General features: G+C 40.3%; 14 protein-coding genes, 1 long non-coding RNA gene and 1 other non-coding gene across 40 annotated transcripts; 8 read left to right on the top strand and 8 right to left on the bottom strand.

The window, feature by feature from the left end:
- The first annotated feature begins 15845 nt into the window (after window positions 1-15845).
- Window positions 15846-25750, top strand: LOC149309993 (patched domain-containing protein 3-like). Its single transcript, XM_089533432.1, has 4 exons — window positions 15846-16601; window positions 19444-19565; window positions 21851-21996; window positions 23143-25750. Exons 1-4 carry the CDS (start codon window positions 15846-15848, stop codon window positions 24657-24659), a joined length of 2541 nt encoding a protein of 846 aa, XP_089389558.1. The 3' UTR covers window positions 24660-25750.
- A 4831-nt stretch (window positions 25751-30581) lies between these two features.
- Window positions 30582-42896, top strand: LOC149309992 (patched domain-containing protein 3-like). Its single transcript, XM_089533431.1, has 4 exons — window positions 30582-31411; window positions 35230-35351; window positions 39135-39280; window positions 41095-42896. The coding sequence occupies exons 1-4, from the start codon at window positions 30650-30652 to the stop codon at window positions 42660-42662; spliced, it is 2598 nt and encodes an 865-aa protein (XP_089389557.1). The 5' UTR covers window positions 30582-30649; the 3' UTR covers window positions 42663-42896.
- A 5380-nt stretch (window positions 42897-48276) lies between these two features.
- Window positions 48277-57907, top strand: LOC149309991 (patched domain-containing protein 3-like). The gene is made up of 4 exons (XM_089531433.1): window positions 48277-49767; window positions 51202-51323; window positions 53082-53227; window positions 54829-57907. Exons 1-4 carry the CDS (start codon window positions 49006-49008, stop codon window positions 56451-56453), a joined length of 2655 nt encoding a protein of 884 aa, XP_089387559.1. The 5' UTR covers window positions 48277-49005; the 3' UTR covers window positions 56454-57907.
- A 20542-nt stretch (window positions 57908-78449) lies between these two features.
- LOC149309990 (uncharacterized) lies at window positions 78450-97205 on the bottom strand. Its single transcript, XM_089533430.1, has 6 exons — window positions 97131-97205; window positions 93230-93383; window positions 92168-92328; window positions 88514-88717; window positions 87244-87425; window positions 78450-86999 (listed from the first exon to the last, which is right to left on the bottom strand). The coding sequence occupies exons 1-6, from the start codon at window positions 97186-97188 to the stop codon at window positions 81450-81452; spliced, it is 6309 nt and encodes a 2102-aa protein (XP_089389556.1). The 5' UTR covers window positions 97189-97205; the 3' UTR covers window positions 78450-81449.
- A 12353-nt stretch (window positions 97206-109558) lies between these two features.
- Window positions 109559-116716, top strand: LOC149309989 (uncharacterized). The gene is made up of 4 exons (XR_016281959.1): window positions 109559-109633; window positions 111232-111360; window positions 113027-113133; window positions 116637-116716. It is a non-coding gene; the product is annotated as an uncharacterized LOC149309989 (long non-coding RNA).
- On the bottom strand, window positions 114416-142208 carry LOC149309988 (ATP-dependent zinc metalloprotease YME1L1). 6 transcript variants are annotated; one of them, XM_089533424.1, is made up of 21 exons: window positions 142049-142208; window positions 137596-137727; window positions 135710-135872; window positions 132220-132318; window positions 130763-130872; window positions 129277-129427; window positions 128914-129021; window positions 128031-128113; window positions 127080-127170; window positions 126581-126733; window positions 125781-125913; window positions 124542-124604; window positions 123928-124040; window positions 122694-122849; window positions 120905-121056; window positions 117946-118072; window positions 117776-117849; window positions 117306-117392; window positions 116752-116886; window positions 116470-116569; window positions 114416-114708 (listed from the first exon to the last, which is right to left on the bottom strand). In XM_089533424.1, exons 1-20 carry the CDS (start codon window positions 142079-142081, stop codon window positions 116510-116512), a joined length of 2223 nt encoding a protein of 740 aa, XP_089389550.1. In that variant the 5' UTR covers window positions 142082-142208; the 3' UTR covers window positions 114416-114708; window positions 116470-116509. The 6 variants fall into 6 exon arrangements, with proteins under 6 accessions (XP_089389550.1, XP_089389549.1, XP_089389554.1 ...); XM_089533423.1 differs by having other exon boundaries at window positions 114416-116569; XM_089533428.1 differs by lacking the exon at window positions 116470-116569.
- Window positions 142209-143818: 1610 nt separating this feature from the next.
- On the top strand, window positions 143819-163301 carry MASTL (microtubule associated serine/threonine kinase like). Of its 5 annotated transcripts, XM_089533419.1 has the most exons (14): window positions 143819-144025; window positions 145213-145350; window positions 146620-146759; window positions 147963-148051; window positions 149433-149539; window positions 151223-151367; window positions 152590-152762; window positions 154506-154647; window positions 154753-155711; window positions 156650-156785; window positions 157309-157323; window positions 159386-159499; window positions 159595-159696; window positions 161181-163301. In XM_089533419.1, the coding sequence occupies exons 1-14, from the start codon at window positions 143834-143836 to the stop codon at window positions 161336-161338; spliced, it is 2610 nt and encodes an 869-aa protein (XP_089389545.1). In that variant the 5' UTR covers window positions 143819-143833; the 3' UTR covers window positions 161339-163301. The 5 variants fall into 5 exon arrangements, with proteins under 5 accessions (XP_089389545.1, XP_089389543.1, XP_089389542.1 ...); XM_089533417.1 differs by having other exon boundaries at window positions 154506-155702; XM_089533416.1 differs by having other exon boundaries at window positions 154506-155711.
- A 323-nt stretch (window positions 163302-163624) lies between these two features.
- Window positions 163625-195472, bottom strand: LOC149309986 (acyl-CoA-binding domain-containing protein 5-like). Of its 2 annotated transcripts, XM_089533421.1 has the most exons (13): window positions 195322-195464; window positions 190147-190347; window positions 187395-187515; window positions 186248-186320; window positions 180429-180540; window positions 173564-173689; window positions 172481-172687; window positions 170760-170872; window positions 168827-169085; window positions 168472-168671; window positions 167375-167425; window positions 166209-166318; window positions 163625-165369 (listed from the first exon to the last, which is right to left on the bottom strand). In XM_089533421.1, exons 2-13 carry the CDS (start codon window positions 190253-190255, stop codon window positions 165357-165359), a joined length of 1494 nt encoding a protein of 497 aa, XP_089389547.1. In that variant the 5' UTR covers window positions 190256-190347; window positions 195322-195464; the 3' UTR covers window positions 163625-165356. The 2 variants fall into 2 exon arrangements, with proteins under 2 accessions (XP_089389547.1, XP_089389548.1); XM_089533422.1 differs by lacking the exon at window positions 166209-166318 and having other exon boundaries at window positions 195322-195472.
- Window positions 195473-213736: 18264 nt separating this feature from the next.
- Window positions 213737-336983, top strand: ABI1 (abl interactor 1). 10 transcript variants are annotated; one of them, XM_089533404.1, is made up of 13 exons: window positions 213815-214026; window positions 252420-252587; window positions 293543-293719; window positions 307628-307642; window positions 308333-308433; window positions 312095-312235; window positions 316951-317051; window positions 318536-318586; window positions 321205-321381; window positions 324363-324449; window positions 328816-329001; window positions 334301-334489; window positions 335857-335943. In XM_089533404.1, the coding sequence occupies exons 1-12, from the start codon at window positions 213910-213912 to the stop codon at window positions 334474-334476; spliced, it is 1497 nt and encodes a 498-aa protein (XP_089389530.1). In that variant the 5' UTR covers window positions 213815-213909; the 3' UTR covers window positions 334477-334489; window positions 335857-335943. The 10 variants fall into 10 exon arrangements, with proteins under 10 accessions (XP_089389539.1, XP_089389540.1, XP_089389530.1 ...); XM_089533413.1 differs by lacking the exon at window positions 335857-335943 and having other exon boundaries at window positions 213737-214026; window positions 334301-335811; XM_089533405.1 differs by lacking the exon at window positions 307628-307642 and having other exon boundaries at window positions 334301-336983.
- Window positions 294512-303611, bottom strand: LOC149309985 (putative CENPB DNA-binding domain-containing protein 1). The gene is made up of 3 exons (XM_089532010.1): window positions 303138-303611; window positions 299477-299916; window positions 294512-294569 (listed from the first exon to the last, which is right to left on the bottom strand). Exons 2-3 carry the CDS (start codon window positions 299905-299907, stop codon window positions 294512-294514), a joined length of 489 nt encoding a protein of 162 aa, XP_089388136.1. The 5' UTR covers window positions 299908-299916; window positions 303138-303611.
- Window positions 336984-336997: 14 nt separating the features above from the next.
- Window positions 336998-359468, bottom strand: LOC149309983 (all trans-polyprenyl-diphosphate synthase PDSS1-like). The gene is made up of 11 exons (XM_089533415.1): window positions 359217-359468; window positions 354416-354480; window positions 351228-351348; window positions 350987-351117; window positions 347822-347963; window positions 345685-345796; window positions 345484-345593; window positions 340356-340436; window positions 340086-340199; window positions 337551-337631; window positions 336998-337139 (listed from the first exon to the last, which is right to left on the bottom strand). Exons 1-11 carry the CDS (start codon window positions 359373-359375, stop codon window positions 336999-337001), a joined length of 1257 nt encoding a protein of 418 aa, XP_089389541.1. The 5' UTR covers window positions 359376-359468; the 3' UTR covers window position 336998.
- Window positions 359469-359563: 95 nt separating this feature from the next.
- LOC149309981 (uncharacterized) lies at window positions 359564-406428 on the top strand. Of its 3 annotated transcripts, none has more exons than XM_089533403.1 (20): window positions 359564-359661; window positions 360565-360815; window positions 364946-365064; window positions 366335-366463; window positions 367469-367533; window positions 367876-367932; window positions 372242-372340; window positions 379067-379134; window positions 382184-382271; window positions 384260-384329; window positions 385900-385972; window positions 388674-388757; window positions 389838-389967; window positions 391291-391335; window positions 391444-391525; window positions 391612-391704; window positions 399540-399619; window positions 401076-401119; window positions 404828-404907; window positions 405451-406428. In XM_089533403.1, the coding sequence occupies exons 2-20, from the start codon at window positions 360602-360604 to the stop codon at window positions 405571-405573; spliced, it is 1743 nt and encodes a 580-aa protein (XP_089389529.1). In that variant the 5' UTR covers window positions 359564-359661; window positions 360565-360601; the 3' UTR covers window positions 405574-406428. The 3 variants fall into 3 exon arrangements, with proteins under 3 accessions (XP_089389529.1, XP_089389526.1, XP_089389528.1); XM_089533400.1 differs by having other exon boundaries at window positions 367876-367947; XM_089533402.1 differs by lacking the exon at window positions 359564-359661 and adding an exon at window positions 360061-360443 and having other exon boundaries at window positions 367876-367947.
- LOC149309982 (signal recognition particle RNA) lies at window positions 376218-376513 on the bottom strand. The gene has a single exon (XR_016282038.1).
- Window positions 406429-406998: 570 nt separating the features above from the next.
- APBB1IP (amyloid beta precursor protein binding family B member 1 interacting protein) lies at window positions 406999-474117 on the bottom strand. Of its 2 annotated transcripts, none has more exons than XM_089533399.1 (14): window positions 473982-474117; window positions 443577-443648; window positions 436792-436879; window positions 435973-436271; window positions 433901-433978; window positions 431668-431827; window positions 430675-430796; window positions 427559-427633; window positions 425572-425715; window positions 419938-420048; window positions 416144-416242; window positions 412424-412535; window positions 410463-410554; window positions 406999-408046 (listed from the first exon to the last, which is right to left on the bottom strand). In XM_089533399.1, the coding sequence occupies exons 2-14, from the start codon at window positions 443646-443648 to the stop codon at window positions 407498-407500; spliced, it is 2001 nt and encodes a 666-aa protein (XP_089389525.1). In that variant the 5' UTR covers window positions 473982-474117; the 3' UTR covers window positions 406999-407497. The 2 variants fall into 2 exon arrangements, with proteins under 2 accessions (XP_089389525.1, XP_089389524.1); XM_089533398.1 differs by lacking the exon at window positions 473982-474117 and adding an exon at window positions 466440-466497.
- Window positions 474118-492324: 18207 nt separating this feature from the next.
- LOC149309979 (uncharacterized) lies at window positions 492325-499587 on the top strand. The gene is made up of 4 exons (XM_089531434.1): window positions 492325-492958; window positions 494200-494738; window positions 496566-496632; window positions 498068-499587. Exons 1-4 carry the CDS (start codon window positions 492325-492327, stop codon window positions 499585-499587), a joined length of 2760 nt encoding a protein of 919 aa, XP_089387560.1.
- Window positions 499588-528419: 28832 nt separating this feature from the next.
- Window positions 528420-576511, bottom strand: GAD2 (glutamate decarboxylase 2). 3 transcript variants are annotated; one of them, XM_089533396.1, is made up of 16 exons: window positions 576493-576511; window positions 575046-575105; window positions 574436-574588; window positions 571270-571503; window positions 552971-553061; window positions 548757-548869; window positions 546132-546247; window positions 545285-545364; window positions 542273-542327; window positions 537999-538115; window positions 537030-537094; window positions 536434-536512; window positions 535400-535549; window positions 532422-532529; window positions 530473-530562; window positions 528420-529556 (listed from the first exon to the last, which is right to left on the bottom strand). In XM_089533396.1, the coding sequence occupies exons 3-16, from the start codon at window positions 574557-574559 to the stop codon at window positions 529383-529385; spliced, it is 1596 nt and encodes a 531-aa protein (XP_089389522.1). In that variant the 5' UTR covers window positions 574560-574588; window positions 575046-575105; window positions 576493-576511; the 3' UTR covers window positions 528420-529382. The 3 variants fall into 3 exon arrangements, with proteins under 3 accessions (XP_089389522.1, XP_089389521.1, XP_089389523.1); XM_089533395.1 differs by lacking the exon at window positions 576493-576511 and adding an exon at window positions 575792-576233; XM_089533397.1 differs by lacking the exons at window positions 552971-553061; window positions 571270-571503; window positions 574436-574588; window positions 575046-575105; window positions 576493-576511 and having other exon boundaries at window positions 546132-546200; window positions 548757-548863.
- Window positions 576512-576716: the final 205 nt, after the last annotated feature.

Below are 576716 nucleotides of genomic sequence, written 5' to 3'. Positions count from 1 at the left end.
TTCAATATTCAAGTGAAGGGAAGAACATCCATATCTACCTCTTTCCCCATCCATCATGCCACATTCAAATATCAGAGAGAGAGCACAAGCTAAATACATGTTGCCAAGTTCTAACTGTGTTTACCCGGAAGAAAGTTTTAAGAGTGGACCCAGTGGGACTTACTTACTGGCTGAATGCTTAGGGTCATAGCTTTATATCCAGTTCTCAAAACAATCACATTTCCATTCACAATGTGACTATACAGAATGTTTGAACAGCAGATGTGTGTCCTGTAGCTGTCTTATATTGAGTAGGAAGCTTGGTCCAAACAGTCAATTATTGTCAGCTCTATCTGGCCATGGATTTTCAGGGTTTCAGCAGAACTCTTTCCAAACAATACCTGGGGATATCTGATATTATCTGGTCTCCCATCCCACTATGAACCAAACCAAAATTTGCTTAGCTTCCAATATCAAGTCTGTTCAGGGTGGTATGGCAGTAATTACATGAGCTTGCTGTTATGCCCTATGGTAGCTTCAGTTACCGATGTTGAAAACAGAATTATTTCTAAATCCTCCCAAATGTCAATCAAATCTAACTTACCACTCAATTCTAATCCTGTTCACTTAGATCAGGGTACCCAAAGTTTGGTTTTTCCAGATGTTTTGGACTTCAGCTTCCAGAATTCCTGGCTGTTGGCCAAGCTGTCTGGAGCTTCTGAGAGCTGAAGTCTAAAATGGCTTGGGGACCAAAGTCTGGGAACCACTGAAAGATGTAAGATCTAATTGTGGTCAATGAGATTTTAGGGGCTGTACAGACCGCTCCTTTCAGAGCCAGATAGGGCTGTGGCAACCGCACGGTGTAGTCCCAATCTTGTCTTTCTGCACTGTGGAAAGGGCACCATAGCCGTGTGGCTTTTCCACACTCCTTTGGCACTGCATCATGTTGATCGTGATGTCGCGAGCCATGTGGTATGGCATGCAGCATCATGCCGGCCAGGGGGCAGAGTTGGGGTGTGCATCGTGTAGATGCCACACCCCAACTCTGCTCCCAGGCTGGCCAAAAATGCCGGTCTGTACAGCCCATTACTCCCTATTGAACACACAATCTCTTGGAGATTGTATAACCTTCAATTATTCTGTTTTCTCTCTGGTCAGTGACATTTGCAATGCATGACACATGACTATGGAACTATAAAGTGCCAATTTCTTGAAAGAAAATTTACTTTACTTACAAGCAGATAGAATCTGGAAGGCTGAAATAAAATTGGAATGCTAGAATAGCAATGACCCAAGAGCAGAAGAAAGAGCACAAGGATGCAAAGAAGGGCAAGCCCCAGTCCATTCAGAAATGCTTACTCTGAATGAGTAATTCAGTGTATGTATGCTCTTGTCTTTCAAAGCAGATTGCAACAAACTGATGTAATGGGGGAAGGGATGGGAGATGGTTTGAAGGAATGAGAGATAAAAATGAGCCATATATTTCCCTATGAGAGAGCTTGAAAAACTTATTTTTTGGACTACTGTTCCAAGAATCTCTCAGCCAGTATGGCCAGCAGCTGTGCTGAGGTATTCTAAAATCATGTGTTTCTAGAGATGTGTTTCAAAAAGTAAACTTTTCAAGCCCATCTGTGCTTCCCTTTCACTCTTGTGGTATAGCTAGCCTTTGGAATAGAGGGCGCTTCTATATGGATGAAATAAAGCCATCTCACCTCATCCACATGGTGACCTGTCTTCACGACATGGGGCTAAATCCCCAATTCGAATGTGGACTGTCTTCTGGATATAAGGCCAGTTCCGTATCTAATCCACCCTATCCCTCCAGGGACGTAGCCAAGGGGGGGGGGTTCTTGGGATCCGGACCCCCCCTTCCGTTAGATAAAATGAATGGTGTGTGCTGCCGCGCCGCCACACCCAAGCCCCATTATAATGGTGACACTTAGTCTGGAACCCCCCCCCCTTCCCAAAATCCTGGCTACGTCCCTGATCCCTCCCTTAAACCAGTTTTTAAATTGCTCCAGATTTTGCAAGAAAACCTGGAACACATTGTAGTGACATTGAGTGGCTCTCTACATATGCATCTCTGCTGTGTAGATGCATGTATTACTCATTCAGACTAAGCATTTCTGAATTGACTGGGGCTTGCCATTCTCTGTATCCTTGTGCTCTTTCTTCTGCTCTTGGGTCGTTGCTTTTCTAGCATTCCAGTTTTATTTCAGCCTTCCAGATTCTATCTGCTTGTAAGAAATTGGCTAGCGTGAGTTGCTTCCTCTGAGTTCACAATGAGGCGCCCAGGCATGTGATGGATTCTGGGTGCCTTGTTCTGACCACAAAGGGAGTTACTCGCAACCACAACAGAAGCATCATAGCGGGGACATTTGTACAGGCTGTTGGCTAGCACAATTACAGAGTGCAGAGGTTATGGGAGAAATCTAGGGCAGCTCTGGGGTCAGAATACTCTAGTAGCAGCCCAAAGTATTCTGACCAGTGTGTAAACCCAGAGTGTTCTTTATAGAAGAAATCCAACTACTCTTTCTGGCTAACAGTTGTAACCAGGGTAGTTTCCCCCTTGAAACAACCTTCATCCTGAGAGGCTGTGAATACAGTCTCCCAATGATCCTTAGGATTCTGGAAAATGGAAGGAGACAGGGTAGGCTTCTGTTCAATTCTGCAGTCCTAGGGCAACTTCTAATAGGAGCTAAGTATTCTTTGATGGAAGTATGCTGGCTATTTGCCGTAATAAATGAATTGATTGAATTGAATTTGATGGAAGGAAAGAATGAAGCAAAGGTTTACACTGAAAATACAATTCAGTTATGTGGAGATGAACCCTCTTTGGGTTAAAAACTGCTTGCTCCATCCTCAAGAAGGGAGAGGAAACACTTCTGGCAGTATTTCATAAAAAGTTTGGAAACATCCATGTTTCTGCTGCTATATCCTAAAAACATAAAAAGAGCCATGTTGGATCAGACCAAAGGCCTATCTGGTTCACCATTCTGTTCACTCACTGACCAATCAGTTTCCTATGGGAAGCCCACCACCAGGACATGAGTGTAGCTACAATGAGTTTCCTTGTCCCTTATTGCGTATGCTACAGTCTTCAGCTGCTGGTACCAAGCAAAGCCAGTCCAACTAATTTTGTAGCCTGAATCTGAGGAGCAAATGATATTACCCACTACACATACACACTTCCAGAATACACAATGGTAGACAAATTATTTGCCCCTGAGGCTTCTATTCCTTTGTGGCAATGAAAATACAGCCATGATAAATTAAAATATTAACAATTTGCTGCCTTTTTTGTGACATCATAGAACTACTGCTTGAGATGGCTGCCTTATTGTGCCTAATGGAAGGGCAGGGCAGGGCCTGCCAATGAGAGGTGGGAAAAGATCTACTACTGCTATCTGTTGGTAGTTAGGGAAGACAGGAAAACTCAACACAGGCCCTAAGATGTAATGGAGCTCCAATCTTGTAATAAGCCTTATCAGTATATGAGCTGATGTAATGGTTCTCACAAGGTGCTATATAGATACAGAACCTGTAGTTAAATTTAACGTACAAGGAAAAGAGAGAGACCAGAATATAGATGAATTGACTCGGTAAATGAAATCACTGCACTGAACTTGCAAGACTCCCTGAAAACCAGGGTACTCCAAGATCTCTCTTACATTCATAGGTTCACCATAAGTCAAAGCTAACTTGACAGCATATAACAATAACAATAGATATGTAAATAGAACTTTCTCTCCCTTAGGTATCATCTGGCAGTGGTAGCTAACATCAGGGGCACTGCATGGGCCACAATTAGTTCATGTGAAGTGAGTCATGAGAACTTGCCACTCTAGAGTCTGAATATGAGAAGACATGAATTCCAAGGTCTTCTGGTTGGTCATTTTTTCATACTTTCTTCATTACATTTTCAAGCAGTGCTTTTTAAAAGTGGGGCCCAGAGAACAATTGTCATGGGCTTCACATTTATGGGTGTTCACGTCTGGAGGGAGAATGAGCTTCTGGACCCGTGTGGTGCATACTGCTGTGGAGGGACCACCTTTGATGGCCTCCAGGGATAGAGACCACAGGCCTTTACATTGAAATAAAATTCTTTATTATGGTCAAAGAACAGCATCATTATAAGATATAACTGTAACATCCTCCTGGCTGGGCTTCCTCTTTCTCACCTCCGTCCTTTAATTTCTGTCCAGCATTCAGCTGCACGCATTATCACTTCCGCCCACCGCTCTGACCACATCTGTGTTGGCATCCCTTCACTGGCTCCCCCTCCCTTTCCGCATTCAGTATAAGCTCCTGCTGTCGACATTTAAAGCCCTCCATGGACTGGCCCCTCCTTATTTATCAGACCTTCTTTCTCCTCACCTTCCCACCAGGGCCCTCCATTCTGGTAGTCAAGGTCTGCTGTCTCAGCCAAGGATTTCCTCTGCCCCATCTTGGATTCGCCCCTTTTCACTCGCTGCCCCTCACTCCTGGAACCTTCTTCCCCCACAAGCAAGAGCCATCACTTCTTTAACCAGCTTCAAAATGGAGTTGAAGACCATCCTGTTCAGAGAAGCCTTCCCAGGCATTGCATAATTGTCGCTCTCTATTTGATGTCCTTTTGGTGCCTGTTTATCAAACCATTTCCTGTATTGCTATGTACTGTGTATGTATTATCCTACTTGAGAGTATGTATTTTCCCTGGAAGAAGATTAACCATCCATTATGAAGCCAAGCCCTCCCTCCAGTCCATCTGCCTTGGTCCAGGCCTTGGAGGTAGAGAGGAACTGCTGGACCTCTTACCCTTTCCCTCCACCACTCCCTTCTCCTTCTGTGTCATGTCTTTTTAGATTGTAAGCCCGAGGGCAGGGAACCATCTAATTAAAAAGATTGTATGTACAGCACTGTGTAAATTTACAGCGTTTCATAAATAAAGGTTAATAATAATAATAATAATAATAACAACAACAACATAGGAAAATATAATAATACACATAAAAAGATTGCTTGGGATAAAAATCTGCCAACTAGAAATGTAAATAATTCATTTCCGTTACATTTAAGATAGCTTCAATTTGCATTGGGCATAATCCACCCAAGATGCTGGAGAGGGGGCAGAGTTAAAGGCAATAAAAGGACCAACAGCCCCTTACATGCCTTTTGTAGAGGAAGAAACATTAACATTGGTATTGCTATATTGTTTCCGCCACATTTCTTAACCTGAACTCCATAAACCTAATGGAAACAAGATAAACTTCATTTGTAGCAGTGTCCTTTTGTCATGACAGCATGAACAAGTGCCATAAGCAGCTGTGGTAGCAGTGATCCATATCAACTTTATTCAGATTTCTTTTTCGATTATGTTTCTGTCCCTACTTTTTTCCTCCAAGGAGGAAAGTTAGAATGAGAGTCCATGAGCTCCAAAACACACTGCAGAAATATTCCAGTTTGAGACTGCTTTAACTGCCCTGGCTCAGTGCTAGGGAATCCTGGGAATTGTAGTTTATTGTGGCACCAGAGCTCTCTGACAGAGGAGCCTAAATGTCACACAAAACTACAATTCACAGGATTCCCTAACATTGAGCCACAGCAGTTAAAGTGGTCTCAAACTGCATTATTTCTGCAGTGTGTTTTGGACCTGTGTGGCCTAAAGTCACCTAGAGAGCTTCATGGTAAGCAGGGACTAAAAATCACTGTATACCACTCTGATCTCTTTAGACAGAGGGTGGGATAAAATATTTTAATTAATTAATAAATAAAACCTATATGAGTCTCGGTTCAGCACCACACTGACTCCAGAGAAGGGTGATTGAATGGACATTTTGCTTCACGCTTTGCAATGCCTTACAAACAGCCTATTTTCAAGTAGCCACACAGTATAAAAAATAAATATGCAGTGTTTGTGCTAATATAGTTTGTCTGTACTGTGGTGTCTTCCCATTGTTTTTGACTACAGCTCTCATCAACCTCAGATTCTCCAACGATCAAAGTGGGATGGTGGGAACTGTAGTGCAAAACATCTGGAAAGCACCAGGTTGAAGAAGACTGGTCTAGTTATCTGCAATGTTGTATTTACATTGGCATATACCAAAACATGAACTTCAGATGTGGTTGAACTGCAACTCCCATCACCTCTCATTAATGTCTGTACTGGCTAATGCAGTGTGTGGCAAATGCCCACATTTTGTGTTTCGTTTTTGTACCTCACGAACTGTATGAGTATTTTTCAAGGTTCCAGCTATTTTCCATTTGGCAGTTCCTTCTTCTGTTTGTCTTCTATCTGTCATCAGTAATGTCATCAGAAGCAATGTGAGTATAATGATGGCTCTAGTTTATAAGGAATGGTTTTCTGGAATATGGACTTTTATCATATAATGTCATAATGTAGGAACAATATTTAAATTACCAAACTTTCTAGAAACAATATGGATAGCTCAAACCCTGTTTCTTCAGAGCTGGGAAAAAGCAAATTATAAGGTTAAGAGTGTGGTGTTGATTAGTACTGTGCTAAGATATTTTCCTGTAATTACATATTTTTGCCCTGCCTTTCAGATCCATTCATTTTTAAAATGAAAGGGTTAAGAAACTGAAAAATAAAATAGCCTCGACCATACTGAAGACCAATACTTTTTATAGCTGAGTGTTTGGTGCCATCATGTGGTCAGTTTAATTCTTTTTACAGGGAGGACTGCCAGCATGTCACTGAATTAAGTACATTCCATTGGCGTGAAGGAGATATGTGTCATATCAGGCTGAAAGTGTCTTTTTTCAAGTCACAGACTGAACTACAGACCATTATCATGTGTTTACATTCAAACAATAGAAGTATTTATGTATTCTTATAACTGTTTTTGGCAAACACACAATCCACATGGTGTAGTGACTTGAGCCTTGGACTATGACTCTGGAGACCAGGCTTTGATTGCCCCTCAGCCATGAGACCTTGCCCAAGTCATATGTTCTCAGCCTCAGAGGAAGGCAATGGCAAACCTCCTCTGAACAATTCTTGTCAAGAAAACTCCATGATAGGTTCACCTTAGGGTCCCCATACATCAGATACAATTTGAAGGCACACAACACATTCACATATTAAATATAAATGCAGATTGTACAGTGGGTCCTTGTCATCCACTGGGTTTGGTTCCAGAACTCATTGTAGACACTAAAATCCATGAGTGATCAAGTCCCATTATACACAGTGGCATAGCAAAAAGGTATCCCTTATAGAAAATGGCAAAATCAATTTGGCCTTATTTTGACCTCAGAATAAGCAACCCACAATGGATGCAATAGGCAACTGGGCCAGATGCCCATACAGACAACAGTGGTGGCACGGGAATGGAAGGCTCAAGACCTTCCCAGAAGATCTGGAACAACGGGTAACTTTTTAAAATGCAGTTTAAGGTTGCTTTACCCTAGTTCTGGTGTGGAACATGCCATACATAATCCAGGCTATTTGCATCAGAAGTGAGGTTTGGGACATGCATAGTCGGAACAGGACAACGCCAGAATGGAGGATGGGGATGGAGGCAGGCTTTTTGACCCATGCAGACAAGCCCCAAGAGGAGAGCGGGGGTCATTGCCAGAGTCCCATTTATCTTTACTAAATGCAGGCATGCTGGATTTCTAAGCAGTTCTATTAATAATGTAAACCATGACAGAAGCATGGTTCTTTCCTCCTTTCAACAGTTACTCCATTCCATAACACAAATTACATTGGAAACTCCCTGCTTTTCATTTCAAAAGTAGCCTGCCATATGTCACATGTTGCTAGTACTGGGAAGGTCCACTGCATTGTTGAATTAGTGTTCAAATTCTTTGCACCTTGTCCATCAAATGTTTCAGGGGATCACTGCACCAGTCATGCCAAGGAAGCTGTTAGCTGTTGATATATTAGTGCTGATGGTATTTCTAGGGGGCCTAATCCCCCCCCCCCATTTTCTGAGATGCTTCTAAAAGACAAGTGGGGTTTACCTGTCTTGCTGAATAGGCCCAATAGAAAAGAGGATTCAGGCAGCTAATAGAGCAGTATATCACCAGACCTGAGCGTGGGCCTGCTCCCATCATGAGTGTTACTCCTGTAGTCCTGGATTTGATGGAGGGATGAGATCAAGGGCTGTTTGACAGTGGAACAAACTCCCTCGGAGTGTATTGGAGTCTCCTTCCTTAGAGGACTTTAAACAGAGGCTGGATGGACATCTGCTGGGGATGCTTTGATTGAGAGTTCCTGCATGGCAGGGGGTTGGACTGGATGGCCCTTGTGGTCTCTTCCAACTCTATGATTCTATGATTCTAACACTGCCCCTTGTTAGAACATCCATGCCAGCCCTTGATCTCATCCCTCCATCAAATCCAGTACTACAGGAGTAACACTCATGATGGGAGCAGGCTCATGCTCACATCTGGTGATATACTGCTCTATTAGCTGCCTGAATCCTCTTTTCTATTGGGCCTATTCAGCAAGACAGGTAAACCCCACTTGTCTTTTAGTTCCTTTGTGTTGGAACTCCATTGAGAAGAAGGTCTTTTATTGAAGTGGTTCTGGGGCTACGGTAGGTACTGAGTCCATGTCTGTGTGCTGAGGCTGCTGTGGAGTGTTACTGTCTCAAGCACTGGAACATCCCCGTTCTTCTATTTCCCTGTCTATGTCATAGTCTGAACCTGGGGCCCAAGAACTAGGCATGACACCCTGTCCTTTTGCTTTACTGTCTGTGTCATAGTCTGGAGAAATCTACTAATTTCTACTTTATTTTATTCATATATTTTTACTTTCATAAGTAGTTACTTTTACTTAACCCTTCCACTTAAGTCAATTAATACTACCATGACCTTGTATGAATACTGTTGTTGTTGTTGTTGTGTGCCTTCAGGTCATTTCTGATTTGTGGTGACCCAGAGGTGAACGTACCACAGGGTTTTCTGCGGCTGAGAATATGTGACTCACTCAAGGAAAGGCAGTGGGTTTTCATTGCTGAGCAGGGAAGAGAATCTTGATCTCCAGAGTCGTTGTGCAATGCTCAAACCACTCCACCTTGATGGCTCTAATATTATACTGTTCATTAACTTGCAGTCTTCAGTATGTTCATTTGTTTCAGGTGTTTTTTCTTTGCTTCTTTTCTTAAGAGCAGGAGTATCTTTCCTTCTCAGAAAGAAGAAAATGTCAGCTGTGCAGAACACTAGGTGGCATTATTGAAAAAGACTTAAACTGACAAAAGAGAGGAAAACTAAGGTCCCCCCATTCCCACTAAATAATAAACTGGTTTGCAAACTGGTTTAAAGTGGTTTAAATGGCCCTTGTTTGCACTATGATGAATCCCTGGTGCAGTTTGTCAAGGGGAGCCCAGCACTAGACCCATTTAAAGTACATCTTCCAGATTCGCTAAATTCACTGTGTTTTTGTGATAAATAATTCAGTGCTAGTGTGAACAGGCTGCGGATCGGAATTAGTTCCTTTGACACTGTCACCCCTATCAGATGACTCCATGTTAAATAGATCCATTGCTGAATGGGAATGCGAAGTAGATTAAGCTGAAACGGGTAGGTATATCAAAGGCTCAAATAGTGTGAATGTCTATTCAGCGCTAAATTATATAATCGATTTGACTCCAAAAATGATTTATTTTGTAGTGGGAATGAGGCCTAAGCTCCCTTGCCCTTATAGTCCAATGTGACTGTGAGCTGGTTATTAACATCTTGGAAATGTATTGGGGTTCTTCAATAAGAAGTAATTCCTGATAAATTTCCATGAAGCTGCCATAGAAAGTCTATCTGAAAACCTGTGATTAATTTGCAAGAAGGACAGCACTTCTTCAAAATCAAAATCCTATATACATTTAACAAACCATAAAAATACAGAGCATACTTAATGCTGGCTCCCATAGTTGTATGACTAATTATGTAATGGACACCAAGGCCTCACCCACTACACAAGGATCAAACAGCTCTCCACTCACCAAGTTGCACATGAGGAAGAGAGTTGTATATGTGTTAGTGTTGTCACGTTTTTCACAGAGCAATATGGGGCACATGAGGCAGGCCTATACAAGGCCATTTCCAGGCTCAGGAGAGGAAAGCCAAACCCCATGCAAATCTTATGATGGAAAACCAGCTATTACTCTGCTGCTCAGTATCAGCCTGCCAGAGGGAGAGAAGAACGGTACCACCAAAAAGGCTACCTCCCCAGTGGTCCCCTCTCTCACCTTATTAGATAGGAACATTTTTAAAAGATTCTCTGAAGATCTAAAGGTATGGGTAGCATCACATGAAAGCAGATGATCCTGCAGGCAAAGTGGTTTGAAACTATTTACAGGTTTAACAATTAAAACCAGCAGTTTCTAATGGGGATCAAAATGGAAATACTTCATGCCACATTTGCTTCATGCCATATATGAAAGTGTTGTATTTGCAATTTCAGTATGTTTGACATATGCAGATTTTTTTAAAAAATTCTTCTATGAAAGCAATTAATTGCATATGTTGATCCTATTTTGCTGAAGCCATATATCCATCACTCTGCTTGATACTGGGGTCACTGGTGTACAGTGCATAGCAATTTCTTTTATGCTTTATGTCATGCACATGCATTCAGACATTTTCATAATATGTTGATTTTCTTTCCAGTGGCCTATACCATTTTTACAACACTTGTCTCAATTGGTTTCTGCACTACGTGCTGCCTTTCTGGCACAAAGGCACATGAATTCACATCAAAGATTTTCTGCAACTTGCATAAAATTGTTACTGCGGAGGAAGTAACATTGCCTTACTTCAGATCTGAAACACAAAAGACAAACACAAGTCCTAGTGAACCATGACTCAGGAAAACATAATTACTGAAATGAAACACTAAAATAATAGTTTGGAGGGTTCAAAGTCATTCCAGATGCTCCATGTTTTTGACTATAGTGGAAACAAATGTCCTGTTGTTTTTAACTTTAAATTTCTCTTTACTTCTACAACAGCACTGGAGTCTTACCTATAATAATAATAATAGGTTTTATTTATATACCGCCCAATCACTGGGAATCCAAGCGGTTTACAATAGAGGGGATAACAGACAGTTCCCTGCCCACAGGCTTACAATCTAAAAGACACGATACAAAAGGAGAAGGGAATGGTGAGGGAGGGAGGGAATCAGGTCCAGCATTCTTCTCTCCCTCTGAGGCCTGGACCAAGGCAGGTGGACCGGAGGGAGGGCTCTTCTTCTTCAGGCTAGCCCCTGATGGAACTGGGCCAGCCTTCTCTCTCCCTCAGAGGCCGAAAGATGACAGTTAGGGAGGGAGGAGATGGCAATCCACAGACGATAGGATAGTTCAGATCTCCCCTTCAATGCAAGAAAAGTCTGCCCTTAGAGATCTACCCTTGGATTTTGTCTTTTTACTCTCTCAAAGAAACCTCTTCAATTAGGGTGCATTTATGTTTTCACTTTGTGCTTTTTCAAGAGAACTTTATTTTAACATTTTGTAAGCTGCCTTGAATCCTGTGCTGAGAGAAAGATGGGATGTAAATGAGATAAATAAATATGTGGTTTTTAAAAATATATAATGATGTACATCATAAGAACAGTGAGGCAGCAAAGGAGAGAGAACGTAGTAGAAAGAAAATGTTCTACTTTCAATTCCATGTACTTGACCTTATTTATAGAAAACCAGGTATGGTGACAAAGATGCTATAACAAAGCCTTCATAGGTGAATTCTGATGAGGAGTCTGAGAGAAAAGAGGTATTACTCTGAAGACATTCAATACTGCAGTTCTATACAATAAGAACTGGCAAGGATGAAAGGGCCATATCAATTATTGCACTTATGCGCCTACCCATTGTACATAATTATAGCAATCTGATACCACTTTAATTTAATTTAATAAATCCTATTATTATTAATTGTCATGCCATTGGGCCTTCTTCCTTGGAGGTCTTTAAACAGAGGCTGGAATGGCCCTTGTGGTCTCTTCCAATTCTATGATTCTATGGAATCCTGGGATTTGTAGTTTGGTGAACTATCTATTAGGCACCAAGCTATCCTGAAAAGAGAGGTGCTGATGATTAAATCAGTTTTAATCTGTAGTATAGGCAGGCACTCAGAGTACTTAATGAACTGTAGTTCAGAGAACTGGACCAGTGCTCTCTGGCAGAGTATTCCAAATCTTTTCCAAATTCCAAAACCCAAGATTTCCCCAGAGACAGTTAAAGTGAAAGCAAATTGGTTAATTGTGCAGTGTGGATACACTTTTGTCTCATAATACAATTTATATCAGGGAGAGAATCATTTAGCTCTCTGGATGTTGTTGCAGTGCAACTCCTAGCATTCCTTGTCGTTGGCTATGCTGACAGTGTATCACACTACACTGTTATAGCACTGTATTCCACTTTAACTGCCATTGGAACATCATTGTATGGAATCCTGGAGGGGCATTCGGAATTCTCAGCTAGAGAGCTGTTGGCTCTCACTAAACTACAAACCCCAGAATTCCACAGAACGTTGTCACGGTATTTAAAGTGGAATATAGTGCTGTAGGGAGCCAATATGGTGTAGCAGTTTGAGTGTTGGACTATGACTCTGGAGACTTGGGTTCAATTCCCTGCTTGGTAATGAAATTCAACTTTTGCGAGTCACACACTCTCCAGCCCAGAAAAGTCCATTATAGGTTCACCTTAGGATCACTGTAAGTTGGAAAGGAGTTGAAGACACACAATAACAAATAGCAATGTAACAGTGTAGTGTGAGACAGCCCAAGAACTACTGGGACTTAAAGTTCAGCAACATCTAGTGATGCATATGATTCCCACCCTGATGTATACAGCACACATAATGAAAAGAGCCACCAGTATTGCTGTTGTGTTGTCTGCCTTCAAGTAGTTCCCCACTTTTGGTGACCCTAAAGTGAAAGGCTTCTGCGGCTGAGAAAATGTGACTTACCCAAAGTCATCCAGTAGGTTTCCATGGCTGAACAGGGAATTGAACCCTGATCTCCAGAGTTGTAATTCAATCTTCCAATCACTATACCACATTGGCAGTATTCAGAGGTTATTCATATTTGGTCTTAATATTTGGTCAGTGATGGATATAAATAATTGTGCAAATATTGCTAAACAAAATGTATCACACTGACCAACTTGGTGGCTGCCTTTGCTTTCCAGCATCCAGTTCCCAAGTGAGCACCTGGCCTCTGATCCTGGAGGCATTTAACTTGCTTATTTCTTGCTTATGAAACATTTATACCCTTCTCTGTAACAAAGAATCTCGCAATGGGATGAAGAAAAAATACATACTCATGAGACCCTATACTCACCCTTTTTCTAATCTAACAGAATTATAGTCTTCTTCAAGTGCTGACAGCATTTCTATAAGTATTTTTCTTCACATGTAGTTTCTGGACAAAGTGTTGGAAATCCCATGCAGCATTTTATTTACTTCCAACCTCAAGATTGTTCTAAATGTGTATGAGAATAAGGAGCCAACGTTGAGGTAGCAGAACGAATTGTAACATTTGTAAGAGGAAGGAAAATAGTTTTTAAAACACTACCTTCTGCAAAGAATGAGCATGTTCATGCACCAGTAGCCAAACGGAAAAGCTCCAAGACGAATCCTTTTTCCCAAATGGCCTGACACTGCATTTTTACAACTGGTGTATGTGGGTAGCTGTTCAGGGATCTTGTAGCACCATTGAGACTAAGTGTGCAAAAGAAGTTGTAGAATACGCTTTTACAGTTGGCCCTCCACATTTGTGGCTTTGACTTTTGCAGATTTGATTATTTGTGGTTTTGATTAATATGTTCTCTCTAGGAATCTATGGCGGGTTACAGACCGCCTCTTTGAGGCGGCCTGCACCCGCCCCTTTCCCCGCCGAATCGGGGCCTCAGCTGCCAGAACGGCAGCCGCTGAGGCCCCGATGCGCCGCTTTTCAGGCTGTGGGGAAGCAGCAAAACGCCGCTTCCCTGCAGCCTGAAAAGGGGTGTCCTTGGGGCTTCAAGCCCCAAGGACACCCCGTGGCGGTGGGGAGGGGGAGAAAGGGGCCACTTGGCCCGTTTCTCCCTTGCTTCGCTGGGCGCAGCCGTCTGAAGGCTGCGCCCAGCGAAGCAAAGCAGCGCTGCGGACTAGGAAGGAGCTCTGAAACGGAGCTCCTTCCTGGTCCGCAGAATGGGCACCCTAGGCGCCCTGCCGCGGATTGAGGACGTCACGTCCGCGCCGCCCCATCTAGAGGCGGCGTGGCCGTGACGTCCTGATGGCGGCGGCCATATGGAAGGGCCGCCGCCGTTTAGTGCGTGACGGGCATGCACTAGGGTTAGGGCGGTGCGGAAGCACCGCCCTTTTGTAACCCTAGTGCGTGCTCGTCACGCACTAAAGCGCCGGTATGTAACCAGCCTCTGGGTCCTCCAGCACAACTCTGCCAGAAGTTGACCATAGAGTTGTGCTGGAGGACCTAGAAGTTCCTAGAGAAAACACTTCTCTAGATGTTTGTAGGTCCTCCATCCTGATTCTGCTATCGTGCTGGAGGGCATGGCAGATGTTTACCTGTCGCGGCAATGAGACGCAGAGACAGGAATGGGGGTGCAGAACTTAGCTGGCCAGGTCTTGGCCAGCCCTTTTTATTCACATCAGGGTTACATCAGGTTTACATTATCTCATAGTATATCAGAAGGCAATTTGAGGAATCAATGTGTATTCAGGAAAATTCTAATTAGCAAAGGGAGCAGGATGTGTACACTGGCTCAGCCGAATCAACATGGGCTCATCCAATTATGGATAAAGCATTGTCAACCAGAAGGCGAGTCATCCCCCCGTGGTTTGCCAGCGGGGTTATCACATCTCATTCTTGGTAAACATTGCTATCCTGGGAGGGGGCGCATCCCCTGGGCTTCCCAGGGAATGCCACATTTACCACAGAGTTGCACTGGAGGACCTGTTGATTCCCAGAGAGATGTTTACAAAGAATAGTAATTTTTTATTTATAGTTTTTCCACATTAATGGGGTCTTTTACGTTAACTCCAGTGAATGTGGAGGGGCCATGCTATAGACTTTGTCGACTTCCTTCCTTTCACCATTTTGGTTGCCCTCCTCTGGACATGCTCCAGTTTCTTAACTGTGGTTATGTGCCAACTTCTTGCCAGTTGCATTCAAAGGAGTAGAGAATGGTCCAAAAAACACTGCAGAAATAATCCAGTTTGAGACTGCTTTAACTTCGCTGGCTCAATGCCAGGGGATTCTGGGTCTGTGGTCTTGTAAGACATGGAGCCTTCTCTGTCAGAGGGCTCTGGTGCCATGACAAACTACAGTTCCCAGATAGAGCTGTGTTAGTCTGTTGAATCACTGGAGAGAACTTGTAGCACCTTTGAGACTAACTGAAAGGAAGAAATGGGCAGCATGAGCTTTCCTAGATGTCCGTCTCCTTCCTCAGATGCATTTGGAGGCGTGGGAGCCAGGCACAGGCAGATAGTATTTGCCATTGGTATAATCAAGTGAGGATGTCACTTCAGACTCTCACATCCTCCCATACCAATGGCAAATATCTGTCTCTCCCTGTCTTCCACTCCACCAAATGCATCTGAGGAAGGAGACTTTAGTCTAGGAAAGCTCATGCCGCCAATCCCTTTCTTTCAGTGAATCTCACAAGTTCTATGAGATCTCTCTATCTACAATTCCCAGGCTCCTCTCTCTCGCAAAGGGCCACCAGATCCCTTGCCCCCTGGGAGATGGGCATCCTGGGCTTCCCTTCTGCTCCTTCCGTTCCACGCGGCGGCTGCCCTGGAACGCCTCTCGCCCACGCAGAGGGCGCAGAGAACGCGGGGCCTCACCGGTCGCGGCTGCTCCGGAGGGAGGGCGGGAGGGAAGGCGTGAGGGCGTGGGCCGGGTCCGGGGCGGGTGCGTGGCGATGCCGGAGCGCGGGTGGCACACGGACTGCCTGGAGCGTCCGCTGTCGAGGCTGCTGCGGGCGCTGGGCTCCTGGGTGGGCGCCCATCCCTGGCCCTTCCTGCTGCTGCCGCTGGCGCTGGCGGGGCTGCTGGGCTGCGGCCTGGTCTTCGTCCCCGAGCGGGAGACCAACGACCTGGAGACGCAGTTCACGCCGGTGGACGGCCCGGCCAAGGCGGAGCGGCGCTTCGTGCAGGAGCACTTCCCCACCGACGACGGCCGGGCCTTCTCGGGCCAGCGCCTGGCCACGCTGGGCACCTACGCCACGCTGCTGGCCGTGGCCGCCGAGCAGGAGGAGTCCTTGCTGAGCGGCGCCGCCCTGGCCGAGGTGCTGGCCCTGGACAAGGCCGTGCGCGGCCTCCGCTCCGACGGCCAGGCCTTCGCCGACCTCTGCGCCCGGCAGCGCGGCGCCTGCGCCCAGCCCAACCCGCTGCTGCCCTGGCTGCGAGGGGACCCCCGGCGGCTGCAGGCCCTGCTGCCCAACCTCACCTTCCCGCTCTTCCAGGGCTCGCTCTTCCTGGGCTTCGCCCTGGGAGGGGTCACCCTGGGCCCCGGGCAAGAGCTGGCCAGGCCGGTCCGCGCCGCCAGGGCCCTCCGCCTGCTCTACTTCCTCCAGGAGGACCGCCACGACCTCCGCCTGGCCAGCCGGCGCTGGCTCCAGACCTTCCTCGACACCGTCCCGGCCCTCCTGGGCTCCCTCAAGCTCGCCTCCGTCCGGGTGAGCAGGCTGCTGCCGCCAGCCCAGGGTCACACTCTCTCAGCCCAGCAGAAGAAACCCTGCCAAGGAAATCCCCGAAGTTGGAAAGGTCTTGAGGGCGCTTGACAGCCAGCAAATGCTGCCCTCTCTCCGCCTCAGAGGATGGCGGCCAGGGCCCACCTCCCCTGAGGAAACTTGCCAAGGAAGCCTTAACCGACCTCAAGTTGCCTCAAGGAAGGTCTGCCTAAGTCAGAAAGGACTTGTGGGAGTTGAAGCCCCAAAGACCAGACAAAGACCTAGAGGAGCACAGTTTGGGAAGGAGGAGGGCAGCCAGAAGGCACACGAGAGCAAGCAGGTCTTACACTCTCTCGGCCTCAGAGGAAACCTGCCAAGAAAACCTTAAGAAAGAAGGCTCACCATGAGTCAGGAAAACCTTGAAGGGACACGGCAACAACCCCATTTTGCACTCTCAGCCTCAGAGGATGGCCAGGGCAGACCCCCCCCCCTGAACAAATCTTGCCAACACAACCTCATGATTGGGTTTCCCTAAGTTGGAAAGGACTTGAACTTTGTTGTTCTTGTGTGCCTTAAATTCATGGAGACCCTAACTAAGGCAACTCTATCATGGGGTTTTCTTGGCAGCATTTGTTCAGAGGAGGCTTGTCATTGCCATCCCCTGAGGCTGAGAGCAATATTCAGAGGTGGTTTTGCCAGTCCCTTCCTCTGAAATAGAGCCTCCAGCACCTAGCATTTGTTGGCGGACTCCCATCCAAGTACTAACCAGGGTTCACTGTGCTTAGCTTCCAAGATCAGATGGAATCTCATGACTTCAGGGCATGATATTACAATAATACCTACTAGGTTCCTTTTTGCACTTCCCTTTCTCCTTTTCTCTGATAAGGAGATTCTATACCCTTTTAAAAAGAATCACTCTTCTTGTTCCCTTCGAGACATTTCTGGTTTGCCACCCAAAGACAAACCTCTCCTTGAGTTTTCTTGATCTTACCTGGACAAGTTCAAGTTAAAACTACCTGTTCCCATGTTATGTTTCTTCAAGTCCATCCTGGCTTATGGAAAATCTACCATTGGGTTTTCTTGGCAACATTTATTCAGAAGGGGTTTGCAACGGCCTTCTTTTGAGGCTGAGAGAGTGTGATTTGCCCAAGGGCACCCAGTGGGTTTCCATGCCTGAGCAGAGAGTCCATTCCTGGTCTTCCAGAGCCCTAGTCCAATGGGTTGTTATTGTGTGCCTTCAAGTCACTTCCTATTTATGGCAACTGTGTTATGGAAAATCCACCACTGAGTTTCTTGGCAAGACTTGTTCAGAGGAGGTTTGCCATTGCCTTCTCCTGAGGCTGAGAGCATGTGATTTGCCCAAGGTCTGATCCAATACTCAAGCTACAATACACCATGCAAGCTCCCTTATCTCCCTACATGCACAAAAATGAAATAATCTCTAGCAAAGTGGATGAGTGGCTATTTTGCATTACAGTGCAAACCACTTTCTGTGTTTTGTAGGTTGTCCCTTAATCTATCCTTTCAATCGGAGGCGAGTCAGATGTTGCTCTGGGGCTCTGTGTGGCCCCTCAAGACTGGTTTTGTGGCCCTTGACCTTTTTGGGCCAAAAGGGGGGAGCTGTCTATTGCCTCCCTTGAAAGCCTCCTGGGCAGCAGTTCATCTTGCAATACCCCCATGAACTGTTTTACATTGTTTTAAAAATCCTGTTTTTCAAAATAAGAACTATTTCTTTCTTTGGCCTTTTTGCCCATCTGTGAAGCCAGCTTCCCATAGAGTCCAAGGGGTAGAAAACTGTCTGCCAGACCTCCCACTGTTGTCCACCCTTGATTTAAATGCTTCAGGGAAAACAGTAGTAGCTTTTGGAGCCAGCACAGTATACTGGTTCAAGCATTGGACTATAGGAGCCATCTACACTTAACAGGATACTCTGGGCTGACTCCAGAATATTCTGGCCCCTGGATTACCCCCAATTTTACCTTACCCAATGATGATGGGTGACTGCATTCCCATGTGGCCCCCATTCATTGCCTGGCAGCCCTGCTGAGGTCGGAGTGAGATGCCCAGCCAGGTTATTGATGCTGGGTGGCTCATTCTGACCTCAGAGTGACTTGAACCTGCAGCAACAGCACCAGGCAGTAAACAAGGACCACAAGTGAAAAGACAGTTGCCCATCATCTCTGAAACCACACCAAAAAAGTCAGCAAAAGGTGAGTTTTTTAGGAAACTCTAAATTGGGTGCAGCATCATGAAGACGGTCTGCACCCAATTTGGGGGTTTAGTCTTGCTGTATCATGTAAACAGGATGCAATGAGCCCAGTGGAGTGGTGGGCTCAGGGTAAAACACCCGTGCAGACAGGGCTTTGGATACTGGGAGACCAGGGTTCGAATTCCTGCTCAGCCATGGAAGCCCCCTGGGTGACCTTCAGCAAGTCACACTCAGCCTCAGAGTAAGGCAAGGGATTATTATTATTATTATTATCATTATCATTATTATTATCATTATCCTGCTGTTCCTCCAAAATTGGGATTCAAAGTGGCTTACATTTTTAAAGAATGCAATTCAAAACAGAAAAGTGAGTACTGAAATAGAATTAAACTGTTAGTATTACACTATTACAGCATATCACTCGTCACAAGAATAAAAACCCCTCTGAACAATTTCTGCCAAGACAACCCCATGATAGGTTTGCCTTAGGGTTGCCATAAGTTAGAAATGGCTTGAAGGAACACAACAACAGTGCAAGCACACAACAATGCCAACCTGTTTTGTTTTTAAAATCTTTAAGAGCATTAAGAAATGTAGGAGATAAAATTCTTCCTGTTTCTGTCATTCTCAACCTGGCAGGTAGCCTATTTCACTTCAATTTCCAGACAGAAGGAGTTTGAAAAACTTGCCAAGGATGTGATCCCACTGGTGTCCGCTGCATATTTGTTAACAATATTATTTTCAATATTATCATGTTCAAGGTATGCATATAATTTTGAGAGAGGGAGGGGAAGTATGTTTTTCTTACGTAGTTGTGTGTCTTCTTCGTAAGCAAATTTACACACACGTTAGGTCCATAATTACTTTATGGACAGCACACATACAGCATTTGTCAACATCAAAAAGATGAAGCCAGAGAATCATAATTTGTTCAGAGGTGAAGAATACCTTTGTGTTGGGAAAAATTCATCATCCCCCACTTACTGCATTTCCTGCATTTGAAATCCTTCTGTTTCCATAGTCTACGAAAGCTCATGCTGCCAACTTCTTTCTTTCAGTTAGTCTCAAATGTGCTACAAGATCTCTCTACATACCATTTATTCTTACTATCCTTTGAAGTGCATGGTCATAAATACACTTTCTAACCATGTAACTAGAGCATGTAACCCAGGACACTTCCTTGAGATGTTCATCATACAGATGCACCCTCTTCTTAGCCTCACTTCATCTGCTATACATCTACCTTTCCAGATCACCAAGATGGTGAGTTAGACCCAGGATCTTTCTTTTACCTAATCTATTCATTAGCTAGTTAGGATGTAGGCTTCTCCATGCATATGTAAATGCGAAGTTATTAGTAAACTTTTCAAAGTTTGTAACCTGAAACTGCCTGCCTTGCATTTTGAGTCAGTTTTCAGTTCTCTGGGAAGCATGGTCAGATTGGGCCACACTTTTCTGCCACTCGGTTTGAAGGCTAACTCCTAACAGTTAGCTTTGATAATTTTAATATTTTGTTTCCCAAACAAGGTCTGACACCCTAGGAGACTTTAATTCCCAACAATTTTGCAGTGGAAATTGTTCAGGTATAGGAGTAGTTAGTAATTTTACACAGTGATGGCAGTCCTGCCCGCATCTGCTCAGAAATAAGTTTCCTTGAGTTTAATTACTTGCTCCTGGCTATGTGTGTAGGACTGCAGGATTAAAGTGTTCCTCATTCTGCCTATGGTAGTCCTCACAGATGCTGTTACTGTAAGCATCTGTGAGCATCCCTCTGCATGTTGTTGATAAATGAGCAGTCACACAGATAGCTTTGCTCTCATTAGTGTAAAAAAAACAACCATAAGATATAACCAGGGGTGCATCTACACTGTAGAAACAATGCAACCTGATAACGCTTTAAGTGCTGTAGTGCCGTCCTATGGAATCTTGGGATTTGTAGTTTTACAGGGTCTGTGGTCTTCTCTGCCAACAGGTGCTGGTGCCTCACAAAACTACAAATCCCAGGATTCTACAGGATGGAGCCATGGCAGTCAAAGTGGTCTCAGACTGCATTATTTCTGCAGTGTGGAAAGAATGGAAAGGAATCTCCATCCACACTCTTTATCTGGCATGGGAAAGTGTGAATCCCTTGATTCTCACTTTGGGAGCCCTAAAAGTTCCCTTGCAACCCCACTACCCCACAAAAAAACCCTATTAAATTTCCAACAATTTGGGGACTTTCACCCCAAAACTGTCCCAAACCAGTTGCAAATTTAGCGGTTGAAACTTTTCACTTTGCCCAGAGCTCTCAACCCTCACTCAAAGTTTTTTAAACAGCCAAAAATCAACCAAATCACAGTGTCACTTCCATTCAGTGGTGTAGCTCTTGGGTTTAGATTTCCCCTTCAAATAGGAATTCTGCCTCCAATGGAATTTGCCCAAAGTTACAAGGCCATCAAAAACCTTGTAATTTTTCCCATCTCCCCCACCCACCCACCCTAAATTTCTCCTGTTGTTGCACATGTGGAAACAATATCTGTTAAATGGAATCCTATAAATCTCTATTCCAAAGTATAGCTGAATGAGGCTTTACTCCCAGGAAGGTATGGTACATGAATGTACCCAACATACCAAAATATATTTATGTTTATGGTAATTTGGGACGAAGGGGATTAAGAGTGTTTCACCTTTTATTAATTTGTTCTGCTTGACTTTTATTTTATTGCAACCTTGTAGGAAAAATAGAGTTGTTTCGGGGTAAAGCTAGAGCCTACTGAAGCCACTGCAAGGCAAAGCTTCAAGAAATGTGAAATCTATATATCCTTGTCCTGACCAGAATTGCAAAGGCTCACCTTACAAAGTGAGGGCTACACTAAACAAGGCAATATTTCAAGGCATAGTGAAACTTGATAAAATTACACTTGTTTCCCTACATCTCCCATGTAGCAGCTGCAGGTGGTACTTGAGGTTTATTCAAGATGAAAGAGAATGGTACATGTAGCATGAATCCGATTTCTGTTAGATTCTTCTCTTTTACAGGCTAGACTCTTCTTAATATGTTTTGCAGGCTAGACAATGTCCGAACAAAAGTGTGGGTTGCAATTTTTGGGGTGATGTCATCAGGCCTATCTGTCGTCAGCAGTTTTGGATTATTGCTGTTTTGTGGTGTGCCCTTTGTTATCACAGCTGCAAATTCACCATTTCTTATACTTGGTAAGTGAGCAAGTCCATACATTCTTTCCGCTTTCAGTATATTTGATGAACATCAAATGAGCATTTGATGAACATCCATCCATCTTAATTGACAAAAATTCTAAATTAGCATTTTTTCAAAATTGTCCCTCTTAGGCTACAATTCTTTATTAACCTATTTTTGCTGGTAATAATTCCCTCTGACTTTTGTGGGACTTATCTCTGAGAATACATTTATAGGACTGTGCTAGAAAATGCAAATCCAAATTATTTTTCTGCCAGAGAAGAATGTTGCTCCTGAATTGGACCTTCCTTTTTATCTCTTCCTCTTATCTTGCTTTCCACAAAAGTTAGTCACAGACTGAAGTTTGCATTTTCGTACATGCACATTTTTGATCTTGTTGATTCTCAAGCCAGCTGTTACCCCTTTAATACTGTACGCAAACAGAGTCCTTTTCCTTCAGCAAAATCAGAGTCTTTCCCATTTCCTGTCCCTTCATGTTCTAAAAGCAAATCCATCCATGACCTGTTTACAATCACAGATCAAGCTGGAATCAGTTAGGGTTATTATGACTGGTTTTTAGATGACCTTCTGTTCAGGTATGCACAACCAAGTGGGAAATATTAACAGGAAGAGCACATATTTTTCACCTCACTTACACAAAATATATCTTAACAAAGATCAAGTTGCCCCCCAAATTGTTCCCCCTTGCAAAATATGGCCAAAAATCTATGTACCCTTCATATAAATGGGGAACAAAGACAGTTTGTAATCTCCAAGGAAGGTTCTGACATTAATATTTAACTTATGGGATCTGAGAATCATATAGCGCTTCAAACGATATTAGACTCCAATTCTCAGCATCCTCACTATTGCTGTGCTGGCTAAGGCTGTTGGGATTTGCAATCTAACAACATCTTAAGTGAGCACCTGATTCCCACCTCTGATTTAATTTGTTCTAGTGATATCTGTTAGCCACTTTGAATACTATTTGTTTAGTGAAGAGGTGGAATAAATGTAATAAATAAACCAACATACAAATCTTTGTAATTTGTATTTAAGATTTTAAACAATATTCATTGCTAAGTATGCCCATCTTCTCTAGTACTGTTCAGAATGGCATGTGTGTACTTACACAGTTTATTTCTAAACCCACCCACCTCCAGGAATTGGTATTGATGACATGTTCATCCTGGTGTCCTGCTGGCAACGTACTCAAGTAAAGGAGAGCATCAAAGATCGGATGGCTGACACCTACGCAGAAGCAGCCATGTCAGTTACCATCACAAGTCTTACTAATGTTTTAGCCTTCTACATTGGAATTGCAACTTCCTTCCCATCAGTTCAGTCATTTTGCATCTATACGGGAACAGCCTTCATCTTCTGCTTCATATACAACCTGACATTCCTTGGGGCTGTGCTTGCTCTAAATGGTAAAAGGGAAGAAAGCAACAGACATTGGCTCACATTCAGGAAAATTGAGCTTCAGGATTCTCAGGGCAGTCTGTACAGGATGTGCTGCACAGGAGGATCTTTTAATGAGTCCACAGGAACAGAGTATGAACACCCCATGAATCAATTCTTTAAAAAACATTATGGTCCTTTCTTCATGAACAGATGGGTAAAGGTATTTGTAGTAATCCTGTATGCTATTTACTTGACTAGTAGTATTATCGGGTGTATTCATGTTGAAGAAGGTATAGATCTTCGAAATGTGGCTACAGATGATTCATACCTCATTCCATACTATGACTTTGAAGATGAACACTTTACCAGGTATGGTCCAAGGGTTATGGTGGTTGTAACTGATAGTGTAGAATATTGGGATCCATCTGTCCGTGAAAATATTGAGAACTGCATGAAAGCACTAGAAAGTTCTCGTTTCGTAGACAAGACTCTGTCGGAGTCATGGCTAAGAATTTATCAAACTGTTGCTAAGCAAATGTCTCTAGATATAAATAATCGCAATGTATTCATTGGAAATCTACCTGCTCTGTTTACATTAAATCCAGATTACAAATGGGATATTAATCTTAAGGCTACTGAAATATCAGCTTCACGGTTTTTCATACAAACGATCCATGTTGCTACTGCAGTGGATGAGAAAAATCTCCTAAATGAACTGAGAGCCTTTGCTGCAGACTGCAAGGTTCCAATGATTATTAATCACCCAGCTTTTGTACACTTTGATCAATTTCTTGTGATAGTTCAGAACACCATTCAAAATGTTCTGATTGCTACCGGTGCCATGTTACTGATTTCCTTGCTGCTCATTCCCAATCCTCTCTGCTCTTTATGGGTAACTTTTGCTATAGTGTCTGTTATTATTGGTGTGTCTGGGTTCATGTCCTTCTGGGGCATTAATCTTGATTCTATATCTATGATCAACCTTGTTATTTGCATAGGGTTTTCTGTAGACTACTCAGCACATATTTCCTATGCTTTTGTTTCCAGTGAGAAACCCACAGTGAATGAGAAAGCAGTGGATGCTCTGTACCGACTTGGCTATCCTATATTACAGGCAGCTTTTTCTACCCTTGTGGGAGTATTTGTGCTATCACAGGCATCCACATATGTCTTCAGAACCTCTTTTAAGATAATATTTCTAGTGATTATGTTTGGGCTTGCTCACGGTATTGTTTTTATTCCTGTGTTCTTAACTTTATTTAAAAGTTGTGGGTGATTGTTGAACAGATTTTTTTTTTTAAAAGCCACTGCTATCAAAAGTCCCCCAGTGTTGAAGAAGCTCGGTTTTTATTTTACATCAAACCACTAGACAACAGGCTACTGTTAATATGGAAAAGTGAATGACGGCTACCTCCAGTTCAAGGCCCTATGATCATGTGGCTTATTAATCAGAAGGGCTTTCTTCTGTAAGAGAAGTGTTCTTTGACAAAGAATACCTATTTTCAGTAGACCATAACAGACTATTTCTTTATAATAGATTATTTGTAGTTTGTTAGAGCAAACGCTACATGTTTGTACATTATGGCATGTTACAAGAATATGTGTATAATGTGGCACACCAATTAATACAGAATGGGATAATGGGGCCTGTGAAGCCATTATCCATAACAGTATACTGTGATTCATTGACCCTCCCGTATCAGTGTCCTGAGCGCTGCTCACAGTCAAAGTCATGACAAATATAAAGTAAATCTGAGAGAAGGAAATGAGCTACAGAATGGTTAAAAGAGGGAAATGGTGGCATCTCAAGTCCAGTACAAGGCAAATCAAGCCCAGGTCTAAATGTCAATGGAAGTGGGCTCACCTTGTCAGGAGAGACAGCTTTTCTTGAACAGGGGAAATCTCTATATTCTCAGGTCCCTCGGTTCATACTTCTTTCCATCTATAAATGGGATGGGGCAATCAAAGTGTGATTTGGCAGAAGGAAATCTTCAGCAAGGCTCAGCTTCAAATGTTTAAATCTGGAAGATATTTGAGTAAACAATGTCCTTGTAAAAACAGGACTGAGTGTCAAGAGGCCCGATTCTCAAATGAAGCTAATGGCTTGATTTGACTGACCAAAAACACGACTTGACTGACCAAAAAAATAAGAGTGATGTCCTGCATTTCATCTCAAGGTGGAGTTAGGCCTTCTTTTAACTCTACAGCTATAGTATACTTTGCTGTTGTGTGTGCCATTTAGCTACATTTATCTGTAGGACCATAATTTCAATGTGTGCCTGGAGTCCTTTCTTGCAAATGGTGTTTTCTTCAGACGCTGGGCATGGGGGCGGGAAGGGGGCAAACATCTGTATAATAAAATACATGTATTTACTTACTGGATTTTTCAGTGGTCTTTTTTTCTCTCGGGACTAATACTTCTGTGTGAAACAAAACTATTTTCACAGCATCCAAACCACTCTCTTTTGTCACTAGGAAAAACACAATCCTGCCCCAGCAGCACAACACATTGTGTATGACTGCCATATGCAATTCATTGAATCATAGAATTATACAGGTGGAAGGTACCTGAAAAATAATTTTTTCTGTCTCACTGCCAATGGAGGAAATAATAGCTAGAACAATAAGGCTAATTTATCAGTAGTTGCCCTATTCCCTTGCTCTTCTGAAGATGCGGACAACATTTCTACAGCTCCAATTAGCACTTCTCCAAGAATTCTCAAAAATTATTGACTGGCTTTGAGATTACATCTAAATCTCACATCTGGATTGGACTCTGGAGACCTGCATTTATTTATTTATTTGTAAGTTTTCATGGACAAGCAGGAATTTGAACTCTGCTCTCCAGAGTCATAGTCCAGTGGTCAAACCACTACACCACTCTGGCTCTCTCAGACTGATTTCTGTTCATATTCCCAAAAACCTGAACAATTACTAGACAATAATTGAAATGTTTCCAATTGGACCTTTGCTGCTTTCTGTTGTGTGCCTTCAAGTCGTTTCCACATTATAGCAACTGTAAATTAATCCTAACCTGAGCCAGAATTCAAGCACTGGTCTCCAGAGTCATAGTTCAATGCTCAAACCACTATGCCACAGTGACAGAGTATAAAATAAGGCCAAATATTCCTGTAGGGCTTGTTCATTATGCTTTTGAAACAAGTTCTTTTAAAATCTTTATTAAAAAGACAAATCATTGAATCTGGCAAGTCAAACCCTCTCACCCCTATTGAAAGGCAAATAACCTCTGAATAAATCTTCCCAAGACAACTCTATGATGGAGGTGCCATACATTGGAGTCGACTTGAAGGTAGATAACAGCAACATATAGCAAAAACGAGTGGATGGACGGGACCTGGATCAAGAGTGCAATAGAGGTATGGAATACCTTTAGACTTCACTGGCAGACCTGAGTAAATATCTCAGCAGTATGTGACTGGGAGAAACAGCCAAACCAGACCTGATTCAAATTGGGTTTCCCACCATTACAGAGAGCCTATGAAACTGTGGGCTCTTGTGAGATGGATGCTAGCATGCCCACGGTGAACATGGCACGCATCTTCTCTCCACACAATTTACAGTCTGCAAACAGGATTCTTGGTGAGTCTGAAGACTGTTTCTTGCCTCATCCATCAATGTATATCAGACTGAGAATCACAAGGCCCATCAAATCTTGTAGGGTGGCAACTCCCAGAATTTTTCACTACCAGCAATGCTTTTGGGCTGCTGGGCACTGGAGGCTGTCTCTGATCCTGGAGGCCTTACGTAGTCCTCCTTTATTAAGTAAAATATTTATACGGTGGACTCTCCACATTTGCTGGGATTAGGGGAATAGGACCCCCGCGAAAGTGGAAAAAATGTAAATAAAAAACACTGTATTTTTTAACCTGAGAGAAAAACTCTTGGAAACTCTAGATCCTCTGGGGCCATTCTATGGTCAAGATCTTCCAGAAGTTGACCATGAAACAAAGAAACAACAAAGGTGTACAGCCACTCACTTGGATGGCTTTAAATGCCTAGAGAAGTGTTCTCTCTATGAATGTCTAGGTCTTTCCGTTTGTCTTTCGGCAGAAGCTGACCACAGAGTTATGCGGGAGGACCAAGAGATTCCTAGAAAGAACATATTAAATCCATGAACAATCAAATCTGTAAAAGCCAAACCTGCAGGCTGTTGATTACTTGAGTAGGAACTGTATTCCACCCTTTTTATAGCATGAGGATTCAGAAAAATAAAATAATTTGAAATGATTGAAAACCAATTTTAACTATTATGTAGCCCAATCCTCCACAAATTTGTCCCCTACCCATTTAAAGCCATCCAAGTGAGTGCCAGTACACCTTTGTTGTTAGTTGCCTTCAAGTCAGGTTTGACTTATGGAGAGTCTATGAATGAGTGACCTCCAACAGTCCAGCTCAAGTCATCATCAGCCCTGCTCTCAGGTCTTGCAGATTAAGGGTCATGACTTCCTTAAGGAGTCTATCCATCTGCAATGTGTTCTTTCTCTTTTCTTACTGCCTTCTACCATACCAAGCATTATCATCTTTTTCAGTAAGTCATGCCTTTGAGCCAAAGAACAGCAGCCTTAGTTTAGCCATCTTGGCTTCTAAAGAGAATTCAGGCTTGATTTGCTCTAGGAGTATTTGCAGTATTCGCATTTTTAGCAAACCACGGGACCCATAGAGCTGTCCTCCAGCACCAGATTTCAAATGAGTTTATTTTCTTCCTATCAGATTTTCTTCACTGTCCAGTATTCACAGCTGTACATAGTAATGGGAAACACAATGGCATGGACTAGCCTACACCTTTATCATGCCCCTTTTTATGATCAAATAGCAGCCTTCAGTTAACAGTGTTACAATACTATATTCCACTTTAACTGCCATAACAACTTTCTGTGGAATTCTCGCATCTGTAGCTTAGTGAGGCTTAAGAGCTCCCTGGATCTGAATTCTGGATGTTGTTATTGTTGTATGCCTTCAAGTCATTTCCAAATTATGGAGACCTTAAGGCGAATCTACCATGGGTTTCTCTGGGGCTGAGAGTGTGTGACTTGCCCAGTTGGTTTCTATGGCTGAGCAGGGAATCAAACCCTGTTCATCAGGATTGTAGTACAACACTCAAACCACAACACCATCCTGGGCCTCATTTCTAAATTTATTGTTGTTTTTAACTGCGTTCACTTTTCTCCAGCACCATATCCCAAATAAATTGATTCCCCTCCCCCCATCTTCTTTCTTCATTGTCCAGCTCTCACATGAAATACAATGGCTTGTATAAGCCTAACTTTTGGGGCTCAGTTGTATATCTTTGCATTTTAAAATCTTTTCTAGGGCGTTTATCACACTGGGGCTAATTTCGGCATTAAAGAGAGATTAAAGTGCATTTAAAGCATCCGGCAAATATAGCAAAAATGGTGATTAATTGCATGAATGATTATCACACACAATTGCGCAAATAAAATGATATCGTAAATGCATTGACACTGAAATCCCGAAAATAAAAAGGTGTGCGTTAATGCTCCTTTGTGACCACTTTAATGGTGGGTTTTGTGCAACGTCGTGACATCATTTTGCATAATTATGCGTTTTTCTGGGATATCCATGGGGTAAACTCCCAATCTCTGTGTGATAAACTCCTAGTTCTTTCATAGCCATCCTCCCCATTCTTAATCTTCTTATTACCACCTGGCTGCAATCCCTGTTCCTATCAATGTTTGATCCCAGATATGCGAACTCTTATTATTTTTATTTCCTCACTGTCTAGTAGGTTCTCCGTGGTCATTATTTTTGTTTTATGTTCAACGGCAAGCCGGGCTTTGCATTTTCTTCTTTGATCTTCCTTAGTAGTTGTTCACGGTCTGCAAAGTTCTCTGCTAATATTATGGTGTCGTCAGCATATCTCAGATTGTTGATATTCTTTCCTCCCATTTTCACTCCTCTTTCTTCTGTGTCCAAGCCTGCTTTTCTTACAATATGTTCTGCATATAAACTGCATAAGTGCTCCTCCCTAAACTGCAAATTCCAGGATTCCACACCAGCTGAAGTGGAATATAGTGCTATCATAGTGTAGTGTGATAGGGCCCATAGTTGGCTTGGAGTTGTTTTTGCCATGGTGGGAATAGTAAAAAATGGCATCCCCTTTCAGTCTGAAATGCCCATCTTCTTCCAGGCAGTGGTGTCTCTAGGGTTGGCATCACCCCACGCAGTAACTCATTTAGGAGTAATGTTTTGTACTAATGTTACTCAGTCGTAATTCCCATATATCACTGAATGTAATGGTAATTTAACCAGAGCCAGCATGGCATAGCGGTTTGAGCGCTGGACTACAATTCTGGAGACCAAGGTTTTATTCCTACTTCGGCCATGAAACCCAGTGTGACCTTGAGCAAGTCACACACTCTCAGCCTCAGAGGATTTCAATTTAATTTTAATTCAGCTAGTTATTTATGTCACAACTATCACGATTGCTGTTGCTGATGTCTGCCTTCAAGTTGTTTCCAAACTATGGCAAGCCTAAGGCAACCTTGTCACAGGGTTTTCCTGGCAAGATTTGTTCAGAGCAGGGTTGCCATTGACATCCTTTGAGTATATATTGGATGTGTGTGTGTGTGTGTGTGTGTATATATATATATATATATATAAAGATAGATAGAGAGTATATTGAGTAGGACATGCCCTCCTGTGTGCGGGTCCTGATGAAATAGCAGCTCTCTTTGGGTGTGTGTGTGTGTATATATATATATATATATAGTATCTGTATCTGTATATATAAACATATATATACATAGAAAGAGAGAGCATGAGTATATTGAATGTATCTTGGAGGGCATATCCTTCTGTGGGGGGCGCTAATGAAATGGCAGCCATCTTTGGTTTTGTGTGTGTGTGTGTATACAGTACAGTATATGTATCTGTGTGTATGACTAACACACGCTTTCCTTTGTGGGGGCGCTGAGTAAACGGCAGCCCTTTTGGGTTGTGTATGTGTGTGTGTGTATAATCTATATCTATACACCCATAAAGAGAGAGGGGGGCTATATCGGGCGTATCGTGAGCCCAGGGCCATGTCCTCCTGGCTGACAAAATGGCGCCCTGCTGGGCCCTGAGGGCTGGAACGGGGCTCGCCCACTCGGCGGAGGAGACAAGAGAACGCGGCGCGAGGCTCCACCGGTCGCCTCCTCCCACTGCCGCTGCTGCCGCCGTCGAGGGCGTCGTCTGTCTGTCTGTCCCCGGCCTGCCTTGCCCTGGGCCCCGGGGGAGCGGGCGATGGCCATCCGCGGGTGGCACACGGACTGCGTGGAGCGTCCTCTCTCCCGCCTGATGCGCCGCTTCGGGGCCTTCGTGGGCGCCCACCCGTGGCCCTTCCTGGTCTTCCCGCTGGCCTTGGCGGGGGCGCTGGGGGTGGGCTTCCGCCACGTCCGCGCCCGCGAGGCCAACGACCTGGAGGAGCAGTACACGCCGTCGGGGGGCCCCGCCAAGAGCGAGCGGCGCTGGGCCCAGGCCCACTTCCCCTCCGACGACGCGCGGCGCTTCTCGGCCCAGCGCCTGGCCACCGAGGGCGCCTTCGCCTCGCTCCTGGTGCTCAGCGCCGACGAGGGCGCCTCCGTCCTCACCCCCGAAGCCATGGCCGAGGTCCTGGCCCTGGACGACGCTGTCAGGAAGCAGCTGGGCGGGGAGGGCGCCCGCTTCGAGGACCTCTGCGCCCGGCGCCTGGGCGGCAACTGCTCCAGCCCCAACCCGCTCCTCGACGCCCTGCAGGGGGACCCCCGGGCCATCGAGGTCCTGCTGCCCAACCTCACCTACCCCTTCTTCCAGGGGACGGCCTTCCTGGGCTACTTCGTCGGAGGGGTCACGCTGGGCGAAGGCGCCCACCCGGTCCGCCCCCTCCGGGCAGCCAAGGCCCTGCGCCTGGTCTACTTCCTGCAGGAGGACCAGCCCCAAAGCAGGGAGCTCAGCAAGGTCTGGCTGGAGGACTTCATCCAATCCGCCCCCGAACTCCTCCAGGACCTGCAGCTCAAGTCCGTCCAGGTGGGCAGCGGGGGCGGGGAGTCCCCGGTGACGTCACTAAGGGGGCTAAAGAGTGACGTCACTTGGTGTGTGGGCCACACCAGTGACACCCTAAAGAGTGACGTCACTAGGGAAGGTGCAGACCGCACCAGGTGACCCCCTAAAGAGTGACGTCACTAGGGGGCACGGACCGCACCAGGTGACACCCTAAAAAGGGGGGGGGTGACACCACTGCTCCTCAAATACCTACCTTTGGGCAGAAATGGGCTTTGGCATTCACCTGCTTCCCTTTAAAATGGTTTAAAAGATGGTAGGAGTAAGATGAATCTCGGTGGCAGCAGAAAGGAGAAATCTCCCCCCCAAAAAAAATTTGAAAATTTAAATGATGTTTATTATATATATATATATATATATATATATATATATATATTCTTTTAAAATTGTATTTTAAAAAATCACATTATAACCAAATATTCACTACGTACACTTATTCCTCCATATTTGCAACTTTGATATTTGCGGATTTGATTATTCACAGATTTGAGTAGTATGTTCTCTCTAGGAATTTCTATGTCCTCCAGCGCAACTTTATGGTCAACTTTAACTAAAGGTTGCTCTGAAAGACCTAGAGATTCCTAGAGAAAATACTCTACTAGGCCTTTGTAGCTCCTCCAATGTACTTCTGTGATCAGTGTCTGTCAGACATTGACCACAGAGTTGCCCTGGAGGACCTAGAGATTCCTAGAGAGATGTCCTCTGTAGGTGTTTTTGGTATTAATGGTTTTCCATATTCATGGGGGTCTTGTGCCCCCTAACCCTAGTGAATATGGAGTGTCAAGTGTATATGTACAGTTGCCCCTCTTTTTTCATAGGGTATCTGTTCCGGACCCCCTTGCAAAAATAGAGTTTCACATATATTCAAGCCCCATTGGCTTGAATATAGGTGCGGGCATGTGGGGGTATGCAGGCAGGCACCCCATTCATTCTCCCTCTGTTCGTCCCTTGCGTGTAAGTGAGGGACACAAGTCCAAAGCCCACGAGAACAGAGGGAGGACTGTAAATACATTTAGATTGTGTTCATGATATTGTAATTTGAAGGTATGGTTTTAATTTTGCTAGTTGTTTATCTCACAACTATTAGCGTGACATTCAATCATATATGGGGATTTACAATGTATGAGTAACGTTAGTGCAAAAAAGCATTACTAAGGATTCTGTGTGGGGTGAAATGGGAGGAGGTCCATGGGTGGGTGACACCAACCCCAGGGATGCCACTGGTGTCACTCAAATGGGAGAAATAAAGTGCATTTAAAGCATCCCACAAATAAAGCGAAAATAATGAGTAATTGCGCCAATGATTATCGCATGCAATTGCACAAATAAAATGATATCAGAAATGCATTATTGCTGAAATCTCGAAAGTAAAAAGATGCACGTTAATGCTTCTTTGTGACCACTTTAATGGTGGGTTTTGTGCGATGTCGTGTGAAATCGTTTCACGTAATTACGCAATTTTTCCAGGATATACACAGGATAAACTCCTGATCTCTTTCGTGTGATAATCTCCATAGAGAATTGTCAGCATTACACAGCACCTCGATTACATGATGGCCCTGAAACAGTTCAAAGGAAAACACGGAGCTTTATGCTAGGCTGAGGTAATCAAAAAAGACAAAATACAATAATAAGGAACTGTTTCTAAACTTTTTATTGCTTTATTAACTATGGTAGAGAAATGGAAATCAAACTTGGTACAGATGGTGGAAGTATAGAATCAGTAAGAATTTGTAACAATATGAGTTAAGACTATACACAGGAAGAATATTCTTAACAGTAAAAGTAAATATATATAACATAAGAAAATATGGGAAATGAAACATTACTTTTAAATAAAATGTAATAATTTTAAAAAGAAATAAAGAAAATTTTAAAAGAATAAAAATTTAAAATTTCCAAAAGAAATTAAACATTTAAAATTTTGAAATTTGAATTTTTAAAAAAATTCTGGGGCCTCTCCTTTCTCCTCCCACTGAGCGCCAGCCCACTCCCACCGTTTTTAAAACATTTTAAAGCGTGGCAGATGAATGCTACAGCCCATTTCTGCCAAAAAGTAGGTGTTTGAGGAGTAGTGGTGTCATCCCCCCTTAAGTAAATCCATCGTGATTTAACTTCAGCTTCATCAATTTATATGGGTCTAACGCTATGTATGACGAAATGATGGATCTAACTCCATACACCAACACCTTTCTAGAATAGGCAAATGTGCTGGTTTATCAATTGTCCGAGTAATTTCACCATCAAATATCTATAAATCTGTGTCTGGCAACACACAGTGGCATCGCTAGAGGGATGCAGGGGGTGCAAACCACACCAGATGGTACCCTAAGGGTGCCAGGCCTCACCTGGAATCCTGTGTCCGGTTTTGGGCATCACAATTCAAAAAGGATGGTGACAAACTGGAGCGTGTCCAGAAGAGGGTGACCAAAATGGTGAAGGGTCTGGAAACCATGAAGCCTTATGAGGAAAGACTTAGGGAGCGGGGTGTGTTTGGCCTGGAGAAGAGATCGTTAAGGGTTGATATGAATAGCCCTGTTTAAGTATTTGAAGGGATGCCACATTGAGGAGGGAGCAAGCTTGTTTTCTGCTGCTCCAGAGAATAGGATCCGGAACAATGGATGCAAGCTCCAGGAAAAGAGATTCTACCTCAACATTAGGAGGAACTTCCTGACAGTAAGAGCTGTTTGACAGTGGAACACTATCTTAGAGAGTGGTGAAGTCTCCTTCTTTGGAGGTTTTTTAAACAGAGGCTGGATGGCCATCTGTTGGGGGGTGCTTTGATTCTGAATTCCTGCATGGCAGGGGTTGGACTGGGTGGCCCTTGAGGTCTCTTCCAACTCTAGGATTCTACCATTCTATGACTCTGGAGACCAGGGGTCGATTCCCCGCTCAGCCCTGGAAACCATTGGGTGACCCTGGGTAAGTCACACTCTCAGCATCAGAGAAAGGCAATGGCAAATCTCAGAACAAAAAAAACTTGCCAAGAAAAACCTGTGATAGGGTCGCCTTAAGTCAGAAATGACTTGAAGGCACACAACAGCAATGTAAACTCAAAGGGACCACTGATCTTGGAAGCTAAGCAGGATCAGCTCTTGTTAATACATGGATGGGACAGGAGGCCACCAAGTAATAGTGCCACTATTCTGCTTTGGTTAGATTTCAGAGGAAGGAATTGGCAAAACTACCTATTGACTACTCCTTGCCTGAGAAAATCCTATGAAATTTGTTGTTGTTGTTGTGTGCCTTCAAATTGTTTCTGGCTTATGACAACCCTATTATGGGGTTTTCTTGGCAAGATTTGTTCAAAGATTTGCCTGTGCCTTCCTCTTGAGACTGAATGTGATTTGCCCATGGTTTAAATATATATGCCTACTTCTTTATTTTAAATCAGTCCTTTTAAGAATTTTATATTGTTCCACTTTCATTCTTTTATGTCAGGGTGTTACAATTACTGGTTCATCTCATAAGGAGAATAAATGCTTATTTTCAGGGGAGAAGTTTTTAAAAATCTGGAAAAATGGAGCTGGCTGTGTGTTTAAGACGATAGTGTAGAATGGTTTCACTAGAAAGAAATCTGCATATTTTGCAAGTTCTCATTCAGTCTCCTCTTCCACTTCTTTGTAAATGCACTGGGAAAACCACTGAAATAATTTCCCCAATTCTTATGATATTATGATTACTTTCAGCCTGTTTTTAAACCCCCGAGAATATTAAAACAACTTAAGAGAAACAATATTTAATAGATTGTCTTCTTCCTTTTCTTTCCATCTTCAACCCTTCAGGTAACCTACTTTACCTCACTGTCCAGACAGAAAGAATTTGAAAAAATCTCCAAGGAAGTGATCCCATTGATCTCCATCACATATTTTTTCACCATATTTTTTTCAATTATGTCATGTTCAAGGTAATGTGTCATGTTCAAGGTAATGTGTCCCCATTAATTGTGTTTCTCCTATGTGGGTACTTTCAGACAAAGAGTTCTGACCATTCACCCTTGAAAAGCACCATGTAGCTATTCTGTTTTGTTTTGTTTAATAGCTTTCTCTGGTAAGATAAAAATGGTGAATGAAACAATGGGAAAATGGAGGGCTGCAAAGCTGAGGTTAGTTAAGTCCTTCCATAAATGTTCATGAATGGGAGAATGGAATTGCACAGGAAAGGTCTCATCTGGGGGCAGCATGAGTTCATAAAATCTGTACTAATAACTCTCCCTCCCACACAATTATATTTCTTTTAATAAGAATAATTAACATGTGTGCAGATTTGGTTGCCACAGAAAATATATGGGAACAGAAAATAAAATGCAAAGATGCATTTACAATATAAATGTTTCAGGTGAAGCTTGGAAAAGTTGATCTTTTTGGATTGCAACTCCCAGAATCCCCAGCAAGCATGACCATGAGTTGTAATACCCCCCCCAAAAAAATCCCTTTACCATGCTCTGATTTTGAGGATCTAATTAGCCAGCTGCTGCAAATCCTGTATAGGTTGCAATGTTTCAAAGCCTAGAGGGATCTGATTAATTTAATAATAAAATAAATAAAACTTTTATTTATATACCGCCCTTCCATTGATCAGGGTGGTGAACAACATAATAAAACTGTACATACATTAAGCAAATTAAAAACAACATAAAAACCCCCGGTCAGCCGTCCATCTTGCCGTCAACATAGAGAGGGAGGCCATCCAGGACTTCACTCGGGGAATGCAGTTCGAAATAGAAGGGTTTTCAAGTCCCTTCTAAACTGAGCCAGGGAGGTGGCCGAGAGGAGCTCTGTGGGCAGCGTGTTCCAAAGGGTCAGGGCAACGATGGAATACGTCCTCCTCGTTGTAGAGGAGAGTTTGGCCCCCGGAACCCTAAGTAATTGCTGCCCAGAAGTTCTGAGGGTGCGGGGCGGAATGTATGGGGAGAGGCGGTCCTTCAGGTATCCGGGGCCCAAGCCATGTAGGGCTTTATAGGTAATCACCAACACCTTGTACTGTGCCCGGAAGCGAATAGGCAGCCAGTGCAGATCTTTAAGCACCAATGTAATATGGCTGGTCCTGGAGGTACCAGTGACCAGCCTGGCCGCCATATTCTGTACCAGCTGTAGCTTCCGGGTATGATACAAGGGTTGCCCCATGTAGAGCGCATTGCAAAAATCCAATCTAGAGGTTACCAGAGCATGTACCACCGTTTCAAGGTCCCTCTGGGCCAGGTATGGGCGCAGCTGGCGAATAAGCCGAAGCTGATGACAGGTGTTCCTGACCGTCGCATTCACCTGAGATGTAAGGTGAAGCGACGAGTCAAGAAGCACCCCCAGACTGCGCACGGAGTCCTTCACAGGAAGCATGATCCCGTTCAGGACAGGTGGAACCACCGCTATTCCTGGGCCAGGGGAACCTATCACGAGTACCTCCGTTTTCTCTGGATTCAGGCTGAGTCGGTTTTTCCTCATCCAGCCCATTACTGACTCCAGGCATGCCACGAGAGGAGAGACGCCATCCTCGGTCACTGCATCAGTCGGAGACATAGAGAAGACTATTTGGGTGTCATCAGCGTACTGATAACCCCGCGCCCCATGTCTCCGGATGATCTCTCCCAGCGGTTTCATGTAAATGTTAAATAGCATGGGAGACAGAATGGCTCCTTGAGGGACCCCAGTTGTGAGGGCCCTCTTATCGGAGCACACGTCTCCCAGCTGCACCATCTGGAACCTCCCAGAGAGGTAGGACCGGAACCACTGGAGCGCAGTGCCCCCGATTCCCACCTCAGCCAGGCGTTCCAGAAGGATACCATGGTCTATGGTATCGAAAGCCGCTGAGATGTCCAAGAGCACCAACAGGGACACGCTTCCCCTGTCGATGCCCAGACGGAGATCATTGACCAAGGCGACCATGGCCGTCTCAACCCCGTAACCCGCCCGAAAGCCAGTTTGAAATGGGTCCAGATAATCCGTTTCATCCAAGACCGACTGAAGCTGGATTGCAACCGCTCTCTCGATCACCTTCCCCAGAAATGGCAGCAGCGAGACTGGCCGATAATTATTGTATACCAGGGGGTCGAGGGAGGGCTTTTTTAGTAAAGGTTTTACGATGGCCAATTTTAACTCAGATGGAAATTGCCCTTCCCTCAAAGATGTATTAATAATCCGGCGCAGCAACAAAGTTACTGCCGGTCCCCCCTGCGCTGCTAGCCATGAGGGACAAGGGTCGAGAGAGCAGGTTGTCTTCCGAACGCTTTCGAGGATCTTGTCCACATCATCGGTACTCACCAACTCAAACTGATCCAGTTTAATGGAGTCCACGGAGGCTCTGGATGCCTCTACCCTAGGTTCTGCTCCAATGCCAGCGTTAAGACCTTCGCTTATCCGAGAGGTTTTATCCGCGAAGAAGTTGTTAAATAGGTCACAGCAGGCCTTAGAAGGTTCAAGGATCTGGTTCGGGGCAGGAGGGAGCTGAGTTAGCTCCCTGACCACCCTGAACAACTCTGCTGGACGCGACTCCGCGGACGCGACACGAGCACCATAGAACGAATTCTTAGCTGCTCGTATCGCCTCTCCATAGTCCTCCAAAAGGCGGTCTAGGAGAGCCTTGTCGGATAAGCGTAGGTGTTTCCGCCAGCGGTGCTCTAGCCGTCGCAGGACCCGCTTCCTTGCCCGGAGGTCTTCCGTATACCAGGGCTTACGTTTGGAAGTGGGCCTGAGAGGGCGCTTGGGAGCGATGCTGTGTATAGCCCTAGAGAGACCGGTATTCCAGATACCAGTCAGGGCATCAACAGAATCGCCGTCACTTCCAACCATGTGTCCCTCTAAGGCTTCCTGGAACCTATTGGGTTCCATCAGCCTTCAAGGGTGGACCATCCTAATAGGTCCACCACCCCCGGGGGGGATCTGGGTAGAGGCCTTGATTTTTGCCTCCATGAGGAAATGATCCGTCCATGGCAGGGGGGAAATATTAGTTATTTCCGCCCACGGATTTTCCGCATCCGAACAGAAGACCATATCAAGTGTATTACCCGCAAAATGCGTTGGGCCCTCAATCAGCTGGGACAGGCCCATGGCCGCCATGGTATCCATGAATTCCCGAGCTGCACCGGATGGAATATAGCTGGCCGTGAGGGCGATGTTGAAGTCACCCAGGACAAGTAGCCTGGGCGTCTCCAGCATCAGCTCCGCGACCAGCTGTGTCAGCTCGTTAAGGGAGTCCGCTAGTGCACGGGGTGGTCGATACACCAACAGAATCCCTAGACTGTCCTTAGCCTTTAGGGTCAGGTAAATACACTCGATAAAGGACGTCTGTTGGATGTGGTTCCTGGTGAGAGACAAGGTGTTCCTATGTATCAAGGCCACACACACACACACACCCCGCCCACCTAACCTGGGCTGGTCCTTCACCGAGAACCCAGCAGGAAGGGCCTGTGCCCACACAGCGTCACCCTCAGGCCCAAGCCAGGTCTCGGTAATGCAAGCCAGGTCGCAATTAGTGTCCTCCAGTAGATCATGGAGGATGTGGGACTTGTTGTTTAGGAGACTGTTTCTGTCCCAAAAATGAATTACACTTTATTTCTTATGCTTATGGAGAATGTCACATGCAACAGTGGCATGTGGTATTCAAGTATTGATCAAGGCTGCTGGGGAAACAGTATAGTTACACTTGGAGCATGAAACTCTGGATCCAATTAAGTTTCTCTTGATCTTTTTTACAGGCTGGACTGTGTACGAACAAAGGTGTGGGTGGCAACTTTCGGGGTAGTGTCATCAGGCTTGGCTGTCGTCAGCAGCTTTGGATTACTGATGTTTTGTGGGGTGCCATTTGTTATCACAGCTGCAAATTCACCATTTCTTATACTTGGTAAGTGAGCAAGTATATACATTTGTTGTGGGTTTTCCTTATCTATTCAGTTTTTAATGCATCTGGTATGTGTACATGAAATGGAACATAGGTCCATCCATTTATACAGTTCGTTAGCTGTCTAAGGAATTATGATTTATGATGTTGCCCCAAAAATTAATGTTCATGTTTCTGCTTAAAAAAGTAAATCCCATTGAATTTAATGGTGATTACTCCCAGATGAGAGCCAGCATAGCATAGTGGTTTGAGTGTTGGACTACGATTCTGGAGACCAGGGTTTGATTCCCAGATTGAGTACGAAAGACACTGGGTGACCTTGGACAAGTCATATGCTCTCAGCCTCAAGGAAGGAAATGGCAGATCTCCTCTGAAGAACTCTTGCCAAGAAGACCCCATGAGAGTTCACTTTAAAAAGATAAAGGTATCTCTCTGACATGAATGTCTAGTCATAACCGACTGTAGGGGACGGTGCTAATCTCCGTTACTAAGCCAAAGAGCCAGTGTTGTCCGAGGACTGCTCTAGTGGTCATGTGGCCAATATGATTGCATCGAATGCTGTTACCTTCCCACTTATCTAGTTGTATTTGCATGCGTTCGAACTGCTAGGTTGGCAGAAGCAGGGACTAGTGTCAGGAGCTCACCCCATCATGCAGCACGCAGGCCTCGAACTGCCAACCTTCTGATTGTCAGAAATGGCAGCTTAATCACTAAGCCACCACATCACTTATAGGTTCATTTTACCATAATTCAGTTCACCATAATTCAGAAATGAATTATCTGGGCAGAATGGGAAGAATGAATAACATCAGTTGCCTTTCAAAAAGGAACAGGTGTTAAAACAGAAAGCAGTGGCATTGCTTAGACATTGTCACCATCCAGTGGCCTCTTTAGGCGATAGCAAGCCAATTGTGGCTATTTGATGGACTTTACTCAGGATAGAAGGGGAAAGGGATGTGTTCCTTGGGAATGAAGTGAACCTGTCTTGGAAGAAGTGATTTCTCCAGTAGCATTAGCATATACAGCTAGCCCTCCCCATATATGGGGAATCCATCCCGGACCCCCCCACCCCCCCCCCCCCGTATGGGGAAAAGAGTGTATACCCAAGCCCCATTGAAAATAATGAGGTGTGTGACACAGGTACACACCCCATTTCTTCTGCCGGGGCTTGCCTTCCACATAAGCTCAAAGCCACAGAAGGCAAACCTGCTTATGGGGAGGGCCAACTGTAATTCACCACCTAGAGTGTTTTGTGGCTTTGGTAAACCATACAGGTTGGGGCGTTTGATATCCCTCTACCTATGGGGAAGGGATGAGCTGTGACAGGTCACTGTAAGTCAACAGGTGAAGGCACACACATACACACATTCTGTCAGCAAAATAGCTCCAGCATTATAAAGTTGCACACTGAGGCCTGTGCTTCAGGATCTCATTCTCCACTTTGTTTTGTTAGAGGAAGGTTTAGTGTTTCCCAAGGCCAAAAAATGGTCACCCATACTGGGAATTAAACTCTGGTCTCCAGTCATAGTCTAGTACTCAAACCACTATGCCATGCTGGCTCCTGATATCAAATGTACTAAACCAAATTTACTCAATAATTTTTAAAATCTTTAAACAACTCTCAGATATTAACCCAGACTGTTTTGTATTGTTTAGCTTTTCTGTCATGTTTTGTAGGATGCATATCTTGTGTTTTAATGATCTGTGACTGTATAATAAAGATTGATTGATTGAATTACTGATCATGTTCATCTTCTGTATTTTCTGTCTTATATCACATTTTGAAAGTGACACATGATATCTTTGCTGTTCTTCAGGAGTTGGTGTAGATGACATGTTCATCATGGTGTCCTGTTGGCAACACAGCAAAGTAAAAGACAGCATCAGAGAGCGGATGGCTGACACCTATGGGGAAGCAGCTGTGTCAGTTACGATCACAACACTTACTGATGTTTTAGCCTTCTACATAGGAATTGGAAGTTCCTTCCCATCAGTTCAGTCATTTTGCATCTATACAGGAACTGCCTTTGTGTTCTGCTACATATATAACCTGACATTCCTTGGGGCTATCCTTGCTTTAAATGGCAAAAGAGAAAAAAGTAACAGACATTGGCTCACCTTTATGATAGTGAATTCTGAGCCTCAGGAGTCTCGGGGTCATCTATATAATATATGCTGTGTAGGAGGATCTTTTGATGAATCCACTGGAGCAGAGACTGAACACCCTATAACTGAATTTTTCAGAAAATATTATGGACCCTTTCTTATGCAGAACTGGACAAAGATATTAGTGGTAGTTGTATATCTCTTGTACATGGGTAGTAGCATATACGGATGCACTCAGGTTGAAGAAGGTATAAATGTTCGACATTTAGCTATTGATGAGTCTTATGTTGTTCGGTATTATGACTGGGAAGAGGAATATTTTTCTGAATATGGTCCAAGGGTAATGGTTATTGTTAATGAAAGTGTAGCATATTGGGATCCATTTGTTCGTGCAGATATTGAGAACTGCATGGATTCATTTGAAAACTCATCCTTCATAGACGAACATTTATCAGAGTCGTGGCTGAGAGTTTATGAAACTGTTGCTAAACTCATGAACTTAAATATAAATGACCGAGACATATTCATTAGAAATCTACCTGTCCTAAATAGAATAAATCCAGAGTACGAGAGAGATATTAATTATAATAATGCCGAAATATTAGCCTCACGGTTCTTCATACAGGTAGTCAATATTACTAGTGCAGTGGATGAGAAAAATCTCTTAAATGAACTAAGAAACCTAGCTGAAGAGTGCAAGATACCCGTGATAGTTTACCACCCAGCATTTATATACTTTGATCAGTATGTTGTGATCGTTCAGAATACCATTCAAAATGTTCTAATAGCTACTGGTGCCATGTTATTTATTTCCATGCTGCTTATTCCAAATCCTCTCTGCTCTTTGTGGGTAACTTTTGCTATTGCCTCTGTTATTGTTGGTGTGACTGGCTTCATGGCCTTTTGGAATGTCAGCCTTGATTCCATATCTATGATCAACCTTGTTATTTGCATAGGGTTTTCTGTAGATTACTCAGCTCATATTTCGTATGCCTTTGTTTCCAGCGAGAAACCCAAAGTGAATGAGAAGGCAGTGGATGCTCTGTATGCCCTAGGCTACCCTATTGTGCAAGCATCTGCTTCCACCCTCGTGGGAGTGTTGGTGCTCTCTATGTCAGCCACATACGTCTTTAGAACCTTTTTTAAGATAATGTTTCTGGTAATCTTGTTTGGGGCTATTCACGGTCTCATTTTTATTCCTGTGTTTTTAACCTTTTTTGGCTTTTGTGCCAATTTGTCAAGTACAGATTACAAGTCATCAGATATTGAAAAATCTTAGGAGGTAGATGCAAACATGTAACTGCCTTCTGTCAGTATGAAACAGTAAAACTCTACTACCTCCAATTCAAGACAATCCAAACTTCCTATAAAGGCCCTGCGATTACATAACAAATCAAGCAACAAGAAGGCATATTTTCATTTGTACCTGAAATGTTGTACCCATCTAAACTTTAGTTTTTCAGCAGCGCTTGTGTCATCTTTCTCATAGAAGACGTGTTTATAATAAACTGTTTTTGTTTTATTTAAATAAACATTACCTGTCCATTCCTTATGACCTTAGATATCACAGATGGGGTGGTGGACTGTTCATTAATGTAAAATGGGATAAAGGTCTGTTTGAGGCTGTTTAACAACATGGTGTGGTGACTGCCTTTGGATTTTAGGAAAAACAACCAATGGTTTTCCTTCAGTGTCAGAGCTATTCAGGGCTGGAAATCATGACAGCTAACAAGCCAATTTGGGAGAAAGGGATGTGGCACAGAAAGAAGAGAGTGCCATTTGGTCCTAGTCATGCCGATTGGTGATGCCATCTTGAACAATGTAGCTGTGTGTTTGAGCACAGAGCCCACTCTTAGCTTATTAAGATGAGATGTCATCACCCAAACATGATTAGTGCATTTTCCCCCAGAAGTCTATATAATTTTTGCAGCACTTGCCTTACATGGTGTCTGCATTAAGTTTATGCTGTGTTTCTAGCACAGGACACATGAGTTCACATCCAAGTTTTTCTGTAACTTGGATGCAGTTTTAATTATGAAGAAAATTCCAGGCATAGGCTTCAGGATATCACAAGGGATTATGAAGCTCTGGGTAGGAAGCTGAAGGACCTCAATGCACAAGTTTTCATTTTGTCTCCCTTCACAGTTGAAGGGCATGGCCCAGGAAGGGAGAGAAGACAAGTGGAAGCGAACAACCAGCTTCACAGATGGTGCTGCTAGGAATGATTTGGCTTCTCAGACCATGGTCTGCAATGTCAGAAAAATGGACTTCTGCACAGGGATGGGTTACACCTCACAGCAATTGGCAGGAATGTTTTTGTTAAGCGTTTGAAAAATCTGATCTTTAAACAGTTCTGTGGGGGAGGGACAAAGTATTCTTGAAGGCATCAAGTGCTGGAAATAATAGCCTGACTGTTATAGAGAGAACAAGGCAAATAGTACAAGAACCCAACAGTGTGAGAGGAAGAAAAACTTAAATAGGCAGATAGGGAGAATGGCCCATGCTCTTAGACTGATGAACAGAGCATGGGAAATAAATAAGATTAACCTGAACTCTTAACAGTACATTTCTGCAGTGTGTTTTAGACTTAAGCTGAACTTGAGCCAGCAGTGTGATGCAGCAGCTAAAAAAGCCAGTACAGCTGGCCTTCGGTATCCATGGACTTGCCATCCGTGGATTCAGGCAGCCACAATGGTGGCACATGGCCGCAGTGCCATTAGGATCAGCCCCAATTGTTCCATGGTGGTGTGTACACACAGCCACACTGCCATGGGGGACAATGGTGGAGCTGCCATGTGCATGTGCCATCACTGGAAACAATGGGAGCTGTCCCTAATGGTGCTGCAGCCACATGGCCATTGTGCCACTGAAGTTCCATTGGGCACATACATGCATCATCATTGGGGCATCCACAGATTTTGGTATCTGTGGGGAGGTTTTCAGGAATGGATCCCCTGTGGATATTGAGGGCCGACTGTATGATACTAGGCTGCATCAAAAGGAGGTTGGTGTCCAGATTGAGGGAAAGGGAACCATTTTGCTTTGGTCAGATCTCACCTGGAATACAGTTCCGGGTCTAAAAGTATGATGACAAGCTGGAACGTGTTCAGAGAAGAGGGAAACCAAAATGGTAAAAGGACTGGAAATCATGAGGAGCAATTTAGGGTGCTTGGTATCATTAGCCTGAGGAAGAGAAGGTTAAAAGGCAGCATAGCCATGTTTAAATATTGAAAGGGATGTCATATAGAACAAGCTTGTTTGTGTTGCAAGATTTCTGTATTTTCTTCCCCCCCCCCTTAGATAAATAGGGATTTCCTGCATGCAAACTTCTCTCCCTCATTCAAACCAACCTTGTGATTTAGGTCACTCCCCCTTTGGACTAACAGATTCTCAAAGATTTTCAACTGAACTGCATGTTTTCCATTTTCCTCCTCTCTCAACCTTTCAGAAGATGGTGAGAAAGATTTCTTTTTACCTGAACTATTCACTAGCTAAAGTAGGATATAGCCTTTTATGGATATGTAGATTTAAGCCATTAGTTAACTTTTGTTTGAACTACAACTTACTTGTGTTGTTTTTGGAGTCAGCCTCAGTTCTTAGGGAAGCAAAGTTAGACAAAGGTACACTTCTGTCACTTTGCTGATTTAAAGCTAGACCCTAACAGGCTTGGCTTTGACATTTTTGATATTTAAATATTTTTGTTTCCTTAGCAAGGGCTGAAGCTTTAGGAAACTTAAATTACCCTACAGTTTGCTGCTGCTCCAGGACAAGGATACAGGGCAAAGGATTCAAACTACAGGTGGAAAGATTACAGCTGAACATTAGGAAGAACCTCCTGATGCCCAGAGCTGTTCGATAGTGGAACAAGGTGCCTCAGAGTGTGGTGGAGTCTCCTCCTTTGGAGGTTTTTAAACAGGCCGCATGGCCATCTCTTGGGAGTGCTTTGATTGTGTATTCCTGCATGGCAGGGGGGTTAGACTGGATGACCTTTGTGGTCTATTCCAACTATATAGGCCTGAACAGACAGGCCAAAATAAAGCTGCTTTGGGTCACTTTGGAGGTATGCTGTTTAAATGACACACGCATCTTAAGAGGCCAGAAACTGCACCAAAGCTGCACCAAAGTACTTAGGACTGGAGAATGGTTTTAGCATGGCTTCTGGACTCTTAGGACGTATGCAGCATTTAAACAGCATTCCTCCAAAGTGACCTGAAGCATCTTTATTTTGGCCTGTGTGTTCAGGCCCTATGAGTGTATGAATTTAAAAAACAAAAAACAGTCATTGTGGCACTGAACAGAAACTGCAATCATATAATACTCATGATTTCCAAAGTCAGGAAATACTGTGAAACTAGACTCTCACCTCAAATCCCTCTGCATCTGTTGCATCTTGCAGTTCCTATGAAGCTGTATTATAGTGAAATCTTTAAAGAAATAACTCTCTTGACTGCCTCCTATACTAGCTGACATTTAGCAGCTTTTCAGGGTGCATCTACACTGTCGACGTAATGCAGTTTGATGCCACTTTAAGTGCTGTAGCTCCACTCAATGGAATCCTGGGATTTGAGGTTTTACAAGCTCTTTAGTCTTCTCTGCCAATAGAGTGCTGGTGCCTCACAAAACTACAAATCCTAGGATTCTGCAGGAGGGAGCTACAGCAGTTAAAGTGGTGTCAAACTGCATTTTTTTCCTACAGTGTAGCAGCACCCGCAAAGAGTAGTTCTTTTTAACTGCTTCACCCAAAGGCACCAGTTTTCAGATACAATTGATTAAAGGTACTCTCAAAACAGCAGACCCAGCTGTCAGGGATGATGGGAGTTGTAGCTCTTCACCTCTGGCTCTAACTCACCACCTTGTTATGCAGCAGAGCTGACCAGTTTTGGTCAGTGGTTAATGCTTTTCTCCAAAGCAGCAGAGTTTCAGAGAATAGGCTGAAGACCCTGACAAACTCTCCAAGCCTTCTCACTCTTCTTCCTCAGATGTCTCCAAACTTCACCAGGATTCTGCTGACTCTTGTATCTTCACTCAAGACACCAGACAACTCAGTAGTCTTATATTATAAAAGATCTACTTTATTCTACTATATACAAAAACTATATGCCCTACAAATCACAATCTCTACAATCTCCAAACTACTCACACAACTACCCACAAAATACATTGGCAATCATAGCAATTATTATAGCCATTGTTAAACACCACCCACTTAGTCAGTTTCCACCCAGTGGGCGTGTACATCCATTTTGATTGGCTCTCATAGTTCAACCCATAATTAATGATTTCATCATCTCACCTTGTACACTTAATGATTCTCAGGTGTTTCCAATTGTACATTCTACATTTCTGTCCTTGGCATTCAGGACTGCTAAATTACATTAGCTTTTACACCTGTGTGGCTTCTTAATTGCTTTTGCTTAGTCACTGTGACTCTCACATACATGTTTTATTTCTTCTACTGTATGTCCCATGTTGCATTTTCCTTAACACCAGCTCCAAGCAAATTCCAAATTAATGGTCAATTTTAAACACGTTGAACACTGTGGAAAATAAAATTATTAACGTGTCTTCATTTCCCTTCTCATTGGAGTTTATCATATGAAGGAGACTGGGAGTTGTTACGCGAAATGATTTCCCATGATGTCACACAAAACCCGCCATTAAAATGGTCACAAAGAGGCATTAAAGTGCATCTTTTTTACTTTTGGGATTTCAGCATCAATGCATTTCCGATATCGCCTTATTTGTGCGTGGGACAATCATTCGTGCAATTACTCCCCATTTTCACTTTATTTGTGGGATGCTTTAATCTTTCTTTCTTGCCAAAATTCGCCCCAGTGTGATAACCTCCCCACAACCAAAAAGAAAAGTCCTTAGCAAATAGTATCACCGCTTAGGTACAGCTGCCAGTGCATCACATGGGCAGGAAATCTCTTTATAGTCTTGTGGTTTGTGAAGTTTCACACAGGCATCGTCTTGTACAAGCAGTTTTGATAAAACGCCCATCGCTGTGGCACTGATCAGATACTGAAAGTGTATAACACTCAAGATTTCCAAACTCAGGCAACCCTTTGAAACTGAACTCTCATCTCAAAACCCTTTGCAGCTGCTGCATCTTGCGATTCTTGTGCAATCTTATTCTAAGGAAACCTTTGCAGAACCCTCTCTTTTGACCCTCCCAGCTGATCCTTAGCAGCCTTTTAGGTAGCAGCTCTTTTTCACTGCCTTGCCCTGAAAGGCCCTTGTCATCAGGGCTCCAAAACGCACTGCAGAAATAACCCAGTTTGGGACTGCTTGAACTGCCCTGGCTCGGTGCTCGGGAATCCTGGGAACTGTAGTTCGTTGTGGCACCAGAGAAGGCTAAAATGTCTCACAAAAGGATGGTGCTCAGAGCTCCCTAGCGTGGAGCCAGGGCAGGGAAAGTGGGGCTCAACCCGGATTAATTCTGCAGTGCGGGTGCAGCCCATGAAAGAATGGTGGGGGAGGGTGGTCAAGTCGAGGATGGCTGATCTGGGTGATCTCATGTGGATTTTCCTGGACTTTCCTTCCCTTCAAGGAAGGGGGGAAACAATAGCAAAATCAGTTCAGCAGAAGAATCCCTCTGTCTGGGAATTCCCCTCCGCCGGCAAAGGCCCTCTGTCTTCTGGGCTGCTCTCTTCCGGAGGCTCAGCCTGAAAATGAAAGCAAGCCCTGAGACTGAAGCTTTTCTCCATCCTTCTTCCTTTTGGCTTTCTCTTCTCTTCCTCTTCTCGGAACCCAGGACCGCGCCCTCCTCAGCTGCTCTAGTCGCCAAGGGCAGCCAGGGGGAATTTCCCATTGCATCCTTTGAGGCCAGATCGGAAGGCGGCTTCAGCAGCTTTCTCCGTTTGTCTCCAAAGGACCACTTTTCCAGCAGCCAAGCAAAAGCCCGGGAGGAAAGGAAGGAAGAGAGCGCGGTTTGGGTGCTGGGTTCGAGTCCTGCTCACCCCTGGACCAGCCGCGCTCTCTCGGCCTCAGAGGAGGGCCAGGGCTGAAGACCCTTGCCAAGACCTTGGGCAAGCCACATTCTCTTCAGCCTTTTAGAGGATGGCAAAGCCCTGCTGAAGAAACCTGCCAAACCTCTCCCTCTCTCTCTCTCCAGCCTCAAAGGAGGGCCAAGGCAAACACCCCCCCTTCACTGAAGACATTTGCCAAGACCTCTGGCAAGTCACATCCTCTCAGCCTCAAAGGAAACCAAAGCAAATTGCCGCCTCCCCGAGGACCCTTACCAAGACCTTGGGCAATTCATCCTCTCAGCCTTGGAGGAGGGCCAAGGCTAACCTCCCCTGAAGAAAGCAGCCAAGACCTTGGACAAGTCACACTCTCTCAGCCTCAGAGGAAGGCTGTGACAAATACACCCCACTGAAGAAACTTGCCAAGTCCATGGACTAGTCCCACTCTCTCAGCCTCAGATGAGAAACAAGGCAAACTCCTGCTGAGGACCCTTCCCAAGACCTTGGAGAAGTCCCCCTCTCTCAGCCGCAAAGGAGGGCCAAGGCAAAGCCACACTGAAGAAACCTGCCAAGGGAATCCACATTCAGGTGGCCATACGCAAGGAAGGACTTGAAAGCAAAACAGCACCCAAAGGAGAACCAAGAGCAACCAAAATGCCTGGCTGCCACACGGACTGCGTGGAGAGGCCCCTCTCCCGCGTGCTCCGGTCCCTGGGGGCCTCTGTGGGCGCCCACCCCTGGCCTTTCCTCCTCCTCCCCTTGCTGCTGTCGGCCGCTTTGGCCCCGGGCTTCCTGTACCTCCGGAGCTGTGAGGACAACGACATCGAGGCCCAGTTCACACCCTCGGGGGGCCCGGCCAAGAGTGAGCGGCATTTGGTCCAGGCGCACTTCCCAACAGACGATGCTCGGTATTTCTCCGCTGAGAGGCTGAGCACAGAGGGGGCCTTCGCTTCTTTCTTGGCCCTGCCTGCCGAGGGCAACACCGACGACTCCCTCCTCACGCCGGGGGCTTTCGCCGAGCTGCTGGCACTGGATGTGGCAGTGAGAGAACTCAATGCCAGCGGGCTCTCCTTCGCTGACCTTTGTGCCCACGGAAGTCCCGACGGCAACTGCAACAGCCCTAACCCACTCCTCAGTGCCGTCCAAGGCAAGCCCGAGAGGATCCAGGCCTTGCTGCCTCACCTCACCTTCCCGCTCTTCCAGGGCCGGGTCCCCCTGGGCTTCTTCCTTGGAGGGGTCACCTTGGGACCTGGAGTTGAGCCGTCCCGCCCCGTCCAGGCTGCCCGAGCCCTGCGACTTATCTATTACTTGCAGGAGGACACGCCGTCTGGAAGAGAGGCCAGCAGGCTCTGGCTGGAGAGCTTTCTGGAGCACATCCCAGGCCTGATGGAGAGTCTGAACTTCACCTCCCTTAAGGTAAGTGGCACCTGGCTTCAGGATGCCATTGGGTGCCTCTGCACTGTACAACTACTGCACATACCCATGTATAAGTCTAGAAATTTTAATCGACCCAAATAGCCCAGGTCGACTTATCCATGGGTCCATTGGGTGCATCTCATGTATAAGACTAGAAATTTTAATTGAAACAATCGACCCAAATAACCTAGGTCGACTTATCCAGGGGTCAATGTAAGTACTCTACTTTAACTTTTATATTTAAAAAGGAACCATGCCCAAGTTAAAAGCAAGAGTGTAATCTGTCCGTTGGGTGCATCTGCACTGTAGAACTACTGCACATATCCATGTATAAGTCTAGAAATTTTAATCGAAACTTCTACCCAAATAACCTAGGTTGACTTATCCATGGGTCAATGTACGGTACTTAAACCCTTATTTCAAAAAGAAGCATCCAGTTGTGAAAGGCAAGAATATAAACTGCCCTGGAAGCTCTGACCCCCTCTAGTCCCTCATCTATCCAGCCTTTAGGGTGAGAACGGACAGTTATGCTTGCTGGAATTTTGTAAGTTCTTGGGCATTGTTTTTCCTGCCTTCATCCTTTAGGTCTTTTGTTACTTGTCCCTAATTTTTACCTTCAACATATCTATAGGGCATATCAAATTTATAATTTTGGCCCCAAAACCTTCCCTCAATTTATACATGAAGTTGATTGATAGTCAAGTATACAGTGAGCCCTTGGTATCCACTGGGGGTTTGGTTCCAGAACCCTACATGAATAACAAAATCCATGGATGCTCAAGTCTCATTAAATACAATAGCATAGCAAAATGGTGTCCATTATATAAAATGGAAAATCAAGGTTTGCTATTTAGAATTGATACTTTAAAAAATATATATATTTTCAAGCCGTGGATGCTTGAATCCATGGATGAAAAATCCATGGATAATGAGGGCTGACTGTATACGGTATACTAACACCCAAAATCCACCAAACAGCAATATCTTTATTGGGCAAACTACATGCAGAAAAACTCTGAGACCTCTCCTTCTCTACCCACTGAGCCTCGCCCCACTCATTTCTTCTCTTCTACTGAGTTCCAGAGTTTTAAAGGGATATGGGTGAATGCTACAGCCTATTTGTGCCAAAAGGCAGACATTTGGAAAGCAGTGGTTTTACCCCCCAAAACACACACACACACAGGGTGTCACCCAGTATGGCCCATACCCTCCTAGTGTTGCAGGTCTTTCTTGCATCTCTTAACAGCATACTGTCTTTATGTATTTGAAAGTATTTATTTATAGTGTCTGCCAATTCAGAAGTAAAACTATTGAAGCCATTAGGCTTACACCCAGGTAAAAGGATATAAGATTGCAATTTTAATTAATATTAAGCAAAATATTTAACAAATGATGCTCTCTTTTTTTCTTTTCTTTTTTTTTCTCATCCGGCAGGTGGCATACTTTACTTCACTGTCCAGACAGGAAGAGTTTGAAAAAAATGCCAAAGGAGTGATCCCTTTCTTTTCCATCGCATATACCTTAACCATCTCCTTTTCAATTATATCATGCTCAAGGTAATTATTGGACAAGGGTTTGGTTGGAATTCTTACATTGTGTTTGTGTTCCCCCTTCCATTTATAGCTGTATTTCTCTGTACAGCTCACAGTCAATAAGCAGGAGGTATTGTAGTTGAATCAAACAAATATTGATTGTTTTTTGTGGGTTTTTCAGGCTATGTGGCCATGTTCTAGAAGAGTTTCTTCCTGACGTTTTGCCAGCATCTGTGGCTGGCATCTTCAGAGAATGCTTGCCTGGAAAGGACTTGGATATATATATTTCCAGGCAAGCATTCTCTGAAGATGCCAGCCACAGATGCTGGCGAAACATCAGGAAGAAACTCTTCTAGAACATGACCACATAGCCCGAAAAACCCACAAAGTATTATGGATGCTGGCCATGAAAGCCTTCGACTTCACAAATATTGAATGTGCCAAATAGCAGTAATTCCATAATAAGTTGGCTACTATACAAACATTTCAAACATTTTAGGCATAATTCATTAATGAGTTTGGTAATTTTACACTTGGATGAACATCAGTCCTGATCCTGCAGACATTCAGGTCTTTTAAACCTGTTTGGGCTGTATTTCCCTTTCATCAGAAGGTACAGTACCCAAACTAGAACTCGTCAGTGCATAACAACAACAAAAAGTCACTCTAAATTCCAGCAGGCATGATACACACCATACTATCTAAACCCAGAAAGTGTACTATGCACATAATAGTATGTATCTGTATGAATACAGTGGGTGCTTTGTAACCATTGGGGGTTGGTTCCAGGAACCCTTGTGGGTACCAGAATCCAGTTAACTGTTACACCAGAAATAGATGAAAAACTACTTGCGCTTTCTAGAGCTTGTTGTAAAGTATGGTATGTTGAAGGTTGTCCTCTCACAGGAAATGTTAGGCCTCTATGTTCCAGGATATGTTAGCCAACTCTATAGTCAGGGATCATTTCGTTGAGGGAAGTAACAAAGTGAAAAGAAAGAGACAGAGAGAGACAGCTGCAGGAAAATACTGCTGAGAATGACGATGACTCTTTCCAGCCACATCTACCAAGCAGTGACACAGAATCATTGGCATGCTCTGAAGCACAGCTGCCTATTAGAACATTTTGCCTAATGCAAAGAAGAAGATAGCATCTTCTCTCACTGCATGTACAAAAGCCAAGTAGATTATGTAGTGAGAGAAGATGCCATCTTCTTCTTTGCATTAGGTGAAATGTTATCGTAGGTAGCTGTGCTTCAGAGCATGGCAATGATTTCTATCTTTTCTCTGTATTTACAGTGGGAGACCATTTTATCACATTTGTATGAAACAAGATGTCTTAGGGGGACAAAAGACAAGCTATATGGCACACAGCCCTCTCCTGCAACAACTTGTTACTGCATCTTATAACTACCTGCCCCATGACCCTCTCATTTCATCTAATGATGAGGCTACTGGCTTCAAAGGGAAATTCAACAGTTAGGGAGGCTTGATCAGTATCTGAAAATGTCAGCTTCCATTTGTAAACATAAATGTGTTTTGATTTCTTTTGGTCATGGAAAATGTTGCATATTTGGCTACTGCATTCAATGCTCTAGATTTGTTCAAAGGGGGAGGATACAGATGTATCATGAAACTGTCATTTCACTTATCTTCTTAATCTGTTTTACAGGCTAGACTGCATAAGAACAAAAGTGTGGGTGACAGCGCTGGGAGTGCTTATTGTAGAGATATAGCTGTATCATGAAACTGTCATTTCACTTATCTTCTTGATGTATTTTATAGGCTAGACTGCGTACGAACAAAAGTGTGGGTGGCAGCCTTTGGAGTGCTGTCAGCAGGCTTATCTGTGCTCAGCAGTTTTGGATTACTACTGTTTTGTGGGGTACCATTTGTTGTCACAGCTGCAAATGCACCATTTCTTATACTTGGTAAGTGAGCAGCTACACACTTTTCTATGCATCCTTTAACCTTTGGATGGATATGTCTAAATGTCAGGGAAAGTGTCCACTTCAATAATTCCAATAAGAATATTAGATTATTATTTTTTACTATGCTTCTTTCTCAAGGATTTTCCTTTCTTAATGTCACTACTCAAAAGAGTACTCTTCAGTTTACCTGATCTCCCTTTTGATTTGTTTCTTTTATCTTTCTCTGGTCCCTTCTGCACATTGGACAACCTCTGCAAGGGAAGCCTGCCTGGAGTCCTATTTCTTTAATTGCATCCTTTTGGCAGGAGTGCCTCAAACTGCCAGCCATGGTGCCGGGACATTCCTGCCTCCCATTCCTTTCCCTTTCACTCTCAACTTGGGCTCTTCAAGCACAAAGAGCAAGTGTTAGATTTCTGCCCGTTAACTCTTCTCTCTGCAAAACAAAACAAAACAAAAACAGAGCAGAAAAACAAGCCCTTTGTCCCTTTCTCCTTTCCCCAAGACATCGTTTCATTTATGCAGTTGAAATCAACCAAGCTCACTCAGCATTTTAGCCTTTTTGAATGCTTGGGCGGGAAACTGGTGGCAGCTGTAATGAGCAAGCCTGGTTGATTTCACTAGCATGAACAAGAGGATGTCTTGGGGAAAGGGGAGGGGGATGAAGAGTCTATTTATTTGCTCTGTTTTATTTTGGTTTTGGTTTTTGCAGAGGAAAGAGTAAATGTGGCAGAAACCTAACCCTTGCTCTTTGAGCTGAAGAGCTCAAACTGAGAAGGAAGACAGAAAGGGAACGGAAAGGGAGCATCTTGTTCATCCCAGCGAAATCAGCCAAGCTCGCTCACCTGAGCATGACTCCCTTCTCCTTCCCCCTCTCCCTTCCCCTGCTTTCTCAGTTTCACCACATCAACTTTTTCCTCTGCAAAACAAACACAACAGAAAATGCTGCCAAAGAGCCACCGCAGCTATGGCAGCAAGGAGAGCAAAAGGGGTTGGTGCTCTTCTTACGTTCCCTCAGGATGGATGGTAAAAACCTATTTCATCTCAGGAGAGCCTAAAAGAAGCACCAACTCTCTCCATTCTTTCTGCTGTGGCAGTGGCACTTTGGTGCTTTCCTACTGCAATGGGAAGCTGCTGTTTCTTTTATGCTTTCCCCAATGAACTAAGCTCTTGCCATAGTCCATCCCACAAGAATCTAAAAAAGTACCAGCCCCCTCCAGTCTCCCAACAGCTTGCTGTTAGTTTGGCATTGTGTCTGAATCCAAGGTTTACTCTATGTGCCAAATGTAATTTTTTATACCCATAAAGTACAAAACATGTTTCTCTTGAGAACCAGCATGGTGTAGTGGATTGAATGTTGGACTAGGCAGATCAAGATTGATATCCCCATTTAGTCACATAAACCTTGGGCAAGCCACACTCACTCAGCTTCAGAGGGATGAGAAATCCCTTCTGAACAAAGTATGCCAAGAAAACCCTGTGATAGGTTTACCTTGGGGTTGTCATAAGTTGGGGAAAAACTGGAAGGCACACCAACAATTTTTCTCTTGCCTGCTTCATACAGCATGTGGAAATGGATGTATAATCTTATCTGCTCTCTTTAGGAGTTGGTATTGATGACATGTTCATCATGGTGTCCTGCTGGCAACATACCAAAGTCAAGGACAGTGTCAAAAATCGGATGGCTGATACTTATGCAGATGCAGCGGTCTCCATTACCATCACAACACTTACTGATGTTTTAGCTTTCTACATTGGAATTGCAACTTCCTTCCCATCCGTTCAGTCGTTTTGCATCTATACAGGAACGGCTTTTGTATTCTGCTATTTATATAACCTTACATTTCTTGGGGCTGTCCTTGCTCTAAATGGTAGAAGAGAAGAAAGCAACAGACATTGGCTCACCCTCCAGAAAGTGAAGCAAGAGCCTCTGGATTCTCAGGGCCATCTGTATAACATATGCTGTGTAGGAGGATCTTTTGATGAATTAACTGGAGCTGAGACTGAACATCCCATGAATGAATTTTTTAGAAAGTATTATGGTCCTTTCCTTGTACAATCCTGGACCAAGGCAGTGGTGGTGATCCTGTATGTCATTTATCTCATAAGTAGCATTTATGGGTGTACACAGATTAAAGAAGGAATAGATCTTCGAAACCTTGCTAGTGACCATTCTTATGTCATTCAGTATTATGACTGGGAAGAGGAATACTTTTCTGAGTATGGTCCAAGGGTTATGGCTGTTGTTACTGAAAGCGTAGCATACTGGGATCCATCTGTTCGTGCAGATATTGAGAACTGCATGGTTGCACTAGAAAATTCATCTTATGTAGACAGGAAATTATCAAAGTCATGGCTGAGAATATATGAACAAATGCCCATAAATATAAATGACCGGAGCTTTTTCATTGGCAATTTATCTGTTCTGTTTAGGGTAAATCCAGCTTCTAAATGGGATGTTAATTATAGTAATACAGAAATATTGGCCTCACGGTTCTTCATACAGACAGTGAATGTTACTAGTGCAGTAGATGAAAAAAATCTCTTAAATGAACTCAGAGGCCTTGTTGAAGACTGCAAGATACCACTGATAGTTTATCATCCAGCTTTTATTTACTTTGATCAGTACCTTGTGATTACTCAGAACACTGTTCAAAATGTTCTGATTGCTACTGGAGCCATGTTGCTTATTTCCTTATTACTCATTCCCAATCCTCTCTGCTCCTTGTGGGTAACATTTGCTGTGGCCTCTGTTATTGTTGGCGTAACTGGTTTCATGACCTATTGGAATGTCAGTCTTGACTCTGTATCTATGATCAACCTTGTTATTTGCATTGGGTTTTCGGTAGACTTTTCTGCTCATATTTCTTATGCCTTTGTTTCCAGTGAGGAACCCAAAGGAAATGAGAAGGCAGTGGATGCTCTGTACCATCTTGGTTACGCTGTTCTGCAGGGAGCTGTGTCCACTGTGTTGGGAGTGGTTGTGCTGTCCATGGCAACCACATATATTTTCAGAACCTTTTTTAAGATCATGTTTCTAGTAATCATATTTGGGGCTGCTCATGGTCTCATTTTTATTCCTGTGTTCTTGACATTCTTTGGCTTTTGCGGTAGCACACAAAAAAGACAGCATCAAATCAATAATCCATCATTTGAGAAGTCATCTGCTACAGAAGATGCTTATATTTTAGATGGAAAGATTAGGAAACTGGCTCCTGTGAGTATATAAAGGTAAACTAAAACTACAAGCACTAACGAAATCAAAAAGTCCCACAAAGGCTTTCAAAATATAATGCAAGCAATGTGCTCAGTTCTAACAAGAATGATGTGACTAATTAGCTTTAATTTTTCTAGGGTATAAATTATAGAGACCTGAAAAAGCAATTTCTCTTATGGCTTTTTGTTCACATGTTTTGACTCAGCATTAATGTAGATTTATGGGCTTTTGAAATTACCATTTGAAACAGGTTTTTTTTTTGTTTTTTGTTTTTGTTTTTGTTGTTTTTGTTTTTTGGTTAACAAAATGCCATGAGGATTGCTCTGGAAGAATATTAGATGGAAACATCAAACCTTTTCAGCAGTTCATTGTACCACTAGTTACATCTAAAGAAGTCCCCAAATAAACCTTGTTCTGGGGTTTCAGGAAAAGCTAAGTTTTGTTGTTATTGTTGTTGTTTTCAATTTTCTCAGTCTGTTGTTGTAAGATTAACCTCATCATCAGCAGAATTACTTCTCAGATAAGTAATACATACTCAATTACTTCTGAAAACTAACAAACTTTAAATATTTAATGTGAAGGCATAAACTATAGTCCAACATCTATTTCCGTCCTATAGTTGGGTACATGGTCTTATTCAGTGACACATCTGTCAGATCTGATTCCAAAACTAGTGGTGTTATAAGACCTCCTCTCATGTAACATTTTTATCACCAAAGAAGCCTTTACACATACGTATGACATGCTACTTTTTTTTTAAAAAAAAAATGATGTCCCTACCTCCCCAAGTTGAACATAAAAAATAATTTCTTCCATTATCTGTTATGATAATAACAGCCCAAACTATATAATACAGCAAGCTTGTCTTATGTCATCTTTGTTGATATTTTGGCCAAAAACAAGTCTAACTCGGAACATGCAGTGTATTATAAAATTGGCATTTACCCACAAAAAGTTGGAGCCAAATATACATATACTTAAAATAGATCCATTGAAACCAAAGAAACTTTCAACATCATTACTTAAGTATTATTAATTTCAGTGGGTCTACGGTAAATACAAGTCAGTCTGGATCGATACCAGTATGCAAAGGAATTTTGTATTATCTTTCAGATTAACTGTGTGAAAAAAGTTGTAGCATGAGCTTTCATAGATTTGGTCTACTTCCTCAGACGGCATCCTCTGGATCCATAGCTATTCTGAGAGGTGAAGAAAGGTTAAAGTGTGTATTGAAAAAAGAAGCAAACATTGGAGTTAAATTAAACTGAAGATTTTGAGCAGTGTTTCTCCCCTGAAATAAGAGACATGATAATACGTACTATAAAAGTACAAAAATAAATGCCTAATCATTCAAGGAAACAAATGTAAGGTTTCTGACAAACGATTAGAGAAACTGTCAAGGAAAATGTTAATTCTATGGATATAAAATTTCTACTTAAGAAACAATGGCACTTTGTTATATTTTTTTAATGGTTGTTAACTTTTCTTAGTGGATAGCTTTTTTCTATAAGTATTCATTTTTATAATACAATTTAGAGTGAATATTTTGAGAAGTTTTAATACATTTTTGTTTGTTCTGTTCCTCTGTTTTCTGTTGTTGTGGTTTGCAAAATTTGAAAATAAATGAAGAGACTTGTGGGGTTGTTCAGTTTCTCTCTCTAGAGTAAGGGTGCTGTCAGAACCCATATGTATGGTTCTGTCATGATATGATGATATTAAGGAATGAAGATATGAAGGCATGGCAACCAAGGAACAACATAAACTTGTTCTGATTTACCAGTATACAACACTGTAATATCTACTTTGCCAGATCAGAGTTTAAAAAATTGTTCTGTGGATGGTAACTCAAATAACCCTTTAGTCTTCATGGCCTTATTGTCCCAAAGAGTAATATTTACAAGCTTTAGAACTTGTCAAAGGTCTCATAGTGTAACATGTATTGATATAATAGCTCAATTGTAGAAACGGAATGCTAAATTTTACCAGAACCTGCCCTTTACAGGGATTTGTTTCCAATCCAAAAACTAGTAGAATGGTAATCAAGCTTTTTCTGAGATCTGAACTGAAATAATTGGCAAAATCCTGGGGAAATTCATTTGGAATATTAGCAGGAAAAATGTTCCTACAACCAGCTTCCAACATCAGTACCTTCAGCTACATGAGAATCTGCTGTGTTAGAATTTGCTTTCAAGTGTAGGATTAATGTTGCAACAGTAGAACATGGATCAAGTAGTTTTGCAAGAGGTATTTTCACCCTCCTTTCCACAAGGATACGATTTTGTAGTACAAAAGCTAATGTAGAATCAATTCCTAGTGATGAAAGTGGAGTATGTAATGATAAATCACCAGGAATAGTGTCAATCAGGGTTTTCAGAAGAGAGGTGATATAATCAACAGGTCCATCTAGAGATAGATTCGAGGATGCAGCTCCACCATTTAGTTCAGGATTTCTACACATCTCTTCAGAAATCAGATTATAAAAACGACTCTTCAGTGACAGATTCTGAGATAAAACATGACAGGCTAATGTTTGAAAGTTGAGTTTTACTATAGCTTGCTGAGGATTATTTAGAATTAAGCTTCTTCTGAGATACTCATGAATATCATTCACTTGCACATCCTCTAAACCTTTGGTATGTAATGCATTGCTTTGACACTGGTGCTGAGCTTGCAAAACCCCAAGATTTAAGGCACCCCAGTTAATGGACTGTCCTGAAAGGCCATTGTTTCTCCTGTAACAACAAAAGAGGTCCAGGAAGGAATTGGCAGCTGCATAGTTTGACTGAGTTGCATTTCCAAGAAATGACAAAAAAGATGAGTAGCATACAAAATGGTCAAGCTCCTGCCCTTGCACGGCACGATGAAGATTGATAGCACCAGCTATCTTTGGATTTAAAACTTCTTCAAAGTGAGACATGGTGAGTGCTTCAAGATTCCCATCATGTAAAACCATTGCACTGTGGAATATACCCTTAACAGGGTAGTTTGGGAAAAATTTACTGATAGACTTCATAGCCTTCTCAACCTCAGAAAAGAAAATAACATTGCACTGTAGGCTAACTATTCTGCTCCATTTGCAGTGATCCTGGAGATCATTTAGTTCCTTTTGGACCTCAGCACTTGGATTTCTTCGTGAAAGTATCACAATTCGACCTCCTCCATTCTGAGTGACAAATTTTACAGTTTCTAAACCAAGCCCAGTGAGTCCCCCTGTAATTATATAAACAGCATTCTGCTTAAATAATCTTCTGTCTGTTTCAAGCATAGGAATGTCAGAGATCTTACTGTTTTCGTCATCACTTGTTAGTACTGCAACTGAGACGTTTTTGCAGTTGAAGTAGGATACAGTATTTTCTGACCTCTTATCTGCTTGCTGAAAAAGGGAAAATGGCAGATGTTTTAACTGTTTCATATTCATTGATTTAAGCCAGGTGTACATCTCCCTCTGGGATCGTAACAGAGATGCTTTCTGAAAAATATGGGTGAGATTAACAGTATGGATGTGGATATTTTCATGGTCTTTTCCAATCACATTCCTTAAGCACTCTGGCTGTTCATTACCATAAACAAGTACAATGTCTTTGAGATGGAAAAGACAGGTTAAGGCTTCTTGAAAGATTTCATTTAGTGGAGGCATGAAAATGAGAGCACTGCACTGATTAACACGTTGCCAGAGACCAGTCGCATGGTTTGTAATTACTGTTTTCCATCCTAATTCCTGGGCTGAAAAAGCAAGCACTTTGCACAAAACTGACTCTGGCTCAATGGAAATAATACCTAGTATTTCACCATGTTTTGGCACTGGCAACGTTTGATGCAACACATGTCTTGCAACCCAGAAGAATGATAAGCAGGGCATGTTTTTGAAGAATGGAAATTTTTGGGTATTGAAACAAATTGTCTCTGGAATATTAATTCTCGACACTGCAGAAACTGGATAACATGAAACAATATGGTCTCCCACTTTTATCTTTTTCACTTCTACACCTGTTGCAGTTACAGTGCCACTAAAGTCTAGTGCTAATAATTTGTGTTTATCTGTTGTATGTGAATTCCAGTACAAGGTTTTCCCAAACTTACAACTTGACACACTAACAGGAAAATAGTCTTCTGAGTGGATGCTTATTTTCTGAATTTGAACTTCAACGCTGTGGTTATCAAGTTGAATCTGTGAGCTGGTGACTTTAGCTGAGAGATCCTTCACATCATAGGGATTTGCTGTGTACAGAATGCACAGTTCTGAATCCTGAAGTGGATAGGAAGGTCTACTGAAGACAGCAGCTTCAATCTGTGTGCGTCTAATTTCAGAAGTGTAAATCCTTCCTTCATCAATCCAGACCTCTGGATAATCCTGTGCTTTATATTTTACTAAAACATCTGCTAAAGCTGAGATATCTATTGTGCTTGTAGAGCTGATATCAATAATCTGAAATGATATTTCAGGGACTTCAGACATGCATGCTCGAGTCATGCCATACAAAGTAAAGCCAGGATTTATGTGGTCTACTTTCCCTTCTGATGTTCTGTAAGTGATTATTGTAATGGAACAATGGGATTTCTTCTCCCTTAATGCAATAACAACTTGACGAAATGCCTCACAACATCTTACTGAGTATTTCACCACTTTCTCTGGTAAAGATTCATTCAGTTTTTGGATACCCCACATAAACAGAACATCTTGATATCCTTGCAGCTCTAAATTAATCTTATTCTGTGCATTCATCTCTGATCTCTTGGCTGTCAACATTTTGTCCCATTCATGATAAGGAACAAATCTAGACTCACTGTGTAAGTAATTCCTGAGCTGCTGTGCTATTCCAGATTTGTCAGCAAACACTACAACTCTAGGTGCCTTTGGTAGATTTTGCATCATTTGCTCAGATGTGATTTCTTTCCAGTTATTTTCAAACAAAAAATCATTCTCATTTTTTGGAGTTTCTTTTACAAAAGTGATTTGGACACCTTTCAGTTCTGCCAAAACAGACCCATGCTTATTTGTGAAGCATCCACAAAACTGTAAGTAATTATCAGTGGACTTGCTTGTTTTTATATATATCATCATTTCCTCTTGCAGAGGTTGACCAACTACAAGACTGCTTATGCCAGAAAGGAAAGCTATTTTGTTCTTGGATGTAACTTTAGCCAGAACTACCACCACTTGTAGAAAACAATCCAAGAGTAATGGATGGATGGAATACTTATGCATTTCTTCTGCTATTTGTCTGTTCACTTTTAAAGTTGTTACAGCTTCTTTCAGATCTTCACAGTAAAATACATCATGTAGCTCCCTAGAAGCAGGGCAATAGTGGATTCCAAACTGTGCCAGTGCTTCATAAACCTCACCTTCACTAACAACAGACCTACATCTGTGAAAAATGTCTTTGGAAGAAATGATCTTTTCTTCAACTGATGTTTCAGGATTCTTAGTAATTTGGCCTGATGCATAAACCACATTGGTTGCTCCAGAGAGTATCCAGAAATCAGATAATCTTTCTTGTGACTCCACTCTTATCTTTAAAACATGGGAATTTTCATTTAAAATAAATGGTTCAGTAAAAATTATGTTCAGCTGGCAAAAACTTAAAGGCACTTTTGGTCTTGATCGAATCAACACAGCAGCCAAAGCCAGTTCCGCAAAGAATGCACCAGCAATTAAACCAACACCATGATTCTTGTTCACATATAAATATGGAGTGAGGAACTTAGAGATGGTACAGATGAATTCTGAGCTTTCCTCATTTGTATTGAAAATTAAAGGATGACTTGAACATCCATCCCTATTATTTACTTGCTGGTTAACATTCTGATGTGATGTGAGCTTTTTATGTTCAAATTGATATCTGGGATAGGCGGCTGGTACACTTTGATACCCTTCATAAAAATGCTGCCAATCCACATTGAATCCCAGCTCAAACAAATCTTTTGCCATATTAAGAAGAGCCAAATATTCTCTATCAATCTGCATGGAATGGAAAACTCTGATTTGTGATCCTAAAGTTTCAGTGATGTATGTCTGCAGCTCTCTATGGAATCCTATTTCTACAAATGCAATATCGTCCTTGTCTTTTGCTAAAGCCACTATGGCCTCTGCGAAACAAACAGGCTCTCGAGCCTGTCTGGCCCAGTAGTTACCGGTGACAAAATCGCCATCTGAAACAGTCTTCCCTGTTGTTGTTGAAATCAAGTCAATTTCTGCCTTCCCTTTCTTTAATTCTGGCAAACTTGTTGCCAGTTCTGTTAGTATTGGATCCATCATGTGGCTGTGATAGGCAACGGGAACATTTAGAGCTTGAAAAAATATGTTTCTTCTATTAAAGTGCTCAGCTAGATGCTTCTGAAGACCATCAATGGCATCAGCATCCCCAGACAATGTACAAGACTGAGGACTGTTAAATGCTGCCACACAGACTTTCCCTGAGTATGCTCCAAGGGCTGTTGACACTTCTTGAACAGGGACATTCCCAACAACCAGCATTCTGCCCCCAGTGACTTTAGCCTGTAGCCTGCTCCGGTGATGGATGACTTTGACAGCATCTTCCAGGGAAATCAATCCAGCACAATGGGCAGCAGCCACTTCTCCAACTGAATGTCCAACGGCTGCAATTGGCCTTATTCCCCAATATTGCAGAAGCGTAAACAAGGCCACTTGCAATGTGAAAATTAAGGGCTGAGCAAGTTCAGGTTTGAACAAATCCTTAGGCTCGGTTTCTGTTAATTCCAAAAGGTCTGTGGGTGAGAGCTGTTGAAATAACTGTTTGATTTCAACACATTTGTCTCTAAAGACAGGTTCAGATTTCAGCAGGATTTTGCATATCCCTCTAAAGTTCAGCTCATTACCAGAGAACACAAAAATTAATTGTGGTGGTTTCTTAGATGGAGACACTTTCACTGCAGCTGAAGCAATAAGCTGTTGCTGTAGGTGTTGTAGAGATGACACCACAAATGCTTTTCTATACTTATAGTTTATGTGGTTTCTTCTACATGCAGATGTATAGGCTAGGTTTTGTAATTTTGTTAAGTCACTTCTTTTTACATGCCTTGCTGTGTCTTCCATCAACAGTTTGAGAGAATTGCCTGAGACTGCAGAAATAAGAACTAATTCAGCAGGTCTTTTGACTGGAGAGAGAACTTGGATTTGCTTAACCTGTTTGACAATCATGTGGATATTGTTCCCTTCAAAATCAAAACAGTTGATTCCAGCTACTGTTCCAAATTCACTAGATTCATCCCATTTTTCCACTGTAGTTGGAATGGAGAGATTTAATTTCTTTGTATTTATGCTGCTGGTGCTTTCTGAAAAGTGCAAGGTTGGAACAATCTTTCCATGGTGCATCATGAGAAGTACTTTGATTAAACCAGCTGCTCCAGCAGCGGATTCTGTGTGTCCAATGTTTCCTGTAACTGAACCAATCTTGAGAGGGGGCAAGTTAGAAAGCCTCTTTTTCCCAATGATATTTCCTAAGCTCTCAGCCTCTGTGACATCTTGAGCAGGATTTCCTGTGTTGTGTGTTTCAATGTACTGAACTGCTGATGGATCGATATGTGCTGGATAAATGCTGAGCAATAACTTTTCTTGCTCTATTTGAGACCTTTTGGTGACTGATTTTCCATTCTGGTTGACTGCAGTGATGCTGATGACAGCCCATATTTTGTTGAAGTCTTCCTGTGCCTGTTATTGAGGGAAAGATGTAAGAAATACTTAATACATAAGTAGCTTTAGTAACAATTACAGTTGCGCCTCTGTTTTTACGGACTTGAAGTCTGCGGTCTCGATAATTCACGGAGGGGCTATATTCAAGCCCCATTGGCTAAAATGATATGTACACCCGTGGAACGCATGCAGGGCCGCAAAGCCATTCAAGCCAATGGAGCTCGAATATATGCAAGTTTCCATTTTACCATGGGGGGAGGTTTCCAGAACGGATCCTCCACAAAAACAGAGGGGTGACTGTAGTTATAAATTATCAATGTACGTAAGTCCCATTGATTTCCAGAGGTCTACTGTAAATATGATAGGATCCAATCCATTGTTGGCTTGGTTGGATTCCAGGTGCCATGAGTCTGTTTCATATTGTGGTCTAGTCCTTTGGCTCTTAGATTACAATTGGGAAACTCTGGTTCTAATACCTATCAGCCAAGAAGCTCCCAGTGTGACCATGGGCTAGTCAATATCTAACCAGAGGATTGTTGTGAAGACAATAGATGGAAAGAGAACTATATATACATAGTTAATTGGAGGCAAAGTAGTAATCAAAATTTTAAAGACCTCTAAAAATGGTTACAAACTGTTCTAATAGCCAAAAATATCTCTGTATATTTTCAGTAAATTCTCATCTGATCTTGGAATTTTTTTAAAAATCAGTTGAAAGGAAAGGCAGAAAAAATAGTAGAAAAGTTAAAAAAATTTGTAGAGTGAGTGAACACAGAGAAATTAGTCCTAATTTTCTTTTTTGTGCATCACATTTTTGTCATGTCGTTCTTACAAAGATGTCAGCCAATGTGCATGTTCCTTGATCTCCACTTAATCCACATGACAACTCTATGCATTATTTTCAGGTCTTAGGGAACTCCTGCACATAAATAATTATTACATCTACAGCTCAAAAATGTTTATTTTTTTCAGCCACTATCTCTTGCAGAATCCTTAACAATGTCACATGGAACCATGGCATTCTAGAGAACCCTGGCTGAGAAGCCATGAGATAAGATGAGAGAACGTGACTGCCCAAAGTCACACAGGGAACATCATGGCTGAGTGAAATTTGAATCTCCGAAGTATCTCTGGCATGTATCACTACTTGTGGAAATAGGCAGTGAAAAATAAGTAGTCTACCTTTATTAGTGACTTCAACAAAAGAACACCACAACCTTCTCCTCTTCCATAGCCAGCTGCCTTTCTGGAGAATGGCTTACTAATTCCATCAGGAGACATCTTTTGTGCTTTACTGAGAGACACAAACTTCCAAGGATCTATGATACAATTCACTCCTCCACAAAGAGCAGCTTCACAGTCTCCTGTATCAAATGTACATAAAGACAAACAGAGCCAGAAACAGTTTAAAGACTGGTATCTCATTCACATATACAAAAGGAATTGATGTTTATGCCATACTTTCTCTTGTGAATTTTATTAATTATTACATCTTTTATTAATTTATTTTAATATTTATATCCCACCTTACATCATGAAATCTGTGGGTCATGTGGCATTAAAATCAGTATGGAGAGGATGAAGTAATAAAAGTAATTCAAATAGACTAAAACATATTAAGCATGTGGGCAGGGAACTGTCTGTTATCCCCTCTATTGTAAACCGCTCGGATTCCCAGTGATTGGGCGGTATATAAATAAAACCTATTATTATTATTATTATTATTATTATTATTATTATTTTAACAAATTGAAACAGGTTGAAAGCCTGTGCATAAGCATTTTATAGTGAAATATGTAGGCCCCAAAGGCTTTGATAAATGCCCATGTCTTTTATGTGGCACCAATGAAACCAACATGGGCACCAATCAAGTCTCCAAGGGCTTGTCACAACTGGGGTCCACAGCTGAGAAAGCCCTCTCTCACATCTTCCAGTACACATAGTGACTTCATCAGTGGGACACAGAGAGTAGGGATCCTGCAGCAAGCCTCAGTTCTTGGACAGACATAGATAAAGAATAGTGTTCCTTAAGTACCTGGTTCTCAAAAAGGATTTTTTAAAAAAAATGTTAAACATTTCAGGGAAGCCTTGCAATCAGTTTAAAAGTGGATTGTTGCTGCTGGAGGTTGCTCCTGGAATCTTTAAGTCAAAGGCCTGAATTCTATTACAAAAAAAGCATTTGGGGCTGCAATCCAATCCAATCCACTCCCCCTTCCCTCTCCCCCCCCCCCCCCCCGTTTATTTGTTTTCTGGCAGAAAAAAACCCATTCAATACCTTGTTTATAATTATTCCAGTACCTTGTTTAATGGCTTGGTAGCCAAGATGTAAAGCAGAAAGGAAAGACGAGTGTCCTGTATCAATGACAAGTGATGGTCCATTCAAATTAAAAGTGTATGAAATTTGGTTGGCTGCTGTGCTTGATGCTGTGCCTCCATAATGGTTTGTTTTGGCAACTGCTCTGCTGGTAATGAAATCATGGTCTCGATTCATTAAACCTGTGAATATAGATGTTATATTTTTAAGTCAGTATCACCATACTGACTGCAGCCTGTTGTTAATCCCAACAACTGTAGATCCATTGAATCAGTGAGTTTTACCTTCAGGTTGAGTTACCATTTAACAATTGAGTCAATACATTTACTCTACCTGAGACCAACCAATAGAATTTGGGCCATAAATTCCCCACATTATTCTCACAATAAACTTGTTAGACTAGTGTGAGGGTTAATGTGACTGGATGTGACAATATTTCTCTATAGACCTTGTGAACAGGTTTTTATCTTAATAGTCAGTAGTACTCATGTTCCACCAGGGCCACACTAAATAGGATGTTCACATTTTGAATACAAGCATTTAAAAATTAAATTATAGCTGGCTAAGAGATGGATTAATTTGAACTGGGCTTATGATATTGCCAGAGGTAGTTTTATTCCCATACCCCTGCCACCCCAATTAGAAGTGCCCTGCTTCACCTGCTATTGGCAAAGTTTATCCAGCAGTATATTACACTGACACTCTTAGAAGAATAAAGTGCCTTGTTCGGTTAATGGATACCCAGAACTATCAGTCCTGACAAAGCAATTCTCTAGATCATGAGTAAGTAATTGTTAGGGGTTAGTATGCCACATTGCCCTGCATTGTCTCCAGGGGACCTTGGAGAGACACCCCACTCTATTGAACCCCTAAAAGGTTTTTTCCCCAAATGGCCCCCAAGCAGCAGTTCTCAATCTCTGGGTCATGACCCCTTTGGGGGTTGAATGACCCTTTCACAGGAGTCACCTAAGACCATTGGAAAACATATATTTCCGATGGTCTTAGGAACCAAGACACTGCAGTTTTATAGTTGGGGGTTGCCACAACATGAGGAACTGTATTAAAGGGTCATGGCATTAGGAAGGTTGAGAACCACTTAAAGGTGTGATTACTTAAGTACTATTGATTTTGGTGGTCTACTGTAAGTATGAGTCAGTCTGGATTGATGCAAAGAGAGTTTGGTGGACAATTTCATCTGGACTATGTAAATTAGAACAAAGGCTGCTCCTGGACTGAAAACACTCCAAAAGGGCAAAGGTATTCCAGAACTGCCTCTCACTCCCTCCAGAAGGAAAATGGGGACAAAAAATGGAACTGTTTTTAATGGATTCACAAAATATATATCTGGGATGGACTGTATGTAGCTTGCAGGGCACACTTTTTTCTCCACTGCTCTTAACCAAGTGGGAAGATTTTCAGGTATCAGCCACTAGAAGAAGACTGTAGCCATAATTTCTCAGCTGCCCCCACCCTTGAAACTATAGTGCCTTGGAAATCCTTCAACTGGGGAACTGCCTGGCTTAAGAGGTAGGTTTTGGGGGTCACATTCAGTCATTAACAACTGTAAACATGAATCCAAACAGTTCTAAGTTCATTATGTCTGGCTTACAATTTGTAAACATTGAACAAGATATGAACCATTGATATGCAGATGAATAGGACTACTGTATATGATGAATAAAGAGCCAGAGTATATAGATTGAGTGCTGGACTATAACTGGAAATCAGAGTTAAATTTCCCACTTAGCCATGGAAACCCACTGAGTGATCTTAGGTAAGTCACACACTCTCAACCCCAGAAAACCCTATGATAGGTTTGCCTTAGATCACTATCAGTTGGAAACAACTTGAAGGGACAGAACAACAAACAAGATGAATAGGACTACTGTGATATAATATTAATGTTAGAGATCCAGTGTTGTATAGTGGTTTAACAGTCAGGTTAGGATTCCAGGAGACCAGGGTCTGAACCCTTGCTCCACCATGGAATCTGAATGGATTCCCTTGAGAAGGTCACCCTTTCTCAGCCTCAGAAGAAAGCAAAAGCAAACCTCTGAATAGCTCTTGGCAAGAGAACCCGGTGAGAGGATTGTCTTTAGTTAGCCATGAATCAGAAAGACCTGAACACACACAACAACAGCAATAACAAATATTAATGTTATGCAATTAGACAAGTCTTTCGCATCATACAATCCCTTACCAACAAAAACACCTGTTTTGGTGCCACTGATGTTTTCACTTGTGACTCCTGCATCTTCCAGTGCTCTGTATGTGCATTCCAGGAGTAGCTTTTGCTGAGGATCAATGTGTTCAGCTTCCTCCTTGTTAATACCAAACAACTGATTGTCAAAGACATTAAATCTAAAAAATGGAAAATGAAAAATGAGAGAATATGCTGCATTCAGCATGGCTCACACACAACATAAACCAACAAGCTTAAACTTTAAATAAATAGAAGTTTAATTCAACATGCTGTTGTTATCAACAAATAAATGGTCTAGGCAGGACACAGCAGGCACCATTCCAATCTAATTTTCATAATTCACAGATGATACCCAATCGAGTGCTCCATATGGCTGAAACTGTTGTACCAGGAAAAGAGGTATTGTAGTGTATCATAAAAACTGGCATGTGAGTGTGCATTTAAAATATGCAAGGACAATACAGAATCTCCGCTTATGATGCTTCCTCTCCCATGCACCAAAAAGATGTGCATCACCAATACCCACATTTCCCCATAGCCTAGTCTCAGTTTTGTTGTCAGATCTTATGATGTTCTTATTTATTTCTCAATAAATACTATTATTGTTCTTTATATTTTAAGCAGTTAGCCTCACAAGTCAGATGGAAACTCTGCCTCATTCTCAATTTGCAAATCTAGAAAGTTTGAATACTTTATTAACAAAGTATAAGACTTACTCATCAAGAAGAGCAGCATGACTTGTAGGTATTTTACCTGGCTTGTTATTATCTGGATTATGCCACTCTCTAATGTTAAATCTTTCTGGAGGTATTTCTATAGTACAATTCCTGCCATTTTCCAGTACTTCCCAGAAACTGTCAAGACCTTCACCTGTTGGAAGGAGTTTTAGAGAAATAAACAGACAAGCAAACATGTTTAATTGTATTATCTTTATTTCCAAAATAGCATGCCTGTCTTGCTCAATCCACTTGAAATTTTATGATTAAATTGCATGTGTCAATCTATAGACATTTCCAAAGCCAAGTCTTGGTGTCCATTTGGACTCACAGCTATTTTGTAAATGTGTCTTGTGAAGGTGTCTTAAGGTTACTTCAGAATGTAAATCTCTTAGTAACTGATATTTGTATATTTATGTGTATGAATAGCCTACAAACTGGCAGAGGAGGGGTTACATCTGAGGGGGAGGAATATTGCACAAAGATTAACTTTGAAGATGCCACATCTCCTAAGAGACACTCTCTGGCAAACCTGAGTGTATGATCTGGTGACTCAAAGCTTCTGCTAGGGAGTGAAGACTGAAATTACATATTCATAATATGCGTTTATATTATTTTTTAATATTCATAATTCATAAGATGCATTGAAATGAAGTTACTGTTGGTTAAAATGGGTTGCACTAAAATAAAGCTTTCAGCCAAAGATGATGAACATTTTATCAGAGACAGTCTTCCAGTGGCTGGTGTGTGATTTTAAAAAGCTTATTTTGGACACCAGAAGTGAGTTTGTGTAAGTAAGAAACTGAACTCAGAAGTAAAGAATTGAGCACAGGAGCAAACCTGAAAGTGTGCCTGATTCCGTAGCCTCTCATACTTTTTCAAGAAAGAAAAAAAGCAGAAGGAATGCCCTCTTTTTCTCAATAATTTGGGATGTCATTCAGAGCACAAATACAGGTTGAGTATCCCTTATCCAAAATGCTTGGGACTAGAAGTGATTTGGATTTCATTGGAATATCTGTATTTGTATATATGTACAGAATGAGATATCTTGGAGATAGGACTCAAGTCTAAACACACAATTCATTTATGTTTCAGCTACACTTTATATACATAGCCTGAAGGTAATTTTATACCACACTGTAAATAATTTTTTTTTGCATGAAACAAAGTTTGTGTACATTGAACCATTAGAAAACAAAGGTGTCAGTGGAGTTTATCAGATGCGAGTTTTTGGCGATTTTTCCTGCCTATCATGCAATGTTAGCGTCACCAACGTTGCGCAATAACGTGAAAGCGTGATGTTCTTCCAGACGCCATTCATTTCTATGGGAGCCTGTTGCGCAACGCTCCCATAGTTTTAGCGTCATTCCTCCCCTTTTTGGGCATTACGGGAAAAAAGGGAAGTCAGGCCTTTGTCTCCCGTTATCCTTGTGAATGTGTTGCGAAATGGTTTGGTGTGGTAGGCAGCAACGCAACGCAAAAGTTACTGATTGCAAAGTTTCCATGATGTTGGGCTGCTTTTTCACCTTCCCTTCCGGTGGCCTTCCTTTTTCAGGACAACCCCGGGGGAGGGGGGGTTGCTCTCTCCTGCATGAACACCTAGGAGGCTGCAAATTTAAGGGACCCCTAGGGTCATCCATTCCAGCCCCATTCCTCTGCCCTGCATGAACACCTAGGAGGCTGCAAATGTAAGGGGTCCCTAAGGGTCATCCATTCCAGCCCCATTCTTCTGCCCCGCATGAACTCCGAGGAGGCTAGGAATTGAAGGGGCCCCTAGGGGTCATCCATTCCAGCCCCATTCTTCTGCCCCGCATGAAACAGGAAACTGGAAGGGGCTTCTCCCCTTTCCCCTCTCCCCCCCCCCCCAGAAGCACAAAGGTCAGGATGCCACCAAAAACTCCAAGGAGCATGCACAAATATGTTGATGCGAAATGTTCAAGACAAAATGAAGGCGCTGGTGTAGTAAAAAGTTCCGCTATGCATGGTTTCGCATCACACAAATCAAAACTTTTGCGCAATTGTAGCACTAACATAACGTTACGGGGGAATGACGGAAAAGCAAGCAATGTGGTAGAACATCACGTTATAGGGTCATTGCGCAACGTTTGTTTCTCTTCCTTAGCGGAATTGAGGGTCCAAAACCTCACATCTGATAAACTCCACTGTCTCAGCCACTCATGAAAAAAGTTTTAATCTTTAGAGTACTTCAGATTTCAGAATTTTAGAGAAGGGAGACTCAACCTGTATTCCTTATTGGAGGGAAGCAAAAAAAGGAATAATAATAGTAACTGATGTCCTCATGTTGTGGAAAGAAAATCAAACATTTGAAATGCATTTTAAAACATACAAAATTCCCAGTTTGTAGTGGATCAAGCCTGATGGAATTTCCAGCCTGTCACAATCATATCATGCCAGAGATATACAACATTAAGAGTTTCCTAGGGTTGGTTTTTATGTTTTACTTCGAGTCATAAATGCTTGGTTTGAATCATGCAAGCTCCTTTGAAGACAATGATAATAATTTTATAACAATTACAAAATACTGTAGAATAACCAAAGAATTAATGGGAGAAAGGAGATGAAAAGGAAAAGGAAAAAAAATTAATGTGCAGGTACATTGGCTTTTATTCTAAAATTACCTCCTGGAAAGTTGCATCCTATTCCCACAATAGCTATTTCAATCTTAGATGACATCTTTTATTTCTCTATTTGTGTTGACAACAGGACAAGGCAATCATCCTCTCTAGAAAACAAAAGAGAGTTTTATTTTTAACTGGTCACATTGCAAATTGGCTTGGAGAGATAAGGACGTATTTGTAACAGCTGTTTACTGACAGAGTGCATTAAATTCTAGCCCCTAATGAAGAACATTCCTGACTTCAAAAGTATCTGTAATTCTGCAGATATTGAAGATTTGTAAAGTACAATACCTTGGAAACTGGCTATTGGTCTCATTGAACTTGCAGAGCTATAAATGGAAATGTGTTGATGCTCCTATTATGCTCTATATCAATGTTGTTTAATTAATTTCTATTGATATTTATATACACAGTGTAGAAAGGGGGCTCTAGGAACATCTCCAGGAATAAAACCTTAGTCCAGTCTTGAGTTATAATATTGTAACTTCATCTGCACTGCAGAAATAATTCAGGTTGACACCGCTTCATTATGGCTCAATGCTATGGAATTCTGAGAACTTACTGTTTTTCAGCCATTCTCTAAGAGAAGAACTAAGAACTAAGAACTAAGCCAGGTTAGTTGTAGAAAACCTCAACTCAGACTAAATTCAATTTTGCAAGAGTGATTGCCACAGAAGGGGAACTGATCTCTGCAAATTTCATACAGTTATGCCAGGAAAATAAAAATTATTAGCAATTAGCAATTATATTTTTAAAAAATAATAAGAGGGCAAAGTGATAGCCATTTGTTGATTCCCAAAGACAGTCAACGAAGGTGCAAAGACTGGAATTTCCAAAATAAGATTCATATTTGGGCTTGTGTAAAGCTGCATGGCCTCCAGTCGGATCCAAAGCTGAATCAGGATATTTTTCAAATTGCTGAACTAGTGCCTCAACCAAGGTTCTTGTGGCTGAACGCATACTAAACAAGATACAAAAATATAGTTGCAGTATACAGCAGGTGGCAGGCCACAAGTAACTTTTGTTTGTATCTTCAGGTCCCCTGTCGACCTGTGATGACCCCATGAATTTCTCCCTCCACTTCAATTTTTTATGAGGTTTTAAAATTGGCCCTCCTTATCCACAGATTTTTTTATCCACAGATTCAAGTATCCACAGCTTGAAAATATTCCAAAAAGGTATAAATTCCATATAGCAAACCTTGATTTTCAATTTTATATAAGGAACACCATCTTATTATGCCATTATATTTAATGAGACTTGAGCATCCATGGATTTTGTTATCCATGGGGGATCCTGGAACCAAACCCCAGCGGATAACAAGGACCTACTATATAAAACATACAAAACACAAGCACTCAATTACACACATAACATACAAAATAAAAACTCTGGTTTGAGTGTTGGACTACTACTCTGGAAACCAGGGTTCAATTCCCAGCTCAGCCATGAAACCCACTGGGTGACCTTGAGCAAGTCACACTCTCTCAACCTCGGAGGAAGGCAATGGCAAACCTCTTCTGAACAAATCTTGCCAAGAAAATCCCATGATAGGGTCGCCTTAGGGTTGCCAGAGGTCAGAAATGACTTGAAGGCACACCACAACAACAAATATTTAAAACCTATAAATATGGGCTGGAGTAAATTTGGAATTGTTGCTCAAGTGATTTTCAGCTTTTTACCAGCTAAGTTATTTAAATCACAATGTGTTTTTGCTTCCTGAGCTGCTGTATTTTTATATAAGTGGTTCTTGTATCAACACAACTATTCTTCTTAAGGAAGAGATAATAAAGAAAATCTAATAGTATTCCACATGATATATTCTAGGCCACTGACAACAGATTCCTTTCCAAGAATGCGTCATGGTGAGTTGCTGTTCGAATGACGCCCTGGTAATTAACTATTACCCAATCTGTGTTGCATTCCTCTTGATCTCATCACAGCATAAAACAACATTTCTTCTTGAAGTATTTCACACTTCCATTGTTTGCAACATTCTGTTTATGTTAAGGTATCTATCTCTTAATATATAATTGTGTATTCTCTATTCTGCTACATTTTAATCTGATTTATTCAGTTTATATTTTGATTTCGGAATTGCCACTTCTACTGTGTTTTCTTAAAAATAGTTTTGCTATAATGATAAATTATAACTGGATATTTGTGCACAAGGGAGATGATTAGAACCGGCTTGGGAAAGCACTTGACAATACTTTTAAGAATGCAGTAGATCAGCTATAGCAGCTGTAGGAGAGGAAGGCATTCAGCCTCTGAAATGTAATGTACAGTGCCCTTTCCTACATGAATGATTAATAATGTTCTCACAGTCATGGGAATTCTCCAACCTCCCATACATATAAAGCATTTTCTTAAGAACATGAGAGGATAAGACCAAAGATCCATCTAAAGTTCTTCAACACCAGCATTCTCTTTCCAGTGGGAGATGGACAGGTTCCTCTGGGATACAACCAAAGCATGAAGGCAAAATCCTCCCACCTTGCTATCTATAGCCCTGAGCAAAAAAGGCCAGGAAAGCACAGGCTGAGCCCATGCTGTTCTGGCCCAGATGCTCACCTTGGTACACACTGGCCCACCCACCCCCCTCACTGGCCCAGAGACCAGCTACCAGTACATGCCCCCTACCTTTGTGTGCCATCGCTCTAACTTTCTGCACCATTGCTCTTATTGAGAAGCCCCCCATCGCTACATCTGACACAGAAACAGGGCACCTAGCTATATGGATGCGGAGATGCACCCTGTTTCTGTATCAGGTGGGGGGCTTCCCAATAAGAGCAATGGTGCAGAAAGGTAAGGAGCGCGCAGGGCTTCTTAAATAGCCAGGGTGCATCACAGAGTTTCAGGGAAACTCAGTGGCAAACTGGGGATCAAATTGACTCATGTTAAGGGCTGTTCATCCCAGGATCAGGCTAGATCCTTTGGCCCTTGCAGACAGCCCCTAAATCAACATTTTTATTTACTGGTGCTGCGGTTAATGTCATTTGCAAATAACCTCATGCTTATTGGTAGATGTATCCTTTCTGAATTTGTCTGCAACAAGAGTGAAACCTGAAATTATGGCCAGTTACCAGAATTATTTCACAGTGAATTTCATATGGTAATTTTTCATATGATACGTCTATTAGCACCACTTTTATATTGGGTCAAACTTCACACTACATTGTAGGTTTGTTTAAAAAAAAATTGTAAACACAGATTCCATTCTCATAAAACAGATAATCTAGGGCAGGGTGAGCAACTGCTGGGTGTTAGAACAGTCCCCTCCTCAGTCCTCCCCACCGCACCCCTACAAAAAAAATATTAAATGCTGATGAATATCCCCAATGTCCACTAGCATGGGAGCATTTTGACACATTTTAACCTCTCCTGGGCTGTGCTACTTTCCACTGAATCAGTCATGCTCCACTTACTCAGTATTTATTTGCTGAATTTATAACCCATCTTTCTCCCTAAATGGGTTGAAGGCCGCTTACAATCATTTTAAAAGATTAAACTAAAAATTTAGTTTACAAAAGTTTTTTAAAAAGAATTCAGTAATGTTATTTTAAAACAGTTAAAATATTTAAAATTTCTTTGGACACTTGGCCATATTTTGTGGTAGAGCTTTTAACACTTGAAATGTACTATTATTTAAAAAATTGCTATATCTAGTAATAAAATTTAATGAAGGGATTGATACTGAACCATCTTTAATAAAATAATCTGTATTTATTGATTGATTTTATATCCCATCCTTCTCCCTGCCAGGACTCAAGGCAGCCCATTCGAAGCCCATTACAAAACAAAAGAATATGGCTGAATATCTGTGGAGGCATAAATAACACAAGTCTCCTTGCAAGCAGTTAGCTATACATAAATAAAATATTACGCATGTGTATATATCTGCCTTCAAATTGCCTGTTGACTTATGGTGACTCCATGAAGTTCATAGGGTTTCCTTAGGCAAGGAATACTCACAGGTGGTTTTGTCAGTTCCTTCCTCTGAAATGCAGTCTACAGCACTATTTGTTGGTGATTTCCCATCCAAGTACTAACCAGGTCAGACCCTCCTTAGCTTCCAAGATCAGACAGCATCTACTGCCTTTAAGATATTTAGGCCAAATAAAAAAGTAACTGTTTATCAAAATTTAAGAGAATTTAAAATGTTAGCACATCAAGAATATGCTATGTCTATGTCTCACAGTGGCAAACTGATCCTTGGAGTGCCTAACTTTACAGGACATTGTCCGCACAAGTTGTGTTATATTTCCAAGAAGGAAAGATCTGATCTATCCATCCATATAAGATATATGGACATCTACCATGAGTTAAATCCAATGTTAACCCTACCTACAGCAGACCCACTGAAATCAAGAGAATTTTACTTTATTTCAGTGGGTCTGTTCCAGGCAAGGCTAATGTTTGATTTAGTCAACTACAAAAAGATATTCACATATACATAATATATTTTTAAAAAAACTATGAGTAGAATTCTATTACTCTAATTTTAGTATATACACAAACAACTAAAGAAAAACCATGCTGCTTTTAAGTAGGCATAACTATTGCATTTTGTTTCCCTAACAAACATGTTTAAGTAAAACGTACCTGAGGTATGGATTTCTTGAGTCCTATATACTCTTCACAGAGATCAATTACAACAAGAGACAAATAATTCCAGTGTCAAAGATTCACCATTCCTAACTCTGTACAACAACACACACATATGAGCTTCCTAGCTGTCCAACAATTTTTTTTACACATGCTCAAACTAGCTTGGCTGGTTATACCAGTTATAGTTCCTAACTGACATGTAGATAGCACCTGACTTTGTAGATGGTGTTAATATTGTTTTTCAAGTATCACAGATCAAGGAAACCTCATGAAACATGACTAAGATTTCGAAAGATAGAATCACTGTAGCAAAGAAGTATCAGCAGAGTAACAGCAGCAAAACCTCCAAACCGCTAATGAAAAAGTGAGATCCCAGAAAAGAGTAACATTTGTAATGTATGCCACTATCAGAATTATTAGCAGCGACTGATCAAATGAGTCCATTGCTGGAGATCAGATATGTAACCAACAGAGATCTGGCACTACAGTACAGGCCCAAAACACCCTGCAGAAATAATCCAGTTTCAGGCCGCTTTAACTGCCCTGGCTCAATGCTAAGGAATCCTGGGTTTATTGTGTCACCAGAGCTTTCTGACAGAGAAGGCTAATAAATGTCTCACAAAACATCATCCCAGAACTCCCTAGCATTGAACCGGGGCAGTTAAAGCAGTCTCAAACTGGATTGTTTCTGCAGTGTGTTTTGGAGCACAGAGTCAGGGCCAGTCATTTGAACAGTACCATTACTAAGTGAAAGTATTTCTCAGGACTAAACTATATGTGATGCTAAGTACATAATGACCAACAATGTCTGTGTTTTTCAAAAACAATTCATAGATACAAGAACGGTGATTTTAATTGGGACCACAGCATTTCCTCCAAAAGACAGTCTCTTTTAATGTCACTTTTTAATTATGAGGGGAAAAAATCACTACACTCAAATCTCTTTGGCTAAAAGGTATTTATTAGAATTTCCTGGAACACAAACAAACATTTGACCTTAATAAAGAAACATAACAAGAGTGAGAGATAACTGTGGATATTCTCTGGAAACACTTGCTGTAACTGATTGGAGATAGCAGGTATTTTAGTGTGCATTGGCGAGAGCTCTTCATTCCCTTCTCCTTCTCTTCACACAGCGGGAGGATGGAATAAAACACTCTCAAATATTATTCAGATGATGAAAATAATCCCAGTAGAATGTGGGTTGAATGTAAGTGATGTGCCACCCCATTTATTTTAAGTTATATGTAGAGGTATACTGTTCTTGCACATGGAGGTTCACTAACATGACTAACACAGTGTTCATTGTAACCCAAAAAGTTTACTTATCAAACAAAAAAAAGTCAACCTGTATAGAAGCATTGGCCAAGATCCTACATCACCTACTTAGTTACAAATGCAGGCTCGTCTAGACTGGTAATATCTGCCTGTTTATATCACGTCATTTAATATTGCTTCTTAATGGTTGTTGTTTCACTGTCCAAACACTTTCCTAATTTGAAAAAAAGGAGGTTCAGTTGAAAGGTGGCTGATTTCAGATCATTTGTGGGTGTCTTGTGATAATGGCTGTGATATTACATATAAGCATGTCCATACACACCCCATCAGCCAAAATGTTGCAACCTTCACATGGTCTGCATATCTACCAATGCCTCATATTTTAAAAAAATAAAATAAAATCCTTTGCTAAAGTGCTAAATGGTAATGTTGTTATGGCTGGGTTTATTTCTTTGGAGCAAGACTGCATGCACATACACACACACATACCCCACACACATACACAGAGGTACTCCCTCCACAGTCAGTCTCTTCCAATGCTTGAATGTGTGGAGATCATCTTGCTCCAAGGAAACAAACATTGCAATTTACCACTTTCGCCCTGTTGTTTTAGATTTTTAAAAAACCCGATAGTAATCATCCATTTTAAAAAGGAGTCATGGGAGTAGAGAGAACTTGGGGAATAGGGTAGAAACATCTTGAAAACAGGGACAGATTAGAGACTGTCACAATTTGTAGGATGACCAAACACTCTTGTTTGTTAGGTAGGAACAAAATGCTTTGGAATACTTTGGAATAACGAAAAGTCATGTAATTGGCAAAATGTCATTTGGATCTTCTTTTATTCTGTAGGTCATTCAGCAAGAAATATAACCACCTCCTGACACTTTTATCCTCTCTGGAAAAAAACCCAAGTTTTAGAGAGCTAAGCCCCAAACTAACCTGGCAAGCCCATATATTTTGTTTTGCAAGTTTCTGGAGAAGACAACCAATTAGTGGCTAAGGGGAACCAAGAGCTTTTCCAGCCCAAGTGAATCAGCAGGCTTCACTTTGGTCCTCCTAGAGGAAGATATATACACTTTGACTGCCTTCCCAAACATTTTCCCCACCTCAACGCTGTATATTTTGTAATTTTCAATCTTGTAATTCTCTAATTTTGTCACCACTTTAGGAATGTGGCATGGGGCAAAATTCAGTGCTGGGGGAGAAACAAAACCTGTGTAACTTTCATTCTCTCCTGCCCCAACCACCTGAGAGACCTTGAGGTTGCAGTTAGCCAGAACTGGGCCCAGCAAAGGAGCTGAAGGATCAGGTTGCAGAAAAAAACCACAGTAGCAGTGTACCAAAACAGATTCCTCAGTTGTCAAAGTGTGGCTGATTCTTGGCAGGCAAGCTGAGGAGGACTAGGGCTTTTACATGACAGGCAGGTGATCTCTGGATGTGTTTCTTTTGCACCAGGTCAAGGAGGAGCCAGACACTGTTAAGTGGATTATCAAGAATGGCCACAACTTTAATGCAAAATACTGGGGACATACATCAATCATAATGCAATCATAAATCAATCATAATGTCATCATAAATCAGTCTCAGTCAATATATGAACATTCAGGTAGAGGGGATAACTTCCAGTTGTGACAAAGCGTGTGGGATAAAGGTAATCACATATACATCCTGGTAACACATGATAGATATATTAAATGTGGGTAACCACAATCAAGCAGTAATATGGGATAGCTAGCAATACACAAGACACCTAGAGGGGTGCTAAGAAGCATGCACAAAATGTATAACAAATGAATATATGCCCTAAACCCAGTACCCCTAGGGAAGGTGACAAAATCATGCTCCAATAGCATATGAAAATTCCCTCGTAGCCCCTGAAAGTGACCAGCTGAAGCCTAGGGATATGGTGTAAGCTCCAGAATGCCACATAAGGACAATGGGTGGGTCACACAGATGTCCTGGCCAATAATGGTTGGCAGCCACATGGACAGGCCTATATAGGCCTGCCAGTTCTTGTTGGAAATCTCATGGGGTCTTGTAGTCCCACTATACTGTATTTGAGCGAGGCCTGGAGCAAGATCTCACCCCAACCTCACACAAAGTCCCATGTTGATTTCTGTAATTGCAAGACTTTGCCCTCCATTACTCTGACCAGCCACTTGGAGTAGAAGCGGATCCCGATGCCAGCCCCCATGCAGGCCCAGTGCAAATGGGATCCCTCCGGCAGGCTTTGGGGTGGGTCATGCCTAGCTTACAGTATACAGCTGCAAACAATACAATTATTGCCTCTTATGCTTCAGTCATAAGGTGCATGTTCATGGCTCCCTTCTGGGCTCATTTCTTGCTGCTACACCTGCAAATTTTAACTTTTACAAACAAAATAGGATTTATTGGGGATTCTTTTTTTGTGTCAGAGATTACTGAACAGGAATGTCCCTGTTCAAGAAGTGTCATGGCAATGATTCTTATGTTTCAATCTGGCAAAGAATTTTAGTTTTCTGTTTAAATTATGAATGCATATATTTTCTTGTTACAATAAGATGACAATTCCAGGTCATGTTTTTTATTAATGCACTATTTTTGTGACATTGAATATGGGCAGAATAGGACAGGGATTAACCCTAGGAAGACTCGGCATGACCTGTTACTTCTAACTCTTGTGATCTTGTAAGAATGTTAACATTACAGTAGCTATCATATGAGCTGTAAAGGCAAACATATTTTATTAACATTTTATATCAGTTTGCAGTATACTTGCAGATAACTTTTAAACTGTGCTGAGAACCGAGTCTTACAACTTTACAATTAAAACCTGAAATAACTTATTTTGAAGTTTCATTGAAAATACTATTCAGTACCAACTTATAAAAGAAGCAGTTTAAATTTATTAAAAGATTAAAAGCAACATAATTCTTGGCTATACATCAGTTAACATAGATTTCTGAAATATATATGCAAAGATTTTCAGGCTATACATTCTTCAGTCTACTGTGTAAAGGCCTTCAATTACACCATGAAATAGTTTATAAAATAAAGTTGCCTATTTAATGGTTATATATTTACTATAAAGTTCCTATTATGTAAAAAAGCATTTTTTGGTTCATCAAGGTAAGGACTTTGATTTTACTTCCCTGCAACTACTCTGCTGAACATTGAGATATTGGAATGAAATGTGATATACATGTTCAAGGTACAAATTCAAATACCAACTCCACACTCATCAGACACTTCATACTTGAGTTTGAATCCTGCAACCCCTTTAAAAGGACCAGGAGTAAGCATACCCTCTGACACCCTCTTTTTTATATGTTGCCACAAATGAAAATGAGCATTAAGGCAATACTCCAAAGTTAGTGGCTTCAGTAAACTTATGTAAAAGAGCAAATTGTTATCAAATTTAAATTGTTATTGAAAAAAGTGATGAAATCACAGTTGATATAATCTTAGCAGTTCCTGTTATTTAGTACAGTCAAAGTGTGACTGCTGTTGAGCATCTCTATTATTAGTAGTATCAAGAAATGAAAGAATTATTATCAGCATTTTAGCAAGAAAAATATATTTGTGTTTCCTCCTTCACAGTACTCTTTCCCTCATTATTCTCTTTTGGCTATCCTGTCTCCCTTCAATGCCTCTTCTACAAAAGATGTTAAACTTTGTACTGTAGTCTCTGGATTGAGTAATTTCACAAGAGGTACATCAACCTTTAGTTCCTGGAAAATGTTATGCTGTAGAGTCATAGCTAGCATAGAATCTATTCCAACAGAAAAAAGGGATGTATTCATTGCAATGTCACTTGAGTCTGTACCAGTGAGCTGGTTCACCAATGACAAGACATAGTCTTCAGCTTTCTTTGGAGCCAAATCATGGGCTACATTTTGTTCTAACAACTCAGCATTATTGCCAGTTAATTCTAGCATGATTGCATACATACGGTTTTTGAATGCTGGATATCGTAAAAAGTAATAACTGGTAAAAGTTGGGAAGTTCAGCTTTACAACAGCTTGTTGAGGATTATTCAGAATTAAGATTTTTTTAAGAGACTCATAAATTTCATTGGGTTGTAGAGTTAAAATACCCTTTGATTCCAAAAGATTTTGAATGTGACTTTGATTTTGTAATACTCCAAGATTCAAGGCACCCCAGTTGATGGATTGTGCTGACAACCCATAGTTTCTTCTGTAATGGCAGAAAAGATCCAAGAAGGAATTGGCAGCAGCATAGTTTGCTTGCACTGAATTTCCCAGAAAGGAAGCAACTGATGAATAGCACACAAAATAGTCAAGCTCTTGCCCTTGAGAAGCACAATGAAGATTGATGGCTCCAGCAACCTTTGGACTTAAAACTTTCTCAAATGCACTGACATTCAAAGCTTCCATGACTCCATCATGCAAAACCATAGCGCTGTGAAATATACCTTTAATTGGACAGTTTGGAAAAATTTCCCTGATTGAACTCATAGCTCTCTCAACCTCAGGCTTAAAGATGACGTTGCACTGCAAACTGACTATTCTGCTCCATTCATTCTGGTTCTGTAGATTGCTTATTTCTTTTTGCTTCTCAAGACTGGGCTTTCTTCTGGAAAGAATCACAATGCAACCTCCTCCGTTTTGAGCAATAAACCTCACAGTTTCGAAGCCGAGCCCAGTGAGCCCTCCTGTGACAATGTAAACAGCATTTTGCTTAAACATTTTCCTCTTTGACTCATACATTGGTATGTCAGAAATACAGTTCTTGTGTGCATCGCCTTTCAGCACAGCAAGTGAGACAGACTTGCAGGCAAATGTGGATGATGTTGCAGTGTCTGTCCTCTCACTGTTCTCCGCATGCTGAAAAATGGAGCAAGGCATATTCTTAAATTGCTTCAGTTGTATTGATTTCAGCCAGTTAGAAAAAGCCTTCTGGGAATGTTTCAAAGATGCTTTCTGGAAAATGGTGGCAAGACTGAGAACATGAATTTTAAAGTTTTCATGATCACTTCCAATCAAAGATCTTAGGCATTCAGAATGGCAGTTGTCCGGTATGACAACAACATCCTGGAGATGTGAGAGATGAAGTAAAATATCTTTGGGTAATCTTTCTAGAGGAGGCAGAAAAACAAGTGCATTACAGTGAGCTACATGTTCCTCCAGGCCGCTGTCAAGTATGGTGCACACTACTTTCCAGCCTGCTTCCTCAGCTGAGTGTGTAAGTACTTTGCACAACACTGACTCTGGTTCAGTAGAAATAATACCTAAAGACCCATTCTGTTTGATTTTTGGTAGCATCAGATGCACAATTTCCCATGCTATTCTGAAAAAAGACATACAGGGTACCATTTCAAAACATTGGAATTTTCGGGTATTAAAACATACTGTTTCTGGAATAATGACTTTTGAAGATGCAGCCACTGGATAGCATGAAACAACATGGTCTCCCACTTTGAGCTTTTTTACTTCAGTGCCTGTTGCAACCACTGTCCCACTGTAGTCCAAAGCCAAGAGTTTATACTTGCCAACTGTTTGTGAATTCCAATATAATGTTTTTCCAAAGTTACTGCTGCAAGCACTAACAGGATAATAGTCTTCAGTGTGGATATTTATTTTTTCAATTTTCAGTTCCACACTGTGATTATCAAGAGGAAAATTAGCATCATCAGCCAGCTCAGCAAATATATCTCTTGCCTCATTAGGCTCACATGTATAAAGACTGAATGGCTCCAGCTCAGAGTTATGATGAATAGACTGGGAAGGATTATTGTAAATTCTATCTTTAACCTGAGTGCGCCTAATTTCAGAAGTGTAAATGTTCCCCTGATTAATCCAGACTTCAGGATAGAGTTCTGCTTTGTATCCTCCTAAAACATCTACTAAGGCTAAGATGTCCACTGTACTTGTTGAGCTGATATCAATCATCTGAAAAGTAATGCCAGTAGTTTCAAGCATGCAACATCGGGCCATGCCATACAAAGCAAAGCCAGGGTTAATGTGGTCTACATTGTTGTCTACAGTCCTGTAAGTGATTATCTTGACGGAAGATTGACTGTTGTTCTTCTCTTTCAATGCAATAATAAGCTGACGGAAAGCTTCACAGCACTTCGATAAACTCGCAACAATGGTATCTGGGTTTCTTTCATTCAGTCTTTGAATTCCCCACATGAACAAAACATCACTGTACTCTTGTACTTCTAGCTTAACTCTATCCCAAGAAGGTGATTCTGAGCTCTGGCATTCCAATAATTTGTCCCATTCTTCATACATCAGAAAGTTAGAATTTTTATGCAAGTATTTTTTGAGCTGTTGATGGACTCCAATCTTGTCAGCAAACACTGTAAATCTAAGTGCTTCTGAGGTTTGGATCATTGGGGAGTGTTCAGTCTCTTTCCATTTATTTTCAAAGAGCAAGTTATTTTCATTCCTGAAAGTTTCCTTAATGACAGTTATCCCAACACGTTTCATCTCAGCCAAAACAAAGCCATGTTTATCTGTGAAGCATCCACAAAATTCGAAGTAGTTCTCAGCAGATTTGTTTACCTTCAAATATATCATCATTTCTTCCTCTAAAGGTCGAACAATGACAAAACTGTTTATGTTTGATGGAAACCCTATGACATTTCTGCAAGTCTTTAGAGTCAGAAGTCCCGTCATATGCAGAAAACAGTCTAAGAGCACTGGATGGATAAAATACTCATGCATTTCTTCCCTGGTTTGTTTGTTCACTTTAATAATGGTGATGGCTTCCTTCAGTTCTTCAGAATAAAACACATCACTTAGTTGCTTTAATACTGAACCATAGTGAAATCCAGAATGATAGAGTGTTTCATATATTTCATCCTTGCTGACAAATGTTTTACATCGCTGAAAAATATCTTTGTATGAAATGCTCTTTTCTTCAAGACAGACTTCTGGATTCTGTTTGATTCGTCCTAATGCAAAAACTGCATCTGATGAGGAGGACAGTATTTTGAAATCTCTTCCTTCTTTTTGTGAGTCCAGCTTTACTTTTAAATCAAGAAAACCTTCATTTAAAACACAAGGTGAGGTGAACTTAATGCTTAGCTGATATAAATTTGCAGGCACTTTTGGTCTTGAGACAGTCAGCACAGCAGCCAGAGCAAGTTCCACAAAAAAAGCACCAGGAACTAGAGCAATGCCATTGTGCTTGTGCTCATACAGATAAGGTGTTAGTGCCTGAGAAACAGAGCACCTGAATTCAGTGTTATCATTGCTAACATTGTGGATTAACAGATGATTTAAGTTTGCAACTGTTGCAGTTGTCTGTCTGACCATGTTATTAAATGAGAGGAGTTTCTTATGATCAAATTGATACCTGGGGTAGGGTGCTGGTATTCCCTGATAGCCCTCAAAGATATGTTCCCAATTTGGATTCAACCCCAATTCAAAAAGGCCTTTTACAAGATTGAGAAGTGTCTCATGCTCTTTGAAAATTTGCAAAGAAGGAAACACTTTGGTCTGAATCCCTAAGATTTCTTGAATGTACCTCTGCAATGCTCTTTGTGGTCCTATTTCTACAAATGCAATATTGTCCTTGTCTTTTGCTAAAGCCACTATGGCCTCTGCGAAACAAACAGGCTCTCGAGCCTGTCTGGTCCAGTAGTTACCGGTGACAAAATCGCCATCTGAAACAGTCTTCCCTGTTGTTGTTGAAATCAAGTCAATTTCTGCCTTCCCTTTCTTTAATTCTGGCAAACTTGTTGCCAGTTCTGTTAGTATTGGATCCATCATGTGGCTGTGATAGGCAACGGGAACATTTAGAGCTTGAAAAAATATGTTTCTTCTATTAAAGTGCTCAGCTAGATGCTTCTGAAGACCATCAATGGCATCTGCATCCCCAGACAATGTACAAGACTGAGGACTGTTAAATGCTGCCACACAGACTTTCCCTGAGTATGCTCCAAGGGCTGTTGACACTTCTTGAACAGGGACATTCCCAACAACCAGCATTCTGCCCCCAGTGACTGTAGCCTGTAGCCTGCTCCGGTGATGGATGACTTTGACAGCATCTTCCAGGGAAATCAATCCAGCACAATGGGCAGCAGCCACTTCTCCAACTGAATGTCCAACAGCTGCAATTGGCCTTATTCCCCAATATTGCAGAAGCGTAAACAAGGCCACCTGCAATGTAAAGATTAAGGGCTGGGCAATGTCCGGCTTTGACAAATCCTCCTGCTCACTTTCAGTTAATCTGAAAATATCTAAAGTGGAATATTTCTGAAACACCGCTTGTATTTCATTATATTTGTCACTGAACACCGGTTCTGATTTCAACAAAGTTTCAAATACTCCTTTCAAATTCAGGCCGTTTCCAGAGAACACAAAAATCAACTGAAGAGGCTTCTTTGCAGGAACGGTTTCTATTTCAGCCCCAGAACAAAGTTCTTGTTCTAACTGCTGGAGAGAGGACACCACAAATGCTTTTCTGTACTTGTAGTTAACATGACTTCTTCTGCATGCAGAAGTGTAGGCCAGATTTGATAGTGCCACGCTGTCACTTGTTTTCAAATATCTAGCTGTATCTTCCATTGTCAGTTTGAGAGAATTGCCTGAGGCTGCAGAGATAGGAATTAATTCTACAGGGCGTTTGACTGAAGGAAGAACTTGGGTTTGTTTAAATTGTCTGACAACCACATGGGCATTGGTTCCTCCGACTCCAAAAGAGTTAACTCCAGCTATTCTTCCAGATTCACTGGGCTCATCCCATTTCTCCACTGTAGTTGGAACTGAGAGATTTAATTTCCTTGTATTTATGCTGCTGGTGCTTTCTGAAAAGTGCAGTGATGGAACAATCTTTCCATGGTGCATCATCAGAAGTACTTTGATTAAGCCTGCTGCCCCAGCGGCAGACTCTGTGTGTCCAATGTTCCCTTTAACAGAGCCAATCTTGAGAAGAGGCAAGTTAGAAGCTCTCTTTTTACCAATGACATTGCCTATACTTTCTGCTTCAACAGGATCTCCTGCAGGGGTTCCTGTCCCATGTGCTTCAATGTATTGTATCATGGATGGATTAACATGAGCAGGATAAATGCTGAGTAGCAAATTCTCTTGCTGCTGCTGAGATGGTCTGGTAATTGGAGTGACAGATCTTCCATTATGATTGATGGTACTCATGCTGATAACACCCCATATTTTGCTGAAATCTTGCTGTGCCTGTTTGGGGAGAAGGAAAAAGAGGACATATTTATTAAGACTACCAAAAAAAAAAGGAGACTGTTTTCAGCAATAATTTATATTGTATAAACAATTATATCACATTTTCATGAAGAATCAATTTGAAAAACTATGAGTGGGATGTACATTAAATGGGGCATACTCATCTTGTGTCTTTCACAGAGCTCATGAAATAAGAGTCAAGAGCAGTATAAGTCAAACAAATTCAATTCTGCTTCCTTACCTTCTTTAAGGGTTTCAGTAAAAGAACTCCACAGCCCTCTCCTCTTCCGTAGCCATCACCTTTTGTAGAAAAGGGTTTGCTGACTCCTTCTGGTGAGATTAATTTTGCTTTACTAAGAGGTATGAAAACTTGGGGTTCTATGATACAGTTAACTGCCCCACAAAGAGCAGCTTCACAATCTCCTGTGGGGAAAAAGAACGTTTGCTGGGGTCACTGTTAGGCTCAGTATTTGGCTTTCTGTAAAAAATAAATAAATCAGGCTTTCTATTATTTAAAAAAATGTATTTCACTTATTAAACACAATCATGAATCTTCTTCCTCTGAAATCATGGTTGATTATCTATGTCCTGTAGACTCATGTTTCTGGAGCCACTTCTTGAATTTCTATCAGCTCATACACCACTTGTCTACTGGAATCTATAGCTATCATGCAATATCTTCAAATTAAAAGATACTACTCTGCCTGACTTGCCATTTTTTTTTATGAGAGAGAAAAAAACCAAAGCTAGTTAGGAACAAAATGCCTTCTTGTGTGGCCTAAAGGTGAAAAGAAAGGGAACCTCCACAATCTGAGCATCACAGTAGAAAATTACTGTATACAGTATCTAGCATTCTAACCAGATATAACTCTGAGAGAGACAGGATACAGAGATGGGTCTCAGATATGAAACATATCAGGACCATATGGGAGAAAATGCTTCTTTGGATAGTGTGACCCCATACCGTTTAGGGCTTTATAAGCAAGAACTAGAGCTTTAAATTGTGTCTAGAGTTGAGCTGAGAGGCAAACAGTACGTACATAATATGTCTAGTAAAGCAGGATCCAGGAGCCACTTTTGGCACCACACGTTGCATTAGCTGATAGCTCCGATGTGAGAGCCTCATGCACAGTTTTATTTTGGAGTTTATACATCATGCATGCTTTGCCACTTTCGTGCACTCTATATCTGTGGCAGTTTCATTGTCTTTTCATAGTATGTAGTTACAACACTTTGATACCACTTTAAATGCCTTGACTGCATCCTATGGAAGCTTTGGATGGAAGCTTGGGGAGGCACTGAAGCAATGGCTGAATATCTCACAAAACTACAAGTGCCAGGATTCCATAGGATGGAGCCATGAGAGTTATAGTGGTCTCAGTGCTACAACCTTGTATTATGAAACAGACTAATGGAGGTAAAGGTCATATAAACCACCTTGAGATCATCAGCAAAAAGACAGGGTATAATCAAATTCAAAGAACAAGTCTTAGGCAATGTCATTAGTCTACCTTGTTTAATTGCTTGCAAAGCGAAGTGTAAAGCATAATGAAATGAGGAACAGGCTGTGTCAATGGCAATTGATGGTCCAGTCAGATTAAATGTATATGAAATCCGGTTTGCAGCTATGCTCATTGCTGGCCCAGTGGCATCATAATGACTAATTTCAGAGGTGCTTCTGATGCTTCTTAGCAAATAGTCTCGATTCATCATTCCTGTGCAAAGGATAGATGACATATGAGGAAGTGATTAAGAAATACAGCATGTTTCAATTTGCATAATTAACATGCAGATAAACATAACTAACATACAGATAAACTGACTCGTGTTAACTGAATCTCATCTCTGTTCTGTAACTAAGGGCCCAAACAGACAGGCCAAAATAAAGCTGCTTCAGGTCTCTTTGGAGGTATGCTCTTTAAATGACACATGCATTTTAATTTAGCCAGAAGTTGTGCCAAAGCTGTGCTCCAGTCCTTAGGGCTGGAGCATGGCTTTGGCACGGCTTCTGACCTCTTAAAATGCATGTATCATTTAAAAAGCATACCTCCAAAGAGACCCGAAGCAGCTTTATTTTGGCCTGTCTGTTCAGGCCCTAAATTTAGCAAATAATGTACACAAGCTGTTTGTTAGTTGTATAACTCAATGGTTTTAAAAATCCACCCTTAACATATTCCTTTCAAAATACCTATCAGTTCCCATGTCTTTGAAAAATGTCATCTCAGGCATTTGTCCTGATTATAGTTCTAATTAGTGAAATATTAGCATCAAAACTTGAAGAATTTAAAGGGAAATTGTATCTCTATTAAATTCACTTTCCCCCTATTTTAAACTAGGTGATAGATAATCTTGTTTGTAGTTAACAATGAATTGAGTGACATGAGCATGTGTTACCTCTTATCATTACATTTTTCAGTGGACTTTGATGTATTGAAGCTATTTTTGAAATACAGGTTTGGTAGTGTAGTATAGTGGTTTGAGTTTTGAACTACAACGCTGGAGATCAGGGTTTATTTATTTGTTTATTTTAGGGTTCGATTCCCCACTCAGCCACAAAATCCACTGGGTGCCCTTGGGCAAGTCACATGCTCTCAGCCTCAGAAGAAGGCAATGGCAAACCTCCTCTGAACAAATCTTGCCAAGAAACCCCCATGGTAAGCTTGCTTTAGGATTGCCATAAATCAGAAATGACTTGAAGGCACACAGCAACACGTCATTTAAAGAGGTAGCTGTGTTTCTTGGCATGACTTCTTTACCAGAAAATTTGGCAACAGAAACAGAAATAACATGAAAACAATATGGATTTATTTATTTATTAGATTTATATCCCAGCGTTCTTCCAAACTTGGATTCAAGGCAGCTTACAATTATTTTTTTTAAAGGATGCATCTAAAACATTAATTACATACACCATAGAAAAGGGGGATAGTTCAACATGTTTGAACAAACTTTTTAATCAAAACTAACAATATGCACATGTGAAATGAAGCAACCAGTCCTGAGAAGCTTAAGAATGAAAACAAAAAGTTTTTGAACCTTCTAGAGCAGTGATGGCGAACCTATGACACACGTGTCAGTGCTGACATGCGTAGCCATTTGGGGTGACACGCGGCGCCCCCCCGGGACAAACCTGCTTTTGGGGGGGCCCTGCCCGCCCCTGCCCAGTTCCCCCCAATTGAGGCCTTTGTCCTGGGCCCAGCCTCCGGGCCGGGTGCACTCATGAGGCTGGCCGGCCACCCACCCACCCCCTCCTCCTCCTCCTCCTCCTCCATGGCCGCGCAGCGCCGCCCTCTGCCTTCACCGCTCCTCCTCCCCCTCCCCCCAGTGCAGCTGCTGCGCAGCCCGCAGCGCTTGCCTGGGCCCCGGCCGGAAGCAGTGCGTGCTCGCCCCTTTTGCACGCTTGTGCGCGGGGCTTAAGGGGCAGCGCTCGCCTCCTAAGCCTTCTGGCCAATGGCAGACGAACAGGGGCTGGCCTAGTTTCCAGCCCCAGTCTGCCATTGGCCAGTGTCAGGAGCCTTGGAGGAGGAGGAAGAGGAGGCAAAGGAGGAGGAGGCGGCGGCGGCAAAGGAGTAAGAGGAGGAGAAGGAGGCAAAGGAGGAGGATAGGCCTCTGGGGCAGGGGGAGGGAAAAGTTTTTTTTTAATTTTTAAATATATACAACCCAGCCTTGGTTTTTTATTTTACTTTATTTTATTTTATTTTTAAATATATACAACCCAGCCTTGGTATTTTATTTTATTTTTATTTTTGTTATTAAATAACAAAGTGTCCTCCATTTTGACCATGTCTAAGAAACATGCATTTATATTAACATTTTTTTAAAAATCATTATTTTTCTGGTGTGTGCTCCATTTTTCAAAAAATGTGTCCTACATTTGTAAATTATGTTTTTTTGTCAAAGTGACACACCACGCGAATTATGCTCGATTTTTTGCCGAATTTTGACACACCACGCCGAAAAGGTTGCCCATCACTGTTCTAGAGAGTACTTGAAGGCATCTTCAAAAATGCATCCAATTATGACTTTTTCTTTCACTTTTCTTATGATTTCCGTTTTGGTGACCAAATGTACTATCTATGTTGCTGTTCATTAGTTTTTTAATGTGATGGTGATGGCTGATGAAGCAGTCTTTCCTGCTCTCACTTTTTTGATCTCTCTGTTTTGGTGTCTATGAATATTCAGTAAGGGATTCTAGTGGCAACTGCTATTTACTATGCCTGTTGCAGCCATATTAGCTACAGTAGGATTGACTAGAGTAGAATCGCATTTTCCCCAGGTCGCAGTTTATTAATTATGTACTGCAGCAGCAGCTCTGCCAGTGCAATCCAACACTAAGACTTATGTTTTTCTCCAGACCTCTTTCAGTACCTTCCCTATGCCAGTGCTGTTAAAAAAAACTGATGAGGAAGAAAAAAGGATCTGAACAAGGGGAAAAAGGCCTTGTAAAAAGGAACTTCATTGTCAGAGGCTTTGTTAACAGAGGTATGCTTGTACTCTGATATATGACCTATTTCACTTCATCTTGTCCAGACATAGCACATTTCAAAGTTGTTTCAATACATAGTAGGTCCTGATCAGGAAATAAAATTAAGAAGATTCCAGCCCTTTCACACTCTGCTTTAACTGTCATAGGTTCAAACGACACTGCAGAACTAATCTAGTTTGAGACCACTTTTTCTGCCCTGACACAATGCTAGGAAATTCTGGGAACTTTAGTGTTGTGAGACATTTAGCCTTCTCTGTCAGAGAGTCCTGGTGCCACTACAATTCCCAGAATTCCCTAGCACTGAGCTGAAGTAGTTAAAGCACTCTCACACTGGATTATTTCTCCAGTGTGTTTTGGACCATTGTTGCATCCTAAAGTATTACGGGGTTTGTAATTTTGGTAAGGCAGATTGGCAGAGGGTTCTAAATATCTTGTGAAAGTACCAATAATAGGATTTCTTAGGATGGAACCATGGAAGTTAAAGCAGAATCAAAGTGCTATAATTGTACGTTTGTTTTTTAACACGATGGTGATGGCTTCAAGACATCATGACTGGCGGAGAATTCTACCTTTATTGATTTAATTATTGATTTAAAAGTCATGTGAGTCACTTCTGGACATTTTACTTTATGTAACTGAAGTGTTTTAAATAGCAGCATAAGTGTTTTAAGCATCTTACCAATGAAAACTCCAGTTTTGGAACCATTAATGTCTTCTCTAGTGACTCCTGCATCTTCTAGTGCTCTATAGGTGCATTCCAGAAGTAGCTTCTGCTGTGGGTCCATGCACCCAGCTTCCACATCATTAATTCCAAAAAGCCTGTTGTCAAATGCATTAAACCTATGAAACAGAAGTTGAAGCAACATAAATGAATATATGCTACTACCAACACATGCATTTACAAGGCAGCCAAATATTTGTATTTTAAAAAAATATATATTTCCAGTAGTTATTTAAAATAATCTAGGGAAAGAGGCAGGAAAAAAATAGACCTTCTGTTGGTAGTAGAATTAAAACAGTGGAGACAAATATATATATAGCTAAGAACATGTACACACATGCAAACACAGAGATTTGAATTCAAAATATTGTGAGTGGAAGTTAAAAAATGTATGAGGAGATCCGGAACAAAAATGAGGGAACTGGCAGACACTTTTATTGTTTTTATCTCAAAGAAAATTTGGGTTATGAAATATTTCATTTTAGATTAATAAATATTTGAGACAAATTGTTCATATATTTCATTTAAACAAATAAATATACATAAGCAGAAATTGGGTCTAGATTTAGTCTCCAGTAGAAGCATGAAGGCCTGAGAGGAGAAAGGCTAGAAAATTTGGAGACTGCATGGAGACTTTTCCCCATTTTTTCCCCCTGCAATGACTTGGAAGGGTCCCTTAAAACAGGGAGGAAAATAAAATGTTTTGTTTCAGAAAGATTGAATAAAATATTTGAGACAAGGTGTTAATATAGTCCTAGCATTTCCTGCCACAAAATGATTTGTAAAAACACGTAGAACTTGATGTTGGAAAGAAAATTTTCAATGCAGATTATAAAACATCTTTAGGTATTTGGTTCAGGAATGCAATTTGGGATTCTACCAAGCATAGTCTATATTATTTTCTTGCTGTCTTCACATTTCTTGCTGCCTTCACATTCAGATTCAAAGGTAAAAAATTGGTATATACTTGGAAAGTATGTATGGTCCACACTGGAAATATTATTAATATTTAAAACTTACTCTTCAATAAGAGCTGCGTGTCTTGTGCTTGTTTTTCCGGGTTTGCTGTTGTCTGGATCATACCAGTCTCTTGTATCAAATCTTTCTAGAGGTATTTCTTGGACATAGTTTTTGCCTTCTATGAGAACTTGCCAGAAATTATCTATTCCTTCCCCTGTTGCAAAATAATATTTTACTAGAATTATGTCCAAAATTATATTTGACAAATAGAAATATAGCTCTCTAAAGACACTTAATCTGACTGAAAGAAGAAATGAAGGCAATAAAAGTATGACAAGTAAATATCAGATTATCAATGAGTAATGGAATGATATCTTTCTTGGTCTTCAAATTAATGACAGTAAATACCTAATGAAAATCCTTTTTCTCTCTTCTACCATTTACTACCCTGTGATATGGATTATCCTCCTGTATTAAATGTTCTTACTTCAGTGACTAGTGGTTGTTTCTGTAAGCATGTCATGTTCAGCCAAATATTCAACACTTTAAAAAATCAAAATGAACACTGTACCCAAATAACTGTATGTTTTTATTATCATCTTAATGATAACATTAATTATTAATGATGATATTATCCATATTAATAACTGCATAGGAGCCAGCACAGTGTAGTGGTTTGAGTCCTGGACTAGGACTCTGGAGACCAGGGTTCGAATCCCTGCTCAGCCATGGGCGATCTTGGGCAAGTGACACTGTCTCAGCCCCAAAGGAATAAATAATGTAATAATAAAATAATAATAATAAAATTTATTTTTATCCCGCCCCTCTGCGCAACGCAACTGGGGTGGCTTACAACATTAAAATATTCAATTCCACATCTTCAATCCCACCCCCTTAAAATACGATTAAAGAACAAAATCAAGATTAAAATCAAGAAAATCAACCAGGATATTGTGGATGTTGTATGATATCGTATCACTTCAAGAGTTTTACTTGAAAATTGAACATATACTTTAAAAAATTATATTAGACTTTCCAGTAAAATTCTTGAAGCAATAAAAATAATACATTATCTCATTTAATTTATATATGATGTAAAGCCTTATAAGATAGAGACATGTCAATGGCACCCTCCAAAAGTAAGTCCAGTGAAGAGTCTTGTAGCACCTTAAAGAGCAAAAAGGGGACTGCACTCTATGAAGATATTGTCAAATACAGGTTGTTAGTCTTAAGATATCACAAGATTGTGAAGTCGAAGGCTTTCACGGCTGGCATCTATAGTTTTTTTGTGAGTTTTTCGGGCTATGTGGCCATGTTCTGGGAGAATTTATTCCTGTCATTTCACCTGCAATCTGACCTATCTTCCACATAGCCCCAAAAACTCACAAATAACTACCATATATCACAAGTTTCTTTACTGCTTTGCTGGAACACAGCTCCGCCTACAGGAAAAAGTATTATATTGATCCAGTGGTAGAGTCTATCATGTCTATGGGGTTGTTCTCACTAGGTGAAACCCCGCGTTCTGAATCGAATCCAAGGAGTGGCGTTCCTATTAGGATCCGATTTAAACCTAGAACGGTTCTAGAGCAACCCGCAATCGTCTCCACTACAAATCGAATTGTAGAGCGGAATAAAATTTTGATTCGAGTTTTCCTCATTTAACGCGTGTTAAAAAAACACTAGGGTCTGACCTACGTTTTTCCATTGATTCGATTTAGGAACCGGAGCATTTAAATAGGAACGACAGCCTTTGAAATTGCGTTAGATGAATGGGAGGAGCGGAGTGCGATGGGGCTGTCCTTGGGGGAGTTGCCCTTTCTGTCCCCATCCGTCTGGCTGTCGCCATTTTTGCTTCCCTCACCCCTTTGTCCGCTGTGGTCTTTCAATAAGAGATAAGGATTATTTTTATTTTTTATTTTAATGGTTTACAGGCGCTTAATCTCTTCAGTGCTTTAAACACCTGAAGTCCCGGCTGCTCAAGGCTTCCCCCGGTGGATTGCAACCTCCCCTCTGTGTGGGGAGAGCCCATTTCTAACGGAGGAGAGGCAGGAAGGGAAGGCTCCTCTCAAAGAGGCATTCCCTGCCCGCTTGGGCTCTGATCTCGCCCAGGCAGGGAAGGGAAGGCTCCTCGCGAGGAGGCATCTGATCTCACCCAGGCAGGGAAGGGCTCTGATCAATTGGGGGGGGGGGATAGAGCCTTTCTCCCTCCCTTTCTCAAATGGAATCTGCCTTCTCCTCCAACCCTGGAAAGAGAATCTTTGGGAAGAGTGCTCCCTCCCTGCTTTTCCAGCAGCCTCCTTCATTGATCTCTGTGCTCTCTGAAGGGATTCTCCCTGGCTGTCTTGGGAGAAAGGATGCTGCCCTCCAAAACCTATCCCATAGTTCCTCTGGAAAGAGCTTCGCTTTTTGCCAGCAGCCTCCTTCATTGATCTCTGTGCTCTCTGAAGGGATTCTCCCTGGCTGTCTTGGGAGAAAGGATGCTGCCCTCCAAAACCTATCCCATAGTTCCTCTGGAAAGAGCTTCGCTTTTTGCCAGCAGCCTCCTTCATTGATCTCTGTGCTCTCTGAAGGGATTCTCCCTGGCTGTCTTGGGAGAAAGGATGCTGCCCTCCAAAACCTATCCCATAGTTCCTCTGGAAAGAGCTTCGCTTTTTGCCAGAAGCCTCCTTCATTGATCTCTGTGCTCTCTGAAGGGATTCTCCCTGGCTGTCTTGGGAGAAAGGATGCTGCCCTCCAAAACCTATCCCATAGTTCCTCTGGAAAGAGCTTCGCTTTTTGCCAGCAGCCTCCTTCATTGATCTCTGTGCTCTCTGAAGGGATTATCCCTGGCTGTCAATGAAATGGAAACGATGCCAAAAGATAAATCGCTTCCAAATATTCCGGATTAACGTTACGTCATTCTGACGTACTATTGATTGACAGCTCCAAATAAGGTATGGAGGAGAAGAATCACTTTATTTAAACACTGATTTCATGCCAAGTAGGAACGCTTGCAGGTAAAAACTTCAATTTAAACAAACAGATGGGAACGATGAACAAAGCGAATCGGATAGCGGGATAAGAACAGTGTTATTTTGAATCGATTTTATTAAAAACGTTGTATTTTAAATCGTTTCAAATCTTAAGTGGGAACAACCCGAAAGTCATTTATACCTGCATGTCTTAATTCCTCTTAAAACCTTCTAAAAAGTTAATCCGAAGATGGATGCTTTACAGTATTTTTTAAACTACGGTGTCCTCAAACCTCACATCAAAGGCATGATTTAATCATTTAGGGCTGAGGACTAAGCACTCCATCTTTCTTTTTGTTTGAGTATGTTAATACCTTTGCTTGCCATAACCATGTTTGTATAAAGCAGACTATGCTTACAAGTAACCTTCATTTCCCTAGCAAACGGTTCAAATCTAGTTCAAACAATGGTTTGCCAGTGTGGTTTGGAGGCAAATGATAATTTGTGCCATTTTGGCTTGCCAAACATTCTGTCTTCCTAATTTATAGATGCTATTACTCAGTTGGGCCAGGAGAGATGAGGATATCAATTGTGTAAATTTCATCTGCCAAACAGGTTTTGCATATTGTACATTTGTTATATACACTGTACCTATACAGTGATGAATCCCCACATACATTTACAGAACAAAGTATTAATAACTGAAAACTTGTTCATGATATATACTGAAGAATTCCTCATAAAACATACATTATTCAAGGTACAATCTCCAATATCCCAATGGCTAAAATTTAGAGATTTACGTAATTTGCCCAAATCCAAAAATGATTGTGGCAGTTACTTAGATCACAATTAGTGCAATTATGCTAGAAATATGCATAAGCAGTACAGAATTTTCAAAATTGTAAAGCCTGAGTTGGTTTCCCCATCACTAGTTTAATAAACAAATATCAGTAAAGAAAATTAAAAGCATACTATAATTTCACTTAGCAATGTGCAATACATACCTCCAGGAAAATTGCATCCAATTCCCACAATGGCAATTTCATCTTGAGTTTCCATCATTCTTCACTGTTATTCTGAAATTTAAAAAGCATTTTCATTAATCCACATTGTTATTGTTAGGTAAAAGTTTCCTAAAGGGACAAGAGAGCTCTGAAGAGGAGGTATTGGAAATGCCTCACTGTTTGCCTGGTAATAAAAAATACATAATACAGTAACTAAGAATCTAATGTGTTTTCATGATACCCCAAAATTATATCTGCAGTGGCTTTTTCACTAGAGGGCCAGCATGGTGTAGTGGTTTGAATGCTGGACTACAACTCTGGAGAGCAGGGTTTGATTCCCAGCTCAGCCATGGAACCCACTGTCATTCTCTCAGCCTCAGATGTTGGCAATGGCAAACTGCCTCTGAAGAAAGCTACCAAGAAACCCCCATGATTGGTTCACCTTAGGGTTGCCATGAGTCAAAAATGACTTGGAGGCACACAACAACAACAACAACAACAAAATAGTAAAGTAGAAAGCCATCATGACGTAGTGGTTTGCGTGTTGGACTATAACTCTAGAGACCAGAGTTTGATTCCCAGCTTGGCCATGAAACCCACTGGTAACCTTGGGCAAGTCACAAGATCTCAACCCCCGGGGAAGGAAAGAGCAAGCCTCCTCTGAACAAATCTTGCTAAGGAAACCCCGTGATAGGTTCATATTAGGGTCACCATAAATCAGAAATGACTTGAAGGCACACAAGAACAGCAAAAGCAAATAAAGTGAGATCCAAGAAAAGAGCAACAGATTCTAGTATTAATTATATACCACTCATTAAAAGAATTTTTAAAACCCTCTGAACAAATTCTGCCAAGACAACCCCATGATAGGTTTACCTTAGGGTCACCATAAGTTGGAAATGACTTGAAGGCACACAACACACACAACAATGGTAGGGCTGGCCATGCTATTCAGAGATGCTTCCTCTTCATGGAGTAAGTAAAATAATCTTTCTTGGTTTAATTAAATCCAGATCTAATATATTCCTAGGGCTAGTTTGAAGTAACTAATGCATTCCATGGCCATTTGAGGCTGAACTAGACATGCCAATTGCTTTGGCAATTAAGGTGACTTTTAAAATGAGGAAACATAATATTAAAGGGATGAGGTAAAACGATAACATCTAAGCCCTCAGGAAAGAAGCAAGAACTTCCTGACGGTAAGAGCAGTTCATCAGTAGAATAGATGGCTTCAGAAAATGGTAGATTCTCCTTCATTTGAGGTTTTGAAATAAAGGTTAGACGGCCAGTTCTCAGGGGTGCTTCCACAGTGAGTTCCTGCACTACAAGGGAGTGAGATTAGATGGTCCTTGGGGTCCTTTCCAACTCTATGATTCTATGATTCTACAACTGGGAAAGAATTTCTGCAAATATTCTCATCTTTGTATTGTACAGAATGCATTTTGTACAAACATTTTTTTCCACAAGAGCAATTTTGTATTAAAAATGTACTCCCGCCCCCTTATTCTACAAAATTATGCAATATGTCCACACCAAAAAAGTCCCAAAATGCATGAGAGAGAGAAACAGAGAGAGAACAAATAACTTCAATAATCTCACCCATTGGGATAAAAGTTTTGAAATCTTTAATTCTTACAGTTGAGAACATACAGTATTTATCCAAGATTTTCATTCCTACTAGAAAACCACTAGTTAAGAAAATTGAAAGTGCAAAAAAGGATGGAATTAAGTTTTTGGTAAAGCAGAAAAGCTAAGTATTGAAATTATCAGTACTTACAGAACCAGGTCATTCACTCATATGTTTGCCATGCTTTCAGCTTTCCAAAGTATGCAGGTAAAAAGTAACAAAAGATTTTGCTTGCATTATGCTGATGGTAAAGTTCATTAAGTATCAAGGATCTTAATGATGGGAGTTCATCAAATACTAACATAAATTTCTGTTGCTCCTGCCTTTTGGTCTTGTGAGGATTCACATCACAATGACTGACCACATCTGTCAAGTCGTCAGTCTTATAAACGTTTTGCAGGCTTTTTACTGGAAGCCTTTCCATTACAACAAGGCTGGGAAATTCCCACGTGATGCAAATATCAGGATTTCCTTCTAATAAGAAAAAGGCAGACCTCAACATTTTCTACAATTATGCAATGTGCATCTATTTTTAATTAGCAAAATCATGGTTGGCAGATAGTAAAGTTGACTCCACCTCACATAAGCAACTACTTGCAAACAGTCAAAGAAAAATTGTGCCCAGAGATTCTTGGCAAGGTTAAAGGGGTTTCTGCAGCAAAACTGTTAAGAGTGCAACATCTGGACTCTGAAAGTTGTTACTCTGAAAGTTGTTAATATATTTTTCTTAATGGACTCTGAAAGTTGTCTCCTAACACAAGATATTATCTGGGGCATAATTTCTAGAGTAGACAGTTGTACTTCTAGAGAGGTTTTTTTTTTTATCCTAAGTGTCATTATCTGTTTTTACAGTTCAGAGGGGGAGTGCAGTTATTTATGTGGTCAAAATAAGCACATACAAAGAAGGAAACAGTATGTTTAGAGAAACACAAAGGTTGATAGAAGTACAAAAATGGAGTGACTGAGGCCTCATTCCCACTACCTTTTAAATCGGATTGTGAATCAGTTTGAACCGATTCAAACGACCCTGATTCCCACTTAATTCAAATTGCTGAAGCGATTCCGAAAGGGGGGGCATGCTCTAGGTCCATTTAACCAGCGTCAAAAAGATGCTGATTTTTTCTGCATCTTTTTGGATAAAGCAGTTCTGCACAGGTCGGAACCGGTTCGGATCCTGCTCACCTGGCTGACTGGCTCACTCTGCACCTCTGCTGCTTTACTAGTGGTGGTGGTGAGGGGGGATGTTGGTGTAGCTGGCGTAGTCAGCGTAGGCTTTGCCTAGGTATCCCAGGGTGCCCACCATGCCCTGGTAGGCCTGGTACTGGTGGTGTAAGGGCCCGAGGCGGGCGAGCAGTAGCCTGCTGCTGAACTGATTCATCAATCCAGATCAGAAACTGAATTATCTGATAACCAGATTAAGTGGGAATGAGGCCACAATTTGAAGAAAAATGAAAACTTGAGGAAAATACCTCAAAAGAGGCAGATGCCCCCAGACAGTTAAAACATAACTGCATAGTTTCAAAACTGCATGGCTTGGCAACTGTGCATGTGAAAGGGATCAAGGAGCCCTGGTCGGCCAAAAGTTAAACATGAGTCAACAGTGTAATGCAACAGCTAAAAAAGCCAATGCAATTCTAGGTTGTATCAGTAGAGGTAAAGTGTCTAGATCGAGGGAAATAACTGCCACTCTATTCTGGTTTGGTCAGGCCTCACCTGGAATACTGTGTCCAGTTTTGGGCACCACAGTTTTAAAAAGATGTGGACAAGCTGGAGTGTATCCAGAGGAGGGTGACCAAATAGTGAAAGATCTGGAAACTATGCCCTATCAGGAGCAACTTGGGGAGCTGGGTATGTTTAGCCTGGAGAAGAGAAGGTTAAGAGGTGATATGATAGCCCTATTTGTCGGGATCAGTTTCAATCAGGTGTCAGACATGGGATAGACTCTTTTTAGTTGCCCATTGGTGATCCAGAGGGATCCATTTTGCTTCTCATACTGTATAATTTCTACATGAAATACTAGCAAATGTCATCTAAATGATTTTGCAAACATGGGGATCCATTTGCAGTAGAAACCTGTCTCTATTTTTCTAAAGAACAGGCTGACAAATTTCTAAACCTTTGTTCAGGGGCAGTAATGAACTAAATGGAAGTTAATACATTGGAGCATAATCCTGAAGAGCCAGTCACTCTGGTTTAAATACAGTTTCTGACATCTGTTAAGAATAAAAGACTACATGGATGGGGTACCACCATCCTTGGATAAATCTGGTTCTTAATCTGGAGATATAATCAGTTCTAGCAATAAGCTTTAAAACAAAAACGGAAAGTATCTGGAAAATGATGATCTGAGGCAAATTGCCCTGTTTCTGGGATACCACATAAGCAAGTTGCAAGGAGCTTAAGAAAATTCACTTTATGACGTATTACTGTTATTTTTAATGCACTTACTTCCTTATACTTACTTCCCTATTCCCCTTCATGTTTCCCCTTATGTTCTTTTGCTTTCTATCGGTTGTACTGAAACAGAAAGCTGGGCTCCATAGTTGTGGGTTGAATAGGTATTCACTAGCTCATTCTCCCCCAGATGAAGGAGAATAGCATCAGGTGGATGCTGTGTTGCCACACGTTTGATGATCTAGGGCAGGGGTAGGCAACCTTTTTGAGCCGGGGGCCGGGTTGCTGTCCCCAGACAACTGGGGGGCTGAAGCCAAAAAATAAATAATTAAATAATTTTTAAAAATAAATAAATAAATAAATAAGCACTGCCTCGTACTCTCCTCATGCAACGCCTTTCAAAATGCAGTTCCCCCAAAACCATATACAGCCTCAGGAGTTGTAGTCTGGCAAGGTTCCAGAGCGCTCCGATAAACCCGGCTGAAAGGCCTCGCCAAGCTACAAATCCCAGGAAGGAGGCATGGCGGCTAAAGTGGAGTCAAACTGCTTTACCTCTGCAGCGTATCTGGAAGACCAGGTGCATCTGATGACCTAAATAGGGATTAATATGACCATCATCATCACCATCCATCACCATCCTCCTCCTCAGTCATCCCTCCTTGTTGTTGTTGTTGTTCCATCATGATCCTTCCTCCTTCATCTTCTCTTCCTCCTCCCTCCATCTCCTCCTTCCTCTTCTCAGGCCTCTTCCTTTCTCCTCATGTCTCTTCCCCATTTTCTTCCCTCCTTCCACTTCTTCTTTCTCATTCCTCTTCCTTCTTCTTCCTTCTCCTCCTCCTCCTACTTTTTCCACCTCCTCCCTATTCTTCCTATTCTTCTTCCTCCTTCCTCTCCCTCTTCCTTGTCCTTCTTCTCCTTCCTCTTCCTCTCTCTTCCTATTCCCCCTCCTCCTTCTTCTTCATCTTCCTTCTTTTTCCTTCTCCTCTCTCTTCCTCCTCCCTCTTCCATCTTCCTCCTCCTCCTCTCTATTTTCCTCTTCCTCCCCTTCTTCCTTCTCTGCTTCCTTCATCTCTCTTTCTCATCCTTCCTCCCCTTTCCTCTTCTTCTCCTCCCTCTTCTGTCTCCCTTTCCCCTTTTTCCTCCTCTTCTTGCTTCCTCTTCCTTCCCTCCTTCCTCCTTCTTTCTTCTTCCTTCCTCCTAGCCCTTCATCATCCTCCTTCCTTTTCCTCCTTTTCTTCCTTCTCTTCCTTTCCTTCCCCTTCTTCCTTTCCCCTTTTTCCTCCTCCTCTTCCTTTTTTCCTCCCCTCCTTCCCCCTTCTTCCATCTCTTTCCTATTCTTCCTCCTCCTTCCTTTCCCTCCCTTTCTTCCTTCTCCTCCTCCCTCTTCTTCTCGTTCCTCTTCCTCCACTTTCCTCTTTTTCCTCTTCTTCCTCCTCCTTCCTCCTCTTAGAGGCCAGGGAAGAAGGTGGTGGCCGGCCCTCGCGCTCCTTCCCCAGCCTTTAAGGAGGCCTGGGCCTCCTTAGAGGACAGGGAAGAAGGTGGAGACCGGCCGCGATTGCGGAGGGGACGGCAATCGGCGGCAGGACCAGGCTGGGGCCGGTCCCAAGGCCTTGCCGGGCCAGATCCGGCCCACGGGCCGTAGGTTGCCGACCCCTGATCTAGGGAAATAGAGCCCCTCTCTGTATGCCTCATCGACCCCACCAGCAAATACTAGCTACTGTATATGCAAGATATCGAGGTCTCGTTCTCTGCTAGAGTATACCACATGTAAGGTCAGAGGCTTTCACATCTTACTCTTTTCAACCAACAGTATATATACCCCACTCTCTTCTATGCCAGCATTCTCTGAATATGGCAGCCACAACTGCTAGCAAAACATCAGGAATAAACTCTTCTAGAACATGGCCTCATAGCCTGAAAAAAACATACACAAAAACCTATACAACATGTAATTCAGCCTAAAAACAAGGCTGTGTCTCACTATCCATACCATTTTGGTATGGATTTTGCTCAACAGAAACACAAAGAATTAAATGGGGAGCATCTTGAGTTGAACTCAGAAGCAAAATGGAAGCCAGTGTAGTTCTTGCAAGACCAGGTTTACACAGTCATTGAAATGCACACCTGACACCAGTCTGGCTGCTGTATTTTGCATTAGTAGCAGCTTCTGAACACTTTCAAGGGCAGACACATGTAGAGCACATTACAGTAGTCTAGTCAGAAGGTAACTAAAGCATGTAGTCTAATTGGTAGGTAACTAAAGCATGAATCACTGTGGACAGATCTTCCATCGCCAGGAAAGGGCACAGCTGGCGCATCAGCCAAAGTTAGGCAAAGGTGCTCCAGGCCACCACAACAACCTGGCTTTCTAGGAGCAGCACTGGATTCAGGAGCATCCTGAAGATATGAACCTGATCTGTTAGAGGGAGTGCAACCCCATCTAGAACAAACTGTGATCCCAATCCCAGGTTGGTTTCCCTACTGACCAGCAGCTCTTTGATCTTGTCTGGATTAAGGATCAGTCTAGTCACCTGCATCCAGTCCTTTAGTGCATCTGGATAACAATTCAGTGTTGGAAGATTTTTACATTCTCTTTCCCGCTCCCTAGTTAGGGATTTCCTGCATGCAAACTTCTCTCTCTCTCTCTCATTCACACTAACCATGTAATTTAGGGACCAACAGACATTCTCTGTCAAAAATTTTCAACTGAACTGCATGTTTTCCATCTTCCTCCTCTCTCAACTTTCTTTGAAAAGATGATGAGATAAAGGTTTCTTTGTACCTGAACTATTCACTAGCTAGATTAGGATATACCTTTTTATGTATATATAGATTAAAGCCATTAGTAAACGTTTGTTTCAAACTACAAGCTAGGTGTTTGTTGTTTTTGAATCAATCTCAGTTCTTAGGGAAGCATAGTTAGACAAAGGCTGCTATTCTGCTGATTTAAAGTTAGAACCTAACAGACTTGGCTTTGACATTTTTGATATTTCACTATTTTTTGTTTCCTTACTAAAGGTTGAAGTCTTAGGAAACTTAAATTACATTCAGTATTACAGACTAACCACTGAAGTGCTAGGCCCTGATCTTTATTATTTATACACACATGCACATGCTACAGCCTAATTACTAAACAACCATTAGGCACCAAAAGGTAGCTTTTCAAGCTGTGCCAAGTGCCCACCTCAAAGACTACCCCCATCATTGAGTGACAGGCTGCCCAACTACTGTATGTGTGTGTGTGTTGGGGGGGGCATTCTTCTTGTATTATCTTAACTAGAACTGTTTTTGACTTCCAAAAAGATTTTAACAAAATTGTAAAAGATTTGTGGGCCAAGACATACACAACAGTTCCAGTGGGGGAGGCAATGAGTTCAGTTTCTCTTTCTTCTTCTTTGGAATTGCCCAAGAAAATCCCTGCAAGGTTGACACAAGATTGTTAAATTCTTCAGATATGAGAGAGAAAATTCCTTAGCCCAGTACAGCAAAAACATCTGAGTTCCAATATAAACGTTACAATAAGTACTGCTAACCTCCATCGATCATTCTCTTCTCATTGTTGTTGCTGCTGCTATTCAACAATCAATGTACATGTAGGAGGTAGGAGAGAGGGCTTCCAAGTGGATAGGATGCACTTTCCTGCCCTTCACACTCTAATGCATAAGAAAAAAGGATTTACCCCACTCCATGGAAGGGATGGTTCTGTTTACAATTAGTGTTTTTGTTATTCCGTCATTGGGGCCCTAATTGGGAATTTATGAGAAAACGGGAATCCTCGGCAAGAGTTGACCTTGTACTAATAGATGGGACCTTCCACTTGGGCATTCTAATATCTCTTCTTATGAGGGGAATCTTAATGGGGTGGTAAAAGAGGGAAGATACCACTCAGAATATATCAGATTGTCCAAACCTGCAAACCTCATCAATAAGACATCTTCCAGGGGTTGGTCCAAGAATATTTATTGGTCTTCATTGACTCTCCTGGAATCCTACAAGCATTATAGCCATGTGATGAAAATGTATGCATGTCTGTGTGGGTACTGTGTGTGTGTGCGCACATGCGTATGTGGTAAATGGTAAATTTACATATAATTCCTGATTTTACTGGATTTTGTGCCCAATAACATCTAGCAAAAAGACACTCAAAAGAAGGTAAATGCTCCCCATTATTGGCAATAAATTGTCATTTCTGACTTATGGTGACCCTAAGGCAAACCTATTATGGGGTTTTCTTGGTAATATTTGTTTAGAGGAGGTTCACCATTGCCTTCCCAAGTCTGGAAGCATATGACTTGCCCAAGGTCACCTAGTTGGTTTCACTTCTGAGTAGGAATCAAATCCTGGTCTCCAGAGTCATAGTCCAATGCTCAAACCACTATACCATGCTGGCCCCCTAGGCAATAATTTAGTTAGAATAAATTTGATTTGGATGAAGATTGTAAAGTATGTTGTTGTTATTTTCCATTAGGTCAGCTTTGACCAATAAATGAGAGATCTCTATGAGACCTGGCCATCAGCAGCCTGCTTAGATCTTGTCTTGGTTGAACCAATAAAACTAGGGTTGCCATAGCTGAGGACCTCCAAACCGGGACAAATGTAGGACAAGGTTTAAAAATGTAGGACTTTTTTTTTTAAAAAAATCCTAGCCAGGAAATTTTTTTTTAAAAAGTCCTACATTTTAAAACCTTGTCCTCCTTCTCCTTCCCGGCTTGGGAGGAAGCCTCGGCCTGCTCCCAGGCCGGGAAGGAGTGTGGGGGCTGCCTGTCATCACACGATCGCCGCGATGGCAAGCGGCCTCCTGCTCCTCCCTGGCTTAGGAGGAAGCCTCAGCCTGCTCCCAAGCCGGGAAGGAGTGTGGGGGCCACCTGTCATTGCGGCAATCGCAGCGATGGCAAGCGGCCTCCTCCCCCTCCCCGGCCTTGTGGAGGCCTTGGAGGACCCCACGGCCAGAGCTCCGACCGCGGAGCCTTCCAAGGCCCCTCTGAGGTTTAGGAGACGCTGTCTCCCAGGCCCCAGAGAAGCCTCAGAAGTGGCTCCGCAGCCGCGGAGCCTGACAAGACTTCTCTGGGGCTTGGAAGACGCTGTCTCCCAGGCCCCTGAGAGGCCTCAGAAGCAGGGCCTGGCTGGGGGGGGGGAATCCCGGGGTCGGGGCCAAACCGGGTTGGGACTGTGCGGACCCGCCCCAAACTGGGAAAGTCCCGCCCCCAGGCAGGATATGGCAAGCCTAAATAAAACTGTAATGTGATGCTCCTCTTTTCCTGCTGCCTTCCATTTCCCCAAGATTATTGTCTCTACCAATGAGCATGTTGTGTCATGAGGTATCTAAAGAACCACTTCATCCCATACAGTCCTGACATGCTCAAAATCTGAGGGCTTTCTTTGGATACTATCTCTGAGTAATATGCCTGGGTGGGACGCTAGACATAATTGTCTATTGCGTTACTCCAGATTTAACCAAGCTATTAAGCCATTTTCTCCCAACCTAGCTTTTGCTTTTTTGCTCTGAAATGAAAATATTTCCCAGCTGTATATGAACTGGTTATTTGTACTGTTCTTGACTTAGGGTGCATTTACACTGTATAAATAATGCCGTTTGACACTACTGTAACTGCCATGGCTCCATCCTACAGAATCCTGGGATTTGTAGTTTTGTGAGGCACCAGCACTCTTGGGCAGAGAAGCTAAACACCTTGTAAAACTACAAATCCAAGGATCCCATAGGGTGGAGCTACAATACTAAAGGTGGTGTCAAACCACATTACCTCTGCAGTGTAGATGCACCCTTCTTTGAAGTTATTCCAAAACACAGTAGTTCCACTTTTCAGACATGCAAAATTTGGTATTTCAAAAGTATATACAATAATAGCTCAGTTAACAAATTTTTCCAGAATTTTTCCTTTGTGAGTCATTCTTCTAGCTCTGCCCTTCTCATATATATATATATATATATATATATCTTACATTGGCTGTGTGTGTCACCACTCTGTTTATAACTTAAAGAAGGAAAGAACCATATTTCAGCCATGCCTTGTCAAGCCAGCATAGGCACAACCAAAATATCAATCAATAAATGAGAATTTCAGTGCCATTAAGGGAACTATAAGCACTATATTTTCTCCTGTATGGTTTTTAACACCTTACCTGATGAAGTAGCCAGTGAAGTTTTGAAAGCTTGCAAAATTGGTTGGTCCAATAAAGGTATCATTGTTTGATGGATTATTGATGTTATTGGATAGGCACTATAGGTCCCAGCATTTTAGGATGCAGTTCTCTATACAAAGGTGGTCCTGGGCATAACTTCTTTAACATAAAATTTGGTACCAAATGCAGAAACAACATGCAAAGAACAATGAACAGCAGCTCTGCATATTTTAGGAAATGTTTTATTCAAAATTAACAACTTGCACCGATGAAATGAAACAACCAGGTTAGGTAAGCCTTGCATAAGTTGACAAAAATAGAGATTACTTGTAGGCTTCTCCTGGAATGCATCCAGGTATTTGTCATCAGCCTCTGCTTTTCTTTTCATTTCTATTTTGATAGCTAAACTTACAGATCTAAAAATTGCTGATGATGCATGCATACCTACTCTCCGTTTTATCTCTGGTCCAAAACACAGTGCAGAAATAACCCAGTTTGAGACCACTTTGACTGCCCTGACTCAGTGCTGGAGTATCCTGAGAACTGTGGCCCCAGAGCTCTCTGACAGAAGGCTAAATGTCTCACAATTCCCAGAATTCCCCAGCATTGAGCCAGGGCAGTTAAAGCAGTTTCAAACAGGATTATTTCTGCAGTGTGTTTTGGACATCTGTTTTGTTGTTCATTAATATGTTGGCTCGCTTCTATAAGTCCTGCAGGCATGCAGCAACAAACACAAAAACTAGGCCCACTAGAGAAGCCAACTATCAGCACCTCATCAGTAGCTATTTACACAGCAGAGTGCAGAAGTACAGACTCATAGTTTTTTGTGGGCTTTTCAGGCTATCTTTCTCTGAAGATGCCAGCCACAGATGCTGGTGAAACATCAGGAAGAAACTCTTCTAGAACATGGCCACATAGCCCAAAAAACCCACAAAAAACTATGGATGCTGGTGATGAAAGCCTTCGACTTCACATCAGTACAAACTCAGTTAGCAGTATTTGGCAATGTTGCACTGACCAACCTTGAATGAGGCACAGACAGCTGGATTTGTCCAAAAAGCCCTTGGAGGCTTTTGTCACTTGTTTCAGTATGTACACACTATATACAAACTCTCCTGTAACTCTCTCCAACATTCACTGTCTGATATGCAGCAATTCACTCTCTACACACAACTTCACCCACCACACCAACTCCACTCTCTTCAACCCATACCTGCCTTGGGTTTTAGAGCACTTATATACAGTGGTTATTAGTAAGGGGTGAAACCTGGTGTTACTTCTCATTTACAGCCATATGAACGATTTTATAGTCTTAAAGGGACAGTGTTCTCAAAAGAATATCACTAAGGAATTCTGGAGGCAACTGCTGTTTATCTTTTCTGTTGGAGGCAGGCACACACAGCTACAGTAGGATCAGTTACAGCAGAATCACATTATTTATTATTATTATAGCATTAATCCCAAATCTCAAGCTTTATAGCATCATTTATTGCAGACACACTGCTGTGACCAATGCTGGAAGTCTTATGCTTTTCCAGTCCTCCTTTACCACTCTCCCAATGCTGATGCTGCTAAAACCTTTCAGCTAGACAGAAGATGAAGAGGAAAGGGGTGGCATAAAATGACTTTGTAATAACCTCTGGCTTTGCTGCCAGAGGCTTTGTTAACTGAGGCATGCCTGTACTGAAATCCACATTTATTAATTTCAGTTTCTGTTGTGCCCGAGCTGGTTGAATATGGCGTTGCTGAAAGATGGTTCTTTCTTTTTTTTTCAATTCTAAATAGGAAATTGACTGGTGGTGAACACAGCCAGTGGGAAAAGAAATATTTCCTCATTCTTGAAACGGCAGAACCAGGAGGTTTTGTTAACTGAGATTTTCCTCTTTCTCTTTCTCTCTCTGTGTGTATGTGCCTTGAAGTTGTCAATTTATGGTGATCCCTGAATTTTGTAGTTTTCTTAGGCAAGGAATAGAGGTGGTTTGCCATTGCCTCTTTCTGAAATATAGCCTACAGCACCTCTTATTTGTTGACAGTCTCCCACCCAAGTACTAACCAGGGTCGATCCTGCTTAGTTTCCAAGATCATATGGGATCTGATAAATTTGAGGTATTTAACTATGGCTGAAGTATTCATGTACATACTTTTTAACATCCATATTTGCATGCTGCTGTCTGCTCCTAATGTTGCAACTGAAGTGGTTTACAATTACAAAATCCAACAAACTCAGTAACAGTACATATGACTGAATTGTTTAACCAAGTAAACCTTTTCATTTCAGAAAAAACCCTAAAAGCTGTGTTGGAAGAAAAGATCTTAACAGCTTGGCTGAAGCTGAAAAAAAGTGAGTCTTCACAACTTGAGTAGAACAATAGAAAATAATGTCTAGGATCCCAAACAAACACAACACTGAGAGAGATGGGATACAAAGACAGATGAGGGAGCATGTCAGGACAGTATGAATGAACTATTAGCACTTTAAAATATGCCTAGGGATGAGCTGTGTGCCAGTCCAAATTAAGCAAATTTGTTCAATATGCCCTGTAAAGCAGGTTCCAGAAGCCACTCTACACACACCACATACACAGAGTGTGTGTGTGTGAAGTGAATACAAGACATGTTGTTTTTATACCCTGTATCAGTGACTTTTTCCTTCCCATTGCTTCTTTATTTGTTGTTGGGTACCTTCAGGTTGTTTCCAACTTATGGAGACCCTAAGGCCATATCTATCATAGGGTCTTCTTGACAAGATTTGTCCAGAAGAGGTTTGTCATTGACTTCCTGTGAGGCTGAGATTGTGTGACTTGCCCAAGGTCACACAATGGGTTTCATTTAACCCAGCGGAAATCGAACCTTAGTCTCCAGTCATGGTCCAACACTCAAACCACTATGCCACACAGTACACATTTATATTAGTTTGATACTTTAATTGCCATGGCTATTCCTATGAAATACTGGCATTTGAAATCTGGAAATCTGGGAAGGCACTAGAGCACTCTGTCAAGATTTCATAGGGTGGAGCAGTTAAAGTGGTATCAAAGTGTAAGAGACCCAGGAGTCATTGGTTCTCTTCTATTATACAGGAATAATTTATGAATCTGTTTTAGTTTGCTTACTAATAGGATAATCCAGTGGTGTATGCACCAGTGTACATCTCAACTCAGTGACACATCAGGGAAAAGCTCATTTCTTCTGCCTCTTCAAGTCTGGTACCTCTCCAGAACTGGGATTCTCCTGCTTTCACCAAGATTGCCTAATGACCACATGTAATAAGTACTGTATACACTCAACTATAAGTCAACCTCATATATAAGTCGAGTGCATGTTTAGGCCCAAAATTATGGATTTTGATATGACTCGTAAGTCGAGGGCAAAACTTAGGGGCATATAATAAAGGATGTAAAGGATGAAGCAAAGAAAAACAATGCCAAAAAACTTACAAAATTCCAGCAGGCAGAACTGTTTGTGCTCACTCTAAAGGCTGGCTGGATGAGTGAGTAGAAGGAGATCAGTGCTTCCAGGACAGATTAAACCCTTGCCTTTCACCAGGGAGTGGTGATGTGTGTGTGTGCACGTGTGTGTGAGAGTTAAAGTACAGTACTTACATTGACCCATGGATAAGTCAACTCAGGTTTTTTGGGTCAATTTTTAACCGAAATTTCTAGACTTATACATGCGTATATACAATACATCATTTGCCTTTCATTTTTCCAACTGCACATTAGCAGGCTTTCAATTACAGTTGTCTCTCCCCATTTGTGGCTTTTATTTTATTTTTACTTTTCTAGCCATTTGTAAGTTCACCGGCACAATTCTGTGGTCAACTTCCAGCAGATGTTGACCACAAAATTGGTCTGGAGAACTTAGGAGATTTCTACAGAGGTGTTTCTCAAATTAAAAAATAGAGTTGTTTTTATTTGTGATTTTCCCACTTTCACACAGGTCCAGTATTCCTAACCCCAGTAAATGTGGAGGGCCAGCTGTACAGTTTTTTCCCCCCAAACGGCCCATTTTATGTCCAACTGCACATTAAAGAAAAACCCTCAGCCTTCCTGAATTTACTACAGAATGGTATGTATTAGCAATCAATTGCTCTCTTTCCCTTTGTTTACACCTTCCTCCCAGGCCACCTACTCACAGTCAAGGAATTACAATCATACAACAAGGCACCAGCTCTGGAGGGAAAATGGGAAAACGCATTCAACATCTATTGGGTGAGTTGAGAATAACAACAAAATAGAAAAAAGGAGATTGCAGAGTGGGAACCATATGCTGTTTTAGCAAGTGTGCGAATTATCCTCGTTGTCGAGGTGCCCCTAAAAATATGTTAATCCTCGGGGCCATAAAATAAAAACAGCAAAAAAAGGGAGGGGGATTTATATTGCACATCTACTCCTATTCAAATATAGGATTGTTTGCTCCTTCCATGCTGCTAGTAGCAGAGCAGATGAAGATAGGCAGTTTGGAGATCTTTGGTTTACCATAACCTCAAATGAACCTGATGGCAGACAATAACAGCAAATGGGAAAGTCCATAATTCAAATGTTTATTCATTTTATGAAGGGAATTTAGGATGGCATTAATGTGGTGAGAGATGGCCAGGGACTGTTATGTAAGAGGGAAATTCCTATAGCTGTTTTTAGAAGCTAGAGAACTCTTGCCGACTTTCATTTTCATGTATGACTCACAAATTCTGACTGCATATTTATTTTATTTTATTTTTGGCCTCCATGCATGCATTCTTCCAATATGGAGAATATTAACATGACAATTTGTATGGGAGTGTATATAACTGTTTTCCTGGTATGCAGGGAAGATTTCACATTCTTCCAGAGTCAGTTAGAGGCGTTACAAACCGCCGCTTTGCAGCGGTCTCCCGGCGCTGCTGTTTGTTCCACGAGGGAGTCGCAGCAGCCAAACCGTGCGACTCCCTTGCGGAGCAAAAAAGGAGCTCCAAAATGGAGCTCCTTCTTGTGGTGCAGCTATGATGCCGCGAAGTGCCGCTGGTGCACTTGCGACATCATAGCTGCCGCGACACGTGCGGAAGCACAGCGTCTGCTACGTAAAAATGGCGGCGGCCGTCTGTAACGGCCGCCGTCATTTTTTACACGCAGAGTGCATATTAGGGTTAGGGAGGTGCGGAAGCACCGCACCTCCCTAACCCTAGTACGCGCTCCGCGTGTACTTTAATGGCGGTGTGTAACCCGCCTTAGGCACCTTTCATATATTCTGCTGGGGGATTTTAAGGATGCTTTGGTTACAAAGACTTTTCCATAAGGTTATGCAATGATTTTGGAATAGCCAGTTATAAAATGAATTTACATATGCAAAACTCTGCACATGCACTCTGCTATTTTCTTAGGTTTAAAAATATTTACTACTAGAATCTGGAAAAGTCTAAACAAACAAGAAAGTGTTCCTTCTTGTTTTATTTGAACTGGAACTGTTCTAACAGGGTAAACAATGCATTCAGTATCTCTTCCTGGTCCTTTGGAATTTCCCAAGAAAATCTCTGCAAGATTTTACCAAGCTGGCTCTCCTAAAGGAAAGTTGGCACAAGATTTGTGGTTGAATTCTTCAGAAATGAGAGATAACATTCATTAGCACAGTACAGCAAAACCATCCAAGTTGGGCTTGGAACAGCAAGTTCCAATATGAACTTTAAAATAAGTACTGCAAACATTCATCAATCATTCACATCTCATTGTTGTTGTTGCTGCTGCTATTCCACAATCAGTGTACATGTAGGAGGTAAGAGAGATGGCTTCCAAGAGGATAGGATGCATTTCTCGGCCCTTCATGCTCTACTGCGTCAGAAGGAGAATTTACCTCACCTCATAGAAGGTATGGCTCTGTTTACAGTTAGTGTTATTATCATTCCCTTATCAGGGCCCTAATCAGAAACCCATGAGAAAACAAGAATCCTCAGCAAAAGCTGACCTTATACTTAACAGATGAGCATCCACTTGGGCATCCTAGTGATTAATAGGGTTTATCAGGTTGTCCAAACCTGCAAGCTTCTTCCAGTAAGACATCTTCCAGGTGTTGGTCCAAAAATATTTATTGGCCTTCATGACACAGTAGGATGCTTTAAAGCAATACTTCCATGAGTTGAGAAAAATGTGTTATTTACATTTAGTTTCTCAGGCTTCAAATATCAATTTATCTCTGATAACATGTAACAGCAGAAATTTGCATGTTAAATGGAGAACCATATGAGCTTTTGATAGCGTAGCAAGAGAAAAGTAGCAGTAGGCCAGAAATAATGTTATGCCATCTCATGGGAGAGTCATCTACTTGTGTCAACATAATCTCTAACTGCCCAAAATGTCATAATACAGTAAAACTGTTATAGGCCCACACTACTATTATTACCTTGCAAACAGAAATCGCACAGCTGAAGGGAAAACAGTGATTCACATTGACTGAGGGAACTCGCCTGGATATAGGGGTGTGTGATTTGTAATGGTTGAAAACTCAATTTGTTGTCTATATGCACAATTCTGTGTTGTAAGTGTTGGGGTCATCACTCATATGGAAAAAAATTTCAATGGAGAGTATTCTTATGGATCAAAAAGGGGGCAATCCTACTCAGGTTGATATGTATGTATTAACTCCAATTTTATTTCGGTGCAGAGACATATAAATTACTTCTTGTTCTTGATGACTGATAATCATTTCTATTTCTGTTTTTAACTTCCATTAAGAATTAAAAACTGGCAATTATTAAACAACTTCAGCCAGTTATGGAGAACTGTGTCAATGCTCTACTGTAAACAAAACAAAAAACAAAAAGTAACAACAACCAGACAGAGTATCATTAAATTTTAACTCCTGGCTTATATAGGGTCAGACACATGGAGGTTTTATATAGTTATTTTGGACAGCCAATGTAATACGGCTTCATGAAACAGGAACTTATCATTTAAGAGTTACTGGATCTAGAGAATCTTAATACTGAATTACTGATTAATGTGTTGCATTTTCTATTTTAACAATCCCATTGAACATTAAAAAATAAACCCTATATTACATCTTAAGAACAAATGAGTTAGCAGTAGACATAGCTGATTTTCTTCTTTAAAAAAAAGTTTTGGGAATCCAGTTCATTAAAAAGCTACACATCTTGCTTAACTCTCAAATTTATTTACAAGTTTAAGATATGTTTTATACACCTCAATTTACATTCGAGGGAAATTTGAATTAAAGCAATTTACAGTTGCAAAAAAAGGGAGAAAGCATTCTGCATATTTAAAACAAACCTTTATTCAAAAATATAGGAAGCATCAAGGATTTGTAACTGCTCATCTTTTGCAATGTATTACTACAAAAGAGTACATCTGTAACCAGGCAGCATAGCAGCTTGGTATTTTGTTTAAATAAATTGTCTTGAGGTCCTTCCATGTGTTACTAGGTTAACTGGATGGAAAAAGCAAGAAAAGAAAGTTGCACTGAAATAGCATTTACTAAAATTAGGATTTTCTAGCAATTAAAAAATAACATTATATTCACAGTAAAATGCTGCATTAGCCCTAAATTTAAAGGCAATTCACTGCCAACTTTCTTCCATTGCTGGTCACAATGCACTTTTCAAAACAGATTAACATAAAGAGCTTTCTATAATGAAAGTGCCAAAGTCAATATTTTTGGAAAATAAAATCCACAAATGACCTGCCATTGTACAGACAGTTCTATGGAAATAGTGTATTATTAATTATTCTGTTACATCACTGATGTGTAATTTCAACATTTTACAATGGGGAGGATATAGAGCAGCCTGTCAAGGCTTGTATTAATCTATTCTTAACTGCTACAAAAATGTTGTGTCACCCCAAAATGGAGACTTGCACCTCTCCCCAAGAACCTTTCTAATTTAAGTCTATGGGGCAAAGCAGACTGGCGCAAAGGAGTGACCAAAGTCAAATGGAGAGTGCAGTGACTGCATGGCCTGCTCAAAAAGTGGGCTGCCAGCATGGTCCCAAACTAGATGCTGGCAGGAGTGACTTTTTGCTGCTTCTTTTTGTCCCGGCTCGGCATGCTCTCTGCACAGCTTCTGGACACTTTGGCTGCCTGTGTCATCTGAATGCCACGCCCCCAAAGCGGCCAGAAGCTGCTTTATTTGGCCCGTCTGTTTTGAGCCTATATCAGCCTTCCCGTCCCATTTGGTTCACTCCTGGGGGCTTTCCACCCCCAACCCAGAAGTGACTATCAGGTCAAATTCAGTTTTAAAAAATGAAATGCTATGGTGGTGGAAGAAAGGTGCACCTGTGAGCCTCAAACCCTCTGCAGATGCCCAATTAGCAGATGCCTGAACCCGTTATAGTATTTGGGCATCATATGCTTATAATGTATGCCAGATGCGCTGAAGATTTCTAACACAAAGGGAATATGATTAAGAAGGTCCAAGTTAAATAGTAATCCCAAATGTTCTTTGACTGATCAATAGCCAGCCAATAAAAAAATGGACACCTCAAGGAGCCATATACAACATCATTTAGGAAACTCAAGAGTATAAAGTTGCATTCACATATCCCATGCCACTTAAATAAAATAGAAAACATCTTCTCTAATACTGCTTCAGAGAAGACAGTTCATTCTTCCTAGCCCTGTTACACAGTTTTCTCTGCCCCCCCCAAAAAAGATATTAAGTTATATTGCATGATGTGAAGGCATCTGTAAGATAAATTCGATTAAACTTCTCTGCTCTACTATTCTGCTCAAAGAGTTCTAACATCTTGGGATATTTATGAAGGAGAGTGGGGAGTAAAATACTTATGTTACAGTGATGTCTAACCCCAACTTCCTGGATATTTACTGGTCTGCTAAATAATTTCTTCCATCTTTTCTAAATTGTAGAATTATCATTGCATTGCAGAATTTTGAGACTTTATTAAGATTGCAAGTGTGGGAACAATGCTGGATCAGACCAGTCAGTGCAGCATTTTGTTTACACATTGGCTAAGCAGATGACAACAGGAAGCTCACAGGCAGTATGGGAGCACAACGGAAGCTTCCTGCTCATCTTCCCCAGGCAACTAGTGTTCTTACAGACTCTGATACTACAGGCCATCATGACTAGTAGTCATCAATACACTTACGCTCCATGATGGAATATAGCAAGCAGCTACACTTCCAGCCCACATGGAACAATTAGCTAGGGAAGCTATATTAAGAACATACTATTCAGCTTCAGCATATGAGGTTTCCGAACAAGCTAGATTCAACCCTGAGATTGTACATCTATTTCTGTGGTAACTTCATTTGCTCCTCGTGTTTCTTTCTAAGAAGACAAAAATTCATAAAATGTAACAAAAGCTCACAAGACAAATTGTTTTTTTTCCCCTTAGGAAATGTGATTATTATCACACACGCATCAGGAAGAAGAGAAAGCTACACTTCATAAGGAGACTAGGGCATTCTTGGAAGTCAACAGAATGCTTGACAAGTAAATTATCATCTCACTTCTAGTTTCTTTCCCTCCAAAACGATCTGAATTTCTTTGGCATCCAGAGTCTCATAGGTCAGCAACGCCTCTGCTAAATTCTTGTGTTCTTTTGCATGGGTCTTCAGTATATGCTTTGCCCGTTCATATGAGTCCTGCCAAAGGTACATTAAGCATTCAAAATAAATATGGAAATAAGAAAATGTACAGTATACTAAAAACAGTTTTCAGATGCACCACTCATTAAATGTTGGGAAAAAAAACACTGATATTTTTAGTTGGGCCTTATTCATACACATTTTTAAGATTATGCCAGGAGATGGAATGAAAATACAGTACAAAAATAGCATATATTGGAGACAAAAAAATTATGGTTAACAACAGGATGTTATTGTTAATAACAGGTTAACAATAGGATAGCAATTACCCAAATTATGTACATGGCCATGAATTAATTAAGCTTAGTTTCACAATATGAGATTTACAACATAAATACAAGAAAGGCAAAAGACAGAAAAAGACATTCACTCTATTATTCCAAACACTTACTGAATAGAAGAACAATTATTCTTACCTTTAAAAGTGTCCTTATTTCTTGTTCAATTGCAGACTGGGTTTCAGGACTTAGTTTACCAGTATCTGTGTAGGTCATGACTCCAAGCTTACAGTAAAAGGAAAAGAATCAAGAGAGAAAAATGTGTTTAATTTCTTTTGCACTCTTCAGACCACAAAATGCATGAGAATTTTTTTGGTAATTCACCATATTTTCTGTGTTTCAAAGATGATTTGTTATATGCCAAAGACTATTTTATGTACAAATTTGCACTGCCCCTTATATTTCCCTTATCTTAATATAAAAATCTGTCACTTATTTTAATCCATAATGCATTCTTTGCACATATTTCAATTTATAAACTTGCCATTAAACTTAGGAGTGATTTAATATAAAAAATTTAATATAAAAAATTGTCTCCAGGTTCACAAAGATGAAACGAAAGGGACAATATTGGAAACCTAAACAAGTGGTATTAAATGAGATCTTACCTTCTCACTCATTCCAAATTTTGTGACCATGAGTTTTGCTATTTTAGTAGCATTGTCAAAATCGCTAGACGCACCTAAGAGCAGAAAAATTTAATTCAGCTCATGAAGTTACATTATACATAAAGATGGACACACTGACCTCAAATAATTTCCTTTTGGTTTTTACTGACCTGTTGTGATGTGATCACCTCCAAATATGAGCTCTTCTGCTACTCTTCCTCCCATACTAACATCCATCTGTGCAAGCAGCTGAGATCTAGTTTCACTCCATCTATCATTTTCTGGCAACAAAGACACCTTTAATACAAAATTGAACAACAAAATATTAATATTTGTAAAACAAACTAGACATGTACCACTCTTACTTAATTTGATCTGCCTGATATAGAGATGAGAGTAAAGGATATTCGTTGCCTTTTGCTCTGAAACATTCAGCAGCACGTTACCACACTGAACTTGCTGCCAAACAAGTGAATACTTGCAGTATCAAAGTACATCAAGATTCTTGAGGTTTCTAACCAAAGCTGCCCTAAGCTAAGCAATATAACTTGAGGTAAGCAGAAACTGCCCTCTAATGAGCAAAGAGGTGAACAGCAAATACTGGTCATCCACACTACCCTCTACCTCTTTGTATTATTCCAGAATGTAGCTCTGGCTAAAATTTCAAGTAAACAGCACCACTCTGTCCACAATGACCAAGATTCAATAGTTTAATTCTGCATCCAATGACAGAAGAACTAGGACTGTCTCCCCTGCCCCCCCCCCTTTCCCTGGTGCCAAAACCTTGTTCTAGAGGGCTACTCAGCCCTCCAGAGCAGGTTTTCAGTGTACTCTGGGGGTTGGATTGCTAATGGGAACTGTGGATCCAACAGAAGTGCACCACTGGTATCTGGCCCCTATACAGTGGGCCCTCCTTATCTGTGGACGTGTCATCTGCAGATTTCAGCATTGTCTCCAATGATTGCCTCCAATGGCGGCATGTACACACAGCCTGGAAGAAGAGACTCCTCCCTCCATAACTGTCATCTTCCGGCCTGGGAAGGAGTTGACCAGGCAGGCCCAGCTCCATCAGGGCTAGCCTGGAAGAAGAGACTCCTCCCTCCATAACTGTCATCATCCAGCCTATGAGGGAGTTGACCAGGCAGGCCCAGCTCCATCAGGGCTAGCCTGAAGAAGAAGAGCTCTCCCTCCATCTGCCTTGGTCCAGGCCTCAGAGGGAGAGAAGAACTGCTGGACCTGATCCCCTCCCCCCTCACCATTCCCTTCTCCTTTTGTGTCGTGTTTTTTTAGATTGTAAGCCTGAGGGCAGGGAACTGTCTTTTATCCCCTCTGTTGTAAGCCACCCAGATTCCCAGTGATTGGGCAGCATATAAATAAATCCTATTATTATTATTATTATTATTATTATTATTATTATTATTGACAGCCCTGGAGGTCCCACTGTCCATGGGGGCTGTGGAGGCCAGCAGGGGGTGTCCCATTCCTGCAGTGCCCTCTGGCTGCTGCCAGCCAGGAAGGCGGGTTGGGGATAGCGGCTGCTCTAGGATTGGGATGGCTGGTGCTGGACTCTGGTCTCAGCCTTGCTTGAGGGCACCAATGCCGGCACTATCTTCATCCATCTCATCAGGGGATCTGAGGATGCCCACGTGGGGCGACCAGGCAGGAGCCCCAAGTCTGAGCACCCGCTGGAGGTTCCTCAGGGTGAGCCAGGCGCCTTCCCCACAATGGCTGGGCTCCAGAACTACCAAAGGACAGAGGGAGGTGTACATTGAGCCTAGCAGGATCCCCAGGGGGGAGGGGTCACCTCGGCACCCCTGCCTGCTCAGATGATCTCCAGGAGGCTAGGGACTTCAGGTAAGCCCCATTGTTTGGGGACAACAGGGGCTTACCTGAAGTCATATTATCCCTAACGGCAGTGCGACTGCATGCATGCAATTGGTGAAAGTGGGGGTTGTCCCTAATGGTGGCACAGCTGCGTGCATGTGCCACCACTGGGGACAACAGAACTTGATTATCCACAGATCTGGTATCCAAAGGGGGAGAGGGGTCCGCAACAGGTCCCCTGCAGATACCAAGGTCCCACTGTATGTAGATATTTAATAATATCTAAACTGTGAAGTGTGTCCCAAGATCATGATAGCAAATGAAAACGTACCCTGTTGCTTTTTAGCCTTAGATGGATAGCAAGCATTTAAGATTAGAATAAAATGTAATGTGTGAGCTCAATTGACACAAACCTGAACTACTAGTTACCACAGTTTTTAAAAGCTGGGAGGGAAAAATATGTCTCTTGAACTGTAAACTACACAAACTGAACATTTGCAGTCCTATAGTGTTAAACAGGAATACAATACTAGATGTAGCCCAAAGATGTACAGTTGCTTTTTATGCTCACATCCATTGTTCAAATGCCAAGAAATAGTCTTTTAATACACAAATAATATTATCATGCAACCTGTCATATCTAGTTTATCAAAGATAGTTCCTTGACACGAATGTCTAGTTGTAACTGACGGTAGGAGGCAATGCTCATCTCCATTACTAAGCCAAAGAGCCAGTGTTGTCCAAATACAAATCCGATGGTCATGTGGCCAGCATGTCTACACCAAATGATGTTACCTTCCTACTGAAGTGGTACCTATTTATCTACTTGCATTTGCATGCTTTTGAACTGCTAGCCTGGCAGAAGCCGGGAGTGGTGACAGGAGCTCACCCCATCATGCAGCACTTGAGCCTTGAACTGCCAACCTACCAATCTTCAGAACTGGTGTCTTAACCACTAGGTCACCATATCTCATACAACACTTTTCTGCTTTGCTATTTGGGCAATGACATTACAAAGTTCAGGATCTATTTATCTATCTATCTGCAGGAGGAATTAAAATAGCTGAATCACACAGATACATGCTTTTGGAAGTGACTATTCTGTTATAAAAACATATCTAAAACAGTTATACTAATTGGTGCCAAAGCTACCCAATGAGACTTCCCATGATTACTTTAAACTATAGAATTTTATGAGATTTACAATAGTACAGTTTTAATGGGAATTTTCTCAATAATCCAGAGCAGCCAAATGACCAAAGGTTTACTCAACAGTGGGTATTCTCTAATATTTAAAATCCTCACATGTCCAAGTGTTGGTCCTCGTGGCATAATTGTTGCTTTGTTAATTGGCATTGCATCTTTTGTATAATATGCAATAATGGCATGTCCCGATTCATGGTAAGCTGTAATGGTTTTATTTTTATCATCAATTTCTACACTTCTACGCTCAGGGCCTGAAATCAAAGAAAAGCAAAAGATTTAAGGTGAAAATTACAAGTGAAACATGGAACAAAATGTTGCAACATGGAGTCAGTATGTCAGGTTTCTATCAATCAGGTAAATTTCTTCAAGAATCCTGCTTTCCATTCCCTTCATACATCTCACTCTTATTTACAAGTTTTTCCCTCTTGTCAAATCAATAACCCGCCATCAGGATTATCTTTATTGGGATGCTTTTGAGGTTCCATGTTTACATCATTTTATTTATTTATTTATTTGTACTTCTGCAAAAACTTGTTACCTGAAGACTGCTGATACCTCCCTTAAGCATCAATTTGGCTAACAGGGTTTCACACTCAATTAATTCACTGTTACTATACATGTTGATTTAGCATAAGAGTACTGACAAATCAAATTAAACCTGTTCTTACTGGTTCCGTTAATTGTACTTTGAAACCTATTGAGAGATCTAGTCTTACAAGAGGAGCTAAGCTGGGCCCTTCATGTTTCCTAAAACATCTAGGCTGCCACTCTTACTGCTGAGGGCTTTTTAAAGAGCTATATCACTTCATAACAGAGATTTTTATCTTGAAAAGGAACACCCAACTAAAACCTTCTTAGCAGTTCTACAGGTGGGATTTGGCACATTAATTCTGCTCTAGGGGCTCTGGATAATACTTTATAACTCATTTAGATTTTAATATGATTGCTGTGAGCTGGATGAGCTTTTTATCTAAGAGTTTATCAGATATATTGTTGTTTATATTAATCTTATAGTTATCTTATTTAAATTTCTTTTACTGTTTACTGTTTCTACTCTACACCATCAATTAAATTTTAAAAAAATACAACCCACAAACAAAAACTAAAGAAAACAAGCAACAAATCATAAGCAAAATATTACAAATTACTGAAAAGGAAAACAAAGGAAACAATCAAAATATACAGCTGAACAAAATGAAAGTGGGGATGCATTCAAACACCAATAAGTCCTATCACATTTAAGTGGTTTTTTTTAAAGAACGAAGGGGCGAAACAGACTGCCCCTTTGCACCGGCTTCGGGGCAGCATCAGAGTGCGACATTTAGATGCTGCATGCTCTGACGCCACCCTGAAGCTGGTGTCATACTGCTTATCTGACTACACGGCGGGCAACTTTCCAATGCTCCGGTGGCACGGCATTTACATAGCCCATGAGCAACCCAAAACCGCATCACTGCTGGAAAAGCAGGTTTTTTTGCCGGCTCAAAAAGGAGCAGCAACTTGCCGCTTCTTTGTGCGCTGGCAAAAAGCTGGGTTGGGGCTGCGGTGTACAGCTGCCATGGCCCCAAAGTGGCGTTCAAGAGGGCAGCGTTTCGCCCCTAAGAATATCATTTTGTACAGGGAACAGCTTATCTATTCCAATAGTAAAAGCTCAACATTAATGCAGTATGTTAATTATTACTCACACAATGAAATGCCAACTTAGGATCAAAACACCTAACAAAAATGTGTATCTACAAACATTCTGCCACTGTATCTCATTACAGTTCTGAAAGCATATAATTAGCTTCTTTCTTCTTGACAAAAGGAGACATACAATTTTAAAGTATATAACTCATTTAAAGTCAGTATCAAAATTAAAACTGGTTTACCCTAGAAAAAAACCTACCCATGAGAATTTTGTCTTTTGAAAATTCTAGCTCCTTCATGGTAACCATATCTTTCCCATCCACCGCAGCTTTTAATGCCGCTTGGTTCACAAGATTTTCCAGTTCAGCTCCAGAAAACCCTACTGTACCTCTTGCAATGATTTCTGGATCAATAGCTGTATGAATAAGACATTAAGACATCATTAAGACTTCACTAATCATTAAAGTTCTATGTCAAGACAATAGTCTCCTAGATTAGAATGTACAGTGAACAGAAAGCTAAAGAAGCTAGTGTTATGACCACTTTTTATTCAAAGTGAACTTTAATTATTATATATACTGGACTATAAGTTGACCTCATATATAAATCGAAGGTAGTCAAAATTAGGGATTTTAATATGACCTGTGGATTTGTCGAGGGTAAAACATAAGGTCTGAGCTCCCTTCCTCCTCTGCAGCCCAGCTGCCCCTCGAGAGACAGCCTAGGCTGGGGGAGCAAGGGTTTTCCTTCCCTCTTCCTTCCCACCCTGGCTGTCCTAAAGGGGCAGCCAGGCTGGGGATGAGGCCTGGTATCAAGAGCTTGCCCTGCCTCCTCCACTGTAGCCCACCTGTACATTTGGGAGACAGTTGGGCTGGGAAAGTTACCGTATTGACCTGTATATAAGTTGACCCAGTTTTTTGGGGTCAATTTTTTGTAAAAATGTTTTGACTTATACATGAGTATATATGACACTTTATTTTAATGCCAATATAATCATAAAATGGGTAATAGTAACAGGCAGAGAGCCAAGAATCAAGCTGCTATAACAATTATTTAAATGTCACTTCTAGATTGGAATATACAGTAAACACAAAGCTATAAAACCTTGTGTTATGGCCATTTTTCATTCCAAGTGAACTTTAATTACTTTACTGCCAATATAATCATAAAATGGATAGTAACAGAAAGCCAAGAATCAAGCTGCTGTAATAACTATTTAAATTGGAGAATGGTTTCTTTCACTAAAAACCCAAACTCACAGATTATTTAGGAATATTTCTCTATTCCCCTATGAAACAATGGTGGGTTGTGGTAAATGTAACCTGAAGTATTTGGAAGATGAAAGGTTCCATAGATCAACATGAATTGATTACACTCTTTTATTTATACAAAGCTATCTCTATGGTGAAAAGGTCCTGAACCTATTATCTATATTGTCAGCAATTTTCAGAATCTTTATGTCACAAAGGTAACAGGTACATATTTATACTTACACTCATCATACTTTATTTTATTGAGGTACCATTTCAGAATTTCTGTTCGGCCCCTAACATCTGGTCTAGGAACTGTAACTTGCATGTCAAAACGGCCAGGACGTATTAAAGCACTAATTGGGGAAGAAAAACAATTCTTGTGAATCATACAGCATGTGTATAACTTTTGTTAACCAGTAGAATTAGAAGAAACCATTTTATTAAAAAAAGAAAAAATATATGATTTGGTAAAGCATATAACACATGTTCAGATGATACATTCCAGTAAATTTACAAAAGCAAATGCCCTCTACATAAACTTTCCCTGGAAGTTTACTTTATGAACTTCAGGGACATTCCTGCTGTGTTTAATAGATCAGAATTAAAATTTAATTATACTAAGATCAGATTTGATCTAGTGATCTCATGGTTTGAGTTTCATTATATGTGGCTCTGCATCTAATATCGTGGTGAGTAACCCCTTTTAGTGCTGCCTTCAAAGATTATGAGCAATAGTAAGTCCTTTCAAATATGCATGCACCCCCTATTAATGTTCTACACTGTCAAAATCATATATGCATAAAATCAACCCATACAAAGTTATATTTTATGCATATATACGCACACACACATACTTATCTAATGCTTCAGGGAAGTTTGTTGCACCAATGATGATGACTCCTTCATTAGGTTTAAAGCTTTAAAAAAAGGAGAAAAGAGCTTTAGTTAATCTAATGTAAACATTTTTGTAGCCATACATACTTGGGAAGAGTAGCTGGGGTCCATAAACTAGGTGGGTGATGCCAGTGTAAAGGGACAAAACAAAATGTCCATACAGTACTACCGTAATCTCTTCAGTCTCTTTCTCACATACATTGTAAACATTTTTACCTCTTCATTTCCACATGTATCCATTCATCAATGCCTATTTCCTTCAGGCATTCCTTCTCACAGGTGAAACAATCTATTCTTTTCCATGTACTTTTCCTAGTGTGGATACAGTCCCTGCAGCTCTTTCTATAGGCATAAGTAGATGGTCCCAGCCATTTCCAAAGCAAAAATTGTATGTCAGCTGTAATGCATGCAAGCACTTTGACAAAATAAACTTCTATTGTTAAAACTGAAAATTAAAAAATGGAAGACTAAGGAATGTGCTTCTTGGACCATGACATATTACAAGAGGCAAGTACAGTGTGCCCGCGTCATACGCGGGCGCGCTTTACGCGGCTTGAGCATGCGCACTCAATTAAATGGGCGCGCGCCCATTGCGCCCCACCGCCACCACGCCGCCATGCACGAGCCCCATTGTTTCCAATGGGGCTTGAGCATAGGCGGAAATCGCCTTACACGGAGGGATCCGGAACGGATCCCTGCGTAAGGCGAGGACCCACTGTACTATTCTGCCCTGAAGCTCTCCAGCTGCTCCCAATATTTAGGTGGGTTTTGCTCAAAATGTTGACAAATTTTGGATAGAACATCCCTTTGGGATTGGTCCCAAGTACCAAGTTTGTGGATTAAATCCTGAATGGCTGAAATATTTCCTAAGGTACACATCTGATCTCATATTATCACCTTCAATGGCCACACTAATACCCACATTTTTTCTTTCTTATTTTATGCAGTTACAATACAGTGCACCCGCACCATATGCAGGCGCACCACGTGGCTTCGTTTATGCAGAAGCCACGTGACAATGTTAAAAATGGTGTGCGCACCTGTGGCACGTGCACTGCCCCGAGCACACACCCCATTGTTTGCAATGGGACACGAGCATATGCAGATTTCCTCTTATGCGGGGGGATCTGGAACGCATAAGGGAAAGGCCCGCTGTATAATGCACAGCCCCATCAAGAGGAAAGAAAATGACTACTTACCCATCCATTTCAGCAAGGAGTTGATTTATAGTCTGTCTGGAGTAGGGATGCATTGGAGACTCAATTCTTTTGCCACCAACAGAATCTAGTTCATCAATGAATATGACACAAGGTGCATTTGCTTTGGCTTCCCCTAAGAATAAAGGATGTTATATTTGTATTTAATATTGCCATACAATATTTTATTGTGTTTTCATGTTTTCAAGTGAGATCCTTGAGCTTTTGCTATCACAATCAGTTATATTTTCCCATAGTATCAGATCTTCAAAGTGGAAAAATTGCCACTGTTGCTACTTTATCAAAAAAGATATATCCCTCTATGGATTGGAATAAACAATCTGGAATATTTTTAGATTACAATGGTCTGTTACAGACTGCCAAAATAAAGCTGCTTGGGGTCTCTTTGGAGGCATGCTGTTTAAATGATGCATGCACCCTAAGAATCCGGAAGCTGCACCAAAGCTGCCCTCCAGTGCTTAGGAATGGAGTGTGGCTTTGGCGCGACCTCCGGACTCTTAGGACCCATGCATCATTTAAATAGCATACCTCCAAAGAGACCCAAAGCAGCTTTATTTTGGCAGTCTGTAACAGGCCAATGTGTCAAACACTTGATACAATACAAATACTGAAATAGAACACTTTTCATTTTGTGAGACATATTAAACACAAAATTGACAGCATTTATTCAGTGACAAATTGTGATCTGTTCAATAAAATGCACAAGCCTTTGAAGTGTGCCTGTCTGCTCTTCCGATACCTCCCGACAGAAAGTGACCAAGAGAAAACTTAGGTGAACTTACTGAACAGATTTCTGATACGACTCGCTCCCACACCAACAAACATTTCATCAAATTCAGACCCAGAAGCATAGTAAAATGGAACATCAGCTTCTCCTGCCACAGCTCTGGCAAGAAGGGTTTTGCCAGTACCAGGAGGTCCCACCAACAGAATACCTGGAAAAATAATGGCATGAAAATCAAAATATATCAAAATATGTTTGCAGCATGTTTTGTAAATATTGCTCTTTGGTTTACAAACAGGATATATGTGAACCATATGAAAATAAATTTGTAACAGTGAAAATTATTAGTAACACTCTGTTAAGAGCAATTTTATCTAGAAATTGTGTTTTTATCTTGTTACATGGTCAATGACAAAAGGAAGAAGGTAAACAAGTATCAAAAGCATGAATAAATGTCAAACATTCTATATACTCTTTGTCGTAATGGAATCAAACAAGACCAAGGTCTGAATACCCCTGCTAAATGAATTGCCAATAGCTTGAAAGCTCATACTTACCTTTAGGAAGTTTACCTCCTAGTACAGTAAATTTCTGTGGATTTTTCAAGAATTCTACCACTTCCTGTAGCTCTTGCTTAGCTTCTTCAACCTGCGCTCAATTAAGTGAAAGGAATGCATTTATTAATAAACTGTATCAAAGTTTTAAAGAACACAACTAAAGACCACAATAATTTTCTTTGGATAGTAATTTCAGCTAGACTATAAACCTGAAAGATAATGGTATTTGACCTTTCCTTAGGAAATGCAAAACCCCATGATATACCACTAACTAGTCTTTTGCTCTGGATATCCAAAGCATATTAGACATAGATATAAAGTTAACTCTATTTGTGACATATGATAACAAATTGAGCACGTATATTTATTTAATATCAAAAATATACTGCAAAACAAGTAACAATTGTGTAAAGCCCTAGAACTATAAAAGGGGAGAAATTCTTATGTAAGAGCTCAGTATACAGTTCTGAAAAAAAGAAATGAAACACCAACTGTGACCTTGTGTAAGCTAATGTTTAAACAAATTATAAGGAAAACAAACCAGCAGTCTCTCCTACTATAAATGAAGCAATAGATCTTTTAAAAACAAAGTCCAAAATCCATTTTTTTTTCTATGAGCTATGATTTTGGCGAAAATCAGCAGGGCTGGATATTAACTAATATGAGAAGTGAAAGTGAAAACGAACGACATATTGCTACTCATTGTGAATATTCATTCTGGGGTGTGAAGTAGAGCAACCCATGAAAAACTGGGTTATATATCACATGTCATATATCAGAAGCTGGTATGTGTGTTTGTATGTATGAAATGAGTGAGAGCCAGCATGGTATAGTGGTTTACAAGTGGACTACAACTCTGGAGACCAGGGTTTAAATCCCTGGCCCCTTAGTTTTCCTCAGTTGTCCACCCCTGAACTAAACACTCAGGAGACTCCCAACATTTGAACTTACCCCTTTGACATGTTCAAAAGTGACATTTTTCATCTGAATAGGGTCTACTGCTGCATCAAGCCCAGATGTTGTTCGAAAACGTACTGCAAACAAATTAAGCAATGGAATTAAATTAATAAAACATAACTAAGCCAACATCATTTGTCAAAATGCTTTCTACAAATAAGCCATATTAAATAGTGTTTATTGTAAGGCTCCCAGGACTGAATTGGCCCATAACTGCTTAACTGGGTATCAATCATTCTTATAAATAAGCAAATCCAAAACTAAACAAAAGTTTGTTTGTCCTAGACCCATAAAGCTTTAAGCAGTATACCTATGTCCTACCTCCAGCACCAGGCAACTTAGCACCTGTGCATCTTATCTCCAAACTGAGAGCACTCAAAGTTTTAAGCAAAGCATCTCAGAGGAAGACAAGACTATATTTGGGCAGATTATTGTAAAAAGTACAAAGATAAAATCAAAAATCTATTTTTAAATTACACCAGCTTCATAGTTCAAACTGTCATATAAGTAAAGGCAAAATCTAAGAAGTTAAATACATCTGCACTGTAAAGTTCAGGAAGACATTGAAAAGAGACAGCAGTACATAAAACGCTAAAAAAATTGAACTGAAGAACTACATCCAGCATGAGATGTATTTGATAAAAAGATACATTTTTCCCAATAATTACTTTATTATGAAGGATTTATGTCTTTCTCATGGAGAAAGGATTTAGGTCTTTCTTATGGAGGATTTAGGTCTTTTTCATGGAGCAGCGTATCCTGATATAAGACTGTATTGTGACTTTTTAAAATATGTAATGTTAATTCAAAAGAACATGATCACATCTGATAGAAAAGTGCAAATGAAGTGATTCAGAAGAATGAAAATTTAACAAACCAGTATCAGAAAAGGAGCCTTTACCAGATAAAAATGGGGTTTTTGACAAACCATAAATACCAAGCAGCAGTAGTACAAGCAGAAATAGACGGGTTCGTCTTAAGGAATCTGAAGAAGAAAACAACAAATTCAGCAAGATAAATGAGATGATACAGATACAAAATCAAAAGATCAAATAATGGCAGTATTGGAGAGCAATGAAAACAATAAGGGGAAGCATAAGAGAAATTTACCTTTTACATAATTACTGCTACATTTTTAATTGAAGAGAAAGAGCACAAAGGAAGTGAATTCACCATGTCATTTTCAATTTTTTTCATTTACACTATTAACAAACAATTTTTTAAAAACAGACCAACTGACCATTTGTACGTTGTGTGAGTGACTGTGCTTTCAAAAACCCCTCTGCAAACCCAGTTTTAAAGGCATCATGATGAGCTTCAGGTATGTTTTTTGTTTTCATCAATTTCTCTAAACTTTCAACTTCAGATCCTCTATCTCTCAGTAGAAGTCCCTAAGAATGTGATTGAGGAAACAGCTTTAACAATAAATTCTTATACAGAGAAACAATTAAATACATTACTTTGCCCAAACATTCCAATGATCATATTTTTGCTATGCAATGAGGCACTGAATTAGTCAAACTACTAAAATATTCTCTGGCACAGAATGTACACAGAAGATTAAAAAGCATATGTGGAGGTATCTTTAAGTAGGCATCTGTCTGCATGTAAATTTTCAAGTTCCAGACTTGGATTTTCCTCTAGGTTGTAGCTTTTTATGTAAATTTAGATTCTTCCAAAATTCAAGAAATAATATTTTACAATTTAATTTTGGGGGGAGGAGGGAGACATTTTGAACCATCACAAAAAGTTACTTTAGGAAGATATTATCTGTAGAAGAATACTGAATAATAACACAAATAATTTTAGTCTAAAAGTCAACCTAGCTAACTTAGAAGGCCACAGAACTTTCTTATCTTTCAGATTATAAAATGTTTAGATTTGGTCGTGAAGTACACAGTCAAGTATAAATCTAGAAATTTTAGTCAAAACATTGACCCCAAAAACCTAGGTCAACTTATCCACGGGTCAATGTAAATACTATACTTGTAAATACTATACTTTAACTCTTATTAAAAAGAGAACCATCCGCTGGTGAAGGGTAAGAGTGCAATCTGTCCTGGAAGCACTGACCTCCATCGACTCTCTCTTCCATCCAGACTTTAGTTTAAGCCAAAATAGTTATGCCTGCCAGACGTTTGTAGGTTCTTTGGCACTGTTCTCCTTTGCTTCATCATTTAGATCCTTTGTTGCATGCCCCTAAATTTAACCTTCAACTTATTCAAGGGTCATATCAAAATCCATGATTTTGCCCCCCCTCAACTTATACATGAGGTCAACTTATTATCAAGTATATATGATAGGGCCCATACAGACAGGCCAAAATAAAGCTGCTTTGGGTCACTTTGGAGGTATGCTGTTTAAATGCTGGATGTGTCTTAAGAGGCCAGAAGTGGCACCAAACTTTAAATGAAGCTGATTTCATGGTTAAACACAAATATTTCAGAAGCACTTCTATTGTAACACACATACACAGCTTTATACTGTACATCATTTGCTTCAAGTGATTTCCCAATAATTCATCCTCTGTAACATCAACTTTCGAATTATATAATGACATTTGCATACGCAATGCATAAGCCAATGTCCCCCATTTTACTCAATTTTAGCTGTCCTATCTTTCTTTAGACTACATAATCTTGCTATACAGAAATGTATAACCCAGACATCAGAGGCAATGTAAAAGACAATGTGACAATCAGGACATGGAAGGTTCTCAGGCTTACCTTTACAAATGAGGGAGCTACGGTTTCTGTTTCTGCTACTCGTTCCGATGTTGACTGCAGCCGTCTTGCTCTTGATTTCAGAGTCTTAAAACCCCGAGACTGAATGAAAACTTAACATACACAAGGGTGTGTTATATTTCAATATAACATTTTTTAAAAGATTAACATATGTGTTCTGCAGCTTCATCCAGTTTGTGTGTGTGTGTGTGTGTGTGCGCACACACACACACACACACACACACACACAGTGTGTGTGTGTGTATCATATTTTAAATACTGGATGGCTTTTGGATGAATCTTGAACTTATAACAGACTTCAAAGCATCACATTACTAGCTGTATGCTACTTTGTTGCTATTGTTCCAAAACCAGTATCCTTCTAGGTTGTATGGCAGCAACACATGAAACTGAGTCATTTGCAAAGCAGCTTCTGACAGCGCACTAGAAGGAGGTAGCGGCTCCTACTGTTCAAATATACAAGTCAAAAAGCCCACTGCATATGCTCTACATTATTTAAGGAATAAAGGAACAATTGTAGCATTTCTTCACAGATAAGTAGCACTGTGTTGAGTGAGGTATATTTCAAGGAAAGGGTTCATAAATCTCAAACCTACAGTACACATGTGACCTAACAAGCTGGAATGGTAACCAATTCATGCCTGATTCTGTTTAAGCAAGACTTGTCTAAACATGGCTTGCAAACATCTTTTTCTAGATATGTTCTCACTACACAGGAATTATGTGTATATAAAAAGGTAGGGGCCAGTGTGATGTAATGGTCTGAGAATTGGGCTAGGATACTGGGAGACCAGGGTTTGAATCCTGGCTAAGCTGTGAAAACTCATTGGGTGACTTTGGGCAAGTCACACAGTCTCAGTCTCAAAAGATGGCAATGGCAAAACCCCTCTGAAGAAACTTTCCAAGAAAACTGTATACACTTTCCAGTCACTTCCAATTTATGGCAACCCTAACGGGAAACTATCATGGGGTTTTCTTGGCAAGTTTCTTCAGGTGAGATTTGCAATTGCCATCCTCTGAGGCTGAGAGAGTGTAACTTGCCCCAGGTTACCCCAGTGGGTTTACTTGGCCAAGCTGGGATTCGAACCCTGGTCTCCAGTCATAGTTCAATGCTCAAGCCATGCTGGCTCCCGTAGTCTACAATATAGTACATTAGTTTATGAAAAGCCTTATTATAAAGTTGGATGCAACCAAACTTGTGCAAATGAAAGGAACAGAGACTACAACAGAATGGAAGCTGAGGACATATCTGCTCATTCTTCCTTTCTCCTGACACCCACTGTGCCATCTCCTGTACTGTTCCAAAGGTTATCCCAACACTCTGGAATAGTATAGGGGCTTTACTCTTATGAGTAGAGTGCCACTGTGAAAATGTTGGATCAAAGCTACAACATAACCACATGGTTAATTTTTGAAAGAAGATACTTCTTATTCCATACCTGGCCAACGGTGAAGATCTGAACATATACTCTGGAGGGGGCTAGGATGCTGTCTGTATGGATAAGATGAGCGTAAGAAGCTAAATACGTCTGAAAAACCTAGAAAATTATGATAAAAAGCACTTGTTTCAGTTTTGAAGGCATTAAACGCACAACATCAAATCTTGCATTTTTAAATACTAAAGGATCAAAAAATAAAATTAAAATAAGCCTCAGAAAATCATCATCATAGCAAGCCAAAATGAAAGATTATCTTGCTCCTTTTCAAAGGAACCATGGAGAAGAAATGAAATTGGCAACAAGACCAAGGCTTTTCATTGTATTCTCTGGTTTTTGTTGGACTCACGCCTAGGCTTCCCAACTGAATGCTTAAACTAAATCCACTGTTCAACAGTGCAAAAATTGCAAGACATAATCCAATAACTTATTTGTGATCCTACAGCCACACCAGAATTGGCATTCCTCTCTTCTCTTGCCTCCACCCTAAAAGGGTGATCCGGAGGGCTAAGAAACCCTCTAGTGCCAAGGATGTAGCCAGGATTTTAGGAAGGGGGGGGGGGGGTCCAGACTAAGTGCCACCATTATAATGGGGCTTGGGTGCGGCAGTGCAGCAGCACACACCATTCATTTTTCTAACGGAAGGGGGGGTCCGGACCCCAAGATCCCCCCCCCTTGGCTACGTCCCTGCTGGTGCAGGCGCTAAGTCCCATTTATGCTAGTTTGAATATGCAAGCATCCTGTTGGATCTTGGCCCAAGACTTGAAGTCACTGTCCAATTCTGCAAAGGACTTACTCAAGTAACATCCCAGTTAACTGATTTAGAAATAAGCAGGTATTTTATGTTGAAATATAACCGGAGTATGAAAAATGTCAGATAAAAGATCAATATTATAAGTAGACTTCTGACTTCCCTTCAGAATTAACTACTGTAAATTACCTATTGGCTGATATTTCAGAATAAATTGGAGATAACTTCCTCATAAAATGCAGATAGGGAACAAGAAAAAAAAAACAGTTCCAATATTGAGAGGATATGGATAAAAACAGACACAAACACTTCAGTAAACAACTTAGTTTCCAAATACTTGTTACAACCTATAAAGCCTCATATGGCTCAGATCCAGGTTATGTACAGGACTATATTGTTCTTTATATATTTGGTTTTGAGATCTTCATTTCTCTCAATCTCACCACCATCACATTATCTGGAGGGAACATGGGAAACAGCTTTCCTGGTAGCTCCTCCCAGGGTCTAGAACTCTTTTCCAACAAAAGAAAGACTGGTCCCTCCACAGAGTATCCTTCTGGAAGCAGAAGATGACTATTTTGTTTCAATACCTTGGGAATGGACTGCCTATTGGAAAAAGCTTTTACTAATATGCTGTACTGTCCATATTTCTTGCTGCTAAATGGTATAGTTTTAAATGGCTTTTAACTATTAATAATGTAACTTTTGTATATTTTCATAATGTGAAGTTCTATCTGTAACTGAAGTTTTGAAATCCACCTTGAGTCCCAGGTCTGGGATACAGTGGGAGATCCTTCTCATTCAACAGCAAAGAGGTGTGTGTGTGTGTGTGCATGTGTGTGTGTAATCAGTCTGATTCACTTCTCAATGTACAGCTTGATCTAATCCATTTCAACTTTCAACTGAGTCCTGCTGGGGGACAATCGAATACTCTTTAAAATACAAAAACCAGAGGTATATTGAGGCACAGCAGAGTGATGACATAGAGATGGAGAAGCTTCTGGCTGCTCCACCCACGATCGTCCAGTAAGTGACCAGGGACTGTGCGACCAGGCAGCCCGCTCTGAAAGCAGACTCTGCCACAGTCCCAAACAGGCTGCCAGCAAGGAGCGGATTTTTGCTGCTCTTTTTCGTGGCAGCTTTGGGCTGCCTTAGATAGCCTCAGAGTGGCTTCTGGTCATGTCAGGGGCATGCATAATCTGCACACCATGCCCCCAAAACAGCCAGCAGCCACTCCTTTTGCCCCCATCTGTTTCAGGCTAGAGTTAGGGCAGCCCTGAACCACTGGAAAGTCAACAAAATATCAACAAATATTACTGGCCCACAAAAAAGTTTATAACCCACACTTACCTATATTAGTAATTTGTAATGCCAACAGCCTGAAAGAGAATAGATTCTGAAAGAGAACCCATTCCCAGTATAAACATTCTGCATGAGCTACTATGCCACACTGAGCCATTTACCACCCCACACATCCCTGGGTCTACCACAGAAGCACTGAAACCTCTCACTGCCCCTACAGCCATTCTGTGCCTGAGGGAGAGCAGAGAATCCTTACAGCCAGATACAAAGCAATTACATTATCCGCTGAGGTCTGCCAAGGCCTTTAGGAGTTCTTAGTCAGTGGGTAATGCAATCATTTTGCATCTGGTTAGTCACAGACAGAAGCTTCTGTGTTTTCTACACACATCCTCCATCAGGCACCACATGGCCAGGGTGCATTCAGCAGTCCTACCATCAGGGGGAGGGGCTTTGGCTGCTGGGGAGGAAGGGCAACCAAAGCCAGACATATACAGACATAAAATTAACTCCTGCCTGAGGATGCTGCTAACAGGATGCCAAAATAACTATTTTCAAGACTGAGTTAAGGTACAGTCCCATGTTAAATTAAATAGATCTGCATACACTTTGTATGTGGATGGAGTCACTGCTCTAATCATATATCCTGCTCACCCTAATATACTATGGCATGTTAAACAAGAATAAACAAAACCATTTCATGAGTTTGAAACATGGAGCGATTTGTTTTGAATGTAATGTCAACATTCAGCTTTTTTTTTTTTTTTTTTTTTTTTTTTTTTTGCATTCCTGCAACGTCTGAACACTGCACTGCTGGAGCACCACAATGCTGCCCACTGTCTGGTCAGACGGGCGACGTGACGCAGGCTTGGGGGCGGCATCAGAGTGTACGTCATCTAAACACCAAGCCCCCCCCCCCACTGCTCCCAAGCCAGCACTTCCTGCCAGTCTGTTTTGGACCCAAGATTATGCATTTTATAATAAGGTTTTTTCCCCATTACTGAGAACCCTTCCCTCCCCAATAAGCAACCAGGGTTGTTTGACAAGTGTATCTACCAACAACAAAAATAGGTTTGAGAAAAATGGAATAGATATCAGATACAAAAGAAAGATCAAAGCCAGGTGAAAAGTGGATAAGGATATGTTCCAGATGGAACTCAGCTGTACAATGGAACTCAGCTGTACAATGCCATTAAAGAAGTGAGGGTGAAGAGAATAAACCATGATAAAAAAATAATGACCAAAGACAGAAATAAAGTTACCATTAATTCTGGGTTCCTAATAGAACTGAAAAGGTCTCTTTGGAGAAAATAACATAGAAATTAAGCAGAAAATATCTTACAAAACCAATGTATCGAAGAGTATGGAGTGATACTGCCTGTGACTCACTTTAATAAGTGAATTAATTACTCAAGTATGCCAACACAATTTTCTCAGACATACCATACTTATTTTCAAAGAAGGACTGTGCAGATATATACGATGTTTGCCAATGTGAAGAGATTTTGTTTTCTACACAATAGCCAGGAAGTAGCCTGTCCACTAGTTCATCAAGCTGGCTAGCTTTCAAGTCAGACAGTCCTAGGTCTCGTAGATTAAGTACTGGCTGTAAAAAGAATAAATGAAGTATTCAAATGTTTAAGAACATCAGATAATTCCAAAAATAAAATCCAACTGTTCGAGATCCACAATCCAAAAAGATTTTTGAAAAGTAGAAGCAGCAAACTGGAAACCATAATTTCTTTGGTTTGTTTTTTTTAAATTGCAGTTTTGATCCCTCACTTCAGAATGTTAATACAGTTGTCCCTTCCAATTCGCAGAGGATCCGTTCTGGACCCCCCCCCCCCTCATGAATCAGAAAAACTGCCAATATTGGGGTATCATTGATTTCAATGTATTCATGTTCCTGTGCGAAGCCCTGCACACACGCTGTGGGTGAGGGCACCATTTTGTTTCCTCCCTGCTTGCCATCCATGAGTAATCAAGACCACAGATCCCAAGTCCGTGAACGAGGAGGGACGACTGTATACAGTTAGGGTTGCCATAATTGTCCACTTTTACCAGGGACAAAATGTGGAACAAATTCAAGACCAAACTGTAGGACAACTGCAGGACAAAACTCAGCCCAAAATGTAGGACATTGAAGAAAAATGGTGGACCTTAAATGTCCTACATTTTGAGCTGAGTTTTGTCCTGCAGTTGCCCTACAGTTTGGTCTTGAATTTGTCCTACATTTTGTCCCTGGTAAAAGTGGACAATTATGGCAGCCCTAGGTGGACCCGTTATATACTGGGGTTTGGTTCCAAGATCTCCCGTGTATAACACAATCCGTGGATGCTCAAGTCCCATTAAATATAATGACATAGCAAAATGGTGTCCCTTATTTAAAAAATGGAAAATCAAGGTTTGATAGTTGAAATTTATACTTTTTTTAACATTTTCAAACCGTGGATGCTTGAATCCGTGTATAAAAAATCTGTGTATAAGAAGGGCCAACTGTATTTCCATCAGTTAGTTAAACTGTTTCGTTTTTCCAATATAGTGCTTTCATTTTCATTAACTAAAATACAAAAAAGCAAGATCTACATTCAAGCAGAAGCTGTTTTTTGAAGATGTTATAAATACCAACTATGAATGAATAATTTTGAAGCATATATATATGTGTGTGATTGAAAAAGTAGTACGTCTTTCACAGTAACTGTGGTTTTTACAGCCCTATTATCCTACAAAGCAAGAGTGGAAATGATTATAGCCTTCCAAGTGTTTCTGGAATAAAACTGCCAGCAGCCCTAGCCAAGATAGCCTGTAGTGAAGAATGCTGAAAGCTGTAGTCTGACGGCATTGGAGGGCTACATGACTCCTATCCATGCAATAAAAAGAACACTAACAAAATCAAGAAGCAATCACTGCTTCATTCTTTAATCTCTCATTAAACTTTCATTTCTCCCATAACTAGCAGTGCATGTCTACTCAACAATAGGTTCTGAATTTAAAAAGACTTGCTTCAGGTGGGCATAGGGCTGCAGATCCAAATGTTGTTCTTTACAAATTCATGTTGCAGAGGACTCAGCATCACTTACTGGCAAATTTTTATTATTACTGTAACAAAATAAATTGCATGCAAAAAAATACTTGCATATTAAAACAATTATACACTGCAAAACCTTTATATAGTAGTCTGTCTGGATTTCTGCAGATAGTATCAAATACTAAATCAACTTTATCTAGAAAGATTCTTTAATGTAAAATATAAGAGACCAAGCAAATGTAATCATGCTAAATACTGCAAGGACATAAGTAAGTGTATCACATCTTCTAAAAATTCTTACCTCACTATTTTGTACATCAGATTCAGGTGCTGCTTCCTTTTGGACACACTGGCTAGTTGTTGCAGTGAAAGATGGAGCCAGGCTTTTGGGTGAATGAAAGGCATTGATAAGATGACTCAGAGGAACTGTGACCTAACATAAATTGAAATATAAGATCACTGATCAACACATTTCCATTCTGATCTAGAATAATGTACAATGTCTTTTAAATACATATGGCACTCAAAAGCACATATTAGGAATATTACCTATTTAAAGGAATAGAAATATGCAGCAAATGAAACTAAAGTTAACCCAAATTCATTAACTCAATCAGAATTTTATTCACAAAAAGACATCAATCCCCTTGTGATTTTTAAAAATGACTTCTCAGTGTGTAGCTTTTTATTCAGTTTTCTACATCACAGACCAATAAGTTTTACACATTAAAAAACATGTGTCATCCCTGCCTACCTAAGAAACTAGTGTCCCTGTTTGTACAGTAAAACAACCTGTTCCTTCTATCCCTTCATATTTATAACCCTGAGTGCAATATCTCTTCAACATTCTCTGTCTCGCTGTTCATGACAACTATTTCAGACAAATAGAAATTGGTATCTTCCAATCATTGCTTCTTTTCTCTGGCACATCATTCCTTCTCCGGATTTCCTCATACCTCTACAATCGACTGCATGATTCAGGGTTTCAACCAGCATTCTACATATGTACATTATTAAGATGTCCTTGCTGCTGTTGCTGTGAGCCTTCAAATGGTTTCTGACTTAGGTCAGCCCTAAGGTAAACTTATTCATTATCCATGGAACTGATGATTGTCTTTGATATACTAAGCAATGTAGAAACAGGAACTGGCTTCATACTGGAAGAACAACCATCCACAGTAATTCAAGATAGGATCAAGGTCACAGCTTCTTCAGATCCTGTCAAACCTTGTTGTTTTACAAGGTCTTCAATCTTCTGTGCCAAAAAGTGCTGGTAGCTCACGAAACCCCAAACCCCAGGATTCCATAAGATTTCAAATTGCATTATTTTTACATTGTAGATGCATCCTAGAAGCTCCTAGGTGCATCCCACCGAAAGGAAGAACTAGCAGGGCTATTCTCAGGTCCTCAACTACCTGGTCAACTATCTGAAACCTAGAGTTGCAGCAAGGCTACAAGGACCTCTTCTCCTTGAGTCCGTCTACACTGTAGAAACAATACAGTCTTGCACCAGTTTAAATGCTGCAGCTCCATCCTACAGAATCCTGGTATTTGTAGTTTTACAAGGTCTTTAGCCTTTTCTGCCAAAGAGTTCTGGTGACTACAGTACAATTCCCAGGATTCCACAGGATGGCGCTATAGCCCTTACAGTGGTGTCAGACTGCATTATTTCTATGCCAGCATGGCACAGTGGTTTCAACGTCTGGCTATGACTCTGGAAACCCAGGGTTTCAATCCTGGCTTGGCCATGGAAACTCATTAGGTGACCTTGGGTAAGTCACGCTCTCTCAGCTTCAGAGGAGAGCAATGGCAAATCCCCTCTGAAAACACCTGCCAAGGAAACTCCATGGCAGTGTCGCCTTAAACTGGAAATGACACGAAGGCATAAAACAACAAAGATGCACCCCTTAGAATGCTCCTAGGTGGGTTTCATGGCTGAGTGAGGAATCGAATCTTTGGCGCGTTACAGATGCGCCGAAGGGGTGTACTAGGGTTAGAAAGGGGCAAGTTAGGGTTGAGAAGGGGCGTCTGTTCTGGCTGCCCCTCAACCCTAATACGGGCCGAGTCCGTACAAAACGGTGGCGCCCGTCCACACGGGGGCTGCCATTTTGATGTCGCGGATGCGTAGCGCTCAGACGTTGCACGCCGGAAGTGACGCCGTGAGTGCACGACTAGCTCCTCATGGTGCCACTTCCGGGGCCCAGAAAGAAGTGCCATTTCGGCGCTTCTTTCTTGCTGTGCCCGGGAGCCATGCGGTTTGGCTGCTGCGGTTCCTGGACGTTGCAACTGGCGGCGGCGGCAGAGTGCCCATTTTGGGTGGTCTGTAACTCGCCTTAGTTTCCAGAATCATAATCTAACATTCAAACCAATATGCCATGCTGGCTCTCTAGGGTGCATCTACGCTGTGGAAATAATACTGTTTGCCACAACTTTAAGTGCTATGACTCCATCCTATGGAATCCTGGGGTTTGCAGTATTACAGAGTCTTTGGTCTCCTCTGCCACAGAGTTCTGGTGCCTCACAAAGCTACAAACCCCACGATTTCATAGGATGGAGCCACAGCAGTTTAAAAGTGGTGTCAAACTTCATTATTTCTGCAGTGTAGCTGCACCCAAAGGACCATATGATACTGCACTGTACTGTTGTAGTGCTATTATTCCGCTTTAACTGCTATGGCTGCCTCCTGCGGCATTCTGAGATCTGTAGTTCAGTGAGGCACTAGACCTCCCTGGCTGAGATTTCCAAATGTCCCTCTTTCTAACCTGTAAATCCCAGAATTCCACAGGAGGCAGCCATAGCAGTTAAAGTGGAACAATAGCACTATAACAGTGTAGCATGATATAAGACAATAAAAGTACACATAACTAATTCATATTCAATAGGGAAACATTTCCATTCAAGGGGAAAAAAACACATGAAAGCCATGTTGGAAGAAAATGTCTCAGTAGTGAAATAGCTTGGGAGAGGCATCCCTTGTTACGACTCCTTTCCAGACACCCTCCTTTTCAAGGAAAAGTCTTACATTTCAATTCTATTTGAAAGCCCAATTTTTCATTAACTGAATTGTTGTTGTTGTTTTTAATTTGTAAACAGCTTTGTATTCCAATTCTGGGAGGAAAGCAGGATATAAATATAATAATAAAAACAACAATAATAGTACCAACAATCTTCTGTCCAGGAGGAATTCCAAAATGTCCTCCATTTTGAGCTGGACTAAGCAGGATGAGTTTATATTTATACAAGTGTTCTATGCTTTTATGGTCATGCCCTACATCTTTCTTGAATGCCCTGTGGTGGAGATGGCCACATTAAAATAATAGTAGTAGCAGTAGTAGTAGTTGTTGTTTTAATTTGGTCATGACCTCCATTTTTCTTGAACAGCCTACATTTTGCTGCGTCTTGTCCTCCTTTGCGGTCAGGACCTCTGGCCACCCTACTCTTAAGTCATAATGCAATACTCAAACCAGTATTCCATGCTGGCTCTCTCCTCCTCCTCCTCCTCCTTATTATCACTACTACTATTTTCTTTTTCCTGCTCCCTTCTTTGCCAGAGAGCTCCATCCCTCCTTCCTTTGCTCTTCCTCTCCTCCTTCTTCCCCATCCCTCTTTTCCCCTTGGAGTAGTGCAGGGCGACCACATATTATGGCCGCAAAGGAGGACAAGGCACTGCAACATGTAGGACATTGAAGAAAATGGAGGACATGACCAAATTACAACAACAATAATAATAATTTATTTTAATTTAGCTATGCCCTCCACTATTCTTTTCATCACCACCAATAATAATAATAATAATAGTAATAATAAATTTAATAACAATTAAGAATCGTGGATGATAATTATTATTATTAAATGCATGATTATTCTTATCGGTGGTGAAATTAATTTGGTCATGTCCTCCATTATTCTTTTCACCACCAATAATAACAATAAGACGAATCGTGGATAATAATAATAATAATAACAGCAATACTCGTTATTATTATTATTAAAGACATGATTCTTATTCTTGGTGGTGAAATTAATTTGGTCATGACCCCCATTTTTCTTTTCTTTTCACCACCAATAATTGTAATGGTAACAATAATAAGAATCATGGATTTAATAATAACTAAGAATCATGGGTGGCTACAATGATAATTATAATAGTAATAATACCCATGGTTCATATTATTATTATTATTATTGGTGTCGAAAAGAAAAATGGAACACTTGACCAAATTAAAATGTATTATTATTATTGTTGTTGTTGTTGTTGCTGCTGTTTTAATTTGGCCACGTCCTCCATTTCCTCCAACGTCCACCATTACTACTGTTGTTATGACTACTACTACTTACCCTCCTCCCCATGGATCGAGGCGGGGGACAACCACAACAACCACAATGAACAACCAACATCAGCCCAAAGACACGTTAAAAGGGCAAATGAGAAATGCAGATCTTAAAAGCAATCCAGGCCTTTCAAAAGCCATTCACAACTGAATAAACAGCCATCAGGGTGAGCCTGCGGGAGACTCCCCACGAAGGAAAACCCACGCTTCTTAGCCATGCTCAAAATGGAGGACGCTTTGGGGCTTCCCTTCCTGGGCAGGAGGCTGGGATGGAGGACGCGTCCGGGGGAAGGAGGACACGTGGAGGACGCCTGGAGGCGGGATGCAGAACAATGGCGGCGGCGGCGGCGGCGGCGGCGGCGTCCAGTAACGTCTCCCCGCCGCAGCAGGAACCGCCACGACGGCCGCCCCTCGGGCCTTTACCTGGGGCTGGACCGTGGTAGAGAAGGAAAACATCCTGCCGGCTCCCGGCCTCGGTGGCGCCCCGGCCGGCCTCCCCTTCGCAGCCGCTCCGGCCGCGTCCTCTTCGGCTGCCAAAGGGACTCAGCGACTACGCCGCTCTGCGAGAAAATGGCCGCCGCCTCCGACCCGGAAGCGCTGAGGCCTCCGCAACACTACTTCCGGGTCATCCTCACAACACCCAAACGCAGGCTCTTCTCCGCTGCTAGGCCTGTAATGACTGCCAACACAGCGCTTCACTTCGCAACCTTTGACCTACTAGAGTTTTTGACTTCAACTCCCAGAGTTCCTGAACAATGAGCATAATGACTGGGGCTTCTGGGAACTGAAGTCCAAAACAACCGGAGGAGGCCCAAAGGTTGAGAACCATATTGTTCCTTCAGATTTTTTTCCGGACTTCAGCTCCCATAGTTCCTGACTATCCAGCATGCTGTCTGGGGCTTCTGGGAGATGAAGTCCAGGACTCTTGGGAGTTTTCCCCACAGTTTGGGAATTCCTGCCCTCGGTCCAAAACACAACGCAGGAATCATCCAGAAGAGAGATTGCGTAGCACCTTTGAGACTAACTGGAAGAAAGGAGTTGGCAACATGAGCTTCCTATACTTAACTTAAGTCTACTTCCTCAGATACTTCAACTGCCCTGGCTCAAGGCTAGGGAATTCTGGGAACTGTAGTTTTGTGAGACATTTGACCTTCTCTGTCCGAGAGCTCTGATGCCACAACAAACCACAAATCCCAGAATTCCATAGCCTCGAGCCATGGCAGTTAAAGTGGTGTCAAACTGCATTATTTCTGCCGTGTGTTTTGGACCTTCAACTGCCATGGCTCCATCCTTCATCAGCCTTCCTGGAATTTGTAGTTTTGTGAGGCACCAGCACTCTTGGGATTAAGAGGAGGCCGATGCCCTGTGGAAACTACAGATCCCTCTCGACTGCAGAAATAATCATTATTATTTTATTTACTTACATCCCACCTTTCTCCCAAGGGACACAAGGCAGGGGACGACGACTTCAAAACAATACAATTTTAAAACAATACAAATGGTTTTTTTAAAAAAATATATATGTATGTATACACACATTTTTGTGCTTTTGTTGTAGTTTTGTGGGGCACCAGCATTCTTGGGCAGAGAAGGCCAATGATATTGTAAATCAACATCCCTCTACACCGGAGAAATACTCATCATTATCATTATTTTGAGAGCCCGAATAGCGTAGTGATTTCAGCATTAGGCCATGACTCTGGAAACGAAGGTTCGAATCTTAATAATAATAATAATAATAATAATAATAATATGTTTTATTATAAATATACAACATAACACATATTACACTATATTATAATATATATTATATAATAAGGCATTAGAAGATATTACAATGCTATATAATATTTAATTACATAAACTACATGTCATACAGTATACAGTACTATAATATCAAAGCTGCAAATATGATGAGTGCGTTTATAATTAATTAATAATGAATTATAATTATAAATATATAATATACAATATATAGAGATGCGTGTCCACAGGGAACCGGACGTGTTGGTGAAACAGAGGTAGGTTAGTCTCACCAGGGTCTCCTAGCGCATGCGTGGTGACGTCGTGCGTCGCTTTCCGTTGACGTCCTCCGACGTCGGGGGCGGGGCTTAGGTTTGAATTGTTGCGGGGCGAAGGAGCGTTCGGGGCGAGCAGAGGGAAGGGAAGGGAAGGGAAGGGAGAGGGGCGGGGAAGGGGCGCAGGGCCATGGCGGCCCAGAGGAGCCCGGGCGAGGAAGGGCCGGAGCGGGGCAAGGAGGAGGCCTCCTCCCGGGCCAGGCGCCTGGCCGTGCCCCGGCCGCCCTCCATCCAGGACTTCGCCATCCTGAAGCCCATCAGCCGCGGCGCCTTCGGGAAGGTCTACCTGGGCCGCAAAAGGGGGAAGCTCTACGCCGTCAAGGTGAGGCCTCCCTCCTCCGTTCCAGCCCTCTGCCCAGGAAGGCTTCCCCGAGGCCCTCGGTTTGGAGCAGGGCTGAGAAGAAGCAGGAGCTCATGTTCATTGGAGGAGGGAGGCGCCCTACATTTAGTCCTACATTCCTCCCTCTGTCCCTGACGGTGCCCTATGTTCGTTTGATTTATTTGAGGGTGTCCTACATTTCCCCGGATGTCCCAGGAGGCGTCCTACATTTATTTGATGGCGTCCCACTTTTTTTGAATGCCCCATATTTTCCAGTGCCTTTTTCCTCTGGCAGCAAGCTTGTGCCTCTCAAAGATGTGGATTCTTGCCCTTCCTGGCTTATAGAAGTGGTCCTGGTGGGCACTAAGTGGCAGACTGAACCAAGGGGATGGTGAATGTGTCTTTGCAACAAGGGAGCTTTCTGCCACGTTTGAAGGAAGTGGCTGTGAGCCTGTTGTTCGAAAAGGGTCATCCCTCGAAGTTCTTTCTGCCTGGCTCCCCCATGCTATTCACGTGCAATGACTGGGAGGTGTTGATTTGGGATTCATAGAATGATAGAGTTGGAAGAGACTCCAAGAGCCATGCAGGAACTCACAATCAAAGCACCCAACAGATGGCCATCCACCCTCTGTTTAAAACCCTCCTTAAAAAGAAGGAGACGCCATCACGCTCCGAGAGTCCGGCTTCTCTTCCTGTGCTTCCAGTGGGCTGCTGACACCCAGCTCTCTTTCTGGGGAGCTGGTTCCATTTTCCCATATAGGTTTTCCTGGGCTGTGAGAACTACTGTCACTATCTCCAGAGGTTTGCTTGATGCAGACAAGATGCGGTCTTTTTGGTGACTGTTTCATGCACCAAATTATTAAAAATATTGGATAAAATTACGATGTGTATAAGATGCATATGAAATATAAATGAATTTTGTGTTTAGACTTGGGTCCCATCTCCAAGATATATCTATATGCAAATACAGGTAGCCCAAATTAAAAAAAATGCAGAGGAATCGGACCCTCTTCTGATCTGAAGCATTTTGAATGAGGGAGGCTCAATGTTATGACTTTTTGTAAGCCACCTTGAGTCCAGTCTGGGTGAAAGCCAGAAAATACACGAAGGAATGGATGGATGGATGGATGGATGGTGAGAGACAAGGTAAACAGATAAAATGTAGCAACTGTATGTGTATTGCTTTTCAGGTGGTAAAAAAAGCTGATCTTATCAATAAGAATATGGTCCACCAAGTACAGGCAGAGAGAGATGCCCTGGCCCTTAGTAAAAGTCCTTTCATTGTGCACTTATACTACTCCCTTCAGTCTGCAAATAATGTCTATTTGGTGAGTAAACTCTTTGTACTTGTGGGCATCCTCTGAAGCTTATCTTTTCCCTTGGGAGAAAGGTGGATAAAAGTACATTTTAATGGCTAATTGCACAATCCCAGAAATCTCTGTGGGCACATTTTGTCTTTTGGAGGGAGGTACTTTTCTGTAGGCATGTGGTGAGGACACATGGCTCAAAGGCAGTGCTTGATACCTGCCCACCCCAAGTCTATAGTGCCTTCAGGAAGCTACCAAAATATGCTTGTAAACATCCTTTTTTTTCCTTTCAAGTACACCCTATGTTCTCATTTTTAAAAAAATAGTGTTATTCAACTTGTTTGTCCTCTGCATTCTGCCTGAACACCAGCATAGATCATTTGTCGGTGTAGTCAGCTTGGGAAAAGAAACTAGCCATACAGAAGTCGAAAGTATAATCTGTGTTTGGGTAGCCTTAGAATTCAAGCCAGAACAAGAATCCTTTTTGGGGACTTGTGTCTTTTTAAGCAGACATATGCCTGCAGAATTGGACAGTTCCATTTATTTATTATTTATTTATTTGCTGTATTTATACCCTGCTCTTCAGCCAGAAAGGCTCTCAGATTGGCTTACAGATAGTTAATTGGACATTTCCCTGCCCTCAAGCTTACAGTCTAAAAAGACATGACACAAAAGGAGAAGGGAATGGCAGAGGGAAGGGGAATAAGTCCAGCGGTTCTTCTCTCCCTCCAAGGCCTGGACCATGGCAGATGGACTGGAGGGAGGGCTCATCTTCTTTCTTTAGGCTAGGCCTGATGAAGCTGGTCGGCCTCTCTCTCCCTCTGAGACTGGATGGCATCAGATGTTATGACATCTACATCCAGTAAAGGGATTTAGCTATGTTACTTTGTAAGCCAGCCAGCCAGCCAAATGACTGATGCACATCAGGACCTTTGTGTATCTCAGGACACCAACTAGGGATATACGTAATGGGGTGCTCTTCCTGGTGCCCCATTACGTATCTTCACAATTCACTTACAGAATTTCTTAGTGTCTCTGCTACATAGGTAAATATACATAAAGTTAAGCAACGTTGACCATGATAGAAGTTTCCAAGCTGTGTATTGAATTTGTGTTACTGCCTTTATAGCATCAGCTAGCATGATCTCTTGTAGCCATTGCACATATTTACAGGCCATTTTGGAGGAAAAGAGCAAACTTAAGAACTCTGAATTTGGTATTGAGATATGGATGCTGCTACAAACTCAGAGCAATATAAGAGTGTTTTATAGTAATGTTCTTCATTGGCAGGTAATGGAGTATCTCATTGGGGGAGATGTTAAGTCTCTTCTTCACATATATGGCTATTTTGATGAAGACATGGCAGTGAAATACATTTCTGAGGTAGCACTGGCTCTAGATTACCTTCACAGGCATGGGATAATCCACAGGTAAGATTTGTTAGCTTTTATTGTTACATCTCATCCTAGTCAGGAGCAAATGCTTTAATTGTAGCTGCAAGTGATGTTGAATCAAACATCATATCTTTTGGCCTGGTAAAATTACTGTGTATTCCTAACCTTGAGGCAACTTACGATGCCAGAAGCATATTGTGGCTACATTCCAGTTAGGAGTCACTTCCCTGTCCTCTTTCCCTTCTCTGAAAAGGAGGCATCTTTGTGGGCCAGATGGGAAGCCTTGCTAGTCAAATTTGGTCTGTGGGGCAGATGCTTCTTCTCTCTATCCTGGCATTTCTTTCCTGGCAAGTGAATTACATACAAAGACACAACACATTTAACAGGAAGAAAATCATATTGCCCTGAGCTGAGGCCTTCTTATAAAAAGCACTCTCTGGTATTAAAATGGGGAGGGCCATTTGAGGATCAGATTGAGTTAGAACCATTGGCTCACACCGAACACCAATTGGATTAGCACCAAAATAAATAAATGGGGCATTTGTTGTGATTACAGTTTGTTGTTACAGAACTAAAGCAATGTTTCAGACATCAGACTAAGAGGCCCCTTTCTTTGAAGTCAAGAGATCTTGGATGTATATCTAGAAGACAGGCCAACTGAATTGTTTTTCAAAGGTATTTGGGGTCCTTTCATCCTACACAAGTACAGAGCTATAATTCCAGTTTAACTGCCATGATTTCATTCTGTGGAATCCTGGGCTTGTAGCCTTGTGAGGCATTAGAGTTCTTCGTGTGTTGGACTAAGATACTGGGAAACCAGGGTTTGGATCTCACTTGGCCATAGAACCCCCTGGGTGATCTTGAGGAAGTCAGAGGGAGGCAAAGCAAACCCCTCTAAGCAAATTCTGGCAAGAAAACCTTGTGATAGATTTGTCTTAAGGTTGCCATAAGTCAGAAGTGACTTGAAGGCACGCAAGCACAACAAACTGGAAATAACATGGTTTCATAGGATGGAACCATGTCTGTAAAAGTGGAATCATGGTACTATAATTGTGTTGTGTGAAAGGGCCCCTGGTGTGTAGAACTACTGAGTCAGCACAGATACACCCAGTATTAATGGATAATCATTGTATACTATGGAACTTTACAATGTAGAGTGATTTTTGTTAATGGTGCCCCAAGCATTAAAATAAGCCATGTATATATCCCATATTTATTTCATTTTCTTTATAACTGCAGGGACTTGAAACCAGACAACATGTTGATCTCTAATGAGGGCCACATTAAGCTGACAGATTTTGGATTGTCCAAAGTTACTCTGAACAGAGGTGAGACATGGAAAGACACACCCAAAATATGTGTGTGAGAGAGGGAGAGAGAACTATTTCCAATGATGTGATAATGTTTACTGTGACAATAGCAAATACCCTTTTATCCATAGTCACATTGAACATAAGCATTTCTTGTGTGTAGAATATAAGCTAGGTCCAAAGACCAGTACAACTGGCCTAGCATGTCTGGAGGAAGTTTGGACTTACTTCTCCAACAGCAGTCATCTGACAAATAAATTGTGAAACAACGGTGACTTTTAAAAGTAATTTCCAGTATGTCATTTGTAAAAATTGTGTGAAGTGATACTTTGGCTTTAGCAGAACTGGCTCATGTTTTGGTGTTGTGGGGTCCAAGAGGAATGGTGGTGCTACAGAGCTTAGAGACAATGTGTTGCAATTTATTATGATACCTGGAATGAGTTACTTTTGGGGAGAACAAGGCAACAACAATGTTGCATTTGTCAGTTAATGCAATGGCTGGCAAAATCTATGTGCTTTATGCGTCTGATGCTTTTATCCCATACAGTGGGCCCTTGGTATCCAGTGGACTCCTCCATGGATAGCCAAATCCATGGATGCTTAAGTCCCAAGTCCCACCATATACAGTGGTGTAGTAAAAGGGTGTGCCTTATATAAAATGGCAAAATCAAATTTTGCTTTTTGGATTTTTTTTAAAGCATGTTTGAATCTGTGGATGCAGAATCTGTGGACATGGAGGGACAACTTAACTTCAGAAGAACACAATGCTTACTGTCAAACCACTCCAGGAAATATGGCCAGCAATACTTCCTTGACTGACTCAGGAAAAAGGAATTGCGCTGAAGATAGAAACAGTGTCGCTGTCATGAGTAGTGTGGAGACCTTGTTTTAAGGCTTCCTTTTATAGTTAAGCAGCACCAGTCCTGCCACCAAATGTAATGAAGAACATGGCATTCATTTTTTGTTTTTGTATTAGAATGCTAGCAACAAATAACACAACAAAGTACTGATGAAAAATAATTTCCCAAGTTCCGTGTTGGCAGGAATTGGCATAGGCTTGTTGTTAGTGTGTGCCTTAAGTCATTTCTGACTTATGGCAACACTTAAATGAACCTGTCATGGGGTTTTCATGGTCGCCTTTCCCCTGCTCTGAGGCTGAAAACGTGTGACTTGCTTAAGGTCACCAACTGAGTTTCTATGTCTGAGCAGTGATTCAAAATTCAAAAATTGATCTCCAGAGTTGTCCAGTGCTCAAACTACTACACCACAGTCTTGCTGTTGCTGTTACAAAGCCTGAGGCAAGTCCAGAGGAAATCATTACAACAGAACATTCTCATTCAGTACATGTGAAGTTTTGTTAATGACCCAAAATTTAACATTCCTAATTTTTCCCCTTCAGAACTCAACATGATGGATATCCTCACAACACCATCCATGTCAAAACCAAAACAAGACTATTCACGCACACCTGGACAAGTGTTGTCTCTCATCAGTTCTTTTGGTTTTGTAAGTATTTAAATTAATTTGCATAGAAAGCAGTCTGTATGCCTGAGGTGGGAATTAGGTAGATCGCCAGATGGTGAGCCAGCTCCAAATGCTGAAGAGAGCCAGTGTAGTATAGTGGTTTGAAAACAGGACTGTGACTCTGGAGATCAGGGTTTGAATCCATGCTCAGACATCAAAACCCACTGAGTGCTATAGGGCAAGTAACATTCTCACAGCCTCAGAGGACGGAAAAGGCAACCTCCCCTCTGAACAAATCTTGTCAAGAAACTCCCGTGATAGATTTGCCTTAGGGTTTGATGAGTTAGAAATAACTTGAAGGCACACAACAAAAACACCTACCAAATGGTGAATTAATGCAACTTCCAGCAGACATAGAAGGCTGGGAGCTGTAGTCCAACTATATCTGTAGGGCCACACAGTTCCCACCCTTACTTTAAACTGAGTTACATCCTTGACCTATCAAGCTCACTGTTTTCACACTGACCTCTGTTGTTACAGCACTATTCTAGAGTTCTCTTCAGGAGACTTTCTCTGCTATACATGGGATTGCTATACATGGTGTATTCTCAGTTGCTGAACTAGAGCTTGTTTGAAATTAATTCTCTTTTTTTAAATCTCTGAGGAGCTGCTTTGTCTTTGCGAGAAGTGATAAGTTTTCCACATCAGCCCACTGAGATCTCCACTTTGATAGGGTGATATTAAATGAACAAACAAAAGCCCCTCACATTGTATGAAACAATTATGTAGCAACCACTTTGGATCCTTCTTTCAATAGGTATAAAGTGTATTATAAAGAATTGGATGGTGTAGTAGAGGGCATGTTTATCAAATTTGCAGATGACACCAAATTAGATGGGGTAGCTAATACCCCAGAAGACAGGCTCAGAATTCAAAATGACCGTAAGAGATTAGAGAACTGGACCAAAACTAGTTTCAACAAGAAGAGATGTAAGATACTGCACTTAGGCATTAAAAATGAAATGCACAGATATTGTGTGGCTTGACAACAGTACATGTGAAAGGTATACTTACTAGACCACAAGCTGAACATGAGTCACCAGTGTGAAAGGGCAGCTTAAAAAGTCAGTGCTATTCTAGGCTTCATCAGTAGAATTATGCTGTCTAAACTGGGGGAAGTGATAGAGTTCGAGAAGGAACATGTCTAGAGGAGGATGACCAAAATGGTAAACTATCTGGAAACTGCCCTAAGAGGAGTGGCTTAAGTATGTTTAGGCTGGGAAAGAAAAGGTTAAGAGTGGACATGATCACCTTGAAGTGATATCATATTGTGGATGGAGCAAGCTTGTTTTCTGCTGCTCCAGAGATTAGGACACGGAGCAATGGATTCAAGCTATAGGAAAAGAAATTCCACTCAAACATTAGGAAGAACTAACCGTAAGAGCTGTTTAGCAGTGGAATATGCTGCCTTGGCATTTGATGGGGTCCTCATCTTTGGAGGTTTTTAAACAGTCTGGATGGCAATTTGTCATAGGGAGTGCTTTGACTGTGTATGGCAGGGGGTTGGACTGAATGTCCCTCTTCCAACTCTATGATTCTATGATGTTCTGTTGCAGAGAATCAGTTGTACTAAATCTATGACTGAAATATGAAATCATAATTCTTATCTTTTATAATATATTTGGTTTCATGTATCTTTTGAAAATGCTTTTCTCATTTTGACAGTATACTCCAGTTGATGGGAAAATGCACACACCTAGTCCAAGTCCTATTTGTGCAAACATGTCTCAGTTTTCTCAAGGGTTTGTTTCCCCCTTATCTGTAAGTCAAAAAGACTACCCATCTGCACCTAATAAACTCCTGAGAGCATGTAAGTATTTTTAAAGGCTTATCTACACATATGCTGTCTTTTATAGAGGTAATCTCCACAGGCTTTGTTGCAAGTGCTGCTCCCAATGAGAGTTTTGGTATATAATCATTGAGGGAAGGATTTTTCAGGTGGTTGCACCATTTCTAAAAAGCATACCATAGCTGCTTTTCTGTGTGTTGTTTTGATGTTTAATGAGTGTGTGTTGTTATAATTATGGATTTCTGTTTTGTAAGATGCCCCGGAAAGATTTTTGAAGGCCAGATCATGTTATCTGAACACTGAGATTCTTCATTTAATTTAGCTTAGAACAGCTTCTAGCTTATTTTAGAGCCAATGAGATTTAGTAGCCAAGTACTGGATTGTCAACGGGAGAAATTCAAGTTCAAATCTTGTGCAAGACTACAAATCATGAAGCCTGTAACAAAAACCTAGCAACCTTTTTATTAGGGAGAAACAGTCTGGAATGAAGGGGAGAGTCAATGCATTTTCTTATCCTACTCTTCCCCCCACCATTTTTTTTTCTTTTTCCTTTGAATAATTTGGAGGCACTGATAGTACTGAAACCAGATTTTGTATATATTTCATTTATTTTGCTTTATGAGCACATATGTTACTTTGATTGTATTATCTGTAGAGTATGCCATAAAAGTAATTAGTGGAGGCTGTGAAATCAGGGGAGTGGAATCGTTTGTAATCAGAAGGGACATTGTGAATTACATAATATGAAAAGAAACCTACGGGCTTACATGCATGTGTATCCCTTTTTGGATGAGGCACAGGGGACTATTCTCTTACGTTTTGTGTCCTATCTAGAATCTTTTCTCCCACAGCTGTCAAGCTCCAGGAGAGGTAGCGGTGGCTGTTTCTTACCATGGAGAAGGAAGCATTTCATAGGAGGAAGAAGCAAATGATCTTTTGTTCAAGGGGAAGGAAAGGATGATGCTTTCCATCTCGGATTGTACCCTCATTTCCTCCTTCCTATGAGCCCAGAGCAGCTCCATCTTTCTCTTCTCACTTGCTTCCCCTCCATCAGTAAGATGCAGCTGCAGGAGCTCCTTTCAGAACTTGAGAACTAACAGGGTAGGGAGAGGATGTAAAACTGCACAGGTGGCATGCTACACTATACTATACTTGCTTGATGTACTACAGTTAGTATGTTTTGAAACTGCATCTGTGCTTTGTATGCCTTGATATTTTTTTTTAAATGATGTTCTTCCTGAAGGCTTTGATTCTTCAGCTGTAACACCTGCAATACCAGTGAGGAGCCTGACACCAACTCTGCTTCAATCTAGAAAAAGGTATGGGACTTCCAGTGCCAGTAGCCATTCCCGCACCCAATTGTCCAGCATGGAATCAGAGTGCTTCAGCAGCCCCCGGTGGGAAAGAGACGTTCAGGTCAGGAGCGCTTCTTTCTAATGGCTTTGTTTCTTCTGACTTCTTACAACTGAATGATTCAAAGATGCACTCTGGGACTATGAAACAGGCTTTTAAAATCAGCCATCAGGAAGGATAGTCCCAAAAGATGATGATCAGGAGATATACTTTTACTACTTATTTCCTTTCCACTGTATTCTTGGTTATCCAGATGTCAAGTGGATCTTTCATGTAGACAAGCAGTTTCTACAGGCTGAGGGCATGGTTTTCCTTTTCTCACTATATGCACAAATGAACATACACACACACCTTTCATAATACTCTTGAACTAAGAGAAATCAATTTTGGTTGACAACAGACTCTCCAGGACTAGTAAACTGAGTTCTGTTTTGAAATAGGTTCATGTGCACAAATTGATTGTGGTACCTTCTGCTGCAAGCAGGGGACACATTTATGAACAGGAGAGACTTCCTGTTCCCATGATGCATGGAAATTTTGAGGTGAGGAAAAAAGAATAGAGTTTGGAATTTTACTTTTAGAAAGTAACCTTCAGATATATAATGATAAAGACTAGTTATTTGCTGCAGGATCATCCACACCCTGATTACATGATGAGACTTAACATTGCTGTTGTTTACTCAAAAAAGTAATTCATTGCAAGTAATGTAATTAATTTTAATGAATTACTTCCAAGCTTGGAAAAAAATAACAAAACAGGTATATGGTTGCCTTTAAAATTACTTTTCTTTCACATTCCGTGTTATACATGCAATATGGTGAATTCATTGTAACAGATATTTTATTTCAGTTCTTGATAGACACTTTATTTGCTTGCTTCTGAAAAAAACCTCTGTTTAAGGACTGTGTCTTTTCATATAAATTTTTTTGGACATGCAGATCAGTATTACAGCCATGCTGTGTATCTGTCTGCTGAGTCAAAAAACAGCACATTCAATGTCATCTTCCACAATCTAGGCAACATGACACAACAACCTTCTGGCCTGGATTATCTGAGTAAGCATTTGGACTGGAAGAAAAAACTAGTTTATGTTGTCGTTCTATTCTGTTTTAATGTTGTGTGTACAGTTCATTTTTTAAAATGTGTGTCTTTATTATTTTAAAAAGGTTTTCTCTTTGACAAATTTGTTTAGTTGTGTTCCACTGTAGAGGGTGGTGCTCATCTCTGTTACTAAGCCGTTGTAGCCAGCATAGTCAAAGACGATTCCATGGTCATGTGGCCAGCATGACACATTGCTATTCTTTATTATTTAAATTATTATTATTATTATTATTTATTAGAGATATTTAAAACAAACTTCAGCAATACAAAGGCTCTGTCAGATACTCTTTGTTCTAAATCATATGGCCATCACTCCTGGCCAGCATAACTAATGGTGAGGGATGCTGGAAACTGATGTCCAACACCATCTGAGTGGCCATGTGATTCTGGCTCCTACTTTAAACTGCAAGAGCTTTTGCCTGCTCATGTTTTTATACATTTTCCTTCCAGTACATCATCTTCAAAAAATAACATGTCTCGCTAATCCCCATCCGTCATCCAGTTATCCAAATGTACAAGGTTTCTCTCCAGTTGTAAGTTTTATGTCTAACTGCATGGAAATAAATCCCTGTTCTATTACAATTATTATGATATCATTAGGAGTCTTTGGGCTGAAGGTGAGATAAGAAAGATGCAATAAGTACATATGGTTATTGATCTTGTTTCAGCATGTTTATAAACACCTGGAAATACTTGATTTTCAGGAAGCAGAAGACATCATCTGCTCTGCCTCAGGCAAAGTAGTTTCTTCAGAAACACCAGAGAATACAGATTTACGGCTTTTCAATGACACTAAAGGCTTGAAGCGAAAGGCTCTGGAGTCTGCCATCTCTCCTATTAGCAGCAGTGAGTCTGGGAACAGGATTTGTGAAAGAACCGAATCCTTTAATCTATCTGAAATACCTGTAAGAACTTGTGATATTAAAGACTTGGTCCGAAAATGTCTTTCAGAATATAAAGAATGGGAAGAAAAGCTCTGTACAGCAAAGGCTGCCCAGGCAGAGGAGGAAGCAGCAAAATCCTTAAATTGTCACCTGTCTCCTTTGAGCTCGGGAAATATTTCAAAAGACAGGAAAGAGGAGGCGATGGTGGAGATGCCAGGTGTCAAAAGATGCTTTGGGCTGGTTGACACCAGCCCTTCTCAAGAACTTATCCTTGTTAAAAAAAAGAATGCGGATTACAAACGTGGCTGTAAAATCACAGATATTCCTGAAAAACAAAGCACAGGCTTAACATCTGAACTCCATTGCCTAAAACTTGATGGGTGCTTGCAAGAGACCTGTACAAATGATGGTCAAGCAAAAGAGTGCTCTTGGACACAACAAAATAGAAGCAACAAAACAGCCACTCCTTTAATAGCAAAGAATCTTATGGATTATCTAGATGCAGATTGTGAAAAAGATGGGAAAAGGGAACCCACTAATTCCAGCTTCTTATGCATTGATGATGAGAAGCCTTTGGCAAGCATAAGCGTGGACTCAGATCTGTCTGCTGCAGAAAATCATTTAGACAGGAGCATTAAAGATGTTACCTTTGAGGAGCTAAAAACAGACTCTGTGCCTGCAACATCACCATGTTGTCTAGACACCTTGTCAAGAGGGGACGAGCAACTTTCTAGCCAAGAGACCAAGCTACGGCAGCATGATCAGGATAAGAGTACGCAAAGTGTAACTGAAACACCCACTCATCTTCACTCTTCTTCAGCAATGGACTCACAGAAAGCACTAAACCTCTTCAAGAAAAATGTGGTTGCCTTTCGGAGTTATAACAGTGCAATCAATATGTCTAAAATGTCTGAACCATCAAGAAGCCTGATTTCTGTAGAAGGAATGGATATCTCTGTTTGCAGTGGCTCTTATCCTATGACCATTACACCCGCACAAAAGGGGACATCCTATAGAGTATATCAGGTGCATTGCAATACAGTATCATTTTAAGAGCCTCTTGCTACAAAATAAAAAGGGGGAAAAGAAGCAGGGGAAGGATCTTAGCAGCACCATGAAGATTAATATATATATATATTAACATAAGCTTCCATGGATACCAGTCCACTTCCTGTTCACACAACTGTTTAAATATGCTTAAAACTTGTGGCTTTAATATCACTTCATTATTGCATCCAAAGAAGTGGGCTGAAGGATCTAATCTAATAATTTTATTATGGTTATAGACCAGCACAATATATGTGTGTGTAATTTACCATGAGTTAAAATTTGAACTGATTGGTATACAAATACAAATTGGCATAAAGTACAGTAAATACATAAAATTTGACAAGGTGAAATACAAGGTGCTGCTAGATTTTCTTCCCCCTACCTCCCTTTTTTATATTATGTGTAACAGATTAACACAGCCATTTCTTTGAAAATTGTTACAAAATATGGACATGCTGAGTAGGAAGCTGCATGTATCTTTATGCATCCACTGTCATATGTTTATGTGGCAGGATGGCAAAAGTGACTGGATTGATATAGCATATATGTATAGAAAACAGTCCCCAATGGACCCTGAAGCTGAATGCTCAGAACCTCACAACTTTCAGGCAGGAAGAGGAGATAGTATGTAACTAAAATGGCAGCATTCAAGTGAGGCATTTATTATATGTAGACATTTTGGCATAGGAAGCAAGCAGGGAAGCTTTCTGCTTGAGAAGTATGAATTGGAGTAAAGTAGGATTTAATGTTTTGGAATTATGTGAGTGTTAAGAGTGCTAGACGCAGAAAGCATTTCACTGTGTGGTTGAATATAACTTTCTAGTTCTGCAATGCACAGTCTGAACCTACAACTAGTTTGAAATAATGAATTATCATTTTTTATACTTGTATTTGCCATTTATTCTTAATCTCAGACTCCTCAGGGAAATGCTGATACACCCTACAGAACGCCCAAGAGTGTCCGAAGAGGAGCTGCTCCTGTAGACGGAGAACGCATCTTAGGGACTCCTGACTACTTGGCACCGGAGCTGCTCTTAGCAAAGGCTCATGGTAATCCTTACTGTGGAGAAATTTCATTGTTCTGTTATGCACATTTTGCAAGGAGATCCTGGCTCTGTTTTAAGATGAGAGCATTTATATATTAGTGTTATTACTGGAGCCAGATTCATGTTTGTAATGTTAAGGATGTTTTCCTTATTTTGTTGCCTTTGTGTTACTTTGCTGGTTACTGAAAATGTTCCTACATTTGTTGTTTCCCTGAAGAAATCGGATGTGGGCGTTATGAAGAGGAAAAGGGTATTTGGGGCTGCATGACAGAGGAAATTGAATATTGTAGCTTGTTTTGTAAATTCGGTAGTACGGTAATTACATTTTTGTGTGTATTTAAAACATGTTAATAACAAAAAAGTGCATGTAGTTTAAAGTAAAATAATGTGTGTGTTTATACTGGGAAACTGTCAATGGTGAATGTGTCTCAAAGTTTCAAATTATTAGTGCTTAATAATTCAGTGCAATATGATAACATTTTATGTAGATATACCACAGTGTTTATCTCATTTTTTTTCGCACACAGGAATTCAAACCAGTGGTAAGTTTCCTTATAGTGTAGCACTGTGCAGAACAAAGTATAATTGCACTGCTCAAAGGAGAAGCTGGGGAATTGTGGTTTTATAAAAACTATGGCTTGCACCTAAAGTCTCCAAGCTTGGGTTGGAAGATTTGGCCAATACTATTTTAGAATTTGATCAGATATGAAAAACATAGGCCGAGCTTTTATGCAAACTGAGGTCTTAGTAGATTTTGACATCTTTATGCATTTGAGGAAAAACATCCAAGTTGTTCTGAAGTAATGAAATGCCACTTTCTTTGCTGGCTGCAATTTTGTTAGAAACCAGGAAGTAAACAGAGTTATAAGAATAGACTTTCAAGGTAACTTGAAAGGGTCACTATCTAAATTAAAAGGATGGGCTGGTTCAAACTTTGTTTCATGTAAGTGGATCTGACCCTAACCTCCATTGAGATGTGTATGATTCATTACTGGCTGGCAGCAACTTCTGCTTTTATTGAAGTTACTCCAAGATGATACCTGTGATTGCTCAATGCATCACATATATATTTGCACACAGAAGGAAGTAAGAATGAGTAAGAGACATTGTTCAAATCAGTCCTCTAAAACTTGAATATGTAACTGCATCTGCAGTGCAAGCAAATTCTCACAGCAAGTACATCCTTTGTTCTCAGTATAACGGACTGGTTGGCGCTTCAAGCAGTGCAGCAGCTGTAAAATGCATGCTGCTTAATGGGTTGTGGTGCCTCAACAGCTTTGCTTGCTTGTGCTTTGCCTGCACTTGTTTGAGAGGGATTTACTTTTTTGACCTAACAGATGTTCAAGAGCAAATAAGAGGAAGAACTGTACATTGGAAACATAATGTTGAGTTCAGGCTTTTCACTGCAGTCTGAAGTACAGCAGGATACCTACAAGTTTGTTTGTCTGTTTGTCTTTGAAGACCACACTGGCCTTTGCATTGTCAGATTAAGAATGGAACAGAAAATCCTCGCTACCTCTGAATTTGAGGTTTTGCATGTCAGTCTGTAAAGTGGGGTGGGCAACCGTGTTGCACCCAGGGGCCACGCATAATTGGCCTTTGGAAGTTTGTGTATTGGAAATGACTAACTTCACTTTCTTTTCTGCCATGGAATATTTGGGTAGGTATTAATTTAGGAGGAGCAACATTAAGGAAAAAGTTACAGGCTAGAATCCTGGTGGTTAGTTCCAACTAGAAGAGACCCATTGGGTCAAAAGTCAAGTCAGAACATAAGTAAATCCAAATAATAGGTGTTGTTGGGACTATACCACAGGATTCAGGTCATAATGGTTAGATAATTACTACTTTACCTATTTCAGAAATAAAGCCTTTACTTATTAAACATCTACCTAGGCTTTTGTTTTGTTTTGGTTATTTCTACAACTATATGTACTTCTTTAGGAATGGCTATTCATATATGGAAGAATGGGTTTTAAAGTTATTAGATTTAATGGAAATGGACTTAGCATCAAAAAAAATGGAGGACAGAGGAAAAGATTGTCCAAATTCAGTAAAGGAAGAAAATAAAGAAAGAGAAGATTGGGAAAAAATTATTATGTCACAGAGAAATGGCCAAATATACAAAACAAAATTGACAAGGGATTTTTGAGAAAGAATTGATTTTGTATATCTAATATAATATTGTATGTTAATTTTCTTAATCAAAAAAGGGTAAATGGTTTTGGTTAAGATGCTAGTTATATTTAAGTTGTAGGATATGATACAAGGTATACAAGTGATAGATTAAAAAATAAAGGGAAATTACAAGCAACTATAGAGTAACTTAACAAGGGAAAATAGAAACAGAAACAGTGAGATAATGAAACGGTCAAGGTTTGATCTACGGAAGTTCTCTTTTTTTTAATTTGTTGAATGACTGAAGATAGTGGAAGGAAGAAGAAGGAATCGATAGGGTATATGTATGGGGGTGTAAAGGGGAGGGGAGTGGGAATGACTGTTATATGTTTTTGTGTGTATTTGTAAATTTGTATTGTTTAAATAAAAAATATATTTTTAAAAAAAGGAATGGCTATTCATATATATGTATTGTCCTCCTCACTTCAGGTCATGCTGTTGACTGGTGGGCACTTGGAGTTTGTCTGTTTGAGTTTTTAACTGGAATTCCACCATTCAATGATGAAACACCACAACAAGTATTCCAGAATATTTTGAAAAGAGGTAATTGCCTGTTTTGCCAAAAACCAAGTTCAAAGGTTGTTTATATAGCATTAAATGTAAAATATTGATTGATTTTGCGTGTGCATGTATTCTAGATATTCCATGGCCCGAAGGTGAAGAGAAGTTGTCAGATAATGCTCAGAATGCTATAGATATCCTTTTAACCATTGAAAGTAGCAGACGAGCTGGATTCAAGGGTTAGTATCTATTTTAGTTAACACTTAATGCAATTATGTTCATATAGCAGTTTGGAAACTAACAGCTTAAAATATTTGAATGCACTCAAATGGTCCCTAAAGGAATGTCCCATAGAACATTCCAGTTCTCCTTCCTTCTAGAGCATAAAGACAGATCCAGTCTTAGAACCTTGAAAAACAAACAAGCTCTGAACCTATAACTCCCAGTAGAGGATAGTGGGAATTGTATTAAAACAATTGCCAACATCCTGTTGAGTATTCACAATAAACCAGATATATCACATCATAAATATTGGGTTTTATGTTTCTGGCCATTGCAGCAGTGTGATGACTGAAAGTGCCTCTGGAAACCCACTTTAGAAACAGGCAGTGCCATCAACATGAGGATTTCAGAATGGGTGGTGATTCAAGGAGAATCCACCTGGCAGTGAGTGGCTTTACAACAGGAACCAAAACCCTTTTTGCAGGAACAAAAAGTGGACAAAAAATTCCCACTTTTTCTCCTTTCCTCTTGGCGTGAGATAATGGGGTTTTACTAATTGGTTCTTTAACCTTTGGGCCTCCCCCCCCCCCCCCATTAAATAGAATTATAGTGCGACCACATCATACGCAGCTTTCAGCATGTGCTGAAAGCCGTGCTGGGCAAAGTGCCCCATAAGGAGTAATGGCGCATGCGCCTGTGGTATGCATGTGCTGCCACATTGTTGCGTGCACAAGCCCTATTCATTTAAATGAGTCTTGAGCATCTGCGAAATTCCCTTTACACACGGGGGAATACGGAATGGATCCCTGCATAAAGGAAGGGTGGACTGTACTCTGTTGAAAAGGGAAAAAAGTTACTCCAGCCCATCAGTATCTAAAGATGGTCACAAACCACAAGAAAATATAATCAAAGGTAGTAGCTCATTTCTTACTCTAGCGAATTCTGGGAAGCGTGTATAGTTTGTTCCTCACATTGATCATTTTGCCAACTCTCTGTGAAAGTAGAATAGTTATATACAAAGGCCACATTGACAGGGCTTCATGGCTGAGCAGCTGTTTGTGTCCCAGCTGCCTTTTTCCATTATCTCTTTTTCTACCTCCTGAACTACAATATTTTTTGCGTCTAATTTTATTTATCATGGCCTTAGCCACTGTCCCACTATCGAATCACTAAACTGCCACTTGCTTACTCAATTCACACTCTGGAATTACTCAATGTGTGGAAGGGAGAGGAACGACATAGAAATCCTAGGAATGAAAATGCTGCCTTAATGCAACTATTCAAGAAACATAAGTTTGACAAGAGATAAAGGGTTTATTAAGTGGTTGTTCTAAACCTAAAGAGTCATCAAACCCTTAAAGCTAGCATTTATTTTAAACTTGAGATAGATTGTGTAACTGCTTGTTCAGAATTTAGAAGAAAAAGTACATGTAGAATCTGGAAAGTGTTGAAGTTTTTACAGGAAGAAATCTTACGTGTTTGTTTGAACTTTTTTCCCTAGAGTTGAAACGTCACCCTCTCTTTCATGGTGTAGACTGGGATAATCTGCATAATCAGACCATGCCCTTCATACCCCAGCCAAATGATGAGACAGACACTACCTATTTTGAAGCTAGGAATAATGCTCAGCATCTAACCGTGTCTGGATTCAGCTTGTAGTATGAACACAAAATAATTTTTTAGAGGGTTGCACATGTATAAAGTTTCTTATCATTGATTTACTTCTGATTTTCTAACTATTATGTTTTTTAAAATCTGGTCTGCTTTTAGTTCATCCTGCTGTGTTGAAACATTTAGTTCCACACAGCTTCTGATTGTACTTTTATTCTTGTTACTACTGCACTTTATGTAAATCTTACGTATGTAATGGTGGTATGACTCACTAACAAAATTGTTTTCTGCTGCTAAAGTGTATTTCTAATTGTGGGAGAGGGGCTGTCATAGGCATAACCAGTATAGTAAATGCATAGCAATGTGTTTATGTGCATATATTTCAAAGTATTAGTTATGTTACACATGGAATTTGGGTTAGAATCTATTTGAAACTGGTTTTCAGGACACTTTGATGATGAACATGTAACAAAAACAAACTTCTACATTTTCAGTGCAGCCCCCAGCTTCTCCTTCTGTGTGCCAATCCTTTTTAGACTCAAAAACTTTCAGGCACTTCAAAGTAATTCATAGGCTTCCTATTCTGCTACTAGCATATCAGTGTTCTCCATTGTCTCTAATATCATTGCCAATGTTTACTTTCCCCATCCCAGTTATTTATGAAAACTCCCTCCCCAATCTAAGTAGGTTTTAACTACCCTACTTTGATTTCTGGATGCAGCTGTTTAAAATACTGAAACGGTCAACAGCTGAACCAAGAAGTGTATATTTAAATCTGCAGATTTATAATTTAGAGAAATAAAGAACATCAGAGGAGATTTTAATAAAAATTGGATTAAAACTGATTATGTATTTTAAACATTTAAATAAAAATTTTGTAAGACATACTTTGTAGCCTTCTTTGAAGTAATACAGATGACTACTGCACATCCATCTAATGGATTTGTTCCAGGCTTTGCTGTTTCCTTAATAGAGGAATGTGTTTTAAATGGAAATTAAAGCCCTTTGTTTTCTGCTTTCAAAAATAAAGCATTACAAAGAAGTCACAAGAAAATTTGTTTGGCTGTAACTTGCCAGCAATAGCTACTGTATGCTCTTTCAGAGTGGGTACTGCTTGAGCTTGACACCACATATCATTGGCATCTATTTGGGGTTTAGATTTAATTATATGGACTTCCTTGCATATGGGAAGTTTTACTGTCTTTACATTTAGTCCTGGTTAATGCAATAGTCTTGGCTTTCCCTTCGTACAATTTACCATTTCTGCTTGACTACTTTCTCTACTTTTGGTCTATCAAGGCACTGCTATGTTCAGAATGAAATTAGACTAGCCAGATATCATGACATCGGCTGCCTGACCCATACAGTTCTATGTCTCTGGCCAGAATCCAACAGTTACATTTGAACTGCTGCCCACATTAAGATAATATATTTATGTTCCACTCCCCAAAAAGTCTGAGGAGCGATTTACTGAACCTCATAGAGCAAAATAAACAATTGCTCTTAGTAGTGTGAAATACGTATATGAGTTTATTCTGAAACTGCTAAACTACCATCAAATGAGGAAGTAAGGCATAAACACAGACTTGTGGGCCTGCTTATTGTTACAGATCAAAATCTTCAGATGTAATGGCTTAGAGAACAAGAGCAAGTTAAAGAATGAAATGCCACACTACCTGATGATACAATTGTCTTTTCAGAGACCACTAATCTACAAACAGCTATTAGCCTTCAACTTTTGGCAGAGATGAAGCCCACTCTGATTTCAATCTATAGCCTTTTTCAGGAAGGGCGGTAACCTAATGGCCTACAATTTAATAATAATCCCTCTAAAGCTCCTTCCCTTCCCTTCAATGAAGATGGAGTACAAGTTCCAAAATTAATTTTGTCCTACATCTTTCTGCAGACCTAAGATGTTACAGATCAAAGAACTTTGCCATATTCCTGAAAGTTTCAACATTGTGTCGTCATAAAAGACCTGTAAAATATCCTCAGGCAGTATATTCCTGTCATCCTTTATTTGATAAAACGTTATTTACAATAGATTAAGATGAGCTAACTTTTAAAATGAACCTTTAAATCATTCTCTATTAAACAAAGCAAAAATTGAATCCCATAATTACATTATTTATACAGCATAAAACAGATATGAAGGTGCTTTTCAAACATCAAGATCATGAGCTTCTTATCAGTCTGAAAAATTACATAGTGCAAAATATGTCACAATCCTGAAAATATGTACTCCAAAGATGTTCAACTGAGATTCACTGAGGAGGAGCACACAGCTTCAGTGGTGTGGCACTATTTTCAGGTCTACAGTTTTTCTTTTCATCATAGCAACTGAGAAGCAATCACTTATGTTTGATTTTTATAACATTGCACAAAGTAATGTTGACATTATTTGATTTCCCAATCATATTTTCAGAGATTTTTTTTAAGTAACAGGTTGTCATTCATATATGAATCTGATAAATAAAAGCAATCAAATTTAATAAAGTGACAATGCTGAAATTGTCTTTGATGCAGTGATGTAATGAATCATATTAGGGGCAAAGACAAACAAATTAGGTACATAGAAATGTTTTTCAAATTAAGTTTTTAAAAGAAAACTGGATCCTGCCAACTACAAACAACAGAAGATTGTGTACCAGCTGTTGCTTCACACAATGGAATGTGTGTGCCCATATATACACACACAGTGGTCCAACCTGAGAGTGCTGATCAGGTGTTACATGAACAGCAAGGAGCTTCCTGGCCTCAGACAGATGTCAGTTTCCCTTCCCTTAATGGGTAAACCACTGCCTGGACTTATCCTTGACTTTAAAAAGAACAAAAAACTTCACATAAAAACATGTCAGGTAGAAGAGCTCGAGGTCAGCTAACATGGCCCAAACCCAGCTGCAAAAGGAGTGCAAAAATCACCCCTTGCCAGCGGTCCATTCTGGATTGCAGTAGCAGCCGGCCTTGGGACCGCAGCAGCCAGTTCCCGGTCCCACACTAATCGAGGATCAATTGTGGCTGTAGATGCCTTTGGCTTCTCCAAGCTGGCGGTCTGTTTGACCTCTCTAGGGATTTAACGGGGGGGGGGGGGGGTATCTTCAGCAGTAACCATTTGCAAAAGACTATTTCTGCAAACATACCAAGACAGACAGTAGCTACTTTTAGCATATGTTTTCAGCACCTTATGAGTATCATACAACTCAGCTACAACTGAAGTTGTTTTATTAAGAAAATGTTTTCACTGAATACACCCTTGCCTCTTGATGCAATCCAGATATACCAAAGTCACTGAAATCAAAAGACAAGAATGTAACTACATTAAAGTCATGATTTCAATATGGCTTATGGCTGCAGGGTCATTCCTCTATTGGGTTAATCAATATATATAATGTCATATTCAAATTCAGTCAACTGTTTTAATATGTTGAGGCATTCGGTTATCAGGTTTTTAAAAAATATATACATAGTGGAGATGGTACTCATGCAAGTACAATCCACAGCCTCAAACATTTTATTTACTTTATTTACTAAAAGGTTACCTCATATTTATAGCAGCAATTATAAATTAAATTTGCCAGAGCTAGGATGTTAAGTGCTATTATTGTACAATCCAGTTAATAAGATTACTCTAGATTTATAGTTTCCACTGTCTATTGTGTGCTTTCTTTGCTATCTGCAAAGACTTTAGTGATAGTACCAAAAAATTTTTTAGAAGTAACAATTTACTATATTTCTTTTGTATTCATTCAATGACTCTTCTTTGCAAAGCTGGACTGCTCTCAAGAGCTGCAATAAGATCCTTCAATTCTATGAACTAATTACCCATAAAGGACATTCCAAAACAATTAATTTAAGGTTCATGTGAATGCTCACTGGGAAAAGCTGTGTTTATTCCATTTTTAAACTAAGAGAAAAGGGTTATTCAAATATGTTATCTCAGGAAGTACAAAGGGGAAAGAAAAAAAAACTAGATGGAAGCTTTAACTGTCCTAGATCCTGATGTTCTTAGAGGTTTCCAGAGTTTCCCAACATTAGCAGTCCTTAAGTAAAATGTGGAATTGAGCCCTCAGTTCTGTTTTCTGGAAGGGAAAGAACATGCATATTACCAATTTAACTACTTTCATATACTCGTAAAAACAGCATTACACACAATATTTTTTTCTTCAAATTTTAAAATGCACACATACAAGTGACATTTAAAAATTAATACTGTACTTAATTAATGCCACTTATGCCATGTGAAGTCGAAAGCTTTCATGGCCGGCATCCATAGTTTTTTGTGGGTTTTTCGGGCTATGTGGCCATGTTCTAGAAGAGTTTCTTCCTGACATTTCACCAGCATCTGAAGATGCCAGCCACAGATGCTGGCAAAACGTCAGGAAGAAACGCTTATAGAACATGGCCACATAGCCAGAAAAACCCACAAAAAACACTTATGTCATGTTTTCATATTAAAATAAGGCTGCTTCGCAAGTTTCTTCAGCATGATCTATTGCTGAAGTGCCTAGATATTCAAAAGATATACATACGGGCTCCTGAGTGCTAATATATTCCAGTGTCTCTGAAGACACCAAGCCAAGGCCTGAAGAAATTTTCTTCAGCAATTTAGAAAATGCTGAAGAAAATTTCAGCACATGTAATTTTGTTAACAGGCCATTCTGTTTTTAAAAGTATAAACACATTTGTAACAAAAAAAAAAGGTTGAAATGCATCTTAGAAAAGATGTAGGTATTTAACATTAATCACAGTTATGAATAGGATAGTGGAGGAAGACAATTTAGCAGCAAATTTGATTTAATCCAGAGAATAATCTCAAAGCATAGAAAAACACTGTTGGGATGGAATAACAATGTAAGGATAATATATCTAAACAAAATTCAAAGTAAAAATATATATTTCTGCAGGCACCAAATCTTACCTTCTTCTCCTTTGAAGATACACATGTACCAGCCACTGCGCAACAAAGGGCCATAAAATAGCAAAGGCCAAAGTACCAGGAGAAATCTCAAAGGGCCACCAAGCTGGTCTCTAAACACCCCAAATAAATTAATAAACACCAGTCCGTCAGTCAGTCAGTCATATAAATCCAAATGCCAACATACATAAAAGTTAATAAAGATTACACATTAGGAACTGCAAATAGTTTTACACTTGTGAGCCCAAGTTATCTAAAATGTGTATTTTATTATAATTTCTCAAGAGTTTTCTTTATATGAAAATACAAGACTGAACTAGCACTGAATTGCACCATCATCTTTGGCTGCTCTGCCACTTGGAACTTGTTATCCTTTGCAAATTATGAATGTTGAGAGAACCACTTTAAGGTAGCAATCCTACACACGCTTACCTGTGAAATTCCATTGAATACGGTTGTCCCTCCACATTCGCTAGGGTTAGGAGAACAAGACCCCCGTGAATATGGAAAATCCGCAAATAACAAAAACACTGTTTTTACCTTAGAGGACACCTCTCTAGGAATCTCTAGGTCCTCCAGGGCAACTCTGTGGTCAATGTCCAACATACACTGACCATAGAATGGCACTGGAGTAGCTACAAATGGTCTTTCAGTGCAACTTTTAGCTAAAGTTGACCACAGAGTTGCACTGGAGGACCTAGACAGTCCTAGAGAGAAAATATTAATGAAATCCGTGAATCTGCAAATCTGCAAATATCAAAGCCGCAAACATGGAGGGATGACTGTACATTGAGACTTACTTCCAAATAAGCATGTATAAGATTGTTCTCTGTGGCTTTTTAGAGTTTCAACTTTCTTTTCATTAAAAAGGGAAATACAGAACTGTTGATATTTTTGTTGCATTCAATTATGCCAGTAGCTTAATTGAGTTCTTGAATACTTTGTATAGAATATTTGGAATTAACCAGGGTAAAGAAGAAAAACACACAGAGTTTATTTTAGCAGAAGCTTAATGCAGGATTTAATATGTTATTTTATGAAATAATTCTCTAAATATTATACCAAAAAAATTATCATGACCTTAAATTCTAAGAATAGCCTACCTTTAAAGTCCACCATTCTAAAAAATTAACTTTTTGATCTTCATTTACAAGTAGATAGAATTTTACCTTAACAGATGAAACTGGCTGATCATTTGAAGGGAGGGATCCAGTTCTTGCCTGCAATACAAAGTTTAACAAAAAATTAAATGAGCTATTTAAAATGTAGACTCATGGCTTTATATTATGTATATAGTATGATTTCTGAGACATTGAAAAAAGTATAAAAAATTTTCCTCACATTAATTAACAATATGACATGTAACAATTCAGCTTAAAACTTCTGCCACCTTCCACCTTTGTTGCCCTTCTTATATGTCTTCAGACCTCTACATCACAACATTTTATAGCTAATTCCTGTTAGCAAACCCCGTTCACACAGTGGGTCTCCTCCAGCTGGGAAGAACACTTGGGTTTACTGTTTATTACTATTTCCAGAAATGTTCTTCCATGGTTCAGTGAATTCCCAACTGGTCTCAACTTTTGAAATATTTCCAATTGCATTAAAATACAGCAATTATGGAAATTTCATGTATGACTTAGCCTATGTATAGATTATTTCCCTTTATGAAAAAAAAAGTGGGATGTACAATGGATTACTTTTATCTGATGACTTACATAGTCCCCCTTTGAATTGGGGCAATTAATCCTTCTAACATACACTTCAGAAATCATCTGTACTCTTGGCCCTCTTTATGCACAGATTCTGCAACCATGCATTCAACCATTTTTCAAAATTCCAAACAGCAAATCTTGATTTTGCCATTTTATATAATTTTCTGTTCATTGTACATAATAGGAATCGAGTATCCACAGGTTTTGCTATTCCGGGGGGAAGGGGGCTCTCCTGGAACCAAACCCAAGCAAATACCGAAGGCCCACTGTATTCGTATAAACAAATTCCACCAAAAAAGCCCAAACCCTCTAATACATGTTCTAATCAAACAAGCTTTTAAAAAATAAAGATTCATTTTAATAATATATTAAGCTGCCATTATTCATCTAGTTCATGTATTATTTATGATGAACTGCATAGCTCCTTAGGGCTTCATGCTGGCATTATTCCCAGTCCTATATCACGGATTCATCCTTCTGTATGCAACATCTACTCTAGTACTGAGGTATGGCCACTCCTCCTCCTAGAATATTAATGTAGGATGTTTTACCTGTGAAGTCGTCAGTGTCTCAAGTGCATGTAGCCTCTGTAGGACATTTTGCATATCTTCCTGTAATCGTATGAGTACTATTGCGATTTGTTCATTGAGGCTGCTCCTTGGCCCCCTGTCTGAACCCCACCGTTCTCCATCTCCTCCACTGCCCATCTGTCCACCCTGGGCACCATCACCCAAAGGGGGCATTCTATGTCCTAAGTGAAAGAGGAGAAATAAAACTCCCTTAGAAATAAAAATGTATTTTACATAAACATTACAGTGTGCAATCACAGACTCAAAGAGTTACAGAAAATGTAAGAAAGCTTTATCTAGCCAGGAAGAGGCAACAAAGCAAACATTCCAACAGTACCTCGGCCTCTTCTGATTCCATAGAAGTCAACTTTTTCACCACTCTTTTTTTCTTTGTGAGGGCCTCCATCACTTGTCTTGCCATCTTCACCACCACACTTAACTTCACCTTTTCCTTCAACTGCAGCTTCCTTTATACCTTCTACCTTGTAGTTTCCAAGGTCCAGAAAACCAGATGTTTCTAGCAGACTTTGATCTACTTCTGAGAAATGGAATGGATGTTTTGAAAATTCTTTTGCTGATGTATTGATATCCAATATCTACAAATTAAAAGAAACATCTATGATATTTGGTACCAATAAGTTACTGGTAAAAACTAGTGTTCCTTCTCAAACCCTCCACCATATACAGTGGATCCTTGTTATACGCTGGGGTTTGGTTCCAAGATCCCCCGTGTATAACAAAATCCGTGTATGCTCAAGTCCCATTAAGTATAATGACATAGCAAAATGGTGTCCCTAATAAAAAGTGGAACATCAAGGTAAATTTATACTTTTTTGGAACATTTTCAAACCGTGTACGCTTGAATCCGTGTATAAAAAATCCGTGTATAAGAAGGGCCGACTGTATGGGATATCAAATATATAGCCTATAGAGAGTGTGGGGACGTAGTGGTTTGACTGTTGGACTATGACTCTGGAGGCTAGGGTTCAAATTCCTGGTCGGCCTTGTAATCAGTGGTCGGCCACTGGATGAAATTGGGCAGAAACTTGCCAAGAAAACCCCGTGATAGGGTTTAGGGTTGCCATAAGTTGGAAACGACTTGAAGGGACATCGCACCTTTGAGACTAAGGTCCAAAACACACTGAAGAAATAATCCAGTTTGAGAGCCCTGGCTCAATGCTGAGGAATTCTGGGAAGTGTAGTTTTTTGAGGTGATTTAGATTGTAAGCCCTGAGGGCAGGAAAATGTCTTATTAACTATTATATGTAAGCCGCTCTGAGAGCCTTTCTGGCTGAAGAGCGGGGTATAAATACAGTAAATAAATAAATGAATAAATAACTTGCTCTTTGACTTGTTACTGCCTAGTTGCCACCTGCAGAATTACTGGGGAGCCAGCATTAGAAAAGGCTTAGTAATAACTCCACCATTAATAAATGAGATGTGAGCTGAACAAAGTATACCATATCTGGTTCATAATAGTATGGACAAATTATTTGCATTAGAATGACAGCAGGGGAAGAAAAGCTAAACTTCATCTTTATCATGATCATCATTAGTATCCCTCTTTCCCCAAAAAATTGGGATTCAAAAGGACTCACATTTTAAAACAATACAATTAAAAACATACAAAAAGAAAGCACTACCATATTAAAACAATTCACATTTCAGTAAGATAATAAAATACAATTTAAAATATTTTTAAAAATCATTTAAAACAGTTCAGTTAAAACAATATAGCATTTTTTTTTTAAAAAGCCAGAGTTAAGAGTCTAGGGGCAGTTACTAAGAAGGCCCTCTCTCACTTCCCCACCAATGCAATCCCTGAAATCATAAGTTTTCCCAGACAGTGATTAAAAGTGCATGTTAAATGCAAAGACACGTTTTGGCTGTGAACAGCTATTTTTATGCCACAGCAAAATCTATTTTTGAAACTGATTTCATCTGTCTGCTGTTCAGCATGAGAGAATTGTTGTTCAAGGAAGCAAGTCCTTATATAGATCAGAGTTCAAATTCTCGGTCGGCTATGGAAACTCACTGGATGACTTTGGGCAAACCTCTCTCAGCTTCAGAAAAGCAAAATTAAACCACTTCTGAACAAATTTTGCCAAGAAAATCTTGTGATAGGTTTACCTTAAAGTCACTTTAAATCAGAAACAACTTGAAGGCACACAACAACAAGAAGCTCTTAGTCCCAGAAGTTTAATGATTCTTTAGACTGTGGTCAATATGTTATTTTTTCCATGTAATTTAAAAAGTGCCACAAACTCTACCTCTTCTTGGCCAAACTGCTCCATAGAGTCACAGTATACTTCACTATCTGAATCACTAGTCAAATGTTGAATTCCAGAGACCTCTTCAGTAGCATCTTCCTTGATGTCATTACCTATAGGTACATAAATAACCAGTTAAGTACAAGTTGGCCAGTTTGGGCAAGAAAAAAGCAGTGACTCAAAAATAAAGTATATTTCACATAGCAATATGTTGGAATGTGGTGGCTTAGTGGTTAAGACGCTAATTCTAATGATTGGAAGGTCAGAAGGTTGGCAGTTCAAGGCGCAAGTGCCGCATGATGGGGTGAGCTCCCATCACTAGTCTCAGTTTCTGCCAACCTAGCAGTTTTGAAAGCATGCAAATGCAAGTAAATAAGTACCACTTCAGTGGGAAGGTAACAACGTTTGGTGCGGTCAGTTACGACTAGATATTCATGTCAAGGGACTGCATTTACCTTTAATATTTCATCACAAACTAAAAACTGAGCAAATAATGAGACTATTGTTTTTTTAACTTAGTGGTCTTTTTTAAAATCTAATTAGGTTGGGATTAGCCCTTCACTGTTGAGCATCCATTGACAATGAAGCAATATTATTACATATTTAATATAATTTTTTTCCTATAATTTTGAACAAAAAGGTTAATGGACTGGGTTTAGAAATCTGTGGATTTAGAAATTTAGAAACCACGTAATTTTGGGAGATCTGCTCCATTTTGTACCACAATAGTTATGCTAATTAGCAAAGTTTACTGATTCTACAAGGAAATGAAAGGGTTGTCATGGGGAGGAGGGGTGGAAGAGAGGCCAGGAACAGCCCACTTATGCACACATCTGTCAGGGTCCAAACAATAATGTACAGAAGGACATCAAACAATTGCAGCATTTGTATATCTGGTGTACATACATGCAGATACTTGAGGGAACCCCTTTTTATACATATGCCTGCTTGAAAATTGAGCTCTATTGGAGGGGCTCTCCTCTTTCTCTGACCAGCAGGGGAAATACAGTGTGGGAGAACATGGGAGAGGGCCTTCTCTACAGTGACAGTTGTCTAATGCCCTCCCCTCTGATGCCCAATTGTCGCCAACAGTGGGAGCTTTTGGGCACCAAGTCAAAATCTGACTTTTTATTAATGGGTACCTGGTTTCATTTAGCATGTACATGTCTTATGGTTGTACTATTTTAAATGGTTCTAGCTGGTTTTAAATCAACTGGTTTTAACTGATAAACTATTTAATATATTCTTCATCTTTTTATGGTTTTGTTATTATTTATTGTTTTAAATTGATTTTATTGTAAGCCTCCCTGAGATCTTTGGCTATAGGGTGAGAAGTAATAACTTTTGGTGGTCATGAGGAATACACAAGAAGCACTTGCCCCCCCTCCTCAGAGACACACATATGTTTCATATTCTGATTCCTTACAGCAGAGTTGGGCAAAGTACATCCCTTGGGGACCATGTGGACCCCCAAGGTGTTTTTGTGATCTCTGAACATTGCTTTTTCTGCTCCTCCCCTGCAAAAGCAATTTACAATTTTTCACCACCACCATGCACAACAAATATGAACAAAATATGAACAGGACAAAATATGAAATCCAAGATACACACAGAGTTAGTATCAAGCAATCACAGCTGAATTTTTATATCTCTGAATTTGGCAAAAATTGGGAGCAGTCCTTTAAACTTTCTGAGGCAAATTTAGATAATGAAGAGAGTACCTTGAGGAGAACCAAAATTAGATTTGAGAGGTAATTCCAGACGTTTCTCTTTCTTCTTTATCTCTTCATCCATATTTACACCATTCAGAGCAGATTTAGTTTGTATGCCATTCTGCATATTAACATCAGGCACCTCACAGCAGCCATTGGCAAGAACGCTGTCCAGCTCCTTATCAATTGTGGAATCCTGTTCCACACTCTCACCGTCTGTAAAATCAAAAGATTACAAATTTTACAAGAAAAACGCACTGCAGAATATGCTACTTTTTATCACTGTAGTTTTGATTTTTCCATAAGTATGTTTAATACTTAATTCAGAAATACTACCTTGAAACCCATATTGGGAGAAAGGCAAAATATAAGATACAGTAATAAAATACATATTAAACGCTCTGGATTTTGTATTTCAACTTAAGTTTTTTTCTTTAAAAATATCAACTTTAAATACAAACTGAAATGTTCATATTATATAGGCAAATACATTATTTGAACTATCCCTTGGAAAAGAACCACTGGCAATAATAATGTATACAATTACTAGGAGTTCTCAAAAAGATTAAACTGAAGAATAAGGTTTTGTCTCAGCACAGTGTTACCATCACCACCATTGAGCTCAGTACAGGTGCATTTGTGCATTGTTGAGGTACACAGAATATCTCTCTTTTTTGTTGACAAGATAAGAGGCTTACAAAAACAACCTGGAGTACTTCATCTTTTTATTATCAAGAAAGATGGCTGAAGTCTCATAGCTGATTGCTGCTTGAGCAGTCTACAGGTGCAACTATACTGTAGGAATAATGCCATTTGACACCACTTTACATGATGTAGTTCCATCCTACGAAATCCCGAGATCTGTAGTTTCAATAGGTCTTTAGCTTGCTCTGCCAGAGTGCTAATGCCTCACAAAATTACAAATCCCAGCATTCCGTAGGATGGAACAATGACAGTTAAAGTGGTGTCAACCTACATTATTTCTACAATGTAGATGGATCTCAAATCAGAAAATGGAGAGCTTGAATTATAAAGTAACAGCCAAAAAACAACCACATCTATAAAAGGTAGAGGCAATTCCAAAATCTATACCTTTTCCAATCTCTTGTAATTCTATTATTTCATCTTGATGTGGTTCTTCCTCTGATTCTGCTCCACTGTCACTGCTTTCAGATTTGCCATTTACAGTTGGCATAGATGTTATGGCATTTCCGTGACCTAAGAATAAGTTTTGAGAAAAATAATATTTACTATAGAAATCAAACCTTTAAAATCATTGAGTAGATATTGTATACTAATTCCACATTTTATATTGTTAATACTGTATATTGTATAATACAGAGAGTATGTTTTTTGTTGTGTGCCTTCAATCATTTCCAGTTTATGGTGATCCTAAGGCAAATCTATCATGGGGTTTTCTTGGCAAGATTTGTTCAGAGAGGGTTTGCCTTTGTCTCCGTTTGAGGCTGAGAGAATGTGATTTGTTCAAGATCACCCAGTGGGTTTAGTCCAACACTCTAACCACTGCACTGCTCTGGCTCTCACATAGAGTATATATAATACAAAATATGTATCCCAAATTACACAATATACAAAATATATATACATTCTATGCTGTATAATATAGTATATTATATCTAATATAATATACTGTAATATTATAAAATATAACTAACATTAAAATAATAAAGAAAAATCTTCCTATGTGTTTCTCCTAAACTTAACTTTCTCTGCTGTACCTAAGGACACAGAACATCTGCACAAACAGTTTTCTTACAATGTCTTGAAAGTAGACTATGACTTTTTTCCTTACTAACAGTGAATAGTTGAAAATGGAGAATAGTAGACTTCATGCTGCTAAACTCTCAAGGCAATTACACGTCAATTCTACCCACAAAATCAAAATGCTAAAAACATCAATGAATTTAGTCAATTTAGCTACCAAAAAGAACATATACACATCTCAAAATGCAATGTAATATACTGAAAATCAGGCTTCCAATTAAATCATTCTATAACCAGACAAATAACTATGGACTTATAAGGGCAAACACAGGTGAAACACAATGCTATTTTCTTGGAATTACCTTTATATCAAAGTGTATAACATCTCAAATGTTGATAAGGCTGTTTTTTGATAAGACTCTCTCAGTCTTAGAGGACGGCAATGGCAAACCTCATCTGAACAAATCTTGCCAAGAAAACCCCATGATAGGGACTGCCTTAAGGTCATTATAGGTTGGAAATAACTTGAAGGTGCACAATACACACACATCAGAAAGCACTGGTACCACAGCAAACTACAATTGCAGAATTCCATAGCAATGAACCATGGCAGTTAAAGTGGTGTTAAACTGCATTATTTCTGCAGTGTGGATGCAGCCTAAGAAAACCTAGGTGTGCACTCCTTGGGGTGGTTTTGACTTTAAAATTAATTAATTAATTAAAATGTGCCTATAGCCTTCACACACTAGATGGCAGACTTTATTAACCTTCTCTAACCAGCAAAAAGAAAGCTGCACTTGGACCTGGGATAGGTGCATCCCCAACGTGGTTCTCAACAGCCTCTGTCTACAGGGCTCCTGAATTCTTCAAACTGTTACAGAGAACAAACTTTCTACTGTCTGATAAGAAAGAACAGGGTGAAAAGTGATGGTAGGCTCAATAAATAGTGGAGAAAGAGAAAGACCACCAAGAGTCTGAGTGAGAGAACAGAAACAACCGAGCAAAAGGAGTACACGGGATGCCGCCATTATTGAGCCTCCGGCACCTATTACAGTTAGAGACTGTGCGGTTTGCCGCCCGGTCCCTAACCCTAAAATCGGTGTCAGCACAGTGCTTTTGCACAGTCTGTACCGCGCCATAATTATCTTACAGAAAGTCTACTAGTGTTAGAAACCTGGTCAAATCTCCAGCAAATAAGAAGCCATTCTGATGATGTCATAAGAGGATTTGAAGTATTAAAATAAACAGCAGCACCATTCAGAAGGTAGGGAAATGTGGGGAGTGTTTCTCCAAATAGTTAACATTCAGATAGTAAGCACTAAGTATCACATTAAGCTTCACAGTAAACTTTAATATACTAAATTTGATACTGAAAGGTTATTTTTTGTACACACCCAAAATAGCAGTATGCTAGGGGAGGAGGATGTTTGAAGCTAAGTAAATGAAAATATGTTATTTTAACAGTTTTTCAGTGTTTAAACTGATTTTATGCACATAATAGGATCAAAAATTTTGCTTAGGCCTATACCAAACTTTTTTTCTTAGAATGGCTGTATTTCACAAGTCACAAACTGATTTTATACCTAGCCGCCTAGTCTCAAATGGAGTTGCCTTCTGACGTGGCAGGGGCAAAATAAGACCTGACGTTTGAGAAAAAAACAAGTTCAAAGTCTCAGGCTCATGGAACTAATATGGCAAACAGGATCAATCCAAATGTAATGACAGCCAGACAGCATGGTACAGTGAGGAAGACTTGGGAAGACTAAGGTTCAACCCTCTGTTCAATCGTGGAACCCTAGTGGATGACACTGGGCAAGTAACACTCAGCCTTAGAGGAAGGCAATGGCAAACCTCCTTTAAATAAATCTTGAAAAGAAAACTCCGTTATAGGTTTGCTTAAGGGTCACCATATAACCTGAAGGCACACAACAATGACTAATATGTTGATAGTTTAATTAATTTGTTATAACTGTATCCCTATTTTGAAGGAAAACTTGTAAATAATCTGCTTGATTAAGAAATATATCAACTAGGAGACAGAATGCAAACAGTTCCTTTCTCTGCCATGAAGTTCTGGCACATGGCATTGCTTTGCATGTAAATCTTGTTCTGTCCCTCCACTGCTCTTGAAATTGGAGGCAAAGAAAATTCTCATTATATTTTTGGAACATTTTTTTAAAAAGCACTGCTTCATTGTGCTTGTTGTTGCTGCATGCCTTCAAATTGTTCCTGACTTTTAGCGACCCTGTTGTAGCATTTTCTTGGGAAGATTTGTTCAGAGGAGGTTTGCCATTGCCTTCCCGAGGCTGAGAGCATGTGACTTGCCCCAGGTCACCCAGCGGTTTCATGGCCGAGCTGGGAAACAAACTCTGGTCTCCAGAGTTGAGGTTGAACACTCAAACCACTACACCACACTGACTCGCACTATTGTGAACTGGAAGCAAGTTGCTCAGTGTACTTTCCCAAGAAAAATGCTGCATTTATCAGATAAAGCCCAGAAACTGAAATTCTTTTCCTTCAAGCTCCTCAAACTTCCAAACAAAAGTTAACTAATCCTGCTGTCTGAACCCAGCAAATGGGTCGGGTCAACATGCTTCTTCTAGTGACTTTAAAGCTATATTCTTCTTTTGAATTATTTGTATGCACCTGAAAATTTGTCATCTATTGATAAGAGGGAGTTCATACATAGAGGGGGGGAAATTGCTTTGAAAGTAAATGTAAAGTAAATCCAGTACTCAAATTAAGCTGTGTGGAAAAATATCTACGAAAAGGAAATTTCGTAATCTCCTACCAACCATATAATCAACCACAGATACTTGCTTTTTAGAGGCTAAAGATCATAGTCTAAAACCGAAAACTGGAGGTAGCATGTCATACATCTGGAATAACTTGTTTCAGCTAATAGCCCTTTTAAAAATGTAACATAGTAATTACGTTCTGGCAACGCATGTTAAGAAGCTTTTGCATTTCAACACACTTCTTTGTCTTTCACACTTCTTAGGTTGATTGTCAACACTTACTTAAAATGTTAACTTTGTAAAAAGAATTGTACAGCTTTTATTCAAGGGAAGGGGGGAAACTTTCTGATATTAGCATAATCTAATCTAAATAAAACTGTGCACAAAAGTTCCTTTTCTTGGAACAATCAAAACTCTTTTCTTCTATGGTCTAAAATATGGATCTCCTCCCTAAATGCTACAGGTTCACTGAAACAGAAATTTTCTCCACAACTATTGCTGCAGCTAAGATTGCTGAGGGTTTTATAAAGATTGTTATACAGTATAACTGTCATGGGCACCTAGTGAATTTGTCTTACAACAATAATAAGAACAGAGACCTCTGGGGGCTCATGCCAACAGGTATTTCCTTGTTGCTTTATTTTCTTGCTTTTTTGTTATCTTTCCAGTGAACAGGATAACATAACATTAGCAGTCATTCAAAGACATAACCATTTTAGCCTGGAAAATCAGTATGCAAGGGGAATTTTGTAGCACCTTTCCGTTTGTCTCAAAGGTGTTACAAGTTCCCTTTATATACTGATAAACAGTCATGTAGCTTTTACGATCACAAGACATTCAAATATAAAATGGATGGAACTGCAGAAGAAAGAGTCTACTGTCAAGTGAAAATGAGTCACAGGGATCTGTGATTGAAAATACTTTCTATGCCCTGGGCCATTCTCCAAAGTCCTCTCCTCCATCTAGACCCTCAACTGGTATCCTGCCATCCTTAATATAAAGGGGTGTGCCCCCTCACCATTAATTCTGCAGCACTGCTAATTATTTTTGCAGTACTTTTGTTTTTTGTAGCCAGCACCGAAAGCACCAGCAGAGTTCTCCAGGCAAAAGTGAAACTTGTTTGTTTTTCCCTAGCTCAAAGTACTTAGTAAAAGCAGTAAATAGCCAAAGAACAATCTAATCTCAGCACCCTTTTCATCCTGGCACCTAGTGAAAATGCTTAGTTCTCCCACTTTTAAGATTGTTCCTAGGACTGACAGCAGCATGCCTTCAAGGAACACACTGCAGGGAATTAATTTTGGGCAGGTGAGGATTCAGCCTTCCTCACTTGCATGCTGTTTTTGCTCCTCAATTCTCATATACTAAGACAGGGCTTACTTTTTTCTGTCTCCAATGGCACATGCACCTGGGCCACACACACAGGGGCCACCCCATTTGAGCCTATGAGGCTTGAATATGTGTGAGCCTGCATTTGTGTGGGGGGTCCAGAACGGATCCCTCGTGAAAACAAAGAGCCAACTGTACTTTAGTTGGGACTAATGTTGGATTTGGCCCATTAACTTTTCTGGACTAAATACTTTACACAGAAATTTTACTGAGTGATACTAAGTTTTCATGTATAGATTTAAAAACAACAATACTAGATTTACACAATAAGAACTCAACACTGAGTAATAACTGAAGTGCACCAATAAAAAATATTTTTAAAGATTTCTAAGGAAAACTGGTGTGTGTGTTTTAAAAAGAGCTATTTGTAAACAAAATACCTGATTCAGTAAATCAGTCTCCTGAGATTCCAAATGTTGTCATTAACTTGTTCTAACAGTGGCACATGAATTTTACCCATTGCATAAGAAAAAAGTTTGTTAATAGACAATGTTCAACATACATTCCACATTTTACATGAACTATATACACAAAATTTTAGTATTAATGTTTCCCCTCAGCTGCAGTTTGCTGTAACCATAATAAAGCAAGTTAATATTTAGGTGTTCTGCAGTGGGGGTGTGGAGTTCAGTTTAAAATAGTACTTACACAATAACCTAGGGATATTGTGGTTTGCTTGTCTAGAATGAGCCCTTTAATCGATGTTTGTATACTATGCCATGTAAGAGTAGGCTAATCAATGACCTAGATCTGGAGCTACTGTTACTCTTTGTTACTCAGTGTTAGTATGCAGATCATGGCATGCTCAACTTTAACACACACTATTTTAGTTTTTTTCAGCACTGCTTATATGTACAGCCCTTCCAAAGCACTAGCAAAAAATGTCATCTCATCCTGCTTTTTCAAAAGATGGGACAAAATATCCAAATTAGTTTCTAAGATTTACACCCGGTGAAACAAACATATCCGTCCTTCACAGTTGTTACAGTGCATGTTACAAATAAAAACAGAGCATTCAAAGCTCATTTGCTAATCTGTAATTTGAGTAGTTCACAGTTGCTTTTTTAGAAAGAACTTCAAAATAGATTTCAAAAGTATTTTGTTTCACAACATGACTGCACCCCTGCTCTCTTTTAAAGATCACTCCAAAGTAAGATGAACACTGCAGGTGTAAAAACATGTTGCAACACTTGAACAGATAATTTATTAAATTTATGCCTACTCCGTCTCTCAAAAATGGACTATTAAACAACTAGATCTCACTGCTCCACAGATTTTCATTTTATGGAGATCTGAGATTTAAATTTAATATACAAATTCAGTTTTAATTAAAAAAATTGCAGGATTGTGAAACTCTTTACATCACAGATGTTATTAGATTCAAAAATGGAAATTATAGTTTCCATATTTGGAAATTGAAGCCTTTAACTTCACTATGGAAACTGTAGTTCAGCATTTGAAAGGACAGAGTTTAACACCACTGATGAAGTATAGAAAAGACTCCCATCGTCCATGCAATCCATAATGCATATTCAAAGCATTAAAATAAATTAGTCCTAGAGCAAATAAAACCTGCATGCTCCTCAGAAAGCAAAAGTACTAAATTCAGACTATCATACTTTTGGCATAGCATGTAATGACATGACATAAGGGAAAATGTAATAATGACCTAATCAGGGCAACTGACAACCAGAACTCTTTGGAATCTTCCATTCACATGGTCACTGTAAGCCAAATTTAACCTCATGGCAAACAAGGACAACAACAAAAGTTGGGGAGAAGAGGTTATGATAGTCTTTTAATAATACACATGAAATAACTGAATGTAGCAACCCAGTGCTTTAACAGATTTGCATGAAAATTATAATATGTCACAACAATAAAAGGAGATGCATTTGTGCAAGAGTTTTCCCACTCCTGCCTTTCAGATATTAACATTGCAGCCTTATATGTCTCTACTTAAAAGCCCCATTGAGGTTGATGTGCCTTACTCCCACACAGGTGTGTACTGCTGCCTTGATATGTAATACATCATCCCAGTTTTGAAATTGTGGTTTAATGTAACCTGCATAGTACATAAAATATAAATATGAGTATTATATCCCAACCTGATATTATGTCAGATCCTCTCTTCTTTTTATCCTCTACAATTTCATAAAATGGACCTAAGACGTGTAGTAGTTCTTCAACTTTATCTGTCATTGGCATAGTTTCAAGAATCTATAAGAAAAGAAAATGTTTATGAACAGCACATGTCAGATAATGACAGATTTGAAGAAGAAGAGATCCTGTACATCATTCTCTGGAAACAGAACAAAATGTCCCTAAGTGGAACATCCAATTCAGCACTAAGGAGACATCTGAAGCCCAGGAGAAGCCTTTTATCCAACAGGAAGTGAATTGAAAGTTGACTGTGGGTTATTTCCTACTGGAAAAGGTCACTCTGAGTCCTAAGGTGACCCACAATGACCAAAGCATGGAGAAATTCCCTCACACACACACCCCAGAGGGCATTAGAGGGCAAACATTCAAACTTTTTTTCAGGGGTCCAGTCCTGCAAGGCCAAAACCCCCATCATTGCAAACCCCACTCTAATTTCACAACCTCCCTTCATGGTTAGATATATGTGGCATAATTTCAGAATCAAATTTTTAAAATGTTATGAAACTGCAGTCTTATGTGTGTCTACTAGATAGCACCTTGCTATTACAGTATAAGATTTTCCTAAGATATTAATCTAGTGGTTCCCAAACTTTTTACCTTTCTGATCCCCATTACATCTATATGCAGAGAATGCATCCCCTCAATTAGGTGCAGTTGGCTGGATAGTATATGGAAAAAATATTTTGTTTGTTTAGTGTGCATATTTTCATTTGCACATGCATATATATTAATATTTTAACATTTTTAAAGGAAATAACATTTAAATTAGAAGACTTTTATTTAAGTAAATTCAATATTTAACTCAACAAATGGGCAACTTTTACACATAAAAACATTTGGAAAGAGGAAGAGGCAAGGGAATCAGGGTCTCCAAGTCTCATGCTCCCTTGAGTAACTTTCCTGTGCCTCCTGGGTGTCCCACCCCACCATATGAGAAAGAGAGTTTTAATCAATTTCATTTGCATAAAATGACAGAATGCCACTATCATAAAACTCTTGCTATGTCTTCAAGGAGCTTGGGGTAGCATATCAGGATTCCTTACTGCAATGGTCTATCCAAACTCCACTTATCTAGAAGAGAATCCCTGTAAGTGTAGTAGAATTAATGAGCATAAGCAAAGGTTTATTCATTCCTTAGTTATCATCCAAATTATATCCCATCCTTTCTCATAGGAGCTCAAGACAGCTAACAATTTACTCAAAAACACAGAGTGTAAATTTCATGTGTGTCTACTGAAATAAAATATAATCATGCTATTAAGATCTGATCCTACACATTTTAACAGATGTTGTACTAAATTTTTGGAAGGATTTACTGCCAAATACATCTGTGCAATGTCTGAGGCAAAACTAAATTTCCTAGAGCCCCAAGTTATTCCTTCCATTAGGTGCAGGGATGATCAAGCCATGTCTTAGGGCCTTTTCCTATCATGTCCTTCCCCTATTTACATCTCCACTTCAAAAAGAGTAGACACACAATTCTCAGTCCCACAATTCAGAGAATTCAGAGAATTTAAATAAATCTAGAAGCAAACAGCCCTTGGATACACTCATTCGCCAACTCTCATACTGCTATCTACTATGCTTTAAAAACAAAGGCAGTATTGCCAGATATTCATCTTGCTTAAGTTTAATTTGTGCCAAGAAAGCTGTTTTAAAGAAAGAAAACATTTAGCAAGATATAACACAGTGGCAGCAATAACTTGGAGAGCATCCAACAAATCTACTATATTGATCTTCTACGTAAATGTTACTGGATTAAGTTAGCACAAGTAATAAGTGCACCAGCCAACTGCACCTAATGTGACCTTTTAGTAAATTTTTAAGACATTTACTATTTAAATATAATATTACAATTACTTTCCAGCTCAAAAAGAATAGGCCATGCTTTCTACTACAAATTGCAAAACTCACTCTATCTATTTCTAGAACAGCTCTAATGACTATCCAAAATGTATGGAGCAGAAATTGAGATATAGTAATATAGAAGCCATAGCAAAAGCATACCACATCTACTTCCAAGATACCACTAGTTCAGATATCAAAGTTACATATACAAGCATATCTCAGTTAGCAGTGCCTCTGATAAAGAAACTCCTGCCCCCTCCTTTTGCTCCTTGTCTTCCGCCTAGCTGTTTTTGCTGTTGTTTGCTTGTTTTTAGCAGCATCAGTATTGGGAGGATGGTGAAACAGAGCAAGAGAAACAGACTATCAGTGTTGCATTGTAGCAGTGTGTCTGCAGTAAACAGTGAAAAAAGCTTGAGCTGGTAAAGAATGGGATTCTGTTCTAGCCACTCCTACTGTAGCTCTGTGTAGCCTAAAACAGGCAAGGTGACAGCAGCTGCTGCCACAACTCCTTACTGAGCAACAAGAGAGAGAGAGAAGGGGACAAGATAGCCTCACCAATTCCCCCATTAAGTTTAAAAATACAGAACAAAACAGATCTCTAAGTTTAGCCAACAAAATCATAAGAAGAGGAGGCAAGTGAAAGTCATCCCTGGGTGCATTTTGAAAGAAGGCTTCAAGTGGACTCTAGGTTTAAAATGTCTACTTAAGCAAGGCTCACTATGTATTCTTTAAAGTAAACCTGACTCAGGTGTCCTGCTTCTATGGAATATTTTTCTCATCTAGCTTCTCTGCGGTTGTGTTATTCTCATGTCTGCATTTCAATTACATATGAAGCAAAGAACCTGATGAAGCCATTATTCTTAACATCTATCATCAGACAATACTGGCCAGATTCCAAAAGTTGGTTGAGCACATGAAAAGGTTTGCATCAGTCCAGGAGAACTTCAAGAGTAAAACATCTAAAGCACTAACTACACAACACTTTGGATCTTGACCAGAATTTATATTCGCCACATATATCTTTCTAGAATGGAGTACTGAGGCAGACACTCCATGAACTGCCTAAGAATATGAATTAGCTTTGGAAGAGTATTGCCCCGTTATATTTAAAAGTTTGAACAAAAATTATCGTTGTGTTCAGACAGATTAACAAAATATGATTGAGTTTTAAGATACCTATTTTTGGCATCGCTAAGAGAGAAACAGGCTTTCATCCGATGGGGATAGGGATCATTGTTCAAACTTTACAATTTATTCGTCTCTTTTACTTTTCCCTTTTAGATCACTGTGCTACTGGATTATGGATGTTAAATCTGTTTTCACTATCATCTTTTTGAGGTCTTAGGACAAGATAGCAGCGTTGTGTTCAGATTAATTAGCCTTAACAAATTTATTAAACCGACATAGTTAAAGGTTCTAGTAGCTTTACAGGCTGATTGTGATGTAAATTTACCAAGATAGGAAAACAAATTAGTTGTGTTTTTTTTTTAAGTTTACTAACGGATCTTGGACAGCGTAATCGGTATATAGGGTTTCAAGTTAGCTAAACCTGGTTGACAAATGGCCACCGGAAGACCTCCGTGGAAGAAGAATCGGGAAAGGAAGAAAAGGCATTCTACTTTATTGTATAACACAAGTCAAATATATTTTTTGTATGTATTGTTTTATTGGAAATTTAATAAAGACCAGTATAAAAAAAAAAAAAAGATTAACAAAATATGTCATTTAAGAATGAATACCAGTCATGCTGTATAGCCTGCCTATATATTCCATTTCTTCCTTGAAAGAGTCCAAAGTGCAGTCTTCCTCTCTTCCTACTGTCCTCCACCTTACCAACCATTATTGTCTTTCCTAGTGAGTCTTGTCTTCTCATGATGTGGCTAAAGTACAACAGTCTCAGGCCCGTTCCGCACGGGCGGAAAGTACATGCGTGGCACGTACTAGGGTTAGAAAAGGGCGTCGTTTTCGGATGCCCCTAACCCTAGTACATGCCAAGCGTGTACAAAATGGCAGCGCCCATTCTACATGGGCGCTGCCATTTTGATGTAGTGGATGCTTAGCATCCGCACATCTCAGCGGCATTATGATGCCGCAAGTGCACCATTGGCGCCTTGCAGCGGCATAAGGGCACCACAAGAAGCTGCATTTTGCAGCTTCTTTTTGTTGCACGGAGGAGTCGCGCGGTTTGGCCGCTGGGGCTCCTCCGCACAGGAAATGAAGGTGCTGGCAGACCGCCCCAGTTTAGTCACCTTGGCTTTTAGGGAGACCTCAGGTTTGAAGTGCTCTATGACCCATTATTTGTCTTTTTAGCATTCCACGGTATCTTTAGAACTCTTCTACAGCACCATATTTCAGATGAGCTGGTTTTCTTCTTAACAGCTTTCTTCACTGTCTAGCTTCCACAAAGAAGAAATGGGAAATACGATGACCTGGACAATCCTAACTTTAGTATTCAACGACATATCTTTACAGTTCAGGGTCCTGCACAGTTCCTCCAAAACTATCTTTCCAAATCCTAGTCTTCTCCAATTCTTGACTCCAGCCCTCATTTTGATTGACTTAGTCAAGGTATGGAAAATCTTGAACTACAGTTGCCCCTCCAAGTCTGTGGACTTGAAAATCCGTGAAAGGGCAGCCACCATTGTCATTGGGACATTCACCCCATTCATGCCTATGGGGCTTGAATATGTGTGAGTTTTGGAACTTGCAGGGGGTTCCGGAAAGGATCCCCCACAAGTTCCAAGGGCCAACTGTATTTCAAAGTCGTTATTGCCTACTTTAAAATGATGTCCATCATCTGTGGTCATTATTTTTTGTTTTCTTAATTTTCTTCAGTGATTTTCTTCAGCAATCATTACATGTCTTTGCTATTTTCTTCTAGTACTATCTTGTCATCTGGATATCTTAAATTGTTGATGTTCCTTCCTTCAATTTTCATGCCTCCTTCCTCCAAGTCTAATCCTGCTTTATGTACAATATGTTCAGCACACAAGTTCAACAGATCAAATACAGCCTTCCCTGACCTCCTGGAAACCACTATGTTTCTCCATATTTTGTCCTAACAGTAGCCTCTTGTCCTTGAAGTCCATCCATTTTTTAAAGAATGACACATCCATTTTGGTTAAAAGAGATCCATAGTTTTTCATGGTCTATATAATCAAAGGATTTGCCATAATCTATAAAGCACAGACTAATTTTCTTCTGAGGTTCTTTGGTGCACTCCATTACTCAATATATCTTTGTAATATGATCCCTAGTGCCCCTTCCTTTCTTGAACTTAGCTTGGACATCTGCCTTTTCACACTACATATATGTTAAAAGTCCTTGTTGTAGAATTTTGAGCACCATTTTACTTGTATGGGAAATAATGCAATGGGCCTGTGGTTACTGCAATCCCTGGTGTCCCCTTTCTTTGGAAATTAGAATGTATATTGATGACATAGAGAAGTTAAATTAAGAACAAACTGAGTTAACAAGTAAATTATTGACCTAAGTACTTCAAAAGTGACAAGATATTAACCGTAACATCTTCTCATTGATTAAAAAAGGAGATCTGGCAATGCATTTCTTATGTATTCTATAAAACCAAAGTTCTTCTAGCCTAGATTCTAAATTTAAAAAATAAACACATTACAGTGCCTACATCTCTGTTTTGCTGTGAAGTAATTCCAGTTCCAGCAATTCACTGCAGGCTGCTTAGTACCATTAACTTCTCTAAAGCACTTCACAAACAATGGCCAAGTCTTTATGACAGCAGTCTCCTGAAAGCTCTCAGCATAGTGACAGCTGAACTGTATAGGGTAAAGTCCACCAAATTATTTGTAGAAATCTCTTCTGAAGCTTAGCTAGAAGCTTATCAAGTTTCAAGACTCAAGACTGGGACATTTGTTTCATTTTAATACTCAGCAACTCTTACCTTTTTCATTTCTTCAACGTAGGCAATCATAGCATCTTCTTTCGGCATATCCCCTAAAGCACTCCAGGCATCCCTACAATGAATATTACAAACATCTCAAGTTTCTGCTTTTATTTTGTTCTATTCCTTACTGTTCTGCTATACACTGAATCCAGACTTACTTCTCCACTGTCACCCCTTGACCTCTGCTTCCATCATAATTTTTAACTTTAATTCCAGTAACCTTATCGTAGTACATCATAGGTACAGTTTAAGTACAAACAGGTAAGGCAGCAGGCAGAAATTAAGCAACGATGGCTTGAAGATAGGGAAAGACAAAAGATGCTCCAGGTTATTGGGGGGCCTGAAAAGACAGGCCAAAATCTTCTCTGAAGATGCCAACCACAAATGCCAGTGAAACATCAGGAATAAACTCTTCTAGAACATGGCCACATAGCCCGAAAAACCCACAAAAAACTAAGGCCAAAATAAGGCTGCTTCAGGTCTCTTTGGAGGTATGCTGTTTAAATGACACATGCATCTTAAGAGGCCAAAAGCTGCGCCAAAGCATGGCTTTGGTGCAGCTTCCCACCTCTTAGGACACATGCATCATTTAAACAGCATACCTCCAAAGAGACCCGAAGCAGCTTTTTTTTTTGGCCTGTCTGTTCAGGCCCAAAGGTAGCTTATTTTGTGCCTGAGACTCTCAAATAACAACAGGATCTCCATTTTATAAAAGAAAAGAAAAAAGTTCACAAACACCTTTTACTACATATTTATATTAAAGGACACACTTTTATGTTATTTCAAACTGATAGATATAGTATTTATTTACTATTATGGTCCAAATGCAAGGTGTGTAGGAATACAGGAAACTTCCTATTGCTGTGTCAGATCATTAGTCCACCTAACCCAGTCTAGTTTACCCTGACAGTAGCCTCTACAACTGGAAATGGCTCTCCTGCATTTCAAAGTCTTTCCTTACACTTGCCAAGGACTAAGCTTGTGGCTTTCTATAAGCAACGTTTATATTCTATGATTCAGCTATGACCCCCTCTCATGAAAGAAAAAACAAAAAAACAGTATAACCAGTCTTCACCCATCCTGAGCATGGCATGTCAACAAACAGCATCTCAAAACCTATTTTGCTCTTATGTATCATATTTACCATTTGTATCTACCAATGGGATCCCAAAATCCAGGTCTTGGACTATTACATGGTCCTTGAGTTGCTTGCTTGTAAAAGCTGTAGAACTTGAGCATCATTTCATTTGTAGGCTGGAATGAACCTGTAGAAAAGTTTTTAAGAATAAAAAATTATGTAGTTTTAGAACAGTACGTTTTAAATCTATTATTTATTTGAACTCAGAATTTTAATTGAACACAATGAAGTACTGTAGCTGGATATCCAGTTACACCTCCTGTCTCTGTTTCCTTTTACTTTCTGAGCAGAAAGAATCTAGTAGCCATTGTAGCTTTGTATAAACACATGAAAATACACATTCACCTTTAACTTTCAGGTAATGATATCATCACTGGCTTAAATTCAATTGTTAAGAGTCAGCTAGAGTAGACTCACTGAATCAACTTCTGAATAGTAAAGTGATTCAATGAGTTTACTCCAGTTGGGACTACCAACAGGATTTAGGCAACTGTTTTGAAAGTCTTTCTCTGCGTGAATGCAATGTGTCCAAAAGAACAAAAAAAAAATAGGACTCTGCACACTAACTTTACAAAATAGGGGACAAGGGTACTGTCTCTATTATGGCACATCTAATATATATACTGTGTTGAAGCCATATTATACCTACAGAAATTGAGAGCCATGTCATCTGCTTTATTATACTTGTTGCAGTGTTTTAATAGAAAATGTTTCTATCCTATTTGGAATATCTATGGCTGGACTATTCCAGTCCAGTTGCTTCAGGCTGTGACTGCCATAGGTCCTACTCTTAGAGTCATGCCAATATCGTAGGCTCTACTGAAACCCAAATCCAAAGGAGATCTCTGCACTGCCTTCATATTTAGATAGCCATTAGGTGGCACCTAACCTTCTTTTAATTAATCACACATTCATCTTGAAAAGGCCTCATATGTTATACACACACTGTGAAGGCCATCTCCAGTTTTCTAATATTAGGCCATAAGTATACTGGTGAGGAGTTCATCATACCAAGGACTCTCACCAAAACAAAAACACATATTGACAGTTCCGACATTTCCCTTTTAGTCCCAAGTGGACTCAGTGGGGGGCTGTTTAACAATAACTATTTTTATTGAAGGAAGAACCATTAAATGATCCCAAAACACATTTCACTTTTGTTACTGTATTTTAAAAGACTGAAAACAACATGGTCATAAAATCAGTGGTCAATCTAAAAACTGTGATTCTCATTGCTAAAGTCAAGTTCTGGAGTGTTGCAAAGGAAAGCACTTTCTGTCTGTAACTATTAATAACCCATCTGGAGAAACAATTAAAAAAACACAAGAAAGCCTTCTATTATGTTTTCCTTTTTTCAAATTAATAGTTCCAGTTTGTTCTAGTTGTACTTTCGGTGCAACTCAAGCAATTTCATAAAAGGGTGGAGTGGGAAAATGAAGGAATTTGGAAACCATGTTGCTTACACCCACAAGATGTCGCCTATCAAAATTGAGAGGGATGTTAACATGTCCAGGCAAAAAACCAAAACAAACCTCTTTTTTAATGGAACGAGGGAAATCTCTTAAGCAGAAGGAGAACATTTTAAAACCTTTAAATCAAGACTACACAATATTTTCAGCTCTGAGAACAGCATCCAGTTGTGGCTGGGAAGTTATTTTTCAGCCCTCTTCCCTATTCAGGATGAACAACTTTCATTGTAAATGTGTACTAATACAGATCATAAAACACCAGAATTATCTATAAGTACACTATGAGATGCAACAATGCAAAGGATAACACAATACAATAGTGATGATCCCCAGAGAGGAAGGTACATCGGTCCTTTGCACCAAAACCTAAGTTCTGTGTCCCCTTAAAAGCCTCATCTGTTATGAGATGAACTTTTGTGCAGCAGAGTACACAAAATTAGGGCAATTTTAGGTCAAAATTAGGATATTGTTTCATTCAGTAGTTAGGATTACAGATCTTGCATCCAAGAAAGTGGACTCTCTAAAAGCATAAAGCAAAACACGTTTATTATTCCTTTACGAGACACAAAGGTCTTGTTTTTGTCATTGAAAAAGAAATCCTATACCTATTATCTAAAAGCCACACTGAACCCATTGGGGCTTACTACTCCAGACGTGTGTAAGATTAGGCTAGAAGGACCTCAATATGAACTTGACCAGCTGTGGCCATTTCTGATGAGGGTTGTCAGAGTAAAAACTAGACAAGGATCCTGCACCTTGAATCGTTGTATGGAAGGAGGAATTTCAGCAGGTGTTTGCCACACAACTAGCTAACAAGCAACACCCTAATTTGCATAACCATCACCTGAAATTCCCTCATTTGCATAGCCATTAAAGGCACCTGAACTGTCTGTCTCCAACTTTCACTCTGGCTTCAGATCCATTGACAAGCCCTTAGGTCTTCAAAAGTGATGGTGGGAAAAGACCCACAACACAGCATTTGAAGCTATACTGACCCATTTCTTTAATGGTTGTCTCTTGTATGAATTCAACTGCTAGTCCACTAAAGACACCTAGCTACTGACTCAATGGCAGTTAACTAAGACGCCCTACAATTCATGGCGCTGCCTTGCTATGGAATTCTGGGAGTTGGAGTTTGTTGTGGGGCCCAGAGCGGAGCTGTGCTCCGCTCTGGGCCCCACAACAAACTCCAACTCCCAGAATTCCATAGCAAAGAGCCAGACAACAAGTTAAAGCGGTGCCAAACCGTGTTATCTCTCCAGTGTGGACACAACACAAAACCCTCTTACCATTTTTGGGCAGGCTTTGTATCACCTTCACGGCGGCCTCGAAGCGAGTTTCGTGGACGGAGAAGGAGGAGGCGTCGTCGCCGCCGGTCTCTGCCTCGGTCTCCGCCATGGCCGCCCCCTCCTCCTCCTCTTGGGCCCGAATTATGTCCTTGTCGTCGCAGCCTCTCCTCCTCTTCCTTCCCTTCCCCGGGGAGGAGGACCCTGCAGCCCAGACATTATGTTAGAGTCGGTCGGGGGAGGGACATATAATGGCCTCTGTCCCCACAAACAAGGCGAAGGGAAGGCGGCCTGAGTGAGCTGTCCCACAAACAAAACACAACCCTTTTCACTCCTCAAAGCACTCGGCACCCAAATGTCGTTGTTGTTGTTGTTGTTGTGTGCCTTGGAGTCCTTTCCGACTTATGGCGGCCCCAAAGGCGAAACTATTATAAGGTTTACTTGGCAAGTGTCCCCTCAGAGGGGGTTTGCCAATTGCCACTGCCGTCCTCTGAGGATGTGTAAGATTGTGTGGTTGTTGTTGTTGTTGTGTGCCTTCCTTTCTGACTTATGGCGACCCCTGAGGCGAACCTATGATAAGGCTTTCTAGGCAGGTTCCTCTCAGAGAGGGTTTGCCACTGCCATCCTCTGAGGCTGAGAGAGTGTGACTTGCCCAGGGTCACCCACTGGCTTTACATGGCTGAGCCAGGATTCGAACCCTGGTCTCCAGGGTCATCGTCCAACCCTCAAACACTCGCCAATGCTGTCTCTCTGGGTCAAAACATAAGGAGTGTTAACGCTCTTAGACTGAGGAAATGGGGAAGTCAGTTTTGGTTTGCATTTGTACTCATCAGGCTGCTCTGTCATAGCTTTATATTGATTGTTTTAAGGGGGAGGGGGAGAAATTAGCGGGTAGTTTGGTTATTTTGTGTTAGGTTTGTGTTGTTGTTTTTCATTTGTTTATTTTTTAAAGATGTATATATGTAAGGTTAGGAATTTAGATGTTATGTGTGGAATTATTATTATTTGATGTATTTGATTTTGTCTTCTGTCTAATATATATATATATATATGTATATGTACTTGGTTGAAAGAAAACTCTGGCCTGTTACAGACAGCCAAAATAAAGCTGCTTCGAGTCACAGTGGAGGTATGGTGTTTCAATGATGCATGCGTCCTAAGAGTCCAGAAGTCGCACCAAAGCCACACTTCAGCCCTAAGGACTGGAGCGTGACTTTGGTGTGGCTTCTGGACTCTTAGGACGCATGCATCATTGAAACACCATATCTCCACTGTGACTCGAAGCAGCTTTATTTTGGCTGTCTGTAACAGGCCTCTGTTAGTTCTTCAACAGCTTCAACTTTGCCTTCAGTCAACTCACAGGAAAATGGCCATAAAGGATTCTGGAGGAGACAATACATAGAGAGAACGTGTAGCACCTTTGAGACAAACCGAAAGGAAGAAATTGGAAGCATGAGCTTTCCTAGACTTCATTCTACTTCCTCAGATGGATTTGTGGAGTAGAAGCCAGGGACAGACATATATATACCATTGGTGTATGTACAGGCTGAGTCTCCCTAGTCCGAAACACTTGGGACCAGAGGTGTTTGGGATTTCAGACTTATGTATTTATTGCCTGAAATAGAAGTAGTTAAAGAGTTCCCGTATCTTGGTTTAAACATTGATAAGAACCGAGACTGCAGCCAAGAAATAAGAAGACTAAGAATGGGAAGGGCAGCCATGAGAGAACTAGTTGTTCATTGTTGTGTGCCTTCAAATTAGTTCTGAGTTGTGGTGACCCTGAGGCAAACCTATCATGGGGTTTTCTTGCCAAGATGTGTTCAGAGGTTTGCCACAGCCTTCCCCTGAGGCTGAGAGTGTGTGACTTGCCCTAGGACAGTCATCCAGTGAGTTTCATGGATGAGTGGGAAATCGAACCTTGGTCTCCATAGTTGTAACCAAACACTCAAACCACTTTGCCACATTGGCTCACTAAAAAGTTCCGGTACCTTGGATCAAACATTGATAAGAATGGAGATTGCAGTCAAGAAGTAAGACTACAAATGGGAAGGGCAGCCATGAAAAGACTAGACAAGATCCTGAAGTGTAAAGATATGCATCTGAGTACAAAAGTGAGACTCATCCAAGGCAGTATATTCCCTTTCACCATGTAGGGATGTGAGAGATGGACAGGGAAGAAAGCTGGCAGAAAGAAAATCAACTCATTTGAGATAATGGTGTTGCAGAAGACTGCTGAGGATATCCTTGACAGACAAAAAGACAAACTGATGGCGCAGTGGTTAAATGCCTGTACTGCAGCCATTCACTCAAAACCACAAGGTTGTGAGTTCAAGACCAGCAAAAGGGCCCAAGCTCAACTCAGGCTTGCATCCTTCTGAGGTCGCTAAAATGAGTACCCAGACTTTTGGGGGCAAATTAGCTTACTTGCTGTTCACCGCTATGATCTTTGGAATAGCAGTATATAAATAAAACAAATTATTAATTATTATTATTATTATTAAATGGGTCTTAGGACAGATCAAGGCTGGAAGATGAGATGGTGAAACTGAGGCTGTCATACTTTGGTTACATGATGAGAAGGCATGGCTCACTACAAAAGACAATAATGGTAGAAAAGGTGGAGGGTAATAGAAAGAGAGGAAGACCGCATGCCAAATGGATGGACTCAAGAAGCCATGGGCCTGAAATTACAGGACCTGAGTAGAGTGGCTGACAAAAGAGGGTCTTGGAGATGTTTCATCCACAGAGTCGCCATGACTCATGGTCAACTTGAGGGCAGTTATCAACAACAAATTTGCATATACATACATAATGAGGTATCTTGAAGATGGCACCCATGTCTAAATATAAAATTCATCTATATTTATTTATTTATCACTTTTCTCCCAGGACAGGACCCAAGATGCCTCCCAGGTCTCAAAAATGTTTACAAAAAGTTTTAAAATTAATTTAAAATTGCCATATTAAAACACATTAAAATATTCAAATCGCCTCATTAAAACACATTAAAACAACTGATTAAAAATCATTCAATAGTTAAACACATTAAAACATACATCTAAATCAGAACCTTCCCTGATTAACCATTGAAAGCTAGCTTAAATAAAAATATCCTTGCTGCAGAAAGGAAAGCAGGGAGGGGGCCAGCCTAGCCTCTTGTTGAAGGGTAATTTTATACACAATATCTTTAAATAATTTCATCCATGAAAACAAAGGTTGCGTACACTGAACCATCAGAAAGCAAAGGTGTCATTATCTCAGCCACCCGTTAAAATTTGGGGGCTGAATATTTCGCATTTTAGATTTAGACTGGGCCCTTGGTGTCAGCTTGGTTTTGGTTCCAGGACTGCCTGCGGATACCAAAATCCGTGGGTGCTCATGTCCCATTAAATATAATGGATAGTAAAATGGTGTCCCTTATATAAAATAGCAAAATCAAAGTTTCCTTTTTAACATATATATATATATATATGTGCCATGGATGCTTGAATCGGTGGGTTAATAATCCATGGATATGGAGGGACAACTATTCAGTTTGGCCTCACCATGTTTCTCACAACAAAGCATTTCATCACCTCAGCTTCCAGGCCTCTCTCTGGAATACTTCACCTTGGTTGCTATCACTGACTCCCTGTTTCTCACTCACTCTATCACTGTTTGGGTCTCACGACCTTTATTCCTAGTGATGAAGAAATGTGCAATTTGCAGGATTTCCACAAATGTTCATCCCACTGTGCAATGGTGGAAAGACTTGTGCAGCTGCAGTCCTGTATTTACACCAGATTTAACTGAATGGGACTTCCACGTAGATGTAAGAAGATTGCATTACAGACTCAGAAAGGACCCTAACTTTTCCACACCATTATTCTATCTTGCCTGTTGAAACTATTGCTGGTTTATACAGTTGGTCCTCTGTACCCATGGTTTTTTTTATCCATGGAGCCAACCATCCATGGTTTGAAAATATTAACAAAACAAAACCAGAAAGCAAACTGATTTTGCCATGTAATATCGGGGACATCGTTTTACTATACCATTGTATTTAATGGCACTATCCATGGGGTGATCTTTGAAACAAACCCCAGTGGATACCAGGGGCTCACTGTACAGTCATCCCTCCTTATCCACGGATTCAAACATCCACAGCTTGAAAATACTTTTAAAAATATACAAATTCCCACAGGAAAACCTTGATTTTGCCCTTTTATACAATGGTCACCATTTTAGAGTGCTACTGTATTTAATGGGACTTGAGCATCCACGGATTTTGGTATCTACGGCGGGTCCTGGAACCAAACTCCAGCTGATACCAAGGGCTCACTGTACTGTATAACTTTTTAACCTTTCTTCAGCCACTCTAGTTGCAGAGTATAAAAAAGTGATTTCAAACATGTTGTGGAGTAACAGCTGGCACATACTGAAAAAGCTTGTGAACTGTTGTGTTTGCGTCTGTGTCTTCAAGTCACTTGTTGACTTACGGCAACCCCATGGATTTCAGTTGTGTTTTCTTTGGCAAGGAGTACTCAAGAGGTGCTCTGGCCATTTTTAAAAACCGGACTGGGGTGTTGTATTGTTTCAAAGTGTTCTAAACACTTTCATCTTTTGTTAAAAAACTGAATTTCTTTCTTTTAACAAGCAATCTACTTTAATATTGTAATAATTTGATTCTATTTTAAGGTATCACTTGTCTATGTTTTTAATTGTACTGTTCTTTTAACATGGTGAGCCGCTCTGGGAAAAGAGCAGGGTACAAATAAATATAATAATATTAATAATACCATAAAGAAACTTCCTCCCTCTATTCTCACTCAATTGGTGCCTCACAGCTACTTCCCAGCAAATGTATCTACCCTGCAAAAGCCACTTCCAACCTCACTATCAACTCCTGACCCCAAAACACAACACCTCCATTGTGTTGGCATTCACACACTTTTCTGGAAGTGGAACGAAGGAGGGATCCTAACACATATCCAACACACACACCTCTTCGACTGCAGCCTGAACATGACAGTCGCAAGGACAAAACACCCCAATAAATATCTAATATTCTTTCCTCCAACTTCATAAAACGTCCTCCCTAATCAGGCCAAGAAGGCAGTGGCTTCTTAAAAGAGCTGACCCTCCCCTTCCCAACCATGAGAGATCACAAACAGAGATCACACACTCCATGATTCCTACCTTGCAGCCACAGACTTCTCTAACCTTTGCCCAGAGGCACCTTTTGCCTTCTGTTAATGTCTTCTAACAGCAGCTAGCAACTCATTCTTGCCCCGCCTCTTACGTGGCATGCTGGGAAGTGTAGTCCATAGGCTTGTGCTTCCGGTACCTGACATCCTGCCTGCCATGGCAACCGTTTCATTTATTCCCACCCACCTTTTAAATTCCTTTTAAATTTTTCTTTATTTATGTTGTCTCTAAGTCTGACTCTTTCAAAGACTGGGTCTCTATAGCCACAGGCAGTAAACACACCTCTTTTTGTTGTTGAAGGATCACTGAATTGCTGATTACTGAACTGTCAAAATCACACTCACCATAATTTGTTTTGAAAATCATACTTTGATCTTTGCTTCTTACTTTTATTCATGGCTTTATTCATTTATTTACATTTATTCCTGCTTCTTAGCTAAGGAGGTTGGACAGGAGGGTCCTTGTGGTCTCTTCCAACTCTATGATTCTATACTCAAAATGGAGGACATTTTGGCATTCTTCCTGGACAGAAGGCTGATATGTAGGGCATGTCCTGGAAAAGGAGAGCCTCTGGTCACCCTGAGAGAAACCCAGATATAGGGGACCTGTCTGTACTCTGTAAAATTGCTATGTATACAAATAGCAATCATCAACAACAGCAGCATGTGCTCATGGACAATATATGAATCTTGGCAAAAGTTAGTATCATGATTTGCCAAGACTCAGACCTTCTTCATGAGTAAAGATTGGCCACATGCTGCTTCTGCTTATGATTGCTATTTGTTACTATACATGTTATTCAGTACAGACATGTCCCCTGTATTTGGATTTCTCTCAGGGTAACCAGGCGTCCTCCTTTTCCAGGACATGTTCTACATTTCAACCTTCTGTCCAGGAGGAATTTCAAAATGGCTGCTACCAAAACGCACTGCAGATAGAATCCAGTTTGACACTGCTTTAACTGCCTTGGGAATTCTGGGATTTGTAGTTTGGTGAGGCATTTAGCCTTCTCTATCAGAGAGCTCTGGTGCCACCACAAACTACAATTCCCAGAATTCCCCGTCACATACCCAGGGCAGTTAAAGCAGGGTCATACAAATTTCTGCAGTGTGTTTTGGCCCCTAGAAGCATGAATTTACATTTTTTTATTCGTGCTTTTAACTTTTATTTTGTAATGTCCTACATTTTTCTTGAATTTTGTGGTGCCTTGTCCTCTTTTGTGCTTATAACATCTGGTCACCCTGATTTCAGTGGATTGTTTTCTGTATAAGTACCCCTACTACTTCCTTCTACAAATAAGCTTATTTTTTCTATTGTAGAGCCAGTGTGGTGTAGTGGTTTGAGCACTGGACTAGGACTCTGGAGACCAAGGTTCAAATCCTGGCTGGGTCATGGAAACCCACTGAGATGACCTTGGACAAGTCACACTCTCTCAGCCTCAGAGGATGGCAATGGCAAACCCCCTCTGAAGAGATATGCAAAGAAAACCCCATGATGGGTTTGCCAATGGGTCACTATAAGTCAGAAACAACTTGAAGGCACACAACAACAATAGGCCTAAATGCCCTAAAGCGGGGGTTCCCAACCTGTGCTCCCTTAGGGCTCTGTGTGCTCTGTGGCCTTTTCAGCGAAATGAAGAAAAAAAATTGAATCAAATTAAAGAACAAGAAGATATTCTTATATATATTCCTAAACACCATTAAGACATAGGATATGCCTCTTAGGGGCTCCACCATATAAATAAGGGCTCTGTGAGACATAGAGGTTGGGAACCCCTGCCCTAAAGGCATCAGATCCCATCTCATCTTGGAAGGTAAGCAGGGTGCGCCCTGGTTAATGCTTGGATGGGAAACCCCAAATGAATACTAAGTGCTGTGGGCTATATTTCAGAAAGGAACTGCCAAAATTGCCTCTGAGTATTCCTTGCTTAAGAAAACCCAATGAAATTAATGGGATTGCCATCAGGCAACTTTAAGGCTTGGCAATTTGTAGTCCTCCACTAGCACCCATAACTAGTGCAGCCAATGATGATGGGGATTGTAGTCCAACAAAATCTGGAGGAAAATAATTTACTCATTCCTTCTTTTACTGCATGAAACTGAATGCCTCCTTTCAAGGAGGGAAGGAAGGATACTAGGCAAACGGAATATATAGGATATGTTTTGTCCGTTGAATTGGCTGCCAATTGCTTTTTACAGTGTAGTGGCATGACTGATAGACTACGACTCTGGAGACCAGGTTTTGAATCCCTGCTCAGCCATGGAAACCCACTGTAAGGCCTTTGGTAAGTCACACTCTCTCAGCTTCAGAGGATGGCTATGGTAAACCTCCTCTGAAGAAACCTGCCAAGAAAACCCTGTGATAGGTTTGCCTTAGGGTTTCCATAAGTCAGAAACAACCTGAAGGCACACAAAAGCAACAAATGCTTTGGACTCAGCTGAAGCAGCTAGTGATAACTTTTCAAGAGTTTCAGAGACAGCTGTCCTTGTACTGGCTTCCATGACAATGTGGATAGTCTAATCAAACTTTGGTTAATTTCCCCATTTTGTACAAGGTCAGAACTGTTGTGGCCAGAAGCAGGGCCTCTATATCAGTTAATTTTATTAAATATCCCACCCTCCAATACTGCTGCTTCAGGGGTGGCTGACGTTTATATAGAAGAGATTACCACAAGCACATCACATATCAAACAATACAATGACCCAAACAGTAAAACCAAACAAAAACAACATTAGAAAAATAGTAATTTAGGAGTGGGAATTTAATAATAATAATAATAATAATAATAATAATTTTGCAGATCGAGTTCAGGAGTTCGTTATTTTAAATGTCTTTTCCAGACACAAGAATGATGTAGGAATGGGTACCAAATGAGTCAATCGGATGACAGCACTCCAGAACTGACATACTACGGCTGCAAAGGCTCTCCATGATGTTGCCATCTCCATAGCCTCTGAGATCCAAGGATAGCCAGAGAAGAATTTCCTAACGTGACCCTACAATGTCAGGTTATGGATTTAAACCCACTTTAAAATTAAGTAAATAATCTGTGGTTATTGTTAATAGTCAACCTTGCTTTTGAACTTTCTTCCTTACTTTATTCTGTAGTTGTTCCAAGTCTTTGCTATTTTCTGCATGTAATATTGAAGCCAGGGAATTGGCAAATTAACTATGTGTAAGCTGCCCTGGGAGAAGTTTTGGCTGAAGTATCAATACTTTAAACAGTGAAGACAGATAAACAAAAATGCTTGCGATGTCTACCTAAGTCTAAGTCTAAATCTAAAGTTTGGTCAAATACAGTTCATAAACCTGCATTAGAAAGAGAGAAAAACTTCCAAATTCTGAAGTGTATTTAGTGCAATATTTGGTAATACTGTGTGTTTAAGAATGAGGATTTATATAGTTTAACACTTTATAGAATACATATCCAGGGGTAGCCATCCAAAATCCATCCAACACCATCCAAAATCCACAATATAGGACCAATCAAAACGCACATTATACATGTTGTAAGCTTTCAAAGCTTTGCTGACTTCTTCATCAGGCAAAGGTGTTAAAATGATACAGGAGAAAGTGTGTGTGTGTGTGTGTGTGTGTGTGTCTATAGACAATGTTATTCATAGCCCTACATTTGCACTTTATAGAATGGATATACTGTATTAAGCTCGAAGTGCCACCAAGTGGTTTGGAATCATAATTGCAACTGGAGACTTTTTGCTCCCCAGGAAAACATTAAGGATTTACTTTGGCTCATCTGCATTTAATAATAGTGTTAAGTGAACTGAGTCACTATAATTAAATATTAAGAAAACATCTTGGTTGTATTTTACTTATATAACCTAATTATCCTTTAGCTAAATCAGGGAAATACTGAGATGAAGAAAGTAATAAACCTATTTGCGAAATTTTTAAATGTGAATGAGGTTGATTCACTTCTGGTGACTCATCTCACAAGTGTCTCATCTTTTGTATACAGTACAGTGTTTGCTTACTCTCTAACAATCTTTCACCTGGTTTTTTACATCTGGTAGCCTGTTTACTGTTTCGGTTAAGAACTGCTAGAAAAGACATACAAAAACTCCTGTTGGACCTTCAGGACTAACAAACCAATAACAGCAGAAGATTTTGTGGGTTATTGCTCGCTTCATGAGATGTATGAAGTGTTATCCAAACTTTCAAGTGTGTGCTTCTCTGTGTGTGTATGTGTATCATCTCTGAACACATTGTGCCTGTTGAAAACTATGCCAGTACGACTTAGTACATTTCTACTTGTGGATTGCAAATCTGCCATCCAAGGATCAACCTAGCTAAGTAAAGCTAGATCAGGAAACCATGCCCTATGAGGAGAGACTTAGAGAGCTGGGTATGTTTAGCCTGGAGAAGAGAAGATTAAGAGATGATATGATAACCCTGTTTAAATATTTGAAGGAGTGTCATATTGAGGATTGAGCAAGCTTGTTTTCTGCTGTTCAAGAGAACAGGACCTGAACCGATGGATTCAAGCTACAGGAAAAGAGATTCCAGCTCAGCATTAGGAAGCATTTCCTGACAGTAGGAGCTGTTTGCCAATGGAGCAGGCTCCCTCGAAGTGAAAGGGAGTTTCCTTCTTTGGAGATTGTTAAACAAAGGCTGTATGGCCATCTGTCGGGGGTGCTTTGATTGTATGTTGCTGCATGTCTGGGGATTGGACAGGATGGCTCTTGTGGTCTCTTCCAGCTCTGTGATTTTATGATTCTAAGTACTGAGAAGCTCCTCACTAGATGGCAGGGTACTCAACAAGATCAGATTACCTTGGTGGTAGGGGACCTGGAGTAGTTCCCCATAAACAGAGCCCCTTCTGTACATATATGGACATTCAATAAGCATAATAGAGCATAATATATGTCAGCACCCAAATCTTCCCATGTGAACCTATTTTCATCCCTACAATGTCAGTGAAGCGGACTACCTGATCTCCTATAGTTTATTCATTTATGCAAGAAGCCCATCAAATATTGATGATAACAGAAACAGTGAAAGATTGGGGAAATGACTCAGAAAGCAAGCTATACGTATTTCCTTCAGAAATTGACCCTTTGCCAGTCAGGGGCTAGGAACAACTGCATCGGTTGAACCACTGATAATTTGACTAGAGGGGTAGAGAAACAATATTGTTCAATATTTTGTTATTAGACCTCCCGTGACTTCCTTTTATTATGGCTGAAGTGATTTTAAAATGTATATATTATACCCAGTTGATTGGCTTGTAATATTTGTATTTATTTATTAATATGCTGGCTATTTGCTGTAATAAATGAAATTATAATTTGGCTGTCATGCTAGCTGGCAATTAGTCACAGCAACTACCAGTATTGATATAATGACAAAATGGAATATCTGTGATCTGTATCAGCAGAAAGAATACTCTGATGTTGCAGGTGGCATTAGGTCCAATATTGTCATATCTGGGTTTGTAATAGGATCTGGTTCCTGGACTTACATATTTTTTCATAGCATGTTGATGTTAATGCATAGTTGCTTAAGGCAGTAGTTCTCCAACAGTGGAGTGGGAGCCCCAGAGATGGGTGAGAGCTGCTCAAGGGGTGTGTGAGACATGGAGGCCCTGATCCCCCCTCCCCTCATTCTCCTCCTATTCCCAAACTACTTTTATGTAAAATTTACACATGTGTTGAGTTAGATAATAAATTTACTTAACTAAAACTTGAATTGTAAGGCTGAGGGCAGGGGAATGTCTAAACTATCTGAGTGAATACTGCAGTTGACAAACACCAGGTGCAAATCCTTCAGTTAATAATAATAATAAATAATAATAAAATTTTTATTTATATACCGCCCTTCCAACAGATCAGGGCAGTTAACAGCACAGTTTAAAAACAACACAATAAAACAACAATACACATCCAATAACAAACAGAAAAGCCCCGAGTTAGCCTATCCCCTTGCCAGTGAAGAGGAAGAAGGGCCATTGGATTTTAATCGGGGAATGCAACACTAAAAAGGAAGGTCTTTAAGTCCTTCCTAAATTGGGCCAGGGAGGTGGCCGAGCGGAGCTCTATGGGCAGCGTATTCCAAAGGGTCGGGGCGGCGATGGAAAATGTCTTCCTAGTGGTGGAGACAAGCCTAGCCCCGGGGACCCTAAGTAACTGCTGCCCAGATGTTCTGAGGGTGCGGGACGGAATGTATGGGGAGAGGCGGTCCTTCAGGTATCCTGGGCCCAAGCCATTTAGGGCTTTATAGGTCATTACCAACACCTTATATTGTGCCCGGAAGCGAATCGGCAGCCAATGCAGATCTTTCAACACCGGTGTAATGTGGCTGGCCCTGGAAGTGCCAGTGACCAGCCTGGCTGCCATGTTTTGTACCATTTGTAGCTTCCGGGTTTGGTATAAGGGTTGCCCCATGTAGAGTGCATTGCAGAAATCCAGTCTCGAGGTTACCAGAGCATGTACCACAGTTTCAAGGTCTCTCTGGGCCAGGTATGGACGCAGCTGGCGAATAAGCCGAAGCTGATGACAGGTGCTCTTGACTGTCGCATTCACCTGAGCGGTCAGGTGAAGGGACGAGTCAAGAAGCACCCCCAGACTGCGCACGGAGTCCTTCACAGGGAGCGTGACCCCGTTCAGGACAGGTGGAACCACCGCCATTCCTGGGCCAGGGGAACCTATCACAAGTACCTCCGTTTTCTCTGGATTCAGTTTGAGTCGGTTTTCCCTCATCCAGCCCATTACTGACTCCAGACAGGCCACGAGAGGAGAGACGCCATCCTCAGTCACTGCATTAGTCGGAGACATAGAGAAAATTATTTGGGTGTCATCAGCGTACTGATAACCCCGCGCCCCATGTCTCCGGATGATCTCTCCCAGCGGTTTCATGTAAATGTTAAATAGCATGGGAGACAGAATGGCTCCTTGAGGGACCCCAGTATTAAGGGCCCTCTCATCGGAGCACACGTCTCCCAGCTGCACCATCTGGGACCTCCCAGAGAGGTAGGACCGGAACCACTGGAGCGCAGTGCCCCCGATTCCCACCTCTGCCAGGCGCCCCAGAAGGATACCATGGTCTATTGTTGTGAGTTTTCATCCAATAACACATTGTGAAACTGTCCGACAGTTTACAGGAGCTGTAGTTCAGCACATCTAGGAGACTGCAGTTTGGGGAAGAGTGAAATAGATGATAGTCTATGGACAAGGATAGGAAACTAGAACAATCCCAGTTGGAGTCTATTAATATTATTTTCATATTTCAATAGAAGTATTTCCTGTGTTGTATCTACTATATGCATGAATGTAGAACAATCACTGTGTAATAGCACTTCTGCATGATCAGCCAAAATCCAATCTAATCCAATTTATCCTTGGCACGCTAACCCTAATCATATCAATGTGTAAATGGAGGGGAGGTATAGCTATGGGGCTGTTCAACCCTCTTGGGGACGGAACAGCTGGATGTATTGCTCCAGTACAGGATAAGGAGTGCAAACCATCTCCAAATAATTAGATATTTAATTAGTGGGAGAGATTGCTATGATAATTCTTAGTCTGGGGTATCAAAATGTCCTTGTCCAGAGCTAGTATTTATTCACCATAAGAAGAAGGGATCTATGGATGTAGAATCTTCCTGTACTGCAGCCATTATACTTTCCCCAGGGAGTCATACATCCTTTCAAGTGTAAGGAAGCTTTTCATGGTAATTAAGACACAGTCCTCACTTTTACACTGGACTATGAGAGGCAATAACTGGCCACGATGGGATTGATTACTGTAGAAATTTGGATTCATCTCTGAGATAAGGACAGCATCCTTGTTATAGAGCAAAACACGCACAGGGAGAAAACCAAATGAAAGATTATTTTTTGCATGTTCCCAGTTGGTCACACCTGTTTTCCTTGTTAATAACAGGTAATATTAATTTACTACTAATAATAATGTCCATCATGTGCAAGTAATGTAATTTATGATCCATCCTCAGATATTTTTAATTAGCCTTCCAGTATTTCTGGAGGTTTATACAGTTCAATTAATCTGTCCTATGGAGAACTAAAATATATTTTCTGATCAGACTGTTGCATATTAGCCAACATGAGAAGATTGCTCCAGATCGTATCATTATAGCTTGGTAGTGTTGGAAGACTCATTACTGCACTATCATGTTTAAATGAGCTCTGAAATCACTGGGAAGATTGATTGGCAGGGCTAACCCTAGTAGTGCCTAATGGACACATATTATATTCTTAAGGTGTTCTCAGAGGATCTTGTTAGGACTGCTAAATAGGTGGTACATTTCATCAGTAGGCAGACAGCTCATTAATATTCCAAGACAGCATCCTTTCATCAAAAGCAGGTAATGATTAGGAGGCAATTCTGATTCTTGTGACACTAAGGACCCATCTATTTACAATACATAAAATGATGCCTATATGAGAACTTTAATTTTAATAGCATGGGAAATGGCTGGGGAAAGTAATTTGGTAATCCACATTTGGTAATCTTTGTTTTCATTGCTTTTGCCCTAGCAATCTGTTTGATTTCGAACAATAAATTTAAAATAGCAAAGTTTTAAAAAGTTACTTTTTTTTACCACAGCCCCCATATTTCCCCAACTAACATGGACAGTAGTTATGCTCATTAAGAGATTATGTGACATGTAGACACTTCCCTTTGATCTTTATTACAGCTCCTTGTGGAACTTGGAAAAGTTACTTGTTTGAACAACAGCTCCTAGAATCAACCAGACAGCATGGCCATTGGATGTGATGCTAGGAGATTCTGGGAGTGTTAGTCCAAAAACTTTCCAAACTTTGCCAAATAGCTACAGTAGAAGAAACAGTCAGAAATTCCAGCTGTTTTTTCCCTAATTTATTTTAATAAAAAACAGCAAGTGCTCTTACACCTGAATTTTTCTTACTATTTGATTCACTCTCCATGTTGTTGTTGTTAACTTCCTTTGAGTCTATTTCAACCCTTGGTGGCCCCGTGAATGAGAGACCTCCAGGTTACCATATCCTCAACAGCTCTTCTCAGGTTTTACAGACTCAAGAGTCGTGTCTTCCCCGATTGAGTCTAGCCACCATCTAAAGTGTGGTCTTCCTCTCTTCCTACTTCCTTCCACCTTGCCAAGTATTACTGTCTTTTCTAGTGTGTTCTGTCTTTTCGACAAAATGAATTTCAACAGAGAAATGTAAGGTACTGCACTTAGGTCAGAAAAATGAAAATGCACAGATATAGGATGGGGGACACCTGGCTGAACGAGACTACATGTGAAAGGGATCTGGGAGTCCAAGTAGACCACAAGTTGAACATGAGTCAACAGTGTGATGCGGCAGCTAAAAAGGCCAATGCAATTTTAGGCTGCATCAATCGAAGTATAGTGTCTAGATCAAGGGAAATAATAGTGCCATTATTTTCTGCTTTGGTCAGGCCCCATCTGGAATACTGTGTCCAGTTCTGGGCACCACAATTCAAAAAGGACATTGAGAAACTGGAGCATGTCCAAAGGAGGGCAACTAAAATGGTGAAGGGTCTGGAAGCCATGCCCTACAAGGAACGACTTAGGGAGCTGGGAATGTTCAGCCTGGAGAAGAGAAGGTTAAAAGGTGATATGATAGCCGTTTAAATACTTGAAGGGATGTCATATTGAGGAGGGAGCAAGCTTGTATTCGTCTGCTCCAGAGACAAGGACCTGGAACAATGGATGCAAGCTACAAGGAAAGAGATTCCACCTCAACATTAGGAGGACAGGGCTGTTCGACAGTGGAACAGGCTCCCTTGGAGTGTGGTGGAGTCTCTTTCCCTGGAGGTCTTTAAACAGAGGCTGGATGGCCATTTGTCGGGGATGCTTTGATTGTGATTTCCTGCATGGCAGGGGCTGGACTGGATGGCCCGTCTCTTCCAACTCTATGATTCTATGATTATATGGCTAAAGTACAGGAACCTTGGTTTAGTCATCCTGGCTTCTAGGGATAGTTCAGTCTTTCCTCTTTCCCCCAGCTATGTTGATTTTATCATTATAATGTTTTATATTTTAATTTATTTAATTTTGTTTTATAATTTGGGATGGGAGGTTGGGAGGGGGATAAATTTTAATTGGATTTGATATGTAACACATTGTTTTTACATGTTGTAACCCGCTTTGATTTCCCGTGAAAAGGCAATCTATAAATAAATAAATAAATATTATTATTATTAATTTGCTTTATTTGTCTTTTTCTGCAGTTCACAATATCTACAGAGCTCTTCACCAGGACATCTCAAAGGAGTTGATTTTCTTCCTATCAACCTTCTTCACTGTCCAACTTTCACATTCATACATAGACATTGGAAATACGATGGTTTGTACTATCCTAATTTTAGTATTAATTAACTGTGATATATCTTCACACTTCAAGACCTTGTCTAGTTCCTGCATAGCTGCCTTTCCAAGTCCTAATCTTCTTTTGATTTCAGGACTCTAGTCTCCACTCTGTTTAAGACTGATCCAAGGTATGAAAAATCTTTAAGTATTTTGATGTCTTCATCTTCTGCTTTAAAGTTATGTTAATCCTTTGTGGTAATTAGTTTTGTTTTTCTAATGTTCAGATGTAGGCCTGCCTTTGCACTTTCTTACTTGACTTTCTTCAGTAATTGTTCCAAGTCTTTGTTTTTTCTACCAGTAATATTACATCATCTGTGTATCTTAGATTATTGATGTTCCTTCCTTCAAATTTCACATCTCCTTCTTCCAAATCTTATCTTCCTTTATGCATGATGTTTTTGGCAAGCAAGTTAAACAAACAGGGTGATAAAATGCAGCCTTGTCTGACCTCTTTGCTAACTGGAAACCATGCTATTTCTCTATATCCTGCCCTGTAAAATAGCCTTTTGTCCCAACTACAGATTAAGCATCAGTAAAATAAAATGTTGTGACACACTAATTTCTCTAAGAGTGCTCCATAGCTTTTAGTTAGAACTAAACTTGATTCTGTCTCTGTGTATTGTAGCAGTTCTATTGGTATGTCATCTGCTCCTGGTGATTTATCCTTCCCAATCGCTAACATATCTAATTTATCCTGAATCATGCTTCTCACATTCCATGTTCCCATAATATATGTTGGGCAACTTCAGACTTTTATCTTGTTCCTGAAGACTACAAGCCCAGTAATTTGTTGAATGCATCCTGTCCATATCTCTTGTTTCATTTTGGATTGTCTCATTATAGGTTTGCCTTGATAGGTCCTCAAAAGAGGGTTCACCATGCCTCCCTTAGTGCTGTACTCACTATTCATAGACCTTATTTTTCTGGCATGCCCTACCCAATCCTAGTGCCCTCCAGATGTGCTGGACAATAACTGTTGCCATCCCCAAGCACAGGGACGTAGCTAGGATTTTAGGAAGGGGGGGGGGGGTCCAGACTAAGTGCCACCATTATAATGGGGCTTGGCTGCAGCAGCGCAGCAGCACACACCATTCATTTTTCTAATGGAAGGGGGGGTCCGGACCCCCAGAAACCCCCCCCCCCTTGGCTACGTCCCTGCCAAGCAGCATGGCCATTGGATGCAAGATCTGCACCTGTTGCTAATATTTATTTCCAGACACAGTGGCTGAGGCATGGTGAGATTTGTTGTTCAACACATTTGAAAAGCATCATGTTGGGAAAGGACATTGCTTAGCTGTGATCCATTTCGGAAGGTGTCAGCTTCAGACAGTTGGAACCTTCTTCCATCCAGTATAGTCAAGAAGAAAAAGAAAAGCCAAAACATCTAGACTGTATTTGGCATTTGGTATTATCTGAAATAAAAAGTCAGACCTAGAAGAAAAAGAATGGGGAAAAGGAAGAGGCAACACCGAGGAATCAGTAAAAAGAGACCAAACAATTAAAGTATTCTCTGAATGGGGGAAGAAGGGCAAGTTACATAACAACACTATTGCACAGCTTATTTTTGTCCCATCTATTTTGTTCTTTTACTCAGACCAGCAATGTTGCATTTATTCTTGGGCTCCACACCAGCTTCAGCTGCCTAGCAATGACTGGCTGGAGTGTGCTTGCTCCTGCGGCTGCAAAATGCTACTGGCTGCCTAGCAACAAGCAACTAGAGTGGGCTGCCTTGCCCTGGATAGGCAGCTCACCTGGCAAGAAGCCAGAAAAACAGAAAGCTTGGAAAAGATACTTGTTTGGACTAAAAATCCAAGACGTCTTCTCCGGTGTCTATCATACTCGCCAGTGTTTCACAGATACATTGTTCTGTGATACAATACAGCATGTGGGTAAACAACATCAGACTTGGCCAAGATGGCAAAAGTTATTAATGAGGAGGAACAGAGAGGCCTTTGCCCCAGCCTCCAGGGAAGGGCAAGATTCCTTTTTCTCCTGTCCTATCCTCTGAGTTAATGGAGTGCACGCTACTTTTGCATTTGGAACTCAGTTGGCAACAACTGAAGTAAGCTGAGGATAAAGTGGGGAGATGAGAGAAGAGAGAAACTAAGAGACTGTGCAGACTGGCCATTAAGGCCAGCCTGGGGTCAGAATTTGGCATGGTGTGCATACAATGCACACCCTGACTCCACCCCATGGTGGTGTGACACTGCACACCGCACATGACGCTGCATTTAAATGACGCAGCACCAAAGAAGCGCTGTAAAGTGTGACATGGTGGCTACGGCACCCTTTTCAGGGTGCAAAAAGGAGCCACTTTTTGCACTTCCTTTTTGTGCTGCAGAAAGGCCAGATTGGGGCTGCGGTGTGCAGTTGCTGCAACCCTGATCTGATGAAGATGGAGCCGGCTGCAGGCTGCTCCTTAAAAGCAGCTGAGAAAGTGGGACAGCAGAGGATTGATTGGGACTGTCTTTGCAAATCTGGGCAGTTGGAGGATATTTAGCATCACCACTGGCCAGCTGACTAAGAAATACTGGGAGGTGTAGCTCAAAACAAGTACCTTTTTCCAAGCTCTATGTAGGCAATTCTGAAGTTATTGTATATCAAGGAATCTTACTTTGGTGTTTTAATGACAGAAGCCTGCATTGTTCTTAACATTCTAAAGCTGTCCGAGTCCTGGGTCAATCTTAATTTTAACAGGCTATATGAGTCCTGTTTTTGGTTGTTTCTTTTACTGTACACAATCTGTTCTTCTCACTTGTTCTCCATTTTAATTCCTAATATCAGGTTCCCTTTCTGAATTTTTCAGTCATTTTCTCATTGCCTCCTCTGATGTTTTGCAAGATTCCTTTTTGACTACTGTATGTTGCTGTCTTGGGAAGTGTGCAGTGGCAGACAAATGCTATGAATACTTCCTCACAGCTGAGTTCAGTAAGGTTTCCTCCTACTGCATCTAACTGTAGCAGTGCATTTGCCTTTAGGTGATCTCTTTGTTTTCCAGACTTTATATAAGCACCTGCAATCATCCAAAAGCATAACATTGTGTGTGTGTGTGTGTGTATTCAGGTAAGAGTGTCTCGGATTAGGAGTGGAAGCAAATATTAGAAATTATCTTTTGGATTACAACTTCTAAAATTCTGCAGATTGAGTTATAGCTTAAAAAGGAAGCTTCCCAAGCTCTTGTGGAGAGTTGCTTGTAGCTGATACCTATGTTTCAAGCAATGTGTTTGCTACTTTCATGAATGCTTATGATTCAGGGATAGCCCAAAACATCTTACTACTTAGGGTAGAAAAACAAATGGCGCTCTGCCTTTACAGGCAGTATGACAAAGTACACAGTATCCAAGGCCAGGGGTTAGACAGGTTACATCTTGGAGATGTAATTGGCAAAATATTTCCAAGGTCTGTTCCGTTTCTTAGCCGTAATAACAGAATTAAAAAGTAAAGAATTAAGCATTTGCTTCTTTTTAATGACAGTTATACTCCAAATCTGATGGTGGAAGCGTCTCATTCTGCTCAATTACAGGGTCAGCCCTGCAATAATTAGGACTTTTTGCTGCCTTTTCTGCTGGCCTTTAAGAGCAGTTCTTTCAACAGTGATTTGATTTGCAGGAATTAGCAAAGAAGCTTATCATGACATAGAGATAAATGTTATAATCCACTACCAATTACTGCAGAATTCTATCCACCCTTAAAGTTACAGCTGTAGGATTTGAAAATTGGTAACCTTGTCTCCAGCTCTCTCACTAGTTCATTACAGTGACTGAATGCTGCTCCATCTACCCAATTGAATCTGAAATACAGTAGCCAACATGATGTAGTGGTTTGAGAGTTAAACTATGGTTCTGGAGAACAGGGTTCAAATCTCAGTAATAGAAACTCACTGGGTGACCTTGGGCAAGTCACACACTTTCATAATAATAATAGTGATAATAATTATTATTATTTGTATTCCGCTTAATCTTGAGGAATCCAAGCGGATTACAGCAGTAAAACAAGGTAGTTAAAAGAGAAATGCATTTCAACCTTAGAAGAAGGCCATGGCAACCCCCCTTGGAACAAAGCTTGCCAAGGAAACCCAATTATAGAGTCGCTTTGGGGTTGCCGTAAGTGGGAAACAACTTGAAGGCATATAACAATAACAGCAAACTTCTGGCTTCTGCACTGCAACCTTTAGAAGGGTACATTGTGATCTCCTGTACATGTTACTACCATCTTGCAATTGGCATCAATTGGCTTTCTTGCTGGTGACTTCTGCAGGAAAAAAGCTGAGGATTCTGGGAATGCCTTGAAACAGAATGTCCTGTCATGATCTCTTTGATGTTCTTTCCATATGAAAATAAATCAGCATGAAACTATATAAGCAAAGCAGATGGTGAGCATCATAATCAAGGCTTCCATTCTAAAATGCATTTGTGCCAGTTATGGAGTTCCAGCCCTGGTGAAATTATAAACACATATTTGTAGCATCTATATGCTATAAACTCTCAATAAGCCTTGGGATTGAGTATGTATTTTACTAATATTATGGTATTCTGCCCCTCACAATTCTGGGAGGGAAGAGGCTGGAAAACATGGCTGTAGGATATGCACACTGCTTGTCATTTAATTAGTTTTAGAGTAATGTGATGTATTTAATATTTAAGCTATAAGTGCCTAAACTGTATGCGGCAGAACATGCTTCCAAGGAAACATGGGCTAAAAATATCTGCCTGCTTTACATACACTATGGAAATTTGCTGATGTTTTTAACTGTCCTCAAGTTGGCCTTAACTCAAAAACATTTCAAAATCACAGGGGGAAAATGAACCATGTAAAATCTTTGTGGATGCAAACCAGACTGAAAATTGTTGTATCTGGCATTTTCCTCTAGATAATAAAAAAGTGATATCTAAAGTAAGTCCAATTTGGGTTAATTTGACAGTGTCTTGTTTAGCATGTGGTCCTGTTTATACATACCTGAAGATAAGACCACTGAATGTTCTTTTTTATTTTCTAAGTCAGTCTGCACAGATTTTAGTATGGCCTACAAGTGCTATAAATTAAATAATGTATGACCTTTTAAAAAACATTTATGGGCTATAGTACCTTTCATCAGATGCCAAATGTTATCCTCAGTTGGTAGATATATGGACACATATATAGGATAGACAGAGATGGGGTAATGGTGGTAATTTCTGGGGTCAAATGACAATGAAACAGAAAAACAGTACAGTACAGTCCATTACAGTTTTATGTGCAATTGCTTAACTGACATCTCATAATAGCTATAATACATGATACTATACTCAGTCTAGCATTGCTAAGTTGGTTAATATCTCTAGTGGGACATGAGAGAATTATCTTGATTTAGTCCCAAATGGATTGAATCAAACTTCTTGATAAGCTAAAATTAACTGCTTTGATTATCTCTCAGGGACCAGTTTATGCTATGCCATCTTCCATGCAGAGAATGATTGTCTTTATATTGATAATCCATTTGTATCAATATTCTGTAATGATGTGTCTCATGTTCTTCTAATGAAACTTGTTTATACCTCATGGCTGATGTAATAGAAAAAATTAAATTTCATCTTTTGGTGATTTTATTTAGCATTTTCAGTTGAAAATACACTGTTTTTGCACATTGTTCTGTGCATTTTGGTTGGCTGAATAAAGGTATAACTGTGTTGTGGATTTTTGATGCTGTTGTACTTTAAGAGAGTCAAACATATGCACTCAGCCATGAATATACTAGAAACTGTACTTTCTGTCATCATAAAGACTAGACATATTGTAAATGGATGCAACATAATTATTTTTCTTTTTATGTTGTTGCTGCTGCTGTTAACTGCTGTCGAGTCAAGCCTGACTCATGACAACCCTGTGGATTGGACATCTCCATGACCCCGTCCTCCACTGTTCTACTTAGGTCCTCTAAATTCATACTTGTGGCCTTCTTAATTGAATACATTCATCTAGCTTGCAGTCCTCCTCCCTTTTTACTTCCTTTCACCTTTCCTAGCATTTTTAAAAATGAGTCATGCCATCTCACAAAGTGACCAAAGTACAACAACCTCAGTTTGATCATCTTGGCTTCCAGGGAGGATTCAGGCTTGATCTGTTCAAGGATCCATTTGACTGTCTTCTTGGCTGTCAACAGTATCCTCAGCACTCTTTTTCAGCACCACATCCTAAAGGAGTTGATTTTCTTCCTATTTGCTTTTTTTCAGATCTTGCATCTGTACATGAAGATGGGGAATACTATGGGTTGTATGATTCTAACTTTCTAGCTCTTTCATGGCTGCCCTTTCCATTTCTAGTCTTCTTCTGATTTCTTGGCTACAGTCTCCATTCTGATTGATGTTTGATGCCAGGCAGCAGAACTCTTTTACTATTTCTATTTCCTTATTGTCTAGGTTGAATGTGTGTAGATCCCCTATGGTCATTATGTTTGTTTTCTTTCAGTATTAAGCCCACCTTTGCACTTTTTTCTTTGATGTTCTTTAATAATTGTTCCAAGTCTGTAATGATTTACTACTCAAAAATATCCTTTGGGGTTGGATGGTTTTTGCAAGATTTGAGCAAACAGCCAAACTATTTTCAGTACCTGCTTTCCAATCTTAGGCCAACCTTTCCAATGCGTCCTTTTACCTCTCCATCATAGAACCAATGTAGCTAAGGATAAGTGTAGGAATGCTCCCAAAAGACTGTTATGGTAAGGAAGTATGCAAAGGGATCCTGCAGCACCTTTGAGACTAACTGAAAGATAAAAGTTGGTAGCATGACCTTTTGTAGACTTGAATGAATAAATGTTATTGTATTTTGCTACATGGCTAACATGGCTACCCCTGAATATATCTCTTAATGTATGTTCAAGATGTTACCTCTGCAAACCTATTTTGTGAAAACACAAACATAGCAGCATGGTTTTTCAATCCAATTCTGTTGGAAATTAGATGTGCCTATGGCGGAGTGGTTTGAGCATTGGACTATGACCCAGGAGACCAGGGTTTGAATCCTGGCTCAGCCATGTAAACCCACTGGGTGACCCTGGGCAAGTCACACTCTCTCAGCCTCAAGAAAAGGCAATGGCAAACCTCCTCTGAAGAATCTTGCCAAGAAAACCCCATGATAGATTTGCCTGAGGGTTGTCATAAGTCAGAAATAATGACAAAAACCAATGAGATAAGAGACCTTTCTCCACACTTCCATAAAGCGGACAGTTGACGATGTACATCTCACTGTTGTTTTAGGAGGAAAAGCATAGGTGGAAACAGTTGCCCTTACTACACTAAAGGCACCCGCTACAAGTGCTGCTTAAAAAACTTAATAAGGAGTGATAAGAGAATGGCATAAAATGAAGAGAGGCAGCATGGCATAGTGGTTTGAATGCTGGACTAGGACTCTGGAGGCAAGGGTTCAGTTCCTGGCTTGGCCATGAAACCCATTCATTGGGTGACCTTGGGCAAGTCACACTCTCTCAGCCTCACGGGAAGGCAATGGTAAACCTCCTCTAAACCAATCTTGCCAAGAAAACCCCGTAATAGATTCGCCTTAGAGTCACCACAAGTTGGAAAGGACTTGAAGGCACACAACACAACACACAACATGGAAAATGAAAGCTCCTGCTACCAGCATCTCTCCTTCACCTCAGTCTCAGAAGGGCTGCAAGATCAGGGTGATCAGCTGTCCTAAGCACAAAGGAGGACGAATGTAGGACACCAGGGTGACCAGATGTCCTAACACCCGAGGAAAAATGTAGGACATCCAAGACTGGCAGGACCAAACAAAACCTTACAAAAGCCCCATTCATTCCTATAAATGCAAATGCATGCTTCTTGAGCTATGCTCAGGATGGAGGACCCTTTGAAGTTCTTCCTGGAGAGAAGGCTGAAATGGAGGACACCCTGATTTCCCAGACTTCACACAGCTATATGTTTCTGAATGGTAAGGCAGGAAGAGCCAGGACTACACCTCCCAGCATGCCTTGCGACCGCCTTTTTTTCCTGAGGAGGAGGAGGAGGAGGACGGTGGCTGCGAGGAGGCAAAAAAGGCAAGGCAGAGAAGGCGAAGGTGGGTGGGGAAAGCGAAGCCTCTGTCCTCCTCCTCCTTCCTGTCTCTCTCTCTCTCTGTGTCGAAAGCGAGGCGAAGCAGGGCGCCCCGATCCCCGTGGGACCAGGCGGGCAGGGGCTGCTGGCTGGGCGCTCTCTCTCTCTCTCTGCCCGAGGAAGCGATGCGGAGGGGTGGAAAATGGCAGAGCTGCAGATGTTACTAGAAGAGGAAATCCCTTCTGGCAAGCGGGCTTTGCTCGAGAGCTACCAGAACCTCACCAGGGTCGCCGACTACTGCGAGAACAACTACATCCAGGTAAGAAGCAGCAGGGCTGGCTCTCCTGGTGGGCTCCTGGCAGGGAAGGGAGGGGGAAGAAACATTCATCGCCTCCTCCTTTCCTTCCTTCTTTCTTTGCCTCCCTCCCTCTTTCCTCCTCCCTCCCTTCCTTCTCTTTCTTACCTCCTTCCTTCCTTCTCCTCCCTCCCTCATTCTTTCCTTCCTTCCTGCCTTCTCCCTCCCTTCCTTCCTCCCTCTCTTCCTTCTCCTTCCTCCCTTCCTTCCTTCTCCTCTCTCTCTCCCTCCCTCCCTTCCTTCTCCTCCCTCCCTCCCTTCCTCCCTCTCTTCCTTCTCCTCCCTCTCTTCCTTCCTTCTCCTCCTCCCTCTCTCCCTCCCTCCCTTCCTCTCTTCCTTCTCCTCCATCCCTTCCTTCCTCTCTTCCTTCTCCTCCCTCTCTTCCTTCACCTCTCTCCTCCCTCTCTCCCTCCCTTCCTTCTCCTCCCTCCCTCCCTCCCTCCTTCTTTCCTTCCTTCTTCTCTCCCTCCCTCCTTCCTTCCTTCTTCCCTCTCTCCCTTCCTTCCTTCCTTCATCTCCCTCCCTCTCTTCCTTTCCTCCCTCCCTCCTTCCTTCCTTCCCCTCTCTCTCTTTCACCTAAATGGCAGGAGAATGAGGAGCTACCCACTCCTTTCTCTCTGCTAGAGGAAGTGGGCAATGACTGTTGCTACCAGTTTTTCAAAGCACAGTTTCTTCCGTCCTCACCGATACATTGAGAACATCCACACTACAGACATAACCCAGTTTGACACCGCTTTAGTGGTCATGCCTCCATGCTGTGGAATTTATCATCATTATAAATAATAATGTGGAAAATAATAATAATGATATTGAATTCTGGGAATGGTGGACAGGATGGCTGGTGCCTCACAAAACTACAAGTCTCAGAATCCGCAGCATGGACCCATAAAGTGGTGTCAGACTGGATTATTTCTGCAGTGTAGATGCACTCTTGAGCTGCCATGGCTCAGTGTTCTGGAATTCTGGGCATTTATAGTTTGTTGCAATCCTGCGATGGAGGTGCCTCATGAGCAAAACTACAGTTCTCAGAATTACATAGCATGGAGTTATGGCCATTCATGTGGTGTCAAACCAGATTATTTCTGCAGTGCAGATGCAGTGATAGCCTCACTTTAACTCTCCCTGGATTCCCTCCTTCCTTTTTGAACCAAACTTTTGAACCAAACAAGCCTTCTTCTTCCTCTTCCTCTTCCTCTTCTCCTTTTCTCACTCAGTGCCACCTTAGTCTGGGTGGCAGAAGGGAGGGTTGCTTTATTTTTCCCCTTTGGATCAGCAAAGGGTGTGCCTTATAGGGTTAATTTATTCTAAGGCAGGCATTACTGACTTCCTTGTGTTGTGTTGCTGTGTATCTCTAGAGGCCAGAGGGGTGTGTGTGTGTGTGAGAGAGAGAAGTGATACAACATGTCTTGAAGAAGGGCTCTGCCTGTTTTTCTTCCTCAGGCTGAGTTCCTCATTCTTGGTCTGTTTCCCTTCAGCTTCTCTTTGGGGGTTGTGATAATATATGTTCATTTATAGGTGTGCTTTTGAAAGCCAGCAATTACAAAACAAAAAAACAAAAACTGGCCTCCAACTGGGAAGGAAGAATGACATCAGACTTCCCCCAGAAACAGGGTGATCAGCCATCCTTCTTTTCCAGGACATGTCCTACATTTCAACCTCCCCCCAGGAAGAATTTCAAAATATCCTCTATTTTGAGCATGACTGAGAAGCATGTGTTGTTAGTTCAGTATGAAGCGGTATATAAATGAAGCTGTTCGTTACTTCTATGAGTGTTTCTAGCTTTTATTTTGTCATACCCTACATTCTTCTGGAAGGTCCTACATTTTGTGGTGGCTCATCCTCCTTTGTGGTTATGACATCTGGTCACCCTGCTCAGGAGCGGGTTTATTTTAATGGAGAGGGGGACAGATTCAGCTGAATTGAGTGAAGAATTGCTTGGCATAGCAATGTGAAGAAACCCTAAATTTATGAAAGGAGAGGCTGACATGCTCTCTCCTTCCTTTTGCTTCTGCATGCAAGCGTATATGCTCTCTCTCTCTCTCATGAATGATTTCATGTAATTTAATAATGTGAAATGAATTCTCTGTGGGCACTGTTTGTTTAATATTTGGCATGTAATTCTTACCGAGGCTAAATGAATTATGTTTTCTGACGTGATGCTGTGGTGATTCTAGATTGCTGAAATTATCCGAATGTGGGAGAAATGAAGTGTAGGTATGCAGCCAGGAAAAAGAGAGCACCCATTTAGCCCTCTAAATGTGTAGGTTTGCTTTTTTCGTAATTAAAACACCCTACAGCTATAATTTAACCTCATATTATGTTTGAGTCTCCTTGTTAATTAGTAAAGGAGTCTTACTTTTATTCTTGCTGCTTTTTGTCTAGTCTCCCTGCAACCTTTTTTATGTGTGTGTGGGATTGCTATAAACCCATTTGCCCCCGTAAGAAAAATTCTTAATAGTGATATAGATTCCTATGTATTTTAATAGACTTACACAGCACAATCCAGTGTTCACATCCCACTAACATTCCCCAACAAATATGTGTAAGACTATAGCCATTGATGGTTTTTTTGCACCCTTCTGTTCAGAAAAATATTTAAGTAACCACAGATTCACAATTCTGCATGAATTTTTATCCAGATAAAAGAGTTATGGAACTTGTTGCACGCTGCATGTCTGTCTACTAGCCATTCCCAAGTACCTGTTAATGTGTCTGAGCTCAGCATTTGCTACCTTATCTTTGTATGTCCAGTTCTGCTGTAACTAGACTCCAAATTTTCTCATGGGGTAGATGGCATTCTGGGGAAAATGTGGCTATTTCATTGTTCCTTTTTGTTGTCTGCTTGGATTGCTTCTCTGTAGTCCTGTAATCTTTTACTTTGCTAACATGAAGGCCAAGGTACTTGTGACTATGATGAATTACTGTTTAAACATAAATTGCATGGAAAGAAGAGCATGGGGAGTCATTTTTATAAAGTAAAAAAGAGCCTATTGAGCAGTCCATGAAGTGCAGTGTCTGTCTGCAAGGTACCTCCTCATGGTCTGTCCTCCTGGGGTGTGTTTCTCCTCAGATGAACTCAGATATCAGTGTGCGTCTGACCCAGAGAAAAGTGATTGGAAATGGTGGTAATAAGTGTACATTAGGAGGGTTCGTTGCTCTTTACCTGTGCAGTTTTTAATCAAACATTAATTCTACTTAGGGCCAGGTCTATGCTTAAATGCACAGATCTGTTGCTGTGATATATAGTCACTCCTTCCTTAAGTAATCAAAATCAGAATACGGATTTCTTCATAGAACCTCCCCAGTCAAATCTGACTGGATTATATGCATTGTTTGTCCATTGGGATGCAGGTGAAACAAGGGAGGAAAGAGTATGCAGTCTCTCTAGTGAGTCTACATCATTAGGTGTTCAGACACAGAAGGTGTGGTGACACTGGTAAACCTTAAATACTGGAAAGCTCTGAAATGTGTTATATGTTCTAAAAGGAAGGGCTGACTCTGAGTGGCTTTGCTTTGAGCATTCTGAATAAACCCCTCTCCCAAATAATAAACTCATGGCATTCAACAGTAGTAGCCAAAGCGGAAGTTGTGTAGAATGAGCTCCCAGTAAGAAAGTCCCTGGTTAAAATTCCATTTCTATTCTCAGTTGAGTAGTCTTATTTCCAAAACACACTGGAGAATTAATCCAGTTTGAGACCACTTTAACTGCCCTGGTTCAGTGCTATGGAGTCCTGAGAATTGTAGTTTGTTGTGGCATCAGAGGTCTCTGACAGAGAGGACTAAATATCTCACAAAACTACAGCTCCTAGAATTCCATAGCGTTGAGCCCTGGCTTAAAGTGGTTTCAAATTGGATTATTTCTGCAGTGTGTTTTGGACCTTAGGCTAACAGCTATTTCTCAGTTTCTATTGCTGCTATGGGGATAATTCCAGTTTAATTTACAGGGTTCTTGCCAGAATTGTGATAATATGTGAGGTACTTATGAAAAGTGTTATATAAATATTGCAGCATTTTTAGAAGTAGGGAAACGTTTTATCAGATATATTTGTTATTGTCCATTCAGCGTTATTGGGATAGAGGGAGGCTGTACGTTAGCCTTATAATATATTTCTTGCCTGAGGAATCAGTCATTCAACATTACTTCTGTGTGATTCTTTGCATTGCCAGTCACACTGTTCAAACTACATTGGGATATAACAGGCACATGCTGTAGTAAAGTTTCTGTAGCCTGGTAGATATGTTAAGGGCTTCTCTGTGACGTTTCTGTAACATTTGTATACTGAAGAATGGTTCATAATATGCAATACATATTGATAAGTTGTGGATTTGCTGATAGCTACCGGCTTACACCGTTTTGAAGCCCCCCTTCCTGTTACTTTTGTAAATCCTCATGTTAACACAATCCTTATGTTATAGTTCTTAACTTCTAAGAATTTGATTCATTAGTATTTTATATTATTAACATAAGCTATTAATTATAAATTTCATCACTGTTACAGACAAGAAATTCAAGTAAACAACAATATAAAAAGGAAACAAATTCATCAATGAAATCATATTAAAAACAAAATTGAAATGACTAAATGCAGTGTAAAGGGCCAAGTTGAACAGATGTGTCTCAGCATCTTTTCAAAAAGCTGAGAGCACAAAGATAGATCTAAACTCTGAAAGGGGAACATTTAACAGTTTGGCAGAAGCCCTTTCATGCATGCCTATTGTAATAATAATAATATATATTTATTTTTTAATAAATTGTATTGTTGTTGTGTGCCTTCAAGTTGTGTCCAACTTATGGTCACCCTAGGGTGACCCTATCACATTTTTTTCTCTTAGGATTTATTCAGAGAGGTTTTTGCTTCCTTCTGAGGCTGAGAGATTGTGATTTGCCCAAGGTCACTCAGTGGATATCCATGGCTGAACAGGGATTTAAGCCCTGGTGTCCAGAGTTGTAGTCCAGTATTCAAACCAGAGAGCCAGAATGGCATAGTGGTTTGAGTGTTAGACAACAAGTTGGAGACCAGGGTTCGATTCTCAGCTTGGCCATGAAAGGCACTGGGTGACCTTGGGCAAATCACAGACTCTCAGCCTCAGGGGAAAACAATGGCAAAACTCCTCTAAACAAATCTTGTGGGGGGGGGGGGAGAAAAACCATGATAGGTTTGCCTTAGGGTTGCTATAAGTCGGGAAAGACTTGAAGGCACACAATAACAACAACATCGCTCAAACCACTACACTACAATAGGCCTCTGTAAGTGATGGTTTCCTCAAAAGCATGTTTTTTGCAGATTGTAATAACTGAACAGTCTCCCTAACAGGACATGTGGTCTCTTAGGAAATAGCTAGACCCTCAGCAGTTTAGAGGTCTAAAGTTTAGGATTAAAACCTTGAACTGATCCCAGAAAACAAATGATAAGCTGTGCAGATGTTTCATATGTAAACTTTAAATTAGGCTAAAAACTACCTGTACCCAAGCTATGCTTGGCCAAGTGAAACTTATTGGGTAAAGTGGCAAAAAAGTTATAGGGAGAGGCATCTTTCAGGTAAAGACAGGGCACTTTGTTTATATTGCTCATTTACTTGCAGTGATACTTTAGCTTGGACCCTCTCTGGATCATTTGGAAATTGCATAATATTTTTTCCTCTTCAGTTTAAACTCAAATAATTCAGGAGATATGGAAATCCTACAGGGGTAGGTTAGTGATGTCAGCAGTAGGCATTATGGTAAAATGTGCTTATACACACATGCATAACATTAAACCAACTAGTTAGTATATGGCCCTTAAGGGGTTTTGCAGCTCAGATCCGGAGTCACTCCTGGTCCAACCATGCAAATTCACGTTAAAATGTGACGTATTATCACACACGATTACTTTCTAGGGGGGGGGTCATTCTGAGGCGGATCCACAGTCAATCCGAAGTGACTTCTCATTTTTTGTGAATTCGGTAACAAGCAAATTCACAAAAATTGTTTCCAAGCTCACTTCAATTTCAATCTGAATTGGTCTGGTGTGGAATGCAGCTTTGCTTCCATCCTGATACATCCCCCCAAACCTCCAAGGTGGAAAATTTCCCATGATGCGGTGTTGCAATTTTGCTCCATTTGCTTCCGGTGCTCCTTCAAGAATGGAGGGCACGTCTGGATGTAGCTGACAATGGAGGGGGTGATCAGAGGCTGGGGGGGAGAGATGGGAGCAATGGAGGGGCGATCTGGGGCTGGGGAGGGATGGCAGGAGCAATGGAGGGGCGATGTGGGGCTGGGGAGGGATGGCAGGAGCAATGGAGGGGGCGATTTGGGGCTCGGGAGAGAGATGACAGGAGCAATAGAGGAGTGATCTGGGGCTGGGGGGAAAGGTGACAGGAACTCCAACTCCCAGAATTCCATAGAGTTGAGATGGGAGCAATGGAGGGGATGATCTGGGGCTGGGGAGAGAGATGACAGGAGCAATGGAGGGGGTGATCTGGGGCTGGGGGAAGAGATGGGAGCAATAGAGGGGCTGATCTGGGGCTGGGGAGGGATGACAGGAGCAATGGAGGGGCTGATCTGGGGTTGGAGGGAGAGATGACAGGAACAATTCACGTGAGGGTTGCATTCACATGAAACAGGAACCAGGTAGTGGCTCCTTTCTTCAGCCCGGAAGCATAAAAGATCTCGATGCATTCAGAGCCCCACTGATTATGTGCAAGGGTGCCAGTTCAAATTGTTGAATTGGCATGGTATGTACCAGTGTGATAATTTAATGTGCACTCGCTCCGCTTTGACTGAGGAATGACCACAATTTTGTTCTTCACATGTGATAATTCATCACGTGAATTGCCTTGGATTCGAATTGATTCTGCTTCCCCTTCAATTCGGATATGCTCTGGATTGGAGTTCCAATCTCTCGTGTGATAAGGCCTTAGTCTTCCAAAACTGAGAGAAAACCACATGAAAAGCCTGTGAATATAGTTCACCCAGCTTAAAATGTAGTCTGAATATTATTTTGCAAAAGAGTGTTTTTCCTGTTTAGACTTCATTGGAATTTACCCAGAAAGTCCTTGAGGGAGAGCAGGTTTTAACCTTGAAATGCCAGCAGTCAGAGTTTGAACTCTTCTCTACATATTTACAGTGACAAGAGTTGAACTTTTTTCTGCTTCAAAGATTGCTTGCTCCACCCAAAAAAAGCTGTTGATACAAATGCTTTGAAAAGGCGAGGTTGCTTTTGGTTTTACTCATGGGAAATATGACAAATACAGTGGTGTGGCAACTGCAGCACATGTTTTGACCTGTTTGGTGTGTGTGTGTGGTTTCCCCTCCCATCTATCTGATGAAGCTTTGGCAAACCTGTACAGTATTGCTGGCTGTTTTCAGAATGGTTTCAAGTGCATGTGCTTTACCCCAAGAGGGAAAAGTTTATTTAAAAACTAATAGTAACCCATTTAAGCACACATAACCCAGTTCATATGCTTTGAAAGCAAAGCTGTTGTAAGCAACAGGTGAATAAATGATGGAAAGGTGTCTGTTGATGCTAAGGTATACAAGAAAGAACTAGATGACATCTTTTAGGTTAATACCTAATTTTTCTGCTTTATGTGGGTTTAGCCCAATTCAGTATTAAAGTGATAAATGACTTGATAATACCGATTTGATTTTTAGTGTAAGACAGAGTTATACTAGCAGTTGCACAAAGCCATCTGTCCGGCAGTTGGACTAGTGCAGAGATTACTTTTTGAGAGGATTGATTTGCTTGTAGTGTCAGTGTCTTTGCTGATGGGGCTGCCCTAGGATTAGAGAGTGTGACACACAAGGCAATGTAGTGCTCTGTGTGTGTGTATGTACACCCTGGAGGTTGGAAAGGAAGTCTCTACAACTGGTGACTTCATTAGTCTTAACTGGGTTTAATTTCTTGTTGATATGGACATTCCTTTCCTAACCTTACAGAGTACTATGTAGGCACAGTAGAGACTTAAAGAAGATGCATGCCTACAGAATAAAAATATATGGACTATTTTGTTGCTAAATACTTAGAAATATATTATTTTTTGCAGCAGATTCCATCTAATCTTAGAAGCTAAGCAGGGCCAGTCCTGATTAGAACTTGGCTGGGAGACTGCCAATGAATATCAGGTGCTGTAAGCTATATTTTAGAGCAGAGGTGGCACTCAGAGCCCTCTCTGTGGGCACATGCACCATCGTCCCAACACAGAGTTCACTACAGTTTGTCACTAGAATCCAGAGGGACGCAGCACTTTGTGATAAATAAGTAAGTTTTAGGTTGCAGTTTGGGCACTCGGTCTCTAAAAGGTTCTCCATCATTGTTTTAGAGGATTGGCAAACAGGCAAAACCATCTCTGAATATTCCTTGCCTAAGAAAACCCTATGGAATTCATGAGGTCGACATAAGTCGACAGGTAACACAATAACACATACACACACAGGTGCAACAGATTAAATGTGGATGTAAGCAGACATAAAAGGCAATGTTGCTGTAGTAATTAGATTGACAGTGGATGGATGAAGCCTAGACTGGTGGTTTTGGCTACAGATTGTAAACTGCTCAGAGAGTTCTGAGTACACTATGAAGCGGTATAACAATGTAAATGCTATTGCTTGACTCAAACCCATGCTCAGCAGTTAAGTTCATAGCACTGTGATCTGATGTAAGTCTACTCAGGGGTTATTCAGACGATGAAAGTAATCCAGGTAGAATCTGGGTTGAATCTTTGTTGTTCACACATACTTCAAATGCATCCAATCAAGTTTTGGGGAGTGCTGCCAAAAAAAACCCCATTTAGCCTGGGATAATTTTTTTCTGAGTTTTTCTAAAAGTTTCAGATTCTCAGATGTGTGAATAACTGATGCAAATAGAGCTGGAATAAACCAGGATAACACTTTTCATGCCTTGAATGGGCTTCAAATACATTTGCATCATTTACACCATCTTTATTCGAGTGTTGACACATGTGAATAACAAACCCGGAATACATGAGTGAGATCGTTCACATATTTGTCCAAAAAAGAATGTGTGAATAAACCCATCAGATGTAAGTATCATTATGATGTAAATGTCAGGTAAAAGTTTGTTGAATTGTTGCTTTTGTAATCCTAGGCGGTATCCAGACCGGCGCAAAGCGCCGGCCTGGATACATATTAGGGTTGCCTTGGGGCGTCCTTTCCAGACGCCCCACAACCCTAGTACGTTGTAATGGCGACGCCCTTTCTACATGGGCACAGCCGTTACGATGTCACGGCCGTGCTGCAGCCAAGCGGCGCGGACGTGATGTCCTGGCGCTGCTGGAGGGTGCTTGTGGTGCCCTTTCAGTGGTACCAGAAGGAGCTCCGTTTTGGAGCTCCTTTGGCCGCGTGTATCGCTGGCATGGCCTTTAAACAGCCGCGCCAGTCATACAAAGAGAAAGGGGTCAAGTGGCCCCTTTCTTCCTTTCCCCGCTGCTGTCGGGGTGTCCTTGGGGCATGAAGCCTCAAGAACACCCCTTTCCAGGCCGTGGGGAAGCGGCATTTTGCTGCTTCCCCAAGGCCAGGAAAAGCGGTGGATCGGGGCCTCTGGGGCTGCTGCTGTGGCAGCTGAGGCCCCGATCTGTTGGGGAAAGGGGAGGTCTGTATCCCGCCTTAGTTACTCTGTCTCAGTCTAAGGAGCCTAAATTTTCATGGCTGAGGTGTTAAAGCTTTCAAAATCATGGTATACCTAGTTGGTGTGTGTGTGTGTGTTTGTGAAGTGCAGAGTTCATCCCAGTAGAGAAAGGCAGCTTCATTATAATATCAAGCCTGCTTTGCTGAGTGGAAGACAGAACAAGTTTTGTCTCTCAACTGTCTCTTTAATCAAAACATAAGAGGATCCTGATAGAAGTGCCTAACTGTGAAAGATATATTTGACATCTTGCATTCTTTGATTGGACAAGTGTGACTTAAACCTGACTGCCAGCGTTCATTCTAAATTTAATCACTATATGATAGACAAATCTTGGTTCCAATCTTTTGGATTTGAATTTTACTTCCTCCCTCCAACTGCTGAAGCTGTGGCTGCCAATATTGTATTATACTGAAAAGTGGCTTCTGGCTACCGTGTGCAGTGATGCAAGCAACAACCAAACAAAATTCCAGATACCAGTATAGCTAGCCCTTTGGGTCAGATAAGCCTTCCAGGTAATCAGCACTTATCTGAGAGGAATGAAAAGGGAATGCTGGTACAAGGGACTTGAAAGGATCCAGTGAGGTTCAAAGACCCTACAATACTGAGGAAATTAAAGTGTGTGTCAGCTGCTGGAAGTAGGAAGAGGCATAAGGAACTGAATATAAATAAAGGGAAGCTGATGCAAATAATGTGGGGGATTTTTGGATTTGAGTAATGGTGGAAGATTGTAAGAGCTAAGTTCTTCTAAATCTGTCTTAAATTTCCAAATCTTGTTTTATCGGCTTCACTACCGTGGAAATAGATAAAAACATATCTAAATGACATGAAGGGAGGTAATTTATTTTACAACCAAATATAAACAGAAAAAAGCTGAAGAGAGTGTTGGATGCTGTAATTACTTCGTTCTACAGTATCTATTAAGACTTCAGCCTGACATTTTGCTGGTGATACCTGTCATTTTACACTCATGTATTCAGACGTTATGCATGATCTTACCCATTGCATGTTGGGCAGGGCATGTGGTTGACAGGTGGCAGTTTGGAATGTGCATTTAAATGGAGGCAACAGGATGATGGTGCAGGTGGGTGGCAGAAAACCTAGTGGCCATGAACCACTTAAGTGATCTCCCCCCCCCTCCATCTTTTTATCATTATTCAGCTTCTCTGTGCTTCCATACCATGGCTAGGTATGGAGCTAGCTAACTTGAAAAAGAAAAAGAAAACATGGAATGGCTGTAGTGGATTCTAAACATTCCTGCCTGGGTATAAGCCTCACTAGATCCTGAGGAAGTGGTCCGTACACTGAGTAAGTGTTCTTATTTTGCAATTGTAATATACAGTGGACCCTTGGTATACGCTGGGATTTGGTTCCAATATCTGCCGTGGATAACAAAATCCGTGGATGCTCAAGTCCCATTAAATATAATGCCAAAGCAAAATGGTGTCCCTTATAAACATGGAAAATCAAGGTTTGATATTTAAAATTTATACTTTTTTTAACGTATTCAAACCGTGGATGCTTGAATCCATGTATAAAAAACCCATGTATAAGAAGGGCCGACTGTAGTAGCTGAATCGCCTTCTCTATCAGGCAGGAATGGACTGACTGCACAGTGGTGTGCTCTACCATTTTTAAAAAAATGCTAGAATCCTTGTTGGCCATGTTAAATTTGCAAAGTAAGAGTGTGTGCAGAGAAACGTCTAGCAAATAAAAACATAGCTAGCTCGAATATAGGACAATAGAATATATAATATATTGCCAGATCGTGCCTAACCTAATATTATTTGTAAGCATCCCAATATGAGCTGGTCCAGCAGAATATGATCATGGTCCATCGGTTATATTCTGACCACCCTTCTAGTAAGACATGAAGAAAATGAATAATTGAAATAATAGATTGCTTAGAAATCCTGGGTATTTTGAGATATTTTATTGTTGAACATTCCAACATTCTCACAACGATATGAAAACTCAGCACTTTTTAATACGACACAATAATTCTCTACAGAAATCCCCTTTCACAGGTCAGATCTCTCTGGACTGTGTGCAGTGATATGGAAGGTATTGTAGTGCATTGGTCAAGAAGAGATTTCAACAGTATTAATTATTTAATACCATCTAACATGCAGTAGATTTCCTTCTTAAAAATGAACTGATGTTTGTTTTTAGCCTGTCCTGAGTTTTATCTATCCTTCCATGGTATCAATGGCTGTTCTGTCAGACATTTGAAAGAGAGCAGTTCATTAAGGGTACCAGTGCATTTTCAAATGATTTGGGGTTGGAAAAACTGGTGCAGTCTGTACTTCATCCCTCATCCTGTTGTCAATTATCAGTGTTCTGCTTGTCTGCCAGTTTCTTTGTGAAGCTTTGTCATGCCTCCCTTTCTCAGACATTGCTCTGCCATCCTCCTGACCCAATCTGTCTTATATGTAAAGAAGTTTGGTTACTCATGTGTCTCCACTGCTGACTGGCAACAGATGAAATGCAGACTGACTCCTGAAGGTCATAGAGAAATGTTTAGGGTGGTCCTTAGCAACTGTCAATATGAAAATATAATTGGGCATCTGGGTTGCCAGAACCACTAGTAATGTTACGTTGCCTTGCAGACTGTAACAGTTCTCATCCAATCAGGTCCCAGTTCAACCATGTTCAAGGATCTGTCAAAGTGAAATGAAGTCACCGGTGAAATAAAATTGTGGTTTATTGATGACATGGTGGCGTTAAGGGAGATGCAGCAATAAAACCTAAAGGCAAAGACGACCTTCAGCTAATTGAGAGCGCCCAAGGCTCATTAGGAACTAGAACATACTTGCCTAGCTGCACATGCCTATTTGTATACCTGGTGTGGTAAAGAAAGGACCTATGTATGCACTGCCCCAATTCTGCATTCCATGTTTTAAACTGTAAATTCATATCCACCAAGATTGGTTATATAGTAATGTATTGTCTCTCAGAGACCGCCTCTTCCCATACAATCCTCCCCGCGCTCTCCGATCCTCTGGGAGGAACTTGTTGCAGCCTCAAAAATCGAGGCTTGTGGCGACCTCCCAGAGGGCTTTCTCTGTTGTCGCCCCCAGGCTCTGGAACAACCTTCCGGACGAGATCTGTCAATTAACATCTTTGGACAGCTTCAAAAAGGCTGTCAAGACGGATCTCTTCAGGCAGGCCTTCCCAGACTGAAATATCCCGGCCCCAGGATCTCAGGATGTCCTCCCTCCTCAGTAATGTCTCCAAAGCCCCCTTTTCTTTTCTTTAGAACTGAAGTTGCAGTGGTTTGTTGGTTGGTATTATTTTGTTTAATTTATTGTTATTTTAACTAGTTATTGTGGTTTTAAATTAGATATGTTGTTTAATAACTTTTTAAGGGGGGAGGGAAATATATTGTTTTTGTGCTGTATGTTATTTTAATGTTGTAAACCGCCCGGATTGGTTCGCCACAGGGCGGTATATAAATAAAATTTTATTATTATATTATTTATTATTGTCAATGAGAAAGGATAACCTGTGATGAAACTGGGGTGAGCTATGCAAACCAGCCTTGAAATCACACAGTAAAAATTAGTCTTCTATTATATTCTGGTACTTCCTCATACTTATTTCCAGAAAAAGCGTAACTGAAAAACTCTTCATTATAATAATTCTAGCATGGAAGCAAATCTTACATAATGCTTTTGAAATAATTTTTATTTTCTTATGTTTATTCAAATTAGAATTTCACACATGTTAAAAGCAACACTTGGAAGAGTTATTTGTTTGGACTGCAGCTCCCAGAATATCTTAATCAGGATGGCCCGTAGTCATGCTGTCTAGGGCATATTGGGAACTATAATCCAAAAAATTAACTTTAACCGCTCTATTTAGATAGTATTAATTGTGTGTGAGTTGTACCATGATCCCACAAATGGATGGGACTTTTCATAAATTGATAAGATTAAATGTGGTGCTGTCATGAAACAAGGTTAGGCAGTCAGCTTGAATGGGAAATGTGGGTGATATCAAGGATCATAGAATCATAGAGTTGGAAGAGACCACAAGGGCCATCCAGTCCAACCCCCTGCCATGCAGCAACCCTCCATCAAAGCATCCCCAGCAGATGGCCATCCAGCCTCTGTCTAAAGACCTCCAAGGAAGGAGATTCCACCACACTCTGAGGGAGTGTGTTCCACTGTCGAACAGCCCTTACTGTCAGGAAGTTACTCCTAATGTTGAGGTGGAATCTCTTTTTCTGTAGCTTGCATCCATTGTTCCAGGTCCTGTTCTCTGGAGCAGCAGAAAACAAGCTTGTTCCCTCCTGAATATGACACCCTTTCAGGTATTTAAACAGGGCTATCATATCACTTGTTAACCTTCTTTTTTCCAGGCTAAACATCCTAGCTCCCTAAGTCATTCCTCATAGGGCATGGTTTCCAGACCTTTCACCCTTTTAGTAGCCCTCCTTTGGACACGCTCCAGTTTCTCAATGTCCTTTTTAAATTGTGGTGTCCAGAACTGGACACAATATTCCAGGTGGGGCCTGACCAGAGCAGAATAGAGTTGCACTATTATTTCTCTTGATCTAGACACTTTATACTTTTATTGATGCAGCCTAAAATTGCATTGGCCTTTTTAGCTGCCGCATCACACTGTTCACTCATGTTCAACTTGTGGTCTACTTGGACTCCTAGATCCCTCTCACATGTAGTCTAGTTCAGCCAGGCGTCCTCCATCCTATATCTGTGCATTTCATTTTTCCACCCTAAGTGCAATACCTTACATTTCTCCGTGTTGAAGTTCATTTTGTTAACTTTGGCCCAGCTTTCTAGTTTATTCAGGTTGTTTTGAATTTTGATTCTGTCCTCTGGAGTATTAGCTACTCCTTCTAATTTGTTGTCATCTGCAAATTTGATAAGTATGCCCCCAATTCTGTCATGTTGAATAGCACTGGGCCCAGGACAGAGCCCTGTGGGACCCCACTGGTCACTTCTCTCCAGGATGAAAAGGAGCCATTGTTGAAAGGAATGACAAGCCAGGAGTCCAGATTTGAGCTAGAGAACATAGTCCACCAGGATAGTTACCTACATAAGCCACATTTGAAAAACAGGAATATCATAACAGCATAGTAGAGCTCAGTTTATTTTGGATATGTGTGCATAGTGTTAAAACCTTCAAATCTGAAATGTAAAGTTGAAGGTCATATGTAATCATACTCAGTCAAGATGTGCTTATTCTTGAAGGGCAGATGAGCGTTGTTACTAGAAGTAGAAAATCCATTTATTTTGCCAGTCATCCAATGAAACCTGCCAGTATTTTTGTGTAATTGCTTGTATTATATTTAATTTCCAGATGAGTAAAGGGTAAAGTTAGTGACTAAGAATGAGTCACTGGTGCTGGGAAGTTAACCCAACTCTTAGGATTCTTGCTTTTTTCCCAAATGCCTCATATCTAGGGATGAATGTATGGTTTCAGTCATAAGAAATTAGCACAGAGACATATGCTTCATTTGCATAGCCTTAACCAAATTGTAGCCATCTTGTTTTATATTGCTACATATTCTCAGAAATTCATTACTATAACCCAGAGACTGGAAGAGGTAGTCCCAAAAAGTAACATTTCCAGAATCTTCTACCCAGTTTGGTGAATGGCAATGCAACCATGACTAGTAACATTTCCACGTGTCCTCTTCTACCATAGTTAAGAATTTAAGACATCTCTCACAATACTGAACATGGCTTACCGCTACAGTATTTATAGGATGCTGGATTTGTTGTTGTGTGCCTTCAAGTCATCTCTGACTTATGGTGATGCTAAGGCAAACCTATCATGGGGTTTTCTTGGCAAGAGTTGTTCAGAGGAGATTTCCTGTTGCCTTTCCCTGAAGCTGAGTGTGACTTGCCCAAGGTCTCCCAGTGGGTTTCATGGCTGAGCTGGGAATGGAACCCTGGTCTCCAGAATTGTAGTCAGACACTCAAACCACTATGACACAGAGTTAATTTTGAGAAGTGTCTCTATCATCTGTGCAACATTCATCCCTGGGAATTTTGGTTGTTTGGCTGTATGACACCCTCTCCCCCCTTGCAAACTGGTCAAATAAGGATAGTGCTTTATGAGTAGTTGGATGAATAATGTTGTGAAATGCTAATCATGTTTATTGTTGTCTGAGTAAAATTTCTTGATGCCATTAACAGTTTTACAGGTTTCTTATTCTGAACTAGAGATATGAAATTTGCTACTTAAAAGCACACACAACAGCTACAGTGGCATCCCACTCAGTAGGAATGGATTCGACTGTGTAATAAGCCTTTCATAGTTTTTCTTATATAAATATCTCTGCTAGTACCAGTATTCTGATGATGTGCTATCAGTGTTAAGAATCAAATGTTCATATATAATTATGCATGGCAGTATTTTCAGTCAGCTCTCCTTATCCACGTATTATACATCCATGGATTCAACCATCTGCAGTTTGAAAAAAAAATTTTTTGATTCTGAAAAGAAAACCTTGATTTTGTCATTTTATACTGTTGTTGTTGCATGTTTCCAAGTCATTTTTTTACTTATGTCAAGCCTAAGGCAAACCAATCATGGGGTTTTCTTTGTAGGTTTCTTCAGAGGGGGTTTGCTGTTGCATTCCTCTGAAGCTGAGAGCGTGCGATTTACTCAAGATCACCCAGTGGGTTTTTATGTTTGAGCGGTGAATTGAACACTGCTCTCCAGAATCGTAGTGCAGTGCTTAAACCACTACACCCACACTGGCTCTCTATTTTATGTAAGGTTCACCATTTTACTACATCATTTTATAATAGGATCATCATCTACTAACTTTGGTATCCATGGTGGGTCCTGGAACCAAACCTCATGGACACCAAGGGGCCACTGTAACTAATAGAAATTAAACTGCACACAGCAGTTCTTACATTGCTCTTACTGTCTGTGAGTAGCAGAGTTAGTGTACAACCAGCATCCCTCAAGATGGGTGTACCACAGCTCCCCCTCATTAACAGTACTTCCAAGTTTCACCCTCCATGTTAAGATATATCATTGGGGGATGATTTCAGTCATTGCGTCACTTGAGAGGAGGAAGAGTATACTGAGCCTCCTTCTCATGGCCAAGACTACTGTACTTTTTCTGCACTATTAAAAGTCGCACCAGATGAGGGAATTCCAAATGCATAGCTAGGAGGAAGAGAAACCTTAGCTGTATCTGTCCACAGTGATGTGAAAGCCTTCTTTATCACTCTGTGTATGTGTTAAAGTCTTCTGTTGCCTCTTGTGTTTATATGTATGAGTGTGTATTCGTTGTGTGTGAGAGAGAGAGAGAGAGAAAGAGAGAGAAAAGCCCCCATTTGACACCGAATGCTAACTAACTAACTAACTAACTCTTGGAGTTAGTGTGATCCAGCTTAGATGATCCAGTGTGTGAGAAGTTGCAAAATCCTTATTACAAACTGTATCAGTACAAGCACATGCAAGAATTGCATGTTTAATTTTTTTAAAAGTGACTTTAAAAGTTTGGGAATATTTCCCCTCCTCCCAAGGCTTCAGGACAGAAAATGTTTTTAAAGTAGAATGCATTTCTCCCAGGACAGGTTTCCAGCTGTTCTTCTGTTTTGTCTACAGGGCAAAGCAAGCATAAACAGTAGTAAAGCCTATTTTCATTGGAAGAAGAGCATGTAAGTTTTAGCTTGTCTGGAATACTCTTGCTGAATAAGGGAGTATAGTACTAATACTGGCATCACACAACAAGGGCGGAGGTTCTCAGTGAACAAGACTGTAACAAATCAGCCTGGGCTCCTTTTCAGTACAAAGTGTACTGTCATGTTGCATCATCCAGTTATTTACCTATTTACATAATTTGTAACCGGCCCCGTTAACAAAAATGCATGTTTCCATGGTTATTAACAAGGAAGTAAAAAACCCAATAAAAATAACAATATTTACAGAATTAATAAACATTCAAACTAAAATAGCAGCAGTCTGTTCAAAGAGCACAATTAAAATTACTCTCAATTAAAAATACAAGCATTTAACATTTTTTAAAAGCCTAGGGAAAAGGAATGTGTTTGCCTCGTGCCTAAAGAACAGCAGCAAGGGTGCTTATGTGGGTTTCCCTGGGGAAGGCATTCAGAGGCTGGGAGCTACCACAGAAAAGTATTCCTCTGGTTGCAACCCCTCACACTTCAGATCAGAACTTGGAAAAGTTATTTTGGACATCTCATCTCTATTATGGGCATTGTAGTCCAAAAATGTAACTGTTCCAAGTTTTGCTACAGATAGCAATTTTTCACACCTGGATGTGTACAGGGAGATGGTTGCAGCAGAAGGCGCCACAGATGGTATGTGGATCTCAAGTTGTGTGAAGCTTATGTTTTAAAGACCAGCACTCTGAACATGGATGCTTACTGGAAGCCAATCTTGCTGACTAAGCAGATTGAAACCAATCTGCAGTGCTTGTTTTGGGCTATTTTGAAGTGAAGAGCTACACAAAACAGACATGAAATGTACACCAGTCCTTCCTGCTTGGTTAATCCAGCTATTGCACCTGTAGACGAATGCTGGGGATTTCCCTCCCTTCCTGCCTTAAAGCAGTTATGGAAGTCCCTATGCCTGATGTTCTGGTCATCAGGGAGCGCAGACCTTCCCATCCATCCCCAACTGTAGCAGCAATTTTATTCAAAAGTTAAATCAATTTGGAATTGATCCCACTTGTTCCTTGGTTATGCAGTTGTCCCTTCACATTCACTGGGGTTAGAGGTGAAGGACCCCTGTGAATGTGGAAAAATTGTAAAAAACAACAACACACGACTCACTATTCTTTTTATCTAAGAGAACATCTCTCTAGGAATCTCCAGGTCCCCCAGTGCAACTCTGTGGTCAACATCTCCCTGAAGTTTTTTTTATATAATATATAATTTATTGATCATAGAATCATGCTGGAGGACCTACAAATGCTTAGATAAGTGTTTTCTCTAAAAATTCTAGTTTCTCCAGCACAACTCTATGTTCAACTTCTGGCAGAGTTGCGCTTTAGGACTCAGAGATTCATAGAAAGAACATACTAATCAAAACTACAAATAATCAAATCTGCAAAATTCAAAACCACAAATGTAGAGGACCAGCTGTCTTGTGTAAAGTCAAGGTTAAATGGCGTGTTGTCTTTATAGAGTCTAGATTCTCTATGCCGCCTCACTGGATTCGCAAAGAACAGTTGGTCTGAATGCAACTGTTTGTCATCATTTAGAACAGTGATCCCTAAACTCTGGCCTTCCAGCTGTTTGGGCCTTTGGCTCCCAGAATCCCACACAACCAGTCATGATGGCTGAGGCTTCTGGGAGCTGAAGCCCAAAACACCTGGAGGACGAAAGTTTGGGAATCACTGATGCATGTTACACTGATGTAGCGCAGCAACAGGATTCTGATCTGTTCAGAAGTTTCACCTGAATACAGCAGCTAATTAGATTGAGTCTATTCTACTCATCATATTCTGAACAGTGCAAAGATCTGCATTAGCTAACAGTTGGTTAATATGATTCAGAATGCTAGTTATCAGCTAAACAGTCCTAATGAATCAGGACTGAGAAACCTAAAGAACTGGTTGCTCTTAGAAGAACCTGCTCAATTGTTAAAGGTTTTTGTGGAGGCTCTCCTTTGTTCTAATTTTGGAGATAAAGCCTGGCTTACTGTGAAAAATCCCTGTTACTAGCATAAAAATTTACCTATCACCAGCATAAAGCCCAGTTGTTGTTGTTAACTGCCCTTGAGTTGACCTTGACTCATGGCAACCATGTCCTCAACCACTCTGCTTAGGTCCTGCAGGCTCAGGCCCATGCTCTCCCTAACTGAGTCTAACCATTTGGCATGTGGTCTTCCTCTCTTTCTACTGTTTTCCACTTTTTCTGGCATCAGTGCCTTTTCTGATGATTCCCCCCCACCCTCATGATATGGCCAAGGTATTACAGACTCAATTTAGTTATCTTGGGGGCTCTTCAGACTGGCCATTAAGGCCAGCCTGGAGGTGGGTGGAATCAGGGCACTGCATACACAAGACGCATGCCCCCAACTCTGCCCCCAGGGTGCCATGACACCATGCATCACTCCACACGGTATGTGGCATCATGGCGCTCCTCCGGCCCTGGATCTGTACAATGCAGTGCAGAAGGAGCCTTGGCTTCCAGGGAGAGTTCAGGCTTGATTTGTTCTAGTACCTATTTACTTGTTTGGCTGTCCATGGTATCCTCAGCACTTTCTCCAGCACTACATCTCAAAGGAGTTGATTTTCTTTCTAAGCTTTCTTCACTGTCTAGTTCTCACATCTGTACATGGTGATGCGGAATACAGTGGCTTAGATTTTCCTCACTTTAGTGTTCAGAGTTTTATCTTTACATTTTATGATCTTGTCCAGTTCTTTCATAGCAGCCCTTCCCAATCCTAGTCTTCTTCTGATTTTTTGACTGCAGTCTCTGTTCTGATCAATATTTGAATGAAGGTGTGGGAACTCGTTTACTGTTTCAGTTTTCTTGTTCTCTAGGGTGAATTCTTGTAGATCTTCCATGGTGATTATTTTTTGTTTTCTTAATGTTCAGCATTAATCCAACTTTGGCACTTTCCTCCTTGACCTTCTTTAGTAATTCCTCTAGGAGTCTAGGTCTTTGTTTGTTTCTGCTAGTAGTATTGTGTCATCTACATATCTTAGGTTGATAATACTCCTTCCTCCTATCTTCAGTCCTCCAGCCTCTGAGTCCAAGCCTGCTTTACATATGATATTCACTGCATATAGATTGAATAAATAGGGTGATAGTATAGAGCCTTACCTGACCCTTTTGCTGATTGGGAACCATTCTGCTTCTCTATATTCTGTTCTGACAGCAGCTTCTTGTCCTGAGTATGGCATCATGACATTCAGATCTTGATAAATAAAATAAATAATAAATTGTGATACACCCATTCCTCTAAGAGCAAGCCATAGCTTTTTGTGATACTTGCAGTCAAAGGCATTGCTGTAGTCAATAGAGCACATGCAGATTTTCTTCTTGAATTCCCTGGTGTGCTCCATTATCCAACTTATGTTTGCAATGTGATCCCTAGTGCCTCTTCCTTTCCTGAATTCAGCTTGCACATCAGGGATTTCTTGCTCCATATATGGTAGGAATCTTTGCTTCAGAATTTTGAGCATGATTTTGCTTGCATGAGAAATTAGTGCAATGGTTCTGTAGTTACTGCAGCCTTTTGTGTCTCCTTTTTTGTGGATGGGGATATATATCGATTGCTTCCAGTCTGTGGGCAACTGCATTGTTTTCCATATTTGTTTACAGATTTTAGTTGAAACTCTGCTTGGTTCTGTCTCTGTGGACTGTAGCAGTTCTAGCGGTGTGATATCTGCTCCTGGTGATTTGTTCTTCCATATTGCTTTGAGTGTGGCTTTCACTTCATTTTCCAAAATTAGGGTTTCATCTTCATACATTTTTTACTTTGTGTAAATTATGATTTGGGAATAGTTAGATTAATTTGTAACTTCTACAGAAAATATTTGCCATGAGTGGAAACAAATATTCATAGGAATGCTGAGATTCACAGTTAATTTTTCTTCAGCTTCTTGATTATTACTAGAAACTGGTTAGTGTTTGATGTTTTTGATAATAGTTTGTGACGTTATTTGAAGTTTCTGACATTTCACTGGAAGATCACTGGGCTGATCTTCCAGTTAAAAACATTTGTTTGGCAACCAGATGGTGATTGGTGAGCAGAATGTTCTGTGCTTTTTTTTTTTTTTTCTTGACTCAAACATGTTCTGTTCTGCTGGAAGTGATGTATTTATTATATGTCTGTTTTACCTTTCTGATGGACAAATAGCACTCAAAACATCTTACAAATCTGTATGTAAAGTGAGCACATGATATAACCACACTGAAACAAAGATGATGCTAGTGTGTGGACATGTGAAATAAATCGCTCTTGATTAATTACACTTGTAGCACCTGGGCTTTTTACATTGTAAACTGGTTACAAAATCAAATAGCTATGCTTTTACATAGAGAGAACATAAAATTTATACTTTATTAATGCATAACTACAGAAACGGGAGGTGCTTGAATGGAGAGTAAACCACTAATGGAGTCTTGTCTCCAATTTGTTTAGTAATGCAAAAGTTTTTATATCTTGGTGGATGTGGCTCATAGTTCTATTTTTGGACTGCATAATAGCTTTAGCTATTCTAGTGTGTATTTCACTATCTCTTAAATGTAGAGTTTCATAACCCAGGGTTTTTAAAAGCTAGAGTTTATTTTCTTTGTAGTCTAGAATGTGCTTTTTACTTTTGGAGAGAGTTTCTTTTAATTCAGTCAGTTACATGTTCTCTAAATATTTTACCAGTGCTACTGGGGTCAGTTCTGCTAGGCTTAGAATTCTGTGATTTCTCCCATTCCCAACTAATACCATTGTGATAAAGCTATGACGGTATTTTGTGATGGTTATTTGGGACTCTTGGGCATGGATGAGATCCTCAAGCAGTAAAAATGAAGTAATATTAAATAGTCAGTTTTTTATTCTGTTCAAAGGTGAAATGCATAAAATTCTAATCATTCTGAAACTCTGTTTAGGGGTTTGTTGGTTGTCCACATTACAAACAAATCTGTTCCTAGAGACAAGCTTGCATTGTGAATGGCAGTCTGCAAAGTAAACATAAAGCTGTTTTAATTTCAAGCCTCACGGCAACAGCAGCAACAGAAAAAATAATCAATAATATCTAGACAGTCTATAGGGAAACAGTTTTTGTAATGCTCTTGGTGAAATCACAGATGGATTTCTCTATCTAGTAGCTTTGTGCATAATTGGCCTGTAATCCAAACTCAATGCTCTTCTTCCATTCTGCTCCCCCTATTACTACAGATGTATATCAAAGCATACATACACAAGCTCCAAAAGTATTTTTAAATAATTGTAGTTCTTCCTCCCAAATTTAATTATAAACATAACAGAGACCAATGTTTCTCTTTTCAATTGCAGGGAGGCTACTGGTGATGGCTGTAGTTTGTCAAATGCCAGTTACCGGTAGTTGCATTGAACAAATCTAGCTAAACCTGAGTGCAAATAATATCTTAGTAATTTAGTAATGATGGTGGCTGGCTGGCTGTATTTGTCTCATAATGTATTGTACTTTAGCCATAATTATTTTTATTTTATTTATTTTATTAATTTATATGCCACCCAGAAAGGAAATCCAAGGTGGCTCACAGATAAAATAGTTTAAAAAGCTTTACAATAAAAATATAAAAACAATTAAAACCATCTTGCCTGAAATCGTATAAAATCACACAAAACACCCAAAAGTTAAAAACATAAATAGAACACATAGCCTTTATAAAAGCCTCCCTGACAACAATTATATATTAAAAGCCTGCTTGAATAAACATGCCCAGCCAACCGCATATATTTATAGCAAAGATGAATGCATTGATATTATCCTTTAAAAAAAGTAACTTGATGCTCATTAATCACAATTAAGAGCTAAAAGTTATTGAAAATCATGGCTTCACATTTTGTCTGAAGCCAGCCTTAACTGTAGGTTAAATGTTCAGAGGATGGCGTAAACAACTTTAGTCCTGTTAGTACTTGGATGGGAGACTACCAACAAATATCAGGTGCTGTAGGCTATATTTCAGAGGAAGGAACTTGCAAAATCACCTCTCAGTATTTCTTCCCTAAGAAAACTCTCTGCAATTCATGAGGTTGCCATAAGTCAACAAGCAACTTGAAGGTAAGTACATACAAATGTTTAGACATAAAAATGAAAAATGTTTAAAGAAAGCCAAAATATGACTATTCATTACATTGCCACAGAGGCTGAGTGCTGTTTTTAATATTTCTGTTTCCTTAAGAATAAAAATGGGGTGTATTTGATTCACACACAAAAATGCAAGCTCCTGAAGAACCCACATTAGAAAATGGAAGTGGTAAATTGCATTTTAAAAAGATTGTAGGAGCACCCTTATTCTTCTCTTTCCAAAATTAGCAAGAGGCTGTCACCTAAATACCTTATTGTCTCTAAGAATAAATGTTATATATGCGATGTTTTTAAAATTTCAAAAATGTTTGTAGAAGTCATAAAATTATCTTTTTAACCCTGTTCAAAAATATATATTTTTGAACTAGATGGTTGATCAGAGCTTTAGAGATGATCATGTTACTTATAATAATAATAATAATAATAATAATAATAATTTTTATTTATATCCCGCCTTTCCAATTGCATGATCAAGGCGGCTTACAAGACAAGAAACAATAAAATACTTATAGCCAAGAACAGCTAGTAGTTTCTGTGTCACAGATGCAGTGAATTCAATCTGGGTTTTATTCCAGTTTTTAACATCAGGAAGGTCTTCTTAAGCCACACTTTGAACTATTACCTCTTTAAAATAAGATTAGTGGGGAAACCATTTCTACAATTGAAAACTGGGGAGAGTTACTGCACCTTTAATGGCTGCACAGGAAATTTCTTGGAAAGTACTTTGGCTATTCCTTGATTTGAAATGATTTGAATACTTTGAAATCATCTAAGGTTGAGTTAACCCATGGTCTCCTATTTATTATTTAAATATTTATACTCCACCCTATGTCTAAAGATCTTAGGGAGATAGCACACAGTGAAATCAACATTACCAAATTTTAAAAAATGTAAATTATAAAAATAATTTTAAAAGGCTAAAGAGATATTAAACCATTTAATAAGATATAAAAAAACCAATTTAAAACTAATGAAAAAAAACTTAAAACAATCTGAAACTATGCACATATGTGGACTCCCCATCAGACTCACAAAATCTTAATATACAACCATTTCTTTTTACTTGGTTGGTCACCAGAATGACTGCAACACTAGTGCCAGTTGGGCCTCTAAGGGGGAGGCTATTCATAATTGCAGTGCCACTGCACAGAAGGTCCTTTCCAGTGTCCTTCCACAGTATATTGCCAGGAGACAAAGTGGAGAACCCCTCCAGCAAACCTCAAAGGGAAGGAGATGTGCTTCCTATCTTTCTTGTGGTCTAAATATGTATTATGTCATTGAGTGAAATTAATTTTAGGCCTCCAAAAATAAATTGCAATTCCTATGAGTCAGCATGACTAAATGAAATATAATCCTCGTGAGCTGAACGTAAACATTTTTCTAAAACAAACCTGGCACACCCTGTATTCTTCCCTACCCTTGTTTTCTTCCTTAGCTCATCAAGAGTTGGTGGGGTTTCACTTCTATTCTGATGTACTTTTTATTGGATGATTTGCATAGAGATTTACACACATACATTCTAATCCTCTTTGTAACATGCACGACAGTAAACAACACAACTAATTTCAGCCACGGTCATTTGCAGTTTTCTTTCTCTAACTTTTAAAAAATATACACACCAAACACTCAGAACAAATTTTGACTGAATCTTGAGTTTGGAGTATCTGTTATTAGGGTAATATTTTTTGTTGGAGTAAAAACATGCCCATCAAACTGATCCAGGAACTCAAAGATTACATGCCCATACAGTGCATTCTTCTTGGAATCCCCCTCCCTGAAACGTATGAGACAAAACATCTCAAAAACATCTTTTCACCTTTGTTACTGAAGTGACTTTTTTTTTTGTCCCATTCAGTGTTTAATGTCTTTGGCCATATGTGTCCTGTCTGTTTTCCAGACACAAACTGATCTCTTTATTTTCTTTTAGGAGATTTTACTATCCTGGAATGTGTTGCAATTTAGGGTAGAACATGTTCCAAAAACATATTTTTACAAGTTTTCATTTAATCGCTTATGATGATGTCTTAAACTGTAAGTAGTATTTTAAGGAATTTGTCCTCAAGAAGGCATTAGTGTTGTCTCATCTTAGTGATCATTTTTGCAACCATCTGCAGTAACAGCAGGAAGCTAGCTTGTCTAAACTGACCTGTTCCCTTGTTTCTTTTTTCCCTGGGATCTTTGGGGGCTTCTTTGCCACATCGGGTCAGCCAGATATACATTTGCTTGTACAAAATAGCCAAAAGCATAACTGGTGCATCTCTCATCAAAGCTTTCTCCCCTTCCTTGCTTTCAAATAGCTAGGTTTTTGTTTTTGGTTCTTCCAGACAAAAATGATTTCAGAGATAGCAAAGGGAAGAAAAGATCTTTCTGCCTAAGATCCTGAAATTGCTAGTAAGTGTGGACCAGATGTTCCCAACCTGACACCCTCCAATTATTTGAGGTTATAACTCCTACCTGACTATCTAGGATGACAGGAATTGCAGTTCAAAACAGGTGGAAAGTACAAGTTGCTGAAGGTTGATGTAGGGATAGTCAAAATGGACCAATAGCCTGATTCTGTTCAAGTAGTTTGATAGGGGATAACATAACCTATTTCAAATCCATATTTCAGTGCTCTTGAAACAATGAAAGCAAGGCTGTGGCTTACTATTGCTCGAACAAGTGCCCTTCTGGTTCTTCTTCATAAAAGTGATCCTTCCCTACAGCATTATTCTGATTTCATTCTGAAGACCCATATTGCCTAGCCGTGCCCATGTGTGGCTGGGTGCTTTATTTAACCATCATTTTAATTGCATGTGTGGTTCTTTATTCATAAGAGCAGTTCCTTTGCGGCTGATATAAGACTTTATAGGATCTATAACGTTTTCAGTTCTTGTTTGTTATTCATGTCCTACCTTTTTTCCAGTCTGGGACTAAAGGCAGTCTACAATAGTTAAAATAAGTATAGCTAAACATTCTGAGGAGATAGGAGTTAAAAATGTTTACCTATAGTGAGGACTGAGCAGAGTGCTAGTCTAATTTCTGTAGGAAGAGAGTTCCAGAGACTGAGAGCAGCCACTGAGAAGGCCCTTTCCCATGTTATCATCAAATGTAATGTGAGGGTGGTGGGATAGAAAAAAGAGACTCTCCAGGAGATTTCAAAAGATAGGAAGACTTGTGTGGGAGAATATGGTCCTTTAGATAATCAGGGCTCAAATTATTTAGGGCTTCATAGGTTGTAACAAAAACTTTGAATTGTGCCTGGAAGTGGACCAGCAGCCAGCAGAGCTGTTGGAACAAGGGAGTTGTGTGCTTCCTGCAGCCAGCCCCAGTTAACACTCTGGCTGCAGCTCTTTGGACCAGCTGATGTTGTTAACTGGACCTTGTTTCTACGTATTTCATTTTCCCAGCCCAGTAGATCTTTCTCTAATGTGTACAGAACATATCTCGTGCAGTCAGTATTTTAAGAGCAGCCTTATGTAGCCAACCATGTTTTTCTTCTGCTGCTTTAAATATTCATCTCCTAGCTTTTCCCTTTGGTACAGAGAAATGTTGTGGTTACTGCTGTTGCAACTGCTGACCTGGCTTTTTTCTTCCTTATCTTATGTATTGAGGTCATGGCAAACCTGCTCATGGTCTGTAATGGCAGAGCTGGGTTCCTGCTCTGAACTGTTAACAGGTTTTTGAAACATGAATAAAAGTCTAACAGTATCTAACACCACCTCCAAATGTCAAGCTTCCATTTGAAGTGGCCTCTGGATATGCAGATCTTAATAGTTGTCACCAGTCAGACTCTTGGCTCAGAGTGGGTAAATATTATCTAGTGTGAATGAGATAATTAAACCACTGGGACATATTATCCTAGTTCACTTGCAGAAAGATGAGACACAGCTTAACAGGAACTTGGGACAGTGGTGGAAAAAACCTAGACCTGTTTCTGTAACAAACCATCAAAATTGTTAAATATGGTCTTAACCCTTTGCACTAGCCTTCCAGATTATATTTTTAAAAGTACAGCCTAATATCTTAAAAAGGACAACACACCACCAGATCAAGATTTCAAGCTGTACAAAGGCACTGAAGGGTATGTCATGCTATAGCAGATACATTACTGCTACTGATTGTATGCAGAGTTAGTTTTCTTGATTGATAAGGCTGTCTGCTTCCCAATGATGACTGTTAATGACTGGTAATAATATTTGGAGATACAGAAATTGATGCTTAGTACTGGCTGTAGGAAACAGGCAATCTGAACCAAGGTCTTTCTGCTCAAAAAAATATTTTCCACTAAGAACATCAAAAATGGTAGGTGAGAGGCATTTGTTTTGAAAAACCCTTTAAGACAAGTGAGGATGTTCAGGATTGCAGCTTCTCCATCTCCACTCATCCCCAGTTTTCCATTTCTGCCAAAAATCAGTGAGAATCACTTATGACCACTGAGCAGACTCAGTCCTGACTAGAGGTCCTCTTCCCCACAACCCCAAAAGCTAAACATAGAATCAGCACTCATGGCCTCAGTGTCCGAAACAGAGATTGAGAAATGAAATGGCTGCACTCAGTTATTTCCTGCTCCTCTCATCTCCACCTGCAACCCACAGCCACACTTTCTGTAGCTGGCTTCGTACCAGATGATTCCTGCTCATGATGACTTCAGACTCATTGAATGCTGGCTGTGCAGAAAATGCTCCGTTTCCATCTAGCAAGACATTCCTTGATAAAGCAGGACACACCATGCCACTAAAAATATTTGGGTGAGACTATGAGAAGACGATAACTATGAAAATTGGTGCTCCCATTCTTCAGAGGTAGGAAGTATTTCCCCAGTCACTGATCTGAGTTTGTGTAGATGTGGAGTGATTTGTTAAAGATTTCTTGACTTATCTTGAACAAATCACTGTACACTGTGTGTGTTTCTTAGTTTTCTTTTTAAAAAATATGCCCATCACAGACCATACTAATGATGAGAGACATGTACCTTCAAGACACTTGCCGACTTATGGAGACCCCATGAATTTCATACGGTTTTCTTAGGCAAGTTCCTTCTTTTGAAATATAGCCTATAGCACCTGATATTGGGACTGGTGACACTGAGGGAGCGGGCAGGTGCACACACTCAAGCCAGCTAACCATGGCAAAAAGGAAGGTAGAAGACAGGTGTGTACTCTTTTCTTTCTTGCTTGCCTTGGCTAGCTAGCTCAAGTCAGCTAGCCAAGGAAAAAGGGAAGGCAGGTGCACAAGCTCTTCCTCTTGCCTTGGCTAGCTAGCTCAAGCCAGCTAGCCAAGGAAAAAGGGAATGAGGGGCAGGCACGTGCAACCTCTCATCCTTTCTCCCTTGCCTTGGCTAGCTAGCATGGGGTGTTTGTAACCTTACTTTATACTAACCCTCATGCACGTTTCAATTTGCAGGAGGGTTAATGCAAAGAAATTAGGATACGGCGTTTGAAATACATTTCACTGGCTTGATAAAATACTACGTTGAAAAAAACTAATTCTCATGCACCAAATGGGACTTCTTAGCCAGGTTTGTTGTCCACAGAATGGAAGACTTTGAATGTTAACATTCTGCTGCATTGTTAAATGAACAGTTGTAAAAAAATTGCTCCAAATTCCAGTTATTTACTGTACCCAGTGTTTCAACTCACAAACAGCCAGAGGAAAAAAACATTCCAGCATATCTATTCCTTTTCATCCAGAGGGTACTTTCTGTCCAGCCAATCTAATTTATTAGAAGCAAATAAAACTCCCATTTTGTTTCTTGGTCAATCATGATTCAGTGAAGTAGAAGTGATATGTTCTCATTGTCATCCTAATCACTCCTACCACCTTCACAGGCATGTATCATAAAAACATAGGAGAGGGAATTCTTGGTGGTTACCTCCACCGTGTCCTTGTTTTTTCGTTAACAAGTGACAACTTTTCTAATCTGACAGACTTTTAGAAACTGAATGTAAGGGGTTTGGATAATACTTGTTCATTTATTTTTGTCTTTTACTTCCTTTATGGATTTTGACTGATCAGAAGCAGCTCTGTTGTTTTTTTAAAATTAAACTTCACTTTGTTTGCTTTTATCCGGTGCATTACTTGATGGCAGACATCAGTTTAGCATAACAACAGCTTCCTTGGAGTTAGGTGCAAAGTAAAAATGGAGCTGACTGTCATCAGTGTGCTGGTGCTACCTGACCCAAGGATAATGTGTATGTTAGATACCTTACAGAGTTAGGGAGAGAAAACACAGGGCCCATACAAACAGGCCAAAATAAAGCTGCTTTGGGTCACTTTGGAGTTATGTTGTGTAAATGATGCATGCGTCCCAAGAGTCCAGAAGCCATGTCAAGGCCACGCTCCAGTCCTAAGGACTGGAGCGTGGGTTTGGTGTGGCTTCTGGACTCTTAGGAAGCATGCATCATTTAAACAGCGTTATCTCCAACGTGACCCGAAGCAGCTTTATTTTGGCTTGTCTGTATGGGGCCACAGCTATGGGTAATTGACCCAAGAGTTGAACAGAAATTCCCCAGCACCACTTTCTGGACTATCCCTTCCTAGAAAATGTTTTGAAAAGCCACAAAATACCATCCCAGAGAGGCAGTGGTCAGTGGTATCAAAAACTGTCTCTGTTCCTTAATCAAGCCTGAAAGCAGATTAAAATGGATCTAGATAATTTGTCTCATCTAGGAACCCCTGCAGCTGAAAGACATCTGTGTGTACCTTTCCTAAGAATTGAATATTGGTGACTGGCTTCAAATTAAGCATTTTGGGATCCTGCATTGGTATAAAGAGGCAGATTTCACTCCATTTAACTACCCAGTTAGTCCTCCTGTGGCTTATTTATTGAGCCAGGAGAGGTGAAGGTCTAGATTAGAATATATGTGGCAGCTTTCACCTCTCCAAGAATCATGCCCACATCCCTAGGGTGCACAAACTGAATAAGCAGGGAATAGAGTTGTATCCACTGGATATGTATCAGCTACTATAGCATCAAAGTTAGAACAAATCCTCGTGTATGTTGAAAACCATCCTAGTGTTTAATGATTGCTCCTAATTTTAAAAGATATTCTAAGCCATGGATTCTAACTTGTTTTTATATGACACACATGTATGCTGTATATGATTTTGAGAATGGAGGCATATTCCCTTGCAATTCTGTAACAATTATATTTCAGTAGCAATGCTCTGATATTCACTGAAATCATCCTATCTATGTATTAGAATTCTATAAGATTCCACATTTGGAAAAATGAAAATGGTGGGAATAAAACTTCAGAATGAACGGCCAGAACGTGCAAATAGACAATGAAGGCAAATATGCAAAATGGATTTATCTTTTCAGTGGGAAATCTAAACTAACCTAGGTTTTTGAGAAAGCTTTAGCAATAGGGGATGTGAATTAACGGAAGTGAATTGCTGAAATGTGAGCACACTAGCTGTTGTCTTTCTTAGCACAGTCTTATAGGTTACAGCATCCTGTTTTAGATATAATGTACAGTGGACAAATTGTTTTAGGCATAGATAAACTGATTAAAGTAATCTAATTTGCTTTTTACCACCCAGTGGCTTTATGCAGCTTCTGCAGGACTAATGCAACATCTTTTTACAGTAGGAACTATCTAGCACAGTTTTACCAGCTTACATACCTTTTAAGTATGAAACCCACATATTTATGCAGAGATTGGCAGCAAGGAGGTTTTTTTTCCTTCTTTAAGCAGCATTATAGATAACTGGCAAGTTATTAGGAAATTATCTCAGGGTTCTGGGAGTTACAGTAGGGAATATGAAAGGAGCTTCTTATTTGTAACTCTCACATCCTATGAATGTGGCCCATTAGAATGCTTAAATATTCTGCTTTCCAGACACAAGTCCTTTGTAAAAGTTTACTAGTTTATCACAGTAAGATAAAAATACAAATGCATAGTAGCAGTGAGTCTGCTCTAGTTGGGACAAGCAATTCCACTTTGGATTCAGTCATTAATCAGCGGAGACTGTTGTAAAAAAACAACAACCATAAGATGAAGACTTGAAAGGACCATTATGAAAGAGCTAGATAAGATCTTAAAGTATACATGATTAAACACCAGAGTCAGAATTATCCATGCCATAGTATTTCTGGTTTCTATGTATGAAACTGTGAAAGCTGAACTGTTTAGAAAGTTGACAGGAAAAAAAATATTGAAATGTGGTGTTTGGGAGATTTCTGCAGCCACTATGGACTGCCAAAAAAACCCAGACTCTGACTAGCAGCCAAAAATGATTAAATTGTGGCTATCATATTTTGGACACATCATGAGAAAACATGACTCATTGGGGAAGACAATAATGCTTGGTTAAGTGGAAGAAAGCAGGAAAACAGGAAGACCACATTTGGCTCAATAAAGGACAAAATGGTCTTGAGTTTGCAAGACTTGAGCAGAGCTACAGATAATGCGTACATGGATGTCTTTCATTCATAAGGTTTCCATAAATTGAAGCAAATCTGATGTCACACAACAGAACACTCAGCCCAGGGGCATTTTTATGAATGCTTGGCATCCCATTTAAACTGGATTTCTGAATGGATATGTTCAAATGTAACGTTTTCTATCCTCTAAGCTGCAGTTAAAATGGTTGGATATGTGGTATGGTTTCTTGAAAGGGAGTGCCCTTACTTGAGTCTGTGACCTAAACATTCAAATCATAGAGCCCGTACAGACAGGCCAAAATACAGCTGCTTCAGGTCACCTTGGAGGTATGCTGTTGAAATGATGCATGCATGCATGCATCTTAAAATGCCAGAAGCCACGCCAAAGCCATGCTCCAGTGCTAAGGACTGGAGTGCAGCTTTGGCGCAGCTTCTGGCTTAAGATGCATGTGTCATTTAAACAGCATACCTCCAAAGTGACCCAAAGCAGCTTTTTTTTTTTTGGTCTGTCTGTATGGGCCCATAGTTTGATTTGGCATAGTTTAGTGGAACCTAATTGATTTTTCCAAGTTGAAACATGGTTGTTCAGAAGAAGCAGGGTGCTATGGAGTTAAGTTCCTTAATGCCTTCTCCCCAAATAAAAAATGAATCCTGTTCATTAGTACATTTCAAATTTATTTTCAAGTCAGTGCTAGGAAAAGGCAGGAAACTTTGGATCCAAATCCCTTTGTGCTTGAAACTTGAAATAAGTTTCCAATTCATCTTTTAAGCAAGAATTCTTGGCATTTGCATGCCCGAGGTAATAAACTGCCTTCTTTAATTTCTCTCTCTCTATTGTGATGATCACCCTTCCATTTTGGCTATATTGCTGCTTTGTCACTTCTGCATCATTTCATGCTCAGGCTTCTTATCTTTTAAAGATTAGCCAGCTCACTCTCTCATGTTTTCTCTTCACTCCCCTTTTCTTTAATTTCCCTTGTTGTCATCATTCCAGGCAGCATATCTGTGATCTTTCTCTTCTCTACTACTTTGAGATTTCTTTCATATCGTTTCCAGTGCCTGGAATGACCTCCCTTCAGCCAGTCCTTAAAATTTACTTTCCAAAGCAATTATTTTTCTTTCTTTTGGAGAAGAAAATATAATTTATCTTTTACTGGATGCAGACAAACCTCAGAAGCCTCCCTTTTATGAAGTCTTTTTATGCTTCCCAGCTGCCCTTTCCTCTTCTGACAATCTGGAAGTTTTTAGCAGCATCAGTATTGGGAGGATGATGAAGGAGGGTTCTTGGTGTTTGGTTGCTGTAGAGCATCTGCAGTTAACAATGCAATAAAGCTTGAGCTGGGAAAGAAAAAAACAACAACCCTGCTTGATAACAACAAAAGAAGGATGCTTTTCTAGTCTAACTCCAGCCCAAAGAGTCGTTACCCCCTTGCCTTTTAAATCGGAGGTGGAGAGCAGGCTGTTACAAAGTAAATGAATATGTAATTCCAGCCTGTAGAGCCTGTGATAATATACAATAATGCAGCTTACAAAGTGATCACTGCTATCAGAATAGAGTTTTTATAAGCATGTTCTTGTTTTCATCTGTGTTGTGTCAGAGATATTTCACAAGACAGTTAATTAGACTGTAAGCAGACAGTACTAGTAAGGTTTCATATTACAGAAAGTTTCCTCTAGGGATGCAGTTGTAAATGAAAAATATATGTTTTCCCTTGAGGGAGAACTACTGCACTAGGTATGAGACATGTCTGTATCTTTATTTAGATACAGTATGATACTCTTGGGAAATGGGGGCAGGGGGAAAACATCCCCACCTAAAATATAACAGTTATTATTAACAAAGCTGAAGATTAACATAGAAAACATGCTAACTATGAAGTCTAGAGTTTCTCTAAAATATTATTATTGTTGTTGTTGTTGTTGTTGCATTAATTTATGTCTTACCCCACTTGCCATAATGAGACTCAAGGCAGATAACAGCATATTTAAAAACCATAAAGATTAAAAGTTATACAAAACTAAAAAAACCATAAATATAAAAGTTATTTTAAAAGTTTATAACGTTAAATAGATTAAAATTAATTTTTAAAAACTACAATTGACCCTCCACATTTGCGGCTTTGACTCTGCGGATTTGATTATTTACGGATTTGATTAATAGGTTCTCTCTAGTAATCTCTAGGTCCTCTAGAGTTATGCTGCTAGAATTTGACCATAGGGTCACACTGGAGGACCTAGATATTCCTAGGAAAACACTTCTCTAGGCATTTGTGGGTCCTTCAGTATGGATGTGGACTATAGAATTGCACTGGAAGACCAAGACATTCCTAGAGAGGCAATCTCTCCAGTTTAAAACAATAGTTTTTTTTATTTGCGGGTTTTCCACTTTCATGGGAATCCTGTGCCCCTAATTCCAGCGAAGGTGGAGGACCCACTGTATATACAGACCACAAAAATGGCACTTCATGTCTTTAAAAGCCCATTCTAATCAATTTCCAAAAGCCTGATGGGGTAAAAATGATTTGATTTGATGGCGGAAGGCGAGTATGAGCACAGCCATCAAGGCCTCCCTAAAGAGGGAATTCCAGTATCTGGAAGCAGCCACCAAGAAGAACTTCTCCCCTGTTCCCAGCAAATGATCCCAAGAAGACACTAATGGGTAGGTCTGAGAGAAGGACCTCTCCAGAAGAACTTAGAGCTCTAATGGGAGATGCGGTCTTTCAAATACCCTGAATCCAAGCCATATTATATCTATAACTTTTGTTAATGTCTAACATTAAAACATTCCCAGACGGTACAAACATTGCTTTATTCAAGAGGTGTTAGAAATTAAGGTTGATACTGATATCCCAGGAACAAAAAGATACTGGTTTATTGTGTCAGAAACAAATGAAAATAAAGGACAGTACTGCAAGACTTCTAATGCTCTGCCAACTCCATTTGTTACTGTGGAAACAAAAGAAGCTATTTGCTTCATGATTTCTTCTTGTCCTGCTATCCAGGTTTATTGCTGTTTGATAGTGTACAAAGATGTGGAGGTGAAGGAGTTAATGATGCAAAGTTTAAGGCTTAACTTTGCAAGTCAGGAAATACAACCTTTGGTTTGAATGCCAACTGAGCACTGTATTTCCTGGCTGTACTTGCTTCAGGGATTTTTAAACGATTGCATAGAATTCTATGTGCATTTTCTAAGTAGTTGAAAACCAGTCTTCCTGTTTGCACATTTTGATTTGTCAACAGTAGTATTTCCTTCTCTCAAGCACTCTGGTAGATCTAAAGTGCTACTGTAAAATGAAATAGTGTTTATTCCTTAATATCATGATAGTAATCTATCTGAATTGTTTGCTTGTTTCAATACAAATCATTCTGGAAAGGTGAAACACTGCTCTTCCTGAGTGAATACTCATCAGCTCTAAGTGATGCCCTCTCAATCAAAGTGTGATTAGGAAATTTGGGAACATAAAGAGTGCCACAGTTCCAAGAAACCAAAGATGTGAGATCTTAAAACTGGCAGGTTAGTCTGGGGTCTTGCATGAATTTTAGAGTACAGGAGTATCTCACATATTTTGGCACTGTGAGATTTGCAGATTAGATGCAACAAAAGCATCTTCCCTTGAATTATTTTTACCATATCTGCTTGTCACTATTCCTGTTAAAGACTAGGCTATATGGTAGATCTAGCTAATTGTTTGTTCATAAGGGATTGTTATCCATTCCAGGTGAGGGGCAAGCTGGCATATAGCTTATGTCTTTTATTAATCTGTTATCTTTTCTGTGTTGAATTTTCTTACATGACTCACTTTTATTCTGCTGTTATGAGAAGGGATATATCTTCCTAGTAAAAGTCATAAGCACTCTAATCAGAAAGCTCCTGATTAAAATCTCACCCCAACCATGAATTCACTAGGTGGCCAAAAAGGACGGTCTCCCGGCACCTAGTTTTGGTCTGTAGGGAAGCCGCAGCCTCCAGACCATGGGACTTCCCCGTGGACCAAAAGGAACTCGTGAAAAGTGGGTTCTTCTTGCAACGCCATTACAACATCGCAGTGCGCCAATGGTGCCGCAACATAATGGTGTCTGTACAGGGCGCCGCCATTTTGACGCCCTCGTTACGTGCAAGGGGTGAGGAGCATCTAGAAGCACCGCCCCTCGCATGTGACGAGGGCGTTCTTTCCCGTCTGTCTGGACCAGGCCTAAGTAAGTCTCTTTATCTTTCTCCTCATCCTTATATTGCATATGGGAAGGCTAGTACATACAGAGTTTTCATAACTGCCAATGCTGATTGCTCAGGTATGCATTTTCATTTCAGCATATTAACAATAGGTTTTTGAATATCTACTTATCTTGTAATCTTCCACTTGGAAAAATTTGATGGGTTTTCCTCCTTTGAGACAACCTCCCAAGTCAAATTTCAATCCCATGGTGGTTGGTGTGGTAGACAGTGAGCAAGCAATGATGTAGCCGTGTCATTTGCAAGAGCATTAAACCTATTTTTGATGACAGGCTTATATTATTGTTGTTACCTTTGTTTCTACCATGCTTTTCTCCCAAAATTGAGACTCAAGACAGCTTGCAATTTAAAACAAGTACAGTAGAGCGGAAAACATCCAAAAGACATTAAATCAGCATTTCAATCTTTTTTTTTTCCTGTCAACTTTTTCCACTACTCAGCTTTTGGTTTCATATATAGAAATCGGAAATACTATGGTATGGATAATTCTGACTTTGGTGTTTAATTATATATCTTTACACTTGTGGATCTTATCTAGCTCCTTCATAACAATCTTATCACTTTCCAACATACCTGTAGCAACTAGCAACTTAGCTATCTCATGGCTGCATCTTTAGCATTGCCCATTCACTTAAAATGTAACTTCAACAAATTGGCTCCAGTATTAAAAACATAGCATTACAGCACAATTGCGGCATTTTAATATCTTGCTTTGCTGTTGATATATTTTGAGATTGATTTTGTGCTGGTGAACTTTTATGAAGGAATCTTCTGGTTATGACAGAATTATTATGGCCTAGTTGTTAAACGTTCATTTCAACCCCAACAGTTGTGGTGTGGCTTCACAGAGCTTTGGAAATAGCTGAATTAGATGTATTGACCATGTTGGAATAAATGGACATTTGTTCTAACAAATTTCGCTAAAATGTTTCAGAATGGCCCTGCTGGGTCAGATCTATCTAGTCAAAAGTCTTGTTTCTTACAGGATGTCCCCTAGAAATCTCACAGCAGGACATCTTAGACAATATCCCTGTTTTGGAGATGTTACCAAAAAGGTGGGATTCAGAGGCATGCTGCCTCTCAACCTTGAGACAATGCAGAACCATTTGGAATAGTGGCTATTGGCAAACTTATCTTCACTGAATTTGTCTGACTATCATCAGTTAGTGGCTGTCATTACATCTTGCAGTTAATGAATTAAGTAGTTAATGGCATGCCAAAGGTATCTTTTTATTTGGATGGAAGTTTGCAGGGGACATTGGGACAATAACTGTTTTGTGAGCTGTTTTTGTGAAGGATTGTTTTGAGTTTCATTGGCAAGGTAAGCCTTCAAAGCAAGGGTGGGTGAATTGTGGCTGTCCTGGTTTTGTCAGACTCTTATTTCCAATATTCCTCACCATTGGCTATGCTGGCTAGGGCCTCTAGACGTTTCCCACCCCCACTTTAAAATCTTTTTTGCAGTAGCTTAACAAAAATGTGTACATGCACTAGGCTTTCCATTCCTCCCACTGGGATAGCCAACTAGCACATATGAAAGGTGGTTGCTTTTTCTAGGTGCTGTTTAGACAACCAACTCTCTCTCTCTCTCTCTCTCTCTCTCTGTCTCTCTCTGTTAGTGTTGCATTTTTATTTTTTAATTGCTCTGATTTTGAGAAAATGCTCTCCAATAATACTGCTTTTTATGCAGTGCCTTCCATTCCCTACCCACAATGAAAGATACGGGAGAACTGTGAAAGTGCTCTTCTGATTAATTATGAGAGGTGTTTCCTGAAGCACCAACTGTGAATGCAAAATGAGACTATATGCAGTTGCTTGATCATTCTGTGTTCATTCTATGTGCTGTAGATTCCAAATTTCTTTTTTTTTAATGTATTGAAAAAACAAACAAATATACAAACTCTGCAAACATATAAACAAAACTACAAACATGTTGAAATGCCCACAATTATACAAGGCTTCAATCACATTTAAATACATTTATACACTCTTTCATACTCCTCCAGTGGTTATTTAAATTTAATTTTTTTTAATTCTTCGTTCTTCTCTTCATTCTTCTCCTTTCATCCCCTACTCCTCTTTTTCTTTTCGCCCTCTCCTTTTCTTTCTTCCACTTCCTATCACATCAGCTTCCTTGAACCACCTCTTCTAATATCCTTCTCCATCCCTTTCCCTTCCTTCTTAACTACATTCCCTTCCTTTTAACCTCCTTTCAACATACCCTTCCACATACTTCCAAATTCCAAATTTCCAAATTTCCCCTTATTTTACTGCACAACAAGGATTCAGGCCTGGATGATGTAAATTTTTAAAGAGTTTATTTTCACACTGTGATCTTCAAAAAAATAATCTCTTTCTTTCCCCCTGTTCCTTCAGGCTCCAGACAAGAGGAAAGCATTAGAAGAGACCAAAGCTTATACTACCCAATCTTTAGCCAGTGTTGCTTATCAGATCAATGCACTGGCCAACAATGTGCTCCAACTACTGGATATCCAAGCATCCCAGCTCCGGCGAATGGAGTCATCAATCAATCATATTTCCCAGGTAATGTTTCCTGAGAGAATTAAGATTTAGGGATACACTTTTCCTAAAAAACCTAAAACCTGCAGAAGATTTTTGAGATGGCTTGTTATGAAAACACTTCTTGTCACTGCATAAATAACTCAGGTTGGCTGCTGTCTTTCTTTAGTTTAGAGAGCAAATGAGAACAATTGCTTGCTCATTTGGATGTAATGCCAAATTTTGGTTTGTTTTGATGTACTGTATAAATTCATGGTCTCACTCTTGTAAGGTGAAATCATGGTTTGGTATAATATCCAGATAAATCAATTTATTTGTGTGGGAGAAGATTACCTAAATTAAAAGAAGGCAGGTCTTCAATAAAAATGAGGTCCTTCAAAGACTTTGCCTTGGGTTTGTGTTTTTTTTTTTATGCATGATACTATGTTGAACTGTAAACTGTCAATATTTTAGGTGGACAGCGAGATAAATGAAATGCACTTTCCCATTTTCTGGGACTGGTAAAATTAGTTGTAGTGCTTTATTATTCATTTAAATTTCATTTTAAACCACTATCTTTATTTGGAGCTTTGGCAGGCTATCCGGTGATTTGGATTGGCAGAAGATGTTTAATTCTAGGAAAATGTGAGCATTGAGCTGTTTGTGATATAGCTTTTCTTGAAGTTGTCCTAAGGAGGGTGTGCATAAGAGACAGGAAAACTTGTAGAAAAATCATACTTTCTTGGCCACTGTTGACGAAGAACTGATGAAGGCTAAGGTCACACACTGATTTGGAATGGATGGCTACAACTTTGCTGTTCTCTGGACTTCAGCTTAATAATGCTAGCTTAATTATGTCAGTTCTATTTTCACTCTTTCTATGAGATTAGTTAGTTGAGATTGTAACCCAGCAGTTCTTAAATTTGTTCCTTCCAAATATGGATTATACTAGCTGTAGTCACATCTGAAGAGCACCAGTTTGGTGAAGGCTGGTACAACTTCCTGCATTTGCTGTGGTGTGCTGTCCACTTGTTTTTTATTATGGTGATTAAGGTGACCCTATCACAGAGTTTTCTTGGTATGATTTGTTCAGAGGAGGCCATTGCCTTTCTTTGCAGCTGAGAGAGTGTGACCTGCCCAATGTCACTTAGTAGGTTTTCAGGTTGAGCAGGGATTTGAAACTTGATCTCCCAGGGTCCTAGTCCAACATTCAAACCACTGCACCATCTGGCTCTCTTAACTTCCTGCATACATTGCTGAAAGTATAAATGCCACCCAGATGAGGGCTTTGTTAATCTTTAAGGATGACAGCTTCACCTGTCTGATGAATGGGTCTCCTTTGAGAAACTATTTCATTGTCACTGTTTATATACCTTGAGGCCTGGGGGAACCAATTTAGGCCCAAACAGACCTTTTTTGAAACAGGAAGAGAAGGTGAAGAGACTACCACTCACTTTTATTGTTTAACACCCCCCCCCCCCCCAATAACTCACACAGGCATAAAATGGCCCTGGAAGGGCCAGATATAATGAAAATGCCCCCATATCCCCTAAAGGGGGCAAAAATGATTATTTATTTTGGCAAGAGCAGGTGCCAAAGTCTCCTGGGGAGTTAAAGCAGCCAACTATCCTTCCACAGTTGCCCACCCCAGGTATGTATTTATTCAGATTTGTGAACAGTGGTGTTTTATAATATTCACATTATTTTAATTTTTTGGAAACACAGGGACATTTTCTAAACCATCAATTTAAAAACAGTATTTTTGGCTGGAAATCAGTATAATTTTGAAATATTGAAATATTTTTACAATGCAAAGTAGAACCAGAAATGCAGATTAAATAATTCATTGCAGTAACTAAGCATGATCATTATTATCAAAATTAAATATCGACTGTGTGAAGGAGTTTCCCAGTTCCTTGTGATTTTCACAAGAGGTGCAACCATCTGCAACTCTCCTGTAATGTATTTCACCAAGGAACAAGAACACCCTCCTTCTGTTTTTGGACCAGTGCATCCAGCACATCGTTTTTTTAAAAAATACAGTAGCATGTCATAAGGTTTGTACATATAAATTATCAGGGTGTACTTTAAAAAAAACTGTTCATTATTAATAGTAATTATGTCATGATCTGAAATCTCTTATCAGTACAAAAGGTGCAACCTCTTGTTCTATTTAGCACTTGGCTTCAGCTGAAAACTGTACTATGGAGAAAGCTGTTGAATCACCTGATACATGAACTGTTTGCTAAAAGACTGTGAACAATTCATGCTTTGTAAAGCTTTTCAAGAGTACTTAGCAAGACCATTTGTAGCTGTTTTGGTTGTTAGGCCTTTTAGAAAGTAATCCCAGTTCTATAAGCCTCTTGAAACATCTTTATAAAATTAACTTGATTAATTTGTGTCTAGTTTGAGCAATGTGCCTTTTTTTTTCTCACTCAAAAAGTTGATAGGGTGAAGTCCTTCATTATATTTGTCTAAAAAGCTAAACTTGACACCAGGCCTTTCCAATTTAAAGCCATTTCTATAAGTGTGTGAAATTTTAAAATACTGATCATTGGGTGTCTTTGTGGATAAGGAAAACAAATTTGGTTATCGCTTTGCCATCACTTTCGGTAATACTGCTCCAATGGAAAATGATATATATACACTTTGAGACATACTGTGGTATACACTTGTTGTTGATTATCGTCAAGTTGACCCCAACTCATAGCGACCATATGGATGAGAGATCTCCAAGACCCCCTGTCCTCCACTGCTTTGCTTAGGTCCTGTAGATTCAGGCCCATGACTTCCCAGCAACATCAGGGACTGCCTGAAGGAAGAGGCCCCTCCCTCCTCAACTGTCATCTTGGCCTGAGAGGGAGAGATCAGGCAGACCCAGCAACATCAGGGACTGCCTGAAGGAAGAGGCCCCTCCCTCCTCAACTGTCATCTCGGCCTGAGAGGGAGAGATCAGGCAGACCCAGCAACATCAGGGACTGCCTGAAGGAAGAGGCCCCTCCCTCCTCAACTGTCATCTCGGCCTGAGAGGGAGAGATCAGGCAGACCCAGCAACATCAGGGACAGCCTGAAGGAAGAGGCCCCTCCCTCCTCAACTGTCATCTTGGCCTGAGAGGGAGAGATCAGGCAGACCCAGCAACATCAGGGACTGCCTGAAGGACGAGACTTCTCCCTCCTTTGTCACCTTGTATTTGTATTGTATTCAATTTTTACTGTACACCGCTATGATCATTGCGGAATAGCGGTCTATAAATAAAACTTATTATTATTATTATTATTATTATTATTATTATTATTATTCCCTGATTGAGTCTTTCCATCTGGCATGCAGTGTACCTCTCTTTCTTCTGCTTTCTACATTTCCTAGTGTCATCGTTTTTTCTACTGAGTTGTGCTATTTCATGATGTGGCCAAAGTACAACAGCCTCAGTTTGATTATCTTGGCTTCGAGGGAGATATACAGCAAAGCAAATAGGTGCCCTGTTCTCCCATGTTTAGCAACTTCTTCCCTGTTAATCCTTAGCAACTAGGAAACATTGTAGTTTTCTGAGATCACTGAACATCATTGGGTGCAGTCCTCTAAACATGAGGAGTACATGCAGTGGAATTTGAACTGGACCAACTTTCACTTAGATAATTATCTTTTAGTGTTAATAATAATAATATACAAATATAAAAAATGAATATCGAATCATAGGGAGTTGGAATGGGCCTCATGGTCCGTCTAGTCCAATGTCCTGCTCAATTCAGGATAAAGGAGTGGTTCCCAGACTGTGGTACTCCAGGTATTTTGGACTTCATCTCCCAGAAGGAATATCTTGCCCAACAGTCAGGAATTCTAGGAGATGAAGTCTAATACATCTGGAGTATCAGAGTTTGGGAATCACTGAGCTAAAGTATCCCCAGGAGATAGCAGTAGCATTTACATTTCTATACCACTTCATAATGAACTCAGCACTCTCTAAGTGGTTTACAATCTGTAAGCCAATTGCTCCCAACAAACTGGGTACTCATTTTACCAACCTACAAAAGGATAGAAGGCTGAGTCAACCTGGAGTTCTCTGGGATCGAACTCACAATGCTGTGGCTGAAGTGCAGACACTTAACCACTGCACTACCAGTGCTCCTTTTTGAAGAATCCTTTTTTAAGACATTCAGAGAAGGTGACCCCAACACCTCTCTGTTGATTCCATTGCTGAACTGCTCTTATTGTTAAGATGTTCCTTCTAAAGTTCAATTGGAATCTACTTTCCTGTAACTTCAAGCCATTAGAGTTGATCCTACCCTTTGAGGCAGCAGAGAACAGGCCTGCCCTCTCCTCTCTGTGACAGCATTTGAGGTATTTAAAGAGTGTGATCACATCATCCCTCTGTCTTCTCTTCACCAAGCTGAACATGCCTAGCCCCTGCAACATTTCCTTGTATGTTTTATTCTCCATACCTTTTATCATTCTTGTGAAGTACTGCCCTGGAAGGACCTTAATAATCTGCCTAATATGATTATTTGCATTTCTGTGGCTGTTTATACAGACTGATTATCAATGTCCTTCCTGGACAACACTTCACTCCATGCATCTGGGGAAGTAGTCTATGTCTGTGGCAACTTATACTACAACTTCTTTTGCCTAGTTAGTCTCAAAGGTGCTACAAAATCCCTTTGCATGCTCCATTGTCATCAGATTACGTGCAGACAGACTTCTGTCTATGTAATCCATTCTAATATTTTTCCTGATATTCCAGTGATGGCAAAACAACCCAAAACCCACTCATATATCACAAAGTGCCATGTCCCTCTGACTTTCTAGTAACAAACTCTGGCGAACTCTGTGCTGAGGTGATGGCGTGTGTGCCCACAGAGGGGGCTCTGAGTGCCACTTCCGGCACTCGTGCTGTAGGTTCGCCACCACTGGTTAGGCTGTCTTGTGGCCCCTTATAGACTAATACATTTATTATGGCATGAGCTTTAGTGGATACTATCTATTTCATTAAATGCAATTATTTTTAATTTATGTTCTCTTTAATGTAATACTGTTTATGGCATTCCACATATGGTCTCTCTTGCACCTATGTGCAAAAGCACATATGTTCTAATTTTAATTTAGTCACACAGTTCTCATTCTGATATATATAAATGAGACTATAGAATAAAACTCTTTATAGAAAAGAGTATAGTAATTGCTTATAGAAATTCCTCTGGAAAAGATGAGAAAATCAAACTATTATACTCCAAATAGATATGACTGGATGTTATCCATGAGTGTGGTTCCTGATCAGTAGTAGTATGGAAAGGCAGAGGTGGGAAAACATTTCTTCCTGAACAAATTCCCAGAGTCCATGGCCAGCATAGTTAAAAGTTAGGGCTGTGAAAGTTATGTACCTAGAAGGCCAAGGTATTTTCAAACTACATTTCTTGCAATAAGGTCAGGGGTCATCTTTATGAAGGTGAGGGCTAAGAGAAGCAAAGTGTTAGAAGGCAGGGCTTTTTGTGTCATACTGCTTGACTGCTGCCTACAGGTCCATTAAAAGGTAATATTCCATTGCCAGTGCTAAACTACACTTTAGCTGACAATTCAGTAAGCTTCTGTATAAGGAAATGGGAGAAGTCTTCCCCTTTATCTCAGGCAGTAGAATGTCTTGGGGTGATCCTCTCTGGTGACTCCATGAACTCCCAAAAAGCTTTACAGAGAAAAGCACAATGGGAAGATCTGGGATAAAGAACTGTCTTCTCTGAAAAATAGCTTCCCCAAAGTTTGTCAGCTTCATGCATGATTAAGACCCAGAGAGACCTCTTTGGAGGAAGACACATGGGACCCCAGGAGACCCTCACCTCAGTTGATGCCTTAGAATAACCTGTTATGATTGCCTATAATAGGCTTTTCCCCCTCATCCTGAGTCATGCCTCAGTTTCCTCTTTTTCCCTGAAGGCAGCAGAATACTCAGTGGAAAGCTGAAAGGTAACACAGGAGTTTTTTTTTTAATGTTTCCAGGAGATTTGGTCTATAGGAGCCTCCTTGGGAATAAGGGCCTATTTGGGAATGGGGGAAGGTCTAGAGCAGATCAGTTCATGTGGGGTGGCAGTGACTTCCAAGAAGCCTGTCCAAATCTGACATGGGGTGAGTAGACAATGCTTTGCCCAGAATCTTCTACTCTGCAGCAGGCAGATCTCTATGGAAAAGGTTTCACAGAGGAAGGTAAACCATGGCTTTCAAGGGTTTTATTCACTTTATATATGATGTATATAATATTCTCTAAATATTCTGTCCAATTTCACACATACCCCCCTCAAATTGGAAGTATCAGTGTCACAGTTTAATTACACATCCTGTATATTTGGAGCCAAGCATTTGGTTTGAAGTTTACAGCCTTCAGATAATTTTACATTTAGCGGTGGTGATGGTGGTGGTGGGAATGGTGATAAGAACAAATAAAAATGATATATGTGTAAAGTTGTCTCTCATACCATCATAAGCAGATGCCTTAAACATAAGTTCTTTTTATATGCCATCTTAATGCTGACCACAAAAAACCAGTCTAAGTCCTCTTGACATTTCACGATGATGGCTGAGCATTAACAAGACTTCATGAAAGAATTCTGTAACTGCTACTATTTCTAGAAAATGCTATATTTTATTTGATGCAAAATCCTAAATCAGGAAACAAAAATGTATCTTCTGTACTCTGCATCATTTTAATAATGTTGGCGCTTGTGAATGCCCTCACGATTAAGTTAAAAATATTTTATTTCATATACTTATGTTTGAAAAGTCATAAACTGTTCTTTTATCAATATATACTGATTTCCTGAGTGTATATTCTGTGGCTCTTGAGTCTATTTTAGGACTACATTCCATCCTCCATCCCACCCCACGCTTGGAATATTGATAATTTTGAATAAAAGTACCAGAAAAGTACCAATTACTGCTGAAATCACGTAAATAAAACTATAAAGGCTAAATACACAATTGATATATCTTCAGAAAGTTGCATGCTTAACAGGAAAAACTGGCACCAAAACATTGATTTTCTCTCCCAAGGCATTTTATATAGTTCTATTTTCTGTCAGTTGTGGGTGTGTGTATCATTCCTCATAAAATCGAAAGCTGCTTTTGAAAAATGAATTCCTTTTATATCTTACCCAGTATTAGCAGCTACCAAATGTTCTGAATCATGTCAGGACTCAGTAATTGGCACAATCCTGATATATTCTTGCAGTATGGTATTTGCCCTTTTAGAGTTCCAGGTTTCTCTTAGCCCTCACCCGCATAAAGATGAGCACTTTAATCTGTGTTTAATGTTATTGGGGAAGGCTTTCTCTGAGTCACCCACCAACATCACAGGCTCATTTGGTGAGGAAACAAGAGAGAGCCTTTTTAGTGGCTGTTCCCACCCTTTGGAACTCCCTTCCACTGGAGGTTAGGCTGGTCCCCTCTTTGTTTTCCTTTCACCTTCCTTTTTGTTTAAGCAGGTTCTTAATATGTAATCACACTAGGGAGGCTTTTTTTATTGGGGGAGGGGAGTTATAATTTTTTAAACTTTTGTATATTTTAAAAATAAATTTATACTGTTTATATATAATTTTATACTGTTTTAAAGGTGTGAGTTTAATTGTGGTAGAATTCAAAGACATAGGCGTATTAGTCTGGGAAACCAGTATGCAGAGGGGTCTTTCAGCACCTTTGAAACTAACTAAAAGGTACAAGTTGGTACGAGGAGCTTTTGCAGACTTGACCTTACTTTCTCAGATGTGTTTGGTGGAGTGGAAAGGAAAGAGACAGGCCTATATAGCAGTCTACGTGTGAGAATCTCTGTAGAAATGCTAAACTTCATGGGTATGGAGATGAGGTGACAAGTTCAGTTTTAACCATGGCCAAGGATGTTGCCTAAAGCCAAGGTTAGTAAATAACCAATATGAATGAGTATTGAGATATAGTGTGGGAGCTAGAAAGAAGATGCAATTTATAACAATAGCAATAGCAAGTCCCTTTCTATACTGCTTATCAGGGAACTAGCACTCCCTAAGCAGTTTACAATGTGTAAACCAATTGCCCCCAACAAACTGGGTACTCATTTTACCAACTTACGAAAGGATGGAAGGCTGAGTAGACCTTGGAGCCACCGTCTAGGATCGAACTTATAACGTTGTGGCTGCAGTATTGGCATTTAACCACTGCACCACTTGGGCCCCTTATTAAGATAGCTCACATGAGTGCCCCCATGAGGTATTTCATAGTACATTATCTTGCTTTTGGCCTATGAAATAGGACAATATATTGACCTAATTCTATGATGACACGATCAAAAATGGCACAAGAGAGTGCCAGAAGATGGAACTCCTAGATTGGATGGAACTCAGTGATGCAACTAGACTCCAGATGAAAGGATGTTCAGATGGTGATGTGTTCAGAAGTGAAAGGAAAGTGTGAAGTTGCACAACACATATGATAGGAACATGGAGTGTGAGAGACATGAATCAGGAAGCTAGACATGATAAAACAAGAAATGGAACACTTTACAATACTTGAGGTGGGTGGGCTAAAGTGAACAGGAATGGGACATTTTGAGTCAGATAATTACCCCAGGAAATGAAAATCTAAGAAGAAATGGGGTGGCATTAATAGTGAGGAGAGATGCAAAGGCAGGTTTATGGTTAAACAAGAAAACAAAAATGAGGATAGATGATTTACATAACTGTAAAGCAGATGATGAAGACATTAAATTAATTCAAGACTTTCCATACCTTGGCTCTGTTGTTAATCAAAATGGAGACTTCAGTCAAGAAATCGGAAAAAGACTAGTACTTGGAATGGCAGCTGTTGAGGAACTAGACAAGATCCTGCACTATAAACATATATATCATTGAATACTAAAGTTAGGGTTGTCCATGTCATTATATTTCCCATTTCTATGTATGGTTGTGAAAGTCGGACAGTGAAGAAAGTTGATAGGAAGAAAATCCACTCATTTGAAATGTGGTGCAGGAGAAGAAGTAGTATTCTATGGATACCATGGATTTGAAAAAGAACAATAAGTAGGTCCTACATCAAATCAAGCCTGGACTTTCCCTAGAAGCCAAGATGACTAAACTGATGACTCTCGTACCTTGGTCATGCCATGAGAAGGCATCTCACTAGAAAAAAACCAATAAACTTGATGAGGTAGAAGGCAGTAGGAAAAAAGAAGGATTGCATTCCAGATGGCTGGACTCAATCAAGGAAACCATGGCTTGAATCTGCAAGACTTGGAGGTCTCTCATTCATAGGGTCATCTTAAGTTGAAGTTGGCTTGAAGGCGGTTAACAACAGACATTCTCAGTAATGTATGCAGATAGGAAAATCACGAAATAGGATTTTATTCTGCAGAAATCAGCCAGATATTAATGACATTAAAATGCTGCATGTTTTGTGGCACTCTTTTAAATTAGCTCCTCAAGGGTATGAACAATTCTTCCCCCTCACCTCACCATGATAAAAATAGAACAACAAAGAATCAAGCTGCAGAAAACCAATCTCATCTGATTAAGCTGCATAGTTGAAATATGTGCAAAGATATGTTTGCAGAATATACACATATCAGATTACCATAGTTATAACAACAATGAGAAATTATTTTATATTTTCTGGAATTGGATTAGCAATGTTCCGTTGAAACAGTTGCTCAAGGCCCCTAGGTAGCTAGGGACCCAATACTAAAGGGGAAAACAGTCAGATTTCTCTTCTTCCTTGTCACTGACTGAATCTTCCAGAACCTGCATTGCTGACTGGGGATTACTGAATATTCCTGATGATAGGGCATTCTCAGAACATCCTACTGCTCTTGGCTGGACCACTACTAACCATGCTCAGAGAATTCCCCCAGGTCAGTATCAGAAGGCAGAAGATGAACCAGGTAGGCAAGGCATTAGGAAGCACTGCTTTTCTTGCCTTCCATAAATTGATATATTGAGATCTCCCATAGCTGTGCCACATCTAGAATGTTTTTCAGAACACATTTTTAACCCCCTCAACTTCTACTTGCAGATTATAGCAAGAGCAAGAGGTGGAGCTGCAGGAATATCCCCACTAGATAAAGATTCCTTAGATTTAAAAAGTCATAGAGACAGGAAAAATGTGCCCATTTGTTCCATGAAAAAGCAGAATATCTTAAAAATATTAAAAAATAATTGGAGTTCTAAGAATTCTGTACAGAACTGGGTGAATTATATATCACATTGATGGGAATCATATAGCAGATATAACCAGACTATAACTTCAAGTGTTCTTCACTACTGACTTCATTAGCTAGGATTAATGGAACTTAATGTCAAGTCATTTCAAACCTATGGCTATGCTATCACAGGTTCTTCTTGGAAGATTTTTTTCAGAAGAGGATAATGTACTTTCCCCAATCAGCATCTCCATAAGATGTGTAGAAGAGTATTATTCTTTTACCTCTAAGTAGTAGTCCGGTACAAACCTTGTGTTAAAGTGTGACTGGGAATGCAGTCTTCCACTACAAAGTGCAATACATCAACAAATCTGAGAGAATTAACGGGAGAATGGAGGGAAGGAGATAAAAGGCTTTTTTTTCAGTGTTGCATATGAGAAAAAAGTTAAAAGAACTAGATGTGCTTTTAGTGTTGAAAAACAGAAGATTAAGGCAGAGATTTAATGGGAGTCCTGAAATAAACCACTGGTGGTAGAACCTGCATTCTTGCTCTTGTAACTGGTAGAGCAAGAAGTTTGTTGTTTGTTATTGTGTGTCTTCAAGTCATTTTCAATGTATGGTGCCCCTATCATAGGTTTTCTTGGCAAGATTTGTTCAGAGGAAGTTTGCCACTGTTTTCCCCTGAGGCTGAGAGAATATGACTTCCCCAGGGTTACCCATTGCATGAAGTCATAGGTTTAAATGAATGGATGGTACATTAGAGATTATTAAGTGTGTAACTCACCATTGTATACAAATAGTTGTAACACAGTCCCAACATAGATGTTTTTGTGTTGTCAAGAAAATTCAGTTTTCTTGAGGAGCAATTTCGAGCAGAGAATAAGTTGGAGAACAGGTTATGCTTCCCCTTTATCCTTCCCAGTCCAGATCACAGCCCAATCTCCCCCCACCAATGCCAAGTATACTTTGCAAGGGTAAATAGCCATGCTTGAACTACTGTGGAAGACATTTGGGTTTGAGGTGTGGAATCTGATTTGATTGTAATGGAGAAGTGGTAGGCAGCAGAATGGTTAAACCTTCCTTTTGGCTCTGCTTCTCTGATACAAATCATCCTTTGAAAGTTAATTAAACAAAAAGCAAAATATACAAGTTCCCAATTGGATCTTGTTACAAGGTTTTGTGGGTATATAAAATATTTTTACATTACTTTACAATGCAGTACATTACAAAGTAGTGCAGAAGCGGGGAACTTTTGGCCCTTCAGATGTTTTGGCCTGCAATTCCCAAGGGTCAGCTTGGTTAATAGTAAGGGACTAGGATCCCAATTTTTAGTATAGTTAATGAATGGTGTAACTTGTTCAGGGAAGATCCCTTATGTACTTTTGTTAATGATTGAATATTATTTTGATGTGCATTGGTTTAACCTATTTGAGAGCTTAGATAAGTGCTTGAATATGCCATCAAAAACTGTGGTCCTGTAGAGAAGCTTTCTACTGTAATGAGGCCACATTTAAAAGCGCTTGCTGTGCTGTTAGTTTATCACAAGCCTGTGGAGAGTCTTCCATTCCTTTGGTGTAACATGTAAAATCCCTTGCTGGGCAGACTTTATGTAGCACAGTGTTTACTTTTTTGACTTTGCTCCATGCTCCTGACTGCTTGGCATAAGTGTTTGTGTGGGTGTCTAGTCACAGTGTGCCAACACCTATCAACAAGGTAACAGTTTTTCAATAAGCATATTTGCTGTGACTTGTCAAGAGAAGAATCTTTTACAGCAGCTTCCATCTGGTGAGCATGAACTCTAAGTGGTTTAAAAAGCCAAAGAAAGAATAGATGACTGTTAAGATCTTCCCAGATCTGAGGCTCAGGAATTTCATTTTCCATAATGGAACATATAATGTATACTTTCCCAGAATTCCCCCACCTAGAATAGTTTGTGCCCAAGCTTGGAGTTGCAGTACAAAGTTGTAACTGTCCATGCTGTGGCCATAAATGAAAACCTTACATGTATGAACTTCCCTTGCTTTTTTGATGAGGAAGAATCATATAGATTCATGCATGGTCTTCATGGGGAGCCAATATCTTTATGTATTTATGCAACCTATGATATTTTATTACTGCCTATGCCTGAAGGACCTATGGCTAGTTTCTGGAACACTTGTTCATGTTGGTGTTCTCCCAATACAAAAAGCATGCTCCAAATATGGGAAAACATGTATGACAAGGTCTTGTGGTTTCTTCCAACTCTATGATTCAGTGTATTTGTGGCAGGTAAGTGCTTCAATTCTCTCCCCCTCCTCCACTTTGTAAATAAGTCATGATGACATTGTAGGAAGAGCTGCTTTCAAGGAGGCAAACAATGGAATATAAATCTTGGGAGTTTCCTCTCAATCTAATGATATAAGCCATTATTTATGTGTCTTATAAATAATTTATGATGTGCTTCTGGCAAAACAGCTCAATCTGAAAACCTATCTGCAGCATTAGAGCCAGGTTTGTAATCACTCATTTCAGAATTGAGGTACTCATTGCTGGACAGTGTTCTGTCTAAAATTTATTGTGAGGAGATCTTACTTGGTTGAGAGTTATATTTGACCAGATTGTGCAAATCCTAAACCTTGCTCTCCATTTTCAGATAACTAAAAATGAAGATCATAAACAAATGTCTTGTTTAGATCAGAAACAAATGTCTTATTTGTGTATATATGTGTGTGTGTGCATGTGTGTGTATATAATACAATACGATATAATATAATATCATTTTGAACAGGAGTTTATTACCCATCATTCTTTGGCTTTAGTATTCATAACTTTTTAAAATTAGCTTTTCGATGCTACTTTATTGAAATCTCTCAATACTATCTTAACTGACAACATCTCAGACAGAATGTAGGCCTGTGACTGTAACAGTCCCTCTTTTTTTCCTTTATGATTTTTAATATCTTTGCCTGATAAAGAAGCTAGTATAGTTTCAAAAACTTGCATAATGTATTTTATGGTTTGGAGCTGGCCCCAAAAAGGTATCACTGCTTGTTTCTGAATCTAATAAAACACAAAAAACATGCAGTCCTCACTAGCTGCTGCTATTTATTGCCAATTAATCTCAAATTCATGTGGCCTGAAAGAAGAAGAAAATCTATCTGGGCTAGGTATATGTTCTAGAATTGATATGTTCAGTCTCTGTCTATGTTATCATTCAAAGGCTGCATTTTAAATAAAAAAATTAGCCAGACTGTTGAGTAAGAATAGGATTTGATAGAAAGAAATCCAAATGAAAAAATTAACTGAATGATCAGATATTGGCAAAGAAATATTAAAAGCATTAGAGCAGCAATAACAGCCATAATAGAAATGAGTATTCATGCATCTGAGTAAGTAGGCTCAAGTCTATGAAAGCTCATGCTACCAGCTTCTTTCTTAAAGTTAGAAATGTATCAAGTGAAACAACATTTTATTATTATTTTTAAAGCAACTGACATTTCATTCCTTCAACAACTTTAGCAATTCACTATGTCTAATCTCCTAACATTTCACAGATGAAAACTGGCACATGTGCGGCTAAAATAATATCAGGGTGTAGTCAAGATGTCAGTAGTCACTGCTGTGGAAGAACACACAAATTAGGGGATGTTACAGCAGTTTACTTTTGTGTCAGTCTAATGAAAAGGACTACTGTAGATTCCATTCCCTCCTGTCCTTTCCTCCCCCTACTGAGCTAATTGTGTGCAAATTACTTTTGTACTTTGAACTCAGTTTGCAGCAACTAAAATAAGCTGAGGACAAAGGGGGGAAGTGGGAGGAGGAGAGAGAATCTGGAATATTTTAAAAGAATCTGAAAAACTGGGATAGCAGAGGATTAATTGGGATTGTCCCTGCCATACTGGGACAGTTAGAAGTTAAGGACCATGGCAGATCACATTTTGAACATGTGAAACAAAGCTGTGCAAAGATGCCACCAACTAAATATTATTTGTTAAATCTTCCTGCATTATAGAAATTATATACTAAAGAGTCATGTTAAAGGAACATAATTGAACAAGCTTTCTTTGGTTGTAAAACATTTCCTCCAAAACCCATAGGTAATACAACCCACTACCACTGAGACCCTTCAGGGCTTGCTTCTTTACGTGATAGCATGCAACACACATTGAATCTCATTCCCGATGTGAATCATTTGATTTAGGAGCAGTGCTAATTTCTGTACATTTTTGTAGCTTATTTTGTTTTAAGAATTGCAGCTGTTTGCTGTTCCCACTTATGACCTTGTCATGAATTTTGTTAAGCTACCTTGAATGCCATTGGACAAAGGCAGTCTACCAATCTTTTAAATAAAATGAATTTGCAGGCATCAGAGCTAAATAAAACCCATGTCCTAAATAATGGTGTATTGCTCCCTGTGTTGAATTAACTTGGAGTTTGAAAGTGGATTTAATTAAGTCTTTAGAGTAATATATTCTGCTACATACAAATGTAGGATAGTCACAGAGTACAATCACTAGCCGTGGACATAGTTTCCAATCTCATTGAAAACAGAAGAAATGCTATAATGATTATGATGCATCAAAGGGCATGGTTCAAATAGCTTTGCAGATTTTATTCAAGTAAGTATATAATGTACTCATATTATCTACATATATACAGCGTCTGCTCAAAAACCCATCATCATAATACTTTCAGAACCATGCACAATGTCCCCAGATGGACTTCTGTTTGCTTATTGGATTAAATGGCCAGCTGGCTGTTCAAAACTCACAGTTTGAAGATAGACTTGACCTTGTTCATCATCATCATCAGTGTTATTGAAACAATAAGCCAATAATCAAAGAGTTTGCACAGCTGGGGAGGGGTGTTAGTGCTGAAGCTTCTCAGATCAAAGTTTTTGTTCTGCCTCTGAATTCTCTTTATGACTTGATCCATGTCATTTTCAAATGAAAGTGAAAATGGAGCCTTGCTCACCTTCTGGGCATTATCTAAGAGCTTTTCCTATATCTGCCTATTTAGGATGCTATTTCATATATCCAATAGTAAGCTCTTGAGCTATGAATACCCATGTATGTGTATAGAGTTTTTATTTTTATTGTGTTTAAATGCATTTTAATATTTTAATTGGTTTAATATTTTTAATATGTAGCCAGCGTGGTGTAGTGGTTTGAGTATTGGACTACAGTACTCTGAAGACCAGGATTCAAATCTTGGCTCAGCCATGGAAGCCCGTTGTGTTGCCATGGGCAAGTCACACACTCTTAGCTTCAAAGGAGGCAAAGGCAAACCCTCTCTGAAGAAACTTCCCAAGAAAACTATAATAGGGTTGTCTTAGGGTCACCGTAAGTTGGAAATGACTTGAAGGCAGACAACAGCATCAATTGTTCAAAAACATGATTGCTTAATTGTATATTTTATACTTTCATTTAACTTTTGTAGCATTTTTATTCTGTCTTGTTATAAAATGTTGTTAGCTACCTCGAGTCCCATTACCGTGAGAAAGACAGGATATAAATTAATAATAATACTTATGTGGTAGAATTTGAAGAATTTATTCTGTATGTTCACCACCATTTCTTCCTACCCCATTTATTTCCTGCTCTAAACATGTGTCAGAGCAAAATTTGTCATCAAATCAAGAAGCTACTAATTTCTTCAAAATCCATGTGAATTTATTATTATTTATAACATGGAATTTTATTTGATCAGAAACTACTATGTCTGTCTTTCCAACTCCTCATATACAGAAATGGCAATGTTACACACTCTCAATTTACATTTTAAAAATTAATTGCAGTGAGATAAATAGAAAAAAGCAGTTATGTAATTAACATGATAGTTTGGTTGTTTATTTTGTACCAAACTGAGCATAGTTTCAGGTAGTCTATTGCTTTGTACAGTGGGAGATTCAGTAAAATCTGTTCAATCTGTGCATTATTTTTTCAGAGGCAGAAGAGAAGCTATTAGAGGAAACAGCTGTGTATGACAGCTATTTCTAATGTGTGCTGATGTGGAGAAAAATCCAGTTTGGGTAGCTGCTATGTACAGATGTTTTGTATGAGGAGATCCTCTTTCTTCTTAGTCAGTTGCCGCCTCCAACTTGTTCATTAAGATAACCATTAGGGCTAAACTATTCTTCTGACTATTGGATAGCTTTGTGCAAGTCAAAGTTGACCCTTTTTTTGGTGAAAGGGCAATAAATGTGACCTGTTTCACATCTCTTGTTTGCTTTGTGTCACGGCAATGGGTAGGTAGATATATGATGTAGGAAATTTTTTTATGGTGTGGATGTGATGTATGGGTGGAACTAAACCTACAGTGTTTGTGCAGTGTATAGATACACTTCCCACCCTTGAGGATACTCTAGGACAGTGATGGCAAACCTATGGCACGCGTGCCAGAGGTGGCACTCAGAGCCCTCTCTGTGGGCACACATGCTGTTGCCCTAGCACAGAGTTTGCCAGAGTTTCTTACTAGAAAGCCAGAGGAAGGTGACACTTTGCAATAAATAAGTGCGGTCTGGGTTGCAGTTTGGGCACTCAGGCCTGTTACAGACTGCCAGAATAAAGCTGCTTCGGGTCTCTTTGGAGGTATGCTATTTAAAGGATGTATGGGTCCTAAGAGTCCGGAGGTCGCACCAAAGCCATGCTCTATTCCTAAGCACTGGAGTGCAGCTTTTGGTGCAGCTTCCGGATTCTTAGGACCTTTGCATCATTTAAATAGCATACCTCCAAAGAGACCCGAAGCAGCTTTATTTTGGCTGTCTGTAACAGGCCTCAGTCTGTAAAAGGTTCACCATCACTGCTCTAGGAAACTACAAATGCCCAGCTACTTACCTGTCCGTTTAGTGGAAACAGTTGCAGCCAGTGTTCTTACCAAATTGCTTTGAAAGAAGTGATACAGCTTAAATAACTTGATACATACCTGTGAACTGAATGTTGGTTTTCAGGCTGTCATTGATTCCTCTCACTTCCTGGCAGCAAAGGTTCTGGCTATGGCCTCAGCCCTCTGGGATCAAAATCTTCAAACACTGTGCATACTTAGAGTTAATGCTCAATTCAAATACAGTATGCCTTTAAATTTAAGCCTGTCAGTATTGAAACATATTCAGTATATACTTCTGCATGCACTTACTAAACTCATTTTTTTAAAAAAAGTCTTTATAATGACACAGTTACCAAACATAAGTCAGTATTTCTAGTGTTCATTTCTCATAACTTGAGGATTTCATTTTTTAATATATGTATGTATGTATGTATAGCCCTCCTGAATCTATTTTTAGGATCCCCTTCCCTTGAGTTGGCTTCTTCTACAGCCACCTGCTACTCTCTTTACAATTTGTGCATATGTTTCTGTACAGAAGTTGCCTGTGGCTTTTTGGCATGCAGATTGCTATTCACAGAACATAAACATGGTGTTCTGTTCCTATTGTGAGATATTAAAAAAACTCCCAGCTGCTAGAGAAGTCTGTAGATTTTTCAGTCAACTTTATCTTGGATTACAAAGTATGAACATGATCATGTATGATTTTAGTATTCTATTCATGAGTGCTGCAAAACAGTTAAATACAGTTTTGGAGCTTGAGCTCATGTTTTATGGAGAACAGGAGAAGCAGGAAAGCAGAGGAGACATTCAGCAAAATGGGGGGGGGGGGAAGGAACACCAAGGAAGGAGCTAAGATAAAGCATGCAATATCACCATAAGTCAGAAACGAATTGAAGGCACAACAACAAAAACAACAACAACAACCGGATCCATAAGAAAGATAAATGGCTGGAGTAGTGTTGACATGCTGGCCAACTGACCACCTATTACACAGAATTTGGAAATGTCACTATTTATTTATTTAACACCCTCCCAATATGAGATCCAAAACAGTTTTTTAGGACTGTAGAATCTCCCAGGAATCATGGTCACTGGCCCTGGTAGCTAGAGGGGTTCTAAGGGCTGTGGTCTAAAAAGGTAACTTTCCCAAGCACTGCTGTTACTTGGCCATGGACAAACATTTCATAGAATCACAATGCTGTTGATTCTTGAAAAAACAGATGATTTGTCTTGCATGGATACCTTTAAAAACCATGCCTGGTTTTTCATCATTGCTATTATCTGGGTTTATTCTTTAAAAAATAAACGACTAAATAAATGACTAGGCCTTAAAATTTAATCCCATGAATAATGTTGATCTTCATAATATATCCATGATTCCTCTGTCATTCTTCTTAACCCAGTGTTGCAGCCATATCCAAACCCAAAGCTGCTTGCGATTCCAAAACCCATGTGAAATTACTTGTAACACATTACTTAGATCAGGGGTAGGCAACCTTTTTTGAGCCGGGGGCCGGGTTGCTGTCCCTCAGACAACTGGTGGGCTGAAGCCAAAAGATAAACAATTAAATAAGGAGGGAGAAGGCCGCCGCTGGCCACCCCACGGGCCCCTTCCCTGCCTCTGTGGAGGCTTCGGCCTCCACAGAGGCCGAGACAGAGGGAGGAGGCAGCCACCGCTGGCCCCACGTGCCCCTTCCTGGCCTCTGCGGAGGCTTCGGCCTCCACAGAGGCCAAGAAGGAGGGAGGAGGCTGCGGGGAGGTGGGGAGGGTGGCGCAGCCGCACGCAGGAGGTGCCGCCTCCTCCGCCCCAGGCCTCGCTGCCCTCCTCTTCCTCCACCTCCTCCGTGCGTCCATGCGCGGTGGAGGAGGAGGAGGGCAGCGAGGCCCCGCGGGCGCCTGGACCGGTGCGGAAGCTGCAGCAGGGGTGGCAGTCGGCAGCAGGACCGGGCTGGGGCCGGTCCCAAGGCCTCGGCGGACCGGATCCGGCCTGCGGGCCGTAGGTTGCCGACCCCTGACCTAGATTGATCAAAAGCAACTTCTAACACATGCACACAAATGCATGTAAAGGTCGTAAAATTTGCAATGTCTTTATATTTGTCTTTTAAAAAGCTACTGGGAAAATGAAATTATAAAATGACATAATATAATAGGTGTTTGCTTATATCTGCCAGTATTCTATGCCAGCTAGTTGATTAAGTGACTTGGAATTCTATATCATCTACCTATAAAGCCCTACATGGCTTAGGCCCAGCTTACCTGAGGGAATGCCTCCTTCCATACAGTCCTTCCCGCACTCTCAGGTCCTCTGGGAAGAACCTACTGCAGTTAGGGAGAACTAGACTGAAGACACCTTCCTAGAGGACGTTCTCCGTTGCCACTCCAAAAATCTGGAATGACCTGCTGGATGAGATCCGTGATATAACATCTTTGGAGGCCTTTAAGAAGGCAATAAAAACAGATCTCTTCCAGCAGGCCTTCCCAAACTGATCTCCTCAGAATTTTCACTCTCCATTTGTTTAGCTGTACCCACCGAACTTTGATCTCAATGTATTTTATTAACCATTCTATTGGGAATTGTTTTTAATGGTATTTTAGGGTGGGAGGGAGATAAGGGAACTAGGATCTAATATGTCTTGTTATGCTTTAACTATTGATATTCATGTTTGATTTTATTGTTCTTGTTTGCTGTTACCCACCTCGATTCAATACAGGGAGAGGCTGGATAGAAATAATAATTATAATTATAATTATTATAATAATAATTATTAATTTAAATATTTCTAACTAAGGTCCAAAACACACTGCAGAAATAATCCAGTTTGAGACTGCTTTAACTACCCTGGCTCAGTGCTAGGGAATTCTGGAAATGCTAGTTTGGTGAGACATTCTGCTTTCTCTGTCAGAGAGCTCTGATGCTACAACAGAATGCAATTCCCAGGATGCCCTAGCACTGAGGTAATCTCCAGTAGTTTGAATTGGGCCTGGTAACAGACTGGCAACCAGTGGGGCTGTTCCAGCAATGGAATTGTGTGTTGCTTGTAGCCAGACCTAGTTAATAATCTGGCTGCTGGTCATTGGACTAGTTGAACTTTTCAAACAGCTTTCAAGGGCAGCCCCACATGGCCAGATCAGGCTTCTCTAGGAACAGATGCAGTTGGCACACTAGCTTTAACTTTGCAAGTGTACTGTACTCCTGGTCATTGCTGAAAGCTGGGCCTCCATTCTCAGAAGTGAATCCAGGAGCACCCGCAAACTGTGAATCTACATTTTCAGGGGAGCATAACCCTATCGAGCCCAAGTTGAATCCCTACTCCTTGATCTGCCTTTCAGTTGACCAGGAGCAGCTATGTCTTGTCTGGATAAAACAAAATGGTTTGCCCTCATCCAGTCCATTACTGATGCCAGACATTGGATTAGCATGGGAAGAGCTTCTTTGGAGTTGGATGGAATGGAGAAACAGAACGGAATATCATAAGCTTCAATTTGTTCACTTTCATCCAGTTCATTACGGATGCCAGCCATTAGTTTGGTATTCTAACAGCTTCTTGGAATGGAAAGGAATAATAGAGCCTAGCTTCATTAAAAAAAAAAATCTCAGGATGATCTGTGGGACCACTCCAAATTAACTGACTCAGAAAAATCAGTTTGTGGATTCTGAGTGCCATAACTCAAATTGCATAATCTCTTTATATATTTTTATAGGTAAATCCCTTAATATTTTAGAGGAAATCCATTAAATGAGTTCACTTGCAAGCATAGTTTCTCTTTGGGAATTATCATTGTCAGTTCCACATAAGAAATCCTGGCCAAGGAAGTATTAATATAAACAGCTGGTGCACAGTCTGATCAGTTAGTGGTAGAATTGAGAACTGCTGGGATACATTTAGAACAAAATGATCACCGTTACAGTCAGAATTATTGTTCGTCTTTTCACTCCATGCTTCTTAGGCATAGGAATGTTTTGGTGTGTATATAAATTACACCAAGTCTTGTCTGCCAACATTTTTTCCTTTCAGGAGTTTTTGGTTGTTGAAAAGAAAGCAGAGGTAGTTTCATTCTTTCAGAAATTTGTGTATATATATTTTTTCAGAATGTACATAATATATTTAATTTATAATCTATATACATGTATGACAAAGTGCAGTCTCCATAAATATCACTGATAAATTCCAAAGGTCCTCTTTAAGTGATGGTTCCCTTTAAAGCTTCCTTAGAACAATACCTAATAGGAAATTGTATGGCATTCCATATGATGCTAGATTGCTAGATAGCATTCCTCACCATTGGTGATGTTGGCTAGGCTTTTGGGAAGTGCAGTCAAATAATATGTGAAGGTGTATATGATTCCCATTCTTGTTCTGATTTTTCATAATTGTATGAATGTGGGTTCTCTTTAGCATCTGTCATTCAGTGGAAATCCCTGAAATTTTCCCCAGTTGAAAAACTGTCTGTGAAGATTGAGATAATAATCTAGAGTTGCATTCCATGAACTCTGCAATAAGAACAGAAAAACTGATGATAGATCTTTTTTTGATTTTAACATGAATATACTTGGCTATCTTTTCTGCAAAATTCATATTAATAGCTCTCTGCATACTTTCATAAAGGTTGTAAAGAGCCCTGGAAGGATCTTGCCAAACAATGTGAATAGCTATTGGAATGGCAAACGTAGCTGGGTAAAAATAAGCAAATCAAATTTCACATATTCACTGATGGAATCTGACCCGGAAATAGATTTTGGGGTCAACATTGATGAAATCAGCCCATTGTGTGGTACCAAAATGCAGTGTTAGAGATAAAGAGGGAAGAGATTTAAAATGGTCAGTACTGTACTATAGTGCCTTTATACAAATCTGTAATGCAACCATAGGAATACTGTGAATGCTACAAAGGATAGTGGGTGAAACTATAGGAAGGGACGCCAAAAATGGGTCCAGATCGCTATCAAGGAAAGTTACAATTCATGGGATTTTTCTTCTGGTAAATAACTACAATGGAGGGACATTTGTACCCTTTTGTTCTGTGGTGGGATTCCCATAAGTATTTGGTTGACCACTGTGGGATAGTGGACTAAATAGATGCTTATCTGATCAGGCAGGACTCCTTGTGTTTTTATGGATAATGCAGTATCTTGGTATTGCTGTTGCATTGCACATACTTCTGTCCTTTTAAGACAAAGGTTATACATGCGAAGTATCCAGATATTTGTGGTATTGTGGAACTATTCAGACTAATTCTGGATGGTTTGGTCACTCTTTTTGTCCCATCAGTACAAAGCATGATGTGCTGCAGTTACTTCCAGTGAAAACCAGTCAAAGATGTTGAATATTTACCCCAAACCATGTGGGATATCAGACCCAAAAATAGACTCCACATTTCCTGTTTTCCTCTTATGTTTCAGCCATATGACTTTGACGGATTATGACATGTTCATAGATGATTCTTCTCTTGTTTTCAGAAAAGCCATCTGTCTTCATGGCACTGTTTCTGACCTTCCCATTTCGTATATTTCAAGTTCCATTTCTTGTGTACTTAGCTGAACTCTAGGAGAATTCCCTTGGCATTTCAACAATGTGTTGGGGGGAAAAACAGGACAATATTCTTAGTAATTTAACTGCATTTATATGTATGCTTCTGGCAGAGCTTTTTCACAGGCTTATTACATTCTTGCAATATACAAGCCTTGAAGAAAAAGATATTTATTGCCCAACAGACTACAGTTCATTTGGGGCAATTGTTCTTCTTTTTTGACCATAAATTGCATCTTCCACCCAGCCCCTGCCCCAAACACTGACTCCCTCTCCATTTGAAATATTCAAATCATTGATTAGTGCGTGCAAAGAAAAAAAATCATGGAACTGAATAGGTCAGATCAAGCAGTCCAAAATATTATTTTTATGAGTGTATCCAGTACTATTCAGCTGTTAAGAGTCAACATGTTTCATCCACATTAAGGTACCTTAAAAAGTGAACACAAAAACTTGGCTAGAGGTGTGTTTACCACAATGTATGTATAAATCTTGATTTTGCAAAAACATCTGTAACTCGTGCAAACACTTCATGATAACTCTTACAATGAAAGGCTTTGGTGTGTATGGTCATTTGAACTTATCATTCCAGTTTGGAATGCATCTGATTAAGTGGATGGGAACCCACAAAAGCTTATGCTAGAAATTTCTCAGTCTCCAAGGGCACTACAGGATCCCTTCGTATCTTTTTATTGAGATACAGACTAACATTGCTATGTCTTTGAATACATTTCAATTTGGAGAAATGAAGATTTTAGCTATAACAGTGAAAGAGGCACATGACTTAATGGGAGTTTTGTTTGACATATGGTGAAGTTTACGAATTATTTTATTGCAGACAACAAATCATAACTGTTTCACAATGCTGATATTTGATAAAATAAAAATTATACATACTCACCACTGATACCACCTTTTACAATCCTTTGCATATACCAACCACTGAAACCAATGTTCAAATAACTGGAAAGGGCATGTCATCTAAGATACTTGTGCTGATTGTTGTACATAACGTTAGCAGAGCTGAATATGATTTTAAAAGTACAATCCTATGTAAAAAGTAAAAGCCTAGGCAATATTTGATATACCAAGAAGAAATGTTAAAGTAGTCGCTCTATTTAATATAATTTATAGTAAATAAGTCCACTGATGGATTCAGAAAGACCAGTGGCTTTTCCAGATGGAGTTTTTGCACTATACTTGGATCCACATAATACTTTATAGTAGTTATATGCCACTTTAAATATTATGTCTCCATCTTATAAAATGTTAGGATAGTTAGATGAGGTACTTAGACTTCCTCAGTGCACTCTCCTGAACTTTGTGTGTATGTGCCTTCAAGTCAACTACTGACTTAGGCCAACCTCATTGGTATCAAAGTGTTACAGTTGTGTTGTTTGAATAGGCCTATATTCCACAAGATGAAAAACAAAACAGAAAAATGAAAAAAGAGTAAATTGCAAGATAGCATTAAAAATATTTTTTTGTGCTAAACAGGTGGAGAATCAAAAGAATTTTGATGACACAGGGTTTTGTGCTAGGAAAAAAACCTCACATTGAATATATATATATATATATATATATATATATATATATATATATATATATTAGAGCAGATCAGGGTTTTTTTTACTCCCAGCATGCTTCTTTGCATTTGTGTTCAACTTGAAATATCTTGTTTTCTACCTGTTAACAAGCTTTTCTGGTTTCACGGACAATAGACAATACATCCAGTTCAAATCTCTATGCTCTTCTAAGAGGCCATTCACACCTTTTTTTAGTGTGACTATGGAAATAATCCCATGCATTCTGGGATTGGTGTTCATTCTATGGAACCACGGAGTTGAAAACTATATTATTCAGGGAAGTGTTTCCAGGCATTATGTGACTGTTATCTGACTGTTATTTAATATTTGCTTTGATATGTGATAGTCAATGTTTTTAATTTATTGCTTGCTTATTTTATCTAATGCTATCTTGTATTATTATCTATTGTTTTATATGCATTTCATTAGTATCCTGTAGAATGTACGCCATTGTCAGGTTTCATTTTTATCGATTTTTTAATTATATCTACAGTGCTGTGTAAATCTACAGCGCTATATAAATAAAGTTTAATAATAATAATAATAATAATAATCTATGCAAATTCTGTTGCTCACATATGTCAACACTGGAATAAAGATGGAGTCGATGATGCGAATGTACTCCAAGCACATTCAAGGCATACCGAATTTTATCCTGTTATATCCTGGGTCTGTTCGTGTTGGTTATTCACACAGCTATGAATGCAAACTAGAGGGAAACCAACCCCCAACATCAATTATCCTGGGCTAAGTGGTGGGGTTTTTTTGGGCAGCCCCCCACCCCCACCCAAATGTAATCAGATGCATTTGAAAATGCATGTGAACAACAAAGATTCATCCCAAATCTGTCTGGATTATTTTCACCATCTGAGTAACCCCTAAAATGGGCGGTGGTGGTGGTGATGATGATGATGATGATGATGATGATGATGACGACAACAACAAGATGAATTCTTTGGGACCAGTTCTTCACAGAAAAATGAGTATGAACTCATAATGCCTTCTTATTAAAACTGTTTTGGAATGAGCTATAGTTCCTGCTGGAAGCCAGTTTAATCTGTGTGATTTTAGTCTCTGAAGCTTGCATCAGGGATGACGGATTTAATTGACAGAGATTAAATGAGGTGGGTCAGATGAATGTCTCTTCTCTACTCATGATGTTCAGAAAGGAACCATGCAAACTGAAACTCTTTAGAGTTTCAAGATCAGAATTTAAGACTGTAGTCTAATCGCCTCTGTGCAGGTAGGTATAATTCAGAATTGAAAAATTCACCATCAAGTCCCTTTGCATATTATTTAAGCTGTCTGTGCATATATTATTGGGTACACAAATGGAGTTGGCTAGGCTGTAATAATTAACTTTCATAAGCACAAGCTGAGGAGTCCAGGGACTAGATGTCAGAATCTATTAATGAATTAAGTTTAAACAATAGAAGGAAGGTAAGGAATAAGGCTAGAACAGGGAAGAGGGAGTTACATGGTGGCAGTGATTTGAGATCTACCAAATGCCCCCCCCCCCCCCGCCAAGGCAGGTTTAGATAGCTAAGTATTTCAACATTTGCACCAAAACAATCTAAAACTGCATCATGAGAAGCTGAATCTTCTACAGCAATGCAGTGCAGTGTTTAGGAATGTTGGACTGGGACCTGAATGATACAGGTTCTAGCTACCATGATACTCTCTGGTTGACCTTTGGGCAGTTTTAATCTCTCTTATATTAGCCTATCTGACAGGGAAGTTGTGCAAATTGTGGAGAAGGAGAGCAACGTGCACTACTATGAGTTCATTGGGGCAAAGATGGGATATAAATACGTATAACAAATAATCATATGTGATGCGGCAGCTAAAAAAGCCAATGCAATTCTAGGCTTCGTCAATAGAAATATAGTGTCAACATCAAGGGAAGTAATAGTGCCACTCTATTCTGCTTTGGTCAGGCCTCACCTGTGTCCAGTTCTTGGCACCACAATTCAAAAATGATGTTGACAAGCTGGAGCATGTCCAGAGGAAGGTGTAAAACCATAAGGCCCTATGAGGAGAGACTTGGGAACTGGGGATGTTTAGCCTTGAGAAGAGAAGGTTAAGAGGTGATATGATAGCCTGGTTTAAGTATTTGAAGGGGTGTCATATTGAGGCTGGATCCAGCTTGTTTTCTGCTGCTTCAGAGACTAGGATACAGAACAGCGGATGCAAGCTACATCCAGTGGATGCAAGCTACAGGAAAAGAGATTCCACCTCAGTATTAGGAAGAACTTCTTGACAGTAAGAGCTGTGGAACATACTCCCACAGAGAGTGGTTCAGTCTCCTCCTTTGGAGGCCTTTAAACAGAGGCTGGATGACCATTTGTCAGGGGTGCTTTGACTGTGAGTTCCTGTATGGCAGGGGGTTGGAGTGGATGGCCTTTGTGGTTTCTTCCAGCTTTATGATTCTATATGATTCTTTGTCTTCAAACCATGGAAATGTGAAGTCAGTTGCAAAATCAAAGAGTAGGAGAGCCACAGAGCTCTGCTTCCACTTTCTTGGCCACTAGAAATCGAGGTCATATCCCGCTCTTGAGACTTCACTAAGCTATAGCCAACACAGTTTTTCAAGCTTATCTTTGCTCTAATAAGACGAAGGACTAGGAGCCATGCTATAACATGCTTAATAAATCAGAACCACTAAACACAATAAATTATAACATTAGAATACAAACTAGTAGACACAATAAATTATGGTACTGGAATACAATTAAACAAATTACTATATTAAAACCATTTGATTAAATGCATTTTAAAAATACAGTGGGAGGAAAGTGTAGTGCATGTCCCTGATCAAAAAGCCTTTCCTTCCATGTCATGTTGTCAAAATCCTGCATAAATCCAAACATCAGTGCTTTCCGGTGGAAGGACAACAGGGACGAGGCAAGCCTTGCCTTGTTTGAAATGGTGCTAAAACCTGAGGGCACCCCCTAAAATGCCTTCTTTTGTATCCTCACCAAACCTGCCTATTGAGTGAGGGGCATGAGATAACGGGATAATTTTTTTAAAATGGAAGCCACAGTTCTCAAGATGACAAATTCTGTGCCTCAAATTTTATTAGAAATAGTATTAGAAGGAGTTGAAGTAATCTATAAAATTAAACACAGGTTGGCAATTTAATATTAAGTAGCATAAGATAGCCAGCATGGTGTAGTGGTTTGAGTGTTGGACTATGGCTTTGGAGACCAGGGTTCGAATCCCAACTTGGCCATGGAGAGCCACGGAGTGATCTTGGGCAAGTCACACTTTCTCTGCCTCAGAGGATGGTAGTGCCAACCCCTCTCTGAAGAAACATCAAGAAAACCCCATACAGGTTTCCCTTAGAGTTGCCATAAGTCAGAAACAACCTGAAGACACACAAAAAAGCATTAAAATGTTATTGTTTAATACTTTGGGAAGCTGGGGACCTGCTGAACAGAAGCTAGGGGTCTGCTCAAATAAAACATCTGCTGTTTATGTAAATACTGATCTCAAAGGGTTTCTAAGGCATCTACAACTGGAGAGAAAACATTGTTGTGCAGAACTGTGGTACTGATTCCTCATCTGAGTAAACAGCCATATTATGATCTTCAGCAGCATCCATGTACTTCATTCATTGTTCAGTCACATGGAAGCAATCTTGGGAGAGGCCAGCTCATAAGACTTCTTAATCACTACCTCTCAGTAAAGGTTACTATGGTCCAAAACACACTGCAGACATAATCCAGTTTGAGACAGCTTTAACTACCCTGGCTCAATGCTAGGGTATTCTGCAAACTGTAGTTTTATGAGACATTTAGCCTTCACTATCAGAGAGCTCTGGTGCCACAATAAACTACAATTCCCAGGATTCCCTAGCACTGAGGCAGGGCATTTAAAGTGGTCTCAAACTGGATTATTTCTGCAGTGGGTTTTGTACCTATGTCTACTTACAGCTGTAATGATGACCTATAAGATATGAAGCTCTGCATATGGGGTGGTCTACATTCAGTCTCATCTCATTTCAGAAGCTAAGCAGAGTCAATCCTGGTTAGTTCTTGGACAATACACCACAAAGAATTGTCAGGGATCATCTAGTAAAGCTAGGAAATAATCCTGACTGAAAAGTTGGAAAAATGTTGCCCTTAAGAGTTAACAAAAGCAGGCTTCATGGACCAGTAGGCAAAGGATAAGACAGTCTCTTTATGTTCTTACATATCCTGTCTTGTTTCTGTTATTCAGAAGTGAGTCCCTCTCAAGTTCACTTCTCTGTATTAAGTTCTTAAACCTTATGGATCTACAGTTTCACTCTGCTTTGTGTCTTAACTGGGGTACAATTAATCTGAAGGCTTGTTTTTATTATTCCTCTTTTTAAAACAGCAAATAGCAATGAAATTGAATAGCTCCCCTTTGATTTTGTTACTAGGAATGTGTCTCCCTCCGTAGCATTTTATTCATCCATTTCCCCATGGCCAAATCATCCCATGAATGCTATCTAATAAAAAAGGTTTTGTTTTTCTCCATTAAGATCCTTATTGGCTCTTTGTGTAGCAAGATATACAGAAGGTAGAACTGGACATGTGCATGCCATTTGTTTTTGTAGTAGAAATGGCACCTTGTGTGCCAGTGTAGAAATAGTAAAATTCTTACTCCCAAAATATCTTTGTGTCCAGCGCTATCCTATGATACTGTGTGACTTCTGTGGGCAGTTTTTGCTTTGCTGCTGAATTCCATACCAAGCCCCAAAATGGCAAAATAAAATAATATTGGTGGGATACAGGCCACCCCTTTCCCTGACGGATTGGGGCCTCAGCTGCCACAGCGGCAGCCCCAGAGGCCACGATCCGCCGCTTTTCCAGGCCTTGGGGAAGCGGCAAACGGCCGCTTCCCCGTGGCCTGGAAAGGGGTTTCCTTGGGGCTTCATGCCCCAAGGACACCCTGACAGCAGTGGGGAGACAGAGAAAGGGGCCGCTTGGCTCCATTCTCTTCAGTATCGCTGGCGTGGCTGTGTAAAGTCCACGCCAGCGATACATGGCGTGATGAAAGGAGCTCTGTTTTGTAGTTCCTTTCGGTGCCGCTGAAAGGGCACCACGAGAGTCCTTCAGCGGCGTCAGGACATAATGGCCGCACCATGCCATTTGGACGCAATGCAGCCATTACGTCAAAATGGCGGCACCCGTGTGTACAGGGCATGCCATTTTGACACCCTCGTCACGTGCTAGGGGTGAGGCCAATATGGATGCTGCGTCCTTGGCCAACCCCTAGCACGTGACGGGGGCACCGCATATGCCGATACGTACAGTGCCATAAATGACAAAAAAAGAGCAAAACTAGAAGTTACAGACCAAAAAAAGCAGCACTTTCAAGTTCTGCATACACCTTCATTTTATGCATATTATATTAACATATTGTCTAGAAATTGAAAGAATATAATTGAAACTGAAAGGTTAATAATAATAATAATATTGGAAAATATTCCAAAAAATTCCATTTTTTTTAAGTGTAGAGAAACACTGTTGAGAAGAATGCTGGACCGATAAGAATCTTCACAGTTTGGGCCTTGTTCTGTGCAAATTTTCCACATGATTGATTTGCAGGTTTTTTGTTTCCAACAACAACTTAGGGCAACCTGGAAATTCACATGGTTTTCTTGGCATCATTTGTTCAGAGGGGGCTTGAGGCTGAGAGAGTATGACTTACCCAAGGTCACCCAGTGAATTTCCATGGCTGAATGGGTATTTGAATCGTGGTCTCCCAGAATCTTAGTCCAACATTCAAACCACTACGTGGCACTGGTATTTTCATAGCAAACACTGTTTCTGTTTGCATAGAAACAATTTCTATTTGCATAGGAAAGCATATTTTCTGTGCAGAAAACAGAATTTTCTGCACAGGAAGTAATATTTCTGTATTGAAATATTTTCTGCACCTGATTGCTGAAACCTGCACTTCTGATTTCTTCCAAAATGTACATGGTTTAAAACTGTTTCAACTTTCTAAAGCTGTTTTAACATAATGAGCAGTATTTCTTTGTCTGTTTATAAGTATTGCTCTGCCCTGAGAACTTATAATGTAGAGTGGGTTATAAATATTTTAATAAAAATATGCTAGGAGATACATTCTGTCAGGAACAATGCTGGGGATAGTTTATCAATGGTGGTGAAAGCCAGAATCAAAAACAGAATTATTTTCGCCTCCTCACTTTTTTCCTCTCCACCTAGCAGACTGCTAGAGGATGGGCAATTTGCTGTTGCTTAAATTGATCACTTGCACAGAAGGGCTGTCAAAATAAGACCAAAAGGCTTCATATGCTCCATCCCAGCTTTAGAATGTGAACTCTGTAGGTTGTTTTCCTCTAATAGTTTGCCTATATTATATTGCTATATCTGAGGAGTTTTTCTTTAATGAACTTGTTGCATTGCTGTACATGTTATTTCTGTAGTTGCCAGTAACTTTCAATACTTACTTTCAAAATATAGTTAAATTACATGGGGAAAACAACACCATATTATATCTAAATATTCAGGAAAAGGGAATATCACTAGAAGGGCTTATCTGCTAGGTAAGTCTGTGGCGATTTCCCTGTGGCTATGGCCCTGAAGGCTTTATCAAAGTAGATTTAAACTACATCAAAGAAAAGAGCTTGCACTGAGTACAGTTAACTACAAGACCTGTAAAGCTAGCTGGATGATTTGTTTTACTTTAATGCCAATGAACGTTCTTAACCTGCTGTCATTTCTTCTAAGTGGCATTTCCCTGTTCATGGTTACAATCATGAAAACAATTTCTCGGAAGCCAAAGAAGAATCCTGCATTTCAGAAGAGCTGTGGTGCACAAAGGAACAATTTGGGCAGGCGCAGGTTTTTTTGCACTTACTGAATGTTAAAGCTGTATTAACTCTGACAGCATGTGCTTTGCTCTGTTAGCTATGTAGTTATACCCTGTTGGACCGGAAGAGGGAAAAATTGCTATCAGAAGGACAAGTTTGTTCCTTTAAAGAATTTGCTTGAAAGTGCTGGCTGTGACAGATTTTTAACATTAAATATCTATAAAGGAGTGTAAGGTATGACTTTCCTGATGTATAGGTTTGAGAGTAGTTTCCTAAACTGACAAATGAGTTGGCTTCCCTGGGCAAATGACTTGATGCATTGTAACTCTCATAGGGGAATATCAAGGAACTTATTTGTATGATTCTTGTGATGTTTGACAAGCTGTGCAGTGCGTTTACATTTGTGTAAGATTGTATGGTCCTTTTCGATAGCTTATATCTTATAGGATCCTTATCTCCTAATCAGAGATAAGATTTAAAGGACTCAGTTTGGCTTTCTGCATGTAGACTTTTCATCCATATATTCCTGCTTCAACCCCTGCTTTCTTTCTAAAATGCAAATGGAAGCTAAAACTGCCTAATTTTATCTACCTTGAGTTAACTTTCCCCAATGTGATGCCCTCCAGATGTGTTAAATTACAGGTTTGTCATCTGTGGCCATTATGACAATGCTGGCTAGAGATTAGAACAGGAGTCCCAAGCGTTTAGGGGTTGAGAGAGACTGGATAAAAGCTTGGTTTAGAAATTTAGTACCAGGGTGTTTTTCCGCTTAAGCGGTTCTTATAAAACCAAATTGTGTGAAAATAATCTCCGCTGTTCCACTGGCAAATATCATTAATTTTTCTTGGCACTTATTTTTTATGGTTATAATCAGATAGGTTTAACAATTGTACAGCCCCTCTTTAAATTAAATGGTTGCATGGTCTCAAAAAATTGCTCAATACTTCACTAAATAATAATGTTTTGTGATTTTCCTATCACAGGGCTAATGTCAAAAATAAAATTAAAAATGCATCTCTGTGTAGAGTAGACCACAATTTACCATTACTATAGCCTACAAAAATGTTGTTTATGGTAAGAACATGCCCAGTGCAGTAAATAAATCTCTAAAATCTTTAATGCATTTTTACTAGAGGAAGAGTTGTGATACTTAAGAGCTGTGTTCCATATGAAAACAATATAGAAAATGATTTATACTCCTGATTATAGCATATATTCATTGTGAAGAGTTGCTATAGAGAGATAAACAGTGTAACCAGTGGTCTAGAAGAGAGACAATGAAAGCTCTTGTTCTTCGTGGTGGGCCATTTATATAGGAGAATGCAAAAAAGGTTGGAGGGGAAAGGGTTTTCCTTCCCATGTTGCTTTTCTTAATGAAACACCTTTGTACAATAAACTTGTTTCATGTTGAAAGTCACTTTACCTCACAGAGAGCTTTAGCCGTTGCCAGGTACTGTATTTTAGAGACGGGTGCTGAATCTGATTGATTTAATGGTGTGATATAATCAGGCATTTGATGGTTTATGTTCATCGATTAAAAACTGTTCTGTTTCATCCAGTTTATGAGCTTGTGAAGCACTGAGGTTCCTGCTTCTGGCTCCCTCCAGTTAAAGACTTGCTGGATAGGACTTGGGAAAGCTCCTAGTGAGAACTCTCAAAGAAGCCAGAAATTGCTTTGACTGTAGCTCAAGGATGCTCTTAAGTAGTGCTTTCTGGCCTACTGAGTGCTGAAGGTATAGGTGCTGCATATTTTGAGCCTCCATTCCTAGCAGTCAGAATCCCCATCCTAAGGATCAGAGTCAGGACTGAAACCCTGTTCCTCAGGGTGCTCATGGCTTGCTCTCAATTAGGAGTTGGCTTTAGGTTAATGGGGGAAACACAGTGCCCTTGGGGCAGGTGCCTTAGACATTTCTGAAGATAGAGAGCAATGTTGGCATTGCCAAGGCTCCACCAAACTTATCACTGTAGCTTTCATTTTATAGGACAGAGCACTGCTGTCTACTTCTTGTTTGCCCAAAAAAAATTGCTGGGACTATTGCACTGTTACAACTCGACAGACAGATTTTTAAAAATGAAGTATGTTAGCTGCAGAATCTTTGTTGGCTTTAATGTTGATAAGCTATGCGCTTTTGCAGATGCTTATGTCACCAGGATTTCTGCAGATTGAATCATGGATGTACTATAACTGCCTGTGAGATGTTTCGCTTGGGGAGGCTCTAAGCATTAATGTGAGCGGTCAGCCAGAGTATGCTAGTAGGGTTATTTTCTTTTATGAAGTGACATACTGTTTTATTCATAATTTAAGATCCACAATAACTAGTATGGATTAGCAGATACAAGTTCCTGATATTCTGCTTTGATTTGTTTGAGAGAACTGATTAGTAACGATATTTTTGTGGTCCTGATGCCCAGTGTGCTTAGTATTTTTACAGTCTGCAAAACAATTTTTGTATAACAATGTTTTAGTTCAGAGTATGTACACTGCTCATAAACTTATACCCTAAATAAATTTAAGGACTTGTGATACTATTAAAGGTTTGATTTGAAATGAATAAGATTAAGTATTGTTTGATTGTTGACAAGGCTTAGGGCATTGGTTCTCAAACTATGCGGCAGACCTCTGGAGGGACATGAGAGTTCTCAAGTGGAGTGCAAGACTGGGAGGCCCTGATCTCTCTCCTCCTTCTTCCAGTTCCCAAACCTTTTCTGTTCTGGAAGGGAAGAGAAAGGTGAGAAGAGTGCTTGGAGCGAGTTCCTCTGCCTGAAGGAAAGGAGGAGAAGAAGAGGGAAGCTTGCTGGATCATGGCCTCTGGCAGGGCCCATCTCCAGCCACTGCTTCTTCTTCCCTCACTCAACCAAACACTGCCCTGTTTCTTGGGATGAGATGCTACTGCATGAATACACTTATGTATATTCATTAATATACAAGAATGAGTGAACAAAATATATACACTAAACATGCACAGTATTTTTATTCATTTACTATGTTGAGTGAGGAGGAGGGGTTCTGCATGTATATGTAAAGTATAATGTCTGCATGTATATGTAAAGAGGGTCACAAGGGTAAAAAGTTTGAGAACCACCAGCTTAGGGGGTTGTTAACATGATTTCACCCATATAGAAGGCTCATATATATTATATTTTGCTGCATGAAAAACTGGAGAACTGCCAGTTTCAGCTTCCAAATGGGTATGTGTGGGTTGAAAGATGTTGTATTTGACTTCCGAAATTAAAATACTCTAAAAAAAATTCAAAACTTTTTCATCGGTGACACGTTTGCTTTCTGATGGTTCAATGTACACAAATTTTGTTTCATGCACAACATTATTTAAAGATATTGTATCGGGCTATACATGTGAAGTGTATATGAAATGTAAATGAATTGTGTGTTTAGACTTGGATCCCATTTCCAAGATATATCATTATTTAGGTATGTATATTCAAATACAGTTATTTCAAAGTCCAAAAAAAAATCTGAAATCCAAAATACTTCTGGTCCCAAGCATTTTGAATAATGTATACTCAACCTGTATTATTTTAATCTGCTATACTTGTAGTCATCTATGAATTGATTCTGAAGCAGATAATTCATTTGTTTTTGTTTTTTGGGGACTGGCTGGATTAGCTCCACAGGTTTTCAAAGAAAAACACAAGGCTTATGCCAGTGTTTCCTACTAGAAACAAACTTCTGTGGACAACACGCATAAATGGGCATTGCACATCTTTAAAACACTGGTACATATGTGTTTGGGAAACCTGATCAGGTCCGGTTTCCCAGGTGTATGTCCCCTTACTTTTATAAATTCATGCATTGTTTTGTAGAATGTCCATCACTTGCAGGTTCGATGTGAGGGGAATTGGTGCAAAGTTGGCATTTTCTCTACATTACATGTAACGTTGAAGCATTTGTATGAATGAAGCAGAGCTTAAAGTATCAGTGCACGAACTAAATTCCCAATTTCCATTCTTATATGAGTCTTGGACTGGAATATAAATGCTGTTTCATCACATCTGCTCACAGCTTTGAGCCACTTTGTGTCTCAGAGCAATCCATGATCTGAAAACTACTTGCGAAGTCTAGAGCTGGCTGTGTGAAATGACTCAGAGCTGTCAAAAGAAAATTATACTTAAAAGCTTCAACAGTATGCTGTGGTTTAGTTTTCTCCTCTGTTCCTTTTCTTCACTTTTTTTCTGAGGGTATTTCCTTATCTATCTGGCAAAATGCTGTTATGAGCAATGGCAAACATGAGACAAATATTATTTCACTGGATGCATATAATGCACCTTTTCTGGATTCCCACCTTTTTTTAAAATATGAATCATGGGCATGATGCCTTGCCTGAATGGACTGGTGTTACTTCTGCTTCCACTTTTTCACCGTCATGTTATTTTCTGCTGAAGCTTGTGCTTTAACTATGGCATTGCCTTCCGCAGCCCAGCACACCACAGTTATGTTCAGACTACAAATCCCATCACCCATCTAGCATAGCCAATGGCCATGATGGCTCAGGATAATGAAAGCTATATTTTGAAATGTTGGGGGTCAAGATTAGGAACGACAGAGCTAGCATAATGTAGTGAATTGATGTTGAACTATGAGTCAGGAGACCAGGGTTCAATTCCCAGCTCAGCCATGAAACACACTGGATGATCTTGGGCAAGTCACACTCTCTCAGCCTCAGAGGATGACAACACTGCTCTGTACAAATGCTTTTGTACTAATGTTATTAATAAACCGTGATTCCCATATATCACTGAATGTAATGGTAATAGTTGTGACATAAAACAACTAGCAAAAATAAAGTTATGCTTTTTACAATACCATACACACAGCCTAAATATATTTACAGGTACCTAGTTTCATTAAAGTGAAAATTTTGTAAGATTTGATGTTTTTAAAGAAAATTTTAAAAGAATAAAAAAAACAATTTTTTAAAAGAAATATGGGGCCTCTTGTTTCTTCTCCTGCTGAGCCTTGCCCCACTCACATAATCTCTTCAGCATCTTAAAGGGATGCAGACAAACTCCACAGCTCCTTTCTGACAAAAGGCAGGTGTTTGGGGAGCAGTTAGCATGTCCCACTTAGCATGTCACTTGGTGTTTCTCTTTTCCCCTGCACTCCCCTAGTGACACTCTGGCTGGAAATCCACTTTGCTTTTCAAAATATTACGGTGGGGGAAATGTCCTGTGATTTATTTTAAAAGCTCTTTGTCACTCCTGGGGCCTCCTAGGACAGGCATTTTATGCCAGATTAGGGTAAAGAAGGGTCGCATTTTTCCCACCACTGCATTCTATCATGTATGAGCAACTTGTAGCTCTTTATAATTTTTGCATGCCTGTGGAGCCACCCTTTCCCCTGCCCTTGCTCCATTGACTAACCATCACCTGGCAGAGTAAGAACAGGACAGATAGATTAGGGAGTATAAGAGTATGTTTTCTCACTTATGTACATCAGTGAGGGGATAAACTGATTCCTCCCATCCCACCCCCAATCTCACTAAATAGCGAAACTGCACTTCAAGCTCTCTGTCTCTGTGCCCTGAGGTATATTTGCATGTATGCAAATATATGACCCAACCCCACCATTTTGTAGCACATGAAACAATTGAAGTGAAAAAGGTTTCTCATCCCTGCCCTTTAATCTCTGTCTGTATGGTTTATAACTATAGTGAGATCAGTTTTACCTGTTATTTCTTTTACTACTCAGCTAATTTACTGCAATATTACAAGAAACTTGCTTTTCTTTCTCCTAAGAAAGTCCAATATTGGTCCATTCCGAGGCAAAACCTTTTTTCATGAGGCAGCTTCACATATTTGGCAATCATCTCCACTTGATACAATTAAGTGAAGTTTAATTTTGCTTGTGTCTTGTTTTGTGTTACTTGTGACCAGGCTCTACCCCCATTCACGTTGGCAGCTACATTTTTTGGAAATCTGTTGGATCAGTAGGAACCACTGGTTTTTGCATCCAAGTGTGTGAGTTTCTTTTCCAGTTAAGAAAGAGACTGAATAAAGCGTGAAACCAAATACCAACTATTTGGTAACATGCTAGGCTGGGAATTCTAAGATATGGTTTCAAATATCAGTTCTCTCTCAGAATCACTGAAATAATTAAACAGACTATCTTTTGGTCTTATTCTCAGTGCTATTCCAGTGTGACTTTAGCAGAAATTAAGATATCATTGTCTCCTTTCTTGAATGCAAGTCTTGGGAAATACGTTTGTCACAGAAGAATAAGCTGCATTCTAGTGTTTTGTTATTGCAGTCACCTATGGATTGGATCTAGACTTAGATACATGTAACTGTGCTGGCAGAAATGGACTTTGCTAACTCCCTTTTGCTATGACAACCCTGCCATCCTCTTGAAAATGCTACACATACCATCAAGGACCCTATTGAATGGGATGAACTGTAGTGTGTGGAGCTGACATACCCGAATATTGGATATGGGTACCTTTTCTGTACAAAGAATGCAGATCTAGGATCCATTATATCTACAGTTCTGTATTTGGATGCTTTGAATGCAATTTGAAGTGACCTGATATATACACCTCAGAAGAACTGTGCAAACTGGAACATAAACTTTTGGATTTTCCACTTTTTTGTAATGTACTTCTCTGCTCTTAAAAAAAGTGCATTACACAAGTGCATTTTTCCACTACACTTTTTACAGTAAAATGCATTTAGAAACATGATGGTAAAACATTTTTAGAAATGCATTTTTTTAAAAAAATGCATATTAGTGTAGAAATAGGACATAATTATAAATGTGCATCTGTAAAATTAAGATGGACTAGAAGTAGGATCGATCCATATCCATCTGTTTCTGGATGCAGTACATCAAGAATTCGCTTTTTTGAAAAAAAAAGGTTTGTAGTCCTCATGCCTAGTTTTAAAACTGTGAAGCAGTGAGTGACCAATGTCTAATCAAATTTTAAAAACTACATGTACTGTTGAGCTGATAGAAGTATCAATAGAAGTATAGTGTCTAGATGACAGGAAGTAATAGTCCCACTGTATTTTTCTCTGGTCAGGCCCCATCTGGAATATTGTGTCCAGTTCTGGGCACCACAATTAAAAAAGGACATTGAGAAACTGGAGTGTGTGCAAAGGAGGGCACTAAAATGGTGAAGAGTCCGGAAACCATGCCCTATGAGGAACGACTTAGGGAACTGGGGATGTTTAGCCTGGAGAAGAGAAGGTTAAGAGGTGACATGATAGCCCTGTTTAAATATTTGAAGGGATGTCACGTTGAGGAGGGAGCGAGCTTGTTTTCTGCTGCTCCAGAGACCAGAACACGGAACAATGGATCAAGCTTCAGGAAAAGAGATTCCACCTCAACATTAGGAAGAACTTTCTGACAGTAAGGGCTGTTCGACAGTAGAACACACTCCCTTGGAGTGTAGTGGTGTCACCTTCCTTAGAGGTCTTCAAACAGAGGCTGGATGGCCATCTGTCGGGGATGCTTTGATTTAGATTTCCTGCATGGCAAGGGGTTGGACTGGATGGCTCTAGCAGTCTCTTCCAACTCTATGATTCTATGAATCTATGATCATAGAATCATAGAGTTGGAAGAGACCACAAGGGCCATCCAGTCCAACCCCTTGCCATGCAGAAACTCAAAACCAAGGCATCCCCAACAGATGGCCATCCAACCTCTGTTTAAAGACCTCCAAAGAAGGAGACTCCACCATTCTCCGAGGGAGTATGTTCCACTGTCGAACAGCTCTTACTGTCAGGAGGTTTTTTCCTAATATTGAGGTGGAATCTCTTTTCCTGCAGCTTGCACCCATTGTTCCGTGTTCTAGTCTCTGGAGCAGCAGAAAACAAGCTCGCTCCCTCCTCAACGTGACATCCCTTCAAATATTTAAACGGGGCAATTATATCACCTCTTAACGGTCTCTTTTACAGGCTAAACATACCCAGCTCCCTAAATCTTTCCTCATTAGGCATGTTATTTTTCTCTAGTACAGGACATAGAGCTTCAGTCTTCAAGCATTTTTCTGCTCTTCCATTAGGGTAGGAACAGCAAAATGAGGTGCAATTTGCCTAATTTATAGAGGTCATATAATTGAACTTAGTGTATATTAGCTCACTTTAATGTATAATTAAAAAGCAGAGAGCTAGTTATTTCTCTTTGACATTTATTCCTCCTTTATAAATAATTGTGGTCTTAGTGCAGACAATGGCTTCAATCCAGTGAAACCTAGTTATGCTTAAATCTCATTCAAATCAAAGGGACAAGTTATCTGTGACTAACTTATCAGGTTTAATGGGACTTCAGTGTGTCCTGCTTTGGATTTGGGCTAGCTGCTGTAACAATGTGAAGCTTTGACACCTGTCAGCAGTATATGTGGATGGGCATTTCTGCCTGTGCAGAATTGCACATTTATATCTTTCTCCAGTAGGAGTACTGAAGGTTGAGTTGCTATTAAATAGTTTATATAGACCAAAAAGCTGGCAAAGTGCCGCCTTCCATATATTATTAGAATGCCTTTCCCAGAATTCTGATATGTTAGCTGAGACTATGAACTACAGTCCAGGGAATCAGGAAGCTGTGGTTTGCCTGCTGGAATATAGATGTAGAACAATCTGTAAACCAATCTTTATTTTGGTGTTTAATGAATTTGTGCTGCACTGTGGGACTTGTTTTTGTATAATTCTGGCTTTATGAGAGTCCATGTCCTTTGAACATGTGTGTGTGTGTGTGTGTGTGTGTGTGTGTGTTTTGGCCTATGTATATAGATAGGTAAATATCCACTCTTGATTTACCCTCAGGTAAAAACTGTTCTGCTCACACAAAACTCACAATCCAGTTGCAAGAAACAGTTGTATAATCTTGGTCTGAGAAGGGTTTATGTTTGTAGTGCCAGCGTAATAAAAACTGATATCCATTGTACTCTGAACTATGTCAGCTAGTTTTGTTTTTATTTCCCCCCCAGTGCTGAGATAGACCGATTTTATGCAGTGTTTTATACATGATGGGAATGATTGCATAACTAGAGGAAAGGGAGTTAAATCATTTATCTTACCCAATTTAATTTTAATTGGAAGAAAAAGGGCTGAATGGGGAGTGGGGGGGTAGGAGGCTCAGAAAGGAACAGTCATTTAATGGTGTTGCCCAAATATTCATCTTCTGTGCTCTGGGCATGCTGCGCATAGTTATTAATTCCACTTGGGATCCACATTGCTGTATTCTTATCCTGTAACTAGAAATCTACAAGGGTTTGAAATTCAATATTCTTTGCAGTTTGTGCAGCAAAAGAAATTATATGGTTTCAAGATGTAGGTCCATATGCATCATTTACATTACATTTTCAGCTTGGGTTTTTTAGTTACAATTTTTTCTAGTTCCAGAGGAGGTTCTTCTAATTTCTGTTCTGTTCAGTCTGTTTCCTTCTTGTTTGCAACATATTGCTCAATCTCTTGACTGTCTTGTGGTTCAGAGGAGTTTCCAGCTCACTTCCCAAAGTCAAATTGCCCTTATAACATAACATTATGTGGGCTATTGTGTTTTCTTTTCTCTTTCCATAAGCAGAAAGGTGTAAGCCTGTAACCCTAATTGCACCATAATTGCATGGGTCAAAGGACATCCATCTGAGCACGAAAAGACTAGGTGTCTTGCAATTACATGACCATTTTAGAAAATTAGTTTTAGAACACACTCAGATAACTATTCTACATACAGTTTCTTTCCATGTCTCAATTAGATTAAGGCCATGCTGATCAACATATTAGCAACTCAGCATTTTAAAAATACTGAATGCTCCAGGGCTTTAAGTCAGATTAATACAGAGGAATGAATGAAGGGCATAGCAAAAATATAATTTTAAAAAATTCAGTGTATTCAAAGCCTTTCACAGCTGGCATCCATAGTTTTTTGTGGGTTTTTCGGGCTATGTGGCTGTGTTCTGGAAGATTTTCTCTAAAGATGCCAGCCACAAATGCAGGTGAAATGTCAGGAATAAACTCTTCCAGAACTCAGCCACATGGCCTGAAAAACCTACAAAAAACTAATCCAGTGTATGTTTTTTGTCATGGGTAAAATATCACTGGTTTGTTAAATAAGAATTTTTTGGACTGAATGTTTGCTTCACATTTAAGCACAAATATGTCACTTTTTTCTTTGCAGACAGTGGACATACATAAAGAGAAGGTGGCCCGAAGAGAAATTGGCATTTTGACAACCAATAAAAATACATCCAGAACACACAAAATCATTGCTCCAGCCAATATGGAGCGTCCTGTAAGGTATATTCGAAAACCTATAGACTACACAGTGTTGGATGATGTTGGCCATGGTGTAAAGGTAAGAATTGTGTTCTTGTCACAAACATGTTCAATTATTTGGAGTAGCAGATAGTACTAGAAGGTTACATTGTAGTCTCTCTAAACTGGTTCTAAGCTGTTAAAGAACTGTTCAAATGTAACTCAATTTGATACCACTTAAAAAAGTGGTTAGCCTTTCTGAACCTAAAGGTTCGCTCCCTGGTCTCTGTGAACATAACTCATCTTTCATGTGCCAAATCATCTCTTAAAGGATCCATCACATTACCAAAACAAAAAATATCAAAGACTTTGATGTGGTTCAGATTTTACGGGAAACAATATTCTCATTTAAACATAAGCTAGCATTGTGTCCAAACCCTAAACTCTGGCTAGACCTAGTTATGAGTTATTGAAACAGTCCAGCTTCCTTAACTAACTGACCATAGCAAAGGTTCATTGTGGTTTGTCTGGGTTTGGTCTGAACTGTGAATAGTATAAAACTGAAGTAAGAGCTTCCAAATTTTTCGTGGCTTCATCAGAGAAATAGTAGGGAGTGCTACAACTGGGGATGGTTGTGATTTGTCCCCATAATGATGAGACATGGTTTATTACTACTGTACCTCTGAACGAGATAAATATAACACTGAGTTACAAAGAAAATTAAATTGTTTAATGTTATTTTCCATCCTTATTTTTTTTCCCAAACAAAATTCTTGTTTACATTAAAAAAAAATTAATACCGCATCTTGTTTCTTACTGCCTCTATGGCAGAATCTATCATTAGACATCTGGGTAAAATAAAGACTAACCCTTTGGTGACTGCTATGCTGCGCTAACCAATTGGCATTGCTATGGCTTTTGGATTTGTGTTTATCTTCTCTGTGTGGCATCTGATGCAAAAATGGAGGCAGAAGGGGAACAAGGAAGTTGTCCACATTGGCAGAGCTCCCTCCTCCCACAGAGCAATTTATGTAGGATGTTTACTTGAATGCATGTAAGTGCTATTTGAATGATTTCGGATGCATGTTAAAAGAGACTGTCTTGCAGTGTTTTAAAAAAAACAACAAAATGACAACCCTGAATGTTTATATTAAAACAAGAAAACCCATGTCAGAATAATGTGAATCTCTCTCTCCACAATCACTAGATTCTTTATTTTCCCCCTTTTTTTAAGGGAAAGAAGAAAAAGCAGAAATGATATACACTGGTACCCCGGGTTACGAAATTAATTCGTTCCGCTATTCCTTTCGTAAGCCGAAAATTTCGTAACCCGAAGCGCTTTTCCCATTGAAAATAACTAATGCGTTCCATGACCTCAGACTGAACCTGCAAGTCAAAACAAAGTCACAATAGAGGCCTATTAAGCTAAGTACCCTACAATACAATGTAATACAAAGTTGCCTGAGGCACTAAAGAGCTTAACAATGACTGGCAGGTCCATTCTAAACTTTCTAAGGATCTTAACAATGACTGACAGGTCCATTCTAAACTTTCTAATGATCTTAACAATGACTGACAGGTCCATTCTAAACTTTCTAAAGGATAAAGAAAAAAAGTTTTTTTCTCTCTTTGATGGTTCTGGCATCTCAGAGTGAGGCAGGAGGAGGAGGATGAGCTCTCAAATCATCACACCCATGACCAAAGCACCCCAAATCTAAAAAAGCAACCCCATGGTCACACTCTCTGGCCCAAACTTGCAAAAGTCCCACCCCACACTTTGAAAACATCACAGCCATGACCAAACCACCCCAGAACCCAAACTCAAAGGCCAGAACCCCCAAATCTGAAAATGCCACCCCAAAGTCACACTCTCTGGCCCACATCAAATCAAGGCCAAACTTGCAAAAATCGATGCCCACACTTTGAAAACATCACAGCCATGACCAAACCACCCCAGAACCCAAACTCAAAGGCCAGAAACCCCAAATCTGAACATGCCACCCCAAAGTCACACTCTCTGGCCCACATCAAATCAAGGCCAAACTTGCAAAAATCGATGCCCACACTTTGAAAACATCACAGCCATGACCAAACCACCCCAGAACCCAAACTCAAAGGCCAGAAACCCCAAATCTGAACATGCCACCCCAAGGTCACACTCTCTGGCCCACATCAAATCAAGGCCAAACACATCTCACACTTTGAAAACATCACACCCATGACCATGCCACCCCAGAACCCAAACTCAAAGGCCAGAAACCCCAAATCTGAACATGCCACCCCAAGGTCACACTCTCTGGCCCACATCAAATCAGGGCCAAACATGCAAACCTCACATCTCACACTTTGAAATCATCACACCCATGACCATGCCACCCCAGAACCCAAACTCAAAGGCCAGAAACCCCAAATCTGAACATGCCACCCCAAGGTCACACTCTCTGGCCCACATCAAATCAGGGCCAAACATGCAAACCTCACATCTCACACTCTCAAATCATCACACCCATGACCATGCCACCCCAGAACCCAAACTCAAAGGCCAGAAACCCCAAATCTGAACATGCCACCCCAAGGTCACACTCTCTGGCCCACATCAAATCAAGGCCAAACATGCAAACCTCACATCCCACACTCTCAAATCATCACACCCATGACCATGCCACCCCAGAACCCAAACCCAAAGGCCAGAAACCCCAAATCTGAACATGCCACCCCAAGGTCACACTCTCTGGCCCACATCAAATCAAGGCCAAACATGCAAACCTCACATCCCACACTCTCAAATCATCACACCCATGACCATACCACCCCAGAACCCAAACCCAAAGGCCAGAAACCCCAAATCTGAACATGCCACCCCAAGGTCACACTCTCTGGCCCACATCAAATCAAGGCCAAACACATCTCACACTTTGAAAACATCACACCCATGACCATGCCACCCCAGAACCCAAACTCAAAGGCCAGAAACCCCAAATCTGAACATGCCACCCCAAGGTCACACTCTCTGGCCCACATCAAATCAGGGCCAAACATGCAAACCTCACATCTCACACTTTGAAATCATCACACCCATGACCATGCCACCCCAGAACCCAAACTCAAAGGCCAGAAACCCCAAATCTGAACATGCCACCCCAAGGTCACACTCTCTGGCCCACATCAAATCAGGGCCAAACATGCAAACCTCACATCTCACACTCTCAAATCATCACACCCATGACCATGCCACCCCAGAACCCAAACTCAAAGGCCAGAAACCCCAAATCTGAACATGCCACCCCAAGGTCACACTCTCTGGCCCACATCAAATCAAGGCCAAACATGCAAACCTCACATCCCACACTCTCAAATCATCACACCCATGACCATGCCACCCCAGAACCCAAACCCAAAGGCCAGAAACCCCAAATCTGAACATGCCACCCCAAGGTCACACTCTCTGGCCCACATCAAATCAAGGCCAAACATGCAAACCTCACATCCCACACTCTCAAATCATCACACCCATGACCATACCACCCCAGAACCCAAACCCAAAGGCCAGAAACCCCAAATCTGAACATGCCACCCCAAGGTCACACTCTCTGGCCCACATCAAATCAAGGCCAAACACATCTCACACTTTGAAAACATCACACCCATGACCATGCCACCCCAGAACCCAAACCCAAAGGCCAGAAACCCCAAATCTGAACATGCCACCCCATGGTCACACTCTCTGGCCCACATCAAATCAAGGCCAAACATGCAAACCTCACATCCCACACTCTCAAATCATCACACCCATGACCATGCCACCCCAGAACCCAAACTCAAAGGCCAGAAACCCCAAATCTGAACATGCATCCCCATGGTAAGGCCCATTCTAAAGGATAAAGAAAAAAAGTGTTGCTGGTCTTGGCATCTCAGAGTGAGGCAGGGGAAGGAGGAGGAGGAGCTGCTCTCAAATCATCACAGCCATGACCAAAGCAACCACAAATCTAAAAAAGGAACCCCATGGTCACACTCTCTGGCCCACATCAAATCAAGGCCAAACACATCTCACACTTTGAAATCATCACACCCATGACCATGCCACCCCAGAACCCAAACCCAAAGGCCAGAAACCCCAAATCTGAACATGCCACCCCATGGTCACACTCTCTGGCCCACATCAAATCAAGGCCAAACATGCAAACCTCACATCCCACACTCTCAAATCATCACACCCATGACCATACAGTACAAAAGTGTTTTTCTTATCTTTGCTGGTCTTGGCATCTGGTCCTGGCATCTCGGAGTGAGGCAGGAGGAGGAGGAGGAGGAGAGGGGCAGCCCAAAAAGCCAAATTTAAACCAATTCAAGCAATTTAACCACTTCAGCCAATTCAAGCAATTTCACCACTTCAGCCAATTTAGCCAATTCAAGCAATTTAACCACTTCAGCCAATTTAGCCAATTCAAGCAATTTAACCAATTCAGCCAATTTAGCCAATGCCACCAATTTAACAAAGTTAACCATTTTTTAAAAAAGAATTTGGTGTTTTTTTTTAGGGTCACCTTTTTTTTAAGGGTCACCTTTTGCCTTCTTGGAAGACGGTTCTCCCGCTCTAGGGAAGAACTGGTCCAAGGATGTCTGCTTTTGCCGGCCCTTAAGCAGGTTCTTAAAATGGCTAAGGCAGACATTATCAAAATGGGCAATGGCATGGCTGGTGAGCACCTGCTCAGGGTGGTGCTTCTCCACAAAGGAAGCCACATTGTGGAATTGCCTCAGAATGTCTTTAATGTCTGCCGTTGGCAAAGATGCCCCCGCAGCCTCCTCCTGCTGGCCCCTGTCGAAGTGGAGCACGTCCTCGTCCACGGCCGAGTGTTGCATCGCCGCCAAGGCCTTCAGGTCCTCTGTTGTCAGGTCCTCGTTGTGCTCCTCGAGGAGTTCCTCCACGTCCTCGTTGTCCACGTCGAGTCCCAGGGACCTCGCGATGGAGACGATCTCGTGCACCTCTTCCTCTTCACCTGGCTCAGCACCCTCGGACTGTGACCCTTCCAAGGAAGAAGCATCAGGCCACAGCTTCCTCCATGCAGCAATCAGGTTGCGCCTGGTGATCGCCTGCCAGGCCAAGTCCACCATCTTTATGCACACCACGATGTCAAAATGCTGCTTCCAGAACTCACGAAGGGTCAGCTGTGTGCTCTCGGTCACATCGAAGCAACGCTTGAAGAGGTGCTTGGTGTACAGCTTCTTGAAGTTGGCGATCACCTGCTGGTCCATGGGTTGCAAGAGGGAGGTCGTGTTGGGTGGCAGAAACTGGACCTTGATGAAGGAGAACTCCGCGAGGATGTCCTTCTCCAGGCCATGCGGGTGCGCAGGAGCATTGTCCAAGAGGAGGAGGCACTTCAGGGGCAAATCTTCTTCCTCCAGGTACCGCTTCACTGTCGGGGCGAAGACACTGTTGATCCACTCGACGAAAAGGAGGCGTGTCACCCATGCGCGGCCATTGGAGCGCCACATCACTGGCAACCTGTCCTTCTGGATGTTGTGTGCCTTGAACGCCCTGGGATTCTCGGAGTGGTACACCAACAGGGGCTTGACCTTACAGTCCCCGCTGGCATTGGCACACAACGCAAGTGTGAAGCGGTCCTTCATTGGCTTGTGGCCTGGCTGTCTCCTCTCCTCCTGGGTGATGTAGGTGCGGCGAGGCATCTTCTTCCAGAAGAGGCCCGTCTCGTCGCAGTTGAAGACTTGCTGCGGGACGTAGCCTTCCTCCTCCACCATGGCCTTGAACGCGACGACGAATGCTTCAGCGGCCTGGTGGTCTGCGCTGGACGCCTCGCCGTGACGGACGACAGAGTGGATCCCGGTCCTCCTCTTGAACCTGTCGAACCAGCCACGTGATGCTTTGAAGTCCGGGGTGGCTGGCTCCTCCTGCGAAGAAGTTCCTTCGCCTGCCTCCTTGCTGGCCAGGTCTTCGTAGATGGCGGTGGCCTTCTCGCAGATGACCGAGGTGGTCACAGTGTCCCCGACTCGCTCCTTTTCCTTGATCCAGAGGAGAAGCAGGCGCTCCATCTCCTCATGCTTCGGTGTCCTCTGCTTGGCGATGGTCGTCACGCCTTTCGCTGGAGCCACAACAGCTCTGATGGCCTCCTTCTGCTTGAGGACAGTGCCAATCGTCGATGGGTTGCGTCCATACTCCTTGGCAATGTCCACCAAGCGCACGCCCCTCTCGTGCTTGGCAATGATGTCCTTCTTGTCCTCCAAGGACAAGGGAGCCCTCTTCTTCTTCTCACCGCTTGGCTTGGGAGCCATAGCTCAAGCCTAAAAAGGACAAAAGGCACAGGCAATGAGCAAAAGCCACAATTGGAAACCACCCCCACCCCCATGGTCACACTCTCTGGCCCAAACTTGCAAAAGTCCCACCCCACACTCTCAAATCATCACAGGCATGGCCAAAGCACACAAGAACACAAGCCCATAAGGCCAAAACCCCCAAATCAGAAAATGCCACCCTATGGTGAGAGTCTCTGGCCACATGTGACCATAGCCAAAGTGTTAAAAGTCTCACACCACACTTTGAAAACAGCACAGCCATGAAGAAATCAAAGCAGCAAATGAAGCCCATCATCCACACATCAGAGCATGCCACACTAACAGCAAGAAACCCCAAAAAAAGCAACCCAGCAGCTCTAACCCATCATCCACACATCAGAGCATGCCACACTAACAGCAAAAAACCCCAAAAAAAGCAACCCAGCAGCTCTAACCCATCATCCACACATCAGAGCATGCCACCCAAACAGCAAGAAACCCCAAAAAAAGCAACCCAGCAGCTCTAACCCATCATCCACACATCAGAGCATGTTACCCAAACAGCAAGAAACCCCAAAAAAAGCAACCCAGCAGCTCTAACCCATCATCCACACATCAGAGCATGTTACCCAAACAGCAAGAAACCCCAAAAAAAGCAACCCAGCAGCTCTAACCCATCATCCACACATCAGAGCATGCCACCCAAACAGCAAGAAACCCCAAAAAAAGCAACCCAGCAGCTCTAACCCATCATCCACACATCAGAGCATGTTACCCAAACAGCAAGAAACCCCAAAAAAAGCAACCCAGCAGCTCTAACCCATCATCCACACATCAGAGCATGTTACCCAAACAGCAAGAAACCCCAAAAAAAGCAACCCAGCAGCTCTAACCCATCATCCACACATCAGAGCATGTTACCCAAACAGCAAGAAACCCCAAAAAAAGCAACCCAGCAGCTCTAACCCATCATCCACACATCAGAGCATGCCACCCAAACAGCAAGAAACCCCAAAAAAAGCAACCCAGCAGCTCTAACCCATCATCCACACATCAGAGCATGTTACCCAAACAGCAAGAAACCCCAAAAAAAGCAACCCAGCAGCTCTAACCCATCATCCACACATCAGAGCATGTTACCCAAACAGCAAGAAACCCCAAAAAAAGCAACCCAGCAGCTCTAACCCATCATCCACACATCAGAGCATGTTACCCAAACAGCAAGAAACCCCAAAAAAAGCAACCCAGCAGCTCTAACCCATCATCCACACATCAGAGCATGCCACCCAAACAGCAAGAAACCCCAAAAAAAGCAACCCAGCAGCTCTAACCCATCATCCACACATCAGAGCATGTTACCCAAACAGCAAGAAACCCCAAAAAAAGCAACCCAGCAGCTCTAACCCATCATCCACACATCAGAGCATGCCACCCAAACAGCAAGAAACCCCAAAAAAAGCAACCCAGCAGCTCTAACCCATCATCCACACATCAGAGCATGCCACCCAAACAGCAAGAAACCCCAAAAAAAGCAACCCAGCAGCTCTAACCCATCATCCACACATCAGAGCATGCCACCCAAACAGCAAGAAACCCCCAAAAAAGCAACCCAGCAGCTCTAACCCATCATCCACACATCAGAGCATGTTACCCAAACAGCAAGAAACCCCAAAAAAAGCAACCCAGCAGCTCTAACCCATCATCCACACATCAGAGCATGTTACCCAAACAGCAAGAAACCCCAAAAAAAGCAACCCAGCAGCTCTAACCCATCATCCACACATCAGAGCATGTTACCCAAACAGCAAGAAACCCCAAAAAAAGCAACCCAGCAGCTCTAACCCATCATCCACACATCAGAGCATGCCACCCAAACAGCAAGAAACCCCAAAAAAAGCAACCCAGCAGCTCTAACCCATCATCCACACATCAGAGCATGCCACCCAAACAGCAAGAAACCCCAAAAAAAGCAACCCAGCAGCTCTAACCCATCATCCACACATCAGAGCATGCCACCCAAACAGCAAGAAACCCCCAAAAAAGCAACCCAGCAGCTCTAACCCATCATCCACACATCAGAGCATGTTACCCAAACAGCAAGAAACCCCAAAAAAAGCAACCCAGCAGCTCTAACCCATCATCCACACATCAGAGCATGTTACCCAAACAGCAAGAAACCCCAAAAAAAGCAACCCAGCAGCTCTAACCCATCATCCACACATCAGAGCATGTTACCCAAACAGCAAGAAACCCCAAAAAAAGCAACCCAGCAGCTCTAACCCATCATCCACACATCAGAGCATGCCACCCAAACAGCAAGAAACCCCAAAAAAAGCAACCCAGCAGCTCTAACCCATCATCCACACATCAGAGCATGCCACCCAAACAGCAAGAAACCCCAAAAAAAGCAACCCAGCAGCTCTAACCCATCATCCACACATCAGAGCATGCCACCCAAACAGCAAGAAACCCCAAAAAAAGCAACCCAGCAGCTCTAACCCATCATCCACACATCAGAGCATGTTACCCAAACAGCAAGAAACCCCAAAAAAAGCAACCCAGCAGCTCTAACCCATCATCCACACATCAGAGCATGTTACCCAAACAGCAAGAAACCCCAAAAAAAGCAACCCAGCAGCTCTAACCCATCATCCACACATCAGAGCATGTTACCCAAACAGCAAGAAACCCCAAAAAAAGCAACCCAGCAGCTCTAACCCATCATCCACACATCAGAGCATGTTACCCAAACAGCAAGAAACCCCAAAAAAAGCAACCCAGCAGCTCTAACCCATCATCCACACATCAGAGCATGCCACCCAAACAGCAAGAAACCCCAAAAAAAGCAACCCAGCAGCTCTAACCCATCATCCACACATCAGAGCATGTTACCCAAACAGCAAAAAACCCCCAAAAATGCAACCCAGCAGCTCTAACCCATCATCCACACATCAGAGCATGTTACCCAAACAGCAAAAAACCCCCAAAAATGCAACCCAGCAGCTCTAGCCCATCATCCACAAATCTGAACATGCCAGTAGTGTAGCAAAACCCACAATCCACACTTTGAAAACACCAAAAAAATAAAAATAAAAAAAATAAAAATTAAAAAAAAATTAAAAAAATTTAAAAAAAATTAACAGCACCCCAGCACCCCAGAGCAAAAGCATGGTCACACTGTCTCAGCCCACCCCACCCCACAAGAAGAAGGTAAAAATCCATCAACCTACCGGTAGAGAAATTCCCGATGCCGGTCTTGATCCGAAGATACACCTGGCAAAGGCAGCAAAAGTCCAAAGCCAGGAAAAGTCCGAACCGCAAGTGAACCCAAGAGTCAGAGCTCAAATATCAACTCTTCCTCACACAGTCCACAGGGCCAGACAAAGGAGCCGATCAATGGAAGCCGGCTTTTATTTCGCAAGGCAAGCCACCCCCCCCAATTTCGTTAGCCAATGCAATTGATTGGCTTGATTTCTCAAGCCAATCACTGCTGCTAACGAAATTCAAAAATCGCGCCTAACCCAGCCCCCTGGGTTAGCCGTTAGCCCTTTAAATCCCTGGAAAGCCTATCGCTGCACTTTGCATTTTTTGAATTTCGCGCCGAAAAGGATTGCGTAACCCGAAGAATCTTTCGCAACCCGGGACAGCTTTTTCCAAGCCGCATTTTTCGTATCCCGAAAAATTCGTAACCCGGTCCTTTCGTATCCCGGGGTACTGATTTTTCAGGATCTTATAAAATTGACTATATTTTATTGCAACTCTCTACAGAAGATTGACCAGATCTCAGTGCCACAGTTCTCCAACAGGGGGATATGCCAAAGTGTGAAAATAACATGTAATATAACACACACATCCCACACAACACAGTGTTCCATTCACTTGTAAACCTGAATTTTGTGTTTACTGTGGCAGAATATCATCATGCCGGCTCTTCTTTGGTTTGTTTCCAAATCTGAATTTATTAGCTGATACTGAGCTTTGAAAATCTTAAATCTGAGATGGTTTGGGAGCAGATTTTTGAGTTTACTAAATGATGGAATTTTTTTTGGTGTAGGATTTTTGTTTTTTATTTCTTTAGGGAAGGATGCCATTCCTCTTGGGCCCAAAATACCTGGGTAAAATTATGCAGCATCAGGCCTTGTTGGGGCGTGCTGTTTACATGACACATACCCCAAATGTGGCCCGAATCTGTGGCGAGGCCACACCAATGAAAAACCGGGCCAAGAAGGAATGGATAGAATCTGCTCTTTTCGGTGGCCTGGTTCAGAACCGTGGTGGTGACCTGGATTGGGACCAGTGCTGTGGTCCTGGCACTGGCGCAGCCTCATGCCACTCATTTGGACCTTCTGTTTCTGTTAATTCTATTACATTTGGTCCTCCACATTTGTGACTTTGACTTTTGTGGATTTAATTATTCACAGATTTAATTAATATGTTATCTCTAGGAAATTATAGGTCCTCCAGCATGACTCTGCCAGAGGTTGACCATAAAGTTGTGATCTAAGACCTAGAGATTCCTAGAGAAAACACTTCTCTGGGCATTTTTGTAGGTACTCCAGCACAATTCTGTAGTCAACTTTTAGTGGATATTGACCATAGAGTTGCAGTGGAGGACATAGAGATTCCTAGATAGGTGTTCTCTATTTAAAAAAAATAGTGTTTTTCTTATTTGTGCCTTTTGAACTTTCATGGGGATCCTGTGCTCCTAACGCCAGTGAATGTTGACGGACTACTGTATTGGAACGATAGGTTCATTAAGAAAATTAAGCACAAGTGGGGGGTTCCTTAGATATTGTCACCTCCAACCATGAACTCATTGGAAACTTTTCTGTCTCCTTCCTTGGAGGTCTTCAAACAGAGGCTGGATGGCCATCTGTCGGGGATGCTTTGATTTATATTTCCTGCATGGCAGGGGGTTGGACTGGATGGCCCTAGCAGTCTCTTTCAACTCTACGATTCTATGATTTTCTGCAGGGCACTCTGTCTCTTGCCTCCAGCCCCCTGTTCTGCAATATTGGTTTAATCAGTGATTGAACAAGTTATTTTTGGGGGGACAGTAATGGGCATGATGGTGGGGGGCATCTTTACATTGTAATCCAAAAATATAACTTATCCAAAACTTGGGTGTAATAATAATTACCTGTCTTTATAGGGTGCTATGCTAACATTTGAACCCACTTTGCATATTTAGGAAAACAAAAGTCCGAAACAGACTATGACTTACCGATGGCTTGAGGATGTGGCATACTCACGATGCATGCCCCCAAGCCGGCAGGAAGCCGCTATGAAGCTGCCCCGGCCATTTACACAGTGGCAGCTTTTTGCTGCTCTGTTGACACGGCATTTAGACACCGCACAGGTGCTGAAAAGCTACTGTGGCGATGGAAAGGGTGCCAGTTTTTCCAGCATAAAAAGGAGTGGCATTTTGCCACTCCTTTTTGTGCCGGAAAAAGTTGGATTGGAGTTGCGGTGTGCAGTTGCCATGGCCCAATCTGGCGCTCCAAGAGGCGACCTCATGCCCCCCCTTTTGGCTACTCTGTTTTGGCCCTAAGTAAGGCGGGATACAAACCGCCATATAGTACGTATTGTATACGTACTAGGGTTAGGAAGGGGCGGTGCTTCCGCACCCCCCTAACCCTAGTACGTATACAATACGTACAAGATGGCGGCGCCCCTTCCACATGGGCGCCACCATCTTTACGTACTGGACGCATAGCGTCCAGACGTGTCACAGCGCTAATGACGTCACGAATGCGCCCTTGGCACTTCGCTACGTCATCAGTGCGCCGCGGAAAGAAGCTCCGAAATGGAGCTTCTTTTTTGCTCTGCGCGGGAGCTGCGCGGTTTGGCTGCTGCAGCATTATTCAGGGCCTATTTTAAAGCAATATGTTTTATATACCAAAAGAACTTAATTGTAGGACATTGAATGCAGCCCCCATGAAGACAGATTTCTTTAAATTTTTTGAAGATTACCTAGTACAATGCAACATTTGTGGACAACATGACTTCCTGTGCAGAAAATATAAGATTTCTCTAATCTACCTTCCAACTCCAATATTAGCTAGCTATTGGAGAATTTCCCCAGGGTTATCTCTTGTGAAATAAATTAATGCAAATGTGTGCATAGATATATAACCCTCTTTATTACTCCTAATTTTCTAAGTACATGTTGCTTGCAAAGAAGATTGCTTTTCCAGAATATAATTGATATAATTAATTAAAGTGGGTTTAAATGCATATGGTGAAGAGTCTTGCTGTAGATGGTAAATGCATATATTTCAATAATCATTAGTCATACCTGGTTTTTTCACAGCATCATGGACATTCAAAATGCCCAGCCATCCTACTTCAACTTCTCACTGCTCCTGTGTGGTTGGACAGAAATATTCCCATTATATATGGCTGGCATATGAAGGAGAGATAATTTTAATGAAGTTACCTAGTTAATTCATGTCTGAACAAACTTTGGCTGCTGGACTGTACTGGTTCTTACTACCTTTTAATATTCTCATTTTTGTTATCTGGGTTTTATTCTCAAAAGCTCTCAAATGAAAAGGAAAGATCAAGAGTAAACCTTTTGCAGTCATAAGAGTTCTTATAAGCTATAATGTAGAAAGTGGAAGCAAATAGTATAATAGTGATGCCATAGCTCAGTAGTAGAAGGGTAGATTTGAAAAATAACACATCCCTGCATGTTTTTGAATATTAAAATTCACCACCAGATGAAGAATGGCTAGTGCAAACTAGGCTGGCAAGGCACTGGCTGTTGTCTCTCAGTGATAAGGATGAAAATGGTTACATTTTATATTGTAAAAAATGGGATGAGCCATTGCTTGTTGTTCTTTAATCTCATAGCCCTTGTAAAAGTGAAATCATTTCATCAGTTTGTGAAGCTTAATGTAAATGTCTGCAGCCTGTTCCACAATTCCATCTTTAGACTGTCATTAATGCAGACTCTGTGGCTTGAACATTTGCCTTTCTTCTGTTACCACCCTTTTTGGGATGTTTGTTTACTAATTTGAGTATTAAAGAGTTCTGGAGAACTTGAGAGCTTGCACACTATTTTGAGCCCTTGAGTTTATCAAACAGATGTTTTCCCTCTAGTATGAGTGTTGGAGTTTGTGATGGTGGATTCTCAGGCAAAAGGACAGCTAGAATCATGGGAATGTCTACCAGTTCATTCTGTGTATACCTTGGTCCAAAGTTGCCTTTCTCCCAACAAGTCATATGGAAGGATTTATCTGTGGTTATTGATTGTTACCAGACTGAAAGAAAATTTTGAGTGTTTTTCATATAACCTCAGTTTTTGAAAAGGATTTTATTTCATTAAAGGCTAGGCAGACATGCACCAAAAACCTTTTTAAAGGGGTCTGGTTTTCCTCCCACATCACAATCTACTTGCATCTGGTTCAAGTGTTTGCAGGCTATTATAAATGAATGTATTGGTCAAATGTCTATTTCAGTGACGTTTCATAGTCACTGAAGCCTTGTCATTTATTTTTAAATCTGCACTACTTGCCTCCTTTTTTGGAAAACCATTCTGCTTTATGTAAAAGTAAAAGTTTATTTCTGTGCTTAGACTGTAATTGTCAGTTACAATGAAACGTAAAAAAAAAATGCTGCCAGTATTATACCATTAGTATATAAACCTGCCATGGAGAGTAATAGATTTGCCATTAATTTGTACTTTTCTTCCTCCTTTTCTTTTTGCCAACGTAAGTGGCTAAAAGCCAAGGTAAGAAGAGTTATTTCTCATTTGACCCACCACACCCCATGAGAATAGAGGCTGCTGAGCCATTACACCTGAAAGCTATGAAAGCTAGTGCTCTCTCTTTCCTGTACTTCTCTATTCTTTCTTCACCTATAGGTTATTTTAGACATGCTCAATTTCAGCTCCAACTGATAGTTAATATATCCCGGATATATTGACACATGCATTTATCCATAGATAACATTTAACTTCTCTAACATACATAGTGCTTTGCTTTGATTCAGTAGATGCTTTTTCTCTCTCTGACTTAAATTTTGGCTAAGGTTTCCTCGAAATACTTGCATGCCTGTGCTAATTAGATAGCTCAACTAAATACATGAATTAGTATACCTTGAATACAAAATAAATTTGGTCAGTCAAAAACCTTCATTGAAATAAGGTTTGGTTCTTGAGCCATTATTTATGCTTAGTGCAGCTTAGGATTCATTCACTGTGAATATAAAATTGCAAATGGTGGTGTGGGGTGTGGGGGAGCATAAAAAGCTTAGACATGGATTTTTCTTATTCTGTTTAATCCAGTATGCCATAGGAGAAGCTGTGGTTTAATAGCTGTCTGGGAATCCTCACTTCATATTAGTGTACTGAAGCATTGCATTCACATATAGTCTGAGCTATTTCCATCCAAAAAAATTAAAGCATTATTCTGGTTTTCAGCACGGAAACAATCAGCCTGCGAGAACTGGCACTTTGTCAAGAACAAATCCGCCTACACAAAAACCACCAAGTCCTCCCATGTCAGGCCGGGGAACTCTGGGGTAAGAATAAGACTTCTCATTTTGCTTTTATGGTGACAAAGAACACAGTTTTAATTGCTTAGATCAACATTATCTAGTATGTGAGGTCTTGTTGTCTTCTATTATTAAATACTGTGCGCCATTCATTTCCAATATGAAATGTTAACATTAGGATTGACCTTTTTTTAAAGGAGGCTGTAATTTATGTTCAATAAATGGTTGCCTTGGTCCTAAAAGCCCTTATTTTTAAATAAAATCAACTGCTTTCACTGGGATTATTTCCAGAGTAAGTGGTGTTTACAACTTCAGCAAGTGTGAGAACATAGATGTTTAGCTTGTCCAGTGTAATGCTTTTAATTGTTTGAACTGTTTAATTGTTTTTTAAACTTGTATTTTGCCTGTTTTATATATTTTTTTAACTTGGACTGTTTTAGATTTGTAAGCCACTTTGAGTCTCTGTACTGGGAGGAAGGTGGAATATAAATAAACATAATTGGTTTGTTTTTGCTTCTGTCAATCTATCAGGCATTCCCCCCCGAAAGTTATAAAAAATCAATTATCCCAAATTTTCACCCAGCTGAACCTGCTGAATTCAGTAAGTACAGCTATTCCCACTATGGATAGCTGTCTGTTATGACGCTGTTAATAATGAGAAGCCATTCAAGGAAAACCCTAATTCAGAAACACAGACATAGTTGAATATGCAGGGACTCAAAGCCAGCATTTTAGGAGCTTAAAAGAGCTTTTAAGAGCCTGGGCCTGGATGGCAAATCTGTCATTTCCTTTCTCTGGCATTTTTTAAAATATATATTAAAAAACCCTCAACCTTTACTTTTTTAAAAAAATTTAGGCCCCATACAGACAGGCCAAAATAAAGCTGCTTTGGGTCACTTTGGAGGTATGCTGTTTCAATGATGCATGCGTCCTAAGAGTCTGGAAGCTGCGCTAAAGTTGTGCTCCAGTCCTTAGGACTGGATTGTGGCTTTGGCATGGCTTCCAGACTCCTAGGACGCATGCATAATTTAAACAGCATACCTCCAAAGTGGCCTGAAGCAGCTTTATTTTGGTCTGTATATATGGGGCCTTACTTAACCTTTTTTTTTTTAACTGTGGAGGGTGCTTTGCTTGTGTATTCTTTCATGGCAGGGGGTTGAACTTGATGGCCTTTAAGGTCTCTTCCAACTCTGTGATCCTAAGAATTCTGTTAATTTTGAGAAGCTCAAAAATGCCAGATGAAATTTTCACCCATTCCTAAGGGTATGTCTAGAAGTGGGGAAGCCCAAGAGAGTGCTACTTGGCATTGTCATTGGTAGTATTTAGATACTTTCAGTAAGCATTCAGTCCTTGGTATGTGTGTTTTTTAATTTTTTTAGTACCATTTAAATTTTATTGCTCATTTTTAACATTCTAATATTTTTAGTTTTGATGTTGTTAAGTTATTGATTTGTTTTTAATAGTTAAAATTGTGACTTTAGTCTTTTTTTGTTTTTATATTGTAATCCCCCATTGCTAGTTGAGTATTGCCAGTAGGACAGTATATAAACATTTCAAATAAATAAGTTCAAGGCATTTAAGAAGCATTGCTTGAGCTAGAAGATAAAACACTAGACCTGGGAAAATAACTTTAGCTCTGGCTCAGTAAGTCAGTTATGCATATGTATGTGTGCATAGAAGGAATAGCTCTCTTGCTGTGGATAGAAACTAATGCATAATGTCACTCACCATCTTTGGGAAATGTGCAAAGCCAGTTTAGCAAATTTATGCTTCAGCAACCTGGCATGGAATCAGTAGTACTTTAATGGATACTTGAATTGTGGAGCTGTATCCAAATATAGTTAATATTTAATATCCAAATGCATTTAATATTTAGAACTTCAGCTGAGAGCTGCATCTACACTTACTTCCAATATGTAGCTGACTTGTTGACTTGGGACTGAAGCATTTTTAAAAAGTAAATGTTTTTACTTTTTAAATGTTCTTGTGTGTGAATCTGCTTTTAACGTGTTTAGGTATTTTTTAATGGTGTTTTCTGCTTTCTAATTAATCTTCTTTCCATTTTAGATTTTAGTAGACGTTTAAACAGACCTTACAATCATTTTGAAAAGTTTTACATGTCATTAAAAGTAGAAGCTGCCAAATAGAAATCACTCAGAGCAGAAACTGTGTAATGTAGGTTATAAGTGGACGTTTCACAAAAATAAAATTCAAGATGACAGTCCAGGATAGAAATGAGCCATTAGCGCAAAACCATTTTACAGAACAGGAGATAGAAATAGATGGATATATAAATCTGCACTGAGCAGACAGAAGTTGCTAAGAGCTGGGAAAAGACTGTCAAGATCCATCAATTTTAGAAAATACCTGTGCTATTTAGTACCAAGAGGATTGAAGGAACTCATTATTTTACTGAACTATAATTCTAGGAGTAATTCTCTAATTTATAGAGCTAGTGACTTTCTTAGGTACAATATAGTTGTATTGGAACCTGGATAGGCCGAAGTATTTTTTGTAAAAAGAAGCTTTCTTCTGATTCAAAGTGTATCTCAAAGCCTGTTTTAAATTCAGATAAAGAATTCAGTACTTGGCACAACACTTCCAAGGGCTTCTAGTCAAACACTAGGGCAATAATATAGCAGACTGCCATTGGCTGTTCTACTAAATAGAATCCATCAAGCAGCCTATATTATTGCTACCTGGTATTGTTTCCAATACTAATTTTATAGAGATACATCTGTTGGTCCCCACTAACCAAGCCTTGGAAATTGGTGGGATGGAGAGAAAGCCCTTCAGATATGATCAGTGTTCTTGTTATTTACCTTGGAATATTTATCATGTTTATATTTGCCTCCTTTCAAAATGAGGCATATAAATTCATTAAGTATTCGTATTAATCATATTTAGCACATTAAAACAATACTTTAAACTTGTTTTGCAAGTTTCTATATGTTAGGAAAGCACTTGCCAGGTTTCTAATTTTGTAGCTGAAATGGAGTAGAGTCTGACAGAGATGTCATCTTTTGCAGAGTAAAATCCAAACTTCATTAAACCACTAAAACCTGAATCATAAAATAATTATGACTAGCAGTTAGATTGTAAGCCTAGATTTCTCCAGGTGTGTTGGAGTGCACCTCCCAGAATCCTGCAGCCAGCTGTGCAGGTTGCAAGATTGTAAGAGCTGTAGTCCAACAGAGTCTAGGGGAAAACTGTATTCGCGGGAGCTGGCTATGGGACTAATCCTTTGGCTTCACACATACAGACGTTGTGCAATCTTCTGGCATACATTTAATTCTTATATCTATCTTTTTATAATTGTGCTTCCCTTGACTACTGTTTTCAGTGAATTCCAACTTGTGAGGCAAAGAAAAGGTGATAATGGCATTGTAGAAAGGCCACATATTTGACAGTTGGTTTCTCTTTTGTGGGCTAAGAGCATCATCTTACTGTTGATCAGTTGTGAATGGGTACAAGATGTTATTACAGTCACATATATTAAAAGTCTAAGTGCTGTCTGAATATATAAGAGCCTACGTCATCAAATAGGCAACTCTTCCTTTAACAGTGTATCATGCCTCAGAAGAATACTTCAGCATGCCAGTGACACATACTAAGCTGTATGGTAACATTACAACAACTTGTTTTCCTTGTAAATTAAGAAGTCTTTTGTCTCTCTGTGTTTATCTAGACGGAATACTCCATATAAGACTTTGGAGCCTGTTAAGCCACCAACAGTCCCTAATGATTACATGACCAGTCCGGCAAGACTTGGAAGCCAGCACAGTCCTGGAAGGACGGCATCATTGAACCAGAGACCCAGAACACACAGGTATACTTTGAGACTTTATGACTGATGTGATAAGAATCTGGATTCAAATTTTGCTCAGTCTAGATTAGTACAGAGGGAATGGGCAACATGGTGCCTCCCAGATGTTTTCTGCTACAAACCTTGTGGACCACAGTCAGCATGGCTAGTGGTCAAGGAGAGGTTGTAGAGGTTGTAATTCCAAACATCTAGAGCACCCTGGGTACAGTAGACTATGGCAGCTCCGAAGGCTTTCTAAATATATGGTATTTGCTATTTTTAAAGCTCACCAGTTTTTTTAAAAAAAGAAAATCCATATGTCTGTTTTAGCAGGATTCAGGGAACATACCTATCCATGACATTGATTCTTCTACTCACTGCTAGACTGATCTGTTCCACCATTTAGAAACTACTATTTGGAGGTAAACTGAAACAAGGCTTACTTACAGCCTGTGGTTAAGGTGCCAATGTCAAATGCCAATTGACTCTTAGAAGAGAGAGGATTTTCACAGGCCATTCATTACATTCAACAGCCCAGGAAATTTTACTTGTCACATAACACGTTTCACTATCATCTGTTCAACATGATGTGGTGACATATATTATAGTCTTAATCCCTTCCCAAGATCCATGGTTGGGAAAAATATCATCCCCATAGTTGTGCAGTTCTATAAAGACTCCATAGCCAAGTAGAATCGTGGATTCAGTCTGCACAACTTCAATTTGATTTCACTTCTCTAACTTTAAATTGGAAAGGTAGACTGGGGCTCAAGACAGATTTTTCTTTCTTTCTTAAAAAAACATTCTTCAACTCTCAGCCAGTTTCAAAATGGAGAGCTAGTCTTGGTGTCCACAAATATTGACTGCCTAACACATAGAACCAACATGCCAACTACTCTGACTCTTTGAAGGAATGGCAGGATAAATTACACCAATGAATAGTTGCAACAAATTTACATACTCAAGAGTTAAAATTGAAGACCTCAAAGTCAGAGAGGAATACTAAGATTTTCAATAACAGTAATTTGTAAAGACAAAAACATATATTACATTGTCAGTTATACTTGAGAAGGGCAAAATTCTTTGTAAGTAGTGTGAGGAGTAGAAAATGACATATCTTTCAAACTTAAAACTGTTCACAGTTTTATGCAGTTCACAGTATTATGTAAGTTCATGTATAAATTTGTTTATTTCTATTTACACATGCTAAATTTCTACTGAAGCTTCTTTTGTGACATAGCCAGCTGAATGGTTTTTCTTTTTGTTTTTTCTTTCCTGCTGAAGAGAATGCATTAATTCTATGACAACTACAAGAGCTAGTAATTATCATTCTTGTGGCTACCAGCACATGGCATAATTCCACATCAGACTGCAAGTTCTAGGTGGATTCTTATTTGAATATGTCCTTAGATTACCATATATACTCGTCTATAAGTAGAAGAATTTATACTTCAAAATTGACCTAAACTGGGACAACTTATAGATGAGTCAGTATGGTAATAATATGGTAGAATGCGGGAGTGCTCTCTCCTCAAGCCTTTACCCATCCCGGTTGCTTTCAGAGGAGACAGCTGGGCTAGGAAAACACAAGGAGAGCGAACATGACATCCTTTATATCCTTGGTTACATGCTCTTCAGTTTTACCCTTGACTTATCCACGGGCCATATTAAAATCCAGGTTTTTGGCCCCAAAACCTCGACTTTTACACTAGGGCGACCTATACATGAGTATATATGGCAAACAACAAAACTTCATTCATTTCATGCAAAACTAACATGCCAATGCAGTTACTTTTCACTGCAGAGCTTTTGCTCAATGAGAATTCATATGTGCAAATCACTCCCACCCCTGTAGTTTGATGTGTTACAGTCCCAGGAATTTCCAAGTGATTATTTTTAATAATATAAAAGAGTCCTCAGGTCCACCCTGAAAATAGTATGCAGTATTTCTATCCCGTTCATCAGTACATGCTCAAGCTTCTTCTGAATGGACAGAAGCTTGATCGTATTCCACATTTGCTCCCTAGAAGTGTCAGTCATCCTCTGGAGAAGAATATACCACAGCTGCTTGCTTTAGGGAACTAGAGGCACGATTTTCCAGTACTGTAGTTTCTTGGACTACATTAATGGCTAAAGGCATAACAGTGGTCATTTTAATGAGCATCACTGCGATTTTGTTTGAGCAGCGTAATGGAAGTTTATACATTTGACATTTGCTGTAGATCTTGCAAAATTACAATAGTTCTATTTTGAGAAAGCCTGCAGTTAGTTAAAACATTTTCTTATTTAAAACAGTTGTATAAATCCCTTCCTGTGCATCCATTATTTGAGGCAACAGAAATGGACTCTTAAGTGTCACAAGTGGTTTGTGGTATGAAATGCAGCTGTAACCATGGCAACAAGTTCAAGATCTTTGGCATGCGGAGGACTAATTTTTGTGGGAATGAGCTGTGATTCTGGTTGCAAACTCTGATACCTCTCTTTCTGCAGTTGTGTGTTTGACTTATTTGGAATGCTTGCATTGACATTGCCTTGTTTTGAATAAGTAGGCAGACTTCAGCGGTACTATATTTTAATATATGTCTACTTCATTTATTTTCATTTTTAATGCATTCAGTGGCCTTTATGCTAACTGGCAAGCATACTTAACTCTTTTTTTGGTTTGAGTGTCTGGGTCAGCTAAATTCTGACCCACTTGAAGGCTCCTTGCAGCTCAATGTTTTCATTGTAAGGGGATATTACCATTCTATTTATTTATTCATTCATTCATTTAAAGTATCACTGTATCACCTCCCAGCCAACAGGGTGATGAACAAATAAAAAACAATTAAAACAGTATAAAAATAAAAACAGTTTAAAAACACACTAAAATACTCTTTTAAAATTCCTAAAATTCTAAAAAGAGTCTAAAAATAATCCTAGAATCCAGTTTTGAAACAGTTAAAACAGCAGCTTCAAACACTGAATGTCATGCAAAACAACATGTTTTGGCTGCCCACTGGAAGTTTAAAAGACATGGGGGCCTAATTTCCTTGGATTAGGAACTTTTGCAGTTGAGATGCTGCTACAGAGAAAGACCTGTTACATGTACCCAGCCGTCTAACTTCACAAGATATTGGGACATGCAACAAGGCCTCTTCTAAAGATCTCAGATTTCTAGCAGACTCATATGAGAGGAGGCAGTCTTTCAGCTATCAGATGTTGGAGCTTTGTAGGTCAACACCAGCATCTTGAATTGAGCTTGGAAGCAAATAGGAAGCCAGTGTAGTTCTTTCAAAACTGGTGTTATATGGTATCTAAAATGCACACCTGACACTATGACTGCAGCTTCTGAACACTTTTCCAGAGCAGCCCCACATAGAGCACATTATGGTAGTCAAATTGAGAGCTAACTAAGGCCAGATCCGTCTTCCCCAAGAAAGGTCACAGTTGGTGCACCAGATGAAGCTGTGCAAAGGCTCTCCTGGCCACTACTACAGCAACCTGTCTTTCCAGGAGCAGGACTGGGTCCAAGAGCACTCCCAAACTATGAACCTGATCCTTCAGAGGGAGAGCAACCCCATCCAGAACAGACTGTGATTCCAATCCTAAATTTGCTTTACTACTGCTGAGCAAAACTTCCATCTTGTGTGGATTAAGCTTCATTCCAGGCCTTTACTGCATCCATACAATAATCCATTACTTCCACAGCCTCTTTGGCATCAGTTGTAAAGGAGAGATAGAGCTGGGTATCATTGGCATATTGATGACACCCACTCTGAATGCCCTCTCCCAGCAGCTAACAGAGCAATGATACAGGATGGGGATCCTGCTGGTGTATTGTCCATCCCGCTGCTCAATTGTCTCTGCAAGAGCTGCTGGAAGTGATCTCAGTGTCATGTCTCATCCTTATCAGGTGTTGCAGGGATGGGGCATAGAAGGAGTGGAAAGGCCAAGGAGGGCTCCCAGAGTTTATGCACACTAGTCAGAGCCTGAGGAAACTTTTGTGGGGGGATGATGGAGGGGAAAGGGGTGAGGTATGGAGAAGAAGGTAATGGAGAGCTGAACTCTGCAGTCATGGATGGCTTGCTGATTGCATAGGACTTCCCTTTTCCTCAATTCTATGCTTAGTTGAACATTTTCAATGGAGAAATTTCGTGCAAATTTGTGATGCTTGATTTGTAAAACATGTGCAGATTCTATATATTGGCAGCATAAGACAGAAGCACCTTACGTGGTATTTGTTTGTTTTTGCAACAATCCTAAAATGCTTTCCTGATACTTTAGGAGCAAGGGAAGTTCTTCAGTGCCCATCACACTGGAACAACAAATCACTTAATGTTGGAAGCTTTTTAACATGCAGTTTATCGCCCTTAATTACTTTAGGCTTCCTGTAACCATTTAGAGCATTATGTAGTCTAACAGTCCTTTAGTTCTCAGAGTGTTCTTTACACTTTTTAATTAAATACTAGGATAGCTAAAACTGGGTCTCTGTGTTAGTATCTAATGACCTAGCTAATTACCTCTGTATCTGTTACAATTTCATGCATTCTGCTCTGCTGATATGATAATAGGCAGAAAGGATCTCTCTCTCTCTGTCTTTTGGATAGATTCAATTTATAGCTCCTGGCTTTGTCATGAAATTGAGGTAATTTGTCTCACTATTGATTTAATTTTAATGCTGTATGTATTAAAATCGCTGTTCTTGCAGAACACCTGCTTATCTCCTTGTACTCTTCTTTATTTGTTGTTTGTAACAGTGGTAGTAGTGGAGGAAGTGGCAGTCGAGAAAACAGTGGAAGTAGCAGTATTGGCATTCCCATTGCCGTGCCTACACCCTCACCACCAACTATTGGCCAAGGTATTTACTTGACTAGCCTTTATTGTTGCAGAATATGTTCAGATGCTTCTGGTAAACTTGTTTGAGCCAGAAGAGCAACTTAAATATTTTTAACATTATATTTGGGATATTTATTTGTTACCTTTCCATCTTTATAGGAGAGCTCTGAAAATCCATAAATAGATGAAATAAGATCAGTCTGTTAAATGAAACTGAGGCACACTATCATAGTATATAACAACAATTTTATTCACAACGTTCAGATTCTTTCAAGACAGTTCAGAAAAACTGTAGAGTGCAGCAAACCACCATTCTTTGCTACTTATTTAAATCACCCTTTTCAGTGGCTATGCTTTATCAGACTGTTTCAGATTGTTTACTTCAATAAATTTCTGTTAGTCACTATATTAAAATTTGGGGTGAAAGAGAACACCGTTCTCCATGTTCTCTTCTGGGACTGGTCCTGTTTTACAATTCAGTTTAATGAAAGGACTGAGCACACAAGAAATAAAAAGATCAAAGAGCGGCTTTCAGCTTCACATGGGGGGAAAAACCCCACAAGTAAACTTCAGTTGTATATTCATCTCTTGATGTTTTGAAAAGATGCCTTGAGGGGACAGTACATTTCTTTCTTACTTTTTTCAGCATAGCCAAGCATAGCTAAATCATCATCTAGAATAACCCCTGAGCAGTGGCTATTTAAATATGTTAGTCCTATTTTGGAAGCTAATGGCATCTGATTTCAGCACACCACTCCCTGAAGCAGAATGGAAAAAATGGAGGGAGTATGCTGGGAGTGCACCTCTGCTGCCGCTACTGAATCACCCATTGTCATCTTCCCATCTTGTTATATTCAGCTTCCACATGGAATGCTGAAGCACCTTTTGGGGGTTTGTAGAAGATGTGTTCTGATCCAGTTGCATATGTGTGGATTTCTTCCATGCTGCACAGAAAATGTTAATCAGTCTGGAGGAAAGGAAGCAAAAATCTGTATCATCATTGGACTGTTTATCTGGATCAAGGCCTATGGTTTGTGTCTCCAGTATTTATATGAAGTATAGTATTTATTTGCCAGTGGGGGATGTATGCAGATAGCTGTTTGTTCCAGTGGTATCTACTTGTGAATTTACCACAAGGTGCATGTAATCCCATCCCATGGTATGCTAGTCTCCAGCATGTAGCCATGGCTGAGGAGATGATGATGATGATAATTATAATTGTCATCATGATAAACCTGATCTTGTCCTTACTGCCCACCTCATTATTTCTGAGAGACATGTTAAAATACGGTTTGCCATGCAACCAAATGGAAGAAATTGCATGAGTTGGTTGCATTTCCTCCCAGTGACTTTACAGGCAGCTCTCTCCACACTATAAATAGGCACCTATATCCAATCAGGATCTCCACAGTATCTTAAAAGGTTCAACTCTGTCTGGACCAAGACCTGACTTGGCAGTCTGAACTGTTTTAATAGCACACATATCTGTTCCTTCTCCTCCTGAAGCTCCACCAGCACCACCAGTCCCCCCACCGCTCATGATGAACAGTATGATAGGTGAGATCTTCTGAGTGTGCTGGAATTACAGCAGTTTGTTGATATAACATTTAATAATTCCACTCTCCTTTCCTCCTCTCCCCCCCCCCCCCAACTAATGCGTATATAATTCTGAGTTTTGTTGTGTGTGTGTCTGTGAGTGAGATCTTGTAGAATAATAACAAAAGAATGGGGATTTAACTAAACTAATCCCAACTTAATTTTTCTGCGGTGAAAGCCTCTGAAGGTTTAAATAGAAACACGGGGGTCTTCGTGTATTCATATTGCTTTTTAGCCCAGAATTGTCTACACTTTAATTGGCAGTATTTCCTTAAAGTCTTTTGGTCTTGCTGCTCAAGAACCTTCTAATAGGACATGCTAGGGATTGATGGTATGTATGCAGGCACATACTTGTATTGTGTGTTTCATCCAAATTAATATTGTAGCCCTTCCCAACCAGCTGTCCCCAGGATACAGCTTCTTTTATCCCCAACCAGCATGGGCAAGCCATGTAATCTAGCACATCTGTGGTAGAGGGAACAGCATGAGGAAGGGTGATATATTGTATATCAGGATAGGTTAAATTTAATCACCTGTAGTTTGTCTGCTGTCCTTTTCATCCTAGAATCCATGATCGACTGTTCCATTTTAACAGTGATACATTTGCTTAAAAACACATGTTCTTACAAATATCTAATTGACCAGTAGGCACTAGATTTCATATCCGAAATGGTTTGTTGTCCACGTTTTTCCTTCTTTCACTATGTAGGAACTTCAGTGGGGCACGAATCCAGCTACAATCCTGTGACCATAAGTCACTTGTATCTAGAATGTGTAAATTTCACATAAACATTTTCCTGAATTCACTCCCATGTGGCTTGCCATTGCCATGCCTACACTCTCGCCACCAACTATTAGCCATGTAATGGGAGTTAAGGAGATCCCTGCCATACACTCTTTCAGTGATGTGTAATACAGCACAATAATATTAGTGGACATTGACAGCTCCCATTGCGTTGGCAATGCACAGTCTTGGTTATGAGAATACCTCTAGAGAAAGGAGATGCATTTTTATTCTCTTTGGGATAGCCTTTGATTTTACAAATAATAAAAACTGAAATGTGCATAAAGCTGAATAACATAATCTTCACTTTCAAATATATCCAAAATATTTAGCAAAGTTTGTATTAGTCAGAGCTTGGAAAATTTACTTTTGGCGGGGCTACAGCTTTCAGCCAGCATGGGGCTGTAGTTCAAAAAAGTAACTTTTCCAAGATCTCTACTTACTTTGTATACTTAAAATAATTATTTTGATCTGATCATACTGACATTTACAAAACACGAACTTGAGAGGCTTTGACCTGGGTAACATTAGTGAACATTCTGTTAATATTAAGAGTCTAACAAGGTTGTATCCAGTGGTGGCTTTTTTTGCTAGTGGTAAGTACTTCTGGTTGTGACAAATGAGGTCCCCAGTTACTGCTGACTCTTCCTACTTGTTGCAGCCCTCCATACAATGTTTGAGGTTTCCCCCACAGGAGTAATTTTCAAGTAACTGCAGTGAATAAAGGGTCTGGCAGTACTTAGACTCCCTGGCTTGTGCAAATGGAAACAACTTTTGTTAGTGGAAAGTCACTGCTGGATATAACTCCTTGATTCTTCAGACCATTGTCATATATTTATAACATATGTTTCTGTATACAGTACTGTAATATTTTATTTCAAAACAGTTAACTGCCTTAGAAGAGCCACAAGAAAAAGTCTTATACATTAGCCAATAAGATATTTGCATGCTTTACTACTGCACTTTAGATTAAAGAGCATGAAATGTTTGCTATTCAAGTAAACTGGCAGAATTGTGAATAGATTCAACAGATCATCGCTGTTTATATAACAATTAATGTAAATTTGACAGATAGCCAATAAATTCTAGATTGATAGTGAAGACTACTGATGGTTCTAAGATGTTAACAACAAAAGCTGTCTATTATACCCTGAATCTCATATTTTAAGTCCTACGAAAGCGTTTGAGAGTCAGGTCTTCATGATTTTGGGAGAATAGTGGGAAGTATTGTATTGGGCAGTGGGGCAAACTTAACCTGGTTTGTTGCAGGGTTTGTTTTTTTAACAAAACTTGTTTTTAAATTGATTTTTTTTTCATTTTGGAGGGAATTGGAAGTCTGGTGCATTTTTGAAAGCTAATAATATTTGTGATAACTTGGAAGAAACTGTTTCCATCTTACTCTTTTCTTTCCCCTGATAATATGAAAGATACTGGATTTAAAATTCTTTGATGCAACGTAAGCAACTGAATTTTATCTACACCACAGTCTGCATATTTAAATGGCTGCTGACAGAGTAAAAATGTTGAAGATCAGTCTTTGCAGGGTGAATAATCCCCCCTTCTCCACTGAAAACACACACACACACACGTTAGATGTTCTTCCTAATCTTCTTCATGAACTTTGTGGATTTGGGTTTTATGTTTGCTGTACTTTGGGCTTCATACATCTCTTAATTCATCTCCATTCACATCTCTGTTTTTTTTCCCAACACTCAGTCTGTCCTAAGGTGTTTCTTCATTTTGGTTTTGGTTTTGGCTTATGTCTTGTTGGTTCCTTTTGACTCCTGCGTTTTAGCTGTTCCTGGGTCAGCTCCTGGTTCCCAGTACGGCACAATGACCAGGCAGATTTCCCGACACAACTCTACTACTTCTTCAGCCTCTTCTGGTGGATTTAGGCGGAATCCTTCTGTGACCGCTCCATTTTCTGCTCAACCTCATGTTAATGGCGGGCCTCTCTATTCTCAAAATTCAAGTAAGCTGCTGGGTTATTGCAGAGCACAGAACTCCTGGGGCTGCTTTTGTGCAAACCATTTTGAAGGTCATGCATTTCTTTGGGGTTTGTTCAGGCCTTATTCAGATGTAACTGTCTTGATCTAATAAACCATGGTTTATTGGGCCAGGGACAAGTCTTCAGCTGGCATGCTATATCTCTGTCCCTTCCTCCCTTTGTGTGTCTGGCTTTGGCAATCCTATTATGGTTTAATGAGCCACAGCTTCTTGTTGCATCTGAACTGGGAAACTGCAGCTTTAATCTCTGACTTTGGATCAGAAGCTGATTGTGATTTTATTAGAACCAAGATCACTACATCTGAACTAGACCTACGAATTTAACCTTTTGTTTTACTAGGCAAGAATCCATTTGAAAGATTAATTTAGCAAAGTTGCTATTTCTTTACTTCAATTAAAATAATTGCCTAAAATCTAATTTAATTTCCTTAAGCCTTTTCCTTGTTTCTAGCTGCTGCAACAGTATCATTATTAAGGACCATGGTAAACTAGTCAGGCTGGATAAGAAATTCTCTGCTCCTGGCCTGGTGGGTCAGATAGAGAAGAACAAGAGCAAACTTATTTCTCCCCTTACATCCCATGTACCATCTTCATTGGACTTGCATATTCATGCGGGAGTGCTGCATTTGAATATGGTCTGTGATTTTACAGTGGTACAGACGTAGGCCAGCCTCAAATGGCTGATAATTTGTTTCAGAAATCAGAATGTGCTGTATCAGCTTCCGCATGAGTCTGGATGCTTGTAGGCCATATCTCAGTGCTCTTTTCCCTTATAGATGTCCAGGGATGTCCTGGGGGGAGGCACACTTGATGTGTAAGTTTTCCCTGTCTCCTTTCCATATGAAGTGGACTATAGGATGGAGTTAGATTTTCAACCCTGTCCATAATTTGAGAGATGGTAAATAGATTGGTGATGCTCTGGTTTATCTGCTATATTCATTGGGAAAGTACAAGTGAGAAATAATGAAAATACAAAGAGCTATAACATGTTCAGGTGGCCATCTTTCAGTATGACAAAAGCATCCTCAGAAAATGTCCTCATTGACTAACATTGTAATGCAATTTCATGGAGGTTTTTTTTACAATGCATATTTTTGTTCAGATAAAGACATAATCCCTAAATTGGCAACTAATTTTTGTTTGCTAGTTTTAATCTTTTCCTGAAACTTCTCATTTAACACCCCAGTATTGACAATAGAGCTTCCAAATGTCCTACTTCCCTTTTGCTGACTTTTCCATGCAAAGAGATAGACCTAGTTTGGGGGAATGGGAACTGGGCAGAGAAAAAGTCTGCAATAAAAAAATAAATCTTGGAAACGAAATATTTGTAAAACTGTTTGTTGTGTTGTGTGTTGTGTGCTGTGTACATTGGCACATAGGGGAAACAAAGTGGTTTTGAAGTGACCTGAGTGCTGGATTTAATTGTCAAAATGCAAATTCCAAATGATGGCACTGTTTAAAATGACAATATACTTGGAACCTGTTTCAAATTTGTGATTCCATTCATATTACTCTGCTGAACACAGAGCTTTCAAGACATTTTGAATCTAGATTTGAATAAGTGCTACAATAGAAATATACCCTGATAATCATTCTCAGGGTTTTTAAGGTTTTCAAGTCTGGGTGGCTACATGCAAAGGTACTTTGAAAATAAAAACTGAAACAATGGAAGGCCTTAATAATCTAGATATAGATTGATCACAGATGTACGAAAGATTTTGATAAATTCATAAGGTGAAGGTTTTGTCTCCGTCTGATGTAGATTCCGCATACATTTGTCCAGTTTGAGGATGCTGAGCATATTCTGTTATGCAAGTTTGAAAATGAAAGGTGCATAATAATATTCATAAATAACATCCACTTCTTTGGCACCTTGTTGACATATTTCTGAGTCCTTTCAAATCACTGCCATTTCTTTCACAGTTCACCTAGAATTCAATTCAACTATCAACCTTCACTTCACAATTCAACCTCATGAACCTAATGAAGTTTAAAAAAATAATAATTAGAAGCCACCTTATACACAAATTTCATCTTGGTGACATTATGTAACTTGTTGATGTTGCCATTGAAGGTTTTGACTGCTATTTTAACAGCTGAGCACAGTATGTTGGGACAAACTGTATCATCTTGATTTAACCGAAATGCAGTAATAAAGCCCATTGATTCCCATGCACAGGTCATCTGGAAGTATCAAGTTTGCCCCACAAGCAGAGACAAAGTTATTTTGTTCTCAAGCATATACTTTTTTGGAGGCTGTCAGGTGTCAAAAATAGAAATTGAATTGTATATATTCCACTGCAGTATTTTAAAAGCCGATCTATTTTTTAAGTCCCAATCATTTTCTAAAAGCCTTCAATTATGTGTAGACTTTATTTGAAATAATATAATGGTCAGTGTCATGTTTAAGGGCAGTTCAGCAGCTCTTTAACAATTTTCATATTCTAGATTTTAATTTCAGAGTCAGTTGCAAAGCACAGTCCTTACCATGGTCAATTTCACTTTCTTTTCCATGGGGCTTTATTGCAAAATCTGCTCTTAGTGCTTCCTGCATCAAACGTTGAAACTTTTCTGATATTTTACTGTTCCTTGTAAGGCTTTGCCCCAAGACCCCACGTGCTTCTGAGATGTCAGTGCTTCTATGTGGAAAGTGAAGAAAGAAATTAAAACACTCAAGTGAAACTTGAAATACAGCGCAGTGGATTTACCTCCAGTTGTACTTAGTAACCCCCCCCCCCCCCCCCAGTGGCTTAAAACCAAGTTCAGCAGTAGTTGTATTGTTGGGAAAGCAAACTTTGAAGGAGGTCCTGTTGTGTGCTTTTTTGTTGTTCATTGCATACCTTGTTTTGTGATCCATTGTTACTGACAGCTGCTTTTTGTTTTTGTTTTCCTTTCTTTTCCTGTATTTGTGTTTACTTCCCTGTTTATGGCGTGTGTTGCTTCCAGTTTCTATTGCTCCACCCCCTCCCCCTATGCCTCAGTTGACTCCACAGATACCTCTCACAGGCTTCGTGGCCAGGGTACAGGAAAACAGTAAGTTTGGCAGCTCAGCTTCTCCAGTGGGTAGAGCCGGCTCTCTCGTTTTCTTTCGCTTTCCTAGCATGCATGGCTGGCCAGTGACACAGTGCTCTTAGATTTTGTTGTTTGGGAAATTTTCTTTATTTCCCCCCCTACTTGAGATGCTAATTATGTCTTGCAGTCTACTGCCATTGTGGAATCGAAGGGTGCCGTCTCAGTTTTTTAAACTGCTTTTTAGCCTTATTATTATTATTATTATTATTATTATTATTATTATTATTGGCATTTTTGGATCTATGGCTGTGCTCATTGACAGGGGAGGGGGGTATGTGTATGTGATTATGATTATTTTTTTCCCTAGATATATTTACACAAATATATACGCACATGTGTGTGTATGTATGCGTAGTGCAGTGGAAAAAAAATAACAACTAACAGCCCTGTTTTCAGGTAAAATCTTGATCCCAGAAGGATGCTCTAACATTTAAGTTGATTTTATAAAATGATTGAAAGCATTTGTTTAAAATAAAATAATCATATATTGGAGAGAAAAAAACCACACACATATTTTTATATATAATCATTTGAAGTCTGGAGATTAAATGGCAGATTATTTGAATGAGAAGCCCTATGAAAGACTGGTATGTGTGCTGTTTCTTATACACAGATTTTTTTAATACATGGATTCATGCATCCACGGTTTGAAAATGTTCCAACAAAGTATAATTTTCAAATATCAAACCTTGATTTTCCATTTTTTTTATAAGGACACCATTTTGCTATGTCATTATATTTAATGGGACTTGAGCATACACGGATTTTGTTATACATGGGGGATCTTGGAACCATATAACATATAACAAGGGTCCACTGTAAATATTTCAGATAAAGAATTATTTTTTGTTCAGCTTGATCCAATGACACAACAGATATTGGTCCAGTGACACAACAAAATGTCCAGTGACACAACAGATATTAAAAAATTTCATGAGAGTAGCATGCAGGACAAAACTAGCTGTCAAAATAAGGATGTATGATAAATTTCAAAATCATAGCAAGACTGAAGACACTGGTCCACTGGTGGTGCAGTGGTTAAATGCCTGTACTGCAGCCATTCACTCAAAACCACAAGGTTGCGAGTTCAAGACCAGCAAAAGGGCCCAAGCTCAACTCAGGCTTGCATCCTTCCGAGGTCGCTAAAATGAGTACCCAGACGGTTGGGGGCAAATTAGCTTACTTGCTAATTAGCTTACTTGCTGTTCACCGCTATGATCTTTGGAATAGCGGTATATAAATAAAACAAATTATTATTATTATTATTTGCCTAAAGTGCTGCTGAAATAGGAAGCAAAAGTTGTTGGCCAGCAACTCATTCCCCCAACCATCCAACAAGGACTGCAAGAAATATCCTTTTCAGATGTTCTTCAAGGTGTTTATTCAACATAGGAGTGAATGGAGTGGGCTACCTCTATCGTCCTTTGCCAGTTTATTCATGTGAAAAGCAGCGGATCTGAAGAGACTTCTAGTTGTGGAGGCTCTCTGCCACAACACTGATTTCCCTGCATTCTGGCTTAGATGGAGAGCCTACATGTGCTGAGAGTCTCTCTTCTTCAGCCACATTGCTTTTCACACAAGCAAAACAATGGGAGAGGCAATGGGACTAGCACACTCACTATTTCATGTGTGGAATAAACACTTTAAAATTTTGTAATATGGATAAAGATCTTCTGCTACAGCTGTTAATTCCACTAAAAGCACTCCAGTTCCTAGGTTTTCAGTGGTTTAGAAAGAGAGATCTGGGAATTCCCACTTGGCTGATCCCTAGCTGAGAATGCTCTACCGGACACAATTCATTTAGCTCTAGGATAGTTGGAAGATAGGCATGTACTTTAGTTTTTATGGTATTCTAGAGGCACTTTATTGAAACCTATTTTCTGGAAAATGATAAACAAAAATATCATCTAACAGATGTATTGAATATACATTAGCAGAATATACATTAATGTGTGTAGTGAAGGAGTGTCCTGCCCTAGTTTTACCAATAATACAACTACATAATTGAGATTAAATGGATTAAATTTCTCTTGAGCAGTTCAAAGGTAAAACCAGTATCAGTGCAGTAAGGAGAGTCTATATAAGCTTATATGAAATTCAGATGTGAAGAGGACACTTTATAAAGGGGAAATTAACTATAGCTAATGAGTTCTGCTCAGTGACATTATAGAGCTATATAATATTAGGGTCTGCATGTATTTTAGATAAATCCAAGTAATTACTTCTGAATTTCTACCTGCAACATTTTAAAATAATGAATAAACAGAAAACTGGTGGGTTAAAAAAAAAAACCCACCCAGCTTCTTAAAATCTAAATTAAATGAAGAGGCATGGAGACTTACCTTCTTTGAACATTTTATTATGTTATTTTCCATTATGTTAACTTGACTTTTGGGTATCTTGGAAAACAAACAAATGATATACTCCAGCTATATTCCAGTGTATACTGAAAAGCTTTGGGGTAATGAATTTTCATTAGGTGAAATAAGATGAAATTTTGTGATTCTTAATAGCATTTATTTTGTTCTTAAGCTAAAGAAAATTCTGGAATGAAAATGGTTTTTCTGAGAGTGTATGCTAAGTTAATAGAAGTGCTTCTGTGATTTGATGGCTGGCTGAATTCACATATTTACGTGACTATAGGTGAATTTGTCTGGTTTTTATCTTGCTCTTTCTGACTTTGCTCCAACACTGCTGTATGTGTCAGAATCATCTTCCTATTGTATTACAGCTAGGGGGCTCTTATTTAGGATACTAGCCAATGTGCATGTTGGGATATAAGACTGGAGGTACATAGGTTTGTCATGGAGGTTGGGGGCTGTGCCTGAAGTGTTAAGTTTTAAGAATGTGTTGAAGCTCCCTGAACATTCTCTGGATGGGCAAGGAGGAACAATCCACACCCTCTTGAGATGTTCTCCACACTGACTAGGCAGGAGTCTAATATTATTATTTCTGTTACATCCATTGATTCCCTTTCCCTTTTCTGTTAGTTTTTTCTTTCATGGGTTGCCAGCTAGACATATTTTTCCTTTCGCTCACACACATTACATTAGATAGAGCATTAAGGAATTTTTTTTCATAAAAAGAAAAGGGCTACAGAAGATAAGGCAGACAAAGGGGAGAAGGCTTTGCATTTGGAGAAAAAGGAAAGACAAACTGCACCAGATCCAGTAATTGAGTTTGGCTTGTTGATTGTGGGTCAAGAAAATAATAAGATTGCCCCAAATAAAATGACTGCTACCCAGCAAATCTCTGGCATTAAAGAGAATAGAGTTAAATAGAATTTTTTAAGTGAGTGAAAGTGAGTTGGAGGGTTTGGTAGCACTTCTTCTGTTGAGACATTTACAGTATATACAGTATATAGTTTTCTTTCTTGCACAATATCAGCAGAAGAGGGCAAGAGATATTTTGTAGATTTCCTGAGAAAGACCTATATTTCATCCATCAATGTCTAAGTTAGGATGGGACTGAACTAGAAGTTGTACTCTTACTAGTGGCTTTCTGTCTAGAAGTTAATTCAGAGTAAGGCTTTTTTTCTTGTGGTACTGCAACTCTGAAATGCCCTCTTGGCACCAATTATTTCTTCTTTTTGATACTAAATTAAAACATTCACTTTTGCCCAGACATTTTGCAGAGAATTCTGAAATTTTAAAACAAAGGCTAAAGTAGGGCTGAGGAACACGTGATCGTCTAGTTGTACTGTATCTCCCAGAATGTCTTACTGTGCTTGGTAGGGCTGATGACAGTTGGAATCCAATAATATCTAGAGGGCCACACATTCCCTTCCTCTAGTTTTTTTAGTTGTTGGCTTTATAGATTTTGTTCGATTTTTATTGTTATATTACTTTTTATAATTTCATGTACACTGCCCTAGGATTGCCTTCAGCAGTGAAGTACTGATGTCTATATTTATGTCTACATAAAAGCCTTAAAGCAAAAGTAAACTTATAAAACAATGTTGAAACTACCAGAATGATGCATTTACAGTTGAGCTTGCAATATTCAGCAGGTTCCACCTCAGCTTCCTGAACAGGAAGTGATGCAACCTTTGGCATCATAAAAGTGAGAAAATGTACATTGCACCTTCTGCTAGAGGTCGGCTTTGGAGTGTCTGCTTTGAAAATAGCCATCTATAGTTATGTGGCTGCTAATAACTTGCAAGGCTGTATATTGTAGCATTTTAACACCTCAAGCATTCGTTTCTAATCTGTGCATGGTACCGTAGTGCATGCCCTTAGCCTCTGTAGAAGATATGAAGCTCCTGGCTGTGTGTTTATAAGTATTTGCCGAATACTTAACTGAGATCCTCCTTTCACTGACTTTCTAGTTGCCGATAGTCCAACTCCGCCTCCACCACCTCCACCTGATGAGATGCCTATGTTTGATGACTCTCCACCACCTCCACCACCGCCGCCAGTGGACTATGAAGATGAAGAGGCAGCAGTAGTGCAGTACAGTGATCCGTATGCAGATGGAGATCCTGCCTGGGCACCTAAAAACTATATTGAGAAAGGTAAAATGCTAACTTCTGGTTGTGTACCTTCAAATTATTTCCAGTTTATAGCAACTCTAAGGCAAACTTATCACTGGGTTTTCTTGGCAAGTTTCTTCAAAGGGGGTTTGTCATTGCCATCTGCTGAGAGACTGTGACTTGCCTAAAAGTCACCCAGTGGGGTCCCATGGCTAAGGGAGGATTCAGACACTGGTCTCCAGAGTCATAGTCCAACACCAAAACCACTACACCACATTGGCTAAGTGATAACACATTTGTATGAAAAGAGAACAAAATGACTCCTTATAACTGACTGACGTATTTATTTATAACCCACTTTTCCCCTTATATAGGACCCACAGTGTTTTTGCAGTATATCTAAAAGTAACACTTTTAGCTATCTTACTTAATCTCACTGCAGACCTATGGGGAAGTCTTGTGTGAAGAACTAGTTTACAACCACAGAATCCTTCCCCCCACTAAGAATGCACAATGAAAAAATATTATTGGCTTAGCTCATAGGATATATCTAAAAATTAATAAGATGTCAACTGCATTTGAAAGTTTAATACACAGCTTAATACACTGTGAATGAGTCACAGCAACCTCTGGCATGCCTAATCTAGTGTCTTCTCATATGGCTGAGAAAAAGGTGTTTGGAACTTCCCATTTTACATAATCACAGCTGGCTAATCATTTAAACCAGAACTGTGATTAACAAGGCTAAGATTAAAAAACCACAGATCAAAGTTGCCATATACAAAATTAACCATAGTCAAGTATGCAAAGGGATTTTGTAGCACCTTTTAGACTAACTGAAAAAAAGAAGTTGGCAGCATGAGCTTTCGTAGGCTTGAGCCTACTTCCTCAGATGCATGTAGGTGATGTAGGAGATTAAAACTGAATCCAGATGAGACGGAGGTATTTGCTGTAAGGACCCCTAATCCGGGTATGAAGATATGTCAACCAGTCCTAGATGGGGTCATATTTCCCCCAAAGGACTGTGTTCACAGCTTGGGAGTACTCCTGGACTTGTCTCTCCAAATGATAGCTCAGATAGATGTGATGGTCAGGAGTGCTTGTTATCAGCTTCGGCTGATACGCCAGCTGCAACCCTACCTTGAGCCAGGGGACCTAGAATTGTTAGTACACATGCTGGTAACCTCTCGACTAGACATCTTTAATGCACTCTACATGGGGCTACCCTTGTGCTTAGTTTGGAAACTTCAGTTAGTTCAAAATATGGCAGTCAGATTGGTCGCTGGAAAATCTAGAGGCGACCACATAACACCAGTCCTAAAATCCCTGCACTGGCTGCCTATTAGTTTCCGGGCACAGTATAAGGTGTTGGTAATAACCTTTAAATGGCTTGGGTCAAGCTTACTAGTGGGAATGCCTCCTTCCATACAATCCACCCCGTGTACTCAGGTTCTCAGGAAAAATTTATTGCAGGCAATAAAAACCAGGTTGGCTGCAGTTACCCAGAGGGCCTTTCCATTGGCCACTCCTAAATTATGGAATGGCCTGTTGGAAGAGATCTGACATATTTCCAATCTTGTCGGCTTTAAAAAAAAAGCCATCAAGACGGATCTCTTCTGATAGGCCTTCCCTGACTGATCATCCTACTCCCACTGATATGGATTACCCTGACTACTGCAAGATGTCTCGCACAAATTTTGATGTTTTTAGTGATTTTAATACGATTTTATAATGTTGATGTTGCATGTATGTGTTTTATTGTTTTTATTGTAATTTTTTACTGTTGTAACCTGCCTCAATCCATTGGAGAGACAGGATAAAATATTATTATTATTATTATTATTATTATTATTATTATTATTTATGCTAAAGTCTATGAAAGCTCATGCTACCAATTTCTCTCTTTTAGTAAGTCTCAAAGGTGCTACAAGATCCCTTTGCATACTGATTTTCTAGACTCAGGGCCAAAACTGACTCGGGCAGGGAACCGTCTGGTTAATAATAATAATAAATGTAAGCCGCCCTGATAGCCATTAGGGCTGAAGGGTGGGATATAAATACCTAAATAATAATAATAATAATAAAACAGACTGCTCTTTTGTGCTGCCTTCCGGGCGGCTTTGGAGTGCCACGTTTACAAGCTGCATGGCCATTTACACGTGGATGGCTTCAAGATACTCCAGCAGTGCAGTGTTTGTATGCCGTCTTAAAGCCGGCTTCTGGCTGCAGTGTGGTGGGAAAAGCTGGCTTTTTGCTGGCTGAAAAGAGTTGTTCCTTTTTTGACTGGGGAAAAGGAGGATTGAGGCTGTGGTGTTCGCCATGGCCCCAGTCTGTCTTCAGAAGGGGCATCTTCAAGCCACCCCTTCCACCAATCTGTTTCACCCCTAACATGACTAAGTCTTTGAATTCTAACCATAGTTCCAGTGTGGTATACAAGTTTGAGTATTGAACTAGGACTTCAGGAAACCAGAGTTTGAATCCTCACCCAGCCATGTAAACCCACTAAGTGATTTTGGGCAAGTCACATTCTCTCAGCCTCAGAGGAAGGCATTGGCAAAACCCCTCTGGGATCAATAGCAGTCAGAATTAATTTGAATGCACATAACAACAACAAATGTTATCTTTGGTTCATCATCCCAGACTACATGACAAGCCATGGTTAAACAGATGGATCTTCCGAGTACATCTTGTCAGCCTTGGTGGTGGTGGTGGTGGGATGATGTATCAGTGCAAAGCTTGTTCATATTATGCTTCAGTATGACATTTAAACATGACCAATACAGTGGAGCCTTATTATCCCTGGGGTTTGGTTCCAAGATCCCCTGTGGATAACAAAATCTGTGGCTGCTCAAGTCCCATTAAATGGTGTCTTTTATAAAAAATGGAAAATCAAGGTTTGATATTTGACATTTATACTTTTTTGAACATTTTCAAACTGTGGATGCTTGAATCTGTATATAAATAATCTGTGTATAAGAAGGGCCAACTGTAGTTCTAAAATGTTTCCATCACTGAAATGTACTATGAGTGCTACCTCTTACTAAGTAGCAAAGAGAAACTGATCTGGTCAGCTGTTCAGTGAATGAGTTTAGATCATTGGAATCAAACATTCACATATCAATGAGATTTGCATAACAAAGGCTTTTCAGGTTAAAAGGTATAGTGATTCTCGTTCTCACAGTGGTCAGGTACATTTTGGAAAAAACAGTATAGCAAAATCTTAAAATGTACCTTTAAACACTTTGGAATGAGAGAAGGCAAATAATCCATTAATAAAGCAAATTGGATTTAGTTTATCTTGTTTGTTTCAGAAGGATGGTTTTCCAGAAATAACTTTCCAAATGACCCAGTGTACAAAGGACAAGCAAAGGCAACTTTTGAAGTTTTACCATTATGTGGCATATTTGTTTCTATTTGGGGAAAACCAAATGGGACTATACTAATTCCTACCTTGTATTAGTTGTTACAAGAGAACTCAAGTTTGTTGCCATTGATCTTTAAATCCTTGGGTTGTAATCTGTTTTCCATTTAGGTGTACAGTATTTCACACTTAGCCTTTATTTTTTAATGGTAATTCCTACGTATCTCCCATAAGTTCATTTGTAAAGCTTTTCCTGTGACCAAGGAGTGAGTATGTCTAGTTTTTTGTGGGTTTTTCAGGCTATGTGGCCATGTTCTAGCAGAGTTTCTTCCTGACGTTTCGCCAGCATCTGTGGCTGGCATCTTTCTCTTTCTCTTTTGGTAGATGAGGGACGAAACAGCAAAGTCTGCCTCACATATTGAAGTTAGTAAACTTTTTAATGTTGAGATACTGATTTGGGAACTTGGGAAGGATACTTGTAATGAATGAAGTAGGTGGGCACACTCACAAATTATGTGAGTGATTACAGAAGATGGGTGGAAATGATAAATGTAATGGATGTTGGAATGAAGAGTGGTAGCATGAATACAGATTTTGCTTATCTGGAGCAAACTGAGTGTAGTTTATGTTGGTTGTAAATTTGGTGTGTAATCTGGAAAGGAGAGGCAAATGTCTGCTTGTTCCTGTACTGTGTAGCTTTCTTACTATGTGTTTGGATTCTGATTACTATGCTATGGTGTCTTCCAGCCTGGTGCTCTTGGTAAATGCTGACTTGGTCCATAATACAACTTCACTCACAATTTGTCAATAAAGTTGACCTGGCAGGTCATTACCAGGATGGGGGTGGTGGCAGATGGGTTAGTAAATGCATAGATATTAAGTAATATAGTTCTTTTAATATTTTTGATACTGTTCCTCCTGTAACAAGCTTTGGTCTGAATCTAAGTTGTAGTCCTATATAGAGTAGAACTACTGAATCAATAGGACTTATTGAAGTGTTGACTGTGAAGTCAAAGGCTTTCACAGCCAGCATCCATAGTTTTTTTGTGGTTTTTTCAGGCTATGTGGCCGTGTTCTGGAAGAATTTATTCCTGACATTTCACCTGCACTCGACTCCATAATTTGTGGTCAGCCACAGATGCAAGCAAAACGTCAGGAATAAACTCTTCCAGAACATGGCCATACAGCCTGGAACCCACCCACCCAAAAAAAGCTTTAGTGTTGATTCACTATAGACCACTTGATCAGTGAATCTGTGCTAGTTGAGACTAACAATAGGGTTCAAGCCTTTGTAATTGTATGATGCTTTGTAAAGCATCATATATTACAGAGGCTTTGAAACAGGCCACTATTACTTAACTAAATAAGGGGAGTGAAATTCATATCTAGGCATGGTTTCTGACCAAATGTTACAACGGTCATGCTAAATATGTACCACATGCCCCAACATTTGATGGGTATATGTCTGTAACAATGAAAGCTTCAGATCAAAAATTGGTACTATCTGTAAAGTTTGGGGAGTTAGATTTCACATATATTTCCTACTGATAAAATTTGGGAAAATGTGTGAAACTGCCTTGCATCATATGTTTCCATCTAGTCCAGTAGTAATTGGGCTGGCAGCAGCTCTTCAAGAAATCAAAAATTATTCCCAGGCCTGCTGCCCAAGATTTTTTGAGGTGCCAGATACTGAATTTGGGATGCCATGCATGCAAAAGCATATGCTTTACCACTAAGTTATCATTTTGCAGTTAAAATGCAGATGCTGCACTTTATAATGCCAGATCCTCTACAGGGTCGCCATGGGTTGAGATCAACTCGAGGGTGGAAAACAACAACAAAGTCTAGGTCTGGTTGTTAGCTTGCATCTGTCTGTTTCTGATTAATTTGCAGGCTAAATTCTAAAACAGCAGTAAGCCCCTGAAACTGCTTTGATCCTGATATACTGCAAAATTGATTTGACTCTCTTCTTGTTTCTAGTTGTTGCCATATATGACTACACAAAGGACAAGGATGATGAGCTGTCATTCATGGAGGGTGCAATCATTTATGTTATCAAGAAGAATGATGATGGCTGGTATGAAGGCGTTTGCAACAGAGTGACTGGCCTGTTTCCTGGAAACTATGTTGAATCAATCATGCACTATGCGGATTAAGTTCCCTCTTCAGGTCAGGTCTTGTATTCAGTCATGCCATAATTATTTACAAAGGGTAACTTAAAAGTTAACACTTGTCTTAATACTCTTTTAAAATGTGCCCATCTTTTTAGGCCATACTGTTGAAATGGTATGATTGAATGTTCATCCGTAAGCATTTGTCTCTACAGAGTTTGTAAAACAAGCAACTGTTTATTACTGATTATGCTTATTTAGTTAATGCATTGTTGATTTTTATGGCCAGCCTAAATATTCTGGGGAAGTAGGGTATATAATATTTAATGACTCATGATTCAAATTGTGCCATTTTTTCAGTGCAGCATGGTAAACTAACAACTATGTTAGACTAACATGAAATCTGGTTGAAAATTTTGATAGTGCTGGTCATTTACCTTTGTTTAGACTCCTGCTCATCCTCAAAATATAGTATTTGTTTAAAAGCATGCATACAAACTTATGTATTGAATTATACTATTTTTTCCAGAAAAATCCAAGATGCTTCCAATTTGTTGTAATCTTTTACCTGGAGTACTTTCACTAAAAGTTTATTCCAATGAGTCATTTGAGTCTCTGAGGTGTTCATGTGAATCAAAGATGGGTGGTCTTATGATGTGTATGTAATTTGTACCTGAGTTTTTTATGAGTAAATTTGCATTGACTTTTCCATTCATAAATACATAAGTGAACCAAAGGTCTTGTCCATTACTTCTGTTGGCTTGCTTTGCAAAGCAATATTAAAGCAGTGATTTAGCAAATTTCCCCCCTACCAGCAGGAACACTTTTTGATTGCAAGTCCAAAATGAAACATCCTCTTGAAGGAAAAACAAGTTTCTGCATGTAAAATTGCACAACACCTTAGCTTCATTTTTTTGTGATTTGAAATGACAACATCAGAAGACTACCACTCATGCCTCTTTGAATAGTTATTGTCAGAGCAAGGGGATTTTTAAATTATTATTATTATTATTATTATTGAAGAGTAAAGGAGACCTAGTATGGACATCTGATATTTTCTTCTCCAGTCTTAGCAGACTCATCAGGGGCATCTGTGCAGCAGAAATTTGTGCCTATCCGTCTTTTGACATGTGATGAGCTGTCCAAACCTATAGTGCTGATCTAGCATAAAATGTGTAAACGTATATCTAAATATGGCTACTGCCACTAGGATCAATTATGAATCCTTTCCCTAACATTTTGTAGCCCTTTGTTTTTACTTGTTACAGAATGACCAGGGGTCCTGGTTACAAACCATTGTATTTTCATGAATGCTTTGTTGCCACTCTTAACATTCCATAACCCATGGGGTAGGAGTAAACAATCACCAATGACTTTTTAAAATTTTATTTACTTCACTTAAGCTTTGTCCATTTAACTATGAAGGTCTCGTATCCTGCTGAAAGGAAAACTGCATTACTTGGAAGGATTTGCTACTGACTTGTCCACATTCACTGTATGCTGCTGGTGGGGGATGTATGAATACACAGAATATATGGGCCCAGATGAAAGTGAACAATATCAAAGATGCTTATCCATGCATCTGCTTGAAAGGCGACAACATCAGCTCACCACAGTACATAAGCTGTCATAACTTATTTTGCTCCTTTTACAAAATGTGCACTTTGACATCTCCATTTTGAGCACGAGGTCAGCTGACGTTTCTGGTTTGTTTGTACAAAACCTGTATTACTTAGATAATCTAAGACAGACTATGAATTAGTAAGGGAATTGTTTCCTTTTTATTTAGTAAAACTTTATTTGGGGTGTTAAAAGCACTACCCTCCTGGGTATTAAACTCTTAAATGATAAAAAGGAGATGTACTGGATGTGTGAAAGCAGTTGCAGTTATTTTCTAGTGTGACAATAAACACTGAAGGAGTCTTTGCCTTCTTACCTTAAATGAACCTAATTATTATTAAATGCTTTTCTTTTGCCTTTTCCTAATTGTTAACATGTTATTTTTGAGAACAATTAGCAACCCATAAAATCTCTGTATTCCCTTTATAAATTGGAACATCTCTTAATCTGTATATAGCCTGTTTAATTACCAAAATTTTATGTACAGTCTTTTATAATAAACCAATCTCCTTACATTTTCTGGATACTCTGAAATTCTAATAGGCAATTAGGTCACTCAAGCTATTTGTTGTAGTCCCAGCACACACCAGGGATTACAGAAGTGAGGTTTTCAACACATTGATTGTATTTATTCATTGTGGCCTTCAGTGTCAATACAGAACTATGTAAACAGTGCCCACGTGAAACAAGAACCCTCCTCATTAAAAAAACACGGGCACAGGGCATTGCTACCAGTTTAACAGACAGATCATGTTTCATCATTTTGTATGGCTTCCTTCAATAAAACATTTTTACTTCATATAAATCCTAGTTATATTTCTTTCAGTGAGGATAACTGCTTTTAAAAAAAATGGTTACTGTTCTGGAAGCAAGCCAAGATGTTCTGCAACTGTAGTTTTAGGCACAGTCTGGTAAATTAGCTGCCAGAATGAATGGAAGGTCATGTGTCATTTGTCTCGGGAGAGTACAATTTCTGCCAGCTGAACAAGGGCATCTCTTTCAGGGGATGGTCTGAGCTTGCTGATCTCTCTGACTGCTTCATGGCAGTAGCGTTGGGCGAGGTAGGTTGTCTGTTGTATACCTCCACTCTAAAGGGAAAAAAAGTGATGCAGATTTATCAGTGGGCAATATATGGCTTTTTTTTGGCTCAATCTTTTCTATTTCCTCATTTTTGCAATTGATTCAAAACTAATTTTATCAGAAGCATTTGTCATTATTAGTGCTGTAATTTAACATCTTAGACTTCATCTGCACTACAGAAATCATCATATGAGGCAAGGCGGTTAAAGTGGTGTCACAGATTCAGCCTTAGACAACTATATTACCATAAAAATTTAAGTACATTTAAGAACAGTGATAGCCTGCATGTTTGCTTTGTTAAATTTCCATGGTATTAAGAGCAGAAAGCTAGAGTCTTTTTCAAAGTACATAGATATAGCTTAAAACTATAAAGCAAGAACTACTGAATGCCACTAGTTTTTATGTTAGTCTTTTCTTACCTGTAAAACATATTCCTGGGCACGTTGGATATCTCCTGGCAAACTGAATCGCCTCATTATCATTGCATTAATTTCTGGAAACTAAGTTAAACAAAATACAAAGATTAATTCTGACTCCTCAAAAAATCTTCACAACCAATAGGAGAAGAGGTGAACCTATCTACTCTGATGTATAGCATTGTGTTCAAAACCAACATTGGGGAATGTCATCTCAGCCTTTTGCTTCTCAGTACATGTAGGCGAACAATGTCCTCACAAAAGGTAACCCCAAACTTTGCCATTTAAATATATATATATAAATCAAGTTAACTAAGATCAATACTTCTGTAAACATCATTTATATAACTAGTATTTAACTTCACAGATGCTTTAATTATTATTATTATTATTATTATTATTATTAACCTTTATTTATGAAACGCTGTAAATTTACACAGCGCTGTACATACAATCTTTTTAATTAGATGGTTCCCTGCCCTCGGGCTTACAATCTAAAAAGACATGACATAGAAGGAGAAGGGAGTGGTGGAGGGAAAGGGTTAAGAGGTCCAGCAGTTCCTCTCTACCTCCAAGGCCTGGACCAAGGCAGATGGACTGGAGGGAGGGCGAGGCTTCATAATGGATGGTTAATCTTCTTCCAGGGAAAATACATACTCTCAAGTAGGATAATACATATACAGTACATAGCAATACAGGAAATGGTTCGATAAACAGGCACCAAAAGAACATCAAATAGTAAGCGACAATTATGCAATGCCTGGGAAGGCTTCTCTGAACAGGATGTAATTCAGTTGTGAAGGTATGTAATGTATTTAGAAAGAAAGAGGGAATGGTTATCTTTACACCTGGTTGGATTGAAAACTGTTCCCACTGGATTACATCAGGTTTGGGAAAATGCAGTCAAGGGCTCCCTGCACTTCCACAAAGTGAAGGAAAAAAAATCAAAATAAATTGGCCCAAAATGTCCTGCAGGGGGGCATGAAGGCAATTCTGCCATGTTTTTGGCCTTGAGGGAAATGTTTTTTTCAAACAGGAACTGGAAATTGTTCACTTACTGGAAGCTGACTTACCATGTTTTAAAAAAGGCCCATTAAAAAAAGCAACCACTTCCCACAGCAAACACATGGCACAATTTCCTGAACCCATCAACAAATAGGTGCCTAACATATGTTGGTTATTCAGGACTGTGATAAGAAAGCAGGAGATTGTAACCTATAAGTGTTGAATGTAACTTTGGCAAGTCTGAGGGCTAATTATGCCTCGGGTCCATCTGCAAGCCACCGATCACAATGGCCTTTGCAATTTAGCCACAGATGACCATTAAACACTTCTTTCTGGTTATTAAGAAATTTCCTCCTGAAGCAAACTACCACTGAATCTCAGCAGAAATCTTTAAAACCTCCTTTAAAGCGAGCATTTCCTGTTTCTTTTAGAGAGATTTTAGTGGTTTGCTACTGAATTCTGGCAGCACTTGGGGGGGCGGGGCGGCTGGAGGCTGAATATGGCACAGAAGCCATGTGTTACTCACACCTGATTCAGTAGTTCCTGAATCTCTTTCCACTAAGCCTCTCTTTCCACTAAGCTAACACATACACCCTGAGCAAACATGCATTTTTCTTGATGCCGATAATACTATCCTATTCTGTAAATTGTTTAAACCAGAGGTTCTCAAACTTGGGGGTAGAAGCCCCAGGGAGGTCCTGATCCCTTGTCCTCCTCTGCTTTTCAAACCCTTTCTTTCTGGGAAGGGAAGAGAAAGGCAAGGAGGAATAGGAGTGGGGAAACTCGCTGGATCTGATAGGGCCAGTGATGGCGAACCTATGGCACGTGTGCCAGAGGTGGCACTCAGAGCCCTCTCTGTGGGCACATGTGCAGTCGGCCCAGCACAGAGTTTGTTACTAGAAAGCCAGAGGGATATGGCACTTTGCAATAAATAAGTAGGTTTTGGGTCGCAGTTTGGGCACTCAGCCTCTAAAAGGTTCACCATCGCTGAAAGCCACCACTTCTTCTTCCCTCACCCATCCCATCAATGCGCTGGTTCCTGGGACAAGACGCTGCTGCACGAATATATATATGAATGTGCAAACAAAAATACGCACACTAACCAACCAAAATATTTTTATTCATATACAGTCGGCCCTTCTTATACACGGATTTTTTATACACGGATTCAAGCATACACGGTTTGAAAATGTTCCAAAAAAGTATAAATTTACCTTGATGTTCCATTTTTTATTAGGGACACCATTTTGCTATGTCATTATACTTAATGGGACTTGAGCATACACGGATTTTGTTATACACGGGGGATCTTGGAACCAAACCCCAGCGTATAACAAGGATCCACTGTACTACCTGAGGGGAAGGTCTATACACAGTGTCCACACACACACAGAGTCACAACGGTAAAAAGAGAACTACTGGTTTAAACTGATGTTCCTACTAAAGGAAAAGCCTTAAACTCAGCACAGCCATCATCCTTAAACCAGTGTACTGTTTAATTTGGGGAGAAGAGAATATCTTTATTAAACTTACCTGCTGACAGGCAAATAAGACAGGACCAGTGGCTATTCCAAGCTTAAGATCTGCTGAAGTTGGCTTCCCTAACTGCTGAGAACACGATGTAAAATCCAGCACGTCATCTATCAGCTGCAAACAGACAACAACCAATTTTATTCCAAACACACTTAACATCTTTTCCTTCTAACAAAGCATCCATGTAATAGTTATAAAACATTTACTTCCATTTGATTCCTAACATTTTCTTCTTATGGTGTTTCTTTAGTTATGTATGATATGCACTACCTGAAATGCTATTCCAATATTTTTTCCATATTGGTATGCAATTTCATGAACTTTTGGATCAGGGCAGGCTAGAATAGAAACCTGAAAGAGAAACAGAAGAAAACACCTCATTAGTGTCCTCTGTTCATGGACCGTAAACCGTAAACAGCTGAAGAAAGAGAAGGCCTCATTAGCTGCATTCCTGACCACCTCCAGTACCTGTTTACATGTTCAGACACCGATAAACCTAGGCCTATTAAAAAAATAAATCATGAAGCCCAACAGAACTGCACCAGGAAATACATTTATGCTCTGAATATAGATTGGCTATATTAAATATTTATTATGGCCATATCTTTACCAAGGCAGAGGATGAACTAGGAAATACAGAATTATGACTGCAATCTGACTGTCCATTACTAGCACAATGACAATTTGATCTGATCACTACATGCATGTATGTACTGGGAAAATGGGGTGTAAAGGAGAGTAGTATATGTACAGCCTGCTGCATCACTAACAACCTGGAAGTTGCTGGCCAAAAATTACAACGTGCTCACAGCAATAACAGTATGAAATTCAGGAAATGCCCCTACAAGACAGGGATGCCAAATTCATGGAATTACAGCAAGGATTGCTAAAACTACAGTATCCATCATATGAAGAAGAAGAAAAAATGAATAAGGCAAAACCTGTACCCAGGACTAATCAATTACAGAACAGACTGAAGACAGAAAATGACAGAACCCCACTAGTGGTCATATAAAGCTCCCAGTTGAGACCACTCTGAACTGCAACCTATTCTGGACAACAATGCTATTCTCTCAAAAACTTGGTGGCAGGCCTTTAGTTACCTACAGATAGCCTCCCAAACTCAAACAGTCACTTACCTACAGGAGGACAAACAACATAGATGTGGAGACAAACCCAAATGCCAAATGCCCACACATGTATTCAGGAAATATTATCTGAGGACCTAAGGACATCATGCATAATATTAGAGGGACTTTGACTTGATCATCCTTTAATGTGATACATGCCATCCTCTGTCAGCAATACCCTTCAGCACTCTACACTGACAAACAGTCTAGTCTCTGTCACAGAGGATAAAGGGAAATAAATCAGTCATAAGGAATGAGGATACACAAAAACCGGTTGCAGAACACTTCAGTCTTCCTGGGCATTCCATCTTGGACCTCAGAACAGTGGTCCTTGAACAAAAAAACTACAAAGGAAGATTGGAAAGAGAAACGGCAGAATTGCAATATATTCTCAAATTTCAATCTATCAATGGCAGGTTGAACAGTGACAATGATTTCCTGCCATATTACACATACTGTAACATTATCTAACATATTATAACCCAGCGTCATGAGGGCTCTCTTGGCCACATCACATCTCCTTTCTGGTTCCCAAAGTACATTCCAATACTCCCACCACCATTCATATGGTTATATTTACTCACCTTGACTTTAGGCCACATTCTGCCTCTGTCCCCCCAAAGACCATTGTTAAAACTGTCCTTGTCACCTCATCTCCATACCCACAACTTTTGTATTTTTATTATTGTTCTTACACGCAGCCTTCTTATACATCCTGGACCCTCCATGCATCCAAGGAAGTAGACTCAAATCTACAAAAGCTCTTGCTATCAGCTTCTTTCTTTCAGTTAGTCTCAAAGGTACTACAAGATCCCTTTGCAATGTGATTTCATGTTTCAGTTGAATTTGTTTCCTTATACAAAGATAATTTGTTCACGAAATAGTACACACTGGAAATGCTTGTGGTAAATTGGTGATTGTCTTGTGTAGCCACATCCACAGTTGTTGGAAGCAGTTCTTTGCAAGATTCTGCACAGCCCTCACACCCCTGTAGCAATCTGGTCTTGTGATGATCTTTTAGACTATTAAAGACCTCTTTGACTTAAAACATTTCTTAGGCCCTCTTCAGACAGGCCTTTGCGTCGCCCCTGTCACGTGCTAGGGGTTGGCCGAGGGTGCAGCGCCCATACTGGCCTCATCCTAGCATGTGACAGGGGTGTCAAAATGGCGGGGCCCTGTACACACAGGCGCCTCCATTTTGACGCGATGGACACTTAGTGCCCACACGTCCCGGCGTCATTGTGATGTCGCAAATGACGCACACAGGGGCGTCACAAATGCGCCACAAGAAGAACTTGCTTTTTAAGGGTTCTTTTTGCTGCACGAGGGAGCCGCATAGTTTGTCCGCTGCGGTTCCCTCGCGCAGTAAAGCAAGGCACGGATAGACTGCCCTTTTTGGGCGCCATGGACTATTTAAACAGTCAAATACAGCAAATCATTTCTACAGATACTATTCAGAAGACTAGTTCCTATTGCTAAATCCCTATCTTATAACAAGAAGCTGCACAAATGTATACAGGACAATATTCAAACCAATCATTCCACACCCTTAAGTTGCTACTGAATGGGTTGGCATCCAGTAAATATTGAGAGAGCTTTCTCAGAGCTTCTAACTAAATGATTAAGAATTCATCTGTTATGACTGTTCAATTTTATTTCAGCAAAAAAATTAATCATAAAATGTAATTTCAACATTTCTCAATCACTTTCCATATATCACATTTTAGGTGACACGTTAAAGTTTAATGGCTAAATGAATTACTGTATATATACTCATGTATTAGTCTAGAAATTCTGGTCAAAAATTTGACTTCCCAAAAACCTGGGTTGACTTATCCAGTAACTACAATGTAACTACAGTCAACCCTCTATATCCATAGATTTTTTTTATTCCACTGATTCAACTGTCAACGGCTTAAAAATAGAAGAGGCACCAATCGCTCTACTCATTGCAGCATTGCTTCTGTTCTTTTTGAATGCCTGGGTAGCAAAGGGGACTGGGGTGGCTGCTCTGTGGCACTTTTCCTCAAAGGAGTACCAAGAGGAAACAGGCTTAGAAGTATTTGAATAAGATAGCTGTGTATGTTTGTCAGCTTTTCTGAGTTAAAATAAGGTGAAGTTATCACATTAAAGTTAAATAATCACAGCTAACATAGTCGCTATTTGCTTTGCTTTGTCTTTTTATCCTTTCTGACCTGTGTGCATTTTCTTAGCCCTGTCTGTGCCTGGTTGCCCTCCCCACAAATTGCATAACCACCATTTACTGTAGTTCCCTCCTTATCCATCCAGCTTTTAGGGTGAGCACAAACAGGCCTGCCTTAAGTTCTTGGGCACTGTTTTCCTTTGCTTCATTCTTTACATCCTAATTTTGGCCTCATAACATGCCCTTGACTTATACATGAGGTCTGTTTATAGTTGAATATATACAATAACATCTCAAACTTCTTAACATTTTAAGATCAATTACATAGAATTCCTTAACAATTCTGTTAGTACTATTCCAACATTTCCAAGTTATGGGCCTTCAGAATTAAAAACAAAAGTCATGTCTAAGCCAGTATCTCCTTCTCCATAGTGGCAACACAGTATTTTATGCCAATAGACTTTCCCCAATATTGTTTATTTACTGGCAGTTTTAGAATCTTGACCGATCATGCCTCATTTTAGTATTGTATAAGGCAGGGGTACATCAAATCCCCAAAGGCAATGGTCAGGAATAATGGGAATCCTAGCCCCCAAACTTCTGGAGTACCATGGGTGTCCTCTCCACTCAACAGGAGGAAGGCCCAACTACTTTAAACTCTGGGCCATATATTCCAAACCCCTTAGGTTGTTTCTGGACTCCTCTAACAATCCCACATCACTGGTTTTGCATTTCTCACTCCTGTTTTAAATTTTAACTGATACAGTCTGCCCTTGCTTTACGTGGGGGATCCATTCTGGACTCCCCTGCGTAAAGCAAATACCGTGCATGCTCAAGCCCCATTTAACTGAATGGGGCTCGTGAATGCGCTGGCGCAGTGGCACACGTGCGCCCATGGGCACGCACCCCATTAATTGCAATGGGATGCGCTGCGCCTTGTGCCCCATGTGCTCCTGCGCAGCTTTCAGCATATGCTGAAAGCCACGTATAGTACGCTCGCGTATGACGGGGGCACACTGTGCTTCCTCATACAGAAAGTGTTTTAACCCCTTTGATAATTTTGGTTGCCTTTTTGAAGCTTAAAGTTATCCTTTGAAACAGGGTGAGCAAAACATTATACAATGTTCCAAATATGGCCACACCACAGATTTGTACAAGGACATTACAACACTGGGAGCATTACTTCTTAGTAGACTCTATGGGGAATTTATCTTGCTTGCAGTGACTACATAGATCTATGTAGCACCTAGGACTTCTGCTGTGCTGACTCATCACCCCAGTGCAGACTTCATCTGTGTGCATTTGAAGTTAGGCATTTTTACCCCAATTTAGTCTTAGATAAAACCTGAGGTTTGCTATTAGTGGCATTAACTCTTAGAACTAGAAAGTCTTGTGTATCAAAAATTAAGTATGTATAGTAGATCTTTACCAAAAATCAAAGCAAATAGTTGGGGATATCTGGAAGAAACCGATAAACCAGCCATTCAGTGGCCAAAGGAGGCAAATTAAAATTAAAAACATAACCTCATGAATAGCAGAATTCTGTTCAATATATCACTTGAAGGATTCAGTTAGTAATTTTTCTTAAGTAGATGAATGTAAATGTACAATCTGGAAAGGCTGGATAATATATATCAGCTGGTGTTACCCGATTCTCCAAGTATAACTTCCTTACTTGGTATTGATCAAGAGCAGAGTCATCAAGATACAGCTTTCTTTACCTCCTCCTCACACAACCTTTCATAGGGCAATGATATACATAAAGGGCGCAGAGCTACTAACTTCATTCCTCCTGCCAGGCCATAGGTCCGCAAAGCTATTAACTTCGTCCCTCCTCCCAGGCCATGGGTAGTATGAAGCTAGCAGGCTGCATTAGTCCCCTAGAAGACCTTGTGGGTAACACCCACCAGAATAGGCCCGCACAATAAAGAACCCATTTTTTTTTTGCTGCCAAGTATTTCTCAAAGTTCTCTAGAGGCTATAGGGTGCAAAGTTCTCTAGAGGCTATAGTACAGGACCCTAGGAAGTAAATAGATTCTTAAGTTAGCAAAAAAAGGTCCCTAAATCCCATTTCCCATCTCTGCATCATGGTATATGAACAACAGGAAAGACAGAACGTACATACTGCTTTACAGCTGTTTGCTATAAGACTTGCAGTCTTCTTAAAGGTTTTCTCGAGGTAGTGAGCAAATCTCTCATTTTCATTTTCTTTGGAACCCAGCTGAAGAAATTCACCTATAAAAGAGGAGATTGCTGATGATATCCAACTAGTTGTCAAAAAATATTGTCTTCACATTTTGCTAGATATGTCATTAAAAAGCCTTACCACGCACCAGATCCTCAACAACCTGTGTTAGCACAGAAACAATGGTGGTGTTTCCAATACGTGCTAAAGCTACAGATGCTACAGCAAGGATAAAATCGCCAGCTAGGACTGCCTGCAAAAGAATACATGCTTTAAAAAACAACAACACAGCCTCTTTTTGGTTTTGGCAGCACATAACATATCAAAATTGTCCTTTCCCCTTGCTAATATCAAACAAAATAAATAAAATAAAGTTGATTAGGGTCAGTTTAATGCTAGCTGCCTTTTTCTGTATGCTTCTACAAAACATTTTCATTCTGGTATTACCCAAATATGTTTACCACTACTATAGAAAAAGAGGTCAGTTCAAATGTTACCTATTAGGAGGTGAAGTGTACTTTTTAAAAATTGGTTCATACTAATATTTATCCTTATTCTTTTTTTCTTGAGGTCCAGGAACAGGACTGAAGCCATGTCATTTAACTCAGATGAATTAGGGCAAATGTGAACCCAGCAGGAAATCACTATAATATGGTCCCTTCTTTTCCACTAGATAGCAGTAAAATATAGAGCACAGCACGATCTGGCCTAAGTCCAAACAACGTCTTAATTTGTTTTTAAAATCTAGCCTAGAATACACATTTTTTACTTCCTAGCACATCTTGTCTCATCTCCCGGTACTCCGTAACTCCCAGCCACAACCTAGTTGCCTTCTGTTCTTGAAAGACCAACGGAAAAAGATTAAGACACACCAGGTGAGATTACATTAGGGCAAGTACATTCTGGAGCAAAAGCAGCTAAATGGCTTTGCTTATTACTCCTCCCTGTAATGGATGGAGCCACCCACAAGATAATGAAAGGAGATGCTAGATACAAAGTAAGGAATGTTTCCTGAGCAGACCGATAATCTTATCATCTTCTGTTCAGATACTTTCAGTTATTCTGACCTTCAGCTAATCCTATTTTAATTTAAAAGGTGCCATTTTTCAGAGCACTGGATGGTTTAAGTAAAGTAAGTAAAGTAAATACCTTTATTTTGTATGGTATACACCATTACAAAAAGTAATCCATATAAAACATAAAATATAAACATCAAATACATTGTAAAATAATACATTGCATTACAGAGTTAAAATTGTCTTTAAAAAAACAACAACAATATGAGGGCTCAGATGAATGTAAATAGGGGTAAGGGGCCAGATACACTAAAGCTTTATAACACTGGTTTGCAAAGCTGAGGATATTCAAGAATAATTGGAGTTCAAATCTATCCTGTAACCCAACCATCGTCTTTACAAAGCTTCCTCCTTATAATTGATGCTTTAAAGGCAAAACAGGCTACCTTTTCAGAAATGCTTGTTTCGGTGTCCCCTAGTAAAAGAGTGATCAGATATGAGTCAGAGTTGTTTGATACCAACCCTAAGTCTTTGTATAAAGCATTTCTTATATCGTTATAAATTGGGCAGTCCAATAAGTAATGACTTAGATCTTTTAACTGAGTTGGAGCTACATGGGCAAACTCTTCCAAAATGGTCCTTTGATAATGCCCTTGCACCACAGCTGTGGTCACTGACTGACAACATAGGGCTGTGAAGGCATATCTCTGTTTGAAGTTAGTTATATTTTTACATAAGTGAATTTCTTTTCCCTTTTATTATGACTGCCCAAATAACAATGAAGAAGAAACAAAAGCATGTGAGTTTTAAAATGTGTGCGGATAACATTTGTGCTGTTCCTTCCCTAGGGATTAGTTGAAACAAAAAACTTTCAGAAGCTTAGCACAAAACTCAGTTTTATGATTACAGGAATATAGAAAGCAAAGTTTCTGTCTAGCATATTCACAACACAGCCCTTTTGACATTCCAATGATTTCACTAAAGTATCTGTTTAAATCTCTCTTTAAAATGCTCAACAACTGGAAAAAACCTCTGGCTGCAAGCTTTTATGTGTAGCTTTTTTTGGTAAACAGGTATGTATATTTGAGGTACACAAAAGAGACACACTTGATTTCATTGGAAATTTAAAAAGATGCTGAGTGGGCCAGCATAGTGCAGTGGTCTGAATGTTGGACTAGGAGTCTAAGAAATGAGTTTGAATCCTCACTCAACCATGGAAACACATCCTCTAAATACAAAACGTTTTGCACAGTTAAACTCACCTTCCTTTCCCCCCAGACCTGATTAACTGTCATTTTTCCTCTTCGTGAATTTGCATCGTCAATTACGTCATCATGAACCAGACTAGCTGTATGAATCATTTCTGCAATTACAGCTATAGAACGCTGGTTGGCTTGCACCTCCCTAAAAGTGGAAAGGGGTGTGGGAGAGAGATCAAGAGAAAATAAGTCATGCATCCTGGGGCATCCTAATCAGCACAGGAAAATAAAGCTTTGAACAGCCAACTTATAAGAAACATTAGTCCCTCCAAGGTTCATGACAAATATTTTGAGGTTCAGTGCCTCCACAGTTAACTTCATCTTCTAGACTTAAACATTAGAATTTGGTCAGTCGGTGGGGGAAAATGAAATACTTCTTCATGAACCATAGGAAATTCTATTTCACAGCATGTAGGACTGGAAACTAACAAAAAGGGCTCTTAAAGTATTAGATCAAACCATCCTCCCTGATTTTATTGATGGATATTAGCCACAATTGCTAAAAATGGAATTTCCCATGTTCAGAAGCAGCATGTCTCCAATTGCTAGACAACTATTTCTGTCAGCCTCTGCTTACAAATTTCTCTAGGGAAGATAGCTGATGAGAAAACGTATAAAAAAAAAAAAATACTGGGTCAGACGGGATCATTAGAAAATCCACTTAAAACACTTGACCAGTAAAGTATCCAAGGCTTTATATAGTTCAGAGTTAAGGGCAGAAAGAGTTAACTTTTCCCATGGAACCATATAGCAGAATATTCGTACAGCCAAAAACTACACAGTAGATATAACTCCATTTGCATCTCCAACCTCTGTTAAAATCCTTCCCACAAGCCAAAATGCCTTTCCCTTCTGTCCTGCTACTTTCTGGAATCTAACTCCTCTGCTGTTCCTCCTTTTTAAAATATGCTTTCTTATTAGCCAGATACAGGTGTACCAGAAAAATGGGAATACCTCCTTTAAAGGACAACAATTTGGTACAAAAGTTTCCGCTGCTACTCCTAGAGTCATATCTGCTGGGTCAACAAACTGATTTCTATCAGGATGACAGAATTCAGGCCTTTTAATTTCTTGTTTTACAGAATTCACTGGAGGGGGAGGAGAATACCACACTTTGCAAATAAAAAGATGATTCCCCCTGTGCATAATTTGCTGTAGCATAGCCAACAGAGTATCCTGATAAATCTGGGATATCCACCATAATGAGTCTTTTTTGACTATTATAAACATACTCTCCTGGGATACATTAAATATGCTTAAGTAATGAAGTGCATTACTTGAATTTAGTAATTCAAATATTTAGTAATATTTATTAATGAAGTACAACTTGAGAAGGCCAGTTTGAGTGCTGCACTAGCACTCCTAGTTCAAATCCTCGCTCAGGCATGGAAACCTAACAGCTAACCTTGGGCAAATCACATTCTGTCTAAGAGGAGGCCAATGACAAACCTTCTCTACATAAATCTTGCCATGAAATAGAGTCACCATAAGCTGGAGTTGACTTGACAGCACATAACAAATTTAAGGGAAAAAATGAAAAAAATATTTCTGTGAATAGATTATTTTGTTTCAAATGTGCTGCTGAACTATGAAACAAAGTCTACTGCCCTACAAAATGAAATGACTTTATTTGCCAACAGTATTTTTGTAAGAAGAGATGAGAAAAAGTTTATACTTTATAGAGTAACAGGCTCCATAGGCCAGGTTGGTCCTTTATCTCATTACGGTTGCCACCAGAGGTTTAAAATATATGGGGAAATAGCCTTGTCTACAAAAATAATGCACGTCATAACAGAGCAGCGTAACTTCCAATCTCTTTATCAGTTTGCAGAAAAATGTGAACTGAAAATTAATTTTAAACATACTTTTGAATTCTTCTCATTACATTATGACAGATGCTTATTATCTTGGAATGAAAACAATGCCAACTTATGCTTTCTTCTCAGTGATATAAAACAGTAGTCTGCTGTATAGTTAAAGATTTACTTCGCTTAAAAATGCTAATAATTAATATTAATAGTTAAACCTTTGAGCCCCACCTGGAATACTGTGTCCAGTTCTGGGCACCACAATTCAAAAAGGACATTGAGAAATTGGAACGTGTCCAAAGGAGGGCGACTAAAATGGTGAAGGGTCTGGAAACCATGCCCTATGAGGAACGACTTAGGGAGTTGGGGATGTTTAGCCTGGAGATGAGAAGGTTAAGAGGTGATATGATAGCCCTGTTTAAATATTTGAAGGGATGTCATATTGAGGAGGGAGCAAGCTTGTTTTCTGCTGCTCCAGAGACTAGGACCTGGAGCAATGGATGGAAGCTCCAGGAAAAGAGATTCCACGTCAACATTAGGAGGAACTGCCTGACAGTAAGGCCTGTTCGACAATGGAACAAACTCCCTTGAAGTGTAGTGGAGTCTCCTTCCTTAGAGGTCTTCAAACAGAGGCTGGATGGCCATCTGTCGGGGATGCTTTGATTTCGATTTCCTGCTTGGCAGGGGGTTGGACTGGATGGCCCTTGCGGTTTCTCCCAACCCTATTATTCTCCAATTCTATAAAATTACCAGCTCTGGGCATTACAATCTGAAACTTTTTCATTTGGCATCATGGCAATATTAGCACTTCCCTACCCACTGAATACATCTCACTTACTAACAGGCCACAAGGCCAGGCTATCTATAAATTGGGGGGAGGGGGGAATTCCAGTTGCTTTAACACCAGCGCTGCTACCTAGCAGTCTCCAGGTATATTAGAACACAAAGCTCATCATCCTCTGACATAGGATATGGCAGTAAGTACTATGTTGCTGTTCAAGGCTGAACACAGCTGCGACTGCAGGCTTTGTTTCCCTTTCAGCACAAAGCCATGATCTCAGTGGAACTACAATACAGACCTGGATTGTGGCAGCTTCTGTCAAGTTGTGAGCTTATCCTGCCAGCCAGGTCTGGGTGCTGTCTACCATAAGAGCAAGTTCTCAAGCTGCTGTTTTAACAAGAACATTGATATTTTCTATTGCCTTTGTAGCTCTGTACGTATTTTAAACTAAGCACAGAAGCAGATGATTGTCATTAACAACACAGTGCTATTTCACTTATCAAATCAGGTTGTTTTTTTTTAAACCACATAAACTAGAAAAATCTAGAAGAACTTGAAAAATAAATGTTAAAGATTTACCCAGAACTATTATGATGAAAATTGCACGCTCTAGCCATTAGCACCACAATCATTGGTCGAAAAGCCTTCCCTTTTCCGTCAAAATAATATTCACACATTTCTCTAAGCTCTGTAGTAGATGACTGTAATTCCTGTAAACAAACACAAAAGCAATTATGGGTAGTTGCTCTAGTAGTATAAGTGGATTAAATACAAGTAGATTGAGTCTCTTTTGTGGAATGATCCTCTAAGAGAGCCTTACCTTTCGAATATCTTCATAGAGATTTTTCAAATCTTTCCTTCCGAGTTTAAAAGGATCTCTGTATTTTTCATCACTGACCACTTTACCACAGCTGTGCGTTCTCACTGTTGTGTGATGAAATCTGGCAAACAGTATTAAAATAATTCAGACTGTTGAAATGCAAGAGAAAAGGGTTCAAAACACTGATACAATTTTGCTAGTCCCAAAATGGTTGTTAAATTCTGAATATCTGAACGCAAAAGGACGAGAAACCATAATTTCTTCCGTGTTAATCATGAGGATCAAAAATGTCATTCCATACTTAACGGCATCTTAGAACAAACAAAATATAACCACAAATCTGTTTTTATTGAAAGAAGAAAGGCAACATACTTGAGGAATCAACAGCTTTGCATGTGAGCATACCCAATTTTTTTAACTCTTTGATCAGTCTTGATGTTGGACACGAGACAAGCTTGAAGTCTATGCACATGTTTGGTGAATTCATAGGATACTGTTCCTCTTAGAAGTCAAAGACAAAATGAGCAGCCAAAGGCTGTTCCTGCATTTATCCGCACAGAACCACGGCAACCACATAGGCCTGGTTATGATTCAGGCTGCCGCTGTGGTTCCAAGTGGTATGCCGCCAAAGAGTGGACTTTCTCCACTCCTTTCATGGCCAGCTTTTCCCAACCTGGTGTGCTCTCTGCATGGCTTCTGGCTGCATTTTCGGCATGCATTGTCTAAACACCACACCCCCAACACAGCCCAAAGCTGGCACTTTTGGCCCATCTGCTTCAGGCCTTGGTTTCTGTCACTATCAATACAGGTTGATTATCTCTTATCTGAAATGTTTAGGACCAGATGTGTTGTGTATTTCAGATTTTGGAATACCCGTATTTGCATATAGGTACATAATAAAGAGATATCTTTGAGATGGGACCCAAGTCCAAACACAAAATTCATTTATGTTTCATGTGCACATTATACACATAACCTGAAGGTAATTTTATACATGATATTTTTAATGTTGTAGTGTGTGAAACAAAATTTGTGTACACTGAACCATCAGAAAGTAAAGGTGCCGTTACCTCAGCCATCCTTGAAAAAAGTTTTGGGGTTTTGGCGTATTTTGGATTTCTGAATAAGGGAGGCTCAACCTGTACATAATTCTTACTTGGTGCCATCCGTTACTATTTACTTGCATTCATCGACATAAGGAACAAACAAGAAAATAACTAAGATCTTAAGAGTACAGAAACTCAGAAGGTATATAAAAGTAAATAATGTCCATGATTAACATGTGTAAAATATAATGTGTTAAAATAAATAATGACCACAATTCTAAGGTAATTCTACTTATTTACCTTAGTTATGTAGCTAAGTAGTATCTCCCTGACTAACCCCCACAATCTGGATTCACAGGACAAAAGTTGCTGTGAGTGATGGGGGTCTCTTCTCCTGTTAATGGGGATGCAGCAGACTGATGTTTCCACTCCCCTCTTGTGAGCAATCTCTAATGTGGCATTCAGAAGCAGGGTCCCTGTTACAATTTCTCTTTGCACTGGAGACTGCTGAATCCCGATCAACAGGAGAGAACAGACCTCTGTTGCCCACAGTAGCTGCTGCCTGCTAAGTCCAGGTTGAGAGACTTTCACAATCCCTACATATTCCCTGCACTATTTATTTGTTTGTTTGTTTAAGATATTTCTGTGCCACCTCCTAACCTACAAGGGTTCTCAAAGTGACAAATTACCATAATGTAAAGATAATACATTTTAATACACATAAAAATGATAACGCAGCTTAAAACACATAAAAATGCTCCCTAAAAATGCTTAAAAGCAATCCAAAAATATCCTAAAATACAATTTTAAAACAGTTAAAGCAATTTCAAGCACGGAAGGCCATGCTGAATAGTACTGTTTTGACTACCCACTAGAAGGTCAAAAGAGATAGAAAACATAGGAATCGTGAATACAAACCAGACACAATGCAAACCAGACACAAATGTGTGCACTGGTGCAATTGTGAATTCCAGATAATTTGTGACAGGATAATGAAGACTATCCTGTTAAATGTTATTGAACTGCAGCTCCCATAACTTCTGACCACTGGAGGCACTGATGAGAGTTGGTGGGAAATTATTCATTAATTTCAGAGCATTCTTATACTGCTTTTATTTACAAAACCTCCCCAAAGCAGCTTACTATAAAAACAAAAACAATAAAATCACTTGCTGTCCAACAACATCTGCAAGGCTGTACATCCCCACAGCTCCCAGTTCACGTACTTTTCATTCATTCTAAGGTTATAAAATCTTCTGTTGCTGTACCATTGTTCACCTGTGCACGCTTATGAATGCAGAAGTGAGGATGTGATAAAAGAAGGGCGTTAGTTGCAGCAACTGTGTTAAAGGTGACAATGTACACACCACTATAGTGAGATCTGTAGGAAGGGCAGACTCTAATCTCTATTCATCATAATTTTAATTTGTGTTTGGATTTCTCTCCCTTAGCACTTCATAGCTATTCATACAAGGACATTGTGCTGAACAAGATACTACACAAGTGCCAGCTTCTTCACATGTTGTTCCTCTCTTTTTTGTCACATCTGATATAAATAACATGGATGTGACATCACAACAGACATTTCCGAGTGCCCTTCAGTAATGTGAAATGGAGACGGATATATGCAACACATGTCAACACATCTCATATTTTCTCGTGATATCTAATACTGTATAAAGGTGGAGTAGAGTGAACAGACATTGCATAGCACTACTCCATATCTCCCACAACATATAATTTGATTTTTAATAAAGACAGTTTCATTAGCTTGCTTTTATAACCCCTATATCAGCACTTGGAATCATGCATCCCTATACACTAAACAGTACTGTAATATTTAGTGCAGTCAAGAAATACATTATCTAACCACACATCTAGAGAAGTGGAAGGCAAAGTGTAGCCATTTTCCTAGGCCCTCAAAACACCTCAGCAGCTGAAAAACTTTTTGGGGAAAAGTATTTTTTTTAAAAAACAACACTAAAAATGCCCTCCCCTCCAGAATCCTAGGGAGCATGGGGGTCTTTCAGTTGTGTTGGTGGGCACACCAGGATGCTTTAGATCCAAGAGAGGACTTAAAAAAAAAAAAAAAGGAAGTAAATTTGCGAGGGCAAATATACAGCACTTTGAGTTTTAACTTACCGTGAAAATATATTGTGCTTTCGTGGAAAGGATAAAGGTAAACTTCCCTTCAGAAAATCTGATGTCTGCTTGCAAAAGGATAGGAGAACAGAAGTCAGTGTTGATTTAAAAATCATGTTTCACAGTGTTATTTAACATGGCCTTGTAAACAATGTTATAAATGTTAAATGCCAGTCTATTGCATTAACCTGTTAGTTATCTGTAGTGCAGCAACAGGTTCAGGCAGATAGACTTGCCACTCAGTACACACAAGGAACTATTTACAATGAAAGATGCCCCCATTTTACTTCCTCATATTTTTTTTTATTGTTCACTGCTTCCTCCTGCAGGTGTTATAAAAGCAAAGCTGCAAAAGGAGTTTTGCAATCTCTTTCCCTATGTAGTCATCCTGAATCTACAGTACAGCTCTCCTGTGGGACTAAGCTGAAAGATGTTACACAAAGTCTGAGGCTGCCAAAAATCTTTGGGCAAAAATGTGGGTTCATGACACAAGAAGCACTGCATGGAGTTATGCTTCATGTCATCTCAACATTTGGTGGTATACTATATGGCACATGGCCTTTTCTGTGATGACACCTTGCTCCATCCCTTTTCTGCTGGCCTTTCAACAAGCAGTGTTACTATCAAGGGCATGAGGGATTCTTTAATCTGCAAAACTGAGTATGTCATATACCTTATGTTTTATTACTTCCTTGATATTCACATAAGCGGCTAGATTTTGTGAAGTACTTTTATTTAGTTAGTTAGTTATTTTGTATGGTGCTTTTCTCCCAAACTGAGATCCAAAGGATGTATACATGAAATGGTGAAGTCCAAGTTCCAGAGTATTAATACTATTAAGCTTGGTATTAATATGCCCAGAAACACATGTAAAGCAGCCACTGGGTTCATAGGATTCCTCAACGACTCTCTAGAACAACAGTCTTTGGAATAATCTGTCTGAATCCTATCATCAGATTTTAAAAATTTGCTCATATTCACAACATCCGCATCACAAAGTAACGGAGACTTCCAATGCAGATTTGAAATTAACTGTTTTATAATTTTCTCTTCCGGTTTTAGCTTCATCCAGACAGACCTAGAAAGAAACCTCTCATCCCAAACCTACTATTAAGAAAAACTGTATAATCTAACAGCCTGCTTTACAGAGAGTCAAAGCATTGGTTCATCTAGCTCAGTTTTTGTTGACGTTGACTGCCAGTCGTTCTCCAGTGTTTCAGGCTAATGTTTTCCTAGCTCTAGCAGGATATTAGGGGTTAAATCTAGAGCCTTCTACATGCAAAGTACAGGCTCTGCCCCTGAACTACAACTTCTGAGAATCCTCTTCCCACATCAGTGCTTCCTTCTCTACACCTCTGGTTTATATACAGAAACTCTGCGTTAGAACTGAATGTAGCAGAAACAGGAGGTATTAATATTCTTCAGCAGTTTTTGTATTTGTCTCTTGCCAGAGGACGTCATTCCTACAAACATAATCACAAAGTGACCACACTGGCTCAGGCTTCCTCCTCATTCCCACCAGTTCTGGCTTGCATGAAGCCAGAACTTCACATCATGTCTGAACAGGGGGGATTCTGTCTTAACAACAAAATTGTTGTCTGGTTTAACAAAGAGCTTCTGAGATTATATTCTGGAAAATCTGGTATAATGTAAGTCAGAAATGAAACATCACAGCAACACATCCGGAGTAAGGGAAAAGTTGTTGTTGTGTGCTCCACAGTGACCCTATCGTGGTTTTCTGGGGCCCGGGGAAGTACTAGGTCTGACGCTTATTCACATGTAATTTATGAATCTTGGAACAATAATTCACATTAAGCAAAAGTGTTTCTCTAAATATTTAAGCTTACTTAACCGAAGAGCACTGAGTTATTCCCTTATGTCCCTGCTCAGCACCTCTCAAAAAACCAATCACAAGTTACTACCAATATTCTGGAAGGCTGTATGTTTGTATAACATTTATGTAATGGGTTGTATAATATTTTGCAACAGAAATTATGGGATGTCTGTTTTATTAACTCTGTTCTCATGCTATTCCTGTACCCTGGTGCAAGCAACCACTATTACACACCCAAGAGGCTTCTGTTTCAAAGCTGCTTTCTGAAGGGACCTTTATATATTGCATAGGACACTGACCTGAGCCAACCATCATAAATATCTAAACCTTATTTGGATTGATATCCAGGCTACTGGCCAATATCTAGACCACTACTGGATCAAAGATTCCATTGCCACAATGGAGAAAATGGAAATCACCTCCTTGCAGAATCGCAAAGAAAAAGATCAGCACAGAATTTTGCATTATTGCACAATGGAGCAGCAATCCTCCAGCACTACTTTCTGCAACCTGCCCAACAAATAGGAGCAATGCTTTGAAATATCATATGAGAAACAGAGAATTTGATTCACTAATAAGAAAAATACCTCTGACTCCAAACCTAGAGTATGAGGCAGATGAGGCAGAGAGCCATTCCATGCCACCTTGATCTCTCTGGAAGCAAAGGCAGGATACAATAACTGAAAAATATTGTATTTCAAGATGAAATTGTAACTTTAACTAGTACAGGTTGAATCTCCCTTATCTGGAATTCTGAAATTCAAAATGCTCAAAAAATTCCAAAATTTCCTACACGGATGGCTGAGATAGTGACACCTTTGCTTTCAATGAATGCCAGTTTCATGTCCCAAATCATTAAAAATATTGCTTATAAAATTACTTTTGGGCTATGTGTATAAGGTGCACTTGTTGTTCTTCTGTGTCTTCAGGTCATTTCTGACTTATGGTGACCCTAACCTGGGGTTTGGTTTTTTTGCAAGATTTGTTCAGAGGAGGTTTGCCTTCCCCTGAGGCTGAGAGAGAGTGGGTTTCATGGCTGAGCTGAGAATCGAACCCGCCCCCAGATTCCTAGTCCAACACTCAAACCATAACATACACATTATATGTAAATGAATTTTATGTTTAGATTTGGGTCCCATCTCCAAGATATCTCCTACAGAGGGCCCTTGGTATCCCAGTGATTCCCAAACTCTGGCCTTTCAGGTATTTTGGGCTCCGGCTCCCAGACCATTGGCCAAGATAACTAAGGCTTCTGGGTACTAAAGTCCAAAACACCTGGAGGACCTGAGTTTGGGAATCACTGCGCTTAGGTTTGATTCCAGGACTCCCCCATGGATACCAACATCCATGGATACTCAAATCCCATTAAATACAGTGGCATAGTAACATGGTGTTCTTTATATAAAATGGCAAAATCAATGTTTGCTTTTTGGAATTTATATATTTTTGAATGTTTTCAAGCTATGGATGCTTGAATCCATGGATAAAAAAGTCTGTGGATATGGAGGGCTGACTGTATTATATATGCAAATATTCCAAAATCTGAAAAAATCCAAAATCCAAAACCTTTCTGTTCCCAAGTATTTTGGATAAGGATGGCTCATCCTTGTATGGTCAGCAGCTCCTATAGATGTGTCTTCTCTAAACTGGTCAGATCCTCTTTTATAGCTGCTCCATGCTAGGGTTAATCATCATAATGGCTTCTGAAAGCAAAGGTTCATTCTGCAAGGCACACCTGTGTGTAAATTAACACCAATTTTCTCTGTCCACCCTCATTTTATGGGGTGACCACAACTTACTTCCTCACTATATAAGAAATGAATGAACCTTCCCTATTTGCAACATGACCATGCAGGGTTCTGTAAGTCTCTACTGCCTGAAGGCGGAAACAGCATGATGTACCAGTTTGAACCTTGTACTGTACTATGGCTGCATCTGGTTTGACACCACTTTAACTGCCATGGCTCCATGTTATAAAAGCCGGTGTGGCATAATGGTTTGATTGTTTGACTATAACTCTGGAGAGCAGGGTTCGATTACTAGCTTGGCCATGAAACCCACTGGGTGATCCTGGGCAAGTCACACTCTCTCGGCCTCAGGGGAAGGCAATGGCAAACCTCCTCTGAACAAATCTTGCTGAGGAAACCCCATGATAAGTTCACCTTAGAGTGGCCATAAGTCAGAAACGACTTGAAGGCACACAACAACAACTCCATGCTATGGAATTCTGTGCATTGTTGTTTATTGTGCTGCCAGAGCTTTCTGACAGAAAAGGCTAAATGTCTCACAAAACTACATATGTCAGAATTGCATAGCACTGAGTCATGGCAATTAAAGTGGTATCAAACTGCATTATTCTTACAGTGTAGCTGCAGCCTGGACAGCAGGGTTCAAATCCTGGCTCAGCAATGGAAACCCTGCTGTGTGTCCTTGGGCAAGTCACACTCTCTCAGCCTCAGAGGATGGCAAGCACCCTCTGAAGAAACCTGTTAAGAAAACCTCATAACAGCTTTGCCTTAGGGTTGCCATAAGTTGCAAAAAGCCTGGCCCAGAGGTTTGGGTGTTGCGCTGAGACTCTGGAGACCAGGATTTGGATCCCAGCCCAGTTATGAAAGCCCACTGGGAGACCTTGGGCCGAGTCACACTCTCTCAGCCTCTGAAGGAACTTAGGAAAAGAGATTGCACCTCAACATTAGGAGGAACCTGTTAAACAGTCAACGGGGGTGCTTTGACTGAGAGCTCCTGCATGGCAGAATGGGGTTGGACTGGATCAGGGCCCTTGGGGTCTCTTCCAACAAACAACAACTTCATGCCACCGCAACTTAAAGCGGTTCCAAGCCTGGTTATCTCTCCAGTGTGGATGCAACCCAATGTGCCCCATGTCGGCTTTCCTCCCCGTCCCCACATGCCCCATTCATTCCTCCCTCCATGACCTCCATTCGCCCGGGCGAGGCGGCTTGCCCTTACCGGCGCCTTCGCCCCCTCCGCCGCCGCCGCCTCCTCCTCCTCGGCGGCTCTCCTCCTGCCTCCAGCCCAGGCCAGACTCCTCCAAGGCCCGGGCAGCGCTTGGGCGCAATGGCAGCAGCAACCAGGCCACCGCCACCGCCGCCACAAGGCCGCCGCCATGCCGCTCTCGCTCCTCCTAACAGGGCGGCGAAGACCGACTAGGCCCGCCTCGTCGCCTCGCCTCAGCCCAAGCCGCGATGCCGATGCCGACCCGGACGCGGAAACCTAGGCCTCGGGCGATAGGAATAGTAATAATAATGAAGCCGAGGCCTAGTTGAGGCCTAGTCGCCGCCAAGTCCGCCTCCTTTCCTGAGGCCCAGGCGGCTCCTGAGGCGAGGGAGTGGCGGGGAGAAGGAGGAGGAGGAGGAGGAGGAGGCTGGCCCTGAGGGGGAAAAGCCAAGCCAAGGTGCCACCAGACTAGGCCCAGAAGGGAAAGGGAAGCAGGGACGCCCTCGCACTCTCCATATCCCATGTATAACATGTGTATATTGTAAAGAAGAGGCAGCCAGTGTGATGTATGGGTGGCGTAAAAAGCTGTATTGCTTTTCTATGTCTGGTATACAAAGCATATATATATATATATGACACTGATATAGGTGTGGTGTAAAAAGCTGTATTGCTTTTATATGTGTGGTACATGTGTGGTATAAAAAGCTTATATATATATATATATATATATACACACACACACACATAGGAGAGACAGTTGGTACATATATGTGTGCTATAAAAATCTTACTACTTTTATATGTGTGCCGTTAAGCTTATATATATATGTGTGTGTGTGTGTGTGTACACAGTCGGCCCCTCATATACGGATTTTTTATTCACGGATTCATGCATCCACAGTTTGAAAATGTTCCAAAAAAAGCATAAATTTCAAATATCAATCCTTGATTTTCCATTTTTTTAATAAGGGACACCATTTTGCTATGGCATTATATTTAATGGGACTTGAGCATCCATGGATTTTGTTATCCACATCTTGGAACCAAACCCCAGCGTATAACAAGGGCCGACTGTGTATAGACTGTGTGGTATAAATAGCTTATTGCCAAAAAGTGAGTGCTTTTGGAGTATTTTTCCAAAAGGAGCTTGTTTGCCATGGCCATCCTCTGAGGCTGAGAGAGTGTGACTTGCTTAAAATCACCCAGTGGGTTAAGGCAAACCTGTCATGGGGTTTTCTTGGTAAGGAGCTGAAAATACACTCATACATGAAACTAAGAGGGTAGGGAAGCAAGAATGATAAAGAATAGACCATTTTCAAAAGGGTTCAAGCTAATTGTCTTTTATTTTTGGTTCCATACAGACTTGAATTATCATTAAGAAAAAATTCAGGACCCAATATGTCAAGATATTCTGGAGTTCAGTGTTTGTTCACATGGTTAATGCTGGTATGTCAGACTGGATGCTACCTCCTGGACTCATTAAGTGCTGCAAGTAATTTTAGCTATATGCATAAATACATCAATGCATCAAACTCTGAGCAAGACTATTGTGAAAGAAAAAGGAGATTATTTACGTTGAGTGAATGGAGACTTTCTACAGAAAAATTTACAGGTATTCTACAGCCTCCTTTATACTTATCTAACATGTATTTGCCAACATTTGATTTAAAGTAGATTTACAGTCACCCCTCCTAATTAGCGGATCTGAGATCCGCGACCTTGAATATCTGCAAAGGGGTAACCACTGCTATTTTCAATGGTGTGTGCACCCAGCACGCGCCTGGGCCATGCTCATGGGGGCACGCCCGATTCAAGCCTATGCAGCTTGAATATACATGAGCCTCCGTTTTCGCGGTGGGGTCCAGAACGGATCCCCCATGAAAACAGAGGGCCAACTGTATATTGATTTAAAGTACTGTATATTTAAACTCTAAAGGTGAGTTTCTGTAGATGTCACATGATAACATGTCTGATCCTATAACAGAGCCAATTAACCTAGAAACCCTCTGATATTGATGGTACTGACTAGTATGACTAATTAACCTTAGTGGGATTTAAGTGTGGTTTCAAAAGTGTTGTTTTGGATAATTTCTGGCTGCAGCATACCACCTTCCTCACATGAGTCCTGTTGTGTATGTAGAGATTTTGTGAGTACCCAAGTATCTTTTTGCCTGGTCTATATTCCAGCTCTGTATTGACAGAGTGCACAGGACTGGCCTTTTCACATAAGTGATCCATGCTGATGCAAGTACTGTATACTTAGTCCTGTGTGTAATCTGGTCTGAGCCCTACCATTACACAGGTTAAGGCAACCCTCCCCACACTTATGTATCCATCTAAACCTCTTTTTGGGTGGATAGCTGCTAGTATGTGCCTTTGGGCCCAAGATCCTCTCCTGCCTGAAGGTGTTGTGGAGGGCACTGTCCCATTCCAGTGCTGAAATAAGATTCAGCAGCCTCATATGTTTAAGTGGAGGGGTGGTCAGCTTGTCTTTTGGATCAAGCAGCAATATGTCTTCAGCCAGCCATGATCTGACCCAGCAACTGGAATGTGTGTTAGCATATAGAATGCTGCATATTTTAAAATTTTTATTCCATTTTTCATCACAATAGCCTGAATATGTGTGATACCCCTGTTTTACAGAGGAATGAACTGAGGCTATTGATTAAATACCACCACAGCATACTTAATCTCTTCTGACATTGGAAGTTAAGCAGGGCTGGGTCTGGTTAGTATTTGAATGAGACATCACCACCGCATATGATGGTTCTTCAGGTAGGATTATGTAAAAATCAGTGACCGATAACAGTAATAGCTTAGATCAGGAGTGGGAAAGTGCAGACTGGTGCACACAGCCCCTGAATCACACTGTTGAAGGCCCACAGCCCTCCCTGCAAGTCCCCTAACCCATCCTGAATATTTTAAAAATAATTTGGCATGATTTGGGGGCAATTTTTCTATCCATCATGAGAGTGTCACCATGGTGTAGATGTTGAAGTGTTGGACTAGGATTCTGGGAGACCAGGATTTGAATCCCTGACCATCATGGAAACCTATTGGGTGAACTTGGACAAGTCAAACACTCTCAGCTTAAGAGAAAGGCAATGGCAAACCTCTGAACAAATCTTGCCAGGAGAACTCTCATGGTAAGTCAAAGTTGACTTGAAGACACACATGAAGTAGAAACTTACCAGAACCCCCGACTTGCCCAGTACCTCTGATTTCAGTCATATGATTCAAGATGGTAGCTTAATGTCACAAAATGGCAACTTCCAGTCATCGTTTTGTCCTGTGCATGATCAAAAACAAAGGTACCTTTTTGCTCTAATAGGCTGTTAGCAATGTAAAATTGGGAGAATGAAAATTGGGCCTCACCTTCATTCATTTGCCCTCTAGTGAACTGATGGTTTGACACAATATATGGTAGCTTTCTGTGCTTCTTTGACTTTTATATTTTGACTTTCTTCACTTGGTACTCAAAACAATATGCAATAAAATACAAGGTAAAAACAATAATAATGAGCATCATATTTTAAATATGTAATACCCTAAAGGCGCCAGATCCCATTTGACCTTGGAAGCTAAGCAGGTACTTGGATGGCAGACAGCCAACAAATACTAGGTGCTGTAGGCTATATATCAGAGGGAGGAACTGGTAAAATTGCTGGCTTGGTTTAATGTTGATTTCATGTATACTTTGCACTGTTTTGTAAGTTTTAATTATCTATTGCAATTTTTATCTTGTATTGTATCGTTATTGCAATTGTTGTACACCGCTGTGATCGAATGGAATAGCGGTATATAAATAAATTTTATTATTATTATATTATTAAAACCACTTCTTGAGTATTCCATGCCTAAGAAAACCCTTTCATGGGGGCTTGAAAGCACTTGTACACACAATCTTATCTAAATAAAGACGGAACAGATTAAAATAGATCAGATGAAACCAGAGTGGCCATTTTAAACCAGTAAATGTGTGGCTATTTCTTCCATCCATCAACCAATGTACTGTTCAGTAATCTACGTGAATACTGTACTGAGATTTTACCTTCATAATTTTGAAGAAATAATGATAATATTAAAAGACATCTTTGTGAAACATATGTTTTCCTTTCGTTTCTTGAGAGAAGCAAACTCTAATGCTAGTAGAAAGATTTCTTTCTGATATTAATGATACTTTTACGGTTACCCAGTTTTTCATTTTGCTCTCAGGAGTCTCTCATTCAAATTAGTTACCAGGTCCAAAGAAGACAAAAAACAGAGTACCTAACAGAATCAGCTGGAAAAAAGCCTGTAATACATATGTTTTATCATATAATTATATGTTCTCCTTTTAATATTTATTAAAAGTGGGCCCTCTCAAAGCCCACTTTGAGACCTGTCTCCAACGTTTCCTGTGGATAATTATCAAGTCCACAAACATTTAGCTTCAGCAACTTCAGATGTTCTTACCCTAGCAGTGCTGATCACTGTTTTATATTAGTGATACCCTGATTTTAAAGACAATGTAAATTTAAATACATACAGTAAATACATAAAGGTGATAAATAACACAAAATACTATGTGTGCATCTTAAACGCATTTTTTAAAAAATGTTGGCCTAAGCTGTGCTTCACCACAGCCTAAGAAAATTTCAGTTTGATGATTTCATTTTCTCCAACCACTAGGTAATACAGTACAGTTTAGCTTCATTTGAATTTTCCCCTTGTGCAGCACTCCTCACGATTTAGGGTTGCCATATCGGATCTGGGATGGGGCTTCTGTCACTTTAATCCTTAACAGATTGTGGGAGAGGAGGTACCATAAAGTGTTGCCAAATGTGATGATGGTACCTTTCCTCCCTTATCTTCCAAACCCTAACTTGGGGTCTCTCTCCCTCCAACGTGTCTGTTGTCTCACCAATAGAATCAGGGAGCAGGGACATGAAGGAATGCCTAGTTCTGGTTGCCAAATGCTCCTTCATTCCTCCTCCCGCTGCACCACCATCTCCAGTAGGGAGGCAATAGCTGTGTTGGGAATGGGTGGTTGTAGCTAAATATTGGGGTTTGGAAGGTGAGGGAGGACAGTTACCTTCACTGAGCTTGTTGGAGCTTTAAAGTACCTTGTCCTGCTCCAACAGCTCTTTAAAGATCAGAGGTACAGGAGCCCTGTCCCAGATCCAATCTGGCACCCCATCACCATTGGCTGTGCTGGGTAGGGCTGCTGGAAATTGCAGTCTAAGAACATGTGGAAGATTCTGAGTTAACAGATGGCTTTCGTTTTTTCAGAAATGGGGCCAACTATTACTTGTTTGCCTCATACAGTAATCCTTTGTATAATCCTGGGATTGGGAACCTTCGGTCCTTCACATGTTTTTGGACAGCAAATACCACAATTCCTTGCTATTGGCTATGTTTTCTGGGACCTGAAGTCCCAGAAAGCACTTTTGGAAAATCAAATGGTTCTGCCTTGAAATAACGTAATATGTGCATTAACTATTCATTAATTTGTTCAGTAACTTCTATTTTGAGACTGGATCTGAAATTCAAACCTTGTGGTAAAATATCTGGCCTACTCCTCTTCCATCCCCTGCCTTTTGTACAACCTAACAAATAATGGGCTCATGAAAACTCCAAACCTTGCACACTATTTTGTGGCATTTGATGTGGTTTTAAAAGTAGTGCTTTGTTGCAGGTTTTGCTGAAAAAAGGCAAAGTTTCATGACTGTTGTGTAAAAGGATTTTGTTTGTTTTCTCTAGCTGCCCTTCCGATTGATTCTATTCAGGAAAATTATGTTCGTGAAGTTTACGGCATCATTTTTTCAGTTGTGTACCCTACTCCATTTAAATCCAGAGTTCTGCTTGTAGCTGTTTCAAAGGTTAGGCTTGATTTTCTTTTTTTCTCTCCCTCACCCCCCAGCTTTACTTAAAATATCTTTTTTAAAAATTAGGACTCTCTAAGTATAAAAATATAACATACAGTATTCTGTGCACAATAGTAAGAGCATAAGGGCATAATGTGTACCATTGCATATTATTATATTTACTGAAGCAATTAGTAGACAGAACTAAAAATATAATGTGAGCAAAACATTGTTGGTGAAAATCAAACTGAATTGTATAATATTTCTAAACAGTATGCTTTAATGCATGAAAATATTATCCTCTAGGTTGAGGCCATGTGACCTTAGGGTCTTAAGTCTATAAATCCAGAAATTCTCCCTTTTGTCCAAAATGTCTGAGGAGAAGGTGCCTCAATACCAAACAAGGATAAATACAGTGCGCCCTTGCTAACCACGGGGGGGATCTGTTTCAGAGCCCCCCCCCCCCCCCCGCAGATAGCAAAAAACGTGGGCCCTTAAGTCCCGTTCTTTTCAATGGGCATGCAGGTGGCAAGTCCACGGTTGGCATGGGTGCACTGTAGTGTACAATATAGATTGTTATGTGTATATACATAATATATCCTAATACAGTGAGGTTTTCGAAAACTACAGACCTTCTCTACCCGTCATTAAACTTCTTTCCAGGAAAAAGTGCTATCTTTTTCAGAACGTATTCCCACATATTCTGGTTTGCACTGGATGTACTCCAAACTTCTCCCATAATTGCAACCTCCTGCATGTGACTAAATATAATGCTCAACAGCTTCAGATCTTTCCCTAAGACATCAAGGAGATTCATATTATCTGTGTTACTGAAAAATAGCATGTTCATGATGTAGAGAAGGTAGTTGAACAGCTGGAAGGCCTCTGGTATCATTTGCCCTTCTGCACTGCAGGGCAGGCCCCTGGCATGAGTGTTCCTACCTTTAAGAAGAGTGAAATGGTCACCTAAGCAGCAGATTTGGTGTGCCATGAAAGGGCAGCAAATTGTTAATGTTATTTAATTTATTTTAATTTGTTGTTGATACATTTTTATTGTGTGGGAGAGGAGCTTGTGGGATCTTCCTAGATGTCCAGATAACTTGACTGATGTGAGGGGTACTGTGCACTTGGGGTCAGTGTGGGGGGGGCAGCAAATGCCTTATGCTAACCCTAATGTAAGTGGCCCACATCCATGAAATCTCACTGATAGAAGTGGTCTTTGCAGTCAGACTACATGAAATTCATTTTATTACTTAGCAATTTCTTTGTTGTTATCTCTCTTCAGGAAGTCTTGGAAGGCATTTTGGACCTGGACTTATCAGTGTCAGGCTCAGAAGATTTTTTACAACTTGTCAGTGGTGCAAAATTAATCTTGGGATCTCTGCCCCTCGCCCACAGATATGGTGGCCATCAGGTAATAATAACCTAATAATAATAATATATTTGAGATTTTCTGTTTGAAAACTAATTTTTTTTACCCTTCTTCATTTCATCTATTTTTCTTCTTCTGCAAAGCTATGCTCGTGTATTTTTGAGGTGTGGAAACTTTGGTCTTCCAGATGTTAGGAATGCCCATTATCCTAAGCCAGCATGACCACTGATAAGGAAGTGTGGGAACTGCAGTATAAAATATCTGGAGGGACAAAGGTTCCTATGATTGCAATATTTGGCACAGTGTATTCTGTCAGTTGGAAATGAAGATCCTCAGGGCTGGGAGAAAGACCTCATTCAATAATACCTCACTGAGGACCCATATTGCTGAACTACAGTTTTTCTGCTGGCATCATTTTCTTTCCTCTTCAACTGAACCAGTAGATGCACTGTAAACTTGTTTGTTCCCTGGTTTAAGGCATTTCCCAGTGAATTTCCAGTACATGATCCAGACTCTTAAGAAAGCCAGCTTTCATGTAATCAAAAGTATTTTTCAGTAAGGGCTAAATCCAGTATTAGTCACTTAATTGGGATTAATAAATCCCATTATTTTAATGGGCCTACTTCAGTTGAATAGAGTTCAGTGGATTGAGCAGGTTTCAAAAGGTTCCACCAAAATCCACTTAATAAGCTGAGACCTAACATACCTACTAATAGCAAAGGTTTTATTTGCTTTTCATAGATTGCCTGTCTCTGTTGACCTGAGCTCCAACTTCGAATTGCCTCTAATAATGGCTGAAAAAAACTTTGAGTCCCATTTCTCATTCCCTATTGCTGACATATTTCACCACTGGAATAGGAATAGAATAGGGTAGTCACTGCCTTCAACAGCCACATCAATTGAATCTGTTTTTGAAAATATGCAGAGTTTGCTTTTCTAACATGGTATTATGTTGAATACCACCATCATCAGCTTAGTGATCATTTTCCAGATCTAAGTTTGCTGGACTAATATTTTTTTATTTTAATATCTGCTGTTCTTTGTTAGTTTGGTAGCTGGGCAGGCCAGCTGGGTGATGGAAGGGCTCATTTGATTGGCGTTTATACAAACAGGTAAATATACTTCATTTTAAATTAGTATTTTCTAAGCAATGTATGATGATTACTGATATCTGAGGAAGTGCATTAATAACAATTACTGTGTATGGTAATACTATTGAAACTTTTTAAAAATATTGTCTTAGTATACCTTATAACAATCAGGGAAGGGTATATATTGGTATGTATTTTCTTCATATTTCAGATTGGTTTAAGGATCAAGGCTGAGAGAGTGTGGCTGCCCAAACTCTGGGTATAGTGTTCATGGCTGAAACAAAATGTGAACCAGGGATTTCTGGACTTGCACATGTATTTACTGTGCTGCAGTATTTTCTAATAGTAATTTTGTTTTTGCAGGCTTGGTGTTAGTTGGGAACTACAGCTAAAAGGTTCAGGAAGAACACCCTACTCTAGGTTTGTTGCACATGGGTGAGGCTTTTTATTTAGTTTCTGTTACACATCAAAACCCTTAATTTTACCTATTATCCTGGCATTAAGCTCTACCACAAAATCCAGAATCAACTCATAGAATAGACTGCAAATTAAGTTGCCTTTCAGTGTACTGGGTAGCATACATTTGCTTGAAAGGTAAATACCTGCAGATTTTTACCATATGTTCTGACAACCGCTAACCTAAGAGGCAGTTTAAAAGAAGAGTAGATGGATTAATGGATGGTACATTTGTCATTAGTTATTAAACATAATAGTCAGGAAGTAATAATGGCTTGACTGTTGGACTAAAACTCTGGAAACCATGTTTTGTTTCCTGGCTCAGCCATTAAACCCATTGGGTGATCTTGGGCAAGTCATATGCTCTCAGTCTCAGGGAAAGGCAATGGCAAACTTCTTCGGAACGAATCTTTCCAAGAAAACCCCATGATAGCCTTAAGTTTGCCATAAGTCGGAAACAACTTGAAAGCACACAACAGCAACAACAAAAATATACCTCACATCATAAATTTCTGGAAGATAAAATCAGACCAATATTGGGGGATTTTGCATTTAATCATGATGAAAGATGGATAGAAAGCTATAGGAATTGTAGACCTAAATCCAGTAACTAAATCTCAGCTAGACCCAATGAGACAATTGTAAGTCAACACTGGTATAAAATCACATTGATTCAATAGATCTCACTTAGTTGGGAGTAGCAATTGGACATAGGCTGTAAAGTTTGGGAAGCCTTATAGAAGTATGTGGGGTTTTCCACTCTAAAAAAAGGATTAGAGACAAGGTTGCTGCTCTATGATGAGAAAGACCTCTAGACTGCTTTCAGAAATGCTGCAGTCACTGCTTTTCAGACTGCCACATTTACTGAATTTTGCAAGGGATCTAGATATAATTATCTTCAAATTGTAGTCTTCTGATGTCCTTTTGTTTGTTCTATAGTTTCTTCTTACCAGTGAAAATCTATTATGGAAGAAAGCTACAATAGCTTCACAATGTCATTCAGCTGTGACCAGTAAGAGCCCTCAGTCCAAAAGTATCCATAGTAGTCCAAAAGGAAATTATACAACATCTGTTGTCAATTGTTTTCAGAACAAGCCTCTTAGAATAATATTGTATGCACCCAGGGTGAAGGCTTTCACTTTTCTGAAGAGCTGAAACCACTGTGCACTAATAGAACCAACAAACAATGGCAACTTTCAAATTACTAGTTTCATATTGGGACTGTGCCAGAGGAAATGCTTACAAAGTTGCTTGGTAGGAACAAAATCAGTCCAGCATGGATAGATTTAATACAGCTAGGGAATATACAAATTATAAATTTAGAGAGTTTTTCAGATTTTTCTTTAATCTATCAGTTCTGCTGCCAAACAAGAATTTAAAAAAGTCTGATGAATTTGAAGACCCAATGAGATCTGTATTCACTACAAAAACTTGCTGTCTTGCAGATGTAATCTTGGTCATAGAAACAGCTACAATGCTGCTTACTCTGCCTGTAACTTGTTCTCTGTAGTGGAAGAATGTGGGATTTCAGTTGTTTCATTCTTTGGTTCTACAAATACTGTCACATGTGCATGTGATAGCATGGGCTTCATTCCATGCCTGAAATGCCAACCATTACATCAGAATTTGTTATTAAATGTCCTCAAGTTGACTTCAACATACGGCAATCCTATGAATGGGAGACCTCCATCAACAGCTTTGTTCAGGTCTTGCAGACTCAGGGCCATGGCTTCTTTGGTTAAGTCTATCCATCTGGAACACAGTCTTCCTATTTTCCTGCTGCTTTCTACTTTACCAACTATTGTCTTTGGTAATGAGTCATGTCTTCTCACGATATGTCTAAAATACCACTGTCTCAGTTTAGTCATCTTGGCTTCTAGGGAGAGTTCAGGCTTGATTTGCTCTAGGACCTGTTTATTGGTGTTATTAGCTGTCCATGATATCTGTAGAACTCTTCACTAGCACCACCTTTCAAATGAGTGGATTTTCTTCCTATCCACTTTTTTCACTGTATAGATTTCACAACAATATATAAAAAATGAAAATATGATAGGATGGACATTAGTAATAAAATATATTACTTGCATGCTTATCAAATTTGCAGATGACACCAAATTAGGAGGGGTGGCTAATACCCCAGAGGAGAGGATCAAAATTCAAAATGACTTTAATAGATTAGAAAGCTGGGCCCAAGCTAACAAAATGAATTTCAGCATGGAGAAATGTAAGGTACTGCACTTAGAAGGAAAAGTGAAATGTATAGATATAGGATGGTGGATACCTGGCTTAGCAAGACTATGTGTAAAAGGAATCGAGTCCTAGTAGACCACAAGTTGAACATGAATCAACAGTGTAATGCGGCAGCTCAAAAGGCCAATGCAATTTTAGGCTGTATCAATAGAAGTATAGTGTCTAGATCAAGGGAAGTAATAGTATATAAGTATCTATACAAGTATAGGTAAAGGTAAAAAGGTAGTCTCTTGACATGAATGTCTAATCGTAACCGACTGTAATAATAATAATAATAATAATAATAATAATAATTTATTTTTATTTCCCGCCTCTCCCATGGATTGAGGCGGGATTACATCAATAAAATTGCAATGCACATACAAATAAAACAATAAAATACTACTATATATTACATAAATACATTCAGTAGAATATTAAAATTACTATTAATTCAGTTCACTAAATTATCATTTAATCTTTCAGTTCTGATCATTTAATAATCAAATAGTCATAGCCAGAAATAGAAGCCAGAAGAAGAGGACATAGAAGCCAGATAAAACATCAAGAATAAACTCTTCCAAAACATGGTCGCATAGCTTGAAAAACTCACAAAAAAACTATGGATGCTGGCCTTGAAAGCTTTCGACTTCAAATATGTTGAGTGCTTTTAATGTGAGGGCTATTGTTTTGTTTGCCATGCCTATCGATAAATTGTAGTTACAACTAGAGTAGACTCTGTCTCTCGTACATCAGTGTAGGGATAGTCAATTCTCTGAGTTGGTGAGAGGAGGAATCTACAGAATGGGTTTCAACCTATTACTACCCAGAATAGGCAGCTTTTTGCAAGCTTTTTGTGTCTCCTTTCCCCACCCCACCCCACCCCACCCTTTCTCCTTCTTCTTGCTTCTACACAACTCCTTTCACCTCTGTCTTTCATTCTTTATCTTTTTCGTTTGTCATCATTAAAAAAACCCACCAAAACCTCAACCTCTTTATCTCACTATCGCTTTCTTCTCTTTCCCATTCCTCGGATGGCTTCGGTACAAGAAAGGAATGATGCAGGGCCTAAGAACACTAAAAAAGTGTTTTCATTCCTCTTCCGGCCACTCTAAAGGAATGGAATTGAAGAAGCTTCCCCTGCTGTTAACTGTAGATCAGCAAGCGGGGATTGCACATGCTTGCTTCCACATACAGCCACTGCTCTGCCTGGCTTGAAACATCAAACTGATTGGAGGCCCATATCGGGTCTGGTGGTGTTGGACAGCAGCACCTGTGATCAAGACTCCCTATGTAGCCTTATGGAAAATGGCCCTTTTCCTTCTGCAACATGTTTCAGCCTCCAAGGACAGACCTGGTGTGACCTATGGTTGTGGTAAGTGGAAAGGGGTTTTCTATGTTTCCTGTGGATTCCTCTTCTTGGCCCATGTTTGTGAAGCCTCCTACCATACCTCCAACTAACCTCATGCCTTTTGCAATGGAAACCCACTCTATGGATTCCTCTTCTCAACAACCCAGAATACCATAAATAACCAGTGTGACGATCTGTCTATTTCTGGTTTGTTTCAGTTTTGTATTATTACCTACAATTAAATTCTCTTTTCATGTTTTCATTTTAAAGATAATAATTTTTAAAAGGCCAAAAATCTTTCACAATGACCTGCTCAAAATGTTGTGGGAGTAATGAATAAGCATTACTTGTTGCACTGAAAAATGTCACCCTTTCACCAATTAATATGATACTACATCACTACTTTTAAAAGATATCATTTTTCTGTTTATTACAGGTGACAGTACTACTTGTAATGCATTATTTCCAAGCTCTAAGGCCAAGTGATGCATATCAGGTTAAGTTCAGTATTTTCTTTTTCCCGTTCTAAAATAAAAGGTAACATTTATATTCTTTGTAGACTGTAGTCCACAAAAGCCTGTAATAAATTGGTTAGTCTTAAAAGTGCCACAGAATTACTTTTCCTTCTCTTTTTTACTGAAACAGACTAACACGTATGTTTCTTTCAAAATTTATATTGCTTGTTTTTCATAGGGATGGAGATGGCAGAGCTGTGCTTCACTCTTCTGTGCGAGAATTTTTGGGAAGTGAGGCCATGCATTATCTTGGAATTCCTACAAGCCGAGCTGCGAGGTACTTTGTCCATTTTTGTTCTTTTTTTTGTAGAGTTAGGCTTAGATTGTGTGCTTGTTTGTTCCACTAAAGTTGGGAAGGAAAGGCTGAAATAGCTTTGTTTGGTCATTCTATTAATTGTATTATATTGACTTGTGTTAAAGCCGTACATCTTGTGGCAGTACAGTAGGTAGCCTTAAATCTGTATATGTATTATAATGATAATAATGCAGGATCTGGAGAAGAATATTTGCCAAGATAGTGAAAGAGAAAGACTTAATATTTCTTTCAGTTCCACCCAGCAAATACTCTTATCCTCCAACCCCATGTACCCTGTGTCTCCTCCAATAGATTTTGAAGGTGGAAGGAAACTTGCTGTGGAGAAATATCCCTGGGGTGGCACTGGCAACAGAGATTTGGCAGAGATAATTGTAGGGAACACAAAGGATTAAGTACCCCTGCTTCTGCCCACTTATTTAGCCTTGCAAGTTTCCCTCTTCCTCCCTAGCACTCACGCTGTGAAGAATTTGCAAAACACTTTGCAAACAGAATCACTCAGATCGCTCTGACTTGGATGCTGTAATTGAAACAGGTCCAGTGGATGTAATCTTGGCACCAGCTTATCCTGTATTATTGGATAAGTTTTAATTTGTGCAGCCTGACAATGTGAACAGGATCCTTGGAGAAGTGAGGGCCACCACACGCATACTGGATCCTTGCCCTTTCTGGCTCCTGAAAGCAGCTAGAGGGAACTGACCAAGTGGGTAAGGGGAATGGTGAATGCCTCACTGCAGCAAGGCAGATTTCCATCCTGCCTAAAGGAGTCTGTGGTGAGACCATTACTGAAAAAGGCGTCCCTGGATCCCACCATTCTGAATAACTATCATAGAATCATAGATTTGGAAGAGACCACAAGGGCCATCTAGTCCAACCCCCTGCCATGCAGGAAATGCAGTCAGTCTTTAATATTCCATTCTTGGTCAAAGTTCTGGAGTGAGTGGTGGCTCCAGCAAGGGTTTCTGGATGAAACAGATTATCTAGATCCATTTCAATCTGGCTTTAGGCCTGGCTACGGGATGGAGACAGCTTTGGTCGTCTTGGTGGATGATCTAGCAGGGAACTAGATGGGGAGGGTGTCCCTGTTGGTTCTGCTTGACCTCTCAGCAGCTTTCAATACCATCGACCATGGTATCCTGAGCCGCATCTCTGGAATAGGACTTGGGAGCACTGTTATGCAGTGATTCTGGTCTTTCTTGGAGGGGCAAACTCAGAAGGTGTTGTTGGGGACTCCTGTTTGACTCCCTGGTCATTGGCCTGTAGAGTCTCACAGGGTTCAATTCTGTCCCCCATGATTTTAACATTTATATGTGAGTGGTGGGAGAGGCCATCTGGAGTTTTAGGGTGAGGTATTCAGATGACACCCAACTCTATCTCTCCTTTCCAAGGATGCTATCTCCGTACTAAACCAATATCTGCTGTCAGTAGTGAACTGGATGAGGGCAAACAAATTGAAGCTTAATCCAGACAAGACCAAGTGCTCCTGGTCGGTCGTAAGTCAGATCAGGGAATAGGAACTTCATCTGTGCTGGATGGGGTTACACTCCTCCTGAAATCTCAGGCTCTCAGCTTGGGTGTTTTCTTGGACTCATCCCTGAGGCTGGATTCCTAGGTTTCAGCAGTGGCCAGGAGTGCATTCACACAGTTAAAATTAGTGCTCTAGCTGCACCTGTTTCTTGAGACATCAGACCTGTATACGGTGACATATGCCTTGATTACATCCCATTTGGGTTACTGTAACACACTCTATGTGGGGCTGCCTTTGGAAACCGTTTGGAAACTTCAGCAGGTGTAAAACACTGCAGCTGGAATGCTGTTTCTGCGTACAAGTACTGGTCATGACCTATACATCCCTATACGACTTAGGTCCAGACTATTTGAGAGACTATGGCCTGTTACAGACTGCCAAAATAAAGCTGCTTTGAGTCTCTTTGGAGGTATGCTATTTAAATGATGCATGGGGTCCTAAGAGTCCGGAGGTCGTGCCAAAGCCACACTCCATTCCTAAGCATAGGAGTGCAGCTTTGGTGCAGCTTCCCTTTTTTTGGATGCATGCATCATTTAAACAGCATACCTCCAAAGGCTCTGTACAGACCAGTACTTTGTGCTGGCCTGTGGGCGGAGTCAGGGTGCAACATCCCCAGGGTGACATGCTGTGTTCTGTTCCAGATGGCACGTAGTATCATTGTGCAACTCCGGTGCTGCATCCAGATTATGCCGTGCTAAAGCGGCACCATACCGCTGTGCTGCCACAGCTATGGTACCCTGTGGAGGGCGCAAAAAGAAGCTGCTGTTTGCGGCTCCTTTTTGCACCTTCCAGAGGCCAGATTGGGGCCGCAATGTGAGGTTGCCGCAGCCCTGATCTGGCCAGGAAAGGGGCAGCTGCAGACTGCCCCTTTGGGGCAGTCTGTATGGCTCCTATATCACCCCATATGAACCTGCTAGAGCCCCAAGATCTTCCAGGGAAGGCTTTCTCTCAGTTCCTGCACCGTTGGAGGCTCAACTGGTGAAGACACAAAAGAGAGCCTTCTCAGTGGCTGCTCCCACCATCTGGAATGCCCTTCCTTGGGAAGATAGACTGGCCCCTTCCCTGCTTGTCTTTCATTGCAAAAATGGTTTTATTCAGGCAGACTTTTAATATGTAATAAGAGGATGGCATATATAGTCAGGGAATGGCTTTTACACAGGGTGGGTTGGGTACTGCAGTTTTTAAAGTATGTAATTTTATATTGTTTTTATTTGATGATTTAATTGTTTTTGTTGTGATGTGTTTTTTATTTGTGAGCCACCTTGGGTCCCTTTCTGGGAAAAAGGCAGCATAAAAATAAATAAATAAATGAAATTTTATACTGAATATGTATAAATGTTAGGAGAAAGCTCTGTATTGCACGTGACAGATAATACTAAATAAGCAGCTACAACACAGACACTACAATTCAGTTATTACACATGTCTGTGTGAGGTGCCTTGCTTGTATTGCTAGAATATTAATGAATGTGAGTTTGAAATACTTAAAATGGAATGGGGAGATACTAAGTGTGCTTGTGCATTAAGGTCTTCCTGACTGTGGAAGCAGGTTTTTGTTTCTGCCAAGTCCATGCAGTGCTTTCCCCAGCATTAATTGAGAAAACAACATCTGCTTTTTGAAGTACACTATTTTAGGACATATTAGAGCACCTACTTAATTCCTTCAGCAAATGTACATTATGTATTATATCTGCTGAGTTCAGGTTATTTCCTTACCTCTCCTTCTGGCATGCTGTTTTGAATCCCCATAATGAAATGGCTACTTAGTGGGAGGGCAGCGTTCTAGAAAGCTTTCCAGACTTCCCTTCATAAATATTTAACCCAAACTTCATCCCCCATGCTGATAGCAAGATTGTTGCCAGTGGGAAGTTGTTGTTGCCAATGGGAAGCTGTCAAATCTCAGCTGATGCAGTTCATTCATAAAGTGCTTTTTAGTCTTGGCAGAAGAGTGGGAAAGAGCATATATTTTATCCAGAACACTAGTTAGATGGATTGTTGGGATTTGGAAGGCTTCATGATTCCCACTGCCTCATTTACATTAATTTATCATGTCACTTCATCAGTTATGTCTGTATTATTTACTTAAGAATTTAGTATGAGCTTTTTTTCTTAATTGTTGTCGTTGTGTGCTTTCAAGTCATTTCTGATTTATGGCATCCCTAAGGCAAACCTATCAAGGGTTTCTTGGGAAGATTTGTTCAGAGGTTTGCCATTACAGTATCTTCCTTTAATGCAATCATTATTTTTCTCCTTAATCACATCTTCAAATTCTGCATTATTTTGAACAAATTCCATTTGCCTCCAGCTAACATTTAAAAGGTTTCACTTTTTTGCTTTGGCTGTGGTGCACCAGCTGTACACAGGCATAATCCTACTACTGGTAGTGACAGAGATTTTGAATACTCTGCCTCTTACCTGAGCCATTTCCCCTCTCCTTAGGCACGACTGTGATTTCCAGCTCCCTAGGGATTAACTTATTGATGCCAAACTTGGTACAGGCATACAATCATCATAGCCCAGCACTGCAGCCCAGTAGTTCTAAACTCAAACAATCCACTAGCCTCAGGCTCCAGAGCTGTTGGATTATAGGCTTGTGCCAACATACCCAGCTGCCTAAAAGGCCTGGCTTTTTAAAGATAAGGTATATTGTGTTCTTTACTTTCAAATGAATGTACACTGTTCCTCATTCCTCAGGCAACATTGTGGCACCTATGCAAACATTATTAGCAATTCCAAAAAAGCTAAACCATTGTGGCAGAGATACTGAAGGGCATCTGATTTTACAGCCAAATCAGATTTTAATTTAATTTATTTCCCCTACCTTTTGACAGTATTGTATTAACACACTCTTAGTGAGAAATTGGGAATCATGAATTGATTTAAGAGTTGTTGAATTACTGTCCTCTTCCCGTAGTAGGATTTTAATATACCACATGGTCCTACTGTTTAAACAAACAAGGGCAATTTCTTAATGTATTGTTGGATGGGGAGGACATATTCCTCAAAGAGTTTTTAAAAATATTTTTTATTGAGCTTCTGTTCCCTCCAAGAGTGAGCTTCACTTGTCCCACAGTGAAGTCTGTAACTACATTTATAAACTGTGGTTATTGAAGAAATTTGAAAATTCTAGTGTTTTATCCGATAGTCCTGACGTTACATCCTCCAAACAAGTCATGCTGGCAAGGAATGCATAAAGAAACATTTAATAAACATTTCCAGATCTACTGTGAACTGTTCCAAGCTTATGAGGCTCAAGGGCCAATTTTCACCCAAGGGTCCTAGAGCCTTAGTATAGTAACTTAAACAATAGCATGTAACTAAGGCCTGAAACAGACGGGCCGAAAGCACCGTATTGGCGCGGAAATTAGGGTTCCAGAGCATGTGGCAACCACACGCTCTGGAACCCTAATACGTATTGATGGCGCCATCTTTACGTGGTGCCGTCCATAAGTGGTCACATGCACTACGCAAGCATGCCACCATGTCCATGCCTCTAGGCACCGCACTTGCGTCGTGTATGTGTCACAGTGCGCCAATGGCACACTGATGACATCCTCCCTGTGCACTCAAAAGAACCCGCTTTTAGCGTATTGTTTTTGTTTTTAATTTTATTAATAACAGACAACACATTACAAACATTGCAAGCATATAAACAAACATACATAAAACATTGGTTTCAATACCAAACCACAAAACAAAATAAACATACCAAATAACAACTATGTAAATCTAAATCATTATATTATATTATTTAATTCTAATATATATATAGTGGCTTCCTCAATGTAAATGCATATTTTACATTACTAACCATATCATATCTCCTAGGTATACATCTTCAAATAAAAAGTTTTTTACTTCTTAATTAATTTTTTACTTCAAATTTTTTTTAGGCATTCCCATTCCCTTTCTGTCTTTTCCTTATCCAGATCCTTTAGCGATGCAGTCAATATAGCCATCTCCATTGCTTCTTCTAATTTATTTATCCACTCTTCTTCTGTTGGAATTCTTTTCTGTTTCCAGTAACTAGCATAAACAATTCTAGCTATTGTAACCATGTATAAAATAATACGTCTGTATTTTTCCCCACTTCTTTTTCTAATAATCCTGTCATATTTAATAAAAATAATAAAGGACTAAATTAGCAGGTTCTTTTTGGAGCAGAGGGAGCCTGCACGGTTTGGTTGCTGTGGGCTCCTTCTGGAGGGAAAATGGGCAGCTCCAGACCACCCCTTTGGGGCGGTGTTTTGATCCCCTAAGAAATCAAGTACTGATTTAGTATCTTAGCAATACCTATACAAGCGGACCTAACATCACATTAAAGGATATAGATTTACAATGATGAGAAAATGGATAGTTATAACCAACTGTTATAAACGTACAAGGAAAAATGTATAAGCTATCTTCCTACAGCTATACATAGCATACCTAGGCAAGATCTAGTTTAAACCACAACTGAGTACTGAATATGATGCCATCATATACCAGCTACATCAGTGGCAGATACAGGACAAACTACATGCAATCCGAGCTGAGCAATATGCTATCCAGCAAAGCGTGGAGTAAAGGGATCCTGAGAAGACCACAAAGGTCAAATAATTAGTCCAAAGATCCAAAGGACCAAACTTCCCTGCAACAGTTTACAACCAGTTTCTTATTGGGCTACTTTCTGTCCTAGTTGGGTCGATGTGGAAATTTGGGATTATTTCACACCACACAGTTTTAGCACCATGATTTCACTTTAGCTGCCATGGCTGCATCCTATGGAATTCCAGAATTTGTAGTTTGGTGAGCCACTAGAACTTACTATGTAAGAATTCTAAATGCCCTTCCTCAAATTACATTTCATAGAATATTGCCATGGTAGTTAAAGTGAAATCATAGTGCTATGACTATGTAGTGTGAAAAGGCCCTTAGAAATAACTGTGAGTTTAGCTGCTGATAAGTTCTGATAAGCCCCAAATTGTGAGAATTCTTTTAAGCTTAGCTGATAATGAAGTGGCCAACTACACAAACATGAGAAGTGTTGCTGCAAAAAGACCATCCTGACTAATTTGTTATAGGCAAAATGAAATTGTGAAACAGGCTTTCATGATGATACATATTCCTGAAACAATTTGAACCTGCTTCATGGTTAACTGCTGAATTATTTTTCCTCTACAGCTTAGTTGTGAGTGATGATGATGTGTGGCGAGATCGGTTCTACAATGGGAATGTTAGGAAAGAAAGAGGTAACTGTTGCTTTTTATTTTGCTATTTTGTGATGCTATGGCTCTCCAATTAACTTTCCTTCAAAGCACTTGCACCTTCTGTTTTTATGACATAAATGTCATCAAGCAAAATAGGTTCATAATAATAATAAAAAAACTGAGCAAGATGGTGTACTATTAACTCAGTGCTAAAAGTGTAATCTTGGGAACATAAAACACATTGGGCAGTAAGTATTACATCAGTTTTCTCTGTTTTGAGCAAGCCGAGACAATCCATAATTCATTCTTCTGTATGCTACTCCAGTCAGTTCTAAAGCTAGATTAGAACCACTGTAAATTTGCACTTTTATGTCTGTAAAATTACACTGAAGCAAGAATGAATAAAGTGTGGTCCAACAACCACACGTGACCTCAAAGGCTATTACTACAGGCCTTGGCTCCTCCAGATTCCCAGAGACTGTAGTTTTTTTGGCTGAAATAAATAGGGGGGTGATGAACTGCATCTCTTGTAAACCTCCAGGAAAAGAAATACATCTTTTAAAATAGGTTGTGTTCCCCTGCATTTTTTGACATTTAAAAAGCTTACCTGTTTATCAAAATCAGGCATGGCATTCTGGACACTTCCAGGTAGATTTGTTTGTATGGGTGTTGGTTTCTTGGCATTTTTGGAAGTACACACAGCTTCTTCAAGGTCCAGGGGCAGAAAGTTGGTGGCTTTACCTGGCACAATTGTCTAACGCTGCCTGAAAGCTTTCATTTTATTTGTGTCTGTTTTTTGGGCGGATGGGGTGGGATTCCAAAGTATTTTAGGTTTGATGATTTTGTACATTTTCTGCTTGGTCATTTTGCTTCTTTTGTTCTTAATGATTGTTTACTATTACTCTTTTACATTTGTCATCCTAGAAAACCATCTCATGACAGATGCAGGAACACTAAGCAGCTGTATAAGAGCACAAGGAAAACCCTGATGGGTCAGAGCAAAATCAATCTAGTTACACAGTAGCCAATAAGATCTTTTCTGTTGCTGCTCCAGTGCATACTACCCTGAATATGGAAGTTACATATAGCTTGTAGGCTTATTAGCCATTTAGAGACTTGCTGAGTCTAGGGGCCTGAACAGACAGGCCAAAATAAAGCTGCTTCAGGTCACTTTGGAGTAGGGATGCCATATCCTGGCTGCGCCCGTGATTGTAATGGTTTTGGGGGAACCGGACAAGGACCCAGTCCTGGTCCGGTTCACTCTAAATCCTGGGTTTGGGCCCAGGCCGGTAGCCATTGCCGCGGCCGCTAATGCGCACGACCAGCCACGCCGCCCATCTCCTCCCCCTCCTCCCCTTCCACCGCTGCCTCCTGGGCACGGCCGCGCCACCCTCCACCTCCTCCTCTGTATCCTCCGCGCGGCCGCGCCACCCACCTCCTCCTCCGACGCCTGCTCTGTGCCGTGCGTGGCCCACAGCAGTCCCCTTGAGGCTGGCTGGCCAATAGCAGAGCAGCTGGGGCGGGGCTGTTTCCAGCCCCACTCTGCCATTGGCCAGCCTCAAGGAGGAGGTGGAGCCTTGGAGGAGGAGGAGGAGGGGGGGGAGTGAGACTCTGGGCCAGCCAGGGGGAGGGAAAAGCGCCCTTTCTTGGCGCATGGCGAGGAGGAGGAAGAGGGGAAAACAGGAGGAGGAGGAAGAAGAGGAGGAGGAGGAGGTGGGTGCCCATTTTCAAAGTCCCCCCCAAAGTGCGCTTTCTGTGTATTTTGGGTGTTTTTAATGCTAACAGGCTTCCCTTCTTTTAACAATGATAGTGATGATTATGATGATGATGATGATATAGATAACAGTCAGCTTCTGAGGCATGCGCTCACTGTTTCTGAAGGGGAGAGAGTGTGAATTTCAAACATCTGAAATATGCAAGAAGCTATGTTAAATGAAGCCATATTCTATGACCAAATGTGCTGTTGTGTGTGTTTTGGAATGGAGGGGGTGGTGTTTGGCCAGAAAGGGAAGTATATTTCTGCCATCTGTCTAGGAATAATGCCAAAATGTCCTCCATTTTGAGCATGCCTAAGAAACATGCATTTATATTAACATTTTTTAAAAAGCATCAAATTTTTTCATGTGTCCTCCATTTAAAAAAAAATGTGTCCTGCATTTGAAAAAGTTGTCCTACATTTGTCCCGGTTTGGAGGTCCTGACTTATGGCAACCCTACTTTGGAGGTATGCTGTTTAAATGATGCATGCGTCCTAGGAGGCCAAAAGCTGCACCAAAGCCACACTCCAATCCTAAAGAATGGAGCGCAGCTCTGGTGCAGCTTCTGCCCTCTTTAAGATGTGTGTGTCGTTTAAACAGCATACCTCCAAAGTGACCCAAAGCAGCTTTATTTTGGCCTGTCTGTTTGGGCCCTAAATTTGTTTAATCTTCTTTTTTTCTTCTTTTTTTCTTTTTTTTGAAAAAAAAATGATTGTGTTTGTATTCTAGAAACCCAGTTATGTCAGTATTCCAGAAAATAAGCCTCAGTCCACTTGTTAATTTCAGTTAGAACAGACCCATTGAATGAATGGGAGCTTGATAAATTGGCCTTTATGTAACTGAATAATTCAGTGCATCTGTTCTAGTTGGGATTAATAATTGGATTTCGGTCAGGGGTGGGAGTCTTGCAGTCTTTCAGCTATTGTAGGACTGAAACTTCCAGCATTCCCAATGTACTTTGGGAATTCCCAATGGCTTTGGTTGGGGCTGGTGGCAACATCCGGAGGCTGACATGATTTCCACCCCTGATTAAAGCCATAGAGCAGACTTAACTATTGACTTCTTAAATGTTAACTTCTAATTTTTAGATTAGTTTAATGACACCTGTCATTTCCCTGATGTATCTTTCCATCCTGCAAAGACTTTTTTTCCTCAGTGGGTGAAAAGCACTTGCATATATGATTCCACTGCACATGAAGAGTTGCTTCCTCTGTTGAAGCAAATGAGTATACAAGTGTAGGAACTACAAGGGCAGTGTATGCATAGAACAGAATGCATTACTCTGGTTCAGAGTGCATTTTTATTGAATAATATGCTTATGCATTTGTATTTCAGGTGCAATTGTCTTACGTGTTGCCAAATCATGGTTTCGAATTGGATCACTAGAAATATTAGCTCATTCAGGAGAACTGGACTTGCTGAGGTTAAAAATGACATCCTCATTATAATATATTTATTTACCTGTTCTATATGTATTTACCTGTTCTAGCTGAATAATATACTATAGAAGTGGGTGGCCAAAAATGGGTTTCCCAAAAGCTCACATATGTGCAAAAGGCCTTTCAGCCCTCCTATGAAACATTCCTGCATCCCTTTAAAAACTGTTCCTGAAGATGAGGAGGCTCTCTGGAGGAGCTTTGCTAAACTAGTGCCTCTGGATGTATTGGTTTTAATCATTGTCCATGCCAGCTGCAGTGTTTTGTTGTTGTCTTTTTATTTAATAATTACTTGTTTGTGAGTTCTCAACTTGTCATTTCCAGTCCTGGAAGACAGGTTGATTATAAATTGGATAAATAAATGGGATTTCTAAACCCTGGCTGGAGGGCACCAGGTTGGAAAAGACTTGCAGAATGGCAAGGAGCTGTCACCATATGGGAAGATCAGTATCCTGGATGTGTCTGTATATATTCATGGATGTGTTGAACGCACGCATAGGGCTCTTCGGATCCTGGCTAATAAAAATGGTGGAACACTTCCAAAATACCACATACCAGATATATTGTTTTTAAAATATTGAACAGAAAGATTCTTTTAAAATCATGGAATAGCTACATAGCCTCTTGCTTCCAGCAAAAGGAACCGTGGCTGTTTATTGTAAAAATTTCCAGTGGCATAACCATGTTTATGTGTCACAGCAAGAAAAGAACAACTGCAACAGTCCAACGGCATTAGCATACATTTCATGAATTTGGATGAGTCCCCAAAAGCAAATAAAATTTGTTGGTATAAAACTTGTTAATCCAAAGGCCATTAAACCTTATTATTCATTGTTAGACCTGCATGTACCAGGGAGTGCTTTCTTTTAAAAAAGCATACATTTGATAGTATATTTGCCATGACTCATATTTGGACAAAACATTTGCAAAACTAGTTTTCTAAATTTAGGAAATTTCTAAATGAGAGTGTATTATAGTTATAAATATTAATAGCCTGACACATTTTCCTTGAGAACATAGGGCATGGATGAGTCACATTACAGATTCAAGTGACCCAAGTGAAAGGGTATATAAATAAAGCACTACTCACTTGGAAGTTTAAACCTTTTTTTAAATTTTTAAATTTTTTAAATAAAAGATCCTACTACAAATTCTTGTACAGACTTTGAAATTGTTGATATGGTCAGTTATTCAGATGAGACACTAAAGAGCATGTGTTCATCTGCTGGGATTTTTTGTGGAAAAGCATATACTGCTTTTGTTGAAAAGCAGAGAGTGCATGTGCAACTTGCTTTAAAAAAAGGGGGGAGGACTGTTCACTTCCTATTTTTTTTTTTTTTTTTTGGTCATGGAACATTTCAAAAACATACAATTCCAGAGTGCCCTTGGTGAAGTGGAACTGGTTCAGCAGTTCTTTGGAACATGACCAGTAGAATTTTGTATACTTACTTTATGTGTGGGTGCAAAGGTAGAATATTCAAAAACATTTTGTTTCTTAGAGGCAAGATAAAATTTGCAGATTTTTGTCCTAACTAGAGGAAATGGGAAATTGTCAATGTGTTAAATTACTATCCTTGTATTTTTATTCAATTTTGAATATCTGGCACTTGGAAGTTTTCAGTTATATATGTAGAGGCAGGGGGACATACATTCATTTTTCCAGTGCTACATCCTAGAGACAGATGAGATATTATTTGAAGGGGCTTACTAAATAGGATTTTTAAAATATATAATTTCACCTCCAAGCCATGGCAGAGAAGCAGGATCTAAATATTATCAACAACAACAACAACAACAAAATACTTCCTGAGCAAACAGTGTCTATTTCTTAAAGTTCAATTTAGCTTGCTTAAATGTGAGCAGTTAAAAAGAAAAAGAATCTTCCCACCTCTCAGGTACAGTCTTAAACTGAATAATCCTTTTATAGATATTTCAAGTTATCACTGATGGAATAAATTTTTCATTTCTTGTTCAGAATGGTTTTAGATCATGTCATAGATGAACATTTTCCTTCAATAAACCTATATGATCCGAATAGATATCTGGTAAGTTGAAAGACTCAGTTTCCATTAAAATTCTTATCAACAGAAATGTCTTACACATATGTGAGATGGAACAGATTGAATGATATATAATCTATAACTTTTTAAGCTTCAAATTTATGATTCTTCTTTTCCATATTTCTCTTCTACTTAAAAAAGGCAGCACATTGCAACATACATTGTCTAGTTACTACTACAGTAACTATATTATTGTTGCTGTTTGTACATATTTAGCAGCAGCATATAAAGAACACAAATGTGATATCAAGACTACCCAAAAGGCATCTATTTCATAAGCCAAACAAGATATGATAAAGGAGGTGTGTAATCACAATAAACCCCTTAATTGTGGCTAGTTAGTAGCCCTGGGTGGTTGCTTTGAAGACTGGGAAAGCAGCAATGTGGAAGTGAGTTTTATCCATTTCACCTGTACTGTTCCTCCCATTTCAGCCCTCCCATAAGCATACAGCTGCAGTGATTATTTTCTGATATTTAGTGTTGGTTGTGTTGCTTTTCCATATTACCAAATAAATAATGGTAAAGGCACACTGTGGAATTCTTATTTCATGTGTAGCTTATCTCTAAGCTGAGACTTAACCATTTTCAGATTGTTCTTTTAAAATGCATAGTCTGGAATTAACTAAGGCCCGTTACAAACGGGCACCCTAGGACGGACTCAGTCCGTGCTAGGGTTAGAAAGGGGCGTCTCTTCCAGACGCCCCTAACCCCAGCGCTGATTGAGTCCGTAACAAATGGCGGCGGCCTTTCCACATGGCCGCCGCCATTTTGACGTAACGGATGCTCTGCATCCGCACATCGCGCGGCGGAAGTGATGCCGCGAGTGCGCAACTAGCACCTCTCGGCGTCTCTTTCAGGCTGCAAGAAGGAGTGCGATTTTCGCGCTCTTTCTTTGCTGCGTCCGGGAACCGCGCTGTTTGGCTGCTGCGGTTCCTGGATGTAGCAACCGGCGGCGGCAGCAGACTGCCACAATCCGGCTGTCTGTAACGCACCTTATGCATTTACAAATGTGTAACCTAGAGTTAGATTTGTGACTGGTTCATATTCATGATGATTCTTATGTATCTCTTGCTTTAGGAGAAACATAGGGACCAGGAAAATGTCCCAGTCCTCATTTACTAGGCTGCAGTTGCTGTGAGCAACAGGGGTGTATGTTTCTCAATCAATAAGGAAGCAGCTGATCAATGTTTTCACACACACCACTGTAAACAATTTCCAGTGCAAGGAGGAATTGCAACAGGAACCGTATTTTTGCTTGTCACACTGAAGATTGCTTGTGGGAGGGGATGGAAATGTCAGTCAGCTGCTTTCCAATCTACAGGTGAACAGACCCCTGTTGCTTCCAGCATCTGCTGCCTGGTTAGTGAGGATTGGTGGTGGTGGTGGTGGGAGGAGGCTGAGAAACACTACTTAGCTACAAAGCTAATGTGGTTACAGAGGTGATACAGTACGTGATATGGGATGTGGCCATCATATTCAACTGTGGTGTACCTGAACTATTTTTGCTGAAAGACACAGAGATTTGTTTGTTTTTAAAAAATCTGTTTTGTTTCAGGCCTTTTTCTCTAGAGTAGTGTCTGAAACTGCAAATTTGATGGCCTTGTGGATGTCAGTAGGTTTTGCTCATGGTGAGATACTTTTGTGGTATTGTGTACAAGTGTGTTGTTTTTTTTAAAATGTAACATACTTTCATTGTTCTTTATTGTTGTGTGCCTTCAAGTCATTTTAACGTATGGCGACTCTAAGGCAAATGTATCACTGGGTTTTCTTGGAAAGTTTCTTGAGGTGGGGTTTGCCATTGCCATCTTCTGAGGCTGAGAGAATGTGACTTGCCCACGGTCATCCAGAGTCATAGTCCAACACACAAACCATTACAGCATCCTGACTCTCAGAACCTAACTTATATAGGTTTTGCTAAAATTTAGTGTGACTCCCACAAATAGAATGAAGTCTTCCTTCTTCAAGCCTGCGTCCTGGAACCTGGCTTGCAATTTCTTTTTTGTTGCAGTTGTTATGTGCCTTCAAATTGTTTCCAACTTTATTGTTATTGTAATTATGGTGACCCTAACACAAACTATCATGGTATTTTCTTGGCAAGTTTCTTCAGAGGGCGTTTGCCATTGCTTTCTTCTGAGGCTGAGAGAGTGTATGGTGATTCTATCATGGGATTTTCTTAGCAAGATTGGTGTGGTACATACTGCCAATAAGCGGCGTACCTGCACTGATTTTAGGGTTACGGACTGCACGGCAACTGCACAGTCCCTAAGCCTAATACGCGCCAGTGGCGTTACAGTGGCAGCGCCCTGTATACACAGGTACTGCCATTGTGATGTAAGCAACACGTGGTGTCCACACGTCGCCACACATTGGCGTACTTGTTACATCCACCTTGCAGCAGAAAAAGAACCTGCTTTTTTGGGTTCTTTTTCCTCCAGAGTGAAGCCACGCGGTTTGGTGGCTGCGGCTTCCCACCGGAGGAAAAAGGCCACCGACAGGCCACCCTTTTCAGGCGGTCTGTTCCAGGCCATTATTTCAAGTGGGTTTGCTATTTTCTTCTTCTGAGACTAAGAAAGTGTGAGTTGCGTGGATTTCCATGGCTGAATTACTAAATTCAAATGAAGCACTTAATTACTAAAGCATGTTTAGTGTATGTCAGATGAGACAGTTCATAATAGTTGAAGATGTCTCATTATGTGGATATCATATATTTATGTGAATAAATCTAAATTAATAAATACAATGGGTTGAATCCAGCCCTCTTAGCTATGGAATGAGACGCTGAGCCTGTTTACTAAACTGTTAAGCCTGGAGAAATTTGTAATTATTTCAACATGTATTTCATTTCTTTGAAATCAATATAGTCTGCCCTAACTGTTTGTGTGGGTTAGGGACACACAATTCCCACAAAAGTGGGAAACCATGAATATAGGCTAGTGTATTACATCATATATTTTTTTACCCTCACAGAATATTTCTCTAGGCATTTCTTGGTCCTCAAGCATGATTCTGTGGCCAACCTCTGGTGGAAGTTGACCATAGAATTGCGCTGGAAGACCTAGACATGACTAGAGAGAACATATTTTTTTGGTCATGTAGAGAGCGATAACAAACACAGTGGCAAATACAGTAATTGACAAATAAATCAACAAAAGCTTAACCCGCAAATGACAGTATTTTCAATGACACAACATTGTGCTGTTGCAATGACAGTTTTATTGTTGATCCAACATGTGGCTACTATGAAAATTTCAAATTCCATATTGGACATAATTAGAAAAAGGATTTAAAAGGAACTGCCAATATCAAACTGTCCTTTTAAAAATTTATATTGTGACCAAATCAGAAATACTGAGTACAATCTGGTGACCAGATTTAAGAAAGGATAAAAGGTAAAGTTTCCCCCTTTGACAAGATTGTCAAGTCTTGTCCAACTGTAGGGGATGATGCTCAACTCTGCTAGTAAGCCAAAGCGCCAGCGTTGTCAAAGACGACTCTGTTATTGTGTGGCCAGCATGACTGCACAAAACACTGTTATCTTAACACCGAAATGCTACCTATTTATCTACTTGCACTTTTACATACTTTCAACCTGCTAGGTTGGCAGAAGCTGGGAATAGTGACAGGAGCTCACTCCATCACACAGCACTTGGGTCCCGAACTGATGACCTTGTGATCGTCAGAGTCAGCATCTTAACTGCTGAGCCACTGATATTTTGCAACAACAACAACAACAAAGTCAAGAGACTCATGCAACTCATTTGGAAGGAAAACTTACATCATTTGGGGTTATTCAACTTAGGGAAAAAGGCACATAAGTAAAGACAAGACAGACAAGACAGATAGACAAAGTTCCTGCATGGCAGGGGGTTGGACTGGATGGCCTTTGTTGCCTCTTCCAACTATATGTTTCTATGTTGTGATTTATTAGCATGTATCTCCTGTCAGTTTAACCCTTTGTGGTTTGGGAAGAGTCCTCAAATGACTGGTGGCAGTCATTACATATGTATAAAAGTATGCATGGTGTGAAAGAGCAGATAGGGAGATGCTCTTCTCACTCTATCACTATGCTAAACTCTGACCATCCACTGAAGGTGAATGATGGGAAATTAAAAGACAAATAAAAGGAAGTACTTCTTCACACAACTACAGAATGCACTGCCACAAGATGTAGACACAAATGCCAACCTGAATGGCTTTAAAAAGGGATGGGGGCTATCAATGGCTACTGATTAAGGTGGCTGAAACTCACTGTCCCTCTGGAACATTTCACATAGGCAACTGGTTGAACATAAGCCAGCTTGGCTTTCTCATTTTCTCATTTAATTTTAGGTGTGTGCAACACTGACAATTTCAGCCTCTTGGCTATAACCATAGATTATGGCCCGTTTGGGTTTATGGATTCTTATGACCCAGGTGAGTATAGCCTAAGTCAGTTCAGAATTGATTTTGTCTGAGATATAAGATATTGAATTATAAACAAATGATGCAGTTTGACTACATCTGCATGTGTGTGCTTAGTTTGTATTATATTTATTATTATTTATGGTATTTATACCCTGCCCTTCTGCCCTAAAGGCTCTCAGAGCAGCTTATAATAATTATTATTTTTAATTAAACGGTTCCCTGCCCTCAGGCTTACAATGTTAAAAAGACACGACACAAAAGGAAAAGGGAATGGTGGTGGGGAAGGGGATCAGATCCAGCAGTTCTTCTCTCCCTCTGAGGCCTGGAACAAGGCAGATGGACTGGAGGGAGGGCTCTGCTTCTTAATCTAAGCCAGGCCCAATGGAGCTGGGCCTGTATCTCTCCCTCCATGGCCAGATACATTCTGTTTCTTTGCGTTCTGATTTTTATGCAGAGTTAGGCAGTTAAAAGGTTAATTGGGTTAGAAAGAACCATTACGTAAGCCATGTTTGTATGGCCAACCTATGGAATATACAGTCTTTTTTAGCTGTATTTTATGTGTGTGAGAGTGTGTACGCTGAATGACTATGTCCCTAATTACAAGCATGGCAAATTATTTTGGACACTGGGCAGATCTTGTCAATGCAGATTTACTGGAGGGAAAAGCAATAAATGTGTAATTTCTTTAAACATGAAAACTGAAGTTCAGAGATTGCTCTCTTGTTTCAGGTGGCATATACAGTAGTTGTATGCTTAACATTAGCCTGTTATATGTCCAAGAACATTGAAAATGCATTGAAGAAACTGATGCTTTAAACATCTAAGTTTGTTTCCCATTTATAAAACGAAAATAATATAACTGCCATCTGTAAATTGTATACTAACCGCATATTCTTTCTTTAGCAAATATTAGTTCTTAGGGCTAATAAATTGTAAACAAATATCTTTGTGTTTATAGACTTCTGGATGAAATATTGTAGTGCCTGAAGGACTTTTTTTTAGCTTGAATCAACATGAAAAACAAGTCTGCTTAAATGTTGCCTATATATTCTGAATACTCTGTTGTACAAAAATGCCACTTTGTTTCAGATTTTGTCCCAAACACATCAGATGATGAAAGACGATATAAAATAGGAAACCAGGCAAATGTTGGGATGTTTAATCTGAACAAGCTGTTACAGGCTCTAAACCTTTTATTGGCTCCCAGACAAAAGCAGTTGTAAGTAATCCTTTAAAATGTCTTCACACTTAAAAGAGCTGGTGAGATGAGACATGCTTTAATGACCATATGTGCAGAAGAGAAATATGGTTCTTTAGATGAAATTGTTTTGCAAATCACATATAGGTAATAAACAACATAGTGTTCTTTAGTAGGGGTTTGAATGTTGGACTACAACTCTGGATATCAGGATTGGAATCCCCACTCAGCCATGGAAACCCACTGGGCCATCTTGGGCAAGTCCCATTCAGTTTCAGAGGAAGTCAGAGGCAAACCCTCTGAACAAATCTTTGCAAGAAAACCTCATGATAGGTTCAACATAGCATAGGTCAGAAACAACTTGAAGGCACACAAGGACAAAAACAACAACAAAAATATTTAATGATTAATGTAGGAACTTCTTAGGATGGGACCAGTTACACATTGTTGGTTAAAAGGTGACAGTTGGTCAATTCAGATACAACATTCCTGACTTGCTTAATAGTTAAGTCAAGAAAGAACATTGGGCTAATATCCTGATCCTCTTTACTTCAGACTTGCTTTCTATAAGCCACTTTCCCAGTATGTCTGAACAAGGAAATGTTGGCTTAATATTAGTTTACTAAATGGGATTTTAAACTGCAAGACTGAAATGCCAAAAGTGGCAAGAGAGGAGAAGGGGCATGCAAGCCTTACACACATTCTCAGCAGTATTAACAGGGATGTTATCTCTGAAGGAGGCAAATGACTGTCTTGGATCTTGTCATCCAATATGAGTTTTTCAGCATCAAAGCTCATTTCCAAAGGTGGTATGATTCAAGTTAATGTGATTAAAGCAGCACAGAATTGTTACCAATTCTCTAAAGTAAATGTACCACATCTTGTAATGTCAACATTTCATTGCTTAGCAAAAACTGCATAAATTGTTTGTAATTTTTTCAAATAAAAGTAGGTTTCAACTGCAAAAATGGATGCTGCTTTTTAGACTAAAAGTGTAAAGTTTTTACAAGTAAAGAATAATTGTTTGTTATGTGCCTTCGACTCCATCTTATGGTGACCCTCTCACAAGGTTTTCTTGGCAAGATTTATTAGGAGAAGGATTGCCATTACTTTCCTCTAAGGCTGAGAGAGTGTAATTTGCCCAATGGATTTTCATGGCTGACCAGTGATTTGAATCCTGGTCTCCTAGAGTCCTAGTTGAACTTGAAAATCATGCTGGCTCACACTGGCATTTTAAGAAGAATTATAAAATGATATACTGATATGTGAGTTTTGTACAGTTGATCTGTGGGCTTTATACCTATCATACATTTTGATCAAGCATTTCACATCTTCATTTAACAGGGCTTCTCAAATACTTGAGGGATACTCTGAGCAATATTATAGATGGTATGTAATAGCTGAAAGGTAACTTTTTAGCAAAAGATATTCACTTAAACTATTTCAAAGACATCTCCAGCATTATAATGTTAATACATTTGTCTCCTTGACTCTCAGCTTTACAGAAATATTCAAAAGAAAATTAGGTCTCCTAGGCAATGATGATGAGGATAACTATTTGATTGCATTTCTTTTAAAAGTGAGTTTCTTTCTTTGATTAAATATTTGAACTGCAGTTTTAACAGAGAACCAAAGATGACACTAAAATCTGGTAATATTTCTTAGCTCATGGAAGATTCAAGAGCAGATTTCACAATGACTTTTCGGCAGCTCAGTGAGATTTCACAAGACCAACTGAAGGACCTCAGCATCCCCAAGGTAAATATACATTTCATTTGGAGAATGTGTAAATCATTTTAAAACTAGATATATTACTGCATTATGTACAATGACATTTCAGATCCACAAAAGTGATACCTTTATCCAGACAACTAAAATACACAAAATACATGATGCAAGCTTTCAAAGTTCCACTAGCTTCTTCATCAGGCAAAGGTTAAAAATCATATGGAATCAATGGAGCTTCAAAAGCCTGCATCATGTATTTTGTGTATCATGTATTTGGTTGTCTGAATAAAGGTATCAATGTTCTGTGGATTTTGAATGTTAATTGTATTTTGCTATTTGGCCAACATGGCCACCCCTGAATATGTTTACTGTTTCTTTTAAAAGTAATTTGCAAAAGGATGCTTGGTTGGTGATTAAAACTGAAATTATGTGGTGAAAGTAGAACTGATGAATATTGGGTCTTTTTCATTTGTTTCTGGGAGAAAAGAATGGCTGATTTTAGTAAAACAGCTGTCTGTTCTATCATGGATCTTTCTCTATCTCTGTTTCCATGGCAGCAAAGCATGCAGGAATCTGACTGGTTTCCAACACAGGAGCCAAAGGAGAAGGCGACAATATTTGTGCTGAGAGCAATTGCTTGACAACAGTTATAAAGTCGTAAAAGATGGAGAGCTTATTTTTGTTAACTCACCTTGATCACATAATCTGATACACTGTTTCCATTAGTAAGCTTAAGGTTGGATTGGTCCCACTACTTACTGGCAGCTTACCTTGTCTTAATTCCAGCTGCCCAGTTCATAGCTTCCATACTATAAAGAATATATAAAACAGTTTTTGTTGTTGTTTTGTGCCTTATGGTCACAGTATCATAGAGTTAAAATAATAGAATCATAAAGTTGGAAGAGACCTCAAAGGCCATCCAATCTAACCCCCTGCCATGCAGAAACACAGAATCAAAGCACCCCCGACAGATGGCCATCCAGCCTCTGTTTAAAAATTTCCAAAGAAGGAGATTCCACCACTCCGAGGGAGTGTGCTCCATTGTTGAACAGATCTTACTGCCGGGAAGTTCTTTCTAATGTTCAGATGGAGTTTTCATGGCAAAATTGATTCAGAGGAGGTTTGCCATTGCTTTCCACTAAGAACAACAGAGTGTAACTTGCCCAAAGTTACCCAGTGGGCTTTCATGGCTGAGTGGGGATTTGAACCAACTTTCAAACTGCTACAAGACGACTCATTAAAGAAAACAGTTTAGATTCCTACAGTTTTAGCAAAAATTAAGCAATCTCTGGGTGGCAGAATGCCAAATCTATAACAGTTACTTGGCTGTATAGGTTAATTTTGGGGTCCCTTGTTGGACTGTTTTGTTACAGAAATTTAGTTTGCCACTGAGCTGGAGAAGTTACTTTGGCATGCTACAACTCCATGGAGTACAGCTGGTCTTGCTCATTGGGGGGGACTCTGGGAACTGTAGTGCAAAAAATTAACATTCAGGGCTTGTTTTTTTGCGTATCTACAGAAGGTGTTGATGTGCACCTTCAAGTCATTTCCAGTTTTATGGTGGCCCTAATGCAACCCTATCACTGGGTTTTCTTGACAAGTATTTATTCAGGGGGTCTGCCTTCCTCTGAGGCTGAGAAAGTGGGCCTCACCCAAAGTCACCCAATGGGTTTCCATGGCTGAACAGACATTCAAACCTTAGTCTCCAGAGCTGTAGTCCAGCACTCAAAGCACTACACCATACTGGCTCCACTGAATATATAGGTTCATGTAAACCTGGAATTAAATCAATCTTTTTATCCTGTGAGAATGTTTAAATATTATATCTGCATACAATTTATTGGATGTTTTATATAATTTTAATTTTTGTATGATTTTTTACTTGGCTTTCTAGTGTTTCAATGTGATGATTTTAACTGGGTTTTTTTTATGTATAAACATTTTTAATTTGTTGTTCTGGAAGCTGTCTTGTGTCCTGTCCTGAGAGAAAGGCATCAAATAAATAAATAACGTGGACTGTTCCCTACCAAAAATGCAGAGTGTTTTATGTGTACTGTCGTGGCAGTTGAATAAACTCACTGTCCTCAGTACTGTCCAAGTAGGAGTATTTAATTTTAAATGATGACCTCAGAGATCAGTGCCAGATGATAGGTTTTAGATGGGTGCCAGATGTAATATCCTGCATTGTTAAAACACTCTTACTTTTTGTGTCTAGTTAGCCAGTGTCAGGTTGTGTTCTCTTTTGGATAGTTCCTCTTTCCATCAGTAGCCAAAATTCAGCACAGATATTGCAGGAATTATAAACAAACCCATTTTCCATTCAGGAAATACCGCTTGCAAAACAAGCATTCTTTCTACTGATATATTTCCAAACAATAGATTTATAGGCAGCTTTCAAGTCCTTTTGTTACTGGTGTTATGAAATTTCATCTCTTTAGTATGAAGGAAAATATGATATATTTTGATTAACCTCCATTTTAGATATGTAGTATTTGTGTAGACAGAATCCAGGCAACAAGACCTGTCTTTCTTTCTCCCCACCTACTTGACTTCTGCCTTAGTAATTGTGGTCCTATTAACCTTAAAACACCTCTAAGTACTTATAAGGGAAGGAAATGGTAACAGCTTTGATAAGAGAAAGTTAGAAATGATGGCCTAAATAATACTACTTATAATAGACCAATAAAAATGAATAGGGCATAATCACAACTAACTCAGGTCCTATTGATTTTAGGTAGATAAGACTAAAATTGGATTTAGCTCTCTATCCTCCTTGGGCTAAAATCATTAGCCTAACAAATGGAAAGCTGATACAGGTGTGAGATAAAATTTGTGATTATGTTTTCATTAGCCCTGCCTCTTGTAGTCTCTAATCCTTAAAGACTTCGAAATTGTTGATTGACTCACATCGCAAGTGGTGGCTGGATATCCTTTCCCCACTTGTAAAAGGCAATTCCCCAACGCTCTTTGCAGCATGTTATTTTGTAATGCTGTTTAAGAGGTACATGACTGCTTTAAGGAGCAATGCAATCATGTTGACTTGCATTTGGGACAGTTTGAAATAATCTAAACCATTTAACCATTTGGGATCTCATTCCCACTGCATAATAATCTGAACTGGTTTAAATGGCGTTTGTTCGCACTTGCACCAAATTTCTGGTGCGGTTGGCTAAGGGGCGAAGCACTAAACCTATTTAAACCAGTTCTTCCAGATCAGTGGCATCTCCTGCTTCTTTTGTAATGAATTGATTCAGCACAAGTGTGAACACGCTATCTATTTGATTTGGTTCCTGTGGCGCTATCACCCCTGTGAGGCAGCTCCATGTTGAATCAATCCATTGCTGAATGTGAACGCGAAGTGGATTAAATTGAAATGGGTAGGTTTGATCATGGCTCGGATGTGAATATCCATTTGGTGCTAAATCATTTTATTGATTAGACACAAAAAAATATTTATTTTGTATTGGGAATGAGACCTGGGACAGTTTGAAAGACAGTCAGCCCTCCATATCCACGGATTTTTTTATCCACAGAGTCAAGCATCCATGGCTTGAGACTATTTTAAAAATATATAAACTCCAAATAGCAAACCTCGAGTTTGCCAATTTATCTGAGGAATACTATTTTACAATGCCATTGTATTTAATGGGACTTGGATTTTGGTATTGAAAGAGGATCTTGGAACCAAACCCCAGCAGATACCAAGGGCCCACTGTAATCTGGACCATGAAAAATGAAATGGTCCACTAATTGCACCTCAATTTACTTCTTCTTCTTCTTCCGGAATGAGCTTCAGACAGAATAGAATTTTCTCAGAAAAGTCTTGGCTTTATAACAGAAAATTATGATTCCTTTAGGTTGAATCAGGCATCTTTTTGGAAGAGCTATCCTTAGATAGCTCAAATCCCTGCTCAGCTATAGATACCCACTGGGTGATCTTGGGCATGTCATACTCTCTTAGCTTCAGAGGAAGGCAATGGCAAACCACTTCTGAATAAATCTTGCCAAGAAAACCCCTTGATAGGTTCACCTTAGAGTTACCATAAGTCTGAAATGTCTTGAACCACAATCCTTACATAAAGGATGTTACATTTGAAGTTCCTGAGACATGTTGCCTTTGGGAATGTAAAGGAAATGTCAGTAATGAGTTATGCTTGATTCCTATATAGCCCTCACAAACAGAAGGAAAGTGAGTATTCAAAGAGGTCAGAGCTAGATCTTCAGTGACAAACAGCAAGAATCCCAGGCGTGCTTGTTCAGATGAGAGACTGGGAGCATGTGGGTGTGTTTGCATTTGCAGACTAGGTATTTTGGGCAAGCAGTCAATTAACTCTTTCACTGCACTCAGAGACATAGCGGTGTTAGTCTGTATCAGTATACAAAGGGATCTTGTAGCACATTTGAGACCTATGGCCTATTGACATTGCAGAATTATATGGTTCAGTCCTGTGAAATCCTGGGATTTGCAGTTCAGTCGAGGGAGGGGAATTCAAGATTCTTATCCAGAGGGCTCCAGTATCTTGCCTAACTATAGACCCAGGATTCCATAGAATTCCATTAACACTATAACGAAGCAGACTGATTCCTTGAAAGCTTATGCAGCAAACATCTACAGTGTAATGGATCCTGAGAGAAAGACATTTGTAGCAGAAGGTTTCATGGAATCAGTCTGTTTCATCAGTTGCAGTAGATAAAGTAGACCGAGGGGCGAAACAGACAGTCAAAATAAACAGGTTTCTGGCTGGCTTCAAGGCAGGGCGTTCAGATGACGCACACCTCAAGGCCATCCAGAAGCTGCTTCCAAGTCATGTTACAGTGAGAAAAGCCAGACTAAAAAGGAGCTGGATTTTTCTGCTTCTTCCCATAAAGTGTGCACCGTTGCTCATATGTCTAAATGCTGCAATGCCAGAACGGTTTTAAAGAGGTGTTCAATCCAACCTCTAATCCTAATTGTGCAGAAAAACACCCTGTTGCAGGAGCACATTTAAAAGGGATGGACCTGCCGTACCCTTTTAAATGGGGGTAGGGGATGGGGAAGCAATGCCCAAAAGAGAAACCATGACCTCTGTCATGGCGATAAGTAAAGCATACACAAGCTAGACAGTCCAAGAGTGGGCATGGGGTGAAGGGGGGATGATTGTACCTTGCAGGCATCTGCATGGGCACACCTGTCATCCGATGCCCTGTACTGTTGGAGCGTTGCACATGAGACTGTTTGAAGATTCACAGGGACAGCCATCCAGTGAGATGACAGTTGTCAGCAGTTTGCTTCTACAACAGTGTGCAGGGATGGTGGGGGAAACAGTAAAAAAATGCTGTGTCGTGCGGTCATGACATAATAATAATAGGATTTATTTATATGCCGTCCAATCACTGGGAATCTGGGTGGCTTACAACAGAGGGGAGAATACAAGGCAATAACAATAAACACGAATTAGGAAACAAATGTAACATGGCAATGAGTTAAACAATAACAATAAAATAAAAGCTGAAGCATGGATGGAGCCCAGGTGGGAGGAGGATGAGCAAACAGTCTCTCAGCCCAGCATTCACTGGCAGATGGTGGAGAGGAGGAAAGGAGGGCCACTCCTCCTCATTAAGTACTGGAGCTGAGGCATGGATGGAGCCCAGGTGGGAGGAGGGCACGCAAACATACGCACTCTAGCCACCTTGGGAGCCAGCAATGCAGTTGGTGGGGACTCAGATCACTTTAGGAAAAGGCAGCTTCAAGCTGTTTTTTCCTGCCGGTCTATTTTGCCTCTGAGTCTGCAAAAGCTTGGGCTACAAATGTCTTTCTCTCAGTCTTGCTACAAGATCTCCTTCCATGCACTGTTTAAGTCCTGTCCCTGGATGCTTGGGCCATTAATGATAAACAGGGGTTAGGGGAATGCATCTGGAGCTTGAGGAATTGCAGATGGAACATGTTAGTAAAGGAAACGTTTTAACAGCTTATTTCCTGCATACTACTACTTCTCTACAAGAAAACCATCCCCCTATCTCATGCCCCTAGCATTCACCTTGCTTGTGTGGATGGTTAAAAGGATTGGGAATACTTTCAGTTTGTTGATGAATGTTTCACCTCAAGAGTACAGAGTTTTGGCCAGATGTGCCTTTCTTATTTTTTCCTCATATGCCTTTAGGGTGGATGCTGAAAAGTGGAGAGGAACTGTGTGGCTGATAAAAGTATGCTTGTCTTCTGGCTCCTAGCCTTATAAAGACTGTGTATATATAGGGTTGCCATATCCCGGCGGGGGGCGGGACTTTCACGCTTTTGGACCGTTGTGCACGGTCCCGCCACGGTTTTGCCTTTGCCCCGGGCGCCCTCCCGGGTTTTGTGAGGCCGCCGCCGCCGCCGCGTCTTTACCTGCTTTTGCGGCGGCGGCCCTCACTTGCTCCCCCTTGTCTGCCGCCGCCGCTGCCGCCAAGCAAGCCCCCAGAGCTCCGCGCCGCCGCGCGGGCAAAGAGGCGCAAGCGAGGGTCACCGCCGATCCGCCGCCGCCGCGCAAGTAGGCTTGCCATATCCCGGTGGGGGGCGTGACTTTCCCAGTGTTGGACCATGCTGCACAATCACGGTCCGGTTTTGCCTCTCTCCCAGGATGCCCCCCCCGGGTTAGAGCGCCGCCGCTCTTACTTGCCGCCGCTGTGGCTGTTTTTGTTTGTGCAGCGGCTCTTGCCGCCGCCGCCGCCGCCAATGCGGCTGTTGATGTGGCCCCTCTGGCTGCCGCCGCCACCATCGCAGCCTTTGGCATCCGCCCGGGCCCTGTGCCCCATGCGAGCAGGGCTCTATCGGAGGCTGGAGCTCGTCCTATGGCTGGCAGGCTGGCCACATGGGCCGCTGAGGGACTGAGGCAGCGGGCAGAGGTGGGCAGCGAGAAGCAGCCGCAGCAGCAGCAGAAGCAGCCGACCACTCGCCTCTACCTCCTCCTCCTTCGCCGCCTCCTCCCTTTCCATGGCTGCGGCTGCTCATGCAGACGGCCGGCTACCCTCCTCGTCCTCCTCCTCTGTGCGCTTCTTTCCATGCATTGCGTGCCGACCTAAAAAGGGAGCTTGTCCCCTTAAGGAGGCAGAGCCTCGGAGGAGGAGGCGGAGTGGAGGAGGACTCTGGGCGAGGGGAAAGGGCTCTTTCCTGGCCCCATATGGCTCCAAGCAGCAAGAGAGTGCTTCCCAAACTCTACTTTTTTGTTTTTAGGACTTCAACTCCCAGAAGTCTCAGCCAGTTTAGCCAGCTGGCAGGGTTTCTGGGAGCTGTAGTCTAAAACACCTGGAGAGCCCAAGTTTGGGAATCACTGACAAGATGAAAAGCAGGAGGAGGAGAGTGGCCATTTCCGGTCAGCCTTCTTTATTTATTTGTTTTTTCAGGGCAGGGTTGTGTAAAAGAGTCAGTCTGGATTCAGTGTATTTATTTTTATTTTATTTTTGGTTAATTTTATTATTAATAATATATGTGTTTCCCTTGTTTTTTATTTTATTTTTTGTTAATTTTATTACTAAAAATATATGTTTCCTTTGTTTTTTATTTTATTTTTGGTTAATTTTATTATTAATATATAAGTTTGCCTGTCTAGGAATAATGCCAAAATGTCCTCCATTTTGATCATGCCTAAGAAAGATGCATTTATATTAACATTTTTTTAAAAAAGCAGCAAACTTTCTGCGTGTCCTCCATTTAAAAAAATGTGCCCTACATTTGAAAATGTTGTCCTACATTTGTCCCGGTTTGGAGGTCCTCACTTATGGCAACCCTATGTATATACAGCTCATAATGCTGGAAACTTTGTGGGTGGCTTCATTATGGTGTCCGTGTATCATGAAGCAACATGTATATTATTACTATTATGTAACAGCATATAACTATTTCCATGTAGGAATTTTGGGCTTTGCAGGATGTGGCTGAGCACGAGTTCTTTTCCCACTGGGTGAATCTGTATCTCTTGAGATTAAAAAGGTAAATAAATACAATTGTGTTAATTTATATTAAATATATGTACATACATGCATACACACAGACATGTCGAGAGAGATGAAGTATAGGGGAATAAGGCATTATATATTTTGAAAGGTTTGGGCAGACATTTATATAATGGTTATAATATTTCTGGTTAAAATAAAATGAGCCATAGAGAGTGCGTATGTATGTGGGTGTCAGGAGAACATAGGGCCCTCTTGATATAACATCAGTCCTATCAATCAGTGATAGATAATTAGATGATCTTTCAGTTGTGAGGATGATGGGAGTTACAGTACAGCAACATCTGAAGGGCCACAGTTTCCCCATACTTTCCTATGTAGTAGTAGTGTGGTTCTGTTCTTTAAAATGGCTACATGAACATGAGAAACTTCACTGATTCCTTCTCAATAATAAAGTTTGTCCTTCTGTTTGTTCCCTCTGTTGCAATAATATAGAAATTCTACCAACACTAATACAAGAAATAGATAAAGCAAAAACAAGTAGACAAATATGTACAAATATGCTTATTTTGGTGGCTGCTGAATGAGCAAAAGCCCATTAGTGCAGAGTTCATAAAATATCTAAGGAGGCCATATTTCCTGTTCCATTGTGTTCCTAAAGTTCCCAGTATGGCTGGAAGAAACTACTCTGAAATGGGTTGTTTTAGTATTGACAAGACAGATCTATCGTTTGATTCCCGAGTTCTGCTGAGAAAACTATATATTCTGTATCCTATGCACAGCAAATCTATAAAAAAATGTGTATTATGATATAAATTTTTGTGGCAGTTAATAGAAATTTGTCAAGATGTACACTTTGAGCATTTGAAAACTAAGAGAGAGAGAGATACTTTTTCTTTGAGATGCCTTTCCAGAGGCAATGTGTGTTTATGTATGCAACAGTATCAAAAATGTTATTACTGTCTTTAAAATGTTTGGATGAAACAGCTTAGATCTCTGGACTAAAACCAGAGTGATTGTTGCATAACTCTAGTATGCATTCAAATTTAAGTTTGATTACTTTTCTTGGAAAATAAATATTAAGAGCAGGACCAACACCAAGTAGGTTGTTAGAGGAACGTAACTCTGTTTCTCATCCAGTTCGCAGTGAAAGTTTTATCAAAATATTTAGAGGGGATCTATTTCAGATGTGACAATGTTGGTTTAATAATTCTTAACTCATTAAGATCTTTCTAGATTTATACTCTGGTTACTGAACCAAAATTAAAACATATTTTCTCTATTTAAATATAACGTGACATGAGGTTTAAAACAAACTGAACTAGAAGCACCAAAGCCAGGGAGGCAGGGAAGGAGGGATGAACATAGGCAGTATATTCATTGTCTGTTTAATAAACCATGGTTTATCAGACCAAGATTGTTATGTCTAAACAAGTCCAGAGTAACAAATTGTATTTTTGGTTCTGTTCTGTTCTGTTTTTTATATAATGTAGGAATAAAGGTGACTCAGATTTTGAGCGAAGGAAAAGAATGACTGGTGAGTCAAGTTAAAAAAACCTCTTAAATATTCAAAAGCATGCCCTTCATACATATCACTCTTTCTTTCCTATCATTTAAATTAAGATTGTGATATTAAGTTGGGCTTCCAAACACATGTACGTATGTACAAGAAAATACAGTGGACCCTTGTTATACACTGGGGTTTGGTTCCAAGATCCCCCGTGTATAACAAAATCCGTGTATGCTCAAGTCTCATTAAATATAATGACATAGCAAAATGGTGTCCCTTACAAAAAATGGAAAATCAAGGTAAATTTATACTTTTTTGGAACATTTTCAAACCATGTATGCTTGAATCCGTGTATTAAAAATCCGTGTATAAGAAGGGCCGACTGTAATTTCAACATATGGACAGTATAGCCTCTTTTCTTACCATCTACATTGTTGTAATTATTAATTGCAATCAAGTCAATGTCGACTTACGGAAACCCTATGAATGAGAGATCTCAAAGTCACCCTGTTACCAGCAGCCATTCTATTAAAGGGCAACATTGTTGTTGTCCACTGCAATCAAGTAGGTTTGGGCATCAACTAGGTTTGTCTTATGGACACTCTATGGATGAGAGACCTCCAGGACAACCTGCCATTAGTAGTCCTGCTCAAGTCCTGCAAACTCGAGTCATGGCTTTCTTTAATGAGTCTATCCACCCATAAAGTGATCTCCCACACTTTCTACTGCCTTCTACCTTAACAAGCATTAATGTCTTTTCTAAAGAGCCATGTCTTCTCATAGCATATCTAAATTTGGATTATCAGTTTGGTCACTTTGGCTTCGAGGGAGAGTTTCAAGTTTCATGTGGCAAACATATGCAGAGTTACCACCAGGCTGGAACCCAGGCATATCACGTTTATTATCACAGCTCTTTTCCCCTTAGAGCTACCTCTGCTGGGAAGCATGTGCCTTGCAAACCAGTCACTTTTTGAGTCTAGAAATTTCTTTCTTAACATTGCATGGAATCATTCTTAGATTGCTATTTTCACAAACAGCAACCTGCCACCAGTTGCGTCTACTGGACTTGGTGATTCGCAGGTAGACACACAAACATACACACACCTTTTAAAGACTATTGTACTGCTTGTCTACACCTCCTCTTACAGAAATGCTGGAAATTTGTCCAGCTAGGCAAATCAATTTGCAACGAATTTGTTATGCTGCTCCTGTTATTTTATTGATCCCTTTGGTCAAATGATTAGTGCAACTGATCTCATGGCCCAAGTCTTCAAAAAGGCAAAAGTTATTCTATTTTACAGCTGCATGCCGGACCTTAAAAAAAGCTCATGGACCTTTGAGAACAGAGTACATCCAGACCAGGGGTGCTAAGTATATTTGAAAACTCAAAGCAAATAAAGGAAAGGGGATAGCTCAAGTATCAGGAAACTCCAATAATTATGGTAGAATCCTGTGTGAAGCCCAGCCCCAACAAGAATACAGATTGCAGCAGCTACGTGAGCAACAGGGCTGTTTGATAGCTGACTTTTCCACCCACTCTCATGTGCAGTTTCTGATGTGACAGCCAGTAGCAGGGTCCCTGTTGTAATTCCCCATCATTTGAGATGGATTGTGGAAACATCAGTCAGCTGCATCCTGTTCAACAGAAGAACTGATCCCTGTTGCTCACTGCAGCTGTTGCTGTCTGGTAAGTGAGGATTGGGGAACTCAACACTCCTTGCATATTCCCTAAATTAGTGAATATATAGAGATTGTGAATATGAACCAGTCACAAATGCATAATTCTAGGTTATGCATTTGTAACTGCTTTAGTGAATTCTGGCTTATATCTTCCACAGTAATTCTTTTAATACTCCTTTATATTTTCTAAAATTAGGTTGCTTAGAACAAAATAAACTTGTAGCCACAGGCATATGTATTTTTAATGTCCATTATGAAGATAAATAGCAATGCAGAGAAATAGTGTGGATTTATTTTTGTACAGACCACCACTGCCCTCTGTGAAATATAGATAAGATTTAAGTATTGCTGTGGATTCAGCCTGTAAACATTTTTGTTTGGTCTTTATAATTAGGTATTGAAATTGAAAGTCATACTTTTAATTAAAGAAGCAACCCTACAACTTGTTCCATTTTTGTAAACCAGGCACTTCAAAATTAAATTCTCAGTCTGTTTCCAAGAATGTCTGCTTATCTCACAGTTCAGTGTAAAAGTCTCTGTAGCTGAGTATTCCTTATTCTGGTGGATAGATAGCAGATTAGTGATCTGGCAATTTTGCTTTCAAATTCTGTTTATTATACCTAATCAGCTTAAGGCAGACATGAGAAATAAAAAAAAATAGGTTCTTAAAAAATGTATTTCTACTCATATATTCCCATGCCCACACACACAAAGATGGTGCCAGCCTGTAAGAGTGGGGGCACATTCCCCCAGTGGGCATTGCTACTGCCCAAAGTGAGGGGTGCCAATTTTGGTGTGTGCCCTCTGACTTATTCCCACTTTTTCACACACACACCCTGTTCATATGCACAAGAAAAAAATTCACACCCAATTCTTCTATATGTAGACATACACACCTGCCCTATCTCATCCTTAACTGCTTATAGTTCAGCTGGGAGTAGGGTTGCTTTTGTCTTGCCCAGTACCAATAGAAAGTGGAAAGGTGCTGCAACCGGTCTCCCTCTCTAAGGTAAAGTGGGTCAGATGGAGAACCAATGAGACAGAGGTTTTCTGTGCCTAACTTAAAGCTGTTATCCTGCCTCGATTTGCAGGGAGAGGCGGAAAATATAAATTATTATTATTATTATTATTATTATTATTATTATTATTATTATTACAGTAGTTTGAAATGTACTATCTAGAGTCAGAGTTGTCAGAACCATAGCTCCAAGACCATGAAACAAGGATACCTGAGATATGGCATGCATGTTTAAGAGCTCTGGGATTGTTTTTTAAAAATTAATTGAATGTTGTTAGTGCATAGAACCTGCAATACCTTCTTCAGTCACTTATGCTGCCTGTATGCCATAATAAATTCATTCATTCATTCATTCTTCAGTCACTAGGTAACAGGCTTTGCTAACTGGCACATAGGTTTGCAGTTTATACTGTTTGAAACTGGGATTGGGGAGTAACCAGACAGAGAATTATAATCTTTCCACTACTGTGGAATATGCCCCTCACTGACGTGGGAGTGGACAAATCCTTCAGTTGGAGTGGGTAGGCGTATAGTAGAATATCGTACAAATCGTGGTGGGGATCTCAGAAACAGATCGCACAGGCACCATGTGTCCAATTCTGACAGCTATGTAACTTTTTGGGAGCCTTCAGCATATCAAACAGGGCTATTCCAACGTATATAAAGTGATTTAAGAATACTATACAGTAGCCAGAAATAGAGTTAGGGGATGAAAGGGGCCAGTAATAAATTGCTCACCTTTTTAAAAAAATCAGGTTCAGAAAAAATTGGGACAATACTGTTCTCCTCCATTGTAGTAAGTATGAGACATATTTTTTGTTCCAGTATAAGGAACTTAGTACTTAATTCCTAGGCACTCTTACAATGGAAAACTGGTATTAAGCTTGCATGTTTTTCTGTTAACTTCCAGCCCTTTGAAATTTTTAATTACTTTCTTTTATCAGTACCAGAGGATGTGAAATTCAGTACAATAAATCTCTTGTGAAAAGCCTTGGCTAATTTTTATATGGCAACTGCGATTTTCTGTTTGGTTTCAGGTATTAATCCTAGGTATGTGCTCCGAAATTGGATGGCAGAGTCAGCTGCTCAAAAAGCTGAGAAGAATGATTTTTCTGAGGTAAAGTGATTATGTCTTTTATGCTTGAGAGATCTAAAGGCACCTTAATGGGGGATTCATCAAGCATAGACTAAAGCAGGGGTAGGCAACCTGCGGCCCGCGGGCCGGATGCGGCCCGGCGAGGCCTTGGGACCGGCCCCAGCCCGGTCCTGCCGCCGATTGCCGCCGGGGCCTTTGGGGGGCAATTGTCTATAGAAACCTCAGAAACATGCATTTATATTAACATTTAAAAAAAAAAAATCAGCAATTTTTTCACGTGTCCTCCATTTTTTAAAAAAAAAGTGTCTTCCATTTGAAAATTTTGTCCTACATTTGTCCTGGTTTATTTATTTAATTTTTAAAAAATCATTTAATTATTTATTTTTGGCTTCGGCCCCCCAGTTGTCTGAGGGACAGCAACCCGGCCCCCGGCTCAAAAAGGTTGCCTACCCCTGGATTAAAGAAACAGAATAGTTTAACTGTTTAAAATGTAGCCTACGTAAGAAAGTACAACCAGCTTTGTTTTGTAGCTTTGCCATAATAATAGCATTATTTTATTTTCAGGTCCGCCTCTTGCAACAGATTTTGCAGTTCCCCTTTCAGGCACAAACAGTGGCTGAGAGAGCTGGTTATGCACAACGTCCCCCTGCTTGGGCCCAAGAGATTAAAATCAGCTGTTCATCTTGATGAAAATGATTTGTAATCAAGATTAAATAAAAAAGTACAGGCTTTGAATAATGCAAAAGGACACACAACTAACATATCTATCAATTCTGTACTGTCATTCAGTGGCTCCACTCTTTTCCTTCTTTCAAAAAGATTGTGTGTGTACAGTACAAATCCTGTATCCGTGGGGGATAAGTTCCTGGATTTACCATGAAAACACAAAATCATAGATAATAGCAAAACCCATTGAAATGAATGACTTCAGGTGGAAGTTGACCATAGAATTGTGCTAGAGGATTTAAAGATTCCTAGCAAGAATTTTTTTTCCAGATGCAGGTAAGTGAAAACCCATAGGTACTGATCCCACAGAAATGGGGGCCATACTGTTCTGGCTGCCTTAGCAGCCTTCTGTAACCCAGTGCTTTCTAGACATTTTGGAATATAGTTCTTGTAAGGCTGGCAGCATGGTGAGTAGTCAAGAATAATGGGAATTGAAATCCAATGAGGGCACGTTAGAGAAGTCTGGTGTATAACATGATCTGGCTACTGCACTTGCCCTGCAAAATTGACAATTTCTATTCCTTTTGAATTACTATTGTTTACAATAAGTCTTGGAGGAGGGAGGTACAACAAGCCCTTGGTAGCCATGGGGGATTGGTTCCAGACTCCCTTGCAGATACTGAAAACCGTGGATGCTCAACTCGGTATTTAACACTTAAAATGACCTGGGTGACAAGGTCCAAGGACCAGGAAGGCATTCTTCCTGCACTGTTTCCCACTGTCAGAATTTAAACCCTTTCCTGACTCTTGTTTTCCATCTTCTCAAACTTCCTATCACAAAGCCTCTGCCAATCCATCTCAGGAGGGGCAGCAGAACAAATGGGCAAAAGAGGTGTAATAGCAGGAAAGGTGTTTAAATTCTGTCAGAGGCTTCCTTGTGAGAAAGTGGGAAATGAAGTGAAGAGGTTTAGGTTCTGACTGTGACTTTGTGGTGAGATTGATTTCTGTGGGGGAAGAAGGCATCGGCTTGCTCAGGTCTTGCCTTGGCTTGGCTATCTCAGGTTAAAAAATATTAATGCTTCATTTCAATCTGTAGTTGCTCAAATCCGAGATATCAAACCCAGGGATACCGAGGGCTCAATGTATATGGATCAACAGCATAGGACTACATGTGGATATTTACACTATGCTGGGGGGATATTGGATTGAGGCTAACATCTGTGAAAGTAAATTAAAAGTCCCCAAGGAGTACAGCCACTCTTCCTAAAGATTGCCTCAAAATTGTTATGTGCTATATTTAAAAAACAAAACAAGTGATTACTTATTAATTTTGACACTGGTGGGAAAACACAGAAGAGGATTTTATTCATGGAGGTAAATACTTCAAAAAGAAGAGTGAAGAACTTAGCTGTATTATAAATGACAATTACTTAAAACACTCAGATATAATACTTCAAACATTTTTATGAGTTAGCTGAAACAATTTCTAAGTTGTTACATGGCAGAGGAAGAACAGGCATTGATTTCCAGAAACTTTAGCCTTACCATTAAACCAGATATTACTGGAAATATTCACACTGGTTGAGAGTTCCTCATTTCAAAATAAGAAATTAGGTGTGATACATTATGATCAAGCCATAGTGTTGGGCAGTATTTTCCACTATTTATTCAAATATGGGAAACAAAAGGGTACATCCGGACTTATATCCCTGTGGAATCTGCCAGCAGACTTCCCATGCTTATACTTGTGTTCTGTGGCATTGAGCCTGGAACACTGGAAGACCATGTTTCAAACAGCCCTTGGCAAAGGGCCCTATCTTACCTCAGGCTGCACTGAAATGACATTCTCTACCACGTACCCTTTACACCACCAGGAAGTGCTCAAGACAAGTTCTCCAGAGCATCCTCTCTGTGACCTCACACCCAAGTATTTAAACTATTTGCTTCATGATGTTTCATTCCTTTTCTTTTCTAATGCCTTCATTAGATCAGACATGAAATCTCCTCCTTGTCCAACTTCATCTCCCCTTGGCAGTGTTCCACTTTGTTTTGGCCTTCCTGTCTGCCCATCATTTTCTTCTTGCCTTCGAGGGGGAGGTGGAGGCTTTTTTCTGACTGGTGGAGGCATACCAGGGGCAGAGAATGCGGGAGGAGGTGGTGGCAGTACCTCTGGAGTGCCAGTAGCAAAGGACGGTGGAGGAGGAGGAATAAAATCAGGAGGAGCTTCGTAGCATTCAGGTGGAGGTGGAGGTGGTGGAGGCAGATCAGGGGGTGGTGGCATCAATTCAGGCGGTGGTGGAAATTCTGGATCAGAAATCAGAAGGGTTGTATTCTTCCTCTCAATATCAGTAGGTACATGCAATGAAGACGTCACTGCAGAAGATCGTCTTTGAGGAGGCGGTGGTGGATGTAACCCACCAGGTTTACGTTGTCTGAACGGTGGCATGGTAGGTGATGACTGCTTGGCATCTGTGACACTGTCTGGTTTCTTAACCTTTTAACAAAAGGAAACAATAAGTCCAAAAATGTTAAGGTAAATTTTAAGGATACTATAAATACTGCAGGTATTATTGCTTTATGATACCACATTGACAGTGGGAATACATAGCTAGGAGGTTCTCATTTGTACATCATCTAACTCTCTTATGGACAAATTGAATACATTTTCAAAATCTTCTATTATTGGTTCTGACTTTAAAAAACAAACAGCCTCATTCCTCCCACTAACACTTACTTTAGGATTTGTCCTAGGTTCACTTAGAAACACGAAGCTAAATCAGATTGTCACAATTTTCTGATTCCCATTTAACTTAGAGCAGTGGTTTCCAACCTTCCTGATGCCGCGACCCTTTAATACAGTTCCTCATGTTGTGGTGACCCAAACCGATGAAATTATTTTCATTGCTACTTCATGACTGTAATTAAAATAGGTGTTTTCCAATGGTCTTAGGCGACCCCCATGAAAGGGTCATTCGACCCCCAAAGGGGTCCCGACCGACAGGTTGGGAACCACTGACTTAGAGAAACTTGGAATGTATGACTTGTAATTTGAATTTTTTGTCCATGTTTTTCATGCCAGGCCTTTGAAACAACATAGCTGTCAAGAGAACCTATGACAGCAACTGATGTATAAAAAGAAATTCAGTGCTGTCTCCAATCCAGCATTTAATTGCCAATTTTGGTTTGTTGCTCAGCTACATTTGTGAGTTTTGGCTTGCTCTTCCACTCTTATAGTACTGAATGTTAGTTTCTTTCTGATAAACATTATTTATTTTAAAACATACCACGTTCTTCTGAAAGAAAGTGCATTTGCTTAATTTTGGGGGGATCCCTGCATCAGAGGTCACCACACTCACCTAGTCTGTGCATAGTGTTTTAAAGCAGTGGGGAGGATGGTTGGGAAAGTCCATACACCTTGAATTTTATGCATCTAAATTTGGACTCAGAGCATTTAATAACTGTAAATTCTCTCAGTCTGCAGTTGTATGGTCTGCCTGCATTTTGCTAAGTTCAAGAGCAAGGTGATCCTATATATTTTCCTGCTTTTTGTCCCAGTCACAGCCACTTTCTCCTCCACATTCTTATATGGAGAACAATAAGATTCCTGGAACTTACTAAGTTTTACTCAAAAGCTGTATACAAACAGAAGAGGGATGTGATGTTTGATCTCTTCTAATGCATCCACCACAAAATAAATGAAAATGGTGGGTAGGCTAGCAGTTCATTAAGTACATGATGCCACTGGCATAATATTATGAAAGTCTGCATTCACCATGTATCACTAGACCATATTGTAAAGATGAAGAGAGTCCAAGAGGCAATATAATATACACAGTTCCCTTTCATTCTGCAGGTGGCAGCTGGTGGTTGTTAAAAGTTACTATGCAAATGTATTCTCAGTTGATTCCTGACCACTTCCTGCTTTTGCTTGTATTCATCTATAGAACTGTTTCAGGATTGACTGAAAGCTTCCCTCATACTGAGCAGACATACATCTAAACAGGATAAAATCTAAGTACAATGCATTCATTCCACAAATGTAGTAAGATGTAATATAATCACACAGTCAAGTTATTCAAAGAATAAACCTTAGGATGCTACCAAATGTATTTTGTGTATAAACTTGTTATGTGTTTATACATACTTTGACAAAGATTGGCAGGGAGCAAGCTATTTAGGCTAGCCTTGTACCAAAACAAAAGTTTTTTGAGTTAGATGATACAAGAACATCATAAAAGGTGATAGTCACACTTTTTTTTGCAATTTCTGGTGGTATAGGGTTGTTTAGGGTTGAACCCTCCTAGTCCTTTATTTATGTGTATAACTATTTTTTTGCAAAATGGAGAAACTTTCCAAGGTGACACAGCTAAACACCAAGAAATATGTTTGGCAACCTAGGTTTTCAGTTAATTGCATGTTTTCCCATAAGGAACACATGATTGCCACTAGTTTCCATCCACCCCAATATTGTCAAAATCAAGATAGGGTCCTCCAAAGATCATAAAACCCAGGTAGGCTTGTATGAGAGAATACAGTCTTTTGGATAGCCTATTCCCAAGTCTTACAAAACTTTATAGGCCTTAATCACTTTATGGATTGTGCCTGGAAACAAACCAATAGGCAGTGAAGCTATGGTAACAAGAGGGTCACATACTCCCTGTAATCACACCTAGTCAACTGCCCAGCCACAGCATTTTGGACCAGCTTAAGTTTCCAAACATTTTTCAAAGGCAGCATTTTTCAAATTTCACAGTAGTCCAAATGGAAGGCAGCTAAGGCATGTGCCACTGTGGCCTAATTACACTACAAATTCACTGCAAAATTCTAGTACAGCCAGATCTACCTTCTTCCAACCTCAGCTGTAATAAGATCTGAGAAAGAATTACATTCTTAATAAATTTTATTTGTACCTTTGGTATTTCAGCAGCTTTCCCATTTTCTGAAGAGGCTGCCATAGTTGGAATTATGTTTTGGGGCACCTGTCCATTTGCCTGAATGCTACCTATAATGATGCAATAAAAAGAAGAAGAAAAAACAGGTTTTCTTATGCATTACAGAACTAATTCCAATTCAAGTTAGCAAAGATATAAAAAGTATATACAGTGGGCCCTCCACATTCACTGGGGTTATGGGCATAGGACTGTGAAAATTGGAAAAACTACAAATAAAAAAACATTTTTTTAAACCTGAGGTAACACCTCTCTAGGAATCTCTAGGTACTCCAATGAAACAATATAGTTAACATCTGGCAGAAACTGACCACAGAATCATGTTGGAGGACCTACAAATGCCTAGAGAAGTGTTTTGTATAGGAATCGCTAGGTCCTCCAATATAACTCTATTGTCACCTTCTGGCAGAGTCTCACTGGAAGACCTAGAGATTCCTACAGAGAAATTATTAATCAAATCCGTGAGTAATCAAATCCAGAAAAATCAAAGCTGCAAATGTGGAGGTCGACTGTACTATAGCTACTTATAATACTTACAATTATAATATGGTAATCTTTGGGCCCAAACAGACAGGCCAAAATAAAGCTGCTTCAGGCCACTTTGGAGGTATGCTTTTTAAATTATACATGCATCTTAAAAGGCCAGAAGCTTCACCAAAGCTGCGCTCCAGTCCTTAGAACTGGAGCATAGTTTTGGCGTGGCTTCCGGCTTCTTAGGATGCATGTGTCATACAAACAGCATACCTCCAAAGCGGCCTGAAGCAGCTTTATTTTGGTCTGTCTGTTCAGGCCCTTTGTATGTTATTAAGTACTCGGAACAGTTCTGTAAATTGCTTAGATTTTCCTAAGGAGTTTTAAATAAGATGTTAACAAGACATGCTCTCGTGGAACACAGCTGGAACAGGTTGGGAAGATTTCACTTCTTCCTTTATCATTTGGACTTGCAACTATAGTGACCGTATATACTCGACTATTAGTCGACCTCATGTATAGGTCAAGGGCAGGTTTTGGGTCCAAAATTATGGATTTTGGCATGATCCGTGGATAAGTTGAGGGTAAAACCTGGAGGCTTTTTCAGTGTGTGTGTGTGTGTGTGTGTGTGTGTTTGTTTGTGTGTTTGTGTGTGTATGTACAGCAAGATGCTTTTTGCTTCAGCGTTTCAACTTTGGTTTTACCCTTGACTTCCTAGACAGCAGCAGACAGCATGGGCTCAAGAGAAAAAGAAACTCTCTCTCCATGGGGAAATCTAAAAGAGTTGCTATCACATTTATGGGTCAGTCGACCTGGGTTTTTGGGGTCAATTTTTTGACATAAATTTTTAGACTTATAGACAGTAATTTAGCAAGACAGATTCAGCCATTCTAGCTTGGAACTAACTATGGTTCATTAACCAGAATTTGTTAGTCCAGCAGTTAAGCAAAAGTGTCAGTGAAGGTTTTCAAGCTTATTCTCTACAGAAACAGAGCAGGAAAGGGGAATGCACATGCACAAAGACTTGCTTATATTATGCTAAATAATGTTTCAGTTGGTGATGTGCACATGCAGCCATTTGCTATGTTCCTGTGGCATATCTGGAGTTTCCCAATGTGCAAACACTTAATTTTAAAGTAATCCATGCTATGCAGCAGTTCCCTTTTGAAATGAAAGAAGGTTTTAAACAGGAATTGATATTTACAAGGAGTTGTTCTGATGTAAAATGGGGGCATGGTAGATTAAGAAATCACAGGAAATACATCCAAGGGCATGTATATGCCTAAAGTATTTCTTTATATCCTGGCTGAAACACCCAACCAGTAATGGACAAAAAAAAAATCATATTAAAGGCAACCAGGAGTGCTGCTGATATAGACATATGGTTCAGAATCTATATAGGATATTCTTCAACATATCAAATATATACATAGTTTAACATGCACTAGTACCTTTTAAAGATGATCCCATAGACGATTCAGCATTTCCGGGCTTTGCCAGTCGAGCAGCTAAGCCAGTCTTCTGCACTGCACAAATATAGTTGTCATACAGTGTCTTGCCATACTGGGAGGAAAAACATTTTTAAAAAATCTGCATCATGAAAATGACCAGTCTTTCACCTTAAAGTAATAAAAATAATTTTTCTGCTATACATTTAGTACAATCAATATGTTTTTATGTTTTAAATGTATTTTAAAATGTGTTTTGAACTGTTTATATCTTTGTGTTTTTAACATGACTGATATTTGTTTTTTAACTTTTTAAATACACTTTAGCTCAACTTTTATTTTAAATTCTGTTAAGCTCCATGGAGTTCCTTAGTTGGAGAAAGGCAGGTTATGAATGTAATGAATGAATAAAAATATGAAACCAAACCTGCCCTAAAGGATCTAAGAAACCTGGCTACACAGAAAGGTCATGTTTTCAACTATTCTGGAGGAGAACAAATGTGTGGGTGTCTAAAACCTAACTCATCTGTAAAGTCATAATGATTTGTGCCGTTCAAGATTTTCTTGTAACCCATTACATTAAGCATTTGATAGAGGTCTATTGAAACCAATTTCAACCGACTTTACATCAGCTTAAATGCAAGTACACTGGATGAACTCACTTGTAGATCTAGCCAAACCTTATCTGAAATGACAGAAAAGTGAAGTCAATTTCAGCCAGTAACTTTTCTGTATCCAGATCTTTTAGTTCATAATGAGGGGATAAGAGAAGGAGAGTGATTCAGAAAAACAGTGAGGCCATAGTAGTAGGTTCAAATATGTTGTAATTAATTGTGGCAAACTCAGTGTTATTCAGTCACACCATGTCTAGGCTGCCTAGGACTTCAGATTTTTCGTAAGAATAAAAACAGAATGCCGTCTTTCTGCTCTAAGTACGCTGTACAATGCAACTAAACAAGACTTGGATTTTAATCTACCAAAAGTTGATTAATATTTCTTTGGCACTGACTTGCTTTAGTTTGAATATTTTTCTATATGGGGAGGGCACTACATTTACAATGTATAGCGGATCACAACTGAGTCTGGGGAAAGGCTAAAAGTGACTGCTGGGTTTACCTATTTTCTAATGAACATCCTTAGAGGCTAAACGGACCAGCAATTTCAGATACCTTCTTGACACGGTGTGGTGTTGTGGTTTGAGCATTGGACTACAACACTAGTGAACAAGGTTCACATTCCTGCTCAGCCATAAAAACCCACTGTTACTTTGGAAAAGTCACATACTCTCAAACTCAGAGGAAGGCAAAGGAAAAATCTGAACAAATCTTACCAAAAATAATGCTGTGGCTCACTTTAGACTTGGAAATGACTTCAACAACAACAATAACACAGTCTAGTTATGTAGAGAACAAGAGGCCCTAAGTGTTCTTTATTTATTTACTACAGTTCCTAGAGTCTCTCAATGAACATGGCCAGTTGTAACCATATTAGGGTTGCCGTAAGTTGGAAACAACTTGGAAGGCACACAACAACAAAGGGGAAGAATAGTCATGTGAAGCAATCTGTACTAAGATTAGTTTTTAAATAAGGATTTGTTCATCTATAATGTTGTTGCATGCCTTCAAGTCACTTCTGACTTGTGGAGACCTGATGGGGCTTTCTTGTTCAGAGGGGGTTTGCCTTCTGAGAGAGTGAGGGCCTATATACAGACCAGCACTTTGTGCTGGCCTGTGGGCAGAGCCAGGGTGCAGCATCCTCAGGCTGGACGCCCTAAAGCCTGCCCCAGGGTGCCATCATGACGCTCCTCCGGTGCTGCATCCACATGATGCAGCACAGACGGGGAATCATAAAGCCATGGTGCCCCTTGGAGGGTGCAAAAAGGAGGTGCTTTTGCACCTCCTTTTTGAGCTCCCCAGAGGCTGAATCAGGGCCGTGATCTGGCCTAAGACATGCCCAAAGTCACTCAGTGAGTTTCCATGGTCAAGTGGGGAACTGAATCAGTAGCTGGTGATAGCCCTTCCCTCCCTCCCAGTGGCTATTGAACATCTCCTAGACTTGCCCCACTGCCATTCCTTTTTCCTTATGCATCATACCTTATTTAGATTGTAAACCTCAGGGCAGGGAACTTTCAAATGATTTGTAAGCTGCCCTGGGAGGGTATGAAGGGCAAGGTATAAAACTCTAATAAACCTCTCATCTCTCAGGGTCCTAGTCCAGCACTCAAATCACTACACCACACTAGCCTCACACCACGGTCCTCCCTAAAATCCTGTATCCCACCAAACAGCCATTCATGCCTGGCATAAATAGCTTCAAGGTTTTCAATGGTGCAATAGTGCAAGGGGAAAGAAAGAAAGCCTCTCAGGAGTCCTGTTTCCAACTCTTGCCAGCAGGTTACCCACCTCCCTTTTTTTAAACAACAACAACAACAAAAAGGAAACATGAATTTGCATATTTCACACATATAATCTGACATTTACAAGTGAGGATTCATAGACCTTGAAATACAGCTCTGACCTTTCAGTATTCTTCTTCTCTATCTGCATGTTGTGCTCAAAACCAAGAAAACTGAGTTGCTATGAAGTCCTAAGGTATGTGGGATACTTTTGCAGCAGCCACCTTGAATCTTGGGGACTGCAATATCAAGGTACATTCTATTCTAGGAGGGAGTGAAAGGACAGGCCCAATGCCATCAGGCCTGAAGAGGAAAAGCCCTCCCCTCCCTCCTTCCAACTGTCATCTTCTGGCCTTAGAGGGAGCGAAAGGACAGGCCCAACGCCATCAGGCCCAGCCTCGATTAAGAAAAAGAGCCCTCCTTCCAGTCCATCTGCCTTGGTCCAGGCCTCAGAAGGAGAGAAGAATGCGGGACCTGATCCCCTCCCCACCACCATTCCCTTCTCCTTTTGTGTCATGTCTTTTTAGATTGTAAGCCTGAGGGCAGGGAACCGTCTATTATCCCCTCTGTTGTAAGCCGCCCGAATTCCCAGTGATTGGGTGGCATATTATTATTATTATAATTATTATTATTATGCATGCCTGATGTCAGGCCATATGCTACTAGAATTCTTAGCCATTGCTGTCTACTATAGCAATGATACTCAAAGTGACTGTTCATACATTTGGTGCTGGTACATAAGCCATTTGCTGCCAATCAGTGCAAGTTTTCAAGAAAGAAAGAAAGAAAGAATTGAAGCTAATGGGCACAAATATAGTGCCATATTGGCACATTAGTAAAAGAAATAGCCAGTCCTCCACAACAGGTATCATGAGAAGTACTGCATTGGGGTGTAACATTTCTAGAGGCCAAGATCCTACTTCTTGAGACATATGTCTGATGATACCCACCCATAGTGTAAGCATGTAGCCCCCCCCCCCCAATCCTAACAGAGAGTGATAGGATGAGCATGGATGCATCCAGTTATTTTCCTGTAGCTGGACACACAGCAACAAGCGTCTGCAGAAATCTGCACATAGTGTTCCCCTTCATCCCCTCCATTTCTGACAACACAAAAATGGGCCATACTGCTTACAGATAGGCTTTGGAGGGGAATTTTGGTCACTGTTTGGTTAGAACAAAATTCCAAACTTCGCAACGCCAAAAAAAAAAAAAAAAAAAAAAAGGCATTGCAATGATGTAAATTCATGAGCAAGTTGCCATGCTAATTTCTTACATTTCATCATTTTATTTTCCTTTCATTATTTAGAAAAACATTTCCTCCTTACCTTTGCAATTCTTATGCCAGTTACCCACTGATGCAGCGTTTGCCGGTCATCACAGCACAAGTATTTGATGTACTGTGACTCCTTCTGTATCTGGGGATGCTGGCAATAACAAATTATAAGAATATTTTACCATTAAAAGTCTGCTGAAATTAACATAGAAACAAACAACTTCAAATTTGTAGGAAATTAATTAGACAAGTGTATATAAGCAATGCACATAAAGCTACACATCAGAACATTGGCTGCAAATATTTGTACTGCAAGTTTCAAATGTTTTGTTTTAAGGAGACATATGTTGGATGGAAGCTTGGTCTGAAATAGCTACAACATGACTCCTGCTAGTAAATTTGAAGTATGTCATGGTTCTGAGTTTAGTGTGTTTACAAAGTGGGTGCCTATTGTGGATTGTCATCTGACAGTGATACAGACTGAGAAATAAATGTATTATCTGTAGCAAGCAGATTTTTAAGAAACATTAAAAAAACAGTCATCTGCAAGTTAATGGTGTTTGTTAATTTATTTGTGCTTGTCAAGTTGATTAGAAATTATATGTGTCTGAATCTGAAGGGTTTTAACATAATGGTGATTGCACTTATTGAAGAATTTGCAAACATTTGGCTTATACAAAGAGTTATGGCAGTAAAGGCCATTATCAGGTCCCATTTATTTACCTACCAAAAGGATCCTAGGCTGGTTTACATGAAAGCCTACTGGATTTGATTACTGACATATGGTAGCAACAAAGGTGACCCAGCACGGTGTACTAGTTTGCACACTGGACTAGGCTCTGGGAGGCCTGACTTTGAATCCCCACTCATCCATAGAAACCCACTTGATAACCTTGAGCAAGTCACACTGTCTTAGCCTCAGAGGAAGCCTCTGAACACACCTTGCCATTAAAATACCACGACAGGTTTGCCTTAGGGTTGGAAATGGCTTGAAAGTATATATACCAACAAAGTGACAAAGATAAAGGCACACAGTTTTGTTTAAAGTCAACCTGTTATATTTCTCATTGCCATGTACAGAATGGGCTATCATATATTTATGTGATTATGCCAATGCCGTGCTGGTGGTTGTTCAATTCCCATTCTTTAAATGATTTTACCACTGTTCTTTGAGAAACATTCAACAGCCTCTTCCTACTTTACTTCTCAGCACTGGCAGATCCTTTCTGTTCAGTGTCTGTTCTAATGTCTACTTTGTAACTCCTCTAGAACTTGCATCTAACATACTAATTGGTATTTATACCTAAGAATATGATGGAACAAAGGGCTGGAGACATCTGCAAGACACCATTTAACCCTACCCAACAATGAAGGATGGTGGAGGGTCACATGTTCTCCATGTCTGCCAAAGAGTACAATCCAGCCATCCAGTATTTCAGAGGAAGATTTAAGCTCATGCTTAGAAATAAATAGTTCTTAGTATGTTTGATTTTGGCTGGTTTGTATCAATAATAGTTGGGCTTCTGCATACTGGATTTATGCTTAAGAGAAGTCACAATTATTTGTAGCTTTTAACAACTAGAATTGTTCATCAGATAGAAAACAGTGCTATTGTAAGGTATAAACACTGGTTATCACATGACTTAACAAAAAGGAAAGCATGGTGTAAGAATAAATCGAGCTAAATTTATAAATGTATCTTAGGTAACTACCAAGTTGCAATGTAGAAATTATTTATTGATATTTCTTACTGCTATTAAATAACAAAAACCTTAACTTGCTAAATTTCATCACTATTTGCTATTTCCATGGGAATAGGGAGACATAGGATTTTTTAAGAGCTGCAGTAATCTATTACACCCAGGAGATGGCATCAGATACTTTTCAATGTTTTAATTTCCAGACATGCAATAGACACTTACAGGTTTGTGAATCTGGAGCACCTTAAAGCATAACACATTTATTATGGCATAAACTTTCATGGACCACAAGTAACTTTGATTAAGTGATTGTATTATTTTCTTGACTTCGCAGTTAGAAGTAGAATTTTGTAAAATGTGTATTTTAACTGAAATATTTCAGTAATTCTAATGTTTAACAGAAGGTCTAAATATCCTAAATGCACCAGATCATCTGATCTTGGAAGATAAGCAGGGTCAGCACTGGTTAATACTTGGATGAGGGACTACCAATTAATACTAGGTCTTTAGGCTATATTACAAAGAAAGAACTGGCAAAAGTACTTCTAATTCTTCCTTGCCTAAGAAAACCCAGTGAGATTCACAGGGTTACCATAGGTTAACAAACAACTTTAAGATACATACACATATAACACATACACACACAAAAAGAGGTCTCTGAAGGTTGTTAAGAAAACCCAGCTGGATGGGCTCAAATGGCAGGTACCAAGGAGTTGAAATGGTTTATGGTGATACTATTGTGCCAATTTATTCCCAGAGCACCAATCCTTTCACCCTAGATTAATTCCACATTACGCACCATTACTCTCAGGTTACTCAAGCAAAACCTTCACCAATAACACATAATTAAATTCTCCCAGTCGCTGAGACACCACAGACTGACTAAAAGAGCCAATTTACATATAGATTACCTTGCTACTGTCTACTGTGAATTCTTTTTTTTTAATCTAGGGCTACAATATTGTGCCAGTGGCTTTTTGAATCTGCAGAAGAAATGCCATATTCCATCATGCTTGTAACTTGAATTTAACTAACAGTAATACATCTTTAGTCTCTGGGGTCTCAGATAGGCTTGCAAAAACATACACACACATAGGCTGCAAATGTACTTGATTGTTTCACTGAAATCAACTGGGCCTATTTTCAGGAGGGCATCCTAGAGCAGCTACCAGGAGTCCAGTTCCCTGATGAACTCTGACAGGAAAGAGAACAAGCTCTGTGAGTCACCTTCCCCTGTACCTACAACCAGGTTACGCACATGCCGCAATGTGGCAACTTTCTGCATTACTGTGGGAGCAATGTTTGTCTCACAGGTCAGCACTACTGATTGCTGCACTGGTATACCTACTTGGAGAGAGCATGAATTTTAAGAGAAGGCCTTGTTCCTGAAGTCAGGTCTACCTTCCATAAAAGATGCATCTAGGATTAGAACAGACTGCCCCAATCATTCCTTCTAACTAGCAAGGCCAATAGTCAAAGATGAGAGGTTTAATCCTAAAACATCTGGAAGGTGTCAAACAGAGGAAGGTTATAACTATTTATAGCAGTGGTTCCCAACCTGTGGGTCGGGACCCCTCGGGGGGTCGAATGACCCTTTCATGGGGGTCGCATAAGACCATTGGAAAACACCTATTTAATTACAGTTATGAAGTAGCAACGAAAATAATTTCATGGGTTTGGGTCACCACAACATGAGGAACTGTATTAAAGGGTTGCGACATTAGGAAGGTTGGGAACCACTGATTTATAGGATATGCAGAATCATTTTAAATTCTGAGGTTACTCAGGCACTATAAGCCGAAGCGGTATGGGGCCATGCCTACTACAGTTGCAGTACCAGTAAAAGATTAACAAAGCTATACCTATCTATTCAGAGGTAAACCAACTCTGAATTCTATGGCACTTCTAAGAAGAGATAAAATTATACAGGAAGGCTTACTGGGAGTAAACTGCATGGAGTTCAGTCAGAATAGACCTCTCAGTAGAAATGTACAGCCCTACACTGTTAATCTCTTATAATATAGCAAAAACAGATGACTCTGTACTTTGAGACTTTTAAATTTATTCATTAATGATCCCATGGTTGATGTAAATGTGATATGGGTTTATACCTCAATTCTGAGATTTTTTTTTCTTTTACACATACCTTTAAGACAAAACAGTAGTCTGTTGGTGCCTTGTATTTCACCTTGTACTGAATACCATAATAAACATTTACATTCTCAAACTGGATGAAGCAAGCCAAATCCCGAGATGTCTAAAAAATTAAAATAAAGACTGCATTAGATACTATAATAGAAAACTGGTACATGATCATAAACAAAGACCTCAGTGTACTTCAATGTTCTTCCAAAACTTTCAGCTCAAGAAAAACACACTAAAATTCACATCAGAAAAGAGGTTTTATGTTTTTTCTCCTCTGTATGGCCCTGTTAATACTTCCTTATCCCAATAACATGACATTTCTTAAGCACTTTCTACATTTTAACATGGCTTCATTTTTGTGACCTATACACCACAGATATTTCTGGTGGATCCCTAAAAATCCAAGGATCCATTCTTTGCCCTTTGCTGCAGAAGAAACTGAGGCAGAGCAGGCAATATTACAGCACTGACTGGGTAGAGACTACATGAGACAGGATTAAATCCCTTCCTATCCTGACCAGGACAGTTATTTCCCTGCTGCTGCTAGCTACTGGCACTGAGGAAATAGCAACCTGTCCTGCAGAAGTCACTGGAGGATGGCAAAATTAACAATGCCTCTTCCCATCCAAGCAATCCTGATCAAGATTGCTGTTTCTCCCCTGCTAACCAGAGCATCTTTTCCGTGCTGGATGTAGGACTGCATCTACAGGCTGCCCATACAAATGCATTGGGCTATAAAGGATATAATCAGGAGGACCCTTCAACAGTTTAAGAGACCATATATTGGGGGTGAGGTGTACATTCAACCCTTAAATCCAGACAAGAGAATCTTCTTGCGCCTGCACTGATTGCTTTCTATTTCACCCCTTTCAGATGAATTCCTATCACAAGCAGAGGTGTCAAAATCACCACTATGACATTATAGAGTAGTAATAATCTCTCAGCCTCAGAGGATGGCAATGGCAAATTACCTCTTCAGAAACTTGCCAAGAAAACAACATGAATGAATGAATGAGTCTTTACCGCCGTTCCTTCGATCACGGCAGTTTACAGAATAATAAAATACAAGTTACATTAGCAAAAGTCCCCCATATTAAACAGTACAATACATCAATTAAAATGCATCATTCAATCATTAAAACCAGTTAAAAACAATCAAACAATTCAATCAATAAAATACACACAATACACAGGAGAAAAATAGTGATTAGGACATGTGGGGGAAAGCTTGGCGGAAGAGGTAAGTCTTGAGATTTTTCTTAAAAGACTCGAGGGAGGGGGACGAGCGGAGCACATCAGGGAGAGAGTTCCAAGTCCGCGGAGCCGAAACAGAAAAAGCTCTATGCGCAGACACTGTATATTTCACCTTAGGAACTCTCAAAAGTTGTCTCCCACCCAACCTGAGAGTGCGGGGCAGATTATATGGGGAGAGGAGAGGCACCATAAGTCAGAAATGACTTGAAGGCACACAACAACAAATGGAGTAGTAGAATTTGGACGAGTAATTTTATTCATTTATATCCCACCTTTCTCCCAGTAATGAGACTGAAGGAGGCTAACAACGTATATAAAAACAATACATGTTAAAAGCTACAGAAAAACTTCAATAAAAGTATTGAAGTAGTAAAAATTTTTTTATAAAGTTAAATACATTCCAATTCATTAAAATACCATACACAAATCTTAAAAACACCACCACACAACATTAAAAAGTTTATCTCAACTGGTTTCTAAAACCCTGATGGCATAAAAAAGTTTCAACTTGCCAACCCTCTCTTGGGAGGGAGTTTCAAAGTCTGGGAGCAGTTATCAAGAAGGCATATTCTTTTATTCACACCGACCAAACCTGAGAGGGTGATGGGATGGAGTGAAGGGCCTCTCCAGATGATCTTATGATCTCTAATGGGGTTATAAAGGTAGATATGGTCCTTCAAATAGCCTGGACCAAAGCCACATTTCAGAAGGAGTTGAGATTACAGTGCAGCCCCCTAAACAAGTTTTTGTGGCCCATACTTACAGAATCCCTAGAACAACATTTTTTTCTGATAAAAAACTATTTGTGATAGCTCCTATACCTGGAAGTCACCAAGTCTAACAGTTTGCCCTTTACACAGCTTGCAAGGCCTCCCTAAACTGTTTAATAATTTTTTTTTAAAAAAAATTGTTTTGAGAACCAGAAGGGGACTTGCAGCTACTTTGGATGGCAAGAAGGAGTTCATTTTATTTTTACATAGTCCTAATGGTTTGAGTTTTGGACTATGATTCTGGTGACCAGATTTTGATTCCCAGTTCACCCATAAAAACCACGGGGTGACCTTGGACAAGTCACATGCTCTCAGCCTCAGTGGAAAGGCAATGGCAAACTGCCGCTGAATAAATATTGCCAAGAAAACTCCAGAGTTGCCGTAAGTCAGAAACAATTTGAAGGCACACAACAACACACAGTCCATGCAACTTCTAAAAGGTCTCAGCACATAAAACTGATCCCTGGGCTTATGATAGCTGCCCATCCCTGATGTAACACAAGGTGTGGGGAAGAAATCCTTAGCAGCCCATGAAAGGTTGGGGGAGGAGAAGAGATGGGCTCTCAGTTCACTCAAAATTTAACCTTGTGATCTCTCTTAAGATTATGACAACAGATGACAACAAAACCACCAACGACATTCAGTACACAAGAGAAGCCAGAGGGTTCCTTTTGTTTTCTGCAAAATCTCTTTAAAAAATAAGGAGTTTTCTTAGGGTGGGTTGAAAGTTTATTTGCAAACAAGTGCAAACGTAATCTATAAATCTATTCCATGCTGCAGTGAAAGGGCACGATTTCTTCTCACCTCAAACAGCCTTTTGTCTGCTGCTGTGAAACAACCATTGCCTGTTCTTAATGGGTTGCTACAGCAACCAAGTTTCTCTTAGTTGCACACCTCGGTTCTGCGCTAAGGAGATTTGGATGAAGTGTCTGACATATCCAGACATTCATGTTATGCTTCTTAATGGAAACATAAGAAATCTCCCCAAATTTAGTCATGCTTTAAGCAAATCACAGGCTAAGGCTAGATGTGATGTCAAATGCATCTTTGGACTTAATACGCATGGTTATTTTAAAAAAAAACATAGGAGAGAAGGTCTAATGCCATTCCATTATAGCTTCCTCTAGAAACATCTTTTCCTGGTTGGGAGGGAAATGGGGACAAGATTGTTGCAGTTCAGCTATGTACCTTTCCAAGGAACATGTCTTTATCTTCAAAGAGTACAACACACATGGGTAGCCCAAGCACTCGCCTCTCTGACAGACTAACCACTATACAGTGTTATAGTGCTTAGTTTTATCTTCAAAGAGAAAAGCATTTCTAGTCCTGGAGAAAAACACATCTAATCTGTAAAGTGCATGGTGAATATTCAGAAACGTGGAAGTGGGAAAGCATAATTTCCCATGGGTGGGACCTAAATGCTAAGCATGGTCATCTCCCACTGAAATGGACAGATGTGACACAGCAGCAGGACTGGACTGGGCTGCCACATTTTAAACAAACAGGCCCAGATCCAGGAGAGCCCTTCAACTTTCACATCTAACAGGCAACTTGATTCTACCTGATTTCCTCTCACTCACCCTCAGGCTTCCTCTCCTATGTGGTGTTAATCACCATTTTGAACATCTCTAGGCCTTCTTGAGTTGCTGCTATTACTATTACTCCTCCTTACCAATATCCTGCATTAGCTACTAAGAGCCTTATCACTTTAGGATAGAAAGATGAAACAGAATGGGTGAGTACTGGCTTTCTCAGTGCCTCTCCACATGCCCATAGAGCCCTTCCGTTCTCCTTCCAGAGTGAGACAGTTATAAAAGTGTGCTTTTAGTGAAACAGATATTTCCAGCATGACAAAAGGCATGCCTTTATGATCATCTCCCTTGGGAAGAGAATACAAATTCTATGATGTCATCTGCACAGAGAAAGCCGGTACTCTCCCACTCTGTTTCGCCTTTCTTTTCTAATGCAAAAACTTCTTAGTTATATAGACATAGGCTAAATCTCCTGCCCCCTTCCCCAGCCCACCTTAAGAGCCAGCAACTAGATGAGATGAAGGAGTCCACTCAGCTTCTGATCATGGTTCAAAGAGGAGGGTGTTTCCAACACCCAAACATCACTGAGTGAAGCTGCCACAAGGATTTACAACAGGGGCCCTGCTTCTGATTTTTGCAGCCACACTCATTAGTGGGAAGGGGATGGACACACCATGCTCCCTGCACCCTAATCAGAAGCTGAAAGGACTCTTTTACCCAATTTGGCTGCTCTTGAAGTGAGCTAGGGTGGCATTTATGTAGCTCTATGGTAGGGCTATGTCATCTTACTGAGTACAGAACTGTTACAGATCCATAACTCTAGATTACGAATCTGTACTTGCAATACTGAATGCTAGCCATTCTCATTATTTCATCTTTATTCATACCTTATTGTTTCCTCAGGACAGAGACTACAGGCAGCTTACAAATTTAAAACAAGTTCAATTAAATATAGGTATAGTTAAAACAGACAAAAGACAACATTAAAATGGAATTAAATCATTAACAACATTTTCAGTTCTCAAAAACCTATCAGAATCTTTTAAAAAAAGCATTTGTCTGCTGATTAAAAGACAGCAAGGAGGAGAACATTCCAGCCTCTCTAAGACTTTTGAGGACATATGGACTATAGAGGAGGAAAAACAGGTTCTTAGGAGTTAACTCACAATAATTAGTAAAAGATATGTATAGTAGGCTCAGATCACAGTAGCGTAGTTTTAAAATATCTCCCATCATTACCTTATCTGGGCTGGGGCGATGACAGTAGTCACATATAGTTCCAGCACACTTTTCTGGCCTCAAATCCCATCCCACCTCACCCCTCCCCATTACATTCTTCTGTGGGTGAAATAAATCCCATCAAACAATGGCACCTGAAACTGCAATATAGCTGAAAAATCCCTACACTCCATAAAAACAAAGAAAATAGGCCAAAAAGAAAACCAGAAATGAAAATCAAAGGGTGATGTTGGCACCTATTTTCAGGTTAAAAATCAGGATATTTGGTCCTTCATGAAAGTCAAAAGCAGCCCCTGCCAGAGAATCTTACCTCTCTCTGATCTAGGTAAAGAAACAAAGGGGGAGGGAGTTTTGGCATATATGACAAAGGATTCCAAAGTGCTTTCAGGAAGGATCTAGGAAAAGGGCAGGGGGACTAACAAGAACAGAAAAAACTATTAAAGCCACATGCGAACTTTCACTTTAGCCTCGCTCTGAATAAGCTAAAGAACAAGTCTGCATTTTGGCAGGCAAAAGTCCAGACTATTTGCAAACTGTAAAAGAATTCCTTTCCATAGGGAATGAGACAAAAAGTCACAGTTTTGTTGTGAATGTCCACTTAGGCCTCTCATTTCCTTTCAAGTCTGGATTTTAAATAAATACAGTGTTTTTTAATCTCCCTAAAAAAACAAGAATAGAGGGAGGGGGAAGTTTCAAATATTTGCACAAGTGTTGCCATTTGAAGAGAGACCCCTCTCAGGTACACCAGATGCTGTTCCTAAAATGTCACTTTGGGAGTTCCTTATTTCCACCTTCAAGAATTGCTTTATTTCTTGAAAGGGTTTCTTTGACTTGCCTGACCTTGGTCTTTCCTTTGGGTACATAATAAATTCCAGAAGCTCGCAAAAGAAAATAACGCCTCTTCCAGGACTTCTTGCCATCTTCTTTTAAATAAAGGGGGCCTTCAACCTCTGGTACAATGACAGATGTGCCGCAGAAGCTTTCCTGTGGGGTGAAAATTGGGTTACACCAATCAGGAATGGAAGGCAGGAAACTGATGCTATATATCAAGTCTAGCTGTGTAATGTCTACACTGGCAGTAGCTTACCAGAGTTTCTGAGAAGACCTACCTGGGGCTCATTCACACTACACCATTATAGCACTATTATTCCATTTTAACCACCATGGTTCCATCCCACAGAATCCTGGGGCTTGTAGTTTGGTGATGTACTGGAGTGCTCTAGCTGAGAATTCTAAAGGCCACTCCCTGAACTACAAATCCCAGGATCCCAAAGGATTTAACTATCATGGTAGTTAAAATGGAATAATAGCACTATAGCAGTGATGGTGAACTTTTTAGAGGTCAAGTGCCCAAACTGCAACCCAAAACCCACTTATTAATTGCAAAGTGCCATGTCCCTCTGGCTTTCTAGTAACAAACTCTGGCAAACTCTGTGCTTGGATGACAGCACATGTGCCCACAGAGAGGGCTCTCAGTGCCACCTCTGGCACGCATGGTATAGGTTCGCCATCACTGCTCTTTAGTGTGAAATGCCAAGGATGGAATCTGTGGCCTTCTATATCAACTCCTAAGCATTGCCTTCACCTGGAAACAGCCATAATAGTAAGAGCAGCACACTGACCACATGCTCAGAAGGTCAGCCACATGAATTATATCCTAAATGGAATCAATAAAGTACTAGAAGATACATATTTTTAAAAAATAAAAAACAGCTGTCACCATATTCTGGAAGAACACTTATCACAGTTTTAACAAGATATGCTATTACCTTCCCAGGAATGAAGTTTGGAGAAAACAGTATGGGAGGTTTTTTTAATAGAACTGATGGCTTATAGAACTGTGCTGTCACTATCTCTCAAACAGTTTTAGTGTTTGGAAGAAAGGGGTCTGAAAAATAATTTCCAACACAAAACAACTGAACAACAGCTCATTGAGAAGTTCAACTCTATCTCCTGTGGCATGAATTGGGACACTGTTTCTTTTTGATCGACAAGGTATGCCAATTTGCTTATCAAGCAAGGATGTCTGTGTTATCAACAACAACTGCTTTGTGAAGGGCTGCCACTGAGGTAAATATGTCTCTCAGTGCTTTCTGTATTTCTGTATTTACAACTATCTATTTACAAATGTCAGGATCTCTCCTCTTCCCCAACATTTTCTCCCCCCCTCTCTTTCTCTCTCTCTCTTTCACACACACACTCACTCTCCCAGAGGTAATCTGTAATATTCAACACAATTATTTATTGTTCGTGATTCTACAACGAACATAAATTGTACTCTGGAAATTAAAAACTTGATAGTTTGCTAATTTAAAAAAGGGACACCAAGTGAATGTTGAGTTGAATAAACAAACATATAGTACTTAAAAACATTTTTAGCAGCTAAATTGGAAAATATATTTGTTTCTCATCAAAGTGAACACAGGAGGAAGCCTTGCCTGAACAAAAGAAATTTGACGCTCACCGTTTTTCGTATGTTTGGAGAATACTGCAAGTCACTTTGTCTTCGAATATGTTTGTTTTGTGTAGTTCTGTTGTAACTCATGACCTGCTACCACAGGACTGGTTAGTCTTATGAAGAATATGAATTTTGGGTTTGTGAATCAGTTCTATTTCTGCTCATCTCAAACTTTCAGGATCCCGCAAAGGTTGAGAGTATCTGATGAGCATTTACACTCTTTCTTTGACATAAGCATTATGATACAACTTCCTGTTTTTCTATAATAACAAATAACTGAAATGTTTCTATTCAGTTTTGTAGAGAAGTAAGAGAGGATGGGTTATTTCATAACCAAATGTACCATTCTTTCACCCATACCAGACTTACCTCCAGTAAAGTTTCTTTGCTTTTCTCGTTCATTTCTTTGAATTCATTTTTTCCTTTGTTTGCCAAGTAGAAGTTCTAATATATATAAACAGAAAACAGAAAAAGGATGTGGACATCATAATGATGATCATAAGGTGAACAGGCCACCTGCATAAGTAAGACATTTCTAATCCAATCCAAATCCCAACACATTTACTTGGAGTGAAATGGCATGAATGGAGCTTTAACTCCAAGGTAGTATGCATAAGGTTATTATGCTCTTCTTGTACACCTCCTATTACTTTCAGCGAGGCTTACATGGGAAACATTTGCCATTAAACCTAATACCCTCTAGAAAGGTTACCCGTGCTGCTTGCTTTCGTTTGTGTATACATGAAAAAGCCATTTCATGTCTTGCTATTGTCACACTACTAAACAAACTCAAAACAGCTGCTGACAAACTGAATGGGAAAGAAAGGAAGAAGAACCTCTTCTGACTACAAGCAATTTATATCTAAGCATCTGGCATTTATTTAGTGGGGTGGGGGAGAGAGAAATCGACCACCCAGAGTTTAGAGTCAGTGTTATAGACTACATTTTGGCACTAACAAAGAAGACTAATTGACAAGAGTTTTGGACAACAGCATATGACCTTGCTTCTCATGTCCACAGTAAGACAGAGCCATAATTTTGTGTCTCACTTATCAGTGCCTGTTCATCATTGTTGTTTATTTGCCATACCGCTCCTCTCAGTGAAACTGAAAAGTGCTTATCATTCACCATTCCCTAATAAACAGGCCAGGGAAAAGGAAGAAGCTGCACACTGCTCATGTGCATTTATCACTGTGTGGTCCCCAACAGATTACAACAACAGTGAAGGAGGCCACATGTTTAAAAAGAGTTTCTGAGGATTCTTTTTTAAAAAAAACATACTTGAAGAACATAGCAACTGACAAATCAGGTTGTTTGATATTGCTGCAAACAATTAAGCACACAAATAAAAATATCTGTGAACAGGTCATACAAATTCATTCATTCATTCATTCATTCATTCATTCATTCAATGTACTGCCCATTATCTTATGATAGCAGTGTGATGTACAAAAAGCAATTTAAAATCCTGATGAAATATACAAATAAAAAACACCTTAACAGCAACATTGGCTTCTGTAGCAAAAAATAAATAAAAATGGACAACTGACATCAACCAGGTTAATGATCACTTTGTGAAGTGCTTGGGAAAATACATACCAGTAGGTTTCAATCTAGTTTTATATTAATTGTACCATTTTATTGATGTATTTTAAATGTATTTTATTCTGATGTATTTGTTTTAACTGGTTGTAATCCCGCCTCGATTCACTTGGGAGAGGCAGGAAAATATAAATAAACCATTATTATTATTATTATTATTATTATTATTATTGCTCAAAAGAATATAATGTTGCTGCCAGTCACAGTTGGAGGGGGAGATGTGCCACAAATGGGGCACCATATCCCCACCAGGGTTTGATTTTAACAATCTGTTCAGCACTTAGAAAAAAAATTCTGCTAGCCAGCTATTTGAGAATGTTATGGAATCAGAGAAGTTAGCTGTCTTCACTACCAGTACTACCATGTTAGCCCTCTGTATCCATGGGTTCCACTGCCACAGAGTCAACCATCCACAGCTTCAAAGTCTTTTTAAAAAATCCAATAAGCAAACCTTGATTTTGCAGCTTTCTATAAGGGACACCATTTTACTATGCCACTGTATATAATGGGAACTGAGCATCCATGGATTTTAGTAACCACGGGGGGGGGGGGGGGGGGTGGGGGGCGGGTCCTGAAACCAAACCCCAGTAGATACCAAGGGCCCACTGTTTGTTTAGCAGAATTTTGTCACCAAGACTACACAAATTAGACTGAAACCTGCTTATACATTATGCTACAAGATTATATAAAGTAAGAACATATATCTGTATGGAAAGGAATTCAGGTTTGTTGATTCTGCTGTGCTTATAACTCAACTCCCAGTTTTCCTCTGTTTCTTAACTCTGTGATTCCCACTGACAATTTAAGTGAAAAATGATTTGCAAAAAGATGTTAATTATATTCTGCTCCAAAAAATTAACTTAATTATTTTAATGTATGGATTTAATGTATACAGAATACTTATTGGCCAGAAAATCATCTGCTGTCACCTTTCCATTGTTTTCCTTACAAGTAGAAAATGAGTCAGTCCAAGCAAAGGTCAAAAACATGTATGCCAGAAAACTACCAATGCTAACAAATGTTAACATTTCTTTGTTAAATCTAGCCTCCTGAAAACATGTTTCACTGCAGAACTGGATACAACTATTTATGAGATCACCCTTCATCCACCAGTACACAGGAAGGTTACTGTGTATGAATGAGGCAGCTGTGTAATAACTATATTTCCATTGTTGAGTGAATGCACCTGGTCCTTCCATATTAATTACACAACAGTCACATAATTTACTGAAAGACAAGTAGATTCTCTGGTCTGCTGCTTTACACACAGGCAATACACCAAATGAAACTTTTCAACAAAACACACACAGCATGAGCTTCCAATATCATAGTCACCAATAACGCAAAAACTGAGACTAAGGTCCTGAATAGACTGGCGCTTTGCACCACCCTGGGGCCGATTTTAAGGCTCCGTAGGGCTGGGCATCCATACACGACCAGCCCTACTTTTGCCGCCCATGTGCCATCTTGCCACGCCCCTGTCCACACGGGGGCGCGTGACAATGACGCGTGGGCATCCGAGCACCCAAACGATACTCGCTGGAAGTGTCGTCGTCATCCTGAAAAAGAAACTGCCTGGAATGGTTCCTTTTTAGGGAGCATGTTGGTGCTGCGTCACGCGGCTGGCGCAACACCAACAAGGGGCAAAAATGAGGGGCGTTTAAATATATAAATAATCCAAAACATCTGGCAGGCCAAAGGTTCCTTACTCCGGCACTTTCATCCTTTAAATGAAATATAGGATATCAGCTCTGGCACAGAGACCTTCTGTACCTTTCATCCTTACAATTTGAACTGCAAACCAAATAAAGTATAGTGTTATATCACTGTATAAACTAAATCATGTCAATGTATACCAGCTTGTTTGTATTGTATTATTTTACCTGAGGGTTTTTAAACACAGCATATTTTTCATTTTTCTCCAAAAACAGGATCTTATTTTCAGTGTCCCGAGTCCAGTCAGATAAGACACCAACCACATTTTCATGATCTTCAAAAAATCTTTCTGGAAAGAGCAAAAAGGAAATTAAGGAAGGAAGAAGGAAGGAAGGATTACATGTGCAAGGATTATTTAGCCCCATCAGAGCATATTCCTTCAAATGTAACGATTAATTTCTGGCCAAAGAAATGGGCAACTTATCTTAATACTCACGCCCCGTAACCTGTAAGACCAAATAAAGGTAGTTTCTCCAAAATACAGACGCTTCCCAAATTTACTTCTACTTTTAGTTTGCAAATGGATTCCCTAGATTTTTCAAGGTGGCCTTTTGATGACCCAGTCTTTGTCTCCAATATTCTACAACAGGGATGTTCAACATAATGCCTATGTGGCAAGTGTGGGGAAAGTGTACTCCATGACACACATGCAGCCCCTCAGTTCCACTTCTCCAAGCCTCTAAACCCTCCCCCCTGCCCCGACCCCCTCAACAGCCTCCCAACCCTTTAAAAACCATTTAAAAATTACCCAGTAATATTCTGACAACTTTTAGTCAAAACAATTCAAAAGCAGCCACAAATGTGGAAGTGTACTTCTCTCACCACTCTGGGTGGAGTGGGTGGGTGGGTGGGACTGATTTTCTTTAAACCCTTCCCCCTGCCCCGACTGGCCTCCCACTGCATCACCAGTAATAAATCAGACTGCCAAATTTGGTGGCAAACCATTAAAAGCCATTAAAATAGATTTACTCACACGTAAACAGCCATTAGTAGGAACTGGAGCCAACAAAAGGAAGAATTTATTGTTTTATATGAGAAGCAATAGGAGCCAGGCTACAACAGAAGGATGTCACCAAAAATAGCATTATCAAGTTGCTTTCTGGCGAAGCTATACAGACACAACATGAGAGCCAAAGATCCTCAGATGCTTTGCAACTTACCAATTTGTAGCTCTGGGTATATTTCATAAAGGCACCAGTCAATACTGCAATTACAGTGGGTCTTTTCAAAGAGATTGTCCAAGACATCACGTGCCACTTGCCGTTCATCTACCATCAGAGACTTTGTGCTGTTATCATTCATGTGCACCTTGACAACAAGCTGGGGAGAGAATAATAGATGAGTCTGTTAATTTCAGCATGGACTAAAAGGCTAACATGCTGAAGATGCTGCCTGGGTTGATAAGCACTGAACAGCATTACCAATTCAAATAGATCATGTATCAAAAACTGGACTCTGAAAACAAAGCATCCTGGGTCATTTCTAAGCCAGCACCCCCTTTCTTGTTTATGTGAGTATTATGTGCCTTCAAGTTGAAAACCTTAAGGCAGAGCTGGGCTGTCACAGGCAGATACGTTCCGTGACTTCGATCCAGGAGAAATAAACAACTATTACAGCCCTTTTAGCATCAGTGTAATATCCCATCTGAGAGTTAGTGACATGGCGATCCTGTGGACAAGATCTCTCCAAGACCCCCTGTCATCAACTGCTCTGCTCAGGTCCTACAGGGCCATGCTAGTGTATTCCCTGATGGAGTCTAACCATGAAGCATGTGGTCTTTCTACTACCACCATTTCCACCTTTCCTAATGCCACTGTCTTTTCTAATTATTTATTTCTTCTCATGTTGTGGCCAAAGTACAACAACCTCAATTTAGTCATCTTGGTATCCAGACAGAGTTCAGGCTTGATGTGTTCTAGGAGCCATTTGTTTGTCTTTTTGGCTGTCCATAGTATTCTCAGTACAGCACAACATTTCAAATGAATTGATTTTCTTCTTATTGGCTTTCTTCACTGTCCAGCTCTCACAACCATACATGGTGATAGAGAATACAATTGCTTGGACAATCCTCACTTTAGTGTTCAGAGTTCTGTCTTTACACTTTATGATCTTGTCCAGTTCTTTAATAACTGCCCTTCGCAGTCCTAGTCACCTTCTGATTTTTTGACAGCAATCGCTGTTCTGATCAATATTTGAACCAAGTTATGGTGATATAGCCGTGTAAAAACATCCCTGTAAAATAATCCAACCTGGTGTACACTAGGAGTTGCTGTGTGGTAGAATGTAAAGTCACGTGTAGTAACATACATAATTATTATTTTTTATTTTTGTAACACCCCTACCCCGCCCAGATCACTAAAACTGGAAAAGGAGAACATAAACTGAATTAAATAAACAGATGTGTTCTGACAGAAAGTTCTTCTGTTCATCACCAAGATGTAAAATATGAAGGTTCTGATCTTAAATTACATTTCTGTTAGCATAAGGAGTGGTAGAATATCTGTCTCTTTTCCTTTTCTTATGTAACTCCCCAAAATCTCCCAAAGATCCCTTAAAATTCAGATGTGTCTAATGGAGGGGGAAGGTTATGAGAAGGCAAAGGGAAGTGAGAAAGTCCCTTTCCATGAATAGATTTGTATTCCAATAAAAGAAGGGATTTAAGTTAGGGTGTTGCAAGAAAATCAAACAGGAAGTTCTCAGCATCTTAAAGTTATTGTTTTAAGTACTTTGGGAGGGGGGGATACACCTACTAACCACACTTGCTGTTACAAGTAACTGAAGCATTGTTTGCAGCCTTACAGCCTGACATTTAATGCTTAAACTTTCCTGGTTAAAGAATAGCTATTAATGTTATCAGTAACGATTTCTATTTTAACTAAGGAAGGAAAGTGGATTATAAAATCTGGAAATGAAAATTTCACTCTGCTGTTCTAATTCATTGTTATGTAACTGTTTCTGTTTACTGATTTTAGGTGATTTAAGATTTTATTTCTTTTACTGGTTTTAGTTGTATTATTGCACATCTTTGCTTTATTATTAAATATTTTATTGTTATTAGATTTCTTAATTTGCATTGCAAACTGTCCTGGGAGAAATATTTATGAAGGTTAGTATCTAAATTGATTAAATTTTAAAAAAATGGGAGAGTCAAATTAAGTGATGATACTTGATAATATCTGTTTGGCAAGTTTTTTGTGAGTTGGACATAATTAGCCTTTCGGTTTCTGAAAAGTACCATTTTAGAACATGCTTTAGAAAAATAATCCTGTTATAATGGTTAAAAAAAACAGAGGAAAAGGAACGATCCAATATATGATAAAAGTGGCAGGATTAAAATACTAATATTCTGACTGTCAATACATTCCCCCAATTGTTTAAACTTTGGCTTCCTACCTTTTTAACTTTGGCTTCCTTCAGTTTTTCTAGTGCAAGTTTAATCTTGTCAGCTTTTGCTTGTGCTTCTTGCTCTTCCTGAAGGAAAAAGGAAGAAAGATAGTAAATCATCTTTTAAAGGTGCCAAACTTCAACAAGGAGGCCCCTTCCCTGTTGCCATTTCATAAACATTTTAAATACTGTATTTCACTTTTGAAAAACAGTATCGGAGGCTTTCAGTGCCTCCTGTCCAGCAGGGCTTGCATACCACCTATCCATTTTACAAATAGACAAAAGCTCTTTCCTCTTTTATTCCTTCTTTCCCACAACGAACAGGGTTTGCCTCTACCATTACAATATCCTATTGGTGCTATTCTATTGATTCTTAAACTTTGCTGTACTGGGTGGGTGCTAGTCTGGTTGATTTCTGGCTGATTTATTATGGGCTACTATGTATTCTTACCTAATGACTATCATAAAGACAGCTGACACCTCAATAACATGTTCTCTCTTTAGAAACTATTCCTTCACTCTAGAAATCATTATTCACAGAACCATTCTCTTTGGTTTTCACTTCAGCCTTAGCACTGCTAAAGAATGGCTTTTTAAAGTTATATGGAAAAATCAATTGCCTCTTCAGCAGGGCAACTTACATGGAAACATCAGTCCTTCAGTATTTTCATCTGTTCTCATCATGGTCTCAATCTGTAGACAAATTGGTACCCTCCAGAAGTTTTGGACTTCAACTCCCACATATCCCAGCTAGCAAGGCCAACGGTCAGGGAACATCCCAAAACATCTGGAAAGCACCCGGAGCCTTATCTCATGGGAAAACAAATGGAAATGGAGCTGAGTATCGGCTTTCTCCCTGCCTTACCGTATGATTTGTAGTGCTTCAGTTCTCTTCCCACAGGAAATAGTTGTAAAAGTGTGTCTTTTCTCAAACAGATTTTTCTAGCTAAAAAAAGACATGCTTTTACAACTGTGTCTGTGGGAAGAAAACTTAAGCACTATGACATCATGTGGTAAGCCACGGAGAAAGCCACTACTCTCCAGCTCTATTTCCACTTTGTTCGTTTACTCATGCAATAAGGTTGCTTATCAGTCAAGCAACACCTGAAAAGAAGGAAGGGCAGTTGAGGCAGCTGAAGGGCAATATTCAGTGTAAGGAAGACTATACTAGTCCATGTAGGGTGATCTCAATCTTATCTGTTTTCCCCCTTTGTGAACAAAAGAAAACTTCCTCGATAATTATACTCTGATTTCATCAACAGTCGTCAGGGGTGCTCAGAAGAAATTCAATTTACTTCAATACATCAGGGACATATAAATGACTAATTTAGAGTATTACCAATATCCTACATCAGATAATTAGGTCCAAAACACCCTGCAGAAATAATCCAGTTTGAGACTGCTTTAACTGCCCTGACCAATGCTAGGAAATTCTGGGAACTGTAGTTTTGTGAGACATTTAACCTTCTCTGTCAGAGACCTCTGATGCCACAATAAACTACAATTACCAAGATTCCCTAGCACTGAGCTGGGACATTTAAAGCGGTCTCAAACTGGATTATTTTTGCAGTGTGTTTTGGATCTTAGTTATAAATGCATAATTAACGTCTTCTGGCTCAATCCTCCAAACCCACCTTAACATCCAGCAACCTCATTAGGTGTAGGAGATGTGTTCAGTTGGTACGTGGGGTGCAAAAAAGATTACCATATGTTTCCATCCCTTCCCACCAGCAAGTAAGGCTGTGATGAGAGATTGTAACAGGGGTCTGGCTTTTGATTCTTGCAGCCTTGTTCCCTGGTGGGAAGGGGCTTGCAACATTATGCTCCTTGCATCCCAATCATAAACTGAATAGACCTTCGTTACTTGTTGAGAAGCTGGCTGTTAAGGTTGGCTCAGGGGAGTATATACAAGAGTGCCACAATTCTAACTACTCTGCATACAGAGCAGTTATGGATTTGTAATTAGATTATGAATTCATAACTGCAACACAAAACACGCCAGTCTATACATTTGCTGGAATAAAAATATCTTCAGAACCATTTTAAAACCAAAGAGTAAGGTGATTCTCCCATCTGCTCACCTGAGTGAGTGGTTCAGGAGCCAGTTCTGATGGTGACGGTGGGGGTGGAAGATCAAAGGTTAGTTCCGCAGGGGGAGGTGGCAAATCATCCTCAACACATGCAGCAGAAATATTTGGAAGATCTGACTGATATCCGTAAGTGGCAGCAGAATTTGCTGGAGGTTGATTCACAACACTTTGCTGGTTGCTGGACACATCCTTTTGCCCATGGAGTGTGGACTTTTCTACTTCACTTATATTTGCTACAAGATCAGCCATTAAAGCATCCAAATCAGTATCTTCCAGAGCATTTAAAGATTCTGTTACAGGAAAAAAAAAGGTAAAATACATCAAAGGTCTCTCCACCAAGGAACATCAGTACTATTAGCAAGATCAGAAGCTCCTCCCCACACTATCATGAGAAATGCTTCCATTTTTCAGTAACTTTATTCTAAGTCAACAATATTAAAAAAAAGTCAAAATTACTTTCTTAGGCCTTTTTGCCCATTAAAATTGTCTCCTCTTCTCCTGAGCATTAACCACCAGACTAAGGTATTAGAAACATGATTTGCACAGAACGTGAATGATAATAAATGGGTTTGAAATTCAAAACCGAGAAAGTATTTTGGGAGCTAACTCCCCCCCCCCCCCCAAATAATCCAAACCTCATGCATTTAAACCTTTCAAGACTAGGCATAACTAATTTTAAACTTTCAAAATTAACAAATTATTTTGGAAAGAGAAAAAATCCCATTTAGCTTTTTCTCTACTCATCTTCTGTCTCCCCACAAACCTATCCCCCTGGCCTTTGTCCCAGTAGGACAAAAGACTAGAACTTACCATTTAAATCTTTAAATCCAACTGCAAAATTAAATTCATCATTAGATTCTTTCCTAGGTGATGATGGGAGAGTTTCCATTCCCAGACTCTGATAAAGAAGAAGAAACATAAATGCCACAGTCACTTTTCATTGGTTGTGTAAATGTTATATCTCCTAAAATAAGGATATATACAAATTTCCAGATGCTGATTCTTTAACAGAAGAAAATGAATTTTATGACTGTGAGACTATCCTTTTCTCTAGAATACCTTTCCCTCACTTTTAACATCAAATATATTTGCACCCTTGCATGTTATGAGAGTCTTGCATTATCTGCCATGTGTGCAATGCAAACGTAATAAGAGAGAGAGATGAACATTTGTCTAAGGTCCCTTTTATACTACATGATTATAGCCAAGATTGATAAAGAGATCAATCACAGATTAGCAAAGGCATTCACAAAAGAGTCTGAAGTAACAAACACTTGAGGCGAAGCACAAAAATCAGTGTGTATAGAGCCATTGTACCGTCTATTCTCCTGTATGGGTCTGAAACATGGGTCACCTATTGCCAACATCTACAACTCCTCGAACGCTTTTATCAGAGCTGTTTACATACAATTCTAAATATACACTGGACTGACTATGTGACGAATGTTGCTGTCCTTGAGCAAGTAGGGATCGCCAGCATTGAGGCCATGCTATTGAGGACGCAGCTGCGCTGGGCAGGACACGTTTCTAGGATGGAGGACCATCGCTTCCTAAAAACAATACTCTACGGTGAACTCGCCATGGGTCAGCGTAAAAGGGGTGCCCCAAAGAAGAGATACAAGGACTCCCTGATACAATATCTTAGGCTTGGCCAAATCGATCACCAACAATAGTCCTCCCTGGCCTCGAATCGGGAGGCATGGAGACACACATCCACGATGCTGCAGCCTTTTTCAAAAACTCACGCCGAATGAGTCTCAAAGAGAAACGACAACGCAGAAAGAACCACAACTTGGAAACATCACCCAAAGAGACATTTTGCTGTGCTTTCTGCAACTGGACCTGTTTATCTCGGATTGGCCTTTTTAATCATCAATGCGCTTGTAGAAAACATGGGGTATGTCCTTCCTAAATCTTTGTTCACGAAAAAAAGCCAAAGGCCTGTTACAGACTGCCAAAATAAAGCTGCTTCGGGTCTCTTTGGAGGTATGCTGTTTAAATGATGCATGCATCCTAAGAATCCAGAAGCTGCACCAAAGCTGCACTCCAGTGCTTAGGAATGGAGTGTGGCTTTGGTACGACCTCCGGACTCGTAGGACCCATGCATCATTTAAACAGCATACCTCCAAAGAGACCCGAAGCAGCTTTATTTTGGCAGTCTGTAACAGTCCAAAGATAGTATTATGATTCAACTTTAACAGCCATGACAACATTCTATGGAATCCTGGGATTTGTAGTCCTCTCTGGCTGAGAATTATAAATATTGCTCCCTAAAGACTAAGGGCCAATTCACACCAAACTATTATAATATTATATTCCATTGAACTGCATGGAAAACATAATCAACACAGATAATAGCCATCAATAACATTTTACAAGTCTGGCCTAATCCCCTTTTAAAACCCATTTAAATTGGTAGCCACTACTACATCCTATGGAAACAAACTCAGAGATTAGCACTGTACCCCATGAAGAATTACTTCTTTTTTCCTTGTCTTGACTACCCCACCATTCAACTTTACTGGTTCTATTATTACAAAAGATAAAGAAAAGGAAATCACATTTACTGGAACTTGTAAAGAAGCCCCATGAATGCTGATTCACTAGGGGAAACGGCCCTTAAACAAAGTTCAAACACTGCTCCTCTCTCTCCTGCCTTTAAGTGAGAAAAACCGAAGCATTTTAGGGGAAAACATTTCCACCAAGATCAATATTTGGTTACCCAACCTGGAATCTTGGTCCTTGGTTTAGACACAAAATGCTTAATTAATACTGCCACAATACTAAGTATTTTTGCTCTTCACAATGCTGTGCTCACATGCAGTGAAATTCAAGGCAAGGGCCAATTGCATATAGTAAGATTATCTGAGTTTGCTTCTTGCTTGTATTCTTGCTAAACAGCAGCAGTAGGGGAAGTGGGGAATGACCATGGCAGAGCAACAGGATTCCTCCAACTGGATCAAGGGAGAAAGGAGACTTTTGCTGGGTCCTTAGGACAGGGTTAAATTGTGAGTTCCTCCGTCCTGATTCTGAGCACCCATTTTAAAGATTTTTTGTTCAAACCCAGATAGGTGAAATACAATTAAATGTTTTACAAATTTTCTGATCCATCTTGGTTTCATGGAAAATCTATGATGGGGAGGTCATACACTCACACACAGTTGGCCCTCTGTATCTAGAGATTCTGCATTCATAGATTCAACCATCCACCACTTGGAAATGTGTGGGTTTTTTTTTTTTGGGGGGGGGGGGAGGGATCCAAAAATCAAATCTTGTTTTAGTCATTTTATATAAGGTACACCCTTTTACTATGTCATTGTATATAACAGGAATTGAGTAGCCACAGATTTTGGTAACCAAGAGGTCCTGGAACCAAACCCCAGTGGATACTAAGGGCCCATTGTGTGTGTGTGTGTGTGTGTGTGTGTGTGTGTGTGTGTATACTAGCCTTTTTGTAAAAATGGCTGCACAAGTCCTAAACATTGGTGCGTTACAGACACTCCTATAGTATGTTCCCCAGGACGTACTAGGGTTAGGAAGGGGCGTCACTTCCTGACGCCCCAACCCTAGTATATATTGGGTCCATACAAAATATATTGGGTCCATACAAAATGGCGGCGCATAGCGTCCGCACGTCACGCCCCGGATGTGACGCTGTGAGTGCATGACTAGCGCCTCGCGGCATCACATCCAGGGTGCAAAAAGAAGAACCATTTTGGGGCTTCTTTTTGCTCCGTGAGGGAGCCGTGCGGTTTGGCCGCTGCAGCTCCCTCATGGAGCAACCAGAAGCGCCGGCAGACCACCGCTTTTAGGCAGTCTGTAACGTGTCTGAATTAGGGCTGATGTACTAATTCAAGAGGTGTGTGTGTCAAAATGGTGCTGAAATGTTATTACATGTCTTTTATGGCCTTTCACCCCTTATCCCCATAGGACCAAGAAGAAGAGTGGCCTCTGGCTGTATTGCTATCCCTCTAGATCAGAGGTTCCAAACCTTTTTGACTCTCAGAGCCCTTATTTCTATGGCAGAGGCCCCATGTCTTACAAGCTAATGGTGTTTAGGAGTATATTATATAATATATAAGAATATATTATTGTTCTTTACTTGCATTCAATTTTTGTTTCTTTCACTTTCCTGGAATGGCCGTGGAGCACCTGAAAAGTGCATACAGCGCCCTAAAGGCTTCTCAGAGCACAGGTTGGGAATCGCTGCTCTAGACAATCTTAATTGACAACATAATCACTTTTCTTTTTCTACATGTTTTTTAATATTTTTGCCTCATGAAGAAGTCAGTGAAATTTCAAAAGTTTGCATCTGGTTGGCCAATAAAGATATCACTCTTTTGGATTTTGTTGTATTTTTCCTGTACTGTTTTCTCAACAAAATCACTTTCTTCAAAGCTTCTGTTTCCTTTCCCAGTATGACAAGTAGCAACCTAAGGAAGAGGAATTTAGTTTGGAGAAATGTTGGAGAAAAGAGATCCTCAGATCCAGTTCAGGACCCCTTGTAAAAGAAAAGAATAACATCATGAAAAGTAGTAAACCTCTCATCTTCAGTATCTTGTCTGATTTGACCAACACAGTCACGTTGATAAGAAGTACCTATTTATTTATCAAATTTATATTTCACCTTCCTCCAAAAGGTACTCCAGGAAGTTCCAGGAAAATGCAGGCAATTAAAATGTAAAGCAATTTAAAAATGCATCAACAAAAGAAAAACAACAACAGCTATCTAGTTAAAAGTTTCTTCCAGAGCAAGCTATCATGGGGCCTGAACACACAGGCCAAAATAAAGCTGCTTCGGATCACTTTGGAGGTATGCTATTTAAATGATTCATGTGTCCTAAGAGGCCGGAAGCTACACTAAAGCCACGCTCCAGTCCTAAAGACTGGAGCTCAGCTTTGTGCAGCATCTGGCCTCTTAAGATGTGTGTCATTTAAGCAGCATACATCCAAAGTGACCCAAAGCAACTTTATTTTGGCCTGTCTATTTGGGCCCTTAATTGCCAAAGGCCTGCATAAATGACCAGCAGAAGGAAGAACAGGGAAGATGACAGCTAAACTTCTGGTTGGTAGGAAGTACCACAGCCTGGAAGCAACCACTTGAAAATCTTCCTCTCAACTCCCTCACTTCATGTGCTTTCATGAGTGGTGGAACCAAGAAACGGACCTTCTTCTAAGATCTCAAAGCCATCAAAAGAGCTGAAGTAGACACAAGATATAGTGTAGCATTGTACAACAGTGCATCTACACTGTAGAAAATAATACAGTTTGACCCAATTTAACTGTCATGACTCCATCCTACAGAATCCTCAGATCTAGTTTTGTGAGGCATCAGCACTCCTTGGCAGAGAAAGCTAAAGACCTTGTAAAACTTCAAATCCAAAGATTTTTAGGCTGGAGCTACAGTATTTAAAGTGGTATCAAACTGCATTATTTTACAGAGTAGATGTACCCTGAGTATCCTTGTATAGGCTGGTAAACTAATCAGAATAGAATAGTAGGAGTGTGAAATATACATATTTTTAAAACCCTGCTGTAATAATCTTCATAAAGTTAAAACGTATCATAGGGAGAATTAGATCGAAGGGGCAGATTCTGCCCCCCCCCCCCAATGGTTATACGTTCCTCGTCCTTCAAATGTACTTCTCATTTACCCCTTCTCTTTTTCAACATTTTAGATTGTCATATATTTGCCCAGGCTAAAAATAGGAATAGTAGTTGGTAAGAAGAAAATGCGACTTCCTCTTCAAAGTTAATGCTTAGGGGAATGAGGGAATTGATACAATCTGACTTATAAGGAAACAAAATTAACATAGACAAAAAATGTATAAGAGCAGCACAAAAGGCTTTACTATGCACCATTTCAAGCAAATGGCTTTAAAATAACAAAGCTGTGCCCAGATGATTTTGAATTAAATTGGTCAACTGGTTTTCAGTTGCTTAGTATTGCTCAATGCATTGTTACTGAAATTAGTATTAAAACATTTGTTGTTGTATGTTGGTTCTTTATCACTGTACAGATTACCCAGAGCATTCAGATTACAGGTCAGCAACTATGCCTTTATGGCTGCATGTGGCTCCTGTCCTAATGTCACAAGTCGTGTGCAAATTCAGGCCTCTGCAAGAGCCATCTGTTCCTTCCCCAGCAACCCTCTTGATGTGGAGCAAGAGAGAAACAATACAGAGAGAACCACCAAAGAGAGAATCAGTAAATTAATCTGTTTTGTGCTTTGGACCAGCTTTCACCCAGCTTTCTGCCAGCATGTGGTCCCCACATGATTAGTCCCAAGGGAACACTGGAAAAAGACTGACAATCCCAATCTAGATACAGATTCAAGGCGAAGGTTGAGTGCAGTCATATCCTGGATGTGCATGCAAGTGACAGCAATACTACTGCCCTCTGCAAGCTCCATGCTGCATCAGAACAGCAACTGTGGGAGGTACAAACAGAAATTGGCTGAAATATGTGCATAGCTTCATATGCACAGTTCCTCCTACTATCCAGCAACTGCCAAGCCCCAAAAGGGGCTCTACCTGCTGTTGGGGAAGGAAAAGAGATGATTCAACCACAGTTCAGTTTGGGAGGATGAGAGTGTGCTCTCAAAATCATGTGCACCCACCGTTTCCTTTCCCCAGGAGCTCAGAGCAGCTAAGCCTTCATGGGATGAATAAAGGGAGCAGCAGTAGCACCTCCCTAGGTTTGATAGGTGGTTAGGGCTACCATAATTCTCTTCCACAAAACCCGGGGGGGGGGGGGATATGAAACTGGATTGGCAGATTTGTTGACAAGCTCATCCAAAACCACCACCACCACTACCCCCCCACACACACACACCACATTTTGACATCTAACATTGGTTTATTGCATATTTCCATTGTTGTTGTTAGTTTCACTCCTGCCTCAAGAAATCCAGGATCTGCTACTTTAAATGGTGCAGCCACTCAGGACATTTTTCAGATCCTTCCATCTGTGATTTTCCTGGTTTTCTGGGACAAATGACAAGCCTACAGGTGGCAGGCATGGGTGGCTTTTGACAGACCTCAAGGACAAGGGGAAAAAAACCTGTCCTAAAGAGTGTAAAGTCCACTTATGCACACTACAAGTGTGCCAGCCATAGTGTCCAATATCTCTGATTTGCACACAGGGACTGTTCTTTTAAGGGCTTCCATTTTCTTCTATAAACAGAGGAATATCCTTTGTACAGAACAGGTTAACCTAGTCCACATAGAAAATATTTGCCTTTATACAAAAGAAAGGGAAGCCCCTAGGTTCTGGATTGTGCCCATACATTACAGTTTCATTTACAAGCTGAATGTAATACAAGAAATGATAGAATTGCTCTCTCCTTAAGCATAAAGAGACATTTTTTTTTGCTTCAGGTGCAAAGGTTTTTAAAATTGATATTGTTTGTGCCGCAGTGAGTTACTATAGGTGAAATTATTTTACAGATAATGTGAACACATCAAATGAGGTGTCAATAGTCGTTTGCTGAAATTAATTTCTTCTGTTTATTAAAATGAAGTGGAAATTAGAAACTCCAGAAGAGACAGAAAACAGGATTCTTTTTTCTTTAAGTTAAGAAAACATACTTTACCTGGGTCAGCAAATCCATTTCCCCCAGTAGGTTGCTGAACATCTGATCTATATCATCACATGCTTCCTCCATCTAAAAAACAAAAATCAGACATGGGTGAGAATACTCCATTTTACTGTTTACAAAGAACACAGGAAATATTTCTGCAAGAAAAAAGTATTGCCCTCTTATCATTAAAACTAAAGGAACTTAAATGTTAAGTACGTTGAGTGCTCAAGAGTGCAGTGAGTCTCTCCTGAATATTACTAAGTCTAGTGACAACCCAATGTAATAAACAATTTCATTTTTTAAAAAGCTTTGGGAAACTTCCTCCAAAGTGGCCCATTGATTACCAAGGATGTCTTTTTCAGCCCTGAAGAAATATTTTCACACTCTGATTCAGACTTCTAGTCAAGCAAGGTTTAAAGTAAATTCAAAACCTTTATTTGCTCTTTTACAACTTAGCTGATCCCTGGAGAAGTTTAATTAATTAGAGAATGCCTGCAAGGTGGAAAAACAAAATACCAAGAACCTATACTACAAATCTCTACAAAGGACTGAAGCTTTCTAATTACAGCTACCAATTCTGGCATTACTCAGCAAAGAACAGAAAAAAAGGACTACTGTGTCCTTATCAGGATTTGTGTGATTGTGTGTGCCTTCAATTTCCCTATCACTTTATGGCAACCCCATTAATTTCATAGGGTTTCCTTGGGCAAGTAATACTCAGAGGTGGTTTGCCAATTCCTTCCACTGAAATATAGCCTATAGCACCCGGTGTTCATTGTGTAACCAAGTATTAACCATTGGCAGTGGTTCCCAATTTTTGGTCTTCCAAGTGGGTTGAACTTCAGTTCCCATAATTCCTAGCTGTTGGCCACACTGGCTGGGACTTTTGGGATCTGAGGTTCAAAAGAAATAGAGGACTAAAGGTTTGGAACCACTGCCTTAGAGCATTTAGTCTCTATTAGGATTTACTTGAACAGAAATGGAAGTCATAGGATAGAAGGTGAAAAGATTCAGATACTTCAAAAGATATCACCAGTGACCTACTGACCATGAGTGCTTAACCTGGGCACAAAAAATCCATCATTTATTTATTTAGTACACTATGCTGACACATGTGCTATTGTCAGGCAACCTTCCATCCAGGCAACTGGCTAGAGCCAAGTCTGGTCAACTTTAACAAGACAGCTTATCAGATCATACATTCCACATGCAAATCTTGGAACCCCTAAGTATGGCCATTGGGACCCACCCCGAAGACCTCTCCAGCCCTCAGCCCCACCAGCAGCAGTATTTTAAAACTTGGGGGGGAAAGTTGGCCAATTTTTTTTGTCCCCCTAACAGGCGAAACCTGCATAAAAAGCAATGTTGTTCTTCTCCTAACCCTGCAAAAAAAACCAAACCTCTCCCCCCCCCAAAAAAGCGAGAAATTGACTGAAAATCAGCCAAAATGGGAGCCGGAAGTGCCATTACATCACTACAGGTGCACTAAAACCTGCTGGTGCAAGTCTGTGGAATGGGCACAGGGATGGAAAAGGCCCCAGCCCTGTGCAGTTACTCACCTCTGTTCTAGTATTTCTGGCCACAGTTAACATCAGGGGTGTAGTTGGAGTGGAGGGCAAAACAAGGCCATTTCCCCTCCAAATAAGAATTCTGCTCCCATGAAAATTTCTTTCAATCCCCAAATTTCTAGATTGGAGAGTCTGTGAAAATTATTCACACCTAGAATTCTTTGTACATTTGTTTGCATTTCTTTGTTGACTCTTTCTGCCCCTTTTCTTAGGTGTCTTTCTAAATGAACAACTGAAGTTTTAAGTTACTGCATTGCTAGAAATTTGGGGACTCAAGAAAAGTTTCACAGAGAAGAGGGGAATTCTTACTGGAAGCAATGGTCTTACCTCCCACATAGCTACACTTTCTCAGAATAACTACACCAATAAAGGTATCACATACGGATTTTGTTTGTACGGTATTTATTAAATGGCCAACACAGCTACTCCTGCATGTTTACCACCTTCAGTTAAACTAAAATCAAGCCATAGCTAAAATTCAGCAATGACAAACCCAATTGTAAAAATTATTAGTGGTAGTATAGTGAAAACTGTGAAACATACTGGAGGCATACTAGCAAGTTTGCTATTTATATTATATAATCTTCCTTCCAGTGATGTATGGTGTTTTGAATCAGTCAGCATCTATTATCCATGACATTTGGTGTCACTGTAAGCTGACACAAGTGAGACAGCTGTCCCTGACCAAGTGGACTGCTTGCTCTAAATGCAGTGTTTTGCATTGGTTCGTCTACTGTGTTTCTACACCTCCTATGAAATGGATGAGAAATGCAGGAATCTCTAATGTAGCAGCATTAGCAGCTGTACATCGGGGTTGTTACAAGCACAATAAAGCCAGGATGCGATGATCTGAAGTGCAAAAGGCTCCATTTTTGTCCTGAAGCTATATATGAGTCAAGACATATAAATTAAGAAATAATGACAAATGCAATTATGCTGTTTGATGATCTTACCAGAAATGGTAACAGAGGAGCAGAACTAGCACCTACCAGGCAAAGGTTCAGGATAGTAAGTAAAACAGTATAAAGTGTATACCAACCACATGATTATGAAGTGGAGGAATACACAAATCATAATTCTGGCACTTGTTACTTGAGGAAATGAATCAGTCCAGGGAAAGATGGAAATAGGATAACAGAAAAATAGTTAACCTCCCTCCTGATTTTTTTTTCCTATTTGGAAAAATGTAGTCTCCTGTCCAAAAATTGATCACTATTCAATGTCATAAGATCAATCCTAAGAGTATCACTATTACTGCTTAGCTCAATTCCTACTGAGTTATCAGTCTGTGCGTGTATGTTGTTGTTGTTATCTTATACCTCACCTTTCTCCAAATATAGGGTCTCAAGGCGGCGTATGTGCATGCATACTAACACAGAGAGACATACCACATACACACACTTACTCTAAGGGTCAGCATAGTGTAGTGGCTTGAGTAATTGAACTAATACTCCAGGAGAACATGGTTCAAATCCCTACTCTGCCATGGAAACTCAGTTGGTGATCCTGGGTAACTCATACTCTCTCAGGTTCAATGGCAAATAACCTGTGAACAAATCTTGTTGAGAAAATCCTGTGATAGGTTTGCCTTTGGTTTGCCATGTCAGGATCTACTTGAAGGGACATAACAATAATAACAGCAGCAGTAGCAGCAGCATTGAGAAACCTTTATTTTTGAGAGAGATCTTGGTTTTTCCAATACATGCAGGTTTGTATGCTGCCAATGTGTGTGTCAAACTGACACCAGATAATATTTATAACTCGTTAATGTTAATCATTAATCATTCATGCATTTTAAAAGTGTGGCCACATTAGCTGAAAAAAGATATAAAACTATGAAGACCCCGCCCCCCCCTAGACACATCTTGGAAGTGTGTGTCTTTGAATTCAATTGAGGTTCCAAACAAACACAATTAGAACTGGGCTCTCAGAATAACTCCATGTAGTAAGAAATATCTCCTAGATGATGAAAATAGCTATTTATTCCACATTCTACCACAGTGAATTGCCAACTGTTTTTCTTCCTAGCTCAGAGTTTTTAACACTCTTCCGATGATAGGGAATTAATATGGATTAATAGAGAGCAAAATTGTCCATTCACTTCTGGAAAGAAATAGCAGTCATGAGTTTATGGCTAATGCCTATACAACTGAGAAATGGCTGTAATACTCTAGCATACTCCACAAGGTTTGTCATACCGTAAATGAATGGTAGCAAGGCAGTATGTTACTGACAAACTGAACAGACCAGTGATCTGAGTAGATATGGTAATTGCTGGGGAAAGAAATGAGCAAGAAGGCCCCCTAGGCATATAGCTTAGTAAAATGCCATTTAAACTGGTTCATATTTATGAGATTAAGATGAGGTTATCAGTTGGGCAACTCTATTCTAAGAGAACAATTTCACTTGAGCAACAAAAACAAATGCAGACTGCAAATGAGACGGCATCCTCCCCTTGCCAGCAGGGGTGAAGCTAGCTGCCAGAATCACACTGAAACTCCAAAATTACCCAAAATAATGCACAGCACCTTGCCTAAAAGAACACTGATTGGGAAACAGCTGAGATGCTTTTGCCAACTCCTTCCCACCCTCCCAGAAAATACCTTACACAGTAAATGGTGGAAATGGTGTGATCCAGAAAATGATCCCAAGCCAGTACCTTCTGCTTATCAGCACCATGGATGAGTTCGGATCCTGGATTCGCATAAGAGGATAAGCAAGCTACTTGTACTGGCACTACCCAATGAAAAGATCTATTGTGTTAATGCAGTATCAACACAATTTAATTGTATTACATTTTGCCACACTGTAAACCTGCAACATGAACGCTTGCCTAATACACCTAAGCATTTCATTGGTTTGTTTATTTTAGTTGAATTTTCCCAATAAAATATCACTTACTCACACTACAGGAAACTGACCAATCCTCATCTCATAGCCCAAAACCTTTCCTTTGTTTCACTTGAGAAAAACAGACAGGCATGTGTCATTATATATCACGTATAGCAGGCACAATCAGACGGCTTCTTATGCTGAACATACAGTATACATTTTAAAATTCTTTCCGAATTAAGAACATGCCACTCAGCCTACTATCACATTATTATTATTATTATTATTATTATTATTATTATTATTGATAGTATTTATATGCTGCTCTTCAGCCAAAACGCTATCAGAGCAGCTTACATTTTTTTAAAATTAGACATTTCCCTGTCATCATGTTTTAAAATGTTGACACTGTAGGAAACAGAAGTTCTCTTTTATAATCACACTATACCATATTTTGCCTGTTAATCCAGACACCATTCTTAATCAACATGATTACTCGAAGTACTGAAAATGCTGTTCTGTACATCAGAAAACAGGTAGGGGGAAAAGTCATCTTTCTTATAACACTTTGTTATTTTTAGGCTTAGGCTCTATGCCTGGAACGCAGATGTTTACGTCTAGAATGCTAACTTATAATTTAATGAGTAGTAAAAGAAAGATATAAGAGAAACCAGTTTTTTCTTTGTTTTAGCATTCACTGCACTATTGTCAAATAAACAGAAATTCCAAATTTTATCACCAAACAGATGGGCTATCAGCAACTGTAATTTCTGACATCCAAAACTGATTAGTGTGAAATCAAATAAAAATTTGCCCTTCAGGCAGGATGGATTTATAGGTATTCAAGGATTATTATTTGCGCTAGATTGCAACATGAACTCAGACATATATTTGTAATAGGGGAATTTGTTAAAGTGGCAATTTGCCTGCTTTCCATGATGTTGTTTATTAATGATGTGTAAAAAGATTTTGAAATTGAACTTGATATTGTTTTACAAGACTAAAATTATGGAGTCCCCTATTCCACAGAAAGATTCAGACAAATCTGCAATGCTGAACTGTAAAATAGTAGGATGAAATCACAATACAGTTCTCTTGTACTGTTCAGTAGTAAGATGGAAACACAGTCGTCAGCTTGGTGGAAAACAAGATGGCAGATCAACAGCAATTTGGCATTGCACCACATGGAAAGTAGTGTAGGAACAGAAGGTACTTTTCGCTCAGCACCCATTCTGTGAGAGTGGTGAGATAAGCCATGCAACTCATCTTGGAGTAGCCATCAAGAACCAGTATGCATTCAGTATCTAGTATTGAGCACTTAGTACTGAGTATTTAGACTGTGGGAGATCAGAAGAAGAATGAAAGTAGTGCTCTTACTACACAGTATGAGCACTGCCTGAATGAGTCCTTAGTATCCTGGCCTGATATTACATTGGCTCCGTTAGTGATAATGAAAATCTGTTTCACAACACCGAGCTACACAATCAGCAGAGTCCCATTGGTCTATTATACATTTACTGACTGACTCGCATACTCAGCTTGTATTCCAGATGGGCGCAGTTACTATCCTGAACATACCCGGTCTTGTCTATTTGGGAAAGTAAGCAGAGATGGGTCTGATTAGTACACAAATGTAAGAGCACCAGGTAGTATCAGAGAGCTCCAGGGAGGGCTTGGAAAGAACCCTACCTGGTAGACAGGTATTTGACAGTATAATGGTGGATGGGCCTATGATCGGCATCAGTATAAGGCAGCTTCCTATGATCTATGGTGGTATCTCTGTAAGTACTGTAAGTACTCTTTAAGTACATGATGTTAAGGGTGTTGTGGCTATTGGGTTAGAGTGTGCCACATGTCAGGGGGGAAACAGACTGACACAAAGGGGCGGCTTGAAGCCACCTCTGCCCCAGACACCTCAGGACCATGGCAATCACACGCTGCAGTCCCAAAGGCGCCCTCTGCCATGGGCCCAAATTGGAGTGGAAAATTTTGGGGCCAGGTTTCCGGCACGTCTTGGGGCCACGTGTCATCTAATCACCATGCCTCCAAGCCGTGAGGAAGACGGCTTTTTTCAGTCCATCTGTTTGGGCCCTTACTTCTTCAGGACAGGTTCATCATGCCCATCAACATTTCACAGATGAAAATTACCGTATATACTCTACTAATCAACCTCATGTATAAGTCAAGGGCAGGTTTTGGGACCAAATTCATATATTTTGATATGACCTGTGGATAAGTTGAGGGGAAAAATTAGGGCCATGTAACAAAGGATGTAAAGGATGAAACAAAGGAAAACAATGTCAAAGTACTTACAAAACCTCAGCAATCATAATTATTTGTGATCACACTAAAGGCTGGGTGGATGAGAGAGTAGAGGGTGGTTAGTGCTTCCAGGACAGATTATACTTTTTCCTTTCACCCGGGGACAGTTCCTTTTTTGATAAGAGTTGACCAGTGGATAAGTCAACACACATTTTTTGAGTCAAATTTCTGACTAAAATTTCTAGACTTTTACATGAGTATACACAGTAGGACATGTGTGTCCAAGCAACATCAAAGAATGGTCAAGATGGCAAAAGTTATTAAGGAGGACAGACTGAAAAGTTAAGGGAGGCTATAGCAGTTTGCTTTTGCCTGAGCCTACTGGAAACAAAAGTCTACCTCCTCCTCTTTTCTCCCCCACTCCTGAGCTAATTTAATGTCAACTGCTTTTGCACTCTGATCTCAGTTGCAACTGAAGTAAGCTGAGGACAAAGAGAGAAAGTGGGAGGAGGAGAAAAACTGGGTTATTTTGAAAGCAGCTGAGAAGTGGGACAGTACAGAAAGCTTTTAAAGAACACCATGGGGGTGTCACATTATTTTAAAGTATATGGTTTTAAGTGCTTTTATATTTTAAATTGTATTTGATTTTTTAAAATGATCTGTTTTAATATTATAATTTAATATTATAACAGTTTAATTCCATTTTAATTGTCACTTTTGTAAGTTTTTAATTGCACTATGTTTTTAGACTGTAAGCCGCTTTGAATCCCAATTTTGGAGGGGGGGAAATGGAGTATAAATACATTAATAATAATAATAATAATAATAATAATAATACAAAAATTAAAAAGATTATTGGGAAGATATACTTCTATTAGGAGATATACTTCTATTAGGGGTTGTAGGTGCACAGACCTACAACCCTCAGTTGTAGGTTTGTGCACCTACAACTCTCATTTGCATGGCAAATGGTATGGAATTTGTGGAGTTGCAGTTCAAAACATTTAGAAGTCTGGAAATTCCCCACAATTAAGAAATTGTTTATTCCCCCACAGTACCAATAAAATGTAGAGACAGATCAGTAGTATTTCCAGGCCAGCTCCATGCTCATCTCAAGTAATTGGAAATAGCAGCAAAGAAAAGGAGCGGAGATTTCTAAACACTAAGCTTATGTGAAGGAGGCTTTTCCTTCCTTCTGAACAAGATTACTACCAAGAAGGGCTACTGATGGAACTGGAAAAATAATTCAAAATATGAGTAATGGCTGCATCTGCACTGCAAAAATAATGCAGTTTGACACCATATTAACTGCTATGGTTCCATCCTATGGAATTCTGGGATTTGTAGTTTTGTAGAGATATTTAGCCTTCTCTGTCATGAAGCTCTAATTCCATAGCAAACTACAAATTACAGGATTCCATAGCACTGAGCCATGGCAGTTAAAGCTGTGTCAAACTGCATTATTTTTGCAGTGCAGATGCAGTCTAATGATTAATGTGCTGTACTAGAAACTACAGTTTCACAAGCCACAGCTAAAATCAAAACACATAACAAAATGTCAAAATACAGGAAGCAAAATCTACATGCATTATTTCATTAGTGTGACAGGCAGTACAGAAATGTTTAAAAAGAGGATGTAGTATCAATAAACTATATCTCAAGGGCTCAAGTTCCTTACTGTTAATGACGACAGGTTGAAACCTTTGCGCAATTCTTAACAGGAAAAGCTAAAATTACTTTAAACTAAGAGTCCACGGAAAGTCTGAAAAACAAAAAGAGTGCAATATTTGTCAAACTATGGTCCACAACACACTGCAGAAGTAATCCAGTTTGAGACTACTTTAACTGCCCTGGCTCAATGCTAGAGAACTTTGGAAAATGTAGTTCTCTCAGATATTTAGTCTTCTCTGTCAGAATGCTGGTGCCACAATAAGAACTGAGCCAGGAGAGTTAAAGCAGTCTCAAACTAGACTATTTCTGCAATGTGTTTTGGACCTATGTTGAACAAAAACTCCTGCCATTCCCATGTTGCCACAAACATTGGCTGCTGTCACACTGCAAAAATAAAGCAGTTTCATACCACTTTAACTGCCCTGACTCAATGCTATGGAATTCTGGGATTTTTACTTTTCTGATATAATTAGCTTTCCCTGTCAGAATGCTCTGGTGCCCCCACCAAACTACAAATCCCAGAATTCCATAGCACTGTGCCATGGAAGTTAAAGCAGTATCAAACTGTTTTATTTCTGCAGGCAGGCACGCACATTTCTGCTGCTGAACTGAAGAGGTGAAGAAGGACTACAGGCATACCTCAATTAACAAAGCTCCTTTTAACAAATATTTTTAAACCCACTCTGCCCACTCTTTTCTGCCTTATGCTCTGTCTAGCTGCATTTTTTTCTAGTAGCATCAGCACTGGAAATGTGGTGAAGGAAGGATGAATAAAGACAGACTTTCTATGTTGGGTTGCAGCAGCATATCTGCACTAAATAGTGCAATGAATCTTGAGCTGGCAAAGAATGGGATTCTGCTCCAGTTGATCCTACCATGGCTGCCTGTGTGTAACTTCATACAACAGGCAAGATAAATGGCAACTCCCTCCAGAATCCCTTCCTGAGCCAAACCAACAAAATGGGAAAGCAGTTTCTCATCAGCTACCAACAGCATGTTAAAGGATCATTAAGCACATTTTCAAGAGCATTTAAACCAAATTAGGAAAAATTAAAATGTTTTTGGAACTGCTCTTTTGCATTCATAAGAAAATTAAAAGAAATGTACCCATAGGAAACAGCTGTATGGAAGATGCTATTCATTTTTTAAAGCAATCAGAAACCATATAAACTGGAATAGGATTAAGTATCCACTGTCCTCACTCCTGCCCTCAATAGTCTGCATCCTCACTGCAGAAGCAATCCAGTTTGACACTAGTTTAACTGCTGTTGTTCAATGCTATGGAATTTGGAGATTTTCAGCTTGTCTGGAGTTTGTAGAACATTGTATCGTTCCTTTGCCACCTAAATTGTGTGAAAATAAGCACAGGGTCTATGTATTGTTTCCTCTTAATTTTTATAGCTATTTAAACAGCCACTACTAATCCTACAACATCTTCCACAATTAAAACCTACTCCAAATTTGATTTACTTCTTACCTCTCTTGTTAAATCCAGGTTGATGGATAATAAACAATTACCTCCTCAGGATACAAAACTAGATATTCAAAGAAATTTCCAGTTTGCTCACAGCTTGTGAACTAAGCACACAACCTGCTTATTTCAAGATGTTTATCATCTCTCTAATGCAAAAGTTCACATAAGGGTGGTTTAACCATTAAAAGGTTAAGGCTTTTCCTCCAATTGCTAAACAGCAAAACAGGATCCCTCCCACACCCCTCATGAAGTTTTCTGGATCAAGGGTTAGTTAACTGTTCTCATCAGTTTTCCAGCAGGGTGTCTCCTTCCTAAACCTTGCAAATCCTCTACTGTGACCTGATAATGCATCTATCTTGAAATGCAGGTTTTGTGGGGTGAGGAGAGAGAGAAACAGCAAGCAGTGTTGGGACGGACCCTCTTATAAAAGCAGTATCTATTATATCTGGCTTAAATGTTATATGCTAAACAGCAGTTCCACTCACACAATATAAGCAACATTGGGTCTATTTAACACAATTGCTTTGCCAGCTTCCCTCCTCTGACATGCATTTTGTGCTAGTTGGAAAAAAAATTTTAACTGGATTTTAACTGTTGTAAGATATTGTGAGATTTTGTATTTTTTTTGTATTTTAATTTTTTGTATATTGATTGTATTGTGTTTTGGCTGTTGTGACCCGCCTTGATCCCAGGAAAGGCGGGCTAAAAATAAAGCTTTTATTATTATTATTATTTGGCTAGAGAGGAGATTATCACAGGATGACTTTTATATGGACTTTGTTATACGGGCTTCTATTTGTATTTGATGTTTTTAATTTGTTTTTATTGTAAAGTCTTTAAAATGTTTTTTTATTTGTGAGCCGCCTTGGGTCCATTTCTGGGAGAAAGGCGGCCTAAAAATTAAAGAAATAAAAAATGATTTAAAAAATTATCATGGGTCCTTGGTATCTGCTGGGGTTTGGTTCCTGTGGATACCAAAATCCATGGATTCTCAAGTCCCACTAAATACAATGGCATAGTAAGATCTTCTTACTTATATAAAATGGCAAAAACAAGATTTACTTTTTGGAATTTATATTTTTAAAAAAATGTTTTCAAGCTGTGGATGCTTGAATCCATGGATAAAGAATCCGTGGATATGGAGGGCTGGTTGTACCATACAAACAAAGAGAACACGGAGGACACCTTGCAAAGATTACCACATTTTAAAGCTGCCACAGTAAAGGAAACCAGGGTCAAAGACATGTTTTGCATGCAGAATGCCCCAGGTTAAAACACTGAAATCTCAAATTAAAAAGGATCATGTAAACAGGTGATGGGGAAAACCTCTGCCTAAAATCCTGGAGCTCTACAGTGGGCACAAATATGTATATTTATAGAAGATGTATAGATGGAGCCATGGTATAACTCAGTGTATAGCAGTTTATATGACACATTGTTCCTTGTCAGAGTACACCCATAGACAGTTTGGGCAGGTAAAAACATATTTAAATAAGCCCAAATGCATAGCCCCTTCAATACATGTCATTCCATTAGAAAGGAGATTATAGACCAAGGAAAAACTATCTGTGTGCACTCTTGCTTTTCTTTAAGAAGATCTATAGTGTGTAATTATAGTCCATAATCATTCTTGCTTGTTCTAGGACAAAGAGGATCTGCTTTCAAGTGCTGTCAGATGAGTTTTGTGCCTCTGAGTTGGAAATGGAGCTAAAGAAGAAATAGATGTATAGCATATTTTATATCATCAATCCCAAATACAATTTATGCTATATTTATTTGCTTGTTTTATTATTCATCTCACTTCTGTGTTCTACACTCTGCACTTTTGATGAACTAACTGTAGATTCTGTTATTTGTTCATATCAGGCTTCACTGAAAGGTTCTGTCACATCTGACTCTCACATTTCAACAATCTATAAACTCTTATCAGTTGATAACTGTATATTTTGTAATGCATTTAAATTTTATGGATGTTAATATAACAGAAATGAATTGTTTATTTAGATTGCTCTGCTATGTTCTGAAATGAGCCAGTACTACATTGTTTGTTATAATGATGCTTGACGTGTAGCTTTGTTTTTGTATTGCTATTCTTGAGTTGCGGGGTACTTGGGAAGTATGGAAACATGACATATATGTGAAAATGATGGCGTTAAGGGAACCTTTTCGGACCAACACAATTAGGCACCAAAATGCAAAACATTTTAGTCTGTTACCGGTATATTCTACTGATATATCATTCATTTTCTAGTAGACTGTCAAACAATTCAGAAACTTTTCTACTGTTAGGTTGCATCTGCACTGTAAAAATAATCCTGTTTGACAGCACTTTAACTGCCATAGCTCAGTGCTATGGAATTCCGGGAACTGTAGTTTTGTCAGACATTTAGCCTTCTCTGTCAGAGAGCTGTGGTGCCACAACAAACCACAAATCCCAGAATTCCATAGCATTGAGGCACAGCAGTTAGTGTCAAACTGGATTATTCTGCAGTGTGGATACAGGTTTAGTGAGAAACCATTTTGGAATAATAGGCAGGTCTACCCTGGCCAGAATACTCCAGGCTGCTTCTGGAGTATTCTGGCCCCGGAGATGCCCTGAATTCCCCTGTTACCTTTACATTCCAGAGTGACACCGGGTGGCTGTTTACACACATGTTGCTCTGTGTCTCCAAGTATCACCACTGCTGGTGTGAGTTGCTCCCTCTGAGATCAGAAATGAGGCGCTCCGCATCAATCACATGGCTGGACACCTTGTTTTGACCTCAGCGGCAGTGACCCATACCAGTAGCGGCAAAAAAAATTGCCATGGAGGGTGAGAAGTTTTATGAAAAGGTGTTGAAAGAGTGAAATTTGCTGCATAAGATTACTTCATCAGAGTATGGCATGATGGTGGTGAAATACAGTCCCCCTCTAAGTCTACCTACATTTTTGAATAAGTTCGGTCACTGAAGAATAACTGTTAGCTCAATATGTTTATGTAATAAAACGTTTGCTATCTTCTTACTTTTTCGTGAATACGGAATATTACATAACCCGATCCCGTTTTTGCTATCCCAATGTCCCGTTTTTGTCTGAAGGAAATATGGTCAGCCTATGTATAACAGCTACCTGATGTTGCTCTGGAATGCTCTGGATGTTTCAGGAAAATCCTCAGCGAAAGGTAAGTATTTTTAATTCAGTCTGAGGCAGGGAACTGGCCTCATGTCATCAAGACAGTTCATAGTTGAATTAGGGCCTTGACCCTGGGTCATGAAGAGAGGTCGTGGCAAAAGCAGGCGGAAACCCGATTCATTTCGCCTGTGCAGACATACCCATTTTTGCAATGTAATGAAAGGTTGCTTCCAGCCAAGTCTTTTAATATGCCATTACTCTGCTTCATTTACAGAATATTATGGGGCAGGGTGTTCACAGATAATGTCATTCTTTATTTATAACATTCCCATGTATTCCCATTGCTTGTTCCTACTTCTTTCCTTCTGGAAAAAAAATTGTTAAAGGGAGAAAGACTACATAGTTCACATCTCTTCATTGCTAAGAGCTATCTGTTTAGAATCAACCCGGACTGGAAAAAAACATCTAGATGCCTAGTTGTTCACATTACGTTATGTTATTTCATAGACAGGAACAGTTATGAGCAATGGTGATTCATTCAGTAGGCTACCTGAATAAGTAAGATTGTTAAAATTCTGAAAAATCACCTTTAACCATAAAACAGCTAAAGAAAAATAATGAATATTAAGATTTAATTGGCTAAGCAAAAGAACCTCTGAGATGTGCACTGGTTGTCACTGGAAGAACAGGAATTGTACTGTATGTTTAGATTATGGAAACTGTAGGGTTTAAAACAATTAAATAAACGTTCCATATTAAAAAGTGAGTTTAAAAGTGTTTAAAATGTAGCAGAAAAGAATAGATTAACAATTCAGCATATTTAAAAGCTTTCCATAAGAATGGTCAGAATCCTGTCTACATAAAAAATTATTATTTGCAGGCTGGTAGAAGGAGAGCAAAAAGGAGGTGGCCAACGTAGGTGCTGATATGAGGGTGTTCCACAGACTTACAGTGGCCACTAGGAAACCTTTTTCTCATATCTTCATCAAACATGTTTGTGATGGCAGTGAGAACTTTTCTCCAAGGACTTCAAAACCTGAGTACAGTTATTTTGCCTGAAATTAGGCAAACTTACTATTGTGTCTTCTTTCATTTTTCTAGTAAATTCCTCTTTTCTGCACAAGGGAAGAGACCACAGATTGAGGCCTGTGGCCTCCTTGATTAAGACTAGCCATCTGGTCTTCCTCTCTTTCTACTGCCTTCTACCTTTCCTAGCATTATTGTCTTTTGTAGTGAGTCGTGATGTGGCCAAAGTATGGCAGCTTCAATTTAGTCATCTTGGCTTCCAGGGAATGTTCAGGCTCGATCTATTCTAAGACCCATTTGTTTGCCTTTTTGACTGCCCATGGTATCCTGAGCACTCTTCTCCAGCACCACATCTCAAATGAATTGATTTTCTTTCTATCCACTTTCTTACCTGTCCAGCTTTCACATCTGTACATGGTGATTGGGAATACACATACCCTCACAGAAAATATCCAAGAAATATAGCAGCCATCCCACAGAGGAGCTTTAAGGGTACTACCAACCTTGTTTGGGAACAGAGACTCAATACTTTTGGAACAGCTATATAGTGAACTAAAATCAATACTTGCTGTGATCCTCATCATGACACTTTTGTGTCAAGAACAATAAATAACTTGTCTCTTCCTGCAGTTATAAAAGGTGCAAACTATGCCCAGAGAGCAGAGACCGAAAATGTGGGCCTGCGTATTTCCTTGGACTGAAGCTCCAAACACTGAGTAGCCCTTACCACTGTCTATGCAAACTTGGGTTAATTAGGATTTGCAATCCTACAATATTTGGAGGGGGAGCACACCTTGCTCAACACTGTTACAGAAAAATAGCAAACAAAAAGTGAACTATTTTTTTAAAGAGTTCCTGCAGATTTATTATTAGGTGCCTTGGGGGACTGATTTTATAATGTTAGCAGAAACAGAGACTAGTGACGGGAGCCCACTCAATCATGTGGTGCCTGGGTCCCAAACTGCCAACATGCTGATCTTGCAGTCGTCAGAGGCAGCATCTTAACCAATGAGCCACTGCAAAGGCAAGAGTGTAATCTGACCTGGAAGCACTGACCTCTTCTACTCTCTCATCCATCCAGCCTTTAGGGTCAGCACAAACTGTTATGTCTGCTGGAATTTTCTACATTCTTTGGCACTGTTTTTCTTTAGATTCTTTGTTATATGCTCCTTTGAGTTATCCACGGTTCATAACAAAATCCATAATCTTGGCCCCCAAACTTGTCCTTGACTTATACATGAGGTCAACTTATAGTTGAGTGTATATGGTGAATATACATCAGCATCATTCAGAAACATACTGTTCAGAAGCTTCCTATTGGAAAATTCCAACATTCTCTCCCCATCCCTCACTGTTAGAGTTATTGGGGATCAGATAGGAAAGTGTTTCTTGCATGTAAGATTCTTCTGTTTCTGTTCCCACATTTGCTCTTCCTTTCCTTTGAAATGCATGGTTATAAATACCTTGGTATATCAAGTATACCAAAGAGAACCAATGCAGCGTAGTGGTTTGAGCACTGGACTAGGACTATGGAGACCAGGATTTGAATCCCTGCTCAACCATGGAAACCCACTTAGTGACCTTAGGCAACGTACACACTCTCAGCCTCAGTGGGAAGAAAAGGCAAAGCCACTCTGAACAAATCTTGCCAAGAAAAGCCAATGATAGGCTTGCCGTCTTAAAGGCACACAGCAACAACATATTGAGTAATTACCATAGATCATTTAACTCAGGGATCTACCTAACATTTTAACATAAAGACTCGCCCTTTCTCAAACTCATCTGTTTTACTTTCTTCACCATTCTTCTCCTTTTTCTGATCTCTCTCTCATCAACAAAATGGGTGACTTAGACTTAGGTTCCTTTTTTTATTTAACCTTTTCATTAGTTAGTTAGGATGGATGCTCTCCACATGCATATGCAAATGTAAAGCCATTAGTAAACTTTTCTAAGTTTGTAACCTGAAATGCCTGTCTTATTTGTTTTTGAGTCAGTTTCAGTTCCCAGAGAAGCATCATCTGACTGTGGCATACTTTTCTGCTACTCTGCTAAAAAAAAAAAAGGCTAACTCCTAACAGTTTTAGCTTCTATATTTTAAATATTTTCCCCAACCCTGAGAAACTTTAAGTTCCAACACTTCCTTCTCCTCTCCACATAGACACACATGCATGCTATTTTGCTTCATGCCCATAGTATAAAAACAACAAAGTGGTCAAGCACCTGTCATATATGTTACACTGCTGTCATATATGTTACACTGCAGGATTTCAATGAAGACATTGAAATAGTCAAAAGACTTTCTTTACCATGGTGGAGCCATTAATCAAAATGAAGACTACAGTCAAGAAACCAGAAGACTAGAACTTGAAAGGGCAGCTATGAAGGAACTGAAGCGTAAAATTATACAGTTAAATATCAAGTACTGGATCATTCATACCACCATATTTCTGATTTCTATCTGTGGTTGTGAAAGCTGGATAGAGAAGGAAGTTGTCAGAATCAACACACTCCAAATGTCATGTTGAAGGAAAGTTCTATGAATAGTAAAGACTGACAAAGTGACCAATAACTGGACCCCTGAGCAAATCTTGCCTGAAGCCACCTTAGGAACCAAAATGACCAAACTGAGGCTATTAAACTTTGGCCATACTATGAGATGACAGGCCTACAAAAGATTATAATTCTTTGTAAAGTGGGAGTCAGTAGGAAGAGCAAAATATTACATTACAGGTGGTCAATTAAGAAAGCCATGGCCCTGGGTTTGCAAGACCTTAGCGGGGCTGTTAGTAAGACCATCTCTTGAGGTCTTTCATTCATAGGGTCACTACAAGTCAAAACTAACTTGACAGCAATTAACAACAAAAGGACTAGATTTGTGGACCATACATTCAGGAAGCCTCCCTGTAGATCTGTGGTAGAGCACACACTTTATGTACAAGTTGGCCTGAAGAGACAATCCTTTTTTTTTTTTCTTTTTTAAAGGAAAGGATCAAACTGTAGATGAAATGAGAGACCTCAGTCTAAGACTCTTGAGACCTGCTACCTATAAGGGTAAATAATGCTGGCCAGGCAGATAAACAACCTGATCTGGTCTACAGCAGCTTCCTATAGTTCTTCCTCTTTTTAAAATAGTATATTTATTAAACATTGTGTGTGTGTGTGTGTGTGTGTGTGTGTGTGTGTGTAAAACAATATAAGTATCCTACCAACAAAAAATATACTGACTACAAAATAACAAACACATACATAGCTGATATAAACATCTCATACACAACCAACTCTATAAAAATAAGCATTTCTATTGTTTAATTCCACTGATTATCTATTCAATTTTGTAATTTTCCTATCCCTTTACCTCTCTTTGTCCATCCCTTTCTTGACTCTCCCTTTACTCTCCCTTCCATTTTCTATCTTTATCTCTCTTAATTTCTACTTGATCTTTCTTCTTATCCCATTTCTCTCCTAATTCCCTTCTTCTCTATCTTTTTCTATCCCATCACTCTACCTTCTTCACTTACTTGTACCTTCTCTCGCCTTACTTAACTGAAGCAAGAGAGGGTTACGTAAGCAGTTTCCTATATTCAATGTCACACTGGATCAGAAAGGTTTTGTTTTGTTTTGTTTTTTAAAGTAGACATACCTCTTCTTTGTTGTGTTCCACAGTAAGTCATTTTGGACTTTTAGCAAACCCAAGGCAATCCTATCATGGGGTTTTCTTGACAAGATTTGTGCAAAGGAGGTTTGCCATTGCCTTCCTCCGAGGCTGAGACAGCATGATTTGTGCATTTCAATGCCGAAAGAGAATTTGAGCCCAGGTCTCCCAAAGTTCTAGTCCAACACTCAAGCCCCTATACCCTTCAAGTAATTCTGAAATCGCTATTGGGCAATTTCTTTACTAGGCCAATTTGTATAAAGCTGTACAGGTACAAACTTCCACATTCTCCACAGCTCTTCATCAGGCAAAATGATAAAATGCTGTAGAAAATGAAAGTTAGCAGAGGCTTATTTCATTTTGTCTGTTTTGAAACATCTGAGTTGACCTAATAAAGATATTGCTCTAATATGAATTTCAATTTTTTTCTCTTTAGGATACCATTTCGTGTGCATGTGTGCGTCTGTTTCACTGAGTATTTTTCTGTACCTTCATCGTGTACTTTTCCAAAAGAAAAGGAAAACATGATTCATTCCTAACATGCTCTTCAAAAGGGCTCATAATCACAGGACACTTTGCAAAATACTGTACAAACATGTGAAAAGTCACACATTGGCTTGCTGGAGGGGTATGTGGGGTGGCATGCAGGGGCACTAGATCACTCAAATAACTGCTCTTTTGAATTCAATAAATATTGTGCTGTGTAATAAAGGGAACCTCTTTTATACCTTTAGGCAAAGGGGCTGTCCATTTTTGTTTTTCTTTATAACATGAGAATTAGATTATTCTTTTTATACAGCTTTTCCCAATTCGCTAGGTATTGAAGTCAACGCTGCGGTTTTTCTATTTTGCAAGAGGGCTGCTACAACTCACACAGTCTTTTGCAAATTTCTGTGGCAGGAAGCTCTGCAGAACTGGCAAAACCACGGGTAGAGAAGTGAATGTTCAAAATCTTTTTCAAACTCTAAAGGCACCAGATCCCATCTGAACTTGGAAGCCAAGCAGGGTCAGGCTTGGTCTGTTGAGAGACCACCAACAAACACCAGCTGTTGTAGGCTATATTTCAGAGGAAGAAACTGGCAAAACCACCATATTTGAATATTCCTTGCCTAGGAAAACCCCATGAAATTCATGAAGTGGCTATAAATCAATAGGTGACTTGTTTGCTTGTTTATTTATTTATTTCATTTTTATGCCACTTTTCTCCCAAAAAGGGACCCAAGATGGCTCACAAGATAAAATCTCTTTAAAACAATTCAAAAAACAATTAAAAATACCCTAGTTAAAACAATATAAAATTAAGATTAAAACATAAAAGTGAAAAAACATAATCTGAAACATACCCCATGTCTCACAAAACAACAGTTCCCAGGATTCCCTAGCATTGAGCAAGGGCAGTTAAAGTGGACTCAAACTGGATTATTGTGCAGTGCGTTTTGGACTTTAGTGATCCTTCTACCTTCCTCCTCCCATACATTTTCTATTTAGGTTCTTAAGCAAGGTTTAGTTACAAAATCTGTATTAACAAAATCTTGAAACTAAATTAACTTGAAAGCAGGAGGCAGAAGGAGAGAAGGGAAAGGTGGAAGGGAAAGACATTAGTTACAAGTTCCAAAAGAGAGCCAGCATGGCGTAATGGTTTGAGCTGCAATAATAACAATGATATTAGGAAATAGAACAGCATACATTAATACACTTTTCAAAATACACTATTATGCAGAAGTGCCAGCATAAACCACAACATTAATCATAATTTGCACACTTTAAGGCAGGGCAGTCAGCTATGGCCCTCCAAATTTTCTTCGACCTACAACTCCTACCACAAAGCCAGTGTGGTGTAGTGGTTTGAGCACTGGACTATCACTTTGGAGGCCAGGGTTTGAATCCTCACTCAGCCATGTAAACCCACTGGGTGACTTTGGGCAAGGCACATGCTCTCAGCCTCAAAGGATGGCAATGGCAAACCAACGTGCCAAGAAAACCCCATAATAGGTTTGCATTAGGGTCTCCATAAGTCGGAAACAACTTGAAGGCACACAACAACAACAAACACATTCCAAATCTTGTTTATTCAGAAAGTTTTCCATTACCCTCATTCTCACACCGGTTCCTACAACCAAATAAAAGAACTTGCAGTAGATCCAAAATCAATCCAACCACCCAGTCTGCTAAAACAACAACAACAGACACACACACACAAATCAACAACAGGAACAATATAATGGGGTGGTAGAATTCAAAGATATAGCCATGTTAGTCTGTAGAATCAGTACGCAGAGAGATCTTGTAGCACCTTTGAGACTAAAATAACCGAAAGAAAGAAACTGGCAGCATGCGCTTTCATAGACGTCAGTTTACTTCCTCAGATGCGGTGGGCAGTTCTCCAGTAAATGTCTTGGAAAATGTAAATATTCAGTTTGGTCTCTATAGCCACCATACAAATCTATGAGCCATTGTGAGATCATCTCCTCTCTCAGGATTTTGATAGTCTGGTTCCAAAAAGAGACACTAATACTGAATTCCAGGAAGTGGATAGTAACGAGATATTTGCAACAAAACCCCAAAACCTACAAATAATATCGTTTTAATAATCACCCTGCTTTCAATCTGCCCCTCACCCAATGTATATTATTGAAAGGGAGGTAATGTTCAGCTAAGGTTTTGCAACCTGCCTTCAACTTCCCTTTTTTCTCTACTTGCAACATTTCTTCCCATACAATAAGGAGCTGATAACAAACCACCCAACAGAGCCAGCTTGGTGTAGATTTGAGCCTTGGACTCTGGAGAGCAGGGTTCGAATTCCGTCACTCAGCCATGGAAACCCACTGGGTGACATTACGCACATCACACTCTCTCAGCCTCAGAGGGAAGCACTAGTTAAAACCTCTCTTGCAAAGAAAACCCTGTGATAGGCTTGCCTTTGGGTCACCATAAAGTGGCTTGAAGACACACAACAACAACAACACTTCCTTGGAGGTCTTTAAGCAGAGGCTAGATGGCCATCTGTTGGGGATGCTTTGATTTGGATTTCCTGCATGGCAGGGGGTTGGACTGGATGGCCCTTGTGGTCTCTTCCAACTCTATGATTCTATGATTCTAACAACAACCCAAAACATCCACACTTTGTTGGGTTTTTTAAATTTTTTAAAATATGTTACATATAACATAATATTATTCAAAAATAATAATTCTAAACTTAGAACTAAGACAAATAATATAATAGATGAACAAACATTCATTTTGAAGGTGATTTTCACATTTTTAATACATGCTGTTTGTCCTGTTCTTCCTAATCTAACTGTGCTTAGTATAATAGTATACTTTTCTCTCTGTCCTTTTCTTCTCTTGTTAACCTTCTTGATTCTATTGTTAATGATTCGACCAATCCGGTTTCCCCCAAATATACCAGTCCAATATTAAATCTCGTTAACCGTTAAAACCAATAACTGACATTATTCCCCACTTGATAATTAAAATTTTCATTACTGGATCCCAAGTTTCTACAAATCTTCCTAGACTTTCATATTTTATTCAACATTTGTCCAATTCTGCCATTTCCAGCAATTTTATTAGCCATTTTTGATTAGAAGGGATTGAACTCTCTCTCTATTTCTGAGTTATTACAAGTCTTGCAGCTGCTGTCCTATAACGTAACATCCTAGCCCACACTTTGTGGAGAAGACATATCCAGAGGTAGCCATGCTGGCCATGCTGTTGTTGTGTGCCTTCAAGTCATTTCTGACTTATGGGTAATGCACAGGTTTTTCTTCTTGGCAAGATTTGTTCAAAAGGGTTTTTTGTCACTGCTTCCCTCTGAGGCTGACAGAATGTGACTCTCTCAAAGTCACCCTGTGGTTTCCCATGGCTGAGTGGGGATTTGAATCCTGGTCTCCAGGGCAGCATGACCAGATGTCCTAGCCATCAAGGAGGACATTTCACCACAAAAATGTAGGACCTTCAAGAAAAAAATGTAGGGCATGGCAAAATAAAATCTTAAAACACTCACACAAATATAAATTCAAGCTTCTCAGTCATGCTCAAAATGGAGGACACTTTGAAATTCCTCCTGGACAGAAGGTTGAAATGTAGGGCATGTCATGGAAAAGGAGGACAGCCAGTCACCTTGTCTCCAGGGTCATACTGAGGATGCATCCGCACTGCAGAAATAATCCAGTCTGACACTTTAACTGCCATAGCTCACTGCTCTGGAAATCTGGGAATTGTAGTCTGTTGGTGCACTCAGAGATGGCTAGATGTCCCTCAAAACTACAGTTCCCAAAATAACATAGCACTGAGCCGTGGCAGTTACAGTGGTGTCAAACTGGATTATTTCTGCAGTGCAGATGCAGCCATAGTGCAGTGCTCCAACCACTACACCACTGATGGTAGCCATTGAGCAAAGTACAATAATAATAATATATTATTATAACACCCCAAATCTACCAAACAGGGATACCTTCATCACTGTGAATGTAGGTGTTATTCTACTTTGTACAACAAAATACAATAAACATTCCAAATCCACAATATACAGTGATGCCTTTATGGGCACAATAACACCCCAAATCCACAACACAAAGCACAATTAACATCCCTAAACCCACCAAACAGGGATACCTGTATGGGGCTAACCCACAAAACAGGGATATCTTTATGGGTACAACAACACCCCAAATCCACAAAACAGGGATACATTTATGGACATAACAATACCCCAAATCCACAACTCAAAGTAAAACACCACCCCAAATCCACAACACAAAGTACAGTAACCCCCCAAATCCACCAAACAGGGATCTCTTTATGGGTACAACACCCCAAATCCACAATACAAAGTACAGTAACACCCCCAAATCCACCAAACAGGGATCCCTTTGTGGGTACAACACCTCAAATGCACAATACAAAGCAAAACACCACCCCAAATCCACAACATATAGTACAATAACACCCCCAAATACACCAAACAGGGATTCCTTTGTGGGTACAACACCCCAAATCCACAATACAAAGCAAAACACCACCCCAAATCCACAATACTGTACAAAGCAAAACATCATTCCAAATCCACAACACAAAGTACATTAACACTCCAAATCCACCAAACAGGATGGATATCTTTATGGGGCCAACCCACAAAACAGGGGTACCATCATGAGTTGACTCCATAAAAGCATCCATGATCCTGTTGGGTGGGTTTGGAGTGTCATTGTACTCTGTGAGGAGGAGTGGGCAGAGGCACCCTAAGTGGGCCCTGACTGATGGCCCTTGGGCTTTACCTTGGTGCCAAGGCGCCCAAAGAGGGCGAGGGAGGGAGGCAAAGGAGAGTGTCCTGAAATGGCGGGCGCCTGAAGTAGGTCTGAGGGTGTAAAAAGGGCGTGAAGCAATTCGGTTTCCTTTCTGAGGAAGTGTGTACTGTTGTTGTTTGTTGGCCTACTGAGAAGAAGGTGAACTCTCTCTGCTGCCACACACAAACTGCAAAGGAAGAGAAGGAAGGGCTGAGGGCAGGAGCCTTGAAAGCACACCCCTTGGCTGCATCCACACTGCAGAAATAATAATCCAGTTTGAGAGCGCATTAACTGCCCTGGCTCAGTGCTAGGGAATTCTAGGAAGTGTAGTTTTGTGAGACATTTAGCCTTCTCTGTCAGAGAGAGCTCTGGTGCCACAATAAACTACAATTCCCAATATTTCCCTAGCATTGAGCCAGGGCAGTTAAAGTGGTCTCAAACTGGATTATTTCTGCAGTGTGTTTTGGACCTTTGGCTTCGTCCGCACTGCAGGAATAATGCAGTTTGACACCACTTTAACTGCAGACTAATTGAAAGAGAGAAGATGCATTTGTACATTTACAAGGTCTTTCAGGTCCCAAGTGGGCTGTTGCCTCACAAAACTACAAATCCCAGGATTCTGTAGGCCACAGCCATGGCAGTTCAAGTGGTGTTAACAAACTGCATTATTGCCACAGTGCAGATTTTGAGTTTTCACAATTAAGATAATGTTCTTTTTGCAACCTGGAAGTGGATGGCTGGTGGCCCTCCAGATGCTATTGGACTGGTATTCCCATCTGTACTACCTAGCACAGCCTCTAGTGAAGGGATGATGGGAGCTGCAGTCCAAAAACAAATCTGGAAGGCCACGTATTGACCTGACCTGTCCCTAGGACCATTCTGTTTAAAATTAACAGGTCCATTGGCATTTTGACCAATAAATCCAATTCAACTCTTTAAGTATATGCACTTATTTTCTGGGTCTTCCACAGAGATACCGTTGTGAGGTTTTTCTAATCAATTATCTTTTTTAAAAAGTAGTTCTCTTAACTCTGGTTATTGTTTCAATCCTCCCGGAGTGAGTTACTGCTATAGTTACATTATTTAAAAGTAATGATTTACATTTTTATTGCTCAAGTAAAATATTTTTTAGTTTTAAAAAGGTCTGAATGCTATAGGTTGCTTGCCTGTGAAAAAAGCATCCTATCCCCCAATACATTGCCATCCCAGTATCCACAAAAATACAGAGAATCAATAGATTCCTAGAGTTGGAAGAGACCCCAAGGGCCATCCAGTCCAACACACTTGCCATGCAGGAAATCACAATCAAAGCATCCCCAACAAATGGCCATCAAGCCTCTGTTTAAAAAACCTCCAAAGGAGGAGACCACCACCCTCCAAGGGCATCTGTTCCACTGTCAAACAGCTCTTACTGTCAGCAAGTTCCTTTTAATTTAAATAAATAAATAAATAAAATTTTTATTTATATACCGCCCTTCCAACAGATCAGGGCGGTTAACAACACATTAAAACAATACAATAAAAGCATCAGTACAATACAAATTCAATAAAAACAGAAAAGCCCCGAGTTAGCCAATCCCCTTGCCAGTGAAGAGGAGGGAGGCCCGTTGGACTTTAATCGGGGAATGCAACACTAAAAAGGAAGGTCTTTAACTCCCTCCTGAATTGGGCCAGGGAGGTGGCCGAGCAGAGCTCTATGGGCAGCGTATTCCAAAGGGCTGGGGCGGCGATGGAAAATGTCTTCCTAGTGGTGGAGACAAGCCTAGCCCTGGGGGCCCTAAGTAGTTGCTGCCCAGATGTTCTGAGGGTGCGGGACGAAATGTATGGGGAGAGGCGGTCCTTCAGGTATCTTGGGCCCAAGCCATTTAGGGCTTTATGGGTCATCACCAACACCTTATATTGCGCCCGGAAGCGAATCGGCAGCCAATGCAGATCTTTTAACACCGGTGTAATGTGGCTGGCCCTGGAGGTACCAGTGACCAGCCTGGCTGCCATGTTTTGTACCATTTGTAGCTTCCGGGTTTGGTATAAGGGTTGCCCCATGTAGAGTGCGTTGCAGAAATCCAGTCTCGAGGTTACCAGGGCATGTACCACAGTTTCAAGGTCCCTCTGGGCCAGGTATGGGCGCAGCTGGCGAATAAGCCGAAGCTGATAGCAGGTGCTCTTGACTGTCGCATTCACCTGAGCAGTCAGGTGAAGGGACGAGTCAAGAAGCACCCCCAGACTGCGCACGGAGTCCTTCACAGGGAGCGTGACCCCGTTCAGGACAGGTGGAACCACCGCCATTCCTGGACCAGGGGAACCTATCACAAGTACCTTCGTTTTCTCTGGATTCAGCTTGAGTCGGTTTTCCCTCATCCAGCCCATTACTGACTCCAGACAGGCCACGAGAGGAGAGACGCCATCCTCAGTCACTGCATCAGTCGGAGACATAGAGAAGATTATTTGGGTGTCATCAGCGTACTGATAACCCCGCGCCCCATGTCTCCGGATGATCTCTCCCAGTGGTTTCATGTAAATGTTAAATAGCATGGGAGACAGAATGGCTCCTTGAGGGACCCCAGTTTTAAGGGCCCTCTCATCGGAGCACACGTCTCCCAGCTGCACCATCTGGGACCTCCCAGAGAGGTAGGACCGGAACCACTGGAGCGCAGTGCCCCCGATTCCCACCCCTGCCAGGCGCCCCAGAAGGATACCATGGTCTATGGTATCGAAAGCCACTGAGATGTTCAAGAGCACCAACAGGGACACGCTTCCCCTGTCGATGCCCAGACGGAGATCATCGACCAAGGCGACCATGGCCGTCTCAACCCCGTAACCCGCCCGAAAGCCAGTTTGAAATGGGTCCAGATAATCCGTTTCATCCAAGACCACCTGAAGCTGGATTGCAACCGCCCTCTCGATCACCTTCCCCAAAAATGGCAGCAGTGAAACTGGCCGATAATTATTATGTACCAGGGGGTCGAGGGAGGGCTTTTTAAATAAAGGTTTTACAATGGCCAATTTAAGATCAGATGGGAATTGCCCTTCCCTCAAGGATGTATTAATAATCCGGCGTAACAATAAAGTCACAGCCGGTCCCCCCTGGGCCGCTAGCCACGAGGGACAGGGATCGAGAGAGCAGGTCGTTTTCCGAACACTTCCGAGGATCTTGTCCACATCATCGGTACTTACCAACTCAAACCGATCCAGTTTAACAAAGTCCACGGAGGCTCTGGATGCCTCTACCCTAGGTTCTGCTTGAATGTCAGCGTGAAGACCTTCGCTTATTCGAGAAGTTTTATCCGCGAAGAAGTTATTAAATTGGTCACAGCAGGCCTTAGAAGGTTCAAGGATCTGGTTCGGGGCAGGAGGGAGCTGAGTTAGCTCCCTGACTACCCTGAACAACTCTGCTGGACGCGACTCCGCGGACGCGACACGAGCACCATAGAACGAATTCTTAGCTGCTCGTATCGCCTCTCCGTAGTCCACTAACAGTTGGTCTAGGAGAGTCTTGTCGTCTAAGCGAAGGTGTTTCCGCCAACGGTACTCTAGCCGTCGCAGTTCCCGCTTCCTTGCCCGGAGATCTTCCATATACCAGGGCTTACGTTTGGAAGCGGGTCTGATAGGGCGCTTGGGAGCAATACTGCGGATAGCCCTTGAGAGACCGGTATTCCAGATACCAGTCAGGGCATCAACAGAGTCGCCGTCACTTCCAACCATGTATCCCTCTAGGGCTTCCTGGAACCTTTTGGGTTCCATCAGCCTTCGAGGGGGGACCATCCTAATAGGTCCACCACCCCCGGGAGGGATCTGGGTAGAGACCTTGATTTTTGCCTCAACCAGGAAGTGATCCGTCCATGGCAGGGGGGAAATATTAGTTATTTCCGCCCACGGATTTTCTGCATCCGAACAGAAGACCAGATCAAGAGTATTACCCGCACAATGCGTAGGACCCAAAATCAGCTGGGACAGGCCCATGGCCGCCATGGTATCCATGAATTCGCGAGCTGCACCGGGTGGAACATAGCTGGCCGTGAGGGAGATGTTGAAGTCGCCCAGGACAAGTAGCCTGGGCGTCTCCAGCATCAGTTCAGCGACCAGCTGTGTCAGCTCGTTAAGGGAGTCCGTTAGCGCACGGAGTGGCCGATACACCAACAGAATCCCTAGACTGTCCTTCGCTTTTAGGGTCAGGTAAATACACTCGATGTAGGACGTCTGACGGATTTGGTTCCTGGTGAGGGACACGGTGTTCCTATGTATCAAGGCCACACACCCCCGCCCACCTAACCTGGTCTGGTCCTTCACCGAGAACCTGGCAGGCAGGGCCTGAGCCCACACAGCATCCCCTTCAGGCCCAAGCCAGGTCTCGGTAATGCAAGCCAGATCGCAACTTTGGTCCTCCAGCAGATCGTGGAGGATGTGGGACTTGTTGTTGATCGATCTGGCGTTGCACAGGAGCAGCGACAGGGTTTGTGGCACGGTTGGAGTGACCCTCAGGTCCCTTAGGTTGGGAGGGGGACTGGAAGGAGAGATGGATATGACGCATCGATCTCGCCTTCCCCTGGAACGCAAGTCCCTTCTCCCACCGCCATACCTCCCCCTGCCCCACACAACCTCAATAGGAGCTCCGCTCGTAGCAATGTTGTCCCCTTCCTCCCCAGCCCGTGCATCCCCCACATCCATAACCTCCCCCCACCCTTCTCCAGCAATTCAGAGAGCAGAGGTTAGCCACCTCAGGCATCCTCTGCTCTAAGGCTAACCCACAACCTCCCTAAGCCCAGTAAGAGCTGCGCAGTTGCGCAGCTGCGCGGTGGTAGCGCTGCGGAGTCCCGCAGCGGTGCCCTTCCAGTCCGTGGGCGGCACTCCCAGGGCGGTGCGCAGATGCGGACCTCCGACACCCCGGGAGGAGGCCGCCCGGCAGAAGAGCAGCTCTGGCAGCGGTGTCCGGCGAGGAGGCGGAGGGGGCGTGGCAGGAAGGTCCGGACGCCCGGCTTTATGCTCACCGCTCTCACCTGGTGAGCCTCCTCCTTGCCTTCCCCCCAGATTATCTTTTTTAAAAAGTAGTTCTCTTAGCTCTGGTTAAGCTGGAATTTTGAGCTGGAATCTCTTTTCCTCTAGGTTGGAATCATTCCTCCAGGTCTTGTCCCATCCTCAATATGACACCCCTTCAAATACTTAAACAAGGCTATCATGTCACCTCTTAACCATCCCTTCTCTAGGCTGAACACACCCAGATCCCTAAGTCTCTCCTCATAAGATTTCGTGATTTCCAGACCCTTCACCATTTTGTTCTCCTTTGGACAGGCTTCATCTTGTCAACATTCTTTTTGAATTGTGGTGCCCAGAACTGGACACAGTATTCTAGGTGATGCCTGACCAAGGCAGAAAAGAGTGGCACTATTACTTCCCTTGATCTAGACACTATACTTCTATTAATGCGGCCTAGAATTGCATTGCTTTTTTTAGCTGCTGCATCACATCTTGACTCATGTCCAACTTCTGGCCCACTAGGACTCCTAGATCCCTTTCACATGTGGTCTTGTTAAGCCAGGCGTCCCCCATTCTGTACCTATGCATTTCATTTTTTCTGCCTAAGTGCAGTACCTTACATTTCTCCCTGTTGAAGTTCATGTTTTTGGTGCAGCTTTCTAATCTATTCAAGTCATTTTGAATTTTGATCCCCTCCTCTGGGGCATTAGCTAATCCTCCGAATTTGGCATCACCTGCAAATTTGATAAGCATGTCCTCTATTTTTTCATCCAGGTCGTTGATAAAGATGTTGAACAGCACATGAGGCAGAAGCGCATGGCACAAGCCATGGACTTAAACCATGTGCTTTTGTTCTTCCACAATTTGGTAAGTATAGACTCATGAAACTGTAACATTAACTACAATGGAACCATGAAACCTAAAAAGCTATAAATTGTTAAGTCACAATCCTAATATAGGTAGTTTTACTTTCAAAAGAGGGGGGGGGTGAGGGTGGAGATTTGTTACTATTAACTAATTATTTTTAACTAGTTGCTCCCAAACTCATGCTTCTAGTAACATTAACCTAAACCAAGAGGGAAGATTTGTTCTCAAGAGGGGAATCCCCACACATGTAGATGAAGGAAATTTACAAATACTCTGTTCGGTGGCCATGTAAAAAAATAAGGGTGTGACCAACATGTGTGGTAATACCACATGACAGCAGGATGCACCCAGTGCTATGGCTCCTTGCATGCTAATGCTTCACGTATGGGATGGTAGGAGAGAGACTATTTTAAATGCAATAGTGTGTCAAAAGCCACCTACGCAGGTAAAAACAACAAAGGTCCCTGTGAGATCTTGAGAATTTTATTATGGCATCAGCCTTCACGGACAATAACCTTCATGCATCTGATGGAGTGGGCTGTGGTCCATAAATCTTACCTCAAATTAATTTGTGAGTTTTTACAGTGCTGCAGTGATCTGTCGTTTTTGCAACAACAGATTAAAGGAAAGGCAATGGTTATTATTTAAAAAGACAAGTATTGGGGCCTATTTGAGTGGCCTCAAACAGTGAGAACTGGATGGGATTATATATAGAGGTGACAAGAAATAATATACCAGGGCACCTGCAAAGGAAGACCTTCCTATGTTACAGATTCTTGGGGCAGTTAAAATTAAGCTCTGTCATTAGGCTCACTTGAACTAGATTTAAACTAGTGTTCTGTTTTTGGCTGTATTCACACTGCAAACATAATCCAATTTGACACCATTTTAACTGTCATGGCTCAATGCTATGGAATTCTGGGATTTGCAGTTTGTCTCACAAAACTGCAATTCCCAGAATTCCATAGCACTGAGCCATGGCAGTTAAAATGGTGTCAAATTGGATTATTTCTGCAGTGCGGATGCAGGCTTCTGGTACTTTCAAATCAAGAAAAAAAGCACTGTTAGTTTAGTCAGTGTTAGGGTCCCAGCCTGGGAAAAAGATGGCATATAAAGTAAATAAAAATAAAATATTTTGTTTACCTAATCTCATAACGATAATGTCACACAATGTCCACATATCAGGGAGAAGAGAAAAGCCATATTAGCAGGCTCTAAGGTGAATCTTACATGTCTCATTAATACTTGGTGGTGCATAACGTTCATGTGTAAATGTATGAAGAAAGCAATAAATGAAATGTGCCCTATGGATGTTTGAAAAGACGGTGTTGTTGTTTTTTTCAATTTACAGAAAGAGATAGCGCAGTGGTAAAATTTTCTCTGTTAACCTCAAAAGTAAATGGAATGTCTTTTTTTCTGAAATCATTCTTCATTCTTGTTTCCATACTAATTTTTCAAAATTTTTCAAAGTAAAATAACAGAAGGAGAGAAAAACTCAGTACACCAAACTTAAATTTTAGATTAAAATGTAAATTGTAAAATGTAATCAAGTCTCAACAAAAAATTGTCAACAATTTTATTGAACATCGTACTTAATTATTTTCCTCTATATATGTTATTGTTATGCATAATAAATAGTAAATAAATAGTAAAAGTCTCTTGTTTTGTAGCAGTTAGAAGTCCTTTTGTTCCCACCTCTATTGCTATGGTGCTCCTTCTCTTCTCCCACTCCACACTCAATTATGTTTCTTCTTCACTGGTCTTGTCTCCACTCCAGTGCTCAGCCTTCCTTCTTCTCACTCTCTTCATGCATTTTCAGCAGGATCTTCTATTTCCCTTTCCTAACTGTTCTGAATAGTTTGCTGTTCCTGCAAAGGAAAGTACAACTTCAAGCTGCTTCCAGTTTGTCTGGGGAAATGACTACAGCATGTCAAGCATATCATCTTTGAGGAAGGTTAGAGAAGTCTGCCACCTTGCAACTGAAGGCGGTACTGTAAGGCCCTGACATTTAAATTAGCCAGCATTAATTAATCAGTTTAATAAATGAAATAAGTATTTTGTCTAATTACATCATATTACAAAATTCTTCCACATGTCTAATTACATCATATTACAAAATTCTTCCACAGTGTCAATTCCACAAAGGCTCCCTATTTGAATTAAAGTAATTAACTACAGTTGATCCTCCAAATTCACGGATTCAAGCATCCACGATTTCAAAATATTCCAAAAAGATATAAGTTCCAAAAAGCAAACCTTGATTTTGCCATTTTATATAAGGCACACCATTTTACAATTCCACTGTATTTAATGGGCCTTGAGCATCCACAGATTTTGGTATACAAAGGGTTGCTGAAACCAAACACCGGCTGATACCAAGCCAGTGATTTGGATTAGGACTCTGGGAGGCCACTCAGTCATGGAAACTCATAAGGTGAAACCTGGCAAGACACCCTCTCTCAGCCTTAGAGGAAGACAATGCCAAGCCTTCTCTAAACCAATCTTGCCAAGAAAACACCATGATAAGTCAGAGTTGAATTGAAGACACAGAACAACAACAAATTGACTATCTTAGGGATCCCCAGATGAGGCAAATGTGCCTGGAGATTTCAGTATATGTTGCTGTAGTTCTTGGTTTTTGTTTAAGTATCCAAACAACATTTCTGTTGTCCCAGACTGTTTTCTAGCAATTTTAGACACCAGCTGCAACATTTTAATCCCATCTGTGAGTTGGTTTCTTTTTAATTCCAAAATATATCACACCTTTTCCCCTTTCTCTTTTCAATTTAGAGAAATTGCACTTTTGCTATTTGTGATAACACTATAATTTGCTATAACACTATAGTTCTTTTAAAAAAAGTAACTTTTTTAATCAGAGAGGAGAAAATTTGCCGTTCAAATCATAATCATAATAATAATAATAATAATAGGATTTATTTATATGCCGCCCAACCACTGGGAATCCAGGCGGCTTACAACAGGGGATAATAGACGGTTCCCTGCCCTCAGGCTTACAATCTAAAAAGACATGACACAAAAGGAGAAGGGAATGGTGAGGGAGGGATCAGGTCCAGCATTATTCTCTGCCTCTGAGGCCTGGATCAAGGCAGATGGACTGGAGGGAGGGCTCTTCTTCTTCAGCCTAGCCCTGATGGAGCTGGGCCAGCCTAATTCTCTCCCTCCCAGGCCGAAAGATCATAGGACCATATCAGCAAACGATGTCGTTGTGTACCTTCAAGTCATTTCCTACTTATTGTGAGCCAAAGGTGAATCTGTCAAGGGTTTTCCTTGGCAAGTTTTCTTTGTTCAGAGAGGATATGCTGAGAGAGTGTGACTCACCTAAGGTCACTCAGTGAGTTTCCATGAGCAAATAGGGATTCAAACCCTGATCTCCAGAGTCACAGTCCAATGCTCTAACCACTACACAATGCTGGCTCCTCTAGCATACTATGCTCCAGGTTTTTGAGGAAAAAAGTCTAAAAGATGTGTAATGCATATCCAATAAATCATCACAAACAGCCCCCCAAAAGAATACATAGAATGAGTGGACATAGAGGCAACAGCAACTAGCAAAACTCAAAGAACTATATTGCAAGAAGTCATGTTTCTTTAGACCAATCTGAAAGAGACCTTAGTCAAATACATTGTTACTGCATTTTCCACTGACTTTTGAAAATCAATGCTAAGTTGCCTTTTTTTAAATTAATTTATTTTTTTTGTGATGGGGGACAAAAAAGAAGCTGGGGTTGCATTTAGTCTGTAGGCCACACTTTTATTCCTGGTCTAAAATGTTCTCTGTTTTTCTTCTTCAGTCAGGAACAAGTGGTGTTATAACCATGAGACCTATTCATATTTTATCCTTCAAGATGTTTTATAATGCACCTAATGGTACAATGTATATGGTAGTCATCTCTGCTTGCTAAATGACTCAAGAGAGATTATTTATTTACCAAAAATGGTCATTTGTAATAAGTTGGTTTAAAAGGGCACTGCTGAGGATGCGTGAAAATGCTTTTGTTAATTGTCACTAAAAGCAAACCACAAATTAATTATACAAAGTGATTTAAATTAAATGTTGGATCAACTGTTTAAATGTCAATGCCCAACATTCCCCAAATGATCACAGGCATCTGGTTGGAACCTGAAAGGGCAAATCTCTGGAACAAAAGACAGATTGTTAATTTTTTTTGTGGGTTTTTCAGGCTATGTGGCCATGTTCTAGAAAATTTTCTTCCTGACGTTTCGACAGCATCTGTGGCTGGCATGTTCAGAAGATGCCAGCCACAGATGCTGCCGAAACATCAGGAAGAAAATTTTCTAGAACATGGCCACATAGCCCAAAAATCCCACAAAAACCCATGGATGCTGGCCATGAAAGCCTTCGACTTCACACAGATTGTTACGCCTACTCTTTATGCTGTTACATCCAATTGTATAACTGTTTTCCTAAATATATGTACTATTATTCAATATGATGATGAAAAAGAAGGTGATGACCCACTGGAACCACAGTAGCTTTCTTTGCCCAGAGGTGCTGATCCTAATTGGTAGGTCTTGATATTTTAAAATCTACTTTGAATTTCCGACTCACTCATTCCTAGATTCTTGGATAGACTCTGACTGATGATCTAAAGCTCCAGTCAGTAACATATGGTACACTGTGAAACAATTTGGTGGTGATGATGACGACGATGATGATAGTAATACAGTTTGTTTAAGGCAACTGGAAAAGCCAGACATGTTTCTTAAAAACTCATACTTTCAATATGAGGTATGTGCTGTTAGGGATGATGGGAGTTGCAGCTCTTCTCCTGGCTTTCACTCTCACCCCCCTGGTCAGCGGAAGAACAACCAGTTTGACCAGTAGCTCTGAGTTTTGGCTGGAGATGTCTTCCAGTCTTCTCTGGAGTCTGCTGGTTCTTGTTCAGCTCTCAAGACACCAGTCAACACAGTAGACTTCTATAAAAGATCTACTTTTATTCTAATATATACTATGCACAAAACAATTCACTACTCACAAAACTCACACTACTATACTCCTCAATACCCACAAAAAAGTATTGCCTTACATTATTGCTTATATAGGCATTTGTCTCTCCATTCATTATACAGTTGCCACCTCCTGGGCGTGTACATACATTATGATTGACATATCATACTTGGCTCAATCTTTACCTCACATTGCATCATACATTGCTGTCCACTCAATGACTTTCAGGTGATATCATTTTGCACCTTTTCACTTTGTCCTTGCCACATGTGTCCTTGGCTTTTAGGACCTTCTAATTACATTATATGCAACACCTATGTGCCATTTCAATTGCTTTTGCTGTGTCATGTTACTTTCAAATACATTCATATACATATTATATTTCTTGTGACTATATATCCCATGTTGCTTTTTCCTGACATGTGCTTGAAGGCTAACAGCTGATTAAAGAAAAGTGTGTTAATTATTCACTTGAATAATTTCTCCACTAGCATGCCCTCAAAAGGTTTCACAGACAGAACTGGTAAACTGTGTTAATGAGGGGGAAAATGCAAACCAGGAGAGGCTGCAGCAGTTTCTTTTACCCAAGCTTACTGGGAAAAGCAAAATTCCACCCCTCTTCTCTCGTCTTAATTTCAACTGCCCTTAGGAACTATACTGTCCGTTTCTGAGAGCCTGGTAGGAGAGACAGAAACGAGAGAGAAAGCGATGGCAGAGAGGGAGAGAAAATCCAATGGAAGAAAGAGAGAGCATGGCAAGGAGTTGAGTCACCTACTAATATGGCCTCTAACAGTAAAGATTACTCGCCGCTGGATTAAGTGAGTCCTGTTCTCTGGATTCTCTGTTCACTGCTTTTGCTGGATTGCTTTGTTAGACTAGATCGAATCCAGTTAACATAATCAATTTATACAATCAATTTTGATTAGCCTTTGCATCCATAATAGTCTATCCATTGTTTGACCGCTTTAAGTGCTGTAGCTCCATTGAACGGAATCCTGGGATTATTAGCCTTCTCTACCAAACAGTGCTGGTGCCTCACAAAACTACAAATCCCAGGATTCTGTAGGATGAAGCCATGGCAGTTAAAATGATGTCAAATTGGATTATTTCCACAGTGTCAATGCACCTCGAGGAATCCAGCCCACAAACACAGGACAAAGTAACTGCAAGAAAATTATTTAATTTAGATTAATCAAATTTATTTAATTACATGTTTGTGCTTATTTTTCTTTGGGAACTATTAAATAAACATTTTAGGTACATAGAAGTTAAACTGATATGCGTTGCAGGACATAGATATGAAACCTGCTTTTCTCTAGAAAAATAGCTCTTTTCACTAGTGTTACTTCTGTTTCCCGAGGCCAAAACAATCTTCCTGGACAAACTGATGAAAATAATTCTTGCAGAGAAGGAACATATAACTACTTTTTAGAGCACTCCAGAATGCATCTGGATCATTTGCAATTGGGGCGGGTTATAAACCGCCGCTTTGAGGCGGTCTGCTGCCACCGCCGTTTGCTCCGTGCGGGAGCCGCAGCAGCCACACCGCACGGCTCCCGCACGGACCGAAAAAGAAGCTCCAAAATGGAGCTTCTTTAAGCGGCGCCTCTATGACGTCGCGAGGTGCCAGGGGCGGACTCGCGACGTCATAGACGCCGCAACACGTGCGGACGCACAGCGTCCGATACGTAAACATGGCGGCCCCCATGTGGAAGGGGCGCCGCCATGTTGTACGTATGGAATACGTACTAGGGTTAGGGGGGTGCAGAAGCACCGCCCCTTCCTAACCCTAATACGTATTCCATACGAATTTTTTGGCGGTTTGTAACCCGCCTAAATCTCTCACCCCCACACACATTTTATACAAATTAATAAAAATAAATGTCACTGAAATTCCTAGCAAGAGGAAAATAAAGTCTTGAGTCCCAGCCTAGGAAGAAAGCTACACTAAAAACATAAAGTCCTCCCAACCATAAATGCCACACAGCGTGGAGCAAAAATCAATATAAACTGTGTAGAGAGGGTGCTTGAAAGATGAGCAGATTATGAGGCATTTATTTTTCCCCCAGTGAAAGCTTCTTAAATTATTCTACATACAGGGTGTTTTCTGCCCATCAATGAAGCAGGGAAAATAGGAACAAAAAATGTGTAACCTTTATAATGTTTTGTTATTCTAGTCAAATAAAAGGGTAGGTTTAAAAAGGTCTCATACTGTATTTTTTAATTATGTCTGAAAGCAAGTGACAAGGCATAAGGTACTGAATTCAGTTTTTAAGAACATTCATTTATTACCCAGCAAAGCTTTATGTTTGATAAGGATAAGACCCATATCAAGCCAGTTCAGCACTGGCACCTTATCTTCAACCCCATTCAGTTGTCCTATATTAATCACTTGCTTACTGGTAAATCAACACTAATTATAACAGGTATTATAACAACACATATTATAGGAACATAGAATGTGAAAAGCAAATTTAAATGCCATAGCTGCATGCTATGAAATCCTGGGATTTGTAGTTCTACAAGGTCTTTAGCCTTCTCTGAGAAAGTGTGCTTGTGTCTCAGAAAAATCAGGGGTAGCTAGACATAGTAAAATAAGAAATACAGTCAGCCCTCCATATTGACAGATACAAGTATATATAGCTTTAAAATATTTATTGCCATTTTAATTAGTGGATACCATTTTATTTTGTCATTACATTTAATGGGACTTGAGCATCCATGGACTTTGGTATCGAGACGGCAGGTCCTGGAACCAAACCCCAGTACATCCAAAGGGCCCACTGTAAAACAAACATCGTAATACTTGGGGTGAGCAAGCTAAAGTGGAAACAAATTAGACCCTTTCAGTCCCAGCTTGATTTTACTGGTTGTATTTGTAATAAATGGCTACTTGTCAACACTATGAACATACTTCAAAAACATTAAAAAAAGGCAGGGCTTGGAAAGTTAAATGTATGAAGAAATAATACAATGACATGCTGAAGCCATCCATAAGTAAGCATAACTGGCCATAATATATACCTGCCTTTTTTCAGTTATTATGAATGGTTTCAGCATGTCATTACAATACATTAATTTTTCTTCGAAACAAGTTTCCAAGCTTTATCAAAGAAAGCCATGCTCATCCAGGAGTGGGAGAATGCACTGTTGGCGAATATCTTTATCACAGACAAACCAAAATACCACAGAAATTTTCAGGCTTTTAAGTTCTGTTAAATCTCCATCAGGGTCGGTGGAACAAAAAAGTAGGGAATAAGACAAGAAACAGTACAAAAAATTAGGCCAAATGTAGCCACAAAGTCTCCAATTAGTCTCATGATGAAGACTGTAAAGTGAACAATATCAGATTACATCTAGCACTCTATATTGAGAGGAAGCAGCAATGACTGGATTCCCTGCATTGCAAAAATAATAGTTGGTCTTTTGGCAAAAAACATTAATGTGGAGGAACACAAGCTAGGAGAACCTACAGCAGTTTGCTTTCGCCTGAGCCTAAAGGGAATGGCAAGATTTGACTACCTGATTCCACTGAGTTAATTGAGTGCTGTGAATACTACTTATGTGCTTTTTTATTTATTTTATTTATTTATGGAATTTATATTCCACCTTTATCCCAAAATGGGATTCAAGGTATCTTACAATAATTTAAAAAGATAACATTAATTTACAAATGTTTAAAAATAATTAATTATTAAAAAGCATGATTACAAAAAGTTAAAAACACTTAAAACATAATTTTAGCTGTCTTGAGTCCCTAAACTGGGAGGAAGACAGAATATAAATAAATAAAATAAAATTTTAAATTTTTTAAATTTTTAAAATTCCAATAAAAAAATTAAAAATGCAGCACATCACTACACACACAACTAAAGTTCAAAATGCCTGCCTGAGTAAACATGTCTTCACCTGTTGGTGCAAAGAAAGCAGGGTGGAGGACAATCGGACTTCATGTGGAAGGGAGTTCCAAAGCCTAAGAGCAGCCACAGAGATGTTTCTCTCTCTCTCTAAAGTCATCCCCAACTGTATCCCTGGAGGCAGATCTTAAAGTCACTCTAGCTTGTATATGGAGTCTTACAGATAGTTTGGACTCAAGCTGTGTAGGACTTTAAAGGTCAAAATCAGCAGTTTGAATTCTGCCTGGAAATGGGCCAGTAGCCAAGGAGATGGTTCAACAGGGAGTCACATGAACCTTGTAACCAGCCCTGGTCAACAGCTTGGTTGCAGCATTTTGGACCAACTGAAGTTTCCAAACAGTTTCCAAAGGTAGTGCCACAAAGAATGCATTACAGTAGTCCAAATGGGATGTAATCAAGGCAGGTGTCACTGTAGCCAGATCTGATTTCTCAAGGAATGGCCACAGCTGGTGTACTAGTTTTAACTGTGCAGGTGCACTGATGCATTATCAGGTTTGTTGTTCCCATTACATTTAGGGTTTGCGTATTGCTTTGAGTCATTTTAACCCTTGTGTTATTCCCACATGCCATCGTTTTGAGTTACAATGTAGCCATCTCCCTTCCTTAAATGATATAGAGCAATTTGAATCTATTCAGAAGCATATTCACACTGTTGACAATGTGGACCGATGCAGATTTTTCAGGAAAACATGGAGGAAAAACACCGTATCAAATATCCTGGGTTACTGTAAGTGGTTTTTATACCAGCCCCCCCCCCCCCCCCCATCACCACCAAAAGTGCATCAATTCACTCAGGATGTGTGCAAACACCAAGGATTCAACCCGGATTCATCCTGGATTATTTTCATAGTGTGAATGATCCAGGCTCAGATCCGAGTCCAGAGAAGTACACCCAAGCTCTGAACCTGAGATTTTAGTGTAACCATATACAGCCAAGCTGAATCCCTATTCACTTCTCTGCCTTCCAATTAACCAGGAGCACTTCTGTCTTGTCTAGATTAAATTTCAGTGCTTTGAACTCAGTTTTCAGCGACGGCAATAAGAGGGAAAGTGGGTGGAGGAGAAAAAAATAGGGGCATTTTAAAAGCAGCTGAAAAAATGGGATGAATGAAGAGTAATCGGAACAGTCCTTGCCAAATTGGGACAGTTGGAGGATATGTAGGCCGCAGTCTAAATCTCCACATTACACAGAATTTCTTGTCCTTCTTCCTGTGTGTATATGCAAAGTTCAAATCAGTCATGGTTGGGTGCAAGCTGTGATAGAAAGAAAAAAGATTAATATTTCAGCATTTTCCTGTTGGTTAGCTTTCTTCTAATAATCATCCAACTTCAATCCCCCTGCCTGTTCTCTCTCTCTCTGAGATCTTTCTAAGCTGGTGGATTTAACTTCATGAAATACTCTGTCAGTTCGAAATGAGTTGTAGTAGCTGGCTTAGGATCATAGTTCCTCCCATATATGAGCAACAAGAATCTCAGATCTACACTGATGCCCTACCTATCAGAAAATCTAAACATATGCTGCTTCTGTACCAGTATACATTTCTACTTAACAGAGACAAGTACCAGATCTTTAAGAGCTCAGGTTTTTATCCTCCATCACATTCTGATCAACCAGATGGAACCTCTGTTTATCCACATTCCCATTTACAGAAATAATTAGCCAGTTCCAGCATTGCATAAGGGGATTTCTCATGCTTTTGCTAAGAAATTTTGAATTTGTCAGGCCAAAGGGAATAAGGTATGCTATAGTTTTACCTTTTCCCCCCCTATGCTTTAAATGCAGTTTAACTGCTTTAATTGAACTATTTGTTCAATGGTTTGGATGAAGAAGAAATCAAAATAGTTTAAAGGTTTTCCATACCTTGGCTCAGTGATGAATCAAAATGGAAAGTGTAGTCAAGAAATAAGAATAAGACTAAAACATGGAAGGGCAGCTATGAAGGAACTAGATAAGATCCTCAAGTGTAAAGATATATAATTAAATACCAAAGACAGGATTATCCATGCAATAGCATTTCTGATTGCTGTGTACAGCTGTGAACACTGGAGAATGAAAATAGATAATGGGAAGGGAATCAACTCAATTGAAATGTGGTAATCGAAGAAAGTTTTACTAATACCATGGACTGCCAAAAAGAGAAATAATAATAATAATAATAATAATAATAATAATAATAATAATAATAATTAATGGGTCGGAGCTTGAACTCTCCATAAAAGCCAAAATAACTAAGCCAAGATATAGCATGAGACAAGTTGTCTTATTAGAAAATATGATGAATACTTTGTAAAGTTGAAGGCAAAAAGAAAATAGGAAAAATGCATTACAGGTGAATTGACTGAATCAAGGAAGCCATGCCCCTGAGTTTGCAAGACCTTAGCAGGGCAGGGCTGTTAATAACAGGGTCTTATGGAAGTCTCTCATTCATGAGGTCACTATATGCAAAAGCTGACCTGATGACAATTAACAACAAAAATTATACATAAGTTTAGCAACAATCTTTTTTAACCTATGCTGTGAGCTATTGGGGGAAAGGTGGGATAAAAAATAAACATATGGAGAAACAGTCAAACAATATGAAAAACATACAACCAGTGCCTTTGACTCTGTTGTTTAGATCTGACAATTTGTACTAACAGAGATATGTGATCTATGAAACACATTTGTTTACATCTCGAAAAGATGAGAGACCTACAAGATTTTTTCTGGGTATTGTACTCTTTTTGTATGTCTCTAGATTGAGCCTATATTTAGAATTGTTAAATTCCTCTGAGAAAACTGGGATATTCGCCCAGTGTAACTCAGAAGGAATCAATACATTTCCATATGTTTGGAATCAAGTTCAAAAATGATTATTATATATATATGAAAGTCATTTCACATTGGCACATGGGAGCAAGATGAGGAGAGAAAATTAAGAATGGAGGAAAGTATAATGCAATCTATGTCATTTCTTCCACAAGAAGGATAACTGTATACCTATGGCACGTATGCTAAGAAATATTTGATCATGGGTGGGATCTTGTAGGATTTTGCCTTTGAATTACCTACTGGACCAATTAACGCATTCAAAGAGAGTGCCAATGTATGAATGGATCCAAATTTGTCACATTCTTAATACGATCTGAGCAAGGGACATCTTAATTAGAAAGATAATTTCTTTAAAATATAACATAGGTGAGGTGCATAGACATGATCTGAGTGCTACTAAGTTCTATTTAGATTTCTAAATGTGTGAACAAATCTTTCTAAATTATTATAGAGGCAATCTAAAATATGCTTGCTAGAGTAAGTTCAATTGACCAAGTTTTATGAGATGTATTTCAGAATAAACATGCATATAGGAGTGTACATCACAGTTATTCCAAGTAAATACAGTTATGCTTACTCCACCTCTCTATGCAGTGAGAAATCTCAGGAGTGAATCACTACCCAGGTTTGATTATCTCCAGAAAAAGTCACTGGAGGTTTTCACAATTATTTAGGCTGAAAAGTGGAAGCTTGAACTGTCCATGTTTTTAGATGACAGATGCTGTGGGGAAAACAGTGGCAGACTTCCAGTTTTTCTGAGTTCCTTGGCCATTCCCCTCTCTGTGAGGACAAAATTGTATGTTCCACCTAGCTTTCCTGAACCCTATGACCACCCCAATAACTTTTGCTGCCTGAGGCAGAGCAAAGAATGACACATCTAAAATGCATCCCAGGATTAATTTTATTCTTTCATCAGCTTCCACTTTTCTTAAGATTTCCATTTTGATAATGACAGGCGACAGGTGCGCACACACACACACACACTGAAATTTACAGGTCTATGATTTTTCAACATGTCTGGAGACTTGGGTCTGTTACAGACTGCCAAAATAAAGCTGCTTCGGGTCTCTTTGGAGGTATGCTGTTTAAATGATGCATGCACCCTAAGAATCCGGAAGCTGCACCAAAGCTGCCCTCCAGTGCTTAGGAATGGAGTGTGGCTTTGGCGCGACCTCCGGACTCTTAGGACCCATGCATCATTTAAATAGCATACCTCCAAAGAGACCCAAAGCAGCTTTATTTTGGCAGTCTGTAACAGGCCTTGGTGAAACAGGCTAATCTGCTTTTACTTTTTCTCTATTGCTCTTCACATATGCTCAGTAAGTTATTTTGGAGGCAGCTGTTTACCTTGCCGGTTGTATGTAAGCACACACGGTTATTGTAGTATCACCTAGAGTAGATTTCCATTCTTTTCCAGATCAAGCTTTATTGTATCACTTACAGCAGACATGCTGCTGAAATCCATCACTGAAAGTCTGTCTTTCTCCAGCCCTCCTTCATCCTCCCAATGCCAATGCTTAATAATAATAATAATAATAATAATAATAATAATTCCAGTAAGACAAAAGACAAGGAAGTGGGGTTTTCTCATAGAAAGACTGTCAAAATAAGCTTCTTTGTCAGAGGCGTTGTTAAGGGGAATATGCCTGCATACAGGATCTTTTTAAAAAAATGTAAACCCTCCATGGTCAGTTTTCTCTAGATAAAAGAGATATAAGGGCAAGTGAAACTGAGAAACAAAAACATCAGATGGAAAGCCATAAAGAAAATAGGAAAGTATAATAGAGACAGCTAAAAAAAATAGGATAGCGAGAAAGAAAGGGGAGTTAAAATAATTAATGTGTCTACATTGGAAGACACAAATCTACACATCTCTTCTAAATCTGTCTTCTGGAAAGAAAGTCCATTTAACCTTAAGAATAGTTGTAAACTGAGCCATTAAAAGGCATACCTTTCTTTAAAAGAAATTTGAAACTGATGATGTCCAGACTCAGCAGCAGCTTTTAAAGGTTAGCTCTTGCTGATGTTAGTTGAAAGGAATTAAGGAGAGTTGAAAAGTGTCTCACCTCTTTGAGAAAAAAAAATTAGCAAAAACTGTCAGCTAAACTGAAATACTTTCTTGTTATAACATTTAATTGATCAAGTATAAGTGTTGACAATGAAAATTCTATAGAGCCAATAGCCATAGACTGAAAGACACACAACAGTCATATTTAGTGTGAAACTTCCATTTCAAATTCTGGATCTGATTCCCATCGGCCCCCTTTACAGATTTAAAAGTTTTTTGTGGGTTTTCGGGCTATGCGGCCATGTTCTAGAAGATTTTCTTCTTGACGTTTTGCCAGCATCTGTGGCTGGCATCTTCAGAGAATGCTTGCCTGGAAAAAAGTGGGTATACTGTGTGAGCCTGGGAATGCAGGAGTGATTTGCATGTGTATTGTTCTGCTGCTCATGGCAAGCCTCAGGCTGGGAGGCTAATGCAAAAGAGGATTAATGTCTGCTAATTGGTGATCATTATCTGTTGGGAAAGCCCCTGACTCTGAGTGGTTTCCCATTTGCATTTGCTGAGTCCTTATTTTGCTATTCATCAGGACTAGTAGCCAAATTTTGTTCTCTTTAAGGGTTTCTTCTTCAGATGCTAGTGAAACGTCAGGAAGAAAATCTTCTAGAACATGGCCACATAGTCCGAAAAACCCACAAAAAACTATGGATGCCGGCCATAAAAGCCTTCGACTTCACAGATTTAAAAGTGTGTGCCAAGATGACATACACTGGCTATTATCATTTGTTTGATAAAACCACCTTTCATTATAGTAACTGCATATCATCTTCATTGACAAGGATATTAGTGCAGCTTTCCTTCATTATCCAAGTCTTTTTGATTATTTAGCAAGGATTGCCATATATGGGCACAAACTATAGGTCCTGAAACTCACAGATGCTCAGCATGTCAATCTGTATCATTGTTCTCCAGCATTTATACTGAACTTTCCAATGTGCAGCTTCTAATTTTTGAGGACTGTATGCAAACACAAAGTTAGAATCAAAGCAAGGTATCTGCTTAATGTAACAAATAAGGAGGCAGACATGTTGACTATAATACAAATTCCAAGGTCCATAGGGAGGTAATATTTTGATTAGGCTAACCAAAAATGCACAAAAGTCTTGTGCAAGCATTTGAAACACACAAAAATACTTCATTTAGCAAATATGGTAAAGAAAAGAAACATGCAAGGGAATTTGGGGGGGAGATTTAAAATGAATAAATAATGAAAACTCTTGACACTTATGCTCTTTGAAGTTCTTGCAAAGGATCAGAGATATTACCGTAGTTTATCAAATGTATTTAAAAAGTATAAAAAAACTTTTATCAAAAGTGTGAAAAACTCTGTCAAAACTTTTCAGTGACATCAGAGCCCAGGTTGACATTGCAGCTTTAACCACCTCTAGGGCTCTAAATTGGCTAGCTACATCCAAGACACAATTAATTCAAGAGGGAGAGATAACTTCTTTGATATGAGAAAGCACCAACACACTGCTTTCACTCATCTCTCGTTTGAGATGATGGATTCAATGCTCTTCCAGGGAAAATGTAAAGTTGTTCCACTTCCAGATAGGCTATGTATATGTGGTGTCCAAGTAATAGAGGACCTAGTACATTATCTACTTGAGTGCCACTGTAGGGAACATTAAATAGGGCCCTTTCTGTCCAACAAAAACAACCTGCGTCAAAAAAACCATTAATTCTTTTTGAGAGACTCTAATCATTCTGTGTCTCATAAGGTGGCCCTCTTTGCATCCAAGGCTGCCAATTGAAGGGAAAATGTGGTGCGAAGAGGGGAGTGTGTTTTATTTACACAGTTTTACTTTGGTCTTATGTTATTTTAATATAAGCTGTCATTTTAATTTTTTATTGTACATTTGAAATGGTAATTCAATAAATCATGCATTAATTAATTCATTCAACAAAAGAGTGAATAAGAGGGTATATATGGTTCTCCTCCACCCTCTTTTGTTTCCAGTCCTGTGAGGCAGTATCAGACTGAGAATAAGAGAGTGACTGGCCCAAAGTGAGAATCAGGACTCAATGGATACTCAAATTAAATTCTCCAGAGTCCCAGTCCAACCTTCCTAACCAATGAGCCAGACTAGCAGTAGAGTTTATGTGCCACCCCACTCCAAAGAGTCATGGGGTGAGGACTTTCTCCATTGAGACAGCAACCACACTGCAGAAATAATCTAGTTTGACCCCACTTTAACTGCTATTACTCTGTACTATAGAACTTTTTTTACAGCCTACTGTTTTAAGAGTTACAGTGGGACCTTGCTATCCACTGGGGTTTGGTTCCAGGATCACCCATGGATAACAAAATCCGCGGATGCTCAAGTCCCATTAAATATAATGGCAGAGCAAAATAGTGTCCCTTAAATAAAATGGAAAATCAAGGCTTGCTATTTGGAGTTTATACTTTAAAAAAAAAATATCTTCAAGCCTTGGATGCTTGAATATGTGGATAAAAAAATCCGTGGATAAGGAGAGCCGACTGCATTTTAATGTTAAGTTGTTATTTTATAACTTTGTTGCATTCTGATTTTCAACTGTACACTGCAGGCAAGTTTTTATCTGGATCTTGCTTGTTTGGTGAGTATATAAAACTTAAAGCACTATATAAATAAACAATAATAATAATAATAATAATAATAATAATAATAATAATAAGCCCTGCTCAAAATAGAGGGCAGTATGGAATCCCTCCTGGGCAGAAGGCTGGAATGTAGGACATGTGCTGGAAAAGGAGGACGTCTGGCTACCCTGGCTTTAGATCAGGGAGCAAAGGGGGAGCCTTTGATCCAAGCCAAGGTTCATCCCTATAGTCAAGCTCTGCAGAGTTTCCTCCACTCCCCCCATAACTAATTCTAGGATCAGATTTCAAAGCCTAGCTTAACCTCCTTCTTTGGCAAGCAGCTCTGAAAACTCCCAGCCTTGCAGCTGCATCCATTGCAAGGCATCTCTCTCTCTGGGCTTTAACTCTTGCACCTCTGCCTTTGCCTCTGCTTTTTTCTTAGGAAATCGGATGCTAATTTTGTCTTTGGAAATCCTGCACCTCCCAATTCCTTCCCAGGTGTTCTCTTTGGAGGCCAGTAGAAAAACGACCCTCTACAACTTCGTTCCTTTGCACTGATTCCATCCATCAAGGCAGCCTGCAGCCAACGAGAACGACGTTATTCCCAAAAGATTATCCAAGTTTCTTTCCATCTAGCTTCAGGTAAGATGCTTCTAACTTCTTTCTTCCTTGAGGCTGCATCCACACTGCAGAACTAATCCGGTTTGACGCCGCTTTAACTGGCCTGGCTCAATGCTATGGAATTCTAGGAATTGTAGTAGTTTGTTCATAGAATTATAGAATCATAGAGTTGGAAGAGACCGCAAGGGCCATCCAGTCCAACCCCCTGTCATGCAGGAATCCAAATCAAATCATCTTCGACAGATGGCCATCTAGCCTCTGTTTAAAGACCTCCAAGGAAGGAGACTCCACTGCACTCCGAGGGAGTTTGTTCCACTGTTGGAAAGTCCTTACTGTCAGGAAGTTCTTCCTAATGTTGAGGTGGAATCTCTTTTCTTGTAGCTTGCATCCATTGCTCCGGGTCCTAGTCTCTGGAGCAAGTGAAAACAAGTCAGCTCCCTCCTCAGTATGGCATCCCTTCAAGTATTTAAACAGGGCTATCATATCACCTCTTAACCTTCTCTTCTCCAGGCTAAACATCCCCAGCTCCCTAAGTTGTTCTTCATAGGACATGGTTTCTAGACCTTTCACCATTTTACTTGTCCTCCTTTGGACACGTTCCAGTTTTTCAACATCCTTTTTGAATTGTGGTGCCCAGAACTGGACACAATATTCCAGGTGGGGCCTGACCAAAGCAGAATAGAGTGGCACTATTACTTCCCTTGATCTAGATACAATACTCTTACTGATGCAGCCTAAAATTGCATTGGCCTTTTTAGCTGTTGTGGCTCCAGAGCTCTCTCTCTGACAGAGAAGGCGAAATGTCTTACAAAACTACACGTCTTAGAATTCCCTAGCCTTGAGCCAGGGCAGTTAAAGTGGTCTCGAGCTGGATTATTTCTGCAGTGTGTTTTGGTCCTATGTCTTTGGAGACTGTGTCTGTGTATCAGAGAGAAAGACAGAGGAGGAGGGAGGAAAAATAAGAAAAAAGATGGTACAAAGTTTGCCTACGTTTGATTTGAGCATTGAGGTATGGCTTTGGAGACCAGTGTTCGAATCCCAGCTCAGTCATGAAACCCACTGGATGTCCTTAGGCAAGTCACACGCTCTCAGCCTCAGGGGATGGCCATGACAAACCCCCTCTGAAGAAATGTGCCATGATAGGGTCACCATATGTCAGAATTGAAGGCACACAACAACAGTAAAGTATATCTAGTGCCTCTTGGGTGCATCTTGTTGTTGTTGTGTACATTAAAGTTGTTTCCAACTTCAAAGGTTTGCCATTACCATCTGCTAAGGCTGAGAAAATGTGACTTGCCCAAGGTCACCCAGTGGGTTTCGAAATCTGCTCTCCAGAGTCATAGTCCAATGCTCAAACCATTACAGCACATTGGCTCTAGGGTGCATCTACACTGTAGAAGTAATGCAGTTTGATACCACTTTAAGTGCTGTAGCTCCATCTTAGGGAATCCAGGAATTTGTAGGGTTTTTTACAGGGTCTTTAGCCTTCTCTGAAGGATATAGCCATAGCAGTTAAAATGGTGTCAAACTGCATTATTTCTATGGTGTAGATGCACCCTAAGAATGGGAAAGTTGTTTCACAGCTTCCAAAAGCCTAATCGCTACAATTTATTTCATGTAAATGCTGCCTTTCTCCTGCAATGGGACCCAATGTGGCTCACAAAAAGGATAAACTAAAACCTACCAATAAATATTAAAATGTTTAAAAACACCACTAAATAATTAGAAGTGATTTTTCTGAAATCCGTGGGTCTTGCTTCCAAACAACACTTTCAGGATGGCATGGTTGTTAGTAGCCACAAAGAAACTTGGCTGAGGAATTTTATTTATATGTGAAGCATAAATTAGATTTACTTATCTGTAGTACAATTATATCGGGTTAATTTTACTTTAACTGCCAGGGCTTCATTTTAGAATTGTGGGATTTTTAATTCAATGAGGTACTTAAGACACCTCTGGCTCTTTAATTCAGACAACTGCACTAGAACTCTCTCTGGCAGAGAATTCTAATTCCTCACCAAGCTACAAATCCCAGAGTTATATAGGATAAGCTATTGCTGTTGATCTGAAGCTAAACTCCTTTAACCTGTATATTGCAGAGATACTACTGTAAAACTTATCTTCATATGAAATGTACACTAAATTTCTCCTCCAACTTACTTCTCCCTTTATTCTGTCAATTGTTAACAAATTGGCACAAAACAGATTAAATAGGGATAGTTGTGGGGTGTCAAACTGGATATATATAGCATCTCAATGTCCTTCCAGTTGTAGATTGGTGCATAAATGTATACCCTCCAACTGTCCTTATTAATCCTCAGTTATCCCACTTTTTCAACTGCTTTTAAATGTCTCAGTTTCTCTCTCCTCCTCCCACTTTCCCCCTTTGTTCTCAGCTTGCTTCTATTGCAGCAAACTGAATTCAAAGTGCAAAGGTTGTTTGCACTCAGTTAAATTGGGAGTGGATCTTGCCCCCTTCCAGGAGGCTCAGGTGAAATCAAACCACAGCAGCCTCTCTTAGCTTTAATTAATTCTCCCTCATTATTAACATTTGCCACCATGATCACGTTCTGATATTTCTTAGCCACATGTGTCAGAGTTTTCAGCTGTGAAATGTATGCACTAAAAGGTCTGATCTTCAATGCTAAACAGGATCAGCTGTGGTTTGTATGTCGATGGGAGACTGCCAACGAATAGCAGGTGTTGTTGATTATTTTTCAAAGGAAGGAACTGACAAGACCACCTCTGAGTATTCACCACACTCCACTCTTACTGTGTTGCTATTCCACTTTTACTGCTTTGGCTGCCCCCTGTTGCATTCTGGGATTTTCAGTTTAGAGAAAGGCATCTAGAATTCTCAGCCAGGCCTCACTGAACTATAAACCCCAGAATGCAACAGGAGGCTGCCAGAACAGTAAAAATGGAAAACAACACTATGAGTGTAGTGCGGTAATCTCCTAACAAAAACCTATAAAGTTTATGGGGTTGCAGTAACTTGACAGGTGACTTGGAGACATGCACAAGTGCTTAACACAGTAAATATTAAATAAATCTCTTACAGATGTGACTGGAGATGCTGTTAAGACAGCCCAGCTGGACTTGCTGTTGCTGGCTAGGAGTTTGCCTCTGGCTTCTGGCTGGAGAAAGAAGAGGTGTTGGCACCAAACTCTGCAGAAGCCCCCCATGTAGCCGGAGCAGCCGTGATGAGCACTCACCTGGCAGACACTTGTGCCAGGGGTCTCGCTGCCCAGGCAGGGCAAATCGCTCCTCCCGTGCCTTTGCTCACACCACCACCTCTGTGCAAGGACAGCCCCACAGCAAGCTACACCTTTTTGTCCTTCAACCACAGCAGGAGCAGCATTCCCTAACATTGGGGAGGAACCTTGAACATACAGCTCTGGCCATGAAGAGCTCAAGAGAGAGTTGTCCCGGAGGAGGAAGAGACTGTACCACAAGAACTCCTAACAGCACTATCCCAAACTGCAAAGGGATCGAATGTAGGCTCGCCCTGCGAATTCGTCAGAAGCCCAGGCTAGCTAGCCAAGCCATCCCATGCCCACCAGACCAGGGTGAAGATTGTCCTGAACCCATGCTGGTCAGAGTAGCTGAGAGATCTGCCCAGTTCATTGGGGAAGACCTTGCCTACACAGCATCAGAATTAGGAGGTACCACTCTAGGCGTTCAGCTCACTTGTGATGTTAAGCCAGGTAGGTGGCAGCATTTAAAACAGTGGTCCCCAACCTTTGGCCCTCCTGGTGTTTTGGACTTCAGCTCCCAGAAATTCTGGGAGCTGAAGTCAAAATATCTGGAAGACCAAAGTTTGGGGACGGTTGCTCTAAAAGATGATGGAAGGGTTCTGTGTTCTTCACAGTTCAGAGAAGTGGTTGTTTTTGGACTAGGGGGCTGGACAGATTGGCCATTAAATTACTTGTACACAACCATTAAATGCAAAGGAGCATCTTCCATTTTTTACTTTGGCAACCTTATAATGGATTCCCCACTGATGATCCTGGGTGGCTTTTGGCCAGGAACCCATCTTTACCCCTGTTTGACAAGTGAGGAGGGGAAGGAATGAGGTACTCTCTGATGGTACTTGAAAACACTGAGAGAGGCTGTTTCACTCCTTGGAGCAGGACTCAGCTGGTTCCACAAAGCTCCAGCTGATAGTGGGAAAGGGACTCTCCAGTAGCATAGGTAGGGAAATAACTTTGGGAAGGGAGACATGGAACTGCTACAAGCCAGATGTAGCCCTTCCAAGAATCAAATTAGATCTATGGATCATAGATTTCCCACTCCCATAGCTGTTCAAGGTGGTCTGCATGTGGCTCACAGGCTGTACTTTATCCAGTCCAACCAAAATGATGCTATATTGTAGCATTGTGGAAATTTGACAGGAAAGGTCCCCCAGAGCTAGCTGTCAGATGAAAATGCTAGTTGAAAGGAGGTTTGGGATTGAGGTTGGCAATTGGTAGCAGTAGCATGTGTCTTGGCAACCACTCAGGGTTGCTGTGTGTTGATGATGCCCTAGATCAAGCTACTACTTCAAGTGATGGCTGTTTATAAACTCCAGTTTATGCTGAGCATCTTCATTGTGCACATTGCTCCTGATGAAGACTTGGAGTTAGCAATCTATTGCTTCTTCACCTAGCTTGATGGAAGTTGAATATCCTTTTCCTAATAGGTATCTGTCTTCATTTCTGCCTTTGGCTATATAGAGCTAAATACTCACACATTTTCAATGCTCTGGTTACCTAGAACAGCCTTCCTCAACATGATACCTTCCAAATGTATAGAGTACAATACCCATCATTTCCTATCTGATATGGTTTGTAGTATAACACATCTGGATGGCACACAAGTAGGAGAGGCCGAGAGTCGATGTTTCTAAAAGAGAATTGTGGTAGTTTTGAGAAGGCAAAGTAAATGCCAAATTGTTGTTTTATTTTAGGAGAGAATGAAGTCCCATCAGAGGATGCACTTGTACTCCAGCTTCAGCTTACGAAAGGGCAAGAGAAATTTGTTGAAGCTCTGAAGAGCCAGCAGATGTTAATTATGGATTTACAGCAAAAGCTCATGGAGCAACAGAACACACTGGCCACTCAGCAGCGGGAAATCATTGAACAACAAAGGAAAATGTATGAGCAAATGGATCTGGTAAAGGTCCAGTATGGCATGCTTTTTGACACAGTGAAACAAATGTCATTTAAGGGTTTGCAAGAAGATATTCAAGATTATTTCGAAGCCAGTCTCCAAGGCCTCCAGAACCAAGTCAGGAATCATCTCCAGAGGCCCTACTCTGTGCATAAAGTAGAAGTTGATGCAAAAGTGATTGATGTTGGAGAACCTTTACTGGACTGTGGCCTTTGTGAAAGTGATGAATTTTGCAATTTTCAAAAGACACCTTCACAGTGTGAAAAATGCACTTTATGCCCTGCTGGCTTTTTCCAGTTGTCTGAGTGTTCTGCAAATTCTGATCGGATATGCCAGGTGAAATATTAGCATGCTTTGAAGTTTAACAGTAGGCAGAGTCACTATCAGATTAGTGATCACTAAACTGTGTTTAAGTATTGTGCCTTGTTAGGTTTAGTTGTATTATTACTTGTGCAAACTATTTATTATGGTTGGGACCTAGATCTAGTTACTTTCTTGCCTCGTCCTCCCAGCTACTGAATGGAGTTGTGTAAGAAGGAGGGAGATGCCTGAGAACTGGACAGAGGCTTGTAATCTGGGCACCACAATTAAAAAAGGACATTGAGAAACTGGACCGTGTCCAAAGGAGAGCGACTAAAATGGTGAAAGGTCTGGAAACCATGCCCTATGAGGAACAACTTAGGGAGCTGGGGATGTTTAGCCTGGAGAAGAGAAGGTTAAGAGGTGATATGATAGCTCTGTTTAAATATTTGAAGGGATGTCATACTGAGGAGGGAGCAAGCTTGTTTTCTGCTGCTCCAGAGACTAGGACCCGGAGCAATGGATGCAAGCTGCAGGAAAAGAGATTCCACCTCAACATTAGGAGGAACTTCCTGACAGTAAGGGCTATTCGACAGTGGAACAAACTCCTTCGAAGTGTAGTGGAGTCTCCTTCCTTAGAAGTCTTCAAACAGAGGCTGGATGGCCATCTGTCGGGGATGCTTTGAATGTGATTTCCTGCATGGCAGGGGGTTGGACTGGATGGCCCTTGCGGTCTCTTCCAACTCTACAATTCTATGATTCTATTATTGGTGGAGGGGATGGATACAGAGAGATTAATTATTATTGGAAAGAAAGGCTGTACAGTCTTTTCTCCAGCAAAAATGGAAGTGCCCATCATAGGAGGATGAATTCAAAGAACCAAATGGAGACAGAAAACAAGATTAGAATCCTCAACAAGAGGAATATTTATTCAAGAAATACATTATTGAAAAGAAAGTCAAATTTCTAATCTAAGCCATTTTAGCCCTGGTAAGAGAGCAGCAAGAATATGTGCAGAAATGGCTTTATCTTCCACCACTAATGGCTTTTGAATTAAACTCTTAATGCCTTTTTCTGTCTGAAAGAGTGCAAACCTTTTAAAATGGGAGAACTGTGGCCCTCTGCCAGATATTTTTGATGGATAGAGCTTTCAAGGATTTACCACCACAAAGTGGTAAGTGAAGAAATGGACAATTTTGTTAAGGTACAGAGAAAGGAACTATAGTGAGGACGAAAGCATGAACGGAACAAAAATCGCTACTGCATGATTAGGAAGCTCAGGGGCCAGACTGAGCAGAATTTAATCTCTGAAGAAACAGTTGTGATTGCAGTAATAAATTGGAAGAGCATTCATTCATTTGCACTTTGTTATGTGGAAGGGATAAGCAAACTATAATAGTGATTTAATTTGATATATAACAAATCACAGATATATATGAGTTAGCAATTCTTTCTCCTGCCCAAGCAAGTGAGTGAGTGAATAAGTGAGCAAGGGAACGTCCATGCAGCCAAACCCAGCCAGAACAGGTACCTTTGTGTGTGTGCTAAATATTGTTTTGGGGAGGTGGCTGGCTGGAGATATTCATACTTTTTCTGCTTTCATGGGGGTCTTGTGCCCCTACCGCACACAAATGTTGAGGTCCAACTGTACATACTTACTTTTTTGGACTATGCCTCCCAGAATCCTACATCAAGCATGTCCACTGGCTACCACTGTAGTTAAAAAAGTAACTCTTCCAAACTGTGTTGTAACTTCTGGTATTCAGGTCTATATAATTGGTGTGTATCTTTTCTTATTGTGGAGATAAGAGTATTCCCAGAAAAGAGGGATTTGGTTTTCAACTTGACTCTTACTGTTTTTAGGACAGAGATGAGTGCATTGAATCACCAACCATCTGTGGGGAAAAGATAAAGTGCCTGAACACTCCAGGTAAATTGCTATCTTGCTAAGAATGAATGAAAATAGGCAAGTTTTCTCACTGTGCATTTTAAAGCACCTAAAAAATTGAGTGGGATACAGACAGAGCTGGGTATGCTTTAGTCCCATTGACATTGTTGGGTCTTTATGCTAATCATGATTAACTTGTTAAGATGTTCCTGCGGCATCCAGTATAGGGTACTGTTAGAAGCATATAGGACAGCCTTCTCTAATGTGGAGCTCTTTAGATATTTTAGACTATGACTCTCTCATCCCCAAGTAGCAGAGATTACAAAATCATAGAGTTGGAAGAGACCTCAAGGGTTATCCAGTCCAACCCCCTACGATGCAGGAATACACAATCAAATCACACCTGACAGATGGCCATCCAGTCTCTGTTTAAGCCTAGCATATCTGGAGGGCACAGGTTGGAGAAGATTTATATAGCAATGTGGGTTTTTTTTTTTGTTAGTTTGTGACATTTAACTGACTGAAAAAGATTGAAACACAGGTTTCTTAGTATTATTTTTAATATAACACTAACTTACTTTAATATACTTACTTTACATACTTTAATATAAACCTTACTTTAATGTAACACTAGTTTTAAGTTGCAAAAACTGTAGATGAAAGAGAGAGAGGCAGCCTGGTATTGTGGTTTGAGAGTTGGACTATGAATCTGGAGACTAGGGTTCAAATCCCCGCTGAACCATGGAAATGCACTGGGTGACCTTGGGCAAGCCACTCTCTCTGAGCCTCAGAGAACATGGCAATGGCAAATCCCCTCTAAAGGAATTTGCCAAGAAAAACCCATGATGGGGCCATCATGAATTGGAAATGTCTTGAAGGCACAGAGCAACAGTGCTACACTGAACACAAAAGGGACACGTTTACCACAGCACAGGTAAGACTTCATATTTAAACATGTTTCCCTGATAACAGGTGGGAAAAGTAATTTGCCTTCTTCCTGCAAATAGACAAAATTATTAGCAATCTTGTCTGGAAATGTTTAGAGGCCCTTCGCCTTAAAAACAGCCTCAGAGTCCCTGAGTACAGTTAAATCAACAGGGGAAGCCCTTGTTTCAGATACAAATGTTTTGACTTAACACATTTTGCTACTTGAGACAAAGACAAGTAGTTCCCACCCACCTCTGATTCCTTGTATAAAAGCTGAACAGAGTGGAAATTGAATCTTATTTGAATATTAGCCACTGTACAGCTTCGTCCACTACACTGGACTGTAGCAGATCAGCTCTAGAGGCAACAAACTTATCATTATTGCATACAGCTCTATCATTTAGTTCCCATCAGCATCTTCCACCTGAGGTAGATGCCCCATTCTTCCCAATGGTAGGGCCAGCCCTGCAGAAAAATAGAATCTAGGGGTTCTAATGAAATAATGAAACATTGAGTCGTAGCTGAAACTGTATTTTCTTCCTGTGAACAGGAGGATTCCGATGTCTTGGGATTGCAGAAAAGGAGGCTGCTCTGGGACTGTGTGGAGAGGAGTACTTCTTTAACAAAGAGCTCCAGGAATGTCAAGCTTGTCTTATGTGTGAAGCTGGGGTGGTCTCCTTCCCTTGCTCCACTGTGAGCGACACAGTTTGTTCAACAACCAGTGAAAGCAAGCTGTCTGAGTCGTGGGCAGCAAACCTTGTTTTCCCTTTGATGAAGTCTGGCACATCTCAAGTCTATCCGGGTTTCAACTTGAAGATCAAGGAAGAAAGGGACTGCAGCATCGGAAAAGTGGAAGGCAACAGCTTGGTTTTCAAACAGCATGGCTTAATGTGGGCTGACTTCAATTTTGCTGTGAAACACAGCTGTAGGAATTTCCTCCAACTTTCCCTCAAATTCAACAACAGTGAGGAAGGCTATGAGTTGAGTGGGGTTCGTATCGAGCAACCAGAAGGGAAAATTTTCCAGAGTGCCAGTGTAAGTGGTGTTGCAGAGGTAGAACCAAGCCAAACTCTTTCAGTCTTTTTGAAGAGCCCTAATCAGTTCTGCAACCAAAGCAAAGATTTAAACATTTATGACCTCAACAGACCCTTCAGTTTGTTTTGGTTGTCCCATGATACTGGAGCAGTGGCCATGACCGCACAGACAGCCACAGCGATGCACTACCAAACCAGCTATCGGCCCACCTTTAAATTAGTTTCCGTTTCTGATCCTTACATGCTAACACTGTCCCATGATGGGAAAGCCATCAAGTTTACTGAAATGGGTGTAGTAAAGTTTGTTTTTCAACAAGCCTTATACTCCATGGGTCAGACTTGTGTCCGTGAAGGGTTTTCTCTGGTTTCTTATCTCAACAAAAATGGCACCAATTCAGAGCTGATGACTGTTCATAAGTCTGGTGTCAATTATAGAGACACATCAATATCTGCTTCCAGGGCCACCAGAGTAGAAGCTGGAGATCTTATTAGCTTTGAGATCCTTTCGCCAGCACAATGTAATGTTCGCTATTTTGGAGACGGTTCTGGAATTAGCATGCTTAGTCTCATCTGGATCCCATCTGCAGTGTCTGCTGCTCTTTCAGCCTCAGTCTCCATTAAGGGGTTGCCCACAGGAGCTGTCAGGAACCGGTTACTGGATTTTACACAAGTCTCACCCCTTGAGAAACAGATCTATCTAATCTCTACTGGACAGCATGCTCAGAAATATTTTCTATTCACCGAAAGGGGAGTTGCCAGCATTGCATTTACTTTAAAGTTGATCCACTCATGTAACATGCTCCAGGTGACTCTCAATCAGTTTATTGGCAATCATGTGCAACCTAATGCAATTGCTCAGCAAGTTGGAGGCCAAATGCCAGAAGGGAGTATATGGACCACTGTAAGCATTCACTCTTCTTTTGAAGTCCTCAATGGTACAATGATATCGATTTCTCTTGACTGTGTGCGTGGCAGGATCAATCATATTGCTCATGGACCTGGAACCAGTTTATCTATCTTATGGATTTCATCCTAGCATTTCCAGGATGAAACTAGAACTTAACCAGACAAATGGAAGGACTAAGTAAATATGACGTAACTATGATGAGTAGCATTCAGTAATTCTGTGTTGGCCATTTTTCTTTTCTCCAGTTAATTTGGGTGGCACAGAAGTTTCACAGAGGGAACAGATGAGACACAACAAAAGGGTATAATGCTCAGTTAAGATGGAAGTAAGTTCTTAACTAGTTATCTTATGCAGTGTTAACATTTTTACTGCCAGTATGATTTTATTGGTTGGTGGATTGTGATGGAAGTTGTTGTACAATACATCTGGAGGGCAGTTTAGTTGGAGGAGGCAGGCTAGGCGTGTTTTAAAGCTAGAATACAATTGTATCTTACCCAGGAGATGATAACGAAATCTACTGTTCCTAGAATCCTACTGTGGCCAAGGATTTAAAATAGAGCAAAACAAAATTTCAGTGGTTTTTTTTTCGGGGGGGGGGGGGATTGATTTAAGAAACAGAGAAAATAAATATTTTGGTTCCTAATAGGATAAGCTGAATTTGCTTTGAAATTGCCAGTATTAGTTTTGGGAGGACAACTTGTTCAATGCTGAAGATTTCCATGGAAACATACAGCTTGGAGGTCTAGCAGTAGTTACCTTCAACCCAAGAAAGGCAAAGGTCTAGTAATAAAAACAGTTGTTCACAGGTAGGTGTGTATCTGCCTTCAAGTCGCCTGTCAACCTATAGCAACCTCATGAATTTCAGAGAGATTTTTAAGGCAAGGAATACTCAGGTGGTTTTGCCAATCCCTGCCTCTGTTGTTGTTGTTGCTGTGTGCTTTCAAGTCATTTTTGACTTATGACAACTCTAAGGTGAACTTATCACAGGGTTTTCGTGGCAGAATTTGTTAAGAGGGAGTTTGCATTTTTCTTTCCTCTAAGGCTTGAGAGTGTAACCAAGGTCACCCAATAGGTTTCCATGGCTGAGTGAGGATTCAAACCCTGGTCTCCCAGTGTCCTAGTTCAACACTCAGACCACTACATCATGCTGGCTTTTCTGCTTTATATGTACTTCCAAAATGAAAAGTTAGCAGCATCCAGTCAAAACTGAACACTTTACAGATTTTGTTTAGTAGTAAGGTTAGTTACCTCTGAAATTTCAAAGGGATTTCAAAGTACTTAACTGGATCATGCTGTTCCTTTCATCAACTTCGTATTTGCAATGCCTTCGAAGTATTACATTTTTATCACGTATATACTCTACTACATCTAATGTGAAAAGATGCTTTCATAATAGGTTTCAAAGGATAATACAGAGTTTTAATCTTCAGCTTTTGAGCCCACTCACTTTATTTCGCAGATCCTAGTTGAAATTCTAGAATAATTCCCCTTAACAAAACAGCTTTAGTGAAATAATGGTTTGGTTTATATAACCAGGTGCCATGTCTTAAATAGCAAAATATTAATCTTCATACTGTACTCTAAATAGCTGTGGCATTTTGAAGATTGTATTTGAATATATATTATTATGTTTAATACATTTTATATATTTGTTAAAGTGCACAGATTTTCAGAATTGCCTTCCGCTGCAATCCTATACACCTTAAATTGGGAATGAGCCCTGTTGAACTCAGGGTGCATCTACATTGTAGAAATAACACAGTTTGATACTGCTCTAAGTGCTGTTGCTCCCTTCTATGGAATTCTGGGATTTGCAGTTTTACAAGCCTTTTCTTAAGATTGCTGGTGCTGGAATTTGTAGCCAAAACTACAAATCCCAGGATTCTATAGAATGGAGCCAATTTTATTGTTTGTATGTACAGCACTGTGTAAATGTACAGTGCTATATAAATTAATAATAATAATAATAATAATAATAATAATAATAATAATAATGGCAGGTAATATGGTGTCAGGCTGCATTATTTCAACCATGTTGATGCACCCTTAGTGGGACTTACTTCAATCTAATGTGAAGTCAAAATTAGTGTGTACAGACATATGTACTGTAAGTATTTTAATATAAAGCAGGACCTAGAATAGGGCCCTTCCAGGTGGTTTTTTAATTTTTTAATTTAATTTTTATTAAAGTTTTAAAATTTACGTATGCCATACAATGCATTTGCCATTGTACATCACAAAAAGATCAGACATAAAACACATATAAAATTACAAACTATTCAATTTTAGATCATATCATTATTTTAAATCTTAAGTCATCTTTTATCTTATATCACTAAAACTGACTTCCCACAGATTGTAATTTCCCTGCTATTGTTAGTGAGTCGCTTTACATTATCTACGTACCTCATTTGGTTTGTTAATTATTTTTCTACTTAGGACTTTCCCTTGTATTATTTCTTAGCGTTTTGTATAAAAAACATAACAGAATAAACTTCCTCTCATTGACATCCAATAAATGAAATAATCTATTTCCACATGAGGCTATTTTTACTAAAATGAAGCTTTCTCTTGTAGCTTATTTTGATATTTACTACTTCTTATTTCCCCTTAGTATTCAATAATATCCTTGATCTCTAAGATAATTTCTACAAAGATGTTAAAGAATTGAAACGATCAAAACAATAATAATATTAATACTAAGAACAATATTATATCTCTATATCTTCTATATCTTCTATATACCTTCATTTAACTTGAGTTGTTTTAACAAAAATAATATTTTATATTCCATTTTTGCTTAATATAGTTGAGTACATTATTCCAGTCCTCTGAGATTTTTTTTGTGTTTTGTTTACATAGGATTCTAGTCAATTTCTCTGCTTCAATTGCCTGAAAGAGCTTCTTTATCCATTCATCTATATCTGGTGTTGTAGATTGCTTCCAAGATTGTGCTAGAGTCATTCTAGCTGTTGATATTAAATAAAACATCAATCTGTTGTGCAATTTTTCCACTCCTTTCTCAATAATATTCAAACAGAAATAATTCCGGAATGAAATTTAATCTTATATTTAACATTTTAGACCAGGGGTAGGCAACCTTTTTGAGCCGGGGGCCGAGGCCAAAAAATAAATAATTAAATAATTTTTTTAAAAAAATTAGATAAATAAATAAACTGGGACAAATGTAGGACAAATTTTTCAAATGGAGGATACTTTTTTTAAAAAAATGGAGGACACATGAAAAAATTTGCTGATTTTTTTAAAAATGTTAATATAAATGCATGTTTCTGAGGCTTCTATAGACAATTGCCCCCCTTGCCCCGCCGCTTGCCCCCCTTTGCCCACCGCTTGCCCCCCCTTGCCTGCCTCCGCCTGATAGCCAAAGCCCCCATGCCCTCACGCGAGAGGCCAAAGGCTGGTCCCAAGGCCTTGCTGGGCCGCATTCGGCCCGTGGGCCGCAGGTTGCCTACCCCTGTTTTAGACGTTTCATTATAAACTGCTTACCAGTATTTTTTGACCTCTATCCATGACCACCATAAATGAAAAAATGTTCCCTTCTCTTTCCCACATTTCCAACAGAGGTCCAAATACTTATTAGAAATTTTATGTAATTTTTTATGAAATCCAAATTTTAAATCAGCCCCTTCTATTCTCAGTAAATCTTTGTCTTTTAACTGAACACATTCTTTAATAAAGTTAAAACAAGATGCTTCAGAATAAAGATTTAAATTGGGTATGGACATTCCCTCTCTTTCTTCAGTATCCTGTAGATATCTAAGGTTGATCCTGGGTTTTTTTGTCATTCCAAATAAAGTTTGCCAATTCCTTATTCTAATCTTTAAAGGGTTTATTACTTGTTAGTATTGGTAAATGTTGAAATAAAAAGAGGATCTTAGGTAAGATCATTATCTTGAATGTGGAGATTTTCCCTAACATTGATAATTGGAAGTTTTTCCATTTTCTCAATTGAGATTTAATTTTTCCCCAGGCCTTTTTATAGTTGTTTTGAAATAATTTCGAATTTTTATTAGCAATTTCAATACCCAAGTATTTAACTTTCTTTACTATTTTAAGATTTGCCTTTTTTTCAAGATCCATCTTGTCTTTATGGTCCAGATTTTTTTGTTAGGATAACCATCTTTTCCATGTTCATTTTGAATCTTGTTATTTTGCCAAATTCTATAAAAAAATTAACAACAAATTTACATCTTCATTTGGTTTACTTAAAGAGATTACGATATCATCCGCAAATGCCTTCATTTTAAACTCAGTACCTTTAATTTTTATCCTGCTGATATTTTTATCTTCTCTTATATCTGTCAAAAAGAATTCCAAAATCAAAATAAATAATAGTGGGGAAAGTGGACACCCTTGCCTTGTGCCCTTAGAGATATTTATCTGTTCAGTTTTTTCTCCATTAATAATTATCTGAGCAGATTGTTTATAATATATTGCTCTTACCCATTTCCCAATTCCCCCCCCCCCCCCACATGTAGAAAATTTAAACCAGCAAACAGAAATTCCCAACTTATACTGTCATATGCCTTTTCAAGATCCACAAAGATTAAGGCTAATGTTTTATCAATATATTTATCATGATAATTCTAATAGATTTATAATATGTCTTGTATTAGAACACATAAGTCTTCGAGGTAAAAAACCACATTGATCTTTATGTATTCTTTCCCTTAAAATTTTCTTTAACCTTTCTGCTAAAATTAAAGCAAGTAATTTATAATCTGAATTCAACCATGCTATCGGTCTGTAATTTTTAGCATCTGTTTGATCTTTATTCTCTTTGGGGATCAACACAATGTTTGTTTGTTCCCATGATTTGGGAACTGTTTCTTCCAATATTTCATTCACAGTCTGGATCAATGGGTCTACAATGGGTCTTCTTGAAATACTTTGTAATAACTTGATGAAAACCATCAGGACCTGGTGTCTTTCCTATTTTAGCTTTCTTTATTGCCTTAATTAGTTCCTCTTTTGTTATAAGTTAATTCAAAATTTTCCTATTTTCGTCCATCAGGGGTTTTATCTTTATGTCCTTAAGATAACAATAAATGGCCTCCGAAGATGTTTGTGTGTTTTTATATAGTTGTTGAAAGTAATTTCGAAAGATCTTCATTATTCTTGCTTGTGATGTCACAGTCTTATCATTGATTCTAAGTTTATTAATTATAATTTTTTGTTTCTTTTCCCTTAAGATATGAGCCAACCACTTACTTGGTTTGTTAGTGTATTGGAAATATCTTTGACGAGTGAATCTCAAGTTTCTAGCCATTTCTTCCATTGTAATTGTATCAAGTTGTTTTTGTAATAGGCTCATTTCTTTTTGTTTCTTTTTGTCTCCTGGGTTCCTTTGTATTTCTTGTTCTTTTTCTTTGCATTTTTGAGATATTTCAGTCCATTTTTTTCTTTATTTTTTTCTGTTTGAAATTTTTCTTCATAAGATAACCCCTTAATACTGCTTTCCCAGAGCCATACATACATACACACGTACATACAGGACATACAGTTGCCATTTTTTTGTCTTTTCCCTTTATTTTCTTCAAAGTACCATTTTATTTGTTTTTTAATTTCTAGTAGAAGGTTTTCATTTAAATGCCATGTGTATTCTTTTTTCTTGCGCCTTTGTATTTTCAAGGTTATTAATGCATGGTCTGACAGTGTTCTTGTTAATATTTCCGAATTGCAGGTCATATTTGCCCATTTTTTGGAAATTAAAAAAAAGTCAATTCTTGAAAGTGTTTTATGTCTGTTTGAGTAAAAGGTAAAGTCATTTATATTTTCATTTTTATTTCGCCAAGTATCTAGCAAACAAAAGTCTTCTAATATTCTAAAAAAAGATTAGGGAGCTTCCCTTAGTTTGTAAGCTTTTTCTTATTGTTCGTTTTGTCTATCTTGGGGTCAATAACTCCATTTCAATCTCCGATCATTACTAAGCCATCAAATTCTTGTTCTTGAATTAAACAGTATATTTTTTGATAAAATTTCCCTTTATTTTTCTGTGGAGAGTATATACCTACAAAGAGAATAACATCTTGTCCTTTTTTAATTTGTAAACCAGTATAATGTCCATCGGTATCTTTAGCTTCTACATTTCCAGGAACAGAAACTACTATCCCACCTTTCTTTGATTTAGCAGCAGAAATAAATTCTTGTCCAAAATAATTATTTTTAAGAAGTCTTTTATATTTTTGTCTTATATGAGTTTCTTGAAGACAGAATATAGTTTTCTTATATTTTTTTAAAAAGTGGAATACTAACAATAGCTAACAAAACAAAATTAGAAATATATTCAAAATACAAAATATTATCAATATAATGAAAGCATTGAAAATACCATTCAAAACAGTTCAGCAGCAAAGACCTTGTCTGTTAAGAAGAAATGATTAGAATCACAGAGTTGGAAGAGACTACAAGGGCCTTCCAGTCCATCCCCTTGGCATGCAGGAACTCACAATTAAAGAACTCCTGACAGATGGCCACCCCGCCTCTGTTTCAAAACCTCTAAAGAAGGATTAGAGGGAATGTGTTCAACTGTCAAACAGATCTTACTGTCAGGAAGTTCTTTCTAATGTTGAGATGGAAGCAATTTTCCTGTAGTTTGCATCCATTGCTTTGTGTCCTAGTCTCCGGAGCAGCAGAAAACAAGTTTGCTCCATCCTCAATATAACATCTCTTCCAGTATTTAGACATGACTGTCATGTCACCACTTAACCTTCTTTTTCCCTGGCTAAATATATCCAGCTCCCTAAGTCTCTTCTCATAGGGCACGGTTTCCAGATCTTTCACCATTTTATTTGCCCTCCTCTGGGTAACATGCTTCTTCAATTGTGGTACCCAAAATTGGAAACAGCATTCTAGCATTAAAAAAATAGGAATAGCAGTTATAAAAGAGAAAAGTTATAAAATATAAAAGAATAGCAGCTATAAAAGAAAGTGATTATAAAAAGATATGAATAGCAGCAGAATCCCAGAATTCCATAGTCTTGAGCCCTGGCAATTAAGGCAGTATCAAACTGCATCAATTCTGCAGTGCAGATTAGACCTTTGTGCAGGAGGAGAGAGGTGGGTCCAGAGTCTTGTTCTTCCCAGGTAAAAAGAAAAGCTTGTGTGTTCTTCCTCATTAATAAAATTTGCTGTCTTGACCACACACCAAAGTTGCTTGGTTACTTTTGTCCCAGTTTTCATATGTTAAATGTTGGAGGTAATGGTGGCATGCAAAGTGAACTGCCAAGGGTCTCGGGAGGAATGGTTGCCACTGCTTTGCCTTGGAAGATGTTCGCTGGGGCAGTTGCCTCACTCTGCTGTTACTCAAAATGCCAAGGTCCCGAGAGGGCACCCACAATCAATATTTAATAGGGGAATGTTATTAGCTCGATTACAGCAGCCGAGAGGGCTTGGGCAACTCAAGGCACTGGTGTACACTGGTTCCGAGAAACAGAACTCCAGAATGGAAGGCCCTTTGTAAAAGGGAATCACCACTCACACAAAAGCACACAGTCACACACACATTCAGGAACTAACTATATAAAAATGGTAGTAGATAGCAACTTGAGGGATTGCAGGGGGTGATACCAGTTAAACTGGTTCTAGAAGCAGAGGTTCCAGTCGGGTGATTCTGTGAGGTGAAGGTGGCTCAGCCGTTGCCAGCAAGGCTGAGGATTCAAGAAATAAACTGGCAGAATGTCTGAATCTCAAATGAGACCAAATTGTGGGTACCTTGTCAGGCATATTTATAGGGTAAAACATATCCCGGGGCAGATTTTGGAATTAAAATTAAGGTTCCCCAGAGAGAAGAATGAAAAAGGAACTTGTAAATGACTGGACAATCAGTGCAAATGTCTCTGGACAGTGGAATATCTCCTCCAGGGAGAAGTATACTTGTTCATTTGTAAGTGCAAGGTATGTCACCCACCATCACTCCTAACAATGAAGGGGTTGTGCAGATTTTGATCATGATTGATTTGTCCTGATCATGTGCTCTTGAGCTTCCCCCATGTTAAGCCAGTTGGATCTTCTTAGATGGTTATGAATGTCCTTACACGGCATGGCTAGTTTCCTGCATTGGGGGTGCCTTCTTGGCTACCTTCCTAAAACATCCCTTTTCAGATCAACTTGATATTGAAAAATTGGACTATTGGGGTAAAACTGTGTAACAGCAGGGCTAGCCCTGAGTGAGAACCATATGGCCCTCAAATACTGGGAGATGATGTGAGTTGCAGTCCAACAGCCTCAGAAAAGCCTTGTGTTTCCTACCCCTGCTTTGAAGGTTACTTTCACCTGCTTGCTTCATGATAATGTCAGTAAAGTTACCCCTGTGATGTGTGCTTAGGAGGTTTCATGTAATCACTTCAAAGCAAGCGTGACCCATGGAGCCAGTTAAACTAGTAATCGCATCTGAATTGCATGACTATGGCCCTCATTGGAGAGGAGCACAAAGAATGCCTGGGACTATTAACAGATTGAAAGCAGGTGACTTCAGAAGAGAGTTACAGATGCTTTGTATCATAGACAAATAAACTCATGTTCATTTTTGGAAGGCTAAAACTGGACCAAGATTTCGTAGACGCTGTAAAATATTTTGCTTGGTGAAGGAAAGGGTTTGTTGGTTTTTATTAAGAGAGAAGGCAAGAGAGGCAAAGACATTTATCTTGTGCCAAACGGATAAAGGTACTTGAAGCAATGTGTTTTATTTCATGCTCAAAAGAGCATTAAACTTCTTGGGAGGCCATTTCATTCAGACTTCCAGTTTATTTAATTTGCTGGGTTTTTGCTTATCTTACAATTCCAATGTTTTAATATTTTGTGCAAAGTAATTATTTTTTCCTTGTCTACAAGATGAAACCTGAAAGCTTCTCAAATGAGACCAACAAACAAAACCTTTTCTGTTTTACCAAAGCTGTCAGTCAGTAGTTTCCCCCCCATAAATTCCTAAATGGATTTGCTATAGAGCAAGCTCATTGATTACAATGAGACTTACTTCTGAGAAACCATGAAAGAGATCTCACTGGAAGAGCACCAATCAGAATTATCTCTAAGTAATTAATCTGATTTGTATGTCATCCTTCAACATGTTCCCGGGAGCGGAACAGTTAATTGCCTGATTATTATTATTTGATTATTATTATTCCCATAAAAATGGTATTACATAACTAGATCACTGCAGTGATTTGTTGGGTTTGCTTTCAACCCTCCTACATAAGCGAAGAATTGGGTACACTTTCAAGGTGTAGCTGCACTACTCAGTTATATCAGATTGATAACACTTTAATTGTCATAGTTCCATTCTAAGAAATATTTGGATCTGTAGTTTGATGAGGTATTTCTACAGAGCCCTAGTGCAGAGTTGGAATTTTATAGCCCATCATATATTATTGAGTTGCAACTCCCAGTAGCCAGGGGTGGCATAGCCAATGGAAGGGAATACTGGGAGTTATAGTTTAACAACATCTGGCTATATAGTTCTCACCACAGCTCTAGTGCAGTAATTCCCCTATTTGTTTTGGACTTCAGCTCACAAAAGCCCCAGCTGACTTGGCCAACAGGAATGATAGAGAACTGAAGTCTAAATCATCTGGAAGACCAAAGGTTGGGAACTGCTGCTCTAATGCATTTCTTTGAGCGATCATCCCAGAAGATCTAAAGAAGATGGATTGAGGGGTTAATTAGGGTATCTTGGAAACTTTATTTCAGAGGAGTCTATCTGGCCTCTTTAATTATCTCACTAAACCATAAATTCCAGGATTCCCTAGGATGGAACTATGAGAATTAAAGTGATATAAAACAGTTGAAACTGTAGTGCGGGCAAACTCTTCATTTGCATGATGAGACATCACACTGGAAGCATGCTTGAAGCATCATCTGTCACTTCTAGCACTGTTGGTGTCTCCACTCTGCTACCTAATCTACCTGAAAGGGGTGAATTCATTCTTCAAGTGTAGATCTTTGGGTTGCTAACCCACCCAATGGCATAACCCACATAAAGGAGGAAGATCATTGCAGGACTGGAGGGACACCAAGGTTTGCAAAAGTAATACCGCAAACACCATATAGCTTGAGAGAAGAGCTACTGTATTAAGAGATGACTCCCCACCCCACACCATAACAAGCTGAGATCTAAGATCACCCACTAGTCACAGAATGTTGTCTGGTTGTTTGAGAATGGGAACAGAAAACCAAGGAATCTGAGCAGGAATGTTGGCGTGTTGTGAGGTGTTGTGAGTTTGTAGGCTTGGTTATTTTGTGTTTGGATATTTTGTGATATCTTGCTTCACTTGCTACCTTCCTTGAAGCTGCCCTATCCACTCTTGGTTTACCTATAATCTTCGTAATTGTTTGGTTCAGAGGTAGTAATTTTCTTCAGAACAAGTTATTGTTTTGAGCAACATTTGTTCTGGTGTGACTTAGCCCTAAATGGACAATTAATTACTTTACAAAAGATCTGCTCATTAGAAGCCATCATGACTAAACTGACACTATTGTTATTTGTACACATAGTGAGATGACAGAACTCAATAGAAAACATGGTTATGTTTGTTAGACTGGGAAGCAGTAAGGCCAAAAAAAGGAAGATCATACTACAAGTGGATAAACTGTGTGAAAGAAGCAATGGACCAGAGTTTGCAAGACCTGATCAGGGCTGCTAATGACCTGGTTCATGGAGGTCTCTTATTGAAAGGGCCATCATAAGTCAAAGCTGACTTGATGGGAAATAATATCAATAGGCTCCTGGTGTAGATGAAAACTGCTAGAACTGGTTTATCGGTATAGATCAATCCAGTTGCCTGTGTTTTGGGTTGCCCTTGGGGACAATAGTTATGAGGACTGTAATGATGAATATTCACAGTTAAAAATATGTAATCTCCCATTGCCCAGAACTGGGATGGGAAACAGAACAGCAGCCATGTTAATTATTTGTTCTTACTGTATTTTTGGAGAGCCAGCATGGTGTTGTGGTTAGAGCACAGAACTACGACTCTGGAGAACAGTATTTCAATCCCTGCTCAGCCATGAAACCCACTGGGTGACTCTGAGCAAGTAACATTCTTTCAATCTCAGATGATGGCAATGGCAAAATCCTTCTGAAGAAACTTGCCAAGAACCCCCCATGATAGGTTTGCCTTAGGGTCACCATAAACTGGAAATGACATGAAGGCACACAGCCACTACAATTGTATTTTTATGCTCAGGATCAGGGAGAGAGAGTTGCTGGAATGTAGCCTTTTACACAAAATGTGTCTGCAGTTTGACTGTCTTTGAGTGTTATGCACGTGGACTGATGAAATTTGCCCTTTGTTCCCGTTCTTTAGGAGACAAAATGTCTTGGCTCATTCTTGAGGACAGGAGTGAACTGAACAACATTGACAAAACAGGGCTGGGAATATCCTAGCCCAGTTGGTAATGTTTACTTGGAGACAAATGTTGTGTTAGACCATCCTACCTTTATCTTCTACTTAACCACAAATAATCTGTGAGCATTTTTTGACTGATGTAAAAATATGATGTTAGAGCCTAATATTTACTCCCTTCGTTTGCCCTTGAGAAAATGAGAACAATACAAATTCCTTGAAAAACAATTAGCTGTGCCATCTGTCAGTGCCATCTGATGGACATGATAGCCTCCTCATCTTGGCCTCAGGAGGATAGCAGTATGTTGTGTTCATTCAGGTGACCATATGCACATAAACCACATCTCCCTTCCTGTTTCAAAAAGATTGCTGGGCTTTGGTAAATGTACACAGGAACACTGCAGGAATATTTTACATTTTTCATGGGAAATTAAATTCCATCAGCCCTTCACCAGTTTTTCACCAAGATGCCCCATCAGAGATCATTAGAGTTGAACTACATGCTATAGTAAATATCAGTTCCTAAAATTTAAAGATCAGGACCAGTAGAGAAGAATGATAGTTTCAGTCTTTTCCTTCACTTTATTTTTAGCGACAACAAATATGCCCCAACCATGCAATGGTTAAGTGAAGAGGAAGAAGGAAAAATATCTTTTGGCACCTAATAACTTTCTAAAGTCTTTTGGGAAGGCACAATAGCCAAATATCACAAATGTATCAGTCTAGAACAGTACCCTGGCCAATAATCAGGTATTCTGAGAATTATTCAACACCATCTGAGGGGTCAAGTTTAGTAACTTTTTCCCCCCGTGGGAAGGGAACCTGCAACTAGGCATGTTGACAAAAAGAAAATCAGGAATAGATATCTGTTTACTGAAAATGAAGTCCTGGAATTCCCAGAGGCACTGTGATGTGGATGTGTCTCCCTCTCACTCCACCTAAAACCAACTATTAGGTGCTCAGCTCTGGTTAGTGGACCTCTGGGTTTTAATACAGAAAACAAAACAGAACCTTCAAGACAGAAGTCTGCCTACAGTGTAGACAATCATAACCAAGCCAGAAGGAATAGTAACTTACTCTTTTCTCTTCTGTATCACCAAACCCACCAATATCTTCTTTTCTGTTTTGCTGTTGGTTTCTTTTACTTGAAAGACATTGAATTAGAATGTTGTGATACAAGATTGCATGGGGGCAAAATATGGATTTATCACGTTGTTGGTGGAGCAGAGTTTAAGAACCTAACTCTTTTGGTGAGTGGAGATAAAAGACGACACACATGAAATGCAAGTGGGCAAGACTGCACTACTTCAAAAGGGATCAGTTCCTAATGTCTCATCACATGTAACATTATTCCTGCTTGCTCTGGGTGCCAACAATTCTGCTGAGCCTTGTACAGATGTTGAACATCTGTTGATACCTCCCAGCAACAGAAATGCACATGCATTGCCAAAAAGCTTAGTCTGGAAATGTGATCTTGTCTCACATATAGATTTTAGAACTGAATTTGAAAAAAACTCCTGGTTTAAAACTTCCACACACCCTTCCTAGCCATGCTAAGAAAAGCACATTAAGAGCTGCATTTTCTTAATACCTGCTAGTTAACTGTACATATTTAGAGAGGATGTAACAGGTGAACAACACCAGTTCTGATTATGCTGCTAATGAGGAGCTACAGTCAATCCATGGAGATAGATGCAACTACCGGTAATCACAAAGCGGAGCCCCTCAAAAAATACTTTAGGCAATATCATCATCATCATCTTCATCATCATCATCATCATCATTTTGCACCAAAAATAATTGTCAATATGTTGGTCTTTGTGTTGCTGGAGGAGAGTTCTATGGATACCATGAAACAACCAGTAAATGAGTCCTAGAGCCAAAGAAGCCTGAACAATTCCTGGAAGCCAAAATGACCAAACTAAGGCTGTTGTACTTTGGCCATTTCATGAGATGACTTGATTCCTTAGAAAAGATGATAATGCTTGATAAAGCAGGAGACAGTAGGAAAAGAAGATGGCTGCATTACAGGTAGATAGACTCAGTAAAGGAAGACCCAAAGGCTCTTACTTTGCAGAATCTTAGCCGGACTGCTGATGAAGTTGTCCTGGAAGTCTCACGTTCATAGGGTCTCCATATGGCGATACCTACTTGATGGCAATGGACAACAACAATGTTGATCTTTAATAGCATTGTAATATTTGATCTGAGATGAGACACCTTGCTCAACAGCTGAGACACTTGTAGAAGGTTGACTTATTTTCCTTAAGAATGTTTGGGCTTTGTACATCTTTTATGTACAGATACTGATTGTTTCATCCTTATGATCTGAAATTTCTTCACTTTCTAAACATTTCCTCATATATCCCATTACTGATATTTAGCTGTTCAGGAAGTACATAAATAGAAAATGAAAATAAGAATATTTTTCATTTGCAAAATCAGAATGGATTAGTCCTGATATCAGCCCGTAACATCTTTTGACACCTGCCAAGGCCCTTGTATCACACAAGGGCAAACACAGAAATTGCTGGGATTCTGGCAGGTAAAGTCTAAAAACATAATAATCCAGACAATATTTTGCGAACAACGAACTGCTGAGGATGGGTCTTGTCATCTGATAGGGCTGTACTTTTCTTAGGAACATTTTTTAAAAAAATTGTGACTTAAATTGTTTCAAAATTGTTTTTATTGAATTCTGTTTTAGCAGTGGATCTTGTTTCATTTTTAAATTGTATTCTTCTTTTGGAGACTATCACTGCATTCCACTTCACATCCCAGACTTTGGAGAAAACTGAAATATCAGTCCCATAAGTAAGGTAAATAAATTTCTGGATTCAGTTGTTCATACAATGGAGAATTGGCTTGCTCCAAAGCATTGTGGGGAATTTTAAATGGTGGCTTACTGATCTGGCTTCCACCTCCATTATATAAACTGGCAACTGTCACTCACATATATAGGAAGAGGCCTGACAGAGGTGCTTGGCTGAAAGCTCTTTTGAACCTTGTGGCCAACCTTTGAATGAGTGCTTTATTTTGTTTATTCAAAATGTTTTTTATATTCTATGGGGTAACATTTATTTGGATTAAAACACCAATTTCCAAGATTTCACCTGTGTGTTCCCTAACAGACTTGAAGCACTCTTTTTCTGGATCAATAGCAAGCAACCAATTTATTTCCTCTGGTAGAAGTCTACATTTACTACCTTTATCAAAGCTGAAATCTCCTGTTGCCTGAGCTTTCTGTGGTAATGTGATGCTCGATAAGGGTCATTACCTGGAGATTGAGGTCAGTTCTTCAAATATCATGTTACTTATAATTGGCTCCTTCTGGGATCTTTTGTACCATGTTTCCCCCACCCCTTTCAGCTGCATCTCTAACCAAGGTCATTTTGTCTGTTGGGATTCAGAACAGTTCCTGTGGCTCTGGGCGGTGCACCTCTTAGACTGGTGGAAGAAAGAAAAAACATGGTTTCAAGTGTGCAGCAATGATGTTTGTAGTAGTGTTGAACCATTCATCTAAAGAATGCTTTGACTTGGAATTTCTACCCAGAATTACCAGCAGCTTCAAAAATACATCAGCAGTCAAATATATTCACAAAAATAAAGAGGTGGAAATGTACATGCAGAAAAAGCTGAAGGCAATTAATGAATAAAATTATGATATATCCCATTTGAGATCAACCCAAATGCACTACGATGGGACATTTTAGTCCTGCAGAGTTACCTTTGGTTGTAGGATTCACACAGTACTAGATCTGCAATGTAGACATGCTGCAGCATTGATATGCAGTCAGTGGTAGGATTTGTTCTTGTGTGCCTTGAAGTCAACTCCAATTTAGGTGACTCCATCCTAGGGTTTTTTTTTTTTTTTTTTTTTTTGAAAATTTATTTAGACAAGGTTTACTGTTGCCTTCCTCCAAGGCTGAGAAAGCTTGACTTGCCCAAGGTCACCCAATAGGTTTGAAATCTGAGTACAGATTTGAACCCTGGTTTCCCAGAGTCCTAGTCCAATGCTCCAACCATTATGTATGTTGTCTCTCACCAGTTCTCCCTCTATAAACAAATGGGATTAAAAATGTCCTAACAAGTCTCATCAGTAGGTTGGGAAATTAAAATTTCTTCCAGGAAGGGGGGTGGGAATATTGGAATTCATTGGGATCGGGGAACCCCCTACAAGAAGTATATGGAGATTTTCAGATGAGGGGAAAAAGTAGGCATAAAAGGGATTATCCTGGGAAAATGACATTGCACTCATCGTGGACCATTCCTGCGAAGAACTCGGCATGCTCTGGCAACAACTCATTCATGAGGAACTAGCATGTATGAGTTTGCAATAGCATGACTGAAGCACGATTACGTGAGTGTGAAAAGCAATCAAGCTTCAATCGCACTATTGTGGGGACAACCAAGGACATTTACGCACACTGCTTGTCAGCAGAGGCAATTCGTTCACATTGCTAGGATTATTTTGGGAGTGGATTTCAGTCCTGTTGTGAGCTACAAGGCACGATTTTGTTTGCACTGGATAGACTTAATGTGGTAAAGTAATATTTTTTTCTTTAATTTTATTTATGTATACCTTAGAACAGAACTTGGAAACTTTTTTTTCTAAATGACAAATATCAGATACCCTCAGTCAGTATGTCCAAAAATAAAACATAGTAGGTCCTTGGTATTGGCTGGGTGTTTGTTCCAGGACTCCCTGTGCATACCAAAATCTGTGGATGTTCAAGTCCCATTAAATACAATGGATAATAAAATAGTGTCCGTTATATAAAATGGCAAAATTGTGGTTTGCTTTGCAGAATTTATAATTTTTTTAATGTCCTCAAGCTGTGGATGCTTGAATCCATGGATAGAAAATCCATGGATATGGAGGGCTGACTGTAAAATAAAATAAAATAAAATAATCCATCTTGGATCCATGCACAATGGTTTTCCTTTCCAGTGATCAATGGATGATGGAAAATGAGCACCTTTGGAAAACATTAACAAGGTCTTTGTACTGTGATCAATTATTTTTTAAAAAAGTCTACTGTAGTGATGTAGTATCTTTTCTCCTAAAACTTTTACAGCAGTGCTGTTGAAAGCTAGGCAGTAATGAAATATAAAAGACAGCCAGTGCTTCTCCCCCTTATGACCAAGAGTGACAACATTAAATCCCTATTAGTTCATAGTCATTAAATTCATTGGCATAGCAGGTTTATTAGAACTGCTGCAGCAGACTTCATAACAAGAGAACCAGCAACAGTATCTCATGGACATATCAGCCTTGAATGTTAAAATGGTCCTTAAGATGGCAAGCGTAGTTTGGGAGGTCAATCGTATCACACAATTAAAAGGAAAGAATGGCCGGGATGTGCAGGCTCAGCAGAATCTTTTTATCATTCTCTCAAAGTGACATTGGGAGGCATTGTGCTGCTAATTGTATTTTTCCATCCTTAGTGGAGTCCCTATAGGCTGGGTTTTGTTTTGTTTTTGGAAAAACAGGCGTTCCTAAAGTTACTTTTTGGACTAAATTAGAATCTCCAGCTAGCATTGCTATGTACAGTTTTTGTATTGAATGCTTCGTGGGTTTTGAAACATAATCTCTGTGCTTGTTGTTGTTGTGAACTGCTCTGAGTTGACTCCGACTCATTTCAACCATGTGGATGAAATGTCTCCAAGATGTTGAGACAACATTACTCATGACTAATCTGTACTGTGGAAATAATGCAGGTTCACACCGCTTTAACTGCCATGACGCAATGCTATGGGATTCTGGGATTTGTAGTTTGTTGTTGTACCAGAGCTCTCTGACAGAGAAGGCTAAATATTTCACAAAACTACAAATCTCAGAATTGAATAGCATTGAGCCATGGCAGTTAAAGTGGTGTCAAACTGCCTTATTTCTGCAGTGCAGATTGGACCCAGGTCTCCTGTGTTTTCTCAGGTTGCATCCAAACTGATTAAAAAGACCAGAAAGTCCCAGATTTTGTTCCTGTTCTATTTTATTTTATTTTATTTTATTTTATTTTATTTTATTTTATACACATTTTGTTTAGTCCAGAATATTTTCTGTCAGTTCCCAGTATGATCAGATACTTTTAATACGAGCAATCCAGGTTGGTTTATTTTTACCAAGTATAAAATCAGAAAGACCATGCAGAAAATCTGGGACTTTTCACTCAGTTTGGATAGACCATCAGAAACAGTAACCTGGGGCAAGGGATGTGGAAAGATGGCAGAAAATCTTCCTTTACTTCAGGGGTAGGCAACCTGCGGCCTGCGGGCCGGATGCGGCCCGGCAAGGCCTTGGGACCGGCCCCAGCCCGGTCCTGCCGCAGATTGCCGCCGGAGCCTTTGGCCTCTTGCATGAGGGCATGGCGCCTTTGGCCTATCAGGCGGAGGCGGGCAAGGGGGGGCAAGTGGCAGGCAAGGGGGGCAAGCGGCAGGCAAGGGGGGCAATTGTCTATAGAAGCCTCCGAAACATGCATTTATATTAACATTTTTTTTTAAATCAGCAAATTTTTTTGCATGTCCTCCATTTTTTTTTTAAAAAAAGTGTCCTCCATTTGAAAATTTTGTCCCACATTTGTCCCGGTTTATTTATTTATTTATTTAATTTTTTTAAAAAATTATTTCATTATTTATTTTTTGGCTTCGGCCCCCCAGTTGTCGGCCCCCGGCTCAAAAAGGTTGCCTACCCCTGCTTTAGTTACTAACTCTTTCTTGAGTTTTTAGCTCTGACCAGAACAGATCTTCTGTTATCATAAAAGTACAATGTAAGAGAATGAAGAAGGTACAATATACAGGTTACATTACTTTCCAAGTAGCCCACTTGTGAAAATCAGTCAATTATTCTGGGGACTGCATGAGAAGTACAGTTAGACCTCTGTAGCTACGTATTCCTTATCCATGGAATCAAGCATCCACGGTTTAAAATATAAATATAAAATATTATAAATATATATATACACACACACGCACACACTCCAAAAAGCAAACCTTCATTTTGTCATTGTATATAAGGGGCACTGTTTCTATGCCATTGTATTTAATGGGACTTCAGTGTTCATGGATTTTGATATCCATGAGGGGTCACCAGCTCTACTTTCAAGAGGGGAAAAGTACCATTGATTCACTTTCAAGAGACAGAAAAAAGTAAGTATCTTAAAGATTAGGACTGTTATCGTATTAGTGACTTACACACGCATAAATTTAAATAGAGAAGGTGTTAGGCATTTTTTATCTGATGCAGAAGTCTGTATTCAATTGAAGGTTGTGATGACAGAGCTGTCCATTGGGCGCTACTGCACATGATGATGCATTTCACATATATCGGCACATTCAGTTGCACAGTGTTGCAATACACTAATTCCCACGCAACGCCATGAGTGTAGCATTACGGTATATCTCCTTTACACAGGATCTCAACCTAGATGTGTGGTGGACTTTCCTTTTAAAAGTTTTATTGTAAAGTATATTTGATCCATTTCATCCTAAAGTAGGAGAAGAAACATTTCCCCCTTTTTGCTGAAGTTGTGTTCCCTTAGGGAAATCTGTGGGTGGAAAGAGGGGGGACATGCACTTGGTAGCCAAATCTAAGAAGCTTCTTGCATGAAGAAAAAAAGTGGACGTTTAGTCAGATAGTAGCATCTTTCTACACTCCCCCCCCCCCCACACACAATTCCTCTTTCTTTTCTCCCCACATTTCTAGAGCCTTGAAAACCTACATTGTTGGATGACAACACCGACTAGTTACTTAGCCAGGCTGCAGCAGCTTAGTTCTGCATGACCTTACTGCGAATGACAAGATGCTTCCTTCCTTCCTTCTTTCTTCTCCTCTCCTCTTGCTGAGTTGAGCATAGACTACTTCTATGCTTTGAACTTGGTTTGCGGCAACTGAAATAAGCTGAGGGTAAAGGGGTAGAGTGGGAGGAAAAGAAACTGGGACATTTTAAAAGCAGCTGAAAAAGTGGCACAGCAGAGGATTAATTCGGATTGTCCCTGCCATATTGGGACAGATAGAGGGTATGTGATTCTGTTGGTGGAAGAATTCTGGAAATTATGATTAAAAATAACACATTTCACAAGCATTGCCTCCTTTTTCCTTCCCTCCCTCTTCCTTCCTTCCTTGTACGGTGGGTTGTTGAGGGATAGCTTTTGACAGAGATTACAAAGGTTTACCACTCGGCTGTGTAAAGCCATTGGGTGACCTTGGGTGAGTCACACACTCTCCACCCCAGAAACCCCATATAGGGTTGCCATAAGTCAGAATTGACTTGAAGCCCGACAATTACAGACTCAGTGGAGGCTTTTGAAATTAATAACCCAAGTTGTCCAGCCCTGTGGTCTTCAAGTGAAAGGATCAGTGAAATCCTGGAAGGAAGCCTGGAAAGTCAGAGAAATACCTGCAAGAAAAATAGAAGGTACCTGGCTAATGAAATGCTTCATAATTCATCTCTGCCTGAGGTACTATACAAGGACAGAGTGAGACATTGAGTCACATGCCATTTTTCATAAGTGCTGTGATTTATCATCTATCTGTCAGGAAATAATTTGTGAGGCTGTTTAGCTATCATATTTGCTGGACTCATCCCCAAAATAAATAAATAAGGACTTTCCAGGCCGGATTTACTGTGGAAAAACTCTCCTCAGCGGCATTGCTGTCTATTAATCTTTTAATGTCAATGTTCTGAAATGCCTCTAATTGCTCAGGAAGTGTGGAGGGGGAAATACTCCATTGCCTAAATACCCTAAAGGCAGCAATCCCATCTAATCTTGGAAGCTGAGCAGGGGTTGGCCCTGGTTATTACTCAGATGGGAGACCACCAATGAATACCAGGTGCTGCATGGGATTGTCATTAGGTGACAGGCAACTTGAAGACAGGTCAACACATATCAGGCTTTGCTTGCCTGAAGTCCTTGTAGATTATCTTCCACTGCAACTTTTCATTAAACCTTATTGAAGGGTGTGCAAAACCCCATGCAGAAATAACCAAAGATACTGCACAGAACATCGGATATATTCTTTCTGCCTGATGTAAAGAACAAGATAGTGCCCCAAACATATATGTTTTCGGGACAGGGCAAACAGAGTCTTACATCTGCTGAAAATTAAAGTACCAGTGTAACGGTAATTCTTTGCTTTCATAAAGGGAGTGATGTGTAATTTCAATAGTTTTTTTCTGTCCAGTTTTTGAAGCCTATTTGTAATTTGTCTTATTATGCACAAAACTTATACTTTTTTGTGTAAAAAATAGCATTTTCTGCACAGATTTTTCTTTTTCTGTTTTCTGCACAAATCAACCATGTGCAACTGGACTGAACTGCAAAAAATTATGTTCAGTCCAGGATTTTTCCTATCTGGGCTTCTCGCCACTTAAGAAATATGTTTTTAGACCATTTTCCAAATATTTAAAAATATTCTTTCCACCCCTAAATAGCAAGCAACTTGAACCATGTGTGTGAGTGTGGATGGACACAAAGACAGAACCTGATGTTTCCCCACCTGTCATTTTTAGATGTATATGTAGATTGCTAGACTAACCTTGTTTTTCCCCCAAAGCAATGTCCATTTTTTCCGTCTCTTCCTTCTCTTCCTCCTCCTCTTCTCAACTAGTGAGAAGCAGACAACCTATTAAATCTCCATGATGCCTGACTGAGAAGACTTGTATGTATAGAAACCAAGGAGTGGTGGTGGTTCTGTCACCATGTTTCAGTAGTCTGCACTATCTTTGAGAGGTAGTCTTGAAGCGATAAAAGTTATGTTTTGTATTTGTGCCTATCTACATATTTCTAGCAAACTAGTTACTCTTCTTTGACAGTCATAAACTGATAGTACTAGAACATTGTACATTTTAGGATAAATACAAAATACTCTTACCAGTTCAACTGGGTTAAAGTTCTCCAGCATACCTTGAGGTGGTAAAAAAGTGTGTGTGTGCAAAATGGATCATGGGAGCATACACAGCTCATATTCTCCATCTGTTCCAATTTGGCGGGGACAGTCCCAATTGTTGTTCACAAACTGAGACACACATGGCTGAGTAACATTAGAGTGTGGTCAAGATTGCAAATGATATTAATAAGGAAGAACATACAAATGCAGCAGTCTGATTTTGTTTCTGCTGAGTTCCATGAGCACCAACTATTATTGCACTTTGAATGCAGGATGCATCTACATGGACCAAATAAAATGGCCTTATCTAGTGAGCTGTCCAAATGATGTATGGGATGATTGGAGTCAAATAAAAGCTTTTTCATTACCTTAGGGCTTTAACTTAGAGGGAAAAAGTGGAGCTTTATCCCCATTTTGAGCAGAAAATATGTATATTCACATGTGCATGTGGCTGAGGGGAGTAGTTCAGAAATACGTACATTCACATACATGGGGGAAAGGGGAAAACACCAGAGCAGCCATGACTATATGGCCAATTTATTAGACCAAGTTCAATTCAAACAGGAGAGCTATGTGTGGACAGTTCTCTTGTATTTGAGTCAGAAAAAACTGGACCTCTGTGATCAGTCTTCTTGTGATGAACTTTTCCACACTTAGACTAGTTCTCAGATGTCAGATGTGCAGTCATTCAGCAGGGCTGCACTTGAAGCTTTACCAGCTTGGTAGAATCCACTGGATGTTGTGTGCCATTGGTATAGACTTTGTAATGAGGGGGTTATTCACACAGTGAAAATAATCCAGGATGAATCTGGGTTAAATCTCCATTGTTCACACACACATTCTGAATGCACCTGATTAAGTTTGGGGGGGGGGACTGCCAAAACAGTCACTTAATTTGGGATAATTGATATTGGTTTTTCCTCAGTTTTTTTAAAAAAGATCTGCATTGTTGGTAGTGTGAATAACCGATGCAAATAGACCCGAATAAACCTGGGATAAAATGGTGCATACTCAAAAAGGAGTTCCAAATGCATTTGAGTCCATCTTTATTTGAATGCTTGCAGGTGTGAACAACCAAACTCTCAGAGATGCTGTCATGGCCAGCCAAGATCAGCTCTCGGAGGATGAGGAGGAGGATGAGCCTCCTCCAGAGCAAGGGCTGATTGAGGCAACGCCAGGTGCTGTTCCTGCCCTGCCAGGTCCCAGCTGTGATCCTCCAGTCCCAGAGGAGGAGATTCAACCAGGTCCTAGTGCCACAGAGAGGCTTCCTTCGGTACCACAGCCTAGTGGTGAGTCTGGAGATGAAGCTTGCCTGCAGGTGCCTTCCTATCAAGAGAGAAGGGCCGAGAGTGCTTGCAGGCGCAGATCCAGGAGGATTGCAGAAAGACAGTTAGCAAATCAGCCTCAGGTGGCTCGAGGGAGAGCTTCCCTGATTTAAGTGGAAGAGAGGCTTGAGTTTGTTGCTAGAGTTTATTGCATGAGCCCTTGGTGTGATTGCTGTCGCTCTAGCTCCAGACATCTTGTTACCTTGCTTTCTTGCTACCTTGACCTCGGACCGGACCTTTGTTATCTCTTGGCTATTGTGACCTCGGACTGTTTTGACCACGCTGCTTTCTGGCTTCCTGACCTCGGCTCGTCTTTCGGCACGCTTGACTTTCTGCAACCCCGACACCGGCTTGTTTCCTCGGCTTGCTCTTTGACTGCTTCTCCACAAGGTTTGTTTTGCCTACACGTATCAGCATAAGTCAGAGATTGCTGGCAGCAATCCCGGACAGATGCACATTGATGCAGTTCCATAGTGTGAATAACAAACCCGGAATGTGTGAGGATGATTCACATCATTGCACTAAAAAGAAAACCCTGATAATTCCCAAGGTCATCTTCATGCCACAACGAGGCAGCAAAGAAAGCGTTCGTGGAGGGTTCTCAGTGCAAATATGCTCACTGCAGATAAGCCCAGTTCAACGGAGATTCAACAGGCATTCCCATATGCTTCACTTGCTTTCTGCCTGTCATGGTAGCCAATATTAGTTTTCTCTTGCTTTCTCTTTATTGTACTTGGCAGCTGGAGAGTTTTTGAGAGAAAGGAGAAACAGATGGCGAGCAGCAGACATCAAATTCTCTGAGTCACTGCTCTTCTAATGCTTCCATTTATATACTTCTCACAATCCCTCCTTTTTTTACTAGCCATTTCAAAGCAGCTGTAATGATTCCTACTGATTTATCCTGAAAGGTGCTAATTAAGAGTGTGTACATGCTTTAGAAAATAGCATCAGAATTGGCTTAATTTGTGTCCTGGGATCCAAACCTTTACATTGTGTTATTTGAAATCACTCAGCTGACTTGAACGTTTGAATTCCAGCTGCAGCAGCCACTGCAGACCTGCCTACAAACCCTCTGTAATATTTATATTTGTAATCCCCAGCAATCTGGAGGATCAATGCAGCACAAAAAAAGCCCTTTAAAATTGAAAGGGCAATAATCTTACTGTTGTTAACATTTGCATTTTCCAAGGAATTAAAGGCAAAGCTGGGGAGGTTAGTTTTAAGAAAAATAATCAGAACGACATGCTGAAACCAATGCCAACTGTGCAATGATCAGATGATGCTCAGGGTTCCAGAGCATCATCCTACCACTGCCTAGTTCTGGATGGCCTTGGTATGTCATTCTGTTCAATCGTCTTCACATCAACCTTTCAGGCTTTGGTTAAAGGTAGAACACAGGGAAAATATAAAATATTATTACCACAACTCTGTAAAATAGGGTTTGACCAAGAAAAGAGTGGCTGGTTTAGTATCATCATCATCATCATTATCATCATCATCATAATCATCACCACATTCTTTTTAGGGGCTGTTTGTAACAATTTCTTGGATCTGCTCTAGGGATCTACAAAAGGTTTTTCAAAAACTGGACAATGGTTTGCTGTAGTGGACTTCTGCTTTTTACTAAGTAGTTATGTTAGAAACTGAGACTTTGAACCACTGACAGCTATTTCACAAGTCAGGGAAAATTAAATCCATCTTCTCTTTCAGTGTATGTTTCTCTGTGGGTGTCCATGTCCATGTCTATGTCATATCTCTCCATGTATGAAAGCTCTGTCCGTACAGCATTCTTGCCTCTTTTCTTTTAGGTGTCTCATGGGTTGTTGTTTTTTAAAATTGAGTTTCCTGACAAAGTACCATATTAATTTTCAAGCTGAATTATATCAAAGACCTCACTTTGCATGCTGAAGGTCCCATGTAATTGAATTTTGCATAGGACTCTAGAGAGCTCCCATCACTGAGAGTAGACAATAGTGACTATTTAGAAAAACAGTCCGACCTGATTTAAGATAGCTTCTTAAGCTACAACATAACAAGCTAAAATTTAGTACAGTGGTTCTTGATGATCACAGATCCTTTTGGAGGAGCCCTGAACAGAAAAAGAGGTAGATATCCACATAGAAGAAACAGCTCTATAGTGTCTGTGGAATGGCAAGATGAGAATTTTGCAAAGTTACTTTTTCGAACTAGAACTCCTAAAATCCCTTAGCAAGCATGACTTTTCCAGGCTCAGCCCTAGCTCCATACCTTGATCAATTATTATACAATATTGGATACTTCATGTTGAAAGAGAATACATTTTTGAAAAGATAAGAACAAGCTTGAGATGCCTGGAAGTCTGGATCTAATTTGGCAAATGATAAGATGACAAACATTGTATATGTGGATAAGAGGGGTTTGAGAAGCTGTGACTGCAGAACGCCATTTTTTCTGTGCTTACAACATAATAAAGCATGCCTTATCAATGTCAGTGCTGAAGCAACAACATGACATAAGTGACAGCTGGAATAAAGCATTCTAGTCCTCTGACCTTTGTGGAATGATGCCATGACAGGAATTCCTGGTTCTTAACAATCTTTTAGGTGAGTATTGGGGGGAAAAACATAGGGTGAGAGTGACCCTGCAGAAACATGACAACCACATTTTACATTTTTTATTTGGGTTCTGAGTGACACCACCACAGATTTAATACTTGAATCAAATACAAGAAGAACGAATTGCCAGGTAGTTCTTTTCCCTAGATGCAACAGACAAGAGTTAACATGGAAAAAGAAAGTCATGCTGGTGCTTATGCACATGGAAGCACCAGGTGAAGATCTTAGACAGATACACATAAAGAATATCTACAACAACTGTAATCAGCTTTATTATTTTTTTTTAAAAAAAATACATGCAAGGTGTAACCCATATCTATAAATCACCACTGATATTCTCCCTGCACTGCCTTTCCTCTGGGGAAGCAGCAGCATTTGATTGCTAAACTGCAAATGAGCCATTTAACAGCATCATTTATCCCAAGTACACAAATTTCTATTTACGTCAAGGAAAGTTGTGCCATCACCATTTGAACAGAGACTGAAGAGCAGCAGTGCTTAAAGGGTGAAACCCAAATGTCCCAATACATGGAGTTGCTGTCTCCTGCAAGGCAAACACAGAGCTGCCCCATCCACTAAAGTGAATGGGAAATGTCCAAATGTACAGGAGACTCCATGGTACCTATTGGAATCTCGGCAGGCAGCACTAAGCTGCTTCAGATCTTATTAGCAGAGCTGGAAAGCTTTCCAAAACTCACAGTTTAATGTAAATAACTGAGTGTTGTTTATGAGTATTAGCTTAGAGTTGAAGGAGATGTGATCTACAGCAAGTGAGAATTAGAGGAACTAGAATGAATGCAGTTCTTACAATATCAAGATTCAATACTGCTACCACACAGATAAGGACATCTCAGTAATATATTGTACAAGCTTATACAGCAATTATGTTGACTGGCAACACTGTACAGCTTTTAAATCTAAAGTGCACAGCCCTCAGTCTGAGGTGACAAAAAACATACTATCAATATAATTTAAAAGGCAACACAATTACAGACACAATTTATAATCTCTTTGTTCCTATTTTGCAATGTTACAATGAGCCTGTACCCAAAGTTATGTGTTCTTGATCAAATCACTACAACATTACATTTGTTTGCTTCAAGTATTTGGAGAGAGTGTAAAACAATATTGCTTTACAAACCCAGGTGGCCATGTTGATTTGAGTTAAAGCTAAACCCCAAAATTTAGCTAGGCTTATAAGTGGAGGCATTTCCAAGGCATGAAGCCAATGCATGACAGATTTCCTTTCCACTCTCCAATCAGTCTTCTGATTACAACTGATATAATCCCTGATCATGCTGGTTAAGGCTGATGGGAATTAGAGTCCATTAAAAACTGGAGGCTGAAATGTTGAGGAAGATTGTCTTACATCCATAAAGTCTAGGTCAGTGTTTCTTACGCTGTCTAATGTGAACAACCAGCAACTATTATTTTTCATTGTGTCAGGGACTGGCATTGTATAATGCCCATTGGGTATAATTGTTTCTTTCTTTCCTGGAGACTTGCTAATGGTTCAGGGACCAGCGTGGGTCCAGGAAGCACCACTTTGAATAGTACTGGTCTAGATCATGGTTGGGAAATATGTGGCCCGCCAGAAGTTGTTGACTTCTATCTTCCATTAACCCCTGCTAGCATGGCCAATGGCAAAGGATAATGGGAGTTGTAGTTGAACAATGACTCAAAGCCACATATTCCCTTCCCCTGATCTTGGTAGACCTTCAACATGCCACATTTAATGGCCCTTTTCCTAAAATGAGGGCTTTCATAAGGAATAACACCTATTATAATAATGACTTGGTATCTGAAGTACTTCAAGATACACTGGATTCTTATAACAACCTTGTAAGGTAGTTCAGTATTGTAACCCCCTTTCCATGGCACACAAGCCTTAGAGATGGTGGCTTAGAGAAGGGCACACAGCACAGAGAGAACCAAACTAGGAATTTTCTCTAGCTAGGAATTTTCTCTAGCTTAGTTTCTTACCCACTGTACTATGCTGGTAGCTGTGAGGTGGAAATAGGATTCTAGAGTATAGAAGTGGAAAATCAGGATCAAATACGGATTCAGCCACAGATCTTATTATGTAGCTTTGGGCATGTTTTTTTCTCGTAATATAGATTATACAGAAAGCTGGTGGGACTCTCCAGAAGAAGTGGATAAGAGGTCAGGGGAGAGGATAGAAATATTATGTCAGGGAAAGGAGACTGCAGTTCTATGCATATATTACTTCTAAATCAGGAATGGAACCAAGATTTAGCAGCCCTAAGCACCTACAGAGTCAGAACTGCATGCAATCATCATGAGTCTTTGAATTACAGAGGGTCTCAGTAGTTGACTGTGGATCCTTTCATACAACAGTGTTATAATACCATGATTCCACTTTAACTGCCATGGTTACATCCTATGAAATCCTGAGGATTGTAGCTTGGTGAAACTCTAGAGCTCTCTGGTTGAGAGTTCTAAAGACCTCTCCCTAAATTCAAAAACCCAGGATTCCATAGGACAGAACCATGACAGTTAAAGTGGAATCATAGTGCTATAACAGTGTAGTGTGAAAGGCTTCTATGACACACCTGTTTTACAATGGCTGTATGGATTGCACTTAACTATCCCTAATGATGTCAGTACTTGTATGCAGAGGACAGCTGAAATGTTGTAGAGAGTGCTCCTTTTTTCTGTGTAAGTTCAAGCATGTCAAAATGTGTAGCACATCAGATCTTATTGGACTCCAGTTTCCATCAGCCCCATACAGCTTGACCACTGCTGATGCATTCACATAGTAATAATAGATCTGGAGCAGAACCTCAACAATTAGGGTTTTTTTTTAAAATGATAACTCTCATGTTAGCTTTAGAATTTGGGAGATACTGGTCAAAATCCCATTCATGTCTTATGTGGTTGGACATTTTTATTCACTGTGCAATGCCTCCATTCAGTTCACAACCACAGAAGCATAGTTACACAGGCACATGTGAACACACATTCTCAGCTGATGCATATCCATATGCACCTGCTGAAGTTCTCAGAAGTATTCCTTCATGCTTGTACTTGGTTGACCATTCAATTGTGCCTTCAGTAATACATTCAGTTGTGTAACATTACTATTCAACACAAGGATTGTGTAGCACAATCAACCTGTAACTCTGAGGAGATTTACATTACACAGCCCTGATACAAGATCTTGATCACAGTCCAAAGAGCAACCTTCTCAGCTAGTCTGAGATTCTAGAAGTTCCCCACCTTCAGCAACCAAAGTTGGGTCCACAGCCACCATGTTGGTCTGAGCACTCTAGCACCATATCATGAATCTGTGCTTTGAAGTTAGATTTTGATCCTGGGATTTAAAAAAGGAGAATTTCCAGAGGCTTCTGGAGACAATGCATAGCTATTCTGTCTTCTCCCTAAGAATGTTTCCGGGGTGTGTGTGTGTGTGTGTATGGAAAGCCAATTGTGAAGACAAGTAGCAGGAAAAGACAGAAGGGTTATACATGGAAGACAACAACCTCTGGATCCCCATGAAATACTGTGGATGGGGCAGGTCAATTGCATAATCAAAGCCCCATCTGGAAGCACCCAAGAAAGGACTCTTGTTTGGCTGCTAATACAGATTTGCTGGTGAATTTTGGTCTTGTGAATCCAGTCTAGTCCACCTCTCTCCTACCCTCAGGTAGTTGTCCCAACAAACAGATGCTGAGCTGCTTAAACTTTGAATGTGTTATATACTAAGACATTTCAGGTGTCTTTCATCCACAGCTGATAAAGATAGTTAGTGAATAAGCAATTACTCTAACCCATTTTGGAGAAGACTCCACATACAACCCTAGGATTAATCTTGGGTAAACCAATCTCTTATGATTGTGCGTCTGCTTAGCTAGGCCACATGGGAAATATCATTAGGAGTAGCAGCAGCATTTTACAATTTAACTGTCATTGGTCTTTGTTTGTTTAAGAGCTGCAGTACTTAACTCTGGAAATGTACAAGACAAAAATCTTAAGTGGATCTGAGAGACATTTCTTTTTAAGAACTGATGTGGGGTCAAGTCTCAAAATAACCACGGTTAAAGATCTGATGCACCACCTTTGAAGGAAAATAAAGGATTTTATTTCTCTTATCATTATTGTTATTATTTGCCCCTGCAGTCATTATAACCCATATAAAATAAAAAATCTATATTTTACAAAATAGGATCTTTTTAATATATATATTTATATATATTTATATTTATATATTTGTTTTGTAAAATTATATGTATTTAAATACATCTGAAATGTCTGCATGTAAATTAGAAATTCTGTTCTAATAGACTAAGAAAAAAGGCAAAACGTCTGCATTTTAAAGCATTTGTTTGTTTGTTTTGCTTTATGTTGCACACTGCCCCTCATTTTATTTTACGACAGTTTGGGAGCAAATTTGGCACTATTTTGTTTGGTTACTTTTAGCATAAATTATAATTTTTACTAACTGTACTAAAAGTTGGAAGGGGGGAACTGTGAGCATGTCTTTGATTTCTGATTTGCATGAATGCAGCCTTTTTTATATTACTTCATCAGAAAAGATGTATTCACAAACTCAAGGGTGCGGGGAAAAGACTTTTAAAGAGGAGCAATGTTCTCAGTTTTAAATTGCACTCTACTTTGACGCCACAATATAGAAATAGATTCACTTTGGAACAAACTACAAATACATTCACCACAGTTTGTGACAACTTAATTGTCTACCTAGAGACATTTCAGAAAGGTCTGACAGACCACATGATTATAAATCTTGCCCGAGGCGCTCTATTTCCTCAATCAGAAAATCGATGTCTTGGTAAGCCGCTGCTGGATTGGAGATAACCATGCGGAAGAAGTTGACCTTGTCTCCCAGAGGCTGATAGCTGACCATAGTAGTACCATACTCCATCATTCGGGCTTTAATTATTGGGGCCACCTTCATAAATGCAGTATGAAAAGCAAGTAAGTATTATATGGTCTCAGGATCAAACTAGACATATGACCAGACACTCCATTAGGCAAGAACCTTGGGGCAGAGGTCTAGAGCTTCATTGAAATGAATAGCAAAATTCAAAATTAAGCAGGGTTGGCTGATTGATTACATTTTGAAGGAAATGAAGTAATAAAACACTGCCTAATAACTCCTCCTCCAAGTGAAGGGTCTAAATTTAATTGAACATTAGCAAGAACTTCTTGACAGTAAATGCTGTTCAACAGTGGGGGAAAATGTCTCAGAGAGTGGTGGACCTTCTTTGGTGGTCTTTAAACAGAAGTCATATGTCCACTGCTCCATATACATATCTTGCACTGGCAGGGATTTGGATTAAGATGGACCTTGAGGTCCCTCCGAACTGTGATTCTAGGATTCTAAATCCAGACTTTGACATTTCCACTGAGCATCAACATATGAGACTCCTCTTCCATAACATCTACTAAAACACACTCTTATCCTGAGTTTTATGTGTTCTGCCCTCCCCACTGCAAGTGGATTGATTCAATCAAAAAAGCCACAGTCCTGAATTTGAAAGAGTTGAGAAGGGCAGTTGATGACTGGGGCTCTCTGATGTCTCTCAATCAAAGCATTCCCATATGGGAAACTCAACTTGACAGCAAGAAACAACAACAGCCTACCCCCAACTCTTCAAATCCATATCCAGGATTTCACTAGAAGATGATGTAGAAATCAACAACCAAACTTAGCTTTTATAAAATATGTTTCAGCCTTGTACAAAAATTAATTGGACCTCTCCTCCCATAATGCTGGAGTCACCCAAGAATACATCTTATTTATATTATTGATTTCATAACAGGAACTAGCACATCTCCTTCTCCTCTCTGTCTCTTTTGTTTACCTTTGAAAGACGATTCATTCTTTCTTCATTATCCTCCATATTCCGTAAGGTGGGAGGCACATACCAGAAGCAAACATTTGTGTGCTGAGGCTAATGGAAGAACAACAAAATATTTTTAAAAATTAGCTCAGTCACAGTAAAATTTGTGGTTTCTCCCTTCCCAGGTGTTGCTCTTCCTATGAGAGTGATCAAATTGCTCTTTTTCTTTTTTGCTGATTTTGGCACAAACCTGGTAATAATTGTCATCATTGTGATCAATGAATATGGCAATGTTTCTTGTAACATATCCTGAGGAAATCACACAGTGATATACATCACTCCAAGTATGTGTCTTCAGAAGAATGAGACATAAAAATTCTATGAACAGGGCACTGGAAGATAGACGTGTGCGACTATGTGTGTGTCTCTCTCTCTGTGCACACACATCTTCAAATCACCCATTGACTTATAGCAGCATAAAGAAATACATATGGTTTTCTTAGGCAAGGAATACTAGAGATGGTACAAAGCAGTAAAAGAGCTTTGCATACACAAAAATTAGAGTTCAGTACCTGTTATCTTCAATCAAAGGATTTGGTAGCAGGTAATGGAAAAGGTTTTGGTATGGGACTATGGAGAACTACTGCCAGACAGATTAGACCAAAGTTTCAAATTACTTTTTGGACTGTTCCTCACAGACTCCTCCAGCCAGCAATGGCCATCCTGGCTGAGGATTTCTGGGGGCTGTAACCCCCCCAAAATAACTTTTCTAAGCTTGGTAGTACATAGTATTGGGCCCATGGTTACCACATGTCATAACTTAGATAGGAAATTCCTCTGGTGGAAGTAGTCAGTCCAAGCATGGTTTAAAGAGAGCAGAGGTCTCTTGGCTAAGTCTTCCTCATTTTATGGTGACCTATTGAATTTCTTTTTTAATTATGGAAAATATTTTCCAAACATATATGTTTATAGGTAAGTTAAGTAATGGCTCATTATGCAGATATCTGTTTTCTTTTGTAAGATGTTTGTCCTTTGTTACTGTGTGTAAGTGTAAGTGGTTACCCAAACTAACCAGAGGTACAAAGGCTACTAAGGCTACTTTCACTACAGAAAAAAAAAATTTCTGGAGCTGGATCTATTCTTTATAGCATGTTCTGGGATCTCTCCACACATATTCTTGAAGCCCTTTCTCTGTCACAAATGCTTTGGGGCAGTGGGTTTCCAACTTTGGTTTTCTGGACGTTTTGGCCTTCAGTTCCTACAAGAGCCAGTCTGCATAGTCAATGGGATTTTGGGAGTTACAACCAGGGATTCTGGCTCAGAAATGCAAAACAGCTGAAGGAAACATGGCTTTGGGGACATGCAGTATAAAAAAAACCTGATTGACAACAACTGTGCAAGATCTGCCTACTGCTGGCTAGGATGCCAGTTGTGGTCCTTGCGCCAGTCTTGCATTAATGAGAAAGTACAACAATTCTGCCATTGTATTAATGAGTTAGTACAACAATTCTGCCAATTTTGACATCAATGCTGGTCAACTGTGGCTTTCCAGATGCTTTGGGGCCAGCTTCCATAACCCCATGCCATTGACTTCGCTGCTTAACACTCATGGGGGTTTATCGGTGTCTTGTAGCATCTTTGAGACTAATTGTGTGAAAGAAGTTGATGGGGATTGTAAGCCAAAAACTCTGGAGGGTCAGCTACTATTCCTGGCTTATGTTGGTTCCTTCCAGCACAATGGGCAAGAAAATTAGTTAACAAACTGTTTCTTGGAACCCAAATTGTTTTCCACCCCCCTTATGAAGTAGATTTCCTTATTAATAAGATCCTGATTGCTAGTACATTGGTGAAAATTCTCTAACGAAATACTCCTATGTATGCTTACTGGAAAATGTTGCTTCCTCTCAGTGTGTATGAGTCAACAGACTTTGGACTAAGGCCAGATAGTCAAAGTTAGAGTAAATACATACCTTTCCATCAAATACCATTTCAAAGCCTTCTCTGTTCTTTATTTTGTTATACAGGTATTCTGCAAGGTCCAAGCACTTGTCAATATGAGCTTCAAATCCTACAGTGCCCTTTGGAACAAAGGAAGAAAGAGTGACACTGAAAGGGACTAAAGCAAAAAAGAAAAAGAAATCATCAAAGCCATCATTATAAAGTGGTGTCACACAACCTTGCATTCTCCAGATATTTTGGACTTCAGCTCCCAGAAGCCCCAGCCAGAATAGTCAATGCTTAAGGCTTCTGGGTGTTGAAATACAAAGCATCTGGTGTTCTAAAGATTGCAAATGCTGCTATGCTAATCAGTCAACAGGTCCAAGAAGACAAGCCCTGATCACTCATAGTTGTATATGGAATGAGGCATACAGTTGAAGACATTAACCTTGGAGACCTGATTGTACACAGTACATGTATGAATGCTTTGCAACAGTGTTAATTTGTAAGAGTTCATTGGAGAGAGTTGTAATGATGTAATATTAAGCCAAACATGTTCTTCTGTTTAGGTCTCCTAATGAAAAAATACCAGATTTTTAAAAAGTTGTCTGCCTCTTCCAAAGTTCTTACGGGTCTGAGCTGTTTAAGCATCTTTTCTGAAAGTTCAATGTTTCATAAGCTAATACTCAGCATTTCTAAACTGGACTGAAACAAATGGATTCCTTCTTTGATATCGCCTAGCTAGCAGTCTCTCTTTTGGCCGACTACCATGTGTAGGGTTTTTAAATAATACATGTGGTTTTTTAAAAAGTTAATTTAAAATGTAAACCATGAAATATATAAATTATTGAAATAAATAGCCAATGGCATTTTAACTAATCAAAATGTATTAATTGACTTATCCACTAATTAACTGATTAACCTCTAAAGCCTAACTCTTAAAAAAAAATCAGTTTTAATAGGTGTCCCATTTAAAATATGGTTTCACGTTTTAACTGAATGAAATTATAACATATTCAGCAGCATTTCAAAGGGTATTCAATACACTAAACATGCTGGATCTTATCCAGCACTTCAGCAAACAGAAAGCCTTACATGACCCAAAGTGGGACTTGCTCTTTGTGGAACTTTTCTGTTTGTGGAAAGGGCTGTGAATCAGTGAAATCCTACACCGACAGAAGTATGGGAAATGACTTCGCAGTTGGTCCTCATCCATGCAACATCCCATACCATGACTCAGGTTGTGACTAGCATGGCCCTGTGTACTAGTCTGGCCTCTCTCTCTCTCTTTCACTGTATAAATTGTGAGAACATAAAATAAGGCCCTGGAAGTCATCCATCAACCATTAGGACAGGAGTTGGCCTAGTGTGGCCTTTGGGCCATTTTTGATGCCACCAGAGGTCTCAAGGTATTAATTGTGAACACGAAGTGACTTCCAGATACTTCCTATTGTTTGTTTGTTTGTTTATTTATTGAAAAGGGCTTCTCCTGGACTTACAATGGACCAGGGGTGGCCAAAAACATGGTGAAAATGCTCAAACACCTCTTGCAAGTGTTTGGAGGCATTTGGGAGCAAATAATAATAATAATAATAATATTTATTTATTTATTTATTTATTTATTTATTTATTTAAAGGGATGTGTGGTCCACCAAGGTTTCCTTAGCTTCCCACAGTTGCCCAGCCCTGTAAGAGCACCTGGACATCAGGTTGAATAGGTACACACATAATTCAGTCACAGGCTCTTCCACTATACCAAATAGTATGCTACTATTCTTGTATCATACATGTATGCAGATCTGTGTCCTTTTCTGTCCCTTTTTAGCCTGTATTTCTTCTAATTTTTAGGGATGGCTAAGTGACTGCTCTTGTGATCCACTAGCTATGCATTGTGGGATGTCAGTTGTCTGATAGTTCATTTTCTTTTTCTTTTTATGCATGACCACACTAGTAACCATCCATACCTAACTGAGAGACTACATGCAGCTTAATAGACACATGGAGAATCTGTGTAAGTTTCTGTAATTATTTTGGATTGTAAATCCAAAATCTCCCAGACTGGTTTCTGGGAGTTGTTGTTCAATAAAGTAACTTTTCAAAGCTCTTATCACCAGGTATCCTGATCTGATTAAAAGCAATAGCAACCTAGTTCAAAGCTGTTAACTTGATGATGATCATGGTGAAATAAGACAGCAAATGCTACTTAAAATGTTTATTTCTTGTGGGCTATTTGAATAAATATCTTCATTCACTGTGAAAAGGAAATCTTAATAGAGAAATCTGAAATCATTAAGTGGTAAGTATTTATTTGGCAGCATTTCCCAACCGCAACTAAACTGATCCTTTGAGATTCCTCACAAATGTGCCCCAAGAAAGGACAGATTTTTAATTAGTTTCCCCACATTAATAATATGCCTGCTTTTAATTGCTACATAAAATGGAAGCAGGTGTTCTAGTCACAGTTTTGCCATGTCTTGTTTTAAGAATTCCTGCAACCAAATCCTCTGTGTTTCTCAAAAGCTTTTAGCCTGATTACATTAAAACATAACTGCTGTGCTGCCAAGTTGCCTAGAGCTGAGGCTTCAGCAATTGCTCCATGAGGTTATAGGCTCTAAACTTGAAAGAAACACATGATTTCCTATAACTGGAATGTGCTTTGACAATTATTAGTCATTTGTTCATTCCCATGGCTGTGATTTTACCCATCTCTCACATAGATACCTTGCATTAGGGAGGCTTGTGCACAGATCTACCACACTACTGAGCACTAGTTGCCTAACAATTCACACACAACTCTCCCTTCTCCCTGGTCAACACAATGGTTGAACTGAGGCTGGAGCATTGTTGCCTTAGCTCATAGGTAGGAGACTACCAAAATTTGGTGGTACAACAAAATAAAACAACCTTGGCTTACTCTTAAAGTTCAACTTTTTCCTAACTGTATTTTTGCAGATCACAACGGCACTCATTCTGATTGTGTTATGCCAAAACATATCATGGAAATGCTTACCTTTGCCCTCCACATCAGCCATAGTTTGAAGACATCCACATGGCGCCCACATTGCAAGGCCTTGTCACCAGTGTCATATGACAAGTCATAATGTTTGTCTTGTTGAAAGAGGTAGGAAGCATGCATTTGATTGCAGCTTTGCATCAGTCCCTTTAAAAAAACAGATATACAAGTACATCAGTAGGTGATATTATTTATCCCTTTGCAAGTGGTCATGCTGCTTGAGGATTCTGGGAATTGTAGTTTTTTCAAGCTCTGGCTCCAAAGCCAGCAAAAAGATCAATAGTATTATCCTTGTACTGCACAATGTATTTCTGAACATTCTTTCCCATTTACTCCTGCCTTGATAGCTGACTAAGCTTAGAAATAGTCAGGTGAAAATGTGTAATTCACCTTTCAGCTCTTAACAGTAGGCATACAATCTCGAGGTAGTTATTACAAATGGGAGACTGCCTGTAAGCAATGTGTTTCTGAGCTCTTAAATCAGTTTGTAATAGAGTGAAGAAACCTACAAATTCATCTGACCAGCCTCTTGCCAGTGCTGAAGTCCATCTAGGGGACTTTCCATCTTGGCTAGATAAAGCTCCCTGTAACATTTTTTTAAAAATCTCAGTTCTTATAGGAAAGGAGTATAGGCCAGTGACAGAGCAGATCCTACAGGGCCAGGAGATGTTATACAGATGTAACGAGCAATACAGAATATAGAATATTGGTGATTTTAGGTTTCCAGTGGTTGTAGCTGTTTCTTGGCTTTGGGGCTAAAAAAAGACATCATATCAAAGCGCTGAACCCCCCCCCCCTTTTTTTTTTTTTTGGATTACAGTTCTGCCAGCCAGTGTAGGACATTTAGGATAAGGGAAGCTGTAGTCCAAAAAGGTAACTTTTCCAGGGTTGCTACACATTTATCTTTTGGTTTGATTTGCAACTTCTACCCAGACACATGACCCTTTGTGTCACAACTGCAGAAAAACCACCCAGATCCCACCCAATAAAAGGCCAAAAGTGAAAAGATATGCAAATGTATGGAGATGTACTTCTTCTCGAACAAGCAGAGCAGAACACTGTAGAGGAACTCCCATCATCTTGTGTGGATTCCACGTCACAGAGTTAGCCCTAGAACATAAATAAGGGGATGAATTATGTAGTTCCTAGGCTTTATGATATGATGAGAAGAAGCACTGAGACAATAACAGAGATAAAATAAAAGGAACTTAACCATGGTTTTTATGCTATTAAAGATCTAGCCATTTATTTCAACAGTGATTAGAGTTTGAAAAATAGCTTCAAATTATATCTTTGACAAGCGTATATTGATTGATGTGCTATAACTCTGTTAGAAAGTGAGCTGGAGAGCAGTGGCATCCTGTAATTTTAATTTGCAGCAACTTTACTGACAGCGGGCATGATCCAGTCAGAGACTTCCACTGGTGAAATCCAGCAAAACTGACAGCAGATTAATCCATTTCTACTCCAGCCCCAAAACAGGCTCTAGGTAGCTGCGAATACCTCTGATGACTAGAAGAGGTGAGTCGAAGAGCAAGCTATTGTAGCCTCCAGACTGACACTGGATTTAGCCCAGTTACTCCAATATCCAGCAAGCAGCATTTAATAATATGTCTGTGAGTCTTACCTTTCAATGCCATTTAACTTCCATTTATGTTTCCTTGACATCAGCAGACCACCACCCCATGCTCCCTGGAAAAAAGCACACAGACAGTAACTGTTAATTTTTGTTGTTGTGTATGCTTTCAAGTTTCCGACTGTCAGCAACCCCAAGGTGACCATATCATGGGGTTTTCTTGGCAACATTTGTTCAAAGGAGGTTTGCCATTGCCTTCCTCTGAAGCTGAGAGCATGTGATTCACACAAGGGCACCCAGTGGGTTTTGTGGCTGAGCTTGGAATCAAACCCTGGTCTCCAGAGTCATAGTCCAACACTCAAACCACTATGCCATGCTGGCTCAGTGACACTGAATTCAGAGGATGGATATCCAAATGAATTGAATCACTTTTGGAAAAATGTTGTTGGAGGAGTAGATAAAATAGGGAAAGGACATAGATGCTGATGAAATGGAATTTATCATGATCAGGTGTGATAATGGCACCAATGTGAGTGGATTTTAAAATAGAAGACCCCCCCCCCCCACACACACACACAGTGTTTTAAGGGCAAGGAGCTACTCTATTGTATTTTGCAAGTCTATGCATATATATGATGCTACATAAATAAATCAATAAATTAATGGCAGATCAGTGTGCCAGTTATCGTTAAACTGTATCATGAGAACCAAATAAAATCTCAGTATACCAATATCAAATGCTGGAAAGAGACTAAAAGACTATTTATTTCTCTGCAATAACCAGAAAAAGTAAATTTTCAGCATTTTGCAAGGGACAAAAATGAAAGATGTTTACCAGCTTTAAGATTCCCTGAGAAGCCATGATTCTTTAAATCCTCTGCAGACTCTGCAGAGTCTTGCGGAGCTTATTTTCACATTTAACAGCATGACTTTGGTCCTGGAGTATATTTCTAGATTAGATATTATTAGAGATTCTAGTATTGGTAATGAAGCGCTTGAAGATACTGATTCCATACTTACATCAACATGCATCCAGATCTTGTACTTCTTGCAGATGTCTGCAATGGCTATCAGTGGGTCAAATGCCCCATAGACTGTAGTTCCTGCTGTGGCACTTACTAGGAAAGGAACAAATCCCTATGGGGGAAAAAGAGGAAAATATTCCAATAGAAATAACATTCTTTAGCTGATCCATTATCTGCCACAAAGCACCTGCCATGGACCTGTTGGGAAGTGAATTGGACAGAGACTTCTTATAAGTAGTAAACAACACACAGAGCACAGTCTTTGGCTCTGTCACTCTGGCTGCATTTGCCCTGCAGAAATAATCCAGGTTGACACCACTTTAATCACTATGGCTCAATATTATGGAATTCTGGGAACTGTAGTTTGTTGTAGCACCACAGCTCCCTGACAGAAAAGGCTAAATGTCTCGCAAAACTATGCTTCCTAGAATTCCATAGCACTAATCCATGTCAGTTAAAGCAGTGTGAACCTGGATTATTTATGCAGTGCAGATGCAACCTCTGTGTCATTTGAGCCTGGTGCCAGATTTGTGATACTGTGAATGAGGGACAATCCATTGAACCTGAATTCTCACAAAAGAGAAGTCTTGTAGGTAGTAATAGATGTCCTCTTGTGTCCAGGAATAAGATGTTCAGCCTGTTCTAGATGTGGTTGAACTCCTGCCATAAAATTAATTTTGTAGCATGGGCTGCTTCTGGATTCAAGACTGTCTCTTGAGGCTCAGCAGACCCAACTGTCCCTTGAGGCATCAGCTATAACTATTCTTGGGCATCACTAGCCATATTCTGCTAACCTCCCGCTTGGATTATTGCAGTGGGATAGGATTGCCTCTGAGGATGACCCAGAAATGTCAATAACTGTGGAAGACATTGGTCAGAGTTCTAAATACTGTAAAGTATCCTACTTAAGTAGCACTGTATGGGATCCTATTTAACCATTTGTAACATTAATACCATATCATATCTGTTATCAATATTACACTAGTCTTAAAGAACAGTATTAGCTATTAGCCTCTTAAATCAAATTGAGGTGCTGCAGTTTACCTTTAAATTCCTAAAAGTCTTATTTATTTGATTGATCAATATTCCACCTATCTCCCAAAACCTGGGCTCATGGTGGCTTCCAGCAATAATCACTTAAGAATAAAAACTTATGAAGATTTTTAAGGTACTGAAAAAACAGATATGGTATTGTGTTGCGAAGTAGATGTGATAACTGGATTACTATTTCCCCTGCTTTACAAAGGACAACCATATGCTGGAAGGGTTGTTTATTTGAATGTATTTTCTATTTAAAAGGCTTTCTGGTTTTAGTCCAATTGAAAGATAAAGAATTATAAGGAGAGAGACCCGAAAGGATCTTGAGGTTGCCTATCCAAAGTTAGTACATGGACACAGGCCACCTGGTCACAGTCTTCTCTATTATGGTGAGATGTGTTAATTTAAACTACAGCTGGAATTTTGTTGGTGCATTACACCAGCAGAAAAAGAGGGGAAAAACTTTTGATGCAGTGACATCTAAGAGAAGTAAGGCATTGGTGGAATAAGCTGTCTAAATCTAGCAGATATTTTCTGCCTTTCCTTGCAATTCCTGTATGGCTCTGGAAAAAAATATAACCACTGCCATAGTACATCAACAGGATTGTGGCCATTATTGCCAAATCTACATTTATGTATCTATAAATTTCTTTATGCTAATGGTATGCAAATTGATGTACCATTTTGTTGCCCTTTTTGTGCTGGATAAAGGACCCCCAATTATGTTCCGTTATATTACGTCAGTATTACCACCCATTTACATCCTCCTTTTATCTTCTCCATTTGCAAGAGTTATCGCTGTTTCTACATGTAGGTGGCAGCAAATTGCCAAGGCCCCAAAAACATATTGATGTTTTGTTTACAGAAAGCTTTCCCCAGCATGTAATAAAATGGCCATCTAGAATGGACATGTCTGCTTTTCACTTCTCAACTTTGTTGAATAAGCAGCCTACATGCACTGATGTCATTGCTGACTTCACAAGGCTGATAGAAGCGTGAGTTAGCGGAAGATAGAGGTTTTGCGGAACCTGATACAATTAACTGGTTTCTCTTTGCAATGCCCAAAGTGAAACAGCAACTCAGTGAGGGGCGACCTCACTCCTTTTGCAACGTAACTGTACATTTAAGTTATATTTAGAGTTTATGGGAGTGTGACAAAGTATACTGGAGAAGAGTATGTTTTGCATGACAGCCAATAGTTTATAGCATTCACTTTGAAATATTAATAAAAATAAAGTTTTTCAGTTTCTTATGGCCAAGAGATGTTTTTAAAAAATAAAATAAAACAGTAATCAGAACTGTAACTAAAGATTTTCTGAAGAGGACTTATAACTACTTGAAATTACTTTTTAGTATGTATCTACATTTTAAAAGTAACTATCCAAGCACTGGCTAAAGCTGGATAGTTCAGACTTTTCCACAGGAAGCCTTCTACAAACAGTCTGCAAAGATTGTATTTGCCTCTTTGCATCTAGTCTGGTTTATTGGGTGAGTTTCAGACAACAACACTTTGGAGTGAGAAGAATCTGAGCATCAGTCATTTTAAAAGTAGACTTTGGTACAACCACACAAAGTTGGATACAGGGTTCAAGACTCATGGGGGTGGCTTGCTTGTTTTAATACCTAGCAAGACTGAGGCTGAATCTGCACTGCAGCAATAATGCAGTTTGACACCTCTTTAACTGCCATGTTGCAATGCGATAGAATACTGGGAATTGTAGTTTGTTATAACACCAGAGCTCTCTGACAGAGAAAGCTAAATATCTCACAAAACTACAAATCTCAGAATTCCACAGCACTGAGCCTTGGCAATTAAAGTGGTATCAAACTACATTATTTCTGCAGTGCTGATGTAGCATGAGACAAAGAGATTTTGCAACACATGGCAAAGGACAATGTATAGACTGTGTACAGAAGCTGATGAGACTGACAGCTGAATCCCACTTCAACACAACTGACAGAACAGTGTTTTTGCTGCACCTGAACACAGCAGTCTAGCTCAGAGCACACAGGGCAAGCCAGGAGGCACACATAGTTCTGTTTTCTATCATTTTTACTGCAGACGTCCATGAAGTAGTTGGTTCACTCTGCCTAATGATAGGACCAATATTGATGCCCTACTGAAGAGTGGAACACAAAATCATATCATGAGAACTATCAGTGGCATATCAACATTGGAAACAATGGAAGGGTCTAGCTCTGGAAAACACAGATTGCATGCAAAGGATCCAGATTCGATCTCTGGCATCTCCAGTCAGATCTAGAAAAGACTTTTATCTGAAATCCTGCCAGTTAATCCTGCCACATTCAGTCCTTAGTAGACAGATGGAACGGCAGTCTGACAGGATCTCAAGCATCTGTTTGGCAGCTTGGATCATCTAGTTTTGTATCTTTATGGTGGCTAGCAACAATTCTCTCTCCCTAACCTCAAGGTGGGAGCAAGTCTTTCCAAGATTTATTATTTGAAGCCAAAGTAGACATGACCACGAATGTGGTTTTGAATGTAATGTAATTTGCAGGGTTTTTTTTTTAATGTACATCACAGAAACTGGAGGATTGTGATAATTATTTGGATCACAGCAGGCATGCATGGAGAAGGAATTTAATTGTTCCTTTTCCTGCTACATTCCTGAAGAAAATCTCTCCACTGAGACTGGCATTTTGCATTGAGAGTGAGAAAATTGCCAATTGCCTCATGTGGCCCACAGGAGCCCTTTGCCCACCCTTGCATTAGACACTCACATTAGACATTTATACAACCCATTAAACACGCACACCAGCTCAAGCACACTGAAAAGTTGTATTTTAATTTCATTTTATCCATAGAAGTTGGTGCCCAAATCCTCAGCCTTTCATGAAGTAGCACTTAAAATAACTAAACAATAAAACAAATAACAAATTAACTAAGCCACTCCAGATGCAATTCATAAACAACAACAATCCAATTAATACTGAAGTGATAACAGATGCATCACAATACTAAATGGTAAAAAGAATGCAGAGACCCAATGTAAATGTATACACATGAATAGCATTAGAAAACCTTTTAACTTGCTTCTGTTTTCCCCTATCTGATGCCTTCCATGGTATAGTTCGTATCATCTTCTGCTAGCACAACCAATTGCTGTGTTAGATGGGGAAGATGGAAAATTAAGTCCAACACATCTGGAGGGCCTCAGGTTAGAGAAAGCTACTGTATGGCACAATGACCGTAGGCAGAAATGTACTTGCCTTTTGCTTTGCTTCAATGATTCTCCTTTCAAGATCAGATGGGATCATTTTGCCTCTGGAATGAAGACATCAAAAGATAATGGTTACCAATTTGCTATCATGACTTTTCCAATCATTCTGATACTCAGATGGTTGAGACGTTCCAGACCTTGGAAATCTTTTTTTATTACAACTCCCAGAATCCCCAACCAGCATGATCACTATCATTGTGGCTGGGGATTTGGGGACTTAAACTTGTTCAAGCTGTGAGGAGTTCTATTTGCCACTTACAAGCATTAAAAAACAAAACCCCAACCTACTCGTACTTAGCAACAGAGCAGGCTGCCCTACATTGAGTTTGGCCATTGGTCTAACACAGTACTGTTTATTCTTGCTGCCAGTGGATTTCCAAGGTTTCAGGCAGGATTCTTTTCTAGTCCAATTTAGAGATCTCTAGTAATCTCTGATGATCTCCCATCTAGGTGCTAACCAGGCCCAAACTGTTTGCTTCCAAAATCAGGAGAGAATTGGTATGTTCATGGTGGTAGGGTTGTAAAGCAATGTTTTATCAGATTTTGGTCTCATATCAAAATCATTTTAAATTCCTGCATACCAACTTCAGTACTGTGTGATGTCAAGAGCCTGGTGTAGCGGTTTGAGTGTTGGACTATGACTATGGAGACCAGAGTTTAATTCCTGGCTTGGCCATCAGACCCACTGGGTGACCTTGGGCAAGTCACATGTTCTCAGCCTCAGAGGAAGGCAATGACAAATCTCTCTGAACAAATCTTGCCAAGAAAACTTCATGATAAAGTCACTATAAGTCAGGAATGACTTGAAGGTACAAAACAAGAACAAACTATGTGATGGCAGCTTTAGTGTATTCTAACTGAATTTTAGCTTCATGTAAGATACAATCCAATGGCCATCTTCTCATCTTGTTATTCAATTCCATTGATTAGGTTATTCAGTTAGTTTTATAATGGAATCACAGTCCTCTGATATCAGTAACATTTCCATTAACCTGAAAACATGTACACACAGAGCTAGATTAATGCTTCAAAGAGCCACATGGAAACCAATGAGACCAAGGTCCAAAACACACTGTAGAAATAATTCAGTCTGAGGCATCTTTAACTGCCCTGGCTCAATACTAGGGAATTCTGGGAACTACAGTATTGTGAGACATTTAGTCTTCTCTGTCAGAGAGCTCTGGTCCCAAAATAAACTACAGTTCCCAGGAATCCCCAGCAGTGAGCCAGGGCAGTTAAAGTACTGTAGTCTCAAACTGGGTGTTTTCTACAGTGTGTTTTGGACCTTAGTTTACTTATGATGACTGAAATCCCATTAGTTGCACTGGGTTTACGCAAACCATGATAAGCCTGGATACAAACAATATTCCATGTTTGATAAGGAAATTCACTGGCAGTGTATTAATGAAAGAATTGTGTTCTTCAAAAAAATAGTACAAACTGTTGTAGAAGTATCTTTTAGCTTGGAAATAAACTGAGAAGTATATGGTAACCTTATTGTGTTACCATTACAAATATTTTGTTTGTTACACGTTTTTAAATTATATACACAGTTTATATACCAGTCCAATAACACAATTTGTCTGGGCGTCTCACAAATAAAACCAACATTAAAATACAAACTAAATAATAAAATGTCTAAAAACTAAAATAAAAACACAACCCGCAAAAACACCTCCCCAAACAATTCAAAGATGAATTTTGAATGGAAAACTCCAGGCTAAAGGTGTGAAGTTTTTAAAAAGGTCTAAGGATGCTAGGTGAACAAACATATTATTTTTGGATATACACAAATTCCAAAAAGCTGGCAACCAGTGAGCCTCTTTCAGAAGGACACTCCATAATCAGGGTGACATTCTCGCAAAAGTCCCTTTCCTTAGAACAGTGGCTCTCTTCCTTTGGTCCTTGAGGTGTTTTGGAGTTCAGCTCCCAGAAGCCCCATCCAGCATAGCTAGCAGCCAGGAATTCTGCCAGCTGAAATCCAAAATATCTGGAGTGTCAGATTAAGAACCACTTGAGAACCAGTCTTGGTAGTGGTTTAAGCACTGGATATGACTCTGGAGATCAGGGTTTGAATCTCTGCTGAGCCATGGAAATCCACTGGGGGACCTTGGGGAAGTCACATTCTTTTAGCCTTAGAGAAAGACACCAAATTACAAATTACAGGATTGTGTAGGAAAGTTAAAGTATGGTGTCAAATTGCTTTATTTTTGCAATATGGATAACCCCCTGTGGGTTTTTATGGCTGAGTATGGATTCAAACTCTGGCTTCCTAGAATCCTAGTCCAGTCTCAGGCAGAACTTTACACTCTGCCACACAATGCAGAATCTAAGCCAGTATATACTCGACATACTGCATATACTCGACTATAAAGTGACTTCATGTGTAAGTCAAGAGCAGGTTTAGGTGCCAAAATTATAGATTTTGATATGAACCGTGGATAATTTGAGGGTAAAACTTAAAGATATGAACCAAGGATCTAACAAATGAAGGAAAGGAAAACAACACCAAAAAACTTCAAAAAAATTCCAGAAGGCATTTCTGTGCTCATATTGAAGGCTGGACAGATGAGAGAATAGAGAGTGGGAAGTCAGTGCTTCCAGGACAGATTACACTCTTGCCTTTCACCAGGAGATGGTTCCTTTTTTAAATAAGAGTTAAAGTACAGTAATGACTTTGGCCCATGGCTAAGTCGACTCAGGGTTTTGGGGTTAATTTTTTTACTAAAATTTTTAGACTTATAAATGAGCCTATACAGTAGGTAATGTGTTTTTAAAACAACAACTATAGAAACATGAACAGTTAGTTTACCTGGGTCTGAAGTGAAAAAACATCCGCACACAAACTGAGCATTAATGCCTATAACACCTTTTGAACTCAGTGAAAAGATTTTGCTGGTGTAGTACAACTTACTTATGGCAGTCAGTTTAATATTTTCCCTTTTCCTTTCTGTCATAATCAAGGATTGGATCTTCCTAAAGTGATAAAGAATTTGCTTACCTCTCATCACATCTGATCAAAACCACACTGTCAGTACCAATTCCTAAGGCTGCTGCTCCTTTCTTCACAGAAAAATGACTCTGAAAAAGGACATGGATTATTATTTTTTACAATGTTTATAACCTGCTTCTTCAGCTGCTAAAGTATCATAGAGTAGTATCATGGTGGGGTGGGTGGGAAGAAAACCCACCAGGAAAGTTCCTGTGCAAATAATACTCAGGTATGGGTGCAGACCATGGTGAAATAAACTGAAGATTTATTATAGGGAAGCTAAGCATTGGTATTAATACTAAGACCACACTTGGAGGTTTTTAAAGAAAGTAAGTAACATTTTAACCTATTGTAGCATAATGGCTAAATATCAAAAGAGTGAGCCAGAAAGTCTTACTTTCAGATCTCCTGTAAATAAAGATATGTCCCTTCAGAAAGACACTGTCATTGAGGATCAGCCTTATATCTGCAGTACTGGGATAGTAATATTGAGTAACCTTACATTTTCCCAATATAATGCATTTCAGAAAGGGGGAGACACAGTACACAGTTCCTTTCATAAGAAGGAGGGAAGGAAAGGAAAAAGCGAGAGAAAGAGAGAAAGAAATCCATTAAATAAGGCTTAAACAAATAAGTGATTATATAGTCTTAAATTCAATTGTTGTTCCCAACTAGAGTGGATCCATTGAGCAATGGAATGTACATAAGTGCTGATTTACTAAATTACTATTAATTTAATGAATCTATTCTAGCTTGGAATAACAACTGGATTTTACAATTACAAAATCATGGTAAGAAAGTGTTGTTTAGTAAGCAAAAATAAGCTTAGCAAAATGATGAAAACAGAAACACGTACATGCTCTGATGTGAAGGCAACAAGTCTTGGAATAGCTGCCATTCCTTTCTCCTTAACTTCTGGGAACATCTTGAAACGTGCAACCAACATAGCATACATGTTAGATATGGCACCACCTGGAGTCCACAGTAACACACTGTTACCTCTTCTGTTCACACAATTGCATGGCTTTAAGCACAAACAGCATTTTCCAGCATGCAACTTTTAAAAGATGCAGCTTATCTTAGATAAGGGACATTCTTTGTTCTATTAATCTCCTTCGCCTCACTGAAATCACCTTCCAAATAAATCTTCTACCATAAAAAGCACAGGTAATCTAGGGCTCATCCAGACTGGCCAAATGTGTTGGGATCCTAGCAATGTAGTGTGTGTGTGCGCGCATGCCTTCAAGTCACCTGTTGACTTATGGTGACACTATTAATTTCATAGGGTTTCTTAGGCAAGGAAGACTCAGAGGTGGTTTTGCCAGTTCTTTCCTTGGAAATATAGCCTGGTACCTGGTATTCATCTAAGTACAAGACAGGGCTGACCCTGCTTAGCTTCCAAGGTCATACAGGAACTGGTGCCTTCAGGATATTTAGGTAGCAATGTATCAAGATACAAATGACATTTCTCTTGTCCCAGCATATTTCTGGATAATTCCCACAAATTGCTGCACTTTTAAAATCCTTTCTTGAGCAGTAATAGTGCCACTATATTCTGCTCTGGTCAGGCCCCACCTGGAATATTGTGTCCAGTTCTGGGCGCCACAATTAAAAAAGGACATTGAGAAACTGGACCGTGTCCAAAGGAGGGCGACTAAAATGGTGAAAGGTCTGGAAACCATGACCTATGAGGAACGCCTTAGGGAGCTGGGTATGTTTAGCCTGGAGAAAAGAAGGTTAAGAGGTGATATGATAGCCCTGTTTAAATATTTGAAGGGATGTCATATTGAGGAGGGAGCAAGCTTGTTTTCTGCTGCTCCAGAGACTAGGACCCGGAGCAATGGATGCAAGCTGCAGGAAAAGAGATTCCACCTCAACATTAGGAGGGACTTCCTGACAGTAAGGGCTGTTGGACAGTGGAACACACTTCCTCGGAGTGCAGTGGAGTCTCCCTCCTTGGAGGTCTTCAAACGGAGGCTGGATGGCCATCTGTTGGGAATGCTTTGATCTGGATTTCCTGCATGGCAGGGGGTTGGACTGGATGGCCCTTGCGGTCTCTTCCAACTCTATGATTCTATGATTCTATGAATGAAGAATTTCTTCCTGTCTAGGTTTCACTTAGGTACATTTTGGATTCCAAACCTATGTTTGCACCTATTGTTATACAGTACTTCACTTTACATTAGCACATTAGCACTTTATAATGTGGGCTGTTGGTGCTAATTTTCATGGTTTTTCAGCTGCACATGCTTAATTTCACCCCTTGCCCAATATGTCTCCAGGGAAACTGGAGCAATTTGGTTTTTAAAAATCTGTCCATATTCTTAGCACTATTGCACTCTAGATGGTCTTTTGTTACTTCTGTTTTCAACTCAGCTCAGATCACCCCATGCACACTTACTCATTCACTGCCTATTTGAAACAAAACAGTTTGGAGAAGCATCAACATATGACATTAAATGGTGCAGCACCATGTAACACACACTGCCAGTTTGGATGAGCAGTAGAAGAACCTGCATTTGGTTAATCTCTCTGTTATCTCATGTTTTCTAACATCCCCATATAACTAGGTTGTTAAAACCCTTAATCTTAGTGCCCCATCGCATAGCCTTCCCTAACAGAAGTCCTCCATATGTATTGAGTCCAACACTCAAACCGCTACAATTGCTAGTCATCCCCACCCAGTATGGTAACAGCTCAGCATATCTAAGGGCTAACGGGTTGGATAAGCTTGGCATAGTTTAGGAAGTGCAACAGCCAAACTCCTCCACCACCTTCACCACCATTTTGTCACCTTTGTACTACTAAAAACAGCAAGAGTGCTAAAGAGCTTGAACTTTGCCCACACCTAAATTCTAAAAGAGGTTTAAAAGAGGGCTGGAAATTTGTAACCTTTCAGAGGTTGTTGGGGTCCAAATCTGATCAGTGCTAGCCAGCATAATCAAGAATGATGGATAATGGGAGCTGAGAGTGCAATCATCTCTAGAGAAGCACATATATTTCCAGCCATGGTTTAAATTTTAAGCTAGCACAAATGTTTAATAAAAGGTTATATATTATTATAAAGTGCTTTGAGGGTGGAAATATTTTGACAAACAAATAATATTTACAGGACCAGATCTGTTTGGATTATCTAAAAGGAAAGGACATTAGCTTATTACTCTTCGCATATACCAAGGTTACAAGACATGTTCAGTACATAAACTAAAGGTCAACTAAAAGAGCTCTTCTGAATCCATTTTCCTAGCCTGCCACTTCAACACAATTTGCTTGAAAGAAGCATTTAGCTGGGGGCATCATTAGAGTTTTTAATGATCATGTCCCTAAGTCGCCATAACTGTGCAGTATTTTCCCATCCATGTTAGGATGTTGAATAATGAGCAAGCATCCCCTTGAACATGCACACTGCTTTCTCCCACTAGAATAATTGCAAAGGACATCATTTATCACAAGACTGAATATGTAAAGGAAGATCACCTACCAGGTGAAAAGATCCCATCACCAGCACCACCTGGCCAGCCAACAATTTCTCTCATTTTCCTTAGTGTGACGTATTCCAAAAGCACAAACACTGGAGCAATTTCATAGGTGAACCTGAAAGAAAAGCAACATCAATATTTTGCTGCATTAACTTAAAATAGAGGAAATATTTTCCTGAGCTTGTCAACATTATTTTGGCTGCCATTCTTGTTGGAGGATGCTGGATATTGTACTCCAAAAATGTAATTTTAAAAAGCATTAGAATTTCCCTTCTGGAAATTGTCTGGAAGGTGTCCGCAATGTTGCCAGCGTCTGCCTGCAAATTGGCTACCCAACTGTTGCCTCTGTGCCCCACTCCATCATCAATGGGTACAAGCGAGTCCTGGCTGTGGCTGTGGAAACTGACTACTCTTTCCCATTGGCTGAAAAGGTGAAGGCCTTCCTGGCTGATCCTTCAGCTTTTGTGGCTGATGCCCTGGTTGCGATTGAAACTGCTGCCCCGGTTGCTGCAGCCCCAGCCAAGGTGGAAGCCAAGGAAGAATCGGAAGAGTCGGATGAAGACATGGGGTTTGGTCTCTTTGACTAACTTGCTGGTTTTGTCATCCTCCAGTTGGAGTAGAAAGAAAAGGAACAAAATAAAGTACTACTTTATCCGTCAAAAAAAAAAAAAAAAAGAATTTCCCTTCTCCTACCCTCCATTGATAAAGATTCTTGTTTGGTAATTCAAAACCTATTATTAATAAAAGGATTTGGCAACTTGGCTCTTTCTTTGTTAAACTGACTGATATTGACCAATATTGTGAAGATCAGAGATGCAAATCTTTGTAAATTTTATTCTCACAGCCAAGAGCAAATATGTTTACTATGTTTCTCCTCCTGTGAAAAAGCCTTTGAAAACTGTCCTTGGAAACTTTGGAGGATTATTCTTAGATCAGGACATTTTCCTCGTATAAAATGTGCATGGATTTTTGGGATCAAAAAAAGCATTTCCTGTGCAAAAATGTTCTTTTCTGCGGGACGAATATGTCATGAACTTCAAAGATTTTTGTCCTTCCACTATTCTCCTCACCAGTTTTTTGACACTCAGGAAACCATTTTTTGTATCTACCATTCTAATGCCCCATTCAGACTGGTATAAAAGACATGGAAGGAACTGGGCTGATTCGGATGCCCCTCCCCCGAATCGCTCCGTTAGCAAGTGCCCACTACAAATTTGAAATCGAATGCATTTTGACCTGCAAATTAGAAATCGAATGCATTCTGTGTCTGCTGGCAAGGTGGCCGCTGCCAATCAAGCTATCATCATGGTGACGTTTGCAGGGCATCGGGGAAAGTGTCCTCCCTTTTTAAAGAGCCAGGCACAGGGGTTTCAGCGGCTGAAGCAGGGAGAGAGATGCCTCTCTCTCTTTCTCTCTTTTTATAAACCTGTGGGCTTTTGGGTCAGATCTGCCCCTGTCCCAGGCAAAGGATGGGATTGCCATGCATTTTTTTAATGCTTTTAAAAGCAACATTAGCTTTCCCTTTGCTTCCCTTGCTGTATCTGCTCAAGAAGACAAATTATGCGCATATTTGCTCAAAAAAAATTGTTAAAAATGTAACATTGATTGTTTGCAACATTTGTAGCTTCCCCCTCTGCAGAAAGCAAGGAGATCCAAGGATATAAAGTGCAAGCCTGGCTCCATCTGCCTCTGGAATACAAACAATGTGCATATTTGCTCAAAAAAAATTGTTTGAATTTGAAAAGGGGGGGGGGGGGTTTGCCTGACATGAGCTCCGTTCGTGACCTGAATTTTTTCCTCCTGCAAGGGAAGGAATGCCCAGCGACAGAGGGCTTTGGGCAGGGGATGCAGGGAAAAGAGGCTCCTAAAGAATGCCTTCTCTTGCTCCCTTCTTCCCAGGGCTCTTTCCTCCTCCCCCTCCCCTCCGATGAGGGGAGGAAATGCCTTGCCCTTTGCCCACCCTCTGACCTCAAATCCCTCCCTCAATTTGCCTCGATCGTGATCGAGGCCAAGTTCTCATTCCCAGGACCCGGGCTTTTCCAAAAGAAACGGTATTTGCGCCGATTTCAAAAACACCGCGCTAGGGGCCATTTACCACGGAACGGGTGTGCAAGCCTCGGATTCGCTTGTGTGAGATTTGGGGTGAGTATGAACTTCACGTGATTGAATCGGTTTGAGAACCGATTTTTTTTGGTAGTGTGAATGGGCCCTAACATTTTCAAATCTTCCTTTTGTCCTAGTGGATACTGGTACCTTTCAATAGCACAGGTCTGTGATAAACTAACTTTTTTCAGTGTTGTAGCTCTTTCTGATGTATTTTTGGGTGCTGAATTAAAAAATAAACAATAAAAATATCATACCATACACAGTTTTTTCACAAATTCAATATTTTTTTTAACAATTCAGTTGTTACTTAACTTTGATTAAGTATGGATGTTGATGTTCCAGCACAATTTCTTTTAGTGCTTTTGAATGGATTTTTGTGTTTCATATCAGTGAATTAAAGTTTATTGAAGGACTATCACCCTTTTCTTACACCTTGCAGGATAATCCTTTGCAGGGTCATTTCATTCAATCGCATATTACAACACAGAAATGTCAAAGCAAAGTGTGAAAAAGCTGTACATGATCAAGCAAATCTGAAGTCTTTTTTGGGTTCAGAATGACAACTTTCTATAAAATCAGCATACATTTTTAAAAAATGTTTTCTGACCTTTCGTTTTGCAAGTTTTTTGCTCATTCCTCTTTGGCAGGAATAGACAGTTTTCAAGAGTCAGGGGTGCATCTACACCATACAAATAATGCAGTTTGACATCACGGTCAGTGCAGTAGCTCCGTCCTATGAAATCTTGGGATTTGTAGTTTTACAAGGTTTTTAACCTTCTCTGCCAAAGAGTGCTGGTGTCTCACAAAACTACAAATCCCTGGATTCTGTAGGATGCAGCCATGGCAGCTAAAGTGGTGCCAAACTGCATTCTTTTTACAGCATAGATGCACCAGGGGTCACACTAAGGGTACCACAAAACCTAATGAACGCTGGGGAGACGGCACTTTGCTGCTGCCACCAGGGAAGTTCAGAAGCAACCACAGTGCTCTCTATGGTGCAGAAGGATGTCAGAAGGTCCTTCTTAATCATAGAGCCTCAGCAATGGGGAATGTTTCCTTTTATACTGGGAGGAAAGAGAAGGGGAAAACAATTGGGTTTTTGTTTTGTTTTTTTAGTTCTGTTGCTGACACAAATTCTCAGTGGCGTGGCTTGCTTCTAGTGACAAATGGAGGACAGCAGAGGATGAGTAAAACAACCTAACATCCATAAGTGGCCTATGGTCTACAAGTTGTCCACTCCTGCTTTTAGGAGAGGTAGGGTGAACCCCTGCATGAAGAATGTCCCTAGTTCAACTCTCAGTTAAAGGATCTGCAGAGGCAGAGCTCAAAAAGACCAATGCTCAGGTCCTTGAAGGGTCGTTGCTAGAGCTGATAGTAATTGAGCTAGAATGGGGTTGGAATCACACAGCACTCTATATATTGCTGAACAGCAAATTCCTAACCCATTCACTTACTGGGCAGGTCTGATGGGGCTTGCACTTTGACAATATCTGGCAAGCTGTATGATTCCCATCCCTAAGCCAGATGAGATCAGTGAACTGACAAAGTATAAGTCAGGGTCATATGTTTGTTTAAGATATTTTTTTACTGCCCTTCAGTCAAAAATCTAATTAATCTGCCTTCCAACACATGATATAAACTTAATATGCTGGATTCAGATTTAGTGCAGAGATACTGAAATAAATGGGACTGAAATTAGACATGATATACTGGTCCACTGATTTCAAACAGTTTAAACATGACTAGGTCTGTATCCACCCCAGAATATGAATATTAAACTTACACACAAAATGAACAATGAACAAAAATAAGCTTAAAACTAAAATAAGCTGTTGCACCAAAATGCAGCATTTCAATGAGTACCGTATTTAAATGACAGTAGCTGAAACCATCTCATGTTCAAATGACAAAATAATTTTCTACTACATTTCTCAGACCTTTCTGTATACATGTTTAAACTGTACTTATTTTCAGTGGGAAACATAATACAAAGCAGTTACAGTGGCAAAGGAATCTGTTTTTGAAACATCTACTGTGTAGACTCAGCACTATGGTGACTTAAGCCTAAATGGATCTCATATTTTAAAGCACCAAGAAATTACATACTTACATATTAGTATTGGCTGTAGACGTTAGCCAATCTGCAGCTAATCCAACCATATCCAGTCCAGTTGATAGTTGATTGAAATACCTGGGGTGTCCTGTGAAATAATGAAATTGTTGATGAGAATATAGCAAGTTGGTTACTGTTTCTTCTGAGTTTTTAGTCTACAGGGAAAAGCGATTACTCCAGGAGACAGGAATGATATACTGAAGAACTTCTGGTCCATTTGCATTTGCATTGCATACCCCCTATCTCCTGTACTCCCCACTTTCCAATTTGGTCTGTATAATCCATCCCTCATTGCAGCTGAAGAAGGAAGAAAGAGGAGAAATCAGGACGTCTCATTGTTGTTAACTGCTGTTGTCAATGATTTATAGCGACCCTAAAGTTAGAATCATCCAGGCCATTGTATTGACTCTCCATGTATAGGTGTGAGAGCTGGGCAATGTAGGAAGAAAATTAATTCATTTGAGATGTGGTGCTGGAGAAGAGTGCTGAGGGTACTGTGGATGGCCAGAAAGACAAACAATTGGGTCCTAGAACTGATCAAGCCTGAACTCTCCCTGGAAGCCAAAATGACTAAATTGAAGCTGTTGTACTTTGGCCACTTCATGAGAAGGTACAACTCATTAGAAAAGATCAGGATGCTGGGGAAGACAGAAAACAGTAGAAAAAGAGAAAGGCCACTTGCCAGATGGATAGACTCAATAAGGGAGAACATGGGCCTGAGTCTACAAGACCTTAGCAGAGAGGGAGAGATTAGGGCGGCTTGGAGATGTTTCATTCACAGAGTTGAGGTCTGCTTGAAGCAGCTAACAACAAACAACACGATTGAGAGACCCATACTCAGCAGCCCTGATCAAGGTCTTGTAGACTCAGAGCCATGACTTCCTTCATTGAGTCTATCTGTTTAAAATGCAGTCTTTCTCTTTTCTTACTGCCTTCTATCTTACCAAACGTCATTGTCTTTTCTAGTAAGTAATCATTTCTTGTGATATATCCAATGTACCATAGTCTCAGTTTAGTCATCCTGGCTTCTAGGCAGAGTTTGGGCCTGATTTGCTCTAGAACCCATTTGTTCATCTTTTAGCAGTCCACAGTATCTGTAGAACTGCAGCACCATATTCAGTGCCTTGATTTTCTTCCCATCAGCTTTCTTCACTGTCTTTCACAAATATACAGACAAATGGAAATACGTGAAACTCAGACTGTCCCTGTCAACTTGGGACAGTCAGGGATATGCCCCTCCTTTTCATACAGATCCTTCAGTCCCCTGAAAATGTAGTTGTAAGAATCAGGGAACCCTACTGTCAAGAAGAAAGGGGGAAATCTTCCAAACCTGTGCACAGGGAATGTCTGTTCATAGAAACCTTCTCCTAGCAGACAACAGATCCTGGGCCTAACATGAAGCATTTACAGGACAAATAATTTGAGAGAGCCATGGTTGCTTTCATAAGGTCAGATTCTATTTTACTCCCAGTTAGAGCTGAGTCCTTGATTCAAGTATTAAATAGAGACTCAACAAATATGTCAATCCCATTGATTCAGTGGGTTACTCTAGTTGGGACTACCAACAGTATTCAGGCAACAGTCTCAGCATTGACAGACTAGACCAGGGTGGAAATCAGATAGCCCACCAGATATTTGTGGGACTACAATTCCTAGCATTCTTTGCCATTGTTTACATTTGCTAGGATTGTTGGGAGTTGCGATATAGCATTATCTAACAGGCACCAGGTTGGGAAGGACAAATGTAGAGACTATCATAGGCAGAATACTGTTCAGTGTTAGCAGAGAATAAAGCTCCACCAGTTTATGTCTACTGGACTTCATATTTCACCTCTGCACACAACCACAGCCTAAGGCATTTGGTGTACTCTCACAGCCAGCTTGAGAAAAGAGTGCTTGCACAAGGAGATCTGAGCATTATCTGCCTTCATTTTTGAAACAGAGAAAAAGGAAGAGCTGTTGCCCTTTTGGACCTCTAGCAAACAGCGAGATGAAGATGATGATGATGACATTTATTTGTATCCTGCTTTCTCCCAAAGCATCTTACAATTTAAATGCACAGTACAATTAAAAACTTACAAAAGTGGCAATTAAAATAGAATTGAATTATTACAGTATTAAAACAGATCATTACTGATGGTGCTTTCTTTCCCCAGAGGCAAAACTACGTATACTGCCATAGCAACATCCCATGCAATTCTGGGATTTGCAGTGAAGAGGGGACATTTAGAAAGCTCACCCAGAGTGCACCAGTGCCTCACCAAAATATATATTCCAGGACTCCATAGGACAGAGCCATGACAGTTAACGTGGAATAATAATGCTGTGATTGTGTAGTGTGAATGCGCTCCTGGTCATTGTTTGGGCACATGAGAATATGTTTTGGGGGGATGTTGTACAACATGGCAGTGGATACCTCCTTCTGCAACAACCAAGCATGTACAGCCATTGGGATAACAGGATAACAGTTGCGTCATTGTATGTCACCAACAAAATTCTGCTTTTAGTGTTCAGAAACAGACTTTTCACGAGTGACCATATGTAAACCAGCTGCCCTATGCTTGTATGGGTTACTGAATAAGAGGGCACACTCTCTCCCATTGCATCTCCTGGCAGGAGGGAGTGATCTATAGAGTTTTGATATTACCTCCCCCCCACTGCACACCTGGAGTGTCCATAATTTCTAAGATACAAGAGTTCTTCCTTTCTACTCCCCAACCCCAAACACCAATGGTGAGCACAGCCCATTGACATACATACACTTTGGAACTGTAGCTCCAGCCAACAAAATCACATTTATGTTCTGTTTTTAATACTCTTGGAAGGGAAGTGGCCAAAAAATGGTTGACGGTGTAGTGGAAAATGAATATGCTAGTCTGAAACCTATACTTTGCAAATATCCCATAACCTTCTATCAAGTATAGCTGTGTTATTGGAATCACCATGTTCTTCTGTTGTACAAAATGGTTCTCCCTTAGGACTCAGCATTAATGGGGAACATTAATTGGCCAATTAGGCTGATCTTATGTCAAAGTCACCTTGGAATTTACTTTAAGACACTTACACAGATAGAAAGTGGAAACTGTTTGCCCAAGAGGTGTGTGTGGGGGGGAAATGGTGAGAGACAGACAAACAGAAAGAAGAGAACTGGAAATGAGTAGTCCAGATCTTGCTAGTTAGATGGGGGAAATAATTAGATGGTGTTACAGAGAAATTGGGATTACCTGTGTCCTTCTATTTGTACCCCTGTAATGCCTCTGTAAGCAGATTGTTGAGAGGATATTAGATCTTTGATCCACAGAAAGCAAGTACAGTTGACCCTCTGTTTTTGTGAGGGATCTGTTCCAGACCCCCCCCCCCACAAAAATGGAGGCTCGCACATATTCAAGCCACATAGGCTTGAATGGGTTGCACCTCAGGTGCACAGCCTGGGTGCACATGCACCATTGAAAATTGGGGAGGTTGCCCCTCCATGGATATTCAAGCTTGTGGATCTCAGATCCATGAGGTAGGAGGGCCGACTGTATAGTATTGTTTAATTGTCTTTTTAAAAAATCAGTGAAATATATCCTGGATTAATATTCTCTTGTTCAGAATCTGTAAGTCTCCAGTATGTTCTCATGTAATTAAAAATGACACTCTAAAAACAGGCCCTGGAATTGTTTATTATTATTATTATTATTAAACTTTATTTATGAAGCGCTGTAAATTTACACAGCGCTGTACATGCAATCTTTTTAGTTAGACGGTTCCCTGCCCTCAGGCTTACAATCTAAAAAGACATGACACAGAAGGAGAAGGGAGTGGTGACGGGAAAGGGTAAGAGGTCCAGCAGTTCCTCTCTACCTCCGAGGCCTGGACCAAGGCAGATGGACTGGAGGGAGGGCTTGGCTCCAAAAAGGAAGGTTAATCATTATCCAGGGAAAATACATACTCACAAGTAGGATAATACATATACAGTACATAGCAATACAGGAAATGGATCGATAAACAGCCAACAACAGAACATCAGATAGTAAGCGACAATTATGCGATGCCTGGGAAGGCTTCTCTGAACAGGATGGTTTTCAGCTCCGTTTTGAAGCTGGTTAAAGAAGTGATGGCTCTTGCTTGTGGAGGAAGAAGGTTCCAGGAGTGAGGGGCAGCAAGTGAAAAGGGGCGAATCCGAGATGGGGCAGAGGAAATCCTGGGCTGAGACAGGAACCCTTGACTACCAGAACGGAGGGCCCTGGTGGGAAGGTGAGGAGAAAGAAGGTCTGATAAGTAAGGAGGGGCCAGTCCATGGAGGGCTTTGAATGTCGACAGCAGGAGCTTATACTGAATGCGGAAAGGGAGAGGGAGCCAGTGAAGGGATGCCAACACAGGAGAGATGTGGTCAGAGCGGTGGGTGGAAGTGATAATGCGTGCAGCTGAATGCTGGACAGAGATTAAGGGACGGAGGTGAGAAAAAGGAAGACCAGCCAGGAGGACATTACAGTAATCAAGTCGTGAGACCACTAGGGCATGGACCAGGATCTTGGCAGTAGAGGCGGAGAGATATGGTCGGATTTTGGCAATATTGTACAAAAAGAATCTACAAGCCTTGGCTGTGGTCTGGATCTGAGGGATACACGACAGAGAAGAGTCAAAGATAAAGCCAAGACTGCGGGCTTGCTGGACTGGTTGAATGGAGATGTTGTCCACAGAGACAGAAAAGGAGTGTTGAAGGTTGGGGTTAGGAGGAAAGACAAGAAGCTCCGTCTTGGACATGTTGAGCTTCAACCGCCGATGGCGCATCCACTGCGAGACAGCTGTAAGGCAAGACGAGACTTGCTGTTCAAGCCTTGGAGAAAGGTGAGGGGCAGAAAGATACAGCTGGGTGTCATCAGCATACAGATGGTAGGAAAAGCCAAAAGAGCTGATGAGTTTTCCTAAGGACAGTGTGTAGAGAGAAAATAGAAGGGGACCCAGAACAGAGCCCTGGGGAACTCCAACAGATAAGGGAACAGGAGAAGAAGTCTGACCCCCTGCAACTACTGCAAAAGATCTGCCAGACAAGTAAGATCTAAACCAGTCGAGAACAGAGTCTGAGAACCCAAGGTCAGAGAGTATGTCAATTAGGAGACAGTGATCAACAGTGTCAAAGGCTGCAGACAAATCGAGAAGAATGAGAACAGAGTAAAGGCCATTAGCCTTGGCCTGTAAAAGGTCATTCGAGATCTTAGTGAGAGCTGTCTCTGTAGAATGCCTTGGGCGGAAACCAGACTGAAAGGGATCGAGAATGGAGTTGGCTTCAAGAAACTCAAGACAGCGCGAATAGACAACCCGTTCCAAAACCTTAGAAAGAAAGGGGAGAAGAGAAATCGGACGATAGCTAGACAAGGAGGAGGGGTCAAGAGAAGGTTTTTTCAGAATTGGGGAAATGAGAGCATGTTTGAAGTCCGAGGGGAAGGAGCCTGTAGAGAGAGAGAGATTGAAGATATGGAGGAGCGAGGGCAGAAAGGAGGGAGCTATAGAGATTAGAAGACGAGTAGGAATAGGATCAAGAGGACAGGTAGCAGGTTTGGAAGAGTTCAGAAGTGTAGAGAGTTCATCCAAAGAGGCAGGAGGAAAGACAGAAAATTTGTTAGGCGAAGGCGATAGAAGATTAAGAGCAGAAGAATCAGGAGGGACTATCTCAGAGCGAATAGTGGTAATCTTAGAGATGAAATAGTTAGCAAAGTCATTAGGAGAGAAAGATGAAGAGACAGGAGGAGAGGGAGGTTTAAGCAAAGTATTGAAGGTGGAGAACAAACGCTGCGGGCACCTCTCATTGGCAGAGATCAATGATTTGTAATAATTCTGTTTTGCCATAGAGAGGGCGCGTGAGAAGAAAGAAAGAACAAATTTGAAATGGATAAAATCAGCCCACTTTTTGGACTTTCTCCAAAGACGTTCGGCCGCTCTAGAGCAGGACCGGAGAAACTTAATGTTGGGGGTAAGCCAGGGCTGAGGTCTAGTCTTGGAGGAAGAAGTGTGTACAGAGACAGGGGCAAAATGGTCAAGAGTTGAGGAAAGAGTGGAGTTAAATAAAGACATAGCTGAATCAGCAGAATCCCCGAGATTTAGGGAAGAGAGAGATGAATCCAGGGTCAGACCAAGATGGTTAGAGTCGACAGATTGAAGATCACGAAAAAGACGTTGAATAGTATGGCGAGGAGGAGGAGTATAAGTGAGAGCAAAGGAGATTAAATGATGGTCAGAGAGTGGAAAGTCAAGTGCCAGGTAGTCAGAAATGGCGCAGTTTGCAGCAAGAACTAGGTCAAGACAGTGACCAAGAGAATGAGTTGAAGAGTTGGAGTGTGGTTGGAGGCCAAAAGAAGCTAGCAGAGAGTTAAAGCGAGATGTTGTAGGGTTATTGGAATCGTCAACGTGGATATTAAAGTCACCTAGGATCAAAGTGGGGACTGAATCCGAAAGGAAGAATGTCAGCCATGATTCAAAGTCAGATAGGAACTGGGTGGCAGAACCAGGAGGGCGATAGATGACTGCAACCCGGAGCTGTAGAGGAGAAAAGAGTCTAATAGGATGAAACTCAAAGGAAGAGAAATGATAGCTGGGGGGTTTAGGTTTCAACCTCCAGGTGTTGTTGGATTGCAGTTGCTATCACCCTTCACCATAGACGATATTGGCTTAGGCTGATGGGAATTGCAGTCCAATAGTAACTGGAGGGCTAGGTTTACTTTCTCCTACTTTAAACCTTAGCCTTCCCACTGCTCAGGAAAAGGTTTTCAGGCCTATGTGACAAATGGGAATGGTGTAGTTTCTTACCACTGCACCATATAAAAATGTATGCATCATCAGAAGTAGATCTACAATAGTCACACTACAGCAGGGGGCACAATTGGGCTGGGATCCAGCCCTATAGAATCCTGAGCATAATGCTTAATCGAGGGGGAAAACAGATTTCTAGAATCAGCTTTCTTTTCAATCACAGCCTAAGAAAAACTGAAATAATAAAGGAAAATTGGTTCAAATTGCTTTTTCTCCTCCTCTTTAGAATGAACTCTGTGGTGCTTTCCACCAACAGCCCTTTGAAGATCTTTGTCCACATGCCACATGTTGTCAATAAATGCTACACTTCAGAGGCAGAGGCAGGCATACCAGCTGAGGAGGCTTGCCACAGTTTATAATAACCTCTGTGATGAATAGCTAAAGATTATGAGCGGCAGAATGGCAAAATGAGGAAATGGAACTCTGCAAATTGCATTGCAGAAGAGTCAAGGGGCCGAGGATGGTACACACAGGCTACTGGGGCGGCAGAAGCATGTGTCACTTCTCCCTTGTCAGAATGCACAATTATAAATGGGCAAATTTCCGGGCAATTGTGATTTTAAATAACCTTGAGTAAACTCAGCATCATTGCTGTGTCAGTATGATTCATGTGAAAATGTTTCATGGATTCATTGGTCTATTTACATGGCTGATTTCACTGGCTTCTAGGTTGCTCTTTACAGGTCCTTTGTATATGTGGATGTGTGTGAATGTATGTAATTTCCAAAGAGCTTGTATAACTTATATTTTATATATTATCATATAGCATACAGCTTATTGTGATTATATCATACATATAAATGATTTCTGTCATTTATATGATTATAACACACACACACTCCTATAGTTTCCAAAACTGATGTTTGTGTGTCATCTCCAAATGGTTTATATAATTTACACCATTTACATATCATTATAGAGCATCCTATGTTATTTATATCATTTGCATGAATGATTTATCTCATGTTTCTGCTTTAAGACACATATACACGTACATGCATAGTTTCCAATCTCTCTCTCTCTCTCTCTCTCTCTCTATATATATATATATATATATACATATATATCTTTTTCAGAGAAGGTCAGAGCAAGCAACAACCCATGTAAAAACACAGCTCTAAAATCACAAGTCACATCTGAAAAACACACACACATACATGTAACAAAGAAATGCTTCTGAAATAGAACAATGGTTTAATCAAACAAACAAACAAACAAAAAGAACTGCATACTAAATAAAGCTGCTTTGGGTCATTGTTTTTTTATATCAGAAGAGAAAGATCAACAGCTACAGTACTTCAGTAGCATCGGATTAGGAAAGCAGGCCAAAAATACCTCTTCCCCTAACCCAAGGATACTGAACACAGTATGGTTATTAAGAAAAGGCATGGAGAAACAAAGACAGAAATTATCAGTGTAAAGCAACCATCTCTTCTCTGTCTTGCATGTGCATTTATAAATAAAGCATCAATGCTATTGATCTGTCAACCTTGGTACAAAATACAAAAGCTCAGTGATTCTATTCTGTGGGTAAAGCTAAAAGACAGAACAAGGGAAGGCAATTAAAAACATTATTTTCTTACAAACACAATCAAAGCCTCACCTTTTTGCCCTTCCTTGTTGTTTGTTGCTGTGTGCCTTCAAATCATTTCAGACCATAAAGCAAACTTGTCATGGGTTTTCTTGGCAAGATTAATTAAGAGGGATTTGTCTTTGCCTTCCTCTGAGGCTGAGAGAGTGTGACTTGCCCAAGGTCACCTAGTGGGTTTCCATGGTCAAGTAGGGATTTGAAACCTGGTCTCCCAGAATTGTAGTCTACTTTAGCTTAAATTATGTTGACTGTTCTGGATAGCAGTTCCTTATAAGAAAGAGAGAAAAATCTCTCAGTTTCTCCTCCCTCACATCTCAATTCCTTTCCAACATTGGAAAGGCTTTTCCTCCATTTCTATCACCTGGCCTTGTTTGCTTGTTATGCTGTCACTCAGTTCTTCCACTAATTTTATATGATTTGTTGCTTATCTGTTTTATCCTAACACAACTCCATGTGGTAGAACAGGGTCAAAGACAGTGACTAACCCAAGGTCACAGAGGATGAGTAGGACTTTAGAAGATTTTTTTTCTGAAGCATTGTAGTGTGGTCCTTCAAAGGAATGCACTCAAGCTGTCTATGGGAGTACTCTTATAAATCTCATCAAACTAGAAATCCCAGAATCCCACAGGATGGAGCCGGCATATCAAACAGCTATCAGACAGCTATCACTGTTTAGGGTATATAAACTCTTTAAGTCTCCCTGGCATCAGTTAAACACTTTAACCCAGGAATGGGTTTTCCCCTGAGGGCCACCTTAACTCAAAGTTAACCTTCCAACCAATGGTGGCCTCCTGGTCTCAAGTGAATGAGGCAAAAATAACACATACACTCCACTCACACATATCCTGTCTCACACACTTCAGTTACTACATGCAGAGATAATATTAGTACTGCTACCTCTGATGGAGTTGACATGTGTCCCATATTGCACAGGATGTCCTGAATTTAGGGGCTCAGAAGTCTCTCTTGAATGCTTGTTACAGGGGACATCCTAAATCCTGTGTTTTAGTCCAATTATGGTGTCAGTGGGAAGACTGGACACCAACAGCGCTACAACAGGCAGACTCTGAGCGATTGGTGTGCACAAGTGTCCTCACATTACATACTAATTTGGGGGGGGGGGGGCAAGGGGGCTTGCATATCTTTTGTGAGTGCTGCTGAAGCCTGCTCTTCCTGCTCTCCAGGTTTGCTTATAGCCAGAAGATGGATGCATGGCAGAGCAGTAGGTGAGCCCTGGCACCACAACTGGGAGGGAAAGAGGAACCTAGGTGAATACATAGACCCTCTGGGGAGTGTTTGTAAGCTGCAGCAACAAATCAGTTAAGCCATGCAAACTGTAACAAGCTGGGACTCTACTGGCTGAGCTGAAGATTTGTACACAGCCTTTTCCTCTGCCTCAGATTTGAGCCCCCCCCCCCCAAAAAAAAAAAACCTTCAGAGTTTGCACCCTCATCTCCTGCCTAGAGGTAACCACTCTAACCCAAAACTACAGCATCTATTCAATTACATAGGATGGTGTACAAATAGGTTGTCTGCATGTCCAGCAGATTCTGAACCATTGCTTCCTCACAGCTTAATCTTGTAACATTTTCAGACCAAACAAATTCTTGACCATACTGATAAAGAGGCCTTTGTTGTCCTCCTTCCAATATGTTGGTGAAGGGGAGAAGGAAAAGAGATGGTACTGCACAGGGCAAGAATCTGGAGCAGTTCAGAAAAACAGATCTTCTCCAAGTGTCCCAAGATCCATCTATATCCATGAAAGTATTCTTAGTGGAACTGGCTGCACTCTGTCCTCAAGGAAAAACCAGCAAGGCACAGACTGCCTGAAGAACTGCTGGCATGAAGACACACTGTGACTTCTTCAGAAGCAGGGCTTACTCCAAATATGAGGAGCCTTTTGCTGCAGGTTTACCAAATATTGAATTTTCACCAACAGACATAAACTAAAACAATAACACAAACCAACAAAACAAAATAGAACCATGACTCCCTTATATACATGGCTTCCCATATCCCCATACGGTACCTAAAACATGGATTATATCTTTATGTACTTCTCCATTAGTATTCACAATATAGACTTACCAAATAGCAAGTGGCAAGGGACCCTGCAAAGCAACTTTCTGGCACATTGTGGGACATTTGCATGGTGATTTCTAGCATGTTGTTGTTTGCCTTCAAGTCCCTTCTGACTATCCTAGGGTTTTCTTGGCAAGATTTGTTCAGCGGAGGTTTGCCATTGCCCTCCCCTGAGACTGAGAGCCTGTGACTTGCCCAAGGTCACCCAGTAGGTTTCCATGGCCGAGCTGGAAATCGAACCCTGAGTCATAGATTTTCAGCATGTGTGTGGGAGCTTGGCCAGTGCCCTGTTGTTGACATTTGCACACTGAATTCCATCTTATGCAAACATATGTGTATTTATGATCACCATGGATAGTGGAATCCAGCTCTGAGGTTCATGCTGACCGTGTGTGCCCTTAGGTGCTCTCCTAGTGCCAGGGCCCCTCTCCATGGACATTCAGTGACCGGGGGCAGCCTATCAATGACTGGCTGTGTTCCAAATGCTGTCTGCAGGAAGACAACATTGTACTCCCAGATCTCCAGAAACACCCCCAAATGTTTTGTGAGGCTGCCTTTATCTTCCTACAGTCAGCCACTGAAGGGCAGCAGCCACCATTTCATTGACAAAATAGTGGTGAGGCAGTGGTGGGAGGGAGTGTCCCACAGCAGAAAAACAAATAAAGGTGCAGGGAGGGAGAAAAACATGTAGTTATGCCTGGGGATGGAGATTTACACTCCATTACTGCAGTCCATGATGTCTGGCTTTATTTTTTCACCACAGAGTGATGATACACGTGTGGAATTATGGGAAGCTTAAATGGCTACCTGCCACCATGATGTAGTGGTTTGAGTGTTGGACTATGACTCCAGAGGCCCTGGCTTGGATTCCTCACTTGGCCATGAAACCCACTGGGTGACCATGGGCAAGTCAATGCTCTCAGCCTCAGGGAAAAGCAATGGTGATCCTCTACGAAGAAACTTGCCAAGAAAACCTCATAAGTTTGCCTTAGGATCAACATAAGTTGGAAATGACTTGAAGGAACACAACAGCAACCTGTTACAAGGGACCTGATCACATATAGCATTAAGATTCCATTTTTACTGCTATTGATCACATGTAAACACGTTTGGAATCTTGCAATTGCTGGATTGCATGTGTTTTTACATAATGAATACTCAGAATGTTGATGATAACAGAAAGTATCAGGAAATTCAAGAAGTGAAGGAGGAGGATTCAAACTAGATTTTTTTTTGTTTCTTTGACAGCAAGCCCCTAGACAGTAAGGGGTCTGGAACATTGACTCCAATTGAATCATTGATAATCCAGCCCTGACTACAGGTTCCTCACCCCTGCAACTGTGATTTTGTTGGTCAATGACTGTTAAATAGCCAGTCCCTTTCCTAGTTCAGAGTCCAGTAGTGTGAGAGCAATCCATACCCCTTCAAGACATTTAGAACTTATGGCAACCCTAAGGCAAACCTATCATGGAGTTTTCTTTGCATGTTTCTTCAGAGGAAGTTTGCCATTGCTGTCCTCTGAGGCTGAGAGAGTGTGATTTGCTTAAGGTCACCTAGTGGGTTTACATGGCTGAGCTGGGATTTGAACCCTGATCTCCAGAGTCATAGTCCAACACTCAAACCACTACACCACACTGGCACTAATCCACACCCTACTTCACATAATGGAATGCAACTAGCTATAGAGAGTATTGGATAGGACTCTGGAGACCTGGGTTCAAACCCCCACTTGGCCCTGAAACTCACAGGGCGGGGTGACCAGACATGTCCTACATTTCCACCTTCTGTCTGGGAGGAATTCCGAAAGTTTCTCCATTTTGAGCATGACCATATGAGTTATATTTATATGAGCAGGGATTTTAAAAAGCTTTTCTTTGGTCATATCCAACATTTTCTTGAACGCCCTACATTTGGCAATGCCTTGCCCTCCTTGCAGTTGGGACATCTGGTCACTCTGCCACTGGGCAACCCTTGGCAAGTCACAGTCTCTCTGCCTCAGAGGATGGCAGTGGCAAACCCCCTCTGAAGAAACCTGCTAAGAAACCCCTTAGGGTCAACATAAATTGGAAACAACAACAAAGCAGCAACAACAACAACAGCCTGACGGTAAAGAAAAAAAAATCTGGAGAACATGAAAGATTGCACACTATGATGGGATATTAGTTGATCTCAGTACTGTTAGTGCCCACCTGTGGATTAGGGATTCTCCTTTGTTCTAACTTTACTTTTCTCCCAATTTCTGCCCCTCTGTGACCCATTCTATTCCCTCTCAAGAGGCATTGCTTTCTTGGTAGGCCATTGGTAGGCCCCATCTATTTTAATGGAGCCCACTAAAACAATGCACACTCCCCTTTATTCCCCAGGGATCTTCTTGTTTCCAACAGGCAACATGCTGATACTTCTTATTACCCCAAAGGTCCCCTAATTTCCAACTTAGATTTCTGTGGCTTTTGGAAGCAAAATAAGGAAATAAGACTGCAACTTTCTGTAAAGTTACCTGGAAGGAAGAAGGCTCAGTGGAACCCAGCAGGATTCACTTTCCAAGAATGGTTGCTTTGCACACTTATATGCAAAGGTCCAGAACACACTGCAGAAACAATCCAGTTTGAGACCGCTTTAACTGCCCTGGCTCAATGCTAGGGAATTCTGGGAACAGTCATTTTGTGAGATATTTAGCCTCCTCTGTCAGGGAGCTCTGGTGCTGCAATAAACTACAATTCCCAGGATTCCTTAGCACAGAGCCAGGGAAGTTAAAGCGGTCTCAAACGGGATTACTTCTGCAGGTTGGTTTGGACTATAGTTGCTGTTGTTGTGTGCCTTCAATCCGTTTCCGACGTACACATATATTATATACCTGCAGTCTTATGATATATATATATATATATATATATATATATAAAACATAAGACTGCATGTGTTATATATATACATATACATATACTCACATATACTGTATATCAAAAGACTGCAGGTGTGTGTATGTATGTGCATATATATATATATATATATATACACACCATAAGACTGCAGGTGTGTTTGTGTGTGTGTGTGTGTGTGTATTGACTTGGATCTTCTCACATCTCTTGGGCAAAAAGTCACACTCTCTCAGCTTCAGAGGATGGCAATGGCAAACCTCCCCTGAAAAACCGTGCCAAGAAAACACCGCAATAGGTTCGCCATAAACCAGGGACGACTTGAAGGCAACACAACAACAACAACAACAACAACAACAAAAATCAGCTCGCTAAAAACAGTATAAAGTGACACTAAAGATACAGAGGTATTTCTTAAAAAATGTCTAAATACAGATATTTAAACATCTGACTAAACATAGTCTAAGCCTCTTTCTTAAACTAGGAACTCGGGATTCCATAGCAGTTAACTTGGAATCATAGCGCTATAAGTGCCCAGTTATAGTTTTGACACGGTTTATAGCTTTGAATTCTAAGGAAGGAGCCTGGCTGATTTGTGAATCGCCATCCTCTATTACAAACCTTGCCAAGCAGCCTAGGCTTTGTGAACAGGATAAAGAAACATGTATAGAATCCGGCTCTTTAAAAAAATATATTTATATATAAACTTTAGTCTAAAATATAAATATAATATTATATATATTAAAGAGCCGTATTCTATAAACATGTATAGGGGGAGAGAGAGATTATATATACACATACTTCATAAGACTGTACCTAGGCTGGTATGAAAACCGTGTTTATAGAATCCGTCTCTTTAAAATATATATATATATATATATATATATATATATATATATATATTTTAAAGAGACGGATTCTATAAACACGGTTTTCATACCAGCCTAGGTACAGTCTTATGAAGTATGTGTATATATAATCCCTAATATATATATATTAAAGGACTGGATTTCCTAAAGGAGTGTGATTCGGACTTGAACCCAAAGCAATTCGCGATCGCCTCGAAAGGAACAACGCGGCCTCTCTTTTTTGTATTGCCTTCACTGTCTTTTCACTCCCGAATCAGCCCTTCCTTCGCAGGTTCCATCGGACTAAATGCATCTCTTTAGAGAGGCTTGACTGCAAAACCGTTAGCCATAAAACCCTTTTAAGAAGCAACAGCTTCTCTTGAGAAGATCGCTTAAACCCTGTGTTTTCAAACGGAGGGGATGATGGATCGAGGCTCAGGGTCTCTAAAGGCAGCCCAGAGGAGCCAGGAGCCCAGTCCGGGTCCATGAACAAGAGCTGCCCATCTCTGCCAGGCGTCATACATCAAGGCACTCTCTCCACATTTCAGTGGCTCCACAATAAGACACTCACGGTCCCTGTTTCCTGTTCTGTTAGATGTCAATGGGAATCCTGGGAAAGGAAAAGGCTTCCAGCAGACACCCCCCCCCCTTTTTTTGGGAGGATTTATTGGGATATAATAAAACCAAAGGGGGGATGGAAATAGTCAATAATGTCTAATCAATCATTTTGATTGGAAGGTATCCTCCGCAGTCCATTGTCCAAGGTTTGGTTTTCATACCAGCCTAAGTACAGTCTTATGAAATATATACATACATACACACACACACACACACATATATATATGTATAATCCTTCTCTCTCTAATATTAAAGAGACGTATTCTACACATGTTTATTTATCCTGTGTGTGTGTATGTATGTATAAATATATGTGTGTGTGTGTGTGTGTGTATGTATCAACATATATAAACATGTATAAACATGGAGAGAAGTATACATGTATATAAACATGTATACAATATATATATATATATATAGTTCTATAGATAGTTCTAAAAGTAAATATATAAATTACATATTTAGGTAGTTCTATATATATAAATATACAAATTATATAGAAATATATATATATATTTATAATATATGAATATATGTGAAGTCGAAGGCCCGAAAAACCCACAAATATATATAATATATATATAAAACTATATAATTTATATAGTTATATATAAACATATAAATTATATAAATATATATATATTTATAATATATAAATAGAATATATATGATAAATCTATCTATCTATCTATCTATCTATCTATCTATATAAAACTATATAAATTTTTACATATAAATTATATACATACTGTATATATAGTAACTATATAAATTATATATATATATATATATATATATAATATTTATTTATATATAATTCATATATTTATATATATAACTACCTAAATTTTATATATATATATAATATATATTACATGTTTTATATATTTATATAAATTTATTTATATGCCGCCTTTTAAATCTACTAAAAGTTTAAAACCCACTTAAGATACATTTAGTCGGTACATTTACTCGGTTATCAACCCCATAAAAACCAACAGAGCATCCGCACTGCAGGAATAATCCGGTTTTATACCACTTTAACTGCCATGGCTCAATGCTAAGGGATTCTGTGAAGCGTAGTTGGATTGATACCTTTTTATCTGGCATGGCTCAACGCTATGGGATTCTGGGAAGCGTAGTTTGATACCACTTTAACCCCCATGACTCCATGCTATGGAATTCTGGGAAATGTAGTTGGTTTGTTACGACTTCGACTGCCTTGGATCAATGCTAAAGGATTCTGGCAAGGGTTGGTTTGATAGTACTTTAACTGCCATGGTTCAATGCTATGGAATTCTGGGACTGCATTGAGCCATGGCAGTGAAAGTGGCATCAAATCGGATTATTCCTGCAGTGCGGATGCAACCCGAATGGTTTACTTTCCAAAGCAACGGGTCAGGAAAAGGACAAGGAACGGGTGGCAGAGAGGAAGAAGTTACTTTTACTCCAGACAGCGTATAAAAGGAGGTGTTTTTTGGGCCAGAAAATGAACTCATCTCCTGTGATAGTTGGCCAGGTCATATAAATCATCCCGTCAAAAAGGGAAATACAGCCAATCTGGAGGAAGAGGAGGAGGAGGAGGAGGAGTCCTTTAAGAAAGTCAAGCCATCTCCCAAAATCCGTGAGAAGGAAAAGAGAGAGAGAAAGAGAGAGAGAGAGAGAGCAGGAAAAATCACAACCAATCCCTCCTAAACAAATAGAAGACAAAAAAGAGGACCCTCTCCAAGAAATCCGATAATAACAATAATATTCATTATTATTATTATTATTATTATTATTACTTCTACCCTGCCTCTCCAATAAGACCGAGGCGGCTTACAACAGTAAAAATCAGTAAAACAAGTCCCACTATCTCCTCGGATTATTAAATGGAATATAATAGAACAAAACAGAACAGAACAGAATAGATATATTACTGGGCTGCAATGGATATGGAAGTCCTGAGCTTAATGAGGTTTATTCTAGTGTAAATTTGCGCAAAATTGCATCTAAAACCTGTGTTTCGAGGGCCAGGATCCGCATCCATTTGATCAAGTTGTGTGTATACGCACACAAACACACACACAATCTAATTCAATGCGAGTGTCTTAATAATAACTAGAATTATTAAGATGTCGCAGTTAATCTCTCTCTCTTTCGACTGGCTGCACTCACTTGCGATCCAGAACAAAAAGACAAGCCAGAAGGGCTATTCGTTTTAAAACCAGATACTCTACAAAAGAAAGAGGCCAAAGTGGTGCCAAAGCGGATTAATTCTCCAGTGTGGATGGTGCCCTGTGGTCTAGTCTCTGGGGCCATCAGAAGGACCTTTTAAATCCCGCACAGTTTGTAGGTTTGGTTTTGGGTCCCTTGCTTTGCCCTCCGGAGGCAGCCAATGCCTTCAGGCTCCAGAGCCTTTTCTTTCCCCATTGGTTCTATCCCAGCCCCACGGAAGCCTTCGGAAAACCCCATCCGACCCACTCTAGAACCACCCAACGAAGCCTCCTTTTACTAAGGAAAGCTCAGTTCCATCCTTCGTTGAATGATTTCTCCTCAGCACCAGCGACTCTGCTTTCGGCGTGTGAAGTTGGCAAGATCTGATGACCAGCTCGGCCGTGAAAAACCATTGGGTCACACTCTCTCAGCCTCAGGGGGAAGGCAAGGGCAAGCCCTTCTCTGAACCGATCCTGCCAAGAAAACCCCAGGATGGGTTCGCCTTTGTTGTCTGTGCGCCTTCAGGGGTTTTCTTGGCAAGTTTGTCATCCTCTGAAGCTGAGAGAGTGTGACTTGCCCAAGGGCACCCCATTAGTTTCCATGGGCTGGCCAGAATTCAAACCTTGGTCTCCAGAGTCCTAGTCCAATCTGGCTAGCCACAAATCGGAAACGACTTGGAAGACACACAGCACGCAATACCCAGAATCATAGAGGTGGAAGATACCCCCAAAGGTCATCTAGTCCAACCCATTCTGCCATGCAGGAACTCACAATCAAAGCACCCTCAACAGAAGACCTCCAAAGAAGGACACATACATCGATGAAGTCGGGGGGGGGGACCCATCTACAGGTAGCCGTGTTGGCCCTATAGCAAATCCAATAACACCCAAACCATGGTACCTTTATAGGGCCAACCAAAATGGACAATTCTATGTCGCAAGCCTTCAAAGTCACACTGGCTTCTTCATCAAGCAAACAGGAGAAAGAAGTTGAAAGTGTTAGCCCTAGACCTGCATTTTTTTGTTCCTGCTCTTTCAGTTCAGATGGTAGGGAGGCAGGGACATAGCTAGGATTTTAGGAAGGGGGGGGTCCAAACTAAGTGCCACCATTATAATGGGGCTTGAGTGTGGCGGCGCAGCAGCACACACCATTCATTTTTCTAATGGAAGGGGGGTCCAGACCCCAAGAACCCCCCCCCCCTTGGCTACGTCCCTGAGGGAGGGCTGTCTCCAGAAACAAAAAACGCAGGCCCAGGACTAACACAGAGCAAGAGACTTGACTATAAGGATCCCTTACCTGTTTTAATGGCGTATTTCAAGGCGGTCCTGCAATGGAGCAGGATTTCTTCCAGGGTCTGCGGCTGATCGGCCAGTTCCCAGTTGTACTCCTGAAGAAGCTCATTCGGGTAATGGAAGTCGATCACTTTGGTTGATCGGTCGAAATTGGTCACCAGGTACTGGAGCAAGATCTCCACCACGTCTTGGAGGAAGGACAAGGTGGCCGCTTCGCCCTCTGAGGCTGGAAGCAGGTCTGAGAAGTCGGGAAGGAAGGAAGGAAGGAAGGAAGGAAGGAAGGAAGGAAGGAAGGAAAGCGTTGGTTTGGGGGCTTGTCTCCCCCCCATTTACAGGGGGTAATCGAATAAGGTTTCCTTCCTTTTTGATAGCCTTCCTGCACACACATACACAAAAATCCTGGCAATTTAGTCACCGCATGAAAAAAAGGGGGGGGGTTGGTCTCTTAAAATATGCATTTACGTTTCTGGTGCTTATGGAATAAAATGTATTACTAGGGGAGGGGGAAAAGGATCCCAACATTTCTGTTTATAATTCTGCTTCTATTGAATAATTGAGATGGATTGTGTTTAAAAAACGAACTATCTTCCCCTCCTAACGAAAGCCAAATGAAGAAAATTAATAATAATAATAATAATAATAATAGATGATGATGATGATGATGATGATGATGATGATGATGATGATGATGATGATGCAGTTGGGCCTCTGTGTCTACAGATTTTTAACCCACGGATTCAACCATCCAGGGCTTGACAATATCAAAAAATAAAATAATTCCAAAAGGAAACCTTGCTTTTGCCGTTTTATAGAAGGGACACTATTTTACTATGCCACGGATTTTGAGTATCCACGGATTTTGGTATCCATGGGGGTCCTGGAACCAAAACCCAGAGGGTTTCAAGAGATCACTGCAACAACAACAACAACAACAACACTAATATTAAATACCCCGTTGTATTTAATGGGATTTGAGCATGCACGGATTTTGGTATCCTTGGGGCCCCTGGAACCTAAACCTAACGGATACCAAGGGCCCACTATAGTAACAACAACAGCAGTAACAACAGTTCGTAATAATCCGGCGTGGCTGTGCCCTGTTTCCCATCCCCAATTGTGCCCTTGGTTCGGAATGGCCAGCCTGTCTCGTCGCCTTTGCTCAGAACGAAGCGATCCTGGGTCGCTGTCCATCTCCAGTGGTGCTGAAAGCATCCTAATGCTGTCCAAGAACCGATTGCAGAGCAAAGCATCCGCTACCACCCAGGAACAGGCAACGCTGCAGCCTTCTTCTGATTTCGAGGAAAGCTCTTTATCGCTGATCTATATATATATATCTTCTCTGGGTGGTTTTGGAGGGATTTATTGAAGAAAGGATTTATTGAAGAAAGGCTGGCAGCAGATCTGAGAACTCGGGAAGGAAGGAAGGAAGGAAGGAAGGAAGGAAGGAAGGAAGGAAGGAAGGAAGGCAGGCAGGCAGGCAGGCAGGCAGGCAGGCAGGCAGGCAGGCAGGCAGGCAGTCAGGCAAGTTTGGAAGGAAGGAAGGAAGGAAGGAAGGAAGGAAGGACAGAAGGAAGGAAGGAAGGAAGGTGCTTGGCTAGCACTTCCCCATTTCATGGCCTGATCCAAGTTCCTGCATTTCCACCTCATTCTCTTTCCACACAAACACACACCCTTTTTGTCTCTTTTCCTATTCTATCTTCTTCACAAAGATATAGGCTTTCCAATAAGGAATCCAAGAGGACTACTGCTGAAACCATGGTGGGACACATTGGTCTCCAAGTGGCACAGGTGACCAGATGTCCTAACCCCAAAGAAGTTGGGAAAGGGCATCGCAAAATGTAGGGCATTCGAGAAAAACTGTAGGGCATTCCAACAAAAACTAGAAACATTAACATATGCATGTGAATCCGTGCTTCTTAACCACGTTCAAAAGGGAGGACCTTTGGGATTTCTCCTGGGCAGAAAGCTGAAATGGAGGAGGGCATGCCCTGGAAAAAGAGGACCTCTGGTCACCCTGGGCACAGAAGACTGGTGCTGGTTTCACTGGGCACTAGCCTGGACTCTCTTTGTAACGCTCCCCCGTTTAGCCTAGAGCAACATCGGGAAGGATTTCTAGTAGCGGAGGAGACATTCTTTGAACGAACTCCAAGAGGGAAGGCGATGGGTGCCCAGAGTTGCGTGGCACCTCCTCACCAGCCTCTGCCATCTTGGCAAAGGGAAGCCCCTGAGCTGCCTCCGTTCCCTCCACTTCCCCTCCGCTTTGCTCGGCTGAAAGGGAACAGTCGCTGGCCAAGTCGGCCAAGTCAGTGGCCACGGGCCAAGGGACTTCCCTGAACCAGGCGTCCATTGCACCCCAACCTGGAAGAGATCTTTCTTTCTTTCTTTCTTTCTTTCTTTCTTTCTTTCTTTGACGGGGTGCAATGAATGGTAGGGTGCAATTTAATATATACATATACTTGGAGAGAGGAAGGGAGTGTGTGTGCATATGTGCGTACAGTATATATATATATATATATATATATATATATATCTTTGGTTGCCGGCAATTGAATATATACATATATTTGGAGAAAGGAAGGGAGGCTGTGTGCATCTATATCTAAATCTATATCCATATATCTATCTATAGCTATCTATCTTTGGTGGGATGCAATTGAATATATACATATATAGAGAGAGAGAGAGAGGAAAGGAGGCTGTGCCTGTGTCTGTCTGTCTGTCTGTCTGTCTGTCTGTCTATTTGGAGAGGGGAAAGGAGGCCATATCAACAGCTGGATGGCTTCCCAAAACATTCAGTCTCCCTTTGCGCGCGCGTGTGTGTATGCAAAGGGAGGTCAGGAGGACTGAATGTTTTTGGAAGCCATCCAGCCGTTGCTATAGCCTCCTTTCCCCTCTATATTCAATTGCACCCCACCAAAGGGCGAGATACACACATATATAGCCTCCCTCATATGTATTTATGTAATTGTGTATTACACACACAGATAGATATACACATGACGAAGGAAAGGGAGATATTGACTGATCTCCCGATCGCCTTTTGGCGGACTCTATTTTTGGCTGGGAGAAAGGAGGTTATATCCAGCGCTGGATGTCTTCCAAGCCCCCTGCCTCCCCTCGCCGCCCTCCTGGCCCTGCTTGGGCCTCCGCCAAAAGGGGCTCCTTCTTACCGGAGGCGTGCAAAAAGGCATAGTTCACCTCCTCCTTCGGGCAAGCGCAGGGCTTTTGGCTGCAGGTGCAGGGGGCCTTCCTGGCCCTGGCGGCGGGGTCCTCCTTGGCCGCCCCCGGGTCCATGGGCTTCTCCCCATCGCCGTAGAGCAACGCTGGTCCACAAACAAAACAAAATAAAACAAAGACACAACGAAAGACTCAGCAGTGGCCGAGATTCGCCCTCCAGGAATTCGCCCCAAAGAACACCACCAGATCCCCTGAAACCCTCCCTCCTCTGGATTTTTGCAATGGGTCCAGAGATTTTGTTTTCTTTTTTATTGATCCCCCTCCCCACTATTTATGAGACCCTTTATTTGTCCCCCCCCCTTAGAGGTGCCATATTCCAGCCCCTTATATCCAAGTATCTGATATTCAGTGAAGCAAATTATGCAACTGATGGCTAGTATCGGTTTGCAGATTCCGATGGTGCAAATTCAGCGCCTTCATCCTTGCTCCCCTTTTTGCCCATTCTGTTGCAGCCCTAACCCTAATCCAGAAACGAAGCGCCCCTTTGATTTTAAAAAGTCCTGGGACGAATGGCAACCCCAACCCCTGGTTGGCATGGCTTACCACAGAGTTTGGTGGAAATGCCTCCGGTGAACTTCTGGGCAGCCTGGCACCAAGCCTTTGCTGCGAGGGGAAAAAGAGAAGAGAGAGAGGAAGAACAGAGGGTCAGATCTGGGGGGAGATTTACTTTGGGGGTTATTTCCAACCAGACATGAACTTCCCAAGGGGGCTTGGGAAGGGGTTTTCCCCTGAGTCTGGGTAGCAAGAGAAATTGCATTCGCATTTCGATGTCGCTTAATAGTGAACTCGCGATCCATGGAGTAAGAGATGATGATGATGATGATGATGATGATGATGCTCAGGATGGCGTTGCCTCTTTCTGTCTCCGACTAGACCTAAGCAGAAAGAAGGTACCCAGACTCGGGATGGAAAGGAGGGAAAGAAGGCAACTTTCTAAGTGCTCCAAGTGAGGAAAGAAAAGAGGGAAGGAGGGAGCCTGGATCTCCTGTTGTCTCGGCTCCCTAGCCCCCCTTCGCCCTCCCCGAGCCCGGTTCCGTAGCCCCGGCCGTGTTTGCTGTCTCCTTCGCCCTTCCTCAGGTGAGATCCTGAGCCATCCGTCCCCGGTGTCTCCTCGGCCAGCCTCCCTCCAGCTTCCCCTCCTTTGAGCTGGGCGCCTTCCTGGGGTCGAGCCTTGGCTGCTCCTTGGCTGAACTCTTCTTCTCCGGGAGCAGCTCCTTGGCTTGTCCTCCTGGATCCTCCCGGGACGGAAGGAAGGAAGCCCTTTGCCCCTGGGTCCTGAGGCTGCCTACCTGGACCGGGGCTGTTGGCTTCTCCGGAGCCTTGGTCCTCGGAGCCCAGGGACCAAAAGCCCGCGCCGGGAGTCGCCATCGGGGCAAGGGCAGGGGGCCGAAGAAGGGCGACAGGAGCCCCGGGGCAAGAGGGAGGCAAGGAGGAGGAGGAGGAAGAGAAGGCAGGGGGAAGAGGCAAGAGAAAGAGGAGGAAGAAGAGAAGAAGAACTGGAGGAGGAGGAGGAGGAGAGGAGGAAGAGAAAGGGGAGGAAAAGGAGGCAGGAGGAAGAGGCAAAAGGAAGAAGACGAGGGAGAGGAGGAAGAGGAGGAGGAGGAGGAGTGGAAGGGCGGCTGTGGCTGGTGGGCAGAGGGCGGGCGGTGGGGCGAGGATGCCAGCCAGCGACGTGGGCACCGAGAGGAGCAGCCGAGCCTGGCGCGCACTGGCCCCTGGCTGCCTCTCGGTCTGCCTCTCTGTCTGTCTGTCTGTCTGTCGGGGGGGGGGGGGAGACGGAGGGAGGCGCTCTGCTGGGTGGCGCTGATTCGCTCTCCGATCGCCCCAGAGCCACAGCCAAGAGGTGCGAAGAAGGGGCTGTGTCCGAGGGGCCTTTTGGCCTCAGGAACCCCTGGCGAAGAGGGAAGGGAAGGGAAGGGAAGGGGCGCCTGTTGAGCCTGAGCAAGGGGCCCTGGGAGGAGGAGGCCAGGGCAAGCCTTCGGGGAGCTACCTTCTTAGCCCCTAGCAAGCCTTCCTGACTCCTGGCAAGTGGGAACCTTCATCTTAGTCCTTGGCAAGTCTTCTTAGCCCCTGGCAAGTATGAACCCCCTTCGTAGCCCCAGTAAGGCACTCCAGAATTGCCGAAGCCCCAGGCGGAGAGCATGGCTCCCCAGGGAGAAGAGCGGCTCCTGTCTGGTGGGTCTGGGCTGGGTGGAGGGTGGAGGAGGAGAGGGG

This window comes from Sceloporus occidentalis, unplaced genomic scaffold (assembly GCF_023333645.1).
Source record: "Sceloporus occidentalis isolate IW3139 unplaced genomic scaffold, rSceOcc1.0.p SCAF_7, whole genome shotgun sequence".
Lineage (NCBI taxonomy): Eukaryota > Metazoa > Chordata > Lepidosauria > Squamata > Phrynosomatidae > Sceloporus > Sceloporus occidentalis.
Note: the sequence above shows the minus strand (reverse complement) of the source record. Positions and strands in the feature narration are given on the sequence as shown.

Excerpts from the sequence above, each read along its gene's own strand:
- MASTL (XM_089533416.1), top strand. The coding sequence starts at position 143,834 with ATGGCGGCCCAGAGGAGCCCGGGCGAGGAAGGGCCGGAGCGGGGCAAG. Across the intron at positions 144,026-145,212 it reads GGAAGCTCTACGCCGTCAAG|GTGGTAAAAAAAGCTGATCT; the intron begins GTGAGGCCTCCC and ends ATTGCTTTTCAG. Across the intron at positions 145,351-146,619 it reads CTGCAAATAATGTCTATTTG|GTAATGGAGTATCTCATTGG; the intron begins GTGAGTAAACTC and ends CTTCATTGGCAG.
- ABI1 (XM_089533404.1), top strand. The coding sequence starts at position 213,910 with ATGGCAGAGCTGCAGATGTTACTAGAAGAGGAAATCCCTTCTGGCAAG. Across the intron at positions 252,588-293,542 it reads CAATCAATCATATTTCCCAG|ACAGTGGACATACATAAAGA; the intron begins GTAATGTTTCCT and ends TTTTCTTTGCAG. Across the intron at positions 329,002-334,300 it reads TAAAAACTATATTGAGAAAG|TTGTTGCCATATATGACTAC; the intron begins GTAAAATGCTAA and ends TCTTGTTTCTAG.
- LOC149309991 (XM_089531433.1), top strand. The coding sequence starts at position 49,006 with ATGCCTGGCTGCCACACGGACTGCGTGGAGAGGCCCCTCTCCCGCGTG. Across the intron at positions 49,768-51,201 it reads TGAACTTCACCTCCCTTAAG|GTGGCATACTTTACTTCACT; the intron begins GTAAGTGGCACC and ends CTCATCCGGCAG. Across the intron at positions 51,324-53,081 it reads TCAATTATATCATGCTCAAG|GCTAGACTGCGTACGAACAA; the intron begins GTAATTATTGGA and ends TGTATTTTATAG.
- LOC149309985 (XM_089532010.1), bottom strand. The coding sequence starts at position 299,907 with ATGGCTCCCAAGCCAAGCGGTGAGAAGAAGAAGAGGGCTCCCTTGTCC. Across the intron at positions 294,570-299,476 it reads TCACGTGGCTGGTTCGACAG|ATGCCACACAGAGAAGATAA; the intron begins GTTCAAGAGGAG and ends TTTTTGCATCAG.
- GAD2 (XM_089533395.1), bottom strand. The coding sequence starts at position 575,870 with ATGGCGACTCCCGGCGCGGGCTTTTGGTCCCTGGGCTCCGAGGACCAA. Across the intron at positions 546,248-548,756 it reads TGATGGGATCTTTTCACCTG|GTGGTGCCATATCTAACATG; the intron begins GTAGGTGATCTT and ends TGTGGACTCCAG. Across the intron at positions 536,513-537,029 it reads AAGTTAAATGGCATTGAAAG|GGCTAACTCTGTGACGTGGA; the intron begins GTAAGACTCACA and ends TTTATGTTCTAG.
- LOC149309979 (XM_089531434.1), top strand. The coding sequence starts at position 492,325 with ATGCTGTTAAGACAGCCCAGCTGGACTTGCTGTTGCTGGCTAGGAGTT. Across the intron at positions 494,739-496,565 it reads ATTCTGATCGGATATGCCAG|GACAGAGATGAGTGCATTGA; the intron begins GTGAAATATTAG and ends TACTGTTTTTAG. Across the intron at positions 496,633-498,067 it reads AAAGTGCCTGAACACTCCAG|GAGGATTCCGATGTCTTGGG; the intron begins GTAAATTGCTAT and ends TCCTGTGAACAG.
- LOC149309986 (XM_089533421.1), bottom strand. The coding sequence starts at position 190,255 with ATGGCGGAGACCGAGGCAGAGACCGGCGGCGACGACGCCTCCTCCTTC. Across the intron at positions 172,688-173,563 it reads ATTACAAGAGATTGGAAAAG|ACGGTGAGAGTGTGGAACAG; the intron begins GTATAGATTTTG and ends TTGATTTTACAG. Across the intron at positions 169,086-170,759 it reads AGCAGTTTGGCCAAGAAGAG|ATATTGGATATCAATACATC; the intron begins GTAGAGTTTGTG and ends TTTAATTTGTAG.
- LOC149309993 (XM_089533432.1), top strand. The coding sequence starts at position 15,846 with ATGCCGGAGCGCGGGTGGCACACGGACTGCCTGGAGCGTCCGCTGTCG. Across the intron at positions 16,602-19,443 it reads TCAAGCTCGCCTCCGTCCGG|GTAGCCTATTTCACTTCAAT; the intron begins GTGAGCAGGCTG and ends TCAACCTGGCAG. Across the intron at positions 21,997-23,142 it reads TTCACCATTTCTTATACTTG|GAATTGGTATTGATGACATG; the intron begins GTAAGTGAGCAA and ends ACCCACCTCCAG.
- LOC149309981 (XM_089533400.1), top strand. The coding sequence starts at position 360,602 with ATGTCAAGATATTCTGGAGTTCAGTGTTTGTTCACATGGTTAATGCTG. Across the intron at positions 367,948-372,241 it reads TCTAGGTTTGTTGCACATGG|GGATGGAGATGGCAGAGCTG; the intron begins GTGAGGCTTTTT and ends TGTTTTTCATAG. Across the intron at positions 399,620-401,075 it reads TATCTCTTGAGATTAAAAAG|GAATAAAGGTGACTCAGATT; the intron begins GTAAATAAATAC and ends TATATAATGTAG.
- LOC149309983 (XM_089533415.1), bottom strand. The coding sequence starts at position 359,375 with ATGGCGGCGGCCTTGTGGCGGCGGTGGCGGTGGCCTGGTTGCTGCTGC. Across the intron at positions 351,118-351,227 it reads TCTATGAAGATATTCGAAAG|GAATTACAGTCATCTACTAC; the intron begins GTAAGGCTCTCT and ends GTTTGTTTACAG. Across the intron at positions 337,140-337,550 it reads CCCAGGAATATGTTTTACAG|AGTGGAGGTATACAACAGAC; the intron begins GTAAGAAAAGAC and ends TTTTCCCTTTAG.
- LOC149309988 (XM_089533423.1), bottom strand. The coding sequence starts at position 142,081 with ATGTTTTCCTTCTCTACCACGGTCCAGCCCCAG. Across the intron at positions 118,073-120,904 it reads GAGGACCAACACTTGGACAT|GTGTCTTTGTTGCCAGAAAA; the intron begins GTGAGGATTTTA and ends TTTGTATTAAAG. Across the intron at positions 116,887-117,305 it reads AAATAAGGACACTTTTAAAG|GACTCATATGAACGGGCAAA; the intron begins GTAAGAATAATT and ends TACCTTTGGCAG.
- LOC149309990 (XM_089533430.1), bottom strand. The coding sequence starts at position 97,188 with ATGATGGAAACTCAAGATGAAATTGCCATTGTGGGAATTGGATGCAAT. Across the intron at positions 93,384-97,130 it reads TGGATGCAATTTTCCTGGAG|GGGAAGGAATAGATAATTTC; the intron begins GTATGTATTGCA and ends ATTTTGCAACAG. Across the intron at positions 87,000-87,243 it reads TACTGAAACCCTTAAAGAAG|GCACAGCAAGATTTCAGCAA; the intron begins GTAAGGAAGCAG and ends CTCCCCAAACAG.
- LOC149309992 (XM_089533431.1), top strand. The coding sequence starts at position 30,650 with ATGGCCATCCGCGGGTGGCACACGGACTGCGTGGAGCGTCCTCTCTCC. Across the intron at positions 31,412-35,229 it reads TGCAGCTCAAGTCCGTCCAG|GTAACCTACTTTACCTCACT; the intron begins GTGGGCAGCGGG and ends TCAACCCTTCAG. Across the intron at positions 39,281-41,094 it reads TTCACCATTTCTTATACTTG|GAGTTGGTGTAGATGACATG; the intron begins GTAAGTGAGCAA and ends GCTGTTCTTCAG.
- APBB1IP (XM_089533399.1), bottom strand. The coding sequence starts at position 443,648 with ATGGAGGAAGCATGTGATGATATAGATCAGATGTTCAGCAACCTACTG. Across the intron at positions 436,272-436,791 it reads TGGATTTAAAGATTTAAATG|AATCTTTAAATGCTCTGGAA; the intron begins GTAAGTTCTAGT and ends TTCCTGTAACAG. Across the intron at positions 431,828-433,900 it reads AGGAAGCCAAAGTTAAAAAG|CTTGTTGTCAAGGTGCACAT; the intron begins GTAGGAAGCCAA and ends TTCTCTCCCCAG.